The sequence below is a fragment of the Mustela putorius genome, unplaced genomic scaffold (genome assembly GCF_011764305.1).
Source record: "Mustela putorius furo isolate JIRA1106 unplaced genomic scaffold, ASM1176430v1.1 tig00001063_pilon_pilon_pilon, whole genome shotgun sequence".
Classification (NCBI taxonomy): Eukaryota; Metazoa; Chordata; class Mammalia; order Carnivora; family Mustelidae; genus Mustela; species Mustela putorius.
Window position 1 is genome coordinate 2,932,391 of NW_025421556.1, and position 574,724 is coordinate 3,507,114.

A 574,724-nucleotide genomic window follows, 5' to 3' on the forward strand; every position below is an offset into this window, starting at 1 on the left:
ATGCTTAGTTTATACAGTTAGCAGTCACTACAAAATACATATCAAACATTAACCTTGTTATCATTTCTGATTCTATTAAAATGTATTTGTAGTTCAGCAATTAGGTATCATCTAATCTGAGATCATTTTTGAGAACAAATTAAAAACTAAAATATAACAACTTTCCTTACCTTCCTAGTCTCAGTATTTTGGGCATAAGTATATGAGGAAATAAAATTAAAAATAAAATCTTCTTCCAACCCAGAAATCCTTTTCACAAAGGTAATGAAGGAATAAAACACAGCATTAAACCAGAATGTGATGTGCATTACAGGTGATTAGGAAAGAGATTGTAAAGACAGAAAAAAAATTTCACTTCTTTGTATCGCCAGATTAACAACCCACTACATACGTTTTCAAGATAAACAATAACCCCTTCTCAAATAAGAGGCCTTGACAATACCATTTGCACACATAATTCATCTTAATTTTATTGTGTAATTGCGGTGACCATACTGTGTTAACCACCTTTATCCAGAGGAGAAACAACCTTCTTTTATCTTTATGACAGAAGGTAGTTTTGCAAATTGGAGTGATTTTCCCACTGAAGTTAGACTCTTAGTTTCCCATGGAAAGTGGGAGCTATCCCCCTTTGCTTTTTATGGCAGTATAATTGACATATTATATTGGTTTCAGGTTTACAACATAATGATTTGGTATTTGTATATATTGCCAAAGGATCACCATGTTAAGTCTAGTTCACATTTGGAACCATAACATAGTTACATGAATTTTTTGTTTTTGTTTTTAACTTGTGATGAGGACTTTTAAGATTTTCTACCTCAGCAACTTTCAAATATTTAATATAGTATTATTAACTATATATATACACCATGGTGTACATAGTTACATACCCATGGCGTATTTATTTTATAACTGAAAGTTTGTGCCTTTTGATTCCCCTCATCCATTTCAATCCTACTCCCAATCATCAATCTGCTCTTTGTATCTGAGTTATTTACTTATTTATTTTTAAGATTCTGCATAAGGTAAGTGCCTTGGGTATTTGTCTTTCTCTGTCTGACTTTTTTCACTCAGCACAATGTCATCAAGGTCCATTCTCAAGGTTGCAAGTGACAAGCTTTTGTTCTTTTCTTCTGGCTGAATCATATCTCATTAGGTGTATGTGCATCTGTCTATCTATATAGATATTTATATCTGTATATCATATTTTCCTTATACATTTCTGGGAACTGGTATGTCTGTTGATTTCCTATTTCAGAGTGATATCTTGATTATCTCCCAAGTCTTTTTTTCTTTTTAAAGATTTTAAAAAATTTATTTTATTTGACAGAGATCACAAGTAGGCAGAGAGGTAGGCAGAGAGAGAGGGAAGAGGAAGCAGGCTCCCTACTGAGCTGAGAGCCCGATGCGGGGCTCCCCTCGGATCATAACCTGAGCCGAAGGCAGAGGCTTTAACCCACTGAGCCACCCAGGCACCTCTCCCAAGTCTTTAAAGACATTTCTGGAGTGTAAAGCTGACAAAACATTAGCTGAGGGAGACCCAACTAGTTTTAAAAAGGACGTTTATACATATACGATTCAAAGAAACAAGAATGTATTTAACAACTACAGGTTTTCTAAAGCAAATGTTGCCTGGGTGGCTCAGTGGGTTAAGCCGCTGCCTTCGGCTCAGGTCATGATCTCAGGGTCTTGCGATCGAGTCCCGCATCGGGCTCTCTGCTCAGCAGGGGCCTGCTTCCTTCCCTTCCCCTCTCTCTGCTTGCCTCTCTGCCTTCTGTGATCTCTCTCTGTCAAATAAATAAATAAAATCTTAAAAAAAAAAACAAAACCAAAAAACTAAAGCAAATGTTGAGAAAGGAAATCTCTTCTCACATTTTTAAGAAGAATTAACTCATTATTATTATTATTATTTGTTTTTACAGCATGTTTTGCTTTCTCTTGACTTTGAAACAGTGGACAAGAAAGTCCAATTTACGATTTATGTGTAGAGCTGTTCACTATGGTTAAACAACTAACACTGTCGGAATAAAAGTATTCATCATTCTTTTTTGGCTTCCACATAATCCAAAATTTTAGATGGGGAGGGTGGAGATGGAGGTTGACATTAATTTGCCCCAGGCAAAGAAAGTGGTTCAACCAATGTACAGGATACAATGCCTTAAAAAAGTCGGCTGCAGGAACACACCCTCCATTAGTGACTAATAACACCTATCATACTGTTACAGATCACCTAGTTATCTTTGTTTAGCTCACATTACTTATTTTCCACCAAATTCTTTTGGTGAAGGACGCTTCTGAAACAGTCTCCACTGGCAGAGCAAACCAACTCGGGTTCTTCGCGCTTTCTAGACTCTGGAAGAGGTAAGGGCTTATTATTACATGGGACCACTCGTAGGGCCTGCTTTAGGTTTAACAGCATCCATCCCAATTCCAGCATTTAGTGTCTAACCCTCTTTTTAAAAAGACAGTCTGAGGCACTGGGAATTACAGGAATGAGAAAGGCACAGTTCCTGCCTTAGCCGAAAACCATTCTAAAAGTATCAATGTACAGTAAAAGGTCAATGAGTCTGAGCGTAAAAGTGCGTATTCAGGGGTGTGGGGTCCGCGGCCCCAAAGCAGCTTCGGTTCTTTACGATTCAGCTCCCGGGCTCGCCCAGCACCCCGCGGGCACACTTAACATTTTAATCACGCCTCCGCCCCCACCCTCCGAATTCCTTTCCGGCTGCCGACCCACGGGGTAGTCCCTTCCAGGCGGCCCCAGCTTATCAGCCCCTGGCCCGGCCACTTCCCGGTCGCGGCCAGGCGAGCCTCCCAAAGTTTCCTGTGACGCCGCCGTCCGCCTCCCGCCCCATCCCGCCCTCACTCCCACCCCCGCAGCCCTGGACGCCGGGTAGAGAGGAGCGGGTCACAGGGACCAGGAGGGCAGTACGAACAGGAGGACCTCGAGACCCCACCCGAGCCGGGTAGCGGACCCAGAGGGCGGCAGCTAGACGCCCACGCCTCCCCATCGCCGCGCCCGCAGCCCCAGGTCCGCGCGCGCCCACCTGGCCTGGAGCCCGAATCCCACCCCTCCGGGTCCAGGGCCAATCGGCCGCGCCCCGCCTCCTGGGAGGTGGGGGAGGAGGGGGTTGGGGGCCGGACGGCAGCTCCCGCCTCCAGCTCGTGCCCATTGGCCGGGGCCTCGAGGGTGCCCGAAGACCGGAGTGTAGTTTGATTGGGCGCAGAGGCTCGTGACAGCGGCGCCCATTGGCTGTGGCGGCCCCCGTGACGCGGGGTGGCGACGGGCTCCCGGTTCTGAGGGGCTCCTGCTTGTCAGGTTCTAGGTAGGTGAGTTTCGCGCCGCCGGCGGCTGGCGCTGTTGCCTGGGGCAACGCCGAGGTGGGGGGGAAGTGGAGGGCAGACTAGCGGAGAACGGGGGCAACAGTCCCTGCCCGCAGGGGGGCGCCTGGGACTCAGCCCTGGCTGCGGCGGCTGCGCCGAAGGCTCTTCCTCCGCCCTCGGCCACCCCCCACTCCCGCCCCAGGCTGCAGGGTCTCCTGCCCGTTCTCCACCCGCGGCGGAGCATTCCCGGTTGGGGCTCAGGCCGGGCTGTAGACCCGGCCCGGCGAGGCCGGCCCCTCCCACCAACCCGGGACTGGAGGCTGAGGGGGCGGGTGCCGGCGCGAAAGGGCTGAGGCGAGCGCAGCAGCCCCGCCCCGTCGCCGGGTCGGTGGGCTGCGGGGTGTGGGGCGGGGTAAGCGCTGCTGTGGGCACCACCCGTCACGCCCGCACCCCCTTCTCCTCTAGCGCTCCTCTCCTGGCTTGGTCCTCCAGCTGGCGTGGCTAACCCCCAGCCCTTAGGTGTTCCCTCAATGCCATCCTACCTCTCGGGCCCTGAAGTCTTCCTTGACGCGCGCAGCCGGTCCCCAGCCCATCTCCCAAGCATCTGCTTCCCGGCCTCCCCCTTTGATCCCCCACCTTCGATTTCTGCTCCTGTCCTGGCCGCAGGTGACCCCAAGACATGGTCAAGAGAAAAACTACTTAAAGTGTGAAGCTTATGCAGCCGGGCAATTTCTGCTCCGTAATCTCATTGCCATTTAGGGTTGAGGAGGTGTTTCAGGCTTAGTTTTCTGCCTCTGTCTTCTTACTGTCAACTTTCTGAAACGCTAATTTCGGTTGGTGTTGGTAGAGCCGGGCCGGGTACGTCGTGCACAAATTAACTGTGTGGTTGTCGTATTTTTACTTTGTACGTTTTTGTGATCTTGATTTTTAGTGCTGTGCAGTCCCAAATTTAATAATTTATTAAGGCTGGTAGCCTTTCGTTTTCTTTCTTCTTAACGGTGAAAAAAAAAAGGGGCTTTATCTTTCTTTCTTTCTTTCTTTAATTCGTAAGTAGCTGCGTATATCTTTAGTGGTCTCCCTGTCAATTTGACACAAACTGTTCTAAAGGTGCAGTAGTACCATTTTCCTCTTTCCCAGGTATTTTAAGATAATAAAACAATTTCCCCAGTGAAGGCGCTGTGTATTAAGTTGTTTTACAGAAAAATTAATAAAAAGCCAAAACTATTTCAGTGATGAACACTTTAACCTATGGAATGGGAATAGGATTTGAAAAAAACCTTGCAAAATGTAATTATTTCATGAATGTAGTGTGGTAGTCTTGGTATACCTTTATAGTCCTTAGAAAGAAATATTCAAGAAGCACTCATTTGTCAGAATGCAAAGGAAGACTGAATGTAATCTTTGGTAATCCAGGAATCATTTTTGCTAGTACTCTTGAGCCAAGAGAACTATACGTCCAAAGATACTGAGAGTATATTAAGAGAATAGGTAGACATTAGTGGAAACCTTCCCCGGTTTTTTACCTGAAAGGCTTTTGGTCAAGATCTGTTTCTTTTCTGCACTGATGGTAGGCAGCATTAGATACATAGCAGGTAAATTATTTAGGGTCTAGTTAAGGCAGCTTCTGCACTACCTTAAAGGTTGATGTCAGTAGTTTGGAAGTAATAGCTCCCAGTTTTGGTGACAAATCACTTTCATTTCATCTTCAACTATTACATTGTTATAACTCTGGTCTGTGAACTTTCAAGCTGCCATTTAATTTTCTTTTTTATTTTACCATGAAAATTTTCAAACAATGAGGTAAGTTTGAATTGTGCAGTAACTACCCAACCACCTACACAGCAATAACAGTTCCCAGATAGCCGTTACATATTGTAAATATTAAGGAAAAGGGGACCTGAAATGATCAAATTTGAAAACTGCATAAATATATAACACACCATAATATTGTAAGGAGCTTAATTTCGACTTGCAGATGGAAATAGTGTTTATAAAAACTATAGTGATTTAATTTCCATGAGACTTACAAAGCAATCTTGTGAGGGAGTAGGAAGTCATGTTTGTACATCAGGGCCCAGATGAGCAAGTTGCATTTTGATAATAAGAAAAAAGAAGAAATCAAATAAACTTGTTATACAAATAAAAGCTTGTTTTAAAATTGGACTCCTATAGTAATAGATGATAGTTTTGTACTTGACTTTTGAATGGGCATCTTCTTCTGAGGACAGGTCTAAAGGACTGTCTTTTTGGATTATTCAGTGTTTTGATTATTAGTGTTTATCGATTATTCAGTGTGTCAATAATAAACTTTTTTTTAGTAGGACTAAAAAGCAAAGTAGAACTTTAGTGGGAACTTTTTTTAGTAGAACTGTTTCATGGACATTGAAGTAATTATCTAGAAACATTTAAGTCAGTATTTTGATAGGACTCAAAACTATCTTGGATGTTGTTTCATGGTGTTTCTAGAAGAATGTTTTAACCAGAACTTTATAATGAAAGAATAATAAATGAATATAAGTTCATATATATTTGTAATTTTTCCATACTTAGGAAATTTCTGCATTATTCGAATTCTGCTTTTTAGTTTTAGTATACCCTAAATGTTTTTCATCCTTAGCTCATTTATATGACTAATTTCTTAAATATTGACATTAAGAGCTATGTCTCAGAATCTATAGATCTTAGATTGTCTTTATACTATTTCTCCATATTTCATTTGACTTTGGCATATATGGTTATGTATTTACCACTCCACCTGAGAGATTAAAAAGAACAAGCAGGTCATAGTTTTGGAACTTCAAAAAGAATAAGATGTTTAAATATTTTTTAATTGAAGGTCCAGTTTTTTTTTTCCCTTTCACCCCCCCTTTTCTTCTTTCTTTACTATTTTTATCTTTTTAAATAAAAGTTAAATGCTTTAAGATTATCTAAATAGATTTTAAAGATGGGGTGCCTGGCTGGCTCAGTCAGTAGAGCATGGAATTTTTCATCTCAAGGTTATGAGTTCAAGCCCCATGTTGGGTATAGAACTTACATTAAAACAATAACAACAGGGGATACCTGTATGGCTTAGTCAGTTAAGCAGCTGCCTTCTGCTCAGGTCATGATCTCAGGGTCCTGGGATCGAGTCCCACATCAGGCTCCTTGCTCCGCAGGGAGCCTGCTTCTCCCTCTGCCTCTACCTGCCACTCTGCCTGCCTGTACACTTTCTATCTCTCTGACAAATAAATAAATAAAATCTTAAAAAAAAAATCAATAACAACAACAACAACAAAAGAGTTAGAGAAGAAAAGTCACCAATAATTCCATGATAGTTAATACTTTGAAAAATTACTGAAACTTTTGTTTCTTCTGTAACACTCCATTGCAGTACTATGGTTTTTATTACAGTATATCTGCACCTACACCTAAACTTGCAGTTCCAGAACTTGAAACGTGGGTACCCTAATATAAAAGAGGGTTCCACAATGGGTGTGGTGCGTAAAAAATGAATTTTGGAACACTGAAAAAAATAAAATTAAATAAAAAATAAAAAAAAGAAGAGGGCTCCAAGATCTGAAGGGAAAATGGAACACAATAAATAGAGGACAGATTAGAGTCAGAATAAGAGAAATTAGACAAGCAATTTCCCACTTTTTCTTAGTTTATAAATATAATCATAGTTCCCCATGTGAAACTGCTGTATGGCTGACAAAATATGGGACCTCTCAAGTTTTTTCTTTGTGTTCAAAATATCTAGGTCAGATGAAGTTTACTTAGTGCATTTCTGTAAAAATTTTCAGATTTCTCCATTTGGGGGCATGTCAAATATTTAGCTTTATAAAATTTATTTTATAAATTTATAAAACTATAAAATTTATAAAATTGTCATGGATGACTTGGAATTATTTCTTAAATACTTATATACTTGTCAAACAGTGACTAATATTTAGTCTTTATATCCTCACTTATTATAAGCTTGATATCATTTCCTCCTTTTGAAGGTTTTAATTAAAATACGAATATTTTTAATGTAGTGTTTTTTGCCAGGTTACAGGGTGTAGTGAAAGAAGATTCATTTCTTTTGGAGCTAAACTAATCTGGGTTTCAGTCACAAATCAGAATTTCCTTTTGTGGGATCTTGGGCAAGTTATGTAATCTCTTTAAATCATAGTTCCCTCATCTGTAAAATGAGGATGGTAAGATTGCCTCACCAGGTTGTCGTGAAGAATGAGACAATCTAGGTAAAATATCTGAATTTAGGAAGTTCTCAACTTTCATATTAATTTCCTTACATGGTACCTTTAATTTTATCTCTCTTAGTATTTCTGTGTTTATTCTACCATCCTAAAAGTCCCCAAACTTTAGACTTGGATGTTTAGTAATCTACATTAAGGAAATCGAATGACATTTGTATTTGTACAAAGGAAATAATTAGTATTATCTCCTATTAGCTGTTCTTTTATAGTTCTTCAATTGCCGTGTCTCAGTAGGGGTAATTGGAAATCAACTTTAAATGCTTTTTACCTCAAAATATGTCTAGTTTGTCTGAATTCCTGACTTATTTTTCTTTCACCTTAGATTATCATCTGTTGGTGGATGGATTCCCAAAATTCCTTTCATTTTAACCACAAATATTTACTTAAAAGTGGTACAGAAAAGCTAAATGTCACTCTCTTAAATCTTTAACTAATATTCCTCCTTTCCTTAAACTGCATTTACTTAACCTGTATAAAACTTAAGCTTTATTTTCAGGGTAATAGTACTTAAAACTCTTATGTGAGTCTTTTCCTGCTACTACTAATGTGTATGATTTTTCTTTAGGGGACTTAATATATATATCCCCATTTCAAAATGTGTATTCTATATAAGATTCTAACTCCTAAAAAACACTCACTTGTAATTTAAATGCATAGACCATGGTGTCATGAAATAAGCACTGAGCTGAATAAAGAGTTAGAAGTTGGACCACATAGGTTTTATATCTTGTCTGGCAATAAAACAAAATTTTATATCTAAGTCAATTTTTTTCCGACTCAAGGACAATATATTTATATGTATGACGTATTCTAATGTGCAGTTTCCTAGCATGCTATCTGTAATTCCATCTCACCCAACCCCCATGTAAGAAAGCATATCAGAATGCAAATGACTAAGAGTGATATCATTATGGGGATAAATTTGAATCTACTCTGATGTCTCAAGGAAAGCAAGTTATTTAAGAATGTGTATAACTATTATTAGTCATTGACAATCCTTGAAACACAGTTTATAGTACTCGTGTTGAGACCCAAGTTACTTCTACATTTTCCTGAAATGAATGACCTTCATTTGTGAGTTTTATAATGCTACAGAAGAAAAGACTGCTATATTAATTTTATGTAACCAATAATGAAGAGTCTTCATTTAAAAATCAAAATAACTGATAATGAGCATTTCAAAACACGTGAGCAATAACTCCATGGTCTTTATTGTAGATAAAATAGTATGGATTGTTCTAGAAATATTGAAGTTTTCCAGTATAAACTATTTTGCTTGCAGAAAAGCATTTCTGTAGTGGGACAAATGGTTTTATTTATTTATTTTTAAGAAAGATTTCATTTATTTATTTGACAGAGTAAGGAGTGGGGGAGAGGGACAGACCAAGTAGGGGAAACAGCAGAGGGAGAGGGAGAAGCAGATGTCCTGCTGAGCAGGGAGCCCAGGCACAAGGCTCAGTCCCAGGACTCTGAGATCATGACCTGAGCCAGAGGCAGATGCTTAACCTACTCAACCACCCAGATACCATAGCATAAATGGTTTTAGGAGAAAGGGAAGCCCTTAATACTAGAATATTTATACCCTAGGTGTTTAGTGTATAAAGATGCTCTTTACACTGATTCATTCAGAACAGTATCTTTAAAATTACATTGCTGTGCTTTTAAATACGTCATCCAGAATGGATGTAGTATATATAATATACAGGTAGAGGTGAAAGCTTAGAAAACCGATGTTTATTGAATCCTTGACATTAGCAAGTGGTATTTCTCCAAAGTTTTGTGGATCTAGGATATAACTATCTCTATAAAATACCATCAAATTTAATTGAAAATTTTAAGTGATCCCTTCAGACCCATAACAATTCTATTGTTAAGTAATTTTTTTGCTTCTAAAATGAAGTATAGATAATTTACATTACATCATTAGTATGTATTACAGAAAAGGTTCTCATTTTTTACTCTTGTGCCCTGGGGTTTGCAGAATAAGAATATTTCTGATTTGATCAGAAAGGCTGCTGCATTGTCACAAAGATGAAGAGTTATTTCTTGGACTGCAATACCTAACACTTGCTGCTATTTCTTGGATATGTTGTCCTTGGAGTTGAACACTTCTGTAGTTCTGTCCTTTCTGCTCTTTGAGTATCCAGTTTGGCAGGACTTCCCAAGCATCTGTTGCTAGCTGGTCTGGGCTTTATTTATTTATTTATTTATTTATTTTTTAAAGATTTTATTTATTTGACAGACGGAGATCACAAGTAGGCAGAGAGGCAGGCAGAAAGAGAGGGGGGAAGCAGGCTCACCGCTGAGCAGAGAGCCCGATGCGGGGCTCAATCCCAGGACCCTGAGATCATGACCTGAGCCGAAGGCCGAGGCTCAACCCTCTGAGCCACCCAGGCACCCCCCGGGCTTTATTGTTAATACCACGTTATACAAAGGAAAAGTCATTTGATTCTTAGTAGTAATCAGTTTGCATTATAACTGGATCTGTATCTTCTCTAGTTGCCATACCATTTCTTCATGAAAATGTTTATACAGTGTCTCTACCTTCTCTTTAACTATATTTCCTTCAGAATCACATGCTTTGTGTATATTTTCTTATGTGGTTAACGATTATTTCAGCTTTCATTAAGGTTTTTCAGGTTTTCTAGGAGCAAAGGAAACATTCTCTAGCAACACCTGTTTTTTAGTATGCAATCCGTGTTTTTTTTTTTTTTTTTAAAGATTTTATTTATTTATTTATTTGACAGACAGAGATCACAAGTAGGCAGAGAGGCAGGCAGAGAGAGAGGGCGGAGCAGGCTTCCTGCTGAGCAGGGAGCCCGATGTGGGACTCGATCCCAGGACTCTGGGATCATGACCCGAGCCGAAGGCAGAGGCCTAACCACCGAGCCACCCAGGCGCCCTGCAATCTGTGGTTTATGGTAGTCTTTCTAACGATGCAGATCCAGTCACTGTCACATTTCATATCCATTCTGAATTTACTCTAAATGTATATATTCTGGTAAGTATCATCACTTTGTGAGGCCTTTAACTTCCTATGTGTTGAATAAATTGGCACTACTAAAGTAGTTAAAGAGATCTAAACAATGCATTTGTCTCAGATAATTTTTAATGAAAACTTGCTAGTTCACTATTCCGATTGTTTATAAAGTTATATTGGACAAAGCATAGGGTCTTTTTTCATTTTTTAAAAAATATTTTACTTATTTATTTTTGAGAGAGAGCATGAGCAGGGGGAAGGAGCAGAGGGAGAGGGAGAGGGAGAAGCAGATTCCCCGCTGAATAGGGAACTGGATGCAGGGCTTAATCCTAGGACCCCAGAATCGTGACCTGAACTGAAAGCAGATGCTTAACTGACTGAGCCACCTAGGTGCCCCCTAGGATCTTTATCTAGGTTTATATATAACAGAAAATTTTTACAAAGCAAGAAACTGATTTCTTTCTCTGACTACTGATACATACAAGTATGTATATATGTGTATAAATAACATAACATATTGTGTTAAAATTATTTGTTCATATATTTACTTTTTTTCTTCCCTCTTGAACATTTTAACCATTGAGGTAGAAACAGTTTCTATCAGTAGAAGTTTTTGAGTAAATTACATGGATTCAGACACTGTTATGGGGGAGGGGCATTAATATTTGTTTGGTGCCTGCTGAAAGTGTTACACACTTTTTAAAAAAAGATTTCATTTATTTATTTGACAGAGATCACAAATAGGCAGAGGCAGGCAGAGGAGGGAGGGGAAGCAGGCTCCCTTCTGAGCAGAGAACCTGATGCGGGGCTCGATTCAAGAACCCTGAGATCATGACCTGATCGGAAGGCAGAGGCTTAACCCACTGAGCCACCCAGGCGCCCCTGTTAGACACTTTTTATGCATTTGTTTGATTTTCTTAACAACTCTCTAAATTGGATACTTGTTTTTTCTTTCTTTTTTTAAAGTTTTATATACTTATTTTTCAGAATGAGAGAGCAGGCACAAGCAGGGGGAGGGGCAAACAGAGGGAGAAGCATGCTCCCTGCTGAGCAAGGAGCCTGATGTAGGACTCGATCCCGGGACGGTGGGATTATGACCTGAACCAAAGGCAGATGCTTCACCCACTGAGCCACCCAGGCATCCCTAGCTTTTTTTTCCTTTTTCTATTTAATTTATTTATTTGTCAGAGACAGAGTGAGAGTGAGAGAGTGAGTGAGCAAAAGCAGGGGGAGTGGCAGGCAGAGGGAAAGGGAGAAGTAGGCTCCCTGCTGAGTAGGGAGCCCGATGTGGGACTTGATCATGATCATGGGATCATGACCTAAGCTGAAGGCAGATGCTTAATCGAATGAGCCACCCAGGTGTCCCCCTAGCTTGTTTTTTCTTTTTGTGATCTGAAACCATTGTCAGATCACATCCTATATCCTAGGAGACCCAGCTATAAAGTGTTAACTGGGTTTTGAACTTAGTTCTTTTATAGGCTAAACCTGAAATGAATGGAAATGGTAAATGTCTAAATACAGCAAACCTGGATTTGACAGCAGTTTAAATTATCTGGAAGTGATTCTAAAGGTCCGTGTTGAAATATTTGCAGTTTTGCTCCAGTGAATTATTATCAGAAGTGAGATGCTCTCGTATATGCATGACCCTAGCTAACTGCCCAATGTTTATATCTCATCTTGGCTTTGTTTATTGCTTGAGGTTGCTGTATATTATAACTTTTTTCAAGTGATCAAACATTGTTTCTTTGTAAAAAAGAAATTTCCTGAAAAAAAAAAATTCAGCTGTTGGAAATAAAGAAAAAGTAAATAAGTCTAAGGAAGTGGGAGATGTTAGCCAGAAAGTAGACATTTTAGAGTAGGTGTAAAAATGGGATGTTGAATCCAGTGAGTCTTTGACATGGTTGTGAATCAGTCCACCACACCTAGGAAAACAAAACTTGACTTGTGAAGCATTGTTACTGGGTATGCCAGCTCTGTCAAAAATTCTCATGGTTTTAGACAGATTTCTTGAAAATGTCAGGGATTTTATATTTATAAATCCTGTCCCACTTTCCTTCTCTGTCACCGTTAATAATATTTGAAAGAGATCTGACTTTATAAATAGCTGCTCCTTTTTGGAAGTTAATGTAGTTCTTACAAATATCTTAAAATATTAACTTGAACAATAGTATCCTCACTTATAGGCTAGTGTAGATGTCTTCTGAGTTTCACAGTTAATTATTACAGAAGAGTAGCTAGACCTTGGTGATGGGCTTTTTCTAAGGTTCTGATTTCTCTTTTGTAGTTTGGAGCCTGTGGTTGGATTTATCCTATGGCTGGAACTGGCATTCTAGAATCGAAGCGTCTTGGCTTAGAGACACTTGCTTTTATTATATATAGTAATACAGTTTTTGGAGGAGGACGAACGTGGTAAAGAAAGAGACATGTCCTCAAGTAGGTCTACATTATAAAAATAATTCAGAAATGTTCCGTGTAACATGAGAGTTGGGTTGTACAGGAGCAGGAGAGAGAGCAGGAGGACATATGACTCTTCCTTTTTTGGTCATGCAACAAATGTTATTAGAGTACTCACTCCATGTAAGGACTTACCTTATGGCTCCAGATAATTATAAAATAAGGAGAAGTTTCATACTGTTATCCTGAAAGAGAGTATGATGTAGTGGAAAGAGTATTCATATTAGAACCAGACCTGCCTAGGGTTGAATCACCACTACCAGTTATTTTTTGTACGAATTTAGGCAAATAATTTAATTCTTATAGCTTTAGTTTTTTTCATTTGAAAATCACCTATCAGTTTCTCTGATAAACTGATGTTAATATTAAAATTTTCAGTTCATTCTAGTTGCATGAGATCAAAACCCTACCCATACTAGCTTGGGCCACTGGCTCAAACAGGAGTGTGCTTCTTCAAATGCAGATGGTTTTAAGGGTTTGAACAGTGATCTCATGACATACTCAGTGGCTTTCTCTTGTGTTACAGGGACTTTCAGGTAGGTTTTCTCCATATGGCCCCCTCTGATGTCTCTAGGCTTACAATCCTTCAGTTTAGCAGGCCCACTGTAAAAAAACGTTTCTCTTACCCATAGTTTTAGTATAAATACTGGGATTACATCTCATTGAAGGAATTGGGTCATGTTTCCATCCTTGATGTCTGTGGTCAGAGGGATAGCAACTGATAATAGGCCAGATCTGTATCGAGGTACAAATTGCTGGAACTGGGAGTAGGAAGTATGGTCACTTACATGGTCTGAATCATGTGGACTGAGATCACTGACAGAAAGACTGCAGTGTGACTTGACTGTCGGAAGGGGCAGTGGATGCTGGGCAAGCATAACCAGGAGATTCACTATAATCCTCCCAGGGTGCATTCATACCCTTCCACACATACGCAACCTTGAAAAAATGCCCTCACCTGACTTAATGCAAATTTTTCACTTACAACTTCCAATACCTTTACACCAGCCCCCCACCAAAGGAAGGCAACTCAAAGACTCATTTAAGTACTGCATCTAACTTTAAGTCTAACTTGGGCAATTTCTCTCAGTTCTGTTTGCATAGATAACCTTAGGGTCTAGGAACTTATGGTTAAATGATAAATATAAGCAGTTGTAATAAAGCTTGTGTTCAGTGGTAGAAGAAAAATAGCATAAAGACCATAAAAACCCTCAATTAGGGAAGAGAAAAAAGAAAAACATCCCACAGAGATTTTCCATTCCATGACAAGTGCATATTTCATGATAGGTGTGGGAAGGACTTTTTGCCCTGGCAGTGGAAGAAGATTTTTGATTAGCCAATATGGGTGTTTTGGTTCTGCCACCTGGGAAGGTCTTTTTTTGTTTTCTTTTCTCCTAGTTTCAACCAAGATGAGCATTGAGAGATTCCTGTACTGGGGACTGCATTGCCTCAATGGCTCTCTTTTGATGAGATTTTGGGGTCACAGGAGCTATTTTAGAGGTTGAGCAGTAACAAATCTTTGTTGGGAGTTTCTTAGGCAATACAACTTTTTATAAACTTAGTGTTTTATTTATTTGTATTTGATCAACTTCTCTCAAGTACCTAAAGTCTGAATCCTAGTTCTTGAACAAATCATTGCCTGGTAGGCCTCTAAACAATTCACCTATCACTGTAACCCAGTGTTTCCACATCATGGGGCAGTTCTTACCTCAGGGGACATTTGGCAATGTCTGGAGATATCTTTGTTTCATAGTGGGAGGCTGGGACAGGGGAAGTAGGTAGATGTTGCTAGCATTGAGTAGGTAGATTCCAATAATACTGTTAAACATCCTGCAATGGATAGGACAGCCTCCTACAACAGAGAATTTTCCAGTTTAAAATGCCAGTAGTAGCGAGTTGAGAAACCATGTAGATCCTAGATTTCACAGTTTTCTTGTTGGCTTCTTTTTCTAGCCATTGAGATCATTGTCTCTGGGTAGTAACTCAGAGCTAATTTGTTCATGCTTCCAGGATGTGTCACAGTGGATAGTCCTTTTTTTTTTTCTTTTGAAGATTGATTTATGTATTTGAGAGAGAGAGAAAACATGAGTAGGGGAAGGGGCAGAGGGAGAGGGAGAAAGAGAATATCAAGCAGATTCTTTGCTGAGTGCTGAGTCAGATGCGGCGCTTGATCTCCTAACCCTGAGTTCACGACCTGAGCTGAAACCGGGAATCAGGTGCTTTACCGACTGAGCCACTCAGGCACCCTGTGGATGGTTCTTTATAATAAGTAAATATGCTAGGGTGCTTGGGGATGGGACTGGAGCATTAGGCTTCTCTCATATTTTGTTTTTGTGTGGTTAAATGCTCTAATTTTAGTTTAGGGATATTTAATTTTCATCCCTGTAAATTGCAAGATTATCAGCTGTCTTGGATTTGTAATGAAAGACTGAAAGATTTTCTTTTCTTTTTCTTTTTTTCTAAAGGTTTTATTTACTTATTTGACAGAGAGACACAGCAAGAGAGGGAACACAATCGGGGGAGTGAGAGAGGAGGAAGCGGGCTTCCTGCTGAGCAGAGAGTCCGAAGCAGGGCTCAATCCCAGGATCCCGAGACCATGACCTGAGCTGAAGGCAGATGCCCAGTGACTGAGCCATCCAGGTGCCCCAAGATTTTCTTTTATTAAGAATTTACTCTGTGTGCCTGGGTGGCTGAGTCAGTTAAGTGTCTGCCTTCAGCTGGGATCATGATCCCTGGGTCCTGGAATTGACCCTGTGTCAGGCTCCCTTCTTAGTGGGCAGCCTGCTTCTCCCTCTCTCTAGGCTGCTCCCCGCTGCTTGTGGTCTTTCTCTCTCTGTGTCAGGGGGAAAAAAAAAAAGACTTCACTCAAAGTGTGCTTCTTTTTAAAATGACCTTACTGAAGGCTGTGGCATAGTTGACAATATATCAGTATACTAACATTTTTTTATTAAGTATCCTATCCTTAGTTGGCCCATAGTCCAGTTTACAAGAGGTGGCAGTTTGCTGGCAGCTTTGCTGATTAAGGATTGTTGACTTCTCGTCCTACAATAGAGGGATACCAAGTACCCTCCACTTTCTGCTATTGACTCAGTTCCACATTTTAGGGCTGTCACTTGTATTACCTGATTTCTGGCATAAATTTTATAATTGTCCAGTTTCTTTTATATTGTAGTCTAGAAAACTAGTTAAAAAAAATTAATCCTTCCCATATCTGTAGGTGGCACTTCCATACTTGTTTTTTTTTTTTTTTTAAAGATTTTATTTATTTATCTGATAGACAGAGGTCACAAGTAGGCAGAGAGGCAGGCAGAGAGAGAGGAAGGGAAGCAGGCTCCCCACTGAGCAGAGAGCCTGATGTGGGGCTCAATTCCAGGACTCTGGGATCATGACCTGAGCTGAAGGCAGAGGCTTTAAGCCACTGAGACACCCAAGCGCCCTCCATCCTTTTTTTTGATCAGACCCTAAACCTTGAAGTTATCCTTGACTCTTTTTCTTTTATTTCCACTATACAGTAATTCAGCATACTCTGTTGCCTTTAAAATATATATGAAATCTGACCAAGTTCTCACCCACTCTATTTGGAGTTCACTCTGATTCAACACCATCTGTCCTCTCTTCTGTGTAACTCCTAACAAGGTTCCTTGCTAGTACTTGGGCTCTCAGAAAATTAGACTCAGAATATTAGTGTCATCCTTTTAACAAGTAAGAGATAATTTCTTTCCTCAGAATCTTGCAGTGGCTTCCCATGTAACTCAGAGTAGAAGTTCAAGACCCCATAATGAGCTAGTTTTTGTGGTCTTGCTCTTCCTTCTTCATGCAGGATCTTTCTCTGAACTCAGATTTTTCTATTGTCTCTATCATGCAGGCCTCCTTGCTTGGTCTTAAATAAGTGCTTCACACTTACTATTACCCTGGACTGGAATGCTCTTCTCCAGATATCCATGTGACCTCCTTTGTTATCTCCCTTAGGCCCTTGCTCAAATATCACTTTATGTTCTAAGTCTTTGATCAACTAACATCAGTTTGTAATTGCCTCCCTCTCCCATACTTCTTGTTACCTTTTTCTGCTTTGTTTTTGCTTTTCTTTCTTTAATTTTATTATTTTTTTAAAATTTAAGTTCGATTAGTTAATATATAGTACATTATTGGTTTCAGAGGTAGAGTTCAGTGATTCATCAGTCTCATAATACCCAATGCTCATTACATTACAGCCCTCCTTAATGTCCATCACCCAGTTACCCCCCTCTACACTTTCCCCTTCTGCAACCCTCAGTTTGTTTCCTATAAGCTAGAGTCTCTTATGGTTTGTCTCCCTCTCTCATTTCATCTTGTTTTATTTTTTCCTATTATATTTTAAGGAGTTGACCTATTTTTATTGATTTTGAGGGGAGTTCTCTCTGCCTCCTGGACATGAATGCCTGTTTCTTTCCCAGGATTAGGGAGGTTCTCAGCTTTTGTTTGTTCCAGTATACCTTCTGCTTCCCCCTCCTTTCTTTTCTCTTCTCCTAGGATCCTAGTTATTCTAGTATTTCGGTTTATGGTATCAGTTATCCCTCGAATTCTCTCCTCATGATCCAGTAGTTGTTTATTTCTATTTTTTTCACCTTCTTTATTTTCCATCATTTGGGCTTCTATATCACTAATTCTCTTTTCAGCCTAATTTATTCCAGCAGTCAGAACCTCCAATTTTTATTGCATCTCATTGATAGCCTTTTTAATTTCAACTTGATTAGATTTTAGATTTTAGTTATTTTATTTTTCCAGAAAGGGATTCTCTGTTGTCTTCTATGCTTTTTCAGCTAGTATTTTTTTTTCCTTAAAAGATTTTATTTATTTATTTGAGATAGGGAGAGAGTGAACAAGCAAGAGAGAGAGAGAGAGAGCGCATGTATACCCAAGTGGGGGGAGAGGGAGAAGCAGACTCCTCACTGAGCAGGGAGCTTGATGTAAGGTTCTATCCCATGGCCCTGGGATAATGATCTGAGCTGAAGGCAGACACCCGACTGAGCTACCCAGGCATCCCTGCCCAGCTAGTATCTTTATAATCATTATTTTGAATCCTAACTCCAACATGATACTTATATCCATACTGATTAAGTCCCTGGCAGTCAGTACTGCCTCTTGTTCTCTTTTTTGAAGGGAGTTTTTCTATCTTGTTGTTCTGTTCAGAGAAAAATAGATAAATGAGAGAACAAAATACTAATATAGTAATAACGACCCCAGAGAAATATACAGTAAACAAATCAGAAGACACTTGAAACTGAAAAAGAAAAAAACTGGAAAAAAAAAGAGAGAGAATATAATCAGGCGAACAGAACAGAGCAATACACTGGATCCTGTGTGTATTTTGGTCTGTTTGTTAGAAAACTGGATCCCAAAATTGAAAAGAGAAAGTTATTTACGTATAAAAATAAAATTAAATACAATGCAAGGATAGAATGTAACTGTAAAAATGAAAATTAAAAGAAAAAAAAAAGAGTATAGGTGAAGAGTATAGGTGAATAGAACAGAACAATATACTATATTCTGGGTGTATTTTGGTCTGTTAGAAAAAACTACATCCCAAAATTATAAAGAAAGAAAAAAATATATTGTGTATATATATATATATGTGTGTGTGTGTATATATATATATATATACTCAAAAATAAAATTAACTATATTGAAAGGATAGAATGTAACTATAAAGATGAAAATTAAAAAAGACTCAAATAAAAAAAGAGATAATATCATTAGACAGGTGAAGAGAATGGAGCAATACACTAGATTCTGGGTATATTTTGGGTCAGTTTGTTAGAAGAGACTACCTCCCAGAATTTAAAAAAAAAAAAAAATATATATATATATATATATATATATGTACACACACACACATATATATAATTAAGTACAATGAAAGAATAGAATATAACTGTAAAAATGTAAATTAAAAAAGACTTAAAGAGTTGACAAAATAAGAAACTGGTTGAAAAATAAAACAAAACAAAACAAAATATTGAAAGACTGAAGAATCATGAGGAAAAAAAACATGCATTCTATATACTATTTTTTCCTAGCGCTGGAGTTTTGCAGTTCTGTGTGAGCCGTAAACTTGGTCTTAGCTGGATGTTATTACTGATCTTCTGGGGGAGGGGTCCATTGCCCTGATGCTTAGGTGTCTTTGCCCCAGGTAGATTTTACCCCCATTGGCCAGGGGGGCCAAGTTAAGTTCAAGTGACTCCGGATTGCTTTATGTGCCTTTTGTTCCCTGAAGGCTTTCTGTGCTGCTTCAGAAAATGAGAATGAAAATGGTGGCCTCCAGTCTCCAGCCCTGGACCTGAGAGTTCGGAGCTTCTCTCCTCCATGTGCCCTCAGGGAAAAGCAGTCAGTTATCCTATCTCCCTGGTCTCCCTCTGTATTCCATGCTTATCCAGTCTGTGACCCAGGATTTCTATCTCAGGCTCATGACCCCACATCAATTCTCCATGCATACTCCTGTAAGCATGCTTCTGCTCTGCTCCTGCAGGAGGAGGGGAGGGGGTCTCCCTGTGGTTCTGCTGCTTGCTGGGGCCCTGCTCCAAGAGCAGTGGCTGGACTGTGCTGCAAGGGTTCATGGTTTATGGCGACCCCGAGCTGAGAGCCCACTCCTGGCCTTGCTGATTGCAGCCAGCTTCCCTGATCTGATGTCTGGGAACTCCACCTGGTCTTCCTGTGACCTGAGGATCCTGAGACCACACTGTTCCACTTAGGATTCTGCCCTATTTTGTTACCAGAGTGCCTTTTAGGCAGGGATGTTTCTCACCTGAGCAGACTTCTGAAAGTTCCGATGTTGTGCTCTGCTGCTATATCACTTTCCAGCAACTGGCTTAGGGAGGCTCCCCCCGGCTTACACAGTTTATCTTCCCATATATCGCCTCAGATTCACTTCACTTATCCGTAGCCCCTACCTTGCAGAAAGTGGCCACTTTTCTATTTGTAGAGCTATAACTATTCTCTTCTTTGATCTCTGTTTGAGTTTGCAGGCATTCAGGGTGATTTGATAGATCTAGCTGAATTGCTGGGACCAGACAAAACTCAGGTCTCCTACTCCTCTGCCAACTTGGCGATCATTTTCTTTTCTTTTTTCAGATTTATTCATTTATTTTAGAGGGAGTGGGTGCAGGTAGGGTCAGAGGGAGAGAGTCTTGGAGCAGACTGCACTGAGTATGGAACCTGACGTGGGGCTCAATCTCAGGACTCTGAGATCATGACCTGAACCAAAACCAAAGGTGGTACACTTAACCAACTGCACCACCCAGGCCTTCTTCCTGCTTTTTCTTGATAGCACTTATCAGGACTTTATACTATGTATTTTATGTATTCATTTTGTGTTGTGTTTTTTCTTTAGAATATAGTCTAAAGAAAAGGAGGAATTTTTGTCTGAGATGTTTTGTAGGAAAGTGCATGGCACATCACTAAATAAGCTCTCAGCAAATATTTGTTGAATAAATTAATAAAAAAAGGTAATTTATTGATGCATGTAACTATTAAGTCTGAAACACTTGTAGAACTGAAATTACCCTATAGAGGGAGAGAGATTATTCATTAAGCAAATCTCTCCAGGGGAGAATGGGAAACTGTTTTTAGGTTTAGTGCCCTAGAATATAAGTAAATATAAGAAAAAAAATAAAGTAATATAAGAAATATGAGAAAAAAAATATAGGTAAATATCTTCCAGGGGAGGGAAAGAGAGGGGTTTATTTCTCCAGAGCTTATTGGAGGTCTCTGTCTTTAGGGATACATACTCTCTAGCTTCCAAGACTGGATATTGTGCAATTATTCTTGTAGTACCTTTTGCTCAGAAGCCTCTGATTATGCAGGAACATGGGAAATCCAGAGAGAATTGTTTCTCAGCAGCAATTCCCAAATTCTAGAATCTACATCTATTCACACCAGAATTCACCTGAACTCAAGTGTGATTAGATCAAGGGACGAAATATTTTCAGAGCTTTCATTTCTCTTTCCATCTCTTGGCTTTTGTTTTCTCTGGGTTGGCTCTCTGACAAGTTGGCATCTACTGCATTCTTTCAGTTTAGCAACCTCAGCCAAAAGAGAACTTTCTGATTAGTTCTGGCAACAATTTTGGGACTGAGTTTTAGTTGTCCAATTGGGTCACATATCCATTCCTGAACTCCTGCTTGGGGAAGGAAATATACTGATTATCCAGGCCTGGGTTATGTACCTGTTCTAGGAACTTTGTGCTTATTTCAGGAACCTGAGAGTGGGAATGGTTAGTGTCACTCAAACTACATGGCTTCAAAATAAGGGAAGGTAGTTCAACAAGAAAATTGGGATGCTGCTACCAAAAGAAGGGGAATATAATACAATACAGCTCTGTCACCTGTATGTACGTGCAACCCAAACTAGTTAAAAAACCCCCAACAGCATAGAATCTTGTTATATGTGTGTGTGTGTGTGTGTATACATATATATGTATATATATATATAAAATAGGTATCACTGCCTCATGCTTTTTCATCATATCATCACATCATGAACAAGAAATTTTCTGTGAAAACATGATTTTAAATGGATGAAAAATTAAATTTAAATTTATCACTTCACTTAAATTTAAATTAATCACTTATTTGGCTTACCAGAATTAAATTTTGGTTGATCACAATTGGGTGTTACCTATTAGAGAAGTAAGAGGGGTAGAGGTAGGAAAGAGAAGTATGCACCATGAGTGTGAGAGGCAAGGGAGATGCCCAAGACGTAATTTAAGACTGACTTTCAGGGTCATGCAGCTACAGGAACTGGTATGACCCTGAGAGTGAATTGCACCCTAGGCACCCCTCTTGCCTCACGAAGAGAGGCACAATTAAGGAATAGGGACTATATTTTTACTATGATTGTGAGTTAAAGATGGTAGCCTATGTAGTTGGTGAAGTTGGTGGGGAATATTAAGGTGCACAAAAAAGTAGTTATTATGCATTTTCAACTTGTCTGTAGGAATCTTTGCTGAGTTCTGATGAGGATGGCAATATTTTTGAGATAACATAAGGAATATCATTTTTATTAATAGATTTGTACTAGTTTGAAGAAAGAAATGTTCCATTTAGAAATGCTACCAAGGAAGTTGTTACTTATTTTTAACCCAAACTATTTCAATATCATATGGAAAATTGTTTTTTTTTTTAATTGAAAAATAAAAATTATAGAAACAAGTTGTGTTGGAGAAAGACAAATAACAGATGGGTGCTTTGACTAGCTTCCTTGAGAAAGACACTTGACACTGCACTGCTCAATGTTTGGCATGTAATCTTATTTGAATAGTTATCTTTCTTGTTCTTAGGTCTTTGAAAATAATTGTTTCTGTATCACAGTGAGAGGCCAGAATATGAAATTCTAGGTATTTTTAGCTTTCCTTGCTGATAGAGGAGTGGTTAAAAATACTTCAAATTAAATGGAGTGTCCTGTAATTTTGGGGTCTGTCTCTGGGGTAGAATCTGTAACATATATAATATGTACATTTATGTATGCACTCATATGTTTTGTTCTTTGGATATTTTTTTTTTTTAAGATTTTATTTATTTATTTGACAGAGAGAGATCACAAGTAGGCAGAGAGGCAGGCATAGAGAAAGAGAGGAGGAAGCAAGCTCCCCGCTGAGCAGAGAGCCCGATGCGGGACTCGATCCCAGGACCCTGAGATCATGACCCAAGCCGAAGGCAGCGGTTTAACCCACTGAGCCACCCAGGCACCCTGTTCTTTGGAGATCTTTATAAGTAATATTGTTTACTAGCTCTACAGGGCTTAACTGAAGATAAGCTATTGACAGCAGCATGATTAAAATTTTCATATTTAAGTATCATTTAAAGTCATAAATTTTGCCATTTAATGTAGAAACTCTTGTCAAAGCCCTACTTTACACCGAAGTGTACAAGTCAGGGAAAGCCATAATTTACTTTGGAAATAAATTCATTCAGTATTCACTTGTTTGATGGCTACAGTGTTCCGGGGATTGTATGAGATGCTGGCTATATTAAGATGATAATCCCTGTTCTCAATCATGTCAGAGTTTAATGGAAGAAGAGGAATGTAATATTACTCTTATTACATGTAGATTAAATTTCCAACCAGTTCTAGCTTTGGGAACCTTGCCACATCTACAGGAGAACATATGCTTGTGTAGGGGACCAAGAACGGACCTTTTTGGAAATGAATAAAAAGCTTAGAAGAGTAGGAGACTTGGAAGGTATTCCTGACATACTTTGTTTGGCCAGTTTCCTGACCAGAGGAAGGAGTTATCTTATTGATAACCTCCATGAAGTGTCCTTTGATTCTTGAGAAAGCCAAGGAAGTGGGGGAAATGACAGGAAATAGAATAGGCAAACATTCTTATAACCAAGAAGTCAGGATTAGAAATACAAGGGCCTGAGGCAGAAAATGAGATTTGGTAACAGAGCTGTAAATGACATATATTGACATTAGTAATAAAGAAGAGAGCCAGTGACCAAGAAGCACCTTAGCAATTCTCCTAGTGACAAAAATTGAGAGAACAGTGACAGAGGAGTCAGGCTTTGGCATGCTAAGAAGTATTAGAGAAAATGCCTGTTTGCCGGGAGACTTTTTGGCAAATCTTCCCAGACTTTGAGAGTTTTTCTTACATATTTAATTACTTCTTTAGGCTGTGATAATATTTTAACAAATGTAGTTACTTGCCTCTTTTGATATGCTTCAAACTTGAAGTGAGTTTTATGCTCTGAAAATGGAGAAAAACACAAATTATCTATTCAAAACTGAGGGAATAGATTAGGGGAGAAGGTAAGATGCATTATACATTGAGAAAGTTGTGGAAAGAAATAGGAGAGAGTAAGCAGGGGATAGAAGAGTTAGGTAAATATAGCATTCTTCTTTTTAATGGGGTGACTCTGATATACTGTCACAATTGATTTCCAGTAGTAGCCTGCTATACTCCCTGTGTACGTTTTTACTTTTTCTCTGTAGTTAACGTTTCTGACTCCTTGAATTTCTTCTTGCAGCTCATATTTTTCTGGCCAGACCTGTGGTCATTCCCGTGAGACTTCACTGCACATTTTCTGAAGTGTCTTCCTCATCCCTAATGTGTAATCCTTCAACATGGACCTGCTACTTTAGCTAAGATACGACCAGCGATGAATAGTACTAAGGTAGGATGACTTTAGTCTTCTTAGTGAATTACTAAAAACAAACTGTGAAACAGTTTTGACTTGTCTTGATTTTGTAGTGTTTATATTAGATTATTCTACCTGCACAATCATATCATATTTGTATTATGTATTTTCTGCTTGTCATTTATCCTGCTGAATTCTGTCTCATTTGAGATGTAATTAATGTTTTTTTCAAATAGCATTTATAATCAGCAGAATGCTGATCCATAACCCCTTCCAGCCTGTGTGTCCCCTAGCCCTGTATTTTCAACCACGTGGCACCAAACTCAGTATATATTATTTTCTTCTCAGTCACTCCTCGTCTGGCTTCTGTATTTCCATTAATAGCATTATTAGTCCCATTGTTTAGTACAGTCATATATTCATTCACTGTTTCACTCATTGTTTGCTGTACATCAATAGACTTCTACTATATATTAGACAGTTTGCTGCTTCTGGGGATATGATGATGAATGAGCTGGATATACCATCCTTATAGCCATATTTTAAAGTAGGGGGAAGGTTTAAAAAGAAACCGACAAAATAGTTATGAATTGTAATAAACTTCTTTGATGGAAACCAAACAAGCAGATGGTTTGGGGATAATGAGGTAGGAGCTACTTTAGATATGATGGTCACAAAACTGATATTCAAGATGAACGTATATATGAGAAGAGGTTGTTTTAAGAGTAGGTGATGTGTGTGTGTGTGTGTGTGGTATTTTTGATGGGAAAAGCATTCTCATTAGAAGGACTAGTGGAGTCAGAGAAAGACAAATACTGTGTATACTTATGTATAAATTCCTTTCTTTTTTTTAAGATTATTTATTTATTTATTTATTTGATGGAGAGAGATCACAAGTAGACAGAGAGGCAGTCAGAGAGAGAGGGAAGCAATCTCCCTGCTGAGCACAGAGACCCATGTGGGACTCGATCCCAGGACCCTGAGATCATGACCGGAGCCGAAGGCAGAGGCTTAACCCACTGAGCCACCCAGGCGCCCACTTATGTATGAATTCTTAAAAAGACCAACTCATAGAAATAGAGTAGAATGGTGGTTGCCAGGAGCTGAGGAGTAGGGGAAATGGGAAGATGCTGGTTAAAGGGTACAAACTCTCAGCGTTAAGATAAATAAGATCTGGGGATCTGATGCACAACTTGGTGACTATAATTAACAGTACTGTATTATGTACTTAAAATTTGTTGAGAGTAATTCTTAAATGTTATCACCACATTCACACACACACACACACAGTTATAATTACCTGAAGAGATGGAGATGTTAACTAATCTTATTGGGGTAACCATTTTGTAATACATGCATAGAGCCAGTCATCACATTGTATACCTTAAAACTTACACATGTTATATGTCAATAATATCATAATAAAGCTGGAGGCAGTAGAGAGAGAGGGAATAGTGGGTCCAAAGACTTTGGGGGCAGGAAAGTTTAGTGAGTTTGAGGAATAGAAAAAAACGCCAGTGTGGCTGACTTAGTGAAAGAGGCAGAGTTGGGTAGGAAGAGGTTATAGAAATATGCAGGGCTTTGACAGGTTTGGTAGGAAGCTTGTATTTTATTCTAGATTATATCATCATTTCAGCTGCTATGCGAGGAATGGACTGGCCAGCTGAAAGTGAAAGCTGGCAGTTTTAGGAACTGAGGTGAGATAGTGATGGCCTGAGAAGGTGCTAGCAACATGAGACAGAGAGATGAATGGATTTGAAATGTATCTGAATCAGAATTTATGGGACTTTGAATAATTTGGGTGTGGAAACAGAACATTCTCAAGGATGACTTCAAGATTTTTGTGTTTTGAGCAACTGGGTGGATGCCCAAAAACCTTTTAGAAAACTTTCTCATTATGTTAAAGATTGGTTAGTTCATCAAAAGGGAAATTAATTATAATGTTAGAAATGATGTTAGTGCTGGAAATAAAACCATCTAGCAAATTTGTAATATGTTCTGGTTAATACTTTGTTTTGCTTTCCCCCTGGAATTTAATTTATGTGACTTTTTGCTTTTTGTTTTTGTTTTTATTTTATTAAATTTTCTTTTATTTGATTATAAGTGACACACAGTGTTACAGCAGTTCCTGATGTACAATAGAATGATTCAACAAGTTTATATATTATGCTATGACCAGCACAAGTGTAGCTACTACGATCTGTCAGCACTCAGTGCTATTTTAAGATCATTGACTGTATTCCTTGTGTGGTACCTTTTAATTTATATGACTTTTAATTAATTATGAATTTAATTTCATTTGACTTTAGAATCTTCTTAGAAGTGAAAATAATTGGTTATACTTTGTACTGATTTTTAAAAAAGATTTTATTTATTTTTGAGTGTGTGCACGTATGTGAGTAGAAGCAGGAGCAGAGGGGAAAGGGCAGAGGGCGAGGGACAGAGGGGGATAGAGAAAAAACCTCAAGCAGACTCCAAATTGAGTGTGCAGCCAGATGCGGGATTTGATCCCAGGACTCTGAGATTACAACCTGAGGTGAAACCAAGAGTCAGACGCTGACCCAACTGAGCTACCCAGGCAACCCTATTTTGATATTGAATTCTAAATCTTCTCTCCTGTGCTTCCTTTTTAAAAAGAGATGTCTTTAAAAATTTTAAGCCCATTGAAACATTTTGAGACAGTTACCCAAAATTCTGGTATATAATTTTATTGTTACTTTATCTTGTAAATTCTGAAGCATCCTATTTGTAGATGTATATCATACTGTGTTCACTTGAAAGCATGCAGCTTATCTAAACTCTTAGGAGATTCACTTATTATGGTTTTTCTGTTTGTAGCTTCATCATAGTATATTTATATTTTACCTCTTAGGTTAGGTATTTTATGTGCAAACTGAAATTGAATAGATATTAAAATAAATCTTTTCGATTCTGTGCTACTTATTTCTTTTAAGTTAATTTTTTAGTCCTATCTTTTTTTTTAATGAGGAATTTAAAAAATATTTTCTCAAAATAGAGGAATTACTATTTATTTTCTGTGTTCCATGTGACAGGCATTTGGCTAGCTGTTTTAAATACTTTATTTTATCCTTAGAATAGTCCCATGTGTTTCTCCACTTTGCATATAGTTATCTTTTGGGTTCTAGAACTGAGAAGAAGTAGTAGAATAATAGAACTCTGTGGATGGAAGGACCTTGAAGTCATCTATTTCTTCCTCTTTCAGCTGATACATAGAGAAGTTCTGTGACCTGCCCAGAATCACACAGCTGATTTTCACTTTTGCTGAGACTAGTGCTGCTTGCACTCATGTTTCATTCCAGCTGGCCTCCTCGCATGCCTTCTATCTTCCCATCACTTTACCGTCTCATTATGATAAAGTTCAGTGCTACATAACAATGGAAAATGTAGGACAGTAAACACCCATATTACCTTTCATCTGTAGTCATTCAGTGTTCACATTTTGGCACATTTTCTCTTCATATATGTGCATATTTTAAAGATTTATATTTATTATATGTATGTATTTTAAAGATTTGAGAGAGCATTCACATGTGCACAAGCAGGGGGGCAGGGCAAAGGGAGAGGAGCTCAAGCTGATTCTGCACTGAGGCTGATTCCGACTCTGGGCTAGATCCCAGGACCCTGCGATCATGACCTGAGTCAAAATCAAGAGCCGAACGCTTAACCTCCAGAGCCACCCAGGTGTCCCTATTTATATATTTTTCAAGTTAGTTGAAACTATATTGAGAGTATGATAATATATAGTTTTTATCATGCGTATCCTAAGAACATGGACAATTTTTTGCATGGTCATAATATCAATATCACATATAGGAAAATTAACATTAATTTAAGAATATCTTTAATTAATGGTCCTTATTCAGATCTTCCCAGTTTTCCCTAAAATTTTTTCTTGAGATTTCTGGATCCAGGATTCAATCAGGTTTCATGCATTGCATTTGATTTTTATATATCTTTGTTTTCTTTTAATTTTGAACAATCCCTCTTGTTTTTCATGATTTATGTTTTCTTTAAGAGATATAGTTTGTGTATACTTCGTGTCTCTCTTGGGAATTGCCTGGTTTCTTCGAACATTACTCATCTAAAACTTATTTGCAGTTTGCTTCTTTCTTTCCATTTCTCTGAGGTTGCTGGAGATAAAATTGTTTATTCCAAGCTTTTTTCTTTTTTTTTTTTAAACCATCATTCCAACATTAAATGGACATTGGCTGAGGTTTTTATATTTGGTTGCATTAAATTAAGGATAAGAAAACGAGGAGATCTGTGTTGCATTTGATCCACTCACACTAGTCAGTTATTGGAATTCATTTAAGATGACAGAAGTCTAGGAGCGCCTGGGTGGCTCAGTGGGTTAAGCCTCTGCCTTCCTCTCAGGTCATGGTCTCAGGGTCCTGGGATTGAGCCCCTCGTCAGGCTCTCTGCTCAGCAGGGAGCCTGTTTCCCCCCCTCTCTCTGCCTGCCTCTCCGCCTACTTGTGTTATCTCTCTCTCTTTCTGTCAAATAAATAAAATCTTAAAAAAAAAATGACAGATATCTGAAGGATTGCCTCTACTATCCACCATTACCCACCCTCACCTTCTAACCAGGTGGTTATACTTAGGAATGTATATTTAGTCTCCATGAACATTATAAAGCAGCAACAGTCCAAGATTTTGTCTTTTAAAAATGCCCAGTTTCAAGCAGGAAGCAGATTAAATGCAAATGATATATAAGCATGTTTGTAGAGACAGCCAGAAGTAGGCACAATGAGGAAAGATTTAAGTACCTGCTCTCTCTGGTACTTGTGTAGAGCTGGCATTCAGTGAGTATTCTCCTCCTTTCCTTGCTTGCTTTTGAGTTTTACAGATTTGGTTGGTTTTCTTTAAGCATCATATGGCATTTAGGAACAAGTGATGTTTTGTGGGGAAGCAGTAAGAAGTAATAATTTACCAGCATTTTTAAAGAAGGGAGAGTGATATTTTAGCTGAGAGGATAGAAGAAAGTGTCTGTGAGGAAGGGACTGCTCATGGTAGTTTAAGGAAGTCTACGAAGCTTTTCCTTCTTTTTGCTCAGCCAGGTTTAGATTATACTCTGTGCTTCTACTATACTTTGTACAGGGATTCCTGTGGCAATTACTGCTGTATGTTAGAACTGCTTTTCCTTAATAAGCTCCCTGAGGCTGTGACCAGTAATTTTTTTTTTTTTTTAATATCTTTGTATACCCAGGACCTCACTCGGTGCCTGGCATATTATAGACATTGAATAAATACTATTGGATGAATAAATGAATGAATGAATGAATGGATGGAAGACTTTTACTAAGACCTAGTGCAAAAGGACAGATTCCTTTGCTGGGCGACCACAGTATTGGCTGGGTGTGGTTTGATCAATTCAGTGTTGAGGTGCTCAGTTAGAGCTGGAATTCTTTTAGGAGCCTAGAAGAGGGATAGAGATGAAGCCAGAGCACTCTCTGAGTGAGAATATAATTGGGAGATTTTTTGGAGAAGTAGCTATCATGATGTAAGCATCTTTTTCATTTTCTAAATAAAATAAATATATTTGAAAGAGAAAATTTTTTTACTATTAAGCATTCCATCTGTGAAATTTGATTTTTACTAATATTCAGTTTTAAAATGTTTGTTGAGGGGGCGCCTGAGTGGCTCAGTCAGTTAAGAGTTTTGATGCAGATCATGATCTCATGGGTCATGGGATTGAGCTTAGCATCAGGCTCTATGCTCAGTGGGGGCTCTGCTTGAAGATTGTCTCCCTTGTCCCTTCCCTGACACATCTGCATGCTCTCTCAAATAAATAAGTCTTAAAAAAAAAGTTTGTTAGGAAGTCTTTCCTTTTTCTTACATATTTTTTTGCATTATAAAACAAATACCTGCTTATGATAAATATACAGACTAGAAATAAATGAAATAGAAAGTGATGTTCTTCTTGCCATTCCAGGTTTCAGTCTTCAGAAGTAGCTAATATTAACAGTTTGATTTATAAGAATTTGTACTAAAATATATATATATATATAAAAAACACACATGTTTATGTTTGTATAATTTTAGAAACAGGATCATTGATGTGCATATTCTGAAATTTGCTTTTCCTGCTTGTCCTTTGAATTTTACCTATGCTCCATATAATTCCAAAATTTATTGGCTATGTAGGAAGACAGAAATACCAGGAGAGAATAATAGCCTAAAACCAGAGTAAATGAATGTATAAGGATGATAAAATTTAAGGAGCTCATAATAAGAAAAAACCTGCTAGTTTTTATTAGTATAATTGCTGTTAATTTAGAAGTACTTCTTTTTGACTTGTTTAACCTAAATGAAATTATAAAAATAGTCATTTCTCATATGACGCATTGTAGAATAAACACAAAGAGAGTGAAACTTGAAGATTTATTGAGTATGTGAATATGTGGTTATGAATATAACGCACTGTCATTTCTGAGTGCTATGATAACAAAGAGTAGAGGCCAAGAAGCCTGCCTGGAGGAGGTGATCTGAACACAATCCCAAAGTACTGATTAGCTAAGCTTTTAAAAAAAAAATGGCTAGAGGAAATGAAGAAGGATTGATTCAGAGCTGAAGGTTGTTAAGAGAAATGCCATATCAAGACAAAAGGTCAAGGGAAGTCAGCTAATTTAGTAAGTGTAGGGAAAGAAGTATGGGGGTTACATGCTCCAGTTTGCTTGGGGCAGTCCAGGTTTATATCTGTTGTCCTGGACTAATAAAGAGTAGCACCCCATTTTACTCTTAAAAATATCCAACTTCTGGGGGCACCTGGGTGGCTCAGTGGGTTAAAGTCTCTGCTTTCGGCTCAGGTCATGATCCCGGGGTCCTGGGATCGAGCCCCACATTGGGCTCTCTGCTCAGCAGGGAGCCTGCTTCCCCCTCTCTTTCTGCCTGCCTCTCTGCCTACTTGTGATCTCTGTCTGTCAAATAAATAATAAATAAAATCTTAAAAAAAAAAATCCAACCTCTGGATTATCAGTGGCATACCTTAAAAGGGAGAGAATACGGGGGTCCTGAAGCATTTTAGGGAATATAGTTCAGTCAGTGGATGGCTAGACATCTTTGTGAGGTTGGAGAGTACGTATAGTAACAGCTGTACCAGAGAGATGGTAAATAGTAGGTTATGGCCTAAAACTAGAATATTAAAATTTACCATTGCAGAGATGAAACAGTTTAGGATTTAGGCTATGGGCAATAGCAGTGGATAGTTGAAATGAAGTTGCATTGACTGGATCTTTGGAGAAGAGAGAGGCTGCAGATGTTAAAATCTCCATGGATGAAGATAAGAATTGAATTAGAGAATAAGATTTGGGGGCAGGTAGAGACTCAAAGATTTGGAGACAACAGAGGTAAGTGGGATAGGACTTGTTAAAGCTGAATAGGAAGAAATTTTTGAATGAGATTGGAAGAGCAGTGATTTGGACATGGCACTAAGGAATCAGGATAATGTTACCCATCCTTCTACCCCCTCAGCCCCATGGCTATGGGTTGTACCATGTAGGGAAGGTGTGGCCTCCACCTGTGAGCATTATGTTTTATGGGGATCTAGTTTTCAGATAGAGTAAGCAGTTGAAAGGTGGAGATTTATTTTTTTAATTTTTATTATTTTTTTTAAAGATTTTGTTTATTTTATTTGACAGACAGAGATCATACAAGGAGGCAGAGAGGCAGGCAGAGAGAGAGGGTGAAGCAGGCTCCCTGCTGAGCAGAGAGCCTGATGCGGGGCTTGATCCCAGGACGTTGGGATCATGACCTGAGCCAAAGGCAGAGGCTTAACCCACTGAGCCACCCAGGCGCCCTGAAAGGTAGAGATTTAGGGAAATTTGTTTACAAACTGAATGGAATTCTAGAAGAACAATTTGGAAAGATATGACTTTAGAGAAGGGATAGAGTAGGTGTGGAGATTAGGCCTTGCCTTTTCAGAAAAGCTAAATTATAAAAAGAAGCCAAAATGGAACTGACTTTCCTCTACGTTCTCTTGAAGTTTGTCTAATCTGGGCTTTCTGAGAGGCTGTGTCATTGCAGGGTAGAAACCGGCTTTGTCTTAGTTCGTTTGGATTATAATTTATGAAACCTTCATGGTCGCCATTCTGCTACTATATGACTTTAATGAACCTATTTGAAAGTACACGTGTGGATTTAGAAATTATTTTGACTTTTTCCTGTTCTGCTGTTCTCTTTGAAGGGAAATAAAATTGTTTGACCTTTATTGAAACACTAATCTCTTTTATAATAATTGATCACTTAGGAAGAGTAAAAGGTTAAGAGGTATCTAGATTATGGTTATATTTCTAGAATTTAGACCACCCGGGGTAGTATGCATTGTATCTGTACTTAATCTTTTTAACCCATGTTCCCCTGTTTTCCTTCAGATTAACAATGTTTCACTGACATGCCCCACATTTTCCTTTCTGTGTAACCTTGCTTATGTTTAAATTTCTCCTTGGAAAGTAACCCTCCTTCATCACTTGCTCTTCCATGTCCTGTCTTGTGTGGAGCTGCTGTCCTTCTCATGCTTTATTAGTAATGATTCCTTCTTTTTTTAAACAAGAAATTTATTTAAACAACAAGATGCTTGACTTGAAGGGAAACTATCTAGGATTCATTTCTTTTAGAGTAATTTATCCCTACTTAAAGACAGATTGCCCTACATGTAGCAGCTACATATAAAATGTTATAAAATTGTCCTTGGTCTTATAATGATATATGAAAAACATTAAAATTCTCCAATTAAACAAGGTATGCAAGGATTTTTATGTTGTTCTTTTTTTGTTAAACAATGAGAGCAAAATAACTTACTGGAATATAAAGATAAGTGCTGACTGAGCATGTCATTAGTGGAGAGAGGGGTATTTTCCCCCATTGCTTCTCTATTTGGTGACAACCAAACATATGTTGACCATTTAGTTAAAAAAAAAGCACATTAAAAAAAAGCACGTGACCATTTAGTTAAAAAAAAAGAAAAGGCTTGTGCACATACACAGTTACTTTATGAACAATAAAGGAACAGGGAAGGGAAACATGAGAGAAGAGAGGAAACTGTACCGTAGTTATCAGGATGTGCTGGAACCAAACTGTGGCTTTCTAATTGAGAGTGTCTCTTGGTCTGGAAGAACAGAGTTCTGGAGTAAAGTAGGGGTTCCCTTTTTAGTAGACACCTCCTCTCTGCTGCTGGAACATATCAGTTGTGTCTTCATCCTCTATTTCCAACGGTGCAGGTCTGTTTCATTGATTGGCTGCCCATCAAATCAGAATCTGATCTGCCTCATTGACAAACCCGTTCATTAGTTTACTAAGGTGTATGCCTTTTAATCTTTTTTGTTTTGTGATGAGTACTTTATTTTTTAATTATTACTTATTTTATTTTATTTTTTCAGTGTTCCAAGATTCATTGTTTACACATCGTACCCAGTGCTGCATGCAATATGTGCCTTCCTTAATACTCACCTCCAAGCTCACCCAACTCCCCAACCCGCTCCTTTCCATAACCTTCAGTTTGTTTCTCAGAGTCCATAGTCTCTCATGCTTTGTCCCTCCCTCTGATGTACCCCAATTTACTTTTCCTTTCCTTCTCCTAAAGTCCTCCATGTTATTCCGTATGTTCCACAAGTATGTGAAACCATCTTGATAATTGACTCTCTCTGCTTGACTTATTTCACTCTAAACTGCACCACAGAACCATCCTGCCCTGCCACCTTCAAATTAATATGATCGTTGTTCTCAGTCTGGACCCCTTCTTTTTAATAAGTGTCTCCAGAGCCAGGCACATTGTATACTTTATCTGACTAATGTTCATAACAACCCTGCAAAGTAGGTTTTACTATCCCAATTTTAAGGATAAGGTAATTGGGCTTCCAGAAGGTTAGTTAAAATGTAGTTATACAGCTCTTAAATGGTGGAGTTAGCATTTTAACCCAGGACTGTCTGTTCCCAAAACCACCTCCTACATGTATGTTTGCAGATAGACCCATGTGCATGTACTCCTTTCATAACTGCCCTCCAGGATTGTTGGAAATGTTCTCTCTTCTTTTTAATTAAAAAAAAAAAAATGCTTTCCAACTTTCTTGAGGTACAATTGATGTATAATGTTGGGTGTTTTCAGGTGCACTATGTGATACATGTATATTATTGTGACCTGATGTTCTCCTCTTAATAAAGGCTTTTTGAGCTCCCTACTCAGCTGTGCTCTTTCCTTTTTCTGTGTCTTTGTAGCACTTTATACCTCATGCTTTATATTCTGTGACACCTTCCTTTGTGACTTCTAGAAAGATGCATGCTTCTTCTGTATCCCCACCGAGTTTGTAACACATTTATATTTGTGAACCAGTTGAATTATATGGCATCTGTATGTTTACATGTTTGTCATCTTTGGTAAATTGTGGGCTTTTGAGACCAAGCCTATAATCTTATGGGTCTTGATATTCCTGGCATGGAGAAATATGTCTGACATATAGATGTTCAATACATGTGGCTGAATGATTTTTGAATGCATTGTATCATTGTTACCTATGAAGTTGTCTATTTATTCTTAATGTACTATAAGTATTTAAAGGTAGTAATCCAAATTTTATTTATCTTTGTACCCCTAACAGTATCTCTGCATGGTAACTCAATAAATACTTGTTGATTTATATTAATACTTTAAAACAAAGAAGAAAATTCTGTTAATAATTCTGCTCTCTCCATTTGAAGTCAGTACTTCAAATACATTTTTGAAATTCAAAAACAGTTCATTTAAAAACAAACATATTCTTCATTTGTTTAGAGATTGTATGGTGTTCCTTCTCAGTGGAATACTATCACCCATTAATGTTGTTCCAGTAGCTGGCTGGACAATCCAGGGCTGTTTCAGTTGAATTAACTTTTATTTTAAATTAAACTAAAAGCAACACTTTCAAATGCATGAGAGGAGTTTTAAATATTGAATCTGTAAGTTGGCCAAGGTAGCATATATTAACTGGTAATGAATGATGTTGTCTTTGTAGTTAAACTTTGGTGACTGTTCATTCCTGCCTGTTTAACTGGTTACGAAAAAAACACTTCACTTTGTATTCAGATGACCTCGGTTTTTTGGTTTGTAATCTTGGTTATTACTTGCGTACTTGGTGGCTTTTTATGACTTTGTTTCTGTCTTGCTGCAGGCAGCTTAATATTTTGTTCAAATAGAGTCACTATTTCTCCCATCCAAGTACTAACCAGGCCCGACCCTGCTTAGCTTCCGAGATCAGACGAGATCAGGCGCGTTCAGGGTGGTATGGCCGTAGACTAGAGTCACTATTTCTGATTTCTTTCAGTATTGAAGCATATGAAAGGTAAGAAATGCCATTAGATAATTATATTTGTGCTTTAACTGATTAATGATTTTATAGTCTTTATTAATGAACAAACATATAGTAATAAAGTAATTTGAACCATAAACTGATTTTGATGGTTTTATTAGTCAAGGACTATAAATTCAAACTCATTGAATTTCTTGCCAGCTTGTGAAAATATCTTTTGGGGGAATAATGAAATATTTCCCATTTCTATTACAGTTATTATTCACTTATTTGCAGATTTTTAAAAAATCAGCCTACCTTCGTGGTATATTTGAATTTCTTTGTCAGCGTTAAAGGAAATAACTAAAGAGACATTTTTGACCACAAGACATTATCTGTGTTAAAATAAATCACCCTTACTTGAAAGAGAATATTCAATACCCAATAAACTTTCTTTATGCTATATAAAAACAATATTTACATCTGTATTCTCAGAGAATGTAAAAGTTGCCAGTTGTGGAGCCAAAAGTTGAAAAATAGAAGACCTCTTACAATAAATACTTGCATATATTCTTACACTTACAAGAAATACAATGAGAATTCTATTATCCTACTAAGGAAACTAGTTACCAGTTTTATATTTTGCTATTTATAAATGCCATTTTAAAAGACAATTTATTTATTTATTTTATATATATATAGAGAGAGAGAGAGAGCGAGAGCATGTGAGTGCACAGTAGGTGGGGTGGTAGGCAAAGGGAGAGGCAGAAACAGACTTCCCGTGGAGCAGGGAGCCTGATGTGAGGCTCAATCCCATGACCTGAGGTGAACGCAGATACTTAACTGACTGAGCCACCCAGGTGCCCCAATAAATTCCATTTTTGTTTAAAAGTATGTATAGATTTTGGGGTGCCTGGGTGACTCAGTGGGTTAAAGCCTCTGCCTTCAGCTCAGGTCATGATCCCAGGGTCCTGGGATCGAGCCACACATTGGACTGTCTGCTCTGCAGGGAGCCTGCTTCCTCTTCTCTCTCTCTCTGCCTGCCTCTCTGCCTACTTGTGATCTCTGTCCGTCAAATAAATAAATAAAATCCTCAAAAAAAAAAGTATGTGTAGATTTCTTTTATACAATGTGAACTTCTAACTTTTGAAAGTGTAGCAATTTTAATGGTTATTTTCAAGTTTTTAATAACTCTGGTAAATTAGAAACTCACCATAACTCACTTGATTCTTAATAACAAGCCAAATAAAACAAATTTAAATAAACCTATATAGTCAATATTAGTTTCATTATTTTCACTTTTTAGAAGATGCTATTTAAAAGTAGGCGTCTTTGCTAATAACATGCATGCATTTTTGCATAATACTGTTTTTATCTGATTTGTACTTACTGTCTATTCAATTATAGTTATTTTTATTTTAAAAGTTCATTTATAAATCTTTCAAAAAATGAGTTTGCTCTTGCAATTATTTGCAGTAAATTGAGTGCCTGCTGTATCCTGGGTAGTAACTTAAGCCCCAGTGATGTAAAGATGAAAAATATGTGCTATTTCAGAGTTTAATGGGAGAAATATATTTCAACAAATAGCTAACATATACCATGAGAAGTGTTATGTTCATCACAGATACTTAGGTGATGCCTGAGATCTGAGGAAAGGGAACACGTAAATCAGCCGTGGTGGTTATGATTGTGGGGTTAGTCGGAGAAGCCTTCACAGAGAATACTACTTTAAAGTTTAGCTGTTGATAATTCTTTAGATAGACAAGGGAGGAAGAGAGTTTGGACTGAAGGAATATCTTCAAAGACACAGACTGAATTTAAGGAGCCATAAGTAGTAAGGTGCGGTACTATTGCTGAGGGTGGGAGGTTATGTGGGGCCTGCTTTGATTATCAGGCAAAGGAGTTAGAATTTGAACCTGTACGTTAGGGTTGTAAAATTAATACCTATTATTATTATTATTTTTTAAAAGATTTTTATTTATTTATTTGACAGAGATCACAAGTAGGCAGAGAGAGAGGAGGAAGCAGGCTCTGCTGAGTAGAGAGCCTGATGCGGGGCTCAATCCCAGAACGCTGGGATCCTGACCTGAGCCAAAGGCAGAGGCTTAACCCACTGAGCCACCTAGGCGCCCCAATACCTGGTATTATTAAGACTAAAGAATGAAGGGGTGCCTGGATGGCTCATCGGGTTAAGCCTCTGCCTTTGGCTCAGGTCATATCCCAGGGTCCTGGGATCCAGCCCTGCATCAGGCTCTCCGCTCAGCAGGGAGCCTGCTTCTTCCTTTCTCTCTCTGCCTACTTGTGATCTCTGTCAAATAAAAAAAAGAAAAGAATAAAGAATAAAGACTCCGAGGTAGGGACTGTGGAGCACAAGAGAATGCATGTACAGTGCTTGTGGCTGTGTACCTAATTCATTTAATAGATATTTATTGCCGCTGTATGCAATAAAGTTTTAAGTTTTAAGCAGTGGAGATTCACTGGGGGAGCAGAACAGAGTGCTTCCCTGACTGATTGGAACTTACATTACATATCAGTCTATGATATAATAGCCCCTCTGACCTGCCATTCTGCGTTTATGTCTCTCTCTGTAATTTTTGGCTGCAGCGTAACTAACTGAATGCTTCCCTTGCCATTTTTTTCATCTTCCATAGGGTTAACATAGGCAGCTCTTTCGTATTATTTCTGGAAGAATGTAGCTGAATTTGTAATGCCTCTTCACATCTTGTTCTTCCTCAGAGCTATAGTTTGAGATCTGGACATAACGTTTTTTCAAATTGGAATTTCTCTAGAGGTAACTGTAGACAACATACAGTTGTATGAAATAACAATCCCTGGTACATTTTGTTCAGTTTCACCCAATGATAACATTTTGCAAAACCAAATATAAAATGACGACTGGTATATTAATATTGACACATTCTACCAATGTTATTTATAGAAATATGAATTTTAATTATACACAGTTTTAATTATATTCATTTGTTGTGTGTATATTAAGTCCTATAAAATTTTACTACCAGTCTAGGCTCATGTATCCACTACTATCGTCAAGGTATCAAATAGTTCCAAAACAATAGAATCCCGTGTGTTCCCCTGTTATAACCACACTTGCTTTCCTCCCCTGTTGTGTAAGCCCTAAACCCTGCTGACCCTTCCTCTGTCCTTTTTCCAAAATTTTGTCATTTTAAGAATATTACATAAATGGAATCATACAGATGTAAATTTTTGGGATTTCCTTTTTTCATTTGGCAGGATTCTTGGAAATTCATCCAAGTGGTTGCCTATATTGATAGTTTGTTCCTTTTTATTGTGGATAGAATTCCATGGTATGTGTTCACTCATTGAAGGATCTCTGGGCTGATTCCAATTTTTGGCTTTTATGAATAAATCTGCTATGAACATTTGTGTACAAGTTTTTGTATGAAGATATGTTTCATTTCTCTGGCATAAGTGTCCAAGATTGCAATTGCTGGGTCATAATGTAGTTGAATATTTAGTTTTATCAGAAACCAGAGCAGATGTATTGTTTTGTCTTCTGACCAGCAACAAATGAGTGATCTGGTTTTTCCCATATTACCACAACCATTTGGTTTTGTCATTATATTTTATTTTAGCGATTCTGATAAGTGGGTAATGATATCTCATTGTAGCTTTTAAAATAATTTTATTTATTTATTTATTTACAATATTATTTATTTATTTGTCAGAGAGAGAGAGAGAGAGCACAAGCAGGTGGATTGGCAGGCAGAGGGAGAAGCAGGCTCCCCACTGAGAAAGGTGCCTGATGCGGGGCTCAATCCCAGGACCCTGGGATCATGACCTGAGCTGAAGGCAGATGCTTACCTGACTGAGCCACCCAGGCATCCCTTATTTTTATTTATTTTTTAAGTAGGTTTCATGCCCAACGTAGGGCTTGAACTCATGACCCTGAGGTCAAGAATCACATGTTTGACCAGTGAGCCAGCAAGGCATCCTTCTTGTTGTAGTTTTAATTGCGTTTCCCTGATGGCTAATTATGTTGAATATCTTTTCATGTGCTTATTTGCCATTTTTATATCCTTTTCTGTGAAATGTCTGTTCATTTCTTTTGCTCATTTTGTAGTTCGATTTTTGGTTGTTGTTAACTGTTGAATTTGAGAGATTTTTCTATATTCTATATACTGGTCTTCTGTTAGATATGTCTTGCAAATATTTTCTCAAAGTCTGTAGATTGTCTTTTTATCCTGTTCACATGGCATTTCACAAGCAAAAGTTTTTACTTTTGATGAAACCCAATTTATTGACTTTTCTTTTTTATGAATTATGTTTTTGTGTCAAGGCTAAGAACTTTGCCTAGCTTTACTTTTTTTCCCTAGAAGTTTTATGTTTATATTTAAGTTCATGATCCTTTTTTTTTTCTTTTTTGAGAGAGAGAGAGAGCACACATGTGTGTACATGTGCACACACCCAGGAGACCTGGTGGAGTATGGAGGGGCAGAGGAAGAGGCAGAGAAAGAATCCTAAGCAGTCTCCATACCCAGTGCAAGCTCAGTCTCACAACCCTGAGATCATGACCTGAGCCAAAATCAAGAGCCAGACACTTAACTGACTGAGCCATCCAGGTGCCCCAGTTTATGATCCTTTTGACTTAATTTTTGTGTAAGGTGTTAGGTCAAGATTGTCTCTGGCTCTCTCTCTCTCTCTTTTTTTCTTGGCCTATAGCTATCCATCTGCTTCAGTACCACTGAATTGCTTTTGGACTTTGTCAAGAAGCAGTTGAGTGTTTTTGTGTGGATCTATTTCTGGGTTCCCTTTTCTGTTCCATTGATCTGTTTATACCCTCCCAAGATCACACTGTCTTGATTTCTGTGACTTTATATTAGCTTTTTCCCCAAGATGGACATACTTCTTTGAGTAATCTTTCAGCCCCATTGTCTTTCTCCTCTCTTGCCAGAACTCAGATGATATAAATGTTGGATCTTTTGTTATTGTCCCACAGGTCTCCAAGGCTTTATTCTTTTTTGTCAGTCTATTTTCTCTCTTGTTTGGATTGGTTGAAATCTTTTGCTCTGTCCTTACATTCACTGATTGTATTGTCAAAGGATCAAAGGATCTCTATTCTTCTATTAAGCTTATCTAGTGAAGTTTTTTATTCCTGTTAGTGCATATTTTAGTTCTGTAATTTTCATTTGGTCATTTTTATAACTTCTATTTCTTTGCTTAGATTTTCTATTTTTACATTTGTTTTTAAGAGAATTTATAACTGATGAAGCATTTTTAAGATAGCTGGTTTAAAATGCTTTTTAGATAATTTCAACATCTAATTCATCTCAGAGTTGACATTAGTTGATTGTCTTTTCTCATTCAAGCTGTGATTTTTCTTGGTTCTTAATATGAGGTGATTTTCAGTTGAATCTTAGATATTTTATCTATTAATGTCAGAGACCCTGGGATCTATTTCAATGTTTTATATTCACAGGAAGTCCCTCTGTTTGGGTTTTGCATGCAGACCTTTTGGCCTATTTTTATGGGCTGTGGTTTCAATGACAGTTAATTGTCAGAGTCTTTGTGCTGTTATTTTGGTTTGTTTTGCTTGTCTGATGTAACTAGGGCTCCCACTAGTTCCTGCTGGTGCTGCTTGACAGAGCAGAAGATTTTTTTCTCAGGGCGAGCTACTAAGCATCTGTTGGTAGAAAAGGGCTAAGGTCGAATTTCCCTACTGTGCCCCCTAGCTGTCCTGATGTCTCTGAGCAGAAGAGGAAAGTCTTGGAGAGCAGCAGCTTCAGCTGGGTTCCTTTTGTCAGTTTTGCCTGCCTGCTCTGGTATCTCTGGTGGGGAAAGAGGTCCTCAGACCTGTGAGGACATAGTTTCCTGACCTGATAGCCGTCTCTGTTGCTGGTTCTTCCTGCCTCATTCAGTTTCTGTTGGCGGGAAAAGGGATTCTCTAGGCCTAGCAGGTAAGGAGAGTGTTTCTCCTGGCTGGTTTTTTTTTTTTTTTTTGGTGGGACTCATAAATAATTTCTCTTTTGTTGGTGTCTGGCTCTCTGTTGTCAAAGGCACTCCTATTCGATCCTGAGGGAGTTAACCTCCATATATGGGCTGCCTTTTGTTACTAGATGGGAGGTTCGGAAAAGTCAGGTCTCGGTGACCTCCTGTTGGGTGAGGAGAGCATGAGGCACTTGGCCTATGTGGTGTTCTTCTAGTCCTAGGGCCAAAGGAGGTTGCCTTTGATCAACCCTTCACAGTTCTTCTTTGGTAGTCTCTTGTGCCATTTCTTGTGTTTATAGTTGTGTTTTATGCGATGGAGCTGGGAAGAAGGGTCTTTATCATCTTATCTGGACCAGAAGCTGGGTTTTACTTTTTATTCTTTTTTTAAAAAGATTTTATTTATTTATTTGTCAGAGAGAGAGAGTACAGGCAGCCAGAGTGGCAAGTAGAAGCAGAGGGAGAAGCAGGCTCCTTGCTCTGCAAGGAGCCTGATGGGGGACTCAATCCCAGGACGCCGGGATCATGACCTGAGCAGAAGGCAGCTGCTTAACCAACTGAGCCACCCAGGCGTCCCTGGGTTTTACTTTTAATTTTGGTTTCTTTGTTGTATGGACATGGAGGTAGTAGGGTGATATTGGCTGGGGCTGAGTTTGACCTTGTTTGGAGGCCAGAGATTTACTTTCTCTTATGACATTCCATTAAACATCTTGTACTTCTGGATTTAATTTCATCTACCAATTCTTCACAGAGCCTGGAATATTGCAAGCCAAGGCTTCCCTGTCTACATTTTGTAACATCCAATCCTGCTGCAGAGAGGCTTCTCTCTTCAGACATTTTCTTGACTTTCCCTAGGTTGGCCTACTAACTATACCTACTTCTTTTCATATTGGAGCATCCAGTGTGAATTCTCAGGATTTTGTTTAACTCTGATTCCTCAGAAAGTCTTCTGGAAGTTGGGGTATTGTTGGGCACATTTCCATAGTACCTAGAGCCCCAGAACTTTCTCTTTCTTTTCTTTGAAACCATGCTGTGAATGTTGTAGCATAAAGATGGTATTTACTGATAATATATTTAAATTTTTGCTTTTTCTTAAAAACAGTTTTTGTTCTTTTTGTTATGCCCAAGTTTTCACGTCTGAGAGACCACCAAGGAGCCAACACCAATGCAATCACATGAGGGTTTATTTGACAAGCTTAAGCTTGGGCCCAAGTATACCCGACACAGTGAAGTAGGGACTTGGACCCCGAGGTACATGGACCCCGAGTACATGAAACACAGGTGCTCAGATGAAATTTCACAAACTGAATGTACATATGTAACCAGCACCAGTAAATTAATCATTAAAAAAAATCACATTCATGATCATGTTGTTTTGCCTTAAAAACCAATCAGCTCAAGGAGTTTGATCCTTATTAGTTTCCTGTATAGTGAAATAAAGCAGATAAATTTTATGGCATCTCCCACTGCTTGCCATGTATAGGTTGATTTTGGAGACATTTTTTCTTTGCTTTACCTCATATTTCCTTTTTTTTTTTTGGTCCCATACTGCTCCTATTTCCTGGAATACATTTCCTCTTTGACTTGTTACAATCTACAAATCATGGTTATTTTCCACCCCTATCTCAACTCTTGCTATTTCTAGGAAACTTTACTGGGCTGATCTAGCTTTCATTATTTTTTTTTTTCTTCTTCAAAAATTCTTTAATTAATATATTTTTAGAATAGGTAATATCAATTTATTCACTTAGCACAAAATTCAAAAATGTACGAAAGGATATATAGTGAAAAGTCCCTCTCCTACTCCAGTGCCCCAGCCACTATGTTCTTTGGGATATATTTTTTGTATTCATAAGAAAAATTAATTTCTATTATTCTTCCTCTTTTTTATACAATGTAAGCATACCAAGTTCTGTGTCTTACTTTTTTCAGTTAGAAGTTTTAATGACAGTTACAGATCAATACACAAAATATTTTCTTATTTTTTATTAGGACTGAATGATTTTCCGCTGAATGAATATACTGAAATCAGATCTACCGTATTATGATTGTGAAGGTTGGACAGTGAACACATTCACATATACTGTAATTTGAATGGTGGTCCCTAGAATTTTTCAGTTACAATCAGATGCAGCAGCCTTCATTGTAATTTACCTAGTCATTTTCTTTTGATGTATATTTCTGCTTTTCTTTTTTGTATTGTTATCTTAAACACTACTGAAACAAATAGTCTTATTTATGTCATTTGTCTTTAGGATATCATCCCTTAATTCCTAAAGTACTTATAAGCTCTAACAATTTAACAATTAGACAAGGTCTTAATTTATTATGGAGTTGTTTTAAAAATTTTTATCATTTTCATTCCTTGAGGATTGGTAACATAAATGAAATTATTTTGTATTTCTAGACCTAGAATACTGGTGTGTATAAATACACCTTTAGGACAGACTGGAGGGTTTCTCTTATAGCTGCCAGATTCTATTTCCTTTTTTATCCTTTTGAGCTCTTCATAATCCTTTTGAAGTTCTTGGTAATGGAAGAAAAAAATATTATCAAAGTTTAGATCAGAGGTAGGTGTATTTAGAAGCAGAAGTGATATTTATCCCAAGTTTTGGAATAAAATGAACCACAATCTCATATATAGTCTTTGAAAGAAAGGAAAATGTTTCACATTTCTTTGATCTCAAAAATTATTCCTTATTTTTCCACTGAAAGCATGGGATAAGACAGAATGTATCTTGACTGAGATTTAGATGAGCTGTAGGTAAAATAACAGGAAAATGTCCATTGTAATTTTTGTGTCCTATAAAGATACAGTATATCCAAGTAAAGATTTTATTTTTTTAATTTCTTTTATTCATTTATTTTTAAAAAGATTTTATTTATTTACTTGACAGAAAGAGAGATCACAAGTAGGCAGAGAGGCAGGCAGAGAGAGAGAGAAGGAAGCAGGCTCCTCACCCAGCAGAGAGCCTGATGCGGGGCTCGATCCCAGGACCCTGAGATCATGACCTGAGCCGAAGGCAGAGTGTGACTCGCTGAGCCACCCAGGTGCCCCTTCAAGTAAAGATTTTAAAGCTGCTACATCGAAAGTCAAAAAACTGGGATTATCCTATTGATATTAAAGTGAATAAGTCAATTACTTTATATTGGCTTAATTATGTTAATTATGTTAAGGTTGCTACTTTGGGAACTTTGATGGCATAGTTTTCCAGAACCTTTTTTCTCTCTTCTGCTTACTTGATAGATCACAAAACTGGCCAGTTTTCTGTTGGGGGAAAAATTGTAATTTGTTCTCTATTTGGAAAACCCACATTTTTACCATCTCTTTAGATGTTACCACTGAGGTTAGAAACATAAATCTCTTCTCATTTTTCTCTATAGCTTGGAATATCTCCCTGAATTAACAAGAAAGTGACTTCTGGTATGGCTAAGCCAGAACTAAAAATAAGGGGTGTGTTTCATCATTTCTTCTATTGGGCCCTGAAAAATTGATTGCCTGAAATTTTAGCGGTCTGGAGAGCAAAATAAATACTATCAGGGTTTTTGGGATTTATAGCAAACAAGCAGGGTATTTGGGGGGAAATTTCTGAGAACTGACCTTTAGATGATCATAAGTTATACTGTAGTGATTTTTTAAGCAACTTTATTGAGATATAACTCACATACTGAAGAATTCACCGACTTAAACTGTATATATAGTTCAGTGGCTTTTATTTTGTTCACAGAGTTGTGCAACCATTACCACAATCAATTTTAGAACAGTTTTGTTGCCCCCAAATGAAATCCAGTATCCAATGTCAGTTACTCCTCATTTCTTCCCAAATTTGCCAGCCCCAGGCAACTACTATTCTACTTTATATCTGTACATTGTGGACATTTCATATAAAGAGATTATATAAAGAGATCATTGTGTCTAGGTTTCTTTTACTTAGCATAATGCTTACAAGGTTCATCCATGTTTTAGCTTCTATGAATACTTTGTTCCTTTTCCTTGCTAATACTATATTGTATGTATATGTCATATTTTATTTATCCATTCATCAGTGGATGGATATTTGGATTATTTCTGCTTTGTAACTATTATGAACAATTCTGCTGGAATATTGATATACAAGTGTTGTGTGGGCATATGTTTTCATTCCTCTTGGATTTGTAACCAAGAGTGGAATTTCTGGGTCATATCATTGCTCTGTGTTTAACTTTGAGGAACAGCCCTATGTTACATTTCCACCAGCAGTATATTAGGTTTCTAATTTCTTCACAGTCTCCAATACTTGGTATTATCTGTCTTTTGATTAAAGACATCCTAGTGGTGTGATGTGGTATCTCATTGTGATTTTAATTGGTATTTTCCTAATGGCTAATGATACTGAACATCTTTTTGTGTGCTTATTGGACATTTGTAACTCTTGTTTGGAGACATGTCTATTGCCCATTTAAATTGGTTTGTCTTATAATTATTAATACTATATTTTAGATTTTGTTTATTTATTCGTCAGAGAGAGAAAGTGACAGAGTGGCAGGCAGAGGGAGAAGCAGGCCCCCCACTGAGTAAGGAGCCCGATGAGGGACTCAGTCCCTGGACCCTGGGATTAGACCTGAGCCTGAAGGCAGATACTTAACTGACTGAGCCACCCGGGCATCCCATGTTTGTCTTTTTACTATTGAGTTGTAAGAATTATATATTCCAGATAAAAGTCTCTTATCAGATAAGTATTTTCAAATATTTTCTCGCATTCTGTGCTTTTTTCACTTTCTTAACAATGACCTTTGAAGTACAGAAGTTTTAAATTTTGATTAAATGCAATTTATGTACTTTAATTTTGTTGCCTTTGCTTATGGTGTCTTATCTAAGAAACCATTTCCTGAGCCATGGTCACAGAGATTTACTATTGTGTTTTCTTCTGAGAGTTTTATAGTTTCAGTTATAGTTTAGTTATAGATATAGTTAATTCTTTGAGTATAGCCTAAGGAAGGCATCCTGCTTCATTCTTTTGCATGTGGAAACCCAGTTGTCCCAGCACCATCAGTTGAAAGACTTTTACCCTTATAGAAAGTCATAAATAGGATGATTCACATCTGGACCCTCTCTTCTACTCCATTGATCTCTCTGTTTGTCTATGTGCCAGTACCACATTGTCTTGATAATTGTAGCTATTCATTAGGTTTTTGAAATCAAGAAGTCTGAGTCTTCCAGCTTTGTTCTTCTTTTTCAAGATTATTTTTAAGATTAGCTTTTCAAATTATGTAAAAAAAAATCCATATGTTAATATGGATTAAGTTCAGTCTGTAGATCAAATTAGAGAAAATTGCTTTCTTAATAATATTAAGTCTTTTGGATCCATTAACATCAATCTTTCTGTTTATTGAACTCCTCCTTAATTTCTTTCAACACTTTGTAGTTTTAAGAGTATAGGTTTTTAATTTATTTTATAAAATTTATTCCTAAATATTTTAGTCTTTTTGATGTGGTTATATCTAGAATTGTTTTATAATTTCATTTTCAGGTTGATCATTGCTAGTGTATAGAAATATAATTGATTTTTGTATATTGATCTGTAATCTAACTATAATCTGTAATCTAACTAAGCTCATTTATTAATGCTAATACTTCTTTTTTTATTGCATTCCTTAGGATTTTATATATACAGTCTCATGTCCTCTGCAAATATAGTTTCACTTCTTTCTTTTTCAATTCCCATGGAGATTTTTTCATTTGTCTCATTGTATTGACTAGAACCTCCTTTACAATGTTCAGTAGAAGTAGAGAGAGTGGACATCCTCATCTTGTTTGACATTGGGGTGAAAGCATTCAGTTGTAGTGATTTTTTTTTAACCCCAAAAAGGATAGGCCACCATTTTGCTTTGAAGACAAATTTCCTTTTGATTTAAGATCTTTTTCCCTTCTGTTTACATACACAGATATGTGCTGATTAGAAGGCTCACAGTGCAGTGTGGAGGATAAGACAGTGCCTTACAAAAATGGGGTTTGGGAGTGACCTGAAGAATTCACATGAAGCTGTGCTAAAACTGCAAGACTGGGAATTACGGTTACTGGAAACAGTGAAGAAATTTATGGCCCTGAGAATAAAAAGTGATAAAGAATATGCATCTACGTTACAGAACCTTTGTAATCAAGTTGATAAAGAAAGCACTGTTCAAATGAATTATGTCAGCAATGTATCCAAGGTAAGGAGAATAATTTCATTATTTATTGTATATAGCATCATAATTGTGCTTAGGACAAGTAGGTAATACTGTTGAAGGAGCATACCCAAATTAGCATTCTAAAGTAGTGCTTCAAAATCTTGCTGATTAGGGCGCCTGGGTGGCTCAGTGGGTTAAGCCGCTGCCTTCAGCTCAGGTCATGATCTCAGGGTCCTGGGATCGAGTCCTGCATCGGGCTCTCTGCTCGGCAGGGAGCCTGCTTCCTCCTCTCTCTCTGCCTGCCTCTCTGCCTACTTGTGATCTCTGTCTCTGTCAAATAAATAAATAAATCTTTAAAAAAAAAAAAAAAAAATCTTGCTGATTATCAGAATCTCATGGGGGAAAGTTTCAAAAATTATACATTTTTGTGCCTTACCTCCTGTCTGAGTTAGTAGGTCTGAAATTTTTGAATTTTGAAATTAAAAAAAATTAATGTCTAGATTACTGTAATGACTTTGGTTTGAGAGCCATTTTTACTAATTTTATGTATTACCCTATTTCCTTGAGTCTCTTGAGACCTGCTATTTTCTTTTGACACAAACTTTCATTATAACCCATCTTCTCTGAATTCTGTGACTCATTGTGTACTGAATCACATGGAATATTTTAACAAATAATGTTCTTTGCTATCATTCATTTTACTAAAATAATAATATACTGATGAGTTAGTCACACAAAAAATTCTTTGAATAAACAATATGTTTTTTAACTGTAAGCTTATAAAAATAAAAAATTTAAAATTAAGTACCATAAAAATAAAGGACAAATTGCACTGTTAATTGCTCTTTGATGGCATTAAAGATGAAATATTACATAACTTAATAGTTCTTGGATTTCTGCTCTATTTATTTCCATTGTCTTACTTAAATATCGCATTTCATTGTACTTATTCAAAGTTAAGGGAAATCTTCCTTGTTTTACTATGGAAAGTCAAAAAAATTAGAGTGTTTCTTTTACAAACATGTCTCATAAATGATTTGAGTAAACTGTAGAGGAAACTGTTTCCTATGGAACGTGTATGTGGTGTGTATGATCAGGTAGGGATCTGTGATTTCATTGAGAACTCCTTAATGTTAATATCTTTAACTTCCTTTCCTAGGCCACTCACATTCTCCAAAAAGAAATTCTTTAGTCTCTAGTCTGAAGATGGGGTCACTAGACATAGCAAATAAAAATATAGGACATCAGTTAAATTTTGCATGCAGTATTTGGGACACCATACACTAAGAATTATTTATTATTTATCTGAAATTCAGATTTATCTTGTCCTGTGTTTGGTTTGACTACACTGTTATGTTACAAGACCTAATAGAGAAAGTAGGTTGAGTGTACTAAGAGTTATACTTTAGTTAATCCTTCTATTTTTGGTAAGCAGCCTGATGTCTCTTAGTCCAAAGTCCCAGTTTCTTCTGAACCGGGGAAAAACAGTTGTGTTTATGTGGGCTGAGCAGTAGAAATGAGAGTGTCAGCTGGGCAACTTATTTAAAAGCAAGTCCAGGAAACCAGTCCCAGGTAACAAAAGTCCAAATACAAGGGTGGGTCAGGCCAGGTGGAGGTATTCAATCAGTGGGGGTGCATACTGTCTCCTAGCTACCAAGGAGTATGGGCCCCACCCTTTGGGCACCTTTTGGGTGCCAATTCTGAACTAGGTGATAGGGTGGTTCAAATGTCTGCTAGGGTAAATTGTAATTCAGTTGGTCGCCTAGCATCACTGTGGAGTTTCCTGTGTGTGTTATAATCTCATTGGCCACCTGTGTGTGGCCAGGCCCAACCGCATGGCCTTTGCTCTATAAAAGTTAGTCTGGAAAACAGGGAGGGGTTGCCTTCTCTGTAGGGGCGGCCCCACTGGTCTGTTTGACGGTCGGTCGGTCTGATTCCTGATGCTTGGCGTGAAATAAAGCTTTTCTTGACCTTCGCTTTGTATCAGTCTTGCTCCTTTATAATCAGGGACCCATTATTGGGGTACCCAATTTTTGGGGGACCCAACAGTTTGAGTCACACATATTATGAAATGATTACTATAATAGGTATAGTTATCATCCATCATTTCATGTAGTACAATAAAAAGAAAAGAAAAAATCCTTTTTGTGAAGAGAACTCTTAGGATTTCCCTCTTAACTTTTATGTGTATCATACAGTGATCTTAATTATAGCCATCATGTTGTACATTACACATCTGGTACTTACTGATCTTTTATGTAGAAATTTGTACTTTTTGATTACCATCTTCCCCTACATGGTCTTTTTTTCTTGACCTACCCTTTGCAGAACATTTATTGTGGAGGCCGAGAAAAACTAAGGCCATCCCATCTCAGGTTTAGCTTTAGCATAAGTACAGCCTTCTCAGACCCTGTGTCCAAGGGCTGAACTTTACCCTACTTTACTATAGTTTCAGGAAGCCCCACCCTACTTTAGTTCTAAGGACTCCCACCCTACTCTAGGAAGCCTCAACCTACTTTAGTTGCAGAGACCCCCACCCTGCTTTAGTAACAGGAACCCATAAATAACCCTGCCTTAACTAAGCTCGAGGTCCAAGTCCCTACTCCACTGCATCGAGTATACTTGGGCCCAAGCTTAAGCATGTCACCTTGGGGTCCAAGTCCCTACTCCAGTGTGTTGGGTATACTTAGGCCCAAGCTTAAGCTTGTCGAAAAAACCCTTGTGTGATTGCATTGGTGTTGGCTCCTTGGTGGTCTCTCAGATGTGAAAACTCGGGCACAACATTAGGTTTCAACAGTTCTAAGTTACCATTTACCTACTTTTAATTGTCTTAAGTTTTGTTGACATGTCTTATCTGTGGTTGTCCCCTTTTCTATTTTCTTTGTTATTGTGAATTTATACTTTAAGCAAATACATTATATTTTAGTGGTATTTTGGAAAGAAGTGGATAAATAGCCAGGTGTTCTATTTACCATGTTTAATTGGAATTACACTCTTTAGAAAAGTAAGATAATGAAAGTAACAAGAAATAGGACTAGTAGGTATAGAATATTGAAGATTTATGAGGTCGGGTCAGTGGAGGAATCATCAGTGTAGACACTGAAGTGTCAAGTATTTTGGTGAAGGATAGGTGGAGACAAATGCTAAAATAATTAAGGAAGTCAGGGAAGTTTTTGGATTGCGAAGAGGGCTAGGGAAAGTGATAAAGTTTGGGAGGGATGGTTTAAGGGGGCAGGATTGCCTTTCAAAGAGGAAGTGTTGAGAGATGAGTGAACAATGGTTGGAAACCCCCCCAAAAAAACAAGGAATGTGTCAGCCTTTCCTCTTAACGCTGAAAAGTCGTCATTTATTCTACCTAAAACAAGTTCAGTATATCAGTGTTTTTCTTTAGGGTGTTGTGTTTTTGGTGTTGCATCTAAAAAAAAAAAAAAAAAAAACCTCACAGTTGCCTAACCTAAATTTGCAGAGTTTCTCCTATGTTTGCACCTGGAAATTTTATAGTTCTGTTTTACATTTAGGCTTATGATTCATTTTTAGTTAATTTTTGTATAAGGGGCAAGGTATGATTAAAGTTTGTTTTTGCAAACAGATATCCATTTATTCTAGCAGCATTTGTTGGAAAGATTAAACTTTCTTCTTTGCCTCTTTGTCGAAAATCAGTTGACTATAATTTGTAAGCCTATCTCTACATACTTTATAATGTTCATTTGTGTTTTTGTCTACCCTGACACTGATAACTTCTTATTTTTATTGTTTTATAGTAAGCACAAAGTCAGTAGTGTAATTTTTCTGTTTTTTTTTTTTCTTTCAAAATGATTTTGGCTATTTTAGTTCCTTTGCACTTCCATATGAATTTTATATATTCATTTATTTTAAAAATATTTTATTTATTCATGAGAGAGAGAGAGCAGCAGAGGGAGAAGGCAGCGGGAGAGAGAGAGAGGAGAGGCCGAGAGAGAAGCAGATTCCCCGAGGATCAAGGAGCCCCATTTGTGACTTGATCCCAGGACCCTGGGATCATGACCTGAGCAGAAGGCAGACACTTAACCGACTGAGCCATCCAGGCACCCTCATATGAATTTTAGAATTAGCTTGTTAATTCCTATTTTAAAAAAGCTACTGGATTGTGATTGGAATGTATTGACTATATAGATAAATTTCAGGAAAATGTATAGCAACAGTATTGGGTCTTCCAGTCTGTAAACATGCTATGTATTTTCTTTAATTTTTCTGAATAGTCTTACAAGTTTTCAGTATACAGGTCTTTCAGATTTATGTACATTATGTTTTTTTTGATACTCTTCTGAATAGTATTTTTTTTTAAAGGTTTTATTTATTTATTTGACAGAGAGAGATCACAACTTAGGCGGAGAGGCAGGCAGAGAGAGAGGGGGAAGTAGGCTTCCTGCTGACCAGAAAGCCTGATGCCAGGCTCAGTCCCAGGACCCTGAGATCATGACCTGAGCCAAAGGCAGAGGCTTAACCCACTGAGTCACCCAGGTGCCCCTAAATAGTATTTTTTAAAAATTTTAGTTTCTCACTATTCATTTTTATTATGTATACTAATCTTGTAAACTAAACTTTGTGAAACTCGCTTATTTGTAGCTTTTTTGTAGATTCCCTTGGATTTTCTACATGGGTGATTTTCTCTTCTGCGAACAAAGACAATTCCCTTTTCTTTTCCATTTGGATGTCTTTTATTTGCTTTTCTTTCATTTATGTACTGGTTAGAACCTCTAGCACAAACCCTGGATGGACGTATAGAAAATAGATATCCATGTCTTGTTGCTAATCTTATGGGAAACACATTTAGTCTTTCACCATTAAGTATGCTGTTAGCTGTAAGTTTTTTGTAGATATCTTTTATAAACTTGTGGAAGCTTCTATTCTTACTTAGCTGAGAGTTTTTTTCATGCACTGATGTTGGGTTTTGTCAAGTGGTTTATCTTTTTCTGCTTAGATAATTGTATTGTTTTTTCTTTTCAGTTTCATAATATATTAAAATGTGTTCATTGATTTTTAGATGTTTCAGATGTTAAAACAATCTTGTATTCCTGGATTAAACTCCACTTAGTTTTATATATTGCCCATTTAAAAAAAAAATCTTTGGATTCAGTCTGCTAAAAATTTTTTTTTAAAAATTCTTTTCTTAGTTTTACTGAGGTATATTGGTCTGCAGGTGTCTTTTCTTGTAATGTTGTCGCAAAACCCTGTTTTGGTATCAGGGTGATGCTGGCCTCATAGGACAGTTGGAAAGTATTTTCTCTTTAGTTTTCTGGCAATATTTGTGTAGAATTCATTTTGTTTCTTACTTAGATGTTTGATAGAATTCACCAATGAAATCATCAGGGCCTAAAGTTTACTTCAGGAGAAGATTTTTAATTATACATTTAATGTATAATATAGTGGGCTCTTAAGGTAGTCTTTTTCTTCCTGAGTGAACTTTGGTATGTTGTGCTTTTCAAGGAATTTGATCACTTTTGTCTAAGATATCAAATTTTTTGTTGTTTATTATTTTGCTTTATTGTCCTTTGAATATATTTTTCATTCCTGATACTGGCAGTTTTTGTCATCTGTCTTTTTTTCCTCATTAGACACACTAGAGGTTTATCAACTTTACTGATATTATCTGAGAATTACCCTTCGATTTCATTGACTTTCTATTTTCTGTCGCATTGATTTCTCCTCTGAAATCTATTGATTTTTTCTCCCTTAATTGGGGTTTTATTTCCCCTGATTTAATAAGTAAAAACAGATTATTGATTTAAGATCTATCTTCTCTTGTAATATAAGATTATAGTTTTCTTGATTTTCTCTGAGTATGGTTTTAGCTGAATCCTAGAACTTTTTATATGCTATATATTTTCATTTTCTTTCAGCTCAGGATATGTTTTAACTTTTTTTAAAAATTTCTTTTTTGACCCATGTATTCTTTCAAAGTCTCATACTTAATTTCCAAATATTTGGGGCATTTTTTTTCCCCAGAGACATTTCTGTTGTTGATTATGAACTTAGTTCCATTGTTTTACAAGAGCCTATTTTGTACTGTTAAATTTATGAATACTTGTTTCATGGCCCAAAATATGGTTTGTAACTGTTTCATGTATACTTGATTTCTGTTGTTGTTGGGTGAAGTGTTCTATAAGTGACAGGTTAAGATGGTTGATAGTGGTGTTCAAGTCTTTTATTTCATTACTTATTTTTGTCTTCCTATTCTCTCAATTTTTGAAAGATGAGTATTGAAATCTCTGATTATAATTGTGAATTTGTCTATTTCTCTTTGCAGTTTCATCAGTTTTTACTTCATGTATTGTGAATTTCTGTTATTAGGTACATAAATGCTTAGAATTGTTATGGTTTTTTTTTGACAAATTAATTAACTTGTGTATTAGGTGACTGATTTTTGAAGATTTTAAAATTCTTATGAATTGACTCATTTTTCATTTATGACATTACTTTCTTTATCCCTTATACAATTATTTACTATGAAATCTACTCTGATATTAGTAGGACCACTTCAGTTTTCTTTTGGTTAATGTTAACATATTATGTGTTTTTCATCCTATTCGGTTGTTATATTTAAAGTGGGTTTCTTGTAGGTAGTATGTGGTTGGGTCTTGCTTTGTTTCCTAATATGACATCACTGCCATTTAATTGGTGTGTTTAGACTGTTTCCATTTAATGTGATTTTTTATATGGTCAGGTTTTAATCTATCAGTTTGCTGTTTGTTTTCTTTTTGTTCAGTCTGCTTTTTCTGTGTTTTTATTTTCCTTTTTTCTCTTATTTTGCATTGGGGTTTTTTATGATTCTGTTTTTACCTACATTGCTGGGTTATCAGCTATAATTGTTTATTGTGTTATTTTAGTGGTTGCTTTAGGATACATCTTTAACTTACTATACAATTATATTTTAGTCATATACATATATATAGTCATATGTATATCATCTGTGATAATATACTTGTATGGTATACTTTCATTTCACCTGCCTATACCTTATGCTATTATTGTTATGCTTTTTAATTCTACTTGTGTTATAAATCCCACAATATATTATCATATTGCTGTGAATTGTTGATTATCTTTTGAATAATTTAAATAATAATAACGTAAGTCTTTATATTTACCCATTGAGCTACAACTCACAGTACTCTTCATTTCTTTGTAGATCTAGGTTTCTATCTGGCATTATTTTTTTTTTTTCTGCTTGGACTTCCCTTAACATTTCTTATATTAGAAGTCTGCTGGTAATTTATTTTTTCTGGTTTTGTAAATGTGAAAATGTCTTTAGGCTGTGTTTGTTTTTGAAAAGTATTTTTGCTATATACAAATTTCTAGTTTGGTGCTTTTTTCTTTTAATATTTCAAAGATGTTTTATTGTTATCTACATTGTTTCTGATAAAATAATTGTGCCTAATGTTTTATCCTCTGGCTTGCTTAAGATTTTTTTCTTTATCACTGATTTAAAACAATCTGTTTTATGCCTCTGTGTAATTTTCTTTATCTTTCTTGTGCTGGGGGTTTGTTGACTGTCTTTTATCTGTGGACATATAGATATTCTCAACAACTTTAAAAAAATATCAGCCATTATTTTTTCAAAAAATATTTTAGTCCTTCCTCTTTTCTCTCCTTTGGGGACTCTAATTATATACATATTGACTGAAGTTAAACTACATTTTACTGATGCTCTATTTTACTGTCTTCTCTGTGTTTCATTGTGGTCACTTTCTATTGTTATGTCTTCCATTTCATTAATCTTATTTTATGTAATGTCTAATCTGTCATTAATTTTATTTAGTCTGTTCTTCTCGTGAGAAGAACATGCTTCTGGTACCCTTTCATAACCCTATCAATGAATTTAATTCTCACTCTCTCCCTGACCTCTCTTTTTCCAGCAATGTCACTTCATCCCTCCTTCCTCTTCTTCCCTTGGCAATACTACTTACTCTCTTGCCACAATTTAAATTTAAATATGTCTTTGTGGGACACCTGGGTGGTTTACTTGGTTAAGCGACTGACTCTTGGTTTCGGCTCAGGTCATGATCTCAGGGGTTGTGAGATCCACCCTGTGTTAGGTTCTCCAATCAACAGGGAGTCTGCTTGAAGATTCTCACCCTCTCCCCCTCCTCATGGGTGTGTGTGTACTCTCTCTCTTTCTCATAAAGAAATAAATCTTTTACAAATATGCCTGTTTGTTCTTATTCCTTTATCTTCTCATACCTGTCCAAACCCAGCTCTTCCTTCTGCCCCACACCTGTGCTTTAGGGTAGAGAATTGGAGAGAAGGAATGAGAAACTGAGTAGCTGAGCCATTTCTGTGTGGAAAATGAACAAGTCATAAATAAATGAATTATTTTTAATAGTTCAATTTGAATCTTTTTTTGTATCTTCCATGTGTCTACTTAATATTCTTTCCTTGAATGTCTTACAATGTAGTTAAAGTAACTGTTTTATGCTTCTTGGATTTTATAATCTTTCTTACTTCTAGGTCAATTTTGATTGAATGATTTTTTTTTCTCCTCATTTTTCCTCTGCATCTTTATGCTTGGTAATCTCTGATTTGATGCCAGGCATTGTGGATTTTACTTTTTTAGGTTCTGAATATTTTCATAGTTTAAAAAATATTCTTGAGCTTAGTTTTGGTTGGTGACAGTTAGTTACTTGGAGACAGTCTGATCTTTTTGGCTTTTACTTTTAACTGACTGAGCCACCCAGGCATCCCTGGCTCTTACTTTTACATTTGTTAAGTACTTGTAGTCTAGGGTGAGTTTATCTCCTCTACTGAGGCAGCATCATTCTCAGTACTTAAATGATGCTCCTGATATGAGGTTTTACATTGTGGTTATTGGGACCTGGCACAGTTCCATGGTCTTGTGTGAGCTGTAGACTGTGTTCCCTTATAATTACTTTGAGTGGGTTATTCCCTTTGTATAGGGTAATTTCCTCACACCCTTGGGCTGATCCGTACTTAGCTGAACAATCAAGGGGAATCTTGCAGATCTTCTGAGTTTTAGTGCTGCTCTCTCCTCTGAACTACTCTGTTCTTGTCCCTTCTCCAGAACAAGAATTTTGTCCCTGGAGAGAGGGCAGCGTTACTATCTTGGTGCTCTGTGCTTTGAACTCAGTCTCTTTAACTTGCAGGTATTACTGAATTTTGTATGGCTCTTCCTCTTCGGATTTTTTTCTCCATTCAGTGAGCTGAGATAACCTTAGCACTCAGTTTGTTGATCTGTAGTCTCTCTCAGGGTTTACTGTCCTTCATTGCCTGATGTCCAGTGGCTTGTATGCCGTTGTTTCATATATTTTGTCACTTTTTGGTAGCTTTATGCAGCTGGGTAAAGAAATGCCTGTTTCACTATCTTGAGTGGAATCAGAAGTCTTGCAGCTAGTGGCTTTTATCTCTTTATTCTTCGGCTCAGGTCATAATCCCCATGCCCTGGGATTGAGTCCCGCATTGGGCTCCTTGTTTGGTGGGGAGCCTGCTTCTCCCTCTGCCTCTGCCTGCCATTCTGTCTGCTTGTGCTCGCTCTCTCCCTCCCTCTCTCTGACAAATTAAAAAAAAAAAAATTAAAAAAAGCGTACAGCTGAGTTTCAAGAGTAAAACAAAGATATCCCTGTACCCTCTACTCTATTCCTTGTTAACATTTTGTTTTATATACTCTACAGTTTGTTTTCTCTCTCAATATAATTATATATTACTTTTTTTCCCCTGAACAATTTGTGAGTTAGTTGAAGACATCATGTCCTTTCATTCTTAAATGTTTATTTAAGTATTTTTAAAGAACATACCTGCAGTACAATCAAATTTGGGAAATTTAGCATTATTACCATGCTATTATCAAAAATATGTTCCATACTCGACTTTTGTCATTTGTCCCAATAATGAGCTTTTTTGGGGCATTTTTTCTTTTTTTCCCTGATTCAAGATCTAATCCAGAATCATTCATTTCGTTTAGTTGTTTTGTCTCTTAGGTTCCATTAATCTAGAACATGAATGTAAGAAATCATACTTTGTGCTTTGGTCAATTCTTTCTTTCTTCTTCTTCTTCTTCCTTTTTCTTTTTTAACTGAAAGTTATTTTGAAGTATGTACATTCTGTTTTTAATCCTGAGGGCATGGTTTTTGTGTGCTTTTATTTTTCCCTTTTTGTTGTTTGTATTGCTTTTGGTGAAATATTGGGAGATAGAAGCTTTGGTAGCAATCTTTGCTTTCAATTACCTAGACTGTTTCCCTATCATTTTTTGAACACTTCTTTGCTTCCTGGCATATTAAGATATCCCAGGCTCATCTTGAATGTTCCTTTCCCAGTTCTGAAATAAACCCTTTCTCCTAGGAATCCTGGTTCCTTCTATCAGAGATAATATTTAGATATTCAACCAAATTACTGTGTATGAAATTTTGTGTCTCATGGTATTTTGCAATCACAAATAATGATGGAACAAATAACTTTGTTACGGATGTATTTTTGAATATTATGACTATCTTCAGGGTAAATTCCTGGAAATGAGATTTCTAGGTCAAAGTATAAATGTGTATGTCGTTTTGTTAGGTATTGCCATTGTAATTATGAATTTATTTTATAGACCTTGTACAGTTTTGTATACCCACTATATCTAAGAGTGCCATTTCTACTTAATCTGGGCAACAGAGTATGTTGTCAGACTTTTGAAATTTTGTTAGTCTGGTATGTAAAAAATGATTTCTAGTACAGTTTTAATTTATACTTCTCTAATTATGAGTGAAAATAAACATCTTTTCATATGTTTAACAGCTATTTTATTTTGAGAAGTTGTAAGGTGAATTTTCTTTGTATTTTTTTATTCATTTAAAATTACACCTGTCAGAAATAAAAGATATTATGATGGCAAAAGAAGAAGTAAAATTGTCTCCATTTGCATATGATACAGTCTTATATATTGACATCCCTAAAGACTCCACCAAAAAACTGTTAGGACTAATAAATTCAGTAAAGTTATAGGATACAGAAAACAGTTGTTTTTATATACTAATAATGAACTATCTGAAAAAGAAATAAAAGCAACATTCCAATTTATAATAGCATCAAAAAAATTCTTAGGAATAATTTCACCAAGGAGGTGAAAGATCTATACACTGAAAAGTTATAAGACATTGGTAAAAGAAATTGAAGAAGACACAAATAAATGGAAAGATATTCTGTGGTAATGGATTGGAAGAATTAATATTGTTAAAATGTTCTTATTCTCCAAAGCCATCTATAGAATCAATGCGGTCCCTATCAAAATTCCAATGGGATTTCCCACACAAATAGAGAAAAGAATCCTAAATTTGAATGGAACCACAAAGGCCCTGAGTAGCCAAAGTTATCTTGAATAAGAATCAAGCTGAATGTATTAAATTAATGATTTCAAACTTATTATAAACATTTAACAATCAGAACAGTATGATATAGCATAAAAACAGACATGTAGACCAATAAAACAGAATTGAGAGCTTGGAAATAAGTCCATGCTGTATATAGTCAACTAATATTTGACAAGAGAGCCAAGAGTAATAGTCTCTTTAATAAATAGTGTTGGGAAACTGGATATTCATACAAGAGAATGAAATTGAACCTCTCTCCAAAAGTGCAGGCAGCAAAAGCAAAAATAAAGATTCTGCACAGCAGGAAGCATTCAGCAAAATGAATAGATAATCTTAGGAATGGGAGAAAATATTTGCCAAATATCTATCTGACAAGGAGCTAATACTCAAAATATTGGGAACTCCTACAACTCAATAGCAAACAAAAACAAAAACAGACCCCCCCCCCCACCGAAATGGTAGAGAATCTTAGTACAGTTTTTCAAGGAACACAACAAATAGCCAACAGACTCATGATAAAATAGTATCACTAATCATCAAGGGAATGCAAGTCAAAACCACAATGAGATGTTACCTCATAACTATTAGAATGGCTATTATCAAAGAGAGAAAGATAACAAGTGTTGACAAAGCTGTGGAGAAGAGAGAGTTCTTGTATACCATTGCTGAAAATGAACATTGGTAAAGCTACTTTGAAAAACAGTATGGAGATACCCCCAATAATTAAAAATAGAACTACCATATGATCCAGCAATCCCACTTCTGGATATAGATCAGAAGGAAATGAAATCATTATTGTGAAGAGATACTTTCACTGTTGTGTTCATTGCAGTATTATTTATAATAGTCAAGATATGAAAATAATCTAAACCTCCATCAGTGGTTGAATGGATAAAGAAAATGTGGTTTATATACATAGTGGAATATTATTCAGTCATGAAAAGAAGAAAATCCTTTCTTTTGCGACAACAGGGTGGACTTGAGTTCATTATGATAAATAAGTCAACTCATAGAAATAGAGATTGGAATGGTGATTGTCAGAAACTGGGAGGTGGTGGAGGCAGGAGAGAAATGAGGAGATGTTGATCAGCAGGGACAAACTTCCAGCTATAAGATGAATAATCTCTGGGGATGTAATGTACAGCATGTGACTATATTTAACAGTACAGTATTATATACTTGAAAGTTGTTAAGGGAGTAGATCTTAAATGTGTATCACCACAAGAAAAAAGGACAATCATGTGAGGGGGTGGAGGTATTAACTGACTTTACTGTAATAATCACTTTGCAATATATACATGTATCAAATCATTATGTTGTACACTTTAAACTTGCATATGTTTTGTTATTAGTATCTCAATAAAGCTGAACAAAAATGAGTAAATATACAATTACATCTGTCAGAATACAGTCAGCTCTCTTCTGAAATAGTGTAGTGGTACAGATAATTCTCAGCACAACTTATGGAAGAGAAATATTGGTTTACCTTTTGAATACAAAGTAGACTGAATATTGGCTATATTCCATATACTACATGGGAATTAAACGTAATAGAAACTTCTTTTTGATGAACCAGCTTCATTATTTAGTAGTCACATAATAAGTATATATTGTAACTAGAAATCTGTATAACTAGATTTTCAGCTGTATGTATTTTAAGACAGTAATTCTTAAGTCTGACTGTGGAGTCAATTCTGCTATAAAGCCTGCTTTAAAAACATGAATTTGTTCCAATGCAATGATATATTGGGGAACAATTTGAACATAATCTGATTTTGTATTTGTTCATGCACAAATCTGGAAGAAGTGCTAGGTGAATGCCAAAGACTACCTAGATGAATTGAGCTGCTTAGGAATGCATAAAACTTACACAGGTGCACTCTTTCATCATTTATTGGCTACCTCTGTTCATCTGTTGGGTTATGAGCCACACCCATCCTGTAGTCTTGCAACTTTCTGTCTAAATTTAGATAACTCTTTCTACTATTTTACAAAAACTCAGAAGTTGCAACCCTTCTGACGCTTACTTTTGATAAGCGAACCTCAGGTCTTTTCGAGATAAAGTGCCATGTCTTTTTTAGTACTTAGGTGTTCTTAACCACTTCATCTATGTAAAACCCTGCAAAGATTTTCTTAGTTTCTGTCTTTTTTAAAAAATGTGTCCCTGATAAATTTTTTGACTGTTGTAATCTAACACTTAAAAAAAAAAAATAAGCTCTGTGATTTTCAGTGTGATTTTGCATAACACTGATTATTAAGGACACAAATGTTTTTGTACATTAGAGCTTTAAAATACTGATGCCAGCACCCCATTCAGAAACCTATTGGGTCAGAATCACTGGTCATGGGATTCAAGATTTGGTATTTTAAAAAGGCTGCCAGGTGATTCTTATTGCAGGCAGAATTGGGAACCACTAGCCTGGGTAAATCAGGAAGCTTTGAAGGAAACTCAAGGACAGACTCTTTTGAATAGGTAGTACTTTGCACTTGAAATTCAGTCTTTGAAATCCTCAGTTTTAGGGAAGTTTAATGACTTGTCTTCTAGATTTCTGTGTCTCATAAAGACTCAGGAATTCCAAAAACATTCTTATGAATTCAAACTCTGAATAAAAACTGTTGTTTCAGAGAACGATTTATTTTGAATTATTGTGTGACACAGAAACTATACATTCTTCTTGGAATTTTGTTGTTGTATTTAAAAAATATTCAAGCAGGAAAGAAAGCAAGTAGTTGGAAGATACAGTCTGTACAGAGAAAACCTATTTCTAATAACTATTATTTAGGTATTTTTCAGGTTTGAGTAATTTTGTTGATTATTTTCAGTGCATTACTATAATTATAGCTGCAGTAGTTGTGTGTTCTTTGACTCATTGTCCAGGATAAATACTTTTTGATATATGAACTCAGAACTTTAAATTACTACCTGTTTATGGAATACTGATTTATCTCACCACACATCTGCTAGTTCAGAGGTGGAAGCATGATTTGCTTTTCTAAAAGATATAATTTTTTCCCTGTATATAGTTTTCATTTTCCAGAATTTGAGTGTAGTGTTTACTTTTTTTTAATATTGGGTATTCATCCAATAACTTGTACTATTTACTTCTGTTGGTTTCCTAAGATTGAAATAGGCATTTTAGGATTCATGTTTAATTATTTTGGAAATCTGTGATGCTCTGTAGTGTATGCAGTGCAGTGTATGGTCTCTTTTTTTTAGGGGGTGGAATGATAGGGGAGCATAAAAGTTCTATAAATGAAATCATTATTCCTTTTTCACTCTGAAATAAGAGATGCATTTATTTCTAGGAATTACTTTTGGTCATAAAACAACAACATAAACTCACATTTAGGGATGTGGAAAATCTTTTGAAAAATACATTTCAGGTAGAAACAGTATTTTATAATATAATATTATTTTTTAAATTAACATATAATGTATTATTAGCCCCAGGGGTACAGGTCTTTGAATCACCAGGTTTACACACTTCACAGCACTCACCATAGTACGTACCCTCCCCAATGTCCATAATCTCACCACCTTCTCCCTCCCCCGCTCCCCCCAGCAATCCTCAGTTTGTTTGTGAGATTAAGAGTCTCTTATGGTTTGTCTCCCTCCTGATTCCATCTTGTTTCATTTATTCTTTTCCTATCTCTCAAACCCCCCACATTGCATCTCCTTATATCAGGGAGATCATATGATAGTTGTCTTTCTCCAATTGACTTATTTCGCTCAGCATAATACCCTCTAATTCCATCCATGTCATCACAAATGGCAAGATTTCATTTCTTTTGATGGCTGCATAGTATTCCATTGTATATATATGCGACATCTTCTTTATCCATTCACCTGTTGATGGACATCTAGGTTCTTTCCATAGTTTAGCTATTGTGGACTTATAATGTAATATTAATATTCAGTTTACAACTCGGGATTCTAAAAGATGTTCTAAACTTAAAAGTCTCAAATCAGTAATTTTGTTTCCTTGGGTTAGGGAAATGTGTATTATACGTATATTTCTCTTAAACTGGTGCTCGCTCTTTCTTTCTTTCTTTCACCAGCATATAGTGGTACTATTTCTAATTATGCAGTGTGGTGCTGGTTTTGGTTAGAAAGAAGAAGATGCTGATTTATTTCTTAATTGTTCTGCTTAGGGAAGTTTGAAGTCTAGGTCATTATTCTAGTTAGAAACCAAAATATAGTGCAAGGCCACTTTTTTTTTTTTTTAAGATTTTATTTATTTATTTGACAGACAGAGATCACAAGCAGGCAGAGAGGCAGGCAGAGAGAGAGGAGAAAGCAGGCTCCCTGCTGAGCAGAGAGCCCGATGTGGGGCTCGATCCCAGGACTCTGAGATCATGACCTGAGCCGAGGGCAGTGGCTTAACCCACTGAGCCACCCAGGCGCCCCTTGGCCACTTTTATTTTTACTTTCATATCAAGAATGACTCACTAATCCTGGCCTAGAATGACTTACTCACTTTAGATATTACTCATGCTACAAAATAGGTAGCCTAAAGGAGTAGATAGATTTTCGACAAGGAAAATCTAAACTAATTTATTTATCTATTTTTAAAGATTTTATTTATTTATTTATTTATTTATTTTTTAATTTATTTTTTTGACAGAGAGATCACAAGGAGGCAGAGAAGCAGGCAGCCAAAAGAGGGGAAGCAGGCTCCTTGCTGAGCGGAGAGCCTGATACAGGGCTCTATCCCAGGTCCCTGAAACTATGACCTGAGCTGAAGGCAGAGGCTTAACTCACTGAGCCACCCAGGCACCCAGGAAAATCTAATTTAATGATAACGTACTAAATAGGGATTAATTAAAGATTACTGTATAATTTGTAACCAGTTTATAAAGTACTCTCATTAGTTTAGTTTAATAGTTATTCTTGATATACATGTATTTTGGGTGTATAGGAAAAGTTGAAAATAATCTTTTGATGCAGATGTCTTTAGGATCCCATACTTCTGTATCTTCTAGCATCATAGGTAGCACATTAAGAGATAGGCTTATATGACCTTGGCAGATTATTTAATTTTTCTCTTACCATTTATAAGATGAAGATATTGCCTCAGATTGTTGATGTGAGGGGTATGTAAGAGAAAGCCTGTGCACATAGAGGAAGCAGATATTAAAGAGAAGGAGCAGAGGATCATCTAGACAAGCAGGGTTAGACTCAATAGGGATGACGATAAGGGAGAAAGAATGGAGACCATCAACTCCTCCTCTTGGTTCTGTGTTACACAGTATGTGAGAGAAGAACACATCATTTATTGGAGAGAGCTTTAGAAAAAGAGAGGGTCCTAAGTATATAGGCTGGTTTATAACTTCTGGGAGCAAATGCTGAGTTTCAACTTTTTTCCCCAGAGGTTTATGGGAGGCGGGGTTTAAAAAATTCGATTGAGCAGTAACTGGAAGGATTGGTTGGATTTGGGCAGAAAAGGGAAGTCTGCTTTTAAAGAAATGTTAAGCTGAAAGAGGCAATCAAGGAGATTTGGGGGATATAGGAAGTAGAGAATAATACAGCAACTGCCTTAGAACTTGGATGGAGGTGAGAATGGGATGCAACATGGTGGAGAACAAACAGGCTTATCTCACTGAAGCTGGAGGGGAGTAGGTTAACATCTCCAGAAGCCTTAGGGTAATTTATTGTTTTCTTTAAAACACCCAAATCGGTTAGCCCATCATTAACAAAAATCTGCTAGAACTGGGTCAACAAAGTAATCTTCTGTGGACATGATTTATAAAACTCAAGTTGCTTATGAGGATAACAGTATAGAGGGAAGTAGCTAAGTAGTGAAAAATCGCGAGAACTGGAGGAGACTGCAGGGGTTTTTAACTCAGCAACTAACTTTTGGTAGGAGAAATTGCCAAGGTGATATGATATACTTCAGAAGGGCAAAGATAACTCTGGCCTGTCCCCTTTCTGGATATTGTTCTTCCTTAGAAGAACAAGAATTGTGGCTTTGTAAGCCCAATAGCAAAAGCAAATGAGGGACATTGAATCCAGAAAAGCTGGAAGAAAAAGTAGCAGGAAAGAAAAGGTAATGTAGTTTCCTTCTGGGTCTGATCTGTGTTTAGATATCTAGATTTACTCTTTGTAATAGCAATAGTAATATTTTGGTAGCCATGTGATTTCTGGAAATGGCTATTTTCTGAGACTGGGCGATGAGTGAGCTAATGTGGCTCAGTATATATGGTGCCAGTCTGGAATGGGCGATGAGTGAGCTAATGTGGCTCAGTATATATGGTGCCAGTCTTTGGAACCCAACTATTGACTTCAATTAATTGATTATTTTGATTTTATTTTATCTTAAAAATATTTATTTAATTTTTTTTGTTACCTAGTATTTATTGAGTATTTGTTTTGGTTATTGCATTAGTGTTTGATAACTAAGAATTTGTACTACTTGAAATAACAAGGGCTTAAAAGTTTCAACCCTTCCATTTTAGAAAGACCAATTAAATAGAGAGGCTGAAATTCCCCCTGCTATATGCCACAACATATACTATGCAGGGAAGGAGACTAGTGTATTCCTGCTTGATTTATGGGGGAAGAAATTGTAAATGTTGTAAGAAAAAAATAAGATATCCAGGAACTCATCAAATGAATTATAAAATTGACAGGGTTTGTATATTTAATCATCTTATTTTGTGAAAATTATTACACTGTCATTATGAAGTATTTGAATGTTCCTAAGCTATTTGCTTCAAATATAGTACTGATAGTGTAGTTTTCTTTTCATGCTTCTTATGCTTAGATTCACTGAGCTTCTTGAATCTGTGGGTTTTTGGTTTTCATTGAGTTTTGAAACTTTTCAGGCATTATTTCTTCAAATACTTTTCCTATCCCTCCTCTGTCTCCTTGGTGTTTTCTAATCACACATATATTAGGTGTCTAAAAGGTGTTCTACAGCTCAGTGGTGTTCCATTTATTTATTTCTACATTCTTTTTTTCTCTTAGTTTCATTTTTGATAGTTTATATATATGTTTCATTGAGTTTTGTTAGGGAGTGCAGTTAAGTTACATGGAAAGAGCCTGATCCTTTGGATCTTGATTATAAGATTTGTTAGGTAAGGTCAGAGTAGCATCAACTCTGGGGCCAATGATTCCCCACTAACAGGGCTCTACCTAGTGCCCCATGAATTACGAGTTTTTCTGGGGTGGCTGGTGGAAACAGACGCTATTCCTAATCATATACAAACAGCGGAACTGTTGTTCCCTGTTATCTTTTCAGCCATTTTTTCCCCTCCAGTTCATGTAGCTTCTTCATGGGCACTCTGCTGAATATCAGAATAAGGTCACTGCGAATCTTCAGGTTTCTCACTGTGTCTCCATCCTCCTCTAGTCTGTGCCATGAACTCTAGCTGCCTGTTCTCAGACTCTCAGCTCTGACTTCTCAGCTCAGGGATTCTGCTCACATCCCCTTTGGTTTCTCCTCCTTTTGCTGCAGCCTCTTAAGTCATTAAGTCAGGGAAATTGTAGGACTCATCTTGTTTGTTTTCTTTCTTTCAGTGATCACATCATGTCCTTCATTGCCTGATATTCAGTATCTTGGAAACTGTTATTTCTTATATTTTGTCCATCTTTTTTTTCCTTCAGGTAGAAGCATAAATTTGTTTCTTGTTACACCACCTTGACTGATTTTATTTTAAAATATTTTCCTAATGGCATTTTATTTTTTCTTCTGGTAATGTATAATTAACATTTATGAAATCAGAGTATTTATTTAGAATTCAAGATAATTCAGATCAGGTGAGGCTTTGCATTATTATTAAAAGAAAAGAAAGAAACATACAGACAGTGTGAGGCCCAGAGTTTTATCTTTGGCCTTTTAATTTACCACCTGTAATGGCTGTGTCACTCCCCTGCTTGAAATTCTCTAATTGGACATTGTAATTAGCATAAAGTCCAACTTTTCACTCTGACATTTAAGTTTATGCATGTTTTGAACTTACACTCCGATTTTCTCTTTGCACGTCCCTTCGGAAAGACTTCCAGGCAGAAAACAGGCAATTTCAGGTCTTTTTCTTCTCTTTGGGATTCCAGTTCTTTGCTGCCTGTGGTGCTGTTACCTAAAAACAGTTTCGTGTATTATGCTCAGTTTTCTTGTTGTTTTAGTGGGAAGATGAACTTGATTCCAGTTACTATGTCAAGCCTGGAAGAAGTGCCTTACTTTAATTATTCTTTTCTCTCCTCTTTCTAGCCTTCTTCCTATCACAAAGGAATCATGGACAATGATTTCTGGTTTCCTTCAGCTCATTGCTGTGTATCTGCTAAGATGAATGGTTAATTTGTAAATTATAAACTACTAATACATATAAATACATTATTGAAACATAATACTAAGACATACAAGTACTAATAACTGGTAGGATCTGTACTTCGAATTTCATACCTGTCTACTACTGTAGATTAAGATAACTTCTTATCTTAAAGTTAAGTGGATGCCTCAATGGAATAAAGTTCTTTCTGTGGAAACAGTCAAATATTTAATTTAAAAAATTAACTTAGACTTTATTTCCCCAAAGTAAGCTAAACTATCAAGTTTTTACTTTCTTTATGGAAAAGCTGCTAGTATTTTCTATTATCTTTAACTGGCTATTGTTTTATATTTTCTCACACTATCAAGTAATGATTAACAAAGTAACTCATCTTGTGCTATTATTATTTTACTTTTTTAAAAAAGTTTTAAATTTAAATAATCTGTGTACCCCACATGGGGCTTGAACGCACAACCCTGAAATCCAAGAGTCACATGCTCCGCTGAGCCATCCCGGAAGGAGCCTCTATATTATTTTACTTTAGATATTATTTTGGCTTTTAGTGTGATGAATGTTTCCTGTTATGCATGAGAGCTGTGATTTAATTTCATGGAAGCATCTGTACTAAATTTAGAGTGATACATTCAAGGCCGGTGTTTCATATTTTAGTAGGCTCTATATTTGGAAGTGTTAGGTCACAGTGTATATATTTTGAACAGCTTGTGGATGGAATTTGAAATGAAACATGAATCTTTTTGGTTTTGATTAGTATTATTTGTTCTTTGCCTATGATTAATTTTTTCCAAAGTTAAACTTCAGATATTTTCATTTTTTAATAATTCTTATCTGGATCAGTGACTGACTACTGGTGATATCCCTTTATGGGGAACATTATTAACAGAATTATTATCCTTAAGCTGGATTTCGTATAATAAAGCACTTAGAATGCCTGCTAGTGGCCTATAGGATTTTATTACGCTACAAAGAATAATCTTCCCCCAATTTTTCTGATCAACAGATAATTTAATCTATGCACTGACCATTCCTGTGCCATAACCAAAGAGCCATATCTGCAAAATGCTCTGCTAGTTTTATCGCAAATGCTGAAGTACATCTTTACTTTTGTGTTTGTCAAGCAGCTGTTAATATTTTACTCTCTTCTTTATATCAAATATTCTAGCCACCTATCTAATTCAAGTTATATATCACCCACATTTTTTTGCCCACTCACACATTCCTTTTAGGCAGGTTTCACGTTGCATTATGTCTACTCTTATCCCTTTTTTGTTTTGTCAGTTGAAGATAGGCCTGTTAATTTTCCTTCCCTGTCATAATTGGCATTACTACTACACTATCTAATTCTAGATTTAAACAATGAAAAGCCTTCTAATGGCATATGGCGTATATTCAATTCATGGTTTTATTTTACATTTATGCCTCCCTCCCTCCCTTCCTTTCTTCTTTCAAAGAATATTGAGTAGCTATTGTTTTTTTTTTTAAGATTTTATTTATTTATTTGACAGAGAGGGATCACAAGTAGGCAGAGAAGCAGGCAGAGAGAGAGGGAAGCAGGCTCCCTGCTGAGCAGAGAGCCCGACACGGGGCTCGATCCCAGGACCCTGAGATCATGACTCGAGACAAAGGCAGAGGCTTAACCCACTGAGCCACCCAGGCGCCCCTTGAGTAGCTATTGTTTAAGGCATCACAGTAAATACCTAAATTAGTGCAGAAAGAGACATGGTGCTGTCCTAATGGAGCTTCCATTCTAGTTGGGGAGACAGAAAAAAACCAACAAGTATGCATACAGTTTAATAGTTGTTTTAAGTGCTGAGCAAGAATAGCAAGGATTAGATCTGCCTGAGATTTTGCTGCTTCCTCAAGGAAGAGAGGGATCTTGCCGTGTGAAGGAGAAGATGAGCCTTCAGGAAGAGTGAATGTTCAAGATGAGCCTTCAGGAAGAGTGAATGTTCAGGAAACTGAAGGAAAAACAATGGTTCTGGAATTTATTTAGCTGGGTAGAGAATGGCAAAACTATGAACTTGAAGGATGGACAGAGGATAGATGATCTGAGACAAATAGGTCTTTGAAAGAAATTTGGATTTTTCTTTAAATGAAAAGGAAAGGCAATGTAGGATTTTATGTTAGAGAATTATATTTTCTTTTTCTACTTTAAAGGCAGTGGGTTGGAGAGGAGCATGAGTAGAAGAATGGACACCAGTTTGGAGGTGTTCTAATAGCTTAAGCCAGGGTTAGTGATAACCTCCAGAATGGTTGGCAGTGGAGATGTAAAGAAGTGAGTGGATTTGTGGTAGACTTTGAAGGGAGAATCAGAAAGACTTGCTGATGGATTGTTGGGGAAGTGTGACCTGAACTTAAGAGGAGCAGAGACCTTTTTAGGAAGAGACTTAGTGGTATTAGTATTTTGCGATTGGGATAAAGTCAGGTTTTTGTTAAAGCTAGAATATAAAAGGAAAGTCCTGATAAGAAGTATAAGTAGTTTTCTAATAATAGAGCAGGACTTTTTGAGGGTATGGGATTCTTTGAGGGAGTATCCTGGATCAGATTAGGAAATATTGAGGGCAATATAAGGTTGATAATTAGGGTCATGATACATACCTTGGAAGGCTTGGACTTCCCACAGTGACTACAGTAAACAGGGCTTTTAGGCAGGATGAGATGTGCCCTTCTGGGAGGAGGAAGCCAAGACCGTATTAGTTGTGTCATCTTTAGTGTTAACTTTCAAGAAGGCTTCTCTCCTAGGCTGCAAAGCCTCTAACGCAGAATTTCAAAAATTTGTTGCTACAAAGAACTTAGAGAATATTTATTTTTTGAAGATAGATAATGAAACACTGATTCCTCTCACTTTTTTCCCTTTTCTTTTCTTTCTTTCTTTCTTTTTTTTTTTTTGGGGGGGGTAGCTTTAACATTCTGTATATGCTATAGAATGTTTTCCCAATGTTGTGTTTTTTAGTGGGATATATAAATATATATGTATAATATAAATATAAAATGAAAAAGACAAAGGTATAAGAGTTATTAGGACATTTAGTTTGTTTTTGATCCATGTTTATATAGTTTTGTTTTTCACTGTTTTCATCTTGGTTAAATTTTATTTTTTAATTAATTAATTAATTATTTAAAGATTTTGTTTATTCATTTGAGAGAGAGCTAAAGAGAACACAAATGGAGTGGAGGGGTACAGAGGGAGGGAGAAGCAGGCTCCCAGCTGATCAGAGAGCCTGACTGTGGGCTGGATCCCAGGATCCCGTGATCATAACTGGAGCCAAAGGCAGATACTAGTGACTGAGCCATCCAGGTGCCCCTAAATTTTATATTTTAATGGTAGAGGTACATCAATTTTAAGTTGCTTTGTGCTATATGGAGTATATTATTAGTTAGATTTTTGAATTTCAAAGTAAGTATGATGATTCATAAGCCACATTTTATTCCATGTTTATAATAGCATTTCACAACTACAATGGCCCTTGTCCCTAAACAAATGTTAACTTTTAAAAAAGGTTAACTTTTAAAAAAAGGTATGTTGAAGTGTATCAAAAACAGATTATCAAGTTAGACCCTGGCGAGTTCTGACTGTGATTAAGAATTTGCTTCTTTTTGGCTATTATTTTGATTTGGGTGCTTATTCAGATTTTTAAAATTAACATATAATGTATTATTTGCCCTGGGGTACAGGTTTCTGAATCATCAGGCTTACACATTTCACAGCACTCACCATAGCACACACCCTCCCCAGTGTCCATAACCCAGCCACCCAATCCCTAACCCTCTTCCCCACAGCAACCCTCAGTTTGTTTCCTGAGATTAAGAGTCTCTTATAGTTTGTCTCCCTTTCCATCCCATTTCATTTTTTATTACTAAAAATATAAATAAATAAATAAAAATAAAAATAAAAATAAATATAAATAAATAAAAAATAAATGCTCGTTTTTTCCTTCCCTATCCCTCATGGTCCCCAGCCCTGCCTCTCAAATCCCTCTTATCAGAGAGATCATATGATAATTGTCTTTCTCTGATTGATTTATTTCGCTCTACATAATACCCTCTAGTTGCATCTGCTTATTCAATTTTAATTTAGGATCCTTTTGGAACATTAACAATGAAGAATAATTCTGTTCATTCACAGAGCAAAAGTAATAGCATAGAAAATTATTCCTATCTTCAGTAAATGTCTGACATCATATCTTATCTATTTTTTTTTTCTTATCTATTTTTTAATCTTTAACATGGATCTTACCTGACCATGGAAAATCTCGAATTGTTTCTGAATAGAATTTTGAAGGCCTATAGTGAAGGTATTCCTCAGTTACTTATTTTAGTATCTAGAAACTAGAATATCTAATAACAAATGACTTGTTCTTCTAGCAGTATCCATATGCCCGCTTGTCCCATACCCGACATTACATGTGTCTGCTTTAATGAAATATGTTGTGCTGGAAAAACCTTTGAGAGCTAATGGTATTTACTAAGAAACGAGAATAGATAGAAATACAGGGATTACCAGTATTTAAGACATAAGCAGCAAAAGAGAAGCAGGTACAAATATTGAGAAGGGATTTTTAGGAAGAGGAGAAGACAAGTTGGTATGTGGGAATATGAGAAGCCATGCAAACTGAAAAAGAAGAGTTTCAGGAAGAAGTGAGTCAGCAGAATCAGATCAAATGCTAAGAATAAAGGTGATTAAATTTCTGTTGAATTTGACTGTTAGGGAATGGTGACCTTACTGAGGCAGTAGTATGGTGTGGCAGAAGCATATATCATGTGTTGACAAATAGACAAGAGTGGTAAAATGATGATTGCAAATGTGGACTCTCAAAGAGTCCAATATCTTTCATAGAATATTACATTGTCTCTGATTACTAAATTTTGAAGTATTTGTACTTGCAGTTGAAGATGTTAAATATGAACCATTCATAGCTATTGCACAATTGCCAGAAACCTGGAATTTTATATTAATGTAATAATTTGTGTAAAACTAAATATCCTGAATACTTACAGCACAGTAAAATGGAAATCTTTAATACAGGTGCTAATTTTATTTCTTTATTTGTTTCAAAAGTCTTGGCTACTTATGATTCAGCAGACGGAACAGCTTAGTAGAATAATGAAGACACATGCAGAGGACCTAAATTCTGGACCCTTACACAGGCTCACCATGATGATCAAAGACAAACAGCAGGTGAAGAAAAGTTTTGTAGGTGTTCATCAGCAGATAGAGGCAGAGATGATCAAGGTTAGTCTTTCTACTCTGGAATTCTTTTGTTAATGTGATTTTCAAATTCACGAGATTATTTTACTTTGTTTGACTTTAAAAATTGTTTGTTCATCATTTTATGATGAGAAATAGGTTTTGGGGTCTCTAATAAGTACTATTTTATTCTTTTTGAATATAAAACACAATTGATTATAAAATATTCTGTTACTTTATGTTCTCTGAAAGAAAAAGAATGCTGCCAATTAAACTATGATGCAGTGCTTTCTTATCACTTAGAATTTATATTTTTTACTTACTGAAATAGCTCTTCTAGGTTTTATGATTTTTATTTTTACTCTGCATATAATAAAAAAGAAAATCTAGACAAAGTAAGATAGGATAATTTTAAAAATTTTCTTCCCGAGTTTGTCCCTTCTGGATAACTTCTTACAGTGTTTTTTTATTATAAAAATTTCGAATGTACAAAAGAAGAGAGAATAGTAAAACAGACTCCTATTGACTGATCCACTCACAGAGTCAAGTTTTTTTTAAATCTATATTCACATACTTTTTCTAATACACTGGATCATTTTAAAGAAAATTGCAGGTATCATTTTGTCCATAAATATTTTAGCATGTATTACTGAAATGAATACTCTTAAAAACAAAAACAAAAACTTAACCATATTATCATTAACCCACCTAAAAATAACAGTAATTCCTTTGGGTTATTAAATATCCTGACTGTGCTCAAATGATTGTTGTTTAAATGTTTTTTACAGTTGGTTCATTTGAATCATGACCCAAACATGGCTCATACATTGTTTTTGAGTAGTTTTCTTTTAATCTGTAGGTACCTCCCCTGAGGTACCTATTTTAAATGTTATTTAAAATAGCATTTTAAAAATGCTATTTATTTGTGGAAGAAACTGGGTACTTCACTAAAGGTTCCAGTGCTGCCAGCCTGATCAACCTATTGAAAAAGTTTCTCTTTAGTCATTCACCAAATAGGTTTAGAAACAATTGATGTTTGCTGCTTAGATCCATTATTTAGTAGGTGTTATAAAATGGCAGTATTTTACTTCTATCATTCCTAATGCGATTGTTAGCTTTAATTTTTTAGTAAAAACTTTTCTTATATCAACTGTTTGGCTACCATGAGGTATAGTTCATAAACAACAAGCAGGATAAATGCTTGCTTTTTGCAGTTAATTAGCCAGTTTGGAGAACAATGAATTAGTTCTTTTTTTTTTTTTTTTAAGATTTTATTTATTTATTTGACAGAGATCACAAGTAGGCAGAGAGGCAGGCAGAGAGAGAGAGAGAGAGAGAGAGAGAGAGAGAAGCAGGCTTCCTGCGGAGCAGAGAGCCCGATGCAGGGCTCGATCCCAGGACCCTGAGATCATGACCCGAGCCGAAGACAGCAGCCCAAACCACTGAGCCACCCAGGCGCCCCAGTGAATTAGTTCTTTAGCAAATTCAAAAGTTGAGACTTCCAGTCTTAACTTCCAGTTTCCACTCTGGCCTATAAGAAATTTGGAAGTTGTGACTCCATCCTAACAAAAATTTAAAATTTCAGTAAATTGAAAAATCAACATCTCTCCTTGATCCTTAAGAGAAATGAGATGACAGAGCTAACGGCTCCCCTAACATTGGAGAGACAGACAAGTGAATACAGAGAATCACAATTTATCAAAGCGAAAACCTCTTTGGGAAGCAGTGCTCTGTACAGGAAAACGTGAACTGTAACTGACGAATTCTGGATGCTCAGCGTGGACAATCTGACAGTTAAAAACTCCAGGAGGAGCCAGTTATTGAGAGGACTTCATGCTGTTGTGACTTTTACTTCCCAGACCTCTACCAGGTTCTCACAATGAATATTGGAGAAAAATCTCATTCTCCAGTGTGGGGAGGGGAAAGGGAACCATTTTGGTACATGCCAAAGCATTCTGTCCTTAATAAAGTCTGCTCTCAGGAGAAACCGTTTACCCTTAAACTGACTAATCTGGGGGAAGGGAAATTCACAACTCCTACTCACTCTGAGTGGGGCGTGAGCTAGTCAGCTGAGTAGCACATGTGAAGTACATAGTCAGAGAGGCACAGACTCAGTAGAAGACTGAGTTATACGCTAACCATAGGGTATAAAATGCTTCATCTTTTCTGACAGCTTATTCTTAGAGGCCTATTTAATCAGTTTCTTTTACTTGGTACATCCTGGTATATCCTGCCTAGCAATCAAGAAAAAGTAACAATGGATAGCAAAAGGCAAAAATACACAACTGGAAGACACAGAACAAGCATCAGACCTAGAGACAGTAGAGGTGTTAGAATGATCAGACTAGGAATTTAAAACAACTATGTATAATATGCTAAGGGCTCTAATGGATAAAGTAAAAAGCATGAAAGAACAGATGGGTAATGTAAGCACAAAGATGGAAATTCTAAGACAGAAAAAAAAGGCATTCCAGCATTCTCTAGCATATTCTCATGCTCTAGAGAGCAAAGATGGTGTAACAGAAATGAAGAATGACTGATGAGCTTAATAAGAGATTGGACACAATTAAGCAAAGAATCTCTGAAGCTGAGACTATATCATTTGAAGTCTACACAACTGAAAAGCAGAGAGTAAGGACTGAAAAAAAAAATGGAACAGAATAACAAAGAACTGTGGGCTAACTAAAAAAGCTATAGCATATGTATAATGGGAATACCTGAAAGAGAGGAAAGAGAGAAAGGAACAGAAAAGATTTTTGAAATGATAATGACTGCAAATTTCCCTAAGTTAATGTCAGACAGCAAAGAGCTGATCCAGGAAGCTCAGAGAACACCAAATAAATGGCCAAAAAACTACACAAAGGCATATCAATTTCAAACTACAGATAACCAAAGGAAAAAAAAGAAAAGAGGCCTGAATAAAAAAGCACTTTTACCTATAGAAGATCAAATATAGGAATTACATCTGACTTCTCAAAAGTAAGTAGGCAAGAAGGAAATGGAATGAAATATTTAGATGTTGAGAGAAAAAAACCCCACAATCCTAGAATTCTAAACCCTGTAAAATTATCCTTCAAAAGTGAAATAAAGCATTTCTTAAACAAAAATTGAAGAAACTTGTAGCCAGTGGATTGAGAAGGAAAATGAAAAAGTTCAGAAACTCAGATGTACATAAGGAACGAAATAGCATTAGGGAAAGAATGTGAAGATAAAATAAAAACTTATTTTTCTCATTCTTGATCTAACATGTAATAGTTTATTGAAAATAATAATAGCAATAATATTCAATTATGTATGGTCATATATCTTGGGTGTGTACATTTGTATACATATGTATATAAGTTTATGTTGCTTATATATAAGTAAAATGAAAGACATTAATGATATACAGGATAGAAAGGAGGTATTAGGATTATTTTTGTATTGTAAGGTACTCATACTACCTGTGAAGTGCTATAGGGTTCTTTGAAAAGAGTTTTCATTAGTTTTAAACACATATTGCGAACTCCAAGAAACCTACCAAAAAAAAGTTAAAAAAGAAGTATAACTGGGGGTGCCTGTGCTCAATTGGTTAAGCCTCTGCCTTTGGCCTGGGTCATGATGTCAGGGTCCTGGGATCGAGCCCCACATTGGGCTTTCTGCTCAGCAGGGAACCTGTTTCCCTCTCTCTCTCTGCCTGCTGCTGCTCTGCCTACTAGTGATCTCTCTCTCTGTGTCAAATAAATAAAATCTTTTAAAAAAAGTATAATTGACATACTAGAAATGAGAGAGAATAGAATTGTATAAAACATCAAAACCACAGAAAAAAATGGTGGAAGACAAAAATAGGAACAATAATAAGGGTACCAAATAGGAAACTAACAAATATGATTGCCATTAATCCAGGTATTTAAGTAAGTTCTTTGATGGTTAGTGGTCTAAAGGAGCCAATTAAAGGACAGAGACTGTCAAAGTGGATTTAGAAACAAGACCCAAATGTATGTTGTCTACACGAAACCCATTTTAAATATTAAGATGTAGATTGATAATAAGTGGATGGAGAAAGATATTCTATGCTAATCCTAAAAAAAGTATATTAATGTTAGAGCAGTCTTCAAAGCAAGGAAACTTTTTGGGGATAAAAAGGAAGATTACATAATGATAAAGGGGTTAGATCTCCAAGACGTAACAATCCCTAAGATGTATGTGTCCAACAACATAATGTCAAAATACTGATGGAACTGCAGGAACTGATAGAATTGCAAGGAGAATAAGATGAATACTCCGTTACAGTTGGAGACTTCAACACTCCTCATCAGAAATGAACAGATCCAGCAGGCAGAAAATCAGTAAGGTCATAGATGAACTTAATAATACCATTAATCAGCTAGATACAGTGAACATCTACAGACTGTTTCATGGAATAACAGCAGAATACACATTCTTCTGAAGCTTACATGGGAGATTGAACAGATGCACTACATTCTTGACTGTAAATCATACCTTAATAAATTTAGAAGAAGAGAAATCATTCAGTGTCTGTTCTGAGACCACAGTGGAATTAAACTAGAAATCAGTAATAGAAAGATAGCTGTATCATAGTGTACTTCTATTTTCAACTTTTTGAGAAACCTCCTTACTGTTTTTTAGAGTAGCTTCACCAATTTGCATTCCAACCAGCAGTGTAAGAAGGTTCCTCTTCTCTGCATCCTTGCCAGCACCTGTCGTTTCCTGTGTTAATTTTAGCAATTTTGATGGTGGAGGTGATATCTCATTATAGTTTTGGTTTGCATTTCCCTGATAATGAGTGATGTTGAACATCTTTTCATATATCTATTGGCCATCTAGATGTCTTCTTTGGAAAAGATGAAATGAAATACTTCTAAAAGGCACATGGATTAAGAAGAAATCTCAAGAGAAATTAAAACATATTTTGAACTAAATGATGAAAATAAAACGTACCGAAATTTGTAGGTTGCAAAAGCAGTGTTTCGATAGAAATTTATAGTATTGAATATATGCTAGGAAAGAAAAAAGATCTAAAATCAATCCTCTAAACTTCTACTTTAGGGCATTAGAAAAAAATAGAAAGAGCAAATTGAATCCAAAATAAGCAGAAGAAAAGGCATAATACAAATTAGGGTGGAAATCAGTGAAAGTGAAAACATAAAGTCAATAGAAAAGTCAACAAAACAAAAAGCTGATTTCTTGAAAAGATCAATAATATCAGTAAGTTTGTAGCCAGGTTAAGTAATAAAAACAACATGGGCACAAATTACTAATAATAGGATTGAAAGAGGGGACATCAATAGTTCATATTAAAAGGGTAATTAAGGAATACTGTAAACAACTCTATGCCCACAAGTTTGGTTACATACAAGAAATTTGGCAATTCTCTGGAAGACACAGTCTGCTAAAAGCTCACACAAGAAGAAATAGCTGATCTGGATAGGTATATATCTATTGCAGTTATTGAATCAATAATTAATAACCTTTCAAAACCAAAAGGACCATGCTCAGATAGTGAATTCTTTCAAATATTTAAGGAAATAATCATACCAATTCTCTATGAATTCTTTCAGAAAAAGAAACTGAGGGATACTCCTAACTAATCCAAGAGATCACCATTTCCAAACCAGACAAAGACATTAGAGGATAAAACTACAGACCAGTATCTCTCATGAACATAGATGCAAAAATCCTTAACAAACTATTAGAAAATTAAATCCAACAATGTATAAAAATAATTGTGTATCATGATCAGTGAGATTTATTTCAGGTGTGCAAGGCTGGTACAACATTTGAAAATCGGTTAATGAAGTCCATCACATGAACACATTAGAAAAAGAAAAATCACATGAGCATGCAAATAAATGTAGAAAAATCACTTGACAAAAATTACAAAACCAGTACACATTCATGATAAAAACTCTCAGAAAACTAGGAAAAGAGGAAACCTTCCTCAACTTGATAAAGAATATCTACAGAAAACCTACAGCTAGCATCATAAGTAATGATAAGAAACTTGAAACTTTCTCAATAAGATCAGAAGCAAGTCAAAGATGTTTTCTCTTACTGTTGCTTGTTAACATCATACTGGAAGTCTTAGCTAATGCAGTAAGTCAAGAAAAGAAATGTATATAGACTGGGAGCAATGACAGATGATATGACTGTCTGAAGAAAATCCAAGTGAATCAACAAAAAAACTTGTAATTTATAAGTGATTGTAACAAAGTTACATATGAAATGTTACTTTACAAAAGTCAGTCACTTTCTCTTGTACATCAACAATAAACAAGTGGAATATGCAATTAAAAACACAATATCATTTTCACTAGCTTCTCCAAGAATGAAATACTTATATACATATATGCAACATATATACAAGATCTATAGGAGGAGAACAACTGAATTCCAAGGAGAGAAATTATAGAAGAAATAATTGGAGACGTATTCCATGTTGGTTGATGAGAAGACTCAATATTGTCAAGATGTCAGTTTATATCAGCAAGATGTCAGCCTGCTCTTTAGATTTAACACAATCCCAATATTGACAAACTGATCCTAAAGTTTATATGAGAGGCAAAAGACCCTGACTTGTCAACAGAATATTGAATATGTAATATTATTTAGTACTCAGAGAAATTAGCTATCAAGCCATGAAAAGACCTGGAGGAAATTTACATGCATATTACTAAGTGAAAGAAGCCAATCTGAAAAGGGTACATACTACATGATTCTAACTATATGATATTCTGGAAAAGGCAAACTATAGAGACAGTAAAAAGATCAGTGGTTTCCAGGATTTAAGGGGGAGAGAGGAATGAATAGGTGCAGCCCAGAGGATTTTATGACAGTTAAACTACTTTATATGATACTATAATTATAGATATATGTTGTTATATATTTGTTAAAATCCATAGAATATACACCAGGCATGAAACCTAATTTGAATTTTGGATGATAATGATGTGTCATTGTAGGGTCATCTGTTGTAAAAAATGTACCACTCTAGTAGGGGATGACTGTACATTGGTACGTACAGAAGGTATATGGGAAATTTCTGTTATTTTCTGTTCAATTTTATTGTGAAACTAAATCTTCTCTAAAAAATAAAGTCCAGTATACAAAGTTAATTATTGAGTTTTCTTTTATTTTGAAGATTTATTTATTTGAGAGAGAAAGAGAGAGAATGAGTAGAGGGAGGGCAAAGGGAGAGAGAGCGAATCCTCAAGCTGACTCTGCAGAATGTGGAGCCTGACACAGGGCTTGCTCGCAACTAGGACCCTGGGCTCATGAGCTGAGCTGAAACCAGGAGTCGGCTGCCCAACCAACTGAGCCAGCCAGGTGCCCCTTGAGTTTTCCTTTTCTTTTTTCTTTCTTTCTTACTTTTTTTTTCTTTTCTTTTTTAAAGATTTTATTTATTTATTTGACGGAGAGACATCACAAGTAAGCAGAGAAGCAGGCAGAGAGAGAGGGGGAAGCAGGCTCCCCACTGAGCACGGAGCCCGATGCAGGGCTCAATCCCAGGACCTCGAGATCAGATCCTGAGCCGAAGGCAGAGGCTTAACCCACTGAACCACCTAGGCGCCCCGAGTTTTCCTTTTCTTAAAGGAATGGTTCAGACCCATTTATATCTGTATCATAGCTATCAATATTTTTTTGTGATTTTTTTTTTTTTTTTTGTATATTGTTGTCCTCTGTTCCATCCAGAGCAATGGTGATGCAGAGTTCGTTAAAAGTGGACTCTGGAGGGGGTGCCTGGGTAGCTCAGTGGGTTGAGCCGCTGCCTTCTGCTCGGGTCACGATCTCAGTGTCCTGGGATTGAGTCCTGTGTTGGGCTCTGTGCTCGTTGGGGAGTCTGCTTCCTCCTCTCTCTCTCTCTGCCTGCCTGTCTGCCTGCTTGTAATCTCTCTCTGTCAAATAAATAAATAAATAAATCTTAAAAAAAAAAAAAATGTGGACTCTGGAATATTCTTCCAAGTTGCTTATGCCCTTTTTGTAAGTTTTTGATGTTGCTGATATCTTAGTTTTCTCAAAGGTATATTAGAAATTTTTCAAATACCATCTAAGACCCTTATTTTTTCCTTACATGCTATGTAAGTGGGTTTTTGACTATAGAATCAAGGACTTTCATTTGCTTAGTTTTTCCAAAGAAATAAAAAATACTCATATTAGAAGTGGTAAATTAGAACAAGTCCAAGTTACTCTGTATAATAAATATAAATATTTAAATTAGCTTTTTTATTAGAGAAAATATTTCTATATACAGCATCTTAATCTATTGGTCTTTAAAGTTAATATGATGACAGCAGTATTTCTTGACTTGCTTTTCTAAGAAATGTTATTCTTTTTTCATATGCTGTTGAATTTATTATTGATTTCTAAACCAATTTTTAATATATTATCTATAATATATATTAAGGAGCAACTCTGTTCTGTAAGCAATAAAATATATATCAGTTAGTACTCTTGGATTTAAGTTTTTGACCATAAAATTTATTCTTTATTATTCTTTTTGACAGGTTACAAAGACAGAATTAGAGAAATTAAAATCCAGCTATAGACAGTTAATAAAAGAAATGAATTCTGCCAAAGAGAAATACAAAGAAGCTTTAGCTAAAGGTATGGAAAAGTTATGAAAAATTATTTATTTTAATGATTTTTTTTCTTATCATTTGAGGATTGTCTTAATGAGTAGCAGATTGATTCCACTTAGGCCATTCACGTTTTAAAAATGTGAAAATATGCCAAAATAGACTAATTGTCACACTATTTAATAAGTCTTTTTATTTTTTGTTTTTTTAAATGACATATTTTTGAGTAGTTCATGCAAAATGAAATTATATAGCACTTGTAGTAGAATGCAAAGAATGTTTAAAATTTTTTCTCCAGCATCAGATTTACTTATTTAATTACTGAATACTGAATAAGAAAAATAAGGTCATATTTGTTTAGATACCTCTTTTAGTCCTCTTTTTACCTGTAGTATTTAAAAGCCATTAAAAGACAAGATTATTTTATGGCATTATTTTGCTTTCAATTTAATTTTATGTACCTATATTGCTCTAACATTTTCATAAGAACCTTTTGAAATAAATAGAAAGAGAAACATTATTTTTATTTTAAATAAGAGTTTATGGTTATGAGTCTTTAAATGTGAGTAAACAGTCTTCATATTTAAATTTTTTTTAATTATAAAAGTTGGAGGGGTTTGTTTTTTTTTTAATTCTTCCTGTCTAAATATAAGCTTTATTAGCAGCTCTGTCTTCTTTTTCTCAACATATTTTCTCTTGGTCTTTTACTTGTGTATATATTCTTGTTTTGCTGAGGTAAATCAAATAAATAGCTCTACATTTGAATATATCTTGCACGATGAAAATACCATGTTTTTGTTGTTAATCCCAATAGACTAGATGAGATACTGATGTAGATGGGTTTCTCCCTCCTTCCGTTTCTTACTTCTTTCCTTTGTCTTCACTCTTTCTCCTCTGGCTGCTCTCTGGTTGCTTTCTCCTCTTCCTTCTCTCTGTCCTTCCCCATTCTCTTGCTTAGTCTTTGCTCCCCATTTTCCTACCAACACAACATTTACTTTGTTTCTGTCTGTTCCTGTCCCCACCCCTCACACATTTACCTCATGTTTCTGATTTTTTGCAGTGTTTCTGCTACCTTTTTAGGGAAGATGAAGCTCTGTTTAAAGTTTTCTAATTTCTGCTTACTTACTTGTCATGTACCTCAATCAGTATTTTGAGATCATGATCTCCTTATTAATATAAGCATATCTTTTAAAAAACATTTGTAATTCAATTATCTTAAAGTATTTAAAAACTTAAATTATTTAAAAAAATCATTTAAAAAATGGCATTGTATAAAGATCATATACATACTTTGGAGTCAGATAGTATTAGATATAAATTCCAATACTGTGATTACTTCATAGATTTTCAAATTTCATATATTTAATTATTATTCTTTTATTATTTTAAAAGATCTCTAGATAATTAAGAAATATTTACTGAACATTTGCTGTCTATAAGTTATTGAAATTCAAACAGTATTTCCTAGACATTCAAGGAGCTTACCTATTTCTAGTTGATATTCTAATTTATGAACAAGTCTTACCCTCTTTCAAAATTCAGTTTATGTGCAAGGGATCTCTTGCTAAATCAAGAGTAGTTTAGAAGTAGTTTTGTACGTTAAGCATTACTACTCAATCTGTCAAAATAGTTAATTTTATAAGGTCTGTTACTTAATGCATGCCTAGCATTCACAAATTAGTGCTCTATATTAAAAATATCTATATTTAAATTCACTCAGAGCAAGTGATGAATTAATCCAACTGTATTATAATTCAGCTGTGCTAAGTATTTCACACTAGGTTTGTATCTGTTGGAGAATGATTATTTAAAAAAAAGATATAATTACTCCCTAGTCTTTGATATTCAGTTTTTTTGTTTGTTTTTGTTTTTTAAAGATTTTATTTGACAGACAGAAATCACAAGTAGGCAAAAAGACAGGCAGAGAGAGAGGAGGAAGCAGGCTCCCCACTGAGTAGAGAGCCCGATGCGGGGCTCAATCCCAGGACCCTGGGGTCATGACCTGAGCTGAAGGCAGAGGCTTAACCCACTGAGCCATCCAGGCACCCCTGATATTCATTTTTTTTTTTAAAGATTTTATTTATTTATTTGACAGAGAGAGTGAACACAGGCAGATAGAGTGGCAGGCAGAGGCAGAGGGAGAAGCAGGCTCCCCGCTGAGCAAGGAGTCCGATGTGGGACTCGATCTCAGGAGGCTGGGATCTCGATCTCAGGAGGCTGGGATCATTAGCCAAAGGCAGATATTCATTTTTTTAATGATTAGTTTATTTTGGTTGAAAAAATGAAATTTAATTCTGATGTCATAATAAAATTTTTAAATAGTTCTTCTGTGTAGGGCTTATATTTTCAAATATTTTTCACAGATAATAGTTATTCTTTATTTTTTTAAATTACTTTTAATTTAGATAAAATACCATTTAGTGTATTAATAGTAGGAAGGCAACAAGATTTGAAGATTATAGTTTTAATTGGTCCCAAGAATTGTTATTATTTGGCTGAATGTCATGAAATTCAAATATGTGAATTTATTTACATTTCTCCTTCTAAAGGTAATAGTGATAATATTTTCCAATTTTCAAAAATTTGATTGTTGTCATTAAATCAATGTATAACCTATAGAATATATATATATAACCTGTAGAATATATATAACCTATAGAATACATATTTTTAGAATAATTTCTTCTATGATTGTGTTTGATACATGACTTATAAATTTATCTTTTTATAATCAGAACTATCTTTATGCTCATGTTTATGTGAAAAAGTATAGAATTTTATTTTTGAACACTTTGTTATCAAACTACTTTTTATGTTTAACATGGAAATTTTCTTCTGTGAAGTTATTTTCTCTTTACATGGATGGCAAAATTTCCAACATTTGCAGACTTTATGTCAGAACCTTAGTTCATTTGTATAGGTCAGACCAGGGTAGTTCTGGAATGGTCTCTCGGAACTGCTGGGCAGCAACAATGAATACCCTGGCTGTGGTTCTAGCCACCAAAGATATTAGGAGGTCTTAAGGCTCCAGTCTGACATATCGCTTCCAGTTAGAGAAGATGAGGCTTTGGGGAAGACAAGGCTTTGGGGGAAACAAGGCCTGAAATAATTCCTATAGTAAGGCTTAAATTCTGGATTTGAGAATGAATTCACAGTTAAATGTTTAGTTACTGCACCTGGAGGTTTAGCACTTACAGTTGATGAGAAGGAAGGCAGGGTTAATGCTTAAATTCCAAATTCCTGACCCCTGCTGTGTGGCTTACACAAAGGAACATTAGTTTATATTGTCTAATGTAAAATATAACACTCATTTGCCACATAAATGTAGCACTTTAATTAATTTCTTTGTAATATACCTTAAGTATTAAACTTTTTTTGCTCTGTGCTGTGCTGAGAAAGCAAATATTTGTCTTAAATTGACTTGGACTAATTTGAGCATTAGTCTGTTGGTTATTATTTATAACGTGTAAACTGAGAACAACCAAAATAATTTTAGTCTACTGAGCTGAAGTCAGTTATTCAGAATGTTTCTTGATGGCAGCACAGAATAATGAGTTCTTGAATACAAAATATACAGGTTTTACTTTTCTGTTGCAGATTAAGTTCTGAGTACTTTAAGTTGAGCAACCGTTTATGTTTAGCCATTCACAATTCTGTGAATCTACAAAGCTAAGGTTTTGGCATAATGCCTGTAAATGTTGGCAAAATTTTCTGTCACATTTATCCATATAAAAGGTAAATGAGGTGCACCTGGGTGGCTCAGTTAAGTGCCTGCCTTTGGCTCAGGTCATGATCCCAGGGTCCTGGGATCAAGCCCCATATTGTCTCCCTGCTCAGAGGAAAACCTGCTTCTCCCTCTCCCACTCCCACTTGTCCTGCTTGTGTTCCCTCTCTCTCTGTCGAATAAATAAACAAAATATTTTTAAAATTTTTAAAAGATTAAAAGTAAAGAGTAAATGACTTCACAAAAGAACTCCTATAGGATCATATTATCTATGAGTAAAGAAAGTTTAACTTTCTCTTTCCTATCTTGATAGCTTTTTCTTTTTCCTGCCTGATTGCCCTAACTAGAGCCTCCAGTATAATGTTGAATAGAGGTAGAGAGCAAAGCTATTGGTCTTTTTCCTTGAATGTAGGGGAAAAGTCAAAATTAAGTATTAAATTAGCTATAGTTTCAAAGTTTTTATCAGGTTGAAGTTTCTTTCTATTCCTGCTTCAGAGTAGATGCTGGATTTTGTCAATGCTTTCTTAGTATCTATAGAGATAAATATTTCTTTTTCTTTTTGTTTGGAAGGAATTGCTTTGATTGATTTTCATATTTCAAATATTACACCTGATCTCACATTCTTAGGATAAAGTCCTTGGTATGATGCACTATCATTTTTTAAATATTGATGAATATGGTTGGCTAAGTTTTTTTTTTCATAATTTTTATCTATGTTTCTTGTATTTTTGTCTCATTTTATTATAAAGCTAATGCTATTCTGTGAATGGTTACTTCTTATTCAACTTTTTAGAAAGATTTGTGTTCAGTTGGGTTCCATTGGCAGTATTTCTTAAATATTGGTAGAATTCACTTGTGAAGCCATCTGGGTCTGCTTGTTTTTGTTTTTTACTTTTTGGCAAAGATTTTTAAACTACCAATTTTTTTTGGATTAATGTAGACTCTTTAGTTTATCTGTTTCTTTTTGAGTTTTAATAGGTCGTATCGTCAAAGAAATGTCCATTTCACTTAAGTTGTTGGATTTATTGCTATCAAATTGTTCATATTTCCTTATTGACTTTTTAATTTGTAGAATCTGTGGTGACTTCTTTCCCATTCTTTTTTTTTTTTTTTTTTCTTCTTTCCCATTCTTGACACTGATATTTTATGTTTCCCATTCTTGATACTGGTATTTTATGTCTTGATACTGGTGTTTTATGATACTGGTATTCCTAAACATTCTGGCTAGAGGTTTATCAATTTTATTTTCTCAAAGATCAGCTTTCGGCTTTATTGGTTTTTTTTTTTCCCCCTGTTTTTCTGCTTTCTGTTTAATTGACTCATGCTCTAATATTTATTTATTTATTTCCTTCTGCTTGTTTTAGGCTTAGTTTGCACCATTTAAAAAATTTTTTAATGGGGCACCTGGGTGGCTCAGTGGGTTAAAGCCTCTGCCTTCGGCTCAGGTCATGATCCCAGGGTCCTGGGATGGAGCCCTGTCGGGCTCTCTGCTCAGCAGGGAGCCTGCTTCCTCCTCTCTCTCTGCCTGCTTCTCTGCCTACTTGTGATCTCCGTCTGTCAAAAAAAAACCAAAAAACAAAAACTTAAAAAAAACTTTTCTTTTAATATTCTTAATGTAGAAGTTAAGATCATTGATTTGAGAGCTGCCTTTTTTCTACAGGCATTTTGTGCTCTAATTTCCCTAAATACTGTTTAAGCAACATTCCAGAATTTTCATATACCATTTTCATTTCATTCGATTAAAAATACTTTCTAATTTCCCTTTTCTTTTTTTTCTTTGCTCGATAGGTTATTTAAAAGTGTTTTGATTAGTTTTCTAAACATTTGGCATTTTTCTAGAGATGTTTAAATATTTTATTTTTAATTTAATTCCATTTTGATCTGAGGATTTTTTTTATGACTTCATTTCTTTAAATTTGTGTATATATGTTATCTGGCCCACAGTATGGTCTGTTTTGATAAATGCTTCATAACTACTTGATAAGAATGTGTATTCTGCTGCTGTTGGTTAGAGTGGTCTATACTGTCAGCTTGTACAGTAGGCTAATTGTATTTTTTGATATTTTTATGTTCTTACTGATTTTCTGTCTATTTGTTATATTAATGATTGAGAGAGGGCAAATGAAATCTCCCACTGTAATTGTGAATTAGTCTATTTCTTGTTGTAGTTGTCAATTTTTTGCTTTATGTGTTTTGAAAATCTGTTACTAGGTAAATAAGCAGTTATGATTATTATATCCCTTGATGAATTGACCCCTTTATCATTATGAAATGATCTTTATTATCCCTGGTAGTATTCTTTGCTGTGTTATCTATTCTACCTGATATTAGTATAGCCACAATTATACATTACTTTGATTAGTGTTTACATGTTATATCTTTTTTTCATTCTTTATTCTGTTTCAGTCTTTATTTTTGAGTTACATGCTTTATAAGCACCGTATAGTAAGGTTGTGCTTTTTTGTCTTGTTAATTTCTACATTTTAATGGGGATGATGAGACTATATTTAATACGACTTTTGGTAATTTTAGGTTTAAATCTGTCATCTTGCAGTTTGTTTTCTCTTTGTTCCACTTATTCTTTATTCTCCTTTTCATTTTATCTGCCTTCTTTTGGATGAATTGAAATATTTTCTTAAGGTACCATTTTATCCCTTTTGTTGTCTTATTACCTATAACTTTTTATTTTGTTATGTTATCTTTAACAGTATACCTTCAGGTGTTAAAATGTTTTGTTTTTAACATGGGACTCTTACAATGGTATAGCCTTCTGGTCTATTTGCTGTTGTTGTAATATATATTACTTTTGCATATGTCGTAAAGTCCACCCTACCTTGTTAATATTTTTGTATTTATTTAGTCAGTCTTTTAAAAAAATTACAACAGAACAGCTCATATATTTGTCTATGTAGCTATCTTTTTTAGCATTCTGTATTCCCTCTGGTATCATTTTATTTATGTCTGAAAGACTTATTTTAATACTTCTTGTAATGTAAATCTACAGTAATAAATTCTTTCGGTTTTTGCATGCTTGATAAAGTTTCATTTCACCTTTGTTTTTGAAATATATCTTTGTTGGTTATAGAAATCTATTTTGGCATTTTATTTCCTTTTCAGATCTTTAAGCAATTTGTTCATGATGTATATTGCTGTAGTTTTTTTTTCCCTCTCTTTGTGGTTTTTGAGCCACTTGTATCTGAGAATTTATAGTTTTCATCAAATTTGGAAAACTTTTATCCACTGTTTCTTCATGTATATTTTCTGTCTCCCCATCTCTGTTCTCTAACTCTGTTAGAGACTCCTGTTACACATATACTAGGTTGCTTCTAGTTTTTTAAAGCCTATTGATACTCTTCATTATTTTTCCCTGTCTTTTTTTCCTCTTTCTTTCTTTCTTTTTCTCTCTCTCTCTAACATTTATTTATTTTAAAAGAAGAGAGAGAGAAAGAGTGCGAGTGCAGAGTTTAGGGGGAGGGGCAACGGAAAACCGGGTGGAGGGGTGGGGAGTGGAAATAGAATCTCAAACAGACTCCCTGCACAGCGCAGAGCCAGAGGCAGAGCTCCATCCCAGGACCCTGAGATCATGATGTGAGTCAAAATCAAGAGTCAGACTTTAAACCAATGGAGCCACCCACACATCCCTCTTTCTGTTTCATTTTGTTAGTTTCTATGGCTATGTTTATAAATTTACTAATCTTCCTTTCTACAATGCCTAATCTGCCTTTAATCCCATGCAACATAGTTTTCATTTCAGGCATTGTGTATTATGCCTGAATAATTATGATTTGGGTTTTTTTCTTAAAAGGTATCTACTTAACATTTTAACATAAGTTTACAATCTTAGTGGATTTCATCATTTTTCTTCATTTTTTCTAAGAGTTGTATGAGTTTATTCATTATCAGATTTTTTTATTTCACTATAATCTTCCACTTGTTCGTGTTATAAAAAATACACATAGCCTTTACTTGTATACCTACATGCAGTCCCTTAGTTCATATGGCACGTAGCGTTTTTTTTCCATAGTTAAAAATATTTTTAAGGATAAATGTAATGTATGGTAATTTTATAAAAGGTAAGCAATACCATATTGAAACTTATGGTATTGAATTCAGTGAATTTAAATACAGTTTTGCTTTGCAGTTTTATAGTTTACTTGAAGATGTACTGAACTAACAGAAAAGATGTTCAAAATAACTCTTATGGTTATGTATTCTTATATAGCCTATTTAATTGATTCTGTGTGGCTAGCATTGTGCTAGGGTTTTATATTTACCAAGCCTCAAAATACCCACAATAACATTTGTGAGGGTTTCTCATACATGAGTAGAAGTCTGAATGCTTTTGCTTTATCATACATCGTATTCAGAAAAAAGAAGATAGGATGAGCTATTCCACATTACACATGCCCATAACAGTCAGTCTAGCAAAATTTAAAAGGAGCTCTCTTCACCCACTTTTATAACAAGAGTAGGGAAACAAACTCTCCTTCAAATTTTCTTTCTTTATGGGAAACAAAACAGAGTGCTAAGAGATTTGTAAACTCCCTGATTATTTACAGCCCTCACTTATCCTATGCAGACAGAGTAAGAGGATACCTACTGCTAGAACTGTGGGGAGCTAGCTACAAGTCTCATTCAAAAGTAAATTTTTCTGTAATTGGGAAGTAGATTTTCTTAAATTGCTTCTTCATGCATTATGAATAGTTCTGTGGTATTTTATAGCCAATTAAAATTGATTAGATCCATTGAGTTGTCTCTTTAGAGTACTTTAATTATGAAAACCAGTTTGAAATGAGTCCAGATTTGAGACAGATGGTTAAATTTATGTTTAAACAAATCCAAATTTAAAAAAATGAGTAAAACTTTTTAAAGCCTCTTCAGTTGATTTTCTCATTTTTAGTCCAACAAGAATGGCAGCTGGCCTTCCTGTTCAATAATCTCTAAATTTTGGAGACTTCCAAAAATTAGAATCTTATATGCATGATATATGGAGGTCCTCTAGACAAATATTCTGAAATTCATATTTATTTCTCAGTTCAACCTAAGGAAAGAAATCCATTTTGGATACAGAACTTGCTAAAGACCAAAGCTCAGTTCAAGCTGTGTTTGTTGATCATCACTTCTATTGATGTGGCTTGAAAGTGAGAGGTTCTCTTTTTTTGTTGGACCTACTTATTAATATATGATATATCAGCAGCTAACTTATGGCATGAATGCTTTTCACTGCATGGAGCTTAATACAATAGGAAGTTTACAAGGTCATAAAGACTAATGACATTCTTCATTGTTAATCTAATTTGCATTGGGTTAAAGTTGCAGAAATTGAAGTGACAGGTATAATATTCTCATTAGATGCTGAAATATTACGTGGGATGGGATATGCTACATGATTCATTTATTTTCTGCAGATAACTTCCTAAAATTAAAATAAAAGTAAAGCACAATAATTTGATTTGTTCCTATTTTTCATAGTTTTATTGAATAAACAAAGCTAAGTTTCACATACAAAGAGATTAAGAAAAATGATATCCTTTTGGCTGATTTTCCTCTATATTTTATAGGTGAGCTCCTTAACAATATTAGTTTTGGACTTGATTACTAGAAAGATGATATAAACAGATGCAGAAGGTAAAATTGTAACCTTTCTATAACTTTTAACTTTGTAAAAATTTTTATTTAAGCTTAAATTTATTTTTTAATAGTAAGAACTATATCAATTTATATATTTTCTTTCAATGTGCCAGGCACTGTTATTTGCACTAGGAATATTGTAGATAACAAACCATACAAAAATTCCTTCCTCTCTGAGGCTTACATTTTAGAGAAGATAGCTAATTAATACACATAAGTGAAATGTATTATTTATTAGATGGTGATAAGTACCATGGAGAAAAATGAAACATGGTTGGTGGATAGGTTGTTGGGAGGATGATCAGGTCGGGCTTCATGGAGAAAGAGACATAATAAGTGAAGAGTGAAGGAAGTGAGGAAGGAAGTGAGGAAGGGAAGAGTAGTACAGGTGGAGGGAATTGTCCAAAGGAAACTCATTGAGATGGGATCATGTCTGGCTTATTTGAGCAGTGGTACAAATACTTGTGTGGCTCAACTGGGGGACTGATAAAGACAGAGATATGGGATGAAATCAGAGAGGGAGAGTGATGGTGAGAAGCAAGTGAGGCCCAGATTTTGTAGGATTTTGGTCATTCTTTGAAAACACTTTGGCTTTTACTCTGTCATAAAATGGGAAGCCATGGTGGGTTTTGAGCAGAAGAGTGATATGAACTCATTTACATTTTAATAGGATAATTCTGGCAGCCTTGTTGAGACTAGGAGGGGTGTAGGGAGGATGGAAGTAAGGAGATTACTTCCAGGCTATTGACATAATCCAGTCAAAGGCTCATGCTTGCCTGCACCTGGGGTGGTAGTAACAGAGGTGGTGAGAAGTGGTCAGTTTCTGGATATACAGTCGATTCTTGTTATTTACAATTGTGATGTTCTGTGAAATTGCTCTGAACACTGACTTAGTGTTAGCTGAGTACTGAATCATTGCTCCTACTGGGTATAACATAAAGGGTTATGTTCCTATAAGCAAAGTCACAACATTTTTTTTTTAAAGATTTTATTTATTTATTTGAGATGGAGAGCATGAGTAGGGTGAGGGGCAAAGGGAGAAGCAGACTCCCCACTGAGCAGGGAGTCCCATTTGGGGCTCCATCCAAGGACTGGGGTATCATGACCTGAGCCGAAGGCAGACGCTTAACTGACTGAGCCACCCAGGCCCCCCAGGTCACAGAATTTTTGATGACTGATCCAATTTATCATCCTGTTTTATGTGTGTATCTCTTTAAAGACATATTCTTTAATATATGTTGTTGATTCATTAACACTGAACTCAAAGCCAGCAGTGTTAAAATTCATGACTAAAGAAAGCTATATGACACATATTTTCTTTTCTTTCTTTTTTTTTTTTTTAAAGATTCCATTCATTCACTTGACACAGAGAGAGAGAGAGATCACAAGTAGGCAGAGAGGCAGATGGAGAGAGAGAGGGAAGAAGGCTCCCTGCTGAGCAGCGAGCCTGATGCAGGGCTCAATCCCAGGACCCTGTGACCATGACCTGAGCCAAAGGCAGAGGCTTAACCCTCTGAGCCACCCAGGTGCCCCACATATTTTCTCTATTAAAGCACGTTATAGCCTTCTTTTTAAAAAATTAACATATAATGTATTATTTGCTTCAGGGGTACAGGTCTGTGAATCATCAGCATTATAGCCTTCTTGATCATAATACTAGAAAATGCTTGAGCCTTATGTTTAGCCATTTTAGATAGCAAAATCATTAATTAAAAGCACAAGAAATGCAGGCAGTGTAAAACTAAATAGACTGCAAAATGGACAGCTTACAGCATAGGAACTGAAACAAAAAGGCAACCATAACCTTTTTGATGGGAACATGTGATGTGTATCAAAGGACTCCTTTACTGCTCTGCACATGTGCATATCTGCAATTGGCCTGGAAAGCAGTGTGGGATTTGGGGATTTTTGGGATTTGGGGATTTTGGGATTTGGGGATCTTGAACTTTGGGATTACAAATAATTTTAGGTGGTAGGCAAATTCAGAAATAGGAATTTATGAATGTGTATATTGAAAATTGAGCCTAAAGGACTTGCTGATAAATGTGGGTGTGTGTGTGAGAGAAAGAATTCAAGGATGATTTCAAGATTTTTGGCCTGAACAACTGGAAGGATGGTGTTATTATTATTGTTGTTATGCTTTAGGATGGTATTATTTTTAACTAAAATGGAGAAGAACGCAGGAGTATCAGATTTGGAAGTGAAAATCAGGAGTTTGGTTTTTAGATTCTTATTGGGTATCTAGGTGGAGATAACAAGTTTGTACTTGAATCTCTAGCTCTAGAGAATTCCTGGGAGAGGTCTGTAGTAAAAATATAAACTTGAATATTAGTTGGTATTTAAAGCCATGCTGTTAGATGGCATTACCAAAGGTGTTAGTTAAAATAAGAAAGAGAAGAGTCCTAAGACAAAGCCCAACATTAAGAAGTCAGGAAAATGAGGAGGAAATTGTAAAGAACACCAAGAAAAAAGGAAAACCAAAAGAATGTGTTATTCTAGAAGTCAAATAGAGGAGGAAAGAATTTCAGGGAAGAACAAGAGATCAGTTAGGTTAAAGCAGTATTAGAACATAAGATGAGGACCAAGATTTGGATTTTGTGAAGTGTAGGTAATTGGTGACTTTGAAAAGAGCAGTTTCAATATTGTAGTAAAGGGAAAAGCCAAAATGGGATGGGTTTAAGAAAGAATGAGAGAAAAGAAACTGGAGATCACTGGTACAGACAAACCATTTCAGTAGTTTTGCAATAAAGGTCCCCTCAATGGACAGAGATAAGAAATAAGCAAATGTATATACATACATGCACACAAGTATATCTGTTCCTAATTTCTGTCTGTCTATCTATACTAAAACTGAAGAGTTTATATTGATACTTCTGGTTCTAGTCCAATGCCATGTGTTCATTCTGTATTTTCCTATTCATGTATTTGCAACTTCTTTCTCTGACAGTGGGAAATCTGGCTTCTGTTAGTTACAGTCTATTTACTTACTTGCTCAATCCTAAAATAACAGAAAATAATTTCAGAATACTGACTCATACCTCTGAAAAAAGAAACTACAATTCATAATTTCTTTAGAGCTCTTTTGTCTTTAGTTTTTCATTGTAATCAAATATTGTTTCCAGTGTTACTTAGATTAATTCTTTTCTTCCCCACTCTTTTCAGTGTGATTATGTTATTCACTAGAAGTGTAGGTTGGTTCACTTGTTTTGTTGTATCCCATTTAAAATTTTTTTTTCCTCTCTTATTGATTTTATCTGTTTCATTAATGGTTAAAAATTAATGGTTCCAAAAGTCAGAATTGCATAAAACTATATACTTAGAGAACTCTATCTTCTTTAATTATTTCTTTCTTTTTTACACAAAAACTGTCATACTATGATACTCCTCTTCATTTTGCTTTTCTATTTAATATTTTATCCTAAAAATCATAATCCTTCAGTTTGTAGCTTTATTTCTCATTCTTTTTAACTTTTGCATAACACTTCATTGTAAGTTCATTCAAGTACTTTCTGTATATTGACATACAGGTTTTTCTAATTTTTCCAGTTATATACATTTACTAGCATGAATAACCTGTGTGGGTTTTTTTTTTTTTAAATCATTAGAGGAATATCTTAAATGTAAATTCCTAGAAGTATATGATTGCAGGTGTAAAAGATAAATGTTGTGTGTAGTTTATAGCATTTATAAAGATTGTACCAATCTGGGGCACCTGGGTGGTTCAGTGGGTTGGGCCTCTGCCTTAGGCTTGGGTCATGATACCAGGGTCTTGAGATCGAGCCCCGCATCGGGCTCTCTGCTCAGCGTGGAGCCTGCTTCCTCCTCTCTCTCTGCCTGCCTCTCTGCCTACTTGTCATCGCTCTCTGTCAAATAAATAAAATAAAATCTTATAAAAAAAAAAAAGATTGTACCAATCTGCATTCCTATTAGAAATGTATAAGTGTATCTGTATCTCCACACATTTGCCAAAACAGAGTGCTGATTTGCTTGGTGAAAAATAACATCTCTTAATTTTACTTGGCATTTCTTTTATTACGAGTGAGGGAGTAAGGTTGACTATTTTTATATGTTTAAAGTCCATTTTAAAGTATTTTTTTGTGTGTGTGGATTGTCTTTTGCCCATTTTTCTTTCAAGTTTTTGATCTTTTTTTTCCCCTTAAATTTTTAGTGTACTATAGTGAATATACCTGTATCTGTTATTCATGGTAAATACATTTTCTACTAGTTTGTTGTCATTTGACTTGGTTTAATGTGTTTTCCTCCACTGACGAATGATGATACTCTAGCTACTGATATCACTATGAGAAATAAACTGTCCTTTGTCTCTGTCCCAGGAGGCTTGTGTCTTCTGCCCACTTCCATGAAGTTTAGGTTAAATTGTTAGCTTGCACGTAGAGTAAAGTCTTATAACCTTCATGCTCTTGATAAAGACTGTTGTGTCCTTTTATTTTTTAAAAAATATTTTAAAAACACATTATTTATTTAACAGAGAGATATATCTCACACGGAGGCAGAGCAGCAGGCAGAGGGAGAGGGAGAAGCAGGCTTCCCACTGAACAGTGAGCCTGACTTCGGCTCATTCCCAGGATGATCTGAGCCGAAGGCACATGCTTAACCGACTGAGCCACGCAGGCGCCCCTTATTTACCTATTTTGATTTTCATGTTTTTTTTTCCTGCAGATTTGTGTCCTTTCCTGCTTCTTTTTTACTTCATAGTTTCCAAAGGGTCTTCATTTTAACCATTTCTCCCCCTGGAGTATTACCTTTCTAAGACTGTTTCCCTTGCCTTTCACATGTACTTTTAGTTCCCTTTCTTGCAGTCAGTGCTGTGATCTGCCATTATGCTTTTCCAGTATTTTTCACATGTGGAATGAACTTTCTTCTTCTGATAATGTTTTTTGATCAGTCTTTAAATATACTGCTAGCTTTTCTCTTTTTCTTTTTCTTCTTCCCTCCCCCCCCCCCACCCCCCAGAACAGCCTTTGGTGCCCATGCAGGCTTGCTTGGGAGGGTGAGAGATCTTTTGCAGAGATTTGGTGTTTGTTTTTCTACTCGTAGACAATTTAAAATTTGGACATTCTCTGCCTATTTTGCTAAGGATGTGGGCTTATTTATTTTTCTTTTTGTTTTTTAGGTGCTATGTTAGAAATTTAGAATTATGCTATTGCTTCATTACATCTATCCTGAACCCTCTCCTTCACAGCTTTGTTAGATTATGGAATATAGATTTGCACATGACATATCATTCAATTTGCAGGTTATTAAAAGGTTGTTGTCAGTTGAATCTAGCAGTCACTATATGCAAGGAAATATATAGCACAGTTAAGAGAGCCTACTCTGTAAAGGTATTTTGCTCAATTTTTAAATAAAATACCACTAGGGACTTGGCACAGGTCATAATCCCAGGGTCCTGGGATGGAGTCCAGCGTTGGGCTCCTTGCTCAGCAGGGAGCCTGCTTCTCCCTCTGCTTGCTGCTCTCCCTGCTTGTGCTCTCTTTCTCTGGCAAATAAATAAATAAAATCTTAAAAAAAATACTGTTTTAGGGGCGCCTGGGTGGCTCAGTGGGTTAAGCCGCTGCCTTCGGCTCAGGTCGTGATCTCAGGGTGCTGGGATCGAGTCCCGCATCGGGCTCTCTGCTCAAAAGGGAGCCTGCTTCCCTCTGTCTCTCTCTGCCTGCCTCTTCATCTACTTGTGATTTCTCTCTGTCAAATAAATAAATAAATAAATAAAATCTTAAAAAAAAAAAAAAACTGTTTTAGTTCCTTGAACATTTTAGAGCCCATAACACATCCAGCAAATAATTCTTGATTGATGTATCAGTTTTTTCATGTGCCATGAAATTTATTAAAAATAGCACAGTGTGGATATACCTGTTGTACTTTTTAATGCTTTATAGGAGCATATGATCAAAAGGTTTTTTTCAGCTCTCCAAATTCTGTGTCTTCCTTAGCCTTTGCTGTTGCATATTGATAGTTTTTGGCCATTTAGTGTCCATTCACAACCCAGTGAATTGATAAGGGCAGATAATTTAACTCCCAGGATTGGAAATCAGAAGCTAAAATTTAGGTTATGAGACTTGCTTGAGTTGCACAGCTAATCAAAAGAGAAGCTGAGAAAAAAATCCTGACTTCTTAAGTCTGCTTTTTGTCTGAATAGTGTCGAGTAAATGGGTAGCTCATTCATTGTTCCTTTATGTCATACTTGAATTTTAACTTTGATGTGAAAAACCATGTGTAGATATTTGGCCCAAGTAACTCATACATTAGGATGAATTCTTGTTATTTTCTTCTTGCTCAGAGTAATAAGTAGAAATTGTATAGTTGAGGAGGAATTTTTGAAAGGTAGGAAAAATGTAAGATGGTAGTCAGTTACCCAAATGAAAGTAAAGTCATCTTGCAGGCATTCTACTTTGTGAAAATAATCACTTCTCGTTTATTATCAGGGGCTTTCCACCATAATATTTAACAAATGGTAAATACTTCCGAAATTTATAATAAAAAATACTTGACTTTCTAGGCTAGCTTAATGAGTAGTCTTGCCTGTCTCTTGTAAACGTCAAACTTACATAATTGAGTTTTGCTAGCTTCATAATATTGTTTATGGCATGACATGTTGTATATACACTCTGTTCTTACAAACATTAAACAGATTTGTCAGCAAGTGGTGGCAAAAGACTTATAATTCAATCTCTTTGTGAACTTCATTATGTGGAGGAGGAAAAATGGGACGTTTTCCTCCCTGTTAATTGACACATAGACAACTTCATGCCCTGCTTCGATGCCTCTCATCATTAAAAAAAAGTCATATGGCAACAGAGGTATAATTCTGTATCTGTCAATAAAAATTTACTTGGCTCTGCATACTTCACATTAATTTTAAGCTCAAATGTAGTTATTTAAAAGTTAGGAAAGGTTAGTAGTGATGTGAAAGATTCTGCACCAAGAAGCTATGTGGTGGGGCGCCTGGGTGGCTCAGTGGGTTAAAGCCTCTGCTTTCAGCTCAGGTTATGATCTCAGGGTCCTGGGATCAAGCCCTGCATTGGGCTCTCTGCTGGGTGGGGAGACTGCTTCAACCCCCTCCCCCCCCCCCGCCTCTCTGGCTACTTGTGATCTCTGTCTGTCAAATAAATAAATAAATAAAATCTTAAAAAAAAGAGAGAAGCTATGTTGCAATAATCGTGTTAATTTTTTGCAACGTATTTAAGAAGTGAATGGAATGAAAAGAAAATTTTTTTGTAACTGGTTTTCACAGAGTACTACTATTTCTTGAATTATATAGTTTTCATGGGACCTAAATAATTATTTTAAAACAAATCAGGAAAAAAATATAATAGAATTCCTTTCCAAATGATGGCAGGTGGACATGTTTTTGAAACTTTTTGTTGATTTCTACAGGGGAAGGAAAGTGGGAGGTAGATATAGATAGGTTGATCAGTCATGTGCATGCACAAGTACATCTTATAACCAAATACATACATGTATGTGGGCTATAGAGTACAAAAGCAAAAAACCAAAAACCCACTAAGACATATATCTAAATTCAGTTTTAAACTCAAAGCTCTTTTTAAAAGCTTTATTAGTAGTAGTATTTTAATGTAATGAATTCAGACTTGGATATTTTCGAAGGCATTTAATTTTCTGTAAATTCTGTTAATGACCACTGATAAGCTGTTGATAATTCAGTTTGGTTGTTACAGCCTTTTTCAGGTTGTTTGTCATAAAGTAAAAAAAGTGAGAAATTCTTAACTTTTCTAATGTTAATTTAGATTACAAAATCTTAGCTGAGTGTTGCCTATTTAGTGCATCATCACCACCTAGAAAGACAGATGGGTAGTGCAGTTTAAAAAATCTGCAAATAGGAGGACAGATAGATGGTTAAAATGTCTACATGAAAATGTTTGTGTGGAGAGCTTGACTCGTGAAGTTACACTAAAAAATCCAAGTACTTAATTAAGAATAATAGAGTTCATGTAAAAAGGAATAGTTTTTAAAAAGTGACATAAAATATGGAATTAATTGAATTTACTACATAATTATACTTTTTGAATTTATGGTAAAATTAACAAGTTAGAACACAGTACTTAAATACTCTTGACTGAAAAATGCTTGCTTTATTTTCTTCTTATCAATATTTAGACTCTAGAAAATGTCTTTATTACTTGCGATCAATTTGTCTGTGTAATTTATATGACTTTTTGAACTCTTGTCAGATTTTGCCAAATTTTAAGTAAAGTGTCCATAAACTAGCTTAAAAATGATAATTGAAATTAAAAAAAGAACGAAAGAAAGGGCCTTGAAAGGACTGCTCTGACAGCTTCTATAGTATGTGTTTGTGGACTTTTCTGTCGCCTTCAGACATTAATGTAAGTTGGCTCCCAGCTGAAACATTGATTTCCATTTAGTTGGGTATGTGCTTTGGCTCCTGGATATTAGTTTCATTTAGGAGTCTTGTCCTGACTTGTGGAGTTAGGGAGGAAAAGGGGTTGTTATTTTAGAGGGAGATTCTGAGGCTGGTCATAGATGTGTCAGCTATATTGACTCTTGGGATATATATATATATATATATTTAAAGATTTTATTTATTTATTTGACAGACAGAGATCACAAGTAGGCAGAGAGGCAGGCAGAGAGAGAGAAAGAAGAGGAAGCAGGCTCCCTGCAGAGCAGGCAGCCCGATGTGGGGCTCTATCCCAGGACCCTGGGATCATGACCTGAGCTGAAGGCAGAGGCTTTAATCCACTGAGCCACCCAGGCACCCCTCTTGGGATATTTTTTGAAATGTATTTTTGCAAGAAGGATGCCAAGTAGCAATATTTATGGATAAATAAATATAGTAGTCAATGTAAAAAATGATTGTAATGATTGAACATGTAGGGGAATGTTTTCCTGAGAATCTTAAATATCATTCATGATTAGTATTGTTGAAGTGATTTGTAATTGTGACATTAAAAAGATTATCCCTAGTGCCATACAGAATGAGTAAAAATTTCTCTAGGGATTTGTATTAACTGAGGCAAAAAAGTTTATTGGTTTTTCAATGAAGATTTAAAAAAATTAAAAATCAAGTATAATAGAATTTTTTGAAATTACAGGGCATCCTTCATAGTAAGGATAGTAAGGATGTCTTTCATGAGTTTATTTCAATTACATATTTAAAAATGTATATGATTATTGGCTCATGACATAAAATATGTTATCCTATGAGCTGTAGTCAAAAAGTGATAAAAGCCACTTCTGTAGTAGCTCATGTTATTTTTTTCTGATCCCTTCAGATCAGAGCTGAATTAATATATATACTCCCATCCTCCCAGTCTGGCATTAGAGCCCATTTCCAGAGAAGGGTTAGAAAAGATACTCTGGTGATTAAAATATTTTCTCTTTGAGAAGTTCTTTATTTTATAACATAAAATAGGTTGTTTCAGGCAGCGATTTGTAAATAACTTGGGTAATATCCCCATGTGGAGGAACTGGCTAATGGACTATGGCTAGAGAGTTATGCTCTGTAAAATAATTACGTGCAGCTCCCTAGAAGTCCGTGGTGGCTCTAGTACTTAGAACCAGTAGAGTTTGTAGGTAGCAGAGATCTACCAGTGTGCCAGAAAGATTTCCTTTTTTACCAGCTAGATGTGGTTCCATACCTGAGAATTGGAGGGGAGATGACAAGGCAAGGGAACTGTTCTTACTCTGTTGCCCTGCCCGTGCCTATCTGAGGGTCTGCGGTCTCCTCTCTCCCCCAAAACACTGATTTTTTCTCTGCTTTCGGTCCTGGGCTAGGACATCCTCCAACAGGGAATGCTTTTCCAACTCCTACATATAGGGACTACTCAGATGGGTGCCACACCAAAACAGAGTGCCAGCAGAGGGGAGCCTGTGTCATCAAAAATTCTCAACATAGATCTTTTTTTGGGAGAAGATTCATTTGGAGGATTATGCTTGGAAAGAGGGCAAAAATTAATAAACATTTTGAAAAGTTTATTCCCTAAATCTAAATAATTGACAAGATATATTTGTTCAGTTTGCACCAAAAATTGAAGACATGCTTAAAAATTTTACTTACAGAATCATTTATACTGTCAATCTGTAAATACTTTCTGAACGATTTTACTAAAGTCACCCCAAAAGGTTTTAGTTCATAATATTATCAATATCTCCTGGACTTCTCCCATATCAAGTTTACATTTCCCTGCTTGATTTTCAAGTCTTTGACAACTAAAGTTGCCCTACCTCTATAGACATAATGCCTTCACTTCCTTGAAACTTGCCCTCTTTGAGCTTATTTCTTTGCTTGCCTATGTCATTTCACTTATTCTCAACATATTTTCCCTCAGTATTCCAATTCACCAGATCAGGGGTTCTAGGTTGAGGACTCGGTTTTGCTGGGTACTGAATTCCTAATGTTTTGCACAGTTCTTGTGGTGGTGATCAGTTCATAATATGCATTGAATGTAAGGAAGAAAAGGAGGAATTTTTGTCCATTCTTTTTTATACCTTCCTGGATACACCCCATGTTTGGTTTTTCTACAAAGCCTCCTCTGACTCCCGTTGTCTTTATTGATACCTCAAATACAGACCTAAAAATTTAACATTATATTTATAAACTTTCCTGTTTCCTTGATTATACAGTTTCATTTGCATTGTTGTTCCAATTTGGTGTGAGCTGCTTGAAAATGAGAAGGATCACTTTTCTGTATAATTTTGTAAAAAATTATACATTAATCTACATTCACCAAACATTTACTGTAATATATGCCTCCTTCATAGCAGCCTGTGTACACAGTACTGGCAAATTAGTAGTACTTTGCATAGAGCTGAAAATATAGTGAATGTTCAATAAAATTTTATTATTATTCTTAAAATGTGTGAAATATAAAATAGTGGTCACTTAGTTTGCATGTGGAGAAGATAAAGCTTTTTTATCTCCTTGTAGACTTTCTTCAATGTTTCTTTCAGGGAAAGAAACCGAAAAGGCCAAGGAACGATATGACAAAGCGACAATGAAACTTCATATGTTGCATAATCAGTATGTATTGGCATTGAAAGGGGCGCAGCTGCATCAGAATCAGTATTATAACACCACACTTCCTTTGCTTCTGGACTCTTTACAAAAGATGCAAGAGGAAATGATAAAAGCACTGTAAGTTACATTTCATACTTGGTATTTTCATTTAATTTAATTAATGTTATTTTCTCTCCTGTGTAAGCTTTTGGATAGAACTTGTCTGTGTTTTGTGAACTTAATTATTGATCCAGGCCAATGGACAGATCTGTTTTACCTTGGTCCTGCTTGATTTTCACTTCTAGTGTCCATTCAGTTTATTATCATCTCCTAAGCCCTCCAGCTAGCCCTAAAAATGGTCCTTCTTTTTGTATATTTTTATTCTACTCCCATTAGCTGGAAATTTAGGTAAAAAAAAAATTCATTATTTCACAAGTGTTAAGAAGTGAGTATCTATATTCAGAGGGTGGTGTTTTAAATATTGAGCGACTGAGTAGTCCAAAGGAAATAATTTTTTTAAGTTTTTAATTTTAATTCTAGTATAGTGAACATACACTGTGATTATTAGTTTCAGGTGTACAATGTAGAGACTCAGCCATTCTATACATTAATCTTTGCCCATTGTGATGAGTGTATTCTTGATCCCCTTTATCTATTTCACCCATCACCTCACCCCCTCACCTCTAGTAACCATGTTTGTTCTCTTAGTTAGGGTCTGTTTCTTGGTTTCTCTGCCTCTCCCTTTTGTCCCCTTTGCTTGTTTTATTTGTTAGTTGTTTCTTAAATTCCACATGAGTGAAATCATAGGGTATTTGTCTTTCTCTGATTGACTTACTTCACTTAGCATTATATTCTAGCTCCATCAAAGAAAATAATTTTTTGAAGATTTATATGCCAGCTTTTATTGTGTGAGATCAAAATCAACATGTTTATTGAAGTTCTAATGTATGCAAAACATGCTGCCTGTGATATGGCTGCAATTTTTGCCTCCAAGGAGCTAATGATATACTTTGGACAGTATGTCAACAGCACACATGTTTAGATATCAATACAATAGGAAAAGATTAACCACTCTGGTAGACTTCATCTGCTTTATTAGCTGGTTTAGGTGATCTCCCATTTTCCCAGTAAAAAGATAAAAAAGTTTTTAGTTCACTTGAGTATGTAAGCTTTTAATGGTATTATAAAATATCTCCTTAAAATATTTAATGTATAAATTTATGTATGTATGCTTTATTTTTTTATTAATTTTTAAAAGATTTATTTTAGAGCTTGCATGAGTAGGTGAGGGGGGATCGGCGGGGGGGGGGGAGAGTCTCAAGTACACTCCCTGCTGAGCCCCACTCCGGGCTCTCTCTCAGGACCCTGCAATCATGATCTGAGCTGAAATCAAGAGTCATATGTTTAACGGACTGAACCACCCAGGCACCCCATAGTTATGTCTACTTTAAATTATGTAGTTTGATTCAGAAATACTTCCTTTCCTACTTTCATTTCATGAGTCATTATTTTTTCAAACTCTTCACATGAATCTTCAGTAATGGCATCTACATCATCCCTAGATGTGTTTTTGAGACATAGTAGTTTCCTATAGCATATTATCTTTAACAATAAATTATTTTAGTTCCAGCATTTAAAATATTCAAGCATGATAATATCACTGAAATTGAATTCCATGTCACATTCACATAATAACATTAGAATTTGTTTTTTTAAATTCCATTTGTCCTAAAGGTGTATGTTAATAATCATCTCCACATCATATTATGGTATTGCTTTATGAGAATTATCTAAATAGGGTCATTTACATTAATATCATTCAGTACTTTCACTTCTGTGGTCAGAACCGCAAGAATGTTTACTAAATCTGTTTTAAATTTCCTCTGCCTTTGCCTTTTCTTTAAAATTTGTCAGGTGATTTCTGTAATCATTTCAAATTCGCATTGCCTGAAGCAGTTTGAATCTTTTTTTTCTTTAAACCCCAAAAAGTATTTGGCTATTGGGAGAACACTGAATAAGAGAGATTTTGAAAGTAATAATTTTTTATGAGTGATGATTTTAGAATAGAAAAGCAAGCTATGTCTTTTATTTATTTGGGAAAAGGCAAGATAAGCCTGTCTGTCCACACTTGTAGAGGCCACTTTTGACCAGTGGTATATATTATTACAGCATAGCATTCTTAAGTTGGGATCAGGTCTTTGCTACAGAGTAGTTTTTCTTTTGTATTCATTAGATAAAGCTAATGTGTTTTGTGACATTTTTCATACTGACTAGAGGTCAGGAGAAGAGCTCTTGATGTCATTGAAGGTATATAGAACGAGTTGAACTCTGTAATTAAGTACGCAGGAAAGAGCAGGGGCCCAGGAGCAAGAGAAAACCAAGAGGTCAAATATTTGAGGAAGAAGCAGCCACTGCAGAGAAACATTAAAGAGACAGGAGTTGATCCACAGTTCCATGTAATGGACTTGAGCATTTGTATGACACTCTTTAGAAATAGAAAATGATCAACCTGACCTTACATTTTGGGTATGTCAAATACATGTTGGAAAAGGTAATGCCTTATTCTAGATTATTTGCAGTTATTATGTTACATCAAACGTAAATTGTTAATCTCTGCCTTTGTATAATCCCTTAACTATCCAGGTATATGATATAAGGTGGTGCATAAAATCACCATCTATAAATGTTGGTATTACATTTCTTATGTTTATTGTTCTGAATCTTTTTTGGGCCTGTGTTTCCCTTGAAGACTTAAAAATGTAAAATTTTATTTTTGTTTTCAGAAAAGGCATATTTGATGAATACAGCCAGATAACCAGTCTTGTTACAGAGGAAATAGTGAATGTCCATAAAGAGATTCAAATGTCAGTTGAACAGATAGACCCTAGCACAGAATATAATAATTTCATAGATGTTCACAGGTATGTAAAATATTTTCATTCTTCTTTCAGTATTTGTGACAGTATTCTTTTCTACTACATAGTATTTAACTAAATTAAAATAAGATATTGAAGAGCTTGTTAGGACATATGATGTTACTGATTACTTTATCTGCTTTTAATTATTTTCAAAGTTCTTTCTCAGTGATAACTAATTTATATAATTATCTTTATGTTTTTTTAAAATTTAAAATTTGTCAGTTGTTACTGTATCATTGCTTAAACTTGTATTTAATTCATGAAATTATATATTTTTTCAACATTTGTATAATGATAATATTGATTTTGTATGTATGTTAAATTTATGATGCGTCAATTATTTATCCAGGTATACTCATTACCATTATGACAGTAATAAAACAGGTTAATATCCATATTCCACAAATGAAATTAAGGCTGAAATTATGCGACTCGATCTTAATGCCTGGGGCTTAATATGATTTATTCTATTTGTATTTACTCTATTTTGTGAACATAATTTTGGGTAACAAATACTCTGCCTTTGGTGTGCACAAAGATATATTATGATGGTATAGTCATATTGATCAAAATTATTTGGCATGCTTTATTAGAACAACGGCTGCTAAGGAGCAAGAAATTGAATTTGATACTTCCTTACTAGAAGAAAATGAAAATCTTCAGGCAAATGAAATTATGTGGAATAATTTAACAGCAGAAAGTTTGCAAGTAATGTAAGTATTTAGAAAATCTGAATAGTTTAAAAAATTAGTGTTATTGTTTATAGTTGTACTTTATCAGATTTAAAATTCATTTTTTGCAAGTAATGAAAAGTAAATTAAAAATGAACTGATTGTTGTTTGGTCAGAAAGAAATGTTTTGAAAAATATATTAACTTCAGTCATTGTGATCACTAATTTTGGTAATTCTGAAAATCAAATTTCTATGTGATGTTATAGTCACTTGCCAGTTACTTATATTGGAATACTGGTTCATGCTTTTCAAAACTAACTAACTAACGTCCATCCTTGCTGGCTTCCTTCCTTCCTTCCTTCCTTTCTCTTTCCTGTTCAATGGTTAAAAGTTAAAACTATTTGGCAGAACCATTTTGGAAATGAGAACATTGAGTGATAAAGAAGAGACTCAGGTGTCAGAGTGTTTAGAATAAAAAGTTGACTTTGAATTCTTTTCTCTGTGAGCAGGGATGTCTTCTGTTACAGGCTTTTAAATAAATTAGTTCTTCACCTTGTTATTGTTGCCAAATAGTTGAAAGGAGTTTTGAGAAATCTTAATGTGTTTTTCAGTCCTTTTCAAGTAGTAGAGGCCACCAATAGTATATTTTTAAATTTAGAAAAGAGAGTTAATGGGGGTACCTGGGTGGTTTAGAAGGTTAAGCATCTGCCTTCCACTCAGGTCATTATACTAGCCCCATGGGGACATGCTCATTCTCCCTTTCCCTCTGGCTGCAGCTTCCCCTGCTTGTACTCTCTCTCTGTCAAATAAATAGATGAAATCTTTAAAAAAGAAAAAAGAAAAGGAAAGGAAAGGAAAGAAAAGAAAAAACAAAACATAGTTAAGGCATTCTACTTGTAAATATTTAACTCACTGGTCTCTGGGTGGCTCAGTGGTTTAAGCATCTGGCTTCAGTTCCAGTCATGATTCCAGGGTCCTGCCCAGCAGGGAGCCTGCTTCTCCCTCTGCACTTTCCCTGGCTCATGCTCTCACTTTGTTTCTTTCAAATAAATAAATATTTAACTCATCCATTAATAATTTTTTTAGGAGCAACAGAAAAACATTTATTAATAAGCACTATATACACTTGTCTTCTGGATCAGAACCACAGCTAGGAATGATTATGTACTCATTTGTCTTCAGTATTGGATACATAATATCATCTGGATTGTTGGCACTTTACCTCAAAAGACTCAGCCAGAAGTCCCTGTCTAATATAACTTAACAATCTCCTTTCTATTGTTCAGTAATATTGTGGTTTTATAGATGAATAACTGAGTGGGTCGGATCCTGCAACTAGTTCTTGGAAAGGGGTTAAAAACTTTAAAGTTGAGCAAGTGGAATGGAAGAAACTAACAAATACTTGTTGAATCACCTGAAAGCTTAAAAGTTATGGTGGACTGACTGTTGAGTGGGAGGGAGGCATGGGAGTGTACTGAATTAGGGAGGTTTTTCTAGCAACCATATTGGGATTCTTGAAGCTGTTCCCAAATTTTGAAGTCCTTCATGGGAGTCTTACTTTCGTTTTAGATATATACTTGCAATGTTAGCCATCTTTAAACCAGTGATCCTTACCCTGAGTCATTTTTGTCCCCAGGGAACATCTGACCATATCTGGAGACATTTTTGTCTGTCAGATGGGAAGGTGTTGCTGGTAACTAGTGGGTAGAGGCCATGGATGCTGCTCAGTATCCTACGGTGCATAGGACAGTCATCTGTAATGAAGAGTTATCTGGTGAAAATGTCAACAGTGCCAAGGTCGAGAATAACGATAGGGGTAGATTTATGGCACGAAATGGATAGTAGAGTTTCTCATTCCTTGTGCAGTGACAAACTTCATTTTCCTATTCCGTGCTGCTAGGTGAAGGAATTTGGCATAAATTACTCCTGGGTTTTTTTGATCATTATGTCGTTCCCAAGTAATTTATTCATTTATTCATCAAAATATGTTTACTGTATATTTAAGGTTGCAAGGGTTAATACCTTCAAGGTATTTATGCTAAAATCGGTCAATTTATTTTAATAAACACCAAGAAAGAATGAGTATAAAAACATTGGAGTGTAATATGGCAAAATTAAAAATAGCTACCTGTTAAAAGCTTATGTAAAATAAGAGATTTTGTGACCAAAGAATAATTTGTTTTATTGCTTTCCAGAGTATAATGAGTATAAAACTAGTTATGCACATAAATCATTATTTCTTAATTATGGTGATGAAGCAGTAAAAAAATGTCATAAATTAAGGATAATAAATCTTTGATAATGTGATAGAAGATTTAATTGCTTACATCTTATTGGGGCACCTGGGTGAGACAAAACTTTAGCTACATTTCACTGAGCAGGGTCTAAATCAGGATATGAGTTTAAGAGCAGATTTTCCTCAAGAATTTTATTCCAAGAATGAATTATTCAATGTGTTTATTGGCACTGTTAAAATAATCTAAGGTAAATCCACAAAATATGTGTATATATTCACACATATGTATATATTTAATATGATGCAAAGTCTTTTTAGCATAATATTAGTGCTTTGAAGTTGAGCTAATTTCTTTCTTGAGGCATTAATTTATTAATTTTGTTGTTCAATGTGTTGAAGTATTATGTCCAATAGAAATAAATAAATCAAACAGATGAACAGATAGATAGCTTTGGAAAAATAAATATAAATGACCAATAGTCCTGTGACAATAAAGAAATATCCATTTTTAAAAAGGCAGCTGTTCCTTCTCCCAGATTGTCAAGAACTAAATAATTTGATAATACACATCGTTATGGAGGGTATGGAGAAATAAGCCTTCTTACAACGTCTTGGCAGAAAGATAAATTAGTGTAAGCTTTTTGGAGTATAATTTTGCAACATAGGTCAAATTGGACTTGCTCATATGTTTTGAGTTGGAAATTTTGCTTCTAGAACTTAACCTATAGGTAAACAAGGATATAGGTCTAAGTGTAACATGGTGCATTGCCTGATTCTGAATCTTGACATTATGCTGTTACCTCTGTGAAACTGGACGGATTACTTAGTCCCTATATGTGTTGTTTTCCTCAAATATAAAATGGTGATAATAATGGCCCCCAACTCATAGTGTTGTTGTAAAGCTTACATGCATGAATGAATGTAGAATACTTAGAATAATTCCTGGCACACAGCAAGTTTGAGGTATTGGCTTTGTTGTTTATTTTAATGACTGCTTGGGGTGGACGCCCAAGCACGATGCTTAGTTTTTCATGGGCTTTTGGAAATACTTTTTTGTTAGTTACTAAATATGAAAAGAAAACTATGATACAAGGTATAATATGTCACTTTCATTAATTATTAAATTTGGTAAACACAAAAATATTTCAAAATTCATAGATTAGATTTTCTTTTTTTTTTGGTTAACATACAGTGTTGTATTAGTTTCAGGTGTACAATATGGATTTTAATATCTGCATATGAATGTGGATTTCTGAGAAACCACATTTTAGTATATATGACATTAATTTGAATAGAGACTGAGGACTATAAAGGTCTTAAAACAGTCCTTTTGTTTTGGCAAAACACTGGAAACACCCTAAATATTCATCAATAAGGGATCAGTTGAATTATGATATTTACATAATACCATAGCTAGAATTTTTCAGATTATGCAGGTTTTAAATAGAGCAAGATATCTTTATTTATATATATATACACATATACGTAAACATACACGAGTATACATATATATGTGTATATACATATATGTGTGTGTGTGTATATATATATATATACACACATATATATATGCTTTTATGGGAAGATATCCAAAGTATATGATAAATAGAAAGTTATACAGTAATATTTATAGAATGAGTCTGTTAATAAAAAAATAGGACATATATGTATTTGTATATATGTAGATCATATGTTGGAATGGGGGTGAGTAGATGAGGGTAGTAGGAAAGCTTGTTGGGGCCAGTGTTTATAATAATGCTAAGTAAATGTAGTTTTATTTCTTTAATCTTTGCGATTTTATTGTGGCATGACTTTCCAGAATATTAGCTATTTGTTTTTCCTCCCATTGCGTTACTTGTCCTTTCACTAAACACTTGTTCCTGAATCACAGTGCTCTGTATAGTTTTAGAATAGAACACTCTCAAAGGTGTTATTTGAAAATGCCCATGTTTTATGGCCCGTGCCTCCCCATGTTTTACATTTTTCCTGAGCCCATTTAAGAGCTGTAATAAGAGATAGTAGAGGAAAACTTCAAAACTGTGTTCATTTTTCATTTCCTCTGTGTTTGTTTCAGTGATCTGGTGACCTTCCTTTGTGAAAGGTTACATTAGTTTGGAAGTGAGAATCATTAGTATTTGACTCCTGGAGAATTTTTCTAATAATGCAAGTCATAGTGGCAGACTGCCAGACTGCTGATTCGTGGTGACTGTGAAACAGAAAGAACTGGACTACATTTCTCTAGGACTCTTCAGAATTTTTGGCTAAACTCCAGAGGTTGCAGATGATTAATTAACATCTTTGTTGAATGAGCAAGTGAATGAAGAGGGTTTTATGGAGAGATTTCAGGAAGTTTTTGAATAGTGGATGTCATCATCTCTGGCTTTATGTTAGGATTATTGAAGGAGCTTTAAAAAATGCTGCCTGGGACCTCACCCAAACCAATTAAATCAGATTTTGTAGGGGAGGGTCTAGGCATTGGGATTTTTGGTAAGCTTTCCAGGTGACTTTATCGTGTAGGCAGGATTAAAACGCTGTGCCATAAACCCAGTAAAATTGTGTGTAGAAATGTGTGTGTTACTTTCTGCCGGCGGGTTCCTGCAATTTTTCAGAGGGCTTTACCACCCAAAATGGTTAAGGACTGTTGCTCTGTTTGAATATGTATCTTTCATATTTAAATAATATATTTTTGTTAAACTTTTTTGACAGATTTATATTCCTCAAGTTGTCTTGTGTCATTGGATTAAAAGTAGCAGTTTTACAGTAGTCTAACTGGATTCCTTTTTGATTCTTTGTATTTTCTTCTCCTCTGCCATACTTCTCGGTCAGTGTTAAATTGTAAGGTATTCGAAGTTCAAGTAGATCCTCTTTCCCTAAGATTATATTTTTCACTTTGCTATTCATAAAAAGACATCTTTTAATTTGGAGGGGGCTTTTTTTTTTTTTTAGATTCCCAAATGTAACATACAAATTGTCATTTTTATTAGCAGAAATTTATTCATATATTTAATAATTTCTATTCTTGTTTCCCACTTACAGTGTCATGCAGAGTTTTCTCAGCTACATGTAAGAGGTTCTGACATTATTACATAACTATTATCATACCCAAAAGGAGGCTTGTTGGAAATCTAATGTTGTAATAATAGTAAATGGCAAAGTTACTGCATTTACCTATCTAAATATGTGCCAGGAGGCATTTTATCATAGTCTCATAATTTGTATCAGCTACATTGATAAAGGTATTGTATATAGAGACTTCAACTCATGTATTTGTAAGATTGTTTATTGCCTACTTATGGGAAATTTTTTTGCAAGTAGATCATGGTGTGGTAGAGGGCTGCTTCCTCAGCCTCCAATAATTTCTAGCACTGGACACCTGAAATCGTACACTTCCCATCACACATCCATTTTAGCTGTATTACCTTCAAGCTGCAATCTGAGGTTGTTTTCTTTGTCTCTGTGAGCTACAGCCTGTTATCTTCCCCTTCATCACTCTTTCCTCATCTGCCTCTGTTTTGAATCACTCTTCTTTGCAAAATGCTAGAAAAGATACTATATTGATTTTAATCATCCATTTATTAAGATGCTATATGCAAATATTTGCTCTCATCTAATCACTATTTAATTGAATAATTTGGGACTCAGTAATTTTAGCTCATCAGAATAACTTGAAGAGGACAGGTCTATAAAATTTTGAACATTAGAAAAAAATATATGTAAGTATTTATTACATTAGTTTTGGCATTTGGGATAGATGAGGCATCCATCTGCAATCTGTGGCGAACTTGAAGCAGGTAAATGGAGGTCTGAACAAGCACATCAGTAGTTTAATTAAGGCAAATTAAAGATACCGAGTTATTTCAAAACAAGGTGAACATTAGCATGTCTGCCCAAAGAGGAGTTAAGGTTAATTTTAATAGAATTATGAGGCATTATGGTACTACTTAGGTCTTTTTTGATTCAGTTTTCTGGTTTGAAATGAGGTTTCTTTTATTATAAGTTATTCTGCCTATCAGTAGTACATATATTAGAATTCTAAAAGATTGTGTTATATAGTCTTATGTTCTTTTTTTTTTAAGATTTTATTTATTTATTTGACAGAGAGAGAGAGAAGGCAGAGAGGCAGGCAGAGAGAGAAAGGGGTAAGCAGGCTCCCTGCTGAGCAGAGAGCCCGATGCGGGGCTCCATCCCAGGACCCTGAGATCATGACTTGAGCTGAAGGCAGAGCCTTTAACCTACTGAGCCACCCAGGTGCCCCCAATAGTCTTGTGTTCTAACTAAAGCCCAACCTCAAGCCTGTGTTTCCTAGTACATTTTTTAAAAATTAAAAGTCAGGGGGCGCCTGGGTGGCTCAGTGGGTTAAGCCGCAGCCTTCGGGTCGGGTCATGATCTCAGGGTCCTGGGATCGAGTCCCGCATCGGGCTCTCTGCTCAGCAGGGAGCCTGCTTCCCTCTCTCTCTCTGCCTGCCTCTCCGACTACTTGTGATTTCTCTCTGTCAAATAAATAAATAAAATATTTAAAAAAAAATAAATAAAAATTAAAAGTCAGAATGTGGTTAGCTTTTATAATGGGGTATAATAAGATCTTTCTCTCTCTCTTTTAAAGATTCTCTTTCTTTCTTTCTTTCGTTCTTTTCCTTCTTTCTTTCTTTCTTTGAGAGAGAGAGATAGCAACAAAGAACATAAGCAGGGAGAAGAGGGAGAAGCAGGCTTTCCACTGAGTGGGGAGTCTGATGTAGGCTAAGAGGGGGAAGCTTGATCCCAGGACCCTGGGATCATGACTTGAGCCAAAAAGGCAGATGCTTAACTGATGAGCCATCCAGGCACCCCTAAATAAGATCTCTTAATTGAAGAATGGTAATTATGTGGGAAAGTCATTCTTTTGGATTTTATGGGATATGAATTAGCAAACTATGGGCTGTGGGCCATATCCAGCTTGCTACTTATTTTTATGCTGTGAGCTAAGAATACTGTTTACATTTTTAAATGTTTAAAAAAAATCAGTGGAAACATATTTTGTGACACATAATAATCATGTGAAGATTAAACAACAGAGTATATAAATAAAGGATCATTAGAACACTGCCATGCTCATTCATTTATTTATTACCGTTGCTACAATGACAGAGTTGAGTATTTTTGACAGAGACCATATATGGTGTTCTCCTCACTTCACACTGCTGCTTGGTGTACTACAGACCACATTGACACCATTCGAACTCAGTAGCATTTTGACTGCCGCACATATTGCTGTCTTACAGCATTTGAATGACTTTCTGTTATCAGCCCATTCCTATTATGTCAAAATAAAAAAAAAGAGTATAGATTTTGAATGTTGCACTTTTTAAAATTTTTTAAAAATTTTAATTCCAGTGTAATTAACATGTAAATGTTATATTCATTTCAGGTATACAATATATATTACTGTGGTGCTTATCAAGATAAGACATAGTGGAGTGTGTATTATTTTGTTATTGAATTAAGTGGCACAGTAGTGTGTTTATTATGTAGTGGCACTATGATGATATAAAATGATCATATAAAATGATATAATATATGTTGGCATTGTCAGTCTAAATACTCATTTTAGTATCACTAACTCACAGGAGAGCATCAGTTAGGAAAATTATAAAATTTAAAATGTACTACCTCATCACAGCAGACTTTCTTCAGAAAAATATGAAAAGGACGCAACCAAAATAAGTTTCTGGGTGGCTCATTTGTTATCAAAACAGGAAAAGTAATTTACTAGTGGTGAATTAATTAGTATTTCACTGTGGTAACTAAGGAAATAGGAAATATGTCTAGACAAAATAAACTTGTTTATGTCTATTAGTCTTTCAGTGAGAACATTCCGTGAAGAGTTGAGAAGGTTGGAAGCTACATCATTAGTTAATTTAAAAAAATAAATGATTTCAAGTGGCTTTCCTGTCTCTTGATAAGTCAGCAGGTGTGATCAAAACTGCTCAGTCGTTTGTTTGAGGACTGAATGGCAAGCCTGAAGTGACTGAAGAATTACTCTCTAGGAATAGTCTTTGTGGCTCAACTACAGACAAGAATATTTTCAAAGAGGTTGAGAAAACACTAATTCAGTACAAACTGAAGTGGTCTCTCTTGAGATGTGTTAAAACTGATGGTGTTAAAAATATGTGAGTCCGAAAGAGGCATAGTTGAACGAATTTGCAAAGCTTGAGAAAATGTTAGGTGTTTACCTAGTATGATTATTCATTGTGTTTTTCATAAGCAGGTACTTCTTGGAAAAATATCCAATCTAATCTTGTGTTCTCAAATTAATAATGTCAGTAATGACTTTCATTTGTTCTCATGGACTTGACCATCATCAGTCCATGAATTTTTGTCAAAAACTGGAATTGACTACCCTCACTTGCCCTATTACATAGGATTTTGATGAGTTAGAAGTAGTAAAGTTTTATTGTTTTTTTTTTTTTTGAGGTCAGAGCCAAAACTGAAATTTTTCTAAATAATCAGATTTTCCCTCAACTACTATTATTCAACACTGAATTCCAAAAGCTTCAGAAAAATTAGCTTGTGCTAAAGACTTGAATATTTTCCTAATGAATTTGACCTAAAATTGCAAGATAGGCCAATGCTTATATGCAGGATTTATATTGTAGTAAAGTCATTTAGATGGCAACTAACATTTCTTGAATCCCAGGTATTGGCAGGCTATTGTATGTACTTCCTGTGCCATCAAACATTAAAACATTCACCAATTTATAGCTGATGTATTTTCTATGCTCAAACTACGTTTCTAGCAGTGAGTTTTGGACCTCTGTGCAAGTATTTTGGCATTTCAAAAATCCATTCAACTGTGCAAGTAAGGAGTTCCCATTTAGGAGTGGGAGTCTGGAGTGATGAGTCTGCAATGTAGAGATATGCTAAAAATCATGCAATATAATTTTATAAATGCCTTTTAAGCAGTAAATATACTTATTTAAAGTCATCTGTTTATGACTGTTAATGGTATATTGCCAGTTTCCATTTATGTGAAAAAATCCTTTCAAAGATGAAAAACATGAAATCTCATGATATATCTGCCTTAACAAATGAACATTTACAGTTGGTTTTATGATGAGCACTAACTTTGAACCCCAATGAAGGGAAAAATTATTTCCTTCAGAAGATTTCTATCCTTCTCATTGATACACTAGTCTTACAATGAATTGTACCCAATTAATATTATATTTTGAAAATTTCAGTAAGATATTTATTTATATTTGTTTTCTCTTTTGTTACCTACATAATAACCTTGATTTTGCCTCTTGATGGCAGACCCTAAAATATTTATTTTATAGAAAAATGTTACTGACTCCTGTTGGAGGCAATGATGCCAATTTAACCCATTAGACTGAATCAACCTTGTCAGTCAGTAGAATGATAAATAATGCAGTATTCTCACATTTTAAGCAGGATTGTTGTTTTATCAAGTTTGTTTTTTGCTGTTCTCATTTATAGTCATAGTTTAAATTTGGTCTTTGGTTGAAAAGGTACTACAGTTATGTTAGGGGAATACTTTTTGAATGAGTGAAATATTTGGAAATATGTAAAATATTAAAAGGCAGATGACATGTTAAAAGGATATATTGATAAGGGACACAGAGAAATCACATGGAAGAAGGCAGGTGGATTTTTTGGGTGGGGTGGGTGAGTTTGTGTCTTTAGGAGATAAATGCATTTAATAGAAGCTCACAACTTTGGTTGATTAAGAGCTATTTTCTGTTTAATCTTGAGAAGAGCTAATAAAGATTTGTGTCATGGTATAGAAGGTCACCCATAAATTGCTGTGCTGCTACAGTTATATTTTAAGAAAGAGATCATAAGAAATGTTTTATTTCTTCAATTTATATTGCAGTCATAGAGAAAAAGAGATGTCTGAAAAATTACTTCAGGCAGCTGTGTAACCCCTTTTTATTTATTAATTTATTTTTAATTAACCCAAATGTCACAAGAATGTGACAGTATTGGAAGTTTATAATGTATAATTTTTTAGGAAGTTACGTTTCTGCAAGAGTGCTTTAAGATTTAGATAGTGATGGCCAATGGTTTGACAATAGAAAAGTTACTGTAGAAGTACTGAAAACTTGTTACTTTCTACAATTGTTTTTGGCTTTTGTGTCTTTAAATAACATTAAGTCTTTAAAAAGTATCCAACTAATGCTTGCAAATGATAAAATCCATAAAATCTTACAAAAGGGTGTACAGTGAAAATCAAAGCTTTCCTTTTTATAGACCGCATTTGTACCTTCTGGTGTTAATTGGTGGAAAAAGGTTCATATATCTTTCCATGTATATAAATTGTTTTCTTGACTTAAATGGGCTTATTCTATGCATACTTTTTTGCCTTATCCTCTTTTCTTAATATATATGAAATATTATTAGTGTACAGTATTTTATTGCTTACATGTAATAAAATTTATTTAATGTAGTTATTTATAGATGGCCATTTATTTCCAGTTTTTTCCTGTTGTTAGGGGTGGATACAGGTTTTGTAGAGGCTGAAGCATATAAAATCGGTTTGTGTGTGTGTGTGTGTAGGGGGCATCTTCAAAAAAAAAAAACTATAGTGTCTTACAAATATGAAAGTAAGTGCAGAGTCTGGGTCGAGATCTTGCAAGTGTGGTGCCTGAAGGTTAAGTGTCATTAGTATCGCAGTGAATTCACCTTTGGTGATTCTGATTACAAGCAGTGTTTCAATAAATATCTTTGTGTTTATATCTATGTGTACTTGTTGAAGCATATATATTAGATGAATTTTATGGTATGAAATTACTAAAACAGGATATTAGTTATTAAGTTCATGGTCTCAGGATCTATGTTTTTCCACTTACCAGCTCTGTGACCTTGGACAAAATCCTTAATCTCTGTGCCTCAGTTTCTCATGTGTAAATGGAGATAATATTGTTTTAAGAATGTTGTGGATTTAAGTCCTTATTTATAAAGTGTTTAAAACTGGTTGGCATTCAGTAAATGTAAAGTATTTATGTCAGTTTTATAGAGGTTTTTTTTTTTAAGGCAGTCTCATGAAATTTAACTGTTTTGCATAAAATTATTTAAGTGTAACATATTTAATTTAAAAATGTGAAGAATAGGGCACCTGGGTGGCTAAGTTGTTTAAGCGACTGCCTTTGGCTTGGGTCGTGATTCCAGGGTCCTGGAATCGAGTCCCACATCGGGATCCTTGCTCAACAGAGAGCCTGCTACTCCCTCTCCCTCTGCCTGCTGTTCTGCTACTTGTGCTCTCTATCTCTCTGTCAAATAAATAAATAAAATCTTTTAAAAAAATAAACATAAAAATGTGAAGAATAAGCCATTTGAACTGTTACATTATATTTGTGTACAAACAATGGTGAATAGTGCTTTGAAATTTGCACACTATCCTGACATATATTATGTCATCTATACATGAACTGTAATTATGAAAATATTTTCCCTTTCACTGGATCCATCCCACTCCAGGTTTTTTTGTTTGTTTGTTTTTCTGTTTTTTGTTTTTTTTTTGGGGGGGATGGTAATAAAGAAGAGAAAATATTTCCCCCATATAATTCCATTCTTCTAAATCATTTCTCTTTTCCACTTTGAATTTACAACCAGGGATCTTTAGAGATTTAGAATATTAAAAAGAATTTAGAATATTAAAAAGTTTTGACTTCAAAGACTTACTTATTATTATTTTTTAATTTAAGAAGACTATGTGAAGGTTAGTTATGCTTTGTTTGTGCTAAGGCATCCAAAACTTAAAGCCTCAAGAAGACATACCAATTTTTTGCCATGATCAGGAGCTGGAAAAAGTAGGGCAACTGATACTATTTTTCTGTTCCCTCTCATCTCCTTCTTTCCTTACTTTTAGTGTCCTTTCTTTCTTCATTGGGCCTTCTGGCCTTCATTGGTAAGTGTTGCAGGTGGTGAATTCTAGCTAACAGAACAGACCTGGAACAGAAGTATTGTTAGCTCTTCTAGGCCTTTACGGAATCTAGTAAGCTGGGGTAGGTTTCTCTCTTTCTGAGTTTAAGTTGTTATAGCGCAAATCGGGAATTTGAAAAAGAAATCATAATGTCACCCCATTCTCATTATTGAGCTGACATGTACTCATATAATTTAGCATTTAAAAGCATCAAATTTAATTTCTCATTGAAAGCTAAAGTGATATTTTCAGGATACTAAATGATTACTAAAGGAAGAAAAAATATTAGCAGTTTTGGATTTTAATATACTTTCATAGAAGTGGCAGTGATGAATGGGGTCTAAGGTAGTTTAAACTTGTCCATTGTAGCAGTGGGTGGGGACTCTGGCTTTCACCTCATTCTTCCTTTTCAGAGTGAAAATAGCAAATAAAGAGAGGGCAGTACTGTAATTAGTAAGATAATTCTGATGCTTACCACAATCAAATGTCTTCCCTTGAATTTGTCCAAATGATAAAATATGAAGGGGTCAATAATAGGATTTCTCATTTTTTGCTTCCTTTAAGATTTGTGATGATATTATTACTGTTAAGTCACATAAAATCAACATGTATGTACGTGTGTGTATGTGTGTGTGTGCACGTATGCGCACACACCCATAGGCATACTTACTCTTTTACTTGGACCAAGGATTACAAAGAAATACAAGTTTATGTTAATTTCTCATGGAACTAAAAATTTTCACACTTTGTTGGAAATAACATTGTTTTGAAGGGAAAACTTTTAAATATCAGTGGCTTCTCTATTTTTCATGTAGCGTGTTTGCAGCATTCCTTTATTGTACTTGCCCTCAATTGGGAATAATGTATAAATAATAAAAATATAACCTATCCTTGAGTTTTATTTAAAATATATTCAATTCTGCCTCTGCCTTGGGAGCAACATTATTCTTTTGCACCTAAAATTAATAAAATATTCTTAAAAGGTAGAAGGAAAAATTTAAAGTTACTTCTCTGAAAAAATATTTTTATGAAACTAATAAAATTGGTTGATAATATAAAGTTACATTTATAGAGAACATGTTATGCTTCAAAGTCTGTAAGAGGAACTTAAAAAATATGCATCATAGTCATAGGAACTCTTTAAGGTAGGTTTTATTTTATTTATTTATTTATTAAAAGATTTTTATTTATTTGACAGACAGATCACAAGTAGGCAGAGAGGCAGGCAGAGAGAGAGAGAGAGAGAGGAGGAGGAGGCAGACTCCCTGCTGAGCAGAGAGCCTGATGTGAGGCTCGATCCCAGGACCCTGGGATCAGGGCGTGAGCCGAAGCCAGAGGCTTTAACCACTGAGCCTCCCAGGGCCCCTTCAGTTAAGGTTTTAAATTGACTTCCATTTTATTAGCAGGGGAAATAGAAGTTTACAAAAGCTAAGTAAATATTAAACCTCAGGATGTCTGGTTCTAGATCTGTTCTCTGTTATTATATCAGAGTAAGGTGCTTTCCTAAATGTAGTAAAGATATAGTTATAATCACAAATACTTCCTTTTTCCTCAGGTGGTAAGGTAAAATGTTTAGCTTGATGATACTACTTTTACATGAAAGGACTATTAGCCCTGTACTAGTGACTCCTGTGTATAGAACTAAAGCTTCCTTCATTGAGTCATTGCATTAGTGGTTTATATATCTTTTTAGTTCCATAATTAGTCAGTGGGTGAAAGTAATAAATTATGTTGTTCCCACACTGTGGTAGCTCTTTGGTTTCATTTTCTAGATAATTCAGAATGATAGGATCAGGGCAATCTTGAGAGTTAGGGAATTGTCAAAAGAAACTTAGGAAATTGTCAAAAAAAGCTTCATATGTGGATTTCTCTAGATTAACAAGATGTGGAGAACTTAGTTAAGCACATACTATGTGTAAGACACTGTGCTAAGTGTAAGGGATGTACTGTGGAGAGTAAGCCATCATGCTGTATCTTACAGTTTATTAGGACTATGTATTTATTTCAAGATGGAGTGGACCATGTGGTACAGTGAGAAGAATTAAAAAAAACTATGGCAAGTAAATAGTAATAGTCAAAGATAATTAAGGAAAGAGGGTTGGAAGAAAAAAAGTTGATATTTCTTCTATTAGAATATAAGTTTCCCGAGGCCAGACTTGATTATTGTTATACCCCTAGTGTATAGCACAGTGCCTGATAATGTGCTTAGTAAACACTTGTTTAAATGAGTGAAGAGTTGAAAAGAGATGAATGGAAGATTAAACAGGAGAGAAGAGAATGACCGTAAGGTATAGGGGAGAGAGGTATAAACAGAGGAGTGAAAAGTAGTAAAGAGAGCTTTCTATCAAATTCAGCTTTTATGTAACATGGCCAAGACAGTATAGAGAGGCTGGTCTTTACTGTCTTACCTCCAGGCTGGGGTGACAGAAGGTGGTTGGGACAGGTTCTGAGATAGTGTCCTGTGATCTGGACTTTCATGAGATCATGTAACAGCAAAGCATTACATGTGAGTACTATTTATCTATTTATTTATAAGTGTTTAATAAATAACTTGAAACCAGAAGTTAAAATGTAGCTTTCTTGAGAATATGCTTGAATTTTAATATAGTAAGGATTTTTTTTAATCTAGTAGTGAGGATATGAACTATTCTATAAAAGTGTATTTTCCAGATAACTGAAGTTTCTATCACCATCAAATGAAAAAATGCAATTTTACTAGATTTGATGTAAATTTATTTTTATATTTTTAAAAATATATATTATATATATTATAAATATAATATTTATATTATATTTGATATAATTTTATTTTTATATTTGAGAGAGAGAGAGAGAGAGAGAATGAGTGGGGGAGGGGCAGGGAAAGAGGGAGAGAAAAGCAGAATCCCTGCTGAGTGGGGAGCCTGACTCAAGGCTTGATCTCAATCTCCTGAGATCATGACCTGAGCTGAAGTCAGACACTTAAAGCCACCCCAGGGCCCCTAGATTTGAAGTAAATTTCTTATAAATATATGTAAACCTAAAGAAAATTAATTTTACCTTTTCCTTCTGATTCTGGATCATTATTATATAGGCAACATAGGTTATCTTTTGCTGCAGTAATGTCTTCGGAAAGTATTAAGATTCATTATGTTACTTAACTCTAAACAAAAATGAAATAATCTGGATTGCTGTATTTTGAGCAAACTCTCCAGTGCCTCTTCTTATAAAACACTAATCCCATCATGAGTTCTGTACCCTCAAAAACTCATCTAACTAATAATTCCCTTCCCAAGCACCACACACTAGGACTTAGGGCTTCTGTATAGGAATTTTGAGGAGATACAGTTCAGTTCATAGCCCATACACATACATGTATTTTAATATAAATGGAACCATGCTATATTTATTCTTCATCATGCCTTTCAATTTAAAAATATTTCTTTGAAGAAAGTTACATTTGTATACCTCATCCTTTTTAGTGATTACGTGCCACTTTGTATGGATTAAAATTTATTCAACCATTCCCCTGTTGATGGAGACTTATGTTTTCTTGTTCTTTTTTTTTTTTTTTATAAACAGTGTTGCAACGAACCTTCATATGGGCAAATTTTGTATACATTGTAAAGTATTTTGGTAAGATAGATTTTTAGATGTTGAGGAATATTCTTAATTTTTTTAGATATTCAGATAATACTCTAATTTGAAGTTTGAAAAACAATCCCAAGTTGATTTCTAAGAAATTTGTGCCAGTGTTGTCACATCAACAGTGTATGTGTTTCTGTTACTATTTTTTACAATATTGAGAATACTGGGTATTATCCCTTTTTTCATACTTACCAAAATTATTATATGAAAAATAAATTTGCTATTTATTTCATCTGCAGATATTTAATTGTGGGTCAGGTTGTAAATATTTTCATATGCTTTTTGATCATTTGCATTTTTTCTTGATGAAATTTCAATTATGTTCTTTGTCCATTTTCATAATTGGTTGTCATATTCTCTAAGAGGGCTTGATTTTTTTTTTTTTAAAAGATGATTTATTTGATAGAGAAAGAGAACAGGGTGGGGAGGGGCAGAGAGAGAAAAACTTAAGCAGAATCTGTGCTGAATAGGGAGCCCAGTGCAGGGCTTGATCTCACCGACCCTGAGGTCACTACCTGCGCTGAAACCAAGAGTTAGATGCTTAACTGAGTGCACTATCAGGTACCCCATTCTAAGAAGGCTTTTGCTTGTAATTTGCACTGCAAATATTTCTTTATAGTTTGACTCTAAATTCTGACTTTCTTTATCATCTCTTTAACTTCTAATAAATTTAAACTTTTATAGAGTTGGATTATTAAATATTTTCTTTTGTATTTTTTGGGTTTCATATATTGCTTTAAAAGGCTGATGATAAACATTTTATTTTATTTTAGATTTTATTTATTTATTTGACAAACAGAGATCAAAAGTAGACAGAAAGGCAGGTGGAGAGAGAGAGGAAGGGAAGCAGGCTCCCTGCCAAGCAGAGAGCCCTATGAGGGGCTCGATCCCAGGACTCTGGGATCATGACCTGAGCCAAAAGCAGAGGCTTTAACCCCCTGAGCCACCCAGGTGCCCTCCCTAAAACTTTTAATGTGATATGATAGCTGTGTGTGTTTTTGTGGTAGGGATATTTCTATTTAGGACAAGTACATTTTGTGCAACCAAAAATTATCTGGTCTATATGTACATATTAATTTTGTCTATTTAATTGTTAATACCTGTAAAGCATTATTATATGATATGAAAAGAAATAGCTTACTATCCACATAAATTGCCCATTCAATTAAGCCTCATTTTCTTTTCTTTAAAATATGGATAATACTATCTATCTCATTGGTTGTTGTGAGAATTAAATGAGATAACATATGCCAAAAATACTAGATGCCATTTACTCAGTACCTACTAAGTGCCAGTTGTTATATATGCATTAGTTTATACGATCCCCAAAATAATGCTTTGAGGCAGGTAGTACTGTACTCAAATTACAAGTGAGAAAATAGACCTAATGAGCTTGTGCAACTTGCCCAGCATCTCATAAAAAGTAGGAAAGCCAAAATGTAAATACATGTTTGTCTGAAAACAAAAACCATGGTCTTTTCTCTATACCTTCCTCCTGGGACAGTACGGGTATTTATTTGCTTAAATCCTTTCTTCTTTTTTAATTTTCTGTTTCTCTTTTTCTATTTAATGACTAAGACTTTCAGACTTGCCCTGCAATACTACCTGTGATTATTGAAATATTCCTTTCTGCATTGTCCAGTAAGGTTGCCACTAGATACATGTGTCTGTTTAGCAGTCAAAAGGTGGTTAATGCAACCCAGGATTTTTACTTTATTTTGAATTAAATTACATGTGGCTACCATTTTGGAAATCACCATCTTAGATGTATGAATGCTCAGGGTGTGGGCATACAGTGAGTGTAACTGACTTTATTGATTGATGATGAGGAAACTGTTCATTCTAGGTTGAAAGCTATAGCAGAGGAACTTACACAGACACAGCAGATGCTCTTAAACAAGGAGGAGGCTGTCTTGGAACTAGAGAAGAGAATTGAGGAATCTTCTAAGACCTGTGAAAAGAAGTCTGAGTGAGTAAAACAAAAATAATTTGAAGGAAGAAAGTTTAATTGATTTATTTTTACGGAATACTTCAGTTATGTATTGTCATGGATGTAAAATTTCTAGAAGCTGAAATTTCATTTTAAGTGTAAAACTTGGTGTTGTTGAGTTACTTTCTAGGACTCTGGAAAACTGATCTGGGTTTTGTCAATGTAGGATACCAATCATGTCTCAATATTTTAACAGTTTAAACTACTTTCTGAAAAATCTTGTTAAAAGTTGTCTCTATTCCCCTCATCAGTGTCTACCAGATTCACTCTGCACTTCTTGTTAAGAAAGTAGCAGATCAGTGTTACCTAGCAGATCTATCTCTGTGTTAGAAGGAAGCAAACACACTTATGAGAAAATAGCAGTCTGCTTCACTTATGAAAATCCCTTTAAGATTTGCTGTGCTGTTCTGTCTTACTGTTGTTTTTCTTGCTGATTTCTGGATCTGTAAATATCCTACTGGATTTTTAAACTTTACTTGCGTGGGAATAGTGTTGTTTTTACTGATACCACTAATTATATTTTCTGCTGTTTTAACGTTTACATTTTGATCTATAATTTAAAATTTATATTCTGGTTATAGTTATTATTTGCATCTCCAACAGGTGTTGTGACTAGTATGGTTTCTCTACTCCTGATTGGAGTATATATATAAATTTCTTGCTATCATTTTCTCATCACTGGCTTGATTTATCAATGTTCTCAAGGAAATTGTGATATGTCACATTTCTCTGGTCTTACTTGCTCTTTCTACATAACTTCTCAGTTATTCTCTCAAATCTCGTATCCTCTCATCTCCCCCATGAGAGGCAACAAATGGACCTCTTCTATCTATATTACAGAAAAAAAATTAAAATCATCAGGTGGCAACTCCCTTATTTTCTGTGACTAGATATACACATCCACTGCATTTGTACCCATTTTCTGTGCTTGCTTCCAGAGTGGAACTTCTCCTTGTCCTAAGTCCACTTCTTGGGCCTGTTTTTGGTATCTTGTCATCTCATACTTTCTCAGAGAATTTAAATTATTTATTATATTATGTTCACCTTTTCTTCTCAATTGGGTCCAGTGCTCACTTTTTAAATACGATTAAGTCTTGGCTCTTAAAAACAATTTCCACCCCAGATTACCCTTCTGTATTCATATATCCTCCAAACTGCCTTTACCCTCTGTTTTCTTATTCATACTTGTTCTAAGAGTAATTATTTTCACCATTTCTTCAACTCCCACTTAGTTCTCAACCCACGTACCTAGCTTCTGCCCCGTCACCATTGAAATAGTTTATCTGTAAGATATCCAGTGACCTATTCATTGCTAAATTTAACTAGTGTCTTACTTGACCTCCTCTCAGTATCTGGTTTTGTTGACTACATATTTCTTCTTTTCCCTTGGTTTTTGGGACCGGATCTTTTGCCTTTCTTTCTGGCTACTTCTTTATAATCTCATTTTCCTCCACTAAGCCAATCTATTTTGGAGTTATTCGAGGAATGGCTCTAGGCTTTGTACTCCTCTCTTCCTCTTCGCTCCCTAGATGGTTTCCTGAAGATGACCCAAATTTATTATTCTTGCTTAGATTTTTCCTCTGACCTCAATGCCATTTAGTCAATTGCCAACTTGACATGATTGCTTAGATGTCTTAGAAGTATCCTAGGGGTGCCTGGGTGGCTCAGTGCGTTAGGGCCTCTGCCTTCGGCTCGGGTTGTGGTCTCCGGGTCCTGGGATCGAGCTACATGTCGGGCTCTCTGCTTGGTGGGGAGCCTGCTTCCCCCTCTCTCCCTCTGCCTGCCTCTGCCTGCTTGTGATCTCTGTCAGGTAAATAAATAAAATCTTTAAAAAAAAAAAGTAGTATCCTAAATTTCCCATGTTTAAGACTGAATTAAAAATCTCAGTACATCCCACACCCACACCAGTTCAACCCCGTTCACTGTTAGTATTCCTTTTTTCAGTGAGTGGTAACACCATCTATTCTATTATACAGCCCAGAATATTAGGGGCCCACCTCTCCCACCTATACTCTGACTCTTTTTATAACTTGGCATTAAATATTATATTGGAGTCCATGAGCTTTTTAAATACAAGAACAAGAAAATTTGAGTTGCTCTGGGCATTACCTTAATAAATATGGAAAATTTCAGTATTGCATCAACAGAAGATTCTATTTGGATTATAAAAATAAAATTTATCAGCCATTGCACATATGAAATTCAAAAAAGAATTATATTTTGCTGTTCTGTGTTTTGGGATAATTTCTTGACATGTTTACAGAAGACCAAGTAGTTTTACTTTTTACAGTTCTGTAAATGTATACATTATAAATTACTCCTGTTTTAAAATTTAGTGGTTATAAAGAAAGACCATTTGGTGGCTGATCCTCTCACCAGCATATCTGACTATACATTGTTGGAGGGGACAATCTTTACGTGTTACCTTAATCTAGAAATTATGAGATTCTTGGATTTTTTTTTTTTGCTCTATTTTCTTGACTCAAATCTTTAATTCTCTCTTTCTCTACATAATGAATATGACTCATTTTCCTACACCTATTTATATTTATCAGGAAATGAAAATTGGGGTATAGGAGAGGGAACTTAAAGGGTGGTAAATATGTGGGAAATAACGTTTATTGAGTTTTTACTCTGTCCCACATGTTATGCCAGATGTTTTATATATATTACCACATTGAATATTATCTTCGCTACACCTTTGGTGTATTTGCCTCTATTTTCCCTTTATGACTTAGTTAAAAAATTACAATTACATACTTAGTCAGTGGTAGAAAATCCATGAATTCCTGACTCCACAGTGTATGTCTTTTTGATCACAGCATCAGATTGATCTTACTATTTTAAAAATCTTCTTATGAGAGTAAGTTAAAAAGGGATAAGTATGTCAAGCAGTTCAGGGGAGGAGTCTTGGTTAACCCAAATTCTGTTAACCCTTTGTTATCATGATGTTTTTATTGTTAACTTCATGGCATAATCTTGAAAATGTTAAGTACATTTGTGTAACTAAGCCGTCATTGTGAAATCTCATTAATTCAGATATTAGTAGGATTGAAGTTTGTCTTTGACTTATATATTAAAATATTTTGCTAAACAAATAACCTGAAAGGGATTCTAGTGAAAATGTTTGCATTTCAGTTTCTTAATAATTAATAAATGTTTCCTTTTTTGTGTATGTATTTGTATAAATCTACATATGTATTTGTATATATCTACATATGTATTTAAGTACACTTATATAGTTGAAAGCAATTTTAATCCAGTTTTAGAAATAAATTTATAATTTTTTTACTGGGCAGTACTTTTTTAGCTTTATATACTGTTAATTGGAAGTAATAAAACAATAAAACAGAACTACAGCTCTTCACAAATGCTGTAAGTATCCTATAAGTTATGTATTTGTACTCATGAATTATTGCAATTATACTGAATTTTTACCTAACAGAAAGCATTATTTGTTCAGTTGAAATATAACATAATAAGAAAACTGAAGTTAAAACCTTTAAATTTGAGTTTAACATAAATGTCTCTAAAACATCTTATCGTAACAGGGAAAAAATAAATAATATAAGAAATCATTTGATAACTTTGATTCCTGTAATTGAATAATCTAAAGTGAAAAATAAACTTAAAGAATGGTTTTATGTGGGGCACCTGGGTGGCTCAGCGGGTTAAGCCGCTGCCTTCGGCTCAGGTCATGATCTCAGGGTCCTGGGATCGAGTCCCGCATCGGGCTCTCTGCTCAGCGGGGAGCCTGCTTCCTCCTCTCTCTCTCTGCCTGCCTCTCTGCCTACTTGTGATCTCTCTCTGTCAAATAAATAAATAAATAATAAAATCTTAAAAAAAAAAAAAAGAATGGTTTTATGTGACATTATATTCACACTAATGAGTCAAGTTTTAGTTTATATAAGTAATGCAGGTCTCAGTTGAAATGTAGCTGTTGTAGAATTATATTTATAAAAAATAGAGTAAAAGGAATAAAACCAACCACTTGAAATGGTATAATTTTAATACAACACTAAGTGTTACTGTAGTATATGTAACTTTACTCATTACTTCTAAAGCATATTTATTCAAATGGAAATAATATCAATCTTCTCCTGATTTATGATCCTTGAATACTGTGTTAGAAAACAGTTTATGGGAAAGTACGCCAAGCATATGTTATTTATGGCTCAATGGCATGAAGAGCAAGTATTATTATTATTGGTTTTAATGCTTGGGTTGACTTCCAAAAATTGAATGATTACTCAATTTTGTGTTGTTTTGTGCCATTATCATCTAATACTTAAAAATTCTTTATATATTATAAAATCAAAACTCTTAGAGCCATGCAGAATCTTAAGAGCTCATTTGATTCAGCCTCCTTGCCTTTCAAATTATGTGACATCAGAAGCCCCGAAATTTTAAGAGACTTGCAAAATGTCACAGCTAGCTTATAGTTAAGGTAAGACTTGAGCAATCTAAGTTATTATACTAGTCTACAAATTCAGGGACCTTTTATTTTTGTCTCAGGATTTAAAAATTATGTGTGTCACAAAAAAAGTCCTGCCTAAATAATTCATTCAGTAATATTTATTGCATGTCTTGTTAGGTGCTGTGAATCAATGAAAGGTAAGATATATATTGTCCCATGTCTTATGAAGCTTACACTTTCATGGAGTAGACTAATACAAATAAGAAATTAACAATTATGATAATTGCTATAAAATAAAGAATTCAGATAGAAGAATAATAGAGGAACAGCTACTTAAGATAGGTAGTCAGGGGTCTCCCAGAAAGTGGCATTTTTGCTAGATGTGAAGGACAGAAGGTGCCCTCCATATGAAGAATGCATGCAAAAAGTAGCCAGCGATAGGAAATAAGTTGCACAGGCAAAGGTCCTGATCCCATCCATGTTTTAAATTTATTTATGGTTTTCCTATATATCTTGTGTTATGTAGTCATTTATTTTCTATAATTTTCTTCTTACTGTAGTATGTATAACTTGTTTGCTATATGGTATTATAAGCATAAAAATAATTATATAGTAACTGGTATAGTGATTATAACCATACCTTTAAAAAAGTAACTACTGAACAAAAGCAAGACATTACCGTGTGTGAAATTATATCATTATACATAAAACTCAGTAAGATTAATTGTTAAAAAAGCTAATGTTGCTCATTAATTTCATGATTAGACATGTCAATTAAAAAAAGTTAGGACAAAAGCCATACAACAGGACATGTACCTCCCCAGAAAATCTCATTGTTCTTCAAAACCACTAAACTACAAGCCAGGAAATGTGTATTTTAATCTAATTCCTGGTATTAGGATAATGTCTCAGAATAACCAAATGATGCCATTATGATACAGTACAATAGAGATTTAGAACTACTGAAGGAGAATAAAAAAGACCTATCCTTAAAACAGAGTACAAATGAGATTATAAAAACCTTACTTTACCGGAGGAGGTATGATGCAGCAGCGGTGATACTATTTTTAAACAATTAAAAAAATTTTCAGATAATTATAGATTGACATATAGTTGTAAGAATCAATAGAGAGATCCCATGTACCCTGTACTCAGTTCTCCCAGTAGTAAAATCTTGCAGAGCTATGATATAATATTATAATCCAGATACTGACATTGACACAATAAAGGTACAGAATGTTTCCATCATTGCAAGGGTCCCTTGTGTTGGGTTTTTGTAGCTACTCTGCCTTCTATCTCATACCCTTTTCCTAACTCCTGACAACTGTTAGTATGTTCTCCATTTCTACAGTTTTTTTCTTTTCAAGAATTTTATGTAAATGGAATCACACAGTATGCAGTCTCTTGAGATTGGCTTTTTACATTGATTGTAATCCATCTAGGAATTCTCATTCCTCTTTATTGTTATTAGTAGTCTATGGTGTGGTGGTAGTTTCTTAAGGCAGCCGTAACAAAGTACTGCATACTTGTTGGCTTAAAAAATGAATTTATTCTCTCCTAGTTCCAGAGGCCAAAAGTCTCAAATGTGGTGTTGGCAGGCTGGTTTCTTCTGATGGCTCTGAGGGAAACTTAGATCCATACCTCCCTCCTGACTTCTCTACTGGCTGGCAAACTTGGGCTTTCCTGGTTTATAGAAGCATCACTTCAATCTCTGCCTCCACCTTCGTACAATGTTCTGGGTGTTCTTCTTAGTATCTGGTTTCTTCTTCTTACAAGGACACGAGCCATAGACATTAAAGGCCAGTCCACTCCAGTATGACCTCATCTTCATTAATTACATCTGCAACAACCCCATCCCCAAATTAAGGTCACGTTCTGAGGTTCTTGGTGATAGGATGAACATGTCTTCTTAGAGGACACGGTTTAGCCCATAACAGTATGGATAATTTGTCTAATCATTCACCCTTTGAAGAACATCTGGTTTGTTTCCAGTTTTTGGCTATTACAAATAAACATGCTTCCAACATTTAGTAAGGGTTTTTGTGTGAACATAAGTTTTAATTTCTCTGGGATAACCTTGAGTGTGATTGCTGGTTTCCTACCAGCAATTTGTGAGTGATCAGTGTCTCTTCTCCTCATCCTTGCTAGGATGTGGAATGGTCACCATATTTTATTTGAGCCATTCTCATAGATGTGTACAGATACCTATTTTTTTTTATATTAAGATTTTATATTTTAGAGCAGCTTAAGTTTCACACCAAAATTGAGGGGAGGGTTCAGAGATTTTCCATACACCCCTGCCCTGACACATGCATATTCTACCCCATTATTAGTATCCTTCACAAGAGTGTTAACATTTACAGTTGATGAACTTACAATGACACATCATTATCACTCAAAGTCCTTAGTTTAAATTACGTTTCATTCTAGGTGGCTCAGTTGGTTAAGTGACTGACTCTCAATTTGGCTCATGTCATGATCTCAGGGTCCTGGGATGAGCCTCATGTTGGGCTCCACGCTCAGCAAGGAGTCTGCTTGAATTTCTCTTTCTCTCCCTCCTGCTGCCCCCACCTCTGCTCATACATGTGCATGCTCATTCTCTCTCAAATAAATCTTTAAAACCTTACATTAAAAAAAATAAAGTATGCTTCACTCTTGTACATTCTGTGAATTTGAGCAATGTGTAATAATGTGTATCCATCATTGTGGTATCATGAAGAGTAATTTTTGCTAAAAATCCTCTGTGCTCTAGTTGTTTATCCTCCAGCCCCATCCTCAACTGTTGTCAACTGCTGATCTTTTCATTATCTCCATAGCTTTGCCTTTTCCACAATGTCATGTATTTAGAATCAGACATGATGCAGCGTTTTCACATTGGTTTCTTTCACTTAATAATATGCAGTTATGTCTCCTCCATGTCTTTTTGTAGTTTGGTAGCCCATTTGAGGACTGAATAATATTCCATTGTCTGAATGAACCACAATTTATCTATTCACCTTCTAAAGGACATCTTGGTTGCTTCCAATTTTGGCAATTATGAATAAAGCTGTTATATAAACATCTGTGTGCAGGCGTTTGTATGGACAAAAGCTTTTAATTCCTTTGACCAAATACTAAGGAGTATGATTGTTTGATCTTATGGTAAGAGTATTTTTATTATTTTTGGTAAGTAATTGCCAAACTATCTTTTAAAGTAGGTGGACCATTTTGTATTCCCACCAGCAATCAATGAGAGGTCCTGTTGCTTCACATCCTTGTCAGCTTTTGATGTTGTCAGTATTCTGGAGTTTGACCATCTCATAAGTCCGTCATGATATCTCATTGGTGTTTTAATTTGCATTTCACTGAAGACATATGATATGGGGCATCTTTTCATGTACTTATTTTACATGAGTATATCTCCTTTGGTAAAATGTCTGTTAGGGTCTTTGACTATTTTTAAATCAGGTTGTTTTTCTTATTGTTGACGTTTAAGAGATCTTTGTATATTTCAGGTAACAGTCCTTTATCAGATGTGTGTTTTTCTCCCAGTGTGTGGCTTATCTTATTGCTCTCTTGACATTGTCTTTCAGAGAGCAAAAGTTTTTAATTTTGGTACAGTCTAGTTCATTGAATATTTCTTTCACAGATTGTACCTAAAAACCTATCACCATACCCAAGGCCATCTAGGTTTTCTCCTATGTATTGTCTAGGAGTTTTGTAGTTTATGTTTTGCATTTAAGTCTGTGATCCCTTTTGAGTTAATGTTTATGAATGGTATAAGTTCTATATTTTTATTCATTTTTTTGATTTGGATGCCCAATTGTGCCAGCTCCATTTGTTGAAATACTAACTTTTTTCTTTTATGTTGATCCTTTTGGAAGACCCCATTTATTATCTGAAGGAAAATAAAGATGAAATAATAGTAATACAGAAATTGTAAATGCCATGAGAAGTCATGTTTAAAAATAGAGCTTTTTTAGGGACCGTGGTTGGCTCAGTCGGTTAAGCATCTTCCTTTGGCTGAGGTCATGATCTCAAGGTACTAGAATCAAGCCCCACATTGGGCTCAGCAGGGAGCCTGGTTCTCCCTCTCCTTCTACCCCACCCATATCACTTGCTCACTCTCTCTCTCTCTCTCAAATAAATAAATAAAATCTTTAAAAAAAAAATAGGGGCACCTGGGTGGCTCAGTGGGTAAGCCTCTGCCTTCGGCTCAGGTCATGATCTCTGGGTCCTGGGATCGATCCCCACATCAGGTTCTCTGCTCAGCAGGGAGCTTGCTTCCCCCCTTTCTCTCTGCCTGCCTCTCTGCCTATTTGTGATCTCTCTCTCTCTGTCAAATAAATATTAAAATAAAAAAATCTTAAAAAAAAGAGCCTTTTCTCTAAACTATATAATATATATGACTTAAAATATTTTAATTTATTATTATTTTTATTGAACTACAGTTGTTATACAATATTATATTAGTTTCATGTGTAAAACATAGTGATTCAACATTTGTATACATTACAAAATGATCACTATATATCTAGTTACTATCTAGTTACTGTCTGGTATATATCTAGTTACTGTCACCAACAAAGTTATCATATTATTGACTATTTCCTATGCTGTACTTTATATCTTTGTGACTTACTCATTTTATAGCCAGAAGTTTATACCTCTTAATTCCCTTTGTGTATTTTGCCCATTCACTTTTCCCTCTCCCCTCTGGCAATCACCAGTTTATGAGTTTGTTTCTGTTTTGTTTTTTAGAGTCTACATATCAGTGAAAACATATGGTATTTGTTTTTCTCTGTCTCATATTTTACTTAGCATAATACCCTCTAGGTCCATCCATATTGTCACAAGTGGCAAGATTTCATTCTTTTTTTTTTCTTTTCTAATGGCCAAGTAATATTTCATAATTTGGATTTATGTTACATATTTAAATATATTTGTGTTTTATATATATGAATAATCTTTATGTACAACACACCATACCACATCATCTTTATTTATTAATAATGGATACTTAGGGGACGCCTGGGTGGCTCAGTTGGTTAATCAGCTGCCTTCAGCTCAGGTCATGATCCCAGCGTCCTGGGATCGAGTCCCGCATCGGGCTCCTTGCTCCGCAGGGAGCCTGCTTCTTCCTCTGACTCTGCCTTCCACTCTGTCTGCCTGTGTTTGCTCTCGCTTGCTCTATCTCTGACAAATAAATAAATAAAATCTTTAAAAATAATAATAATAATAATGGATACTTAGATTGCTTCCATATCTTGAGTGTTGTAAATAATGCTGCAGTGAACATAGGGATGCAAATATCTTTACATGTTAGTGGTTTTGTTTTCTTTGGGTAAATACCCAGGAGTAGAATTGCTGGAATGTCTGGTATTTCTGTTTAAGTTATGCTTTTAATTCTTTCTATAATGGTTTAATCCTTCAGAAAATTTGTTTAGTACTTAATAAAGCTAAAACTAATATATTCACTTCCTTCTTGTAACACAGGCATTTTTTTTTCCTGACTGAATAATACTTCTAACTCTTTAATATTTTTCTCCTAAGTCTATATTCTGTTTGTTACTGGCTACTGCACAATCATAACAGTCCTTCTAGTTCAGCCATTTAAAATGGACCAAAAATAGGTAGCATTTCTCTTAGGGTTTTTATGTTAACTTAAAACAACACCAATTTATTCTCTTATATTTCTGGAATTTAATGTTCGAAATAAATCTTATGGACCTAAAAGCAAGTTGTTGATGGGGTGGATTTCTCTGAAGGCTTTTGGAGGGAGTCTACTTTTTCTGTTTTTCCAGCTTCTAGAGACTTTCCTCATTTTTTGGCTCTTGGCCCCATATCACAGTGCCTTCCCTTTTTTTTTCCTTTTCTATTTATTTATTTATTTATTAGATTTTTTATTTTTATTTATTTGACAGAGAGAGATGACAAGCAGGCAGAGAGGCAGGCAGAGAGAGAGGAGGAAGCAGGCTCCCCGCTGAGCAGAGAGCCCGATGCGGGACTCAATCCCAGGACCCTGGGATCATGACCCGAGCTGAAGGCAGCGGCTCAACCCACTGAGCCACATTGCCTTCTCTAACATCATCCCTTTTACTTCCCTCTTATCAGATCCTTATGCATATTGGGCTCACCTAAATCTTCCTAAAATAACTTCCTCATTCCAACATCCTTAACTTACAAAACTCCCTTTTGTTCTGTAAGATAACATATGCACAGGTTCTGGGGTGAAGGATGTTGTCATCTTTGGCGACCTGCTGTACAGTTGAAGAGATAATAAAATGTATATGTTTCACTCCTGTAAATGTATTTCTTTGAATTTTTTCAGCCGTTCAGTTAGTATTTGCTTTTTTGCAATTTTTGTTCCTTATCTGTCACCCCATATTTTAATTTGGTAGTTTATTTTCATTCTTTTGATTATCATTATTTTATTTTGCATTTTTCCATATTTATGAAATTTATTTACAAAAAGCTAATGGTAGCAGTAATGGTTTTAGAGGGTTAGTATTTTCAAGTATACTTCCCTGTTAATTGGTCCGCATTTGTAAAATCGTTCACCCTCTTTTTGGACTCATCCTGCAGATGTATGTGAATATGTGTTTTTACCATCTTATCCTGTACATTTTGAGTTGTCCCTTATCTTCTTGTCATGTGATTCTTTTGGTAGCTATGTGATGCAAAGAAGGAAACTTCAAGAAGCTTTAGGTTCATAATGGGTGTAATCTTTTCCAGAACCCAGTCCTCATGAATTTATGTTCACAAGAATGGTTGTTTTAAAAAATCAACTTTCTCTGAAGAGATTCACAGAGGAAAAGTATATAAACAGTTTCTTATGAAAAAAGGCTTACTATCTAATATGGAAACCATATGAATTTATCAGGAAATTTGTGTGGATTTAGAACATAGGTAACAGATTTTTGAACGATGGTGACAGAAATGATAATTGCTATTTACTGAATTCTTGCTTTATGGTAGGTACTGTGTTAACAATTTTTAAAGTATTATTTCATTGTATTCAGAACAACCCTGACAATTTGGTATATTATCATTTTTTCCAGTGCTAAAACTGAAGATGGGAAAAACAATACGATTAAGTCATTAAGTTGAATCTGTTCTCATTCAGTATAATTACACTCTTTCCTTATGCCATGATGATTTTACTTGGGAAGTGTTAATGAGCTCTGACAGTATGGTATATCCTTCTTCATTGCTTTTGCTGTGAACTCGACTGGTTAAAGGGTTTGTCTTTTGAACATTGGTAGATTTCTGGTAAAAATAATCTTACTCATTAGTTCTACTTTTCCCAGATTTCACTCAGTTCTCTACATGAGTTATTATTTTGTTAGGATACTCACCTGGAACTCACTGCAGTACAATGAGGAGATTATAGCTTTTCTTACAGCGTTCACTGAGGCTGCATCCTGCTCCATTTGATTGGAATTGAGTTTTCAAAATGTTGATCAACATCATATTTATAAACAAATCTGTCTTAGTGGGCATTCCTTCTGCCTATGATTACTTATTCAATTAATATTGATCCATTTAAGTTCCAGTTTAAGGAGGTAACATTTTCTGATCTTATTCTCTGGTTTTGAAGTTTTCCCCTACTGACGATCTATTGCTGCTTACATATTAATAACCTATTTTCAATGGTACCTAGCGCAGTTTTTTAAGATATTAATAGACCATGTATGACAGTGTTTCCAGAAGGTGTTCCTTGCCACCACTACCTTTTATGGCTTTCATGTGGATGAGTTAGTTTGAAATTCCTTTTAGGGCAGATCTCAGGGAATAGAAGTTCACAATAAGGCAACATGTGGCCTATGTAGTTTTCTAAAGAAGAAATGGGGAATTCAACCGTCAGAACAGTTTTCTCCAACTCTAAAAACAGAACAGAACAGAAAACTGTCAGAACAGTTTTCTCCAACTCTAAAAACATACCCCTTGCAACATAAGCACAGCTTTTTCCCCACGTTGTCACCTTGATTTGATTTCTTTTTCCCAAGGCATAAATCTGAGTTCAACTATATTCCATTTGAGATTCTGCTTCAGTCATATTAATTCACTTTGGGTTCCACACTTCTCAGTGTCAATGTCCGTACTCTGTGAGATAGATGACTTCACTGTAGAGTAAAATGAATGCCATAGATGATATTGTATTTGAAAGCATCCTGAATTTGGTTTTCGCTTCCAAATATGTTCTTCCACTTTGTTGTTTTTGGTTTTCTGTTTTGTTAATGCTAACATTTAGTAACTATTGTGGTGACCCGAAAGCTGTTTAGTTTTATAATTCAAATGATTCTGAAGGATGGTTATAAAGATGAAAATGAAACAGAAGTATAATATGCTGATGTAGTTTACTTTAAAATCTTATTTCTTAAAGAAGTTGAAATAATTTATTCTTAATGTGTTCTCTTTCAGTATTGTGCTTCTACTAAGCCAAAAACAGACACTTGAAGAGCTGAAACAGTCAGTCCAGCAGCTGAAATGCGCTGAGGCAAAGTTTACAGCACAGAAAGAATTACTAGAGCAAAAAGTACAAGAAAATGATGGGAAAGAGCCACCTCCAGTAGTAAATTATGAAGAAGATGCACGATCAGTTACATCTATGGTAAGCCTAAAAGTAATCAAAAGAGAAACTTAAAAGCGTACTGTCTAGGTAATAAGTGGGTACAAAAATTAATTCTTTTGCTATGACAAATTATTAGTCTTGTTAATATGCAGGTCCTATTAAACTTGTCTGTAAATGCAAAGTAGACTTGTCAGTCACCTCAGGTCACCTGGAGAACACTTTCAGGAACCACCTGTAGAGTCAGAGGAAAAAACTCTTCTCTTGCCTTCAAAACTGAATGAAAAACTGCAATATTTTTATTGCTGGGAGACAGCAGGAAGGTAGAGTGTTATTCTTAAGATAGAAGTAATAAGGAGAATATTTTTCATTATTTTCTTCTTAAGAACAGTAGAATCTTATTTATCTGAGATTGATGATATGTTTGTTTGATATTATAAACATGTGATTTTGTTTAAAAATATATTTTTCCTTGTGAATATTCTTCAACTACAATACACACATTCAAATTCACCAACTAGAAATCAGATTCATTATATATAGTTCTATATAGTTTTATTAACTGTTTAAGAATGCCTAGTACGATTATTCTCCCTCCCTCTTCCCTTCCCTTTCTCCCTTCCTCCTTCCTTCCTTCCTTCTATCTTAAGTTGGTGGATCTCACCAAGCAGCACTTTTGCTCTCCAGGGGACATCTGGCAATATCTCCAGTTACTTTTGGTTGTTATAGTTAGTGGGTACTATAATAGGATCTGATATGTAGAGGCCACTGATGATTCTGAGCATCCTGTAATGCACAGGACAGCCCCTGCCTTCACACTCCTAACAAAAAAGTATTCTACCCAAAATATCAGTAGTGCTAAGTTTGAAAAAACCCGAGCTCTGTCCTTGGCTTTTTCTGTGAGTAGCTGAATGTAGTCCATAAATAGAACTATCATAGTTAATGATGCTGTAACTGATATTTTAAGTCATTTTTACCTTATGGAAATAGTACAATTTGATTGTTAAACATATTTATATGTCTCTGTAGGGAAAAAAGGCAGTATTTGAAAATGTGATGAATGTGGAAATGAATATGAAGTGTTTAAATTATTGTGGTTATTGGGGTGCCTGGGTGGCTCAGTGGATTAAGCCTTTGCCTTCGGCTCAGGTCATGATCTCAGGGTCCTGGGATTGAGTCCCACATCGGGCTCTCTGCTTGGCAGGAAGCCTGCTTCCCCTCTCTCTCTGCCTGCCTCTCTGCCTACTTGTGATCTCTCTCTCTCTCTGTGTCAAATAAATAAGTAAAAATCTTTAAAAGTAAAAAAAAGTTATTGTGGTTATTCCCATTTTGTTATTAATTGAATCATACTAATCTGTATATTATATATATATTTTTTAATAATGAAAAAAATTAGATTTAGCCAACTGGACTCAGTTTAGATGATCCCAATTTTGTTGGCAACATCCAAAGCATCATAGTCAGGGACCAGTCAAACACTTGCCTTCTTCTCTCCATCAGGCCTGATCAAGGTGTTGAACTTGGCCACATCAATGAGGTAGAGCTTCTGCACAGCCTGTGTGATCTGGTGCTTGTTGGCCTTGACATCCACAATGAACACAAGTGTGTTGTTGTTGTCTTCTGTTTTCTTCACGGCTGACTCAGTAGTCAGGGGGAACTTAGTGATGGCATAGTGATCAAGCTTGTTTCTCCTGGGGGCGCTCTTGGGCTGCCTTCAGGGACACAGAATCTTGGGTTGTTAGAACATAGGTGATACAGGTGACCTGCAGATCATCTTTTTTTGTGTGACTGTGGATGCCTTTCAGCACCGCTTTCTTGGCCTTCAAAGCCTTTGCTTTGGCTTCGACTTTGGGAGGAGTAGAGGCTTCCTTCTTAGCTTTTGACACCATCTTTGTAAAGGGCATATTGTTATTTGTAAAGGGCATCAACAATTCATTGTTAAATATGAATTATTTCTGTTCTCTCCTTTACTATCGTATCAGATAATAAGGGATTTTCCTATCTGTATCTCGGGCCTTTTCTGGATTCTTGATAACTATCTGGTATATGTATTCTTTCAGAGGAACTTCTGAAATTTTTTCTTTTACTTAGGTTTTTTTTTTTTTTTTTTTAAAGATTTTTTCTTTATTTATCTGACAGAGATCACAAGTAGGCAGAGAGGCAGGCAGAGAGAGAGGAGGAAGCAGGCTACCTGCAGAGCAGAAAGCCTGATGTGGGGCTCGATCCCAGGACCCTGGGATCATGACCCGAGCCGAAGGCAGAGGCTTAACCCACTGAGCCACCCAGGTGCCCCTTTACTTAGGTTTTTAAAACCTTAGCTGATATGTCTTTTGTACCCTGAGTGTAGTTTATAATACTTCCTTATCTCCATGTGGGTGTGGCATTGGTTACTTCATACCTTGATTCAGTGGCAGATAGTTTTAGAACTGGCTATCTAGTTTATTTGAATTAATTCTATGTGCAGATCACCCATATTGGCTTTATTATTATGACAAAACAAGATATGTCACTAGATGATAACATATCCTCATTTGGTAACTATGACTAAAAATTAGACTTTGAAAGTTAAAATGGAACAGTTCATCAGTTCTTATTTCATTAGGAACTTGTGATCATTTGCATTGTTGTCTTTCATAGCATTGAAGAAAAACTTTTTCAATAAATGAATGAATAATGTTTCAGAGAGATTATGTAGTACAGCTTAGGGAACAGATTGCTTTCTGGCACTTTTAAACTTTCTCTTGTTCCCATTTTTACATGATGGTGAATAACACTTCATAAATTTTTAGAGTGATGTCACTTATTTCATTTTATTCAATTTATTTTAAATAGTTGAAATGTTAATTATAAATGTATCTTATGGGGTGCCTGGGTGGTTTAGTAGGTTAAGCCTCTGCCTTCGGCTCAGGTCATGATCTCAGGGTTCTGAGATCGAGTCCTACATCGGGCTCTCTGCTTAGCAGGGAGCCTGCTTCCTCCTCTTTCTCTGCCTGCCTCTCTGCCTACTTGTGATCTCTCTGTCAAAATAAAAAATAAAATAAAATAAAATAAAATAAAATAAATAAATGTATCTTATCTATTCCTTGGGACAATGCCTTTAGTAAGTCTGTAAGGAATTTACAATGGAATGCCACACTATATAGTTTAAAGTAATAAAATAGCATTTTATAAATCAATAGGGCATTCCCCAAATTGATGCCAATTAATGAGATTTTACACTTGTTTATTTTGTTTACATAGTTCAGTAAGAATGAAAGCCTATTAATTTATTGAAATCTAATGAAAATGTGGAGGCAGGTGATATAATCCTCTTCATCAGGAGAAGTCATCCTCGTAATATAGTCTTTTTTAAACCTAGGTCTAATTTTGGTTAAAATACTAAAGGAAAAATGATGAATATTAAGTATTACACAATAATTTTCTATTGTCTGGGCATAATTACTCATTCAAGAAATACTTATTGAGCACCTACTATGTGTCAGGCACATTTCTAGATGATTGAGATACGTGAGTGAATGAAACTAGTTTAAAAAACCCCTCTCTTAGAGATCACAATCTGTGGTGAGTGGCAGTTAATAAATAACTATTCCATTGGAAGATGGTAAATGCCAAGGAATAGAAGCCGAGCAGGGTAGAGGTTGGGACACAATTTAAATCTAAGTCAGGATAAGCATCATTGGGAAATTGACATTTGAACAAAGACTGGTAACAGGGAGCTACTAAATCCCTTCATTTCTGGGGTAAAAGCATTTCGGTCAGAGGATGTACCTGTTGCAAGGGGCCATGGTGAAGGAGCGTGTTGGACTAATTGAAGCATGGTTAAGGAAGTCCGAGTGGAGGGGAAGATGAAACTGTAGGAAATGAGGTTAGAGAAGTATTGGGGAACAGATCTTGGTCTTTGTGGACCATAATTAAGGATTATGGCTCTTCTCTGTGTGAAGTAGAGCCACGGCTTGGAGAGTAGTAGCAGAGGAATGATGTGCTCTGACTTTTTATTTAAATAGATTACTGTGGCAACTATATGGAGAATTACTTGAGGGGAACAAGGATGGAAGAATGAGGTTATTACAGTAACCCACATTATAGAAAATTACAATTTGAGCAACGATGGTCATAGCAGGGGAAGTAACAAGAAGGCTTTTGCTTTTGGATATATTTTGAAGGTTGACCCCAGGGGATTTCCTATGGATTAAAGTAAGGTTTGAGAGAGAATGGTCAAGGATAATTTTAGCATTTTTAGCAGGAGACCTAGGTGAATTAAACTTGTTTTGGGTACCTAGAGCAGCTTTAAAGAGAAAGAGCAAGACTTCAGTTTGTCTTTCTAAAAAAAAAACAAGTCATTGGGACACCTGGGTGGCTCAGTTGGTTAAGCAGCTGCCTTCAGCTCAGGTCATGATCCCAGTGTCCTGGGATCGAGTCCCACATCGGGCTCCTTGCTCAGCAGGGAGCCTGCTTCTCCCTCTGCCTCTGCCTGCCATTCTGTCTGCCTGTGCTCGCTCTCTCCCCCTCTCTCTCTCTGATAAAGAAATAAAATCTTAAAAAAAAAAAAAACAAAAAAAAACCCGAGTCATTGTCAAAACAAGTCATTGTCAACATTTGGTATTTGGGCCACAAGTTCAGGAGTATGATTTGGACTGGAGATAGGAATTTAAGTCATAGGTATCATTGGTATTTAAAATCATTTGACCCTAGGTGGTCACCAGTGAGAGAGAATAGAGAGAAAAAGAGAAACAAGGACTGAACTCTGGGGCACTTCAAGTTAGGTGGTCTAGAAGAAGAGGACTTAGTAGGAGACTATGGAGTGACCAGTGAGTTCGTAGAAAATCAAGAGTTTGGTGTCCTCAAAGTGTTCTGAGGAGAAATGAGTTCCAGAATTTGGGACCTGCTGAGTTAAGACAAAAGAAACCTTTGTATAATTGCTGGAATTTTCTAAACTTTTAATATCCTAAGAGGGTAAATACAGCATGGAATGCAGTGTCTCTGAAAATACTGACCTAATTCCTTTTCAAAGAGTGTGTGGAAGGGACCCCAGTGCAATAGAACATCCTTCGGGAAATACTGAATTAGAAGATAAATCTTTCTTATCTAATTAGGTTGTTTATAGATTAAATGTGCTGATAATTTTGAAGGCATTTTGAGTTGTTTAAATGTTCTATAAACCCAAGGATTATTTTATTTTATTCTTCAATTCTAACTCTGCAGGGCAGAAGAATCTGCCTTTTGGAGCTTATTAAGAAGGTGAACTCTTTTTGTTGGCTGTCCTTGATAATGATGGAAATACCAGAATTTTCTAATCCCTGAGTAACATTGATTTTCCTGCTTTTGAAATTAATTAATTAATTAATTTAAAAGCATCACTTTCCCTCATGTTTGTTTATGGTCGTCTAGTTGTCAGAAGATGAGTTTTCAATCAGTATCTGTTGAGTTGAGGAACTGGACTTCCATTTTACTCCAGAGTAATCTGGTTGTTTTACTTTATATTAGCATGTGCTGAGCACCAAGTGTAATGGTTTTTGTTCGAAGAATCTTTCTTATATGTCAGGTATATCTAGAATTGATGGCTCCTTATAATGAGTTCTTACTTTTTAAATATGGTTAGCTATTCTGTAAGATAATTGCCTTTACTTTGATGTTTCTGAAATTGCACATTTTTAAAGTCTTTTGCTAGACTAATATGCAACATAAATTTATCTTCTCTGCAAATCTTATTAAGTTCTGCTTAGTTGAACAGCACTATCGATAAAACCCTGTTTTGTAATATTTGCAACCAACAGAATAGCTGGTATGGTGACTAAGTATTGTCTGACACTATGAACTCAGTAGTAGTCTGTTTTATAGAAGTGTCTGATGGATTTTCAGTTTTATACTTAAACTCTAAAATGGGCTGATATCAATTGAGATTGACATCATCGAAGCTTTATCTGTTTTCATTATCAGGTACACTTTCTTTCTTTCAATATGTAAGATCGATGTTAATTTGAAGACTTGCTCCTCAAGTACATTGAGAAAAGTACCAGACCAAAAAATCATGAGACTGGAATTGAGCTTTGCCTCTGCTTTGTAATCATAGTCAGGTTCCTTAACCGTTCTGAGTTTTTCCTTTCTGTAAAAAGAAGGAATGATTATATATCTACCTTGCCTGACAAGATTTTTATGACACTGATGTGAGATAATGTGTGTGATATATTATTGAGACACATAAGATTTTATTTCAGTTTTTTCTAATAATATGCCTTAGTTCCCATGTAAATTAATTAGTATTCATTGAGTTAAGTATAGATTGTAGATTTTTCTTCAGGATTATCTTATGTATTTCTTATATATAAAGGTAAAACCTGAATTAATTTCTCTGGATAGGTAGTACATGTACAAATACAGGAGTCTGAAGTGTCCCTTCCTTAGTCTCCCAGTTTCCTACCTCAGAGATAGCCTTCCAGAAGCATTGTATGCAGATAAAAACATAAATGTTCATTATATGCCTTCTGCTCTTATACAAATGATAGTGCATACAACAATATTGTTCTGTACCTTAGTTTTTAACTTAATATGTTTTAGGCATAATTTCGCAATAGTGCATATACAGTTGTTTCCTTTTTTTTTTTTTTTTTAGTTCAGTCAATAAATATTTATTGTCAGGAGTCACGGTCTCACTTTAGATTCGGGGGATATAGTAGTGCACAAAATAAATACAGTTTTTTCTGTCCTCCTGGACCTTTCACTTTTTGTAGGTACAGACAGTTAAATATATGTATTAAATGGCAAATATATTAAATATTAAATATATAGTTATATATATGTCATGTGGTGGTAAGTTCTTAGGAGAGAAATAAATCAAGATGGAAGAAAAAGGGTGATGGGAGGTGTTTTTATAAATAGGGTTGTCAAGTAAGATTTCACGGATCAAGTGACATTTATGCAGAGATCTGAAAGAACTAAGGGAGCAAATGTCGAGACTGCCTGAAATGAGAGTATTCCAGAACACAGTGAGAAAGAAGAAATAAGAGATGGGGTCAGAGAAGTAATGGGCATTTAGATCATACAGTTAGGCAGATTATTGTAGACTTTGATGCTAACTGTTAGGGAAATTAGAAACCACTGAAGATTCTGAGCAAAGGAGTGGCATATTTACATGGTTTTCAACCTTTTATTATAAAGACAGCTTCAGTAAAATCTTTATACTACTACTATGTGTATGAAAGGGGTTTATATGTGAGACACATTTTAGAAGATTTTGTGCAGCTTTATAGGTTTTACTCTCAAAATAGTTTAAAAGTTTTTAAACCTGATTACAATGTAGGTTATAGATGTTAATTATTATATTCACATTGAATTAATGTATCAGTTTTATATAATTTTTTATTTTTTATAAACATATATTTTTATCAGTTTTATAGATAAATTTCTAGCTTTCCTATGGCATGAATTTTATCATGCTGAACTTTCAGTGGTTTTGTAAGTTGTTAAATTATTAAATTATCCTAGGATCTGATACCTAAGTGTATTTACAAGTATTTGTTATGCCCTATGTTTATTTAGTTTATAAATTTCTAACATATAAAACAAAGAAGTTAAGAGATGATTATGGTTAGGTTACAAAAGCTTTGTTACTTTTCCAAATGACTCAAGTCAAGAGTCCCTAACATTACTGATAATCACGGAAATGCTGATCAAAACCAGAATGAGACCCATCAAAAGAACCAGAATGAAATGCCAATCAAAACCTCATGCCTGGGGTGCCTGGGTGGCTCAGTGGGTTAAGCCGCTGCCTTCGGCTCAGGTCATGGTCCTCAGGGTCCTGGGATCGAGTCCTGTATCAGGCTCTCTGCTCAGCGGGGAGCCTTCTTCTTCCCTCTCTCTCTCTCTCTCTCTCTCTGCCTGCCTCTCTACTTGTGATCTCTCTCTGTCAAATAAATAAATAAAATCTTTAAAAAAAGAAAAAAAACCACCTCATGCCTGTTAGAATGGCTATTACTACAAAGACAAGAAACAACAGGTGTTGGTAAGGATGGGGAGGAAAGGGAACCCTTGTGCAAACTGGCGCAGCCACTATGGAAAACAATATTGAGGTTCCTCAAACAATTAAAAATGGAAGTACCATATGATCCAGCAGTTCCACGTCTGGGTATTTGTCTGAAGGAAACAAAATATTAACATGAAAAGATCTCTCTATACCCCCATGTTCATAGCAGCATTGTTTATAATAGCCAAAATATGGAAACAACCTAAGTGTCCATCAGTGGATTAAATATAAAGAGGATGTCACACACACAGACACACACACACACACAGAGGAATATTGTCCCTCGTAAGAGATAATGAAATCTTTCCATTTGTAATGATATGGATAGACCTTGTGGAATTATATGCTAAATGAAATAAGTAAGGCAGAGAAAGATGAATACTATATGCTATCTGTAGAATCTTAAAAAAAAATGAGTTCATTGTTACAGAGAACAGATTGGCAAACAACAGACTGGTAAGGAAGTGGGCACATGTGTGAAGGTGGTCAAAAGGTATAATTTTCCAGTTACAAAATACGTAAATCCTGGGTATGTAGTAGTCAGCATGTTGACTATAGATAGCAATACTCTAGTACATATTTGAAATTTGCTAAGAAAGTAGATCTTAAAAGTTCTCAGTATGGGAAAACAAATTTTGTGACTATGTTTGATGATAGATGTTAACTAGACTTACTGTGATTATTTCATAATATATGCAAATATTGAATCACACCTGAAACTAATATAATGTTTTATCTCAATTATATTTCAATTAAAAAAAAAAGGATTCCTTTTAATATTAATTTTTCTTCGGTTCGAATGAAGTCATTTCATATCATGGGCCAATTAATGGGTGGTGCTGGTGAGGTTCTTCTGCGTTAGGCTATAGTATCTTCTATCTGGAAAAGCACCCTTAAAATTTCAAAGTGTTTTCAAATTATATTTTAACTGTTGTCTGTGTTCATATGCCTATGCAGTGTATATATAGGCCAAATCAAGCATATAGTTAAATAAAAGTAACTTTTTCATTTATATATGTATATATGTGAATATGTATATATGTGTATATACATAGCACAAAGGAAATGAAAAAAGCTACCTTTCATTTTCATTTATGTATGTATGTTCGTATGAATATAAACATGTGTATATATATTTCAAACTAACCCTTTAAATTATGAATTTCTTAATATCTTAGCATAAACTAATGGCCTGGGGTTAATTAGCCCTAAAAGGATATAAAAAGAGAGAATTAGGCGAGAATTAAATATCTAGTATGATTAATAAAAATAAAAGAATTAAACACTCAGATTCATTCAGTCATTTGGAATTCATCAAGTGTTTTATGATTATTTAGTACATGGATATTATGTATGGGGTTTTTTTGGAAGCGTGTGTCAAAGATAAAATAGATTTAGACTTTGCCCATAGACTTTGGTGGGAGAGATGGAGCAGAAGTAATTGATTGATCATTAATGGAAAGTGACTGCTTTTTGACTTTTATAAAATATCCCTGCATTAAAACATTTCAAAAAAATTAGGTGCCTAGAGGTACCTAGATATACACTGAGCAAATGATTATAGAGGTAATGAATAGGTTCAGAATTTCAAAATATCTTTTGGCAGGTTATAATTGATGCCACTCAGTTTTAAAAAATGGTTTAAATGTTAAAGTTGGTTTCTAGCAAATATTTCTCACTTTATAAAGAATTATGGCAGTGATATTTAACAGAGTGACAAAGTCTCAAGTGGTTACAGAGATAATGACTACTGTGTGATTGCAATAGAACCGTCACTATAGAGAGCTCTCCAGCTGCAAGCCAGGCTGCTTGGGTTTGTGTCCCTGCTCCGCCACTTAGTAAATGTGTGATGTTAGGGACTTTTCCCTGTCCTCATTTCCCAATGTCTAAAATGGGAATTACAGTTTTATCTATTCTTGGGTTTATTGTGAGAAATGGTTAAGTTTACACATTCAAAGCACATAGAATAGTCTCTGCCACTCAGCAAATCACTGTTCTTATAATAGCTGGTATTTGATTGTTTGATTATCACAGAAATGATAATCATTTAACATGTGTGCTTATTTCTCTGATAGTTTTTATTCCTTAGTCTTGATATTATTTTTCATTAAACATAAATCTTTTCTTTTAAAAATGTAAGCTGTTAATTTTTAGATGATAAACAATGATAAACATGTTTCGGACCTACTCTCTATTTAAAGTATTGTTGTCTTTTGTCCACAATAAATTACAAATTATTTTTTAAATAAAGTCTCATGTTATTTTCTTATGACTTATGTATTACTGATATTGGTAGGGTTGACCACCTAAATTTTTGAAGAAAAATTTTAGTGTGATTACCTTCTTGAAGTTCACCTTTTTCTACTCCTATGCCACTGCAGTTTGTGTTTAAAATTGAGCACAAGCAATTTTTATAAAAATATAACTTATAATCAAATATTGTTAGGTCCCCCTATAATGGGTCCATGATTAAAGAAGGGAGACTGATACAAAGCGAAGGTCAAGCAAAGCTTTATTTTGGGTCAAGCATCAAGAATCAAACAACGTTCAGGGCGCACCTCTTACAAGACAGGAAAACCTCTCTTTGTTTCACAGACTAGCTTTTAAGGGCAAAGGCCATGTGGTTGGGCCTGGCCACACACAGGTGGCCAATGAAATTGTAACACACCGAGAAAGCTGCACAGTCATGCTAGGTCACACATAAGTGACCAATTTGATTACAATTTACCTTATAGTAGACATTTGAACCAGCTTATCACCTTGGTCAGAATTGGCACCTAAAATCCTGCCCCAAAGGTTACCTCTTTGGTAACTAGGGAGACAGTATGCAACCCCCCACTGATATGATGTCTCCACCTGGCCTGACCCACCCTTGTATTTGGCTTTGTTACCTGAGGCTGGTTTCCTGGACTTGTTTTTGAGTAAGTCCCTTGGGGCAAGGGAGGCAGGGACAGTTTAAGGGTTAAACAATAAGGTTATTATTTAACCTGGATGGAAGCCTCTGGATAAATAGGTCCTTAAAATATTAATGCCAGTTTTCTTTTATAGTTTAATGTAAATAAAAGAAAAAAATCCCTAAATGCCATTCTATTTTATGATTATTTATACATTCCTGAAATAACATTTTTCTTTTAGGTGTACAGTTATGGAAAATTCAATTAACAACTTTTAATTCTCATATTAATGTTTGAAAAAATAACTTCCTGTAAATTTATGCAGTACTACTATTGACTCTGTCCGTTGAAATCTGGTTTTCTTCACACTCATTTTGTCCTCTTCTCTCAGTATTATTTTAAGACTCTCCTTGTAGCAGCAGGGCAGGGTGGAGAAACTGGGAATTTGAGTGAAGTCATTCTAAGTTTATTTGCCTTTCTGTGTATTTTTCCCTCCCTGCTCCAACCTCAGTTTCTTCATCTGTAAAATGTGGTTAGTAATATGCACCTCATAGGATCAATGTCAGGACTAAATGAATGAATGCAAAGGCAGAGGCTTGTTATAGAGCTCCAGACAAAGTTAAGAGGGTTCATATGGTTTTTGTTCCTTTTCTTTCCTCTGTCTTCAACCTTTCGTTTTCTTTCCTGTCTCTTCCACCTTTGTCCCCAAAACTCCTCTTCCCTCTTCTGCCTATTAAACACAATTAACCAACTTCTATGACTATTATGCATCATGTTCATAGACACTGGGGATAATAGACAAAGTCTCTGTACTTATAAACTACATTTAGCAGGCAGAAAATGGCAATAAACAACTGATTAACAAGAAAACATCAGAGTTAAGTGCTGTGATGAAATCGACCATTAACATTCCTCAGGCTTTAGCCCTCAGCCCTTGGTTTTCAATCCTTTCTTTGTAATCAAGTATCTGTGGGCTTTTCTTCCATCCTTCTGTCATTCTTCAAACAACAAATGATGACTCCTAAATCTGCATTTCGAGGGAAATTGGAAATACTGGAATGCCAGTCAAGATAAAGATGAAAAATGAAAGCAGAGAAGTTAAGTGAGTTATGCAAGTTCACACACAAAAAAGCTAAATGTAATAAAATGTTTAAATTTATTAACAGCAATTTCATTATTATTCACACACTAGATATTCTTACTTTTAAAATTTCCCCCAGATTAATTGTTTACTTAACTGGTAGACACACTACCAACTGGCATTCTATATTAATTAAAGATTAAAAAAATAACAACAGACATCAGACTGTTATAATATAGGTTAATCTGCTACATTGTTTGAAAAGACAATAAATTTTAATTACCTAAACAAAAAAGATATTTAGTTACATGGCTGATTTGTCTTAATGATTGTGAATAATAAAATTGCTAAAATTTTGGGGGGTGCCTGGGTGATTCAGTTGGTTAAGCATCTGACTCTTGATTTCAGATCAAGTCATGATCTGGGTGGTGGGATAAGGAAGCCCCATCTCGGGCTCCATCTCAGCAGGTAGTGTGCTTGAAGGATTCTCTCCCTGACCCTTCCTCCCACATCTTCACAGGTGTGTACTCTCTTTCTGTCTCTCAAATCTTAAAAAATTGCAAAAAATTTCCATTTATGATGAATGCAATTCTTCCATTTCTCCTATACTTTGGCTTTTTAAATCGTAAGGCACTTGCAAAGACCTCAGTAAATGAAGGGCTGTGTCTGAGAGGCCAGTAGATTATAGCATTGAGAGTGAAGATGCCCTGGCTTCATTTATACTCTTACTGTACATACCTCATCTCTTATAATTATGTTCTCTTATCTTAATGTAGATATGCTGGTATTAAACACAGTGCCTGGCAAAGAGTAGATGCTCAATAAACTTTTCTTCAATATGTCTGATGTTGCAAAATGAAGTCATCAGTCATTGGATTCCAATACTTAGTAAAAAGCTGGGCTCTATCTCTACATATTCCAGTATATAAGCACCAAACCAAACCAAACCAAACACCTACTCAGTTAATGCAGAGGGGCAAATTATTCCAGAATATATTTTAAAAAGTAATAAAGTCTTTATAACACTGATGGGAAGGAAAGAATGCCTAGAAACAGCCTCAAGTAGCATATTTATCACTTCTTGATAGACAAAGTAAAAAAATATAGTATTTTCTGTCATTTAAGCAGGGCCAGAATGTACTTTGTTCTCAAAAACATTTTAGTGGTAAAGATTCTTAGTGTAGTGATTGCAACCACTTTCGAAAAACTATTTGGCACTACCTACTAAAGACAAACATGTGCATAACCTTTATCCCATACCTCTACTCCTGGCCTTAGATGCAATAGAAATGAATACATACACTTCCCAAAAGATATGTACAAGAATATTCCCAGGAGCACACTCTTTATATCAGACCCAAACTTAAATTACTCTTTATATCAGACCCAAACTTAAATTACACAGGCCATCTTTTAATCTCCCTGTCACCCATTCCCTGCCATATAATGATATTTTTTCTTGGACTCTATACTTCCCTCCCTTCTCTTCTCTTTTGTTAACTCTAATGTTTGCTGAGAAAGTGTGGTGACTTTCAGGTCTGTTGGGTTGAAAAAAGTTTGAGGACTATTGCACAAAGGATGTTGCCTTAAACAGCTCTTTTAAATTCTGAGTGCCTCTTGGGAAAGTAACATATTAAGCTTTGTGAGATATTAATAGTTACCTCCAATCATGGGTCTTAGGAGAGCTGAAGAAAGTGCAAGTCACCCTGCAAGGAGGCAGGGCAAGCTTTGCAGTTCTAATACAGATCGACAGCCTCGTGAGTGGGTGTGGTGTTGGAAAGCAAAGTTAGAGATTGCTGAAGATGAATTTAGTCTATTTTGCAATTTTGTCTAAACCTGGCTCTTTCCTTTTCAGAAATAATTTTGATTGAGAGAAGTGTGTGGAAAAAAAGACTAGAGGAGAAAGCTAAGGAAAAGTTCTTGAAATTTTGGGAAGGAGAACTGACTTCTGTAGTATTGGCAGGAATGGGAGAGGGCTGTAGGGGAAACAAATGGGCTTAGCACATGCAAGGGGGATGTGGGTTGGCCGGTAATATGGGAGGTAATTGGAATAAAGTAGTCCATAGATTATGAAGGGTGGCTGCTTTCAGTGGCTGAAAGAACAAGAATTTGACTGGTAGAGGGGGAAGGTCAGAGCGAGTCAAATGGGATCCAGTTGGTAAGAAAAGCTTTAGTTGTTTTTTGAGATGTTTCATTAATCTAAGAGCCACTAGAATCTTAGATGTTCCAAATAGTCAGAAACTACTGAAATGGTTAGTGTTTAAATGGTTTGTGTCCCTTTTTCTTTTTCTTTTTTACAATTAGATACAGTGTTTGTGGAACCAGAACATTGTTCTTATCCCACAAAGGTGTTTTGTGGTTTTGACTAGGGGATAAATCAGGCTCTTCTAAATAAAATTTACTTTTGGAGAGAACTCTTCTTTCTCCCCATGCTGTGTCTCTAAGGCTGTTAAGGAAGAATCAAGAAAGGAAAAAAGAGAGATCTGGTGAGAGGAGAACAGTAACAGGAGAAACAAATGACTATGTATCTTCTTTTTTTTTTAAATTAATTAATTAATTTATTTTTAAAGATTTTATTTATTTACTTGACAGAGAGAGATCACAAGTAGGCAGAGAGGCAGGCAGAGAGAGGGGGGGGGGCGGAAGCAGGCCCCCTGCTGAGCAGAGAGCCTGATGTGGGACTCGATCCCAGGACCCTGAGATCATGACCTGAGCCGAAGGCAGCAGCTTAACCCACTGAGCCACCCAGGCGCCCTGACTATGTATCTTCTTCATGGAGGTGAAGAAGATGAAAGATAAAGAACAGGAGAGACAACAGAAAATACAGAAATAAGAGGTAGGTCATAGTCGAAAGAGAAACGGACTAGGAAAAAGATGTCAGAGGAGAGCATGTGAATTTAAAATACAATAAGAATATTATTGAACCAAGCTAACTCAAAGGTGTCAACATTTTTGCTTTAAATAGTTTAGTAAAATCTATCAAGGGATAAAATTTGTGGTTCAGATACTTAGTAAAATTCATTCTCATATTTTCAACTTTTAAGTCAAGAACCAAATTATAATTTTTAGAAAGATTTTGATAGAGAGAGAGAGAGAGAATATGAGTGGGGGGGAGGCAGAGAGAGGTGGGGAGAGAGAGAAACAGACTCCCTGCGGTAACAGGGACCCTGACTTGGGGCTCAATCCCAGGACCCTGGGATCACGACCTGAATCAAAGGCAGAACACTTAACTGACTGAGCCACCCAGGTGCCCCCCAGATTTTAATATTTTAAGAATTTTTTTTCTATGTAGTTATTTAACACTAAATTATTGTTTACCAAGTGGTTTTTGGAGTTTTTAATAAGAAAATATTAAAGTGGACTATTTTGATGTTTTCTATAATAATGTAGTCCCTCCAAATGAAATCTGAAATATCATAATTTATTTTAACATTTGTGGGTAAGAGGTATGGATGAATATACACTTTCATTATACAGTTACTTCAATTTGCTATTAATTATGTCACTTAGAGCTTATGTTAGCAGTGTTTAATTATTACAGATATCTATACTTCTTGATATGGTGAGCCTTTTTCAGTTTTATTACTTATAAAATATTCATAGTCTTTTGCCATTTATTAGTCTCCAGTGCAGGTGTATTATTAGAAGAGAAAATTGCTAGATGACTCCTTCACATTCACTCAAAGTTAGATGACAAAGATGAAATTTAAGTCATCATGAAAACTCTTACGGAAATCCCTTTTTGTCTACTCTTTGTGCATAATAGAATTATATAGACATTTTCTGTAACTATAGTCAATTTCATATCATATTTGATCATGTTCTCAAGGATTTAATTTTGGAACTTAAAACTAATAAAAATTAATTGAACATGGGATTTTACATTTTGATCAGATAGTCTTTTTTAGTATGATACAATGAATATTTTATGTCATCTTTTATTTGTATAATTGTTTATTAAAAATGTGTTTAAATTGGAAAGCCTCTTTTCCAGCCTCTTTTGATAATAATGAAAATACATGAGATTTCTTTTTTTTATTTCAGAAACTATCTAATGGTATAGATATGCAATACAAACATGTTGATTCTGACTTTTCACTAGCTCTTTAACTCACCAAGAGAAGTTAATACCTATGCACTTTCTAGCATCTTTTTTTTTTTAAATTTTTTTATTTTTTATAAACATGTATTTTTATCCCCAGGGGTACGGGTCTGTGAATCAGCACTCACCAAAGCACATACCCTCCCCAATGTCCATAACCCCACCCCTCCTTCTCACAACCCCTTTCCCCCCAGCAACCCTCAGTTTGTTTTGTAAGGTTAAGAGTCACTTATGGTTTATCTCCCTCCCAATCCCATCTTGTTTCATTGATTCTTCTCCTACCCACTTAAGCCCCCATGTTGCATCACTACTTCCTCATACTTTCTAGCATCTTATGAGAACATAGAGTTTAGAGGTCTCATTTTAATTTGGTGGTTCCTTTTAATTTCAAAAGTAGTACTAGGGAATAAAATCATAACATTTTATTTTGAATGATATACCATGCTTTTAAGGTAATGTGGTAAATTGTGCAGATACTTAATACTTGGTATATGAGAAGTAAAACCAACATGGACTAGACATAGTGAGGAACACACTGTTCTTTTATTCTCCGTAGGAATTTGAAAGCCCAATTTAATTTCTGTCTGTCATTCTGATAGGCTTCTCGGGTGATTTTTAAGGATGTTGCCTCTTTGCTATCTCCCAAAGTCAAAGTCAGAGACAGCTTTAACCTCTTGCTTAGCAGCTATACAATGTGATTCGAAATTCAAATGATAAAAACTAAGAATACGAGGAAATCTTCCTGTATCTTTCCAGCTTTCCTTACAGTTCTTCATCTGATTGGCAGGAAGGGAAAAAGTACGGATGCTTTAAGGGTCAGCTGTATCATTTCTAAGAAAGACAGCCCAGTATAATGACCATGTCTAGGGGACTGAAGATGGCAGGGAACATGATGTCATCGTATATAGGTAATCACTATAGGTAATCAGGTTTTTGTCTTAAATTGTTAGGAGAAAAATCTGTTAGCTCTGGGAATGTGTAAACCGCATGTTGCAAGGCTGTTTATATAGATTTATATATTTTTTATGTGCTTATGTTCATTCACTTATTCATTCATTCTCTGTCCTAGTACCGAGTATCTGCGCTAATGTTAACAAGATTGAGCAAAACAGAAACAGAAACTAAAATCAGGACCAGGAAAAATAGGGTTGTAATAAGTTATCAAGACTGAGATGGAAACTATATAGATCATAGCATATATAATTACTACACTAGAGCTGTTATTTTGTCTCTAAGCTTCCCAAAAGCCAAAATGAAAAAGGAGATAAAGTCATATAACACTTACTATTAAATAAAAGAAAGCATGTCACATTTCAGGGGAAGCAAAGCTTTTCATTGCATTTAGCTCTAATAGAATTTCTTACTGGAGGCTTTAACCCTGACTTCTGCGGTGACAGTGCCCTTGACAATATCACTATAGCTAATGCAGGAAGGAGATTGATAAGGCCATCTCTTGCAGAATCTAGAATCCCTTAGTGGAGTGGAGACCATAACACCAAAATCAAAATGGGGGTCTGAGAATGCAGCTGTCTACAAGCTGGTTTTATCCAAGAATATAATCTAGACTTAGAATAACATATGCTTTTAACAGTTCTCTCTTTGTCCTATTTTTCTCAGCTGCAGTTTTGATATACAATGGATAAATATATTCCCTAGGAAAGATTCCCAGTTGCAGGTATTCTATACGTGTTTGAAGATGGATCCATGAAAAGAATTTATTAGTGAATTTATTTGCTGATTTTTTAAAAAAGAAATTAAAGGCTTGTTTTTTTTCTTTGAAAATTATTGGAAATATTTTATATATTAAAATAATTTGTTCATGTTTGTGAAAACATAACCTCCATAAAATTATTTAAAGCTTGTTCCTTGTTGTGATTAAAAACTAGTATTGATGATTCTCAGTCTTAAACTTCAGACTTTTTGTTGCAAAAGTTTCTTTGATATACTATACTTATTAATTTCTCACTGTTTTCTACCTCATTCTTAATTTCAGTTTGTAGATTGTTGTTGTTGTTGGGTTTGGGTGTGGTCACTCTTTGTATAGATTGTAAAAATAAATGGTTAAGGAGTACCATAAATCCAACTATTGTGTGAAATGTGTTCCATTGTGGAGGGAGTAGGGTTTTTGTTTTTTTTTTTAAACATTGATTCATTTATTTGAGAAAGATCACACATATGGGGATAAGTTGAGGGAGGGGAGGATGGAGAGGGAGAGAGAGAATCCTTAGGCAGACTTCCCTTGAGCGTGGTGCCCAACATGGGGCTTGACCCCAGGATCCTGAGATCATGACCTGACCTGAAATCAGGAGCTGGCTGCTTAACCAACTGAGCCACCCAGGGGCCCCTGGAGGGAGTATTTCTCTAAGCAAAATTTAAAATATTTTAAAAATCTATTGCAATTCAACATTTAAAATCTCCCCAAAGGTCATTCTTTGAAAGATACTTAGTTTGGGTCATTAACATTTCCTTCTAATATGTCACTTAAGGAAGATTACTAAAAGAAATGCATGCTAGACATAACATATTATTACTGGCAAATAATCCCACAGGGAAGGTATTATTCCTACCTTTCATATGAGACTATTGAAGCTTGAAGAAGTTAAGGAATTTGATCAGAATCAGAGTGGCAGATTCAAACTCAAAATTTTCTGACACTGTAGGCAAAGTCACAGTACCTCTCTGAGCTCAATTTCCATATTGGTAAAATATGGCAAGTCATAGAAACCTCACAGAATTATTTTGGAAATTAGTGAGGTGATGTTTATAAAAATTATCCCAGTGCTTGGCATATAACTAAACTCAATAAATGGTAGCTATAAAGAAAGAAAAAGGTACCATGGTATGTCCTAAGTATGGCTTTTCAACATAGTTAGGATGGAGGCTATATTTCACTTTAACATAGTTCAATTCTTTTTTCATAATATAATACGTCAAGATAAGAAATTCCCAGACCTAAAGATAAGAAGTTACCAGCAGGTGGAGCTCAGTGTCAGAGAAACCACATTCCTGAAATTGAGATATTTTTCACTTTATATTTTAAAAATAAAACTAAACACACACAGTTTTGAAATTTATTTGTGAAGTTTTTCTATTTTAATATGCCTATCAAAAGTCATCACCCTGCAACACACTTCTTAAATATGTAAAAATAATGCTTAGTTATTGGTGTCATAATGAATTCTTTGTTTTATCATGATGACAGTTCATGTGCATGACCAAGATGCTTAAAGTGAACTTCATTTATACAAACTGGCTTAGAATTTCATCATTCCATTCAGTAATTGGACTGATAATCTCAAATTTAACTTGTCAAAACCCTCACATCTGCCACTCTCTCAGTTTTCCACTTCTTAGTAAATGGTATCACCCATAATCAACTACTCAAGCCAGAATCTTGGGAAACACCTTTGTATTCACTTTTTCTCCAAATCTCCCATTCACTCCATCGGCAAGTTCTCTTGATGCCACCTCCAAAGCATAACCCACATCCCACCTCCTGTCTGCATCTCCACTGTGATCATCCTAGTAAGAAGCCGTAACTGTGGCCTGGACTACTTAAGTCATGCTATCTGCTTGCTTCCTTGCCTTCCTGCCTTTTATTTTCTGTACCGTAACTAGAGTGATCTCAATGTGATCCTATCTGTCTCCTGCTAGGAGCCCTCCGGTGGCATCTCTACGTAATTAACATAGAATTCAAATTTCTTACTATAGCCTAAACTATATGATCTTCTCCCTGCCTGTCTCCTCCCAGTGAAGCCTCCTTCCTCATCCCCCATACTCTAGCCTTTCTGACATGATTGCCCTTGGCTACCCAAGATTATTCTCATCTTGAGGCCTTTCTGTTTTCTCTCTTTTCAATATTCTTTTACCAATTTTTCTTATGAATGACTATCTTTTTTCCATCACTTTAGCTCAAATATCATTCCTTTGAGTATCTCTAACTGCTGTAGGTGTAATGGGCTCTCTTATTATCTGTGTGCCCTTGCTGTCATTATGTATCCTGTTGACCCATTTCACTTCTTACCTAGCACTTACTGCTGGTGTCTTTATTGCTTCTCCTTTTCCTCCTCCTCCTGTTATTTTGTTGTCTAACATTTACTATGTAGTAGGGTTCTTCAAAGCATTTCTATGCATTAGATACTTTAATATGTGTATTTCTATGCACTGATTTATTTAATCATCGTATTTGTTTATGTATATATGTTTTTAGTATCTGTCTTCTTTTCCTATAATCCCTGCCAGGTTCCCAAACTGTAGCTCCAAGAAGATAGTTATTTTCATTTTGTTTACTGCTATTTCCTTAGCTTTGTGCAGTACTTGGCACATAGAAGTGGGTCCATAAATATTTTTTGAGTACTGGGCCAGCTTTTGGAATCCATAATAACAAATAGAGTCATTGGATATTAAAATAATCTCCCAGGGGAAAGAGAACATTTTTAGGGAAGAAATAATGTCTGACTGATTATTCTTAGAGTTCTTTTCTATGAAGATAATAGGGTATAAACTTAGGTTTTGGAAAAAACTTTGACAATGTTCTTTATCAAAGATTACTAAGTAGTCAGTCACCATTGGATGGGAAATAGGCTTTTAGCATGACCCAAGAAAAGGTTTAAAATCAGAAACCAAAAGGTAAGAATCAATAGATATTGATTTAACTGGAAAAGTGAAAGATTAAGGTGCCTCAGCAATTAATAATCACATCCATTATGGGTTGAATTGTATCCTACAAAAAGAGATATTAAAATCTTAATACCCAGTTCCTATAAATATGACCTTATTCGGTAATAGGTCTCTAGATATAATGAAGTTAAGAAGAGGTCACTGGAGTAGGCTGTTATCCAATACGACTGGTCTCCCAATAAGAAGAGAAGAGAGATTGACATACAGGGAATACAGCCATGTGAAGGCAGAGGCAGAGATTGGAGTTATGCCACCATAAGCAAAGGATTGCCTGGGGCTACCAGAAGCTATAAAATACAAGGAATGGTCTTCCCCTAGAAGTTTTGGCCCTCCTGACACTTTGATTTCAGACACTGAGCTCCTGATCTGTGAGAAAATAAATTTCTGTTATCTTAAGCTGCCCAGTTTGTGGTACTTTGTTATAGCAGCCCTAGGAAACTAATACAACATCAATTGTGTTTATTATCTTTGTAACTGATCTGGAAGACTGCCTAGTGAGATATCTAGGTGACATCAAAATTTTATTGTTCTGAAAAGCAAAACCAGTGGTATTAGATGATCACAGGGGACATACCTGAATTAGCTTTTCTGTGGGCTAGACCAAAAAGAAAGCAAGCTAGCTACTCTAGATTCTCTATTCCTTGATTGTAAACATTAATTTTGATCTGTTTTATCTCCAAGATTATTTCCAGATTTAAATTTTGTGATTTGCATGAGCTATGAATTTACATGCTGGGTACTCAGTAAATGCTAAATGAATATTGAAAGAAAAAATGAGTAAGAGCAAACGGAAAATAAGAGATAAAGATGGGAAAATAAAAATAAATTTATAGGTATAAAAATATGAATTGTTATGTTTAAAATGATCTAGGGGGAAAAATGAGACCAAGGCAAGAATATTGAGAAACCATATGTATTGTTTCTTGAGTATATCAACCTATTGCAGAAAAACAAAATGAGTAAGTTGCTAATACATCCTTTGAGACTCTTTTTTGGCAACAGAATACTTGTGGTGAGGTGTAGCAGGGACCCAGCCCAGGTAACACAGTATAATGGTTAATTGCATGAATTCTGGAGCAGAGTTGCTTGGACTTGAATTGTAGGTTAGCCACTTATTGAGCATATAACCTTGGACAAGTTATTTAAGCTTTCTGTGCTTCAGTTTTTTATATGTAAACTAGGACTTGTAATAGAACCTATCTCACAGGGTTATTATAGGAGATTAAATAGGATAATCCACTTAAAATGTTTAGAACAGTGCCTCTCATAAGAAACTCCCTATCCCATTCTGTCTTACTATTTATTAGATATAATATTTTATGAAAATTATTCCCAGAATATAAAATAGGACTTTTCCCTGATGGGCATGATGTAAAGAAGAATTGTTATGGACAACAAAATCAAAATGTGCCTATGTTTAAAATGGGAAAATTTTAGAGGAAATTTTACAAAGAGGTAAATTTCATTTATTTATTTTTAAATTGCACTGAATTGGAAAGGGAGACTAAAGGTATAGAGGAGGAAGTGTTAGGACAGAATTGTAAACCCAGAAACGTTTTACTGAATCGACTTTTGTGTAGTAGGTTTCTCTTGCATTTCCTATTTTTCTTATCTATTTTCATAAAATAGCTTATAATTATTATTCTTATTTATTTTCATAAAGTTCCTTAAAGTTCGGTTCATTTTAAAGAATATTCTGCCCAGTATCTATCTCAGCATGGTGTCTGGCAGCTAGTGATTGCACAGTATCTTTTTAAAAAAATGAATGAATAAAACAAGGATTTACATAGCAATTAACAAATTATTATAGAATAAAGTATCAAAATAGGAGCCTTATATTCAGATTAAAAATAAACGATTTTAAGTATCCCAGACATTCTACTTTTTCTCCAGCCCTATCACCTCATTATGTTAAGCTCAAAAATTCTTGCTGCAAGGAAATTTTTAATTTTATTTTTATTGAGACCTTAAAGATCATTCATGCATAATTTAACTCCTTTCTTTTTGAAGCATAGCACTGGACAGTTAGACCTTAGTAAAATTAATTAAATAGCACAGGATTAAGAAAAGCTGTATAGCACAGCTATTTGCACGGTGTTGTTTCAAGAAATGCTTAAAAATTTGGTTTATTCTCAGAGATCTCAAGATCCAAGTTTCTGAAGCAGAAAGATTTTTACAGGTTCTATAGGAAGAAAAAAAATTATTTTATTTCAAAAAAATCAATTAGAAAATAGATTTATTTCCTAAATAATAAATCTTCCATAATGCATGAGAATTTTCTCTGTATTGCTGGCTAAACAGCAATACTTGTTGGATGTACTGATTCCTTTTATCCAGAAGTGACTGGTATACTTCCGTGCCAACAGGGGGAGATAGTATCAGATAGGAGATCCAGATCTATGCCTCTTCTAGCCTGCATTTGGCTCAGACAGGAAGGTCTGTGGACAAATTGATTTCTGTGGGCCCACAGTCACCAGCTCTTGGCTAAGATTTGAGATGGAAAAGCAAAATAGATGTGTGTTTTGTGAGTGCAGGCTGGAGCCCGAGTCTGACTCTAAGTCCTGTAAAACTTGTGCTTTAAGGCACAGCTTTGATATTGCCGCCTCTTCTACCTCAGAAGCCAGAAAAGATCAGGTAAGGGGGAAGTCTGGCTCAGGCCTACTTGAGCCACAACTCAGAAATCGCCTGAGAGTTCAGCACAGCATCTGCTCTATGCTGCGTCTTCAAATGGGAAGAATAATTTTTCTTGACTGACTTCTGAATATGAGAGTAAACAAAACTCTTTTGAGGGAATACTATCACTCAGATGCCAAATGAACCCATTACAAATGAAAGTGGTTTGTTTTCCATTTCTATTTAATTTCATTTTTTTAAAATTCACTGCTCAGATTTGTGAAAAACGTGTGCTTTCTACTATGCCAAAACATGGCATAAAAAGGGGAAAAAACGCACTTTTGATTAATATCTGAGGAGAAGCTTTGCTCACTTTAAAACCTGTGAGGGTATTAAGATTTTTGTTTTCCAAATTTCAGTTTTTTATCAGTTGGTGAACCCAATTTTACCTATTCAGTTTCTGTGAGGAAAGGAAAGTAATATTTTTCTTGTTAAGTATTAATTGGTGGCAGTACAAGATAAAGCCTTTCACTATGATGCTATAGTGATCTAACTATATAGTTCAATATGAATTTTATAATCAATTCTTATGGTTTAATTTACTAACCCAGAACACACCGATTTCTTAATATTTTAATGTATAACATATAATTTCTATGAATAATAGCAGTAGAATCCTGTCTTAAATCTGTTGTGTGAGTAAAGAATTATATTTATACATTATTTTGCAGTTTAAACTTAATTGCCTGTGGCCTCCAAGTCCCTTAATTAATGCCCCTATATTTTAGGCTCTCATTCTTCCATATTCACTATGTTAGGAAAAACAAATTCTGGCCCTTTAAATACAAATGGAAAATGTCAGGAGAGTATTCAGTGATTATATACTTTCATGTAGTTTTTCTTATATTTGTTGAGAGTTGTAATAGATATATTAATTCCTGTTTTAAAGTCACCAAATTCCACATTTTAGTTAAGGTGCTCTGAATATTAGTGTCCTGCTGTCATTTAGTTAATACTATTCATAAATAGAAGAATCATTTCTTACACTTGTAAGTTTTGTGTTATCTTGATTTATAGAGTCATAAAAATATTAGAGGATGTAGAATCCATTGGTGTCATCCTGCCCAATCTATCATTTTGTATGTAATAATGTCTCTGAAGCCCAAGATAATTAGTGACTCACACAACTTGCTAGTGACTTGTACAACTCTAATTTTCTGTAGCTTTGAAGGAATGTTTTACTTCTTTTTTACCCTTTGTTTCCGGATATATATTTTTATGACCCTTATTTGGTACTTTTGTGTATTTATATTTTTATTTTTTATATGTCTCATTATTTGTTCAGAAACAATTTTATGCTCTTTATTGTTTTTTTTTTTAAAGATTTTATTTATTTACTTGAGAGAGAGACAGTGAGAGAGAGCATGAACGAGGAGAAGGTCAGAGAGAGAAGCAGACTCCCCATGGAGCTGGGAGTCCGATGCGGGACTCGATCCCGGGACTCCAGGATCATGACCTGAGCCGAAGGCAGTCGTCCAACCAACTGAGCCACCCAGGCGTCCCTCTTTATTGTTTTTGAAATCATTTTTAATTCTCAGTGGTTTTTTTTTTTTTTTGAAGATTTTATTTACTTGACAGACAGAGATCACAAGTAGGCAGAGAGGCAGGCAGAGAGAGAGGAGGAAGCAGGCTCCCTGTTGAGCAGAGAGCCCGATGTGGGGCTTAATCCCAGGACCCTGGGATCATGACCTGAGCCGAAGGCAGAGGCTTGAACCTATTGAGCCATCCAAGCGCCCTTAATTCTCAGTTTTTATTCATTTTTCCTTTCTTTTGCATCCACCCATGCCTCTGATGATTTATCTTTGGCTATTAGCTATTGACCTAAATATAATGTGATTACTTATGATAAATCTCTAAATATACTTTTAAACATTTAAAAATTTATCATTGTCAGTCTGCTTAGTCAGATGTTACTACCATATTCAGATCCACATGTAGTAGCTTATGTGATGATTTCATACCTGAATTGTTAAAAGGAGGGTTTTTGGTTCTTAAGAAGTCACTAACCTTCTTTCAGAGGGATGTTCTGACATCTTTGATTTTTACTTTCTCTGATATTCTTTCATAATGTTTCCAGTGAATCGTTATGACCACAGGATGCATACTGACTTACAAGGGCTTATTTTAGGCAGGAGCCTTCCATTTTACCAGAAACCCGGATTCCCCTGGAAATGCGACCTTGTCCAGGGCTAGTTTATCCTCCCTTGGTAAGATTTCACCTCCCCTCACCCCAGCTGTGATGCTGTTGTTAGCCATCTGTTTTCTCCTTTAAGTAGTCTTATTAACGTTAATACTAATTCTGTATTGTCTATGGTAGATCCATTCTTTACTGTTTCTTCACTTCCCTAAAGCATCCTCATACAGGTCTCCATCTTCTCCAAGTTTTTTACTGTTCCCTCTGGAATCTTATTCTAGTAAGCAAACTCCCTTCTCAAGAGAGGATTCCTCATTCTCCCGTATTCCGTGTCACTCATCATTGAGAAGTGGTCCTTGATGTTCCTTTATTGTATTTTTGCCTTAATGTGAAAACCTCTGTGTTTTCAAGGCTTGTGAAGTTCAGTTTACTCCTCACAGATGAACTCTTTCATACTTCTGTTCCCCTTCATTTATCAAAGAATAAGTTCCCTAGCTTACTGTCTCTTTTTATTCCCTGAGGCATTTGGGATGACTCGATCATTCATGTGACACACCCATCCCAAACCTTAGTTTCTGTTTTCATCAATCTAATATAGTGTTGACAGACGTATAGTAGCTGATAGTTTAGGTCAAGAGGCCTTTTGTAAGGATGGAAGCGAGCTCTTTGGGCTTCGTCCCTCTTGAGTAGCTGGCACCATCTCTGGACTGCTTACTTTACACACTTCTTGTTCCATAAGAAAAATAAAACCTTACATGGATAGGTTAATTTTAGATGTATTTCTGCTGCACATAGCTGAGTTTAATCCCGACTGAGAGAATAAGCAAAATTTTGATGAAAATAGGAAAACATCAGTCAGCACAGTACGGCTGTTTTTATTGTTGTTGCTTGTTTGTATGTTTTAGAATGTACTTGACCACAGGAGCTTGTTGTAGTTTGTTTATTAGGGTAGAGGAATTTTACTCATCACGAGACATAATGATAGTTTATAATATTTAAAATTCTGGCCACCACATTGTCTTTAGTATATATCTATATTTTGAAGTCATAGGATTTTCCTTCCCCCCAGCTCCTAGTTTTTGGTTAAATTCTTATGAGGCATATGGTTTTAGCTAGTTTTTGGTTAAATTCTTATGAGGCATATTTGACTCTGCCAGTTGACAGTATGTCAGGTGTTTTAAAGTGATATACATTTATCAGTGTTTGGTAATGTGATTAAGAGTATTTGTGAAAATAATTTAAGTTGATGCATTCTAGATACTTAGCATAGAACTTAATTTCTTCATAAGAATAAAAAAACTTGTAAGGATTTTAAGAGCTATTTTATATGTTAAGAGAAAGCAAGGTAATTGTACATTATTTCAGGTTGTCTTTGCTAATTGTATGGTTTTAGGTTATTACTTTATATGCTCAATTTCAATTAATGTCATATAAAAATTTATTCTAGTTATTAATAATATAATTTTTTAAATTCTTTATTTTTTATAAACATATAATATATTTTTATCCCCAGGGGTACAGGTCTGTGAATCGCCAGGTTTACACACTTCACAGCACTCACCAAAGCACATACCCTCCCCAATGTCCATAACCCCACCCCACTTCTCCCAACCCCCCTCCCCCCAGCAACCCTCAGTTTGTTTTGTGAGATTAAGAGTCACTTATGGGGGCGCCTGGGTGGCTCAGTTGGTTAAGCCGCTGCCTTCGGCTCAGGTCATGATCTCAGGGTCCTCGGATCGAGTCCCACATCGGGCTCTATGTTCGGCAGGGGGCCTGCTTCCCTTCCTCTCTCTGTGATCTCTTCCCTTCCTCTCTCCTACTGTGATAACAAAAAAAAAAAAAAAAAAGAGTCACTTATGGTTTGTCTCCCTCCCAATCCCATCTTGTTTCATTTATTCTTCTCCTACTCCCTTAAGCCCCCCATTGCATCACCACTTCCTCATATCAGGGAGATCATATGATAGTTGTCTTTCTCCGCTTGACTTATTTCGCTAAGCATGATACGCTCTAGTTCCATCCACGTTGTCGCAAATGGCAAGATTTCATTTCTTCTGATGGCTGCATAGTATTCCATTGTGTATATATACCACATCTTCTTTATCCATTCATCTGTACCCAGCAATTGCACTACTGGGTATTTACCCTAAAGATACAAATGTAGTGATCCGAAGGGGCACGTGCACCCGAATGTTTATGCCAGCAACGTCCACAATAGCCAAACTATGGAAAGAAGCTAGATGTCCATCAAAAGATGAATGGATAATGAATAATATAATTTTTATAAGGCATCCCCTTCAAAGTATATATATATGAAGATTGTTTTTGCTTCTTTCTTTCTTTTAAAGATTTTATTTATTTATTTAACAGCACAAGCAGGGGGAGGGACAGGCTGAGGGAGAAGCAGGCAGAGGGAGAAGAGGCTTCCCACTGAGCAGGGAGCCTGACACTGGGCTGGATTCCAGTACTGCTGAAGGCAGATGTTAAACCAGCTCAGCTACCCAGGTGCCCTTTACTCTTTTCTTTTTTTTTTTTTAATACATTTTTTTAAAAAATTATTTATTTATTTGACAGGGAGAGAAAGAGCACGCAAGCACAAGTGGGGAGAATGGGAGGCAGAGGGAAAGAGAAACGGGCTCCCTGCTGAACAGGGAGCCTGAAGTGGGGCTCCATCCCAGGACCCTGGGATTGTGATCTGAGCCAAAGGCAGACGCTTCTGCAACTGAGCCATCCAGGCACCCTTCTTTTTGCTCTTTTCTTAAGGAGAATGAAAGGGAAGGGAAATGGTAGAAAGTATGGTCAAAATTTTAAAACAAAACAAAACGATAGATGGCAGGTGAATACTTCAGACTCTGTTTAATAATTTAGCCAAATAATTACTGAGACCTTTATAGTTTACTTTTTATTATGCTTTTCTATGGACTTAAGAATACTATTTGCACAAACTTTATTCTGATGAAGCAACATGTCTATAGACATACGAGAACACTGAACGTATGATGAAAATTCATCACAGAATATAGACTCTAGTGCTTCTGTAGGGACTGGGGAAAGAGGATGTGCGTGAAATGTTTTTTTAGCCTTCTCGCTCCATCACAGCAAGTGAAGTATTTCTGTATCCTAATATTATAAAGTATATATTCTGCAGTAATTAGTAAATACTGACTGTTTTGCTTGTGGTAGCAAGAAAGTTTTGGCTGCCTTAAAGCTTCTCTTTGCCAAGAAAAAAGAAAGTCTTACATTGAAGAAGCACACAAAAATGATTGCTCTGTTCCAGAATGTATTATTGCTAATCCACTCTAAGTGCTGACAGAAGCAAGGGCAAATACTTTATTAAATAAAGCCACTTGCAAGTCGATTCCTATCATCACCAAATGTTTCCAGCTGGAATCTAGACATCATTCAAGATACTGTTTACCAGAATTCCAGAAATCCTTGATGGCATGGTTTATTTACTGCACAATTTCACCTAATGAAAGGTTAGCTTTTCCATTGTATTTAAGTTAACAGAAATAAGACACTTGAGCATCATGGGGAATTGAGCTTATAAAGATTATAGAGTATTTGTTTGTTTGCTAAAGGAGTGGTCACCGAGAGTAGATAGCCAACAAGAAATGAAAACTCTTTAACTTGCTAATGATGGGCTGTAATGAGAGGAACAATAATAGAGTAGGATTTGATTGATTTAAAAATTGTTCCAGAATATGGCCTCATTTTGAAGTTAAGAATACTCTAAATCTAGTAGTAAACTGTTTTTTTTTAAATTTATTATTTTATTTTATTTTTTAAAAAGATTTTATTTATACATAAGAGACAAATAGGGAGAGAGAGAGAGGCAGGCTCCCCACTGAGCAGGAGGCCTATGTGGGACTTGATACCAGGACCCTGGGATCGTGACCTGAGCTGAAGGGAGGCCTTTAAGTGACTGAGCCACTTTATGTTTTCTTTTCTTTTTTTTTTTTTTTTTAAAGGGTGGTCATGAAATATGGTAGGCAAACTATTATTTTAAAATTATAATTCTCTTCTTAATCACAAATGCATGCTATCATTCATTTTGAAGTATATATAGAATACTTATTATAAACATAAAGCCCTTGAACTCCACTATTAGTTGACGGTTCTTATAAACTTAGCTTTAGGTTTTGGTTAGATGTTCATGTTTGTATTTTATAAATTATTATAGATTTTTAAATCTAAGGCAAAAAAGCAAGTATGATTTTGAGGGGTTAAGAGAGTAGGAAAGAGTGAGTAACATGGCTCTACAGAGTGAATGAGAGGGAAAGGCAAAGGTGTGAGTGGCAGAGGGCTACCAGACACCTGGGTGGCGGAGGTCCTACTGGTTCTGCTCACTAAGTAACTGAAGTGGGAGAGCAGATGGGATCTAATGATTTCAGTTTGGGATGCTAAGTTTGATGTGTCCTGAACTTTCTTCTAGACATGACTGGCAGGCACTTTTTGGTATGCCCTTCTGAAGCTGGAGATTAAGACTTAAGAGTGATCAGTATAATTAAAGCAGAGAGGAGACAAAGAAAGAGAAAAAATATGAAATATAAGGACTGGAAACCTTTCTTTGATTTTGGCAATTTTTAGGAGATTGTTAGTGACTTCAGTGGGAATAGTATCTGTGAAGTGGTGAGGGTGGCGATCAAATTGCAGTGGAAGTGGGTGTGAGCAGGGGGAAGAAGTGAGGTTTCACTTGAAGAAGCAGTTTCAGAATATTTAAGAATAACATATACTTGCAATTAAGTCCAGAATGTGGGACTTTAGACAAGTCATTTCACCTTGCTGAGTCTCAGCTTTTCCATTTGTAAAATGGAGATAATAATGATTTTTTATTTTTTTTAAACTTATTTATTTACTTGAGTGGGAGAGAGCACAGAGGGAGAGGGAGAAACAAAGCAGAGAGCAGAGCAGGGAGCCTGATGTGGGGCTTGATCCCAGGACCCTGAGATCATGACCTGAGCAGAAGGCAGTTGCTTAACAGTCTGGGCCACATCGGCATCCCATTTTTTTATTGTTTTTAAAGGATTAAATGATAAAACAGGAAAGTTGCCCTGTAGTTTGCTTTATACAACAGTAACCACACCAAATAATTGTAATTACTTTTTTTTATTTTTTTAAAAAGATTTTATTTATTCATTTGAGACCGAGAGTGAAAGAGAGAGAGAAAGAGAGAGAGAGAGCATGATCAGCAGAGAGAGGTGAAGGGAGAGGGAGAAGCAGGCTTCTTGCTCAACAGGGAGCCTGACTCGGGCTGGATCATGACCAGAGCTGAAGGTGGACACTTAACTAACTGAGAAACCCAGGCACCCCATAATTGTAATTATTAACAGAAGACAGTGTACACTACTCAGGAGAATTTTGGATAAGCAGGAAAGGGGAGTAATGACATGGTAGTTTTGAAGGATGCACAGGGTCAAGAAAAGTGTTATTTTTTAGTTTTAGGTTTTTTAGTTTTAAAAGGATGGGAGAGTTGACAGAATCAGTAGATATAGAATTACAGATGACTTCCACTTACAGAATTTCATTTGTAAAAGTATAGATGACTTTGCTTACAGGAATGAGTAGAGAGGAATAATCAGCAGAGAGGAAGACATTAAAAATTTAGATGAAAGAGAGGATAAAGGGAGTAGGTTAATAGAATGAAGTTGAAAGGAAGTAGAAGTGCATTGTGGGATAGGTAGAGAAGTTGGTCTTGAAGAGAATCCAAGCCATCTCCTGAAGAGAGGAAGGGAGGAAAGCAGTGTGTGTGGATGCAGTTGAAAGTGCAGGGTAAAATATAAAGTTCAATGAAAATAATAAGTGACAGTAAGAGACTTTGGGGGATTTCAGTGGAGAAATCTGTAAAACACCTGGCTATTTGAGTCTGGAACACAGGAGACAAGTCTGTCTTGGTTGTCATAGAGAAAGGAGTCATTTCGGAACATTCCACAGGAACAGATATTTTTTCTGTTTGTTGTTGTTGTTGTTGTTGTTTCTCACTGATAGCTCCCTATAGTCTAGATTATAGTCTGGAACAGTATAGTTGTTCATCAAATATTTGCTCAAAATAAATATGTAAATAAAACAGACCATGTAGGAAGATGTTGTAGTGTGAGGAAAAGGCTAAGGCCAGAAGCTTGGGGAACTCCAGTTGGGTAGGACAAGTAAGGCTTATAGTGGAGACTGGGGAGTAACAGAAGAAGGGAAAGAGGCCATCCAAGAGAACAGATGCCTCATAAAGAATTTCAGGAAAGGAGCAGCCAGGAAGAGGCAAATGTTGGGAGACCTTCTATTAGTTTTTCTAGGCTGTATAATCAATTACCACTAACTTTATGGCTTAAAAGAAGACCCATTCATTGGTTCACAGTTCTGTGGGTCAGAAATTCAGTCATGGCATCTGAGTTTTTTGCTCAGGGTCTTGTGAGACTAAAGTCAAGGTATTAGTTGGGTTGTGTTTTCATCTGGAGCTTGGGGTTTTTCTTCAAGCTCATGTGGTTGTGGTAGAATTCATTCATTTCAATTGTAGGATTGAGGTCCTGATTTTGTTGCTGGCTGTCAGCGGGCGACCACATATAGCTTTCAGAGGCCCCCAAAATACCTGGCTATGTGGCCTCCTCCAGCCAACTTCGTCACCTTGAATCTCTCTCATTCTGTGAATCTCTGCCTTCAAGAAGAGACCAGTCTGTTTTAGGGGGTTACCTGGTCATGTCACATAATCATGTCAGAGTGATTTTAATGAGATTTCACAAATGAATGTAACTACGTTCACATCATAAAGATCATATGCTTTACTCATCAAGAATCTTAGAACATGGGGCACCTGGGTGGATCATTGGGTTAAGCCATTGCCTTCAGCTCAGGTCATGATCTCAGGGTCCTGGGATGGAGCCCCAGGTTGGGCTTTCTGCTCAGTGGGGAGCCTGCTTCCCCCTTTCTTTCTACCTGCCTCTCTGCCTACTTGTGACCACCCCCACTCTGTTAAATAAATAAGTAAAATCTTAAAAAAAAAAAAAAGAATCTTAGAACTTTTTGCTCCTATTTAGAAACAGTTCTAATAAACTTACTTTCATGTTTTCTGAAATACCATAGATTAGAAACAGCAAAGGGCCAATACCAAGTGTAGATGTTGGACTGGTGGAGGAGTGGAGTCAGGCACTGTTGGTAGCAGAAGTAATAACCCATATTTTAGTTAGGATTTTATTTATTTGAGAGAGAAAGAGAGAGAGATAGCAAGAGAGAACAGAGCAGGAAGGAGGGGCAGAGAAAGAAGCAGGCTTCCTATTGAGCAGGGAGCCCGATGCAGGGCATGATCCTGTGACCCTAGGATCATGACCTGAGCCAAAGGCAGCTGCTTAACTGACTGAGCCATATTTTAGCACAAGGGAGGAATCTGGGGGGAGAAAAGTACAAAATATAGATGGAAGAAATTCCAAAACTGCATCTTATAGCCTTGACTCAGCAAGATAAAGTCAAATTATATTCATTTTGAACTCTATAAGAAGATAGAAATACATAATTTATTTTGTGAGGGTAACCCTTTTTTAAAGCTATGGCCAAATGAGACATCTCATTAATGCCAATTTAGTTCCAAAGTAAATCATTCTTTTAAAAATTCTGAATTTTTACTCAAGTTTTAAGATACTATAATTAGCCACTTGATTTTTTTATACCTTTAAAGCCTCAAGAGATTTTGTGGATATTTTAAAAAAAAATATATGTATAATTCTTAGAGCAGTGAAGCTGATTTTTAAAAATTCCAGTAATTAATTCTTTGGTTCTATAAATTATCTTGTTGCTGCCCAGTCTGTGTAGGGAAGGGAAGAAATCATTTGATTTAGATTACATTATAGATTTACACTTGTTATTTTTGTCATTGGGAAACCACTCCAAACTTGTCTTTCTAATCTATAAAATGAGGATAATAGGACATGCTGTATAGTGTTATAGACAATTAAATCTACAGAACAATGCATGTATGTACAGTGCATAGTTAGTGCTCTGTAAATGTTAGCTACCTTCAGTGTTAGAGCCATTTCCCAAGAAGGTCAATATTTCTGTTTCAGTAGAGAATTAGAGTAGTATATGGTGTCTGTCTTCTCTGACATAATACTTAAAACTTAGCAGTAGTGGAATTACTTTTCATCATGTATTAGACAGTATTTAACACAAAAATAATTTGGCTTTTCACTGAACTACTTTGAGATTTAGTAAATTTATAAGCCACTGAATAAGGCATTTCTGAAATATGGATCCAGATTTTCCTATGTCTGTATTTCCTGTCTCCACTATTTTAGTGTTTTATCTTTCATAAAAAATGGATCATTTTATCTGTCACTAATATTTTCATTCATATCTAACCTTTCACCATTCCATCATAATGGCTCTGTGTTTGTGCATGCATTTGTCTTCATATTACCAGAATTCCTCTGTTTTATAATTATTATTAATTAAGTACTACTGGTCTATTTCTGTTTTTATTATATGTCTTGAGATGTGGTATTGAAAAGACCACATCATTTTTTAGGTGTAAATGAACAACGGTTTTATACTTAATGTTATAAATTTGAATGTAATAACATTTTCAGCATAAAAATTCAACTTGCGTGTAATTACTACCCCCCCACCACTGCCTTAAATTTTTGAATGAGCAATCAATGCCCTGCATTTGGAAGACTTGCTGGATGAAATGTAGGCAATGTGTTATAGTGGAAAGGAGAGTAAGGGAAGAGGTAACTTTGTCATCATATGTGTGTCATGGGTCAAGTCATTTCACCTCCTCTGACCTCCATTTTCTCATTTCTTACGAAGTAAAAGGTTGAAGTAGAAAATCTCTTAACTCACGAGGTTCCTTGTGCCACTGATTCTATATAAAATAGTTTTGTTATATAACTACTTCATGGGAAAAATGTGGCAGGATAAAACTTTGGTCCAGTAATTTTTATACTTATTTTCATTGTTGATCTTTTTAATATATGCTCTGTCTGTATAAACTTTTATTGATCAACTTATTTTTTGTCCTGGGAGTGAGTTGACTTTGAAATTTCTTCTTTATTTGCTGGCACCTTATTATCAGAAACAAAATTGGGCCCCAGAATATCAAAAGAAACTTCAAACCACATGTGCTAATTAGTGTGAAAGTAGATGCTAGCAAAGCAAATGAAAAAGTTAGCCAGTGTTTCGCTACTGCACTTCAGGTGAATGAAAACCCAGAGAGAGGAAATCTTGGGACCTCAGTAATGCTGAGCTGCTAATATTGCTGTATAGTTTCTGGAATTACTTGGGCTCCTGCTGAGAATTGTCTTTGGGACTGCAGTGATCCTTCTGACAGATTTAGTGGCATGGTGCTGTTCTAATCAGAGGTGTTTCTAAGATCTGCAGTGGGAAATGAAAGAGAAAAAAGTGCATATATGCACATTTTAATCTTATATGAGAATTTATGAGAATAATGCAATTTTTGACCTCTTTTCCTGATTAAGGGTCATCTTTATTTTTGGTTTGTTTAGGGTAGCTGATGATTACAAAGTAAATACCTGTTGTTTCTTTGTCAGCTATGTATTAGTTTCCTAGCAAATTCCCACAGACTTGGTGGCGTAAAAACAATGTAAATTTATTCTCTCACAGTTCTGGAAGCCAGAGGTCCAAAATCAGGGTGTCTGCAGAATTGATTTCTTTTGGAGACTCTGAGTAAGAACCATTCCATGCCTCCCTCCCAGCTCCTTGTGGCCACTGGTCATCCTTGGTGTTGATGTGTAGACACAGCACTTTGGTCTCTGTTTCTTATTTTACATTGCTTTCTCTTCTGTGTTTTTTCCTCTTCTTAGTCTTGCAAGATGTTCGTCATGGATTTAGGACCCACCTGGGTGATCTCACTTTGAGACCTTAATTTAAGTATGTCTGCAAAGTCGCTTTTTTTCCAAATAAGGTCACATTTACATACCTTTTGGGGGGGCCCCATCCAACCTATTACAGTTTGTGTGTGCCTTCTCTTTAATCATCAAGAAAGTTTTCAGAAGTTGAAGCTTTGATTGTGGGTGAGACCTTTACCTTTAAGAGAAGCTAGTTCTATTGGCTGTTCATTCAGATATTTTTTTAATTAGCTACTCTGTGAGCCCCAGAAATATTAAGTGAATTTGTTCAAGGTATTGTGGTCCACCAGCTGAAATTTAAATTCAGTTTTGATACCATATCTTTGCTCTTAACCACCATGCTGTCTTGCCTTCTTGGAATAGCTTTTGCCAGCCCCTCATCTCATACCTCTCAAGCACTCTCCCAAATCCCCCCAAAAGAAAAGTTGTTGAAATTTTGGTCAATAAATGTCTGCTTAATTGCTGCAAAGGTACAGTAAATAGAGGACCTTCTGGGCTCATAGTGTAGATGGAAACACTTGATTCTAGTCTTGGCTTTGACTCTAACTCAGAGTTGGATCACAAAACTCTCAGAGCTTCTGATAAAACAAGATTTTTCTAGTATCTTCCAGTTCTAAAATGTTGTGACTGTTTTTTAAAATGGATTTTTCTGATTGTATTTATAATACATACTTTTAAGAAATAGAACTTTTCCTGTATTTTGATTATGGTGGCAGCAGCGGCGTATTTAGAGAAGATTTACTAGTAATTGGTGCCAGGAACTTTGTTAAGTCCTTTCTATGACATATTAAATACTTTTAGCTGATTTACTGGGTAGAACTATTACTATTCCAAGCAGACAGTACTGTTATTATTCACAATTTATAGAGAAGGAAATCAGTGTACAGAGAGCTAAGCACCTTGTCCCAAGTGATATAGATTGGAAGTGGTAGGGCTAGCATTTGAACTCTCTCTGTCTGACTCCATTATATACCGTCCTAACAATTGCTTATATAGGTTCTGTTGTATAGTTTCTATAATTTAAGTGATGTAATATAACAGCAGTTGAAAAACCATCACCCATGGGCCAGATCTGGCCAACTGCCTATTTTTTGACCTACAAACTAAGAATTGATTTTACATTTTTAAGTAATTGGAAAAAAAAGAACCAAAAGACTATATTTTGTGACATATAAAAATTATGTGCAATTGAGATTTCAACAACCATAAATAAAATTTTATTGGAACATAACCATGTTCATTTGTTGATGTATTTTCTGTGGCTGCTTTCATGCTACAGTGTCATTATGGGCAGAGTTGAGTAGTGGTGACAGAGACCATATGGCCAAAATATTTCCTATCTAGCTCTTTACAGAAAAAAAAGTACGTTATTTGTTATTTTGTTTTTGTGTTGTTTTTATAACAAAGACATTAAACAGAATTTCCTTTTATGTAATATAGTATCTTTTTTCAAAGGCATGTTTTTGTTTTTTTTTTTTTAAAGATTTTATTTATTTATTTGACAGACAGAGATCACAAGTAGGCAGAGAAGCAGGCAGAGAGAGATGAGGAAGCAGGCTCCCCGCTGAGCAGAGAGCCCGATGCGGGGCTCGATCCCATGACCCTGGGATCATGACCTGAGCCGAAGGCAGAGGCTTTAACCCACTGAGCCACCCAGGTGCCCCTCAAAGGCATGTTTTAAATAAAATTTTAGAGTATTTCAAATTTCGTTTTTTGTGTGTGGCTACACACTCCTGTCTTTTTAAAAGTTTTTTGGAGATATAATTGACATACAAAATTTTGTAAATTTCTTTTTAATATTGCATGACAAAAGAAACATTTGTCAGTAACTCGAGGAATGATAAAAATATTTAAGAAATTTATTATTGAAGATTGTATATGAAAAATATATGTGTAGTCATATTACTAATAGTTTATAAATTTTCATAGACTATTTAATCAACTTCATAACATAATATCCAAAAGTATATTAAATGTCTTCTGTGTTTAAAGTAATTTTATATATAGTACAATATCCTTTGTTTCTTTTCATGACTCATATTGAATGATTCATATTTAAGATTTACATTCTGCATTGATATTTTATCCTTAGTATGAAGAGAGTGAAATTATTGTTTAAGTCTTAAGTGAAAAAGTATTATTAATTACTTGGTAAATGTAATAACTGTATTTAAATTAATAATCCAGTTTGTTAATCACAAATAGCCATTCAACACAGATTTCTCATTTAAATCTGCCTCAAATGTCTTTTTAAGAAAACCAGATGTTGTATTTATGGTGAAATATTCTGGCATTAACATATCAAATGATTCTAATGAACTGGGAAATGTGTGTTAAAAGCAGAATTAATTATGAAATTATAATAGACCTCATGTAGACTGAACAGATGAGTATTAATCTTTATATATATATATATATATATATATATATATGTGTGTGTATATATATATATATATTTTTTTAACTGTCCTGGTTTATGTAAGCATTATTTACATGAAAACAAAACTGGCTAAGAAAGCATTTTCTTTACTATCTTAGGCATTCTGATTAGGAATCACCATTTCATAATACCCAAAGAAATGAAGTCAAAATGATTAGTATTAAATCTGCATGGCTTGTATTTTGCTTCATTTTCTCATATCTTTTTAATATGAATTTTAAAGCAATGAGCTCTTATTAATTTTTGTAGACCTAATATTATCTAAATAACATTGCTTTCTGTTAAGGTTAAGGGAATGTATAGAATCAGAATTATTTCCAACTGATTTGAATGTGGTTTCTTAAAAATAGTTTTATTTAAACTTATTTTTCAAAAGTCTTTACCAGTCCAATGATTCAGTGTGCTTGAGTACTTTGCTGGTTGAATTGCTTTGCTAAGAATTCATTGGCTGATACAGTTTTTATTATACTTTTAACTTGTTCACTCTTATGTGAAGACTTTAAAAGAATGAAAATTATGTATAATGTACCAGTCAGCATTTAATTTATGTATCTTTATTTAAAAGTAAATTTTTCCAGTATTATGGTCTTATTGTAATTCAAATAAAAGAACTTCTGAAGGATAATGTTTACAAGTAAACATAAGTAAACAGTAGAACAAGTATCTGTTTACATTTAATTGTAAAGACCCAATTAAAATACTTTGTTCTGATATGGAGATTATTACTTTATAAGTAGCTCCAGAACTTTCTATCTCAGTGTCAGACATTTAGAAAATGTTATTTCAGGGGCGCCTGGGTGGCTCAGTGGGTTAAGCTTCTGCCTTCAGCTTAGGTCATGATCCCAGGACCCTGGGAATCCAGCCCCTTGTCAGATTCTCTCCTCAGCAGGGAGCCTGCTTCTTCCCCTCTCTTGGCCTGCCTCTCTGCCTACCTGTGATCTCTCTCTGTCAAATAAATAAATAAAAAATCTTAAAAAAAAAAAAAAAAGAAAATGTTATTTCAATGAAAGGTTTTAGAGACAACTTCTCATGTTACTTTTGCTAAACAATAATATAGTTAATAGTTTATATCAGTGCATTAAGATACCATAAAATATTAGTTTTAATTGAAGCCAGAGATGGAATGACTTCAAGACAGAAAAGTAGATATGAATTTTCTTAAGTCAGAAAAAGAAAATATGGCTTTTCCTAAGTCAGTAAAAGAACTTAGGCATATTGAATTTTATATTAGGAATTTGGACAAGCTAAGGGGAAGAAAGGTAAAATATCTATTTAAGTTAAAACCTCTCATCCAAAGAGAGTGGGAAATTGAAGATGACCAAGGAAAAGAATTTAAAAGAGTTATGGATAACTAGAGCTAGGTTTAAAGTAGATTCAGAACTTGATTATCCACTTTCTAAGATATTTATGGGATCATCTCTCACTGTCACATAACTAAATATCATGGTGCTAAAAGGAGATTATCCTGTAAGATTTCATAGGCATACATCATTGAACTTGAGGATATCTGTAGGTTTGTAGACCACCTTTAAATGCTTGTAGGGTCCATTATTCATGCCTGTATCTTGCTCTGATCACTTAACTGTGCTTCAGTGTCCTCATCTATATGAAAAAGAAAATAGTAGTACCTACCTCATATATTGTTGTGTGGATAACATGAGTTAATATATGTAAAGGTCTTTTGAAAAGTTTGTTACCTAGGATTAGCTTTGATTATTTTTATCTCCTTCATCATCACCCTCATAATTTTTCCATTTCAATATTCACTATTCATTTCCCAATGAATATATTTAAGATTGGTCTTAATTTGTTTATATTCTTGTTTCAAGGACTCTGAATTTAAAAAATACATTCATGTAGGGGTGCCTGGGTGGCTCAGTTGGTTAAGTGTCTGACTGTGGCTCAGGTCCTAATTTCAGGGTCCTGGGATTCAGCCCCACATCTGGGCTCTGTGCTCAGCGGGGAGTCTGCTCTGCCTCTGCCCCTCTCCCATTCACGCATGCTTGCTCTCTCTCTCTCTCTCTCTTTCAAATAAATAAATAAAATCTTAAAAAAAAATATATTCATGTAAAACAATCAAACATTTATCTTTCCTTTTCTATGTGAACTATATTACCAGGTAATTGTTATTGGTTAATTAAATAATAGATGAAGGAAAACACCTTTTTATGGAAATATTCCAACTAATAAATAGAAAAGAAATGGTACAATTTGAAAGAATATAACCATTTGACAATACACAATGAATTAGTGGATCTAGACATTAGCATCAATAGCTGTAGGAATAACAAAAAGAGAGACAACCAGACATTACTTAATCTCCTGACATAAGCCATCATGATCTCACTAAAAGTACTGAATCTGAGTCTGACCTAGCCTCTGATCTCAGCTGCCAGTTGATAGGAAAGAGGAGAGAGGATGTGTTAGACTGCCCCATGGCAGGAAATCATCAAAATCCAGGATGTGGCAAACTATGTCAATTGTTTGGGTTTTTAAACAGCTAAATAATAAGGAAAACATAGGGCTGGAGAAGGAATTTATAGATTAAAAGATGCTTAAAGATAGATTAAGCATTTTTGAAATGATGAAAACTAAACTATAGTGTGTCGGGAATATATACTAGAGCAAATAATGCAAGTATGTGATTACTGCAAATAATGCAAGTATGTGATTACTGTAGAATTAATGATAGTGGTTTCTTTGGAGGAAGGCATATAGGTGGTTGTGATTAGACCAGGTCACATTGGGGCACCTGGGTAGCTCAGTGGGTTAACCCCTGCCTTTGGTTCAGGTCATGATCTCAGAGTCCTGAGATTGAGCCCTGCATCCAGCTCTTTCCTCAGCAGGGAGCTTGTTTCCCCTCTCTTTCTACCTGCCTCTCTGCCTACTTGTGATCTCTCTCTCTCTCTGTCAAATAAATAAATAAATAAATAATCTTTTAAAAAATGACAGGTCACATGGAGGTCTTCTGCAATATTTGGCAAAGTTCTATATCTCAAGCTTGCTGCAAATTACAGAGTATTTACCTTTATCTGAGTTTTTCTGTTTGATTTTCTAGAATTATTTTTTGTAATGAAAAAGGCTAAGATAATTTAAGTATCTGAATTAGAGTATTTGGTATCTGTTCTCTAACTCACGGAGCATGTTTGATTTGGGAAACTTACTCATTGATTAACTGAACTTTGTGTATATGTGTGTTGTATGTGTGTGTACAGTGTGTGTACATGTGTGTTTATGTACTATAGGACAAGCACTCTTCTGCTTATTTATTGCTATGTAGCAGATCACTACAAAGCTTAGAGACTTAAAATAATAATAATCATTTAATTTGCTCATGAATTTTCATTTGGGAAGAGTTCCATGTAGAAGGCTTATCCAGCTCCATGTGTCTTCAACCGGAACAGCTGGATTAGAGGCCGTAGGATCTATTTCCAATATGGTTTACCCACATGACTGGCAGTTTGGATGTTGCCGGCTAGGAGCCCAACTAAGCTCTGTTCATCTCCTTGTGCCATCTGTCTGTGAATTGCTTGAGCTTCCTTATAGCTGGAGTGTCTGGGTTTAAGAATGTGTCCCAAGACGACCAGGAGGGAGTTGTTTTTATGACCTGGCTTTGGAAGTCATGTAATGTCACTTCTACCACAGTCACATGACTGCCCAAATTCAAGTGTAGGGAACACAGACCCCACTTCTCAATGGAAGAAGTGTCAGATTCTTTATTGTAAGAACATGTGTGATGGAAATATTGTTGTGGCCGTTTTAGAAACTGCAGTATGCCATCTGCACTGTCTTGGCTTTGTATACAAAGCAGGATGATATAAAGTCCTATCCTGAAGGAGCTCACAGTTCAGTGAAAGACAAGTTAAGAGATAATTATAACAGAATATGATGAGTTCTGTAAGAGTAAATACTAGGTGCTATCACAGTACATAAGAAGGGTGCTGTAGATTTAAAGTGCTTGAGCTTAGAGTAGAATTGTATGGATGTCTACTTTCAGTCTTAAAGGTGGGTAAGAGGTATCCAGCCACACAACCTGCACCCCCACACCACCAAAAAAAAAAAAAAAAAGAGGAATAGTATTTCAGCAAGGGTTAGAAGAATCATATATTGCTCAAGGAAGTGAAAATATGTATTCTAAATCTTCAATATATATAAGTAACTAGATGATAGGCAAGAAGGTGAAATGCTAAGAGAGGGGATTGAATTAAGTATATAGGGGCTATATTATAGAAAAATCTTTGTGTGTGAATTGAGATTTTTTTGTTGGGCCCAATGGGGGAGCCATTCAAAGATGTTAAGCAACAGTGTAAAAGGATCTGGTTTATCTTTTTACAGAAAGCTCTTTGAGGGCTATGATCATATGATTTTTTTTAATGATTTATCTAGTAGCATTTTGAGGTAGCTAAATTTTGGAGGGAAGGGAAAGTTAGAATAATGATCATGGGCAGAGAGAATTAAATAAGATTTTACATTTAGTTTTTGTGTGTGTGATTTTTTTTTTTTTTTTTTTTTTTTTTTTTAATAATATGAGAGGCAAAAACCAAACCAAACCAAACCAAACCAAAACCAGTAAAAAGCAGAGGTAGCCTCCAGGAGAGTGAGGACTTCCTGGTGAACCCCAATTCTTTCCCCAAGCAGGGAAAGAGCAGAGCGGGCCAGAGGGCACTAGAGGATAGAGGTCCCCTGACCCGGGCGGGTGGGGTGGAGGTTACATTTGTCAGTGGGAGGATGAGGAAGAGCAGAAAAGTCCTAGGAATTCCCACCTGATCATTTCTATTTTCTATGAGGAGAGGTGAGGCCGTTAGTGGGGAATAAAGATGGTCATGGAATAGGTGCTTAGAAAAAAGATAAAGTTTTGGGGGAAAATTGTTGCTAATGAGGAGTTCACAGCCTGTGGAGTAAAAGGTTGTATTTGCTGTAATAACTTTTCAGTCTCAAAATGGCTCGACTGTCCTTAATTCAGGAGATTATTTCAATTGCTGAATTACTTTGATTTTAGAACTCTGTGTGGAAAATAAATCTAATTTAGTTGGAATACTATACACTTTTGAGTTTGATCATTGGAGGTGCTGGCCTTTCACCCATTGACAGGGTATGCCCTAATTTTGTGCTATTCTTATATAATTTTCCTCAGTTAACTGCTTTATTTTATCGGATGAAGCAGAATAAGTAGTCTAGGTGCTTTTTTTATAATACTTTTATGTTGAATCTGGTGTATGTTTGTTTTTGTTTTGTTCCTTAATGAGAAGGAAATAACAGATTCCTTTCTTAATTTTTTTTTTTTTTTTTTTTTGGTAAGATGACCTTTTTTCTTTATTCTTTGTTTAGGATTATTGTTTAATTAAGATTCATCCTTTATTTATTTTTTTAAAGATTTTATTTATTTATTTGACAGAGAGAGATCACAAGTAGACAGAGAGGCAGGCAGAGAGAGAGAGGGAGGGAAGCAGGCTCCCTGCTGAGCAGAGAGCCCGATACGGGACTCGATCCCAGGACCCTGAGATCATGACCTGAACCGAAGGCAGCGACTTAACCCACTGAGCCACCCAGGCGCTCCAAGATTCATCCTTTATTGAATTGTTGTTTCTCTTGGTATTATTTCAAATGAAAATATATCTCTGTCAGTGAATTATATAGCTGTTATATCATAGTTTGAGTAGTAGTAAAAAAAGATCAGGATTTTGCTTGGAATAAAGTATAGCTGTACAGAGGTATTCTGTTAGAAATAATACAAATAATGCAAGAATAATATAGTTTATAATTTCAATGACAGAGACTAATGCTAAGGAAATCATTGATATTTTTTCCTTACACTGAAAATTAGAAAAAGTATGCCTCTTCTTTCAGCATCACATCAGTTAGCAATAAAGTTTTTTACACTCGGCATTTTAAATGCTAATTGTGAGTTTATCAGGAGTTCAGCAGGTTTAAAATACTCCCCGAGGAGTGAATTTTGACTTCTGAAAAGCTCTGGTTAATTATGGCTAAATGGTATTTTGGGGCTTTGGAAGAATTTTTGCAGGGTCTAAGGCCATGAAAGTAGATATTAGAATCTAATGCCTTACACCTATAGAATGTTATTCAAATTCCCTGGATTATTTAAAAAAAAAAATCTGCTGAGCTTGCTGTGGGGTTTTGGGCATAGCAGTTGGTGCTAGCTAGGCCTAAATTGGCTCTGAGCAACTTTCTCTTTCTCTTGCCCTTCCTAGAAATTGTGAATCCGTCTGATTATGACAAGACATTACAAATATTTGTAGCAGCTTCTCTTCTCCTTTACAGGAAAGTTTCTTCTCCCTAACCTTTTCTGAATCTCAGATAAAACACTTTGCAGCTGCTCATAATGCTTGGCAAGGAGAGAAAATTTACATTATAGATCTTGAAATAGAGCTAGCCTGACAAAGGACTGAAGATAGTGAAGAACAATTATGGTTCCTTTCAAAGTTATACTCTGTAAGAGATGTAGGTCATGTGAGCGTAGGGAGATTTAATCAAGACATACATAAGAATATATACTCCCTCTGGCCATTCTTTTAATAAAATAACACCTCTCCATATTCAGTGCTGCCACTTCTAATTCAACAAATCAGTTCTTTACTTTAATTACATCTTGAGTCAGAAAATATATAATCATAGCCAAAAAGAATGTTGTGGGGTGGAAAACTCGTTAAGAATAAAACTTTAAGTACCATTCATAACTTCTCAGACACTTTATTAGAATCTTCACAAGCTTTTGCTCTAAATGAGTTAGCCACAGGAAACCTTTCTAGAGAGGCCTTGTTAGGGGTTTAGTGAGCTCTGTAGTCAGAGCTATATAGAACCTTTGCCTCAAGCTGATGGGTGAAAATGAGATTTGTTGTTTTCTATGAGCCTTTCAAGTAGATATAGATTGCAGTATTCTTTTCTGTAAGGATAGAGATGGCCAACACTACTTAAGAAATTGCTGGGGAATTCAGTAGGAGCAAAGGGATTTGGTAAATATGCAAGTGATCAGTCTTTAAATTTTTCTTCAATGCAATGATTCTTATAGAAATACCATTTTATATAATAATGGCCATTGTTGTAACTTTAATAATTTTATGAAACCTTTGATATGGTTATGTGGTGAATACCCAGTATTAATTTTCAGATGAAAAATTGTGGTTTAATGCTGACACCTAATCAAAGATATTATTGATTTCAAGTCTGATATTTGGAGTCATGACTGACTGCTCTAGGCCAGTAGTTTAGTATGCTATTCACTTTTGTTGACTCTAGACTACTTATTTCCTATTGATGAAATAGTTAATGAACTTCTGAAAATAACAGTACATCCAGTAGGCACTTTATTAACTTAAGCAGATTGGAACCTAATATAAAAGGAATAGAGCCTGGTCCTAAGATTTCTAGCGTTCATATTGATTAAAAAGTAATTCCTGGAGATAGTATTTAATTTTAACTGACAAATTTTGATTAAATAATACATTTTTATTTCTGGATACATATTATGCCACCCCTGAACCTGTTTTTAATAAGCTAAATGCTCTTTATACCAAAATTTTGAACAACATCTAAACATAATTAGGTAGTTTACAAATCAAAATAATTAATAAATAGCCAGAGGGAGTACATATTCTTATATATGTCTTTTTTTTTTAAAGATTTTATTTATTTGCCAGAGATAGAGAGAGAATATACACAAGCAGGCAGAGAGGCAGGCAGAGGCAGCGAGAGAAGCAGGCTCCCTGCCGAGCAAGAAGCCCGATGCAGGACTCAATCCCAGGACCTTGGGATCATGACCTGAGCCGAAGGCAGCGGCTTAACCAACTGAGCCACCCAGGCATCCCTCTTATGTATGTCTTGATTAAGTTTCCCTATGCTCGCATGACCTCCGTATCTTATAGAGTATTACTTTTAAGGAGCCATAATTGTTCTTCACTATCTTTAATCCTTTGTTATGCTAGCTCTCTTATCTCAAGAATCAATCTTTTTGAAAAATGCCAGAAGGAAAAGTGTTTTAACTCCCAAGATATTTTTCTGTTGTTTTTGAGGGTTTCCCCAAATTTAAATAAAGGTAACTGCAGATTTCCTAAAGTCAATATGAGTTAGAATGTTATGTGTAATTGGAATGACTGGTTAAATTTGAGTCTGTCAGTTTTGTTTGTTTCAAAGAGTCCTTTGAGATTCTTTGGTATAAAAGAGTAGTTAAATAAATGTACCCTTTTATTTATTTATTACATAATATCTGATAGCTACTGTCTTGCTTCAGTATGCCATTAATATGTAGCATTTATTTGGGGTGCCTGGGTAGTTCTGTTGGTTAAGTGTCTGACTCTTGATTTTGGCTCATGTCATAATCTCATGGTCAAGGATTGAGCCCCAAGTTGGGCTCCATACTCAGTGGGGAGTCTGCTTGAGATTCTCTCTCTCCTGTCCTTCTGGCCACCCCCTGGCCCCCATTCCATTTATGTTCTCTCTTTCTAAATTAAATAAATACATCTTTAAAAATATGTAGAATTTATTTAATGTTTACATATTTGAATAAAAAACTGATAAAGCCCTCTGACTCTTGGAATATATATTGTGAGTGTGAGTTTGGACTTTAAGATATCTGGTTTGTATAACAGGATGATTAGTACCATTCATGGAAATGAGAAACTCCTAAAAAGGGGCTATTTGGGAGTTAGGAGTTCAGTATGAAATATATTGACTTTTTCTGTCTTCTCTAGTAGAGAAATCACATGGGTGTTTTGATATGTATATGTTTATAGCTCAGTGGTAAAGTCTGATTTGGAGATTTAATGAGTGGGCTTGGCTAGGTGGTAATTGAAGTTGGAACATGTAAAATGTTACCCAGGAAGGAAAGATAGAGTGAGGAAAGAGGAGATCTGAGCTAATGGATCTTAAAAGCAAATGATCATATTATGCCTGTTGAGGGAGAGTGGGCCAGGGCAGTACAAGTTTCACGTAGGAGTATTTGATCAATAGAGGGGAATTCTCCCAAGAGGTCAAGTATAATAAGTAAGAAATGTCTCTGTTGGATTAGTAAAATGGAATTTGCTGGTTAATTAAAAGCATCTGCTTTGCTTGAGTGATAAGATGAAAGCCAAATGGGAGCAGATTGCCTAGTGAGTAGGAGGAGAGGAAAGTGAAGACAGGAAGCATAGATAAGTCTTTTAGGAATTTCGTTTATGGAGAAGGAGCAGTAGCAGAAGGAGGATGTGTGGTGAGGGAAGAGATGCATCCCTTCCTCTCTTCATTCCTCCTTCCCTATCTTTCTCTATCTTTTCTCTCTTACTACTTTTCCTTTTTTTCTCTATAAGAGCAACCTAAACCCGTATAAATGATGGGGCAGGAAAAACAAGTTTTCAAACAGAGATCTATCAAGTTTTTGTAAGGTTTAAGGTTCTTAGGAGAGCAGGAGGGGACGCAATACAAAGTACAAGTAGAGAGGTCAGCCTTAGATGGGAGATAGCCACATATTTCCAAATGGGGAAACAAATTAGAAGGGAAGAGAAATAATAGATTTTTAGGTTTGAAAAGGCAAGATGGAAATGTTTCTGGCTTGTAGTTTCTTTATCCTGAAGGGGGTAGAATGAGGCAGATTTAGACCCAAGAAAAATAGGAAATGTTTGAAATGGTTGACAGTAACTGGGAGAGTAAGAAGTGAGTTGGCCAGAGAAATGTGGAAGTACTGTTAGGTATTTGGTGCCCATTTGAAGTTAAGAATCTTGTGATTCTCCAGCAGAGATGAATTGTTTGAGTGTATGGTTGGATGGTTGGATCTATCCAACTATCCAGTGCTGGAGATTACCCCATGTGTGCAACTAAAAGGTAGGATAACAGGAGAATTTAGAATATTGGTGAGAGCATCATTAGAATGATATATTATGGCATATCAGTTAGATAAAGAGAGAAGAGAAGAAGAGAAAAGGTGATTGATTAGGCGAAACAAAGAGACTCAATGCCTTAGGGTGCAGTGAAGTTGAAAAATGCTTATGATGTTACTGGTTGAAAGCAAACTGATGGGATAAGAGATTGTGCCAGAAAGAGAGGAACTTTAATTAGTTAATTTGGAGCTTTTACATGTGATGATAATATCCAAGAAGAAGCCATGATTGATGTAGAGTAGAAGAGAATGTTTTGCCTTCTAACCCCACAGGATGGAAGCTTTGTGACATTTCTTGAAGTGAATCTTGCAAAATAGTATTTTGTCCCCCCAAAAAAGTACATGTACTAATGTGTTATTAAGGCTTTGAGACATACTGCATTTAAGAAACCTGCTTAAATTTGACTAATGGGGCAGTTCTAAAATCTATGGGACTACTGAGCCTTTTGTAGTTAGATGTTAGATAACATCTGTTAATCATTCAAAGTAGGGTTTTTCCAAACATGTTGAACAATTACTTTGCATGTCATGTGCTGCTGTTTTGTTTTGTTTTTAAAGATTTATTTATTTATTTATTTGAGAGTGCATGCATAGGGAGGAGGGCAAGGGGAGAAGGAGCAGACTCCTGCTGAGTGGGGAGCCAGACATGGGGCTCCATCCCAGGACTCTGAGATCTTGACCTGAGCGGGAAATCAAGAGTTGGCTGCCTAACCAGTTGAGTCACCCAGGCACTCCTGAAACTGATGAATTAATAGGAATAAGTAAAAGTAATTATCACAACATAATATGATGCAACGCAAGAAGTGTTCTCTTACAAAGAAGTTTTCCATTTATATTAATATATTTTAATATTAGAAGATTTGTTTTCCTATTAAAAGTAAATATATGTCTAGAAGGAAAAAAATGTTAAGTTAGTGTATTATTTTGTTAATGAAAATTGTGACTTTCATAATTGCTTATTGGAGATCTTCAATTACTAGTGGATAGTCTAGGAAACTCTGCTTTATTAGTTCCCTATAACAGTCAACCAAAGCAGTAGAGCTAAGTACATTAGAGAGTTTATTTACATTCGCAACTAGATATATCCAGAAATTTAAACCATATCATCAAGAAGTTGTCTGTCATCATTTCTTAGCTCTACCCTCTGTTGTATTGCTCTGTTCTCAGGCAGCCAGTACCAATAGTCCCATAATTTGGCAGCTTCTCTTGGAAGGGTGAGAATGAGATAAATGCTTGGAACCTCACTGACTTCTTCCTAACAGGTCTCCTAGTTGGATTTTATTTGCTGATAATAGAAGTGCAATATTATAAGCACCAAATTCCTATCTTTAACATTTTATTTTTAAAATTCAGTTCTAGGATATTGTTTTAGGTCCTACAGTTTCTGATTCCATTCTAATAAGTAAAATCTTGCCTGAGGCCTTGAAACTCCAAACATTTCCAGTTATTAGTTCTAGTAATTCTAGTAACAAAAGGAACTCTGAACAGATAGTAGGATTGTTGATGTGTGTGCACTATGAGAATACTAAAAAGTCAAACCATTCAGAGAACTTTTTAGATGAAGTTGGAAACTTAAAACATAGTTCATACAAAACTGAAGTATGTTCATACTAGACCTTACAGTAACCTTCTATGGTTCCCTGCCCCAAATACAGAAACGGTAACACTCATCTTCCGTATCCCTCAAAAGCAATCAACAAAAGAAAAGAAAATCAAACCAAAATAATAAGAATGAAGACTTTTTAGATATTTGGAGTTTAACTCTTTAAATGATCTTTTGAGGAGTATAGGCTTAAACTCTGAAGGCCTTTTGTGGTAATTGACTGCCTTAGAATATGGTAGCCAAATATAAGTCTGTAACTTTTGATAAATTAATGGCATTTTCTTTTGTCATACTGAAGATCCTTAACTTGTGTGTTTGTATTTTCTTGGTTTATGACTAACAGTCAATAAAATGATGACTGGCAGGTTACTCGTCAATAAGAATGCAAATGAATTTCTGTAGCCAGTTTGGATATGGAAAGTTACAAGAGACCATATGTAAGGGCTGAAAGTTATCATCTTAAATACAGAAAGTTGTGGGTGTGAATGGAAAGCAGAGAGAACTCTCTAGCACACCTCCCCCTCTCCCCCAAAGAGGCTGCAAAGCTTGGTGAGATCTCCTTTAGTTCCTAAAGCTGGTGGATTGACTTTGAAGCTTAGGCAAGATACTGGACTCTTGCCTGGGCTCAGATTCCATTCTTAGCTGAAGGAAAACTCCTGAAACAGCTTTCAGAATTTTGAAGCTGGTGGTGAACTGATTCAAACTAAAGCTGCATCAAAGACCAGACCCAGCTTATTACCTATAGTCCCAACCTAGCAGCCTGACAGACAAAGTAGCACGTATCCCTCTTCACAAATTCTGCTCTTCTTTTATACAAACCATTTGGAACACAATAAAAAATATATGATACACTAAAAAGAGAAATGGAGAAATAAGAAATGTGACTTACAGCTAAGAAAATAGACACAGGTGACCTAGTTATTAGAATTATCAATGTCTTTAATATAGCTGTTATAAGAATGCTAAGGGATCTAGTGGAAAAGATTACAACGGGTATGAAAGATGGGATATTTCAACAGTGATATGGATGCATAAAAAATGAAATTCTGGAAATGAAAAATATAATATCAAAACTAAGGAATTCATTAAATGGGATTTTTAATAGTAGATCAGTGACATGTGATTTTAGGTTGATAGAACGTATCCAAATGGAAACAAAAAAGGAAAAGAAAAACTGAGTATTTGTGATCATAGAGTGATATCAAATGGACGAACATACATGTAATTAGAATCTAAGGAGGGGAGGAGAGAGAGATAGGAGTAGAAAACATATCTGAAGGGACAATGATCGAGTATTTTGTAACACTTTCAACCCACAAGTCCATGAAATTTAACAAACTCCAAGCAGGATAATTAAAATAAAATTACATTTACTTGTATCCTTGCTTATTATAAAAGTAATCATGGAAAAATGTTTATTATATATAGGGAATAATGATATGAATTATAGTTGACTTTATACCAGAAACACTAGAGACCACAAGACAAAGTGCTGAAAGAGAAAAAAAAAAAGAAAAGAAAAGAAAAAGAAAAACAACATTGAATTCTATAAGCAGTAAAAAAAAAAAAAGTTATTTAAAAATGAAGGCAAGATACTTCAAGGATACTTCACACCCATTAGGATAGCTATAATCAGAAAAACGGAAAGTAACAAGTTTCAACAAGGATGTGCAGAAATTGGAAGCCTCATACATTGCTGGTAGGAATGTAAAATGGTTCAGCTACTGTGGAAAATAGTTTAGCTGTTCATCAAAAAGCTAAACACACAATTACCAAACGACCCGGCAATTCCACTCTTATATGTATCCCCGAAAGAGTTGAAAACAGGTACTCAAGTACATATGTATCTACAGTTATAGCAGTACTATTCACAATAGCCAAAAGATGTTTTTGTCAGTATTAGTAAAGCTAAAATAATAATGGCTAATATTTATAAGTATTTATTATGGTAAGGGGAGAGAAGGAGGAGAAAAGAAAATGGGAGTCAGGCAAAAAAGAGAGGAGAGCTCAGGAAGCTGCTGTTGGAAAGAAATGAGCACCTTATTCAGGAATTGGCAAAAGGATTATTTTGACCTGATCAAAGTAACTTGTTAAGTAGAGTAGTGAGCTTAGAGTCTGTGAGGGTGTGGCTGGAGCTGGCAAAGTGCCTCCATTATTAGACATAGGGGCCTCTAATGAAATAGTACTTTTGCTCTCATTATAATGCATTCTTGGTCTTACAAGTTATTAGTTTAAGCAAAGAAGATAAATTTCATGGCTTAACATTATGCCCCTTAGCTGTTTTAAAGGCGGACTCTCAAGTACGTGGGTGGCTTAGTTGGTTGAGAGTCTGACTCGTGATATTGTGATACCAGCTCAGATAAAAGATCATGTGTGTTGTGAGATCAGGGCCCATCTTCAGCTCCATGCGCAGCAGGAAATCTGCTCGAGAGTCTCTCTCCCTCTCCCTCTGCCCCTCCCAATGCTCACTCTCTCTCTCCCTCTCTCAAATAAATAAATAATTTTTTTTTAAAGATTTTATTTATTTGAGAGGGAGAAAGAGAACAGGAACACAAGCAGGGGGAGTAGGAGAGGGAGAAGTAGGTTCTCTGCTGAACAGGGAGCCTTATGCAGGACTCAATCCTAGGACCCTGGGATCATGACCTGAGCTGAAGGCAGATGCTTAACAACTGAGCCACCCAAGTTGCCCAGTAAATAAATAAATTAAAAAAAAAAATAAATAAAGGCTTTGGCGCCTGGGTGGCTCAGTCCTTATGCATCTGCTTTTGGCTCAGGTCATGATCCCAGGGTCCTAGGATCGAGGCCTTCATCAGGCACCCTGCTCAGTGGGAAGCCTGCTTCTCTCTCTCTCCCACTCCCCCTATTTGGGTTCCCTCTCTCAATGTGTTTCTGGCAGTCAAATAAATAAATAAATAATCTTGAAAAAAAAAAAAAAGGCAGAATCTTAGTTAAGAAGTGTCTTGATTATTTAACTCAGAATAGTATAATTTTTTTTTTTTTAAATAACCTGAGACACACAGTTGTTTACTGAGCAGAGCCTATCAGCATTTAAATTGTAGACTTAGTGAGGTGCTCATAAGGAAACTGGTATGGATTTTGCACTATTGGATAATTTATGAAAAGAATGTATATAGACATTTAGCTCATCCGTTTGAGCAAAGCACCATGGAACATGAATTGTACTTAGATTTTGAATAGGAAAGGAGCTGATTATAGTCTCCTGCTTTGGTCTTATTCCCCTAGACATCATCATAGTTAAGAGATATATACAGTCAAGAAAGCAAGAACAATATGACATTTTACAACCTGGGTTTGAGCGAACTCCATTGTACTATAAATTTTCTTAGCATTGTTATTTTAAGACAAAATCTGAATAATCACTCAAATGTTCCTTTTGCATATTTGGTTTCCAATTTCATTATTTCAAAATATGAAAATGGTTGACTTAGCAAGCGGTCTGTCTTTCTTTGAATAAATATTCTTAATATGCAAGCATCAAAGAAAAACAGCATGACAAACTAGGTTACTAGGCAGTGAATACTTCTGAAATGATTTGTCTTCAGTCAGAACCCAATTGCTAAAATAAATCACTTACAAACTGTTTCAATACTTAAATTCTGTATCCTGATGGGAATAAAAACTGTGTATTCTTCATTCTTCCCAGCAAATCAACATCTGCAAAAGACTAAGTTATTCGTTTATTTATAAATGCATTCCTTTTATGAAGGACATACCAATATTTGCAGTATTTCATTTACATTATGGAGTCATTTATCAACAGACAAGAATTTTTTTTTCAGGAGACAATCTTTTCTGAGGTTATAATTTCCCTGTAGTTATTTCTCACAAAATCCCTCCAAATTTCATGGCTGCTTTGCATAAGTAGTCTCAAAGATATTTGGCACTCAGCCTGGAGCTTGAGCATGAATATTGTTCTCTTTTCCTTGATCCTTAGTGCCTCCTGATCTGAATATGTATCTGAATGTTCCCACAGGGCCAAATCATCACTTTCATTGTTCAATGAAAGAATGTTATTAGGTTGGGATTATTTATTGAAATGATGTGAGAAAATAATGTGAGAAATAATACTTATTGTTTCAGTGACTTATTAGCATAAAAAATTTTCCTGTGGCACCTTTCACTGTAGTTGGCCTTTCCATTGGAGGTCAAGTTCTGAGGCCACCTCAGGCAGAAAGTGACCAGCCCTCAAAGGGAAGGGACTCTGGTGACCAGCCTCCCACATGAAACTCTTCTGTGGGAGTTTGGCCAGCGATCAGTGCAATGAAGTGACTGGGGAGCTGGACGATGGTCACAGAAATTTTGAGATGAAGATTTTGTCCGGGCTAGTGTCCTTCTGTGTACTGATACAGAAACTAAGAGCCACGCTAGTGAAGTAATTTAATTTGCCCAGATTCATACTTGTTACGCCTTCTGACATCAAGAACCTTATTCTTTCTACCTTAGTGCTTCCTTTAGAGGCCGTACTGTGAGAACCATTATGTGCTTAGTGGTTAAAGTCATTAATTTGTAACTTACTCGGCCATCTAGTCACGCTGTCATTTGGAAGAACTGCTGATTTTTGTCCCTTACTTTAACCAGCAAAACTTTGCCTCTTGCCTTTTATATCATTGCCTGGGCTTCAGTGAGCAGAGAGTGGAGATAACCTGACAGCCTGTTTTACTGCAATTTGGCAGTTTTATTAAGAGTAATTTAAAAACCGGATAGGTATGGTTTTACTTGAACTGTAAGTAGTTTACGTATTATTTCTTAGAGGTCTTTTTTATCAATTGATAATAAGGAAACTTTTAATGACTATGAAAGTTTCATATCAATTATGAAACATCTCCATATATATATGGAAAGAGAGATGGGGGGGAGACAGAAATTGTGAGACCCTTCAGTCAATTTTACTTTTTATTTTATTTTTTTAAAGAGTATGTTTTGAGTGAGAGAGTGTAGGAGGAGGGGGCAAAGGGAGAGAATCATCAAGTAGACTCCTTTCCTGAGCACGGAGCCCAACATGGGGCTGGATCCTGCCATCCTGAGATCATTACCTGAGCTGAAACCAAGAGTTGGATGCTTAACCAACTGAGCCACCGAGATGTCCCTACACTTTAGTTTATTTTAAAATAATGACAATGAAAAGCTATTCTTGAATGATATGTGAAAGTGATAGTCCATCTGGAACTTTCCTTTCAAGATAGATCTACAGCTACACTTATAACATTTTTCTGGGCATCTCATTAGACTATTATTTCATAACATCTTCCCTCCTTCCCCCCCTTACCTGGCCCCCACCTTTCTTCACTGAGGGGCCATGCTGTTGCCCAAACCAATCCCTATGTTTGTTACCTGGAGAAGGCTCTTTGCCTTGTCATTACTTGAGGGGGGTAAAATGAGTGCGTTATCACCAGCCTTAGCAGGCCAACAGGCAGGATTAGTTATTATATTAATGGTAATTAAAAGGCAATTTTTAAAATTTTAATTTCTAAAAGTAGCCATTTAATTCATTGATACAAAAGTCAACCTGTCAGTGAATTCAGCATGGTCTGAAGTATTATGAGACCATAATTTAAATCTACAGTATAATGCTACATAGACCAGCTTTAGTAAGTGAGTTTCATGTTCTCTATTTGTGGAAATCTGTGCACCAATGGAACTGACACTGGTTAAAATTTTTTTAATAAACTTGATTATTCCTGTTTGAAACTTAAGGTTTGTGATAATACAGTTTTTAGATCAGCCTATTTAAAGAATACTTTAAATGAAAGGGTGCTTTTTAACTAATTGTATCTCCTCAAACACACAGTGTATTATGCTTCATCAATTAATATAAAGGAAGCACTTTTTGAAGTCTTCTTTACCCCACACCTGGACCTGCACATTAGACTTATCTGGTGTTGGTTTCTTAAGAAGGTATATTTTTTTAAGATTTTATTTATTTGATAGAGAAAGATCACAAGTAGGCAGAGAGGCAGGCAGAGAGAGAGGGGGGGAAGCAGGCTCCCCGCTGAGCAGAGAGCCCGATGCGGGGCTCGATCCCAGGACCCCGGGATAATGACCTGAGCGGAAGGCAGAGGCTTAACCCACTGAGCCACCCAGGTGTCCCTGTTTTGTTTTGTTTTTGTTTTTGTTTTTATTTTAATTATCAGAAGTTTTGGGGGGAAATGGTTCTCTTTCCTGTCATAAGTTTTGATACCAAAATGTAGCTTGAAGAAAATTACTGTTGTCATTTCAGTGCATATTATTGTCATACACTACTAAAACACTTTCTCATATGTAAAACTCTGTCCTGATTTTTCTACTTTTCTGCATCACTTCTCAGTGCTTTTCTGTTCTCATAGTGCTCTTATGTTAGCACCACACTCTCTCCAGTATTTTAAGAGCATTAACTCAGAGGAGAAGCATAAATTCACGGTAGAGGTGCTCAGAGCTCTCTTGTGAAGCTTTTGTTGCCAAACAGGTGAAGTTAGCCCTTTCCTCTCATCGTCCTGTCAGTAGTAGCAGCCACAGGGTCAGCAATGGTATCACTGCTTCTGCTAATGTCACTGCCACCTCCACCTCCATGGTCTCTCAAAGTCAGGGGGAGAAGTTCCCCAGGGGAAGAAATGGGTAAACTGGGCTAGGAAGTAGAAAACTATAGTCCCTGCAGTGCTTTCCAGTATGTGTGCTATATATAATTTTATTATTATATAAAAACATATTTTACTATATATATTGTACTATAAATAATATAGAGATATATAAACATTATATATACTATAACTATACTGTCTATAAATATATGGCTGTATATACATGTGTTAGCACTATAATATATTTTATAGTATAATATGCAATTGCTGCGTATGCCACCCTCCCCGCTTGTGGGTTCTGTGTAATCTGGCTATATGTTTTATTAGGTTTTACCCTCCCAGACATTTTTTTTTTTTTCAGAAGACTTCTCAAGAATCAAGTTTTGATTTTTATTTTTTAAAAGATTATTTATTTGTTTGTTTGAGAGAGAGAGGAGCAGAGGGAGTGGGAGAAGCAGTCTCCCCACTGAGCAGGGAGCGCAACTTGACCACCTGACTTGGGACTTAATCCCAGGACTCTGGGATCTTGAACTGAGCTGAAGCAGACAGATGCTTAACACACTGAGCCACCCAACACCCTCCCTCCCCCTCCCCCGCCAAATTAGATTTGTAAAAATCCTAAAACACTCAAGTTGAAGATAGGCGTGCATTAAAGAAAGGTCACTGTATTTCAGTCCTTCAAGGCTGTTTTTTCCTTTAGTGCTTCTTATGACTCAGTACAGGGTTTGTTTTTTGTTTTGTTTTGTTTTATTTTTTTTTTGTAATTGACTTTTTAAAAAAATTTATTATTTTTATTTTTTTTTAAAGATTTTATTTATTTATTTGACAGAGAGATCACAAGTAGTCGGAGAGGCAGACAGAGAGAGAGAGAGGGAAGCAGGCTCTCCGCTGAGCAGAGAGCCCGATGCGGGACTCGATCCCAGGACCCTGAGATCATGACCTGAGCCGAAGGCAGCGGCTTAATCCACTGAGCCACCCAGGCGCCCCTATTATTTTTATTAATATGTAATGTAATGTATTATTTGCCCCAGGGGTACAGATCTGTGAATCATCAGGCATATACATTTCACAGCACTCACCATAGCACATACCCTCCCCAATGTCCATAACCCAACCACCCTCTCCCTCCCTCCTCCCCCCAGCAACACTCAGTTTGTTTTATGAGATTAAGAGTCTCTTATGTTTCATCTCTCTCCTGGTCCCATCTTGTTTCATTTTTTCCTTCTCTATCCCCCAAACCCCCACCCTGCCTCACAAATTAGTATAGGGATTTTTACTAGAAAGTAAAGTGAAGCAACAGCTAGGATTAAGCCTATAGAATTTAATGCTCACATTCCTAAGGTGATGAAAAAGAAGTTGAGGTCATTTGTTCTGTTAGGTTACTGTAAGATTACTTTAAATTATTAATGTGCATATGTTTGTAGAATGATAAGAATATTAATACTGCAACCATTAGAATGAAAAGTAGATAATGTGGGAGTAGGCACTTGGAGAGACAGAAGTTGAATTTTGGAAACTACAGTGTTTATCGAGTATATGGCTAAAAATGTCTGCATTTACTGAATAGAGACGTATACCCTACATATTAGAGACAAAGGAAACAAATGATGTTATTTGTGGCCTGCTTTAGTTATTTCCCACTGATAAATAAAAACTGAGCATCACTACTAATGGAAGACATAAGAAATACATCACATGGCAATAGGATCTCAAGTTCTTTTGTCTGCTGCTGCTGAACAGTTGAAATGTCATTATTGGAAAATTGACCAGTGCTTCCATTACAAACCCTCACACATCCTTCCTTATTTATTACCTTCTAGGTCTCATTTTTGTTCTACTTTCTCTTGTTTTCTACCCTCTTACCCCTCTTCATTTGCATTTATTATATGGATCTAAAGATATAAAATTTTAAGGAAAGTTTCCTTCAATTGTGATATATGATGCTTAGAAATATACATCCTAAAGCAAGTAGCTGGATTGATTTTACTTAGAGGAGTTCTACCCTCATCCCCTTATTTACCTTTTTGGTTCTCCTTTGGGGGTGTTGTCATCATCATTGTCATTGTGATCCTGTGAATCTTTGTGGAATTCACTGTTTTAAAAAATGTGTTCAGTATAGTTCTCCTGCTGATTTTTCTCTATTATATTTTGTTTGAAAATCCCTTTCAACTACAGTGCTATCTGAAATGTATGTTAGACTGGTTCCTTAGAGCTTTTATCTTTTTTTTTTTCTCCCACATGTTAATATTTGGTTTCCCATGAATTTCCTATACATTTCTTTTTTCTCTTGTCTTATGAATTTTTATTTCTTTCTTATTTTTCTGCAAAACCAAGACATTCATTAAGAAATGAAAATACTATAGAGTTCCTATGCATTTGATTATTTGCCATCTTTAATGTCAGGAAGATTGCATTTTATTTAGTTGGAATATGTGATTAGCTGTGGATAAATATCTAAATGCCCAACATAACTGTATATAAACTAGTTTACTATTGCTGAAGGCTTCTTTCTTAATCTCTCCAGGAAAGAAAGGAGAGGCTATCCAAGTTTGAGTCTATTCGTCATTCAATTGCTGGAATAATTAGGTCTCCAAAATCTGCACTGGGCTCTTCAACAGTAAGTAGAATGAACTCCATGTGCTACTGAAAATAATTATTTTCTAGCTTCTTTCTGATAAACAATGAATATCATGTGTAAATTTGTCCTTACAAATAGAAAACTAAGTACATAATATAATTGTTTTGTATGCATATGATTCTGTTCATACATGTACATAGTAAACACTGATATAAGGAGGAAGGAAATAAAGTTGTATTCAGGACTTCCTGTACCACATATAAATAATTATAGGAAACATTTTAGGTATTTTGAGGCTTTATTGGAAAAAGAGCGGAGAAGGGGCGCCTGGGAGACTCAGTGGGTTAAAGACTCTCCCTTCAGCTCAGGTCATGATCCCAGGGTCCGGGGATCGAGCCCCTCATCTGGCTCTCTACTCAGCAGGGAACCTGCTTCCCCCTCTCTCTCTGCCTGCCTCTCTGCCTACTTGTGATCTCTGTCTGTCAAATAAATAAATAAATAAATAAATCTTAAAAAAAATCTTTAATTAAAAAAAAAAAAGAAGAGCAGAGACAAATTTTTTTCCAGTGAAACACATTTTTATTTGTATATGTATTTTTAAAGTGTATCAGTTTATATATGTGTTCATATTTTCGAGAAGATTTTAATTATTAAATTGAAGTCTATTTGAAATTTAGGTTTGTCATAGCATAGTGGTGCATAAAATATTACAAATCCCTGTAGCAACAGCTATAGTCAAGCAAGATAAAGTATATTCTTTTTCCCTTTATAGAATAAGATTTTAAAGTATTTTTCTTATTTCATTACCTTTAAGACTAAATTAACAGACTTGTTTTCCTAGCTATCCCTCATGCATAATAGTGCTTTAGAATGATAATAAATGATTGTCAAAACAACAATATTCAGTACAAATTAATTATGTGCTCTGCTCCCCCATCTTTCCAAGTTTCTACATAGTAATATCTTAATGTTATTTCTTACTGTTTAAAAGTTCAGCTGTTTAAAATAATGTGATCTAGTCTTACTTAGAAAATAATGTGTTTCCTAACCATAAGTTAAATGTCCATTCACATTTTGGATTTATTTACTATAATTCTTTTTTTAATATATAACACATGTTCCTATATTTATTCCACTCAAGCAAAACTCTCTTATACACAATTGAGGCAAAGCATAAAGTATTTTAATTAACAAAAAAGAAGAAAATTGTAATTTTATATAAAAGAGGTTTTCTACTTCAGTGTTAGCCTTTGATGCTGTTATTATCACATACTTCTGAACTCCAGAAGTACTCTATGGGAATAGGGAAGAGCTATGAACGAATGTAGACCATCTACCCCAGCATTAAATAGCAAATACAAAAATAAAAATAATTTTAGGCAAATACTACATGGTAGAGCAAGTCTCTTTTAAGTCCCATATCCTAATGTTGTTTTCTTAAGTTAATGATTTATAACTTGAGATAAATAGTAGTTCTTAAGACTTGGTTTATTTTGATTTGACATTCAAAATAAAGTATAGTAGGCTTGATTAGAAATCTATGATATATTCTAGAGACTATGAAGACATGTTTTGATGACTTAGGAGAAAAGAAAAAGAGTTCTTGAAATATTTAAAAAGTTTTTTAAAAAAGAAAAAATAGTTATTGAAAGGAAAGTTCAGGTGTGTTCTTCAAAAAGAAAAAAATCAGTTTAAAAAATTATTATTATTATTTATTTATGCACACATGTGCGAGAGAGAGAGAGAGAGAGAGATTGATCTCTTTAGGATAGGCAACCATGTGTAACTTCATGGTGGGGGGGGTGGGAGCAGAGGGAGAAACAGACTCCCCACTTAGCAGGGAGCCCGACATGGGGCTTAATCCCAGAACCCTGGGATCCTAACCCTAGTGGAAGGCAGATGCTCAACTGATGGAACCACCCAGGTGCCCCAAGAAAATCAGTTCAGAAAAAGAAAAGTTCAGATACCTCAGTGAACACTTCATAAAATTATTTATCATTGAAATAAGTCAGCAAAACACATGACATCGTGATGTTGTCATTAACTCACCTTTATTTCACTTAGTCAGAGGTCTTTGTGCCAGCAATTAGTAGCAGTTTACTAGTGAGCTGATTTATGATTTATGATTCCCTGCCCAATTTTCCTTTAGTCAAGTATTTTACATACGTGAGAGAAGGCCTATTACAAACTCAAGGTTATTTTCAGCTTTAGTCTTCGGTGTAAAAATTCGGAGATTGGAATTTAGAGCTCCAGATATTAGCTTGTGACAGAAAAATAAGAATTTGGAGATAGTAGAAATGGGATAACACTCCCAATGTTTGTTTTCCCGACAACCTGGGATTCCTAAGAATTTTGTGCCTTCCAGACACTTGTCTGGGAGTGCAACACTGGCTTCTGAGACTTCATGTCACATACGCCACTTTGAAGTTTGTAGTTATGAGAGCTTCAGCTTTTGGCTCTAACGGAGCCTGTTTTGATAGATCAGGTTGATCAGAGGGTGAGCGAAGTTATTTTCTTTTATGTATATAAAAACACATTCATTTACATATAGAAACAAAAGAAATCCAGTTAGTTCAATGTGATGAAGTTATACGTGGTTGCCTATCCTAACATTATAATTTGAACAATCTTAATGAATTAATGGTACAAATCTTAACTTTTTAAGATTTGAAGTTATTTTTCGTGTTATCTTCTCCATTTAAAAATGGTCTTTACTTTATTCTTAAATAAAATTACCAAATTGACAGTGACTGATATACGTAAAACTTTGGTATCAACAAACTACTTTACTGGAGTGAATTGAAGTGACTTTCCCACAAAGCATGTACCTCATTCAAATATATATTGTGATCTATTTTTTCATAAATTATCAACATCCTGAAAGCTGTGAAATGCCCATTTCTTCTAAGAAATTATTCACTCTGTAATTGAGAATTCTAGAGACCGTTTACTTCCTCAGGGCCCATTTGGTCTATTAGGATCTTCTAGCTGAAGGAAATCATTACTTATATCAGTTAAGTGTTCTTTGGTATTTCTTTATTTATTCAGAAATCTCATGAACCAAAAACACTGAGGCAGTCTGCAGTTTAGGACACTGTTGTTCACGCTGAATAAATACGCACAGGTTTTTCTCTAAATCATTAGGTATCCTACTTATTTGGAGAAGGGGTCTCTCTCCTAAACACACAGGTAATTGAGGTCTTGGGTCTTAATATGAATATGGAGGTTTTAGGTGTTAAGTGTGATAATTTAAGAAGTATAGCAAGTTAGAGACAGCTTAATCATAATTAAATATTTTTTTCTGACACAGTATAGAATTTTTTAGAGTATTCTAATTTGGTAAATAGAAAAATAGAAATAATTTTTTATTGCTCTAAACAGTTTTTTTCTGTAAAAAGCCTTATCAAAATGGCATAGTTAAGCATACTTAAACTATTTATGGTGATATACCTCACATAACATGAAATGCTATCATTTTAAATTGTACACTTAGTGGTTTCTGGTGTACTCACTATGTTGTGCAACCATCTCTACTGCTGCTTTCAGAACATATCAATCCCCCTAGTAAGATACTTCATCCTAGCAGCAGTTGGTCTCAATTCCCTCCTTTTCCCATTTTCTGAAAATCACTAATCCACTCTTGATCCTTAAGGATTTGCTTATTCTGGACATTTCACATAAATAGAATCATATGAGACCTTTTGTGTCTAATTTTTTCCAATTAGTGTAATGTTTTCAGGTTTCATCTGTGTTGCAGCATGTGACTTACTTCATTCCTTTTTATGACTAAATAATGTTCCATTTATGAATTTATCACATATTGTTTACCCATTCATTAGCTGATGGCCATTTAAGTTGTTTCCACTTTTTGGCTCTTACGAATAATGCTGCAGTGAACATTAATGTACAAGTTTTTACATGAACATGTATTTTCAGTGCTCTTTGTTACCTTGCTGGGTCATATGGGCATCCTGTGTTTAAATTTTTGAGGAATTGCCAAACATTTTCCCCCAGTAGTTGCACTATTTTACATTTCCACTAGCAGTATATGAATGTTCTAATTTCTTTAAATGTCATCAGTGCTTGTTACTTTGTTTTTTTTTTAATTATAGTATTACTAGTGGATGTGAAGTGATATATCTTTTATTTGCATATCCCTAATAACTACTGATGTTGAACATCTTTTCATGTGCTTATTAGCCACTTGTATATGTCCTTCACAGATATGACTGTTTCTTTTCTTTGAACATTTTTTAATTGGGCTGCTTTTTAATTCTTCAGTTATGAGAGTTCTTTATATTTTTTGGATACAAGCCCCTTAACAGATTTATGCTTTGCACTTTTTTTTTCTCATTTTACGTACTGTCTTTTCATTTTCTTTTTTTTTTTTTTTTAAAGATTTTATTTATTTATTTGTCAGAGATAGAGCGCGAGTTAAAGCGAGCACAGGCAGACAGAGTGGAGGGCAGAGTCAGAGGGAGAAGCAGGCTCCCCGTGGAGCAAGGAGCCCGATGTGGGACTCGATCCCAGGACGCTGGGACCATGACCTGAGCCGAAGGCAGCTGCTTAACCAACTGAGCCACCCAGGCGTCCCTCTTTTCATTTTCTTAATAATACCATTTGACAAAAGTTTTTGACAAAGTCCAATTTATCTGTTTTTCTTTGATGGTACATGTTTTGGGGTGTCATATTTTTCAAAAATCATCTGATCCAAGATCATATAAATTTCCAAATGTCTTATAGTTTTAGCTTAATACATGTAGGTCTTTGATCCATTATTAGTTAATTTTTGTATATTGTACACAGCAGAGGTCCAGATCCATTATTTTGTATGTAGAAGCATATTTAATTATGCATAATTAATTCAATTTAAAATCTTAAAAAAGCAACAACTATTCAAACGAACATGTAAAAATTGGAATTTTAAAGCGTATTTTTTTTATTTTAATTTTTTATTTTTTATAAACATATATTTTTATCCCCAGGGGTACAGGTCTGTGAATCACCAGGTTTACACACTTCACAGCACTCACCAAAGCACATACCCTCCCCAATGTCCATAATCCCATCTCCTTCTCCCAAACCCCCTCCCCCCAGCAACCCTCAGTTTGTTTTGTGAGATTAAGAGTCACTTATGGTTTGTCTCCCTCCCAATCCCATCTTAAAGCATATTTTTAAATAAAATAAGGAAATTAATTGCATTATACATAAGGAAATGAAACTAGAATTAATAGTATTGCCATTGGACTTGTCGTAGCTATTTATTTCAACATTTTTAATAGTGTGGCTAAAATGTAGTGCTTATATGAAGACAGTCCCATGGAATTCTTCAATCAACAGTCTTGATGGAAGGAAGAATGTGAGATAATTAGATGATACATAATTTGTCTTTAATCAATATAGCATTTGATGGTTGATGTTTAATATTTTTTGTATGGTCTTAGTAGTTTTTAAACACGTTTTAACAGCTCCAAGAATGTGTTCTTTTATCAAAGTACTAAAAGCCTTAAATAACCTTTTCATTAGTAACTCTGGGCTCTAAGAACTAATCCACATCCAGCATCTTCCTGTGCTGCGGGAGGTTGTAATCTTGACTTGAGAACTATTTCTCAGAGACTGCTTCTGAAGTCAGAGCCAGAGAAGTTAGGATTAATTGCATAATCTGGAAACCTACTGGTAATTGTGCATATCCATTTTCATTGGAAATCTTTCAAGTCACATTCTATTTAATGAGATCTGTTCTAGTCACATCAAGAATACTTCCCTTTCTCAGAGCCATCTTTTACTGCACAATTTCTGTAGTAAGTGGTTGAGCATTAATTTGTTCCATCTTACAGCCCCTTGTGAGTACTACTTGTATCAGTGCTATGATCACACCTTTTGAATAGTAGTACTCTTTGAAAAGTATTCTTTAAAAACAGAGTAAAGCACATTTTGGTCTAAATGGTTGTTCTTAAGACCTCAGAAAAATTACATTATTCAACTGTTGGAGCACCTGGATAGCTGAGTGAGTTAAGCATCCAACTCTTGATGTCAGCTCAGTCTTGATCTAAGGGTCATGAGTTTGAACCCCACATTGGACTCCATGCTGGGCGTAGAGCCTACTTAAAAAATTAATCAACTCTTGCTTCTTGAAAATTCACATTTTTATACATATTGATATATATGTTATTTTAATTTTAGAATTACTTTGTACTAGAATTGGAAAATAAAAATATTGGGAGATAAAGATATGCTTCCATTATATAGAAAAATATAGTAAGTAAGATTTTGCTGGCTTGCTTTATTTTAGAAAATTAGAAAATTGTAATTCAGCTATGTTTCAGTTGTACATCATTGTAATGTTAGTATTGTAATGCTTGGCTTCCACCATTGGCATAAGGAAGTGTACTTCTTTTCATGCATAACATAATAAAATGCTTGTGGTTTTTAGTGTTCTCCTTAAAGCCTAGCAGAGCAACCTTGTACCTCTTTTAACAAGACATGTTGTTAACTTCAGGTTAAATACTATATATTTTAAATCTTAGTTTTCTTTGTTTATTCCTAAAGCCTCAATTTACCTCCCTTTTTCTAGCTATTCCCACTCCTCAGACACTAAGATGTGGAAAAATGAGAAATAAGGGAAAATAAAAATTGCAGCATCTCACTATCATACATACATTGGATTCTCCTGCCTAGTTAGTCATGTTTAAGAAGACTAAATATTATTCTCAGAATTCCTAGCTTTGAACCATTAGCATTATCACATACAATTTTTAAGAAAGGCTTTTTGGATTTATTTTCTGTAACCTGTCATTTTACTATATAGAGAGCATGTCTGTTCCTTTACATGTTTGAACAAATACTTAGTCTGATCATGTCCAACTGATACTGCATTCTTCACCAGAAATCTCAACTTACTGATAAATGTTTAAATTTATTGAAACATGACTCTTAGAATGAGTTGGTAAGTTTTAGTTGATATTTGTAACATGAAATTAGCACTGAATATATTTAGTTGATTGAAATGTGTTATTATTGATATTGTGGCACATTTTATATATAATATGAGCTTAAGGAAATATTAGCTACTGAAAAAAAAAAATAAAACCGTAGAAAACAAGCAGTGAAATGATCAGATGAGAGAGTATGAATAAGAGTCATAAGTACAACTGGAAAAAGTAAATGGATAAAAATAATAAAGTGAAGAAAGAAGGTGATTATGAATAAAGAGAAGAGTAAGGAACTAAAGTAACAAGGAGAAACAAACAAACAAACAAAAAAACAAAGCCAGAGGAAATCAGAAGGTATTGGAAGAAACAGAGGCATTAAACCAAAAGCAAAAGACTTCTAAGAAAATTACTTTGCTAGAGATGGTGTCTCTTATGAGAGATCCAAAAGGTACACAAAAAGGCGACCAAGGAAATGGGAAGTTGTGGAAGTAAGGTAGTATTTGAATTTGACTTACTTGTCTATCTTTTTAGGTAAAATTTTAGAAAGAATCATATGAGAATGCAAATTTCTGATTAGCCTGTAATTCTGACTAGTTATGCTGGACAACAGCTATATTATTGGCTGAAGAATGAACAAACTCAGGTTCTCAAAAAGTACAATAGATCTTTAATCAAGAAATTTATGAAAAATAGTTTTGTTGCTAGTTTCGTTGTGGAAAATAAACAGTAGGTGAAGTATCTTTGTTTTGGTTAAAGATGTCAGTACATGAAAAAATGATCAATTCTACTTTATTGCTAAAAACATTGGAATTTGTAGAATTAAAGATAGGCCTTAGTGCCTCATAAAGACAGAACATTGTTCTAATTAATTTATATTCTGTTTGTCTAGCCTGAGGCAGTGATCATGAAGATCAAATATCTAGAATATTTTTTATTTTTCACTGTTTTAGAGTTAACTAATTCCATAAATTCAAGACAGAATTATTTAGAAATATGGAAAAATGTAGCAGCCAGAACATTATTATTCATGTTTTCATTCTATTTTTATTTATTTATTTTTATTAAAGATTTTTATTTATTTGACAGAGAGAGATCACAAGTAGGCAGAGAGGCAGGCAGAGAGAGAGGAGGAAGCAGACTCCGTGCTGAGCAGAGAACCCAATGCGGGGCTCAATCCCAGGACCATGAGATCATGACCTGAGCAGAAGGCAGAGGCTTAACCCACTGAGCCTCCCAGGTGCCCATTGTTCTCACTTTAGGTTAAACATTTGTTCAGTTATCACACTCTAAATGGTATAAATGTGCTTTCTACATATGATTACAATTTCCTTTCACTGAAAATAGCTTTTACTACTACCAACCAGATTCCTATTCAATAGACCTAGTCCAAGCTTTTGCAAGTAAGTCATTCTCTTACTTCTGCATGACGTTTGAGTCCTAATCTAAAATTTTCCAGTGATACATAGCTTAAAATTAAAGGTCTTTATGGAATTTTTTGGAAAATTTTAAAACCCCAAATTACTTGTTCTCCCCCCGTATAATATTTCTTTTTTTTTTAATTTTTAATTTTTAATTTTTTATAAACATATAATATATTTTTATCCCCAGGGGTACAGGTCTGTGAATTGCCAGGTTTACACACTTCACAGCACTCACCAAAGCACACACCCTCCCCAATGTCCATAACCCCACTCCCCTTCTCCCAACACCCCTCCCCCCAGCAACCCTCAGTTTGTTTTGTGAGATTAAGAGTCACTTATGGTTTGTCTCCCTCCCAATCCCATCTTGTTTCATTTAATCTTCTCCTACCCCCTTAAGCCCCCATGTTGCCTCACCACTTCCTCATAACAGGGAGATCATATGATAGTTGTCTTTCTCCGCTTGACTTATTTCGCTAAGCATGATACACTCTAGTTCCATCCACGTAGTCGCAAATGGCAACATTTCATTTCCTTTGATGGCTGCATAGTATTCCATTGTGTATATATACCACCTCTTCTTTATCCATTCATCTGTTGATGGACATCTAGGTTCTTTCCATAGTTTGGCTATTGTTGACATTGCTGCTATAAACATTCGGGTACATGTGCCCCTTCAGATCACTACATTTGTATCATTAGGGTAAATACCCAGTAGTAGTGCAATTGCTGGGTCATAGGGAAGTTCTATTTTCAACATTTTGAGGAACCTCCATGCTGTTTTCCAGAGTGGTTGCACCAGCTTGCATTCACACCAACCGTGTATGAGGGTACCCCTTTCTCCGCATCCTTGCCAGCATCTGTCATTACCTGACTTGTTGATTTTAGCCATTCTGACTGGTGTGAGGTGATATCTCATTGTGGTTTTGATTTGTATTTCCCTGATGCCGAGTGATATGGAGCTCTTTTTCATGTGTCTGTTGGCCATCTGGATGTCTTCTTTGCAGAAATGTCTGTTCATGTCCTCTGCCCATTTCTTGATTGGATTATTTGTTCTTTGGGTGTTGAGTTTGCTAAGTTCCTTATAGATTCTGGACACTAGTCCTTTATCTGATATGTCGTTTGCAAATATCTTCTCCCATTCTGTCAGTTGTCTTTTGATTTTGTTAACTGTTTCCTTTGCTGTGCAAAAGCTTTTGATCTTGATAAAATCCCAATACTTCATTTTTGCCCTTGCTCCCCTTGCCTTTGGCGATGTTCCTAGGAAGATGTTGCTGCGGCTGAGGTCGAAGAGGTTGCTGCCTGTGTTCTCCTCAAGGATGTTGATGGATTCCTTTCTCATATTGAGGTCCTTCATCCATTTTGAGTCTATTTTTGTGTGTGCTGTAAGGAAGTGGTCCAATTTCATTTTTCTGCATGTGGCTGTCCAATGTTCCCAACATCATTTATTGAAGAGGCTGTCTTTTTTCCATTGAACATTCTTTCCTGCTTCGTCGAAGATTTGTTGACCATAGAGTTGAGGGTCTATTTCTGGGCTCTCTCTTCTGTTCCATTGATCTATGTGTCTGTTTTTGTGCCAGTACCATGCTGTCTTGATGATGACAGCTTTGTAATAGAGCTTGAAGTCCGGAATTGTGATGCGACCAACTTTGGCTTTTTTTTTCAATATTCCTTTGGCTATTCGAGGTCTTTTCTGGTTCCATATAAATTTTAGGATTATTTGTTTCATTTCTTTGAAAAAGATGGATGGTACTTTGATAGGAATTGCATTAAATGTATAGATTGCTTTAGGTAGCATAGACATTTTCACAATATTTATTCTTCCAATCCAGGAGCATGGAACATTTTTCCATTTCTTTGTGTATTCCTCAATTTCTTTCATGAGTACTTTATAGTTTTCTGAGTATAGATTCTGTGCCTCTTTGGTTAGGTTTATTCCTAGGTATCTTATGGTTTGGGGTGCAATTGTAAATGGGATTGATTCCTTAATTTCTCTTGCTTATGTCTTGTTGTTGGTGTAGAGAAATGCAACTGATTTCTGTGCATTGATTTTATATCCTTACACTTTACTGAATTCCTGTATACTAGCAGTTTTGGAGTGGAGTCTTTTGGGTTTTCCACATATAATATCATATCATCTGTGAAGAGTGATAGTTTGACTTCTTCTCTGCCGATTTAGATGCCTTTAATTTCCTTTTTTTGTCTGAATGCTGAGGCTAGGACTTCTAGTACTATGTTGAATATCAGTGGTGATAATGGACATCCCTGCCGTGTTCCTGACCTTAGTGGAAAAGCTTTCAGTTTTTCTCCATTGAGAATGATATTTGCGGTGGGTTTTTCATAAATGGCTTTGATAATATTGAGGTATGTGCCCTCTATCCCTACACTTTGAAGAGTTTTGATCAGGAAGAGATGTGTACTTTGTCAAATGCTTTTTCAGCATATATTGAGACTATCAAATGGTTCTTGTTCTTTCCTTTATTGATTTGTTGTATCACACTGATTGATTTGTGGATGTTGAACTAACCTTGCAACCCTGGAATAAATCCCACTTGGTCGTGGTGTATAATCCTTTTAAAGTACTGTTGAATCCTATTGGCTAGTATTTTGGTGAGAATTTTCGCATCTGTGTTCATCAAGGATATTGGTCTATAGCTCTCTTTTTTGATGGGATCCTTGTCTGGTTTTGGGATCAAGGTGATGCTGGCCTCATAAAATGAGTTTGGAAGTTTTCCTTCCATTTCTATTTTTTGGAACAGTTTCAGGAGAATAGGAATTAGTTCTTCTTTAAATGTTTGGTAGAATTCCCCCCGGGAAGCCGTCTGGCCCTGGGCTTTTGTTTGTTTGGAGATTTTTAATGACTGTTTCAATCTCCTTATTGTTTATGGGTCTGGTCAGGCTTTCTATTTCTTCCTGGTTCAGTTGTGGTAGTTTATATGTTTCTAGGAATGCATCCATTTCTTCCAGATTGTCAAATTTGTTGGCGTAGAGTTGCTCATAGTATGTTCTTATAATTGTTTGTATGTCTTTGGTGTTAGTTGTGATCTCTCCTCTTTCATTCATGATTTTATTTATTTGGGTCCTTTCTCTTTTCTTTTTGATAAGTCTGGCCAGGGGTTTATCAATTTTATTAATCTTTCAAAGAACCAGCTCTTAGTTTCGTTGATTTGTTCTATTGTTTTTTCGGTTTCTATTTCATTGATTTCTGCTCTGATCTTTATGATTTCTCTTCTCCTGCTGGGTTTAGGGTTTCTTTCTTGTTCTGTCTCCAGCTCCTTTAGGTGTAGTGTTAGGTTTTGTAGCTGAGACCTTTCTTGTTTCTTGAGAAAGGCTTGTACCACTATATATTTTCCTCTCAGGACTGCCTTTGTTGTGTCCCACAGATTTTGAACTGTTGCGTTTTCATTATCATTTGTTTCTATGATTTTTTTCAATTCTTCTTTAATTTCCCGGTTGACCCATTCATTCTTTAGAAGGATGCTGTTTAGTCTCCATGTATTTGGGTTCTTTCCAAACTTTCTCTTGTGATTGAGTTCTAGCTTCAGAGCATTGTGGTCTGTAAATATGCAGGGAATGATCCCAATCTTTTGATACCGGTTGAGTCCTGATTTAGAACTGAGGATGCGATCTATTTTGGAGAATGTTCTATGTGCATTAGAGAAGAATGTGTATATTGTTGCTTTGGATGAAATGTTCTGAATATATCTGCAATGTCCATCTGGTCCAGCGTGTCATTTAGGCCTTTATTTCCTTGTTTATGTTTTGCTTGGATGATCTGTCCATTTCAGTTGGGGAGTGTGAAAGTCCCCTACTATTATTGTATTATTGTTGATGTGTTTCTTTGATTTTGTTATTAATTGGTTTATATAGTTGGCTACTCCCACGTTGGGGCCATAGACATTTAAAATCGTTAGATCTTCTTGTTGGACAGACCCTTTTAGTATGATATAGTGTCCTTCCTCATCTCTTATTATAGTCTTTGGCTTAAAATCTAATGGATCTGATATAAGGATTGCCACTCCTGCTTTCTTCTGGTGTCCATTAGCATGGTAAATTCTTTTGCACCCCCTCACTTTAAATCTGGAGGTGTCTTTGGGTTTAAAATGAGTTTCTTCTAGGCAACATATATATGGGTTTTGTTTTTTTATCCATTCTGATATCCTGTGTGTTTTGTTGGGGCATTTAGCCCATTAACATTCAGGGTAACTATTGTGAAATATGAATTTAGTGCCATTGTGTTGCCTGTAAGGTGACTGTCAGTGTATATTGTCTCTGTTCCTTTCTGATCTACCGCTTGTGGGCTCTCTTTGCTTAGAGGACCCCTTTCAATATTTCCTGTAGAGCTGGTTTGGTGTTTGCAAATTCTTTCAGTTTTGTTTGTCCTGGAAGCTTTTAATCTCTCCTTCTATTTTCAATGATAGCCTAGCTGGATATAGTATTCTTGGCTGCATGTTTTTCTCGTTTAGTGCTCTGAATATATCATGCCAGCTCTTTCTGGCCTGCCAGGTCTCTGTGGATAAGTCTGCTGCCAATCTAATATTTTTACCATTGTATGTTACAGACTTCTTTTCCTGGGCTGCTTTCAGGATTTTCTCTTTGTCACTAAGACTTGTGAATTTTAATATTAGGTGACGGGGTGTGGGCCTATTCTTATTGATTTGGGGGGCGTTCTCTGAACCTCCTGAATTTTGATGCTTGTTCCCTTTGCCATATTGGGGAAATTCTCCCCAATAATTCTCTCCAGTATACCTTCTGCTCCCCTCTCTCTTTCTTCTTCTTCTGGAATCCCTATTATTCTAATGTTGTTTTGTCTTATGGTGTCACTTATCTCTCGAATTCTCCCCTCGTGGTCCAGTAGCTGTTTGTCCCTCTTTTGCTCAGCTTCTTTATTCTCTGTCATTTGGTCTTCTATATCACTGATTCTTTCTTCTGCCTCATTTATCCTAGCCGTGAGAGCCTCCATTTTGATTGTACCTCAGTAATGGCTTTTTTGATTTCAACTTGGTTAGATTTTAGTTCTTTTATTTCTCCAGAAAGGGCTTTTATTTCTTTCAAGAGGGTTTCTCTAATATCTTCCATGCCTTTTTCGAGCCCGGCTAGAACCTTGAGAATTGTCATTCTGAACTCTAGATCTGACATATTACCAATGTCTGTATTGATTAGGTCCCTTGCCTTTGGTACTGCCTCTTGTTCTTTTTTTTTTTCTTTTTTTTTTTTTTTTGTGGTGAATTTTTCCGCCTTGTCATTTTGTCCAGATAAGAGTATAAGAAGGAGAAAGTAAAATACTAAAAGGGTGGCAACAACTCCAGGAAAATATGCTTTACCAAATCAGAAGAGATCCCAAATCGTGAGGGGGGAGAAAGGGTTAAAAAGAGGTTCAGAAAGAGAGAAAGCAAGCAAGAAAGAAAAGAATTAAAAAAAAAAAACAACGAAAGAAATGTATAAAAAAGAAAAAAATATATATGTATTAGATAAACTAGTTAAAAATGTTAAAAAAGAAAAGGGTAAAAGTTAAAAAAGTTTTAGCAGAGGAAGAGAAAAATAATGAAAAAGAAAAAAAATTAAATTAACTGCAAGACTAAAGAATCTTAGGGAGAAAGCCATGAGTTCCGTGCTTTGCTTTCTCCTCCTCTGGAATTCTGCTGCTCTCCTTGGTATTGAAACTGCAGTCCTTGGTAGGTGAACTTGGTCTTGGCTGGATTTCTTGTTGATCTTCTGGGGGATGGGCCTGGTGTAGTGATTTTCAAGTGTCTTTACCCCAGGCGGAATTGCACCGCCCTTACCAGGGGCTGGGCTGAGTAATCCGCTTGGGTTTGCTTTCAGGAGCTTTTGTTCCCTGAGCGTTTTCCGTAGAGTTCCGGAGGATGGGAAATCAAATGTCGGCCTCCTGGTCTCCAGCCGGGAGGAGCCGAGAGCCTGGGGCCCCACTCCTCAATGCGCCCTCAGAGAACAGCGCCCAGTCACTCCCGTCTGCCTGACCTCTGGCCGTGCTGGGAGCTCACCGAGCCTGCGACCAGTTCGAGGTAACCCTGAGCTGTGAGCTTACTGTTGGCTCTGTCTTTGTAGCCGGCTTCCCCGTTCTAATACCTGTAAGCCCTGTGACTCTCAGACACCCCCGATCCTTCTGTAACCCTGCAGGACCTGAGGCCACACTGACCCCGTGTGGGCTTCACCCCAGTTTAGCCTCTGGAGTGATGTCCCTCAGCGGAACAGACTTTTAAAAGTCCTGATTTTGTGTTCCATTGCTCTGCCGCTTACTGGGAGCTGGCTCCCCCCCCCCCCCCCGTCTATCTTCCCGTCATTTTGAATTCACTTCTCCGCCAGGCCTACCTTTCAGAAAGTGGTTGTTTTTCTGTTTCTAGAATTGCTGTTGTTCTTCTCTTCGATCTGCTGATGGATTTGTAGGTGTTTGCAATCTTTAGATAAGCTATCTAGCTGATCTCCTGCTAGGTGATAGTCTCAGGCTGCTACTTCTCTGCCATCTTGACTCCTTACCCCCCAGTATAATATTAAACCAGATTTGAAATAGTTCTTTACTTAGATTATTAAATTAATTACTAAATTTATATAAGAATAGAAAAGAGAATTAAATATCATTTTATGGTTATTAAAAATCCATTAAAAATTTTGTTTGTGGTGAAGTTTTATTTAGCTTGTCCCAGTTCCTTGAGTGGTTTACTTACATGTTTTTCATGCTGTTTTATTTTCTTCTTTTTTGTTTAATTGCTTCTTATTTGGATGCCTGATTTTAATAGAATCCAGAGCTTGATCTATTTTTTGAAGATTTTATTTTATTATTTTTTTAAAAAAGGTTTTATTTATTTATTTATTTACTTATTTTAGGGAGAGTGTGTGCATTAGTGGGGGCGGGGGGAGGGAAAGAGAATTTCAAGCAGACTTCATGCCAAGCACACAGCCCAATATGGGGGTCTCAATCCCTGACCCTGAGATCATGATCTGAATCAAAATCAAGAGTTGGATGCATGACCTACTGAGCTGCCTAGGTGCCCCAAGATTTTATCTTTTTAAAGTCCCCTGGTGTGGGACTCGAATCTATAACTCTGAGATCAAGAGTCTCAGGCTATACTGATCGAGACAGCTAGTTGCCCCTGCTGTTTTTTTTTTTTTTTTTGCCTCTCAACAAAAAGGCTCTTCTTGAACTGAAATATTTGAGATAAAGGCATGCAAATTGGGCCACCTTGGCTTTGATTCTTGGTTTTGGCTCTGGTCACGATCTCAGGGTTAGAGGGAACCCCACTTTGGGTTCCCTTCTCATCAGAGAATCTGCTTGAGATTCTCTCTTTCCCTCTCCCCCTACTTGAGTGTGTGCTCCCTCTCTCTCAATCAAATAAATAAATAAATAGTATATATAAAGAAATAAGTAAAAGCATACATATTTGCATGACATACTTGGTAATTAGGCTGAATAAGAAAAAAAAAAATAGGCCCTTATTCCACCCCTGCCAAAAATATTTTCATTTTCTTAGTACTGACTCCTCCTTGCCTCTTCACTTAAACAAATCTTTTTATTTCACTAAGCCCACCATGTTTTGTTTTGTTTAAAGATTTTATTTATTTATTTGACAAAGAGAGATGCAGCGAGAGTGGGAACACAAACAGGGAGGGAGAAGCAGAGGGCAGAAGAAGCAGGCTTCTCGCTGAGCAGGGAGCCCATTGCGGGTGTCGATCCTAGGACCGTGCGATCATGACCTGAGTCGAGGGCAGATGCTTAATGACTGAGCCACCGAGGTGCCCCAAACCCAATATGTCTTTGCTGGAATGTTCTTTAAGAATAAGGCCCAGGAAAAATACCTAAACACCTAGCCCAGTCAATCAGGAAAACTTTCCTGTTTCAGTATAACTAATTAACTATGTTAGATTAACTAGTGACTTCAAAAAAAAGAACCCCTCCCCCCATATCTTGGGCAAAAATCTTAGATGACTTACTGACAAGGAAACATCTTATCCTACTCAGGATTAGAAAGATATAATAGTTCATAGACACTACCTCAAAAACTAATACTTACTGTATGGTGACTAACATAACACAATTTTAAAAAAAGAAAAAAAGAGAAAGATACAATATTTGAAGTAAAAAGCTTCATTTCCTTTTTGATGTAATTATGACACCTTTGGGATATTGGATTTTGTTGCTGATGCATTCTACATACCATTACAACAAGCTCGCAGAATTGTGTTGGAATTTAATTGAAATCATGTTAATAAAAATGTTCCTTTCTTTGCTTGCAGAGAAGTTCCTATAAAACCTGATAGACCCAGACTGGGCATATATAGGACATTTCCCTGCTTATGTGTATACAGATGCATGTACGCATGCATACACTCGCAAACTGTTCAGCTTACATATTTTTTCTTAAAGATCATTATTTATTTGACAGAAAGAGTGTGCGCACATGCTGCGGGAGGGGCTCGGCGCAGGGGTTATGGGGTGGTGGCGGGAGTGAGGAACAGAGGGAGAGAGACAAGCTGACTTGCACTGAGTGCAGAGCCCAATACAGCTCCATCTCACAACCCTGAGATCATGACCTGAGTCTAAATCGAGAATCAGAAGCTTAGCGGACTGAGCCACCCAGGTACCCCCAGCTTACACTTTGTATTGGTATTAGATCTCTATTTCAAAGAAACTAATAAATCTGAAGGACTGGTATGTAATCCCTGTGATATAGTAGTGTAATTTCCTTCCCATTCACTTATTTTTTAAAGCAAATAAACAAATGTAGATGTTCTTTCAAGATGATTTACCACCCCCAAATAGATTCTTCACATTCAAATCCTTAAATGAAATTCTCAGTGTTAGCTGAGCTTTTGTACTTCAGATGCCCTTCTTACTTAATGACTTCTCCAGGCTCTGCATTTTACTATTCTAAATAAATCAACATTTGGGAGGATAGGTTGAATAGGACAAGAAATCAAGCACATTGACATCCTTGTTTGTGATACCTTTCTAATATGTAGACATTCTTGAAAGATAATGATGAAAACAAATTCTTTGCACGGAGGTGACATTGAATTTCACCATTGGCAACACTTGGAAATATTTTGTTATAAATATGGAAATATTTTTGTTAGTAAAAATTTTGGTGTTTGTTATAGTGAGATACATTGTGATAAAATTTTGGAAAAGATTCATTTAATAATTTTGACTACATATTTTAAGAATTTTTAAGAACTATTAGTATACACAAAAATTTAATTTTGTGTGTATTATGCATTTGTTTTTACCTCATACTTGTGGCTGATTCCCTGTATAATTGTCCTTTAAATCCATTTTTGAAAACACTAATTAAAATTTTTTATAAATATTATATTTATCATAATTAGTACTAAAGGAAAAGCCTTATTTGCTTAGTAAAAGCTTCTTTGTAAGTCACACCATGTATATATTGAAGAAATTAAGTGTATAATAAGTGGAAGAAGTAGAAACAAAAGTGTGAGCTCTTCTTTGATTCCATTTGGGATTTTTCAAGGTTGTTTTTTTAAATCAGTAGGTTGGGTTTTGGGTAATGTAAAATGGAACTTTGACCTAAAAGGTTTAGACCTCTTTAGTGGTACAAAACAATAAAGGCTATTTTCACAACTAGTTTTCATTTACTGCGAAGATGTCATACTTTGTCTCTACATAGAGTTCATAACATCAGCCTGAGAAACTATATATGTGAATATTTGCCTTTCATTTATTAATAATTCTAATTTCTCCAATTTGTAAATTACTTTCCCATGAGACATTGTGCATATTGTATTCTAAGTATCTTAAGAGTTAGTGCATATTACTGTTCCTTACCCACACAGTACTATTAACCATCTGGGGCAATTTAGTTCTTTGAATGTTAAAAACAAACTTTTTACTTGTAACTAGAAAATGTGTTTCCATTTATTATCAGTTAGAAACATTTCAAGGACATATACTCGCTCCTTAGTTATCTGGTTTTTGATTTTAGCATGTGGTCTCATAAAATAAGATAATCTACTTTTCCTGCCATGGTCGTGGCTTATCGTCCTCTCTTGTTTTTGCCACGTGTTTATAATTTTGTGGTGGTGAGGGCACCTGGGTGGCTCAGTGGGTTAAAGCCTCTGTCTTCGGCTCAGGTCAGGATCCCAGGGTCCTGGGATGGAGCCCCACATCGGGCTCTCTGCTCAGCGGGGAGCCTGCTTCTTCCTCTCTCTCTGCCTGCTTCTCTGCCTACTTGTGATATCCGTCTGTCAAATAAATAAACAATTTATTAAAAAAAAAATTTGTGGTGGTGATTTCAGGTGATGCTATTTCTCCTAAGGTTTTATTGGCCATTGCTATACAGGACCAGCCATGTGGCAGTGGTAACGGCTAAGCCAGTCAGGGGAATGAGGGTAAGAATGGGAAGCCATGGCAGCAAGGCAGCTTCAAATAATGCTTTAGATATTGCTTCTGGAACATAGGACATGGGCAGTTTACAGCCTGTCTTGTTGAAAGTTTATTCCATAAAAATACCTAACTTAATTTAAATAAAAATGAAATTGTTTTGTGACAAATTTCTCTGATATTACACCCTTTTATTGTAATTCTCTGGTAAACTTTAAATATATGGATTTCTTTTATATTATGGTGAATAAGACTATAAATTCTAACACTAAAGGCTAATATTGTATGCATTTATAGATCTATAGATAGAATATCTATAGATAGAACATCTATAGACAGAATAAACAAAGTATTGAAGGATATGTATTTGAGCTGAACTTCAACACTGGTGTTCCAAGAGATATTTTCTTTAAAAATTATGAAAAATTCAGATTCATCATGAAGCTTTTAATTGGTTGATTAAAAAGAGGAATGTATGTAAGAAGTATTTACAATTGCTATGAATTTTGCCAGGAAGAATTCCTATTTTCTCTAATTCATTATTTATTTATTTTTTCTCAATGTTTACACAAGTTCTCTGATACGATCCCTATAAGTGAGAAGCCCCTGGCAGAACAGGACTGGTACCATGGAGCAATTCCCAGAATAGAAGCGCAAGATCTATTAAAACAACAAGGAGACTTCTTGGTGCGAGAGAGTCATGGGAAACCTGGTGAATATGTCCTTTCTGTATATTCTGATGGACAAAGGCGACACTTTATCATACAATTTGTTGATGTACGTTTTCAATTTAGTTTATATGTATATTCTTATGCAGTTCATTATGCTATAATTATAATAAAATGATGAATAGTTTATGATAAGTGCCCGTAACATTTTAGCTTAGTACTTAATTTTACTTTTTTCTGAATTCCTTCAATACAGTGTGCAAAAATTCACTAAAGGTTAATCTTATTAAGGACATATTTATTTTAAGTTATTATAAATTACAAATAGTTGTTATAAATTTAAATTAAACTCAAATGCACAAACATTTAAAAAATACACATTTTTAAAGATTTTATTTATTTATTTAGAGAGCACAAGTGCAGGGAGAGGCAGAGGGAGAGGGAGAGAGAGAGTCGCAAGCCGACCCCAAGAGAAGCGCAGAGTCCAATACAGGGCTCGATCTCACAACCAGGAGATCATGACTGAGCCGAAATCAAGAGTCAGAAGCTTAACCGATAGCCACCCAGGTGCTACAGACATTTAAAGTATTTTAAGCTAAACATTTAAAATATTTTAAGTTGAACATGAACATTAAAGTTATTTTAAATTAAAATTAAAAATATTATTATAATTTTTCCCTTTTTTCATGAATAAATTTAATAATAAATTTTATACTCCTGAAACTAGGCTTTGAAATTGCTTTCAAAAATATACCATGACAGGGGCGCCTGTGAGGCTCAGTCAGTTAAGCATTTGCCTTCTGCTCAGGTCATGATCCCAGGGTTCTGGGACAGAGTCCTGCATTTGGCTCCCTGCTCAGTGGAGAGCCTGCTCCTCCCTCTTCCTTCACCCCTACCCCAGTTTGTGCTCTCTCCTGCTCACTCTCTCTCTCAAATAAAATAAAATCTTCATTTATTTTTTTAAAAATATTTATTTATTTATTTATTTGACAGAGAGAGAGAGAGATCACAAGTAGGCAGAGAGGCAGGCAGAGAGAGAGGAAGGGAAGCAGACCCCCTGCTGAGCAGAGAGCCCGATGTGGGACTCAATCCCACGACCCTGAGATCATGACCTGAGCCGAAGGCAGCAGCTTAACCCACTGAGCCACCCAGGCGCCCCTAAAATAAAATCTTAAAAAAAATATATATATATATATACCATGAGAGATTTTTAAGATATTTGTAATTAAATAGGGATAATGAAATTTCCTAATAAAGGGGACAAGGATAGTTGAATTAGCTTTATTATTAATTTAGGTTTAAGGCTCCTTTTTCACCTTTATGAGTAAGCTGTTCCTTACTGGCATTAATAAACAATAAATAGAAATTGATGAAAAAATGTTTAAGTGATTTGTTCACACTGCTGCTTCTGATTATTTATTAAAGTTTATTAAGTACTGCTAAACTACTTCTTAGGTTTGTCTTACTTTTGATTAAGCATTGGACAGATGAAAAGTAATTGCGAAGTTTTGTTTAACTTTACCTACTGAGAAATTCTTGATATTTTTGGCGTATGAAGCCCTCTGTCATTTTTCACTCCAACATTTCAAAGAGCATGCATTTTCAAGCTGGCTATCTTAAGATTTCAGTTTATGTCCAGGAAATTGAATGCTACTAATTATCTTACAAACAGAGTGAACCATGATTGCTAGATAAAGGTCAAAGGGTTTTAGGTAGATATGTATCTACATATCTTTCTCTCTGTGTGTGTATATATATATCAAAGTATGTATCTGTAATTCTGAGGTGAATTTCACATACCATGAAAGTGACCATTTCAGTATACAATGGCATTTCATATATTCACATCTAGAAATTATATTTAAATGAAAATAGATGCCATTCTAATGGGTTAAAAGGAATAAATCCATCAAGGTTTATAATTTTCATTGCATTGTTAATTTTGTGTAGCATTCAGACCTCAACTTCAAAATCATATTTTCCTACATCCGTACATCCCACCTACTGTTTCTAGTAATGTGTCCTTCCTCATTTCCTTGGCAAACTCTTTTATAATTTGTATGTGCCTTTAAGTTATGGATGTAGATAAGCTTGCCTATTCCAACCTGTGACCATGCTGGCAATATTTAAAAAACAGTTTGTGAATTGTAGAAGGAAAAGTTATAGGTAAAGTATAAACTGAAATCTATGTGATTGTCTCCGTGTGTTTTCTAAGCTCTAAAAGTTACTATTTCATACATTAAACAAGACTGAAATATTTCCCTTGTTACCACTTATAGTTTAAAATGTAACTGTAAAGGTTACAACTGTAAGGTAAAAATAAATAAATAAATAAATAAATAAAATATAACTGTAGGAATTTAAATTACTATTATTAGAAACCAAAAGGAAGGGGTCTACTTGCAAATTAACACTTGTCTTTAATATTTTCACTTTGTAAGTGACTAAAATAAATAGTATGATATATTCTGAAAATAAATTGTTGCCCATTCACATTTGAAGATTTTATTTAGCTTCTTTCTGTCATTGAAATTTTGCAGAGATCTCTATTAAAGATGAGAGTTCTTATATATCTGTGAAAGCATCAGATTTTCCACTGCCTAATTTTATTTAGCTAATTCTTATTATATAATGTTGTGCTGTTCAGTCAGTTGAAAATAGGAGTTTTGAGATGATCTAGACTTTTGGGGGAGTTTTTAATTCTCTTTCATTTTGTGTGGGTAAATCTTCCATGAGTTAAAATTATCCCATTTCCTTCCTCATATATGTGTTGCCTAGAAGAGCCCAATAAATCGGGAAATTCATTATCAGATATTTAATAATTGCCTATTATAGTCCATCAAGGAGTTTATAATCTAATAGTAGATTATAAAGGCTGTACATAAATATGGGATGGCTGTTCTAAGAGAGGAAGACAAAGGTGAGATTTTAGAAAATGAGAAAAATACCAAATAACATGAAAAAAGCATTGAACTTGTTATCATAAGACTTGGGATTCCAACCCAGTTCTGCTCTCTAGAAGGTCCATAGTTTGGAAAGTAATGGGGTTAATAGCCTATATCATGATTACGGGAATCAAATCACTAAATATGTATTTTGTAAGGTATATAAGGTGCTATGCAGAGATTAGGCATTCTTACCACTGTTTAATGACTTTATTTGGGAAAAGTTACTTTAAAAATGTCTTTTTGGGGGGCGCCTGGGTGGCTCAGTGGGTTAAAGCCTCTGCCTTTGGCTCAAGTCATGATCCCAGAGTCCTGGGATCGAGTCCCACGTCAGGCTCTCTGTTCAGCAGGGAGCCTGCTTCCCCTCTCTCTCTGCCTCCCTCTCTGCCTACTTGTGATCTCTGTCAAATAAATAAGTAAAATCTTAAAAAAATTAAAAAAATAAAATAAAAATGTCTTTTTGGTTTTTATGTGATTTATTTGTAAAATTTCAATAATAATGAAAGTGTTGTTTTAGAATTTATATTTTAAAGTTTGAGGTATTCATCAATCACAGATAATGGGATTTTTAGCAACATTGTCTCTGTCACCTACAGTGTAAGATGGCAATTATTTTGAAGCTTGATTTTTTTAATGTGTTTCACAGTTACTTTTTAACATGTGGTGAAACTCTGCATGCTGTGAGCATTATATGAACATTATGAATGATCAAGATGGACACAGATATTTGCAATTTTTACATTTTACTATTCTAGCAAAGAATATCTATCTTTCATTTTAGCTCTTCAAGCAAGAAGGGTTGTACTTTTTAATCGGACACTAAATATATTAATTTCATAAAGCCAGATAATGTTAATCATATCTAGGAGCATCTGAGTCTCAGTGTAATTCTAGCATTAGTCACCGACCTGTTCCATAGTTAACAGCCTGGTTAGGGTATTTGATATAACAGTTTGTACCTAAACATATTTAGGATTTGTTCCTAAAATTGTTTATTTTGTGTCATAAATGTTGATAGATTTTCATAGAGATTCAAATAGCATTGTTCCATATAGATGCAAATCCTTATTTTTGTGTATGATAAAACAAAAATACATTTAGTAAAACAAAAGTGCTCCAGAAAGATCTTATTAATGGGAAAGTACCCATTATATTTCTCAAATTTATTTATATAACAGGCATTTGCTAAAAAAACATTTTTTGCAAAGAACCATGTTATTCAGTGTAAGGAGATAAAACTGAAAAATGTATGGCCTCCTTCTCAGTGAACTTAAAACCTGGTAGGTAAGACATTGATGGAATTCATTAACAGGGAAATATTAAAGTTGCAGAATTGGGGATGATGGAACCAAAAAATTTGAAATAATGTGATGAATTAAAAATAACAATATAATATAAATATTTTGAAATATAACAAAAATCCTCTGTATAAGGGCATATCATCATCTTTTATTTCGTTAACCATTTATAAAGGAAATACTAATTGAGTGAGTAATATGTAAGGCCCAGGGATATGAGTCAATAAAACAAAATAATTCCAAAGTGGATGTTGTAATTATTGTATAAAAATGGGTAGTAAAATGGGTATTAAATCCCTGATTCATTCACCAGGTATTTATTGGATGTCTGTTATGTGCTAAGTTCCACTTCGAGCTGGTAGATTTAGTCTCTGCACGTACCAGACCTGCTTACTTTGTTCTGTTGTTGTCACAATCTCTAGGCTCTTTGAACTACATGTATTTTTAAATTCATGCCATGAGCCTTTAAGAAGACTTCTCACTTAAGTGAAAGTGAGTAAACCCTAAATTTGTTTGAGTGACAGTTGTTTGCAAGTTTGTGCCTTACTGTTGTATATTTAGAGTTATTTTAATCTCTCTACTCCTATCCTTCAAGGATCCAAGAGAAGGCAATAAGTAATTTGAAGTCAAAATGAACTGTCATAAGATATCATTTTCTGTGTCCCTGACACATGATTAAAGACTTAGGAGACTTTCTTCTTAACAATTAAACAAAGTTTTCCCAAAACCTCATTAATATTAACTTCTAGGAAATACTGATTGAGTGAGTACTTTTCAGGCCCAGGGATATAATTGTGGAGCTTATAGTCTAGAAGAGAGGCTCACAGTCCCTTATAAATCACACATGTTATATATAATTATAAACTGTAAAGTAATAATTATAAGGCTGTAGATACACATTGCTATAAAAGCTTTTAACTGGGATACTTAAGAAAGTTAAGTTTGAGACAACATCTGAAGAATGAATAAAAGTAACTAGGAAAAGACCTACAGAAACCTTATTAATGCTATTTTCCCAAACTCTCCAGCAATCCATCCTGTGTACCGGGTTAATGAGTTACTTATAAATATTCCATGTGTCGTTTTTATTTGAGAAAGCTAGCGCTTATGTTTTGTATTTTCATTTTTAGGTATTTTACCAAAAAAGGAATGTTTTATTTAGCCTTTTGTTTTTTACTTAGCTTATTCATCTCAGCTGCCTCTTTCAGAAATCATCTTGCTTGCTTGCTTGCTTTTCCTTAAGTCTGCTTGTTTTCAGTTCTTTTTCAGGGGATCTATTCAGGCATATTATTTCAGATTATACATTCATTGAATCCCCTCCTTATTTTTATGTGTGTATTCTGTCCCGTCTGACTTCTTAGTATAACAGTACTCTGCAAGTATGTATAGCAACAAAATCAGATTCTGTTTTTTATGCTTTTCATCCATATGCATGATTAATTCTTTTTTTTTAAAGATTTTATTTTTTTATTTGACAAGATCACAAGTAGGCAGAGAGGCAGGCAGAGAGAGAGCGGAAAGCAGGCTCCCAGCAGAGCAGAGAGCCCGATGCCGGGCTCGATCCCAGGACCCTGGGATCATTACCAGAGCCAAAGGCAGAGGCTTTAACCCACTGAGCCACCCAGGAGCCCCCATGATTAATTCTTAAGTAGCACCGTGATAACTCAGAAACAAATTCTAGATGGAGCAAATGTTTTCATAATACCACCTTCTGGGTTCAGTATATATTCTTTGAGGCTTTTTTGATACATTCTAATTATATGTAACTATATAATTCATATTATAAAAAATTTGTATTATATCATTTTTATTCATACTTTTTATTTTTAATGACATATTACATGATACTTAGCCATGTAATACAAATGATAACAAAATGATCTTTGTAGAAATTTGCAAAAATTTATTCTGTATTACTATATTTGTTTCTTCTGTTGGAATTTACTTAAGGGGTCATATTAGTAGCAACCTTAGTCCAAAGAAAAGTGTCTGATTTAAAGATTAGTCTGGATTCTCTCTGTTGTATTATTGTCGAAACTGTAGAAGACTTAAGAAAGAATCCATTTGTATGTGAACCAAACCTCATGTCATCTGAGCTACAAAAATTACTACAGATTTATAACAAGTACAAATTATAATATTTGGAACTTTGAGAGTATCAAGAAACAAGTCCTCAATAGTTTCTGTGAATGTGCTGTTCTTGACCTTATCTCAAGGCTTAGCTAAACTTTGTAAGCATGTGTCATCTTAACGTTGTGTTTAGATTCATTACTTTATCTTCATCATTAAGAAAGTGAGTTAACTGGTTTTGCACAGTTAGGACTCCAGAACTTCACTGATGTTGAACTGATTACTTTAAAAGGATAATTGCTAGAAATCAGTTTCTTATTTCATCCTATGAAGTAAATACTGCTGCTTGTATCACTCACTGTCTTCGTCCATAATGATTACTACGTCAGTGGCAGAAAACTCTATTTAACTTAAATTAGATATGTTCTTAAACGAAAATTCCCATTATTCCATTTCCTGTTTCTCTAGTTATAGAGGTGTGTTAGAATTTTATGTAAGACTTTGGTGGCTGATTTGAAATTTGATTCTGTGTAAATTTTGTTATGCTACCTACTTTTTGTCAAACATTGTACTCCAGTGTGTTGAGTTTGCTTGAGTGTGTGTTTTCAGTATTCATTTCCAAATTATCTTATTTGTCTCTTTAGCTTCCCACTCATTTTATATGCATAATATTTCATTTATTCATACATGTTTATTTATCCAGGCAATACATGCCAGACAGTGTTCTAGACTATGATGATACAGTGATGAACAAAACGAATGTAAGAGTTTATCACCACATGAGCTTACCTTCTAGAGAAGGAGATAAACAATAAATAAGAAAAATAAAATATACATGATATTAGATGGTGATAAGTTCTGAGGAGAAAATTCAGTAAGGAAAAGAAGATAAGAAATTTAGTTGGGGTGAGGAAATTGGGGAATTGAATATCATATAGGGTGGCCAGAGAAGACCTCACTGAAAAGGTGACTTAATGCTGAAAGACTGGAGCAAGTAAGGGAGCCATTATCCGTATGGCCATCTGAGGAGCTATTCAAGCGGCAAATGTAAACTCCCTAAGGAGTATATATGGTGTGCTTTACAAGAAAAAAATGAGCATGGCTGGTGGGAAGTATTGGGAGGAGGGGGTATGTAGTGGTAAGAGATGATAGAAAACAGATTATGTAGAGTCTTATAGACCATGGCAAAGACTTTGGCTTTTATTTTGAGGGAGATAAGATTATACCAAAGTAATAGCAATGATCTGCTGTAAGAGGAACTCCTGATGTTAAGAGTGGACTGAAGGAATCAGAGAAAGGGAGAAACAGTATATAGATTTTTAACTTTATGGAAGAATACATTTTCAGGAAATATTGACTAATAGAATTGTATATATTTAAAGTATACAACCTGATGGTTTGATATACCTTGTAAAATGATTTCTAGGATCAAAATAATTAACACCTCACAGTTAAAGTTAAATACTTTCTTTTGTGCAGAAAAGAAAGTGGTGGTGAGTGTGTGAAAGTGAAAGTGTGGTGAGAATGCTTAAGATTTATTCTCAGTGACTTCCAAGGATATAATGCTGTATATTTGGTTGAAATATTACCATTGTTACTATTGTAGTTGTATGTTACACTTTTATAACCTTTAACCTTTCTTTACATTTCTTTATTTCTTAATCAATTTAATCTAAGAATGCCTTTCAGGATCTCTGATTATTTACAAATAATTTCCTTAAGAAAAATGTGATTTAAAATAGTCTTTGAAAATGTTTCTTTTCCTATATCTGGGTGTAGAATTATTTTTGTAACCCAGGGATTATTGTTGCTTTAGTGATTTAATTGAGTGTGTACCATGTGCCATATACTGGGCACTGGGGTTTGCTTGTTGATACTTGCTCAAGCCTCATACTTACTCTTTGACAGGATCCAAATATTTGTTTCACCAGTGAATAAACTGAGACACTGAGAGAACTTGCTCAGTGCATTGCATGCCTAATAACAGCTTAGCATCTTCAGTATGAAATGTTCTTAAGTATCATTGTTAATTTGTCACAGTAGATCTGGCTGCAATATACAAAAATTCTTTAGGCAATTTATTAACAATTTGCCCTGAATTGACTCGTACACATACTGCATTGAATTGGATTATATTCTGTGGTTAATTTTATAGTAAGCTAACTCCTGTTTGACCCTCACTTGATAAAACAAATATCCACGTAAAAGTGGTCTATAAGTTGAATTCTGGTAAATTGAATCTTATTTTATACTTGAAAAGGAGCTTTAATTTTTTTTATCTTTTAACTATGAAAATAATCTTCCAGTAATATAAATAATATCCAAATTTAGGTAATTTTAAATGTTCTTATTTATTAACATAGAGTTTTCTTAGAGCACATTCATGTTGGTATCTGCACATGTATGGGCGAACATTTTGTGAACAATCCAATAGAAGTATTTATTACATCACATTGCATTCCAGTGCTTCCTGCATTGAAAAGTACAGCCAGTAAGATATTTTTTATTTGTTAAATTTATTGCTGTCAGTTTATTCATGTGATAACTGACCTACATGCCTATTTGAAATATGAAGACAGAGAAAAGGGGTGTGGCAGAGTTTGAGAAAATGTTACTTATCTAATGTTATAAAACCACAAAGTGCAAGATTTGAGCATGCCGATAATTGCAGTTTTGTCACTGTGCATTTTATTTCTTTGTCAATAATGTATAAAGGACTAGATGCTTTTGGTGAAAGAATAAAACATGAACAACCCCATAAGAGAAATGATATTTATTATTATATTGGATATAATATAATAGCCTCAAACTTTTGACATTATTTTTTAATCTTGGAAGTTTTATCAGATGGGACATATGTGTAAACATTATGTAAATACATGTCTTGTTTATTAAGTCAAGTGTTTCTCATGCTTTATTTCCTGTGATTATCATTTAGCAAAATGTGTTCAAGGTCATTTTCTTCCTTCCGTTCTTTCTCTTTTTTGACAGTTTGAATTATGTTTAGTCATTATAAAAATTAGTTTCTTTATGGAAAGTTAAAATTTTTCAGCATATCGAAGTTTTATTTATCTATTTATTTTTATTTTTGCCATTTTATCCATTCAGTAGTATTATGTACATTCATATAATAGTTTTTCTTAGTGAAACTTAATTTATTGTTGAACATAGTCTTGTTGAAGCAATATCTTTATATTTACTCTACTTTATTCTTCCTCCAGAATCTATATCGATTTGAAGGCACTGGTTTTTCAAACATTCCTCAGCTTATAGATCATCACTATACAACAAAACAGGTCATCACTAAGAAATCAGGTGTAGTTCTGCTGAATCCTATTCCTAAGGTAAGTGCATTTATGTATACACACACAAACACACCACACACACACACACACACACACACACGTATTCTTTTTTAAATGTGAGTTAACATTTACCACAACAAATAAAGTTCTTGGATTATTTATAAAAATTTGGAAAACGGAAGGGCTTTGTGATGACCACTGGTACTAATGTTGAAACATAGTACTTCCTTGGTTTTATTAAGATGGGTTGCCTTTTTATTCAGTGTTTGCTGGGTTACAAATGGCCTATTCTTTTTTTTTTGTTTCCCATTCCCAGTTTTCCTTAAAAAACTTAAGACTTTGGAAAAAAAAAAAGACTTAAGACTTTTTTTTACTTTATAAGGTTCAGATTTTGAGTTCAGTTTATATAAGATCTTAAGATGTAGACATCAAAGACTATGTCCAGCAATTATGAGTAAATTAGAATTTTAATTTTGGATATTAAGTTTACAATATATTTTAAGACATTAGAAGTTTTAAAAACTACACTACTTTTCTCAAATACAGTAAGTCATAAGTTTCTTACATAGAGCCAACAGGTAGCTACCTAGATGAGAGATTGTTCTAGGTAATTTTTACCTCTGAAATCTAGCACAGAACACATTGCTTTCATTTAGGAGATTCATGAAGTAAAGAGTGGGCATGAACATGGCTTGTGTTTTAAGATAAAGCCTGTGGGACCGGGCCCAAAATAGAGCAATGGAGCTGGCTTGGCTTCTGAGTACTTTAAGACTGGGGTGGTTAAGAGTTCTTGTCTTTGAGGTCATCTTCTATGAAAAACAAAGTAGCCATGAACAGCCAGAAAACCTTGTAGGTAAATGTCTATCAATTCAATTTTTGTATATCTAGGGATGACTTTTTAATATGAAGCAAGTGTTATTCCTAAGAATGCTAATGTGTAATCTAGATTCTGCTAAAGAAATTAAAAAAAATCAAAACAACTGTTGGACTGTACTTTATTAGTCAGGAACACAATGTCTATATTTGTATTCACATAATATTATTTAGTCATTCCCAGGGGGCTGAGCCTTAACATTGCTTTCACAAAAGATTTTGACAGTTGCTAAACACCGATTCTGTGGCTAAGAAATTAGCCTCCTTGCCCAGTTTTCTAGAGTTAGAAGATTGGCTTATTCTTCATTTATGTTTTTCCATTTGCTATTTCCCCCATTTTAATTTCAGAAAATCCTATAAAAATTTTCCTTAGTTTGGAACAGGTTGTCACTTTTTTCTCTAGAAAAACAGAGAAGTCTGTCAGTGTTTCCTCTTCCATCAATGAATAACTGCGGTTGTTCTACGGAATTCTAGTTCTTTTCTTTGATTAAGGTGATCTATTCGTGCAGTTTCATTTACTGTTTATATATCAGAGGTTTACAAATTTATATTTCTACCTTACATTTATGTCTTTCCCAAAAGACATGAGGTTTTTTCTACTCTTTACATAAAACTGAGTTTATCACCTTTAACTCCAAAATTTGGTCTTCCTTTTTAAATAAATGACACCAGTTTTCCCCACTATTCAAAAGTAGAGGTTCCTATGAAACCTTTTATAAGCCAAAATGACTTAAAGCAAAGAAGCAATTACCATTTCACAAAAGTGGAAATCCTCTTTGAATGTCTTTTGTTAGCTAAAACAGGTACTAAGAGCAGAGGAGCATAAAGCAAACTTTTGAATAATGTGGGGAACCTTTGCCATCAAATACTTAGCTGCTCAAACCATAAATGTAGGGGTTGTCTTCAACCTCTCTACCACTGCCCAACCTCCATCATTGTGACAGGAGTTTTGTATCCTTCCCTGTACATGTAAAAGTATATACTTGAATTCCAGTATAATTCCAGCATGAAATAAAGTTCAGTGCAGTGAAGATACACTTTTTACCCATGTTAGGTAAACAAGATATGCAACTGGGTTTTCAGAGATATTGATATCCCATTTTACAGCCAACCAAATATTTGCATTTTCTACTTGCGGAGCCAGGTCTAAATTGAGAGACCAAAGTCATAAAGAGGCACATAAAAATGCATATCTGGGCTTGAATAAGAATATATAATTTCAAATAAAGCTATATCCTTCTCTGTATAAAGTTTTCCATGAAATGAGTCTAGATAAATGGAATAGATTCTGTGGACTGTTAAATGGTCAATTATTCTCTTTCTCCCAAACCCCTAAAGCTGGCTGTGGAGCTGATTATCTCATCATTTTATATAACACTAGCTGTGAAAATAACTGTAGACTGAAAGCTATAGAAGATTAAGGAGCTATGTATGATTGCTTTATGAGGTAGAAATTTGAAGTTTATCTAGCTATTAACCTGATGTAAAGTACTGGTATTTGAAATAGGCAGATCATTATCTGTTTGTTGTAAATATTGTTATGCATGTTATTTAATAAATTATATTGTGCTTTTAAAAGAAAATCACAAAGCAGAGGTTGTAGAAGTTAGACAATTTTCAATTATGAATGAAGAACAAATTGATACGTATTTTATTATGGTGGTATTATCTGTTATATATCTTCCTTTAAGAAATTATTTATACTCTTATAATAGAAATCTATTTCTTGATTTAATTTGTATAAGAAGTTATTGTCTTTGACCATATAATATGCTGTAAAACATCTCATTTCCATCTTGCCAGACTTCATTTTTAGCCTACATAAAGAATGCTATTTTGGTTTCAATATAATTTCTGTTTCTAGCAACTTACTGCTCACTTCCTATTTATTTTTTTCTTACCCATGAAAATACAAGTACATCATCATAATGCCTAACTGGAGGACACAGTAGCCAAAGGATTCTCTTCCCTGTCTTCAGAAGTACAGAAAACTAGACAGTCTAGAATTAGGATTTTATTTAACTTTCTCATGATAATAAAGCTAGTGGGTGCCCAAGCCATCCCTCCCTCACCCTCCACAGGCTGATTCTCCTGCGCTGCTTCCCAGAGCCTGTGAAAAGGTTTGGAAGATGCAAGGCATTGTTGTCAACAAGGGTTATCGACTACCCAGCACCATCTTTATGTTAGCAAGCACACTGGATATGCACAGAGCCTCTTCTTTGCTGAGTCAGTTTCTGTGCCAATGTCACTTCATCACAGAGGCCTTTTCTGACTACCTCGCGTGAAATAACCTCTTACCCCCTTATATTCCCCTTTTCCCTTACTATCTCTTTGCTACAGTTGTGTTTACTTGAAATTATCTCATATGATGTATTTTTACTTATCTGTCTTCCTCAAGTGGAATGTAAATTCCGTAAGGGCCAGAATTACATTTAACAATTAGTGGAGCTGTAGTGCCAGTGCCTAGAACAGTGCTCGCCAAAGTAGGCATTCAGGAAATGTTTGAAACATTGAATTCATTGAGTGATTGCTAGAAACCAGCTACTTGCTGAGTTTTTATATGCATTATTTCATTTAACCCTTACATATTATTATGGAGTATTATAATTACCCCATACAAGATTAGTGTTGTTTTTAACCTCATATTTCTTATGAATGAGGAGCTAAAGCTTAAAATCATAAATAATTCACACAAGATAACACAATAGGTAAGACGCAGAGCTGAGACGGGAGTCTCTGTTCTTATCTACTGTTTCTGTGCACTGTAGAGCCTAGACTTCAGAGACTAGAATAAACAAGGGTCGGTTAAAGGAAAAGGAAATATCTTTGATTCCATAAAATATTAAATTGAAAAAGACTGTAACATATAAAAAAATGTACCATGAGTCTTTATGAAAGAAAATCAATAAACAGTAATATTAGGTGCCAGAACTAGGATTTGAGATAAAATATAGGGCTTGGTAAAATTTAGTTAAGAAAGACACCTAGTTCAACTTTAACATTTAAATGGTGACTTGAAAGTTTATTTGCCTTGTTAAGTTTGATATTTCTTCAGATTTAGCTGTTTTTTAAAAAGAAATTTCTTTCAGAATGGAAATTAAAGTTCATGAATAAATTCAGGTGAGTTAGGCAATGAGCCATTAAGTTGAACTTCAGACAAATGATTTGCCTGCCAGCTTAAATCGTGTACTTATGGCTTTTCATCAGAATTTGGTGCAGGACAGCAGAACAGTAGAGGCAAATTTTTGCAGAAAATAAGTCTTTCTGCAGCAGACCGGTCTGAGGCAACTTTCACCAAATCTCTGTTATGTCCCGCACCAGATCTATATTATGTCAGAGTGCAGTAAATGCTACGAAAATGAAGCCTGTCAAAAAGATGATGATCTGAGTGTATGGGATAAAGTCAAGGGTTAGGTAGTGTGTATATGTGCATATATGTGTGTGTATATGTGTGTACATAGGAGTAGCTACTTTTTTAAAACATGTGATCCAAGAAAGGCTCCTAATGAATTTTGAAGAGAAATGCGAACCAAACCAAGGACTTTTCTGTATGGTTATATGCAGGAGTAATAGTAAAAACCTTTAACAGCACAGCATGATTACTGGCCTATGGGAACAGATGTCAACTCTAGACCGCTAGAGCCATGTTGGCATTTATTGACTGAGTAGCTTCCTTGAGTGTCTGGGGAAAGAGTGTTCCTTGGTATAACTGAGGAGCTGTAGAAGCTAGTGTGGCAGGAACAGCATGGCTGAATGGAAGAGTGATTGGTGGTGAACACAGATTTAGATTAATTTAATAACAAATATGCATTATCTTAAAAGGTCAGTTGTTTGTACTTTAAGAAATTCACTTCATTCAAGTAGAAGCTCAGTATAAAATTTTACAAGTTTTCATAGTGAGTCTCTTTAAAACAAAAGATTAATATTCAGTAGTGCTAGTCAATTTAATTTCCAGGAACATTTTTGCAGCAATATGGCCATCTGGATAAATTAGAATAAAACCCATGTTTTGATTTCTAAGAACTTTTCTCTCCAGCCCATTGCTGTTTTTTAAATTTCTGTTTTGCTTGGTTTTGGTTTTTTTTTTTTTTTTTTTCCTCCTGTGCCACCAGGCAATTCATTCAGTTCTGACACTACCTGGTGATGACTCAGATCCCATAGTTTCAGGGCTCATTTTACAAGACTGCCCCCCAAACTGCCCAACTTCACATGCCAGTCTTAAATCCAGGTTGTCACTTGTGCTTCTGACCTACTGGTGATAGATGTGAAGTCCCAACAACCCCCTCTTTAGGTTCAGTTAATTTGCTAGAGTTCCTCACAGAACTCAGGAAAACATTCTCATAGTAGATGACCAGATTAATATGAAAGGACATAACTTAGGAACAGCCAGATGTTAGAGATGCATAAGACAAGGTACGAGGAAAAGGGAATGGTACTTTCTTGATTTCTAAGGGTACAACTGAAGAAGTTTCAGAATATAAGTGAGGTTCAGTGAGGTGGAGTCCAGAGCCAATGACCAAGAAAGAATTCTTGAGACGTCTTTGGTGCAAAATGGTGGTTTATTAAAGCACCAGAACAGGACCCGTGGGCAGAAAGAGCTGCTGCCTATAATCCTGAGGAGGGGCTGATTATATACTCAGGAGTTGGGGAGGTGAGGACAATGAGGGTGTTCAGAAGGGCTGTCGTATGTTAAAGACTGTTAAGATACTGGAGGCCTGGTTATTGTTGAGCCAAGGCGGTTTTTCCCTCTGATGAGGCATGAACATGAAGACAGTTGGGAGTTTCCTGGTGGAATGTCACATTCCTACTATCACACATCCAATGAACTTTAGAGTTAGAACAAATTCAACTTATTTACATTTCCTTCCACCTCAGCCTCCCTCAGTTTTATGGAGGGGAAGGTAATCTTAGGGCTTCAGGAACTGAGTTATGGGTTTCTGGAAGTTACTCTATTGTAAATCACTAGGACATTTGTAAACTGAGGGAGACTCTTGTCTTGCATGACTGTGATCTCTATTAGTTTACCATTTGTTTTTCCTGTAGGGCAGCCAGGAGTTCCTGAGGAATGTCACACATGTCACATGGGGGGCGGGGGATGCGAGGTGTAGGGTGCTAGCTTCTGCTTTGTCCTTAGCTAGCCTTTTGCTCCTTCATCACAACTGTTCCCAAATTTCCACACTATTACCAACTTGGAAGTTCTCCCTACCCTCTTTCTGGGTTTATGTGGAGGCTTTATTACATAGGCACGATTAATTAAATCATTGAGCACTGGGACATGAACTCAATCTCTTCTCTTCTCTTCCTGGAGGTCAGTGGGGTGGGACTGAAAACCCCAACTCTCAAATCACAAGGTTAGTTTTCAGGCAACTAGCCCTACCCTTAGGTTACCTAGAAGCTAGCCAACTATCATCTTTAACATAACAAAAGACACCTTTATGGCCTTCAGCACTTAGAAACTTCCAAATGTTTCTTTGTGCCAGAAATGGAGACAAAGACAAAATACAATTTCTTACTATAAATCATAATAACACACTCAGTAATATTATTTTAGGAGGCATCTAGCTAGCTGTGCTTTTGCAGTTAATCCTCTCATGCTGTTAATTTGTATGGGATTTTTAAGATTTGAAGATAAATAGGTGATTTTTTTTTTCTCTTGAAAGTGAGATATAGCATGTCAAATTAGATTTCCAGTTATGGAAACCACAGTTTGGGGAGAAAAAGCATAACAAATAACATGGAGGACATGGGAAGATGAAGAGGAGAAGGGAGTTGAGGGAAATTGGAAGGGGAGGAGAACCATGAGAGACTATGGCCACTGAAAAACAACCTGAGGGTTTTGAAGGGGTGGGGGGGGGAGGTTGGGGGAACCAGGTGGTGGGTATTGGGGAGGGCACGTATTGCATGGAGCACTGGGTGTGGTGCAAAAACAATGAATACTGTTACACTGAAAAGAAATTTAAAAAAATTTAAAAAGTTCTGGTATAGAATGTTTGCTGTTAAGATTCCTATTTAATTGCCTCTTTTAGATCAGTTATTAGGTCTATTGAGAGTGGAAGAACACAAAAAATTACAAAATGCCCTCCTCAGGATAAATTCATCAAGAATACATAAATCTCCGGGGCGCCTGGGTGGCTCAGTGGATTAAGCCGCTGCCTTCGGCTCAGTTCATGATCTCAGGGTCCTGGGATCGAGCCCCACATCGGGCTCTCTGCTCAGCAGGGCGCCTGCTTCCCTCTCTCTCTCTCTGCCTGCCTCTCCGTCTACTTGTGATTTCTGTCTGTCAAATAAATAAATAAAATCTTTAAAAAAAAAAAAAAAAAAAAAAAAGAATACATAAATCTCCATGTGGACTTCTGAATTGAGCAGAAGGAATCCAATTTTAAATAGTAATATTTTACCACTCCCAACCATGTGATCTGGGGCAAATCAACTGCTTATAGTAACCCTACTTGGTTGTTGTAAACGTCATGCAAGAAAATCTCTGTGGCTATATGTTGGAAACCATAAAATACCATGTTCTTACTTCTTTAAAAACTTTTTCACATGACAAATAAATCACAACAGAGGGCAAATTTGGAAGACTTTAAATTATGAAGGAAGAGAAGAAGACATTTATTGAGTCCATAGTCTGTTGACAACACTCTACTTTTATTATTTTATAAAATCTTTTCAACAACTGTGAATTGAGTATTATTATCCCCATTATTAGGTGAGCAAAGTCAGAGATTACAATTTACCCTAAATCATATTTCTTGTAAATTTTTGAGGTGTGTCCTGAAACTTACTCAGTTCTATTTATCATCTTTTTACTATAGCCTCTCCAACATAAATTATAGTCTACTGTCTCAGTCATGTCAGTAGTTTAGCAAAAAAATTTTTTCTATAGTCCGATATTCTAGCACTAGGAAGTAACAGTGAACTTGACAGTAATCCTTTATGAAAATTAGTCCAGCAGGAACTATATAGCATGTTGTGCTAAGAGAAATACAGGAAAATATTGAAATATTCAGCCTTCATTTAACATAGTCTGTGAAGTCAAATTAAACTTGGATTTTAGGCTTGATCCATTTAATAAAATAAAAGAACCCTGTTGTAGCACATGCAACATGTAGACTGACTTTCAGTTTCTTATTTCAAACTTTACTAGCAGTTATTTTGAGGAAGAGCAATGTTAGACTCAAAATTAATAGGCCCTGGAGACCACTAATGTTTTTTAAATGACCTCTCAAGAGTATTTTATACATAAGCCTACCTCATACTTTCTTAAATATTATGATTTTTTTCAGTCTAAGGAGCTAGGCTTTTCAGTAATCATTCCATATATTTCTTATTTACCTTGAAAATATTTTAGGGATGATGGGAATAGGTAGATGAGTCCCAAGAGGTTAAAAGATTAACTCATTGGATTTTTTTTAAATGCAGGTAGAAGAGCAGGATTTGGTATTTATAGCACAAACATTGCCCAAAGTATGTCATGTCATCACTTTAAAGTACTCGTGAGCCCTTTCTATGTGCATGACTCAAAGAAGCATGTAGAAACATATAAGAAAATGTAGAAGAGGATTTCTGGCATGAACATGGTTGCATGACTTAGCGTTTTTTACTGTTGCCTACTGGAAACCATAGCAAAAAGAACATCAAAAGTAAAATATCCATTAACTGTATTTTTCATGAAACTAAGAACCATATATAATTCACCAACTTTAAAATACATATCATGGTAGCCAACCTTAGACTGGGCAGAAGTTTTATAGCACAAAATTAAGACATGATCAGATAGCCCAGCTGCCATAGATCTTACCAAGCTCCAGCAAAAATACATTTTGAAAGAGGAATTTACCCCAGAGTTCTCGGGCTATATTCATTGCTTGCATCAATGAATGTGGAAAATGGGTGGGGAAAATAAAATTTTACATATAACTTAAGTGATGCAGCCAAAGCTACACTTGGAAGAAATTTTAGAGCCTTAAATACTTGTATCATAAGACAAAAAGTGAAATAATTGAGTGAAGCATGTAACTCCAAAAATTAGGAAAAACAAATCCACAATAAATTAAAGAAAGCAGAAAGAAGGAATTATTAAGATAAAAGCATAAAGAGAAGAATGAGAAGAAGAGAAAACAATATTTGTATTTATATAATAATTGCTTTTAAAATGATCAATACATAATTAAGAACACTTGTCAATTTAACCAGGAAAAACCTATATACTACAGAAGTACCAGTCTCTTTAATATACAAAGAGCCTCTAAAACTTGTTTAAAAAGAGAGAGAGACAACCAAATAGAAAAATTGGCAACGGGCATGAGGTGATAGTTCAAAAAACAAATATACAAATGGCTTTTAAAGATACAGTAGTTGATTGCTTCACTTGGTGGAATAAATGGAGATTAAAACTATAATGAGATACCATTTTTTCACCTATTACATTGGCGTGAATTCACAGTTTAGTAATTCACTTTCTTGGCAAAGATGTGCAGAAAAGGCTCTTAGATACTTTGCTAATGAGAGTATAAATTAGAATCTCTGGCAAATTGGCAAAAATCCTTCAGAATTATAAAATGTATGTGCTTTTGACTTAGCATTAACAATTCTGTAATCCTTTCTTTAATTGTATTTGTGTACATCTGAACAGATATCAATACAGGATTAGTCACTGCAGCATTGTTTGTAATATTAGGAGATGAAAAATAGTTGAAATGTTCATCAGTAGGTATCTAGTTAAATCAACTATGGTATCTTATCCAATGGAGTATTATAAATGAGGAAGCTTTCTATGTACTCGCTAGAGACGGCTCCAAGGTGCACTGTTAATAAAAGAAACTAAACTATAAGGCAGAGTTTATGTTGTGTTGTCTTTTGTATAAAAAGTGCAAGGAGTATAAGATTATGTGTCTGAATTTGCTTTTTTAATGATAAGGAAGCTTTTTATATACTCAGGATGCTACAACTAATGATGATGATGTCTAACAGAGGATACATGTTTTGGTGGGTTTGAAATCAGCAGCAGTGGTTTAAGGGAAACTTTTTACCATTTACATTTATTTTATTTTCCTGTTTATATTTTATTTTTTGAAAACATTGTGAATCTTTTATCCATTTAAAACTTAAATTAAAAAAATATTTGAAACTGTGGTACCTGCTCTGAAACAGTCACAATTTTTCGGAGAGGTGCTTTATTGAAGCACCTTTATTCTTCTATCCTTATTGTTATAAGGATAAAACATGTTATATGTTGTTAAAGTAGAAACAATTTATAAAATATTGTAATGGTATTATCTCATTTTTAAATAATGAAATAGACGTACACAGAGAAAAATGTATGTGTACACATACACAAAAAAGTTGAACGACAGTACTCCAAAATATTATGATTATCTCCAGTTAGAGGAGTTATGGGTAATTTTTTTTTTTTTTTTTTTTTTTGCTTAAGTTTGGTTTTTAGATTTCTTTCATTGAACATGTTATTAATTTGGTAACATTGAAATTTTCTGAAATAATATTATATAATAATGCTTAGTAGAACACTAAAGCAGTGTTTCATGACTTTTTTCCCCACAATGCATAGAAAGAAATTGTATTTTATATTGAGACCCAGGACACACAGAATTTTAAGTGCAGAGATGTATGTGTGTCTATGCCTGAATCAAATTTTAAAACACAACTTTTTTATGTTTCTTATATGCGATGATTTCTATTATCTTTTTTAAAAGTCTACATTCAAAAAATGTTTATGAAACTCAATTTGAAAAATATTCATAAAAGGTTTTTTAAAAAAAACAATAAAATAGATTTTTAAAGTACCGGTTTGAAAAAAGAACAAATGGCCTGAAAATGGTTCACACAGGAAGGTAGACTTTGAAGTACGTCTTAAGGATAGGCAAAAGGAGTAGGGAAATTTTTTTGTGGTTTTGGTAAGGGAATAATCTAAGACAGGGGAAATAATGGCAAGGGAATAATCCAGAACATGGGACTTGTTTTAAGGAAGTCAAGATCAGTTTGATGGAAGTAGATGATTTAGAGAGGTGAGTAATCGCAAAAGTTTTGGCTAAAGTCAGATTTTTTTAAGACCGTTGAATACCAAGATTGGGATTTATCTATGGAAAACGTCATTCCACTGCAGATATGTAAGCAAGGGATAAATGTGAACTAAGCATATCTAAAGAATAGTTGATGATACCACATACTCCATTAAAATGTTGAAGGCTGTCTACCTTTTTAATTGCTTGAAGAAGTTAAGGCATTTATTGGTACATTTAAAGAACAAATCAGTTTTCATTTTAACTATGTTTCAGAAAGAATGTGTATAGCCATAAACAAATTATAGTACAGTGAAAATGTTAAAATAGAAATAGAAACAAATTATTAGTACCAGTGAAAAAATAAGTAATGGTGGACATTTAACAACAGTAAATAAAATACAAAATGCAGGCTCTTAAAGACTGTTTATAATTTCTGTGTTGAGCTTGGAATTTAGGTATAAATCATTATAGAAAAAGAGTTAACTTACTTCACGGTTAGAGAGGAGGAAGGATATTAATTTGCTTAAAGCAAAGTTTTACTACCAGTAAGTCTAAAGGAAATTTCTGTCTTGGGATTTTAGATATAACAATGTCTTTAACAATATTTCTGCAAAAGTTTAGGAAGAGATTTCATTGGTTGTTGCTTTTAGTGTCCTTTAATAGCCAAAGGCATAATATAAAATATAACTTAATATAAAACATTCTCCATCAGCATTTTTTCTCTATTTTTAGTTTTTGCTGAATAGAATAGTAAAACTCTCTAGGATCTAGATTTATGATTAAAATATTAATAAAAGTAGCATCAAATATATTCAAAAGTTTAATCAAGTTCCATAATACCAAAAGATTACACCTATGACATTTACAAATATCTCATCTTAATTGTATACCTGAACAATTTAACATTTAGCTGAGTTTGTGGAGAATCCACACAATGAGTAAAAAAAAAAAAATCTTTCCACAGAATGAGGTATTTCATTCACACTTTACCTGTACAAAAAAAAGTCCACAATATGTTGCCAATAATATTTATTTTATTTTGGAAATTATCAGTGCTAAATAATTGGATGGAGAATCACCATCTCTTTTAATGTCTTACTTTTCAAAAATCTTGAACTTAGATAGCGAGAACCTATTTGATGTTCTAAATGGACTAAGGTAGTGAAAGCAAGAAGTCTCTACCAAGGAAGAGACAAAGGCATTCTGACAGAGAGTATTTATGTTAGTACTTCTGTAATTGAAGCGGGAAAGAAGGGGTCAGTAGAATAGAAGGGGCAAGGAGTGGTAAGGTAAGGGGGAGGTAAGGTGAGTTGGTAAGAGGTAGAAAGACACCAGGAGAGGAGGATGCTGTCTGCCTCCAGGCTGGCTGGTCTCTTCAGCCACATCACCCCTCTTCTTCACAATTACTTTCCTCTTCTCTTGCCCCATAGCCTGGGGCCTGCAACAACTTCTGAAGTAGAAAACCTTTGATAATGATATGCGATTTCCATTTTCATTTTTTGTCAACTTTATAAGGCACAGATATTCATAAAGTAACCCATAAAAGTGTCCTCTTCCCCTACACTCACAGTGAACTTTGCAGTAGTTACAGTACTTACTTTATTCAGCTATTGTTAGTTTTTTCTGAGATCCCCGTTAGCTAATAAGCCCCTTAAGAGCAGTAAGGCAATCTTTATTCATTTTTATGCATCTCAGTGTCAGTTGCATAATTCAATAAATATTTGAAGTTATTTTTGAGAAAATCTGGACATTTAATAAATGTTTGATGTAATATGTGGAAAGATATTATAACCAAGACTTTATATTCTATTTTAGAACAATTTTGACTTCTACTGTTTCCAAAGCGAAGCATGGTTGAAGCTTATGAATGAGATCTCTTTGGAAATAAGATATGTTGTGTTTCATTTCCATTTGTACAATAGTTAATTTTCTACATTTTCATTTTCTTTTTCTGTGGTTTTGGTCTAGAAGTTACTTTTTCATGTGATTATCATGCTCTTAGCAAACTTTGTCACTATTTTTTAAGTACAGATGGAAGATATTTCTGGTGCACTTTTACTCGGCTTGTCTGTGTTTTATACTATTGTGAAATATCTTTGATTGGCTCCGTAAAATTCATTTGACACCTTGATGAGACTTATCTCTGATACCACTTTAAAGTGGTGAAGCAATCTTACATAATATTTAGTATTCCTTATTTGCAAATTACTGTCTTGTATTAACCTATTTCAAAAGTGAAAATGAAATACAAGAACAGGCATTGCTTGTTTTCACTTTTTAAAAGAGCCATTTATCTTTCTTTACTGTGTTAACTAAATTAGTGTTCACCTTTTGCTACATTGTCCTTGAAGGGAACAATTTAATTGTGCCACAAAAGACTTGTCCCACATCCTACTTTACTTTACATAGACTAAATATCATGCTAAGAATTTTAATGACTTCGAGATAATAGGATTTAAATTAGAAAGACCAAGGACATTAAAAAGATATCTGCAAGTGATTTTTTAAAATGGGATATCTCATTCATCTATAAGCCTTAGAGAAAATGAAACTTTAAGTTTTTCCTCCTGTTATTTATGTAACAACTGCTATATATTAAAACTAGACCAAAAAATGAGGTCTTATAACAGAAATACCTATAGAGAGAAATTATCCTGTGGGACATCCTGAAACCTTGATTGGTGACTATTTAATGAGAAATAGAAGCAAGATCAGCAAAGTTCATTTATTATTTCTTGTGTGTCTCATATTAATAAAGAACCTTCATGTTCAAATCATAGCCCTCATTGTTCTGTGGTTTACCATTACAGATATTTCCTAATGGTGGACTCAAGGGTTAAATGATTTAGCAATACTTTCTGGCAATGCTCTGTTCTCTTTGGAATAATTAATCTGTATCCTTTTTTGGTCCTGGAATCATTTCAGTTGGAGACCATAATAATCTTTTTCTTCCCCCTTTGGTGCAAAAGGGTGATTTTATTAAAGCACAGGGACAGGACCTATGGACAGAAAGAGCTGCTTGCACTGGGATTATGGGGGAATGGCTGACTAGATACTTGGGAGTTGGGGGAGGTAAGGAGAAAGGGAGGTGTCCAAAAGGACTTTCATATACTAAGGAAAACTCTTGGGATACTGATGGCCTTACTATTGTCAGGCTAAGTCTGTTTTTCCCTCTAGCAAAGCATTAATGTTAATATATAAGATATATACTCTGCCTATCTCAAGTATTTATCAAACTGCAGTTTAGAAGGAAACTTTATTTTATTTACATTACCTTCTGCCTTTTCTTTAGGGCAGCCAGGAGTGCCTGAGGACTGTAGCACATTCACACATATTCCACGGCTGGGGGGTGGAGAGTGGAGGGGGAGAGGGGTGTTGTGTGGTGTCAGCTTGTTCTTTATCCTTGCTTTCCTTCGGCTGCCTCATCATTTCCCCCTTGAACAGTTTTGACCCCAAATCTTTAAGGTTGTTGAAGGTGGAAGGTCTTACCTTCTGTAACTTCTTCCTGCAGAATAAGGATATAGAGATGTCTCTCCCTATGGGTCAATATTGTTCAGTAGGGGAATTTGTATATATAGGAGTTACCAAAGACAGAGGCAGCCAATCCAAGGTAGACAACATATATGAGCCTCCTTGAATAGAAAGGATCATCTATCAGCTGGAAGTTATAGCAGTGAAGGAGTCTTGGCAACAGGCAGGGTTAGTACCAACAAAATAAGGTAAATAAGGTAAATATTATTATGAAAAGAGAAGCCTGAATAAAAGACCCTTGATAGTTGACCATAATTTTCATTAAGTCCAACAAGAGTTTTAACCAATCACTAAAGGAAAGAGAGATTGTTTAAAGCACCACTTTGAGTAACTGTATCTTTTAAGAGTCTTACTGCATTTTGGTGATATCTGGAATATGTACATAACATTCTGTTTTTATGTTAACATTTATTCCACATTGTGTAGCCATTTAATGACATTTAATGCCATTCTATTTTATAGAACCACTTTACATATTTGTGTTACTTCAGTATTTAATAGAGATATGCTATGTGTACTTTTTTAAAAAAGATTTTATTTATTTATCTGACACACAGAGAGAGATCACAAGTAGGCAGAGCAGCAGGCAGAGAGGGGGGAAGCAAGCTCCCTGAGCAGAGAGCCCTATGTGGGGCTCGATCCCAGGATCCCGAAATCAAGACTGGAGCTGAAGTCAGAGGCTTAACCCACTGAGCCACCCAGGTGCCCCTTGACTGTGTACTTATAAAGAGCTTCCATCTACTAAACAGCATCCTCCAGTCCGAAAGAGGGAACAAAAATGGGTGTTAGGTGGCCTACCAATGAAACACAAAACATGTTTACTGTTGTTTTAAATTTGGAAGGTTGGCTGGATTAGTAATGATTTTAATAAGGTGTCCATCCATCCAGGCAAAATCCAGAGTACAGTGGCCTATCCAGCCCCAGGGATGCTGTGGACACAATCATCTAATTCTAGACCTCCTTGACCTACAGTCAGGATATCAAGGGCTATTCAGTTTTGGAGGGCCACCTTTTAAATTTGTGGGTGACTGCATGTCAAGCTTAACTTAACTTAACTGTATGCTTGACTAAAGCATTTATGCGCAATTTTACATCAGTAGAGGTGGCTTCTAGGATAAATATGACTAAGGAATAAAGTCATTAAGAAGCCCTCTTTGTTTGAGGTCTAGCCTGAACAATATTCTAATTTCAAGGAATCACTGGAAAGTGGGAGAAGACTTGTCTCAGGAGATAAGGCCATCCCCAATGCATCATCCAATCCAGTCTTAGGGAAAGTGGGGTTATCCATTATCTCCACAGAATAACAGGCACTAAGATTGTCTATACATGAGCTATTGTGGCAGTTTCTCTGAAGTTTACTGCAAGTTCTCCAGCATCAGTTTTTAGGGTTAGGAAAAAAGACAGTTTTAGTTTTTAATGACTTTAAATCAAGAGAATGGAAGAAGATTGGAAACCTTAGTTGGAAAGCCATAGTCAAATGTTTGAGGAAACTCAAAGAATTTAGGATCTGGTCTAGTTTATAATAAATAGTATTAAAATTTAGTATTTACAAAGATGTTATTGAAATATTTTCTCTATATAATAGCCCCATTTTTAATCAGAGATAGCCAACTTAAGACTAATGTATTTGAAAAGCAAGTCCAGTTTTAACAAACTTGGCCCAATTATTTACATAGGCTCAGTAAGAACAGTGATTGGCCATATAGCCCTTTTAAAATTTGCTTTGCTAGAACTTTTTAAGGTATCTCTAGATTGAACTTTTAGTAGCCTCTCTAGGCCAGAAGCCAAGCCAAATACTTGGCCATCAGACGTGCCTGCAATACCTGTAGATTTGGATGAATTCCTCAAGTACCCTAAAGCATCCTGAGGTACCTCTAGGAAGTGACATTTTTTTACTCACCTAGTAGGGCTGCTGGGAACTCTATAAGCAAGGTATCAGGCCAACATTCCCAAGGGGCTTTATGGCTCTATGCTTCATAAGGTCATTCTTAGTTCCTTTAAGTTGTATGATTATATCTGAGTCTATGCATGTCTCTCAAATATGATGTTCCAGTCCAAGCCTTGGTAAACCGTTGTTTCCAATGGTTACAGGAAGAATAGATTCTTATTGAACTTATGCAAATAGCTGCAATTGCCATGAAAGAAAGAGATTTTGAATTTTAGAGGGTTCAGGTAGAAAAGTTACATGCTTCAATTTATTCACAGCATGTTTTATCACATTTTTGTAAGTTATAAATATCTTGAGAGAAAGTTTCCTTAATCTGGAAGAGCAAACATTAGAGAACCAGCAATGTTTCAAACAAGAGTCACAAAAACTATAATCATCTTTTTTAGTTCATTTATTTGCATGTTACTAATTTTTGTTTAGTTTGAATGCAGCTTTTTACTTAGTTCTAGAAATTTTTACCTGTGTTAAAGATATGAAAAAACATGTTATAATAATCATTTTAAAATGTCCTAATACTGGACTATGAGTCAATAGAGTTTTTTGAATCTTCTCAGTAACTTTAAGAGACTCCTTCTCTGCTATTACAGCCTTGATTATTATGGGATTTCTGGAAGGTCATCAGTGTTCATCTGAAATAAACAGGTCAAAATTTTCCAGGAATCCATAGGTTTTAAGCATGTCTGACTGGCCCTTTACTTGGCATTAAACAAATACATATTGAGCACCTATTATATGGTGGAAAACTAAGCACTGAAGATACTGTGATGACTGTGAAAATCTTTGTCCCAAAAGAAATTAATCTGTACAAATTGGAATAGGGTTTCTCACCTCAATCATAATTCTTATTTACTTGTCTGTCTTCCCAATCAGACTAATTTCTTTTTTTTAATTAATTTATTTATTTGAGAGAGAAAGAAAGTGTGTAAATAGGAAGATAGGCAGAGGGAGAGAATCTCAAGCAAATTCCCCACTGAGTGCTGAGCCCTACATGGGGGCTTGATCTTAATGACCCTGAGATCATGACCTGAGCCAAAATCAAGAGTCAGATGCTTAACCAACTGAGCCATCAAGATGCCCCCCAGATTTAAAAAGCCCTTTCATTTTTCAGAATGTGATCTGCTGTTTCATACTTTTTTTCTTTTTTAAAGGATTTTATTTATTTATTTGACAGAGATCACAAGCAGGCAGAGAGGGAGGCAGTGGTGGGGTTGGGGAGGGGGGATGTGGGCTCTCTGCTGAGAGATCATCCCACTGTGGGATGATCTCAGGACCCTGAGATCATGACCTGAGCTGAAGGCAGAGGCTTAACCCACTGAGCAACCCAGGTACCCCTGTTTCATATTTAAAAACAAAAACCAAAAAACAACATTAGTAATGCTGCTTTTTTTACCCCTAGAATGTATTTTGAGCATCATTTCCTATTTAAATTCTTTCTTCACTTCACTAGTTCAAGTTAGGTACTGTCCTGTGCTTCCATAGAATTCTGCCACAAACCATGATTATATTACTTATTTTGTAATATTGAGGTTATTTTGTTTTATTTTATTTTTAAGTAGGCTCTACACCCACCATGGGGTTTGAACTCATGATCCCAAGAACAAGAATTGCATGCTTTACCAACTGAGCCAGCCAGATACCCCTATTTTTTATATACTTCTAGTTATACATCTGTGAAGTCAAGGACTATATTAATTTACTTTTGTCTTCCTTGTACTGGTTTAATGGTGGCACATAGAAGGTGCTCAATAATTAGAAGTTGAAAGAGTATTTTAAAAAACATAGTCCTCTCTCTCTCTCTGCCTGCCTCTCTGCCTACTTGTGATCTCTGTCAAATAAATAAATAAAATCTTTAAAAAAAAACATAGGAATATATAAACTCACAGATGCAGTTGTGTAAAACGTAAAAAAAAAAATCTCAGTTTTAATAGGAATGTTAAAATTAGCAAAATGGAGGTGGTAATCTGGTCCTTATTCAGGGCATAGTGTAGGACCTAATGGCTTAGATTATAATTCTAATATTCACCTTCAAGAAAGAGCAATAAAACTAGAAAAGATGGGTGAATTATAGGGATTACTAATTTGGAAATGTAATATGACTACTAATAGTTCAGGAAACAATTATTGTTCAATGGTTCAGTGACTTCTTGTGTATGTCATCATTACATGGCTTATTTGTAGATATTAGAGTAAATTTCTAAGCTGGTAAGAATGTGGAAATTATTCTCAGCTCCCATAGATCTTGTGAATCAAACTATTTCTTTAGATATTTGGAAAAGCCTAAATCATTAAATTGATGGATGGCAAGTTGCATTTCCTTTATTAACCTCTTAGAAATTCTACTTTGGAGTTAGAAGCAATTAAAGCAATGTTCTTCACTTACGGGTTTTCCCCAGTTATTTCCTGGAGGAACTGAGTAGGTGAGAAAGTGACAGCTTGGCCCTTCCTCCACCAAATGTATCCTTCCTAGATTGTTTTTCTTATAAGACTTTAGGCAATATATTTGATCATTTGAAACCCAATTTCTCTCTCTGTACTTACTTCATCTGCCTACCTTGTTGTGGTAAAGACAAGGTAATGAAAGCATTTTATAAACTCTCAAGTACTTTTAAAATGTCAATTATTATCATATGTATGCAATGAAACTATGGCTTTCTGGGTTGGAAAGTATAAGATCTATTGACTTGGGAAAATGTGTTATCCACTAAGGTTTGGAAGCTTTAAAAAAAATCAAGATATCTGGATACTAGGTCATCTTTTTCATAATAGTACAAAGTTCCTTAATATCCATTAGGTTCCTGTTACAGAAATATAAGTTTGACCTAGATATATTAAACAGATATGCTTGCAATCTGGGACAAAAGACAGGGGAGACTCTATATCATTGTGTGGGTTAGAGATTGAACTAATGAGTTATACTGAATTTGTTCTGAAAATAGAAATGAATTTAGGTATATATTGATAGTGAGCTCTCATTTAAAAAACTTTAAGCAAATAATGAAAAAGGATGTGGAAATCAAGTTATTAAAATGGAAAGTGGAATAATAACTGGAAAATGAACAATTTAGAAAGTTAGTGTTTGTAAGTTACAGCTTGAGAAACATATGTATTTTGCATTTAAATATCAAGTCAAATTCAAGAGTTCAAGAAATGTTACACAGCATTGAGTAATGAAAAAGACACAGTTTTAAAAAATCATTTATAAAAGAAATCCATATTGTAATATTCATTTCTTATCTAAGTATATCATTAAGTGTGATACACAATCTTCATAATCCCTTTAATACTGGATAATAGACAACATTAGTTCTCTCCATTTTTATAGATGAATTAAAATATAATTTTAAGTTAAATGTAAAATTATATTTAGATAGATATATTAAAATATAAAATATAATTCATACTCCAGGCCAATGTTACTATGTCAGTTAAGTGGCCATGAAAGACACAATTTCCTGTTTGGATAAACTGTTGTAATTGTTCTGATTTCTCTATCTAATGGAAACCATCCAAGCCAAAATGCCACTTAAAATAATTTCTCCAGTTCCATTTCACATGAACTGTATAAACATATGACTTTTGATCCTGGATTTCCAAGTCAAGAACTAATGTATTTGAAATTAGTTGACTATTCAGGCTTGTTGGCAAGAACATAGGGTATATTTAGAAGTCATAATGAAGAAACAATGTTTGAGGGTATGGACCGAGTTTTTAAAAATGTGAATTTCTAGAAATTCTGCAAAAGATTTAACATTTAAAAATTATTATTATTTTTTAAGATTTTACTTACTTATTTGACAGAGAGAGACAATAGCAAGACAGGGAACGCAAGCAGGGGGAGTGGGAGAGGGAGAAGCAGATTTCCTGCTGAGCAGAAAAGCCCGATACACAGCTGGATCCCAGGACCCTGGGATCATGACCTAAGATGAAGGCAGAAGCTTAACGAGTGAGCCACCCAGGTGCCCTTGAACATTTTATTATTGTCACCAGATTCCCTAGTCCTTACGGGGTCATCAAAAATCCCCAGTGGCTCTATGGTTAATACTAAGTGATGTGAAGGAGCAAAAGTAACAGATAAACTCTGACCTTAGTTACTGTGTTGCATAGATATGACATAAAACCTGATAAAGTCTACTGCTATTTGCTCACATTTTACTAAAGACTGAATATGTTTGTTAAAAGGGCAAAAGAATGACTTATTAGGTGGGATTTTTTATTACCTAGGAGGGATTTGGGCCATCTTTTGAAGTGAATGCATGAGATAGCATATTCTATATACTTCATGATTGTGTGAAAGGCAGTAGAGCTTAGCTGAAGTCATTATTATAGTATTTAAAGATAGGAAAAAGTCAGGGCTTTAATATTTATTAGCTGGTTGACTTATGCATATTTTGCTTCATTCCAACAAAAGATTTGGAGACTCTTGCAAAAATATGTTGAATAAAACAGACTAAAAATGAGGGGGTGATAAAACTGGAGTGAAGAGAAAAAGGGATAAAATATTTAATGAAGATATAATTATCATATAGAAGTTTTGGCCCAAGTGGATAAGGTTGGAAATTCAGTTCTGAGTTTATAAACAACAAAAGTAGGATAAAAAAGGAAGCTGCACCAGAGGACAGCTATGCATAGTTCTGAAATCTGAGGAAATATGCCAGAAAGTCTTTATTGAGAAGATCAGCTTTTATGTAATAAATACTACATATACTATAAGCCAGACATTGTTCTAAGTACTTTCCTTATTTACATCTCATAAGTTAACTCTGAGATGGGCATTAATTATTTTCTCGATTTTATACATAAGGAAACTGAGACACCAGGAAGTTAAGTAATTTTCTCAAGAAAACATAGCTATTAAGTAGCAGAGCTTGGATTCTAATTTAGGCAGTTTGCCTTCAGGGTGTTTGCTCTTGAACGTTCTGCTGTTCTGCCTCTCCTAGTGCAACAGAAGTGGACGGTACCTGTAATTTCACCTTTATAATACATATACTGAGTTTTATGTACTGTTTCTCAATATGACCATCAGCGATGCTAATTAAGGACCAGGGAAATTTAGTTAATTTAGGAAATATAAGTACTTTTCCACTTTCAGTTGCAGGTCTCCCTAAGGTTCACCTCTTAGATGTGTGGTTTTGAAAGTGCATTTCCTAGAGTGGTAGTATCAACATCCTTTGAGAGCTGATTTTCTGGCCTTGCTCCAGACCTACAGAATAAGAAATTCTGGAACTGGGGCCTTTAACAAGTCTTCTAGATGATTCTGGTACTTTCTAAAATGTGAGAATCACTAATCCAGATAGGAAAAAAAAAAAAAAAGAACTATCTGGAACATATAAATTTTCTTCATTACCTTATTTCTATAATATAGGTAGGGAAAATATAGGAGGAATTTGGAATAAAAGTGCATGTATTCTACCCTTGGAAATAAGAGAAGTCACTTTTATCAGGGAATATACTGGTAATTATTTGAGGTATAAGCAGTGACCTCTATAAACTTTAATCATCTCAAGGCATCCTAATGATCAAGAATCAGTGAAGCAGAAATGCCTATTTTATGGCTTTTTGGAGAAGTTGATGTTCCAAAATTGATTTTCACAGCCTCATCAGAATTCAAAAGAAGATATCTAAAATGATATTCTGCATGAACACTATTTTTTTGGTCTTCCCTTTATGAGCTGTATATTCACTGCAATCATTCTGAAGTGATTCGGAGATAGAAAATAATAAAATTCATCTATTTAAGAATTACAATTTTTAAGCCTGTGTTTGGTCAGTTGTATTTTAGATTGAACAAGAAAGCTAAACTGTAAACATTAGTTTCTCAGAGAAATGTCCCTGACTTCTAAGAAAAATTAAATATCCCACTACACACTTTAAATTTCTTTTTCAACACTTTTATTTCTTTGTAATTATATATTTAGTAGTTTAATCTTTTGAAACCTTGCTTCTTACCCATAAAATAGTGATAATCTTACCTGATTAGCTCTGTTATCTTAATAACACTTGCATGAGAAATATATAGTTGTTTCTGTTGTTATTTGTTTATACAGCTAATATTATAATATCACTACACAGTAATTAATCCTCATGAGGTCAAGGATAGTATATATCTCATGCCATTGTGTTTCCTAGTAGTTAGTAAGTAGTTTGTAGAATGAATTTATAGATTGAATGATTCTAATCTTGATGAGATGCCTTAGCAATGTGGAAGTATGTGCAGGGCCAGAAACAATTTTAGAGGTAATTGAGCATCACATTTGGCACTTCTGAGGAAGTAGTTACCAGCACAAAATTACAAGACTGATAGCATCTCTGACCAAGATTTGTTCTTAGACCGTGATATAACACATTTTCCCAGTTTTACACTCTTTCCTGTGTCCTCAAAACCCCTATCCTTGGGACGCCTGGGTGGCTCAGTTGGATGAGCCACTGCCTTCGACTCGGCTCATGATCCCAGAGTTCTGGGATTGAGTCCCACAGCAGGCTCCCTGCTCTGTGCGGAGCCTGCTTCTCTCTCTGCCTCTGCCTGCCACTCTGCCTGCTTGTGCGTGCGCTCTCTCTCTCTCTGACAAATAAATAAATAAATAAAATATTTAACAAAACAAAACCCTATCCTCCTACTTTATTGCCTGCTTCCTTAAAGTGTCTTAGTACTTTGGGTCTAAACCAAGTTGAGATCTAATGATATTTTAAAACTGAGTTGATTTTTGTCAGAAATCTGGACAGCTGACTCATAGTCTTCTTCTAGGTATGAAATGTATGCAAAGTAGTAAAATAACTTTTATCTTATGACAGTGAAGTTTTTGACATGACAGTCATTCTTAGCAGTTTTGTCAACACAGCAAGGAGATGAGTGGTATTTCTAAGCCATGTGGAGCTTCTAAGATGAGAGCAGAGGGAACATGGAAGTTATTCATCTGGAGTCTGTCAGCAAAATTTGATTTTTGGCACTTTCAAATTTTAATAGCAGAATCAGTGTCACAGAGGAGCAAGAGAATCAGCAGAATTCAAGGTCACAGAAGACCAAGAGAGAAATGGTGGCTTAAAAAATTTCAAGTCCTTCTGGGTCAACTAAAGTACATTACCCAGATTCTTCTTCCAAAATGGGTAAAAATGGGTAGGATTGTGAGACAAATTAATAAATCTCCCCAAGGCACACTAGCACAGACACACTTGCATTCGCACAGTCTTTTCTCTATCACCTTCTCTCTGTGTGTCATTTCAGTCTCTTTCATACAATCAGCAAATATTTACTGAGTACCTACTATGCCTCTGGTGCTGACAATGTAGTAAAAGACAAAACAGACATTTTGCCAGCTCTTGAAATGTATGCTGTCAGGACTGTTACACAATTTTTCCAGATGCTTCCCTTAAGTCACCTAATCCTACTAGTATTTGTCTTGTATAACCTTCTGAATACTTTTCTAGAAGTAAACAATAATTAAAAGTCTTCCTAGAACCCTATTCTTTCTTACTTCTTAAATTTCCTGTGTAGAGTTAAACTGAGTGCAAGCAAAGATCTAGAGGAATATGGAAAAAGGAGCCGCAAATATGCTCACCAGATTTACAGAAACCACATGATTACTCCAGTTAATATTAACTTAGAAGATAAAAATGTAAAAATTGAATAAAATGCCCCACCAGAACTACTTAATTATATGCACAAATGTAAGTACCTTTAGAGGCTAAATCTAAAAAAATATATAAAATTGGAATGAAGAATTAACTAAGCATATTTGAAAATATAGAAGAAGAATATCTAGGAGATGCTCTTAATTCAAGACATCATGCAGATGAATGAGTACCTATGAGTAAGTAATTATTTCTGTACATTTTGATAGTTAGATTTCATTGAGTATTATGCTCATTTCTTCTCATTACACTTAAAAAACACACAGATGTGACAAATTACTATTCATCTAGAAGTTTGATAAAGGATGTATCTAAAAATTAATTGGGAAGGGGTTTATTGCTTGATCACTGATGGTAAGGTAAACTGGTTAGCTGTTTGGTAAAGCAGCAACTTAGACACTGCTTCTCACAGTATTAAACATTTACAATTGATTGGAATTACATATAAATATCAAATCATAATAGGGAAGAAAATTAAATTTAATATTTTTAAACTTCTAAAGTTAGAGACAAGACTTTCAAAGGTTAAAAAATATACAGAAAATAAAAAAGGATAGTGTGAGTAATTTTGAATATCTAACAATATGCTAATCCTAAATGTTAAAAGAAAAGAGATCTAAGATAACAAGACAAATCACACGTTAGGACTAGTGCATATCAGAAATAACCCATAAAAAAATGAGGAGAGACATGTTAAAAGTCCAAGACACAAATGGACAAAGGACATGGGCTGACAGCTCACAGGAGAGGGTTGTGTAAATAAATAAATAAATATAGAATGTACCAGTTCAATATAAACATTTGCAGATGAAGTTATAATTAGCTTTCTTTTTAAACTTTTTTTTTTTTTTAGATTTTATTTATTTATTTGACAGACAGTTATCACAAGTCCACAGAGAGGCAGGCAAAGGGAGTGGTGTTGCTGGGGTAGGAGGTGGGGTGGGGAAGCAGGCTGAGCGGAGAGCCCAATGCAGGTCTTGATCCCAGGACCCTGGGATCATGACCTGAGCCGACGGCAGAGGCTTTAACCCACTGAGCCATCCAGGCGCCCCTCTTTTTAAACATTTTTAACAAAATTAAAAGCCAGTAGGATGACATCTTCACAGGAAGTGGTTATATATATAAGTCATGCCATTGTTTGACCACTTAACACTTAATCTTATTGCCAGGAATCAGTCTGAGGGGAATAACCTTGAAATGGAAAAAGCCTGGATACCCAAATCCACTCATCATGTTGTTACTTAAAATAGGAGAAAAATTAGAACTAGTGATTATTGAAAAGATTATGAGAGTGCATGGAGTTGATAATACTGATCTTTTGTTCTTTGTGAATTCTTTAATATAGAGCCACAAATATGACTGAACTCCATTCTGCAAGAATATTTAAGTTCAGGTACTGTATATTATAAATATTAAAAGCATAGGAAAATAATGAAGAAATACTAGGTTCTAAACAAATAATTATATCTGTAAATTCAGTGAAATATTGACATTTATGAGCATACTGAATATTCAAAAATCTTAGGTCATTTGACACATTCTTTTCATTCATACTGTGAAATATTACCCATATTTCCATTTTTTAAAAAAAAGATGAACTAATGCTACATATGTCTGTTTTTCTTTACTTGACCAGTTTAGGATTTTTTACATGTTGTATTTCTTGTGTATGACTACTTCTCTCCCTTTGTGTCTTGATGATTAATATAAGCCTTTGAAAAGTGTCCAAGAAATCAATTATGCAAATATAGTTATTTTAGTAGTATTTCCCTGATAAAAATTGCAAGCGGAGCAAGCATGAGAATACATAACTATTAATATGAAGGAATTTCATAGGATATAGCTAGGCACTTAATACATTTCTATTCATTTGAATAAGACCATTTGTACTCTATTCACCAATATTTGTTTTAGTCACATTGTCTCTGTAATCAGCCTAAGATCAAGGATTATGTATCATAATAACTTTTTATCCCTATAACACTTTGTACTTAGGGACTCAATATGTTTTTCAAGAATTCGTTAGGTGATTCAGGCCATGCCACAGATACAATCCATTTAATTTTTTATCACAATACACAAACATACAATATAAACAGCTTCTTACCATATACTTATATCAGTACAAGCCAAATTTTTTTTTAAATTAGTTTAGGTATGAAATAAAATATTGATGAATCTGAAAGTAAGTTAACACGTATATGATTACCTTGAGAAGTTGCTCGACTCAGGCAAGAAGAAAAGGCATTAGAAGAAAAATGTATGATTTTGCTAACTTGTTTTATCTTGTTGGTTCTCATTTATTTTCCACTTGTGCAGATAGATATTGTGATCAAATTGAAAAATTGTGGTTGATAATTAATGAGTTTCAAAATGCCAGAAGACCAAGATTCTGTAAAAAGTGTTGTGAATGACATCTTGACTTAAAGAGAGAAACATTTCAGCTTGGAAAATCATGCCGACGCTTATTACGGCATTGGTGTATGCATGTGTATGTGTGTGTATGTGCCATCTGAATGGCCCGCTTAATGCCATTCAAAGAAACACAAAAGGAAAAGTAGGGATTTTTTAAAAATTGCAGGTGAAATAAGTCAATCAGAGAAAGACAATTATCATATGATCTCCCTGATATGAGGAAGTTGAGAGACAACGTGGGGGGCTTGGAGGGGGTAGGAAAAGAATAAATGAAACAAGATGGGATCAGGAGGGAGACAAACCATAAGAGACTTTTAATCTCACAAAACAAACTGAGGGTTGCCCGGGTGGTGGGGGACCGGGAAAGGGTGGTTGGATTATGGACATTGGGGAGGGTATGTGCTATGGTGAGTGCTGTGAAGTGTGTAAACCTGGAGATTCACAGACCTGTACCCTGGGGCTAATACATTATATGTTAACCAAAAAAAATTGCAGGTGAAGAGAGAATGAAGGAAATGAATGAGAGGTTAACAGAAACTGTGATAATACTGCATAAATATTTTAGAGGTATCAATAGGAATGCCATCTTGGTAGTTGAAAGAGACGAAATGAGAAATAGTCTCAAAATAGACATGGGAGATACATCTCTATAAGGCCAGAAATAAGAGAGAAAATGATGAGAATAATTATTCAGTGAAATAGAGAGCTGTCATCTTCATTGGCATCTGTAAAATGAAGTTTAAATGAAATCAAGCAATACAGAGACCCTCTACCAAGTATGCTGCAGATCTGAAATATGTTTTTATACTAACATTTTCACATGGATAACTACTAAAATAGTCTCAGTATTTTACTCTAAACATTGAAATATGTAGACAACTGATGTGGCATGAAATAAGATTTTGCTAGAAATTAGGGATATGTATTTACACATTGCGCCTATGAATTTGACCTAAACATTTTATAATGATACATACATATGTTTATGTATGTGAATATATAGGTACCTATGTATGTATATATATATTTACACACATATGTGACCTCATTGTACATGCATATGTATATACATATACACAGATAAACCTTATGCAGTGGTACTCTTATTTATAATGAGAAAGAATTTTAGTAATACAATATGTTGGAGATAATATCAGTATTGAGATTAAATACCCAGGTTGCATGTACACTTCCATATGTGTACTTCTAGCTTAACATTAATGAAATTGATTAGGTTATACATAGTTTAATTGCTTTGGTTATTGGTAAGCAAAGGGGAAAATAAGTATAGGCATATTTTGTAATCCTGAGTAATTAGAGACAATGAGCTCTTATGGCCCCTCCAAAGCAAACATACTGAAAACACTCAAATTAACCAAAAATTATTTATTTGATCATTACCATGAAAGGCTTTAAAATTTAATGAAAAGATGCAGAGTCAATTGAAGTAATCTTTTTGGATGGTTGGATCAACTTTGATCTCTTATTTTTTAAGGGTTATATGTGATTTTAAGGAATGCTACTTACATTACATTTGTGTAAACTTTGTAATCTTAAACAGGTGAGCAGTATTTTGGTACTTTAAGATATTCTGTATTCATTTCTCCTTCATTCATTTATTTTTAATAAGCTTTTATTAAGTGCTATTATTTTTTGTTTTTTAGTACTTGCTAGTTTACTCAGAAAAAAATCTAAGCAATTTCAAGCCCTCCAACTATAGCTTAGCCACAGAAATATATTAAATCATCTCAAATTTTTCTCTTTCTTTGACTGAATAATTTTAGTTCTTTTCCCTTTTCATATATCTCAAATCGAAATGAGCATGTTCCTCTGGTATTAAATAGTTGAGTGAAATATATTGCCCCCAAACTCAAAGCTATCTGTCTTTATATCGAAATCTTAATGTCAAACTTGAGACAGTTTTGAAGGCGAGTAAAAGGACAGGACCTTTGAGCTTGATATTTGACATTTAAATATCATTTTGTGCCCTGTACATTGTGGGGATGCTTGATGAACACTAAGCAATAGTGATAATAAATAAAATTGGTAGTATGAATTGAGGTGAAGCTATAGCTAGAAACAATTTTGCAGAGCTGTGTCAGATTTGGTATAAATTCTTAAGGAGTAAAATCCAGTCTCTATAAAAAAGGAAAGTTAGTGAAAGGTTAAGATTAAAAAAAAAATAGGATAAGGAATCCAACTTAGATATGGGGATTAGAAGGGGAAGTCATATTAGTTTTTTTTTCTATATTTAACACCTAAAAAAAGAAAACAAACAATAGGACATCTGATCTAGAAGAAGGAACACCAAATAACAAGATTATCCTAAATTTGTGAAATTCCTGCTATTCTGTCACTACCAAAATTAGTTTATTAGTGTTTTCATGTTGGTTCTATATTACGTGATCTATGAAGCATAGCATTTCTTGGGTGAATGTTTTAGATTTTTTACTAAATGTGAACTTCCAAGCTGCTTTTTGAAGTTTAAAAATACAAATTTTAAATTTATGTTTTTATATGTATTTACTATTTTAAAATTAATTTACTTAATATAGTAAAATTCACTCTTTTTAGTATACAGTTCTCTGAATTCTGACAAATATTTTGAATCATGTAAGCACTACAGAAATCAAGATCCAGCACTTTTTTTTCCAATTCACAAAATTCTCCTGTGCTCGCCCTTTGTAGTCAACCTTTCCCTTTAGCCCTTGGCAGATACTGACCTGTTTTTTTTGTCCCTATCATTTTGCCTTTTCCAGAATCTCATATAAATGGAATTCTAGCATATGTACAACCTGAGGGTGAGCATGGGATTTGTGTTTCAAGTGGTCAAACAGTTTTGAAGAGCAGCATGCTGGGATGCTGCCAGGTTTGTTTGCCACACTTCCATGAACTTGGTTGGTAGAGAAACAGCCAGCTGGAGGGATGTAGACAGTCTCTTAGTCATGGTGTAGCAGGCAGCCTGAACTTTGTATCAGTGCTCCTTCCCCACAAATCATAAGGGGAGACCATCCCTAGTTTCTAATGCTGTCTGCTATATAACGTTCTTGAAAAGATAGTTTGAAATGTGTAGAAATGCCATGGACATACACCTCCTAATATTGTGTTGTGTCGTATACAAAATTATGGGATCATCTTCTCTTCAAGATGACTGCCATAGTCTCTTATTTCCATTTCTTCCATTTTTCCAACTGTGAAGAGGGGTTTCTCTTGGAGTTTCAGCTGTTTCTGCCGCTGTGCGGTTCCACTTAACCAGGGTCATGGTTGGGTTAAGAGCAAGAGAAAAACAAGAGAAGAAAATATCAGGATATACCCCCAGCACTTTTGGAACCACCAGATTGTCTTTTCCTGTTTCTCTTTGGGTGTTTAGGTGCTCCCCTCTTCGCCCCCACTGCAGTGTACACCTGTGACTGCAGTCACGTTCCGGGGCTGATCTGCAGGGAAAGAAGAAGAGGGGAAAAAGAAGGGAGACGCTCTCTCTACTCTTCAGCTAAGAGAGGTCTATTTTCCTGGTTCCCTGGCCAGGAAGGCAGAGTTTCTCTCAATTTTTCTTTTCTCTCTCTCTCTCTCTCTCTTTTTTTTTTTTTTTTTTTTTGTGCCCTTTACTGTTATGTATTTCCTCTCTATCAAAGTCAGGAGATAACAGAGGAAGAATAACCAGCAAACTCATCCTTGTCATGAGTTTTTGTTAAGTTTTGTGTCTCTTTCCCAGTCTGCCTTTCATTGTTAACTTTTTTGTGTCCTCAGATAATTGGTTCTCTGTTTTGTCCAGACTTTTGTTGTAGGAGCAATAGGTGATAGTGGAGTTCTCCATCTTGTTACCAGAATTTCTCCATCTTGTTTGTTACCAGAAGTCCACTTAAATTGCTTATGTGGTTTGTATACATTTTATTTGGAAAAGGCTTTTGGAGGATTCTTTGTAGGTTCGTTCTTGTTCATTTTGTAATATAAATTATTTCCAGTATGGGAAAATACAGAGAATGAAATCCTATGTACCCGTATCCAAAGTCATTTTAATTTTTTTCTAACATTTTGCCATACTTAAAATTTTTTAGAAATAAGAATTGAAACAATATGGACAAACTTGAAGACTTCCTTGATTCTATTCACTTTTCTAGCTCCAGAGTTACCTACGTCTCTGATTTATCTTTCCTTGTATTTTTATACTATAGCCTTACTATATTATTTGTACTATCTATAAGCATTGTTTGTTTTTAAGTTTTACACTTATTGCATGTTATTAAGATTTTGCTATGTTTATCATTCTGCAACTTGCTTTTTTACTTACTATTTAAACTTTTGTTTGCTCATATTAATAGGGAAGATCTGGTTCATTTATTTTAACTGGTTTCAACTTTTAAATCTGTTTTTAAATTTCAAGGATATAACAATTCATACATGTTCCTGTTAATGAATATTTTGATTTTAAAAATTTTGCTTTTAATTTTCACTAACACAAACAATGCATAGAGAGCATCCTTGTCTAGATGTGGGATACCTGGGTCTCTTTTATCCGAAGGTAGAGGAGCAAGATGAAAGGATATGCACAGCTTAAATTTAGTTAGATGTTGCTAAAGTTGTTTTCCCCTGTGTTTGTGTCAACTTATACTCCCATCAAGAAAGTGAAGGAGGGGCACCTGGGTGGCTCAGTGGGTTAAAGCCTCTGCCTTCGGCTTAGGTCATGGTCTTAGGGTCCTGGGATCAAGCCTCAGCAGGGAGCCTGCTTCCCTCTCTCTGCCTACTTGTGATCTCTGTCTGTCAAATAAATAAATAAAATCTTAAAAAAAAAAAAAAAAGAGGGTGAAGGAATTCCCATTTCTTTACATCTAGACCATGCTTACTAGTTTTGCTCTTCTGATAGGTAATAATATCAGTTGTATCCCCTGGTAATTAGAGACCCTTCTGGTTTCCACCTCTTTGAATTGTGTATTTGCTGTTTTAAGCAGGGATCCTGGATCTCTTTGTAGTTCCTTTTACTAAGTAGGAGAAAGGCCTTTATTATAATAGTCAAATTCATGACACATAACACAGAAACACATCAAGTGTGTAGCATCAACTCTACTCAATGCTTTGTGTCTTTATTTTTCAAAGTCTTTATTTTGTTTCTGAGTCCTGCACAGCCTTTTTGATTATTTCTTTTTATATTTAATCCACCATTACTATGTGTTTGAGGCAGGGGTAAGGTTTTAAAGCATAAGTCCACTATTTCTTCTTAACTTTTTGTATTCATAAAGATGATGAATAAATTATGTAAAGTCGACTTGAGACCTTATCTAAATTGGCTTGCAATACAGACACAAACAGAAGATCAGTAAGCTTGCATTAAAATAGAAAATTCTTGTATGTCAAAAGGCACAATTAGAAAATTATTTGCAGCAGATATGGCAGGCATTAATTATTTAACATATAGAGTATATATGTTTTAAGAAAAACAAATTTATTCTCTCCTAGAAAAGTGGGCAAACAAATTTATGAAGGAAAAACAATACATGGAAAAAAAGATTTAACCTGAGCATTCCCAAAAAAATATAAATAAAAAAGCAATTACACTCTGTCTTTTCCTAACAAACTGACAAATATTGGAAAACAATAAATGCCATAATAAATGTCTGAGGACAGGGGCACTCTCATTGTCTGCTGATGAAATGTAAATTGCTGCAGCTTTTCTGTATGATAAGTAGGCATGAATTAGGCAGCAAGTGCTATGCTGTGCAATACTAAATAGCCACTAGCCACATCGGCTATGTAAATTCAGTATTTATTTCCCTAGTCTCATTCACCACATTTCAAGTGCTCAATGAGCACATTGGGCTAAGGGCTACATATTGCACACAGCAGATATAGAACCTTTTCACAGTCATGGAACATTTTATTGGGTATCACTATCAGTGGTTTCAAGAGTCATATCCATTCCCCAGTGACATTACCTCCAGGAATATATTCTAAAGAAATACTAGAAGTTCAGGGATCATCACCAGAGCATTGAAAACAATAGTAAAGATTTAGAAATAATCCAAATCTCTGCAAAAAAGAACAGATAAATGATTATAAATTCACATAATTGAATGTCATGCAGCCTATTAAATATGTTTTTGTGTTAGTTAGTTATAGTAATATGCTTAAACCATGCCCTTAACTGAACAAACAAGCTACAAAATATTATTTAAAGCATTGATTATAAATTCTCTTTAAAAGATTTTAAAGTTTATATGACAAAACATGGTAGTGTTGGCAGTTTCTCTTTGTAATATGTCTGTTAGATAGACACACACAAACACACACACACAGAGTACATGGGTTTGGGATCTGTCTGCTTTGAACCCCTGAAGCAATTAGTAGTTATGACCATTTGGTTACTGTCTTTTGAAACTTGATGTTGGTTGGTATATTTATGTAATGAAGTATCATAGTGCATATGTATGGGTGATATATCTGTGTGTGATGTATGTGTGTAGGCCTGGTAGAAAACACAGTTCTAACCAGATGGCTTAAATGAAGTGACTAAGTTTAAATAAAGGAACTGCTAATAGAATCATGGGCAGGATTAAGTGAGCAAACGGGCGATGGTTAGTTGTCCAGAAACTCAACAAAGTGAGAAGTCATTACATCCACAGGAATAAAGGCATGAGGGAAACCTGGGTGGCTCAGGCTTTAAGCTTCTGCCTTCAGCTCAGGTCATGATCCCAGAGTCTTGGGATAGAGCCCTGCATCGGGTTCCCTGCTTGGCGGGTAGCCTGCTTCTCCCTCTCCCACCCCCCTGCTTGTATTCCCTCTCTTGTTGTCTCTCTCTGTCAAATAAATAAGTAAAATCTTTAAAAAAAAAAAAAAAAAGAATAAAGGGATGAAAGGCAGTAATAGCGTTGCCAGAGCGCAGTGTGTGCTGGAGCTTTACAGGTGGGGTTTTCCAGCAAAAGTTTTAATGGTGAAGAGATGCCGCAGCTGCTGAACACACAGCACTAAGCAGGAGAGTGCAAGTATATCTTGCTTTTTTTTTGTGCTTCGTAGATAGCTGCATTTTTTACAAATTAAAGTTTCTGGCAATCTTGCATCCAGGGAGTCTTTTGGTGCCATTTTTTCAATAGCATTTGCTCTCTTCATGTCTCTGTGACACATTTTAGTGATTTTTGCAATATTCCAGATTTGTCATTATTATATTTGTCATGCTGGTCCATAATCAGTGATTGTGATTCAGTGAAGGATAAGATGATGATAAGCATTTTGTAGCAGGAAAGCATTTTTTTAATTAAGGTATGTACATTTGTTTTTGGACATACTGCTATTGCTCACCTACTAGACTACTGTACAGTATAAACAAAACTTTCATATGCACCGGGAAACCAAAAATTAGTTTGACTTGCTTTATTGTGGTATCCACACTTTTATGGTGGTCTGGAACTGAACGTATATAAATACATGGTGGGAAATAAGGTAATTGTGCTGTGTGTATGGCAGAAAGCTCACCCCCCTGAGTTAAGATCATTAAAGAAATATACTGATTCTCAGCAAGTCTGTAGAGGAAAAGCTTTGGTAAAACTTGTCTGCAATCGGGACGCCTGAGTGGCTCAGTGGGTTAAGCCTCTGCCTTCAGATCAGGTCATGATCTCAGGGTCCTGGGATCAAGTCCCGCATCAGGCTCTCTGCTCGGAAGCAGGGAGCCTGCTTTCCCCTCTGTCTCTCTGCCTGCCTCTCTGCCTACTTGTCATCCCTCTCTCTCTCTGTCAAATTAAAAAAAAAAAAAAAAAAAAATCTTTAAAAAAATAGCATTAAAAAAAAAAAACTTGTCTGCAATCCTTTGTTTTAAAAGTTTAACTTTGGTATTGAATAAAATTAAACCAATATGGAATCTACGCTTTATATACTATGTTGTGCTAAGCAAATGCCATTATTATTGGAAAAGCTCTAGTTCACCTTCTTTTATAGATAGGTAATTGGAAAATTGAGAAGTAATCTCTAACTTTATTTCATTTAGGATATGAAAAACAGTTTTAATTACATATTTATTGATATTTGTTCAATGGGGTTTTGAAATAATAATAGTTTACATCCTAAAATACATGTATTAATATATTAGTATAGTGGTCCTTTATGTTTGGGCCCAAAGTAGTACAAGACAACAGTCTTTGTAGTATTTTATTTTGAAAAGGCATTTTACATTGTTTTGGTCATACGTTTGGAGGGATAATTTATATGCAGATAAATAAAAATTAATCCTTTTTAGCATACATTCTTTTTTTTTTTTAAGATTTTATTTATTTATTTGACAGACAGAGATCACCGTAGGCAGAGAGGGGGGTGGGGAAGCAGGCTCCCTGCTGAGCAGAGAACCCGATGTGAGTCTCTATCCCTGGACCCTGGGATCCTGACCTGAGCCGAAGGCAGAGGCTTTAACCTGCTGAGCCACCCAGGTGCCTCTTCAGCATACATTTCCAAAATGACTATAACATTTTGCAGACCCACCAATAATGCATGAGAATTCTATTCACTCTAAATTCTTGCCAATGCTTGCTTTTTCAATTGAAAAAAATGTAAATTAGTTACTGTTCATCATTCTCATGGTTATGTAAAGGTAATCTCATTGTATGGTTAATTTGCATTTCCCTAATGCTAATGAGGTTAAGCATCATTTTTAGGCATTTTTAGGCATCATTTCATATGTTTTCATACATTCATACATCATTTCATACGTTTGTGATGCACATACCATCTTTGGTGGGTATTAAGACAGAAACCAGGAGATTAAAAGGACAATCCTGTACTCATGGATGAAATAAAGTGTACCTGCCCCCTTTTTTTAAAGTAGCCTCTACACCCAGTGTGGAGCCCAACTCGGATCTTGAACTCACAACCCTGAGATCAAGACTTGAGCTGAGATTAAGAGTCGGATGCTTAACCAACTAAGCCACCCAACCCCAAGTGTGCCTCTCTTTTAACATTACTTTATTGTGTTTATTAATACATGAAATTTATTTTTAAAAAATGCTGTCCTTATTGTCTATTTAAATGACAAAATGGCCATTTTTCTCACTGACTACAACTTCTATGATTACAGATATTCACCATTTTGCTTGAAATAATAGTTCTCATGTCTATTTGATTTTGCTCCCCATTTTACACAGCTTTTTTCCAAAGTTTGCCATTTTTCTCTCAAGCTGTTAAACTATTTACTGTTTCCTCCCACCTCAGCAGGTGATCTTGCTTCTTTTACTAAGAACCTGGATAAGTAAGAAACCCTGGTGCACTCTCTCAACAATTATTTTTACCTCTCCTAACCTCCATCTTTCTCTCTTATGCCAACTCGAATCAACTCTCCTGGGTTCTTTGATTTTTCGTTTTTTCTCTGGTGAACTCATTGTTATGGACTGCACGTTTGTGTCTCCCCCACTGCCAAAATTCATATGTTGAAACCCTAGTCCCTGTGGGATGGTATTAAGAAGTGGGGCCTTAAGGAGGTAATTAGGTTTAAATGAGGTCATGAGGGTGCCTCCATAATGAGATTCATGTCTGTATCAAAAGACAAAGAGACACACACTCTGTTTCTCTGCCATGTGAGAGAATACAGCAAGAAGGTGATCCCAGGAGAGTGTTTCCAGCAGGCACTGTGTTGGCCGGGGCCTTGAACTTTTTGACTTTGCAGCCTCCAGAACCGTGAGACACAAATGTTTGTTGTTTAAGCCTCCTAGTCTGTGGTATATTATTGTGGCATCTCACCTCCCTTAGGCGTTTGATATATTAATTTTCTCTATTTTAAAAAATTTTTTAAAAAAATATTTTTCTTGTCCCCTTACAGTCTTTTTCCTCAGCCACTCCATCCTTATCTTATACAATAATAGCCAAAGCTTTCATTCAACTCCTCTTCTCCTTTAGTCTTTAATAACTCATCTCTTTTTTTCTCTTATAAAGTAACTTATAAGAATAATTTGTCATACCACATTGATTTTTCTCATCAGTGACTCATTTGAAACCCATGGAACAAGGCTTCTACCCGGACCACCTTACTGAAATTGAACTTACAAGTATCCAAGATGACTTCTCCTTACTAGCTTTAGTAACCTGTTTCCTGCTTTCAGCCCATGTGAAACCTCTGCTACTTTTTGAAAATTCTGATTACTTTTTATGGGAGCTATCTTCTCCTTTTTGCTTTTTCCAGGGTCCAGACCCCTCTTGGTTCTCACTTTATTTACTGCTGTATAATAGACACCACAAATAACCTAGTGTCTTAAAACAGTGTTTATGATTTCTCATGATTTTTGTGGGTTGCCTGAGCTGTCCTGCTGATTTAGCTTGGGCTCTTGCTTGTGTTTACACCCAGCTGGCAAGTTAAAGGGTGGTTTCTGCTGAGGCCGCTTAAAAGGCTAGTCTTTAATCCCAGGCTTCTTAACAGCCTCATAATCTCAGGGTACTGTTCCAAGATGGCAAAGATGAAAATGTCAAGGTCTCTTGAGGTTTGGTCTTGGTAGTTGGCACGGTACCACTTCTGCCACAATTTATTTTCACATTAAGTAACAGGGCAAGCCAATATTCAAGGTGAGGAGGAGAATCCACATTGGACGGGAGAAAAAGCAAAGTCCCATTTCACAATCCACTAGAATTTGAACTTTTGAAAATTTGCTTTCCGTTTTCTCTTTTGATTCTCCTTTTCTGTCCCTCTGTACATGTGTTATGCTGCCATTCTCTTACCAATCCTATAAGCTTTCATCCCGTAATAATTGCCTGCAGATATCAACACCTGGATTTGGGTGTCTCAAAGTAAAATCATGTAGAAGAGAACCACACCTTGATGACTTTTCCTGATTTCATTTCTTGATCCATGGCTCATGAAACTGTCATCTGAACTATCATCATTTGTGCAGACTAGATTTCCGGGCTATCTTTCCTTATCTGCCATACCCAGTTGCTCATCTGGTTGTGCTGATTTTAAATCTTCAGTGTCAGCCTGTTCTTCTGCTCAAGCCATAATTCAGAGACCCGTTATATTCTTTACTTGACTATTATTTTTACAATGTTTTTGAGTTTTGAACATTTATGTTTTGGCGCAGTAAAAATTAATCATTCTCTTCTCTGTTCTTGACATTAAATTCATAGTGCTAATATAATGCTGTTATTGTATTTATCGTGAAGATGCTAATGATTGTGAGCTTCTTAAATATAGAGATCCTACAGTAATGTAGGCTTGCTTAAAAAAGTTTAACAAATTAGGTTAGTAAAAATAATGATAACAAAGATAATGGTCCCAGAGATCAATAAAACTCAGCTGGCCTTGTGATTAAATGTAGAGAGAGTGCTTGTGGAGAAACGGGGAATTGCTTATTGGCTTTTCATAGCAGGGGTATGTTGATTGGCAAGTTCAATCTGTGGGAATTAAAATTTTATTTACTTACTTTAAGGCTAAATCTGAAGCCCTACCCATTGAGTTCATTTTAAGGAGGTACTTAAAGCCCCATCCTTTGCTTTTTGACTCATTTGTTTCAAAGTAAAAGGTTTCATTTTTAAAACAACTTTTCTTTAATTAATGTGATTTCCAGAAAGTCTTTCCCAAGGTTGCCCTCTTTGTGGCCTGTGTTGTGTTAATGTGAAGGCACTCCATCAGTAGTGTGCATACTGGAGAGGTTTGTTCAAAGAGATATTTTTGTCTTGATAGGACATTGAATGGACAGAGGTGCGGATTGAAATAAATGCCAAATACAACCTAACTTATGAAGCACTGCTTCCCCTTACCCACCTTTCTTAAGGAAAAGACTCTGCATACTTAACTCACTGATTGCTCACTTTGCTGAACATGGGAAATGGTATTACCTATTAGAGTCGTGATGGTGGAGTCTTAAATGCATTTTCTGACTTCATTGTTACCTTCGTTTTTACGGTAATTGTTGTAATGTTGATTTTTTAAAAGATCATTTTGTTTTAAATGTCTCTGTAGTTGTTAATATGAAAGTATGGTATTTGTGTCTCCAGAAATAATGTCAGTCTCAATCTAGTTACACGAAAAAGTTGGTCTTGTGTTTGACAGTTACATAGATCTTGAAACTTGTGTATATATGATTTCATAAGCTCCTTCTAACACAGCAATACAGCATTTTTATCAAAGCAACATCTGCTAGACCCTTTGCAGTCATCACAGTGGTATCATCATTTCCATTTATAAGTTTTGCTGTTCAAGGCTTTTTAAAACTGCTGTATCAGTTTCCTTTGTAGTAAAACTTGAAATATCAGTTCTTGGCATCATATAAGTTTTTCTTTTTCTTTTAAAATTGATTTTTAGATAAATTTAGAAAGGTTAAGATGCTGATGGGGAGGCAAATTCTTGACTGTCTTTAAAAATCATAGTTGGAGGAGCATATATTCATTCTTTCATTTATGCAGTATTAATTGACTAATACCCATTACATGACAGCTTCTTTTTTTTTTTCCTTTTAAAGATTTTTATTTATTTATTTGACAGACAGAGATCACAAGCAGGCAGAGAGGCAGGCAGAGAGAGAGGAGGAAGCAGGCTCCCTGCTGAGCAGAGAGCCCGATGTGGGGCTCGATCCCAGGACTCTGAGATCATGACCTGAGCCGAAGGCAGCGGCTTAACCCACTGAACCACCCAGGCGCCCCTACATGACAGCTTCTTGACAAACTCAGAAGCTACAGTGATGACAAAGACATAGTCTCTGCCCTCAAAGAGCTGCCAGTCTGCTAGGGAAGCTTGACAAGTAAACAGATAATTATGATACAGTGTGACAGGTGAATAATACAAGTATTCCAACAAGAGAACTGGGAGAAGCATTCGATATTAGTGTAATATGGTAATTTAAAATGAAATAGGATCGTGAACAAAACTATATTTTTAGCAGAAATGTGGTTTTCTTACTGTAAGTTGAGCCATCTCTTTGCTGTGTCCCGTTACCTCTTTAATTTACCTTCTGTGTCTTTGAGTGCCCCTGAACGGAGGGGAATATTTGCAATTCCTTCATTCCTCTTGGAGGACTTGGTCACTTTTAGTTGAATAATCACTATAAGTGGACAAAGAGTAGAGACACAGTGAGCTGAGAAAGCCCTGTTCCCAGGCAGCCTTTTTCTTCTGTTTAAGACCTGAGTTGTCCAATCTTTGAAAGGCCAGAGAATACAATTACATGTTTCTGCATATCCCTGTCTGTATTTGTTTTATGAGGTCTTTCTGCACACAAGTGCTGCTTGTGTAGGAGAGTGTACAATATATTGTTAATTTTGGACCACGTTATTAATTCATCTCAACTCTATAGACTGGTAATAAGCTTCTGGACGAACTATTTAGCTTCTGAGTAGCTAAATAGTCTTTGCTAACTGAAAATTCATTGCGTATCAGGCATTCTGTTTAGACAGGGGCCGAGAATGAATAACCCCAAAATGAACCAGTGCTAAAAGGCAGCATGAAGTTGTACGTAGAGCATATGGAACACTGTTTTCACTTTAACCACGGAAACCAATCCATATGCCTATAAACGTGTTTGGTGTGTCTGATTTTGTCAGACCAACATTTTGTTGGTCAACGATCAAACAGTGATCATGGGTATAAATCAAATGCCTTAATTTTAGGTCCTCCTGTCTTTTAAAACAAAAAGTTATTATTGAGAAATAATACCAAAAGTGTAAACTGTATATTTATATGTCTAGTCAGTGTTTAGAACCTAACTATCCCTTATTTGAGAACTGTATATATTTTCTTTAAGATCATTCTAGAGTTACATCCTGTGTCTGAATTGTTCCCTCATCCAGCCCCCACATTTCATATGTTGAAACGCTAACTTAGAATGTGTCCGCATTTGGAGATTAGGCTCTTAGGAGCTACCTAAGGTTAAATGAGGTGTAAGAGTAGGATCCTATTCTAATACAATGGGGTTCTTAAAAGAGTAGACAGACAGGGAGAGACAGATCAATCCCTAGGTACATGCATCTAGAAAATGCTATATGAGGACAAAGGGAGAAGACTGCCCTCTGCAAGCCAAGAAGAGAGCTGTCACCAGGAACCCCACTGGCTGAATCTTGATTTTGGACTTTTTAGTCCCCAGAAGTATGAGAAAATAAATTTGTTGTTTAAGCCATCCAGTCTGGTATTTTTTTACGGCAGCCTGAGTGGACTAATACACATTGTAATAATCATGCCATTTCCCCCTATATTTCTTATTTCTCTTGCATAGTTACTTCAGAAATTTTGCATTACATGTCTTTTAGTGAAATGAGACTGTTATTTTATGATACCATTAAATGCATGATCTTGAGAAGATAGCAGGGCCTATAAGAGTCATGAAAAGAAAATTTTCCTTTATTTGTGAATTTTCTAGACTAAGCCACCAAATTTGTTCAAAAGATATTACAGGTTTTGCAAATCAGAAATTGTTAAAGAAGACAATGTAGTTATTAAAGGATTTAAAATGTTATTGTTTTCATGGAATTCTTTATGCAAACCGTATCGACCTAAGAATTGTTTCAGATTGTTTGAAGCAAAATGTCGGGTATGTCCTTTGTTCATGATTGTTGAGTTAATACACAGGGGACATAATGTGATTTTTATGCTCTATAAGTATTGTACAGTCACACATTCTGTAATTCATTTTTGGACTCTTTAAAATTCACAAGAAAAGATAGAACTTTTTTAAAATTCACAAGAAAAGATAGAACTTTTTGTATGTGATATGTGGATGGAATATTTTTACTAAACTATAATAAGCCTATAACAAGTTGTAAGTTAAGGTAGACAATGCATTGATTTGACATATTTATATATTGCAATATAATTACCACTGCAGTGTTAGTTAACTGCTGTGAGATGAAAACTCATTGTGGTTTTGATTTGCATTTCCCTGGTGATTAGGGATGTTGAGCACCATTTCGTGTACTTCCAGCCATATGGATGTCTTTTCAGAAAATTGTCTATTTAGTTCCTCTGCCCATTTAAAAAAAATGGATTATTTGTTTTTCTTTTTATTGAGCTGCAGGAGTTCTTTATACATTTGGATATTAGCCCCTTGTCCAATATATGGCTTGCAAATATTTTTTCCTATTTCACAGGTTCTTTCATTTTTAAAATTTATTGATTAATTGATGTACAGGAGCTTTTTAGTTTGGTGTAGTCTCACGTGTTGATCCTTGCTTTCATGCTTGTGCTTTGGAGGTCATATCTAAAGAATCAGGTTATCCACAGGAATTACTTACATTGACTGGAAATAATAATCATTAAAGTTATTAGTTCTGCTTTATCTTGCCCATTGAGAAAGAGATTTGTTTTCATATCAATCACAGAAAGATTTGGGGCTGATAATCAATTTAATATGACTTCAGTGTAGAGTTAAAATAATACCTATCATCAGGGTTATATAGGTTGAAAACTTTAAATAACCGAGATTTTTATACCCCCTTTTAAGCTTTCATTTATCTTTTCACAATGTTAAGTACAGTTTGGTGTTCTGTGTACAGTCTGTGTTCTTCACCAACTTTAATACTTGATCTCCTATGTAAAGATGTAGAGAATGGGTAAACTATCAATCTAAACTTCAGTTTTTTTTATCTATAAACTGGACTTACAATCACCTAGTAGGTTTATAGAGATTAAAATGGGTTCCTACATATATAAGATCATCTGCATCATGTACATAGAAACATTGTAATGTCTGGCATAGTATAGTCTTATAAAATGTCATAGTTAAAATAATTTCACAGAGCATTTATAAGGATTCACTGTGTTCTTCAAAGAAAATAGGAACTTCTAGAAAGTACTAAATTGTAGACCTGCATTTTCCCCATGTTATTTCTGAGTTAAGTATCTTTTCCTAGCCTTTGACTGGACAAATAATTGGCAAAAATGCAAAACCAGAATATCTGAAAACTTGACTGCTGGTTTGAGTAATATAGCTATTAAACCATGTGACTTTGAGAAGCCACTTGTCTTAACTCAAAAGACGAGTTGTCAAAGCTAATTCATGCAAATTATCACAATTATACAATACCAAACTGTTATAATAATTTAAAAGATACAGGCAGAAACCTGCACAAATTAGTATTTATTAAGAGTCTTGAATTCATCCTATACAGCTTCAAAAAGTGTTCTTTTTTCACATTTGGATAAGTTTTGGTCTTGGATTAACAGCCAAGTTCCAGGCAATGTATGCCATTTGGAATTGGGGCAATGTATACCATCCCATTCTATGGCTCATTAATTTCATTGAAAAACTATTTTATGTGACTACTTACTTTTCTCCAACTAGCCCTCATACATCCTCAGATTATGTTTTATTTTTAGTAAACAATCTAGAAGACCAGGTATATCCTGCTAAAATACTATACGAAGAAGAGAAAGTTACCAGGGAGGACCTAAATAAAGAGCAAACTATTAGTAGTAGTAATGGCATAATGGGACTGTAGATTGGCAGCATTAGTATCACCTGGAAGTTTATTAGAAATGCAAATTCTTGGGCCGAATGCCGGACCTACTACATCAGTGATGGTGAGAGCCATCAATCTTATTTTTCAAATTCTCCAGGTGATTCTGAGGCAGGCTAACTTTTGAAAACCTTCTACTTGTAACTTTATAAGGAGGTCTGATGGATGTCATTCATTCCTTCTGGTATTCTTTCCAGAAACTTTCTGGATTCTTCCCCAGATCAAGGGAAGAAATAAGCCATAAGGCTATTTCTGTAGATTAATAAGACCAATCTCAATGCTAATAATGATAAAAGCTTATTAGCAAGCTTTTATCAAGATCATCTTGGAGATATGTTGCCCACTTGACACTGAGATGTATTTTGACTATATTTCAATTAATAAAAAAAAGAAGAGTTTAGAGGGAAAAATTTAACAATGCTGTATTTTCCTCGAAATTAAAAAAACTAAATTCTTTTGGAAGTGGCTTCAGGATAAATTTTCAATCATCATAAAATGCATCTTATTATTTTGCAGTCCAATTGTTTTTTGCCAAGTTTGATTACCTACCACAATTACCAGATATGACTGTTAATGATTGACCCTAGGCAAATTATTTTTTATTAACAGACAATGTGTTATTTGCTTCAGGGATAAAGGTCTGTGAATCATCACTCTTACACGATTCATAGCACTTATCATTGCACATACCCTCCCTAATGTCCTTAACCCAACCACCCTATCTAGCCTCCCGCCCCCACCCCAGCAACCCACAGTTTATTTCCTGAGATTAAGAGTCTCTTATGGTTTGTCTCCCTCCCTGGACCAATCTTGTTTATTTTTCCCCTCCCTGTCCCTCCATGAACTCCTGCCCTGCCTCTCAAATTCCTCATATCAGAGAGATCATATGATAATTGTCCTTCTCTAATTGACTTATTTCACTCAGCATAATACCCTCTAGTTCCCATCCCCATCATTGCAAATGGCATGATTTCAGGGGTTTTTTTTGGTGGCTGCATAGTATTCCATTGTGTGTGTGTGTGTGTGTATACACAGATATACCACCTCTTCTTTATCCATTCATCTGTTGATGGACATCGAGGCTCTTTCCATAGTTGGGCTATTGTGGATATTGCTGCTATAAACAGTCAGGTGCACAAGCCCCTTCAGATCACTACATTTGTGTCCTTAGGGTAAATAACCAGAAGTGTAATTACTGGGTCATAGGGTAGCTCTATTTTCAACTCTTTGAGGAACCTCCATACTGTTTTCCAGAGTGGCTACACCAGCTTGGATTTCCACCAACAGTGTAGGAGGGTTCCCCTTTCTCCACATCCTCACCAGTATCTGTCTTATCCTGACTTATTAACTTTAGCCATTCTGACTGGTATGGTGGTATCTCACTGAGGTTTTGATTTGTATTTCCCTGATGCCAAGGGATGTTGAGCATCTTTTCATTTGTCGGTTGGCCATCTGGATGTCTTCTTTGCAGAAATGTCTGTTCATGTCTTCTGCCCATTTCTTGATTGGATTATTCTTTGGGTGTTGAGTTTAATAATTTCTTTATAGATTTTGGATTCTAGCCCTTTATCTGAAGCCATTTGCAAATATCTTCTCCCGTTCTGTCAGTTGTCTTTTGGTTTTGTTGACTGCTTCCTTTGCTGTGCAAAAGCCTTTGATCTTGTTGAAGTCCCAATAGTTCTTCTTTGCCTTTGCTTCGCTTGCATTTGGCAATGTTTCTAGGAGGAAGTTGCTGTGGCTGAGGTCAGATAGGTTGCAGGCTGTGTTCTTCTCAAGGATTTTGATGGATTCCTGTCTCACATTGAGGTCTTTCATCCATTTTGAGTCTATTTTTGTGTGTGGTGTAAAGAAGTAGTCCAGTTTCATCCTTCTACATGTCGCTGTCGAATTTTCCCAGCACCATTTGTCAAAGAGACTGTTTTTCCCCCCCCCCACTGGACATTCTTTCCTGCTTTGTTGAATATTAGTTGAATATAGAGCTGAGTGTTCATTTCTGTGCTCTCTATTCTGTTCCATTGATCTATGTGTCTGTTTTTTGTGCCAGTACCATACTGTCTTGATGATTATGGCTTTGTAATAGAGCTTGAAGATTGGAATTGTGATGCCAGCTTTGGTTTTCTTTTTCAACATTCCTCTGGCTGTTCAGGGTCTTTTCTGATTCCAAATAAATTTATGGATTATTTGTTCTCTTTCTTTGAAAAAAATTGATGGTATTTTGATAGGGATTGCATTAAATGTGTAGATTGCTTAAGGTAGCAAAGACATTTTCACAATATTTGTTCTTCCTATCCATGAGCATGGAACATTTTTCCATTTATTTTTTGTCTAGTTTTATTAATACAGATTCTGTGCCTGTTTGCTTAGATTTATTCCTAGTTATCTTCTGGTTTTGAGTGCAATTGTAAATGAGATCGTCTACTGAATTTCTCTTTTTTCTGTCTTGCTCTTGGTGCATCTGATTTCTTTGCATTGATTTTATTTCCTGACACTTTACTGAATTCCTCTATAAGTTCTAGCAGTTTTGGAGTGGAGTCTTTTGGTTGTTCCACAAAGGAAACAAAAGTGAAGATGAACTTTTGGGACTTGATCAAGATCAAAAGCTTCTGCACAGCAAAGGATACACTCAGCAAATCAAAAGGGCAACCCACGGAATGGGAGAAGATATTTGCAAATAACACTATAGACAAAGGGCTGATATCAAAGATCTATAAAGAACTCCTCAAACTCAACACCCAAAAAACAGATAATCACATCAAAAAATGGGCATAAGACATGAACAGACACTTCTTCAGAGAAGACATACAAATGGCTAACAGACACACAAGAAAATGTTCATTAGCATTAGCCATCAGGGAAATTCAAAACAAAACCACATCGAGAGACGCCTGGGTGGCTCAGTCATTTAGCGTCTGCCTTCGGCTAAGGTCAGGATCCCAGTGTCCTGGGAATGAGCCCTGCATCAGGCTCCCTGCTGGTCGGGTAGCCTGCTTCTCCCTATCCCACTCCCCCACTTATGTTTCCTTTCTTACTGTCTCTCACTCTCTCTGTCACATAAATAAATAAAATCTTAACAACAACAATACCAACACCACACCGCACATTGAGATACCACCTTATACCAGTTAGAAGACCAAAATTAACAAGATGAAACAAGAAGTGTTGGAGAAGATGTGTAGAAAGGGGAACCCTCTTACACTGTTGATGGGAATGTAAATTGGTGCACCCACTTTTGAATACAGTGTGGCAATTCCTCAAAAATTTAAAAATAGAGCTACTCTATGACCCAGGAATTGCACCACTGAGTATTTACCCCAGAGATACAGATGTACTGAAGAAAAGGGCCATCTGTACCCCAATATTCATAGCAGCAGTGGCCACAATCGCCAAACTGTGTGAAGAGCCAAGATGCACTTCAGCAGATGAATGGATAAAGAAGATATGGTCTATGTATACAATAAAATGTTATGCCTCCTTCAGAAAGGATAAATACCAACTTCTCTATCAGCATGGAAGGGACTGGAGGAGATTATGCTGAGTGAAATGAGTCAAGCAGAGAATATTATTATTATATGGTTTTACTTACTTGTGGAGCATAAGGAATTACACAGAGGACATTAGTAGAGGAAAGGAAAAGTGAATTGGGGGAAAACAGAGAGGGAGATGAAGCATGAGAGACTGTGGACTCTTAAAAACAAACTGAAGGTTTTGGAGTGGGGTGTGTGGTGTAATGGGTGAGCCTGGTGGTGGGTATTAAGGAGAGCATGTATTGCATGGAGCACTGGGTATCGTGCAGAAACAATGAATCTTGGAACAGTGAAAAAAAGTAAAATTTAAAAAATATCATCATCTACAAAGTGTGAGAGTTTGACTTCTTTGCCAATCAGATGCCTTTTATTTCTTTTTGTTTTCTGATTGCTGAGGCTAGGACTTCTAGTACTACATTGAATAGCAATGGTGATAGTGGATAGCTCTGCTGTGTTCCTGAAAACTCTGTTTTACCCCCATTGAGAATGATATTCATTATAAATTTTTCATAGATGGATTTGATGGTATTGAGGTATGTACCCTCTATCCCTACACTGTGAAGAGTTTTGATCAAGAAAGTATACTGTACTTTGTCAAATGCTTATTCAGCTTCTATTGAGAGTACCATATGGTTTTTGTTCTTTCTTTTATTAATGTATTGTATCACTTTGGTTGATTTACAGATGTTGAACCAACCTTGCAGACCCGGAATAAATCCCACTTGGTTGTGATTAATGATCCTTTTAATGTACTGTTGGATCCTATTGGCTAGTATTTTGGTGAGAATTTTTGCATCCATGTTGATCAGGGATATTGGTCTGTAATTTTCCTTTTTGATGGGGTCCTTTTCTGGTTTTGAGATCAGTGTAATGCTGGCTTCATCAAATGAGTTTGGAAGTTTCCCTTCCATTTCTATTTTTTGGAACAGTTTCAGGAGAATAGGGATAGGAATTAATTCTGCTTCAAATGTTTGGTAGAAGTCCCCTGGGAAGCCGTCAAGCCCTGGGCTCTTGTTGGGAGATTTTTGATGACTGCTTCAATCTCCTTACTGGTTATGGGTCTGTTTAGGTTTTCTCTTTCTTCCTGGTTCAGTTTTGGTAGTTTATTTGTCTCCTGAAATGCATCCATTTCTTCCAGATTGTCAAATTTGCTGGTGTATAATTGCTCATAATGTGTTCTTATAATTATTTGTATTTCTTTGGTGTTGGTTGTGATCTCTCCTCTTTCATTCATGTTTTTATTAATTTGAGTCCTTTCTCTTTTAGTTTTGGTAAGGTTGGCCAGGGGTTTATCATTCTTACTAATTCTTTCATAGAACCAGCTACTAGTTTCTTTGATTTGTTTTACCATTCTTTTGGTTTCTGTTTCATTGATTTCTGCTCTGATTTTTATTATTTCTCTCCTCCTTCTGGGTTTAGCCTTTCTTTGATGTTCTTTCTCCAGATCCTTTTGGTGTAGGGTTAGGTTGTGTACTTGAGACCTTTTTTGTTTCTTGAGAAATGCTTGTATCACTATGTACTTTCCTCTCAGGACTGCCTTTGCTGTGTCCCACAGATTTTGAACAGTTGTGTTTTCATTTTCATTTGTTTCCATGAATTTTTTCAATTCCTCTTAATTTCCTGGTTAATCCTTCATTCTTTGGTAGGATGCTCTTTAACGTCCATGTATTTGAGTTCTTTCCATCTGTCCTCTTGTGATTGAGTTCTAGCTTCAGAGCATGAGTTCTAGCTTCAGAGCATTGTGCTCTGAAAATATGTAGGGGATGGTCCCAATCTTTTGGTACTGGTTGAGACATGATTTGTGACCCAGGATGTGATCTATTCTGGAGAATGTTCCTGTGCCCTAGAGAAGAATGTGTATTCTCTTGCTTTGGGATGGAATGTTCTGAATATACCTGTGATGTCCATCTGCTCCAGTGTGTCATTTAAAGCCTTTATTTCCTTGTTGATCTTTTGTTTGGATGATCTGTCCATTTCAGTAAGTTGAGTGTTTACATCCCCTACTATTATTGTATCCATGTCATTGTTTGATTTTGTTATTAATTTGTTTATATAGTTGACTGCTCTCATTTTAGGGGCATAGATACTTGTTAGATATTCTTGTTGGACAGACCTTTGAAGGATGATAAGGTGGCCTTCCTTATCTCTTATTATAGTCTTTGGCTTAAAATCTAATTTATCTGGTGTAAGGATTGCCACCTCACCTTTCTTTTGATGTCCATTAGCATGGTAAATCGTTTTCCACCCCTTCATTTTTTTTTTTTAAAGATTTTATTTATTTATTTATTTGACAGACAGAGATCATAAGTAGGCAGAGAGGCAGGCAGAGAGAGAGAGGAGGAAGCAGGCTCCCCGCTGAGCAGAGAGCCCGATACGGGGCTCGATCCCAGGACCCTGAGATCATGACCTGAGCCGAAGGCAGAGGCTTTAACTACTGAGCCACCCAGGCGCCCCTCCACCCCTTCATTTTAAACCTGGAGATGTCTTTGAGTCTAAAATGAGTTTCTTGCAGACAGTGTATTGATGGGTCTTATTTTTTAATCCATTTTGATGTGTGTCTTTTGATTGGGGACATTTAGCCCATTTACATTCAGGGTAACTATTGAAAGATATGAATTTAATGCTGTTGTATTGCCTGTAAGGTGACTGTTACTGTATATTGTCTCTGTTCCTTTCTGGTCTACTACTCTTAGGCTCTCTTTTTGCTTGGAGGACCCCTTTCAATATTTCCCGTAGGGCTGGTTTGGTGTTTGCAAATTCTTTTAATTTTTGTTTGTCCTGGAAGCTTTTTATCTCTTCTTCTATTTTCAGTGACAGCCTAGTTGGATGTAGTATTCTTGGCTGCCAAATTGTCTCGTTTAGTGCTCTGAATATGTCATGCCAGTTCTTTCTGGCCTGCCAGGTCTCTGTGGATAAGTTTGCTGCCAATCTAGTATTTCTATCATTTTATGTTACAGATGTCTTGTCCCGAGCTGCTTTCAGAATTTTCTCTTTGTTACTAAGACTTTTAAGTTTTACTGTTAGATGACAGGTTGTTGACATATTTTTATTGATTTTGAGTGGGATTCTCTGTGCCTTGTGGATTTTGATGCCTGTTCCTCCACCAAATTAGGGAAATTCTCTAGTATAATTCACTCCAATATACCTTCTGCCCCTCTCTCTCTTTCTTCTTCTTCTGGGATCCCAATTATTCTAATATTATTTTGCCTTCTGATATCACTTATCTCTCGAATTATCCCCTCATGGTCCAGTAGTTGTTTCTCTTTTGCTCAGTTTCTTTATTCTCCATTATTTGGTCTTCTATAGCACTCATTCTCTCTTCTGGCTTATTTATCCTAGCAGTAAGAGCCTCCATTTTTTATTGTACCTCATTAATAGACTTTTTGATTTCAGCTTGGTTAGATTTTAGTTCTTTTATTTCTCCAGAAAGGGATTTTACTTCTCCAGAAAGAGATTCTCTAATATCTTCCATGCTTCTGTTGAGCCATGCTAGCACCTTGATAATCATCATTGTCATTCTGAATTTTAGTTCTAACATATTAGGTCCTTTAGCCATCAGTACTGCCTCTTGTTCTTTTTTTTTTTGTGGTGAGTTTTTGGCCTTGCCATTTTATCCAGAGAAGAATATATGAATGAGAGAGTAAAGTACTAAAAGGGTGGCAAAGACCCCAGAAAAATATACGCTAACAAAATCAGAAGAGACCCAAAATTAGGGGGAGGAATTGGGGGGGAATAAAAAAATCATATATTTAGACTGGTGAATAGAACAGAGCCACCAACCTGATTTTGGGGTGTATTCTGATCTCTTAGAAGAAACTACCTCCCAAAATTCAAAGAAAGAAAAACTTCTATATATATATACAAAAATAAGGGTAAACATGATGAAGGGTTGGAATATGACTGTTAAGAAGAAAATTGAAAAAGATTCTAAAAAAGGAACTGTTTAGAGAAGTTGGTTGAAAAAAAAAATAGAGGAGAGGATGTGATCAGGCTGGAGCTAGATTTAGGATATATTTTGATCTATCTGAAGAAATTGTATCCCAGAATTTTAAAGACAAAAAACCTGTATGTATACAAAAAATAAGGTAAATACAATGAAGGGATAAAGTATAACAATGAAAATTTAAAAAGATCTTTTTATGAAGTTATTGATAAGATAAAATAGTTAAACAACGTAAAAGAGAAAAGAGGAACAGTTAAAAATAGAATAAGAAAAAAATGAAATTAAAGAAATTTAACTTTGCAAGACTAAAGGATCATGGGGAAAAAAAACATGAATTCTTTGTGTTGCTTTCTGCAGCTCTGGAGTTCTGTAGTTCTCACTGATCAGTGAACTTGGTCTTGGCTAGATGTTTTTGCTGATCTTCTTGGGGAGGGGCCTTTTGCCATAATTCTCCAATGTCTTTGCCCCAGGTGGAATTGCGCCGCCCTTGTCAGGGACCAGGCTAAGTAATCTGCTCTGGCTCTGGGGAGGTTTTGTTCCCTCATTGCTTTCCATAGAGATTTTTTTCTGTAGAGATTTGGAGGATGGGAATGAAAATGGCCGCCTCCCAATCTCCAGGTGGGAGGAGCCAAGAGCTTGGAGCCCCACTCCTCAGTGTGCCCTCAGAGAAGAGCAGTTAGTCCCTCCCGTCTCCCTGGTCTCCAGTTGCACTCTGTGTTCACTCGGCCCCTGAACAAGCATTTCTATCTCTGGTGTACAGCCCATTTGGAGTCTTCAAACCCAGCAGATTCCTGCATTATGCTCCCGAGACACTCCTCCTGGAGGAGGTTGGAGGGGGTCTCTCCAGATCTGCCACTTGTGTGCCACTGCTTGAAGAGCAGTGTCCTGACTGTGCCTTGGATCATGGTTTAAAGTAACCCTGATCTGAAAGCTCACTCCTCAGATCTGTCTCTGTAGCTGGCTTGCCTGCTCCAATACCTGGGAGTTCTGCCACACCCAGACACCCCTGGTCTTTCTGTTACCCTGTGAGTCCTGAGACCACACTGTCACTGTGAGGGCTCTACCCCTGCTTAGCCTCTGGAGTGACATCCCTCAGTGGAGCAGACTTCTAAAAGTTCTGATTTTGTGTTCTGCTGCTCCATCACTTGCTGGGATTCAGCCCCTCCCCTTGCGGTCTTTCTTCCCCGAAGCTTCAGTTTCACTTCCCTGTATGTCCTACCTTTCAGAAAGTGTTTAATTTTCTGTTCCTAGAATTGTTGCTCTTCTTCTCTTCTGTCTCCTGTTGAGTTTGTAGGTGTTAAGAATGGTTTGGTAACTATCTAGCTTAACTCCTGGGACCTAATGCTATTTCAGTCTCCTACCTCTCTGCCATCTTGCTTCCTCCCTCCAGTAATGGTATTTTATAGTCCTATATAATATAGCATAAATTTTATAGTGTCTGTGCTTTCAGTTGTAGAAATAAATTCAAAATACCTATATATAGATCTTCAAAGACTAGCTTAAAATAGAAATGAACCAACATTCTTTTAGTCTTTGTTATATAATAGAGAAATATTACATCAAGTTAGTAATTTTGGGAATAAGGGGAGAGAAAAAAATCAGTTTTATAAATACATTCAGATTACAGTTTTTTTTCTTTATGTCTTGGTGGAGCTTTTGGGGTACTGAAGTGGGCTTGCTGGAAATCATTCCTGGATAGAGACCTTCACCTATGAGAAAGATTGTTTTATTCAGCTATATACCCTTGTGTATTTTTGACTCAGAATTTGTTTCCTTATTCTGTTTTATGGCTTTGTGTTTGTGCCACCAGAAGTTTAAAAGTAGGCATTAGATTCTGGCTTTCATAAAGAATATAAAGTTATCTCAGAGTTGGCTTTTAGCCTTTTTGCCAAACAAAATCCTTTTACTGGAACTAATTCCTTTTGTTTATCTTAATAGTTGAGTAATTGTGGTGAAGTATAATTGGCTTGAGAGTTTTGGTATTTCCTTCCTTTCTTGGAAACCCGTGGTTTGGTTTCAGAGTATGTTAGGAAGATTTTCTTTGATTTGATACTGTAATGAAATGAAGGTTTTATTACTTTCAAATTATAACAACCAACATGTTATTGGGATACCTGTAACTGGCAGCTAAGGAACTATTTGACCTTTATTTTTCTTTAAATACAAGTTATTCTAAGTGTTTTTGTTTCACATAATAAGAATAATTTCAGTGTAGCTTCTTAACACATCTGTTGTTACACATGCCAAAATATTTTACCACATGATCAGATTCAAAGAGATCAAGGACTTAAATTTTTAGCATATACTATATGTGCTAGATCCTCAGTCTTTATCTTACTGTTTTATGAAATCATTAAGGCTTTTGGATAAACAACATAAATCCCATGTTATAATGTAGGCTGGTTGTTGTATTTTCATGCTATATCACTGTAAGAAGTAGGATGCAGTAGGTAGTTATTAAATACCCACCATGTGTTTATCAGACATTGCAGGACAGACAAATCCCCTATGAGTGTGCAACTTATCTTCTAGAGGGAGGAGATACAGAAAAGGTGGAAAAAATGTTAAGATATAATTATAGAAAATAAAAAAAGAAAAGAAGTGATGTCATCCTTAGACCCAGAAGAGTTCACACAGCTCTCACTGTGACCCCACTTTAGCACTCCACTAGTTGAAGAGTTCATAGTCCCTGGGTTTCAGCTTCCTTGTCTCAGCAACCCTCAGCCCACTTCTATGGCCTGCCCAGACCTCTGACTCAGGTCCATTTTCTCAGGGTAGACTACCTGAAGTGTGGCCAACAGGTGATTATTCACTGGACATACAGATGCAGCTTGGGTTTTAAAGATGGGGAGTGTATAGGCATACACATGCTGACTCCTTGAGTGTGATGGGATTATGAGTAGGAAGAGAAAAGGGCAAGCTTTTCTCCAGGCCTGGAATAGACTTCCACTGTGCTGCCATGTTCTAGGGCAGACCTCTGTAGAAGTAAATATTTGACTTTCTAGCTTCTTAGGGACGTATCTTTGTCCATGTATAAATACAACCTTATTTAACAGTTGACTTGATAAATACTTTTACATGTTTAGACATGTGATACTAGGCCCCACAAATGTTCATGATCTAATATATATAGCACTATCTTTGGAGATCCATTTTACATAGGATGGTCAGGTAAATTTTCTCTGAGGAGATAAAAATTGAGTCAAAGACCTGGAGGATGAAAATTGGTCCATCTATAAAAGAATTTATAGAAATAAGTTCCAGATAAAATTACTTTGTACTAAAAATGTACAGAGGTTCAAAATGAATGATAACCAAAGGCTTAGTCTGTAATAAAGAACAAAAAGAAACCCTCGAAGGAGAGAGTCAGAATAGAGATCTGTAGGAACAAGATCATGCCCTAGTATCCTGTTGAAAAGAGTTTGTATTTAAGACCAATGGGACACTTTGGAGGATTTTAATAAGAGGAATGACAGGTTCTTAATCACACTAAAAAATTCCTGAAAACTCTCCTCATGCATTCAGAATATATATGAGAGAATGCTAGAAAAAAGAAATCAAGACATTTATAGGGGTCTCGGGAAGAAATAATGTTGCTTAGTGTTGAGTGGTGGGAGTAGAGATGGACAGAAAGTACATGTGTTATCCATTGGAAGTAAAGCCAACATTTTCTGTTGGATTGTATATGGGGAGTGAGGCAGAGAAAAGACTTAGGAATGACTCTTAAGATTTTTTGTTTGAGAAACTGGATGGATAATAGTTCCTGAAATGGAGAATTCTATGAGAGAAATACATTTAACTGGTGGAGATGGGAATAGAGTGTTCTGTTATGAAAATAATTAGTTTGAGATACTGTTAGACATTCAAATAGAGACACCAAGTAGATAATAATATATTCAAGTCTGGAACTCAAGGGATGAATATGAGCTCTGCTTCTTGAACTTAACACCCTTTTTCCACATCTTGGAGTCTTTGTCCCAGCTCTTACTTCTATCTGGTATATTCTTCCCTGTGTCTTCACCTGTTTCAGTCTCTGCTTAAATGCTATTCTATCTAAATGGTTACCTCCACTTCTATTTTCTGTCTTAGTATTTGTGTTGTGTGTCCTTTTTTTTGTTGTTGTTAATTTGAAAACTTGTTTTTATTTTTTTCCTGTCCTCAAGAAGAGGGGCTTTGCTTCTTTCACCTTCTTCAGCCAATGCCTCACACAACAACTATTACTGAATAGATACTCAAAAAAATACTTGTGGGAAGCAGGAAGGAAGGAATGATTTGAGCAGTATAATAGTTCCCTGAAAAGGAAAGACATGGTGCTTGGGGTAGATGGGTGCAAGAGATAATGGGCTCTTCTCCTGCCAAAGGTTTGAGGGTTCATGAGTAAAAAGGATGCTTAATGTTCAGTAAGCACTTACTGTGTGTTAGGTACTTTGCTGAGCACTTTATAGAAATTTCATTTAATAATTAGAATCACCAGTATAGGGGCACCTGTTTGGCTCAGTCAGTTAAGTGTCTGCCCTCGGCTCAGGTCATGATCCCAGTGTCCTGGGATCAAGCCAGCATCAGACTCAAAGCTCCGTAAGGACCCTGCTTCTCCCCTACAGCTCTGCCTACTTGTGCTCTTTGTCTCTCTGTTAAAGAATGAATAAAACAGGGCGCCTGGGTGGCTCAGTGGGTTAAGCCTCTGCCTTCAGCTCAGGTCATGATCTCAGGGTCCTGGGATTGAGCCCCGCATCGGGCTCTCTGCTCAGCAGGGAGCCTCCTTCCTGCTACCCCCCGCCTGTCTCTCTGCCTCCTTGTGATCTCTCTCTCCTGTCAAATAAATTTAAAAATTCTTAAAAGAGAAAAAAAGGACCCAATTAAAAAAAAAGAATGAATAAAACAAACAAACAAAAAACCCACCAATATTATGGCAACAACTGTTTTAATCATAATTTTGTAGATAAGGAAACTGAGGCTCAAAGAGGCAAAGTTGATGAAAATCGCACAGCTGTATTTAAAGACCAAGCAGTTTGCCTCCACAGCCTTCTCTTAGCCATTGCATAGCACAGAAGGCTCATGCTGCGTTGCCAAAATCTGTTTCCTTAGCCATCAGAGATACCAAAGAAGGTTCTGATAAATCCCATGGAATTGTCCTCAGTGCCACTCAGTAGCTTTTTGCCAGTTTCAGGTTCCAGGGGTAAATGCACTGACCCTACAGAAGGACCACACCATGTACACCTTGGGGAAAGGCAAGTGTTGCTTCTTGCATACCTCTTTCTTATGAGGTTGCCACACGTACAGGGTGGAGAGTGGTCCCTATGAGTAAGACCCTGACCTACTTGAACTCAAGGACATGTCTCCTCCTTTCTAGTTAGCTACTGGGAAGAAATCCAGACCCACCTGATAGATACCTCATCTTCTTATAGAAAGAATTGGGAAGTTTTCCCTGCTCTTCTACTTTTTTGAAATAGAATCAGTATTAACCCCTTTTTAAAATGCTTGGTAGAATTCATTTGTGACACCAGGTGGTCCTAGACTTTTGTTGGTTAGTTTTTTTATTATCGATTCAGTGTCCTTGCTAGTAACAGGTTTATTCGAATTTCTGTTTCTTCCTGATACAGTTTTGATGGATGGTTTGTTTCTAGGAATTTATCCATTTCTTCTAGATTGTCTGACTTGCTGGCATATAGTTGTGTGTACTATTATAATTCTTTGTATTTATGTGATGTTGCTTGTCCTTTGTCCTCTTTCGTTTCTATTTGAGTCCTCTTTTTTTTTTTTTTTTTTGGTGAGTCTGACAGTGACCATATCTAACTAATGGCCAAAGTGTGTCAGGGTAGGTAGGAATGAGCATAGATGCTAAAACTTAAAAGCCTAGAAGTCTCATCTTTTTTATTTTCTAGACATAAAGTTACTCCCTAATTTCCCATCTCCTATTCTTACTGGATAATAAACTCCTGAGAGCAGAATCTGTACTTTGCTCTAATAGTAAGGAATTTTTATTCCTCTCACATTGTTTGTTAAACTGAATTCCATTGGTAAAAAGGATAAATGTATATAGTACAGATGAATAGTAAGTTATTTCTTATAGGAATTTGATAGGCTAAGTTGAACCTGCATATTTTTCTAGTTGATTCTTTTCATTTACTCAGTTTCCAGAACCTGAAAAGGGTCTGTATCAGCATTTTTTCACTTAGACCAGCTATACTTCTTCCTCTGGAGGGTGTAACTGTTGGCTCGGAGAGTTTTAGTCAAGAAAAATGAAATCTTCTAAAGTCAAGATGAATGAAAATGGAATTAGGAAATTAATATATGTATTGAGAGTTGTACAGCCTCCCCCCCCCCATAATGGTATGCTGGTAGATAAAAGTTTATTATATAAGTAAAGAGATTGAATAGACATGAATTTTAAAAGGAAATAAAAGTCTCTCTAGAAAGACAAGATAAAAGTATATGATAGACATAAAAAAACTATTTCATGTAATTTGCACAAGTAATGAAATATTTTCTAAGGTGATAATGTAAGTCTTTCCTAAATAAAAATAATTTGGGGGGAAACAACTTCTGGATTATTTATTAATTTATGGAGCATTAAACAAATATTCAATTGCTTCTTAAATGGACTTCATACATTCAGACTACTTTGCATACATATCAATAAGGATTTTTACTCCAACATAACCCTGATAACTTCAGTGACAAAGCTGAACACATTTTGAGTAATCCTTGGACTCTAAAAATAAGCTATGGCTGAGAGTTAAAGTGGAACAAATGTGCTTAGCAGGCTAAGCAGGTAATGAAGCAGACTGAAAACTTGTGTATGGAAGAAAAGTAGAGATATCAATTATTTCTCAGTATGAATAGTAGAAAAATTATACACTCTGACAATCATTTTATGTTCTGTATTGTGGCATTTTGTTAATTATTCTAAGATGATAGGTTTGTGGCTTCAGAATAAAAAGCTCTAAAATATCATGTTAATGTATTCAGAAATCTATCTACTTAAAAATTTTTTCACTCTGAAGATTTAAAACCTAAAGTCTGTTGTTTAAATGTTTGCCTTAAAAACAAAAACAAACCAGCAAAAAAACTATTACATTGGATGATTACTCCCATCCTTTTGACCATGGTATGGATAAAAAAAAAAAAAAAACTTTACATCTCCACTATTTCTGGTAGCTAAATTCAAAACTTGGACCTACATTATATTGGCTAAAGCTACGATATAGGTTGTAATATTAGCAAGTTGTTTTGTATTTGCTTAAGTCAGAATTATCAATCAAATTGAAAAGTGAAAATGTTGCACTAAAATAAATGCAACGTCACTATAGGGATAGAGAAGATCCTTCTGCAGTATTATAAGGGGCTTCTGTAGGTGGGTTTTCTTCATAGAGAACTAAACAAAAGTCAAAAGAAATATTAATTTACATCACACTAATTACTCTGACTTACCTGTTTGAGATATAATTTTAAATATGTTCCTGTATGTCTATAAAACCCTTTAAAAGGATACCTTTAGAAAGAAATGCACAGCCATTCCAGAGAGATTTGGCAGGGATTGGTGTGCATAATAAATAATGACCATCTGCACCCTGTGGCAGTGCACCAGGAAGTGCAATTAGTCCCCTGCAGCCCAGGCAGACTGTGCTTCGTTGTCTTCTGCAGGTGAACAAAGGAGAAATGGCGTATTTGGTACTTTGTTCACTTCATTTTAAATAGCTACTTTTGTGAGGCCAAAGTAATTCTACAATTTAGGTTTTAACATTTTAAAGCTGTAATTAGGATTTATTTCCAGTTATTTTTATAGTTCATGCCTACTATTACACCTATTCATGTGCAAAGATGGAGGATTTATAAGAATAGTGTTTTCATGAAAGTGGGAAATTCTATAATAATGGCTTAATTTCATTGATTGCTATTTAAAAGATTTCCTTAAATCTTACAGAACAACTGGTACAGAGTCATTACAGGAGAATGGATGGAATATTTGTCATATATTATCTACTCCTAATTAGTGGTCCGGAGACTGAAGTATGAGTTCCATTTTTAGGTTGTAAATTATATAAAGATTATACAAAATTGATTCATAATTCTGCCAGCTATTTATATAAAGCCATTTTACTTGATTACAACTTCAAAGTTTTATTGTAATGTTTTTGATGACAAAATTGTGAATGTGCAAAATATAAAGCTTTAAATTAGATTATAATCCAGTAAAACCAGTGAATGAAGAGCAATCCAGAACTGATTTATATAGGACTTATTTGCTGAACACAAAGTACATCAACGACCATTCAAATCTTTTTAGGACCAGAACTTGAAAATTGAAATAGAAGGTATGGCTCATTGTGTTTCAGTTAATTAAAACTATTAATTGCATGATAGTTGATCTCTGAATTTGAGTCACGGGCATTGTTTTAAATTATTCTAATTTGGTAGGTGGTGGGAGGCTGTGTAATCTGTTAGAAATAACACAGCCTTTAGAATCAGAAAGATGTAGGTTCTAGCATGGCTTCTGTCATATGCTATCTTGGTAATCCCTCTCTTAACTGCACAGTGTCTTTTTTTTTTTTTTTAATTTCTTTTTAGTGTTCCAGAATTCATTGTTTATGCACCACACCCAGTGCTCCATGCAATTTGTGCCCTCCATAATACCCACCACCAGGCTCACCCAACCTCCTACCCCATGCCCCTCCAAAACCCTGATTGTTTTTCAGAGTCCATAGTCTCTCATTGTTCATCTCCCCCTACAGTTTCCCCGAACTCCCGTCTCATCTCCATCTCCCCATGTCCTCCATGTTATTTCGTTCCACAATTGTATTTTCCTTCCACAAATAAGCGAAACCATATGATAATTGACTCTCTCTGCTTGACTTATTTCACTCAGCATAATCTCTTCTAGTCCCGTCCATCAAAAGTTGGGTATTCATCCTTTCTGATGGAGGCATAATACTCCATTGTGTATACGGACCACATCTGCCTTAACCATTCACCCACTGAAGGGCATCTTGGTTCTTGTCTTCATAGTCGCACTACCACCTATTAGTTCACTGATTCACTGGAAAGATTCCTATAACTTAATCGAAAGTTATACTCAAGGCTAAGATTTATCCCAGTGAAGGACATATGCAAGAACAACAGGAACAGCAAAGGGGAGCTCTGACACAGGCTTACTTCCCTTACTTATGCTGCAATTAGATGTTCATGTCTTCCTTTATGCCTACAAACTACAGAGTCATTTGTGATATGCCATTTCTCAGGAAATCCTCTTTGAGTCTTGGAGTCCAGAGTTTTTAGAGGTAGCTAATCACACACCTGCCACATGAGCGGCCATGTGAGGACCGAAAACCACATGCCACACCTGCCACATGAGGACTGCCACGTGAGGACCGAAAACCAGGCACCGAGTGCACAGCAGGACTCTTTATGTTTGCCTTAAACATGCTGACAACGTGTTCATTGTGGCTGCCACTTCAGGCATATGGGCTAACATTACTCAGTAACTTTTAAACATTCGAGTAGTTGAGCTAAGGCTCATCATCATGACTGTGGAGATAATCAGGAATGTAGTGATACTGACCTGCTCTGTGAACTCTTGCCTCATAAAGAGTTGAGAAAGGTAAACAAGGTAGAGTCGTCCTACAAACCACTTTTATTATGTCTCTCCTATCCTGATTAACCTTCTGTACTGTCTGCAGTGTCTGCCCCATTGGAGTTTCTGGGATATACAGAACAATTAATTCATGGAGGTATAGGAAGAAAATATTACAACTCTTCTTAGGTTTATGGTTGACTGTGTCCTTTGAGTATTGCTTCATCTGAGATATGTTTATGTTCCTTTCATCCTTAAAAGATAGTTTTGCCACACTCAGTGACAGTTGACGGTTCTTTTTTTTTTTTTCAACACTTGAAAAACACTGTGCCACTTGCTTTTGAACTTCATAGTTTCAGAAGAGAAATGTCTCCTATTCAAATGGGTATTCCCTGTAAGTAATGTCTTCTCCTTCTAGCTGCTTTCAAGTTTTTTAATTTTCAGAAAGTTAATTATGATATATCTTAGCTTGAATTTCTTTGGGTTTATTGTAGGTAAGTTTCTTTCAGCTTCTTAAATTTGTAGATTTGCATCTTTGACCAAATTTGGGAAATTTCCAGACATTATTTCTTTGAATAGTCTTCAATCCCACTCTTTCTCCTCTCCTTTTGGAACTCTGATGGCACAAATATTTGATCTTTTCTAATTGTCCCACAGGTCCCTGAGGTTCTGTTAATTTTTTTCTAACATATTGTCTCTTTATTTAAATTGAATAAATTCTGTTGATCTACCCTCAAATTCAGGGATTATATTCTGGGTTTTTTTTTCCATTTTACTATTGAGTCTATTCAGTGAGTTTATTTTTGTTACTTTTTAATGTTATAATTTCCATTCATTTCTCTTTTATAACTTTGTTTTCTATTGCTGAGATAATCTGCGTTTCCATTTGTTTCAGAAGAATTTATGATTGGTTATGATTGGTTATGGCTGCTTTAAAATCCTTAACAAAATTATAACATCTGATGTATTGATACGTTAGTGTTAGTTGACTGCCTTTTCTCATTCAGGTTGTAATTTTCGTATATATCTGTGTGATAGATGATTTTTTATTGTACCCTGGACATTTAATCTATTTTGCTAGGAGACTCTGGGTCCTACTTAAATCATTTATTCTTTTCAGGCAGTCACATAGTTTAAGTTTAACATGCAGATCCTGGCCCATTTTTGTGAACTGTGGTTTCAATGATGGCTTAATTTTCAGTCTTTTTAAGTGTTTTTTGGTTTGCTGGTTTATCTGGTTCCCACTTGCTCCTTTAGTGCTGTGTTTGGGTGGAAAGAGTTTCTGTAGGCTGGGCTGCCAGATGTTTCCCTGTGGGAGAAGGGAGTGTCAGGCACATGAGCTTTGCTTGTCAGTATTTCCCTGCCTGTAGAGAATACAGTGCACTGTCTGAGCTGGGTGCTTGTGGGATTCTCTTCTGTCAGTGTCCTCAGCTGCCTGTGTCTGGGCAAGAGCTAGAAGTCTTAGGTCTGTGGGGACAAAGAGGCTTTGCAGGCAAGGCTACTTTTTGTGGTGGCGTTTTCCTTGAAAGTACAGCACAGTTATCTTGGTATCTTGGTTGGGGGAGAACATAGGAACAAAGAGACTTTACAGGTTTGGCTGCTTGTTGTGCTCAGGTCTGTATTGGTAGTGCTTTGGGGCCACCTCAGTATTCTTTCACAAGGCAGGGGAGTCTCAGGACCAGACAGAAAGAGAGCATTTCTTCTGGCAATTTACTGTGAGCAGACCTTCCAATCCATCTGCCTGCTATTGGTACTAAGTTTACCTGGTATGGGGGAGGACTACCTTTTCATCCTGGAGAAGAAGAATAGGTTTACCTGGACTGCCTTCTGTTGCTAGGTTGAAAGTTAAGCCTCCTTCTGTTGTGTAGATGAGACAAGACACCCTGCTGTGTTATCCCCTCCACCCCCGCCCCCACTCCTGGGATCCCAAAGCAATTCACTTCTCTCACCACCTTTCAAAGTTCTTTCACTGTTCCTCACATTATCTCCATGGTTTACAGTTGTACTTAGTGGAAAGGAGCAGGAAGCATTGTATTTACACCAATTTGTCCAGTACCTATATCATTTTAATTTCTCTTTTTGAGGATGCTGTATAGTAAATATTATATATTGGTATAGTAGAGCAAATGCTCACATTTAAAAAAATAATTAATGGGGTACACAATAGAAAAAAGAAAAAGTTTAGGGACTCCTGGTTATGAGATTAAGTGAATACTGGATGGCTTGGCATTTAAAACACTTTCTGGTTTGGTCAGAAAGTATATTTTTAGTTTTTAGTTTTTCATCCAATACTGTTCCCTTTTAAGATTTCTTGACTTTTATCATAATGGTGTATTTAATCTCTAGGAGATTCCCACTTCTTTCTATGCTTTTGCTGCATATGTTTTCTAATTTTAGTATATCAGAATTATATTTATGGTCAAGGTTATCTCAAATTCTACTTCTTTTGTGAAGCTTTCTGTGACTTCTCTAGCAAAATATGGCTTCTTTTTTTCGGAGTCTTTATCATCTTCTATATTTCTCATATGACATTTTAAATAACATTTTGAACAGTGTACTCTAAAAGTTTATTTCTATTTCATTTTTTGAAATGCGCTTTCCTAGAGAAGCAGTGCTAGCAGTGATTATCAGTACTGTATCAAATGTATGGAACTTAACCACCATTTAAAAGGGTTTAATGGAATATACACATATGCTTTGGGTGTTGTATCTTAAAATTCCAGGACTATATTCCTCCCCAGTCTTGCATTTTTCCCCTGCAGTGTAGTTGTAACATTGAGTTCCATTGAAGTGGTGGCTTGGGAGGGGCGGTGTAATTTCTTAAGCATCAGACTCTTGATTTTGGCTCAGGTCATGATCTCAGGGTTGTGAGACCAAGCCTCACAGTGGGCTCTGCACTGGGTGTGAAGCCTGTTCAAGATTCTCTCTTTCCCTCCCCACCACCTTTTCTTTCTGTTTCCCTCTCTAAAAAAGGGGTGGGGAATGGCTTAGTACCTGTTGCAGAGACCACTGCATGGTAGAAAATTTGGAAGTGAACTAGTAAAAACAAACACTTCAGTTTGAGGAGAGTCTGGAGAGAAGAAGGCTGGTATTGGTAGATAGGACAATCAACAACCATAGGTAGTAGAAACATGGGTATTTCTGGCCAACCTCTACGCTTCACTCATGTACAGATACACAGACACCACTTCGTCTCATTTTTCTACCCCAAACGGCTTTAATTTAGTCTTTTTTTTCTCTTTAAAGCCTGCTGTGAGGTAGCATACAGTTTTCTTCCCCCACGAACACTACTTTTGACTTCTGACCATCTAAAGCAAGAGCTTTATGGTTTTCCTTATTTAGTAGCTTATAGAAAGCTAAGGCAAAGTTATTTTGGGAAATCTGGGAGACCTTTCTACCTGTTCTGTGAAGCCTTTTTTAACCATCTTCTTTATATTGACCACATATACCTCAGTGTTCAAGCTCCATACTATTCATAATTCTCTCTTAGATTCTACTTTCCATATGCTTAAATATTAATCCCTGAGAATAAGTCCTATATTTAGTTTATCTCTGAATTCACTTAGCTTTGAATTTTTAGCATAACTCCCTGTACATATGTATACAATAGGATGTATTTGGGATTGGGCTCTGTGCAGTCTCTCAGCTTCCATTCTTTATCCAGAATACTATTTCACTGTTTTGGCTTTCTTTTAGTAAGCTAGCATAGGATGGTATATTCCAGATTGTTTCGTATCTTCTTGTTGTGTTACACAGTGCCACAAGTGAGTCCTGGAAAAATCTTTCCTAATAGTCTCTTTGACTAGAGGGAGCTGATTGATATACAGTGTGAGCTAGACCAGACCTCTTGACTCTTCTGCTCTCTTCAGGAGATATGCTTTCTTCCAAAAGAATGTGTTTACATTTTATTGTCTTACTGTTATGGTAGGGGCAGACTAGCTTTGAATAGCATCTCAGATGTGTATTTGTTTTTTGTTTGTTTGGTTGGTTTTTTTAAATTTTTTTTCAGTGTTCCAAGATTCATTGTCCATGCACCCCATCCAGTGCTCCATGCAATATGTGCCCTCCTTAATACCCACCACCAGGCTCCCCCATCCCTCCACCCTCCTCCCCACCCAAACCCTCAGTTTGTTTCTTAGAGTCCACAGTCTCTCGTGGTTTGTCTCCCCCTCTGATTTACCCCAACTCACTTTTCCTTTTCTTCTCCTAATGCCCTCCATGTTATTCCTTATGCTCCACAAGTAAGTGAAACCATATGATAATTGACTGTCTCTGCTTGACTTATTTCACTCAGCATAATCTCCTCCAGTTCCATCCATGTTGATACAGAAGTTGGGTATTCATCCTTTCTGATGGAGGTATAATACTCCATAGTGTATATGGACCACATCTTCCTTATCCATTTGTCTGTTGAAGAGCATCTTGGCTCTTTCCACAGTTTGGTGACTGTGGCCATTGCTGCTATGAACATTGGGGTACAGATGGCCCTTCTTTTCACTACATATGTATCTTTGGGGTAAATAACCAGTAGTGTATATTTCTATTTTTTACTCTCCAGTTCACCATTTGTTTGTGGTCCCTTTCAGGAAAGGAAAAGAAAACATGATGAATCTAAAGTCAGTTAATTTTTGCTGTTCTGGGGCTAGAATGGATGAAGGTTGAAGCTGTAAGCTATAATAAGTCTATTGAATAAACTTTCAAGTTTATATTATGCCAATATAAACTGGGTTAAATATACTTTGCCTATCATAATATTAATTATAATATGTTTCATTGCATGAAAGATTGATATGTAAAGATTCACTCTAATATAAGGAATGGATTTGGAAATTACCTGATGACTCGGTTATGAATTCTAACCTCATTGTGCTTCAGAAAATTCTTTCCCTGTAATTCACTTTGTGAAACTTTTTAATCAATAGTGCTTCCTTCCTTACATTTCAACATCTCCTTCTACCTTTTGTCCATATTTACTAGTTAAGTTTTGAAAGCCAGAAGTTTTTCTGAGAAATAAGAAACAAGGTTTTACTTAGCAAATAGAATTTTAGTGGTATTCTGTTGAAGGATATGGTGCAAAGATTGGCTTAACTGTTAAGGGACTTTCTACTATTTTTTGTTTTATTTAAACTTTTATTCTTCTTACCACTCTGTACCACTCTGAAATTTTTATGTAAAACATGAAATTAACCCTGGCTAGTTCACTTCATTTCTTATAACTAATTTTGAGTAAAAACAAAAACAAAAACAAAAAAACAAAACTCATATTTCTTTAAGTTATTAGCACTTTTCTTAAAGTGTGATTTATAAATATTTTTCACATTCACAGAAAATTTGGCTTTTCATTTGCTTGAATATGTTATGAAATCACACCATACCTAAGAAAATAGAATTAATGAGAATTTTAGGCAACTTTCAAGTGTCTTGAGTATTTAAACAATTCAATGTTTAAAAAGTATTACCCTTGAAAGATTTTTTTTTAAAGATTTTATTTATTTATTTGATAGAGATTACAAGCAGGCAGAGAGGCAGCCAGAGAGGGAGGGGGGAAGCAGGCTTCCCATTGAGTAGAGAGCCTCATGCAGGGCTCCATGCCAGGACCTGGGATCATGACCTGAGCTGAAGGCAGAGGCTTTAACCCACTGAGCCACCCAGGTGCCCCCCTTCAAAGATTTTTAATGAGACATTGAAATACTTTCCTAACAATCATTGTCATTGTAATTTTTACTTTTTATATGGTAAGTCTTAAATCAGCTGTTTAGAAATAGATAAAAGTGCATTCTGTTGGATTTTGTGGAAAAAAAATTGAAAGCTATTTTATTTTAATAATATTAAACTTAAAGAATATGGATACTATGGATATTACTGCTAGAGTGCATTGGTTCTTCCCAGAGATAAAACATCTCCTTTCTTAATAATGAGGATGAATTCCAGAGGCATATTGTGTCATAAATCTTAAACTAGAGATAGTTGATGCACAGCTATATATTCCAGAATAGAACATAAGAGGTTCAGGGTGAGGTCAATACAAACAATACTCACACCAAATATTAACCAACATAAGATAAGGAACCCAAATGTAAACTGAACATTCTGTAAACTAAATTTGTTAAGCTTACCCAAGTCATCTAATTAGTTTAGCTTACCTAGCTGTAAATTAGAATCGCTTAAGACTTTTTCTTTCACCCATGAATCATTTTAAAATGTGTCCTATTTAATTTCCAAGTACTTGGAAACAACTTTGTTACGGATTTCTGTTAAATTTTGTTGTCAAAGAACATAACTTGTATGACCTCATTTCTTTTACATTTCTTAAGGTTTGGTCTGTGATCCAGGTTTATGATATGACTTAGCTTGGTGTATTTTCCTTACGCATTTGCAGAGTTTATTCTTCTGCTTTATTATAAATCAAAGTTTCACTATAAATAACAATTTGATCCCCTTGGTTGGTAGTATTATTCAGTTATTTTATACCCATGCTGCTTTTCTCTCTACTGTCTATTACTGAGAGAGGAGTTTTAATATCCCCAACTATAATTGTGAAATTATTCTTGCAATTCTGTCCATGTCCTTCATTTTGAAGTATTGGTGGTTGAAGCATAGACTTTTAGGACAATGACATTTTCTCAGTGAATTGACATTTTATCATTACATGATTTTCCTCTATCCATTTTATCATTACATGATTTTCCTCTGACACTACTAGGTGTTCTAGCTTTCTTATGATTTATGTTTGCATTTTATATCTATTCCTATCCTTTTGAGATACCTGTATCATTAAAGTTATGGTGAGTTTCTTAAGAAAGCATATAGTTGTCTCCTTTTTAAGATTCTTTTAAAAAATTTGTCTTTTAAATGGTATATTTAGATAATTTATATCTAACATAATTATTGGTGTGTTTGGATTTTATGACTACCATTTTATATTTTGTTCCGATTTTTGATTTTACAGCTCTGGAATAAATCCCAGTTAGTCAGGGTGAATAATCCTTTCAATGTACTGTTGGATCCTATTGGCTAGTATTTTGGTGAGAATTTTTGCATCCATGTTCATCAAGAATTTTGTTCATCAAGGATATCCCCCTTTATTGATGGAGTCTTTTTCAGATTTTAGGATCAAGATAATGCTGGCCTCATCAAATGAGTTTCGAAGTTTTCCTTCCATTTCTATTTTTTGGAACAGTTTCAGGAGAATAGGTATTAATTCTTTTTTAAATGTTTGGTAGAATTTCCCTGGGAAGCCGTCTGGCCCTGACCTCTTGTTTGCAGGGAGATTTTTGATGACTGCTTCAGCCTCCTTACTGGTTATGGGTCTATTCAGGTTTTTATTTCTTCCTAGTTCAGTTTTGGTAGTTTATATGTCTCTAGAAATGCATCCATTTCTTCCAGATTGTCAAGTTTTCTGTTGTATAATTGCTCATAATATGTTCTTATAATTGTATTTCTTTATTGTTGGTTGTGATCTCTCCTCTTTCCTTCATGATTTTATTAATTTGGGTCCTTTCTCTTTTCTTCTTGATAAGTCTGGGAAAGGGTTTATCAATCTTTTTAATTCTTTTAAAGAATCAGCCCTAGTTCCACTGATCTGTTTTATTTATCTTCTCTTGCTGGGTTTAGCCTTTCTTTGCTTTTCTTTCTTCAGCTCCTTTAGGTGTAGGGTTAAGTTGTATACTTGAGACCTTTCTTGTTTCTTGAGAAAGGCTTGTATCACTATATACTTTCAGGACTGCCCTTGCTGTGTCCCAATGATTTTGAACAGTTGTGTTTTCATTTTCATTTGTTTCCATGAATTTTTTCAGTTCTTCTTTAATTTCCTGGTTGACCCATTCATTCTTTAGTAGGATGCTCTTTAGCCTTCATGTATTTCGGTTCTTTCCAACTTTCCTCTTGTGATTGAGTTCTAGTTTCAGAGCATTTTGCTCTGAAAATATGCAGGGAATGGTCCCAGTCTTTTGGTACTGGTTGAGACCTGATTTGTGACTCAGGATGTGATCTGTTCTGGAGAATGTTCCATGTGCACTAGAGAAGAATGTGTATTCTGTTGCTTTAGGATGGAATGTTCTGAATATACCTGTGATGTCGATCTGCTCCAGTGTGTTGTTTACAGCCTTTATTTCCTTGTTGATCTTTTGCTCGGATGATTTTTCCATTTCAGTAAGTGGCATGGTTAAGTCCCCTACTGTTATTGTATTATTGTTGATGTGTTTCTTTGATTTTGTTGTTAATTGCTTTATATAATTGGCTGCTCCCATGTTAGGCTCATAGATATTTAAAATTGTTAGATCTTATTGGACAGACCCCTTAAGTATGATATAGTGTCCTTCCTCATCTCTTATTATAGTCTTTGGCTTAAAATCTAATCTATCTGATATAAGGATTGCCACCTCAGCTTTCTTTTGATGTCCATTAGCATGGTAAGTTGTTTTCCACACCCTCACTTTAAATCTGGAGATGCCTTTGATTCTAAAATGAGTTTCTTATAGACAGCATATTGATGGATCTTGTTTTTTATCCATTCTTGATACCCTGTGTCTTTTGATTGGACATTTAACCCATTTACATTCAGGGTAACTATTGAAAGATATGAATTTAGTGCCAGTGTATAGTCTATAAGGTGACCGTTACTGTATATTGTCTCTGTTCCTTTCTGGTCTGTTACTTTTAGGCTCTCTCTTTGCTTAGAGGACCCCTTTCAATATTTCCTGTAGGGCTGGTTTGGTGTTTGCAAATTCTTTTTTTTTTTTTTTAAAGATTTTATTTATTTATTTGACAGACAGAGATCACAAGTAGGCAGAAAAGCAGGCAAGAGAGAGAGGGAAGGGGTAAGCAAGCTCCCCGCTGAGCAGAGAGCCCTATGCAGGGCTCGATCCCAGGACCCTGGGATCATGACCTGAGCTGAAGGCAGAGGCTTTAACCCACTGAGCCACCCAGGCGCCCCTGCAAATTCTTTTAATTTTTGTTTGTTCTGAAAGCTTTTTATCTCTTCTTCTATTTTCAATGACAGCCTAGCAGATATAGTATTCTTGGCTACCAATTCTCATTTAGTATTCTGATTATATCATGATAGTTCTTTCTGGCCTGCCAGGTCTCCTTGGATAAATTTGCTGCCAATCTAGTATTTCTACCATTGTATGTTTTAGACTTCTTGACCCAAGCTGCTTTCAAGATTTTCTCTTAGTCCCTAAGACTTGTAAGTTTTACTATTAGAGACAGGGTGTGGATATGGCTTTGATAACTATCTAGCTGAACTCCTGGGACCTGATGATATTTTGGCATCTTACTCCTCTGCCGTCTTGCCCACATTTTTTTTTTTTTTTTTTTTTTACTTTTGGTCTTTTCTTAACCTAAATTTAGGTTCTCAGTTCTTACTATTTCCCTAGCTTTTCAGTCCTCTTGAATAACAGTTTGGGGCTTTTTTTGCTTTTGTTTTTAAATTTTATCCAGGTTTTTCAGTGTTTTGCAGGGGGATTGTTGGTGGGATCTTCCTTACCACTCTTTGAAATGAAAAGTTTTCAACAAATCAGTTTTGCAATTTAAAATAATAACTCTTCTGCCTGACAGACTGCATTCTTTTGGTAGTGTACTTTTGGTAAAATATGTGGTGTGGAAATTAAACCAAGAAATGCTACTCAAATGAAGGGTAGCATTTTTGCAATATGTCCTTTTTTACATTTCTCATTTTTAAAAATCAGCCTAATGGAAATACTTTACATATAGCAAAACGTATAGGTTTTAAATGTTTAGTTCATTGAAATACCAATAAACTGAATATTTCCCTAAACCCCTCAGAATTACTTCTTGGCTGTCCATCTTCTCCAATCTTTGCCTCAGGCAACCACTGCTCTGTTTATAGCATTACAGATATGTAGTCCACTTCTAACAATTTATATAAAGCAACTCATTATGTCTGCCTGTGTATAATGTTTCTTTGGCTGTAGTAGCTTGGCCAAATATTGTGCAAATGCTCTGTTTTATGTATTTGGAATAAATTCCTATTTATTGGTGAATAATAACTAATTGCCTGACTACACCAAAATTTGTTTCTCGATTCTCATCTTGATGTGTATGTTGAGCTTCGTAAGCCGCTGCCAAATTGTCTTCCAAAATGCTGTACCATTTTATGTCCTTACCAACGGTGTATGAGTACTCCAGTTGCTCCCTACCCTCACAATCTCCTGATGCTGTTCATCTTCTTAATTTTCGTATTCTTTCATATTCTGTTATCTTTTTAATTATTCGTATTTCATATTGGCACCTTATTGTGGTTTATAGTTGTATGTCACTGACTAATATTATCAAACATATTTTGATATACTTACTATTTGTCCATCCTCTTTCAAATTTTTTATCCAACTTATTTTTTGAAGATTTTATTTAAATTCCAGGTCACATACAGTGTAATATTAATTGCAGGTATACAGTTTAGTGATTCAGGACTTACATATAACACACAGCGCTCATCACACGTGCACTCCTTAATCCCCATCACCTATTTCACCCATCCTTCTACCCATCTCCACACTGGTAGCCATCAGTTTGTTCTCTATAGTTAAGAGACTGTTACTTGATTTGTCTCTTACTTTTCCCTTTGCTTGTTTCTTTTGTTTCTTAAATCCCACAGATGAGTGCAGTCATATGGTATTTGTCTTTCTCTGACTTATGATGCTTAGCATGATACTCTCAAGCTCCATCCATGTTGTTACAAATAGCAAGAGATTATTCTTTCTTATGGTGAATAATATTCCAGAGTGTGTGTGTGTGTGTTTGTGTGTTTGTCTGTGTCTGAGATATATCACATAAACATTTATTAATAGAGCACTTATTTATTTATTTGTTCATTTGTTTATCTTCTTTATCCATTTATCAGCCTGTGGACACTGGGGCTATTTACTTAATTTGGCTATTGTAGATTATTTGTAACCAATTTCTTAAAATTCAGTTGTTTCTCAACTTTTTCCTGAGGTATGAATCCTCTACACACAGTTATTTGTTAGATAGATGTAATGCAAAAATGTTTTCCCAGAGGTAGTTTGCTGTTTCATTTATCAAATGATGGCCTTTGGAAGAAAACATGTCTATAATTTTGATGAATTACAGTTGTTTCTTCTCTATAGTTAGTGCTTTTTGTGTCCTAAAAATCTTTGCTTACTCTCTTGGTCAAGAAGCCATTCTCAGGAGTGCCTGGGTGGCTTAGTGGGGTAAAGCCTCTTCCTTCAGTTCAGGTCATGATCCCAGGGTCCTGGGATTGAGCCCTGCATTGGGCTCTCTGCTCAGCGGGGAGCCTGCTTCCCTCTCTTTCTCTGCCTGCCTCTCTGCCTACTTCTGATCTCTGACAAATAAATAAATAAAATCTTAAAAAAAAAAAAGAAAAGAAAAGAAACTATTCTCCTGGTCTCCAGGTCATTTTTAACTCTAGCTCTGTATTTAGATTGAAAGACTGTACATGTAAAATATTATTAAAAAAAGTCAATGTGGTTCTCTTTGTTGACCTAGTAGAGGGTGGCAGTCATATATGTTTTACAGTGTTCCAGAAGGTAAAGTGCTTCAAATGGCTGTCCAGAATATTTTTAAACTAAAGTTAGGGTATATTTTTACTTGAAGATACGTGATTAATTGTTGTAAGTCATTCCATAGATCATATTAGATTTCAGTCTGTATAATGGGGGAATGCTACACTTTAACATTTAATAAAAAAATAAACTTATTTATAGAAAATAAGTTTATATATAGAAATATATATAGAGAAATATTTATATATAGAAATATATTATCCCAGAACTTTTTTTCTTCTCTCTTCCCCCCGCCCATGTTTTTCCTTTCCTTCTTTCTTTCATTTCTTCCTCTCTCCTTTCTTCCTTCATTACTTTTCTGTTTTCTTTTAAAAAAAAAAAATCATGTCCTCTTTTAACCTTATGTTATTGTGTAGTTTCCTAGTTGAGATTTTTTAGATGATAAAGTAGTCCTATGTAGTAGTTAGTTCTTGAGATAATAGGATATTCTTTTATAATGGCATGTTTGTATTACTAATCTTGTGTATCCTAGTGATATTGTAGTTGATACTTGTTGCTTTATTATACTACAAGAATGTAGTTGGGAAAGGTGAGGAAACTGCATGTAGTGAGTGTCATAGACACCTATAACTTGTGACCAGTTTACATGTGGAAGATTAGCTCTTAGTAATGTTATCTTAGATGCTCAAGTGGGAGTTGGACATTTTGCACTGTACAGTGATATTCTCTCATGAACTTAGGACGCAACTGTTATGAAATGATGAAGTAAAGGATAGCCAAATTTTATGGTGGGAGGAAAATGCGTGCTATGTTCTAGTTACAAGGATACTACCATTTTGAAGGCTGAGATTTCTGATAGAAGTTAGCAGTAATGTCGATTTTAAAATCCTCTTGTTTAGTAACATTTCTTTTTTTTTTTAAGATTTTATTTATTTATCTGACAGAGAGAGATCACAAGTAGGCAGAGAGGCAGGCATAGAGAGAGAGAGAGAGGAGGAAGCAGGCTTCCTGCTGAGCAGAGAGCCTGATGCGGGACTCGATCCTAGGACCTTGAGATCATGACCTGAGCCGAAGGCAGCGGCCTAACCCACTGAGCCCCCCAGGCACCCCCCCCCTTTTTTTTTTTAGTAACATTTCTTAAACCCGTTTCATAACCTCTTGAAGTCACGACTTGTGAGAATGCTGTTGATTTAATGGTCTGAATGAAATACCCCTTAATTCTCTTGCCCACTGCCTCAAATGGATCTTACACTCAAGAGAAATGCACTCTTTCTTGGGCTAAAACTATTGTTCTCTTTCTTTGCCCTAGGATAAGAAATGGGTTCTCAATCATGAAGATGTCACATTGGGAGAATTACTGGGCAAGGTACGTACGTGGTCAAATGAACTAAATAACCAAAAGTCTTTATAGTGACTGTGAATGCTACGGATTTCTTAGTTTTCTCCAGAGCCTTTCTTGCATTCTAGCACACAGCAAGGCACATTCCCACATGAAGCCAGGAGGACACAATACCACATCTGCTACAAATACTGCAGTGTTCGATGAAACATATGGGTAAAAATCTGTGAAAAGTTTAAGGATGATTCTTGGCTTTTTAAAATAGTATATGTCTGTTTTCCTCTGGAAGGACTTAAACCATATGAGTTTATTATAGTGTGATAAAACCAAAACTAGTAATTGGAGATGAGAAAGAGACTATAAGGTAATAGAAGTTTAAACACCTAATAGTCCTACTCCATTTGTTTCTGGTTATACAGGATAGCTCAGAAAAAGTGGCATATGCTACTCTCTGATATTTCAGGATTGTGTATAGTTCACAGTATCTAACAGCACTAGATGCATTATTTCATCTAACAACTATGTGAGAAGACAGGTTTCAATATAAAGATTCATGTTATAGGTAGGTCTGGTAGTGGTCAGAGAAGGCAACTTGTATGTGACGAAAGTCCCTTTTTCTTCCAGTCTAGTTTGAAGTTTATTCCAACAAATAGGCCATATGAATGTATATTATGTTGAATAATAATAGTAGACATTTGATCATTAATCAAATGGACTATTTGCAAATTATTAATTGCTGATTCATGATTGAGTCCCAGTAGGTAAATATTAACATCTTTGTCAATGACTTCATTGATGTTTCTGTTTGAAAGTTTGAATTGAGTATAGTTTCATAGGTGCAGTGTGAAAAATAGTATAAGATACAGATATTGAGAGAAAACTATTACTCATGCTTTTTGAGTGATGAATACTAAAGGCTTAGCATTTTACGTAAAGAGATGATTATTAATTTTTTATTCAAATGTCAACTTGATGAATTGACAAATTTTTTCTTACACCCCCTTTTTTAAATCTCTGATATATATTGATAAAGTAAATCCCTGTTAAAATAATCCATTTTGTAGGATTTTCATATTATTTTAAAATATCCTTTCCATATGGGAGCATTAAATTGCTATTGGAAAGCAGTTTTAATTGACTGCTAATACTTAGTAAGTAAATTATAAAGAATCTCAAGCTAAAAGCAGTAGCTTATGTGTTTATTTCATTTGCATTGCAGTCATCATTCTTAAGGAAGTGTTCCTTCTTTCCATTACTTTAGGTCAGTAACTCAGGAGAAGTAATTGGACCCAAAATTATTACAAATAAATTAAATTTCCATGAAAATACAACTAAAAATTATAAAATGAATCACTTACTGAAATAGAATATGTTGAGGAACACTGCTTTTTTAAATGCCAAGAAAAACTATTTTCAGTTAAAGAGAAATATTTCAATTATTTTTATGTTTAGTTTAATATGTGAGATATGGTACATTAGGAAGGATTTTAATCTCTAGATTCTTACTAAAGTTATTTTGAAGAATAATATTTTCTCAGTGACAAGGCAGTAGCATGAGGTCATTTTAAATAAATTTAATCATTTTAATAAGACTGCAACTTTAAAGACACTGTATTAGCTTAGTTTCAGCTAATATTTTTGAGTATAAACTGATTTATGATTTAATCTTTTCACTACCTATTCTTAATAAATATTTACAGCATACTCCTTGAGAGTGCATAAGGAAAAAAGAATTAGTCATGGTTTCTATACTGTCAGACTTTGGAATTGTGTAGTTATAGAAGATTGAGGTAGGAACTTTTAACTTTTTTATCCAGCAATATGTAATTAGACTGTACTTGATATATGGTTGGTATTCAAGAAATATTTTATTCACTCCTGAAATATTTATGGAATGTCTCCTTTGTGCTAGGCTCTCTTCTAGACACTCAGGATACATCAGCCTATAAAGGAGACAAATATCTTTGCCCTGTTGGAGCTTATATTTTATCTAGCAGGGGAAGACGGAGAAATTATAAACAATAAATAGCTAAATTTTATATTAGAGGATGCTAAGCCCTGTAAAAAATACAGGGAGATTGGGAGAGCTGTTGGCCAGGGTTGCAATTTTTAATAGAGAGATCTGGGTGTGCTTTATTATAATTGTTTACTTTTGTATAAAAAGTTGGAAGGGTTTTAGCCATGAGGACATCTGAGAAAGAGGGTTCTAGGAAAATGGAGTAAGCAATGCGAATTTTCTTTGAAAAGCGAGGCAGACAGTTTGGCTGTAAGTGAGTTCAGTAAGCAGGCAGGAAGGTGACAGGACAGGAAGTGGGTGAAGCAGTGAGGGTGTAAATCATGTAGAACCCTGCAGGCCATTATAATTGCTTTGGCTTTGATTATGTATGACTTTGAGTGGAGGGGTAGCATGATCTTACTTAGTAAAAAGATCACTGTGGCTGTTATGTTGAGTACAGGCTGACAAGCTGGAAGTTTAGGAGGCACTTGCCCTTACCAAACTAATAGATGGTAGTTGCTAGATCAGGGTGGTAGCAGGGATGGTGGTAGAAACTTGTGAGTTCTGGTTGTTTTTGATGTTGAACCAACTAAATATCCTAATGAAGTCCATGCGGGGCATGAGAGAAGGGGAGGTCAGTGTAGGTGCAGTAAGTTTGGGGGGAATAAATTTAGGAGTTAGGTTTTGGATGTATTAAGTTTTGTCTGTTTGTCAAATGGAGAGTCTGGGAAGATAGCTGGCTCTCAAGTCTGGAGTTTAAAAAAGTGGTCTGGATCAAAAGTACAAATTTGCAGTTGTAGCATATATGTTTGGTAGTTATATATAGATGTTAAGCTTTTTAATTGGAATGTATTTGATATATAATGTGTACATTTAAGGTGCACAGTATACTAAATTGAGAGGCCATTGTAGTGGTATTTAGCGTCTCTAGCACATTATGTTTTTTTTTTTTTTTTGGCGGCTGAAAAGTTGTAGCCTCTTAGCAAGTTTGCTTATAATATAATAGTATTTGTATTCACTATCTTGTGCATTAGATTTCTAGTGCTTACTTCTCAAAAGTTCAGTTAGTACCCTTAGACAGTATCAGTCCTATCTGCCCCCCTTCCCCGTTCTTTGTAACCTCCATTTTACTCTCTGTTTTTATGAGTGTGGCTTTTTTGGATTTCATAAATGTGATAGTATATATAGTATTTGTCTTTCTTTATGCGATTTATCATAATGTGCTCAACTTTTATCTGTGGTATTGCAAATGGCAGGATGTCCTGCTTTTTCATGGTTGAATGACATTACTTTGGATATATACCATATATCGATGGCATTTAAAGCCATATAACCAGTTGAGCTCAGTAATGGAGTAGGTCTCTATCAGAAGAGAGGATGGAGACTGAACCCTGGTCACTATTATAATAGGCTTCAGACAAGAGATGCAGTCACCAAAAGAGGCTAAGAAAGAGAAATCAATTACAAAGGTTAAAAAAAAAAAAAACCCAGAAGATAAGATATCTTGGAAGCCAAAAGAAGAGAGTATATCAAGGAAAACAGAGTAATCAATGCTGTTAGATTCTGCTAATAGGTCAAATGAGATGATGACTGGGAATTCACTATAGACTTTAGTAAGGAGATGGCCACTGGTGACTCAGCTGAGCAGTTTCCTGGGAATGATTTAGAAAAAATCATTCCAGAAAGCCAGATTAATAGATGAAGAGAGAATGGATGGGGAGGAATTAGAGATAGCAAGAACGAAACTCGTTCAGGCTTTGTTGCAAAAGGAAGCATAGATATGTGGTGGTAGTTTCAAGAGAATGAATTGTGTTGCTTTTTACCCTGAGAGACACAACAGCATGATGGTTTGCAGTTGGGAATAAGCTAGTGAAAAACAGACTGTTTTAGTAGGAGAGATGAGAATTGCTGGAGCAACATTAAGAGTCCTCTAGAGGGTTGTCCTCATGAATTTAAAGTGAAACCAGTCAGTGGGGTGTGGATTTTCTTCAGCCACATTTAGCTGCATAGGTGCAGAGTAGGCAGAGTGTTGAGTTTAATCAGGATTGTAGATTTGACAAGGGAATTTAATAGATGAAGATCAACAGTGAAGTTGAGAAATGTACAGTAAGCAGAATGTATATCAGCAATTGCTGACTATAGAATTTAAGGACGTTAAGGGGGTGTTGAATAATGAAAGCAGTAAGAGCTAAAGATTTGGAAGTTCCTGAGTAGTTAAAGGATTTTTGGAGTCTGGATACTAAAGGAAGTAAGCTACAAAAGTAGAAGCCAGCTAGAAGATGGGATGAATAAAATGGGTACTACAGGGGAGTTACATTATTGGCGGTGGCAAAGTTGTTCTCTTTTGTTTTTATTTAGAGCGGGGGAAGGGGCAGAGGGAGAGAGAGAATCTTAAGCAGGCTCCATGTCCAGCACAGAGGCATGGAGACCAATTGAGGGCTTTATCTCAAAAGATCAATATCATGACCTGAGCTGAAATCAAGAGTCAGACACTTCACTGAGCCACCCAGGTGCCCTGGCAGTGGCAAAGTTTAAGGCATCATCCTAGAAAAAATAGGTTGGAGTATAAGATTACTGGAGAAATGATGTTCAGAGGACCCTGAGGGTTTGAAGTATTGGAAGGTACTTTAAGTGTCTATTGAAATGGACAGGAATTAAGACAAGAGTAACCCTGAATACTGTGGCCTAGGGGTTAAATTGTTAATAAACAAAAGAAGATACTTTCAAATCAGTAGTATTAGCTACGGTAAGGGGCAGTGGATATATAATGAAATTATAAGGTTTCAGAGCTTGGTTTTTGGAATGCAGGACGGAAAATGGTTTGACAAGGAGCTAGTTGAATACTCTATTATCATCTCCAGGCCAGTGGGAGAAGGGAAAGTGAAAGGGGAATCACAACTTAAGTTCAGAAGGCAAAAGGAAGCTCAGCCACCATTTCACTGCTCAGGTGAGAGCCAAGTTTGTGAGAACAAAAATGTGAAGAGAATCGCCAAAGAATACAATGACAATAAAATATTGATGATGGTGGACCATGAATTCAGAATGAATGAATTCCGAAATAGAACTAACTTCCAATCCAGCAATCGCATTACTTGGTATTACCCAAAGAATACAAAAATAATAATTGAAAGTGATACACGCACCCCAATGTTGTAGCAGCATTATTTACAATAGCCAAGATATGGAGGCCACCCAAGTGTCTATTGATTAATGAATGGATAAAGAAGATGTGATAAATATATACAATGGAATATTATTCAGCCATAAAAAAAAGAAATCTTGCCATTTGCAACAACATGGATGGATCCTGAGGGTATAATGCTAAGCAAGTCAGAGAAAGATAAATACCATATGATTTCACTCACGTATGGGATTTAATAAACCAAATGAACAAAGGAAAAAGAAAAGGCAAACCCAAAAAAACCCAGATTTTTAACTGTAAAAACACAAACAGATGGTTACCAGAGGCAGGTGAGAAGGGGATAGGTGATATAGGCGAAGGGGAGTAAGATACACTTACCAGGGGATGCCTGGGTAGCTCAGGCGTCCCCTGGTAAGTTAACTAAGTTGGTTAAGTGGCTGCCTTTGACTCAGGCCATCATCGCAGTGTCCTGGGATCGAGTCCCACATTGGTCTTCTTGCTTGGCAGGAAGCCTGCTTCTCCCTCTGCCTCTGCTGCCACTCTGCCTGCCTGTGCTCTCTCTCTCTCTCTCTCTGACAAATAAAGAAATAAAATCTTTAAAAAAAAAAAGTACACTTATTGCTATGGGTACTAAGTAATGTGTGGAATTTCTGAAGCACTACATTGTATATCTAAAACTAACATAACACTGTTAACTACACTAGAATTTAAAAAATTTTTAAAAAGTTTCTGCTGACAGAAATTAGATGTAAATAAATGTACAGTTATAAAAATATACATTGAAATAAATATTTTAGTAATTTTAAATTTAATAATGACATAAAACTTGGACACCTTGAACTGTTGATTGAGAGTTAAATTGCTCAGGGCTCCTGGGTGGCTCAATTGGTTCAGTATCTGACTCTTGATTTCGGCCCATGGAATGTTCTGGGGACTTCACAAGGAATCCGCTTGAGATTCTCTTCCTTTTGTCCTCCCCCTGGTCATATGCATTCTCTGTCTTTCTCTCTCTCTAAAAAAATGAAATAATAATAAGAATAATAAATCTTTTTTTAAAAAAGTTACATTACTCCTAAACTCAAACCCAGTAACTAGCAGAGTCCTAGTTCAGTTACTTCTTGCTCAACAATAGTGTTGAAGCTTATTAGAAGGCTTGCATATTAGGATTATAGTTATGTAAAAGATATATAAACATACATAAAAACTTGAACACTAAAAACTAGTTATTGTATTAGGTTAATAGATCTTCTTTGTCGTATTTGGTTTTATATTAATAGTAAAAAACAAATGACCCCAAAGTTGAAATAAGGCATGTTAAGTCAAAGTGGGTTAGAGCCATAGCATGAGGTTAGGGATTTATACGTTTGATAGAAACTCAACATGGGTGACCATGGCATTTGGGTAAGCACTTCCTCTTCCTCGGTGCCTTTCTAAGATGGACAGTCCTTGATCTGCCTGGTTCTGTTGCCTCTCCCTTATTCCCTGACACTCTTCAACTGACATTCAGCTTTAGGGATCCATACCAAGTCTCCTCATGGAGTCTTTGCTTTATCTTGAAACATTAATTAACTTCTTAATCTAATAAAAATTTAGAGCTTGGGGTTAATGAGTACTACAAGACATGAAACTTAAATACTTCGGATGGCTTCACTTTGAGTTTCTCCTTTTATCCAAGTCTCTCAGAATTTTTTTCCCTTTTTTCTTTTTTGGTTTTCCTCAAGCTTCAGTCTCTCAAATGGTGGGTGGGTTGAGTACTATTTTTAAAGTTGGAGGGTTGGAAAGAGCAACATTTCCAGTCTTTGTCTCCACTTAGGATTCTGAATAAAGCTAACAGAATACTTGGAATACAAAACTCATTATTATGTGCTTTCCTTGTATTTTGCAAAGATTGATGTGTCTGTCTTATATCCTAAACAGTAAATGTGTTTGTATTTTCAGGGAAATTTTGGTGAAGTATATAAGGGCATATTAAAGGATAAAACTGCTGTTGCTGTTAAAACATGTAAAGAAGATCTTCCTCAGGAACTGAAAATTAAATTTTTACAAGAAGCCAAGTGAGTTTGTAAAAGTTATATTTAACATGTATTTATAAGTTAATACTATAACTTAAATGTAAAGTTTGGAATTAAATTATGATTTACTGAATAGAAGTAAGCACTTTTAGAATGTTGATAAGGAAGCACTTAATCAGTGTAGAAACAAAAAGTTTGTTTTTGAACTAGACTATATATTAGTTACACAATCACAGCCAAAAGAACCAAATGCTAAAAAACAGTGTATTCTTCAATATTGGTATACTGCAATATTTTTTGCTTTTATCACATAAAAATATACATAGGCATGTATATATGCAATGTTATGGTTGTCTTTATAATAAAAATATTACTGTATTCTATATACAAATACATAATTTATGTATATATATTTAGATACACATAATTATATCTATCTAACCTTCCTTAGACGTTTTCAGTTGATAGTCTTTACTGAGCTGTTACCTTTCTTTTCTGAGAACTTCAGATTTCGTCTTCAACTCATTGTTGGGCATTTGTTCCAAAATCTGCACATTGTTTTTTTCCTAATCTTCTAGGATGATGGGCTAAAATTTAATGTTCCAACTTGCTATCACTGTATTGCGTGTGGTTAACACTGTTCTGTTAGTGGCAAAAGCCAGTATATACAACACAGCACAAAACAAAAGCCAATATATACAACACAGCACAAAACAAATCCAAGATGTTTTGGACAGAGTAAGGATGAACACTCATTCTGAGATGCATGGATACATGGATGGGAATGAAAGAGACTACACAGAGATTTGTGTTGTAAAGGGAGAAAGGGAAAGGTGCGTGTATGTGCGCGCACGTGTGGATATATGTTTCTATCATGGCATAGTGTGAAAATTGAAGTTCCTACATAGGGGAGAGAGGAGAGAAATGCAGACGACCAAGATGATGGTAACCAGAGAACTAAGTGCATAGGTTGGAGCATTTTGATGTACATTTCTCCATTCATTATCTAAAAATGAATATTGGTAACAATGTATTAACCTAGTTGGATGCATTTATTAAATATTGTCATAGAATCAAGTTGTAAACTTTCTAAAGGTACATTTTTGGAAGGTCAAAAATATGCTATGATAAAGGTATGCTATCACAAAAGAAATTCACAAAAGAACTATGAACATTTTGTAGGTATTCATAGGCTTTCTTAAGGTACAAGATTATATCTTATGTTATTTTGAAAAAGTTAATTTTCATGCTCTCTAATTTGTGATTGTTTTACTACAAAATAAAGTATTAAACTTCCTAAAGTGGAAAAGCCCATTTTCTAAAGTGGAATTATGAATTTCTAGGTAAAAAATGAGAGTTGTATCCTTGAAGTCCCAAGTTTCCTTAATAGACCATAGAGAGCTATATATTTAGATACTTAATATTGAGTTCAGGCTGGCTATTTTGTGGACTTTCTTTACTAAGCAGTTTCCAACCTAAGAAATGACATTTTGGATTAAAGTCAAACATTCTAAGACTTCCTTTTTTAATTCCTCATAAAAGTTGTAAGCTCGAAGTCGGTGACAATAATTTCCTTATCTCTAGAATTTTTCCCACTCTATCTTTTCCCTTATAAATCAATATATATTTTCAATCTAAAGCATTTTTCTTAGTTATCTCCCCTTTGGTTGGAGTTGTACAAAACATTTATAAACTGTTTGTCTTTCTCCCAAAGGTTATTTTTTTCATTCTCTTAGGAAAGAAAACTGCATTTTCAAAGATGAGTGAATTTATAACTATCTCAATAGGATAATCTCGAATAAAATTTGGTAACAAATATTCAGGATAAATAGGCCTATAAGGGAATATAATTTATTTTTAACTTATGCTTGGAGTGCCATGGATGAGCTGTGCTACTTTTATAGCCCTCTGATGAAATTTTGCCTTTCTCCAAGCAAAGTCCCCTCTGCTTCAGCTGAAGTCTACATTGAAACTGTTACTTACCTAGTTTTCATCTTTAGCCACTTTCCTCAAAACTTTTGAGTTTTTACCATTTTGAAATTGATTGTGTTCATCAAGATAATATTTTATAAAATTTAATGAGATGATTAGTCTATAGCATTTACCAATACAAATTGAGTTCTTATTTAGGTATTTTCAATCAAGTGTGTCCTAAAACAGAACAAAACAAAAAGATGCAACTCTAGCAGCTTACAGTTTCTGGTCCATTAATACTTGTCAATTATGCTTTTGTGGTAGCGGCTAAAACGAGATACTTTGAAGGGAGTTGTACATGTTTGAGACTAAGTAAGTTGTTCATACTTAGCATGGTTGTTAGTATTCAGAGTGAATAGTACTTTTTATATGAAAATTTAATTGGATTAAGGAGAATTGACTCATGTACCTGTAGTTTGTCAATATTTATCCAAACTTGTATACATCCCACCATTTATCGTACTTTGGCTTCATACTGAAGTTTTAAAAGAGAATTGTGTTGAGTAAAGTATATTCTACTTGGGCACACTATTCATGACGATTTAATGCTTTAGTGTTTAAATGATAACTATTTTTTACACTTCTCTCATCCAGAATTCTCAAGCAATACGATCATCCCAATATTGTCAAACTTATAGGCGTTTGCACACAAAGACAGCCTATCTACATCATTATGGAATTGGTTCCAGGTAATGATTTTAGAAGTTTCTTCGATGACATTTTAATGTCATGTTTTATTATTTTTATATGTTCGGTCTTTTTTATTTCTCCTTGTAAAGTTCTCAGCAATTTTGTTTAACATTTTCCTGATGACAGAGAGCTGTACACATGCTTGATATTTTTATACTCTATATTACTTTGCTGTTGTCTAGAAATGTCATCCAAGAGGAGGATATATATATATATTTTAAGAGGAGATATATTATTACAGTGGGATTACACATGGAATTTAGTTATGTATGTTTTTGTTAGAAAAGCTGTTTATAAAAATAGTCTACTTGGTTTGACTTTATAACAATGGTAGTACTATCTTACATTTTGTTCATTGTATATTATTTTCCAGGTACAATACCACACATCCTCTTGTTTGGCTGTATATAAAATTCCATCGTGTTTTAAATCCTTTATGAACTATCTTTCATAAGCAAACCAAAGAAAAAGTAATCTTTTGAGGAATTTGTCTTGTATTTCTTTTTGGTCACTTTGACCACCTCTAGGTCTTATGGTTAACCATTTTTGCCAACAAACAAGGATAGCTTTTGACTGATAGAGTATATTTTTAAGTTTCTTTCACTGTATATCCTCTTTTGGTAGAAAATATAATTAGCGGTAAAATTTGATTTTGGTAAAAATATATACAGTGTTTAGTAATTGACAAAGATTTGTTTCAACCAGTATTTGGTCATTTAAAAAGAAATTTAAAGGAACATGAAAAATATTTCTAACTAGAAATATACAGTAAATAAACCTGATATTATAGATTGCTCATTAAATATTGCTCACATAAGTATTCTATTAAGGATAGTTGCTCTCATTTTTATCCCATTGGTTTGCTTGCTATTGCAATATAGTTCTTAATAATACTATGTACCTGCAGGATTTAGGATCATCAACGTCATCTTCATCCTCATCAAGGTAGCACTGTTAGGTACATTGTATGTTTGCATGGCTTATGCTATTTATGATCCGTCCCTTAAAGTAGCTTTCAATGTATTTATGAAATATGATAGATTACAGTCTAAAATTAAAAAAAAATAATTGAATAGCTACAGTTTTAACCAAATGATACTATATACATATAAATAGTCAGATTAGTGCAAATGAAGTCCCCAGTTAATAAGGGATGTAACTGAGAAACTTAGATTTGAAAGGTGGGGCAGAGTTGGTAAGGAGAGGTGATTTTGGTCTTAGGAAGGGTGGATGACAAATACCAGAGAGTAGGTACAAATTGAACAAAAGAAGATAGCTTTGCAGGAGAGGCAGGGAAATGTTTACCTGACACTAATAACCTGTATTGATAATTTTTAAAGGAATGAGAATAATGAACTACATTAGAAAACTGAAAATGTAATGAAAGAAAATTAAAAGTAAAAATTTCCCACTCAGTAATCTAAGCCTTTCCAAAGTTAATTATTATCTAATTGTGTGTGTGTGTTTATGTGTGTATGTGTGTTTCAAAGAAAATATTTAATACAAATACCTGATTTTTATGCACGTTCTTTAAATTTAATTATAGAGACATACTCTAATACTTTTCAGGTCTTTTTTCTTATTAATATAACTTAGAGTTTCATTGTTTCATATTCATCCATATAGTTCTATCTTTTCTTTGTAATAGTTTCAGAGCATTCCATTTTATAGATTTGTGTAATTTTAATCAATCTTCTAGTTACGGATACTTTGGTTGTTTCTGTTTATATATATAGTTTTGTTTTGTTTTTTTACAAATGATGCTGAATTAATATATTTGGATATTAAGAAGCATTTTGAACTATATAGGGTAAATTTTTAGCAATGAGATTGTTGGGTGCAAGTTAATGTGCATTTTGACTTATAGTAAATGTATTAGCTTTCTTTTGCTGTGTAGCAGATGATCACAACCCGACAGCTTTAATCCATATCCATTTATTACCTCATAGTTCTGCAGAATACAAACATAGGCAATCTTGATTGTGTTATCTGCTCAGGATATCATAAAGCCAAAAATCAGGATTTCCGGCTAAGTTCTTCTCTGGAGTCACTGGAGGAATTCACTACCAACCTCCTATTGGTTAGTGGCAGAATTCTGTTCCGTGCAGCTGAGAAATGGTCTAAGGTTCTCTCTTTTTGCTTGCTGTCAGCTGAAGGCATTTCCCACCTCACCTTTTTTCCTTTTCCCATGGTGTCTCCATCTTCAGACCCAGCATGTCACATCTTTCAAGTATTCTTATTTTAACTTCCTCTTCTATTACCAGCTAGAGAATATCCTTTTTTGAAAGATCTCATGTGATTTGATTAAGCTCCCATGGTCAGTCTCCCATCTTTAGGTCACCTGTGCCGTATGACAAATAATTAGGGAGGTGATATCTAATCATGTTCACATGTTCCAGGGAGGCCATATTCAAAATCTGCCTTAGCACAATAGATTTTGCTAAATTTTTTCAGGCATTAGTTGCAGCATGGAATCTGAAACCACTTTGATGAACTTTTCATACTCTAATATGCTAACTCCATTAGTTGAACTTGCACTTTTTAAAAGATTATTTTTCTTGAAAGAGAGAGAGTGTTTGTTTGTGTGTGGATAAGCAGGGGGAGAGGGAGCAGGGATCTCGATGTGGGGCTCTATCCCTGGACCCTGGAATCATGACCTGAGTTGAGGACAGTTGCTTAACTGACTGAGTCACCCAGGCACCCCATGAACTTGGAATTGAATATATCTTTTATCTGTGTATGATTTTGTAGCATCATGCTTCATCATTTGGGATATATCAGGTGACCAGGTTATGCAGGTCCTCAAAGAGTGACCTAAATCATTATACAACATCAAAAGATGACATTTCTTAATGTCATCATAGTCTTATTAGACAAGTAATGAGAAGCTATCAAGTTCATGATGACAAATACATGTTTTCCAAAACTTTAATTTTCACTTGAAAGCTTAGATTTTTATCACTGACAACAAAAACTTCCAGGGTTTGTTTTTTCCCCCTTGAATTTTTTCAGCAATAAAAAGGAATGAACTATTGATATACTTTACAAAATGGATGAATCTCAAAATTATGCTAAATGAAAGAAACCAGATGAGAAAAAAAGAAGAGTGAACAGATGGCACATCAGTGGTTGCTTGCTTCATTATTTGAGAAAATGGCTAACAAATATCTCATTTTAATTTTTTTTTTTTTTTTGAGAGCGAGAGAATGTGTGCATGCATGAGTTGGGGGAGGAGGGGAGAGGAGGAGGGAGAGAGAGAATCTTAAATCTTAAGCAGGCTCCAGGATCAGTGTGGAGCCCAACGCTCAATCTCACAACACTGAGATCATGACCTGAGCAGAAATCAAGAGTCGGATATTTAACTGACTGAGCCACCCAGTAGCCCCTTAAATATCTAATTTTTAATCAGTGTAATTTTTCATTTATTCTTTTTGGAAAACACTTTGATATAATAACATTTTATATATGATACTTTATTATCTCTGTATTAACTTATGCATACCTTCTTTACTCCTGTCCCAGTCAACCACTGATTTGCCTTCTGTTCACTCTATGTGAGTTTGTATTTCTAGAGTTCAATATAAATGGAATCATATAGTCTATATATTTTTTCTGCTGGTTTCTTTTATTTAGCATAATTTTGAGATTCATCCATTTTGTAATGTGTATCAATAGATCATTCCTTTTTATTGCTGAGTAGAGTTACCTCAAGGGAATATACCAATTTATCTATTCAGTTAATAGACTTTTGAGTTGTTGGGCAACTACAAGTGAAGCTGCTGAGAATATCCATGTACATTCTGTATGATTCCAAACAGATGGCATTCTAGAAAAGGGAAAATCTTAGAGGGAGTTAAAAGTTCATGGGTTGCCAGGGGTTATGGAGGAGATAGGGCTGAACAGGCAGAACACAGGAGAGTTTAAGATACTGAAATTACCACATATAACAGTGAATACATGCCATTTATTTTTGTCCCAATTCATAGAATGTACAAACCAAGAGTGAATCATAATGTAAACTGTGGACCTTAGAGGGCACTGATGTGTCAGTATAGGTTCATCAGTTGGAATAGATGTGGTTGTCTTTGAAAGTGTAAGGATCTTTGTCTTCCTTACTTCTGTATTCACTTAGCTCCTTCCTCTTTCCTGTCCAACATTCTGTGACACATGCATGGTCACTAAGAGGCCAAAGAGGGTAGTGGTGGAGCTCTTGAATTCTGGCAAGTATTAGTGAGAGTGTGAAGAAAACCAAATTCCTCGTACATTACTGCTGGAATGTAAAATAACAGCCACTTTGGCTATTTCTCAGAAAGTTTCTCAAAAAGTTACACATAAATTTTCCATGTAAACTGTTTTGATCCTAGGTATTTACCCAAGAGAATTGAAAATATTTGTCAGTAGAACTGTATGCAGATGTTCATAGCAGCATTATTTATAATAGCTGAAAAGTAGAAATAACCTAAATGTCCATTAACTGATAAACCAATTTACAACGTAGTCTATCCCAACAAAAGATACTATTAGGCAATACAGAGAAATGAGGTAATACACAGTGCTGTATACAGGAGCCTCTAAAACCATATGCTAATTGAAACAAGTCCGATGTGGGAGACTGCATGTTGTTATGATTCCATTTCTATGAAATGCCCAGAAAGACATCTATAAGTAAAGGGGATTTATGGTTTTTTAGGGCTGGGGGTTCTCATGGGATTGACTATACACTTAGTTCTTGAACAACCTGGGTTTGTACTTTGTGCATCCATTTATTATGCAGATTTTTTATAGTATGTAAACATATTTTTCTTATGATCTTAAGTTTTTTCTCTAGCTTTATTGTAAAACTACAGCATATGATACATATAACACGTAAAATATTTTAATCAACCAATTATTATTAAGGCTTCTGCTCAATAGTAGGTTGTTAGCAGTTTTTGGGAAATCCATAGTGGATTTTCCAGTGGGATGCTTCTAAACCCTGTTATTTAAAGGCCAGCTGTTTACTGGTATGAGAGAGTTTTTTTTGACATGATGAAAATGTCTCCGCTGGATTGTGGTGACAGTGCACACTTGTAAAATTGTCAAAACTCATTGAGTTGTACATTAAGTTGGACAAATTTTATTTACAAAAACTGAACTTTAGTACGGCTTTTTAAAAAATAAAAAAGCCCAAGAGCCAGGCAGTGTTGTGTGACCTTGCTCAACCGACATAATTCTTCTATGCCTTGGTTTTCTTGCCGGTTAAGTAAAATTAATAGGGTTGTTGTAAGGTGTAATGTACTATGACTTTATGTAAAAACATATATACACATTCTGTATCTCTCTATATTGTGTAGCACTTCACACATGACCACTTTGTGTTCTCGTCATCATAAATTTTATTATTTTCCAGTTGGATAAAAGAAAAAGGTGATTGATTAAAATCTCTGCTATAATCTAGCCAAAACTGACCCAAACTCTAAACCTGCCCTTGCTCCTGCCCCTAACTCTACTACTAACCCTAGATGTTCTAGCCAGCAATGATTGAGAACAAATTGAGAAATATAACGTAAGTTTTCAATTCTTCTCTTTCCACCATCATGTGTGACTGTTCTGTTGATATGTTTTATATTTAGCTTTCAAGAATCTTTCCTTATTATGTAAAACTCAAGTGATTAGATTAGATAACCTCTGAATTTTAGTACTAACCTGTATTATTTTAGTTGTTAGGAAAATGTTTCTTAAGTTTGAAATCTCAGTTCTCAGACTACTTCAAGATAGTATCTTTCCATTTTTTCCTCTCTTTATGAAAGGTGTGATGAGGAAATAACCAGCTAGTTTTCATTTTCGTTTATATAAAAGTAGTATAATATACATTCTTACACAATATTTTATAGTTGTCAAAGCACTTTAATATTAGTTCATTTGTTCTATCAGGCTGTATTGTTATCTTCATTTACAAATAAGCTAAATTAAGTTCAGGAAGCTGAAAGTGGCTTGTCAGCATGAGTTAAATAGCAAGTAAGAAAATAGTACTCTATTTTGTTATGTCATTCAATTTATAAGTGGGTCAAAATATGTAATCCTTACATGAATTGAAAATACAAATGAAAATTTAAGCTAACCGTCTATGCAAGGTCTCCTATGGGAAAATACATTAATCCCTCTTCCATAATTTCTCAACCTTGTGCACAGATAAGTAAATAGCTTATTGCAGTAAACAGGAAAATTTTTGTTTGAGTTACTTTTTTCTCTGCTGGGAATCAAGCTGTGAAGGGAAGATTTAGAAAACTGGTAGGTTAAAGCAAGATTTAATAAATGCTTAGTGTCTAATGTGCATGCCATTTCAAAACTGTATTATGCAGAGACGTAATATGCTCCTGTTCTCGTCAGATAACTGAGCCCTTTGAAATCATAAATCCGAAATCTACTTGAACCAGAGTAATGTTTAAAGAGATTAGAAGCATTTGAGGATTCAAGTTTAAAGTGAATACTCCAAGATGATCCTGTCTTCATTTGAATCGTCTCTTGAATTACAAATACTTTATTTACTCACTTGCTCATAGGTTGCTGGATAAGTAAAATCAAACAAAAGGCAATTCTAAATGGCACTAGGAAAAACTAAAAACAAAAACAAAAAGCTCTAATATGCTAAAAAAAATCCTCTCCATTTTATTTTACAAACATGTTTATTACTTAGAAATTGAAATGAGGAGCTCCTAGGTTCCTCAGTCAGTTAAGTGCCTGACTCTTGATTTTGGCTCAGGTCATGATCTCAGGGTCATGAGTTCCAGCCCTATATAGGGCTCCGTGCTCAGCAAGGAGTCTGCTTGGGATTCTCTTCCTCACCCTCTGCCACTCCCACTCCCACTCTCTTTCTCTCTAAAAATAAATAAATCTTTTTTAAAAATAGAAGGAAATTATGAGAGAAAGTTTTAAAGTGACAAGCATAACTTAATATTTATGGTCCAGGCAGCTATCATTTATTTTCATATATGTGGTTAAATTAGGGCTGCCACCAATTCCTGGCTAAAGAGAAGATGAAGCACCTTAACCTCTAAATGTAACAATGTTTCTGCAGATACTGAGTATAGGAGATTAATTTTAGTAAGCCCTAGAAAATGTCCGTCTCCACCTCCTTTTACTAAAGACTTGTAATTGCCCCCTTCTTTCTGATCTGGTATTCTCTCTGAATTCAGAACTTTCTGGAATCAAATAATAAATTATCTGGCGCATGCCTTAGCTCACACAGATCCTGCCCTTTAGGGGTCTTCAAATTTATCTTCATTTTAAAATGACTTATGGATTTGAAACTTTCAGAATTATTAAAGTTTTTTTTTTTTTAACCAGGTTTTAGATAACATCAAAATATATCTCCCCTCTATAACATGTTTAAAAAATGAGTTCATAGGGGTGCCTGGGGGGCTCAGTCAGTTAAGGCTCAGGTCATGATCTCAGGGTCCTGGGACAAGATTCTGCTTCTCTCTCTGCACAACCCCCTCCCTGCCCCTGCCCATGCTCATGCACTTTCTGTCTCTCTCTGAAATAAATAAATAAAATCTTTTTAAAAAAATTGAGCTCCTATAGTTTATATGGTCTAGAGATTTTTGATGTAGAAATCACAACATGATTTTTTTTTTTTTTTGGTCTTCTAAATATGTTTAACCTCTCAGTTGAAATATTTTCATCATCAAAATTTCTTTTAATTTAGTTGTGGGGTTGAAACTCTTGGTTTCAGATCGGGGCGTGGTCTCAGGGTCTGCACTCAGCACAGTGTGTGCTCCAGATTCTTTCTCCCTCTTCCTCTCCCACCCCCTGTTCACATGTGTGCGCTCTTTCTCTCTCCCCTTCTTTCTCCAAAATAAATAAATGGAGGGCTCTGGGTGTCTGAGTTGGGTAAATGTCTGCTCTGGTCATGATCTCAGGGTCCTGGGATGGAACACAGAGCACTGAGCATCTGGCTCCCTGTTCAGTGGGAGTCTGCTTCTCCCCCACCCCTACTTATGTTCTCTCTCTCTCAAATAAATAAAATCTTTAAAAATAAGTAAAATAAATATGATCTCCCTGATATGAGGAAGTGGTGATGCAACATGGGGGCTTAAGTGGGTAGGAGAAGAATAAATGAAACAAGATGGGATTGGGAGGGAGACAAACCATAAGTGACTCTTAATCTCACAAAACAAACTGAGGGTTGCTGGGGGGAGGGGGTTTGGGGGAAGGGGCTGAGATTATGGACATTGGGGAGGGTATGTGCTTTGGTGAGTGCTGTGAAGTGTGTAAACCTGGTGATTCACAGACCTGTACCCCTGGGGATAAAAATATATGTTTATAAAAAATAAAAAATTAAAAAAAAATAAGTAAAATAAATAGATAAAATCTTTAAAAATAAATCACTTCAGATGATAATTTCTATGGGTAATTTCACTAATTTTTGCTGGGATGTTAAATCTTTTAGGAAATAAACCTTTTACCTGTCTGACTCATAATGACATTTTATATATGTGATTTTGGTGGGGTTTTTTAAAATTTTTATTTATTTGAGAGAGAGAATGTGTGCATGTGAGTGGGGGTAAGCAGAGGGAGAGAGAATCCTCAAGCAGACTCCCCACTGAGCCTGGAACCCCATACACGGACTTTATCTCACCACCCTGGAGATGACCCCAGCTGAAACTGAGACCATTGTTTAACCAACTGAGTCACCTAGGTGCCCCTATCTGTATGTGATTTTAACAGAACCAATTTCAGGTACATGACATCACAGCTTTGGAAGGTTTTTATGGTAGTCACTGGAAAATGAGAGTTCCTGCTTTCTTGGGAAGGAACAAAGGTTCTGGATACTTGACTAGCAGTTGTTTCTTTCACTCATCATAAATGTAGCAAGGGTAAATTGTCCCCAGAAATGATTAAGGGATATGGTTCCTGACATCCACTAAAGGGGAGCCCTCAAAGTCTGAGTTGGTATTTTGCCTTACATACATCTGGCACATGGCCAGTATGACTTCACAGCAGTTTTGAACTGAAGGGAAAAGAAAACATAGTAACTCTCAAATTAATATTTTTTTTACTAAAAATTATAAGATGCCAACTCAGTGCCTGAAATTTTTTGTTAATAAAAACCCAATTTTTATTTAATATAAAAATTTACTTCTAATTTAATATAAATTAGAAAAACCTAATTTTGTGGATTTATATTTGCAGTTGTTAACAAAGTACTCTTTTAAAATAACTTTAGTATGTATCTGAGTGTAAAAATTAGTGCTTTGTAAATTTCAGTTTTTGGAGAATGAGTAACTTTTCTTTTAAATGTTAACTGATGTTTCTAAACTTAGGCATTTATTTCTAATTCAAGCCTATTACATTAATGAAGAACAAAATAAATACTCTCTGTTGCCATTTTATATTATAGATAATAGTTTGGTATAATTTAAAGCACTGCCAAAACAGTTTGAAAAGATAGCATCTTCAAATTGGTATTTCTTTCCCAGCCAAATGATAGGTTGGTTTGCCCCTGTGTTTCATTTGCTGCCTAATATCCCAAAGCAAATACAGATGGAATAATTTAAACTGGCCATTTCTTCAGATGCCAAAAGCAGTAGCATCCTTTGAAATTAGTTACTTTAGTTACACATGACATGAATTGATAACTACACAGACGGTATTGGCATTTTCCTATTGTTTTTCAAGTTTATCACTTTCTTCTAATAGTGGGTATTCTTTCCCTCAGGAGATGCCAAGACAAAGAATATAAGAAAATAAACCTGAAATAAAATAACTCTTTACTACTATATCACCTTCTGGCTTGAGTAACTCTAAAAAAGTGTACAGAGATTTTCCTTTTCATCAGTGAAATGAGCAAAAGGATTCCATGTTATAACAATAAGTTTTCATGGTTCATTTGAGCCATAGATGCATTGTGTATCTCTGAGCAATATTACTCAGATGTTTTTTTATCTTGTAAGCATCTGATGGCACCAATACCTATAAGTACCTTTTGCAAAGAGGCATATTGCCTGGTGAGCAAGACAAAGCATGTTCTGAAATATATTTTTGTCTTAGATTTGGTTTTTAAAGTGACTGTATGGTAATAGAAGTTTCTTAGTGATGGAAAGGGAGGTGTAGGAGTAATGAGTACATATGCATCCTTCCACATGAATAAACTATTCTTTAAGGGACTGATACCATTAACTTTTTTGTTGTTATTTATCGATTTTAAGTTTTTGTTACTATTCATGGCAAAGTATTAAGATTCTCAGGTAAATTTCAAAGTAATATGCTAAGTCAGAAAATTTGGGGCCCCTGGGTAAGTCATTCAGTTCAGAGTCTGCCTTCCACTCAGATCAGGATCCCAACATCTTAGTATTGAGGTGTGTTGGGCTCGCTGCCCCATGGTAAGTCTGCTCCTCCCTCTCCCTCTTGCTAATGCTCTTTCTCTCTCTTAAATAAATCAATAAAATAAAATAAAAATTGCTTTAATGTCAAAGCCTACTTATATTTGATGCAAATGTTAGAAGTATGATCAGGACTAATAATACTGGAGAATTCAACTGAAATAAAAATGAAAATTTACATCTAATGTCTCATCTTTACAAATAAATAGGTTTTCCCCTATAACTTATCTGAGGAATATGAATCTGAAAGCTATTAGTACATTTTTTCCAATTATTAGGGTTGTAAGGAAAACAGTTATTAAAACAATAAAGAGCACAAACTATTTTTCCAAGGTTAAAAGACAGCTGAAAACTGGTTGAGTCAAAGTTCCTAAAAAATACTTATTTTATTTATAATGAAAGTTGAAAAGTGAAAATTTGCTTTTTTCTACTTCCAGTAGAAATATTGTAATATTTAGACTATTGTAATATGCTGTAAATATTTAGACTATTGTATGGAGAACGTAAACAAATGCATCTTGTGAGCATTAGCCAAAAATACTGCAATGCTATCTCCTTACTGTAGTGTGTAAATTTTATCCCTTTCTAGTTGTAAGTTACTCTTTGTGTTCAGAAACAATAGCCAGACACACACTGGGCTTTTCTTAAATTGGTGGAAGAAATGAAAACATTATGCATTAACATTTGAGAAGGTGTATCATTCTGTTCATAGCCACTCGTTTAAATCTAGGCTTTTTTAGGTTATTCATTCACACTCAACCAGTGGTTACTGCATGCCTAGTACGTATGCTAGGTACTGACTGTTCATCCGCGAAGAAAACAGACCAGTAGACTCCACAAAAAGCCCAATCCCCTTCTCATGAAGCTTACATTTTAGTGAGGGAAGCAATGTGTTGGATAAATAAGTAAAATGTGTATTGTGTTGAGTTGCATGAAACAAATAAAGCTTAAAGGGGAGGGGTGGTTGAAGGAGAAGCTGAAGTCCTAGAGAAAGTGTCCAGGGAAGGTTCGGTAAGGGCGGAGCACATGAGTCAAAGCTGATGAAAGGGGGAGGGCAGGCTCCATAGACATCTGGAGATTGGGCATTCCAGACTTGAGAGCTGGAGGAAGAGCAGTGGGGATGAAATCGGGGTAGGGGACTATAGTAGCAGATGAGGTTCAAGAAGCAATGGGGTTCAAATCCTGCGAAGCCTTATAGATCGCAGGAATGACTATTTCAAATTCAGCAGTCCTCTTGTCCTCATTACTTTGAACTGCGCTTGCTGGATTCTTGCTATCTTACCAGCTTTCAAGGGTAACTGATCTAAAGAGAGCTTCATGTTTATGACAAATTTCTTGGAAAATACTGAGTATCTTTGAGGTTCTCTGGGCCACATGTCTTTGGTTGTGTCAAGCGAATGGGAATGCATGTAGTTTTGCCTTCTCTTTTTGTCCCTTCATAAATTTGAATAAACTTTGAATGAAATCAATCTTCTTGTTAAATGCTCATTTTATGTCCAGCCAAATTAATTACTTTTGAAAATCCATTATGCATTTTTCTTTTCTCATTTCTTCACTGGTTTTCTGGTCATATTTAATATCTCTCTTCTCATTTAGGTATCCTTTTTTCCTTTACTAGGTTTTCAGATGCTGTGTAACATAAAACATCTTCACAAATTCATCTTGAGAGATTGCACTTTATATTAAACATTGTATAGCCTCTTGTCATTGAAAATATGAACATAATATTTGAAACTGTCATAACAAGGTTTTATGTATGTGGAACTTTCCTGTTCTGTATTTGCCTTCATTTGTCCTTCTCTTTAAAACTGAAGTAGATTGTCACTGGTACCTATTTATGGGCATGAATTTCAATACCAAGAAGAATATGATTCAGTATCTGACACAGCTGGGCCTGAGATGGAGTGTCTGATAAATATACTTAGAAAATGTAACTTTTGCTAGAAAGAAGTTTGCCTAAATTCTTCTGTGTTAAACTTGAGAAAACAGTATTATATTTGACAATATCTGCATTCAGGATGACAGGTTTTCTGTAGCAAACAAGGATTAAGAAATGACTTCATGTAGCATCTTTAATAATTTTGTATCTCAAGGGATTACATATATTAAATATTTTCAGGTTAGCACCTGGGTTTTAAGATTTTTGGTTTATTTTGCTTTGATTTTCCTTTTTTCCTTCTCTTATGCATCAGTATTGGGAACATTTTCAAGTCTTTGATAAAGACTTCCAAAAAAAGCTATCTCCTTTTTTTTTTTTTAAGATTTTATTTATTTTTTTGACAGACAGAGATCACAAGTAGGCAGAGAACCAGGCAGAGAGAGGGAGGAAGCAGGCTTCCTGCTGAGCAGAGAGCCCGATGTGGAGCTCGAACCCTGGGATCATGGATCATGACCTGAGGCGAAGGCAGAGGCTTAAGCCACTGAGCCACCCAGGTGCCCCAAAAGCTATCTTCTAAAAATGATATTTACTACCAGCAAGTGGTTGGAGCTCCATATATTTTTTAACTTTGCTATTAAAATTAAGAAACCCTTCTTATAGTTACCGTCTCTCATGTGTTGAATAGAATGAAAAGCTTTGATACCTGGCTGTAGTTTTTTACATCTTTCAATGTGTTTTTTAAATATAAAGAATAGGTAATCATATATGCAATTTATAAATATTAGGTCATAGAGATTACTTATTTTTAAGAGTCAGTTATTTTAAAATTGGAATTTCTAAGCTAGTGAGGCAGTAATTTGAGTAGATTAATTCTTCAAAAAAAAAAAAATACCCCCCCAAATGACTATCTTTACCAGAAACATGTATCATCCTGGATTAAGTGACTTTGAAACTTAGAAATATATCTCTCATTCTTTGGGGTTTGTCATTCTTCATAAACCATTTGTTATGAGCTTTGGATTAATTACGCTATTTGATAAACACTTACTGAGCACCAACTATGTTCCAATGCCATAAACATCGGTGAAAAATACATCAGTGATATCTTCCTTCACTGAATTCAGTGGTGGGAGAATATACATTTAAAAAATAATTGCAAATAAACCTATCATTGCAGACTTTGCTATAGGAAAAGATTTCGCTCTGAATTGGTAATAGGTGGCACCTAAATTATTTTAGAGACCTGAGGAAGAGTGACATCTGTGTTAAAACCTGAAAGGTAAAAATAATCTTCCTCTGCAAATGGCTGGGGAAAGGCACAGAACAGCAAGTGCAAAAGATGTCTGTGGGAATGGCTTTTGTGTTTGAGAAACAGGAGGGAGGGTAGTGTGACTGAGGCATGGTGAGACTGGAGATAAGGTTGGAAAGCTAAGAAGGAGAGGATGATGAAGTCAGGATAAGCAGCTTTCAGTTTCATTCCCGATACAGTTCTGTTGGTGGTGGTGGAATAACTTCTTTACTTTCAAAGAGTACATAGGAAACACCATGAAAAGCCTTTTTTCTGGCCCTGCGTATGTTTATGCCCTGCTTTATGATTGTTTTTCTAGTCATCTGCTACCACAGAGAGTGCTTTAGGAAAAATTTTTGTACATTATGTTTACTCACGTGGAGAAAAACTTTAGGTAAATTCTGCTGTTAGACTATCTAAATAGATATGTTATAAAACTCATGAATATTTCCCAACTTCATGTCCCTGCCCCCAGGCAGCATCCAGTCTGAACTTAAGAGATTTCTCTAGAAAGGCTATTCAGTCCTTGGGAAGCCCGTGCTTCCCAGAAGGCTTCAACAGTATTTTATATAAAAGCAGGCCTATATAAGAGGTGATTCTATAAATGACCAACTAAACCCCATACCTTACTCTTAATAATAGAGATTTAAGTCTTTATGAATAAGACTATCAGAAAATAGCCTTATCTCTATATAGTGTCACTTTTTACCAAATTTTAATATCATCCGAGTATGCTTGATTATAGTCAGGCTTTCTTGAGAGGTCTGTTTAAGAAAGCTCAGTGGGAAAAATACCCCCAAAGTATTGGAGACTTCTCAGTGATCAGTTATCACAGCCGATATGTAACAGCTGTCCTCTTGTTAGTCACTATAACATTACAGTAAAAGAAATGCTCAGTGGGATTCAAAGGACACTCTCACTCTGATTTGGAAGCTGGGTACTTCAGAGTGACTTTGTCAGTGTAAATATGATTGCTGTGGTTTTGGAGCCATCTATAAATTTATATTTCTACTCATTACTTTTAGCTGTGTGACTTTAGGAAAGTTACTGAATTTCTGTAGGCCTCAACATCTTTACTTATAAAATGAAGGTGAGAATAATAATGTTTCCAAAATTAAATGAAATAATATAAGTAACAAATGGGAGCACAGTTCCCAGCACTTTCTAAATTCTTAGTAAATACTACCTGCTACTAAATTCATCTGAGCTGGGACTAACATTAAGTGTAGTTTGCATTTTCAGTTCAGTGAGCTATCAGATTCTTATAGTGCCTAGATACTTAAAAGTAAACAATATCCAACCTTTGAAAACTGTTAGTATTTTCAAAGCATTGGTGGTTACTTGTTTAGGCTGAGATTGTTCAGTACAAATGTTAATGAACTAATTAAAAATTAATCTGAGGCATTCATTTCTTTTTCTTCCTACTAGAGCATTACCAAACAATTACATTTTAACACAAGAGTGCTATTAATGTGTCGGTCAGTAAATTTTTCCTTCATATCTTTAAATATTAAAATTTTACATTTGTAGAAAATAAATATGCAAACACAGTAGAATGTCAGATAGCAGCTTTCAGTGGACCAAACATTTTGTCTGAAGTTAACCATAAATATGCAAAGAAATATGATTGAGATGCAATTTAAAAAAAAACGTATTTGTAATAGGAAAGAGTTTAGAAAGTAGTTCAAGCCAAATCACAGTTGAAACTCTGAAATTTATCACAGGATATAGACAAGTCAAAGTTAGAAGACAAGTGGATACTGAGTAGGTGGTTTGGAGTAGAAGTGCTCTTCAGAGAGCTTAAAACCTGTCAGAGATGGAGAGGAATGAATAAAATAACAGTTTCTGAGATGTGTTGGGATGTATGGAAAACCAGAGTATATAAGACAAGGTTAGAGGAGGAAATAATTTGGCTGAACTGTTTACACCCCCTGAGTGTACTGAAGATAGATTTATGAAGAGTTTAATTTTAACAGTTGAGGTGGGAAATGATTAAGCTCTGAAGAGTAGTTTTCTAGTCCAAGTTAGGATGGTTTTTGGCAATATTCCAGGGAAGATGACAGGGTTTTTGCCAAAAGGAAAGATGTTGATGTCAAGCACCTTTCAAAATGTCCTTGTATTTCCAAGATAATGTTGAGGTACATGTGTCATCCATTTCAACAAGATGAGCCATATGGGTTTTTGTATTTGAATAATACCTAAGTTGCTAAGGATATAAACACTGTTAAGTGTGGTAGATGAAAGATTTGATCTGTTTCACTTCATTTTTTTAGACAGCTGCAATTTACATTGTAGAATGGACATTGAAGTTATTTTATATAATCCAAAGGCAAGTATAAACTTAGATTGTTGAACAGTTCCCAGAATGTGCTGCTCCAGCTTTTAACAGTAGTTCAACGTAAATAAACCTTGGGATTTATGTGTTCTGTTGAGTATAAACTGAACTCACTGACCTAAAACTCTACTGCAGATACAGTATGTTATAGATTAAGAGATGTAAAATGGGGGCAAATTTTAATTTAATGTGCTAAATATTCACTGATATTAACATCTCTCACCTCTCTCTTAATGTCATAGGACTTCATTAACACAGAACTTAATGTCATAGAACTTCATTAACATAGAACTTCAAAACACACGACGATGCTCTGGAAGTATAAACAGAGACAAGATTAATGAGTTGATGACTTGTCCTTAGTATTCTTTCCCTCTGTCTTTCTTTGTCTGTCTGTCTCTCTTTCCATATGTATGTGTGTGTGTGTGTGTGTGTGTGTGTGTATATGTATATATATATATAAAATTGAATTTTTATCTGAACCATATATTTTTAATTTAACTAAAATCAGTTTTTAGGCATCACAATGCTATGTGTATGATTAGTGTTCTAACTTTTTCTGTGTCTCCTCTGTGTAGTCCCCTTGACAAATCATTCAGTCTGCCTCTCATTTCTCATCATCTCTCACCTCTCTTACCTTGGTCTTTCTTAAAGCAAAGGCAATTTCAAAAATCCTGATTAGTTAAGACTTAGGAAAAATTTAATGTTGGAAAATCTAGCTGTTCCATTAACACTGTTGCTTGCCATTTTTCTGTTTTTATGGAAGCCTAGTATATTATACCTGGCTGTAAAACTGATCTATAAATTATAGCCAAAAATATAATAAAAGTACCTAACTTTTTAATACTACCTTCTAGACAATTCCTTGACTAAAAATAGCTTGAAACTGGTGTTTGCTTAGCATTTTTAACATGTGGCTGGCTATTCACCACCTAGAAACATCTAAACTAATCATGATTGGAAACTAATCATGGTTGGAACTTACTATAAATATAATTTGTAATAAGGAAGAATTTTATCTTTTCCAGTTTAAAATATTGCTTCCCTTGTTACAAAATAGTTACCTGAGATTCTTCATATCTTATTGGCATATTATCTATGAGCATAATACTGTTTGTAAGCATTTTTATTTTATAATGTATTTTAAGAAAAGAATCATAGAAAAATAATTTGGGAGCTATTTCAGCAATATATACCCTCTTTGACATTACCTTTCAGTTTTTAATCAGTATGTAACTTTCCAAAGATGAGGTCTTTTTAATTGGAACCTTTATAGCACCTAGGTAAGTTCCTACATGGATTATGTGTAGCGTTATTTTCCTTTGTGGCTGTTTTGGGTTTTGGGGGTTAAGGACTTAAATCCCCACATAAGCCACATTGCATATCAGGAAGAAGATAGACAAGGAAAGGGGCAGATAGCAGAGCTGACGACAGAGATCAATAAAATTTCAGAAACTAGACACCCTTCTATCAAGTAACAGAATAGTGACAATCTATTATATGTTAAGTACAGCATTAGTTATATATCACATTAGACTGAACAATTTTGTTAGTGCGCTCTAATAAAGTAACTTGTGTTATCTTATTATATTTTTTTACTCTCATAGCATTAGATTTTTTGTGGTAATTTTAGTGGTCATCTGAATGGCTGCCTTGTGTCTACCTGCAAGTCACTGGTACACACCCTTTTCATAACCTTCTGCTGCAACATTGTTCTCAAACTGCAAGTCAGGGGGGAAGTTCAGTTTAATAGCAGTAACAATATTAGTAAGCACCAGAAAAATACATTTTGAGTTTGGCGTTCTGTGTGTCCAGCACTGTACTAAATTCCGAATTCTTTTTTTTTTTTTTAAAGATTTTATTTATTTATTTGACGGAGAGAGATTACAAGTAGGCAAAGAGGCAGGCAGAGAGAGAGAGGAGGAAGCAGGCTCCCTGCTGAGCAGAGAGCCCGATGCGGGACTCGATCCCAGGACCTTGAGACCATGACCTGAGCCGAAGGCAGCGGCTTAACCCACTGAGCCACCCAGGCGCCCCCTAAATTCCGAATTCTTACCAGAATCCTCTTTGGTGGTTATTGCTTGGCCATAGTTATGCTTACTGAGCCTGGGGCTGAGAGAAGTTAGTGCTTTGCCAGGGCAGTGAGCTAGAGCCACTACAGTCTACCCACTCCACAAGCTGTTTATTACTAGTGCACCTCTGAGTGGGACAAGCCAGCTGTCTTTGCCTTCTTTCTTCTCCTTTCAATTTTATCAAGATATAATTGAAACACAGCACTTTGTAAGTTTAAGGTGTTTAGCATAATATTTTGACTTACATATATTGTGAAATGATTGCCACTGTAAATTGTTTAGCATCCATTATCTGAATGTAGATATAATAAAAAGAGAAAGCAAAACAAGTAAAGCTTTTGCCCTTTTATGAGAACTCCTAGAGTTTACTCTTACAACAACTTTAATATTTATCACACAGCAGTGTTACCCATAGGCGCCATGCTGTACTCACTTATTTACCTTGTAACTGGAAGTTTGTACCTTCTGACCACCTCTCTCCTGTTTCCCTTTCCCCATTCCCTTTCTCCACTAACCTCAAATCTGGTCCCTTTTTCTCTTTTTTTTCTTTTCTTTTTTAATTAGAAGGTTTTTTCCTGTTTTTAAAAGACTTTGTCTGTTTGTTTGTTTATTTATTTATTTATTTGACAGAGAAAGAGAGAGAGTGAATGCACAAGCAGGGGGAGTAGCAGACAGAGGGGAAAGAGAAGCAGGCTAAGCAGGGAGCCAGATGTGTGGGGCTCCATTCCAGCACCTCCAGACTATGATCTGAGCCCTTGACAATGCTACCACCCAAGCACCCACCCTTTCTTTCTTTTTATTAGAGATTTTATTTATTCATTTAGAGAGAGTGAGAGCGTGCAGAAGCTGTGGGTGGGATGGGGGGTCGGTGCAGAGGGAGAGAGGGAGAAGAGAAAGAGAGAAACGGGCTTTCCACTGAGCACAGAGCCTGACCTGCTGCTTGATCCCATGATCCTGAGATCATGGCCTGAGCCAAAATCAAGTCTGATGCTCAACCCACTGAGCCACTCAGGCTCCCCTGTTCCCTTTTTCTTTGAGTTTGGTTTATTGCTTGGCTTTGCTATGTTTTGTTTTTAGTCTCCACATATAAGTGAAGTTCATACAGTATTTCTCTTTCTTTGTCTGACATATTTAACTTAGTATAATGCCCTCAAGGTCCATGCATGTTGTCACAAATGGCAGGATTTCCTTTTTTATGGCTGAATAATATTCCATTTTATGTATATATGTCAAAAATTCTTTATCTGTTCACCCACAAATGGGCACTTAGATTGTTTCCATATCTTAGCTATTGTAAGTAATGCTGCAACAAAATTGAGAGTGCATGTATCTTTTCAAGTTTATGTTTTTATTTTCTTCAGATAAATACCCAGACAGAATTGCTGAACAAATGGTAGTTCTATTTTTAAATTTATGAAGAACCCCCATACTGTTTTATAGTGGTTGCAACAATTCACATTCTCATCCACAGTCACAGGATTCTCTTTTCTCTACCTCCTCATCAAGCCTTGTTATTTCTTCTTTTTAATAATGCCTATCCTAACAGTCCTGAGGTAGTACCTCATTGTGGGTTTGATTTTCATTTCCCTGCTAACTGGTGATGTTGATCATCTTCTCATGTACCTATTGGCCATTCATACATCTTCTTTAGAGAAAAGGTTATTGAGATCTTTTACTCATTTTTAAATTGGATTATTTGAGATTTTGTTATTGACCTTTTTTGAGTTCTTTATATATTCTGGATATTAACCCTTATCAGACGCACAGTTCGCAGTTTTTTTTTTTTCTATTCTGTAGGTCATATTTTCACTTGGTGATGGTTTTGCTTGGCAGAAGGTTTATAATTTGATGTAATCTCACTAGTTATTTTTGCTTTCGTTGCTTTTATTTTGGTGTCAGATTAAAAAATCATCACCCAGGCTTATTTTGAAGAATTTACTACTTGTTTTCTTCTAGATTTTATGATTTCAGGTTTTATGTTTATGTTTTCAGTCCATTCCAAGTTTATTTTTGTGTGTGGTATAAGATAATGATCTATTTTCATTCTTTTATGTGTGAATATCCAGTTTTCCCAGCACTGTTTACTGAAGAAACTATGCTTTCCCTATTGTATATTCTTGGCTCCTTTGTCATAAGTTAATTGACAGTATATGTGTGGGTTTATTTCTGGGCTCTTCATTCTTTCCATTGATCAACGTGTCTTTTTATGCCAGTAACATACTGTTTTGATAGTATAGCTTTGTAATGGAGTTTGAAACTAGGGACTGAGATCTCTTCAGCTTTGTTGTTCTTTTTCAAGCCTGCCTTAGCTATACATGGTCTTTTGTGGCTCCATACAAATTTTAATATGGTTTGTTCTACTTCTGAGAAAAATGCCCTTGGGATTTTGATAGGGATTGCATTAAATCTATGTATTACTTTAGGTAGTATAGACATTTTAGTAATATTAGTTCTTTCAATCCATGAGCATGGAATATTTTTCCATTTATTTATATCTTTTTCAATTTTTTGCCTTAATGCCTTGTAGTTTTCAGGATATAGATCTTTTACTTCCTTGGTTAGATTTATTTTCAGGCATTTTATTACTTTTGATATAATTGTGAATGATATTTTCTTCTCTTTCTGATACTTCATTATTAATGCATAGAAACAGCAGATTTTTGTGCATTGATTTTGTATTCTGCAATATTGCTGAATTCATTAGTTTTAACAATTTTTTGATGACTTCTTTTGGATTTTCTGTATGTGATATGTCATCTGCAAATAGTAACAGTTTCACCGCTCTCTATTTGGGGTACCTTTTATTTCTTTGTCTTTCATAATTGCTCTGACTAGGACTTCCAATACTAAGTTGAATAAAAATGGCAAAAGTGGACATCCTTATCTTACTCCTGATCTTACAGGAAAAACTTTTCAGTTTTTCACCACTGAGTATGATATTAGCTATGGGCTTGTCATATATGGCCTTTAATATGTTGAGATACATTTTCTCTATAGCCACTTTGTTGAAAGTTTTTAAGCATAAGTGGATATTGAATTTTTAATGCTTTTTCCACATTTATTGAGATAATCATATTTTTTCATTCTATTATGTGATGTTTCATGTTGATCGATTTGTGTATGTCGAACCATTCCTTGCATCCCAGCTATAAATCCCACTTGGTCATGGTGAATGAGTCTTCACATCACTTAAAGGTACTATCTCATATATATTTGATATGAGGTACCTCGTTTGCCTTTTATACATTGTCTTTAATACCAACTACATTCTTAAAAGCAAGAATGAAACTACATGGTGCAAGATTTTGACAGTAGTGGTAAAGTAAAAGAAGTTGAGACCTTGTAGGGGGGAAAAATTTTGTGAGGTACCCTATCAGAGAGTCGGTTGTCACAGAGGATTATTCCAAGATAAGTTATATTTAGGGCACAGGATCACCTGTAATGAAATTTTGTTAGATTTTCATGCTGTTTTTATTTCCCCTTACTATATAAATTAACTCCTAGATCCATTCTAGTTTGACCATTTAACCAGAAGGTCTCAAAAAAAATAGTATCTTAACTTAAGGTAAAAGAAAATATTTTGTAGCTTCAATAATTACTGCATTCAGAATAATTTTTAAAAATTATATGCTTGTCTTATTGGGAATTACTTACAAAAAAGCAGACTGCAGAATTTAACTTTTCAACAATGTTCTTTCCATTTGCAGCTCATTTAAAAAGAGTATCAATTTGTTATGGACCATTTACATTTTAAGAACTTTTGGAAACTCGCTGTCCTTTAACCTAATGGAAGCAGACCACTTACTCTGGGCCATCCACAGGGTGATACTCCTGGTTTCCTGGCCTTTTCTGGATAGCCCAAGGGTTCATTTTCATTACTTGTATTCCTTCCTCTTTTGTCTAGTTGCACTGCCTTATCATTAACTACTTATTTGATTTGACTTTCCTTCCTCCGGGGCCAGTAATTATTATACATGTCATTTGGGTCACTAACAGCAAACAACCAAACAGAAATAAAAGAATAATGGCGAAGAATGGATCTCATACCACTAACATTATTATTGTGAACTTTTAAAAAAAAAAAAAAACTTTTACAAATTTGACAAGTAAAAAGTCTATATTTTACATAAGATTGCCTAACTTATCTGCTTAGTTTTTCATAATCATAAATAAGCTGTTTTACCCTATATAGTATTTAAGTATTACTATAATTTCTATTTTATAGAGGAGGAAATTATGGCTCATAAAGGTTATTTAATATAAACTTATAATTCAGAAGAGTTTCTGAAATAAACTGACCAGGACTAGTATTAGCTATCACCAGTACCCCAAGGATTTGTCAAAGTCCAAGGCTGGGCCCAGGAAGTATTTGAGAGTGTTTCAGAGTGATCCAACAGCTATGTGAGGAATATCTAGAGTATAAGAATACAAAAGGAGCAAATTTAGACGTATACTACTCCTGACATCCCTCTTTGCCTCATATTACATAGCAGTTATGGGTTCAAGGATAAGTCTGTGGGATCTATAAACAATCACAGCAAAAGTAATCTTAAAAACAGTGCTTGCAGAAATACTGGTAATATTTCATTGTTAACCAGAACTTTTTCCCCCCACTCCTCATTGTTAATCAGGTGATCGAAATCTTCATGACTAACTTAATGTTGCATTATGATAGACTCCCACCTCTGAGTAATTTCTCTGCATCTCTCTTAAAATGACTAGTCATTGTCTGACTTCCAGTTTCTTCTTTTTTTCTCATGCATTTTGGAATATTTGGAAAATTGAGCTAGCTCTTACTAATGACCTTTATTTTTCGGCTTCCCTTAAGAATGAGGAGTATACCTCTGATTGGGTCTTACTAGTTCCCCTTCTTTCACATCATCTAGGCATGAGAATAAGATGGTGATAAATCGCTTCAGAGTAGACAACTGTTTTAGAAATTCGTACATTCAGCAGTACTTACCAAGTCACTCTCACATGATGGACATAGTTAAACTGTAGGTATATCAAAGATCATAAACTCTTTACCTTCTAGGAGTTGGCCTCTAGGAGTTCACATTTGGAAAATGTTTCCACCAACAAATACACATAGAAGATCCACATTATTTTCTCATATTTGAATACTATCAAATTTGACTCCAACATAACTTATTTAATCCACAAGAGAACTATAAATTGGGTTTTGAAATACTGTTACCTCATAAATTTTCTGCCAAAATTCTTACCCATTCTCTATGATAAAGGAAGACAATAAAGTGAAATTACATTCACTTTTTCCTTGTTCCCGTATATCTACAGACTATATTTGAGATCCAAAATCTTACAGCTACACTTACCAAGTTCAGTATCAGATTGAGTGAGTGATGGTGGGGGTGGATCAAAGAGGGGCTGGTTTAAAGAAGTATTTCTATACATTTCTATTTTGTTCTAGTAGTAGAAGAAGATTAAGAAGAGCAGATATTTATCAGAACACATTCTATCGTAGTTGAATAATACAGACCTATTGAAAACCAACTTAATATTCAAAACCATGCTAACCACTGCTACACCTGGGAGGAAAGCAGGAGAGAAGAAATAATCCATGACAGTGAAAAAAAAACTTCTACAAGGGGTGATAAATATTTTTAAAAAACACCTTCTTTCTGGAAAAGTGGAGAGATAGTGGGAAGTTGTTGAAGGCTTTTTTGACATATGTATCTCTAGATCAGTGCTCTGGAGTGTGGATTGAAACATACATTCCTTCACCCTAAGTCCTGACTACAGTTCTTATAGTGAGTGCAGCATTGGACCATATTTCCTAAGTGAATGAATTGCAAAAAGTGGTGATTTTTAAAATTTTTCCCTAGCATTAATAAAATATTTTTCTCTATATGTACAGTTGGAAGTCAGATAAACAGTGTCCTGGTTGTAGGAGGAAGACTGATCAGTATAGATACTAGAACCCCTGTGAAAGATTCTGGCTTGAGGGCACTGTGGCCAGATAAGAAAATGATACCCAGAAAAGGTTATAATTACCTCAAAGAGGTGTATTCAAGCCGGTGTCATGTCAGATTAGATCCTGCAAAATTTTAGGGTCTCTTTCCCCCATGTAAGCTGCCCTGCAGTGTGCTATCAGATACTGAAGCTGAGCCAGGTCAGCTCAAGGGCTTACACTCCTCCTGACCTTGGTTCTAGACTAAACACTAACATGTGCTCTTGAAATCATTGCTGGCACGCTAGGAGTCACTTAAAAGGATTCATTTCCTTTCACCAGTCTGCTCACATTATTTGAATAAATTATGATTGCACTGTGGTCTACATTTAAGATAGTAAGTTTTTTAGTTTAATAAAAATACTTAAAAAAAATAAATCCAGGGTTTTTTTTTGTTTGTTTTAGTAAAATGAAAAGGTGTACTAAGGTGAAAGGAAAGTACTAGTTATTCTAGGCATTTTTTCCTCTCTGCTTATTCATTCAGCTTATATTCGTGTCATAAAATGAAAATAATATCCGATAAATAACTGACAATAACTTGAAAAGAATGCCTGTGTAATCTAAATTCTTCTTATGGTCCCTCTGTGTCATTTAATCCTTCATTTTAATAAAAACAGTTTTAGTTGTGTATTTGCACGTGGTTTTGTACAAAACGACTTACTTACTAGGCTGTAACTTCTTGGGATTGATGATAGAAGACCCAGAATACTGCATGTGCGTGGTTGTGAAAAGGTCATATAAATAATAACTTAATAAAAAAAAACTATATAAACAGTTAATGAAATGTTTACTGTTTGTAAAATAAAGTTTCTTGGGTGTGAAGGGGGAGACGTATTATTCATTTTGGGTTGTTGATATTGGTAAAAACCATCTTTTGTTGAATGAGGAAGGAAGATACTCAAGGATTTGAAGTCTGAATAATAGGAGTGACTTAGCTGGAAAACTGTAAGGCAGGGGTATTCCATTTTCTTGGTAGAGTTTGAGATCTAAGGAGAAAGTTCTTACTAATCCAGAAGTGAGTAAGTAAAGAGCTGGGGCTGAAGCAGCCATTCTGAAGCCTAAGTGGCAGATGCGTAGAAGAGGATTATAAACTGGACATGTAGAATGGAGCACCTTAGTAAACACATCACTGTTCTCAGGTGGTTTGCATCAGGTATGCAAGAAATGAGAGCCCTTATTTTTGGGGAGGGGAGAGTTGAGAACAGGGAGAACCGCAGAAGAGATCCAGCTTTACGGATAGGTCATACGTGCAGGTAACAGTGCTAGAGGACTCCTACAGTTAATAAAACATGGCTGTATGCAAAGTGTCCAAAGTAGAGCATATTAAAATTGGAAACCCAGAAATGGGGCCAAATAATCCCCACATTTCCACTTTCCACTGGACTGACCTTCTGGGTCTACATTTGACTTTAGAGATCATTCTAGACCAACCTCTCTATGTAATGGACAGAATCCAGAGAAATTGAGCTCCTTACCTAACTTCCTACATTTGATTACTGACCAAGAGGGGATGAGAAGGCCTTCTGCAAGTTTAAATAGTGAAACCCCATTGAAATTAATCTTAAAACATATAGAAACTCTTATTTTTCCTAGATAACTAGAATTTTATAGCACGCAGGTTTTTTAATCTCTTCCCTGAAAATACTTGTCCTACAAAAAACATTTAAGACTAAATTACTTAAATGTATCTTTTCCCCACTTAGATTTAAGAACATTCAGCATAGTTAGGAGCCTCTTCCTTGTGATCTGAATTAAGAAAAATATCTGTTGATGGTCAGACTTTCTTATGCTTGCAGAGGATCATCGTTGTTTCTAGCACAGACTTAAATTCACTAGAAATATTCCAAATAAGGCACTAATGTTTATTTCATATCCTAAATGAATTTTAAAGAAAAAGATATTTTCAATAACACAGTGAACCTGATTTAGCTTTTCCTTCTAAGCAGTTTCTTAGGAGAAAACTTCAGTATTCATCAGTGATAGTGCCAATTTCGCCCAAAAATTTCAGCACAATAAAAATAGAAACAAATACAAACAGAAATTTGAATCGTGGTTCTATGGATGTTTATACTTCTCAAGAGCTTTTTCTTTTAATTTATTCTATTCCTTTAAAAATAAGTACAGGTGCTCTTTCTTTATTTGCCCTGTTGAAATCATGTTTCATCCTTCAAAGCCATTAACCCACCTTCTGAATCCTTGTCCGATCCTATAAGTCAGATTTCACTGCATATTAATGAATCATTGCAAGATATTATTGATGCATCTATTTAGCTATTATTTCACTATTATTTTACTTATAGTTAATTTCTGATATTTCTGATATTTCTATCTTATTGGATTGAGAACAACTAGAAGATAGAAAATATATTTTCATTTTAGTGGAATCCTGTGGAATTGAATTAACCATGCTTATATATATATATATATTTATATATTTATATTTACATATAAAATATATTTTTATTATATATTATATTTTAACATATATTTACATATTTATATATAAAATAAGGTACATCTATAGATAGCATGATAGATATAAATGTCTTATTTTTTCTACTGTGTATATATATCTTACTTTTTTCTACTTTTTTCTACTCTCAAATTCTTTGAACATTATTCTTATATCCTTTCTAGATAGAACTCTCTGCTTCTGCCTAATGTATCATAAGAGGCTGTCTGTGAGATGGCTGGCAGAAAAAGTTAACTGTCACTTGAGAGGCTACCCACTGTGCAGTCTGCCAGGAACCCCCCATGGCTCCCTTTTCTGTGGAAGATTTTGGTGTTCTTCACTGTCATATGTGCCCCACTTGACATATGACAAATGCTCACTCTTTCAGGATACAATCACTGCTCTATACTTGGAAAGCTACTGTAGCCCAGAAAATTCTCATCTCTAGACAAAAATACATGGATTTGAGACCCAGCACTGCCCTTTGTAGTGTATTCTTAGGAGAGTCTGAAGGTTCAATGAGGCAATGCCTATGACAATATATAGTCATAAACTATTAAATACATGAACCATGATTTTATATTATTTTTTAAAAAATTATTTAAGAGAGAATGTGTGAGTAGTGGGGAGGGGCAGAGAGAGAAGGATAGAGAGAATCTCAAGCAGACTCTTCGCTGAGCACAGAGCCCTACACAGGGCTCGACCCACAATCCTGAAGTCATGACCTTAGCCAAAACCAAGAGTCAGCTGTTCGACTGACTAAACCACCCAGGCGCCCCTGAAAGATGATTTTAATATTAAACTCCTCTACCAAGGGTTTTACTTCTTAGGAAAGGGGAATATTGAAATCCAGTGTTTGTGGGCTAAGTACTACTTGTAATAAGATATTACCAAATAATTATATTTGCTGATTTTCTTAGAATGTCAGCAGTCTTATTATAATATATTTGTCTAAGATAGATCAAGTTAAGGATTTAATTGGCTAGAAAAGTCAATCCATACTAGGAAATTTTAATGCCTCTAATTCTTTTAATCTAATATGGGAAATCATTTTTTTCATCATTGACTATTCCTCTTTGTGGAAATATATTGGACTCATCACTTTGTACTTTTTAATTTTATAAAAGAGTTTATTTATTTATTTGAGAGAGTGAGCAAGAGAGAGGGAATACTAATAGACTAGGACCAGAGGGATGGGGAGAAGCAGACGCCTTGCTGAGCAGGGAGCCCCATGTGAGGCTCGATCCCAGGACTCTGCTTAACCAACTGAGCCACCCTAGCACCCCTGTACTTTTTTATTCTAAATGCTAAATACTGTAGCTTTTTTGTTCTAAGCAAAGGCAGGAGTTAAATTACCTTGAAGTTAAAAAAAAGTAGTGTAAACCCATACATTAGGATTTCTCTTAGTGTGTGTGCGTGTGCGCGCATGTGCATGTTTTAAGATTTATTTATTTGCTTGAGAGAGAGAGTGCACATGGGGGTGGAGTGTGAGTGGAAGGGGCAGAGGGAGAGAGAAACAAGCAGACTCTGGGCTGAGCAGGGAGCCCAGTACAGGGCTTGATCTCAGGACCCTGAGATCACAGCCTGAACCAAAGCCCAAGTCAGATGGTAACTAACTTTACCACCCAGGTTCCCCTCCCTTAGTGTTTTTGAAGAAATAACTGAGACATGGTATCCTAGCACACTTAAAAACAAAACCTTACTTGAAACCTGAAATTATACAGAAAATTATCAACTTCTTACTACATAAAAAAGGCTCTTCAAATATTTGAAAGCAGTTTGGTACTGTCATTCTCATATATATATATATATATATATATATATATATAATTGCTGATATCCTAAATATATATATATATATGTATATATATATATACACAGTTAATTTTTTTGTATTATATGCAGCATATCTCTTATGTCTTAACCAAATTCTTGATAAATATTTGAAAAAAAAAAAAAACCCGCGATTCCAAGTCATTCATACCCCTGATAACTTCCTCACAGATCTCTATCAAGCCTTAAGTCAATATTCCATGGATATCATTCTTAAGCCCACAAATCCACTTGACTATGACTCTGTCCAGCCTGCTTCATCTCCATTTTAACCACAGGATTGTAATGATGGGTTAAATGGCTTGCTGAAATCTTGTTGCATTATATTTATGGGCTTCCTCTGATCTATTGTTTTTATAGTACAAAAAAAGAATCTAGTAAGCTTTCTATTAAAATATGTTGAGAGATACTCTTCATTGATCTCTTGCATTCCTGTTTGTCTTAGAGGGTATGCTAAGAATGAAAGGCCCTGACTGATCTTTACCTGGGCCATTCCCCAGGGATGTATTTGTTAGTAATCAACTTTGAGGAATGAGGTAATGTCTCTCTCTGAGACAAAGAGCAGGCTTTCTCCCTGCCTGCTATAAAACAGAAGCTTTCCCAAACTCAAAGTTCCTCTTCTGTACTGTATCCTACTCTGTGTGCAGGCATCACATCTGGTCTTATCCACAACAGCTCCATTTTGGGGTCTGCATAATAAAGCCCTTCATCTCTAACCCATGAAGAAACAACAGGCTAACTTATTAGCTAGTAAGTAGGGTAAAATCTTAGATCAAACAAAACAATATGTATGAAGGAGTAGACTAACCTTAAGTATACAGCTCAATCTTATAAAATAGATTAATTTTGCATGGTTTTGAACTTGGCATAAGTGGAATCAAACCTTATTATTCTTTTGGTCTAGTTTTTTTCTCCAGCATCATGTTGAGAAGACTCATCCATATTTTGTTTGCAGAAATTCATTAATTTTCATTGCTATATGTTATTCTATTGTGTAAATACAACACTTTTTTCTATTCTATCATTTATGGACATTTGTGTTGATTCCAGTTTGGAGCTACTGTTATTTTGAATATCCTTTTTTTTTTTTTTAAAGATTTTATTTATTTGATAGAGCAGAAGTACGTAGAGAGGCAGGCAGAGAGAGAGAGGAGGAAGCAGGCTCCCCGCTGAGCAGAGAGCCCAATGTGGGGCTCAATCCCAGGACCCCGGGATCATGACCCGAGCTGAAGGCAAAAGCTTTAACCCACTGAGCCAGACAGGCACCCCGAATATTCTTTGTTTTTAAATATTGATAACTAATTGCCATTATTTATTTATTTTTATTATGATCAGTTAGCCACTGTATAATACATCATTAGTTTTTTATATAGTGTTCAGTGAGTCATTAGTTATGTATAACACCCAGTGCTTTGAATATCCTTAAATATATTTTTTTGGTGTACATATCTGTTGGACATATCTACTTGGAGATAAACAACTGGGCTATAGCATATACATATGTTTAGTATTAGTAAAAAGTGCCAAAAAGTTTTCTGTGATGGTTGTACAAACTTACACTCCTGTTAACAAATAGTATCTCAGTTACTCTACATCCTTGCCAAAATAAGGTGTGATCAGTTTTGTAACTGTAGCTATTATGGTAGGTATAGAGCACCAAGATGGAGCTTTTGGGGTTTTGTGGGTTTGTTTGTTTTTTTTTTAAGGTTTTGTTTATTTGAGAGAGAGAGGGAGAAAGAAGATGTGAGCCAGTGTCAGCATGAGCCAGGAACGGGGTGCTCAGAAGGAGAGGGAGAAGCAAATTCCCCACCAAGCAGGGAGTCGACGGGGCTCCATCCCAGGACCCCAAGATCATGACTTGAGCCCAGGGCAGACGCCTAACTGACTGAGCCACACAGGAGCCACAAAATATTCTGGTTTTATTTATTTTTTATTTTTATTTTTATTTTTTTAAGATTTCATTTATTTGACAGAGAGAGACCACAAGCAGGCAGAGAGGCAGGCAGAGAAAGAGGAGGAAGCAGGCTCCCTGCTGAGCAGAGAGCCCGATGCGTGCCTCCATCCCAGGACCCTGAGATCATGACCTGAGCCGAAGGCAGCGGCTTAACCCACTGAGCCACCCAGGCGCCCGATATTCTGGTTTTAATTAGCTTTTTAAACTCACTGATTATGTTGAACATATTTGCATATACTTCTTGGTTCTTTGAATAGGCTTTTTTTGTGAAGTGCCTTGTTCAAGACATTTGCTCCTGTTACTCTTAGCTTGTCTTTTTCAAATAAGTTTGGAGGCGTTCTTTATATATCTGCATACAATTACTTTTTCATTACATGCATTATAAATATCTTCTTTTATAATATGGTTTACTTTCTCACTATCTTAATGATTGATGTCTTTAGATGAACAGAAGTTCCAAGTTTTAATGTAATGGAGTTTATCCATCTTTTCCTTTAGGAGTACAGCTTTATGTGTTCCTATCCCTATGGGCTTATTTATGTGTGTTATTTTCTAGAGGTTTTATTGTTTTATCTGACATTTGCACATGTGATTTACCTGGAATCTTTTTTTTCATCCGTAGTAGTGCATGCATCAGCATATATTTCTTTTTTTTCTGAGTAGCATTCCATTGTATACATGTGCAGCTATCTATCCACTTGAGTTTTCTCCAGTTTGGGGCTGTTATGAATGACACTGCCATAAATACATTTGTACAAATCTTTTTATAGTCATGTTTTCATTTCTTTTAGGTAAATACATAATAGTAGAATTGGTAGTTCCTACTGTAGGTGTGAGTTTAATTTTTATTAGAAACTGTCAGTTTTCCAAAGTGGTTATAGCATTTAACAAGCTACCAACAATGTATGAGAGTTTCAGTTATTCCACAATTTTGTTAGTATTTGATGTTGTCAGTCTTTTTAATTTTAGCCATTGCAGTACTTGTGAAGTGATACCTCCTTGTGGTTTTATTTGCATATCCTAATCATAAACAACATTGAACTCTCTGCATGTTCTTAATTCTATATCTTTCTTTGGATATTTTTCTTGCCCATTTTTATTGTGTTGTTTATCTTTTTGTTACTAAATTGCAGGAGTTCTTTCTATAACCTGGAATAAAGCCAATTTTGAAAGTTTGGAAGATCTATTGTACAAAAGTGTGGATAAATTTAACACTCCTAAACTAAACTATAGACCTAAGTATAGTAAAGTTGCTACATTTGGTTGTGTTGCTTTTACCACATTTTGTTTTTAAATTTAAAGAGAAAGTCAGTTCTATGGCTTACCTATTATTCACTTTCATGATGTCTTTTGATAAGCACAGTTTTCTTTTGTTTGGTTTTAATTTGGGTGCTGTCCATTTTTTAAATTTATTTTTTTATTATTTTTAGGGCTTGCTGTCCATTTTAATTTGCTTTCTTTTCCTTTGTGTTCCTTTATGGTTACTGCTTTTTTTTTTTTTTTAAGATTTTATTTATTTATTTGACAAAGAGAGAGATCACAAGTAGGCAGAGAGGCAGGCAGAGAGAGAGAAGCAGGCTCCCCACTGAACAGAGTGCCCAATGCGGGGCTTGATCCCAGGACTCTGGGATCATGACCTGAGCTGAAGGCAGAGGCTTTAACCCATTGAGCCAGCCAGGCACCTCTATGGTTACTGTTTTTTGAGTCCTAAGAAATCTTCTCCTGTATCAAGATCATAAAGATGCTTTCTTACATTTCCTTCTAGGAACTCTATACTTTAGTTCTAGAAGTCATTTGAATTAATTTTGTTTATGATGAGAGGCAGGGATTGAACTTCTGTTTTCCCATGCAATTATCTAGCTCTTTCACTACGAGTTCTTCACAAGAATTTCCTTTCCCCATTGAATCGCTTGATGTCTATGTGGTAAATGAGTCAGACACATATAGGTGTGTTTATTTGGGGGCTCTGTTATGTCTCATTGATCTGCTTGGTTGTCTTGAAGCCAAAACACATCCCTGACTACAACTTTATAGTAGTGCTTCTCTTCCCAATTTGCTCTTTTTCAACATTTTCCTTTATTTTAGATCTTTTGCATTTCCATGAAAAATTTAGAAGCAGCTTGTAAAATTCAACCAAAAAAGCCTGCTTAGAATATGGTTGAGATTTCATTCATTCTGTTGATCAATTTGAGGAGAATTAACTCTGAGCAGTCAATATTAATCTTCCATTTTATGGGCTTAATATATTGTTGGATTTAATTTGCACTTCTTTAATTTCTCTTAGCAATATTTTGTAGTATAAAAGGTGTAACTTATTCCTCTTTAAAATTGTTTCTAAGTGCTTTGTTGTTGGGTGGATTTCTTTGATGCTGTTGTTACAAAAGATACTTCTCTAATTTTGGACTCTTCATTCACCCAATACAATTCAAGGTGAATTACAGTTAAGATAACCCTGGGAGGATGAAATTATCAAGAGCTACTTCAGAAAAGAACAATCTGTCATAGAGAGAACCACTTGTACAGAGACATGTGGGTCACATAAATAATCAAGTTTTATGGTTAGTGAGTCACAAAGTCAGAAGAGATTCTGCTGTAGGCTATCTCAGATTCTGATGAGTGATTTAAAAATTTCTATACTTTTCTCCTTGATGGCTGAGGATGGCAGTTAGGATTTGGCATGAAAGTAGGGAGAGAAACAGTTAGATTTTGCTTTAATAACAGAGAGTGGATTACAGTTGGGAAGGGTGGCAGAAAATTTATGTTCTCAATATAAATGTGTTTCATGTGTGAATGTGATACAAGGATAATTTAACATACAAAAATATGTAAATGTGACATACCACATTTGCAGAACAAAAGACCAAAATCCAGGATCATCTTAATTGATATAAAAACGGCATTTGGCAAAATTCGGTGAATGAAAGGAAATTACCTCAAGGTAGTAAAGTTCATATAAAAAAGTTCTCAGCTAACATTGTAATCAATGATGAAAAAGTGAAAGCTTTTCCCTAAGATTAGGACCAAGACAACCCAATTTCACCCTTTTGTTCAACATAATACTAGGGGCTTTAGCCAGAGCAATTAGCCAGGAAAAAGAAAATACATCCAAATTGGAAAGGAATAAGTAAAATCATCTCTGTTCTCAGCATAATCTTATTTGTAGAAAACGTTAAAGATTGCATACAACAAAACCTGTTAGAACTAATAAAGAAGTTTAACAAAGTTCCCAGACACAAAATCAGCACTCAGAAATCAGTTGTGTTTTTATACAGTAATGAACAATCCTAAAAGGAAATTTTTCTTTGAATCCACTTATCCTAACATCAAAAAAAGAATAAATTATTTAGGAATAAACCTAACCAAAGAGCTAAAAGATCTGTACACTGAAAACTATAAAACATTGCTGAAAGAAGTTAAAGAAGACACAAATAAATGGAAAGTCATCCTGCTTTCATGGATTGGAAGTCTTAATATTGTTAAAATGCCCATATTACCCAAAGCCATCAATAGATTTGATGTACTCCCTACCCTACAAAACCCCAATGGCATTTTTCTTTCAGAAATAGAAAAAATTCTAAAATTTGCATAGAATTTCAAAGGATCCACAACAAGCAGTCTTGATAAGGAAGTATAAAATTGAAAATCTCACACTTCATGATATCAAAATATATTACAAAGTTCCAGTAATCAATAGTATTATATGGTATAAGGACAGATAGAACAATGAAACAAAATACAGATCCTAGAAATAAACCCCGGCATATACAGTCAAATGATTTTTGACAGGGATGCCAAGAACAGAGAAAGGATAATCTCTTTAATAAATGGTGTTGGGAATACTGGATATCCCCAGGCAATAGAATGAAGATGGATCCCTATCTTAACCATATAAAAATATTAACTTGACATGTATTAAAGATCTAAGTGTAAGACATGAAACTACAAAAATCCTATAAAAATCATAGGAGAAAATCTTCATGACCTCAGAATGGGCAATGATTTCTTGGATATGATACCACAAGCACAGGCAAAAATAGATAAATGGGACCACATCAGACTTAAAAACTTCTGCACAGCAAAAGAAGCAGTCAGTAGAGTGTAAAGGTAATATATAGATTGGAAGAAAAATTTGCAAACCATTTATCAGATAAAGGATTAGTACCCAAAATATATAAAGAATTCTCGCAACTCAATAACAAAACCAAACAACAAATATCTCGATTAAAAAACAGGCAAAGGACTGGAATAGACATGGCTCCAAAGAAAATACACAAATGGCCAACAAGCATAGGAAAAGATGTTTGATATCAATAGCCGTCAGGTAAATGCAAACAGGTGATACTACCTTACACCCATGAAGATGGCCACCATCAACCTGGAAAATAACAAGTCTTTGCAAGCATGTGGAGAATTTGGAATCCTGTGCAATGTTGGTGTGATTATAAACTGGTGCAGTCACTATGGAGAATGGTATGGAGAGTCTTCAAAAATTAAAAATGAAACTCAGTGTGATCCCTCAATTCATCTTCTGTGCATTTATCCAAAAGATTGAAAACAGGATCTTAAAGAGATACTGCACACCCATGTTCATTGCAGCATTATTCACAGTAGCCTAGAGGTCGAAACAGCCTACCTGTCCATCAGTGGGTGAGTGGATTAAGAAAATGAGCTATATACATACAGTGGAATGTTTTTCAGTCTTAAAAAGGAAAGAAACCTATCCTATTCTGCAACATGGTTAAAACTACAAGACATTAAATTAAGTAAAGTAAGTCAGCCACAAAAGGACAAATACTATATAATTCCGCTTACATGCAGTTTTAAAGTAATCAAACTCACAGAAACAGAAAGTAGAATGGTGGTTGCCGGGGCTGCTGGCAGGGGGACACAGGGAGTTGGTCAACGAATATAGAATTTCAGTCATGCAAGAAGAAAAAGTTCTAGAAATCTATTGTATCACACCGTGCATAGAGTTAACAACATACTATACACATAAAATTGTTAAAAGATAAGTTCATGGTATATGTTTTTTACCACAACTTTTTAAAAAGTGAAAAAGGAGACTTTGTTATTTTGGTTTAGTCTGACTTTTTTCTTAACACTTAAGACATTTCCAGCTCTTTGCTTCAATGTGTTCTTTAAATGTACATTTTAAAGTAATATTTTTGTAATCTCATAGGAAGTTTCATAACTGGTGAATATATCTGTGCTCAAAACCATTACATATATTCTAACTATAACCAACAAAATCTGTGTAAGATGAACATGTAAATATACATTTCTAATCATTTTAAGATTTTATTTATTTATTTGACAGACAGAGATCACAAGCAGGCAGAGAGAGACAGAGGGAAGCAGACTCCCTGCTGAGCAGAGAGCCCAATGCTGGGCTGGATCCCAGGATCCTGAGATCATGACCTGAACCAAAGGCAGAGGCTTAACCCACTGAGCCACCCAGGCACCCCTCTAATCATTTTAAATACTACTATGAAATAGATCTTATAAAGTCATCATTGGTATCACTGATTTGGATACCTTAATGTCCCTAAAAATTGAGCCTATGATAAGTTCAATTTCTAAAAATACTTTTAGCTTTTATAAACATATTTCTCTTATTAAATTTAAATGTATTTTTGCATGTGTCCTTTTATCCCATATCTCTTTATCATATGATCTCTCTGATATGAAGAATTTGAGAGGCCGGGCGGAGCATTATGGGGGTAGGGAGGGAAAAAATGAAACAAGATGACGAACCATAAGAGACTCTTAATCTCACAAAACAAAATGAGGGTTGCCAGGGGACGTGAGGTATGAAGAGGGTGGCTGGGTTATGGACATGGGGGCGGATATGTACTATGGTGAGTGCTGTGAAATGTGAAGCCTGATGATTCATATACCTGTACCCCTGGGGCACATAATACATTATATGTTAATAAAAATAATTTAAAGAAATCTGACTAAGTAAACTTGAATTGATGCCTTTTTTTTTCCTCTGTAAGTTGTCCTATAGCAGATAGAGGCATCAAAACAAGCATTCCACTGATTTCTTTTTAAATGCATTATAGCATCTAAGTATTTGTACTGTGTTCCAGGAGGCTTTAGAGCTAACATCTTCTATACCTGATTTTCCTGTCTTTTCTTGTCTTTACACTTTATACCAAAGATAGTTTTGAGGAACATAAGCCACAAAATGGAAAAGTGAGTAGTTTGGCACAAAGGAGAGAGATAGGCAGTGGAACTTCTTTGCTTCGGTGGCAGACAGTATGTTGTGGACAGGAGGGGTCGGGGATTTACAATCCCAGTACATGTATTTTTGTGTATATAAGTATATTTATAGGTCTTAGGAATAAAATTAGTTGATGAATCTATCTTTCTAGCTTCCTCTTTGAGCATTAAAACATATCACTATCAAACTGTTGCAATTAAACACATAGTAAAAAGTAAAATCTTGGTTGAAAGTAGACAAGGGAACCATGGGAATCGTTTAAATGAAAGGGACTACACCTGTATGGAATACTGAGCAATAAATATCTTAAAACAAGAGTAAAGAACAAGATAACAACTTTTTTAGGCTTTGAGGGCCCTACAATCTCTATTGCAATTCTCTGTCACAAAATGAAACCATCTATAGACAATATGTAAAGGAAGTAAAGCTTTATTTAACAACAACAAAAAGAAAAAAAGCAAGAAGCTGGTTTTGGCCTCCAGACATAGTTTGCAAACTCTTGCCCGACAATTTCAGTAGTATCACCAAAAGCACCACCATAAAAATAAAAGGTAAATTCAGTTCCTTCCTCCTTAATGTGAAAGAGCTGATTATGTCCCAAGGGCCTTCTAGCACTGACATTCTGAGACTTTGTGAAAGTTGACTCTCTCATCTGTTGTGGCAATTCATATAATGTCTGGCAAGATTATAGCTGGTGCCCCTTGAACCAGCAAGTTAAACATACTGTGAAATGTACTCCTTTATTTCATAGAACTGTTATCATGATTGCTATTGAGTAATATTCTCACAGAGCATCAGCAAAGGAGAAATGCAAAAGGTTCCCACTATTGTGCAGTGTTAGCAGAACATGGCTATTAAGGAACTTTGTCAGAAAAGACTGATGTCATGTATTAACCCAAATTGGGAAAACCATACACTCAGCTCCACATTTGGCCTAGCTGAATGATGTTACTTAGGTACCAAGCTGTTCCGTAAGTGCTGCTTTAAAAAGAAAATGGAATCAGGGGAGCTAGTGTATTCTTGTAGTCATTTTCAGTTATTCATTGTTTCATCTTACTCATCTTCACAAACTGACCCATTTCTAGCTTATTGCTGAGTCATTTCCGATCTAATGCTTTAGTCTTCACTTGGAAAATTCTTAATATAAGCCCTCAGCACGACAGCCGACAACAAGAGCATCCTCCTGGCTAATCTCCTTCTGTGCTGTCCATCTCTCCTGCTTGTACCTTAAATGCAGCATTTTCTTCTTCAAGAACTTGTTTTGGCTTATCTCCTATTATTTAGAATCATTCTGTGTTGGGGCATCTGACTGGCTCAGTCAGTTAAAGCATCTGCCTTTGGCTCAGGTCATGATCCCAGGGTCCTGGGATTGAGCCCCTGTGTTGGGCTCTCTGCTCAGCTTTTCCTTTTCCCTCTGCCCGCTCTCTCTCAAATAAAGTCTTTTAAAAATAATAAAAAATAAAATATTTTGTGTTTCATGGAGAACAGTTTCCATCACCACTCGTTGTTTATGATTATCATACGTCTTTTTCCCCTTATTTCTGATGGTTCAGTTAACACCTGTAACTCTCATCACTATGGATTAAAGAGAAAAAGTTGTTTTTTTAAATAAAAACTCTGAACAGTGACATAAATGGGGTCTCCAAAATACCTCCCTACAACTTAATAGTTGCTTATCCTATTTACATTTCTAAGTAAACACAATTAAACCAAACTTGTCAGGAATAAATTTATATCCTAAAAAACAAGGGTAATGAACTATATATTTTATATATTACTGGGGACTGATATCTCTTAATTTAATAAACTCTGAAGCTATTTGAAGATAAATTAAAATCTCTACATGATTCAGTGACAAGAAGTTATTAGTGGTATAGCCCCGACGATCCCTTTTCTCTAATAACAAATTGATAAATTAGTATTCTTATTTATATAATAGTCTCTCTGAGTTTATTGAATGTGATCAGTTCCCCCACAGTCCATGAATACTGAAAGAACAGATAAAATCAAATTTCCATATCATAGAGTAAAAAATCTTTTGAGAAAGTACTGTTGAGAATAACAGCCTTCTATTCTTTTTTTTTTTTTTTTTTTTTTTTTTTTTTTTTTTTTTTTTTTCAGGTTGAATCACCGTGTTTTACTAAGTGCACAGGCCCACTGGGCTTCCGACAGCCTTCTATTCTACTAGAAGTTGGCTGCAACCAATAATAAACACTTTTATTTATTGTTCCCTACTTATCCCAGACATTTAATATGTATTACCTTTTAAAATTCTCAAATAAACTTCTGATACAACTAGGTATCCATTAGGAACCTTGGTGTAGCTGGTACAGAAGATGTATTAAAAATTACTGAGATTTGGGGCAGCTGGGTGGTTCAGTCAGTTAAGCATCTGACTCTTGGTTTCAGCTCAGGTCATGATCTCAGGGTCCTGAGATCAAGCCCTGCTTGGGGCTCCACACTCAGCGGGGCCTCTGCTTGAGGCTCCCTCTGCCCTCAGTCATGGATGCCCTCTCTCTCTCAAAATAAATCTTAAAAAAAAAAAAAAAAAAAAAAAAGAATGCTGGAACACTGAAAAGAACTAAAATAAAATAAAGTCAAATTCATTTATTTTAAAAAAATAGGTTTATTAGTTCACTTAATTGAAAAATCTAGAAGGAAGTCCCTGTTTAGTCCGTGTTTGATCCAGTGGCTCACATGTGTCGCCAGAAACCATTCTCTTTTCTTCACTACTTTCTGCTTCCCTTGATGATAGCTTTACCCCTAGTCTGCCAGTCCTTGTGGTGCTGTATGCTGTCTTGTACACTTCCAGTGGCAGAGAATGCTTCTTTCCTGGTGCTTCTCTCAAAAACCAAAGTTTCATTCCCCTCTTAAGCATCTCCTTTTGTCTCAGTGACCCAAATTAAGCCATATGCCTATCCCTGAACCAGTCACTTGGACAGGGGAATGGGCTTCATTCATTGCGTGAAGCCAATCTAGGGCCACCTTTCTTGTTGAGGGTGAGGTGAATACTTCCCAAAATGGGAGAAGGGCAGGAAATTGAGGCAAGTAAGGGAACATAGATATGTGACTAACAACCTGTCTCTACTACAACTCTTTGTTTCTTTAGATTCAAAATAACTCAAGCAAAAATAAGAAATAGGAGTAGTATTGTGTGTATGATGTGTTCTAGGCAGGGGCTTAGTGTTTTAGATACATTTTTAGTCTTCAAAACCATCTTGAGAAATAAATGGAATTAATTCTTATTTAAAAGGAGTTTAGAAAGGTAAGGGGCACCTGTATGGTTCATTCGGTTAAGCCTTTGGCTCAGGTCATGATTTTAGACTCCTGGGATTGAGCCCCACATCAGGCTCCCTGCTCAGTGCGGAGTCTGCTTCTCCCACTCCTTCTGCCCCTTCCCCCCATTTGTGCACTCACTCTCTCTCTTTTTCTCTCAAATAAATAAATACTAGAAAAAAAATATTAAACAGATTTTTTAAAAAGATTAAAATTGCCCGAGGCCACATAGGTAATCAGACCTAGGTCAGTCTGACTTCAATATCCATGGTCTTTTCACGATGTCATGCTATCTCCCTAATAAACCAAAAATTGACTATACAAAGATATGAAGTATCATCTTAGAAATATATCACTGATGAAGAATTCTAGAAGATAATCCATCCTGTTTTGGTTTAATGTACAGTATACCTATATAGAAATAATCCTTGTTAAGACAGATTTACGAAAGGGAAATTAATATCTTGTTTTGCCCACTTTGAACACCCAGATCCTTCCCTCAGTGGTCAGGTATGTTACTCTATGCTATATGCACACATACATATATACATACATGCATACACATAGAAACATATGTATTATATATATGATTATTGTGTCTATCACAAATTCTAAGAGAGGCTCTTTAACTTGGCACTTAATGAAAATGGCAGGGGAATGAGTTAAAAGGAACAGATCCTATCCTCTACAATAACTGACAGTGAATACTAAAAACTCTATCATCTGATGTCACTCTCTGGTTGTTGTTCACTTAATGGTAATAATCAAGTACTGTGCCTCGGGGAACCTTTCTGAATTATTTCCTAGACCAGAAATGTCTCATACTCTGTCCCCCAGGGAGTTTACTTCTTGCTTCAGGGTTCTTATTGCTTGCATCTGCCCAAAGCTCAGGCTTTCAGTACTGAATCACAATTATTTAACTTTTATTTAAGGCTTTGCTTCTCTGCAGTATTCTGCAAGAAGCTGACTAGGACTGTGGAATGGCGCAGCTTTCCTCCTTTACTTAAGATCATTCTGTCTGTGTCTTGAATAACTATAAGTTGGAAATAAATTTAAAATTTACTTTAATAATTTAATGATTTTAAGCAAGAAATTTCTCTAAGTCAGAAATATTTGGGGATTAACTAAGAGGCAATCAGATAAGCCTTTGTCTGTATCTTTGGCTGTGTCTCAGTATTTCGAAATAGCTGTATGTCATTTGCTGTCTAGTACTTTACCTTTTATTGTCTTGGCATCACTTTTCAGGCAATTTGTAATGCTGTTTAAGTGCTGTCTTTTCTTTATTATATTATGCATTTGTTAGTTTACAATTTTATCTACCAGGGATTGCCTCTTTGCAAATCATTTTTAAAAAGATGCAGTTTTCAAGGCATTAGTGTTAGGGAAGCATCTATCAAAATGAGCTCAGTCTTAAATGGGCAAACTTTTATTGATGGAATTTAAAGAATTTTATGGCATCCATAGGGTGCCATTGATAAGAAATGTAATATCCTTTTTTCAACACTATTTTAACATTTAACAAGTACTTGAAAAGCATAGTTCTCACCATTGGAGAGGGACTAGGGAAGAAATGTTAAGATTAATGATAAAATGATTCTGGTCTTCATGGGAAGCTAAGAAGCTGCAAGAGGAGATACGTATACGTTGTTTACTCACTCATTCACGCGATGTTTACTGAGGTGTTGCTACATGCTAGAACATGGTATGGTAGCCTCTGAAATTATAATATTGAGCAGCAGAGGCACAAATCTCTTCCTAGGGTTTACCGTTTGGGGCAGGGTTTAAGGGGTAAGTTTCACCAAAGGAGTAAGTTTAAAGAAGAGGAGGAAGATGGAAAAACTCTGAATATGATCCAACTTGGGAAAGAAATGTTAGGATTTCACAGAACACTGAGGTTATGTCATAGGATGCTTTTAATCAAATTGCAGAAAAGCTCTTTCCATTTGAAAGCTCTTCCAAAGCTTAAACAAAATGCTGTGTGGTTTTAAGACCAGAAGTCTGAATTGTTTCTAAAATAGGCCAACATATATCTAACAAAAGAATATTGGTTATATAGATTATAATTATATATGAATATTGGTCCAAGGAATAACTTGAACTAAATATTGATTTCGAGTCCACTTAATTGGTATACCTATTAAAGTAGAGAAATTAATGGTTAATTTTGCTGTTTACTGTTGCTTTTATATGTTCAGAAAATTGACAGAGACCGTGTCAATAATCTTCCTAGTAATTGAATACATTTGATATTTCTTTAAAAGAACAGAATAAAGAAATTATCTGACACCATTAAGATTATTTTTAAGCATATAGCTGTTGAATTTGTAAATAGTCCACCTAAATTTTCCTAACATTGGATTTGTGAATAAGAGAAGTTGTTAGAGAAAGACCTGGCGAGTGTTTACTTTCCAGGTATTCTCGTTAAAGAAAAAGCCATTAAGTCTTCACCTCTAGAGTTGTTCTATTTAAGGAAGCCTGGATCCCTGGTGAAGAGGATTACAAAATTCAGGAAATGGCAATTAAAATGCTAATCCCTCTTGAAAAATTCTGGTTTAGAATCTGAGGCACTAATAGAGAAAGTGGGAATGATTGTTTTGAGAGAACATTCATTTAGCTTTTTTTAAAAAATGCAATTACACTCTACACTAACAAGGAAGAATAATCAAGCCTTCATACAGCCTTTAATGTGATGTGAAGAATGAATGAACAGTTTAACAGTTTAACACTATTCTAATATGGTTGTGACTGGTGGTCGATGACTCCTCAACTTTGGAAATATGGCTAGTGCTTCTAAAAATCTGAATTTTGGATCTCATTTAATTTTATTCAATTTAAAATGGGTATGATTGAGTTACTAGAAAATTTTAAATGTTTGAAACAACATAGGCATGTGAATCTTCTGTTTCGACTATAAATTTTATAAAATTTTAACACAGATCAAATATTTGAGATGTCCCACAAAATGTAAAATAACCAACATATTTTAAAGAATGAGAATGATAAAACTGTAAACTATTTTTACTATAATTTTGCAGTGATACATATTGGTATATTTTGGATATATTGGGCTAAGGAAAAAATACATTATTGAAATGACATTCACCTTTTTGTTGTTGTTATTTTTCTAAATGTGGCTACCAGAAAATTGAAAGTTACTGTATCTCTTTTGGACCATGCTGATTTAAAGAGTTGCTCTAAGACATCACTGAAATCCATTTGATGTGCAAAATGCAATCTGGTTCAGCAATTAAATCATATCAAAGACCATAGTTCCCCCCTCTCTCGCTCTACCATCAGTGACTTGTTATAAGCAGTCACTGCATCTGATAACTAATTTGATACCATTTACATTTTAAATTCATAATAGCTATAATCTTTTATTTGCTATTAGAAAAAATAAAATTTTGTATAAAATTTTACCCAGGGAAATCAATGAGAAATTACAACAGAGGCATTATATGATTTTGTTTGAATATTATTTTGTGTTGGATGATACACAGTGTGAAGCACTTAAAGTACTTAAACTGTATCTGGGAAAGCTTATGGTATCTATTTTCTAATAGGTGTGTTCTTTTCATCTTTTGTTTTATCCTCACCTCAAACAAAATGGGAAGAAAGCAATGGCTGAATGTGTAGTTCTTACGGTTTTGTCCAGTATCTCCAGTAGGCAGTACATCATGATTATATCTCATTGTTCATCTGTCAATCCTTCTAGGAGGTGATTTCCTGTCCTTTCTGAGAAAGAAGAAAGATGAGATAAAACTCAAACAATTAGTGAAATTTTCATTAGATGCTGCTTCTGGTATGTCCTATCTCGAGAGTAAAAACTGTATACACAGGTAAGAAGAACATTCTTTAAACATTTTCTGGTTTTACCAATAGATTGCTAGAAAAATGACATATTTACTGCACTGATGTTCTTTCACAAAACTTACATATTTTCTTGTTGGATTTCATGTTTTGTGGGAAGCCTTCTTGGATAGTTGTTTTTATATAGTTTATAGGAACACTTGTCTTTTGTCTTACTTGAGGTAAGTACACCTCATTAGACAATAAGCTACATCCTGATTAAAATCTTTTGTATTATAATCATGAATGACATACTGATAAGATGTACCACAAGTTTGTCATGTAATCAGCTACAATCTTAGAGCCAAATAAGACTGTTCATCTGCCCCCAATCTCATTTTGCAAAGAAATTACTTATAAAGTCATGGCAGAGCATAATAGTAAAACAATTCGTGACAGTGAATTGGCCAAGGGTAGAAGATACTAGCATAATAGCTGTTTCAAAGGAGATTTTAGAAAACTTTGTCTAATTACATCAAGAGCAGTGACTTGGTTGTAATGTTTTTATAGATTGTGGTTTTAGGTGCTTATAGCTGCAAATGTTCTTTACTGCTAAATGTTAGAACAACATAAGATGTTCTTGCTGATTTCTTGTGAGATCCTAAATATGGCTAAGTATATGTAAGCAAAAGGAAGTGGGGGCATTGATGCAGTTTTTATTCACTGGAAATAGCATGTAATACTATTTAACATGGAGCAAAGTTCATTGTCAGGTTGAACTATTATGGACATGATCTAAATTGGTTCAGTTATTGATGTATGTTTTCTCTGATGTGTTTCATTAAGCATGCTTTGATTTAACATTCTGGTAAAATTGTATAATGTGTGATTATATAGCAGAAAAAAAGTACTTTCACCTGAAATGTATACTGATTTGATCTCAGTGTGTCAGTGGCATGTCCCATCTGCCCCCCCCCCCCGCCAGCCCCTATCCCCTGCCTCTGTTTTTTAGTTGGGCCAAGAAAAAATTTAGAGCCCAGCTCTCGAGTAAATAAGAATTTAATAGCAGTGAAAGTAAAAGTACACTCTTAAGGTGGACAAGTGGACAGACCTAGAGACCGCAGCTGCACTGGGGGTTGGTGTGGTCTCTCTCTTTTATGCTTGCAAGGGTTATAGCTAGGGTGGTTTCTGACTAGGGTAGTCTGTGAAGGAGATTTGGGCCCCATATGGCCCTTATCAGAGCTTCATAGACCCATCCTACTGCAAGGGGAATAGAGGATCAAGACCACAGTATAAATGTGTTCTCCTGAAGCTATAGGTCATTATACAACAGCAGTTATAAGGAAGAGTACATGTGTGTGCCCCCAGAGTTTTTCCTGGCTGTTTGAAACTTGGTTTCCATCCTTTGTTAACAGTCAGAAAACACCTGTTACCTGCTTGTGTCTGCCTACTTTATCAAATAGATTACTTAATCTTTCCAAAAACTTTTGCTGCATTTTCAATTTTATTCTAAAACTGAAATGATGGCTTCGGTTTCCAATATCACTCAATGGTCACATATATTTTAAAATACATTTCAGTAGAGTTATTGTATTTCTAGAAATGAAGACAACTAAAACTTAGCCACTGTCCTTGTATTTTTGTTTTACTTTCCATGACTAGAGATGAAATCACATTATAATAGATATTTTTATTTCTTTATTTTTTAATTGAGGTTTTTTTTTTTTTCAATTTAAATTCAGTTAGCCAGCACATAGTACATCATTAGTTTCAGATGTGGTGTTCAACAGTTCATCATTTGGGTGTAACACCCAATGCTCATCAAATCACATGCCCTCCTTAATGCCCATCACCTAATTATCCCATTCCTTCACCCACCTCCCCTTCAGTAAACCTTAGTTTGTTTCCCATAGTTAAGAGTCTCTCATGGTTTGTTTCCTTCTCTGATTTCTTCCCATTCAGTTTTCCCTCCTTTTCCTTATGGTCCTCTGCACTGTTTCTTATATTCCACATATGAGTGAAACCATATGATAATTGTCTTTCTCCAATTTTTAAAAGATTTTTAAAAAGTATTTGATTTTGGACAAGAACTGAATTACCATTAATTACATTAGAAGAAAGCAGTTTTTGTTAAAAGTAACAATGAAGGGTTTTATTCTTTATTTAGAGAAAATCTATAATTTTGGCTACTCGGGTGTTAAAGGTACTTTAGGCATCAAATTTTCTACTGTAGTTATTCACTTTGTCTCATTTTTTAAGATATTTACATTTTATTAACATATAATGTATCATTTGCCCCAGGGGTACAGGTCTGTGAATCGTCAGGCTTACACACTTCACTCACCATAGCACATACCCTCCTCAATGTCTATAATCCAACCACCTTCTTCACAGCCCCCTTCCCCTGGCAACCTCAGTTTGTTTTGTGAGAATAAGAGTCTCTTATGGTTTTTCTCCCTCCCGATCCCATCTTGTTTTATTTTTTCTTTCCCTACCCTCCAAAACCCCAACTTTGCCTCTCAAATTCCTCATATCAGGGAGATCATATGATAGTTGTCTTTCTCCAGTTGACTAATTTCGCAAAGCATAATACCCTCTAGTTCCACCCACGTCGTCGCAAATGGCAAGATTTCATTTCTTTTGATGGCTGCATAGTATTCCATTGTATATATATACCACATCTTCTTTATCCATTCATATGTTGATGGACATCTAAGTTCTTTCCATAATTTGTATATACCACATCTTCTTTATCCATTCATCTGTTGATGGACATCTAAGTTCTTTCCATAGTTTGGCTATTGTGGACATTGCTGCTGTAAACATTCGGGTGCACGTGCCCCTTTGGATCACTACGTTTGTATCTTTAGGGTAAATACCCAGTAGTGTGATTGCTGGGTCATGGGGTAGCTCTACTTTCAACTTTTTGAGGAACCTGTGTACTTTTTTCCAGAGTGACTGTACCAGCTTGCATTCCCACAGTGTAGGAGGGTTTTAGATTAAGCAAATGAAACAATCCCAACAGTGTTTGAAAAAAATTAGTTTGACAGCAGAGTTTAGGATGGAATGAGACAGTATGAGATTAAGGGCAGGGGGATCGATTAGGAGGCCAATTTAACAGTCCAGAGTCCAGAAAAGGGTTAAGCTCCCAAACTCTGGCAGTAGCATATGGGCATGAGTATATGGGCTGGATGAGAGTAAAAAGAAATTTAAAAGAAACTTTTTTAAAAATTAAAATAAATATAAATATATATATATATATATATATTAATTAGACTGGTGAATAGAACAGAGCCACCCCCTTGATTTTGGGTATGTTTTGGTCTCTTAGAAGAAACTACTTCCCAAAATTTTAAAGAAAGAAAAACTTATATATATACAAAAGTAAGGGTAAACACGATGAAGGGATGGAATATGACTATAAAGATGAAAATTTTTTAAAAAATCTAAAAAAAGAATTGATAAGATAAGTTGGTTGGAAAAAGTAAGAAAAAGAAAGTGGAGAGAATTTGCTCAGGCTGGAGACTAGAACAAAGCCCTGTGCTAGATTTAGGGTATATCTTGATCTATTAGAAGAAATTGTATCCCAAAAATTTTTAGAAGAAAAAACCATATATGTATATATATATATATATATATATACATGTGTATTATTTTTGTGTGTGTGTGTATATATATATATATATATATGGTATATATGGTATGTATATGTGTGTGTGTATATATATATACATATGTGTGTATATATATGGTATATATATACCATATATATATAGTATATAGTATATAGTATATAGTATATATATATACCATATATATATACCATATATACCATATATATATAGTATATAGTATATATATACTATAGTATATATATACCATATATACCATATATATACACACACACACACACAAAATAATAAAGTTAGATACAATGAAGGATAAAATATAACTATAATAATGAAGGTTTAAAAAGATTTTTTTAAAAAAGGTATTATTAAGATAAACTGCTTAAAGAACGTTAAAAGAGGGGCGCCTGGGTGGCTCAGTGGGTTAAGCCTCTGCCTTTGGCTCAGGTCATGATCTCAGGGTCCTGAGATCGAGTCCCGAATTGGGCTCTCTGCTCAGCGGGGAGCCTGCTTCTCTCTCTCTCTCTCTCTCTCTCTGCCTGCCTCTCTGCCTACTTGTGATCTCTCTCTATCAAATAAATAAATAAAATCTTTAAAAAGTTTTTAAATAAAAAAAAGTTAAAAGAGGAAAGAGGAAAAATATTTAAAAATTAGAATGAGAAAAAAGTAAGATTAAAAAATTTAATTAACTTTGCATGACTAAAGAAACATGGGGAGAAAGCCTTGAATTCTATGCTTTGCTTTCACCTCCTCTGGAATTCCACTGTTCTCCTTGGTGAGTGAATTGGACTTGGCTGAATTTCTTGTTGATCTTCTGAAGAGGGGCCTCTTGTAGTGATTCTCAAATGTCTTTGCCTGAGGCAGATTACACCACCCTTGCCAGGGACCAGACTAAGTAATCTGCTCAGGTTCGCTCTCCTGGAGCTTTGTTCCCTGGAAGCTTTCCATAGAGCTCTGGAAGACGGGAATGAAAATGGTGGGCTCCTAATACCTGACCCAGAGGAGCCCAGAGCTCCGGTCCACACTCCTCAGTGTACCCTCAGAGAAAAGTGCTCAATCACCTCGTCTCCCTGTTCTCTGGCTGTACTCCGAGCTCACACAGCCTGTGACCGAGCATTTTTGTCTCTGGCACACAGCCCCGCCTGGAGTCTCCAAACCCCACAGATCCCTGCTGCTCTTTCAGGGGTGTCTCCCCTGATCTGCCACTTGGGGGGTCCCTGCTCAAAGAACACTGGTCTGACTGTGCTGCAGATCACTGTTTAAGGCAACCCCATGCTGACAGGTCACTCTTCGGCTTGGTCTCTGTAGCCAGCTTCCCTGCTCTGATACCTGCGAGCTCTGCTATACTCAGACACCCCCAATCCTTCTGTGACCCTGAGACCATGCTGTCCCCATGAGGGCTCCACCTCCGCTTAGCCTCTGGAGCAATGTCCTGCAATGGAGCAAACTTCTAAAAGTTCTGATTTTGTTCCACCGCTTGCCAGGAGCCAGCCCCTCCCACCGCGATCTATCTTCCCATGGCTTCCGATTCACTTCTCCACAGGTACTACCTTTTAGAAAGTGGTCGATTTTCTGTTTCTAGAATTGCTGCTCTCCTTCTCTTCGATTTCCTGTTGGGTTTGTACATGTTTGCAATGGTTTGATAACTATGTAGGTGATCTCCTGCTACCTGATGTCATCTCAGCCTGCTACTTCTCCACCATCTTGGCTCCACTGTCTCCTTTTTCTCCAAACCATTAGACTATCTATACCTTTAAGTTACAATGAATAAACAGCATTCAAACTACTTAATTTTTTGTCAGTTACCAGTACCAGTCTTTAATTTCTGTTGCAGTGTGGTTGAGGGAATTGTTTCAATTCTTGCTACTTTTGTAGTGATTGCTTTTCTTGCAAATGGATGCCTGTATTTTTTTTAAATGCTGTGTCATCAGAATTAAAACAATTCTAAGTTGTATGACAGGTTTTAAAAACTTACCCTACTCACTGGATCATAACATCTGGTGTAATGTTAGTTTCCCATTTTCCTTGTTAAGAATTATTACGCATTCACACATTTTTGAATGTTAACCCCTGCTTGAGCACATATCCTAGAAGGCTGTACTTACTCCTGTACTATTTGCCTGTGAGGAAGGTTCCTGATTGAATGTCTTAAACAGTATCACTGAAAGCAGGTTTGACAAATAGATTTCAGTGCCAGTTTTCAATGATTGGCAGTGGCTTTCTTTGTTGTGTATTGAGAAGGATTCCAGGATCAGCAACAAAGAGCCCATTGATTGATCAGTCACATCGGTTAGTACCCTGATAAGCATTAACACACAAGGCCCAAATTTGTCATCCATGGCCTAGAATATTTTCTCTTTGTGTTTATTTTAATAAATGCTTTTCTTTTTTATATGATTGTCCTTATTAGCTATATGTACCAACAATTTAATGTTTTCTGACCAACACTTCTGATTTCTTCGAAACTACCTGGTATTCTAATTTTCCCTGTTGATGCTGAGTAGTGGATGAATAATATGATACCTCTAGCCAGTGGTCTTTTGTTACTCTTGAAATTTATGTAAATACTATTTTGGATGAATTCCTTTTCTTTTTCTTTGCATTTCAGTACCTCACCAATCTGTGAAAATAAAATATTCTTTGTATTGAATTTTTTATAGAAATGAATTGTGCCATAGAACCCTATTCCTATGTGTCATCCTATGAAATGGTTTCTGTAGTAGTAATTGTAATGGATTTCAACTGATTTATAGTTGAAAGATGCACTCAAGACATGTTACGTATTTTTTCTCCTAGGAAATACCTAATATATAAATATAAATATATAGTATTCACTACAGTGAAAAGCATTTTTTCTCATTGGAAATGAGGAAATTTAAATGCAGTGTTTTTTTTTCTTAATATTTTTTATTTTTTATAAACATATATTTTTATCCCCAGGGGTACAGGTCTGTGAATCACCAAAATGCAGTGTTTTAAAAATTGATTAATCTGAACACGATCAAATCTTTCAGTTTCCAAGTAGTGAATAAAGGCACCCAGCTGTATTCTTGACATCCCCAAATGTTACTAAAAATAAATATATATCTATGAATTATGAAGTCTTTGTCCCACAGATCAAAGCAAGAATTTTTAATGTGCTTTAAATTTTAAATTTTATCCCGTTCAGTGATTAGAAGTCACTGGAATACAGTACTTGAAAATATTTCTAATTGTGTCTCCTCAAAATAGTATCTTAAGCTGGGGAGACACATTTTCTTTCTTTAACTTTGTTTTATTGTTTTGATTACTATGGGAAGAGCAGAGCAATGTTTCATGATAGATAAACAAGTATGACAGCTATAAAATGGAAACAAGTAATTGCATAAAGAAATGGCCTGCTTTTGGAAAATGTTCTTGTTGAAATTTCCATTTAACTTCCAGAAGGGTTCTCTTGATACTCTAAGTTTCTAATTGGAACTATTTCTGTTTATAGCTAGTGAATTGCTGGATATTTTGTGTTTAGTTGTAATCAACTGCATTTTCTTTATAATTATTCTATAGACGAGTGTAAGATTTTCTTTCCTACTTGTACTTTATATGAAGATTTGAGGTACACTGATAAACTTGGGCTCTGTGTGTATTTGCTTAAAATGATATGTTACTAGATTGTTAGATGTCACTCTAGAAAAAGCATTAAACCGGATTAATTTTGATGTTAAGTGGATTGAAGCTTGACATTACACTAGATATAAGTGGAAATGGCATTTATGGTTTTATTGCTGATGAATCGTACTGCAAGATTTCTTTTTATTTGGGTTTATTTCTGAAAGTTGGCTTTCTGCCGTGTTCCTTGGTGTCTGTGGAAAGTAAAGAAAGGATAAGCTTTTGATTGGTATGTATTTGTGTTAAAGACCAATCTGTGAGGAATTTTGGAAGCATTTCTTAATTTCATGATATTCTGTGTTAAAAACAGAAAAGGTGTTTTTGGAGAAATGCTTGTAGAAAATGATTTTGTTTTCTAATTTTAAATATTGGACTGCTTTCTCTTTGTTTTTGGTCACTTTACTGCAGTGATGTTTTGTTGCTATGGAGTAAGGATAAACACTTTGCAAATTAAAGTCCGTAAGATCAGATTGATTGTTTAATAAGGGTTTTGCTTATCCATTGAGAATGAAGATATTTCCAGCACTTCACAAATGTGAACAGTTGTCTTCTCTGTGCCAGGCTGATGTCAACAAGAATCATCGTCCCTGCCATCAGGTAGATGTAATACAGATAATAATTGTGCAAAAAGATAATCAATTTAGTGATAATTTGTGCAAAATGCCATGAGAGTAATATTAGGAGTGTCTAATATGACTTTCTAGTATGGGGGTTATGCTGGGAGTAATCAGGGCTATGGGGAGAGCCGTCTGTAATTCAGGAGATATACTGTTTGGGTGAGATTTGGTAGATGGGTGTGTTACTGAATATTGCAGCTGAAGGAGGGTTGAAAGCAAAGTTAACAGGGTTTTTCATAAGAGAGCAGGACTTAATCATGAAACTATAAAGAGTTCAGTATTATCAGATTGGGAAGTCCAAAGGACGGAACCAGGTAAACAGGGTCATTCTCACCAGGGGCCATTTAATTTGGCTAAACGGCAGGAGTATCTAGCTATACACTGGAATGATTTTAAGAAAGTCAAAATGCTATGTTTTTAACTAGAAAAGAAAAGCAACTCGAAAATAATTTATAAAATCCTGAGAAATGAATCATCTTATGAAAAGGAGCAGGAATGGGACTGATTTTATTTTTAAATTTCATTAGAAAAACTGATTTAGGAAAGCTAAGACTATCCAGAAAAAAACAATAGTACATTTCACTGAAATATGTTCTAGAAAGAGGTTATTTGATCCAGTGATTTCTTTTTTTTTTTTTTTTAAGATCTTATTTATTTGACAGAGAGACATCAGAAGTAGGCAGAGCAGCAGGCAGAGAGAGAAGGGGAAGCAGGCTCCCTGCTGAGCAGAGAGCCCAATGTGGGGCTTGATCCCAGGACCCTTGGATCATGACCTGAGCCGAAGGCAGAGGCTTAGCCCACTGAGCCACCCAGGTGCCCCAACCCAGTGATTTCTGAATAGTCTAAGGAATGTGTACTTTCTAAGATAAATTTAAGTTGCTGCTTCTGTCTCCTTTTAATTTTTTTGTGATTTCATATTTTATGAAGCTAAAGGTTTGGGTATGATATTGATCATCTACATTCTCCAGTGATTCTTGAAGGTTTTTCTCTCTCTCTTTTTTTTTTCAAACTACAGCTGATAACCTAGCATTTCAGCTCTCCCTATGCTTTCAATATACAGAAAGTGCCAAATTCATGTGCCAAATACATCCTCATGTCATTTAAATGGTCAGGTAAAGCTAAAATAGGCAAGTGAAATATTGCTTTTAATGTTTTTAGAATTTCACCTTTTATATCTCTCACGAATTGCCCATTTATTCAGTAAAAGCAACCTTCAGATCAATTTGCGGATTAAATAATTGCGGCCCAGAGATTAAATGAAGGTGATCTAAACAGTGGCAGAGCCACTGCTAACTAGATCTTAGATGTGCTGACTTCATTCCAGCACATTACCAGTCGTTTGAATGCAGGTGTTTTGCTCCATCTCATTCAAGTGTTTGTAATCCCAACAGCTGCCCTTCATCACTTACCGAGGACTAGGCATTGTGCTAATTACATGCTGTAGATGCAATATGTGAAAATGGAAGCTTCCTGAGGGCAATGATTTTTACCCATAGTGTTCACTGTTGGATTCCAAAAGCCAGGAACAGTGCCAGGTACTTAATGGTAAATGAAGAAATCCTCAAAACAACAATGTGCAATGATTGTTAGGCCCATTTTATACATGAGGAAACTTATGGTTAGGGAGGTGGATTATCTTGCCCAAGATGGTATGACAAGAAAGTGACAGCTCCAAGATAGGGATCTTGGCACTCTGGTTTTAGAGCTCATACTCTGAATCACTGTCCTGAACTCAACTGCCTTCTGTAAGAAATGCATCTTCTGACCAATTAGGAGATTCAGGGAAGAAGGCCAGATGGGATGCTGAGCATGATGGCTCAGCTTATATTTAACATCTGGACTCTTTATGTTCATGAGTAAAAACAGAAGAGGATGCGGAAGCCTGTGATATATAATTTTAGAAAGATAAACCAAGGTGTTTTTGTTATTTTTGATAAAGAGTTGCTGGAATGAACCAGCATTTTGTTATTGCCTCTCATTTAGTTAGAACTTGAGAAATTATTTTGGTATTTTTTCATGCACTATTGTTTAGATGCCCCCTTCTGCTTTATCCGTTAATTAAAAACACAGGATTAGCATAGAAATGTGATAATCTCAGTTAGTTGACTAAGCATTTATGACTGATTTTCTTGTTCCAACATTTGATTACAATTTTGAATATATTAAGCTGTAGTTTTATTTTTAGCCTCTAAACCAATTTTCCTACAGTACGGAAAAGGAGTGCTCAATAATTTCCAATATTTCAAAAATATGCAATCCTTCTCTAACCTTTTTTTCCCCTACTGCAGTTTGGTATTTGCATATGCAATATGATTATCATACAAAAGATAGCACAAAAGCACCTTTCTAAAAATTATCCTGGTACTTTATCCAGTGTCAGAATTTCCCATCACTAGTTTCATTGATTTTTAATTAAGGATTTTTTCCCTTAAAGTCACATGCCTGTTGCCAGGAATGAAAAAGGAGGTGTTCTCTTATATTTCAATCAATTACCATGTTGGCTTGGGTTAATGTACCAGAGTATCTAGCTGCCTTCTTAGAAAACAAAAATGAGGGATTTGGGGGACAGGGTCAAAAGACAGATAAATTTTGATTTATGGTTACTGGTAGGAAAGACAGAGCATATATAAGACACTGTGCAGGAATTTAGGGCCCTCCAGTAAGCATGAGAAATATGAGAGTGAGAAGGGAGGGAGAGAAGGGAATAGCAGCACATCAAAGCGATTTCATAGTTTGGTTAGAGCTAGCTTTGTCCTATGTTACATAGAAATGATGGGGAAAACTGGCCTATATACTCTTCTCTATTATTTCTCACTTTCATTCAGTTAATTACAGTAAATACATTTCTGGTTCAGAATGTTAAACATGAGCTTTTCCATTAAACTAATACAAATGTTTAGGTTACCGCTTTTTCTAAGGACCTCTTTGATGACAAAGAACAGAAACATCTTAAGCTAACGTAAGCAATAGGACATTTATTATAAGAAAATGGAATTTTCTCACAGAACTCAGAACACAGGAAACTTAGCCATTGGAGCTTGAGAGCCATTGGAATTAGGAACTGGGAAGTGTTCAGGGACCGAGGCAGTATCTCTTTCTTTTTCTCCATGTTCACTTGGTCTTTCATTATTTCCTCTTTTTCTCTCACTGCTTCATTTCCCTCTTATTCTGAAGACTGCATTCCTCTGCCCCATTTGCAAAGGGCTCTCAAGTGACATTTGAATCAATATAACTTTCCAGGCCTAGCATCCGCAGATAACTAATTAGTCTTTGAGGTCTAACTTCAAATTCTTAGCAGAAAGAATTGATTGGCTTAGCTTATATTAGGTGTCTACCCCTGTTTTAATCAATAAGATGACTAGACAGAGGAGAGTATGCTGGACCATTGTTACATAGATTTACAGGAGTCAATCCTGGTGTGGGAGGGCATGATTCTGAGAGGATGGGATATATATGAAGCAGGATCCCCAAAAAGGATATCATGCGTTCATCTAGTGCTTACTCTTTGGCAAGTACATCCACTATCTTATTTAGTCCTCATATTTCAATGAGAAATAGTAGTACTTATCTCCATTTATAATAGAAATTGAGTCACACAAAAAAAGTACATAACTTGTCCAGTGTCATACAGCTGGTAAGAGGAAGAAGGTTTACTTCTAGATTGAGTTGATGACAAAGCCTGAGAATCTAAACAAAACATTTAAACTATTTGTTGGCTATATTTCTAGTTTCTTCCCATGTGGAAATTTCTCTTACAAAGCAAAATGTAAAACCATTTAATCAATATTGATTTAGAGAAAGTCTGTCATGGGTATAAAAGATTCCTTTACAGGCCTTATCTCTTTATTTTCCTGGAATGATTCATTCCCCTGTGGTCCATGGTGTCGGCTGCCAACTCAACTCTTTCCTGAAGTTGGTCCATGTAGTCTTTTTGATACTTAGTTCCTACCGAGTCTAAGTAACAGACAGGAGATCACACTCAGAACTGTGGAATTGGGTTAGATTAGCCCAGAGATTTGGGTGACCACTGGTTGTATTCACATTCTCAGGTCAGACCTGATTCATGCGAGAGTAGCTAGCTTTTTCTAATTAGTCTTGATCAAATGGAAATTCTGGCCTCTAAGAAATCTGTTAGAATATGGATGACATAAAAACAAGCCTAACCTTCTCACTTGCAAATTGTTCCCAAGGCAGGGTCTGAGCAGTCAACATACGGACCTAGAGAACCCAAGCCTATGACATTTACCAGGCTTTGACTCACCTTGTTAATTTTGAGAATTACAGAACTTTGGGAGATTTGCCCAATTTTTGTTGTCAAATACTGTTCATATATTAGATAGAGGGCACCGTGAGGAACACTTTTCATTCTCAGGTTTCCTTTTTAAAGTGTTTCTATCCAATCAGACTCTCTCTGCATTGCCAGCTGTAATAGACTGGAAGGTTAGCATTTGTAGAGCCACTTAGCAGCTTCAGCATAGGGGTTAGGACCACAGATTTGACATTGGAATGTGTTTGAATCCTGGCTTGACACCATGTTAGTTGTGTGACTTTAGAACCCTCCCAACCTCCATCATGGCGGAATTAAAGCCTAGATGTCTCTGGGCAGCTGATCTCTATCTCCAGCCCATAGCTCCACAGTTCCCCACCTTACTTCTGTTGCTCTTTCATCTGTGTGTTCCCAATCCTAGCTATGTTTGGACCAGGCACTCCTCTAGATACTGTGGCTGTGGTGGTATAGGGGAGGAAAACTAATTTGCCCTCTGATCTTCTAGGGTTTGCCTGAGACGCCCCTGTAATGAAAGGTTAACAGGGGAAAAACAGAAGTTAAGTAACATGTATGACTCCTGTGTACATGGGAGAGATCCCGAAAAACTAAGTAACTTCCCATGATGGCCCAAGCCACCAACTTAAATACCAACTCCAGCTAAAGTCTAAAGAAGGTATGTAGAGGGAGGGAGGCCAGTTGTGGAAAGTGATCAGGCAAAGCAGTAAACCAGGGTAGGATTGTTATACAGATTTAAGGTAGTGTCTTCTCTACTGGTAAGAGTTTCTAGAGATTTAGAGTTCACCTTCTCTTCTTGGTAGAGGGAGGGAGACAGTCTTATAAATGAGAGCTCCCTTGTCAATATCTCTTACAAAAGTGTAACTTATACTTAGTTGTAAAAATTCCTCTGTATCCACAGTCTCTAAAAAATAATCAGCTGAAAATAATCCTTATGCCAAAGAAGGGTATTTTGGGGTGACAAATTCTGCCTCCTTTCAACAGTGAATGAAACAAAGCCCTGCCCTTCTGAAGTTCACAAAAATGAGGGAAAGCAGACAATGCTTTTAAAAAGTAATAAGCAAGTAAATATAAAATATTTCGTGTGATGATGAATGATATACTGAGTAACAAAATAGAATAAAAGGGAAAGGGAGGCTGGAGTGGACAGTATTTTATAGAGAAGACCTAGAAGAGATAAAGGAGTGAGCCATGTGAATTTCATTGAGAACTTTACTACCTTTTTAGGACAAAAAGGCCCTGAGATGGGAGCATGTAGGTGTGTCTAGAGAAGACCAACAAGGGAAATAGAAAATGAGCTTAGTTATTAGGTGGCCAGATCATGAAGACCTTGTAAGTTATAGAAAGGGCTTTGTCTTTATTCTGCATGACATGGAGGTATTGAAAACTAACTTGGTCTGTCCCAGGTTTTTGAAAGATCTCTTGGAATTCTTTTTTTTTTTTTTTAATAGATTGTAAGAGGGCAAGTACAGAAGTAAGACCAGTTAGAGAGTTTTTGAAGTAATCTATGTGAGAAACAAAGGGATTTGGACCAGGATGGCAGTGGTGGCGATCTTGAGAAGTGGCCAGGTTCTGGGTGTATGTTGAACGTAAAGCCATTACTAAGACATTAGATATAGACTCTTTACAGAGAAAGAGAGTAAAAGATGACTTTACATTCTCACAGAGACTTCAAAAAAATGGTCTTTCAGTATTTTCCTCATAAATTCAGGTAGCTCTAAGACTCTCCAAGGTTTTATTTTCTCTAATTCTAATAATTCTAACATCATTGCTTCAAACTGTAATGAGCCAAATAAAAGCACACCGTCTAATTCTGGTTTTACTGGGAGCCTGCTATATGCAGAGAACTTTGCTAGGGCTAATGATACAGCCGAGACTGGGCAGACTCCCACCACTTCTGGCATTTTCATTGTACCACACTCTTGAGTTATAATTCTTGTAGTGGAATAAAGAAAGTGACCTTGAAATGAATGGTGCTCAAAATCTCATCTGCAGGGTTCTTTTTGCATTTAAATTGAACATATGTTTTCTAAATAAGTTATAGATCATTAAGAATTGCACTTTGCAAATAGTATCCTAGTTTGCAGACCAATTGATTTAAAGGGATAACTAAAATTAAATGTATGCATAGTTCATCATAATTTGTAGTGGGTTGTATTTTCCCTCAAAGGATCTGGTCTTCTGACTTGTCAATGAAAATGATTATCTACTGAACTGAACAACTTGGTGTTGCAACTAGTGTTGTTAGTTAATAATGTCAGTGGAGCGTGCCTGATTGTTGGAGAAATAATGTCATCTATGGAACTGAAGTGACGTGAAAGAGAAGATGTCATTCAATTGCTATTTTGTTTAGTAGACAAAAGGTCATTTCCTTCTAATGTAAAGTTATATATTATAGAATAAAATGACCTCTATTATATTAAATATTAAATATTTATAAGATGGCCTGGAGAGAATAGTTACAGATTGTGGTCTGGTACACTTACTTGTATTTCTTATGGATAAATATTTTTGCTGTGGAAAAGAAATACTGGACTATTTTGTATTCTTAGATCGATCTTTTAAGGCTGAACTTTTTTTCATTACACAGTCTGATTTGCTTTGTATGGGAAAGAAATACTGCAGATTTTCTGTGAACATTTTTTATTGGGTACTTTTCATATCATAGGAGTTTGATAAACATCTGACATGTGAATGAATAGGTAAATAGATAAATTAATGAAAAAATAAAATAGGTCTTTTATCTGCTGTCCAGAGTACTGATTGAATGCCAATAGATGACTAAAGACTTTCTGGAAAAATAATCATAAGTTTTTACCAGCATTTCAATGAAAATGTTCATTTTGCATTTTTATTTTTATCTGGGTAATTTCTTTATAATGCATAAATGAAGAAAAAATGATATCTTATGCAAACCTGGAAGTATTACAGTAGCAGACCAAAATTCTTTGCCTGTTGTGCATTAGTATGAAAGTTTTAGGATGTTTAGGGCATTTTTTGGAATTGTTTGAATGTGATTATTTCAGAGTTTTAGTGAGACAATATCACTGCTCTTGTCAGGATAGTGTCCTTCTCTAAGAGTCATGGAAGGTGACCACTGCCCTAATTTAATCTGGTTCTCATCTAACAGCTGTTATTTGTTATATTGACCCTGTCCTATCTCAGACAATAACCGTGGCTTAAGCAAGCAGTAGTTTCTAACATGCCAGAAAGTATTAATTTTTAACATATACTTGGAAATAATTGGCAGTAAACAACAGATGTGTTATTATGTATTAGAGTGCTCAGTAGGCAAATATTTCATTTAGCCTCTTTCTCCCTTCCCTGCCCTCTGTCCATTCATTATGTAAATATCGTGAGTATGAATGTTATGGCTAAAACACTGCCAAGGTACTTAGTTCCTTACCATTTAAGCTTAAGTGAGTAACTTTAATTCTCAGTGAGTAATATTTTTCCCTTCATTCTTCGAATTCCCATAATGCCTCTTTAACATTAGGCTTCTATTTACTTACATAAATTAGTGAAGGAATAAAATAAAAATAATTGTATCTGCTATTTGAGATTTTTTAGAACCCAAGGCAGGACATAACCATATGGCATGATAAACAAATAATCTATAAACCTCTTTATAACCAAATGAAAATATAATTGGTATGTAATTTGAATTTTAGCCTTTTTTTAATCACATCATGCCATGTTATAAATTTTTAAGTATTATTTTTCCTTAATATATATCATGTGAAGGAAAATTATAATTACAGTAATTATTATTTTCATGTGAAATTTATACTATGTACATGTCCTGCTAGAAACAGATTATTGGCGTTACTGTATTTTTGCTTTTATGATATCATATAAAATTGCCTGGTGAAATTTCTCATTTTATTCATAATTTCTAAAGCCCTTCTGTATACTACAGATTAAATCAATCATAAACCATGTATTGAATAGCCTTCTTTGTAAAAGGCCCTGTTTAGACATTTTCCCTACTCTCAAGAAAAATGAGAGATTACTAAGTTAAAGATAAAAAAAAATCTTGAGAGAGGGGGGTGAACAAAAAAGAAGAATAGGGTTCCTAAAGGCCTTTCATAATAGCAAGAAAAAAATAGCAGTCAAAGTTGTAAGAGCCACCCAACAAATATTGGGGCAATTTATTGATTTCTTTTATGTGATTAGCTATGCTAAAAATAAGATTAATCCCCAAGGGATTTCCTAACTGACATTTTACCATATTAAGCAGAACTTTAAAAGGTTTTACTTTTTCCTATAACTTTCTTAAAGAATACTGTATCTGCTTTGTAAGCATCTGGGTGTTGAAAATCAGTCACATGGCACATGTTCCATAATGTTTAACTGAAGTCATTAAATATTTACTTAAGCACTTTCTATTTGTCAAAGCACGTGTTGGCATTTGAGATAAAATGCTGAGCAAAGCAGAAGGGGGTCTCTGTCCTCATGGAGCTTAAAGTCTAATGAAAGAGACATACATTAACAGATAATCACTCCAGAAATCACGCAAAGGCAGAAAATGACCCCATCATAAGGCCATGGAAGACATCTCTGAAGAAGTGACATTTGAACTGAAAGTTAAGAAGTAACTAAGAGAAGGTGGAAAAGAGAGCAGTCAATCAGTTGGAGTGAGAATGGCCTTCCTAGGCAATGAAAGGCAAAGCATGGGTAGGTTAAATGTTGACTTGAGATGTGATTGGAGCAATAGCAGGGATCAGACCCTGTGGGGGCAGGCCAGATCCAGGAGGTTGGTCTTACCCCTTAGAATAATGAGAAACTACTATAGAGTTTTGAGTAGGCACCATTCAATTTCTCTTTCATGCAGATTGCTCTAGCTGCAGTATGGAGACTGGACTGGAGGGAAGAGGGGATAAAGAGGAGGGAAGCTTGTAAGGGGGTTCAATGTCAAGTCTCTCGGGTTTCTGGCCTGTGACACTGGGTGACAGTCTCTATTCATTGAGGAAACACAGGAAGAGGGATGGTCGTGTTTTTTTTCATTGGGGGAAGTTGGGGATAAGTTGTGGATGGAAATTATGAGTTTATTTTGGTGTATGTTGAATTAGAAGTGCCTATAAAATACTTGTGAAGCAGTTGAGTAGGCAGATGGATATTTGGAGCTAGCACTCAAGGGAAAGGTCTGACCTGGAGATAACAGTGTATAAATTATGAAAGGAAAATGAATACATGAGTGAGTGACTCTCGGAAACTTTGAATTAATTATGAATCACTGAAAGAACTATTTGAGGATAAGAAACGAACATGGAAGACTATATCTGTGATTTTCTGAACTCTAATGTATCTTAAAAGTAACAGTTCATTTTGCCTCTGGATTTTTTAAATTAGGAGGCAATTTCAAAAATTACTTTTGACTTTGATGGCAATACCCAGTTTTGTCATTTCTGGTACCTTTAATCTATCTAGTTTGATAGTACATTAACTCTAGAACAATATTTATTTAACTTACTTGCTTTACTTAAGAAATCACTCTGATGTTAAATGCTTCCTTTAAAATCTTACATTACATCAGCCTTGACAACTTTATATTCCCACAAATAGTAATGACAACTGGAGAATGAAAGAGAAAAATATATATTCATTGTACTCAGAAATATCCTGAATTTTGTATAAAGAAATTACCAGTAGGAATAAGAAATTTGTAAAAGCACCATTCATAGAAGGAAACCTGTTTCCTTTGGAAAGTTTTCCTTTCTGGGAAGAAAATGAGGAGAATAACTGATTTTTCCTTCTTAAGAGTCTTCCTTCCTGGACAGTAGAACTCACTATAACATGTAGAGTAACAAAGAGGTATGTGAACATGGAATTCAGCTTTGTACTAATCTCCAATGACTTCAGTTTAACAGTAGCAACACTCAAAGTGTCTCTTGCTGTTTTTTTCCACATCTCAAGGCTTACCAAAAATAAAGACATTTCCCTAGTTTTTCTATGTTAAAAAACGAAGGCAAAAATAATATCATGTGAAAAAAGAGTTTTTCTTAATATCCAGATTTCCCCCTTCCTCTGTTAAGAGAGGATTAGCAAAATCTGTCTCACAGCCCGTGGCTGTCTAGTTAAATTAAAATAAGAGATATGAGAGGCTTTGGGAAAACTGAATGTCAATTCATATTATATGTAGTGCTAAATTACTGTTGTTAGGAGGAGGGGGATTTGTTCCCGAAGACATACGAGAAGATGAAAAGAAAGATGAAGGAATAAGTAGGCTGAAGATATCAATTTAAAAAAAAATAAAAAGGGTTTGGATGAGGTATAAGCAGATGGTAATCATTATTCTGAATTTAGAATGTGGCTGCTCTGTGTGTCTGCAGCCAAGGACCTGCATGTCACCTGGTGGTCTGAGGTAGAGCTTGCTGTGGGCAGCAGTGCCAGCCATCTTGGTGAGTCTTCCTAGGGCTGTGGCTCCAAAGCAGCTACTGAAATCGGTCACTCTGCCCAGGGCTATGTGAGTGAATATAACTTCTCTCTGATTTTCATATTTCCATTTCCTTTTTTAAAAGATTTTATTTATTTATTTGAGAGAGAAAAAGAGAAAGAGAGCACGAGTGAGAGTGTGTCAGTGAGAGTGGGGGTAGGATCAGAGGAAGAGGGAGAAGCAGACTCCCCACTGATTGTGCAGCCTGATGTGGGGCTCAATCCCAAGACCTCGAGATCATGACCTGAGCCCAAATCAGTTGCTCAGCAGACTGAACCACCCAGGTGCCCCTCATATTTCCATTTTTAAGGCTTTAATTCTTTAGAAGAGAAACACTACAACATAGCAAAAGGTTCACCCGATATGTTTATGCCTGTTGGTTTTCCTTATGAGAAGGGAGAGAAATGAACTTCTCCATCATCTTTGTCTGTACCCTGCTGAAAAGAGCGGACAGCCAGCTTTCTGATCTGACATACCAGATACACTGCCTCTTTGATTCATCTGTCTTTCCTGATCCATCTGCCTGTTCTTCTTTACCAATGCAAGGGAACATGGTGATGGTCTAGAATCCTCTACATTTTGAGGAGAGGTGGGAGTAGACATCCATCCCTCCTGAATCTAAACCAGCCTGGTGCTGCCACAATCCGATGCCCATCTTCCACCATCACTCAGTCGACTGTGGCAGAGTTCATCACTGAGCGGGGCTTGTTACATCACTGTTGGAATGAAAAGGGCTTCTCTCCTGCCTAATCTCAAACTACCCTAGGATCTTCTGCCTCTGTATCTATGACTTGAATGACTTGGACATATCAGTAGTCCTCAATGAAGTAGGAGGAAAAGATACAGAAAAAGTGTAAATTATATATATATTTTTTTCTTAGTTCTTTTAACATTAAGAATCAAGGGAAATAGGGGTGCCTGGGTGGCTCAGTGGGTTAAGCCTCTGCCTTCAGATCAGGTCATGATCCCAGGGTCCTGGGAATGAGCCCAGCAGCAGGCTCTCTGCTCAGCAGGGAGCCTGCTTCCCCTCTCCCCACGCCTGCCTCTCTGCATACTTGTGATCTCTGTCAAATAAATAAGATCTTTAAAAAAAAAGAATCAAGGGAAACAGTATTTCAGGGCTCTTTTTACATCACATGATGAAAAGCTCTAAGAACCACTACTTTGAAACAGTATCTATTGAAGGATATCTTTTTTTACCTCTTGGGGCGACACAAATTTACTTTAATTTTCCATTTGAAACTTCCCTTTGAGTTACTCAGTTCTGAAGTTGTTTAAATATCATTGCTTTATATGTACATGCATGCACAGCAAAGGCTAAGAACCCCTTGAGGAGTGAAACTTTACTTATTTATGTTAAGGCCCTATTCCTACTGCCTGGAACGGTGTTGGGCACATAATACAACTGAGTAACCCATGCATCACAAAATGAAATATAAAGTTATTGTTGAGGAATCTTAATTTTTTATAGCACAGACTATATCTGACCTTTATAAATATTCTTTGATAATGATACCTATTAGAAAAAAGCAAATTTCCCTAATTTGTACCAAAGAGCACAATATACTCAAAATGTTACCTAATGTTAAATTATTTAATATGTAAGAGGCATGGTAAAGAGTTAACAAATGAAACAAAACACCAAAGAGAAACATATGAATCAAAGAACTAAGAATGGCCTTTCTAAGACAGTGTTGCCTTTACCATTTCTAAGTGCATGTGGTAATGATGCTTAGTGCCAAAGGACAGTTTTGGAAGTGAAAGTCTGTTGTTTCTGCATAATGTGCCATTTCTAGGCAGCAGTGTGTGTTCACTTCCCTACCTGCTGTGTTAATGTCCCTCACTCTAAGGCATAAAGACTTGTCATAGAATTGATTCCTTAAACCATGTTTTTTGTAACTTACCATGAAGGCAAATTGTGAGCATGGTGTACCTGAACTAAGTTTAATATCAGTAATTTATTTCTTTTAAGGTTACTAACAGCTATCAGTTAATAATTTTTCATTTGTCACTTTTGAATTGGGCAACACAGCAATCGCTTGAATAGACAGAAGTAAACTTGAGTAAAGCAATACTCTGTAAATGACAATACTTTCTTTATTTTCCACATGCTAATACCAGGATCTCATTGCATATAAAGATTCCTCTAATTAATGTGTGCAAGGTTTATATTTGGAACTTTTAAGCATAATAAAAAGATTAGACAAAAATGATCTGTGTTCTAGAACTTTCTCTTATGGCCAGATATTAAATATTTCACTTCCCAGATTATATGGTGTCCATCACAACTACTCACCTCTGCTGCCGTAGCACTAAAGAGCTATTAAAAAAAAAAGTGTGTAGGGCGCCTGGGTGGCTCAGTGGGTTAAGCCGCTGCCTTCAGCTCAGGTCATGATCTCAGGGTCCTGGGATCGAGTCCCGCATCGGGCTCTCTGCTCAGCAAGGAGCCTGCTTCCCTTCCTCTCTCTCTACCTGCCTCTCCGTCTACTTGTGATTTCTCTCTGTCAAATAAATAAATAAAATCTTAAAAAAAAAAAAAGTGTGAACAAAAGGATGTGACTATGTTCCAATAAAATTTCATTTGCAAAAGCAGGCAGCAGACCAGATTTGTCCTGCTGGCCATGTTTTACTGACCCATCCTCTAGAAGAACTATAAACATTAAAAAAAAGTTTTACAGCCCTCTTCTCAGCCTTTCTGTGTCTGATTTTCCTTTGAGAACTCAAATCCTACCTCCCACGAGCTATCCCTCCCTCTCTGTGTCCCTGTTATCTGTTCTATATCTTCCTGTCTTCCAAAATGAATGTTGTGTCTTCATCTACATCGTTAGCTGTCGATTTCCTTCCTTCCTTCCCTTCTTCACTCCTCCCTCCTTGCTATTCTTCCTTCTTACCAAATGAGCCAGTAGATACTTGCTGCTAATAATGATGGTCCTAACTATCCTTATAGGAGATATTATGAATATAATTAATTATTTTACTTTTATTTCTCAGACCCTAGCCAAGTAGCCATTAAATATTTGTTTTTGATAATGAAGACCTTAATTTTTTTCCTAACAGTTTTTGTTTTGCTTTTTAATTTTGAACATGTGAGACCAGAGAGACCAGGTAGGCAAAATATTTCACAGGCCTAAACTATAGTAGAGATGGAAAACAGATGTAAAATTAAACATTGTTATAAAATTCACATTGATAGATAATATTCACATTGATTATAAAATTCACATTGATTTATTTTATAATTTTTTTCATTCACATTGATTTATTGATAGGAGTCTTTTATCTCAGATCCAAATTAATACCAAATGTTTTCCAAGTAATACTGTCATACATACTAACCAGCCTATGCAGTTGTAAGTACAAAGAGCTCACCTGGGCATAGCAAAGTAAGTAGCATATTAACAAGTTATCTCTACCTTTAGGGGTTTTTTAAGATTCATTTATAACAATTGTCTCATCCTTAGGGTTTTCAACCTGGAGTTATGAAAACAGTCCAGATTATTTTTAAAGATCTCTATAAGTAAGCTTCTGTTAATACTTTATCAGACAGATTTTGTGGGGTGTGATTTGCCAGGAAAGACTCTGTTCTTTTGGAAGGATTAGAATTTTCAGCTTCCAGTGGCTTTTTGTGGTTGGTGATATTTTTATTCTTACATTTTGTAGTTAGATACTTTCTCTTTATAATTCAAAATTATAAAAATACATCTCACAAAAATATTACTTTAAATTCTTTCATTTTCTTCCTACTCACTCTTCCTCTCTTTTGCAAGCTATGTTGGTCTACTCTGTTCAAGGCATACTCTTCTGTTAGAGAACTCTAAAATGAATATGAAACTCCCTTCCAAGATTTTGTTCATATAAAGACATTTAAGACATGCACATGCAACCCGGATAGAACCCGGAAAATTAATGAACTTTAAAAGAAATCATAAGTAGCTTGAATTGGGGAAACATTCATCAGGTCAGATGAGTGCACAGGAGAGACAGGACCCTGTGTAAGTTTCAGTATATCTGCTCCCTTGGCTACCTCCGACCAATGGTACTGGTGTCCTGAAGAGGTCGCCACACTTCCAAAAATGCTTTTCACCTACACTCGAGAGATGGAAACCTGTGAAATATGACTGTTGCCAGTTTTCCTAGCTGATAGATGTTGACAAACCATGTAACACTCCTGATTCCAGATATCAGTTATAATGGAGTTATTTTAGCAGCAGCCTTGATAAAAGCTTTGACTGCTCCTGTTGCTTCATAGATTTTCTCTTTGTCCTTTTTAAGGAGGACACTCCATCAGATCATCAAAAACAAAATAACAATGTCAATGGATTGCTTTATTTCTGTTTGCAAACATAATTTCATGATGTGTTATGTAAAATGTGAAGAAAGGAATCACTCTTCCCGTTCTAAAGCCTACCTGGTGAACTAAACCAAATCTGTATCCTTACTTGTTTAAAATGTTCCTATTCTGTTTTATTCTGAAAAACAAATGGATATTTACATTCTGCTTGTGCTGATGTCCTTGATTGTAGGCTGTTGCAGTATTTCAAGATAATTGTTACTGATGCTGCCTGTCTTCATACACATAAAACATTTGCATTGCATTTTGCCATTTGGGATGCCACTCTTTGTAAGTAAAGACAAACACATAGTTTGAGTGAAGACAGATGGCATCTTAAGCATGTTATTTTTTACTTCTTCCTGATCTGTAAATTAAAATTACTCAGCAGTTCAGAGTAAGGGCCAAAGTGAAGTGAATAATAAAAAATATTGTGTTTTTTATAAAACAATAAAAAATTTATGTTTTTTAAAAAATGTCAGAGAACAGAAAAAGAACAATTTCTAGGTTTATGAGAAAAGATTTAGCTATATTTAGCTACATGTATATTCTATCAATATACATGTCAAAGCTCTTGTCTTGGATAGGAACCTATTGTAAGACAATTTGTCCCAATTGTTAGGTTTCCTTTTCATCTGCTTCATGGGATTTTACCTTTATTTTAGGTACTTTGTTGATAATTCTGACTCTAAGTTGTGGTATGCTAACTCCATTATGCTCATAATGATACAAATTCAGAAAACTTCTCTTTCCTCTGGGATAATGCTCTAAATGTTCTAGAATACTAAAGATGACATGAAATGTTGCACCCATTTCTGTAACATTGGGTGTGATCATTGTATGCAATTCTATGGGTCAGAAGTGTCATTGTACAGTATAATGATTCATATGTATTTTCAGTCCTCTACACCCTATAGTTCTTCAGTTGCATTTCAAACAAGGAAAAGTCAAGCTCTAATGAATCATAGGGGCATTGTGGTACACTGTACTAAGGTGGGAGTAAGTGTACATCTGCTGTTGTGAATTTTTAATACAAATGGCAGTAAACCATAGGAAAGGTGAGGTTCCTAGGAAACAGATTTTTATATGTCTGAATTTTGGTTGCAGGTAGCTATTTGTCTGATGTCCTTTATAGATAGTGAAATATGATAATAGCTCTGCCTTTTAGTCACTTAGCATGGGACTTTGCATGAAGGTAGTGATCTACTAAATATCAGTTCACTAAGTGATAATGTGATAATGTAAATAAAGGTAATCTTAAAATGCGGAACTATACAAATAGGTAATATTATTATCTTCATTGTATAGGATCACACCTAGAAGCTATTTTGTTGAAGTAAAAATAGAAAATCAAACTATTATGTATTTCTATTAGAGTATATTTTTTTAACATACTCAAGTGTATCTGACATAGTTCTCATACCCATGAGGAACGGTTTAAATATTTTCTCTTTATTTTCTTAGTAACACTGCATTCACATTTACCTTTTGGATTAGAAGCTGAGTAATCAGTTTGTAGTGCATTTAAAAATTAAAATTTAATTCCAAGATCAATAACTTCTAGACAAAAGAAGGTGAATTTACATTTTCATCACTTTTCCTTACAGCTAAAGAACATTTTAACTTGTTTGCTGAACATCTCAGTCGGTGTCTGACTACACTTGTGGGCTTATGTTAGCAGTGACAATGGCCAGAAACATTTCACAGGAACAGAAAACTAGGTGCTCGGCAGCTTCCTTTACCCCTTGTTGCAATAATCAGTTAGAATTGAGAAACAAAATGCAGTGGGAAATTATCAGCAGTATTCCCCTTCAGTGGCTTGTGCTAAGACCAGTAATTCATAGGGAGTATGAACACTTTGTGTGCTAGTGAGATGGAAGAAGTTTTTCTTTAGATGCCTATTAAATTCCTGAAAATCAGTTTGTGGATCCTTTTCCCTTCCTTTGAATCCAGAAGAGCATCAGTTGTTCTTAGAAATATAGCACCTGTCAGCTGCAAGATTTTGTTTTATCCTTTCTTAGAAGAAAGACACTTTTGTTAGTGTTTTTCTTTGCTACCTTCCCTGATGGACGGCAGCCTTAAATTGAAATCTCAAAACTATGACCCTGAGCCAATTACTTAACCTCTTGTGGAAGAAAAGCACTTATTAGGAAGAAAGAATAAGATTAGAAATCTAAGTTCTCCTTTCAAGACAGAAGTTGACTGCTAATCAGTAGGTAAAATCTCAAAGCAAATAATTTTTTTTTTCAGTAAACTTACTGTTCTTAAGTCCAAACACCCCAGGAGTTAAAGATTTTGAATTATGGGCTGTACTTTTCTCTTGCATACATCAGAATTCTTTACATAATGTAATGAATCCAAGTGATTTGTGAACCATTGTTTGGATAATTATATAGTCAAAAGTAATAGTCGCTGTGAAAATTGTAATTTGAACATCTTAAAGTTTTACGTGAATTCTTTTACATAAATAAGTTTACTGGTTTTTCTTAGAGAAAAACACTTATATTTAAACACTGTGAAAACATCTACAATTAAATTCACTGTCTCTTCCTACTGCAATAAGATTTTTAAAAATAACATAACTTCGGTATATCTCCTCCCCACCCCGCCACCTCCCTGTGCCCAAATTTCATACCTAACGCAGTCTTTCAAATTAGGATGATGATAGTACTTGATAGAAGGTATGTTTAGCATAGTGCCTAGAATATTTTAATCCTCCATAAATACAAGCTAGTAGTAGTAGTATTGTTTCTGAAATGTTAAAGTAACAGACAAGAATTGGGTTTTTTTTTTAATCTCTTCATATATGTCTTCTGAAAACCCGATATTCCTGTGTTTTATATTATAAATCATCTCACGGAAGACTAGGAGGTTTAAGGTAATAGCATCCACATATTGTCCTTTAACATCCTTGTTCCTGAATTGGAAACACTTTTCAGGCATCCCCTGACTCCTCCCAGAGTCATTGTCAGGATGAAACAGTGAGGAATGAGAGGGCTGCCTCCAGGGCTGACTCGTTCTTTACTTAGCACTGGGAACCTCATATCTATCATTATTTTTGCTTTCCTGATACAGCCAGTAATTGGCTCAGTTCCAGAAACCATACTTTGGGTCTGAGAGACTCCCTAACCTTTATTAAATTCTCTATGGATAACTGTAGTTACGTGCTTGGAAATCATTGTACTTGTTACCTTTGAAACACAGAAGAATGCCTCTAAATATTCCTGGTGTGGACTGGGAGAGCTGCTGAAGTCCAAAGGGCACTTCCTTTCCGCCCTCCCTTGCACCCCATCATCAAGTCACCTGAGCTCCAGCTTCTGTGCACCGAGAGGTTGGGAGCCTGTGCTTTGCTATGCTTGCTTTATCTTCAAGCAGCCCAACCCCCACTTCTCTTGGAAGGGCTAGAGCATACCCTTGATTTGCCTTCTGTTGACTCATTTACCTTTTCCATAATATGTGGAACCATCACACAGAATGTGCTTGGAAAAAAGACTGTGAAATCTTGATGTCAGAGTGTGCCTATTACAACCCACGCATGGATACCAGGAAATTTTTAAAAGTCAAACTAATTAGATAATTTTCAGTTTTAATAAGGGGATTGATTGATTAATGCATAAGAACTCGTTGCCTGGAACATTTCCCACAGCCCTGAACCTACTACAGTCAACAGAGAAAAACCTCCTGAGACCTAGTTTCTACTTTCTTTCATTTGCTTTATGGCAATTTTCCAGTTGTTAATTGTGCCAAGCATTGCGCTAGGTACTGGCTGTTTCACTCCTTGTTATTATGTGGCTTATGCTCAGGTAGGGGAGGCAGATAAAAAGGTAAAAAAACACATAATAAGGTATTCACTAGTTGTGATAAATGCTTTAAAGGCAGTAACAGGATGCAGAAATGAGAATAAATAGTATGGAAGCGGGAAGAGAAATTGACTCACATAGGGAGTCAACAAAGGGTTGGAGAATTCTCCATTTTCGTGAGAACTGAAAGAGTTAGCTGTACAAAGACTGGGGGGAACAGCTTTCCAGGCTCTCTTTGAAGGGTCATGAGGTATCCACCAGCCAGCAGAAAACATGATAGGCTTTATCTTTGCTTTTCCAGAAATCATATAATTTCAAAACACAGGAATTTAACTAACTAACTGCTGCATTCTTACTTTGGGGAAGTTTCAAGATTATTTTTTACAATGCTATAAGTAGTTATTGGCATGTATTATACACATTTTTGTCTAATCATGGATCACGTATTTCAGTATAGACATTTCTGGGAAACGAGAAGGCATTGTCACCCATTTGTATTGAATGCCAATACAAAAACCCAAATATAAATTATTTTAAGATTATCTTTCTAAGGGGATATTCTGTGCTACTGTTACATTAGAACACATAGTGATAAGTTGTATTTGTGTTGTATGTTGGTCATACCTAAAAAAAAAAAAGATTAATTTTAATCCATACAAAGCACACTTCAACTCTGCATTTTTATTTTTAAAGATTATTGTTTTAAGAAATATATTCCTAATTAACTACATTAGGAGTTATGAAAGTGAAAATTTTCTTCATGGTTTTATGTTCAAACTTAATTTTTAAATTTCACAAGGGACCTCCTGCTATGAGGAGTAAGTCCGTGAAATCAATATATATGTTCTCCGCGTAACAATTGTTGTCTTTCAGAATAGTATTGAGATTCTGACGTATGTTCTTGATATTTTTTCCTCCTTCTCTCATTTTCAACGTTTGATTTTTACCTCTGGTATACAGAAACTAATAAGTACTATGTTAGAGTAATTCATCATTCACTGAAAAAATAAGTTCCCGCTGTGTACAAGGATCTACGCTGTATGTCAAAGGTACAGATACTGAAATAATTCATGCATCATACGAACGTATTATTTTTTCTTGAGTACACTGAATATATACTAGTATTAGGTGACTCTACTATAAGCAGATTGTTCCTCCATTCATTGTTGCTGTAAATTTTTAATCACTTTATAACTCATCTTTCACTATGTTATGAAGGGTCATTGCCAGTAAGAAGAAATAACCATGTTTATACAGATCAGGCATTTTATCTTTTTTTTTAACCCCAGCATTGCTTCATCTGTGTTTGGTTTTAACTTTTTCCCAGTTTTATTGAAAGTTATAAATCAGACATTTTATAAGCCTCTGATTTAGCATTTAAATTGCTCAATCCAGCAATTTAAAATGGCCCAGCCAGCAGCAGGCAGCAGTGTTGAAGGTTAAGTGTATCCTAGCATGGACAAAGAACATATATTTCCTCAGACTTTCCTTCCCCGCCCAATTGTTCTTCACACAAATCGTTGTCATACCTTTTAGATACACAGATATTTTCATGAGAGAAATACAGATAACTATTACTTAATTATGAAGTGATATTTTTTCAGTGCCCAGGTCTTCCAAGTACATTCTGTAAGTGTAATCAAGAATTTTAGCCCATTATTAATGTCTGTAACCACTTTCAATTGTCATTCTTGTGGGCATAAGGCAAGTCCTCATCTAAATGAAGATTCCACCTTAAATCTGTTCAGTATCAATATGGGAGGTTGGACTGTTTTTTTTTTTAATTTTTTATTTTTTATAAACATATATTTTTATCCCCAGGGGTACAGGTCTGTGAATCACCAGGTTTACACACTTCACAGCACTCACCAAAGCACATACCCTCCCCAGTGTCCATAATCCTACCCCCTTCTCCCAAACCCCCTCCCCCCAGCAACCCTCAGTTTGTTTTGTGAGATTAAGAGTCACTTATGGTTTGTCTCCCTCCCAATCCCATCTTGTTTCATTTCATCCTCATTAATAATGTGGTATTTCTAATTCATTTGTAGAAGTTACTTAATCAAAATCAAGAAAATTGCAATTAGGATAGTTTGTCCCTATTTGGGTGTTTGCTGCTTAACAGCATACACTTCGTCATGTTCTTAGTCTCAAATGCAGGATGTTGAGTATGGATTGCAAGTAGTATGAAGTGCCCTACCGTTCAGCAGTACCATGGGTTTATCAAGCCTAAATTTCTGTGGGTTCATGGGTGGTAATGTACTTAATGAATTCACATAATATGCAAATAAAAATGAGTCACGTTTTTATTTTAATAAGTGGGATGTGCATTGGATATACTTTCTACCAATCCAAATGTAGTTTTGGCTTGGAAACTTTATAAAATGATTCTAAAGTATATATGGGAAAAATAAATATGCCACAGTAATGAAGAAAACATTGTAAGAGACAGACATAGAATTTTTTCTATTTATATGTTAAAACATTATATAAAGCTATAGTAATTTAAAAAATGTGTGAGCAGAGATATATGCAAAAATATTTGTGAAAATAGAATAGAATGTCAAGAGATAGACTAAAGTGTAGGTAGAAATTTAGAATACAGTAAAAGCGATGTTTTTAAATCCTAGGAAACACTTATTTTAGTAAGTGGTATTGGTATTGGTCGTAGGGCTGAAGTGAGGGCAGAGCAATACAGTTAAATTCTCACACCTCATCTCAGAACAAAATAAACTCCAGATGGAGAATCTTCATTAAGAGTTTGTTAAGGTTAAATAATAATTATTGGTGTAAAAATAAAATCCCACTAATAGGTACCTTAATACTCTCATTAACTATTCTAAAATCTTCCATACCCCATACATTTATTTATTTTTTGTTCCTTCTGCTTAATCCTAAACATGTTATGTTAAAGTTCTCTATTATTTAGTAATTTTATCAGGACCTCCTCAAATTTCCAAGCCTCTTGGCATTCTGTTTCATTGCTGTGTATTTCCATATACCAGTCAACCAATCACTGTTAAATAATGACCTGGAAAACTGGAGGAAAAGTTTTGAAATATATGTGATAAACTAAGCCTTAATATTCCATAACATATCAAGAGTTCTATAAAACAATAGAAAAGCAAATAGAAAATGAGTGGAGGATATGAACAAGCTTCTAATTTAGAACATGAATAGGTTAACTTCTAATTAACATTTGAAAATGAAATACAAATTAAAAACAGCGAAATGCCATTTTATATCATACTGATAAGGATTTAAAAATTTTTAATTCCTACTCTTAATAAGTAGAGAAAAACACATACTCTTATAAACTCCTGGAATAGGTATAAATTGATAGGCCTTTTGGACTAAAATTGTTAAAGTGTACTAAACTCCTGTAAGAATGGATGCCCTTTGACACAGCAATTCAACTTTTAATAATTTAACTCAAGGCAATAATCAAAGGATATGTCAAATATATATGTACACAGTTAACTCTTGAACAACATGTGTTTGAACTGAGCAGGTCTACTTACACTTACATGAGGGTTTTTTTGATAATACAGTCCTTTATACAGTATGTAGTATAATACAGATAATATATACTGTATGTATTATACAGTATATAGTATTATACAGATAATACAATACTTTAAATGTGTTTTCTCTTTCTTGTGCTTTTCATAGTAACATTTTCTTTCCTCTCATCCATTTTAAGAATACGGTATGTAATACACTTAAAGCACAAAATACTTGTTAGTCAACTGTTTACATTATTGGTAAGGTTTCCAGTCAACAATATGCTTTTAATAACTCAGTTTTAGGGGAATCAAATATATATGTGGATTTTTGACTGAGCGGGGTGTCAGAGCCAGTAACCCCTGAGTTGTTCGGGGATCAACTCTAGTGTGTTTTTAGCTGTCTGTCATCATGGGTGTAACAGCAAATTTTGGGAAACATCCAAAATACCAACATAGATGGAATCCTATTTTTAATATTGATAGGCATAATCACAATACTAAATAATACATATGGTATGTCATTTTTTTAAAAATAAATATTTCCAGCTCTGCATAAATATTTTAGAACACATATTAACAATTGTATTTTTATAATTATAAATATTTTATATGTGTAATAAATATGTATAATTCAATATATTTGTAGTAAGTATAAATGTGATTTATTATAAATATAAGAATTGCATTTTAAGGGTTTTTTTTACATTTATACTTACATCTGATTTCAAAATGATTCAGAGAATAACTTTATCTGTATCTTCTATTAGATATGTCCAATACCTATTTAATATGAACCCCTATGCTATTTAAGTTGTTCTAGCCACCACAGGAAAAATGTAAAAAGAAAAAGGTAAAATCGATTTTAACAATACAGTTCATTCATTCAGTATATGAAAAATTTCTTATTTCAACATGTAGTTAATGTGAAATTTGTTATTGGGGTATTTTACATTTTTGTCATGCACATTTTCAAACTCCAGTATACGTCTCATAGTTAGAGCACAGCCCCATTGTACCAGCCATGTTCCAGATGATCACATGGGGCTAGTAGTTGCTGTGCTGCCCAGTGCACCATTAGACTGTTAAGCTCTCTGAGGACCAGGGGATCACTTTTATATCCCCAAAGCCTAATATAGTGCATGCAATTCAGTAAGCACTTTTAATACTTGAATCTGCTTCCCCAGAGTTGTTTTTTGTTGTTGTTTTTTGGGGGTTTTTTGGCTTTTTTTGTTTTTTGCTACTCCTAACTCAGTAGTTTCCCTTGCTGGGTTGTACTTTTCATTTACATGCCTGGCTCCTGCATTAAACAGTATGCTCTCAAGATAGCAGCCATGTTTTATTCAGCTTTTTATCCCTGACATGGTAGACATACAATATGTTGATTAAAAGGAAGTTGAGGAAGAAGAGAAAACCATTTTTTTGCCAAAGAACTTTTTTCTAGTAAATCAGTCTCTCAAAATATTACATGTTAAATCTTACAAGGTCAAATTGCACTTAGCAATAGAAATTGAAAAACCTCAACTCCTGATTTATCTGGGCTTTAAATTATGCCATCCAAAATGGTTGATTGCTGATTTTCTTTTTGAAGATCAGTAGGGGTTAGAGATTCAGCAACCTTACTTAATATAACCTTGTGCCATGTTGAATAAATTTTACAGCTACAAAATTCTTCCCTGTCAATCTTAATAATCCCTTACTGTAACATAAGACTTTTCCCCTGTGATCCTCAGTGGAGACAGACAGCAGTTGGTCAGCATTAATTATGTAGTGAGCTTTCACTATAATGTTACTTACTATATTCTCCTTATTATACTTTATAATAAGTAATGTTATTCCTTATATTTTCCTTCAGCTTTCTTTTTCCAAATTATAAAACATTACTTTTTAAAAATTTACACCATGGAATTTTAAAAATACATTTTTCAAATAGACAAGATAATCACTAATGTGTTTATTGAGTTTGTGAGCTATCTTCCTCACATAAATGATGTTATAAATAGCGCTAGTGAGTACTTTGAGTCTGTCAGTAATAATAACTGAACAGCCATCATATGCCAATATAGTATTAGTTGCTAAGAGCAAGAAAGTGTTTATATCCTGATGTGCTCTTAGATAATAGTTTTATTTTAGTTAGGGGTCTAGGAATCATTGTTGAACCATGTAAACATCATGCATACTGCTTATTAGTCAGATGTGTAAATTAAAATAGCTTTGCTCTTAGACCCAGTTCAGCTCCTGGCCTTGCTACTAGTCCAGCACCTCTAAGTCTTTTCTTTCTTTTTTTTTTTCTTTTCAGTGTTCCAAGATTCATTTTTCATGCACCACACCCAAGATTCATTTTTCATGCACCACACCCAGTGCTCCATGCAATATGTGCCCTCCTTAATACCCACCACCAGGCTTACCCATCACCCCATCCCCCTCCCTGCAAAACCCCTCAGTTTGTTTCTCAGAGTCCGCAGTATCTCATGCTTCATATCCTCCTCCAATTTTCCTGAATTCACTTTTCTTTTCCTTCTCCTAATGTCCTTCATGTTATTCTTTATGCTCCACAAGTAAGTGAAACCATATGATAATTGACTTTCTCTGCTTGACTTATTTCACTCAGCTTAATCTCCAGTCCCATCCACGTTGATACAAAAGTTGGGTATTCCTCCATTCTGATGGAAGCATAATATTCTATTGTATATATGGACCATATCTTCTTTACCCATTCGTCTGTTGAATGGCATCTTGGCTCTTTCCACAGTTTGGCAGTTGTGGCCATTGCTGCTATGAACATTGGGGTACAGATGGCTCTTTCCACAGTCTAACAGTTGTGGCCATTGCTGCTATGAACATTGGGGTACCCTTCTTTTCACTACATCTGTATCTTTGGGGTAAATACCCAGTGGTGCAATTGCTGGGTCATAGGGTAGCTCTATTTTTTGAGGAATCCCACACTGTTTTCCAAAGTGGCTATACTAACTTGCATTCCCATCAACAGTGTAGGATGGTTCCCCTTTTTCCACATCCTCTCCAACACTTCTTGCATCCTGTCTTGTTAATTTTGGCCGTTCTGACTGGTGTAAGGTGGTATCTCAATGTGGTTTTTGATTTGAATCTCCCTGATGGCTAATGATGATGAACATTTTTTCATGTATCTGTTAGCCATTTATATGTCTTCTTTGGAGACGTGTCTGTTCATGTCTTCTGCCCATTTTTTGACGTGATTATCTGTTTTTTGGGTGTTGAGTTTGAGAAGTTCTTTGTAGATCTTGGATATCAGCCCTTTGTCTGTAGTGTCATTTGTGAATATATTCTCCCATTCCTTGGGTTGCCTCTTTGTGTTGTTGACTGTTTCCTTTACTGTGCAAAAGCTTTTGATCTTGATGAAATCCCAAAAGATCATTTTCGCTTTTGTTTCCTTTGCCTTTGGAGACATAGCTTGAAAGAATTTGCTGTGGCTGATGTCGAAGAAGTTACTGCCCATGTTCTCCTCTAGGATTTTGATAGATTCCTGGCTCACATAGAAGTCTTTCATCCATTTCAAATTTGTCTTTGTGTATGGTGTGAGAGAATGGTCGAGTTTCACCCTTCTATACAGATGTCCAATTTTCCCAACACCATTTATTGAAGAGACTGTCCTTTCTCCACTGTATATTTTCTCCTGCTTTGTCAAAGTCAAACTCTGTCTTTGCAGATGAGATGATACTTTATATGGAAAACCCAAAAGACTCCACCCCAAACTACTAGAACTCACACAGCAATTCAGTAATATGGCAGGATACAAAATCAATGTACTGAAATCAGTTGCTTTCTTATACACTAACAATGAAAATATAGAAAGGGAAATTAGAGAATTGATTCCATTTACTATAGCACCAAGAGCCATAAGATACCTGGGAATAAACCTGATCAAAGAGGTAAAGGATCTGTACTCGAGGAACTACAGAACACTTATGAAAGAAACTGAAGGAGACACAAAAAGATGGAAGACCATTCCATGCTCTTGGATCAGAAGAATAAACATTGTTAAAATGTCTATACTGCCTAGAGCAATCTATATTTTCAATGCCATCTCGATCAAAATTCCACCAGCTTTCGAAGAGCTGGAACAAACAATCCTAAAGTTTGTATGGAACCAGAAAAGACCCTGCATTGCTAATGGAATGTTGAAAAAGAAAAAAAAAACTGGGGGCATCATGTTGCCTGATTTCAAGCTTTACTACAAAACCATGATCACCAAGATAGCATGGTACTGGCACAAGAACAGACACATAGACTAGTGGAACAGAGTAGAGAGCCCAGAAATGGACCCTCAACTCTATGGTCAAATAATCTTTGATGATGCTTCTATCAATAGCACTTCACCTAGTAATTCTGATGAATACAAAAACCCCTGAGAAAAGGGATATACAGGCTCTGTTCTGGCAGAGTTCACAATCTTTTCTAGAAAAAGGAACAGCGTATGCATATGTCAGTGAGACAACTGTACTTGTAAGGGTATGTTCCTAGAAACAATACACAAGAGGAATGATTCACACTGTCTGTGGGCATCGAGGACAACTTTGTGTAGGGTACATGACTCAGGGATAGAACCTTAATTTCCAAATGAGAGGTCACCAACAGTCTTTAACCAGTCAAGTTTTTCTTGTTAAATCATGAACTCCATACAGGCACAGACCTTGCATAGTTTATTCACCACTGTGAATAAAGCTGCTTCAGAGCAGCAGAGCCACTGCTTCAGAGCCTAATGTACTCATAGTGCTCCAGGAGGTATTGCTGAAGAAACCCATTGAGGACAGAAAAGAGCATACCAAGTAGAGAGGTAATAATCTACATTGGTTGTATGGGAAACCATAACTTGTGGGTGCTCTTGGAGCAAATCAGGAGAAGTAGAAGAATGGTTAGAGATAAAACTGAAGGGACAATAATAATGATAGGTAATGTTTAATTAGTGCTAAAGCAACACACATTATTTAGGCACTTTCTATAAATATTAATTCATTTAATCCTCACAGACATTCTTGAAGTATGTGTTATTATTCCCCCCCCCTTTTTTTTCTTTAACAGATGAGAGCAGTGAGGTCCAGAGAAATAGTTTAACCTGCTGTCATGCAGAGGAGTTTTGGAACAGGGGATTGATTTTGAACAGGGGAAACAAGATGACATTTATTTTGGGCAATGAACAGGGACTCCCTGACTCACCAACATCTTACAGAAAAGGACACAATAGAGTCATTCTCCAAAATTATCCAGGACTCTCTCATTCCAAACCTGATTTACTCCCATTGCTTTATAAATTGTCCCTATTCCTCACCTTTTGGTCTCATTCCTTTGGCATTTTTTGTCCCATGGACTTTGGCTGACTTCTTGCTGTGGCTGGTGACTTCTGAAACAGGAAGGTGGAGTTCTTTCTTTTTCTCTTTAATTTTATTTAAATTCAATTAATTCATATAGAGTGTATTATTAGTTTCAGAGGTAGAGTTAAGTGATTCATCAGTTGCAGAAACACCTAGTGTTCATTATATCACCTGTCCTCCTTAATGCCCATCACCCAATTACCCCATCCCCCACCCACCTTCCCTCCAGCAACCCCCAGTTTGTTTCTTATAGTTAAGAGTCTCTTACAGTTTGTCTCCCATGTCTGATTTCGTCTTCCTCTGTTTTGTTTCTTAAATTCCATATGTGAGTGAAATCACATGATAATTGTCTTTCTCTGATTGACTTATTTTGCTTAGTATAATACCTTCTAGTTCCACCCACATTGTTGCAAAAGGTAAGATTTCATTTCTTTCATTTCTTTGATATATATATATATATATATATATATATATATATATAATCTTCTTTATTCATTCATCTGTCAATGGGCATATGGGCTCTTTCCATAATTTTTGTGTTGTAGACATTGCTGCTATAGACTTTGGGGTGTAGGTACCCCTTTGGTTCAGTGTTTGTATCCATTGATAAATACCCAGTATTGCAACTGCTGGGTCATAGGGCAGCTCTATTTTTAACTTTTTAAGGAAACTCCATACTGTTTTCCAGAGTGGCTGCACCCATTTGCATTCCCACCAGCAATTAAGAGGGTTCCCCTTTCTCTGCTCCTCACCAACACCTATTGTTTCCTGACTTGTTAATTTTAGCCATTCTGACTGGTGTGAGGTGGTGTCTCATTGTGGTTTTGATTTGTATTTCCCTGATGATGAGTGATATTGAGCATTTTTTTTATGTGTCTCTTGGCCATTTGTTTGTCCTCTTTGAGAAATGTCTGTTCATGTTTTCTGCCCATTTCTTGACTGGATTATTTGTTTTTTGAGTGTTGAGTTTGCAAAGTTCTTTGTAGATCTTGGATACCAGCTGCAGGGTGAGTGTCTAATAAACAAGTCCTCTAAAGTTGAAAAGACAGTAAAGAAACTCTTTGTAAAGTCCTCCTATACTAACTTGCTTCCTTCTGCTTGGTCTGGGCTATCCCAGGTCTGTTCATGAGTCATATTGATACAAAATTGGATAGGAGATAACTTCAACTGTAGGAGATAAAATAAAAAAAATTAGTACACAGATATTTTTAAAAAGTGTTTTCATTGTTTTTTTTTTCTGTTTTGGAAATGTTTCTAAGTATGGGTGCATATCACATACAAAATAATTTTGGAATATTTCTCACAATTATTCTCTAGGCTATACTCTTTTGAAAGACAGTCTTGAGACTAATGATAGCAATTACATTTATTTAGCTAGTTACAACTTACAAATTATCTTCATGAACAGCTTCTCATTTGATCCTTACAGTAACCAAGGGAGATAATTATCACTATTTGATAGGTAAAACAGAGATTTATTGAGGATACATGGGTTTTCAGAGGTTTATTTGTACTTCCTCATTTCAGATATGTCCTTTTTCCCTACAATACAAAATATATCCATGTTTTGTAAGTTTACTAAATCAAAACAGCATTTTATTAATGGTGGAAACACATGGGTTTCTAATCCAAACTTCAAGTTAGTTATCTCTGTTGTATTTGTGTAAACAAAGTCACCTCTCAACTCTGTGGTAAGTAATAAAGTTTCCTATAGCAGTCTTATGGTCATAAAAGAAATTTTGATATTGTCAATATAAAGTAAAGAAGCCTCATCCTAATTTAACACTGAAATAACAGGCTATACAGTTTGTCTGTATAATCTAATGCTGTAACTTAAATATTCTTAAGTTGCTTAATATCTTTGAGAGGAAATTTTTAACTGCATCTTAATTCTAACAGTGGCTTTTATAAATTGTGTACTTGGTTTGTTCAGTTGGGCCCTTACTAAACTCTCTGAGGGATGAAGGAGGAAACCTGTAACCTAGAGCAAGTCATAAAGGGCCTCAGGATTTACTCATGGCTTTCAGAAGAAGAAAGGGGATATGCCAGAGGCTGCTTTGTGTCTTCCTCACCACCACACCAATCAGTGTGCCCACACACCATGCACTCATTGACTCTCCCTTAACTTTCACTGAAGTTGTATACTTGTGCCATGATAGTTCCTGGCCAGCTTTCATGCCAGGCAGTTCCTTCTCTCTTGAAATGTCTCTAGAGCCTCTGCTATGGTACCAGTCTTGGTCTGGCTTTTAGTAATTTGGGAAAGTACAAGAGGAGGGCAAGACTTGTTTCCAGTTATAGGGACGAGGGCTGTGAGGGGATTCCAAGATGGTGTTCAAGGTGAAATCCAGCTAATTAATCACAAACTGATGTGATGAACTTTTTATCCAGAGATGGCCAAAAAGAAAACTAATGTCTGATGGAAAGATCTACAAATAGGGGTAGAAAGATCAGTGGTTAGGGTATGGTGAAAGACCCATAAAAGATAAGCACTTTTTGTAGTGCTTCAGTGGCATCAGACCTGTGAGGAAGGAATCAATTATGGACCCTAAAACCTATTTTTCAACCCTGCTCTAGTCTTTGGGGCTTGATCTGCTAGCCTTGATTCTATTCCTTTCTTAATGGACTTGGCCTCAAGCCACTGAACTTGGGAAGGGTAGCCTTTCCTGATTCCCCCTGAATACATTAACAGGCTACCCTCCAGTCTTAGCCCCTGACTAATGCACTGATTGGGTTTTCCCAGTTTCCTACACCCCAGCTCAAGCCAGGAGACTTTCTGTCACATTGGAACTGGAGGGACTTCTGCCATGGGAAGTGTATAAGAGGAGTTCAGATGTAGAGCTACAACAAAGGATGTGCAGGAAAAGGAGAGTGGGGAAAAGAGGAACAGCTATACTCTACCTCTGAGCTTAAAAAATAGGAAAATAATTTATCTCCTTAAAATACTCATGGGATACTTGGAGGTCTTTGGGATGTTTTATAATTCATATTTCATTACCTTACATATTTCTTGTCATGGGCATTATCAAAGACAGTAATGTATTCGAAGACAAATTCAGTGAGACCAATGTCAGCTAAAAGCCTTAGACTTTGTTACTTACCCCCAGAACTTCTGTTTTTCTTGTTTGAAACACTATTAGGGCCTCTGAAATTCTTCACTTCTCTAGTTCTCCTACTCACTTTTATTAGGCAGTCAGCTGTCCCTGAGTTTCCATCTGACGTTTCATAGGCTGGGGACTGTGAAGTCACTTACCCTGTCTTTGTGCTTAGGAGGCATTAGAGTAGTCCCAGAAAGAAGGGAGGACCTATTCTATGACATGTGCAGCGTGAATGCCAAGGAAGGGTTTAACTCAAGAACTTCTTCAGAGGAAGAATAGTTATAAATTGTTGACATGATAGAATAAAGGAGAGAGGAGAATCAAAGATTTTGAGACTGGATTATGTCATAGTTAGGGGCCCATGACAATTCATGGACCAAGATAGGGACAGATTTTGTGGGGAGGAATGATTTGACATTTGCTTTGGACTTGCTGAATTTGACATACTAGTGGGAGAGGAATGTAGATGAGTCCGCCATGGGAGTACAAGATATAATACTGGGACCTGCTGACCCCTGTGATCTTGAAAGCCATGGGAGAGAATAAGACTGCCTAAGGAGAGGGAGGAGAAGGGGCAGCAGGCAAGAACAACATTTAAGGAATGGGAAGAAGAGCCATTGGAACAGAGGGTCCAAGTCTTTAATATTGTCTATCAAAATCTTCCTTGTCACTCACAGACTCCATCCACACAGCATCACATCTCTAAAGGACAGGGCCCACGTTTTTACATCTCATTCTTTATAACTTAGAGACCTTGCTGAGGGATGGTTCCTATTGAATATTACCACGAGAGCATTTTTAAGGAAATATAGTTTGTCACTTCATTTTCAGATGTCAGAAGTGGTTTTTACTTCATTTTATCCTCCACTAAGATTTAGAGGTGTTTTGGTTAAAGTAGCATAAATATTATAGTAACTATATGCCCTGTTCTGAAAGCAACCCCCCCCCCCCAGTTTTCTCTTGGATATGATATGTTGACATGGGAACACACATTTTGCTGACATATTCTGAAGCTTAGTATTTTGATGAACTGACCTGGGAATAAGAATTGATCAAAAATTTCTCGTTTTTACAATGGCTGAAGTAAGTATCAGTTAGGAAGATGGGCAGCCAATTAGCTGACAGCATCAGCACAGTGCTAGATAGATTGAAATAAAAAAAAAAAAATTGAATTGAGGAGAGAACACTGCTATCAATTACCAGCTGACTGGCAAGTATGTTATTGAATCACATTGAAATAAAAGCCAAAACTTTTTTCTCTGACTCCCCCAAAAGCCTAAATTGCAGATAGCAATAGTACCTGGTAAGTAAAACAGTACTCTCTTATGTAATATGTAATATTATTAGTTTTTTGTTACCAGCAGGGTAAGCCTATTTTTATTCTGTGCACACAAAAGCCATTTTCATATTACATAAAAAAGCAATGCATTATTTTAGTGACATTTGATAGTGATTCAAATAAAGCTTTAAATAGGAAAGAATGGGTTAGAGTAGAACAGAATTTCACCTTTAGTAAAATAAAATCTCATTTCCCTTTTCATTATATTGGATAATTATACCAATACTACAAATAAAGAAATAGTACAGAATATATCCTTTCTGAAACATTATTAAAGTTGTCTTGAAATGGGCAACTTACCACATCATTAATCATAAGGTCCATCCATTTCTTGCTCATATTGACCAAATTTTTCATTTAAATCCCCAGGGAAGGAATTTAGCTGTCATTTTAAGAGTATATATGACCAGTGGTATTTTTACTAGGAGCCCAAAAAACAGAAAAACAGTATCGTGAAAGACCTGTGTATTTTTTATTTTATTTATTTTTTTTAAGATTTTATTTATTTATTTGACAGAAAGAGACACAGTGAGAGAGGAACACAAGCAGGGGGAGTGGGAGAGGGAGAAGCAGGCTTCCCACCGAGCAGGGAGCCTGATGCAGGGCTCGAACCCAGGACCCTGGAATCATGACCTGAGCCAAAGGCAGACGCTTAACCGACTGAGCCACCCAGGCGCCCATAGTAGGTCTTTTTAGAATCATCATTGCAAAGCTATTGATGTTTGAGAGAACAAAAAAGAAAAAAATACTACATACTAGAGCCTGTTGAGTTGATTTAGGTATTTGATTTTGCTTCTTACGAAAGTCTTAGGCTTCAAATGTGTTTTCCTTTAACACTGCTGCTAATGATAGGGTAATGTTAAAGTCTCCATCTTATATCTGAAGACATTAGGAATACACAGAATGGGCCTTTCTCAGTCTGAGTCATCGGATAATAGGGTCGAGTGTATTTTAAATTGTAATGAATTGGGAGGCAAGAGGTTGTTGTGTAGTGGACATAGACATCCTCTTTTATGTAAGTGGAGAATTTGAGAGTAGAGCAGGAACCTCATAACTTATTACCCTTCAACTCAGAAGCAGTGCTTTTGAGACGCCAGCATTCATTGAGAAGCAGGAAATCTCAAAAGCAAAAGTCTTTTGAGACAATGAGAAATCTTCTGAAGTGGAACTCTGGATCCATGCTCTGTGATAGTTCCTCCTCTTCCATATTTCTTGAGCATTTCGTGTTCAGAGAATGGAAAATTGTAGGAACTAGAAGCTACATGTGAGCAACTCTTAGGGTCTACTATCAAGTGTAGGATTGAGTGGAAGCTAAACTATATCAGCATCTCTAGAGGGCAAGGAGTTTGGTCTGTCTTGTGTCCCTAAAACAATGAGTTCCACATGGCACTAAAGAAGATCTTTTTCCTCTGTAAACAAAAATTTCATATGTTGAAAATATAAATTCAACTTCCTTTCTCTATTCTCTCACAAGCCATGTTAATATTCTATTTCATCAGGAGTGTCCCAAATATTTTATAAAGAAAACTCTTATAAGAGTTTCATGTTATGATAAAGAACTTATACATAAAGGCAGCAGTTTGGGGTTTTTTTTTCCCCCCCTGCATTGGACTGACTGAAGGTTCACTAAACTGAGATATCATAGGAGGAACTGTAGGCCAACTGCAAATATCACCCATGCTCTAGGCATCACAGAGGACAGGGAAGCTTTTTGCCTTTTGTACCAGCTGGGATAAGCCAAATTATGCTTCAATAACGAACAACATGTGGATCTTAGAAACTTAAAATGCCTAAATTTATTTCTCACTACAGTCTATCATAGGTCAGAAAAATTGATCTGCTCATAATATGGGAAGGGACACAGGAAGATGGAAAGTCTATTGCTTCTACAATCCCAGAGACAGAGAACTTGCCAAACCATGCACTGACTCTTAAAGCTACTTCCTAGAAGTGACAACACTTCTGCCCTGATTTCAGTGACTAAATCAAGTTACATAGCCATGCCTGAGTTCAGCATGGGGAGGATTGGACAATCTCCCTGCAGAGAGAGGCACCATGCACTCGTGCCAGATAATAATACCACACCTGCAATTTTATCTGCTCTGCCAATGGGGTGTAGTTTTCAGAACAGTTTTGTTTGTTTACTGTGTTTTTAAAAACCACCAGCTTAAGAATATCTAGGTACATCAAGGGGGAGAAGGCTTGGATTTCAGGACTTACTCTTTCCATTACGACTACCAGAGTATAGATCCCAAGACCCTCTCTTCCCAGCTTATCAGCACCAGTGAATTTTCCATGCAGATTATCACCACCTCCCCCCAACACCATGGATATTTCATAGTAGCTTTGGGCTCAGGGGAAAATAGCATTCATAATCATCTCTGTTAGGAGACTGGAGATGAGAGAAAGGCGCGATGAACTGCTGGAAATGCCTGTTTCCCTTCTATTAGGTACTTAATGGGATTTGTCATTGGGAACTGCTTTTTACATGAGTTATAGAAAAAAATTAAAAATAAGTTGTCATTTAATATTTGAAATCTCATTCCACTTCTTCCTTTGCTTAATTCTAATAATCTGACCCCAGCTCCATTCGCCAGTGTTTTTATTATATAAGTTATATAAATGATGGGAGGGTATACTGTTTGATGGCTAGCCACTAAGCAGGTGTGGCAATTACAGAAACAAGGAGGCTTCAGTCTGGGAAGTTTTCACAGACAAAGTGGAATCTGACAGACTATGAAGCTTATTCTAAAAATTAAAATGGTAAAGTTACTTGAGGGAAATAAAAAGAATGGCATGCCTCCGTGGAACATTTCTTAAACAACTGTTGTATAACAGGCTCTGTTCAGGGTGTCAGAGAGCCAAAGAAGAATTACAAACAGCACACCTAGCGTGTGGTATGGTTTGGGGAAGCTTGGAGGGGGACTTACCCAAAGGCAAATTCAGCAAACAAAAGAGGCGAGGATGGCCTGGAGAACAGGAAGAAAGGAAGCAGCAGGCCTCCCATGACTAATCAATATTGTATATACCTTAGCTCTGAGCTCCTTTTACATTTCATTTCGACCTCTTCTGGGAAGTGCTGTGTTTTGTTTATCCTATACAAGATAGGATAGTAAATAAATGTGAGAAATATACAGAGGATTGTAGGTTGTATTCTAGTGGCAGATACTAAAGGAACCTGGAAATTTCATCTCTTTAGTGTTAGGGAAATGGATGGCCAGACAGTGACAAAACTGTCTTGTTTTTGTTTTTATTCTGTCACTAAAGGAGGGATGTGGTTACTCTATGACAAAGGCAACATCTTTGCAACCCTTCTGGCCACTCTAATTTAGGCAAGAACCCATCTATGTTGAGTGATCTCTTCCTGTTTCATTAAAAAGGAGTTTGGGGTCAATGAAAAATGCTAATAGCTCTCTGTCATGCTATTAAGTAACTTGGGACAGTGCCAGTCAGCCCCTGCAGCAATCTCGGGAGCATCAGGAAGAGTTATATGAGGGAATAAGACATTGTGCTGCTTGAGCCAAATCCACTGTGGGGCACAAAGTAAAGAGCTTGCTGTGTGCAATAAAAGTCTTGATTATAGGCACATATACTGAGGAGTCCTCTTGCCAGCCTAAAAGATGGATGGTCTAATTAGTCTTGTGAGAACTGAGTTAAAGGACAAGCAAAAACATTTGAGGAAAACAGAGCCCTAACTAGGGTCCAGTATGAATAAGTGTTTCTTTAACCTGACCTATATTTCATCTCAGACCTTTCCGCCAGCCAGACCTGAGCCCACACTTCCAAATTCAAAGGTGGTCTCTGCTCAGAATCACCTTCTCAGAGGCTTTGCTGTCAACCCCACTAAGGGTCTCCACCCACCTCACCCCTCTTACACTCCATCCCCGTAGCTGCTGTTTTTCCTAATAACATATGTAACTATCCGTGCTTGCATTACTTACCTTCTGGTTTATTATTTGTGTACCCAACTAACTTATAAGCCGCACGGGGAAAGGAATTACTCTGCTTATTGCCATATCTCAGGTATGTGTTCATTGTCAAAACCCGTATTCACCACAGAAGCATGTTTGGAGCCAACACATTTTCTCTGATGTTTTATATAGCTGAAAGTAGAGAATTCTCTGGACTCCAAATCCCTTCTTCCCTGCCTTTGTTTTTCCTCATATTCTTCATCCTACCATTTTTTTCCTGATCATTGTTTTTATAGAAGTGGCATGAACATATTGATCATTTTATGAGGCAAATATGAATGTAGGTCCTTTGTCTCAGAGGCTGTGTCAGGATCCTTTATGAAGTACCCACTGGAAGATAGTAAACATGCATTCTGGCTGTTGTGTTGGTACCTGTCACCAGCCATGGGGCCCTGGCTTCCTCAGGATCCCAGTGTTCCCTCATTCAGGAGGAGCTTTCAGTGAATCTGTCAGGGCCTTTCACTCTAAAGCCTGCAAACTGTGATGATGTACATCTGGCTGGTCTTTTCTCCCCCTCATTCATATCCTAAAATCGAGAATATCTGAGATACGGATTTTGTATGTTTATTTGTTGTAGGGTTTGGTCTGGTTTGATTTAGTTTTCCTGCTGCTGGGCTAACCAGAACATGAGTGTCTTTTAAGGATCTAGGCGATTTCCCTTCATTCTTGGGAGTTGCTAAGGGCCAGAGAACTAGGTTTGGACATACCAAGCACACAGTGTTCCTTTCAAGAACTTGCTGCCTCCATAGGGCCGGAAAGGAGGTGTAAGAAGTATGAAAATGAATGTGAATGCCTTTTGTATTTATTCTAATTCTAAACTCAGAAAATGGGAGACTATGAGAAGACATAGGGTATTTAATTTATAAGAGTTTCTCTTTAATTCTCCCCTCTGAGTCATTTTCAATTTGTAAAGAGACAAATGTTGCTTCCTCTCTCTCTCCAACCTTCTTTCTTGTTCTTTCAGTGGCTCAAAAAATCTGATTGGGATTATGTCCTTTGTTTCATTTTCTTGATTGAAAGCATAACCAAGTTTTTGTTGTTATGTTTCTTTAAGACAAGAGTATATGTTTGTGCTAATAATGTGTGAGGTGCTCAGCTATAGAAAACTTTAACTAACAAAATTCTTTTTCTTAGTTGTAAACTTTGTAACAGTTCCAGTGTTGCAAAGCAACTCTCTCCTTGAAGAAAATGCTCTCTTTGAAATCTCCAAGCCTAAAAATAGAAAAAAAAAAAAAAATCCATTGCAGAGTTTTACTACAATGACATGAAGGAGGAAACAGGATGTTTAAAAGAAATTTTTTCATGTCATTTTATGAAACTAAATTTACTTTCAAATTTTGTGCTTCAGTGCTTTATGTTTGCATTACAAATGTTTCCTTGCATGAGTTGTAAAAAATTCTCCCCACCCTGCTTAAATCACTCATCTATGTTTTGCATTTACTTGGCATCAACTAATATCTTTCCATGGAGGCAGACTGGGAGGCAGCCTGATTGCTAGCAACATCAAACATTCAAAAGCAAAACAGTATTTTTCAGGAGATCTTTTATTCAAGTGTGGTAGAATACTCTGAGGTTATTCAGGGTTGAGATTTGTGGGAGAGAGGCTGTATATAGAGAATGTTGTTATGTGGGCTTTGTTATTGTCACAGTGATGTTGCAATTCTCAGGAAATGTATGCTAATATGTTTCCACTAGATTTTTTTTAAGGCCTTAAGTACATAAGCCAATGTTGCAACTATTTGGCTACCTAGAAAATAGACCTTACCATTTATAAACTCCTTGTTATTATGTTTAAAAAATAATAATCTCCTAGAACTTTGTATAAATAACAGAGAAATAAACTTAGGCGGTTTACATCTTGGTATTTAGTTTTTAAGATATGTACAAATGGCATACAGGCAGCAGTAAAGAAATATGTGAAATAAACATCCTTGACAAAATTAAGAGAATTTTTAAATACCTATTTCCCATTTTAATTATCTGATTTTAAACAACAAATGTGGAGGTCTGATAGAATTAGATACTTGTAGCAAAAATACCTTTAGGGGTGCCTCGGTGGCTCAGTTGGTTAAGCAACTGCCTTCGCCTCAGGTCATGATCCTGGAGTGCCAGGATCAAGCTCCACATCAGGCTCCCTGACCTCTCCACTCTCACACACACTCTGTCTCTCAAATAAATAAAATTAAAAACAAAACAAAACAAAAACCTTTAGTTTTTAGCACTTCCTTAATGGTTTTCAAATAGCTTTTAGCCATGAAGTAGACACCGAGATCCAGCCCTTCCCTTTTCAGAAACACAAGCAGAGACCTCCTGATCTAATCCAGCTGGCAGTAGAGAGATTAAGTATGTGTATTCCACAGTTAACTGACGTGAGTAATATTATTGATTACTAATCTTTTCATGGTTATAGCTATATTTATTCAACTATGATATCTCTTTCATTATCATAATTGTTTTCTTTGGCTTGTTCTTTAATTTTTGCATGCAATAACACTTCCTTGTATGTTGGAGTTCCTCAATTATGATTTTCTAACACTTATCCATGTATTCAACATGTATAAAGTGCCTGTGCTTTATAAGACATCCCATGCACCATATAATCATGCAGGCTTCACAGAAGACACAGAGTCCTTCCCAATCCACATGTCATAGATGAAGTACTAGCAGAATGAACCACAGAGTTTAAAATGTTGCTCCATATGGCAAGTATGGCATTGGCACAACTTTACCTACCATGTTGTATGCATCATTATCTCAGAACTGATCGGTTGGAAGTCAAAGGAAGTTAAACAAGAACAACAACAACAACAAAACAAAAAAGCAAAGGAGAGCCTTGGAAATGTATCAAGGGATTCAGCAATGTGATAAAGCAAAGATTAAAGGACAATGGGTTTTTTAAACACACCAAGAATTAAATTAAGAGATGAAAATGTTGGGGAAATAAATATATTATAAACCACAGCTTTTAATCATAAAGATTGTTTATAAATCAATAAGTAAATAACACAATGGAAAAAATTAGTAAAGGCAACTGAAAATGAGGAAGAAGCAATTTATCAAAAAATGATTATACAAATACCCCATCCCTAAAAAAATGGAAAAAATTTGAATTTGACATGTTTATGTATATGACAAAAATTTGATGTCTGAAAAATGTTAAAATCCATTGGTCATAAAGAAATATAAATTCAGAATAAATGAGCTATCATTTTTCTCCTGCAGAATGTTAGGAATTAGAAAGAATGCTATGAATCAGTGTGGTTGAGGAAGTGGGAAAGCTGACATGCATGTGCAGCTGGTGGGGGTATAAATAGCAAAGCCTCTTTGGGCAGTGATTTGAGAATGTCTTTGAAACGCAGCACATTTGCGTATACTTTATCCCAGATATTTCACTTCTAGGAATATATTGTGTGAGACTAACTACAGATGTGCAAAGACATGTGTGTGACCAGGTGTTCATTGCAACATTATTCATGATAACCAAAAAAGAAGGGGAAATCTGGAAAAATAAACTAAAATATCCAATGATCAAATATTAGGTATACCAATTAAATTATGCCCATTGATGGAACACAAATGCTGACATCATAAATCCTGTGATATAAGAATATTTGTAGCAGAAAATGTTCTCTGTGTATATTCCTAGCTATAAAAGGCAGGAAAAATTTCAGACTCGACATGATACTGATCTTTGAAATATGTGTGTACACACATACAGATACACTATAAAAAGAAAAAAGTTATATATAGAAAGAGAAAGTACTAAGAAAACACACCAAAATATTAAGAGTGATTCTTTAGTTAGATTCTTAAGTAATTTTTTCTTCTGATTTGCATATTTGTTCCACTGAGCAATAATGTTTGTAATTAGAAAAAAAATCATTTCTCCAAATACATACAATATCAGTCTTCTTCAATTATGTATTTGTTTGATTTTTTTTTCTTATGTCGTATATATATATGGTTAGCCATAGTAAGGACATCTGTTGTAGCTAGGTACATTTAGGCATTATGGAGTCTATATATAATAGCTCATTTACCTGGGATGCAATGATTTAGCAATTCCATTTACCCAAAGAATGGTTAAGAATGAGAAATAATCTATGAAAGCTCTCTATACCCTACATAAATACCACCAAGTTACCTGCCTTATAATCCTGACACTCCAATATGGGAGTTTTCCTTTGGGGCATCTTTATTTTTACTTTAAGCATAAGTCTCATAGGTTTGGTTTTCAGGTTCTCATAGATTTGAATCAGCAAATTAGGAAGGCCATGGGGAAAGGTAGAGACAAAGGAGAGAAGAAAGACACTTTGGGGAACGCACATGACATATAAGAAAAAGGCAAAGTTCTTTTTATTTTTTTCTAGTTTTTTAAATTACAGCTAGTTAACATACAGTGTAGTAATAGTTTAATGTCTACAATTTAGTGGTTCTACACTTACATACAACACCAGGTTCTCATCACAACAAGTGCCCTTCACCTATTTCGCCCATCCCATCACTCATCTCCTGTCTGATAACCATCAGTTTGTCCCTAATAGTTAAGAGGGAAAGTTCTTAAAACAGCAGAGAGCGTGTGAGAGGAAACCCACTTGCAAGTCTCAGGAATCACGCTCTTACATCAGAGTTTAGCCACTGTTAGTCATAATGATTACCCTGAGTCCTGGGGGGCAGTAAGAGGTCATTTTTAGTCTGCTTAGGAATATAAAAAAGTGTGTGCTGCATTTTAGAAAAGTTTTTATTACATTTAGATGGTTTTCTCAAAGGGTAATTTAGCCCTTAGTTACTTGGGTGTTGTTTTGATATAAACAATCTATTTCCTAGGCCAAACCAGTTAAAATGACTGGCTGTATGTATATATTCTCTGTTGCTGCGTGTATATATTCTCACCGAGCAAAAGAATCACCTGAAGCATGCTTTACGTTTGGGATCGTAAAATACCAACGTGTCAGTGAGTGTGAGAGTTGATCTTAGAGATGCTGGAGATTAGAAATATGACAAAATAAGGATCTTCTAGATCTTAAAGATCCTTTTAGATCCATTTTAATCTAAGTTAATTATAATATTTAGGAAAGCAAACAGTTACCAAACTATATCTGCTTTCCCCATTGCTACCAATTATCACCTAACCAAGTTCAATCAGTCTTAGGTCAAAATAGTTAGGTACTTTCATTTATTTCTGCCATATTAAAAACACTAAATGCAAAACAAGGTTATAAAAATTGTAACAGCTTCTTAATATCTAATCAGAATGTCTCTGTGACTGTAGGTGTAACTTCACTTAGAGATGATGAGAAAAGTCAAATTTGAGGCTTCCCTAAATATAAGGGCTCTGCAAATGGCTCTTCTGCTTCTCCCTTCACCACTGTCCCAAAGAGCAAAGAAGACTAAAGTAGTTCACATATAAAGGGGATGAGAAAAAGAAAAGATAAAATCCTGGGCACGAGATACCTCAAACCTTTGAATGCCTACAATGTTATCCCTTAGACGGAGGATCTGAGAGTTTAATGTCCCTTAGGCTGATAGACCTGATCAACTGGTCCTTCATTTCCTGTCACTCACCCCTGCCTTCCTCTGAACTCACTAATCCCATGGAATCTCTCTTTTGCCCTGTGGCCTTTAAACATACTTTCACTTCCCTGGGAGCTTTCTACATCCATCTCACCTTTTTACTTCCTTCAGGTGCTAGTTAGTCCTCATTTCCCTTAGCAATCAAGCCTTGTTTAGCTGCCTTTCTTACTATCCTATCACAGCACTTTCTCCACTGAATTGTGGATTGTCTACTTCTTATCTGTCTCCCCTGTAGACTTCTGAAACATTGCTCTGGAACATAAAATACTAAGTTCAGTTAATGAGGAAATAATAATCAGCAAAAAAAAATCCATAGAATAGCATGGAAAACTGATAGATGGTTCTTGAGAGAGGACATAGAACAGGAAGTTCACCCTTTTCAGGTCACAGAAGCCAATATATCTTTGAAGTGATTGTTGTTAGGTTAGTCCCTGTCATTAGTCTCCTCCTAGCATATAAATTTATTGAGAGGTCATTGAAAATGAAGTTTCATAGGTGTTTTCTGTACTATTATCAAAACAATCTATAAATTATTTGTGACATTTTAAATGTTGGACCTTGAAGTAGAACCCATTGCAAATTTCTCATCCTTAACTCTGAATCATCCAAACAGAATAGATTACAATTTAATTATAACTAAAAGATTTTAAGGTAATCAAAATGACATTTTATAAGCAGCTATTACACTGGAAATAAGTGATGGGTTCTATGAAATAGCAGTAGGCAAATATTTGTAAGAGTTTGTATCTTTAGCTAGTTATTTTTACCTTTGAAAGTAGAAAAATGGTCTAAAATGGCCCACAGCACAGAAAATTGTTATAATTCCCTACATGACACTCTCCTGCTGTGCTATAGTTTTTCTGGTGGAGGTTTCAAATTTTTTTGTTTAAAAAATTTTTTTCTACATTTGTCTTCTTTATTTTTGAGGGTTAAGGGTTATATTTTTTCCACAAACCACTTGAAACACAAGAATTAGAATCATAAGGTTAAATCCAGTCAAGTCGTGTTGGTGGGAAACTGCTAAATTCAAATTAAAATTTGGGTTTTTTATTGTATATGTGATATACTGAATTATCAGCCCAAAGACCATAATCAAGAAGAGAAAATGCAGAGGTGACTGAATTTACAAAATACAAGAGCAACAGACATACATTTACCCAGGATCCAAGATGAGTAAAATTTGCCAAGTTATAAAACATGTCCAGGCTATGTAATTTCTATTTTGCTTTTCCTAGGGGGATCTGTTTCTCTTCGTTGATAAATTAGAGAATTTTTTGTATCAGAAATTTAAGAGAGTCACAATGACTGTGGTCAAAGCAAATCTGATATCATCTCAAAACGTGTTTCATATTTCTGATGTTTTAGACAGTCCAGTGGACATATGTACAGCATTTGAAAAGATTTTCCAAGTCTTGTCCCATAATTAACTTGCAAAAGCAAATAATTACATTAATGTTAGCTCCTCAAAAATACATCTTCAAGACTTATGTTTTAGTCTGGTACCTCCTGCTCTTAGGGAGAGTCAGTGCAAGAATTGTCCATTTGTCCAACATTTCTGAAACTTTTGGGCAACCATAAAGATCTTTTATTTTAGGAGATAAATGCTATTTCCACATGAGTTTAGTTCTAGGAAAAAATTTGCATGTACAGATGATTTTGTACATCACATAAGGAAAAGAGGCAGTGTAATCCCCATATTTTTTTTTCTGCCTTAGCTCCCAAAAATGAAGAATCAGAATCAATGCCAGAATATGATAAATCTGCTTTAGCATCGGCTTCTTCTTCTGTTTACCCTAGTCCACATTTTTTAGTCCCGAATCTGTGTTGTAACCTACCAGAAAAAGTCATCACTATAGCTACATTGTGCTCTATACTAGGAGGGTATGGGAGCTAAATGTAGCCTGTGATCAACCCAAAGTTCCCACCCAAATTTTCATAAAGTCACCAGTAAGACTGGAGGTAGTGCCAGTACCATAACGCCTTGAAAAATAGGAAGAACATAAGTCATTAATAAATATAATTGTTAGTTTTAATATAAATGCAGCTCTCTGGAAAAAGGATTGAGTTATTTATTGTTAGAAGAAAGTCAATATTTGTCTCTGATTTCTGTGTGTATAAAATACATAAAACAAATATAACTCAGACACATCCTGAATTCCAAACATTTGTGGAATAATTTCACTGTAAAACTATTAGCATATGTATGCCTATCTTATACCATGGCTCTGTTTTCTGTTTAATTATCATGTTCAGGAAAGAACAGCCCTTTCAGTGGACTTGTAGAGCTGTGTCAAGGAGCGAAGTAAGAAACATGCAGTTTCATTTACTACTCTATTTTTTGTCATTTTAATGAAACGGAATTGTAAATTAAACCACTAGAATGTGCAGTTTTGCAGATTTTATTTTATAGTATTGAACTATCAGACATTTATGTTGTCTCTAAAAACAAATTAATAATGGATTAACAAAGTATACATTAAAAAGAGAAACAAAAATGTAGGAAGGTCACATAGCTTTATATGTGTATACAGCCAAACGTAAATGATATATTCTTTAGAATTAGGAAGATTTGTTAACTACTCAGTTAAAATGGAATTGAGCATGATGCCTTTTTAAAGACCTAATGAAGCAAATATAATTCCATTATATTTTGTGGGTGCTGTTTCCCTAGTGAACTGTTAACTTGGAACTTCAGGGTAAAAAAAAATAATAATAATAAGTCACTTACAATATCCATTTGAGTTTTCATTAAAAAGTAGCATTATAGTATGATTAATAAAATTACCTACAAAATGATACAGTAAAGTTTTCTGGGTGCATATATACATAGGGAGATATTCTAAGTGAGGGGATTTGAGGTGATACATTTTATTTTTGGTTTTCTGTCATTGCTTGAATTCTTTATCAAAAACCTGTATTATTTCCCCCCAAACAATAAGAACATGCTGGAAATTGTTTATTTGGCTTATGGTTGTATTTTCAGTCATAAAGCTTCCTACCATGTCAAGAATATCATATTTGGCTTCAAGGAACCAGAATAGGGTAGTGGAAAGAGCATCAGATTCACTTCTAACCCAACCTCTATCATGATCTTACTACATAACAAAATTACCTCCAACATTTAGGTAGTGCTAACTATGTGCCAGGATCAGTTTTAAGTCTTCCTTAAGGTGAGGTGGTTTTTATTTTCCCAATTTCACAGATAAGGAAAATGAGGCCCATTTAGGGCCTCATACAGGTAGGAGTTAAGTGACAGAATTTGAATTTGAACCTAGATTCCAGAGTCCTTGTTTTTAATCATTAGTAGTATTCTGCCTCTCACCTTAGGAAAGCCACTTTGGAGCCTGTTTTCTCATTTCAAAAATTAAGGTATTGGCTCCAAAATGTTCTGGACACTTCGCTTGGAAGCAGCAGAAAAAATCGAGTAGCAGGGGAGCCGTGAGCGATCCTTCCCTGTTGAAGTTCCTTACAGACTTCAGCAGATGTTTTCTCTAGTCATTGTCTTACATTTAAGTGTATCCGAGATTTGCAGAAACCAACAAGAGTGCAATTAAATATGACACATGTTTGAGAAAAGTGCAAACATCACATACTGCCGGAAGGGTGGACGCACCCAGTGCAAGAGTTTAATTCTGAGAAGTCTCCCAGGTGGAACAAAAAACAGATGTAACAGGTATTTTGCCATTATACATCTTTCATCAGGTGTCAGGAATAGCTATAACATTTATGAGCTTTGACCAGAAGTATGAAAACTGAAGGAATGAGAACAATCCTTAAGAGATTGTAGCATGTGTATCTTCCTGCTGGAGGATATCCCAGCTCTGGGAATATTAAATGCAAGGTGTAGAAGGTGAAATGCTTGATGAATTGATCTCTGGGTTCCAGTTTTTTGGGGAATATAGAATAAATAATTCAGAAATGGGAGTAGGAAAGAAATCTTTTTATTGTAAAGAAAGAAGAAGCAAACCCATACCTGTAAGGTAAAAATGGTAAAATCTGTGAGTTCAAGAATACAGGTAGAAGAAACAAGCTCTCATCCAATAGCCCTTAACCATTAGCATTTAGATAAGGAAAAGAAAGAGGAGCATAGTTTAAGACAGTTTTTATGTACATTTACCTTAGACTTTAGAAAGTCATTTTCAAGATGTTTAGAGAAAGTGTATTATTTCATACAAACGTAATGTTTTAACACAGCACAAATTTATTCTCTTAATAGTTCTAAAGGTCAGAAGTTTGGAGTAGGTTTTACAAAACTAAAATCAAGGTGTTACCAGGGCTGCTTTCCTTCTGGAATACTCCAGGGTAGAATCTGTTTCCTCACCTTTGCCAGCATCTAGAGACTGCCCGTACTCCTTGGCCTTTGGCCCCCTTCTCTGTACTCAAAGTGCACCACTCCAACCTCTCATTGTCATGTTACCTTCTTCTGACTGACTCTACTGCTTCCTCCTTTTTTTTTTTTTTTTAAAGATTTTATTTGAGAGAGAGGGAGCACCCCCATGTTCCTGTGAGCAGAGGGGGTGGGGAAGAGGGAGAAAGAGAAGCAGACTTCCTGCCGAGCAGGGAGCCTGATGCAGGACCTGGTCCCAGGACCCTGAGATCATGATCAGAGCTGAAGGCAGAAGCTTAACCCACTGAGCCACCCAGCTGCCCCTCTACTGCCACCTTCTTATAAGAATGTTTGTGATTACATTGGTTCTGCCCAGATAATTCAGGATATTCTCCCATCTCAAAATCCCAAGATCCCTTTGCCATGAAAGGTAACCTAGTCCTACATTGGGAGGATTAGGACATAGACATCTTTGGGAGTGGGGAGTAGCTAATTATTCAATCTACTGAGGCATCTTAAAATCCTAAAGGGGTATAAAACTCAATAGAATGGGAGCCCGTTAAAACTGAAATTTTAAAATAATGGTGAAAGATCCTGAATTAGCTAGGAAACCCTGACCTGTGTGCTGCAACTACAAATAAATACTACATCTCAATGGCTTATTGTATAAATAGCATTGCTTGCTAGTGAAGAATCTGTGAGTGGTCCTGTGACTCAGCGACTCATAGAGCCAGGGTGGTCTCCTCTTAGGAATCTTCCATCTCAGTATGTGCAACCACTTTTGCAAGGAGAGAGATGGATGGCTGTGTGGGAGCTTTTCACTGCCTTGGCCCCAAAGTGACGTATGTCATGCATCCCTATGTCATATGGTCTACCTACCTGTAGGGAGGCTAAGAAGTGCAGTCTTCACATGTTGAGAACCAGATACTGATGTGACTTGTGACTCTCGTGTTACTGCCTAGGATACCCCACTCTAGTGAGAAATTGTGAAAATAGCATCAGCAAGTTAAAAATTAAAATGAGCTGAGGCTATTGACAAATGTGAAGAGTAGTCCAATAAAGAGATGGGTTTTTGGTTTGGGGGTTTGTTTTTTGGGGTTTTTTGTTTGTTTGTTTGTTGTTGTTGTTGTTGTTGTTTTTTCTGGATGGAGAGTGATGTTCAATTTAGGAAGAAAAGAGCCAGTCCTTGGGAAAGATGTGATCATTTTAGCAAGTGGCAGGGCAGCTAAGGAGAGCACAGGAAGAAGGAGGACAGACATTGTTTAGAGGTCCTTGCAGTTCAGGAGTGACGAGAAAAGCATAGCTCCTGGGATGGGTTTCCTGGCTATGCTGATCATAGCCCAGGAGGCAAACAAGCCTGCTAGTGAGATCTCCAAACTGTGGAGGGTGATCTAAAGATCTCTGGTGAGTCGAAAAGGAACTAACGTGCCGGGTCTGCAGATACCATCTTAATTTTTCACAAGGATGAAAGGTAGATTCGGAAACCTTCATACCAGTGAGCTTGATGATACTCTTACCAAATTCTCAAATGGATTATTAAATAGATGGTGAATCCCAAGAAGGCAAAGTGATGTCAATAGGGCCAGTATAAGGTAATAAAACACTTCTTTCTTTTCTTTTCTTTTCTTTTTTGAGAGTGCAGATGCTGGTAGATGAGGGATAGTGTGGTTACATCTAGATTTCACTAGAGCCAAATCATGAAAATCCTTATGAGCTATTCTAAGAGATTTAGATGTTCTCTTGAGAGCAATTTGGACTTATTAAATAAGGATGTGAAATGATTAGATTTACCTTGTAGAAATACCACTATCTCCGCAGTGCAGAAAATAAGCTGAAGGAGCCTAACACCAGGCAAGCTACCAGGTGACAGGTGATGGTGGGCTGAAAAAAGGAACTGCACTGTGAACAGACAGCAGCTAATGAATTTAAACAATCTTAAGTTGGTAAAATGGACAAGGTTTGTCATTAATAGAATGTAAGGGGAAAGATGGGGTACAATATCACACACAACACTCCTGACTATGACTTGAGCAACCCAGTGGATGGTGGTACCATTCCTTGTTAAGAGACCACAGGGGGACCTGGGAGGATCATGATAAACTTAGGTTGCTGTAGGGTGATACAGTGGAGATGTCCAGAGTCCTATAGGTAAGCTCTGGAACAAAGAAGGGATCTACAGAAGAGATAAGGACTTAGGAGTCATGAGCTTGTAGATAACAGAGCCATAAGGGTGTATGAGATCATCCAGAGAGAGACTGTAGGTAGAAAAAAGGGTGCTTGGGACCAAACTTTGGGGAACATTGACATTTCAGGATTTCATGGGCAGAAGAGATCAAGAGGGTATAGTTGAAGGCAGTCTGGTATCCTAGAAGCTAAAGGAAAATTTTCAGAGAGACAGCAATCAGTAACGGCAAGTGCCAAGAAAAGAGCCAGGTGTTAAGAGGCCAAGAAAGTGGCTCATGAGCTGGAATGTGCATAGCAGATAGCCGCCGAAGACAAGAGCACTCCAATAAAGTGAGGGGTAAAGTCATGTTATAGTGCTGAGAAAGGAGACCAAAGGGGTAGAGATACGGAAGACAGAAATGAAAGGACGCCCTGAGGTCAAGGGCAGTGTTTTTATGTTCAGATGGTAATGGAAAGAGTCAGTGGAGAGGAGGGGGTAGAACAAACTTGGTAAGTAAGTAAACTGAGCAGAGACCCAGCCAGTTATATCCCTGGGCCATTTAAGCAAAAAATGTCAGTATTTTGTGAAAAAAAACTGCTAAGCTATGTGGATTTCCTACTGATTATGTTGTGATGAAGCTCAGGGTAGCCTTCTACTATCTCCACAAGCCAGTCAAGCCTGTGGAGTTACTATTTTTCAATGAACGAAAAATATATACACAATTATATTGAATTAAGTCTTTAGTAGCTTCTCAGAAACACTTGTGTTTTAAAATCTTCTGGCAGTTCAGCACTACACGAATTTTCTTAGTGACTATTTCTCTGAAAACACTTTAAAATGCAATTTGCTGCTGTGATCAGCAATAGGGGAAGGCTGTGAAATTTGCACTGTTCTAAATTCCATTCCCCTTGATCTGCTGTGCCTGGACTGTAATTTTTTTCAACCATTTATCTTCTGGTAGGACTTTTTGGCTGCCGTGTACATTGCTAGTGGTTTTATTTGATCACTGGCAACAAGCTCTGATATTCTTTTTCTGATATTGAGCATTTCAAGCAATTCCCTAATGAGTCTGCCTCTGGAGCTCCAGTGCTGTTAACTTTGATACATTTCCTATTGTGAGAATAAGCTTCCAAAAATAATTGACTCATTTTCCTTAGGGAGTCTCCATTTTTATGGAATTTTATTATTTCTAAGTTGTAAATTTTAGTTTGCCTACCCAGATCTTCTCTGCTATAAATTGAGCTTCCCGGTTTAAGTGACATTTGAATACCAGAGACTTGGGGACTTGGATGCATTTATTTAGCGAACATGTATTGAGAAGTACTATGTCACATGGACCTGGGTGTTGAGGTGCCAGACTCGTAAGAGGCTCTGCACAGAGCAGGCATTTAAGACCAAGTCAGACAAGTAAGTCTGTGGTTACCATTCACTGAGATACACCCTGAATTGTGCTGTGGTCCACACCAGGAAGGACATGCCAAAGGGAACGATCCTCGAGTTCGGTTTTGAAGAATGAGTAGGATTTTAGTCAAATGAAGAAGGGAGGGAAGATCTCTGTCTGGAGAACAAAATGCTTATCTAAAAAATAGCCTGTATTTTACATAAAGAAGCTGGGGAGTCTGTGAAACGAGGCAGTTAGAAAAATGATGGCAGAGAGAATGCCTCACTTAAGAACACCAACCTCGTCCTAGAATTATGGTCTCTATTCCTTTTCTTCAATCAGCCACCTACCTTTCTCTTGATAATCTTCTAAATCCCAGCTGTGTCTATAATGCCTCCCGTAAGAACTCTTCGGTGGCACAGCATTGACGTGTGATGACATTCAGACCCTAAATCCAGTCTTCATGGGCTTAAGGCCTACTGCTGATACTCAAAACCCTACCCTTTCTTTCTTCAAGGGGTCCAACTCATTGTGCTTTCTTCTTACCTTGTCCTGCCATCCACCAGGCAGAAATAATCTTTCTTTCTGTCTGCCACCATCACATATTTTTGATCTGCTCTTGTAACACCAAACCACACTCTACCACATGACATGGTGCTATGCTTCCAGCCCCAAAGTGACCGGCCACTGCTGGGTACAGAGATCACCCTGTTTGTGGCATGAATCAATGAATCAAAGAATGCTTATGAGAATTAAAAGCAGAATCATTCTTTTCCTTAAAGAGATTAAAGTCTTACTGGGGAGCTAATAGAGGTAGACAAGAGAACTAAAAATGTTCATTTATAAGACAATAGAACAATAACTGTCAAAAAGCATATAAATGTGGTGTGTGTCACAGCGAAAGAGGAATCCTGTAAACGGTGTCAAAAGAATCCTGTTTCCCAAAATGAGATCCCAGGATTGTAGCTTAGATAGACAGGTGCCAAAAGAAAGCACTTTGGCTGTGAAATGTACTTCAGTGACATCTGAAGGTCAGATTATGAATGCAGAGTCACGGACTGGAGTCTGTGAATAGTCCCAGCCCACCTCCGCAAGCCTCTCCCACTGGCTCTGCACAAAAACAGAATGGGACTGCAGGACTCTGCAGAGCAGATCATCTGCGCCGATAACAGGCCTTCGACTAGTTTTAATTTACCTTCCTATTGAAAGTCTGTTTTCCTAGTGGTGGTTATTAACGTGGCGAAGAAAAGGACTGCATTTCTTTTTTTGTCCCAACTTGAATATTGTAAGAGCGTCTGCTGAGAGGAAAGAAAATGAACCCAAGCCATCTTTCTGTCTCAAATCAAAGAAATATTTTGTGATAAATTGGACTGCCATTCACACTTACTATTTTCAGATGTCATACAATAGAAATAAGGTGTGCCATGTAGGTTTCTCCCCCTAAAATTCAAAGTTAGCCTGTGAAGCTATACAGCTAGCTCTTCAGTCATATAGATTTAGTGATACTGATTTTGTCTTCAGACCGCATGGGAAGAAACAGGGATGAATCAAATAACAAGCATGAGGAGAGATTCATGAGGCATCCTGTCCACCAGCAAGCCTGGCCAGCTGCCACATCCAGAACTGGTTCAGTTGTCTCTCATTTCCATTCTGTATCGGAAGCTTAATAACTTTCCTTGAAGGAATATTATATACATCATTGCAAATATTATTCATAAATTTTTCATAAGAAGAAAAACCCTATCCTGGAGGCTTTCAGTCCTAACTTGGCTGTGCAGTATACCAGCCCATCACATAAAATTTCTTCCCTGCTTCAGGTGTTCATACTCAGAGCTGTTAAATTTCAGTTCTCTGTATTATGTAAGTTAATTCATCGAAATCCTGGTCCTCCTTTAAAACTTCATGTTTTGTTTTCATTTCTATTACCTTTAATTTCATATTATCTGAGTTTAAAATGGAAAGGAGACGTAACTTGGCAGACCTTGAGCAACACCACAGGAGCTGTTCCGGGTCTCATTTTGTACGCACAAAGTCACCTGTCTGGGTCCTAGATGAAGACAGGCCTTTGGGACCAGACCAATTTTGTGACTTGGTAAAACCCACTTGAGAATTATTCTGTCTGGATTCTGAATTTAAGCTAAACATAGACCTCACGTACTCGAACTTTGTCTTGGGAATCTGGTAGACTGATGGATGCAGCATGTGGGAGCATGGGGGAAAACCATAGTGCCATGTATTTTCTTTCTTGTCGCTGTGAGTATGATGACCTTTTTCAAATTCTGTCTCTTCAAGGTGCACTTAAAGGCTTTGGGGGATTTGACACACATAAACACCAAATGCAAAGATCACAAGCAAAATAAATGAATAAGACTAAAAATAGGAAAAACAGGGCCAGTTGCATAATGCAAAGTATTACCCTGACACTGTGACCATGTTCTGCTCCCCAACCATTGTTTATAAAAGGTTCACTATTTAATTGTTCTTTTCAAGTAGTTTCAATAGGTAGAATTTTTTTTCACATATTAGGTACTTAATAATTTTTAATTATTTAATTTTAATTCCAGTATCGTCAACATACAGTGTTATAATAGTTTCAGGTGTACGATATAATGATTCAACAATTCTATACATTACTTGGAGCTCATCATAGTAAGTGTACTCTTAATCCCCATCACCTGTTTCCCCCCGCCCCACCTCCCCTCTGGCAACCACCCTTGATCTACATGTAAGAGTTTGGTTCTTGCTTGTCTCTTTTCCTTTGTTCATTTGTTTTGTTTCTTAAATTCCACATATGAATGAAATCATATGGTATTTATCTTTTTCTGACTGACTTATTACTTAGCATTATACCCTCTAGATCCATCCATATTGTTGCAAGTGGTGAGATTTCACTCCTTTATATGACTGAGTAGTATCCCATTCTTTTTTTTTTTTTTTTAAGGAAGGAGTTTTATTTTATTTTTTTTTAAGATTTTTATTTATTTATTTGACAGACAGAGATCACAAGTAGGCAGAGAGGCAGGCAGAGAGAGAGAGGGGGAAGCAGGCTCCCTGCCGAGTAGAGAGCCTGGGATCATGACCTGAGTCGAATGCAGAGGCTTTAACCCACTGAGCCACCCAGGCACCCTGTATCCCATTCTTCTTAATCCATTCATCTGTGGATGGACACTTGGGCTGCTTCCATATCTTGGTGATTGCTGCAATAAGCATAGGGGTGCTTTTGTAGTGAATATTTTAGAACTATTTTTAAATTTGAAGCCAGGAGAATCCTGAAGTAACTCATTAAATATTTCTAGTGATCTAAAAAAGTATGTACTTTTTCAGGAATGCCTTGCTTTCAAGTTGTTTTTGTACCATTAGTATCTTTTTAAAATATGAAATAAAAAACAGGTAAATGATGAGTTATATAACATTTAATAATATAACTCAATCTCTAAGTTATAAGAGTTCTAGTTCTTAGTTTCTTTTGTAAGAGTTTGGCATTTTAAGTGCTTAAAGGAAAATAAAAGGATTTTATTTGGGTATTAATGTAAACACCATCTTTTGTTATGAGATAATATCATTAAAGTAATACAAAGACAGTTTATTGAATTTTAGTTTGTTTTACAAAAAAGGCTATAACAGAAAATATAAGTGCCATATAGACCAGTTAGCTTTTCAGTATTGGAAAAAGCCACATGCTTTAAATGTACACACTCTTATCCAAGCTTTCCTTCTTCTAACAAGTGTTCATCTCTTGGGGTGCTGGTCCTGTGAAAATGACTGGACAAAAATCTCACCAAGATAACACAGCAGAATATTAATCCTCAGAAGCGTTTTCATCTATTAAAGAGAGGCAATATTTTAATATATTTATTTGCTTGGCTTAGGTTAAATTTAACAATAAATCATCTGACTATGTGATCCTTAAGTTATTTTAAAATCCCATGTTAAGATATCCCATATTATCATCTTGCATGATTTTTACCAAATGTGGATCATCATGTGATGAGCAATACACTTCCATTACCCCAGAAGGTTCCTTGTGCTGCCGAGTATGCAATCCGCTTCTCCTACCCTTGGCCCTGGGGATACTAATCTGTTTTCTCTCACTATAGGTTAGCCTTTTCTAAAATTTTATTTACATGGAATCATTCAGTATATAATCTTCTGTTCTAGATTTTTTTTTTTCACTGAAAACAGGGCTTTATAGATCCATCCATGTTATTACATATAGTTCTTGACTTTTGAATTCTGAGGGGTATTCCATTTTATACCATAGTTCATTTTTCTAGTCACCAATTGATGAACATATGGATTATTTCCAGGTTGGGACTATTATAAACAAAGTTGCTATAAATTTTCATATGTAAGTCTTTGTGTGAATATATATGTTTTTATTTTTCTCAGGTAAATCTCTAAAATATGAATGGGTGATTGCATGGAAAAGATTATCTTTAACATTATAAGAAACTGCCAAGTTGTTTTCTAAGTGGCTGTTCCATTTTGCATGGCCACCAACAGTATATGGGAGTTGCAGCTTCTCCATACAATTAAGCCACATCTCTTACTGTTAGTCTTTTTTCAGTCATTCTGGGGAATGTAGTGGTATCTGGTTGTGGTTTTAATTTTATTTTCCTAACAACTAATGAGGCTGAGCTTCTTTTCATGTGCTTATTTGCTATTCACATGTCATCTTTTCATGAAGTGTCTGTTCAAATCCCTTGCCCATTTTTTTTTATTAATCAGACTGTTGTCTTGTTTAGTTGTATGCATTTGTTCCATTTTTTTAATTAACATATAATGTACTATTAGCCCCAGGGGTACAGGTCTGTGGCATTTGTTCCATTTTTTAATACAAGTCCTGGTTCAGATATTTTGCAAATATTTTCTCTGAAGCTGTAGTTGTCCTTTTTTTTTTTTTCCCTCAAGAGAAGTTTCCAATAATAACAATGTCTAAAATTAGCAATTTTTTTCTTTTATGGGTCATGCTTTTGGTAGCATATCTAAGAATTCTTTCATACCCTGAAGATTTTCTCCTGTGCTTTTATTTCTAAAATGTTATAGTTTAGTTCTGGCTTCCAGATCTAAGACCTACACAGTGCCAATCTCTTGTCCTTGCTTATTTGAAACCCTTTCTGACGCTTCCCATTTGGTTCTTTGCTTACTGATCTACCTTATTTCTGATTTTGCACCTTCTGTTCAGAATATATTCAGTTGCCTTTCCTGGGAACCCCCAGTTCGAGTCCTATCCCATGTCTTCCTGGAACTCAAAAGACATTAGAAATCCCCTGTTAATTGTCTTTTTCTTTTCCTTTTGTTTTTCTGTAGCATTTCTAAGAATATTCCCTTGGGTGTCATGTACATACCTTTTTCATACCACCCTGCAGGAAAAAAAAGGCAAATATTTTATTTTTTTGCCTGGTGAAATATGTGAAAATTCAGGTTTTCATTAGATTTAAATTTGACTAGAACTTAGTGTAAATGTTTAGCAAATTGCATTATTTTTAATTTAGTAACACTGGAAGATTTATTTAGCCAATCCTTTACATAACGATAAGATAGAAAGATTTTTTTCCCCCTAGGTCATGTCAAACATAGTCTTCCTGTCTGGTTAATTGCCCCAGCAAATATGTAATTATTTAGCAAGGTTATCTTCAAGAATGAAGTATTTCTGATCATCTTTCCCCATATGCTTGCTCTGGTGCCCATAATGTCCTCTGCAGACCTTTGTTCTCTCTCCTGTAAGATCACTTTTTACCACTGCAGTATAAACTCCTTAAGGACAGGATCCTGATCTTCTCTAACACCATTATTGTTTGGTACAAATCCAGAAAATGTTTGCTGAATCAGTGATTTTACCCTTTCTTTAACATTCCCAGGGGTAGAGGTTCTGTCATCTCCCTATATGCTAATATCCTAAAAATCCCTATAGACAGGAATTCTGCTGTCTCATTTGCTATATAATTTAAACATACTTTCGTCAACATTGTCTTTTTTCTTACTCATAATCACACCAACTAAAATGTTTATCCATTGATTTTCACTCTCTTGCATACTATTGACATTTTACTAAACGCAGTAGATGCTTTTGAGTTTTTAGTAAATGATGATCGTTTTTTGTTTGTCTGTTTGTTTGGGCCTTATCTTTCTGCCATTTATCTTTTAAAACAAGAAGAATTTTCTTTTTCATAAATCATCTTCCTCAACCATTATTAGTTCAGCATGTGTGGAATTCATTGTTATTGTTGGAAAGAACTTTGGTTAGACCATTTTTAGAGAAAAAAAATAGATATTGGTATAAAAACGAGCAGCTGCTCTTCTACTATGATCAAACAAGAATAAAATTACTTTTAGTATGAACAATTAAACTTTATTTTTTTAAGCTTTTTTTTTTTTTTTTTTTTTTTAAGAAGAGAGGGAAGGGACAGAGGGAAGGGGAGAGAGAGAATCTTGAGGAGGCTCCATGCCAAGTATGCGGCCCAGTGCGGGGCTCTGTCTCACCATCTTGAGTTGATGACCTGAACTGAAATCAAGAGTCAGACACTTAACGAACAGACACCTCGATACCCCCAGAATTCAACTTTATTTTAAAGAAAATACTGAACACTCATTTTAAAACATTACTGCTTAGTATATTGTTTGGTAATATGACAAAAGTAGGATCTGGAATATGAGAAAAACTGTCCAGAATCGTCAGGTTACCTGATTAGGTTTTAAACAATAACTTCATTATTTAGTATATGGCGTTTTAATGAGATGCACATATCTATTCTATAGTTAATATAATGGTCTACAGAAATATTCAGAAAATAAAACCAATTCCTTATCTGCATAGTGGTTGTTTTGTCTATTGTTGTATTAATAGAATCAGTCACCAGAATAACTAATTTGCAGAAAACCTGAACTAGTTAGCTTTAAAGAAGTAATTGGTTCTGAGGTTACAGCTGGAGAGGTCCTAGTAGAAGACTTGCCCCTTCTTTCTCAAAGACGCATTTTCTCCCACTAAGGTTTTCCCAGAGGCAGTGGTCACCCTTGGTTTAAACAAGCCAAGTGGTGAGGACGGCACAACTTCTCCACAAAATGACATCACTGCCTATTTAATAATCAGACCACACACTGCTATCATGTGGGATTCCATAATTACTCTGATTTTTTCCACATGGATCAAATCTTAATGACCTTCTCTTCCATTAGTAATAAGTATTATTAAAATACTCAAAGGTGGCCTCCACTTTCCTTTTTTTAGTATTTGTTGAGTTGCTGCTTGTGTAGAAAACAGATCCTCTTGTCCCTTTGTGTTATTTGCTGCTGCTCCTGTCTCCCTCAGGGACATGAATTCTTGTCTGTTTTGTTGTTGCTTTGGCTAGAACAGTGCCTGGCAAATATTGAAGCGCTAAATAGATAGCACTTTTTTTAAGGGATCAAATCAGTTTATCTGTTGGCCGTCTCCCCTCCAATTTTAAATCTTTTTAATGGAAATAATGATAAACTATCTACCACATATTTCTGCTTGGTGATACCAAGTATACCCCACAACAGTTAACCTTTATTGAAAACTTAGAGTCAGTAATATCCATATCACTTATTGTGATTTGTTCTAATCTGAGATCAGAATTAGTTTCAAAGCATCTTGGGGAAGTTTACCACTAAATTAACTAGCTTCCATATGCCAGTTGTTTCATATCAGGTTAGAAGGGGCCCTGTGGGAATGGCATTGGCTAGACACAGAGATATTCCAAGAAGTAGCACTTAGAAAAGATAGCAGTCATTAGCCAGGACATCATTGGTTCAAAAAAGCTTAAAAAAGGGAAAACTCAACTAATAAAAAGCTAGATGCTAGAGAGAAAGCAAATTGAAAGCTGAAGATCAGAAGCTAAACTAGGAGAAATCATTGTAAGAAGGTGCCTGCCACAGTCTTCTATTAAGGATGGATGAGAAAGAAGGTGGCCTTTCATAAACAGTGACAGTTTTCTTTGGTCTCTTACCTCCAACTCTGCCCTACCCATCCTTGCTGTTGAGCTGTCATTCTCAGTGTTACTAAATCTGTTGTACCAATTATCTATTGCTTTATAAAACACCGCTGCAAATACAGTGACTTAAAACAAAAATCATTTATTTGTTTTTGTTCCATCAGTTTGGCTCATCAGTTTGGGCAGGGCTCGGCCGAATGGCTTTCTGCTATTCTCCCTTGGGGTCATTTATGTGGCTTCAGATACCCAGTAGACTGACTAGGGCTAGAGGGTTTAGTTCAGTCTCACTCACATAGCTGGAGCCTTCCAACGGACTGTAGGCTGCTCCCTCTCCCCACTCCCCACCATGGTGTCTCACTCAGGTTTTTTTACATGGTATCAGGAGTGTTCAGGAAGATAAAAGTAGAATCAGAAAGTCTCTGGAAGCCTACACTCCAGAACTTCATAAGATTACTTCTGCCAAATTCTGCTTGTCGAAATAGCAGGTTAGCCTAGACACAGGGTGGTGAAGTACAAAATATTATGGCCATATTTTTCATACCACACCTGTCTCAGAGAGCTTACTCCTAACCCTCACACTTGTAATTTCCAGTACTGTAGTTTATGTGCTTACATAGCTATCTCTTCTTACAAAATTGAACTGCTTGAGGACAGGAATTAGGTTATCTTTATCTGTAGCACATAGTAAAGGCCCTGGTATCTAATAAGGTCTTAATAAAGGAAAGTTGAACCAATGATAGACTGACTGATTAATACGTACATACATATGTCTATACGGATATACGTATGTATATCCTCATTTCTCTTTAATAGCTAGATTCTGTAATTATAATATTAATGGAAAATTACTTTTAAAAAGTACAAAGTAAGTTAGAAGTGTGTCTTTTGGTATAAAATACTGAGAGTTTGGGGGCATCTGGGTGGCTCAGTCGGTTAAGCATCTGACTCTTGATCTCAGTTCAGGTTGACCTCAGGGTTGTGAGTTCAAACTCCAAGTTGGGCTCCACACTGGGCATGGAGCCTACAATAAGTAGACAGATACATACATACATACATACATACATACATAAAGATTGTTTTTGTGTATGTCAAGCAGCAACCCTAGAATACTGTGCTCTGGGAACATATGAACTCATCTGTGTAGTGGAGACTTAGTAGTGTTTCCTTAATCAGTTCCCAGATCAAATAACCAGAAATGATTTCATTTCTAATTTCCACCATAACTGTTATCAAATATGTTGGGCCTCATAGTCCCAATTATATATTCTCTTATAGCATGTATTCAGAAGAATGACTACTTGTGCCAAAATAACAAGGTCTTAATAAGGAAAGTGTCAAGGGTAGCCCTAATTACTTGGCTCTAAAAATACTTCAAATAATCTAAAAGGTCCATCTATTAATATCAGCCCAAGTTCAGTTGATGGTACTAAAATGACAATTTAGTATTTCATGGAATTTAAAAATCTTGTGCCCTAATTAAGTTCCCACACAGGTAATTATTCCACGTGTAATTTAACCAAGAGACTGTGATACTCACTTTGAAGCGCTGCTACTGCTACACATTCTCACTAAACGCTATTCAGCAGCTGTCACATTTTTCCTCCAGTAGCTTGGAGATCACTATAAATTTGCCAAAATTTTTTGGAATTTTTCATGAATAGATTTTACATTTATATATGTTACTTTGTCCACTTTGAGTCTTTCAGACACTTTTGTTTTATGTAACTATGGTCTGCAAATTGGTAAAAGAAAATTTTGTTAAGAGATCAAAAGGACACATGTGTATGCAAGGTTAATATTTGCTCAGACAAGTAATCCTTCACGAATGCAAAATGCAGATTTTTTGTGAATACATCAAAGAATCAGGGGATGAATAACAACTAATTATGGAAGGACATTGGTGAATATTTTAAAAAACTTTTATCTTGTAGAATTACAAGAAGAGAAAAACAGCTACATATATGAAATCAAGTCTTAAGACTTTATTTTTGTGGTATTATATTATCAAACAGAATGCAGAATTAGAATTGAACAAAGCTAAAGCAAGCTCTCCTGACTATGGAAAGAAAATAGAGAGAGACAGAAAAGAAATTGAATTTCAGATATTTGTTTCAAGATAAAAATGAATTATTATAAAATAGACCTGTATTCGTAACTCAGATTCTCCTATTTGGATTTCATACACTGAAAGCAATCATAGGACTGAAGGGAGATTTATTATAAAGTCACCTGGGATAGCACTTCATAAACACAGAAAACAACATTAGAAATTGAAATGGGAATAATGAAAGTTTCATGTTAAAAGAATGTAAATGAGAGGCAAGGAAAGAATGGTTGAGGCACATGAGAGAAAAGCATTCATCCTCTTGAACTCCTATAAATTCTGACAAGTGTTGTCCATGAACAGGATATTGGTGCCACAGAAAATAGGACTGGATGTCTCCCCTCTGTACCTAAGGGCTCAGCCTATTCTGAGGACTCTTGCTGTGTTTGTACACTGGATGAGTCTATCTTCCCACCTCAGGCATACAGCCCAAGAGTCTATTAGGGATCTCCAAACCAGAGACAAAAGTGCAGGCTGGCCAATAGCTCTGTCTGGTTGGGGGACAGAAGGGGTTGGTCAATGGGGCATTTGGTCAATGGGGTATCCATTACTGACCCTCTCAGCAGAGTGCAGAGTTGGTGCCATCCACTGCGCAGACACAATGATCCTGTGAAGAGTTAACCACAGCAGATCATTCAGTATCTAAACCTAGGTGCCTTCCACCATAATTAGAGTGTGTTTGTTCGTCAGTAGCTGAACATTTTGCAGACTGTAAAAATGTAAATGGTCCCGAGGCTCGTTATTGCACCTTGTGCATCACAGATTACACAGTCGTTCTGCTCCTTTATGTGTCTTTTATATCTTAATTTGGGCCCTAGTGTGAGTATGTATATCACATCACGAATGTATAAACTACAACAAAAAGATGCTGGAGGAATTGGTATGTGCCTTGATTCAGAATAGAAAAATAATGTAGATTTTAGCCCTCTCAATACATTCTATATTCCAGAGCCCAAGTACTGAGTCAGGGATTCTGTTCCACAGAACTTAAGTGAGAAAGAAATCACATCTCAGGAACAAAATGGCAGACATCTATCTCATCAGGTACTGCAAGGGGTTGCTTTTGTCCAGATAAAATTAATAATATCAAAGAAACCAAAGGAACACTCAGCCCTGTAAAATACGAAAAGAACATGGTCTTTGGAGTAAGAGAGATACTATACTCACTTAATGTCTCTGTATTCTTGGGCAAGTTACTTAATCTCATAAAAAAAATAAGTAGATAGATGAATAAATATTCTTTTTTTTTTAAGATTTTATTTATTTATTTGCCAGAGAGAGAGAGAGAGAGAGCGAGAGCGAGCACAGGCGGGCCAAGTGGCAGCAGAGGCAGAGGGAGAAGCAGGCTCCCCGCCGAGCAAGGTGCCCGATGTGGGACTCAATCCCAGGACGCTGGGATCATGACCTGAGCCAAAGGCAGCTGCTTAACCAACTGAGCCACCCAGGCATCCCTAAATACATATTCGTTATCTGTGTAATAGATATCTACACTCAAACAGAGTTTAGGAATAATAGGTAAAGTTCCTATTACCTACTAAGTGCTTAATAAATAGTCAATATTATTCTTACAGCATTGAAACGTGCATTTTCTTGGTTGGACCCAAGTTCTTCAGCAGAGGCAAGCAAGAGGATGCCTGTATTGTGAATCTTTGACCCTGGGGTGGGTGGGACTATTGGCCACATGGTGATATACTCTTGTAACTTACCCTCCAGGCTTTACTTTCATTCTTCAGCTGTAACACTCATTGTTGCACTGGAAACATGGAAAACTCTTCACAGAGGATCACCCAGCACCACTGTGCAGCTAAATTTATCCAGCCAGTTATAGGAAGACAATGCTTTTAACCTAGAGTATAATAGAGTGTTAGAGTTGCTACATATGGTGGCTAGCAACTGGTGGACCATGGGCCCCTGGTCCTCTGAGTTACTGCATGTGTTCCAAGTGCACAATGAGCATTTGAGACAGAATAATGTTGTGTGTGTGTATGCAATACTATTTTACTGTAGTGATTAATAAGATATAAATTCATCTCAGAACATTGTTGAATTCTTAATAGCCTTTTATCATGTTGTATTTCCTCCGTGAGCCATTATAAAACATACAACTCTTACATCAGGATGGATATGGTACAAAGGAATCATAAAATCGTTTAATATTATATAGGAGCCCTCATGCTGAGAGGAATCAAGAACTGGTGCTCCCATTTCCAAGGTCCAGGAGAATGTTGTGTGATGTACTCACTTAAATAACTTGTTAAGAAAAACACTGGTGAGAATTCTGGTCTTCTGATTCCCAGTCCAGAACTCCCAACAGTGGAAATGTTTGCATTGTTGCTTCTGGAAAAATCTGAGATGTACTTAATGTTTAGATTAGTATGCATGAAGTTGAGTATTGACAGAAAATGGGTTAGGTGGAAAACATTTAAAACAGTACCTGACATATAAAGCCCTCAGTAAATTATAGATATTATCATGATGGCTATTCGGTAAGGAGTGGTTTTGTCACTTTTTTCTCTCTGTGGCTCAGAGTAACTTATCACAATCCAAATGTAATATTTTAGGTTATATCATTTGTCATTCAAGCAAGTGGCTTCCATTTTACTTCCCATATTCTCACAGTGGGAGTGGTGGGTATTTTAAAACTCTCCCTTCGAGAAGTCTTGTAGGAGTATAGGCTCTTGGCATTAGTACGGAGGCGAACTTCAGAGGCAAGCCCTTGAAATGCATCTTACTGCAGCCTCAGACAGCTAGTGGCCTTTAATGTGCATGCTTGAGACAGAAGTCAGTTTTGTGGTTGAATTACCCATTGGGATTTGGTGTATTTCTTTGAACTAAAGAGATTTAAATATTTACTTACCATTAATATTTTTTAATGTGTCCTCCACTGTTCCCCTATGCCCTTAGAGCAGATTTTTTATTTCTTAAGAGATTTAACATTAGATCAAGCTTTATTCAAATTGTGTACCCAAAGCTAATCTCTAGAGATTTGGTATCGCATTGCACAATGTTGCCCAGAGGTGATAGCAGAAAACAATGGCTGAGAATTTTATACCTGACTATACAAATAGAGTACCCATTTCATCAAACAATAAACCATCCAGGCTAATCATAGTAGTTAAATACAAAGTCTGTCTTGGGTTCTGCAGGTAAATTTAGGACTGAAGCAAGTGTTACCACTATATGTGTTCAGTTCTGAATTTGTTGTCAATGTCCATATTTAGTAGGAGTTCTTTTGCTTTAGCCAACTACCTAAGAATTTGATTTCTAAGCTCAATACAAGAATATGTGGAGTTAGTATTTGTGCCTTGCCAAACAGAACTCTCTTACAGGGAACTCACCCCAGGAAAGGAAATGAAAGAGCCAAAAGGAGTAAGCACTTCTGTATGTGCTGAGCATGTCCATTTTAAGTAAAGGCAGATGACTTACAGTAGCTTCCATAAATGGTTCTCACTCAGTCAGCTGCATCAGGCAAGGACTTGGTCGCGTTGTGTCCCAGCTATTGGGCAGCAGCTTCTTTAGACAAAATCAGCAAAGGCCTCAGTTTCTTCACAGAATGCAGCCCCAGGGAGCCTTACTCCCCTATCAGTCAGTCGATTTCACTGGCCGAGGCCTTCAAGCCCCAGTGATGATCCTACCCTGCTGTTGAGAAGAAAGTAACCTGGCTTAGAATAAATGCACAAGACACAGTTCCAGACAGACTTTTTAGGAGTTACATTTGCATTATTCCCTTACCCAAGGCCATAGCACATTTTTAAATGTTCACCCCATGACTCTTCCCACAAGAGCCCACTCTGTGCCTTGCCCAGGCCTGTTTGTAGCCAGTTCCCTAGATCAAGCTTTCCCTTCCCCCTCTTCTCACAAAACCGCCCTATCATCCCATTCCCTTAAGACTTTTTATATCTTTATATTTATTTATTTGTTCAAAACATTGATGACAAAACACAGCTCAGTGATAACAGGTGCCCCTGTCCCCAAAGGTAACATATTTGCATTTTAGCAGCGGCTGTAAGCAAATGAGGATTTTAAGCAATACTTGGGATTCTGTGTCCTGACGGGCTGCAGGAGGGCCGTTTCAGGAACAGGGAGTCCTTTGGCTCTCACCATGTGTACCCAAAGGACCTCAGATGAGCCCTGAGCAAAAAAGCATAAATTATACTCTAACCCGCCCTCCACCTGGTCTGTTACTGCATTCACAGAAGTAATACTTTTGTTTCTGACCTCCCAGAACACTGTGACACTGAACAATTTTTCCAAGGAAGAGAAAAAGCACAGTTTAATAATGGGATTAATTTTCAGTTTTGTAGCTGAGACTTCCTTTGGGAGCTATACTTTCAAAAATAAGTGCCTCAATAATAATGGGCAGAGAACTTGCCAGGTGAGGGGTATGGAACATGATGGAAGAGACTGTGATGGCAAGAAAGACCAATGGAAAACCAGGGGTGAAATCAAATCAAGGGTGTGCTTGAAAATGAGAAATGTAGGACGATGTTCATATTTACATAAATTTTTTTTTGAAAATTTTTTTTAAGATTTTATTTGGAGAGCGAGAGACACAAGCAGGCAGAGCAGCAGAGGCAGAGGAGCACTGAGCAGGGAGCACTATGCGGAGCTCGATCCCAGGACTCTGGGATCATGACCTGAGCCAAAGGCAGTGGCTTAACCACCTGAGCCACCTAAGCACCCCTTACATATACTTTCATGTAAGGATTCATTATTTTTAAAATTTTATTTTAGAGAGAGAGCACAGGGTAGGGGGAGGGGCAGAGGGAAAGGGAGAGAAAAACTTAAGCAGACCCTGCGCTGAGCTTGGAGCCAGACACAGGGTTTGATCTTACCACCCTGAGATCATGACCTGAGCTGAAACCAAGCATCAGAGGCTTAAATGACTGCACCACCTGGGGGCCCAACATATACTTTATTCAGAGGAAAATTAAGGTAGATTCTGAAATGGAAATGAGCAACATCTGACTTGTGGAAAAATAGGCTGGTCACCTCTTTTTTTGGCTAATCTCTGATCCCATCACTGTCTGCTCAATAGTGGCTTTGGTATTGGCCAGTATAAATGGTCCCCTGAGGGTCAGCTCTGTTGCCAAAGACACTCCTCCTTGCCCAACCTCCGTTTCCTGGTATGCTCTAAGGAACAGTTTACTGTTCTGTTCTTGTTATTGTAGGCAAAATTTTGCAAAAGAAACTGGCATTCCTACTCTCCTTCCATCAAAACACTCATAGATACTGTTTTAAAGCCATTGAGGCCACTTGGCTTTTTCAGAAAACAGGTTTTTCATATGCTTCTGACACAGATAATTTTTATTTTCTCTTTTGATAGGGGAGTGAGTTTTGAAGTGTCACTTTTTTTCTTACAGGTAACGAATTTTAGCTCTCGTTTAAAATTTGAAGGTCGTAGCCATCCATTAGGCATGGATTAAGTAATACATGGTTTGATTACATCAAATATCTGCTTCACTGACCACCCACCCCACCGCACTATTACTGCTTTTATGCCATGTTTTAATCCAAATAAGGAAACCTTGGGGTCTTAAAGAGGTTTTCTCCTCCTAAATGTTGCTAGATATTTGTGACCCACTATTATCCAGTCCCAGTGGGAATAGTTTTTATATTAACACACACACACCGTCTAACTTATTTCCTGTGTGAAGGATATCCTGACTTTGTGTAATTATAGCTACAAACAATAAAAAATGATGTCTAGGGTAAGGCATCAAGACAAGGAGAACACTGGCTTGGCCTCCTGGCTATTGCTGGTTTACCACAGCATTAGCTCTGAGAGGCAACATCTCCACAGGGCACCATGCCCACTGTTGTGCTTTCTAGAGAGCCCAGAAAATTGACTCATCTCCACTGCCTGCTGGAGTTGGATTTCCTATCACTGCTCTCTGTTCTCATATAATCCATAATTAGCCTGTCTCATGTTATGTATGACTTTGTAAGATACTCTGGTACACACTCAGAAGTTTGACTTTGTATCTTCAAGGAAGATTACTCAGCAGACCCAAGTGGAATATTTCCATACCCTTCTGGCAGTCAGCAGTATTTGCTGGTACATTCCTCCGCATGTGGTGAGATACAGCTATCTCTGATACCTCCTGTGAATGACAACACCAGCCTATTATGAGATATCTCATCACGGAGTTCCTATAGGATTTGCAGTCTGTAGCATGCTGGCTCATAGTGGTCTGTAGCATGCTGGCTCATTTGTTTCTAGCACTTTCATGCATGAAGAGCGGGGATCACCAGAGTGTTTCCTAGACTGTCGGACTCAGGGCTGGACAGCAGCAGGCTTAATAAAGGATGGAATGGAGAAGGAAGAGGAAAGGTGTGGGTCTGCCTTATCTTCCAAATTAGATCATTAGCAACTCAGCCCAGAGATCATATCTGCTTTTTCTGTCTTAAGACTTAGTAGAACATTAGGCAAGCAGTGCAGATACAGTATGTGCTGACCGCCTGAAGGCCTGAGGTTTTAATTCATTCATGACGCCAAAAAGATAGTATTTCTATTCACTGAACTTCTTGCAGACCCAAAACCAGTTTTCTGTAACTGTTACTGAGTGTTATTTACATTGACTTGAAGGTAACTCTAAATTGGTTTTAGGTGGCTCCCTCACGGAACTGTAGTCCTCACTGCAGAGAATAAGCCTCCTGGCCAGTGGTGCAATAAACATAGTTAGGACACCGGAAGTGTATGTGGTTGTCAAGTGTAGGTGTTCACCTGAAGAAAGCATGGCCACCCAAATTCCATAAACCACTGAGATGCTGCAGTGAAAATAATCTCATTCTGACCAAGAGTAATGCCATGTGGCCCTAAGAAGCGTCAGTGGCCCACTAGGCTTCAGAAATGTGCACTGTGATACCACTGTACTTCTGTCAAAAATGACACCTTGGGTGGCTCAATCGGTTGTGTCCAGCTCTTGTTTTCGGCTCAGGTCATGACCTCAGGTCATGGTAGAACCCTGTATCAGGCTCTGTGCTCAGCAGGGAGTCTGCTTGGGATTCTCTCTCTCTCTCTCTCTCTTCCCCCACTCCCAATGTGAGTGTTCTCGCGCACTCTCTCTCGGTTGAAAAAATAAATCTGCTCAGGTCATGATGTCAGAGTAGTAAGATTGAGCCCCTCATCAGGATCCCTGCTCAATGAAGAGTCCACTTGAAGATTTTCTTCCTCTGCCTCTCCCCTCCACTCCCTTGCTCGTATGCTATCTCTAAAATATTGAAATAATTTTTAGTTAAAATAATCTATAAACAAAAAATAATGAGTTGACCATACATTTGTGGGTGTATTTCTGGACCTTCTATTCTGTTCCATTGGGCTATCATATCTTTTTGCATTTGATGAACTGTGCTAATAACAATAGCTTTAAATTATTATTTTAAATCACTTTAGTAAGTTCTTCAACTCTCAACTTATTAAAAAATTATTTTGATTACTTTAGAATCTTTGGATTTCCATATTCATTTTAAAAGCAGCTTGTCTAATTTTACTAGATCTTGTCTAATTTCACTAATCTGCTAGAACAATGGCTGGGAGTGTATTAAATTTACAAATTTGGGGAAAATGGCCTTTTTAACAGTATTGGGTCTTTTCAATGAGCATGGAATGAATATCTTTCCATTTGTTAATTCACTCTTTTTTCTCAATCAAGTTTTGTAGTTTTAAGTATAAGGGATGTGGTTGTCTTTTGCTAGACTTATTTGTAGGTATTTGTTTTATTAGCTGGTCCATAGGGTAATTCTATTTTTAACTTTTTGTGGGAACTTTCGTTTTCCAGAGTGGCTGCACAAATTTGCATTCCCACCAACAGCGCAAGACATTTCCCCTTTGTCCATATCCTCACCAGCACCTATTGTTTTCTTACATTATTGATTTTACCCATTCTGGCAGGCATGAAGTGATATCTCATTCTAGTTTTATTTGTATTTCCCTGATGATGAGTGATGTTGAACATCTTTCCATGTGTCTACTGGCCATCTGTATGTCTTCTTAGAAAAATGTCTATTCATGTCTTCTGCCCATTTTTTAACCTACCCATTTTTTAATTGGATTATTCATTTTGGAGGTGTTGAATTATAAAAGTTCATTACATATTTAGGATACTAATCCTTTATCAGATATGTCATTTCAATTATCTTCTCCCATTCTGTAGGTTGTCTTGTACTTTTGTTGATTGTTTCCTTCACTGTGCAGAAGGTTTTTATCTTGATGGAGTCCCAGTAGTTTATTTTTGCTTTTGTTCCCCTTGCCTCAGGAGACATATCTAGAAAGAAGTTGATACAGCTGATGTTGAAGGGGTTACTACCTGAGTTCTGCTCTAGCCTGGGATTTTCTATGTCTGTAAATAGTGCCAGTAGAAGCTAGTTTTACTTTTGTCTGATATTTGTGTTTCGGGGTTTGTTTTGGGGGTTTGGTTTTTGGTTTTTTTTTTTTTTTTTTTTTTTTTTTGCTTTTATGTGTTATTTCAAAGCCTAAGACCTCAAGAAAAAAAAGTGGTTTGATCTCAGGGAATAGCATGTTAGTCTTTTAATATTAAGTATGATATTGTTGGTTGAATTATTTGTAGATGTCCTTTGTCAGGTTGAGGAAGCTCCTTAGTATTTCCAGTTTGCTGAGCATTTTATCATTAACAGAGATCGAATACTGTCACATGCTTTTCTTGCATCAGTTGGAATGATCAAATGGTTTTCTTCCCTGTATTCTATCAATCTAGTGAATTACACTGATTTAATTTTCAAATGTGATACCAACCTTGCATTATTGGATAAGCCCTACTTGGCCATGATGTGTTATCCTTTTTATATATTACTGGATTTGGTTTGCTAATATTTTGTGTTTTTTAATTTTTTATATTTTAATATAATTTAATTTTTTCAGTGTTCCAAAATTCATTGTTTAAGCACCACAACCAGTGCTCCATGCAATATGTTCCCTCCTTAATACCCACTCACCCAACCCCACTCCCCTCCCCTCCAAAACCCTCAGTTTGTTTCTGAGTCCACAGTATCTCATGCTTTGTCTCCCCCTCCGATTTCCCCAACTCACTTCTCTCCCATCTTTCAATGTCCTCTGTGTTATTCCTCATGTTCCACAAGTAAGTATCACCATATGATAATTGACTTTCTCTGACGGACTTATTTCACTCAGCATAATCCCTTCTAGTCCCATCCATGTTGATAAAAAAGTTGGGTATTCATCCTTTCTGATGGAGGCATAATATTCCATTGTACATATGGACCATATCCTTATCCATTCGTCTGTAGAAGGGCATTTTGGTTCTTTCCACAGTTTGGTGACTGTGGCTATCACTGCTATGAACATTGGGGTACAGATGACCCTTCTTCTCACTACATCTGTATCTTTGGGGTAAATATGTAGTAGTACAATTGCAGGGTTATAAGATAGCTCTATTTTTAATTTCTTATGGAATCTCCACACTTTTTCCCAAAGTGGCTGCACCAACTTGCATTCCCACCAACAGTGTAACAGGGTTCCCTTTTTTCCACATCCTCTCTAACACTTGTTGTTTCCTGTCTTGTTAATTTTGGCCATTCTGACTGGTGTAAGGTAATATCTCAGTGTGGTTTTTGATTTGAATCAAAATCTAGTGATGATGAACATTTTTTCATGTGTCTGTTAGCCATTTGTATGTCATCTTTGGAGAAGTGTTTGTTCGTGTCTTCTGCCCACTTTTTTTTTTTTTAAGATTTTATTTATTTATTTGACAGAGAGAGATCACAAGTAAGCAGAGAGAGAGGAAGGGAAGCAGGCCCCCTGCTGAGCAGGAAGCCCGATGCTGGACTCAATCCCAGGACCCTGGGATCATGACCTGAGCCGAAGGCAGTGGCTTAACCCACTAAGCCACCCAGGCGCCCCAGCCCACTTTTTTTTTTTTTTAAAGGTTTTTTTTATATATTTGACCGATCACAAGTAGGCAGAGAGGCAGGCAGAGAGAGAGGGAAGTAGGCTTCCCACTGAGCAGAGAGCCCAATGCAGGGCTCAATCCCAGGATGCTGAGCTCATGATCTGAGCTGAAGGCAGAGGCTTAACCCACTGAGCCACCCAGTTACCCTTCTGCACAGTTTTTGATGTGATTATCTGGTTTTTGGGTGTTGAGTTTGAGAAGTTCTTTATAGATCTTGGATATCAGCCCTTTGTCTGTAGTGTCATTTGCAAGTATCTTCTCCCATTCCCTGGGTTGCCTCTTTATGCTGTTGACTGTTTCCTTTGCTGTGCAGAAGCTTTTGCTCTTGATGAAGTCCCAAAAGTTCATTTTCACTTTTGTATCCTTTGCCTTTGGAGACTTGTCCTGAAAGAAGTTGCTATGGCCTATGTCAAAGAGGTTACTGCCTATGTTATCCTCTAGGATTTTGATAGATTCCTGCCTCCTGCTGAGGTCTTTTATCCATTTCGAGTTTATCTTTGTATATGGTGTAAGAGAATGGTCGAGTTTCCTTCTTCTATACATAGCTGTCCAATTTTCCCAGCACCATTTATTGAAGAGACTTTTTTCCACTGGATATTTTTTCCTGCTTTGTTGAAGATTATTTGACCATAGCATTGGGGGTCCATATCTGGGCTCTCTACTCTGTTCCATTGGTCTGTGTGTTTGTTTTTGTGTCAGTACCATGTCATCTTGGTGATCACAGCTTTGTTATATAGTTTGATATTAGGCAACATGATGCCCCCAGTTTTGTTTTTCTTTTTCAGCATTTCCTTGGCAATTTGGAATATCTTCTGGTTCCATACAACTTTTAGGATTCTTTGTTCTAGCTCTTTGAAAAATTCTGGTGGAATTTTGATCAGGATGGCATTGAAATTATTGTTCTAGGCAGTATAGACATTTTAAACAATATTTATTCTTCTGATCCATGAGCATGGAATGTTTTTGCATCTTTTTGTGTCTTCTTCAATTTCTTTCATGAGTGTTCTGTAGTTGCTTGAGTACAGATCCTTTACTTCTTTGGTCAGGTTTATTCCCAGGTATCTTATGGTTCTTGGTGCTATAGTAAATTGAATTGATTCTCTTATTTCCCTTTCTATGTTTTCATTGTTAGTGTATAAGAAAGCAACTGATTTCTGTACATTGATTTTGTATCCTGCCACATTACTGAATTGCTGTATGAGTTCTAGTAGTTTGGGGCTGGAGACTTTTGGGTTTTCCATATAAAGTATCATGTCATCTGTAAAGAGACAGTTTGTCTTCTTCTTTGCCAATTTGAATATTTTTATTTCCTTTGTTTTCTGATTGCTGTTGCTAGGAATTCTAGTACCTTTTGAACAACAATGGCAAGAGTGGACATCCTTGTTGTGCTCCTGATCTCAAAGGGAACGCTGTCAGCTTTTCCCCATTGAGGAGGATATTCACTGTGGGTATTTCATAGATAGATTTTATAAACTTAAGGATTTATATGTGGGTATTTCAAGATAGATTTTATAAACTTCCTTCTATCCATCTCTATACTTTGAAGCATTTTAATCAGGAACGGATAGTGTATCTTATCAGATGCTTTTTATGCATCAACTGAGAGGACTATGTGGTTCTTCTCTCTTCTCTTATTGATTCATTCTATCACATTGATTGATTTGCGAATGTTCAACCACCCTTGTATCCCATGGATAAATCCCACCTGGTCACGGTGGATAATCTTTGTAATGTACTGTTGGATCCTATTAGCTATGATCTTGTTGAGAATCTTGGCATCCATACTCATCAGGGATATTGATCTGAAATTCTCCTTTTTGGTGGGGTCTTTGCCTGGTTTGGGCATCAGGGTAATGCTGGCTTCATAGAGAGTCTGGAAGTTTTCCTTCTGTTCCTATTTTTTTGAAACAGCTTCATGAGAATAGTTATTATTTCTTCTTCAAATGTTTGGTAGAGTACTGCAGGGAATCCGTTAGGTCCTGGGCTTTTGTTTTTTGGGATGTTTGTGATCACTCCTTCAATATTGTTACTAGATATTGGTCTATTCGGTTGTTCATTTCTTCCTGATTCAGTTTTGGAAGTTTATAGCTTTCCAGGAATGCATCCATTTCATCTAGGTTGCTTAACTTACTGGCATATAGCTGTTGATAGTAATTTCTGATGATTGTTTCTTTTTCCTTGGTGTTAGTCATGATCTCTCTTTTCATTCATAATTTTGTTAATTTGGGTCCTCTTTTCTTTTGGATTAGTTTGGCCAGTAGTTTATCAATCTTAATGATTTTTTTCAAAAAACCATCTTCTAGTGTCATTGATGTGTTCTACTGTATCCCCAGTTTCTATTTCATTGATCTCTGCTCTAATCTTGATTATTTCCTTTCTTGTGCATGGGGTTGGCTTAATTTGTTGTTGATTTTCCAGTTTTTTAAGGTGTAAAGAGAGCTGGTATATTCTGGATTTTTCAGTTTTTTGAGTGGGGCTTGGATAGCTATGTATTTCCCCCTTAGGACTGCCTTTGCCGTATCCCATAGGTTTTGGACCGATGTGCCTTCATTCTCATTTGTTTCTATTAATTGTTTAAGGTCTTCTTTGATTCCCTGGTTGATCCAAACATTCTTAAGCAGGGTGGTCTTTAGCTTCCAAGTGTTTGAATTCCTTCCAAACTTTTTCTTGTGGTTGAGTTCCAGTTTCAAAGCATTGTGGTCTGAGAATATGCAGGGAATAGTTTCAGTCTTTTGGTATTGGTTGAGCCCTGATTTGTGACCCAGTATGTGATCTATTCTGGAGAAAGTTCCATATGTGCTTAAGAAGAATGAGTATTCTGTTGTTTAAGGATGGAATGTTCTGTATATATCTATAAGGTCCACCTGGTCCAATGTGTCATTCAATGCTCTTGTTTTTTTATTGATTTTCCACTTGGATGATCTGCCTGTTACTGAGAGTGGTGTGTTAAGATCCCCTACTATTAATATATTCATATCAATATGACTCTTTATCTTGATTAACAGTTGGCTTATGTAGTTGGCTCCTTCCATATTGGGGGCATAAATATTTACAATTGTTAGATCTTCTTGGTAGATCCTTTACAAATGATGTAGTGCCCTTTTTTATCTCTGACTACAGTCTTTAGTTTAAAATCTAATTTATGTGATTTGAGAATCACTACCCCTGCTTTCTTTTGAGGCCCATTGGCATGAAAGATGTTTCTTCATACCTTCACTTTCAGTCTGGATGTATCTTTAGGTTCCAGATGGGACTCTTGTAAACAACATATGGATGGGTCCTGTCATTTTATCCAGTCTGCAACCCTGTGCCATTTTGGGAGAGCATTTAGGCCATTCACATTGAGATTATTGAAAGATACGTTTTTATTGACATCATGTTGCCTGTGAAGTCCTTTTTTCTGTAGATTGTCTCTGTAAATTTCTGTTCTATGTCACTCTTGGGTTATTTCTTCTTTTATAGAACCCCCCTTAATATTTCTTGTAGTGCTGGCTTGGTGATCACATAGTCTTTTAAACCTTGCCGGTCTTGGAAGCTCTTTATCTCTTCAGTCATTTTGAATATCAACCTTGCTGGATAAGTATTCTTGGCTCCAGGTTCTTCTCACTTAGTGCCCTGAATATGTCTTGCCAGCCTCCTCTGGGTTGTCAGGTTTCTGTGGACAGGTCTGACATTATTCTGATGGATCTTCCTCTGTACATAAGGAATCTCTTCCCCCTAGTTGCCCTCAGAAGCTCTCATCTAAAATTATGATTCATAAAGTGCCTAAGGTCTTTCTCGATTCATTGCCTCTAGGACACGAATGCTGGCTCCATTCCCTAGTTTGGGAATATTTTCATCCAGAATTTGTTCAACTCTATCTTCTAGTCTTCTTTCTTTCTCCACCCCCTCAGGGAACCCAATAATTCTGATGTTGGAATGTTCATGGTATCATTTACTTCCCTAATTATGTTTTCATGGTTCTAAGTTGTTTCTTCCATGCCTCCTCCTAATCCTTTTTTCTCTATCAGTTTGTCCTCTAGATCACTAATTCTATCTTTTGCCTCAGTTACCCTAGCTGTTAAGAGTATTTAGATTAGATTGGGTCTCATTGATAGCATTTTTAGCTTCTTCCCGGGCAGCTTTCACCTCTGCCCTTAGAGATTCTATGTTGTCACTGATGGTTTTCTCCAATCTACCCATTGCCTGGATTATTGTTACCCTGAATTCCCTTTCTGACATACTGTTTATGTCCATATCCAATAGTTCTGATCGAGAGGGCACAGTCTGAATTTTTCCTCTGTTGGGTATTCCTCCTCCTAGTTATTTTGGTGAGAGATGGTTGAGGGGATGTGTAGCTGAATATATCAACCACAATCCAGGCAAGGTGTACCCTGGAATGCTTCAGAGCAATCAGAAGTCACCACCAAAAAGAAAAAAGAAAAAGAAAGAGAGAGACAGAGAAAAAAAAAAAAATAAGACCCAGCCAGAATGAGCCCCAAAAGTAAGACTTATATGGTATACAAACAAAAACAGACAAACAAAAGACCGACAAAAGTAATGACAAGAAAAAAGAAGAACCCAGCCAAAATGAACCTCAAGGATAAGATTTTTATAATACCAGAACAAAAACAAATACACAGAAACACTGACAGAGGAAAAAGATGGGAGGGTGGGTATAAATCCTCGGATGTGGGCGAGGAAGGTTATTTTGATTCTTCGTGGGTGTATCTTGATACCTTTTTAAAGGACTCAACTTTCCAGAGATAAAGGGAGATTAAAACTGGTTTATATATAGGGGTAGTACTGATTAGGGAATGAAGATTATCTTGAAGCTCATATCTATAGGAATATTTTAAAAAATAGAAAAGAAGAAGAAAACACCAGTATGTGTATGAAAAAAGTTCTAGTTAAAAGGTTATTATGGAATTTGTAATATTAAACCTCTAGTTGTAATGGTAAGTAGGTTAAAAAATTTTAAAAGTACAAGAATAGTGAGAACGAATTAAAAATAAAAGTTGTATCTATGAAATATACAGGTTTTAGGGCAACACCAGGAGCTTAATATATTGGTTTCCCCTGATGTTGGGGTTTTACAGTTTTATGGGGACCCTGTGGTGGTTGTCATCTTGTTCTTTTGGCTTGCTTTCTGGGGGAGGGGCCTGCTGTGTTGTGTTCCATGGAAACTGGTTTTTCAGGCTTTTGTTCTCTGGAGGTTTTTGTTCTTTGGCAGCTTTTTGCAGCTTTTCAGAGGTTTAATGGAAAGCAAACTGCATCCAGACCTCCGTCAGAGAGAAGCCTCAGTCTGCTCCCCTTTGGGTGGTCCAGAACACACAGACTCCCCCTCTGCAAACTCTGCTGAACCATGCAACCTCCCATAGACAATGCACATCCCCAGCCACCGTCTCAGGGGTCCCCCAAAGCACCCGCTTGTCTCTGCACCCCCGTGCCACTAAAACCGTGAATGATATTGGTCCAGGGAGCCCGCTTCTGGTGGCTGCCTTTGCCAGGACTGCTGTCTGGGGTCCAGACCTCATGGTTGCACAGGTTGCCGTGGAGGGATCCCAACCAGAGATTGTGATGAGTTCCTTCAGGCCCAGGCTGGGAGCATCCAGAGCATCTCTGGTCCAATCCTAGAGACCATTGGCTAGCACCCACCCGGAGCTTTCCCAGGCATGAGCAGGGAGTGGGTCAGACCCTGGTCACACAGTGCTTGCAGACTGCAAAAGGCTGTAGGTCTAGAGAGCACAGGCTGGCACCCACACCATCCTCCCTCATATGGGGATGGGAGTGCACGCAGCCAAGCGGTGGTGCAAGCTGCACAACCCCGGAGGCTCAGGGACAAGGAACTGGAGGATCTTCCACACTCTCTCTGGTCCAGATGATCACCGGTGGTGGCTGTGACCACCGGATTCCACCAGTTTCCTCTTAAGATCTTGGAGTGACTAGACTCCAAGTTAATGCTGGTCCCCAGTCACAGGGCACTTTCATATTGGGGTATTACTTTCCAACGGGTCACTCCTGGTGACTTCCTCCCCATTCTGTTTATCCTCCGATTTCAGTTGGAGTATTCCCTATTTCACTTTACCTCTCCACTGGTGTCCTCTGCCCCTGCAGAGATCCATACGAGTATAATCCTACATCTCAAGCTGACTTCATGGGTGTTCAGAGTGTTCTGGTAGATAATTAGGTCACTTTAGGGGACCAGTTGAAACAGGGTCTCGTACTTCTCCACCATCTTTCCCCTACTTCTGATTTGCTAATATTTTGTTTAAAATATTTGGATGCCTGGATGGCTCAGTTGGTTAAGCAGTTGCCTTCGGCTCAGGTCATGATCCCAGAGTCCTGGGATCAAGTCCCACATCGAGCTCCTTGCTCAGCGGGGAGCCTGCTTCTCCCTCTGCCTCTGCCTGCCTGTGCTCGCTTTCTCACTCTCCCTCTCTCTGACAAATAAATTGATAAAATCTTTAAAAATAAAAAATATTTGGCTCTATCTTCATGAGGGTATTTTTCTGTATTTCTCTCATAGTGTCTTTGCCAGGTTTTGTATTAGAGTTCTGCATGAAGTGAGTTAGGCAGTTACTCTCTGCTTTTTTTAAAAAGTTCCCATAACATGGTTATTTCTTCCCTGAATGTATAAAACCTACGAATGAAACCATCAGAATTGGAGTTTGCTTTTTGGGAATATTTTTTGAAACCAAATTTGTATTTGTCTATAAATACTGAACCATCTCTATCTTATCCTGTCCGTAGAATCAGTAGTAACAACCACTTTATAGTCTAGATACTGATATTTTGAATATTTGACATTTTGAATATATAATGTTTGATATTTTTTAGCATCCTATATAATTTAGTCTTTTGACCTTTTAGCTATATCTCTCTACATCTTTTTTTAGGAGTTGCTTTATAGAATACAATACATATACCTAAACTTCCACAAACTATTTAGAGTTAATATTGAATCATTTCATGGGAAATGTAGAAAATTTGCAACCATATGGGTCCCTTTGTTCACACTCAATTTTTATCTAATCTGGTAGTTGTCATATGTATAACATTTACATACACTGAAAACCTGATTAGATAATGCTATAATACTCATTTTCAATATTCAGTCACATGTTAAAGAACTTAAGAGGGAAAAACATTTATATTTGCCCACATATTTATCATTTCTCTTGTGCTTCCTTTTGTCCTGATGTTTCAGATTTCTTTCTGGTATCATCTTTTAGGCTGAAATACTACTGGTATTTCTGGTAGAGTAGATCTGCTGTTGGTCGGTTAATCCTGCTTTCTTTCATATGACAATGTTTTTATTCTGCCTTCATTTCTGTAGGATATTTTTGCTAACTATGGAATTCTGAGTTGATAGAGATATCTGCTAGAATTCAGATTGGGTATACATTGAGTCTGTAGATCAATTGGGAAGAATAGCCATCTTAACAAATGAAAGATGTTATTCCACTGTCATCTGCCCCCATTTTTTTTTTTGAGAAATCTGTGATTATTTGAATCATTTTCTGTACTAAATGTGTCATTTTCTTTATCTACTTTTAATACATTTTCTTTTCCGTGGATTTTAGCAGCTTAATTGGGATTTATGTAAGTGGATTTTTTTTTCTCTCTCTCTCTTTGATTTTTATCTTGTTTGGAGTTCACAGAGATTCTTGAATGTGCAAACTTACTTCTCACAACTAAATTGGGGACTTCTGTAGTTATTATTTTTTCAAACAGATTTTCTGCCTCATTTATTCCTCTACTTCTGGGACCCCAGTAATGTGTTTTCAATCTTTTGATATTATATAGGTCCCTAATGCTCATTTCACATTTTTCTATTTTCCTTTGTGCTCTTCAGCTGGGGTATGTTATTTCTATAATTTTTCTAGTTTTTATTTCTCAACTTTTCTATTAATTTTTTCTATTTCAAAAGTATTTTCCTTTATTTTATGGAGTATAGTTGTAATAACCACTTTATATGTGGTTACTATGATGTTGGTATTTGTTGATTGTTTTTCCCATTAGAGTTGATCACATTTTTCTTGTTTTCTGTATGTTTAGCAATTTTGAGTTGTACCCTAGATGTTGTGAATGTGACATCGTACAAGCTCTGAGTCCCTGTTATATGGTGCTGGAGGTGGCTGATTGATTTTGTGTTTGTTTTAGCACACAGTCAACCCAGTTAGGTTCAGAATATAGGTTCACTGCCTCACAGTGATTCATCTCACAGTTAACTTCTCAAAGCCTTTGTCTTGGTGTGCCCTATGTGAGACAGTCATGAGTTACTTTGAGACATGGGAAGTGGTTTAAGAGTTTAGTTCTCTAAATGGGCTTAGGTCTGCCCATCAAATGTGTAGCTCTGTGTTTAGGCTGAAACTTGTGTGGGTTCAAACATGGAACCAGTAAGGGTTCAAGGGTTCAAACATGGAACCCTTCTCTGCCTATTTCCCCTCCATGATTTTCCCTCCACTTGCAAGGACCTCTTTTCCTGATTCCTCAGCTCACAAAAATGTGATTCCTATTGGGTTTCAGACACTGATGTTGCCTCCCTTGTATTACTGTATAATTCGGGTCCACATAGGGGAAAGCAACAAGAGAAATGAGAGGGGAAACTACAGAACAGGAAACTAAATGATGGTGTGCTCTAAGGCTTAGTACCTGAACACCTCTCTTTCTTTTCTACACTCACTCTCTAGGTGAAAACATTCTGTAATTCTGTAGCTACAAATCTGAAAGCTGACAACTTTTAGCTCTAACCTCCAGACTAATATATCCAGTTGCCTACTCAACATCTATACTTGGATATCTAATAAGCTCTACTTGTCTAAAACCAAGGCCCTCCTCTACCCATACTGGATTACTTTTGACTGCCTATAACAAAATACACACATGAGAAAACATACATTAAAAAGAACAAAAAGTCCACGGATAAGGAGGTAGACCGTCCAGAACAGGTATGGCATACTCATTAGGCACCCAAGCCCCTTATGTCTTGATGCTTTTCCAACTTTAATATGCTTTCTCTTTATGTTAGCAGGAGGAGGAAATGCAATGGGAAAAAAAATTTTTAATTATAATATTGGTTTCAGGAATAGAATTTAATGATGATTCATTATTTACATATAATACCCAGTACTCATCACCAGTGCCCTCCTTAATGCCCATCACCCAGCTACCCCATTCCCCCATCCACCACTCCTCCAACCACCCTCAGTTTGTTCCCTATAGTCAATAGTCTTTTTTCGTTTGCCTGTTGTTGTCTTACTTTATTTTTATTTATTTTACTATTATTATATGTAAATAATCAATCATTAAATTCTGTTCCTTCCCTTCCCCAGTGTTCATCAGTTTCATCTCTTAAATTCTACACAGGAATGAAATCATATGGTATTTGTCCTCTGACTTATTTTGCTTAGCATAATGGCCTCTAGTTCCATCTACATTGTTGCAAATGGCAACATTTCACTTTTTGATGGCAGAGAAATATTCCATTTTGTGTGTGTGTGTGTGTATGTGTGTGTGTGTGTCTACACACACATCACCTCTTTATCCATTCATCTGTTGATGGACATATGGGCTTCTTCCATAGTTTGGCTATTGTGGGCATTGCTGCTATAAACATGGAGTGAATGTGCCCCTCAAATCACTATGTTTGTATCCTTTGGACAAATTCCTAGTAGTGAAATTGCTGAGTCATAGTGTAGTTCTATTTTTAACTTTCTAAGGAACCTCCATATTGTTTTCCAGAGTGGCTATATCAGCTTGCATTCCCACCAACAGTGTAAGAGGGTTCCCCTTTCTCTGCATCCTTGCCACCACCTGTTGTTTCCTGAGTTGTTAATTTTAGCCATTCTGACCCATATGAGATGGTATCTTATTGTGGTTTTGATTTGTATTTATCTAATAATGAGTGATATTGACCATCTTTTCATGTGTCTGTTTGCCATTTGTTTGTCTTCTTTGGAGAAATGTCTGACCATGTCTTCTGTCCATTTCTTGACTGGATTGTTTTTTGGGTATTGAGTTTGATAAGTTCTTTATAATCCTTTATCATTTGCAAAGATATTCTCCCATTCCATTGGTTATCATTTGATTTTTTCAAGTGTTTCCTTTGCTGTGCCAAAGTTTTTTATCTTGGTGAAGTCCCAAAAGCTCATTTTTGCCTTTAGAGACCTGTCTAGCAAGAAATTGCTATGGCCAAGGTCAAAGAGGTTACTGCCTGTGTTCTCCTCAAGGATTTAGATGGATTCTTGTCTCATATTTAGGCACTTTACCCAGTTTATTTTTGTTTGTGGTATAAGGAAATGGTCCGGTTTCATTTTTCTGCATGTGGCTGTCCAATTTTCCAAACACCGTTTGTTGAAGAAACAGTCTTTTTTCCATTGCATGTTCTTCCCTGCTTTGCCAAATTAGTTGACCATAGAATTGGGGGTTCTCCATTCTGTTCCCTTATCCATGTGTCTGTTTTGTGTCAGTGCCATACTGTCTTGATGATTACAGCTTTATAATACAGCTTGAAGTCTAGAATTGTGATGCCTACAGCTTTGGTTTTCTTTTTCAACATTACTTTGGCTACTCAGGGGGTCTATTCTGGTTCCATACAAATTTTAGGAGTGTTCCAGCTCTGTGAAAAATGTTGATGATATTTTGATAGGGATTGCATTGAATGTGTAGATTGCTTCAGGTACCTTGGACATTTTAACAGCATTTGTTCTTCCAATCCATGAGCATGGACTCTTTTTCCATTTCTTTGTGTCTTCCTCAATTTCTTTCATAGTTCTATAGTTTTCAGTTTCCTTTACCTCTTTAGTTAGGTTTACTCCTACGTATCTTATAGGTTTTGGTGTAATTGTAAATTGATTCTCTATTTTTCTGTCTCATTGTTAATATATAGAAATGCAACCAACTTCTGTGCATTGATTTTATATCCTGTGACGTGGTCTGAATTTCTGTATCATTTCCAGCAATTTTGGGGTAACCTTTCCTATTTCAATAAATGTCAGGTCCATCCTTCCAGGTGCTTAGGCCAAAATATCTTGGAGTCATCCATGATTCTTTTTCTGTCCTACTCTACATCCAATCTTACCAGCAAATGTTATTGATTATACTTTCCAAATATATACCAATATATTTGACTGACTCCATCTTCGTGCAGGCTGTTATTGCCTTTCACGGACTTCTGGAATAGTCTCAAGTGGTCTTTCTGGATCTGCCATTCCTGTATGCACAACTCTCTGGTTACCTTCCAGCTTACTCTGAGTAAAATTCGAGGAATGTACTAATAAAAAGCTATAATGTTATTTGGTCCTAGCTAACCCTTTGATTAAATTGACAATTCTCTTGCCCTCACTCATTCCCTAAATATACCAAGCATGTACCAATTTCAGGGTCTTTGTTATCTATTGCTTTTTCTATCTTGAATCTATCTTCTCCACGATATCCCCATGGCTCGCTTCCTAATTTCCTTCATATCTTTGATCAAATACTAGACTATCAAAGAGACTTTCCGTACCAATCTATCTAAAATAGGATTCCTTGCAGTAATCCCCCCGCTTTATACAACTTTCTTCTTAATACCCAACACTCATTGGACATACCTGATTTTCTGTGTGTATGTATAGATTCGTAAACACATACATAGTCTCTCCCTCCTCTATACATATATAAATATATAAAAATGTATAAGCATTTAGGTATATATAGGAATTTGATTATTGAAGGGCTTCTCACTAGAATTAGAGTAGGGACTTCACCCTTATCTAATAAGGAAGATAGCAGTGAGCAAAAGAGATGATCAAGACAGATTTCTCTAAGAGGGTATTTGAGCTAAAAATGAATGAAGATGAGCCAGCTATATACTATAGCCGAGAAGGAAAGCCCTCCAGGCACAGGGAACAGCTGACAGCAAGGCCCTACAGTGAAATAAGCTTGTCATGCCAGGGGATTTTTTATTAAATTTGAGGACAAAAAGAAGCCCAGTATGGGTAGAATTTAGAAATTGTGTAGAGTGCAATAAGGTAAGGTGGGAGAGACCAGCAGAGCCAGATCATACAGTTTTGCCTTTCCCAGATGCAGTAGAAAGAGTCTTAAGCTTCTCTGGCACCTCAGCCATTCTCCCCACTGTGGGAAGTCTGAGGCCAAAACAGCCAAAGGCTGTCTAGTGACATGCAGCTATTTACATTTAATTAACGAAAAGTAAATTTTAAAATTCAGTTTCTCAATCACCTGAGTTCCATTCCAAGTGTGTAATAGTCACACGTGGCTAATGACGACCTGTTGGGCAGCAGAGCACAGATAGAAAATATTCCATCATCACAGAAGTTATGTAAAACAGTGCTGCTCTAGGAAATTCAGTCCAATGAGGAATAATGCCAAGTTTGCTTAGCCTCTCCTCTGTGATCTTTCTCTTACCCCTAGAATCTGTTTTTCTATTTAAATGGGAATATAGGGGATTCCTAGAAAATTAGCATAGGTCCTGTTTCCTATGCACATATTCTCACTGGTGATTTTTACCTATGACAGAAAAGATGATGACTGGTAAATCACAAGCATTCTTAACCTCATTATAAATACACTGCAAATGTAAAAATGCAAAGTGTGGAAGTCATAAATGTGAAAGCAGCTTTCAATTTGTTTTAATAGGTATTTTCTATGTCTTATTGCAACCTAGGGATCTTGCTGCAAGAAACTGCCTGGTAGGTGAAAATAACATTCTGAAAATCAGTGACTTTGGGATGTCTCGTCAAGAGGATGGGGGAGTGTATTCATCTTCTGGCTTAAAGCAGATTCCCATTAAATGGACAGCACCAGAAGCTCTTAATTATGGTAAGACTAGACTGTTTTGCTTTTTCGTGGTAAGAATGTACTCCATCAGCACAAAACATACACAAGCAAAATTACAGAAGTAAACCAGAGCCCAAGTTAAAATGATTTGAAAATCAACACAATAATGTGTAAGCATTTATATTTTGTACTTACATATGAGCAGAAACTTAATTCATTAACCTTATTCAGCTGATTTCCATATGTTAAGATTGCTAGGTTTAAAAGATGGATATACTTACAAGCACTTTGGAGAGGGTTTTTTCTAATCCAAAAAAAAAAAAAAAAGATTATTTTTAAAGTGTTGCTGTGTCTCTGGACCATTGCTTTTGAATATCTTACAAATAGTACAATAAACTCATGTAATAGGTTTTGAAAATATTGTCAAGTGTATAGTTTCTCACTCTAAAAGTTAACATGGTTTCTTAGCATTTCGGTCTCTGGAACTTAAATAAGTCTTGTGGAGAGAAATGGAAGTTACATTTTTAAAACGGCAGGAATTTTTGAATGTATGTCATTGTAATTGGAAATAAATACAGGTTGTGTTATCTTTATATCTAGAATAAATAAAAACAGATACTCTGTTTTTATTGGTCTATAACAAGATGGGTAATAACTCAGAATTGAGAGAGATTGTGCTTTAAATGAAGTTATAAATTACATTTTCATTAAGAGAAGCAGCATATGAGCCATAAGTTGGTGAATGGGTATAGTATGTTTTAAATGCAAATATAAAATGATTCTTTACTGATTTAAAATGAAAAATTACTTCATCATGAAAAATGGGGCACTTATAAATGCTTTAACTTAATGCCTAAATTAAAGACAAAGCTTTTAAGTGAGGTACAATTCATATAACTTGAAATTAGCCATTTTGAAGTGAGTAATTCAGTGGTATTTAGTAAAGTTCACAGTATTGTATAACCACTTCGTTCTAGTTTGAACATTTTCATCACACCAAAATAATAACCTTTACCCATTTACTCCCTATTTCTTCTTTCCCCCAGCAACTGGCAACCACATGTCTATATTCTGTTGCTATGGATTTACCTATACTGCATATTTGTTCATATAAATGGAATATACTATACATACTATACATTTCTTAAATGTTTTTGAGGTTCATCCATATTGTAGCATGTATAATTAACTTAATTCCTTTTTACAGCTGAATAATATCCCATTGTACATATTTTCAATTTGTTTATCTGTTTATTCAGTGATGCATTTTTGGGCAGTTTTCACTTTTCAGCTACTGTGAATAGTGCTGTGAACATTTCTGTACAAGGATTTGTTTGAGTACCTGTTTTTATTTATTCTAGGTATACATTAGGAGTCATATGGTAATTCCGTGTTTACCTTTTTGGGGAACAGCCAGGTGTTTTCCAGATAAAGCTTCGGAATGTGATTGGTTTGGCAATTAGTTGGGGCTGATTCAGACACCAGGATCTGTTCTATATTTTGAATACTAACGATACTATGGAGTACATGTTGTATGTAGTTGTCATTATGAGAAATTGACTAATTTGTTCTAGTACCCAATGATGAAGTTTTTGAGCTTAACACTCCATAGATACTAATCCACACCCTAATTTGTCTTCCCATGTGCTAAGAGAAGTTTTTATAAGCTTTCTAATGATAGCAGACTAATTCCACTATTCCTCAGCATCTAGAGAAAATGGCAGCCCTGCTATTTTTGATAGTGATAGGACTTTAAGATTATATTCAGTGACGAATAATCACAGGACAAAAGACTGTAACCTGTTATTTATGCAGAGGTTTTCTTTATTTTTTTTTTAAGTTTTTATTTATTTATTTGTAAGAGAGAGAGAGAGTGAGAGCGAGCACAGGCAGACAGAGTGGAAGGCAGAGTCAGAGGGAGAAGCAGGCTCCCTGCGGAGCAAGGAGCCCGATGTGGGACTTGATCCCAGGACGCTGGGATCATGACCTGAGCCGAAGGCAGCTGCTTAACCAACTGAGCCACCCAGGCAGAGGTTTTCTTTAAATGACAAAACGTTGTTAACCCCTTCTTGTACCTTCCTATAGTATTCCGATAAGGGGGATGGAACTGGACTTGGGAAACCTGAAATCTAGCTAGGATTTGTTTTAACCCTATTAACCAGATCCTCTTTGTTGCCTTTGAAAGTCCTCTTACTATTCTGCCAAGTGAAATTCTGCCTTTCAATCAAAATGTATTTTAGGTGCATTTCAAGCTGCTGTATTTACAAATCAAAATTCTATTTCCAGATATCTCTTAGAGCCAGACCTACAGCATTTTAAGTAATAAAGAGAGATATGAAGGTCTTTGGTTGGCAATGAGGGACATTTTTTCTTTTAGCAGTCTTTACTATTAATACAGTGCAGAGCAATTTACATGACAAAGGGGGAGAGATTTTAACAGTAGATAAGGAAGAAGTCTGGAATACTTATTACCCAACCCAATGAGGGAATTCCTCAGAGGTTAACAAGAGTGGTAAATATATCTATTGAAAGACCTATTTCTTGTTACACTTATTTCATATTTTATGCAAATATTATTTTATGATTGGTGGCAAGATTCTGCCTTTTTTTCAAAGGGTCTTTTCTTCCCCACTGATGCTTCCCTTCACTCTTGCCTGAGAGTAGCCAAAATACTGCCCAACTCTCCCATGATATGTGAGAGCAAAGTTGACAGAAAGATCCTTCCATCTAAGGAAGCTCTCAGAAATTTTGCTTTAGGGCCATAGAGTTAAACTTATTTTCATCATTATTTTGTCATTAGTGTTGCTGTCATTTAATTTTCTTAAAAATGACACTTTTTTTTTCAATCAAGCAATAGTAAAGAGCCTACAATGGCATGTAAGCCTTTCTCCTACCTATCTCTAGCCACATGACACATCATTGCATATAAATTTCCTCCCCTACTTTTTGAACACAAAATGGTAGCATACTTAATAATCTTTTCAGAATATATTGCTACCATGCTCAATATGGCTGTTGCCAAAGGAATGTTCTTGTAAAGAGCAAATAGGATATTCATCTTCAACTAAGAAATAATCTTAAAAAGACATTTTTTCATTTGTTACCTAAGAATTTGGGGCTGAACCTTCCTCTAATTAGCCTGATATGACTAAGTATTCTGAAATGAGGAGGAGGCAGGATTTATAGCAAAAAGAGTCCTGGATCAATCATCAGGGCCACATTTCCCACCAGTTATTTCATTAGTTGCAGACCTTGGCAAGTCTTCTGCTTCTCTACACCTGTGTTTTCTAATTTGCAAGATGAAAAGATAGTGCCTTTTCCATATAAGGGTATTATGAGGACCAAATGAGATGGAGAAGTAGCAAAATTCTGTACAATTGTAAATTGCTCTTAGCCCATTAAAATTATCCAAGAAGTTTCTTGTTCAACATGATGATGTAGGAAGATCCCAAACTCACATCTCCTCTCACAGACACAAGTCTATGGAACAATTTTCTCAATAAAAACCAAAAAAAAAAAAAAAAAACCAAAAAAATCCCCTAAAAACTAGCTAAGTAAGTGCTACATAATAGGCGAACAAAAGAAAAAACCTGTATCTTAGCAGATAAGAGAGGCTAAGACACAGTCTGACCATAAACTCCACCCCCAGCACCAGGAACTATCATCAGGAGGGAACTAAAAACCCACAGCTTCTCCCTGAAGAGCAAAGGGTTTAAGCCCCCCACTTCAGGGATCCCAGCATTTAAGACCTGCATCTGAAAGGTGAGCTCTCAAAAATCAACCTTTGAAAACCAACAAGGCTCACATCAGTACTCACAAGGCTACAGGGAATGTAAAAACAACTCTTAAAAGGCCCCATGCTTGGAATCACCTGCCCTAGGACCCAGAGCAGAAGCAGCCAATGGACAGGCTAGGTGAAAGAAGCTCATCTGATAGTCTTAAAGCATCAGCTTGAGAGGCATCTTATTAGTACACATCTATGGGTCTGCTGGAGATACCTTCAGGGATGAAAGCTGGCAGATGCCATTTTCACATTCTCCTTCTGCACCCCAGAACACCATTATCTCTCAGAGGGGAGTTTTTACACATATCTAGTAGCCTAGTTTTTGCAGTTGCCACACAGGGAAGACCCCTTGATCGTCAGACTCTGGAAACCAGGGGGTTTGCATTCCTGCGTACCATATGAGTGTAACAGAGAGTTCTTGGCAGGCTACCACCCCAGTGCCCTGACAGAAAGCAACATATCCACAGTCTTTACTCACTTTTCCAGGAGCTGTGGCCCATGGACAGACTTCTGAAATGGCATCCACCTACAGGTCTGTGGAAGTTCTGTCCAGGAACAAAGGCCAGTGGACACCATCTCTGTACTCTCCCTCTACTTCCCTTGCCAGAATCTCCCAGAAAGGAGCTTATACCCTTGTCTGGTACTCAGATTTTAGCAGATGCTACCTCTCTGTATCACCTGACTCTGGTGGTCAGCAGGGCTTATTTTCATAGATCCCACAGGATTGTAATCAACAGTGACAGAATTCTTAAACAGCTACCACCCTTAAGACACAGTAAGACGCAATAGGCCCAAGAGCTCTGTCTTTCTGTGAAAGAGGCCTATTGGCTTACCATCATAGCTATAGCCAGAGGTGCAGGCTTCTAACTGAACACACATCTAAGACCCAACTGTAATCCTTTCCAGAGACATTAGAGGGCAGGCGTAATCCTCATACTCTGACGTATTCCATAGCACCAGTATATTCCAGAACACCAGTATCTCTCAGAAGAGAGCTCTTACACCCAACTGGTGTCCCAGTTTTAGGGGCTGCCATCCAGAGAATACCCCTTGATCTGGCTCTAGTGACCAAGAGACACTTGTATTCCTGAGTCCCAGATGACTGTAACAATCAGAGTTCTTGGCAAGCCAGCATTCCCCAAGGCACTGCACCAACAGCCATCTATGAAGCCTATTTGCCTGTTGGGAGCTTCAGACTGTGGGGAAGCTCCCCCTGTGTGTGCCACAGGTTTGGCACACATCTAGAGGCTGAAGTAATGGAGACTGGTAGACACCATCTTTGCACTCTCCCTTTGCCCCACTACAGCCCCCTGGTATCTCCCAAAAAGGAGCTTATGCACTCAGCTAAAACCCCAGTTTTTACAACTGCTGCCCAGTGGATAACTCCAGGTCAGCTGGCTCTAGTGTCACTGGGGCTTACACATGTAGTCCCACAGGACTTTGGGACCACAGCCAGTAGTTTAGGGTCTGGCTGCAAATCAGACTCAATTTCAGTGCTGATATTCTTTAGGACATGATAGGTCTAGGAGCACCCTCAACTACTGTGAGCTATTAAAAATAAAATAGTCTGCATGGACAATCACACAGGTTTGAAAGACAAAGAGCTAGAGTAAGGCTGAATGATGACATTCATGTAGTACATGAGGGTGTTTCTTCAAGACTGGGAGAGGTGGCTGTTCCTCAAATGCATAAAAACCAAGAGTCAAGAAAAATGAGAAAACACTGAAATATGCCAAGTGAAAGAACAAAAGAAACCCTCAGGAAAATAAAATTTTAGTGAAGGAGAGATAAATGATTTATCTGATAAAGATTTCAAAGTAATCAAAGATGCTTACCAAACTCAGAAGAAGAATGAACATGATGACACCTTCAATGAAGAGATAGAGAATATAACAAAAAACCAAATTGAAGTCACAGAGCTGGAAAAAAAAAAAAACCCAAAAAACAAAAAAACGAAATAATTGAGCTAATAAAAATACACTAGAGGGGTTTACCAGAAAACTAGATGAAAAATCAAGGATCAGTTAACTCAAACATGAGGCAGTGAACTCACCCCATCAGAGCAGCAAAAAGAATTTTAAGAAGTGAAGGTAGCTCAAGGGACTTACAGAACACCATGAAGCAGACTGACATTTGCATTATAGAAGTCCCAGCAGAAGAAGAGGGGAGAGTAAGGGACAGAAAACTTATGTAAAGAAATAATGGTTTAAAACTTCCCTAATTTAGGGAAAGAAACACATCCAGATCTAGGAGGCCCACTGAGTTCCAAATAAAATGAACTCGAAGAGACTCACACCAAGACACGTTACAATTAAAATGTTAAAATTTAAAGATAAGAATCTTAAAAGCAGCAAGAGAAAAGCAAATTGTCACATACAAAGGAGCCCCCATAAGACTCACCAATTTTTTTAGCAGAAACATTGCAGGCCAGAAGAGTAGCACAATATATTCAAAGGTTGAAAGCAGAACACTTGCAAACAAGAATACTCTACTTGATAGCTAACATTTAGGGCTGAAGGAGATACAAAGAGTTCTCCAGATAAGCAAAAGCTAAGGGAGTTCATCAAGACTAAACCGGCTATAGAAAAAAAAAAAAAAAAAATGAGAAATGGACTTCTCTAAGTTGAAAAGAAAGGGTAAGGGGGGAAGAGCAAGATGGCAGAGGAGTAGAGGACCTAAATTTTGTCGAGTCCCAGGCATTCAGCTAGATAGTTATCAAACCATTCTGAACACCTACAAGCTCAACAGGAGATCAAAGAGAATAGCACCAATTCTAGGCACAGAGAAGTAACCACTTTCTGGAAGTGTATATTTTCCTGGAGTCTTTGTTAGCCTTTTAGCATTTTGTCCTCTCACTCATCTGTTCTTCTCTGGACAGAACGACAAAACTGAAAAACTCACCTCAAAAAAGGAACAAGAGGCAGTACCAACTACCAGGGACCTAATCAATATGGACACTATAAGATATCAAAACTAGAGTTCAGAATGACAGCTATAAAGATTTAGCTGGGCTTGAGAAAAGCATTGAACATACTAGAGAATCCCTTTCTGGAGAAATCACTAAAATCTAACCAAGCTGAAATTTAAAAAAGCTATTAATGTAGTGCAATAAAAAATGGAGGCTCTTACCACTTGGATAAATGAGGCAGAAGAGAGAATTAGTGATATGGAAGACCAAATGATGGAGAATAAAGAAGCTGATTACGAGGGGAGAATTCGAGAGATGAGTGATATCAGAATACCAAACAATATTAAAAATAATTTGGATTCCAGATGAGGAAGAAAGAGAGGGGCAGAAGGTATGTTGGACCAAATTAGAGCAGAGAACTTCCCTAATTGGGGAAAGAAAACAAGCATCAAAATCCAGGAGGAACAGAGGACCACCCCCCAAAATCAATAAAAATAGGTCAAACACCCCGTCATCTAATAGTAAAACTTACAAGCTTGGAAACAAACAGAAAATCCTGAAAGCAACTCGGGACAAGATATCTATATCCAACAATGGTAAACATATTAGATTGGCAGCAGACCTATCCACCTGACCTGGCAGGCCAGAAAGGACTGGCATGATATATTCAGAGCACTAAATGAGAAAAATATGAAGCTAAGAATACTATATCCAACTAGGCTGTCATTGAAAATAGAAGGAGGAATAAAAAGCTTCCAGGACAAACAAAAATTAAAAGAATTTGCAAACACCAAACCAGCCCTATAGGAACTATTGAAATGGGTCCTCTAAGCAAAGAGAGAGCCTAACGGTAACAGACCAGAAACTAACAGAGACAATATACTGTAACAGTCACCTTACAGACAATACAATGGCATTAAATTCATATCTTTCAATAGTTACCCTGAATGTAAATAGGCTAAATACCCCAATCAAAAGACATAGGGTATCAGAATGGATAAAAAAACAAGACCCATTGATATCCCGTCTGCAGGAAACTCATTTTGATTCAAAGACACCTCCAGATTTAAAGTGAGGGTATGAAAAACAATTTACCATGCTAATGGACATCAAAAGAAAGCTGGGGTGGCAATCCTTCTATCAGATAAATTCAATTTTAAACCAAAGATTATTTAAAATGATGAGAAAGGACACCTTATCATACTACCTTATACTTAAAGGGTCTGTCCAATAAGAAGATCTAACAATTTTAAATATCTAGGCCCCTAGCATGGGAACAGCCAATTATATAAATCAAAGAAACACATCAACAATATTACAATAATAGTAGGGGACTTGAATATTCCACTTCCTGAAATGGACAGATCATCTAAGCAAAAGATTAACAAGGAAATAAAGGCTTTAAATGACACACTGGATCAGATGGACATCACAGATATATTCAGAAAATTCCATCCTAAAACAACAGAATACACATTGTTCTCTAGTTTACCTGGAACATCTACAGAATAGATCACATCCTGAATCAAAAATCAGGTCTCAAACGGTACCAAAAGATTGGGATCATTCCCTGTATATTTTCAGACCACAATGCTCTGAAACTAGAATTCAGTCACAGAGGAAGGTTGGAAAGAACTCAAATTCATGGAGGCTAAAGAGCATCCTACTAAACAATGAATGAGTCAACCAGGAAATTAAAGAAGAATTGAAAAAAATCCATGGAAGCAAATGAAAATGAACACACAACTGTTCAATATCTTTGTGACACAGCAAAGGCAGTCCTGACGGGAAAATACATAGCAATAGAAGACTTTCTCAAGAAATAAGAAAGGTCTCAAGTATACAACTTAACCCTACACCTAAAGGAGCTGAAGAAATAACAGCAAAGAAAGGCTAGACCCAGCAAGAGAAGAGAAATAAAACAGATTAACAGAACTAGGAGCTGATTCTCTAAAAGAATTAAAAAGACTGATAAACCCTTGCCCAAATTTATCAAGAAGAAAAGAGAAGTGACTCAAATTAATAAAATCATGAATGAAAGAGGAGAGATCACAACCAACACCAAAGAAATACAAACAATTATAAGAACATATTATGAGCAATTATACACCAGCTATTTTAACAGTCTGGAAGAAATGGATGCATTTCTAGAGATATTAAACTACCAAAACTGAACCAGGAAGAAATAAAAAACTGAACAGACCCATAACCAGTAAGGAGATTGAAGCAGTCATAAAAAATGTCCCAAGAAACAAGACCCTGGGTCCAGGTGGCTTCTCAAAGGAATTCTACCAAACCTTTAAAGAATTAATACCTATTCTCCTAAAACTGTTCCAAAAAATAGAAATGGAAGGAAAACTTCCAAACTCATTTTATGAGGACAGCAATACCTTGACCCCAAAACCAGACAAAGACCCCATCAAAAAAGGAGAATTAGAGACTAATATCCTTGATGAACACAGATGCAAAAATTCTCACCAAAATACTAGCCAATAGGATCCAACAGTACATTAAAGGGATTATTTACCACAACCAAGTGGGATTTTTTCCTGGCCTGCAAGTTTGGTTCAACATCCGCAAATCAATCAATGTAATACAATACATTAATAAAAGAAAGAACCACCACATGATACTCTCAATAGATGCATAAAAAAGCATTTGGCAAAGTATAGCATCCTTTCTTGATCAAAACTCTTCACAGTGTAGAGATAGAGGTACATGCCTCAATATCATCAAAGCCATGTACGAAAAACCTACAGCAAATATCATTCTCCATGGGTAAAAACTGAGAGCTTTTCCCCTACGATCAAGAACATGGCAGGGATATCCACTATCACCACTGCTATTTAGCATAGTACTAGAAGTTCTAGCTTGGCAATCAGACAACAAAAAGAAATGAAAGGCATCCAAATCGGCAAAGAAGTCAAACTCTTATTCTTCACAAACGACATGATACTTTATATGGAAAACCCAAAAGACTCCACCCCAAAAATGCTAGAACCCATACAGGAATGCAGTATAAAGTGTCAGGATATAAAACCAATACACAGAAGTCAGCTGCATTTCTATACACCAACAACAAGACAGAAGGAAGAAAAATTAAGGAGTTCATCCCATTTTCAATTGTGCCCAAAACCATAAGATACCTAGGAATAAATCTAACTAAAAAGGAAAAGAACCTGTACTCAGAAAACTATACTCACGAAAGAAATTGAGGAAGAAATAGAAAAACGTTCTGTGCTCATGGATTGGAAGAAAAATATTGTGAACATGTCTATGCTACCTAGAGAAATCTACAAATTTAATACAAAATACCATCAACTTTTTTCAAAGAAATGGAACAAATAATCCTAAAATTTATATAGAATCAGTAAAGACTCTGAATAGCCAGAGAAATGTTGATAAAGAAAAGCAAAGCTGGTCACATCACAATTCCAGACTTCAAGCTCTATTACAAAGCTGTCATCATCAAGACAGTATGGTACTGGCACAAAAACAGACATACATAGATCAATGGAACAGAATAGAGAGCCCAGAAATGGACCCTCAACTCTATGATCAACTAATCTTAACAAAGCAGGAAAGCATGTCCAATGGATAAAAGACAGTCTCTTTAACAAATGGTGTTGGGAAAATTGGACAGCCACATGCAGAAGAATGAAACTCGACCATTTCCTTATACCACACACAAAAATAGATTAAAAACAGATAAAAAACCTCAATGTGAGATAGGAATCCATCAAAATCTTTGAAGAAAACCGAGGCAGCAACCTCTTTGAACTCAGCTGCAACAACTTCTTCCTAGAAACGTTGCCAAAGACAAGGGAAACCAGGGCAAAAATGAACTATTGGGACTTAAATAAGATCAAAAGCTTCTGTGCAGCAAAGAAAGCAGTCAACAAAACCAAAAGACACCTGACAGAATGGGAGAAGATATTTGCAAATGACTTATCAGATAAAGGACTAGAATCCAAAATCTATAAAGTACTTATCAAACTCAACACCCAAAGAACAAATAATCCAATCAAGAAATGGGCAGAAGACATGAACAGACATTTCTGCAAAGAAGACATCCTAATGACCAAGAGACACATGAAAAAGTACTCAACATCACTTGGCATCAGGGAAATACAAATCAAAATCACAATGAGATATCACCTCACACCAGTCAGAATGGCTAAAATTAGCCAGTCAGGAAATGATAGATGTTGGCAAGGATGCAGAGAAAGGGAAACCCTCCTACACTCTTGGTGGGAATGCAAGCAGGTGCGGCCACTCTGGATTACAGTATGGAGGTTTCTCAAGAAGTTGAAAGTAGAGCTACCCTATGACCCAGCAATCACACTACTGGGTATTTACCCTGAAGATATAAATGTAGTGATCTGAAGGGGCATGTGCACCCAAATGTTTATAGCAACAGTGTCCACAATAGGCAAACTATGGAAAGAGCCTCAATGTCCATCAAGAGATGAATGGATAAAGAAGAGGTGGTATATATACAAAGTGGAATACTATGCAGCCATCCAAAAAAAAAAAAAAAACCAAAAAACCGAAATCTTTCCATGTGCAATGATGTGGATGGAACTAGAGGTCATTATGCTAATCGAAATAAGTCAGGCAGAGAAAGACAATTATCATATGATTTCACTGATATGAGGAATTTGAGAAACAAGACAAAGGATCATAGGGGAAGGGAGGGAAAAATGAAACAAGATGAAACCAGAGAGGGAGACAAACCATAAGAGACTCAATCTCAGGAAACAAACTAAGTGTTGCTGGGGGAGAGGAGGATGGGAGGATGGGGTGGCTGCGTGATGGATATTGGGGAGGTATGTGTTATGGTGAGCACTGTGAATTGTCTTAAGACTGATGAATCACAGACCTGTACCCCTGTAATTAATAATACATTTTATGTTAATAAAAAAATTTTAAAGCAAATACTAACATACCTAAAGGGATAAATAAATAGCAACAATGTAGAAGAGTTTAATATACCACTTATCTAAGGATAGATCATCCAGACAGAAAAATCAATAAGGAAATAAGGGCCTTAAATGACACATTGGACTAGGTGGACTGCATAGATATATACAGAACATCTCATCCAAAAGCACCAAAATACACATCCTTCTCAAGTGTACATGGAACATTCTCCAGGACAGATCATATCTTAGGCCACAAAACATGTCTTAATAAATTTAATAAGATTGAAATCATATCAAGCATCTTTTCTGACCACAATGGTATGAAATTTCACAATTACTGGGATATTAAACAACATTCTACTGAAAAACCAATGCATTAAAGAAGAAATCAAGGGCGCCCGGGTGGCTCAGTGGGTTAAGCCTCTGCCTTCAGCTCAGGTCGTGATCTCAGGGTCCTGGGATCGAGGCCCGTGTCAGGCTCTCTGCTCAGCAGGGAGCTTGCTTCCTCCTCTCTCTCTCTGCCTGCCTCTCTGCCTACTTGTGATCTCTCTCTCTGTCTGTCAAATAAATAAAATCTTAAAAAAAAAAAAAGAATAATAAGAAGAAATCAAAAGAGCAATCAAAAAATACCTTGAGAGGCACCAGAAGGGCCTCTCAAAAAGTTAAGTGTCGCACTCTACATTTCAGCTCAGGTCATGATCTCAGGGTCATAAGATCAGGCCTCTCACAGGTCTCCTCACTTAGTGTTGAGTCTGCTTAGGACTCCCTCTGCTCATGTGTGTTCTCTCTCTCTAGAATAAGTAAATAAAACCTTAAAAAAAAAAAAAAAAAAACCTTGAGACAAATCAAAATGGAAATACAATATACCAAAATTCATGAGATGAAGCAAAAGGAAGGAGGGAAGTTCATAGCACCAAATAAAGAGAAAAATGCAAACATTATTCATCAAGTAACTAGAAAATGAAGAAGACATGAAGTCCAAAGTTAGAGAAGGAAGGAAATAACAAAGCACAGAACATAAATACATTAAAGAGAGACTAAAAAGACAATTAAAAAGGATGATGAACAAAGAGATGGTTCTCTGAAAAAAATAAAATTGGCAAACCTTTAGCTAGTCTTATCAAGAAAAAAGAGAGAACTCAAAATGAGAAATGAAAGAGGAGATATTACACCAGTACCACAGAAATACAAAGGGTCATAAAAGACTACTATGAACAACAGTATGCCACAACACATGGACATAGAAGAATAGATAAAGTCCTAAAAATATATAATTCACCAAGACTGAATTATGAAGAAATAGAAAACCTGAACAAACCTATTACTTTTTCAGTTTCCTTACTAGTAGACAAAAACCAACAACAAAAGTCCAGGACCACATGATTTCACTGGTGAATTCTACCAAACATGGAGAAAGATGGGCATTAATTCTTCTTTATTTAAAACTCTTCCAAAAAAATAGAAGAGGAGGAAATACTTCCAAAGTTCTTTCACAAGGCCAGCATCACCCTGATATCAAAACCAGATAAGGAAACCACCAGAAATGAAAATTACAGGCCAATATCTGTTTTAAACATAGCTGCAAAATTCATTAACAAAATTTTACCAAACTAAATTTAACAATACATTAAGAGGTTTTACACCATATTCAAGTGGGATTTATTCCAGGGGTTCAAGAATGTTTTAACCTCCACAAGTCAATCCATGAGATATGCCACATTAACAAAAGGAAAAATCAAAATTATCATCTCCATAGATGCAGAAAAAGCATTTGACAAAATTCAACATCCATTTATGATAAAATCTCAACAAACTGAGTATAGACAAAATATAACTGAGCATCATACAGGCCATATATAACACAAGCCCACAGCTATCATCATACTCAACAGTTAAATAAGATAAAGACAAGGATTTCCACTTTCACCACTTTTATTCAACATAGTATTGGAAGTTATAGCTAGAGCAATTAGATAAAGATAAAATAAAAAGCATGCCAACTGGAAACGAAGAAGTAAAATTATCACTCTTTGCCGATGACATTATTATATATAGGCACACTAAAGACTACCAATAAACTGTTAGAACAATTAATGAATTCAGTAAATTTGCAGTATACAAAAATCTTGCATTTCTGTACATTGAAATAGACTATCAAAAAGAGAAATTAAGAAAACAGTCCCATTTACAACTGTATCAAAAGAATAAAATACCTATGAATTATGAATAAATTTAACTTAGACGTGAAAGACTTGTACTCCAGACACTGAAAGAAATTAGTGAAAGGAAATGACGACAATACAGATACATGGAAAAATATTCCCTGATCCTGGATTAGGAGAATATTGGTATTTAACAATTTGGTAATACCCAAAGCACTCTACAGATTGAATGTGTTTTTGGAAGAAATACAGCAAACAATTCTAAAATTTGTAGGGAACCACAAAAGACTGAATAACCAAGGCAATCCTGAGAAAGAACAAAGTTGGAGGCATTGTGCTGCCTAATGTCTAACTCTACTAAAAAGCTTTAGTAATTGAAACAGTAGGGTATTAACATAAAAACAGGTACACAGATCAATGAAACAGGAGAGCCCAGAAACAAACCAATGTGTATATGATCAATCGATTTACAACAGAGGAGCCAAGAATATACAGTAGGGTAGGGACTGTCTCTTCAATAAATGCTGCTAAGAAAACTACAGTCACAGGCAAAGGAATTAAACTGGACCACCATCTTATACCATACACAAGAATAAACTCAAAATGGATTCAAGACTTTAATAGAAGACTCAAAACCACAAGTTCCTAGAAGTAAACACAGGCATTAATTTCTTTGACTTGGTTTTTTGGAGATAATTTTTTGGGTCTGACACCAAAAGTAAAAGTTTTCTACTTTAACAAACTAGTCAGACTACATCAAGCTACAACTTTCTACACAACAAAGAAAGTTATCAACGAAATGAAAAGGGAACCTACTAAATGGGAGAAAGTATTTGTGAATCATGTATCTGATCAAGGGTTAATAATATCCAAAATAATTCATACAGCTCAATATCAAAAAAATTCAATTAAGAAATAGACAAATTTGACTAGACAGTTTTCCAAAGAAGACATACAGATGGCCAATAAGTCCATGAGAAGATGCTCAACATCATTAATCATCAGGAAAATGCAAATCAAAACAACAATGACATACATGCCCCAGATGCCCTGTAGTACTGGATGGGCGGTGGGGGGAAGCTATCGTTTAAGAAAGCAACTAGAAGGGGCGCCTGCGTGGCTCAGTGGGTTAAGCCGCTGCTTTCGGCTCAGGTCATGATCTCAGGGTCCTGGGATCGAGTCCCGCATCGGGCTCTCTGCTCGGCAGGGAGCCTGCTTCCCTCTCTCTCTCTCTCTCTCTCTCTCTCTGCCTGCCTCTCCATCTACTTGTGATTTCTCTCTGTCAAATAAATAAATAAAATCTTTAAAAAAAAAAAAAAAGAAAGCAACTAGAATATAAAAGATCCAGCTCTAGAACTCTACCAAACAGCAGGGGAGCTGCTGGAACTCTCTCCAAATCAGAGGGGCTGGTAAGTGTCATGGTTTATATTCTCTTGTACCTTGAAAGCCAACCTACCTCTTCAGTAAACCCAGAACCCCTAGCCCACACCAACCCAAGGCAACCCCACCCAGCACAGCACACACCACGACATGACCGATCAGTGCTCATTAAATGTCTAGCTGTCTTCGCCAAGGTGACACAGGTGCAACTCACCCTGAAAGACACCAGGTCCATACCACTTTGGCTCCAGAAAACTTGCTAGAGCACTCCTGTTGCAGAGTGCTCTGGGACTCCACTCCCCAGCCCACACCTTGCCATGGCTCTAGCCACCCTGCCAGGATGCATCCTGAATATAGCATCCCAGAACAGCCACGTCCATGCATCCCTCCATGTCAGCCACCCCACCAGGTGCTCTTTGCCTGCACTGAACCCCTAAGAACCCCTGGCTTGTACCCACTTTTGCCACAGCTTTCCTGCCAAGGTGACCTCTGCATGGAGAGCCCCAGGAACAACCCTAGTCCATGTTGACTTCAGCTTTAGCTCTCCTGCCAGGGCATCCTCTACACACACTGTCTAGGATTGCTCTGGCCCATACCTACTTCTGTTCCAACCATCCCACCAGAGAGGCCCAGTATGGGAACCCCAGCCCATATCAGTCACAGCTCCATCCAGCCAGCCAAAATTACCAGGCACAGATAATCTACACAGAGGATGACCATACACAAGACCTTTTTCTCAAGTTTAGGAGACATAGCAGTTTTGCTTCATTCATAGAAACAAACACAGAAATATAAGCAAAATGAGACAGAGGAAGATGCTGTAAATGAAAGAACAAAACAAAACCTCAGAAAAAGAACTAAATAAAATGGAGATAATCTGTCTACTTGACAAAGAGTTCAAAGTAATGCCATAAAGATGCCCCCCACACTGGAGAAGAATGGATGAACTTTGTGAGAAGTTCACTAAAAGATATAAAATATAAAAAAAGAACTAATCAGAGTTGAAGAATACAATAACCAAAATGAAAAGTACACTAGAGGCAATCAATATTAGATTTGAGGACGAAGAAGAACAGATCAGCAACCTGGAAAACAGAGTAATAGAAAGCACTCAAGCAAGAAAGCAAAAAAGTAAAAAGAATTTTTAAAATGAAGTTATGTTATGGGATCATAACCTTGATCTTAACATCAAGTGAATATATACTCATATTATAGTGGTTCCAGAAGGAGAAGAGAAAGGAACAGAAAACCTATTTCAAGAAATAATGGCTGAAAACTTAGCTAACCTGGGAAGGAAACAAACATCCAGGTTCAGGAAGCAAAGAGAGTTCCAAACAAGATAAACCCAAGGAGACCCACACCATGACACATATAACTGAATTTTCAAAGATCAAAGATAAAAATGTTAAATCAGTAAAAGAAAAGCAGCTTGTAATATACAAGGGAAATCCTATAAAGCTACTGCCTTACTTTTCAGCAGAAATTTTGCAGGCCAAAAGAAAATGCATCATGATATTCAAAGTGCTGAAAGGAAAAAACCTACAACTGAGAATACTCTACCTGGCAAGGTTATTATTCAGAATTAAAGAAGAAATAAAGAGTTTTCCATACAAACAAAAGTTAAAGGACTTCATCACCACTAAACTGGTCTTACAAGAAACATTTCTTACAAGAAATGTTAAAGGGACTTATTTAAGTGGAAAAGAAGACAACATAATTAGAAGAAAATTATGAAAGCAAAGGGCAATGTTCATATAAGACCAAACAGACTTTAAAATAAAGACTGTAGCAAGAGACAAAGAGCAATACATAATGATAAAGGGATTAAGAGGATATAACAGTTGTAAATATCTATACACCCAATATTGGAGTGCTTAAATACATAAAGCAAATATTAATAGACATAAAGGGAGATAATAATAAACTAATAAAATAATAGACTTTAACACCCAAATCACATCAATGGAGAGATCATCCAGGCAGAAAATCAATAAGGAAACAATGTCTTTGAATGGCACAACAGATCAGATGGACTTAACATATATGTACAGAAGACTCCATCCAAAAACAACAGAATACACATTCTTTTCAAATGCACATGAAACATTCCCCAGATTAGATCACATTAGGCCACAAAATAGCTCTCAATAAATTTAAGACAACTGTTATCATATCATACATTGTTTCTGAACAACTTACCACCAACCAAGCAATGATTCAGTGAAGAAATCAAAGAGGAAATAAAGGGATGCCTGGGTGGCTCAGTTAGATGTCTGCCTTCAGCTCAGGTCATGATTCCAGGGTCCTGGGACAGAGTCCTGCATCAGGCTTCTTGCTCAGTGGGGAACCCACTTCTCCCTCTGCCTGCTGCTCCCCTTGCTTGTGTTTGCTCTAATAATAAAATCTCAAAAAAATAAAAGGAAATAAAAACAAATGAAAACACAATGATTCAAAAATCTTTTGAGATGCAGCAGAAGTAATTCTAAAAGGGAAATTCAATTCATAGCAATACAGGTTTTCCTCAAGAAACAAAACAACAAAACTGTAACAATCTAACCTTACACCTAAAGGAACTAGAAAAAGAAGAACATACAAAGCCCAGCATTAGTAGAAGGAAGGAAATAATAAAGACCAAAGTAGAAATAAATGCAACAGAGACTTAAAGAAAGCAATAGAAAAAAATCAATGAAACCAAGATCTGGTTCTTTGAAAAGATCAACAAAATTGCGAAATCTTTAACCAAACTCTTCAAGGGGAAAAAAAAAAAAAAAAAAGAGGACCCAAATACAGAAAACCAGAAGTGAAAGAAAAGTAACAACCAAGGTGACAGAAATATAAAGGATTATAGGAGGACTGTTATGAAAAATTATATGCCAATGAATTGGACAACCTAGAAGAAATGGATAAATTCCTAGAAACATATATTCTTCTAAAAATCAGGAACAGATTGAAAATCTGAACAAACCAATTGCTAATGACACAATTGAATTGGTCATCAAAAAACTCCCAAAAAACAAAAGTCCAGAACCAGATGGATTCATGGGTGAATTTACTAAACATTTAAAGAAGACTTAATACTTATCCTCCACAAACTACATGAAATAGAAGAGGAGAGAAAGCTTCCAAATACATCCTCTAAGGCCAGCCTTACCTTCATACCAAAACCATACCAAGGCAGTACAAAAAAAGAGAACTACAGGCCAATATCCCTGATGAACTACAGGCCATCATCCCTGATGAGGGGTTTTGAGGCAAAAACCCTCAACAAAATATTAGCAAACCACATTCAGCATTACATTAAAAGGATCATCCACCACCATCAAGCAGGATTTATTAAGTGCAAGGATGGTTCAGTATTCACAAATCAATCAAAGTGATACACCACAATAACAAAACAAAGGGTAAGAATCATATGATCATTTCAGTTAGATGCACAGAATGCATCTGACCAAATTCAACATCCATTTGTGATAAAAATTCTTAGTAAGGTGGGTTTAGAGGGAACATATCTCAACATAGTAAATGCCCTATATGAAAAACCACAGCTCATATCATATTCAATGGTGAAAAACAAGATCTTTTCCTCTAAGATAAAAAATAAGACAAGGATGTCCATTTTCACCACTTTTAATCCAACATAGTACTAGAAGTCGTAGCCATAGCAATGAGACAAAAGGGTGTCCAAGTTGGTAAGGAAGAAGTAAAACTATCATTATTTACAGATGACAGGTTACTATAAAAAAGAAAACCCAACAGCCTGTACCAAAAACCATTAGAATAAATAAATTTAGTAAAGTTGCAGGATATAAATTAACATATAGAAAAATGTTGCATTTCTATACACTAACAACTAGCAGAAAGCGAAATTAAGAAAACAATTCCAATTATAGCTGCACTAAAAGAATAAAATACCTAGAAATAAACTTAACCAAGAAGGTGAAAGACCTGTATTCTGGAAACTGTAAAATGTTGATGGAAGAAATTGAAGAGGACAAAAGCAAATGGAAAGACATACCATGCTCATGGATTAGAATTAGCAATATTGTTAAAATGTCTATACTACCAAAAGCAACCTACAGATTCAATGCAATCCCTATCAAAATACCAATAGTATTTCTCAAAGAACTAGAACAAATAATCTTAAATTTGTATGGAACCAATATTGAGAAAGAAGCACAAATCTAGAGGTATCACAATCCCAAGCTACCAGATGTACTACAAAGCTGTAGTAATTATAACAGTATGATATTGGCATTAAAATAGACACATAGATCAATGGAATAGAAGAGAATCCAGAAATAAACTCGTGCATATGTGGTTACTTAATCTATGACAAAAGAGACAAGAATATACATTGAGGAGAAAATCTTTTTAATAAATGGTGCTGGGATGGACCTCCTGGCTGGCTCAGTCATAAAACTGTGTGACTCTTGATCTAGGGATCATGAGTTTGATACCCACTTTGTATATAGAGATTACTTAAATAAATATCTTTTTAAGTAATAATAAATGGTGCTGGAAAAACTAGACAGCTGCATCCAAAAGAATGAAACTGGACTACTTTCTTACACCATACACAAAAATAAACTCAAAATGAAGACCTAAATGTGAGACCTGAAACCATAAAACTCTTGCAAGAAAACATAGGCAGTAGTATTTTTGATATAGCCTTAGCAGTATTTCTCTAGGTATATCTCCTCAGGCAAAGGAAACAAAAGCAAAAATGAACTATTAGGACTACACCAAAATAAAAAGCTTCTGCACAGCAAAGGAAACCATCAACAAAAAAATAAAAAGGTAGCCTACTGAATGGGAGAAGATATTTGCAAATAAGATATCTGATGAGGCGTTAATATCAAAGTATATAAAGAAATTACACAACTCAACACCAAAAAAACACACAAATAGTAATATTAAATAATGGGCAGAGGACCTGAACAGACATTTTTTTTTCCAAAGAAAACATACAGGTGGCCAACAGACATGAAAAGTTGCTTAATATCACTAGTCATCAAGGAAATGCAAATCAAAACCACAATGAAATATCACCTTATACCTCTAATAATGGCTTGAATCAAAAATAAATAACAAGTATTGGCAAGAATGTGGAGAAAAAGGAGCGCTTCACACTGTTGGTAGGAATGTAAATTAGTATAGCCATTGTAGTAAACAATTTAGAGGTTCCTCAAGAAAAAAATAAAAATATGATCCTATAATCTTACTACTCTTTTACCAAAAGAAAATGAAGACGTTTATTCAGAAAGATATATGCACTCCTGTTTATTGCACCCTTATTTAAAATAGCCAACATATAGAAGCAACCTACATGTCCATCGAGAGATGGATGAATGAAAAAGATATGGTGTGTGTTATACAATAGACCATTACTCAACTATAAAAAAGGATGAAAATTTGCCATTTATGACAAAACAGATGGGTCTAGAATGAAATAAGTCAAAGACAAATTTCACTTACATACTTAATCTAAAAAACAAAACAAAAGCAGGAAAATATCCATAAACACAGAACAAATTGATGGTTAACAGAGGGGAGATGTTTGGGGGGAATAGGCAAAATGGATGAAAGGTAGTAGGAGGTACAGGCTTCCAGTTACAGAATAAGTCAAAGAGATGAAAGGTATAGCATAGGGAATATAGTCAATGGTACTGTAATACCAGTGTATAAAAAAAACTAAAATAAGATCACCTTGCACCTGTTACAATGACTATAATCAAAAAGATCAAAAATAACATGTTTGTTAGGATGTGAAAAAAGAGAATCTTTGTGCGCTGCTGGTGGAAGTATTTATAGTGCAGCCACTATGGAAAACTGTATGATGATTCCCCCCAAAAATAAAAATAGAACTACCATATGATATAGTATTTCCACTTCTGGGTATTTATTTTAAGAAAAGGAAAACACTAACTTGAAGAGATATGTGCACCCCCATGTTCATTGCAGCATTATTTATGGTAGCTAGGACATGGAAACAAGTGCCCACTGACAGATAAAAGGATAAAGTAGGTGTGGTATACATATACAATGGAATATTATTCAGCCATAAAAATAGTATCTTGCCATTTGTGACAATATGGATGAACCTCAGGCTCATTATGCTACAGGAAATAAGTCAGAGAAAGATAAATACAATATGATTATACTTCCATGTAAAATCTTCAAATAAAAGAAAGAAAGAAACAAACAAACAAACCAAGGTCATGGATACAGGGAGCAGATTGGTGGTTGCCAGAGGTAGGAGATGTTAATATGCGTGAAGTGGGGCAAAAGGCACAAACTTCCTGTTGTGAAATTAATAAATCATGGGAATATAAAACAGCATTGTGACTATAATTAATACTACTGTATTGCATATGTTGAAGTGGCTAAGACAGTGAGTCTTAGTTTTCCTCACAAGAAAAAAATTTTTGCAACTAAGTACGGTGATGGATGTCAGTCCTACTGTATTGATCATTTTGCAATACATACAAATACTGAATCGTTATGCTGTACACCTGAAACTGATATAATATGTATCAATTATACCTCATTAAAATAAGCAGAGAAATTAACATTTTTTTAATTAAATTATCCAGCAAAACCAGGTTTAAGGTCAAGGTTATAGAATTCGGTTATTAACTTTCACTTTTGGGAGTGTGATCTTGGTTTATATGCAACATGCCTTTTTCTTGATCTCTACCCTGATATATCATCTTACAAAAATAAAGTATTTGGCTCTGTACACCTTTCTTCAAGAATTAATCGTAACTTATAGTCATTGAATGACTTCCATGCAAAGTATTAAATTATTGGATGGCAAACATGAAAAGGGTTGATATGCAGACAAGAAAACTAATTTCACCACCAAACAGCATAGTGAATTTCCGTAATTACTGTCTAGTAAGAAGCAAGCTAATTCACACAGCTGGAGGGAATAATCAGCAACTACACTCTAGACTCTGACGTCACAGAAGTTATCAAAGCGCAGGCACACTATCATTCTCATTTTACTTTGTTCAAGAGAGAAAAAGCCATCTTACTTTAAAGTAACAAGATGTTTTTACCCGAGGGGTGTTTATAATCCTACAGTGGCAGAGTTGAGGTGGGTAGTTTACAATGGGGATAGAAATGAAATCATTTAAGAACCGTTTTACACCACTACAAATGGGGTTTAGTTATGATAGTGTATGCTCTATATAAAAAATTAAAATATGTTATGAACGTCTTTAAATTCTTTGGGTCTTAGAGGATAGAAAGGATTTTTCCATTTCCCCCCTTGATTTCATATCCACCTCCAGAAGGTATCTTGTGTTTTTATGTCTGTGCTTCTCTCAAAAACTACCAAAAAAAAAAAATCCAAAGAACTTAGCTCATGTAGATGTAGCTCAGTAAAACAGGTGCACCAAGATAGCTGGACAAAACAAGGCACCATGTAATTTAAAGAAGTTGTTCTTATCAGTCAGCTATGTTAATTCTACCGTATTCAAAATATATGCAGAAAAAAGTATATTTTCTATAAATGAAAGAGTGGAGAAAAATGAGACCTTTAAGGATGTAAGAATATCTGTAAACAGTGACAAGTAAAAAATTGAAGTCAAGAAACTTTCATTATTGCTTTAAGTTTGTTTGTAATTTTAACAGAAATAAAATGATGGAGGCAGAACACAAAATTGCAGAAATCTAACTTATTTAATCTCCTAGGCATTGATGTGTACAAATTTGTATCTTTTTTTTAATAGAAACCATCCATCTCATTTAGATACTACAGGGAAAGTAAACTTGCATGCTGGCTGAATATTTGTCTTTTTGGTGGGGGAAAAGTCATTTGAAAATTGCTTTTGTTAAACCAGCAGCCTGATGACTATTCATTTAATTGGTAATATTACTAGTCCTGGAAAGTAAAACTAGTGAAGAAATAAGATCACTAGTTATTGCATTCCACTGGTAAATTTAAATATGCTGACATGTAACTGACAAAGGCATGTTTAACCAGAAATGGTCCCCTACTTACACACTTACCTGTTATGGTTTTGTTTCCCTCCAGGGAGATACAGTTCTGAGAGTGACGTGTGGAGCTTCGGCATCCTCCTCTGGGAGACATTCAGCTTGGGGGTCTGTCCATACCCTGGAATGACAAATCAACAAGCACGGGAGCAAGTAGAAAGAGGTGAGCCAAAAACGGGGGTAGCAGTGTTCGCATCCAGCTCCCAGGGACAGTGCTAGTGCCATGTCTGTGGAGGTCCTAGCGGGAGGAGGGGACATACCACTTTTGTGCTTTTGCCACCCTTGGACGGTGTGGCTCTTCTGTGACAAAACCAACGACAGCAAAAGAAACTTTTAAAGACTCCAAGAGTTTAAAAACAGAGCTATAGGCTTTCCTTGCATTCCCCCTGCCTGGCATGACATCTGCAAGGTTGTGCCATGCACTATCTTCAAGCCAAAGAGAGTAGCGTTCCTCCAACTCCTAATTTTTTATTCTATGCCAGATGAACACCACTAATAGTATTGTTAATCGAAATGTAGTTGGACTTCAGAGAGATGTTTTTGAAAATTGTCTAACATTTCTGAAGAAACCATAAGCTGTTCCCAGATCAGAAACAGGAACAGGTCGGTGCTGGGGGCCAGCTGGCGTGCTCTAGTGTGGTCTAGAGCTCTCACCAGAGAGAATGCTTCTGACCCAGTAATGCCCTCGTGGGAGGCCCCTCTCCAGGAGGCTGGCTGTTGAACCGGGTGCAGGAGGAAGACTCGCAGCCGCACAGGCACGTCTGTGCCACCCAGCACACCACCAGACAGCTCTGAATTCACAATTCTTCTTGGACTGTCAGGGAATAGAGCTCCTACTCATTTTTATTTCACTTTTAGCATTTGTAAAATCCTTATCTTCTCTTCATCTTCAAAAACCTGGGTTGTATTGATGATGAAAAAAAAAAATCTCTGCCCACAGCATCTATAAAGCAAATTCTAAAAGCAAAAGTAAATACTTAGAACAACTGAAATATGCATGTGTATGTGATTTATCTTACCTCAGACTCTGTGACAAATAAACAAATGGAAAATAAGCTATTGAAGCTAGAAGGTAATTTGATGCCTCTGTAATACTGAATTCTACATCACTTGCAGAAACCAGAAGTCAGTTTGTCCTGAAATGGGTTTTGGGGGGTTTCTATTATACCTGCAACATAAGGTACTAAGATTACACACTGCGTACTGCCCTGTGTGACTGTTCCTATCTTCTCTCCATTCTAAACTCTGTTCTGTTCCTCTTGGGTCTTCAGGATACCGAATGTCAGCCCCTCAGCACTGCCCAGAGGACATTTTCAAAATTATGACGAAGTGCTGGGATTATAAACCTGAAAACCGCCCCAAGTTCAGTGAACTTCAGAAAGAACTCACTGTCATCAAGAGGAAAATCACACAGTGACGGAACAGTGCAAACAGCTTCTGGGACCTGGTCCTCCAACAGAGTGACACTGTTCTCATTAACAATGAGTTTATACTGCATTACCTACAACAGTCTTCTAAGGTGATTCTTGTTATTAACTGTTTTTTTAAGTATGTGCCACTGACAGAAAAAAAAGGCAAAGGCCAATGTATTCCAGAAACAGACACTCTTACCAAGGGCTTTATTAGCTCACCACAGCAATCCTGCCATTTTAGGCCATTGTAAATAGAAAAGCACAGCCCCTCAGTGGGAGGGATGATCAGATCTTTTACATACCAGGACCACTGATGTTTCTCAAAGGTTTTCTACTTCAGGCACAGTTCCCAGGCTGCTCTCCTGTGCCTCAGACTGACTCCATGGGTGCTAGAGCAGCACTGGTAATGCCATTGTCTGCAAGACACATTCCAACCAAAAGTGACTTTTTGCTCTGCCAAGGCAAGATTCTGTTTGTCAACATCATTTTCTATTGGGAGCTAGTTGGACCACTTAGGGTCTTTCTCTTCTTTCTTGCCAGAAAGAAGTGCAGTGTGAGAAGCATCACACTCCTCTATTATTAGGAAGCTAATTGTTTCCCTGCTCCTTGGTCTGGGTGTCGGACAGTGACGCATGGAATGTCCTCAAGAGCATGCTCTTAGGGTTGCAACAGCAAACATCTTAAAAAGATGTTTTTGAGAGCTGTGTGTGTGGGAGACAGGTCTGGAGAAAGGAACAGCTAGAGAAAGAGAAGGAGAATATAAAATCTGCCTTCTTTTCAGAGTTTTTACATACTCACACACCTTTTATTTTATGGTCTGAAATCACAGGAAAAGTTCTAAGAAATGTTTTCAGAAGTTCATACTTAAAGCCTAATGGCAGCAAAAAAAAAAAAAAAAAAAAATTTAGTGAAACTATAAAGCACACGTCCACAGAAATAACAGCCTACTTTTGGTTAAGTTACTTTCACCTCAGAGGAGGCATCCTGGTATTTAATTCCCTTTATTTGTGTCCGTTTCCAGAGCCAAAGGAATTTCATGATTCTAGTTCGTAAACACACGGATGTACGTACACACATGCACATGTGCCTGCATACACACACACACACATACACACACACCATTAAGCAGTAGTAAATGGTAAAGAAGTTAAGTGAACGTTATTGAAGAAGATAGAGGGGCATCCCTCCTGTTTCCACTTTCCCCCTTCATTTACCCTTACACTGCTGCCAGGAACGTATCCTTGTCTTAGGATAACTTTATCTTATCCGACCCGTATGCGAGCACCGTTCTGGAGACACGTCATGTGAATAAGATGGAACACAGAGTTAAGAGGAGGAGTCTGTTGAGCTGCATGTTAGTTGCATCCAGGGAACTTACCCCGTGTTCTGTATATAGTTGCCTCTCAGGATAAATATGTGTGTAGGAGATGGTCACACTCAGGGGTAAATGTGGCTTGGGAGCTTTTACTAAGTGCTCGGGCCTCTGTTCAGATAAATAGCACCTTAGTGATCATTTGGTTATATCCATTGGAAGAGCTTATGGGATAGAAAATTCCTCCTTTCCTCTCCAGCTGTTGTTCGCTGCTTAGGAATACCATCGCACAGAACTCACACCCAGTACTTTGAAGAGTATAAAGGATAATACTGAAGAGAACAAAATAGCTTGAGTCTATCATTTCAACTTCCTTGCAAATTTTGTACACATTTGATAATTACTACATCCAGATCAAAATAAAAGCCAAGTAAACTTGCCCTCAAAATATATTACAATATACAAAGCAACTTTTTAAAAAAATCAGCAATGTATTCCTTTCTGTCAAATACGGTAAAAAATTGAAACTTCTTTTGATGGCCTATATTGCGGTAAATCGAAGCCCGGATGCATTAAGTGCTTGCTGTGGTCTTCAGGCACTTGCCAGTCTTCAAAAGAAGAGTCAGGTGGGACATTTTTACCCTTTGTCCGTATTTCCAAATGAATCTCTTCATGATATTCTTTATTTAAAGAAAACAGACCCTCATCACTTACTAGCCTCAACGCTAAGCTCTCAGCAAGGAGAGGGAATGATGGTTTTGGCTTTAATTTTGTGAACAAGACCTGAAGCTTAATCTTTGCATTCTGGTGTAAAGAGTGAACATGGCATTGATATTTCCCTCATCCAGGCTGTTAGAATTTGCAATTCACATCATAACTCTGTGCTTAAATTAAAGAAGCTTTTCAAAACATCGTGACATCTGCAGCATTTAAATTCTATTTTATTCTTTGGCCCAAAGCAGGCAGTGGTATAGTTCAGGATTAATCACTCATTGGGAGTCTTTCAGGATAAGTTGTATGGAATATTAAATTTAATATAGGCGCATGCATTAAGAAAAACTTATGCAAACCATTTTTTTACTGTTAATTTTGTTGTGCTTAGAGCATAATTTATTCATCCCTTCTGTCACTGATAATTATTGGAATTATGTACTTTAAGAGGCTAATCCATACCCAGAAAGCACACATACAAATACCGTTCTGAATCTGCAAGTTGATGTAGGGAAAGAAGGCTTCAGAAATGCACAAAGCCTCATAACTTGTTTAGTAAGAAAACAGAAACCAAAATTGCCACTAGACTGAATGTAATTAAGCCAGGTCACAAATCTGTGTTGTTAATGGATTTTCCAAGAGTTCCATCTATCACTCCTATGCAGTTCCTGTCATAATTCCTTAAATTTATGAGTACAGAGTAGGGGTGGGGGTGGTAATAAGCCCAGGCAGCCTGACTTACCTGCATTTTTTTATCGTGAATCACCAGCAAACCTTTATGACAAATATTTAGGTAGTTCATCATTTTTCAAGAAATCTTTTAATGTTAAATTAACATTTATTGCCAATATTTGAAACCTAAAATTAATTTCATATTCCATGCAATCTAAGGCTACTTCTCAAAGCCAATATATTCTTTCTCTTCTAGAAAAATAATAATAAAGGATTAATAAGTTTTATTTAAACTTTTAAAAACAGAGGCCTTATTTCAGCCCATCTCACCACTGAGTCCCCAGTGAAAGGTCTCATGTAATCCTTTCCCTCTCATCTCCCAAATTTAATATAGGCAATAAAGTTCTTCATCCATAATTCACCATTTTATCACAAATACAATATTATTGAAACATCTTACTAGCAGATCAGTATAGACCATGAGCCTAATTGTATTAGCCATTGTTCAGTACACATTCCACAACTGTTTTTCATTTGAAGGTTATTTTTAAAAGAAAAGCTTATGTTTACTCATTGAAATAGGTTTAATTTCCTTTAAGCCATAGTATGGCTTTCTTGTCTATGTTGTATTTTGGTTTTGCCATATAGTTTTTTATAGTTTGGCTAATACCACTAAAATAACTCTACAAGATTGTGTCAAGAAGAAAGTGTTTTAGTTATCACATATGCCCCACACTGAGAACCTCGTTAGTGGGATAAACCTAACACTTACAATGCAAAAATCAGCGACAGCACATTGCTGTCGTTCAGTTGTCTCAGGCATTTATTCCGCTTTCAGGGGCTTGCTTGTGATTAGGAGATGTTCTCAGACTGTACCTGACAACCAAAGGGAGGAAACCCTGTGGACACTGTTTTGTGGCCAGGGGTATTCCGAAGTGAGACTGATAGACTCTGCAAGGAGGCTCTCTGTCTCAGCACTCTGCTTTTTACACGTACTCCCTTGATCACACCACTGACACTTTAGAAGTTTCTTAGCAACAGAACTGATTGTCCATAAGCACTCTTCTGAGTCATGTAAAGACCGACTTTTGTATTCAGGTCAGAGCCTTCACACAAAACAGAGAATAACACAAAATAGGGCAACCATGGGGCGGGCACTGAAAAAGACACATCTTCTTTATGTATTAATATGTTAATTAAATGGAAACAAAGATTTTATATGAAAATGAGTTTATATTACATTCCCATTATACCATTAAGTTAGCATGAAGTTTACCATTAAAATAAAGTTACCCCTTTTATTACTAACTCTGATTTGCTTATGCATACCAGAAGTTTTTTATTAAATATTTTAATTTTATTTATTTTTCTCTGTTTTGGTTAGTTTCACATCAAGTCTGAATCCAGTATTACTTGGGAGAATCCAGAATTGCATATTCATTTCTACAAAAGAAAATACTCATGTACAAGATTACCTACTTGAAGGAGATACTGATAGTCTTAGAGTCCCATAAAATTCTCCTTTAAAGAATAATGCTATAATGCAGAAGTTGTATAAACTACATATCTTGGTCATAATTCAATTTAAGGAAATATTTCTTACCCCTTGAAAACCAGCCTACCGCCTCATACTGATTCAAAGATTAAGTTCTGAATTGTTGAGTATAGACATCAAGACTCACTTAGCTCACTAATAAGGACGGAGAGTCTTAGGCGGTGGAAGGATCCCGCTGAACTAAATTCCAGTCACTTTAAACTGCACGGAAGTAATGAGCACAGACTTTAGTTTGTCTGTTAATAAGGAGCTGAGGTGGGCATCTGCAAAGGCAAGAGAGCAAAGAACCCGTTCTTCTAAGACACAATGGTGCAGCCGCTGCAGAGAGTGTGGAATGATTCAAGTGGAACAGACACTTGGATAATGTCCCTAGAAAGCCGGAGGAGACCAGTGCCTCCAGGCCAGATCCTTCCCTACAGATAATTAAAAAGATACAGAGCCAAAGAAGCAAAAGAGGTCACCCACCAGTATGTGGGCCTTAGTGGGAGCAAACCAAATCCCTCTCCCTTGCATTGGGAGCAGTTTTCTATGCCTGGCTCTGGGCACCCCATGCTGCTGGACCATTGTCTTGCTGACTAGGATCTGGATCTATCAACTAAGGTCCCTCATTATTCATTCTTTGTTACAAATTTCTAGTTGCGATAGGGCGTAGTCGCCTCAATGAGAGCACTCGGATCAGCCCTGTTTCCCCTCCTGACTAACGTCCACTAACTGGCTCCTGGGGTCATGCGCAGAGGGACCTTCCTGGGGTGAGCTCTACTCTGGGGAAACGGAATTCAGCAGGGAAGGAGGAAAATGAACAATGAACCAACTGAACAATGTTTCTTGTCTTTGTCCAGTCATGTTTGAGGGGAAAGAATTGTAGAAATGTCCCCAAAGCCAGTGGTGGTGCAGCACAGCTGAGCTGAGATGCAGAAGGCAGACCCAGAGGCTCGGAAAAACCAAGACTGAAGGGGTGGGGGGCCAGGGCAGTGACAGAGTCCCCACGCAAAGCTGCCCCAGGGCTAACCTTCAAAGAAATGCAGCAGCAGTGAGAGAATGCCTGTCCTCAAAAGGGGGTTTTGAGGAGCTTCCTGCTGTATGTTATTAAACATTACATTCCTCTCAAGCCTCTACAACATTTCTTAAAGGACACTGAATTGGATATTGATTTGATTTTCTTTTATGCCCCTGATAATCTCAGGAGGTAGCCACTGCGCAATGAAAAATCACCCTGGCTGGGTTTTTCCATAAGGCCTGGCCTGCTCCCCACGCAGCCCACGAATGTGTAGGGTAGGTGCCCATGGAGGACGTTTGCAGGGAAAGCTCCTGCTTTTTATTTTATTAAAGGAATCTTGTAGTAGGTATATCTGCCTGCAGCATGAAGACAGATTTAGCCTCCCTCCTTGCCAGCAAACTTGTAAGAACCTTGAAACATGAATATTTATTTTATTCTAAGGAGATTCAAATTCTGAATTTCTAAACTCTCTTCCCACACATTCCCAGTGAGACTAGCAGATTCAAATATTCTACAAAGAAGTGTTCTAAGTGATAGTAAGGACCCTGGTAGCAGAATTTCATCATGTGTTTTCTCTCATCTTTATTCACTCAGGAAGCTTTTCCTGAACATCTGCCACGTCAGGTACAGGGAACTGTGCTGGGTGCTACTTTTTTTGTTTTTGTTTCTTGTTTTTGGTTTTTTTTAACTTCTGGTTGGTATTTCCTTTTCTCATATGCAGCTACTAACAGGAAGGCCTTTATCATCAGCCTTAATTGGATAACATCGCAATGGCCTTAGACCAGAGAGTTTCTCCTCAGGTGCTCAGGATGCCCTGCCTTGTAGGGAACTCCCAGGCATCCATTTACTGAAGCCAACTGCACGGCCACTCTGGGAGCAGCCCCATGGTACATGCAGCTTAGAATATAACTTCCTTGTCGTCCTTGTGCTGGAGACAGGACAAGTGGGTAGAAGCCTTAGTGGAGTGACACTATCAATAGAGGCTCTTGGGAGATTTTTCCTAGGACACAAAGACCACTCTGAGCAGGCATGTCCCAGGGAAGCACCCTACCTACATAGAAATGTCAGAACACTAGCAATGACTACTCTATCTTAAACCCCTGGACATATTCAATTTTACCATTCCTCTCTTCCATGCCAATATTTTGTGTTGTTCCCTGCACATTCCCTATGCATAAACGTCTAAAATTATTTTAACTGTGCAATGCTAAAGACTTTCTCCGTAGATTCAGAAAAGAGGTTCACGGACATGAAGACAAGTTCAGAATAAGCCACCTACCTAGATATACAAACCCAAGAGCACCACTGTGTTAAAACCTCAGCTGTACTCTATACTTCCCCCAAAGCAGTACCCTTCCTAAAAAGCCAAATATCACATCTTTCTCCCATTTGCTAAGAACATCTGTAATATCAGAATAAGCACATGGCAGATACTATCCAAAGCAGATTCTAAAGTGATACTAAGAAACCAGACTTTGGTCATTGGACAATAGAAACACCACCTCACCCTTATGTGCTCAGTTAAAACATCCTTGCAAAAACTACAACCATCTAGGCAATCCATCTGGTCACAGGAGGGAATACCTTATTTTGAAAGTATAGGACAGATATTAGTGGAAAAGGTCAAAGCTCTGAGCAACACAGGGTAAATGTAAGATGGCCATAAAAAAAAAAAAAATCCCAATTCCCATACCAAAGCAGCAAAAATTTGAGTAACGAAAATGAAGTATAGGAGTCCAAATTCTTATTAATATTTTCTTCATCTAGCTCTTGTCAAATTATACAACCTGGGGGTCTTTTGAGTTGCCTGAACAATCTTTATGAAGTTTAAACCTACCCACCTACCTCCAAACAGAGGCTCAAATTTCTAAGTTGCCCTGCCTGGATTCAAAACTTCGGTGTCTGAGAGAGTGAGATCTGGAATCTGTTTTTCCTGAGATCAGGCAAATGACCATCCTTGTAGTCTTGGCCAGCTCGCCAATCCATGCCTTTGTTCTTCTTTAAACACAGAAGGGGGAAAAATTAAAAAGCAAAACACCCTATTCTGTAGGAATTTTCCTTTCACAGATAACTTGACTAGGTAGAAATAAACTTGCCTGCCTGCTCTTAAGAAATGCCAGACTGCTGGAAGGAAATGCACAGGGCAGGGTGCCCAGAACTGTTCTTAATAGGACTGAATGTTTTCTCCTAACCCAAAGTACAGCACACTTCTTCTAGTTTGACTGTAGAGTGCTTTGAAGGCCCATCTCCTGGCAGTCTGAATTGTTTTTGCTTCAAGCAAAAGACCATGTCCCATAGAAGTGAATTTATTCACTATAATTCTTCCTCAGGTGCTAGGCCTTTCTTGCAAATGTACAGAAAATATGCACGTTTTAATAAGATTTATTATTTTGGCTTTAGAGTCAGAGAGATACGTTCCACAAAGTTCACCTGGTTCCCCACAGCAAGTGTATTTCATAACCCTACAATTCTAAGTCCAACCCCAGGTATAGACTCTGAGCATCAAATCATAATCATAGATAAAGGGGAGTTGGTAGGGAAGGGTCTTGGTTGGGAAGGGTCTTAGTTATTCCCAATTTGTGACCAAAGTGGCCAAAGATAGGAAACTCTTTCACTTGATGAACACTTCACTGCACCATATGAAATGTCAGTTCCCCAGGATCATTCTGTGACCCAGTCTGACTCTCAGAGCATGCCAGGAGTGCACACTTCATGACCAGTTTGAGCATTTTCCTTCAGAGAGTACAGAGCTTTCTCACTGCAACAGCTTTGTTAGTCAGACATCTTCAGATTTCATATTTATGTTTAAATATATTAGAAGCAACACAAGTATAATGGGGGTGTGGGGGGGGTGAGCTCTGCCAACTTTTATGTTATGGCCTTCTCTGCTGTTCTTGGTGGGTTCTGGGGAGTACCCTGGAAGGATGGAATTCTCTGAAGTCATACCCAAACAAATCACATAGGGTTAGGAAAAGCCAGATAAATGCAGGAGAATAAAACCAAATTGTCCAGGTCCCAAGAACAGCCCTGACTTCTTCAGGAACCCAAGCAAACTAAAAGCAAAGATGAACTATACAAATAGTGTCCAGGCCATTTGACTGTGGGTAGCCCGCTGGATTAAGACACTGCCATTTTCCTAGCACGGGTCCACAGTGAGTGGTTGCAGAAATTCAATTTTCTGGGTTGCTTCCTCTTCCCTTTGATAGAAGATGATTTTGAGAAGATGGGGTACAAGTGGTGCCTGCTCCCAGCCTGCCAAGGTGTAGACCTTCCATCGATAAGCATCACTTTGAGCAAAACACTCCTGTGGTTTACCGTTTCCCTCTAGTGCCAACACTATCAGGTTAAAGCACCTTTAATCTTTTTTGTTGCTGTTTTAAAATAATTTATTTGTGAAATGAATAAAAGAAACACTGGAAATAGGGTGCTTCTTATTAAAAAAAAAAAAAAATTCAAGTGTAGAGCATACCCACAAGGCCTTTGGTGAGTTTCTCTGGCTTTGTAAACAAGTCTGACAATGAATGACAGCTAACTATAGAAAACGGTTAGTTGTCTGTCTCTGACCATTTTTTAACTCTGGTCTGTATTTAACACTTATTTATTTGTTAGCTTTTACATCCAGAAGAAAATATACTTTCAACTCTAACATTGTACGATGTTTTTCAATTGTTTTCTGATTTTTTTAAACATGATTTCACCATTTTTGTAAACTTAGATCATTTTCGAATAGCCTTTTTCTTTTCCGATAGACCAATTACCATGCATAGGTCTGCAGAACCTTTCTTTTTACTGTATTCTTATAATAAATGTAAAGTATTTGTAGCAAACTGTGCCATGTCTTGTTTAATGTTTCCATCATGTTTATATTTCACTTCCTTTCCCATATAAATACGTTCTAAGTAGAAGAAAAGGAAGGAGAGATTTCCATGGTAACTGGCCTCCTAGGGATGTAACTGTGCATAAAAAATTATTAGCTTTCAGTTTCTCTGTAATTAAGCTTATGAGTTCTGATGATAATGGGTGTGTGTTGCTTAGAGTCCAATCACTGCTCCCTCTATTTGGAAATCAAAACCGAAATGTAATTTAAGTCCCATTTCTCTGTGTGGACTGGCTTTTCGCCAGGTTTTTTTGTGTTGTTGTTTCATAACAGGATTTGTTTAGACATAACAAAAGGATTTCGGGGAGAAAGGTGGCTGAGAGGGATGTTTAGAAAGAGAAGCTGGCAGTGGCGGAAACACAGTAGTTGCAGGCGTGTGCCGTTGGCAGGCTGGTGCACAGGGCTGAGCTGGTCACCGAGCCAAGACGCTGGACTGCTGGTTTACCCTTTGGTCAACAAATCAATCGTCTTTCTAAAGCAGCATGCTGTTATTGATACAGGTTTGCCTGCATTAAACCAAGTCTCCTCCTCCTCCCTGATCTTGGATTAAAAGAGTCAACCACCCCTTCTCCAAATCACAGGGGTTTACGGTTGTGGGAGAGCACCAAGCTTCTGAGGACAGGCGAATCCAATCTATCCAGATCTTTTCCGCCTCCCTGCGTCTCTGCGTCTCTGCACTCTGACCAGAGCTTCGCGTCTGTGGGCCCTCGGTGAATTCCTGTTCAAGACAGTTCTTAATTGTCAGTCTGGGGCTGCTTCCTCGTCTCCAGCGAGTTTGATTTCTGACACAGCCCCCTTGACAACCTGTGCTTTTCCCGACTTCAATTAATTAAGACCAGCTGCATCCATCACCAAGGAAGGCTGGCCATCTGACTGAAATCCCATTCCCCAGCGGGGAATGAACGGCATCTCTTATATTCCCTGGGGTTCTCCTGTTATTTCAAGTTCCACATTTCACTGTCCATCCTCCGCCAGCTTACGATTTCTTCGGGCAGACAGTGATGATGGGGCTTATAAAAAAACATAAATGGAAGAGCTAGTTTCTATTAGAAGTGTCAATTAAAAGCTGAGTCCAAATGAGGTGCTCTTTTAAATTCTTTAAATCTGATACAGCTGGACTGACCAGCACACTGAGGCCAAACTCCTGTGAGTATGGCTGAAGAAGGCTATTTGTGCTGCTTCCAGCTGCTGTTGAAAGGCACCAAGCTAGGAGCTAGAAAACCCAGGTTCTGATCCCTGGTTGGACTCTCACTTGTGTGTAAACTTGAACAAGCCATTTCACTCTTCAAGCCGCAGCTCCCTCCCCTGTAAAATGAGGTTGGACTAAAGAATTACCTAGTATTCAACTTTTTCTTTTCTTCCCCCAATGCCCAGCTTTTTCTTCTTTTCTTCCCATCAGCCACTCCTTCTTCCTAAAAGCATTCTGATTTCCAACAGAGGAATTTCCTCTTCGGGGTTTGGTGTGATCTTGATGGGGTCCGCCCACTACAGAAGCCAAAGGATCCATATTTAGTCAATCAGATCCTTTCTCCCAGGACTGAGTCTTGAAGGATGGAAGGAGCAACTGGAGGGATTTCTCCCAGGAAAGTATGGTTAACTCCAGCTTCCTGGCCCTGCAGAGTACTCTTGGTTTCTCTGCATTCCTAAGTCTTATTCTCCAGCCTCCCATTGACCTTGGAGCTTTCCAATGTTCTTCTAGCTAATTCCCTTCTGCCCACATTACCCACATTATATCATTATATTATATATCATTATTATATTATTATTGTATCATTATTATCCGCATTATTATATCCCAGGTCTGTTGTATGGCCAAGGGTCCTAACTGACACAACCATCTCTAAGGTTAGGTCCCTTCCAACTTTGAGATTCTGTGATCTTCCCAGTCTTCTTAGAGTCATTTTGGAATCCCTGAACAACAGCACAATTTAGGATGGGTTCTGTTCCTTTGCTTCTTATGGTGTAGCTGTGAGAATTCAAGACTGATGAGAAAAGGGAAAACTCCCTCACAGTTGAGTCATGGAGTGGGCTACTGATTATCCAGACTAAGCCTTTTAATGTTTCCCCAGCTCTGGACCTAGGTAATTCAAAATTATAAATGTTTCTTTTGCAGGCTCCCTATGGTGACAGTAGCACCATAAGATAGCTCAATGATAAGGCCAATGGACTAGAACATTGTGAGAGGCTAATTGGTCACAGTAATATAAATGCCAAGAATTAATAGAAAAATAAATGTCACAGGGAGTCAGGGAACTGACAACCTTAGAAGCTACTCTCTTCTGACCTCCACCTCCCAACTTTGAGTAGAGTTTGCCTTTATTCCATATACAGAAAGGTCTTTCCCTTTCCTGCAAAACACACATGAACACAGCCCAAATGTTTCCTTCTAGACCTGGATAAAAGCCAGTGAATAAGTTAAGCCTATTGGGTTTTCATCCCAAGCTAATTTTCCAAGAGCCCCCGAAGACATTCCTCTGCTTGCAAGTCTTTGTCTCCCTGCCAAATTCCAAGGAATTATTATGACATAGTATCATAGCACAGAGGGACTCTAAGGAACACACTTATGATGCCTTGCCTTATGAAAGGGAATGAGTAGAAAGTGGGAAAATTTGTTCACTGGTTGGTGTCCCATCAGGCTCACAGTCTTATGCACTAAGAGCAGGGAAGCCCCTGTCAAAGCCAGGCCCGAAACCCAGACACTGCACACTTCATCAGTCTTCCGTGCAATACCAGTCAGAGGTGGGAACACCTCATCTGTTATGGTTGAACTATTACTTTTCATCTCCATCAGATAAGGAGACCAGCAGCCATCTGCCACACCAGGTTAACTCCTATTTTTTTTTTTTTTTTTTTGGATCAAGCTAAATCCAGCCTCCTTCTACATAGCTCTGATGCATACAGAAACTTACAAATGGGAGACAGCAGACTTACAATATCATTCCTCCTCCTTTTATTTCCTCCCATTTATTGTTTCCTCCCATTCTTTCTCCTCCTCTTCCTCCTTCATCTCCATGTTTGAAATGAGTCCTATATCCTATTGCCTCATTTTTTTTTACCCCAAAACAGATGACCCATGAATATAATCATTGATGTATTGTAAATGTGGATTTCTCAATACTATTTTGGGAAGGCCAGAAGTCATCTACAAGATTGAACATAAGGTAAAATAAATAAATAAACAAACAATTGAATTATAAATAATAAAACCAAATATCTGATCTTAATTAGAGCAATTAGACAATAAATTTCACTGAATATCCTGACAACCAAAACAAACAAACAAAAATAAAAGGGAGTACTTTGTATTAGAAAATGAAAAGGGTTGAAAATTCATGAGTGAAGCATTCAAGTTAAATGTTTTTAAAAATGTTTTTAAAAATTCAAGAACTTTGTTTTCTAAGATTGAACATAAAAGTCATGGCAACTGTTCTCAACTAGAAGCAATTCTGTCTTCCAGGAAATATTTAATAATGTTTGCAGACATTTGTGGTTGTTACAACTGGTAGGTGCTATGGGCCTCCAGCAGGTAGAGACTAGGTGGCTGCTATCTATCCTACAGTGCACGGGACACGCCCCAAATGTGAGAACCACCTTCCCCAAAATGTCAATAGTGCCATGTCCATAAACCTTGAGTTATATGGCTTATCTGAATTTCTATCCAGGAGCAGTGGAAGACTTCAACTGGACAAATTTTCAAAAAACAAAAAACAATGGAAGACCAAAAAAAAAAAAGGCCTTTTAATTTATTTTATTTCCCTAGGTTGAGATGCCTGACCTATTGCTTACATAGAAAAACAAAAACAAAAACAAAAAAAACCTAGAGGATCAACAAAGCCAAAATTTTGTTCTTTAAAACCATCCTCTGATTTACCACAAAAAAAAAGAATAAATATCTAGGGGTTAAAAAGTAGATGTAAATAACCATTAAAACAGAAGAGACTATAAAGAAAGTAAGTTAATACTATGAATTTTTTGCTAATAAATTTGAAGACAAAATTGACAAATACCCAGAAAAAAATATAACCTGCCAAAAAATCTAGTTCAAGAAGAAATATTCAGAATAGTTCAATAATAGTTAAAGAAATTAGTAGTTTAAAATCTTCCCACAACATTTAACCCTGTGAATGAGGAGTTATTTCATGCAGAAACTTGTACACAAACATTCATAGAAGCTTATTTTTCAATACTGAAATGAAGCTAGAGGAATTTACTACCAATACCCTTTAACATGGTTCAAACCACTATAAGGCTATTCAGGGATAAAATTCCTAGGCTTAGGAGAAAGATGTTAGAAGTATATTAGCAAGATACACCATTATCTTTAAAACAATTTTCTTTAAACCTTCAAGATCCATAGAAGCATTCAAAATAAATTTTAACCGTGTGCAGTTAATTTGATAGCCTTGTTTCTAAATAGCCAAATACTGGGAACTACCCAAATGTTCTTCAATTAGTCAACTCTTAAGGAAACTATGGTGTATCCATACCATGAAGCACTTCTCATCATTAAAAAGTGAACTATTGATAAACACAACTTGAATGAACCTCAAGAAAATCATACCAAGTAAAAAGCCAATCTCAAAAGGGCACATACTACATGATTTCATTTGTGCAACATTCAGTAAGTAACATAATAGAGATGGAGAACAGATTCGTGATGCCAGAGGTAGGGGAAGAGAGAAAGGATCGGTGTGGCTATTAAGGAGTTGCAGAAGGGATTCTTGTGGGGATGGGATTTTTCACTATCGTAATTTGCAGTGGCAGTTACACAACCCTCACTCATGATAAAACTGCAAAGAACTACACAAACACAAACACAGGAATGAGTGCTTAGATAACTTGGTGGAATCTGAATAAACCCTATATAGCTTGTACCAACGTCAGTATCTTGTGGGAAGCTAGGGGAAACATGCACAGGATTTCCCTACACATTTCTGTGAAACCTCTTCTAAATCTATCATTATTCCAAGGTAAAAAGTTTAAAAAATGAATATATAAGAAAACAACTTCATAAAGACAATACCAGGCCTAGAGGTACAAATTTTAGATGTGATCCGACAAGCTTTCAAGAAATGGATAATTTCCTCTTACAAATTCTTCCAGACAGAAGGAAAAAAAAGAAGACTCACCAATCTACTTAATGAACTAATATAAATTTGAAAACAAAGAGCAAGACAAGTACAAGAAAATTACATGCCAGTCTTCCCCATGAATATGAATGAGCCTCCCCCAGAGTAAAGGCAAACTTACCCTAGCAATGAATAAATATGTGAGATACCAAGTTTGAATTAGATTTATTCTAAAAATGAAAGTGGTTTAATTTTATAAGATCTATTAAAGTAAATTATCAGATTAACAGAGAAAATAGGAGAAAAACACATAAAATTCTGCCAGGCTGTCAAAAGCTTTTAGTAAAACTGAGAGAAAAGTGCAACTTCTTCAAAATAAAGGAATCTAACCCCCCCCCAAACAAACAAACAAACCCACAGTAAACATTGTTGAAACATTAAAAGTATTTCCTTGAAAATTAGAGACAAAACAAGGCAAACAAAGCAATATCTATCATCATTTCTATTTAGCCTTGGACTGGAGACCTTAGCTAGTACAGAAAGCAAAGAAAAAGAAACATATGGTGTCATAATTGGAAAGAAGATAATTGTTTTTGTTCATAGATGACATGATTGTTTACATTTCAAACCCCCAAATTCTAACAAATTATTGTAAGAATTTAGCAAAATTTCTAGAGATAAGATCAAATCGGAAAAAAAAATCACTTATAATTCTTCATCAGTCTTTCTCTTATCAAAAGAGTAAGAATATTTCTTAAATATTATCTCAATAACAACAAAACCTATAAAATACCCAGGAGTTAACTAATGAGAAATGTGCTAGCCCTCTATGGACATTAGCCCCCTAATATTTCAAAACATTAAAGAAGACAAATAAATGGAGAGCTGTATCTTTTAATGGCAAGGAATACTCAGTATTGTAAAACTATCCATTCTCTCTAACTTATTTTAAAAAAAAAATTCTAATTATTTTTTCATGTTCAGTAGAGATCCTTTTATAAATTAACAAGATTTTCTAAATTTTTAAGAGCAAAGGTCAAGAATAGCCAAGACATTCCTAAAGAAAAATCAAGAGGTAAAAAAAGACAGAGACTTGGCCTTTTGACAAGACTTTGTATAAAGCTCTAGTATGGTATTATCACAGAGAAACAAATACAAAAATAAACCAGAATAGAAAGACTGGAAATAAACTCAGATGCAAATAGATGATACATTGCAAAGGTGGTGCTACAGATCAGTGGGGGGAAAAACAGGCTACTCATTATAAAGCACAGGGATACCAGGTTTTCCATGAGGGGGGAAATCTTATTAAACCCTTAATTTACATTCTATGTACTCAAAAAACAAAATTCAAAACTTCAATAATATGGGGTACCTGGGTGGCTAAGTCTGATAAGGGTCTGACTTTGGCTCAGTTGGTGATCTCAGGGTCCTGAGGTCGAGCCCCACACTCAGTGTGGGGTCTGCTTGTCCCTCTCCCTTTGCTTGTGCTCAGTCTCTCTCTAAATAAATAAATAAAATGTTTAAAAAACAAACAAAAAATTCAATGTAAATAAAAGCCAAACATGTACCAGATGACTTGGCAATTCCTTTTCTAAAGTTTATATCTGAGAGAAATACCTGCACAGGTATGCCAGGAGACATTTAAGTATCAAGTTTGTAATAGCATTACTTGTAACATTAAAAAAAAACAAAAACAACAAAAAAAAACCCTGAAATTTTCATCAAAAGGAAACTGCATCTTCTAGCATCAATAAGAATCAATCTCAAAAATACAATTTTGGAGGTTTCTACTTCTGCTTAAGATGTAGAAATCCGCAAGAAAATGTCACTCCCACTCTAAACAATGAGAAAATAAAACAACTATACACAAAATCATTAATTTTTTTAGACCATCAGAGAGCTGATGTCACAAGATAACCAAGTGAAGTAAACCGCAAAGAGTAACAGGTCCTTTGAGCAGACAAGGGACACACAAACAGTTTCACCTTTGGCAGAGCACAGAAAGAAAGGAGAGACATTACAAAAGCTGTTCAACAGACCACTAAGATGATAACAAATCACTAAAGCCAAAGTGTGAAATACTCTGACAGTCTTGGGAGTCCTAGTCCCAAACTGCATCTGCCCCCACCGACCATCTCTTCTGTGCAGGAGAGAAGACGGGAAACCTGAGTCCTTTTGGGTGACAGACACGAAAAAACTGCCAAGATCTGAGAGTGGAGCAATTGTACTAGAGAAGCCTATTTTCAGTCTTCACTCCTCAGGACAAGGTCACGACTGGCAGCTGCTAAAGAACAAATAAGGAACCTGCCCATGCCCTAGTTATTAAACCCTTCTATAAAAAGAAACAAAAACGATCTGTCTCTGAGGCAGGGAACTTTTATGCCCTAGAACCTACACTGAGTAGGAGGTGTACAAGTAGTCTGTCGTCGGGGTGGGGACAGGAATGATGAGAAAACCCCATCCCTAAACTCAACGAAACTAGAAAAACAAAACATTAACTTGCTGGTATACACCTAAAGCAATGTTTAGAGGGAAATTTAGAGCATTCGAATCTTTTAGTGAAAAAGAAAGGTTCCAGAGTAATGATCTAAAGTTGGAAAAAGAAACACAAATTAAACCCAAAATAAGCCGATGGGAAGAAATAATAAAGTGCGGAACTCAATAAGATAGATTAACAGGTAAACAGAAGAGAAAAACTAAGGAAACTAAATATTAATTTCTTATACAGATCAATAAAATCAACAAAGGTCTACCTTTGATTGATTGATGAAAGGAAAAAAAAAAATTTCAGGTGACTACTATAAGGGATGAGAAAAGGGTAAAAGCCCACTGACTCTGTACGCATTACGAGAATGAGGAAATATTATTAATTCATAATTACCAACTTATTTAAATTCAACATATTCCTTGAAAGACAAAAAATATCAAAGCTCAGTTAAGAAGAAATAAGAACATAGATATAAAAACGCAACAAAATATTAACAAATCGAATCCACCAATATGTAAAAAAGGATAATAAATCATTAATAAATGGGTTTTATCCCAGGACTATAGAGTTGGTTCATCAGTCAAAAAAGAAAAAAAAAAAGGCAATGAAACACATCAACAAAGCAAAAATGAAAATCCATATGTTCATCTCATTGGATGCAGAAATAAATTTAACAAATTCACTATCTCCTAATGCTAAAAATCCTCAACACACTACACTAAGGGGATATCCTTAGCTGATAAAGGGCATCTATGAAAAATCTACAACTATCATATTTAATTATTTAAGAAATGAATGTTTCTGTCCCTAAAATTGGGAGTGAGTCAAGGATATACACTCTCACCATTTTTACTCATTATTATACTGTAAGTCATAGCCAGTACAAGAAGGCAAGAAAAAGAATTAAAAGTAATAATATCTGAGAACAAAAAAGTAAAATCATCTTCATCTGCATTCACATGACCCTGCATGTATAATACCCTGAGAAACTCCAGAAGTTACTTGAACTCAAGAAGCGAGTTAACAAGGTCACAGGATAAAAGGCCAACATATAAAATCAATCTCGCTCTATATTCTAGCAACAAACAATTAAGAACTGAAATCTCAGGGCACCTGATGGCCCAGTCAGTTGACTGCCCAACTCTTGATTTTGGCTCCGATCCTGATCTTGGGGTCATGAGATCAAGCCCCATGTCAGGCTCCACGCTCCGCACAGACTCCCTCTCCCTCTCCCCCGCCCCTCCCACTTGTTGTACCTGTGCTCACTCGCTCATGCTCTCTAAAATAAATACATGTTTAAAATAAATGTTTAAAAACATATTTAAAAATAAATTTTAAAATAAATGTTTAATAAAAAAAACAAACCCTGAAATCTCACAAAACCATCTATAATGGTATCAACATGAAACATGAGGGATAAGTTTAACAAAATCACGTAAGAACTCCACACTAAAAAATACAAGTTATTAGTGAAGAGACATCATGCTCATGGACTAAATGACTCAATATTAAAATATCAATTCTCCGCAGATGGTTTCCCTTGATTTGATATAATTCCAATCAAAATTAAAGCAGGACACTTTTAAATAGTACCGAGTTGATTCTACAATTTATGAGTAAAAGCAATGGACCTAGAATAGCCAAGAATTTTGGAGGGAGGGGCAAGGGAGGGAGGAAGGAGAATTATACTACCTAATTTACTATATAGAGCTACTGTAATCAAAACAGTAAGGTATTTGCATAAAGACAGACCTATAAATCAATGGAATCAAACTGTGATTTCAAAATAGACCCACACACAGTGTATATGATCAACTGACGTTTGACAAATGTTGACAGAATATCAAATATGAAAAAAATTAAACTTTGCCATTACCACATTAAAACTAACTCTAAATGGATCACAGACCTATAAATAAAGAGTAAAATTATAAAAATCCTAAAAGAGAACACAGGAGAAAATTAATGTGACTTTAAGTTAAATAATTTTTCAATAGAATATAAAAAGCACAAAAGAAAAAAAAACAGGCTATCTCAAAATTAGAAAATTTTGGTCTTTGAAAGACAATAAAAAGACAAGTGATAGACTGGGAGAAGGTTATAAGTTTGAACATGTTACCAAGAGAAATCATAAATAACCAATAAACTCATAAGAAGATGCTCAATGTTGTCATCAAGGAAAAAAAGAAAAATAAAGGGATGCTACCGCAGAGCCAGCAGAATGGCTACACTGAAACATTACCACCCCGGCAAGGATGCTGAACATCTGGAAATGTCATATATTTCCAGCAGGGAGACAAAATGGCATGGAAAACATTTTGGCCTTTTCCTCTAAATTTAAACATATAACAATCACATGACCCAGAAAATTCACTTCTAGATATTTTTCCAATAGAAATGAAGCAAAAGATGACAAAAGAACCTGTTCGCGAATCTGATATGCTAAGTGAAAAGAAGCCCAGTACAATACAGACTTTAGTTGGAAGGACTGATGTCACCTTTAGGGTGACATAGATCATTTCTGACTTCGCTCACCCTCACAAGACACCACTAAGAGAATCCTAGAATAGGAGAACACGGCTGAAGCTCTCTCTTGCATTACAAGGACAGACTGCATCGATAGTATGAGGAAAAGCACCAATACTTGACTGTAGCTCATCCCCCAGGCCAGGACAGCACCATGCAGAGAGCTCTCCCCTGGGCCTATGGTTCCTCCAGCAGGAAAAGAGAGACTAGGGTGGACATCGAGCTCCCCCAGCAGAGTGGGTCATTTTTTTGGCACCCTCCTCCCAACTCCAGTCTCATCCACAGGGACTGCAAGGGAACCCACAGATCTTGACCACTGGGAATCAGAGAAGACAGGTGAGGCTTACGACAATGAGCCCTCTGATCTTAGCAAACTGAGCTCCTCCCCGCAATGCCCAGGTAGTAATACCAAACCAGCATCTTTGTTCATCCACAGAGCCAAGATGGTGGCCGTCTGACCAGGGAATTTAGGAGGGTGCAGGTCTGCCTGATTCACGTTCTCAGATGAAGAGCCCTGCTGCCCTGGTGTCTAATTTTCCCCTGCCAAGGCAGGGGAGAGCTGAGTGACAGCCTCGATTTTGCTGAGTGTAGCTGTCAGCCCTGCCTGACCAGAATGCCTGGCCAGAACACCCAGAAAGTTGCTGAAGTCTCCCAGGCAGGAGAGCTAGTTCATATCCCGGCACACCACTGAATGCCACTCCCTGACTCCTCCCAACCAGAAAGCCCTATTGGGAATACCTGGAAGCTGCTTAGTCCAACAATGCTAGAGCAGGGCATTACCCCAGGCAGAGCTGATCATCTGCAAAGCGGAACCTGTGGTATGTGTGGCCAGAGAACTTGGGGAATAGGTCAGCTTGAATAAAGACCGCAAAGAAGGAGTCTTACCAGGCTTGGAGGTTTCTCCAGTTTCTCCCAGGCAGGGGAACTAATTCATATCCCCGCTCACATTTCAGTGAAGCTCCCTGCTCTTCCCAACCAGAAAGCCTTATTAGAAGTACCTGGAAAGCTTCTTAGAGATGGTCTTCCTGACCCTTCAGGCACATGACATAATTCATAGCCCAGCCCACTTCTGAGTGTAGCTTCTGGCCTCACCTGACTAAAAAGCCTGGCTAGAATGACTGAAAGCTACTTAACCCAGCAACCCTTGAACAGGAAGTAGAGAAGGCAGAGCTGGCCATCTAGAAAGCAAAGCACCATGCATGCCATGGGTTGGCTTGAGTTAAGACTATAAACAAAGAGCCTTTCAAGCCTTGGGATTGGTTCTCTTATTTGCCCTGCCAGGGAAACTAATTCATAACCTTGTCCATTGCTAAATACAGCCTTCAGCCGCACCTGTCCACCCCACCCCTCACCACCAGAGAAACTAGCCACAACACACAGGAAACTATACAGCCCATCCCACAGCCCTGCTTATAGTGGCACTTGAACAAAGGGCATAGCCCATGACTTTCCTCATCATCGGAGCAACACCAGTGGCCCTGCCTGGGCAGGAAATTCAGTGCACAGTCTTACCTGATTTGGCAAGGCCCTGGGGTCCATCCTGTTGCCCAGCTAGGACAGGGAATTTAAGTCATAGATTGACTCACTGCCCAGGACCAGATGACTTCACTGAATTTTAGCAAACATTTGAAGAATAATTAATGCCAATCCTTCTCAAACTCTTCCCAAAAAAATCAAAGAGGAAGAAACTCCCGAACTCATTTTAGGAGGCCAAAATTACCCTGATACCAAAACCTAAAAAGGATACTACCAGAAAAGAAAATCAGAGAAAAATATCCCTGATGAATACAGATGCAAAAATTCTCAAAATAGTAGCAAACTGACTTCAACAGCACATTAAGAGGGTCATTCACCATGACCAAATGGGATTTTCCCTGGGATGCAAGGATGTCTCAACACTGACAAAGCAATCAATGTGATACGTGATTGAAAGAATGAGAGAAAAGGTCATATGAGCATTTCAACAGATGCACCAAAAACATTTGACAAAATTCAACATCAATTTATGATGAAAACTCTTATAGATTAGGTATACAAAGAAATTACCTCAACATAATAAAGGTCATATATGACAGACTCAGCTAACCTCATACTCAATGGTAAAAGGCTAAAAGCTTTTTCTGTAAGATCAGAAATAAGACAAGAATCCCCACTCTCACCACTTCTACTCAATATAATATTGGAAGTCTACGCTGGAACAATAAGGCAAGAAAGTCATCAGTATTAGACAGGAAGGAGCAAAACTGTCTCCATTTGCAGAGACATGATTTTATACATAGAAAATCCTGAAAACTCCACCAAAAAAAACTCTTAGAACTAATCAATAAACTTCATAAAGTTCCCAGGACATAAAATTAACATACTAAAATGAAGTAAGTGGAAAGGCATCCTGTATTCATGGATTAGAAAAATTAATGTAGTTAAAACGTAAAAACTGCAAAAAGCCAACTATGGATTCAATGCTATCTCCATCAAGATTCCAATGACATTTTTTACAGAAGTAGGAAAATCAAACCTAAAATTTTCACTGAGAGAGAGAGAGAGAGCGAGCGAGAGAGAGTGAGAGTGAGCATAGTGGGGAGAGGCACAGGAAGGAGAGAGGAACGCAAGCAGACACCCTCCTCAGCACAGATCCCTACACAGGACTTGCTTTCAAGACCTTGAGATCAGATCTGAGTGAAAACCAAGAACTGGATGCTCTCAGGGAGATTCAAATTTTAAAACCACATTGAGATACCACCTTACACCAGTTAGAATGGCCAAAATTAGCAAGACAGGAAACAACGTGTGTTGGAAAGGATGTGGAAAAAGGGGAACCCTCTTACACTGTTGGTGGGAATTTAAGTTGGTGCAGCCACTTTGGAAAAGAGTGTGGAGATTCCTCAAGAAATTAAAAATAGAGCTTCCCTATGACCCTACCATTGCACTAATGGGTATTTACCCCAAAGATACAGATGTCGTGAAAAGAAGGGCCATCTGTACCCCAATGTTTCTAGCAGCAATGGCCACGGTTGCCAAACTGTGGAAAGAACCAAGATGCCCTTCAACGGATGAATGGATAAGGAAGATGTGGTCCATATATACTATGGAGTATTATGCCTCCATCAGAAAGGATGAATACCCAACTTTTGTAGCAATATGGACGGGACTGGAAGAGGTTATGCTGAGTGAAATAAGTCAAGCAGAGAAAGTCAATTATCATATGGTTTCACTTATTTGTGGAGCATAACAAATAGCATGGAGGACATGGGGAGTTAGAGAGGAGAAGGGAGTTCAGGGAAATCGGAAGGGGAGGTGAACCCTGAGAGACTATGGACTCTGAAAAACAATCTGAGGGGTTTGAAGGGGCGGAGGGTGGGAGGTTGGGGGAACCAGGTGGTGGGATTGCATGGGGCACTGGGCATGGTGCAAAAACAATGAATACTGTTACGCTGAAAAGAAATAAAAAATTAAAAAAAAAAAAAGAGTTGGATGCTCAACTGATCATGCCTCCCAAGTGCCCCAATTCTAAAATTTATATGGAACCACAGAAGACCCTTAATAGACAAAACAATCCTGAGAAAGAACAACAAAATGGGAAGTATCACACTTCCTGATTTCAAGCTATATTATAAAGCTATCGTAATCAAAACTGTATGGTATTGGCAAAAAATCAGACAGACAAACAGAACAGAATCAGGAGTCCAGAAATAAACCCATGCATATGCAGTCAGCTAATGTTTGATTAGGGAGCCAAGAATACTCAGTGGAAAAGAGGTATCTCTTCGCTAAATGGTGCTGGGAAAACGAAATGGAAACTAGACCCAAAGAATGGAACTAGACCCTTATCTTACACCACCCACAAAAATTAACTTGAAACAGAATAAAGATTTAAATGTTAAACTGGAAACCATAAAACTCCTGGAAGAAAACACAGGGAAAATATAGGTGACATGGGTCCTGGCAGTGAATTTTTGGATATTACACTTAAATCACAATCAACAAAATAAGAAACAAGTAGGACTACATCAAATTTTAAAACTTTACGGCAAAAAAAATTTAGCAAAATGAAAAAAATGGCCTACGAGATGGAGGAAAATGGCTGCAAACCATATATCTAATAAGGAGTTAATATTAAAAATATATATTTTTTATTAACATATATTTGTTTCAGAGGTATAGGTCTGTGATTCATCAGTGTTACACAATTCACAGTGCTCACCATAGCACATACCCTCCCTAATGTCCATCACCCAGCCACCTTATCCTTCCTACACAACCCCATTTGGGGTCTCTGAACCCAGCAGATACCTGCAGCATGCTCCTGCACTGCTCCTCCCAGGGGAAGAAGGGCAGTCCCCCCAGATCTGCCGCTTGTTGGGTCCCTGCTCCAGGAGTACTGGTGGTTTATGGCAACCCTGAGCTGAGAGCTCACTCCTTGGCTCCATCTTTGTAGCTGGCTTCCCCTGATACTTGGGAGCTCTGCCACACAAAGGCACCCCTATTCTTTCTGTGACCCTGACAGTTCTGAGACCACACTATCCCAGCAAGAATTCCACCCTCCATCCCTACCCCCCCCCCCCCCACTTAGCCACTGGAGCAATGTCCCTCAGCAGAGCAAACTTCTAAAAGTTCTGATTTCAAGTTCCCCTGCTCTGTCACTTCCCTGTAGCCAACTGATGGAGGCTCCCTCCTCATGTGGTCTATCTTCCCAAATATGGCCTCAGATTCACTTCTCCACATGTCCTACCTTCCATAAAGTGGTCACTTATCTGTTCAGAGAATTACTGCTATTCTTTTCTTCTATCTCCTCTTAAGTTCATAGGTGTTCAGAATGGTTTGATAACTATCTAGCTGAATTCCTGGAACCAGAAAAAATTTAGGTCTCCTACTCCTTCAACATCATGCCCTCCTAATACTAAAAATATTTCAAGAACCCATAAACCCAATAGCAAAAAAATCCACAACAATCAAATTTAAAAATGGTGAAAAGACCTGAACATTTTTCCAAAGAAGATATGCAAATGGTCAACAGGTACATGAAAAGATACTGAGATACTGAACATCATTAATCATCAAGGAAATGGAAACCAAAACCACAATGAGATATAACTTCATTATTCATTAGAATGGATATCATCAAAATGACAAGATATTACAAATGCTGGTGAGGATATAGAGAAAAGAGCCCTTGGGTATTGTGGAAAAGTAAATTGATATGGCCACTATGGAAAACATTATGAAATTCCTAAAAAAATTAAACTATAATATGATCCAACAATTCTACTTCTGGGAATATAGTCAAAGGAAATGAAAACACTATGTACCTGTACCCCTATGTTGGCTGCAGCGTTATTTATAACAGCCAAGACGTGGAAACAACATAAGTGTCCAATGATGGATGAATGGACAAACGAGTTGTGAGATACATTTATATACATGTATATGTATATATATACATACACACACACACACACACACACACACACATATATATATATATGAGACAGGATATTATTCAGTCATAGAAAAGAAGGAACTCCTGCCATTTGCAGAAACATGGATAGACATGGAGGACATTATGTTAATCAAAATATTCAGATAGAAAGACAGATACTATATGATCTCATTGATATGTTCAATCTAATTTAAAAAAGAAAAAAAGAAAAAGTCACAGAAAAAGAGATCAGACTTGTGGTTACAAGAGGCAGGGGTTGGAGGGGACTGGCTAGCGAAGGTAAAAAATTACAAACTCCCAGTTATAGGATAAGAAGGTACTAGGGATATAACAGACAACATGATGACCATAGATGACCCTGCTGTATGGTATACATAAAAATTAAGAGTAAATCGTAAGTGTATCTTATCACATAGTAAAAAAAATTTTCCTTTTTTTCTGTATCCATATGGGATGATGGATGTTAAAAAATTTATAGTACTTATTTCAGAATATATATAAGTCAAATCATTAAACTACACACGTTAACCTTATACAGTTCTGTATGTCAGTTACAACTCAATAAAACTGAAAAAAGAAAACTTCATACCATGAAATTCTATTTATATGATATCCTGGAAAGGCCAAAAAAAAAAAAAAAGTGGCAGAAAACATCAATCCTTGCCAGGAATTTAGGGTTTAGGGGAGGGACTGATACTAAGAATACAAGGAAACTATGAGGAGATGAAAATGTTACTCATCTTGATTGTGGGGTTCTCATGCAGGTATATACCCCTTACCAAAACCCATCTGAACTACACACTTTAAAAGTTAAATTATATTGTATGTAAATTGTACCTCAATCTCCTAATTTCAAAAATTGTGAATGTAAAAGCAAATCAGAGAAGAATACATACAGCAAGAGTCCATTTACATAAAGAGTGAAACTTCACATAAGATCCACAATATTGTTTTAGGATACACAGGTATGTAGTTAAACACAAAATTCTAAATAGTGGTTTTCCATGGGAGAACAGGAGAGAATTAGGACCAGGAGAGGTATATAGGGTCTTTAAAAGTCTTCTATCCTCTACTTTTTAAGGGAGGTGGCTTCTCCATTGGCTTCCTCAAAATAAAGCCTTATTTTCTCTCAGCAAACAGCTAGGTTCAAAGTGCTGAGCATGTTGTTGACCCTTATTCCAGCACTCAGCCTATAATGTGTTTGGCTGTCTCGGTCCAGGCAAATCCAAGTGAACAAAAGAGCCCATGAGAAAATGCACAGAGTACGGGGGAATTCTAAACAGAGGTCTTCGTTTGGATAGCTCCCAGGCAAATTTCCAAATTTAGCTTTCCTTCCCACTTCCAAATCCCCTGCCACAAAGTCTGGGTTTGTGCCACCTGCTCCATCCCAAGTTTGTCCATATTTCCATATTTATTCTTAGGCTGCCCATTGGCTGAGCTGCCATACAGTATCCTTCTTTCCCTGGAAGAGATCAGAAGCTTCCAAACGTAGACTAGGACAACACAGGCAGGGATGAAATCATGAAAATTGTACAACAGCCACTGGGCTGGCCAGCCAAGGGAGTGAGAAGTTGAACAGTTGCTGATCTTCCTATAAACTCAGGACTTCTGTCATAAGTTTGCCTGGCCCAGCTCACTGTCCTCTTCTAAAGCGTTAAGGTACTGCTGTTAGAACGTTTGCTCAATGAACACCAAATGTGAGAAATGCAAAAAAAAAAAAAAAACAAAAAAACAAAAAAAACTACATTGAAATACCATTTCTTACCTATCAGATTGGCAAAATTATACACTTAAAACATTTTTTAAGTGTAATTGCTTGCAAGAACAAGCAATTCTAAAGTACATAGGAAATTTTACAGGGTGTAGAATACCCAAAGCCACCCTATAAAAGAAGAAAAAAGTAGGACTTACACCAAGGTGGTGGTACTGGCATAAGGGTTGACAAATAAATAAACAGAACATAATGGACCCCGGAATCTGACCCATAGTTATATTGCCAATTGGTCTTTGACAAAGACCCCAAAGTGATACAGTGCGGTAAAATCTTTTTAACAAATGGCCTTGAAATAAAAGGATATAGGAGGGAAATAAAAACCAACAAAGAACTTTGACCCAACCTCAAATGATACTCAAAAATTAAGTCAAAATTATTTATAAGTTGCAATGATTCATTCATTAAAGAAAAACAAGAGAGTTTATGACTTGGGTTGGGAGAGGGATGGTCAAAAATTTACAGAAAAGGCAATAACCTTAAAATTTTGATAGTTTGATTTCATGAAAATTGAAAACTTAGACTCATCAAAAAAGACAATGAATAAGTGATGCGCCTGGGTGGCTCAGTGGGTTAAGCCTCTGCCTTTGGCTCAGGTCATGACCTCAGGATCCTGGGATCAAGCCCCGCATTGGGCTCTCTGCTCGGCAGGGAGCCTGCTTCCTCCTCTCTCTCTGCCTGCCTCTCTGCCTACTTGTGATCTCTGTTAAATAAATAAATAAAATATTAAATAAAAAAAAAAAAGACAATGAATAGTCAAACCACAAACTGAGAGAAAATAACAACAAACTACTTAACAAAGAACTTCTACAATTCAGTAAAAGACAATCCAATTTTTAATGGGCAAAAGAACTTTTAAATAAAAAATCCAATAATTTTACTTATTTTTAAAGATTTTATTTATTTATTTGACAGAGAGAGACACAGCAAGAGAGGAAACATAAGCAGGAGGGGTGGGAGAGGCAGGCTTCCCGCTGTTCAAGGACCCCAATGCAGGGCTCAATCCCAGGACCCTGGGATCATGATCTGAGCCAAAGGCAGATGCTTAACTGACTGAACCACACAGTGCCCCCCAAATCCAATAATTTTAATTTAATTTAAATTTTATTTTATTTTTAAAGATTATGTTTATTTGACAGAGATCACAAGTAGGCAGAGAGGCAGGCAGAGAGAGAGAGAGGAGGAAACAGGCTCCCCGCCAAGCAGAGAGCCCAATGCGGGGCTCGATCCCAGGACCCTGGGACCATGACCCAAGCCAAAGGTAGAGGCCTTAACCCACTGTGTCACCCAGGCACCCCCAAATCCAGTAATTTTAAATAGGCAAAGAAAACAAATTCACAAAAGATATGTGATTTCAATGAATATGCACCAAAAAAGACACTCAACATCATTGATTATCAGAAAAATGCAAATTAAAGCCATAACTAAGTACTTCCACACATGCACCAGAAGAGCTAAAATTATAGATGGATGATACTAAGTGCTGACAAGGATTGGAAGCAATTAGAATTCTCATTTATTGCTGATGGGAGTGTAAAATAGTGCAACCACTTTAGAACATGTCTAGCAGTTTGGTATAAAAGGAAACATGCACAAACCCTACAACTTGCTAGGTTTTGCTCATGAGAAATGTAAGCCTGCATAATATGTTAACAAAAAACAGAGTATTCATAGCATGTTAATGACCCTCAATTAGAAAAAGACCAGGCATCAGTAGAGAAATGAATAAACTGTGGTATACGGGGTTAGACATCCCTATAAAACGGGATCCTATTCAGCAGCAAAAAGGAGAGAATTACTGGATCAACATTACAATATGAATAAATCACAAAAGTATTAGCTAAGTGAAAAAACCCTTATATAAAGGAATATACACTATATGATTCCATTCATACGAACTTAGGAAAAAGTGCTATGTGGTGGTGGAAAAAATCAGAACAGTGGATGCCCCTTACAGTGGGAGTAAGGAAAGACTAAAAGTCATGTGAGAACATCACTGAGAAATCATAGTGTTCTAGATTTTGGTAGGGTTTTGGGTTTCACTGATGCATCCGTTTGCTACAATTAGCAAATGTGCATTTAAGATTCAGATACTTCATTATTTATAAATTTTACATCGAAAGAAAAACGTACATATTGAACTCTAATGATATTCATGCCAAACTACATGGGAATAAGTGGGATGGTGTCTGTAATTTGTTTTGAAATACATTTAAAATAAGGATGAGCTGATAGAAGAGTAGAGGAATAGAAGAATTAATAGGTAAGGGATAAAGCAGTTGTAGGATTTAGGTGATGGGTATACAGCTGATCTTCCAACTGTTAAAAAAAATTACCTGACTTTGCAGTTTGAAATTTATCATAATGGATGCTTTTAAGAAGGATGCAGAATTGTGTATATAGTATGTTCTCTTTTATTTAATAGGAAGAAATAAGGATATACATTCATCATTTGCTTTTATTTGTCTAGAGAAACACTGGAAAGATATATGGTAGGGGGTAGACGGGGGCTTGTCGGTGCATATTGTTTTGCTCTTTAAATCATGTAGATATAGAACCTGTTCAAAACAATTGAATTTTTAAAAAAGAAGACAGGTTGCCCATGGAATGAAAAGGGCTTAGAGAATCTAGCTCACCAGATCCTCATTTCTCCTGCCCTCCCATGGTGAAATCCATTCATTCTAAGGTCTTTGGGAGAAAAGAGAAAAGGCAGATGGTTGAGTTTCTTGGAAGTTGCCTTGACACTCGGCAATAGGGACATTGGTCTTAGCTACACCTTCCTCCTCCCTCCTGTTCTACACGTGCACCCACATACACTTCCCCGCATAAGATTGTGCTTGAGTAACCCCGAGGAGCCATCTCCAGTGTGGCCTCCTCCACGTTCGCACCCACACACCTCAGTTCCTCTCCCTGCTCTAAGCTCCCCTGCTCAGGGTAAGGTTTTTCCAATCAGGTACACAGGATGGCCCAAACCACCTCATCCAGGTTCTCAGGTAAGGATCCTCCCTGAGAGGTGCCACTCTGAAATGCTGCCAAACTGGAAAGGATAACAGGACCCTGGTGAAGGAAATCACCAGCTCGCACAGAGTTTTCCTAACACGCAGCAACCTGGGACTGACACACAGTCCATTGATCCACAATCCTGCAACACAGTTTCCCTCACCCTCCCACCACACTCAGAAGCAAGCACCTCGTCTAGCAGCTGGTCTCAAACTGCTAGAAAACACTGCCTTTGGGGCACCTACATTCCAGGCACCGCCCTCTGGTAGACCAGATGTCTGCGGCCAATCAGTGAGCCAGAAGGGTAAGGAATTTGAGGATGACAGACTATTTGGACAGATGAAATGGATAGGATTTTTCTCAGGTAGAGGAGTGCTTGTTAAGACTGATTACTTTGGGGAAAAAGCTGGGGAAGGGCAAAGACATTGACCTCAGAGCTAAAAATGAGAGCTAAGAACAGCAGCCAAGAAACCCTCACGATTGCACGGCCTGTAAAGGAGAAACATCAGAGGAGAGGAGAAATTAGAGCAGCAAGTTTTAAGTCATGGATGGGCTGTCTATCTTCATCAGCTCACATCACTAATGAAATCCAAATCTCCATGGAAAGCAGGAGGATAATACAGAAATAGAAAGAGCGTCAAGGGGAAGCTGGCTGGAGAAACGACCGTCCTGAGAGAGGTGAGATGTTTAAAATGAATCAGCTGAGCCTTGCAGGACCTGTCTCTGATCTTCCGCTTTTCCATCCTGGAGCTCAGCCCTGACTCTGGGAGAGACTGAGCTCCTGACATGCAGATCGAGGGAAGAGCATCACCAGAAGGAAGAAAAGGGATGAAAGAATGCAAGCAAAAATTACTAGGACTGCTCAGGAGAGACTTTTATGCCCAGCACCAGGGGTGGCCTTGGGTACAGTAGGACAGGTTGCTCCCTGCGATGCCCAGACTGCCAGGGGTGGGGAGCTCCTGGCATGGCCCCCGTATTTTTTTTCCTTTTTGGCTGTCAGACTGGAGGTTGCCTGTGTAGGGAATACTACCCTCTCCCTAGGTGGGGCTAGGGAGGTCCTGGCTCTCTAGAAAGCCTGGCCAAGTCTGAGGGTGGCCTCCTCTTCACCCCTTGCTCCTACTAGGGAACCAGGAATGTTCTGATTTGTACTAGAATAGAAAACACATGTCTTCTTGCTTCTGCCAGTGAAGACACTGTTCAGGGAGGCCCTGCAGGGATGTAGACCCGGAGAGGAGATATTTCTCCAGTTCCTGGTAGGTATGAGCACAGCCACAGGCTGTCCTTGGAGGGGGGTACAGGGGCCTTCCTGACAGAGTCTGAAAGAACCCCATTAACCTTTCCAAGTAGACTCGGTCTGAGCAAATTGTTATTGAGAGAGGGTTTCAATAGCTCTTCCTAGCCTTTGATTTTCTTGAACCCTGAATTCTAGAAGCCTGACATCTAGAATTTCCCTCCATTTTGGCAATGTCTTCTACCAGGGAAAGTCTGCTTTCCATTTTTTTTTTTTTTTTTTTTTTGCCTCAACAAAAATGAGACAGTGAGATATAGCAAAAAGTATGTGAGCTTCAGGGGGTGCCTGGGTGGCTCAGTCAGTTAAGAGTCTGACTCTTGATTTCAGCTCAGGTCATGATCTCAGAGTCATGAGATAGAGCCCCGCATCAGGCTCTGTGCTCACCTGGAGACTGCTGGAGACTGTCCCTCCCTTCCCCTGCCTGTGCACATGCTCTGTTTCTCTAAGTAAAGAAATAAAATCTTAAAAAAAAAAAAAAAAAGTATGTGAGCTTTGGCATCACACTGATCTGAGTTCAAATCCTAAATCTACCACACACCATAAAGCACTGAGCAAACAACAGCAGCCTCTGAAAACCCTGAGTCCCCCCATCTGCAAAATAAAGATATTAATTCCCAATCTGCTGACATGTACTTTAATTAGCAGCAATTTTTACACATGTGCCTAATGTAGCACTCAGCACCCAAAAGTGCTGTCTGAATGTTCCCTTTCAACCCTTTGACAAATTTATCCAGCGATCTCCACTTCAAATTCTTTTAAAATAATGGTAACTTTCAGGAAAAATCCTACCTATCCCCAGTTACATTATTCTCCATTTTTTTTTTTTTTTTTTCAGTTTAAGTGAATTTAGGTAGACTTTATACTGGGTGTCTAGCACTCATTTTCTTAAGCAGCTTTACTTAACTACTCTAACCTGAGGGCATCTAATAAAGGCACCTTGGGCTATTCCCTGCCTTTTAATTGCTATATCAAATTTTGCTCTGTGGCCACTACAGCCTGGTTATCTGGGAGGCACTGGCCTTAGAGAGGCTGAGAATTACCCTTCAATATCTGTTATGGGCTGAATTGTGTCTCTCTAAAATTCCTAAAGTCTCCACCCCAGAACCTGAGATGTGACTATATTTAGAAATAATGTCTTTAAAGAAACAATGACATTAGAATGAGATTATTAGGGTGAACCCTAATGCAATATGACTGCTGCCTTAATAGGAAGAGGAAATGTGGACACAGACATACATATGGGAGAATGCCCTGTGAACATGAAGAGGCCATCTGCAAGCCAGGGAGGACTTAACGATGCTGACACTTCGATCTCAGACTTCTAACTTCCAGAACTGCAAGAAAATAAATTTCTCTTGTCTAAGCCACTAGTCGGTGGTATTTTGTCAGAGCAGTCCTGATAGACTCCTATAATATCCATTCTCTACTTCTTTATTTTGGAAATAAAGTTTTGTCTTCGCTAAACATTTGGCTGTTGAGCTACAGATGACTTTTTGCAGGCTTCTTGCAGTGAGGTTCAGCCACGTGATGAGGTCTGAGTCAGTGAGATGGAAGTGGAAGAGATGTGGTAACTGCCAGGTCATACCTTTCAAGTGAAAACTGCTTGCATTCCATTTCCTTTTGTGCCTTCCTGCTCACCAGCAGATGGCCACAAGCAGAGCAGCTTCCTTAGGCAAAGAGATGGAAAACACAGCTGAGTTACCCTCCAACAACAGACCATGCACCTCTGTACTCAAGCAGTTAAGTGAGAAGTACATTGCCACCTTATCCATGCCCCTCTGGGGTACTCTGGGCCTCTTCATTAAAGCAGTTTGCCTTTCTCTGGGCTAATATGGCTGTTCTCCTCCAACACTCAGATCCTCTACGGTCCAGCTTTCTTAGAAACATCTGGCTGTGAGAAGAACAGAAACACTAGTGCTGTGCTCCAAGTAGAGACCCTCAGAAACTGGCTGGATGAAGGCGCAGGATTCCAGGATCTTAGAGAGACTGAGGTTACCCTCTGGTTTCCTTTCCCACCTAAGGGAGTTTCAGAAATCTCCTCATCCATGTGGCTCACATGTCCAGCCCCTGTTGGAAAGTCTCCCTGAACATGGAGGCCACCTTTCATACAAGTGTGTTCATGACTGGGTGCAGGACCACACCAATAGAGTCCATCCTGTGTGATCTGCAGTCAGCCTCCTGTAACTTTGCCCTCCAGTTCTAGTCCCAGCCTCAAGACTGAGAAAGGATTTAGCCCTTCAAGCACTACGAGACTGGGCTGCTGAATACAGGGTACCCAAAAGTCTCAGTGTCACAATAACTACACACAGTGCCTCCAGGCCAAAAGAAATGCCAGGCAATTCCATTTTATAAGGAGTTACTCCCAACCACGTATTTATAGTCTAACAACTTAGTAGCTTGAAATAAAAATACACATAAAACATTTTGATTTTGTTTTTAAATAACCACAATTTTTTACTAAGGGATGTATGCCTGTTGGATATTGCACAGCTTCTCAAACCTTCAAGTCACAATGGACTTACACAACCTTATTACCTGTTCCATGCTGATTTTAATTTAGTACTTGCTTTTTACTGTGGCAACCACTGAAAATCCACCTTCACAAAGATAGGATGTCAAGTCAAATATAAGGTAGCATGTTCTAATGTTGACACTAGACTACATGGAGCAAGTAATACACACGATATCCAAAAGATATTTCCCTCACAATTTAATAGTATCCTGCGGGGGTGACAGTGAATTTCTATGATACCTTGGGGTGTCTCCATATACAATTTGGGAACCACAGGCCTAGTCAGAAATATTCAGTTATTAAAAATCTACCTGAGTTCACATGTAATCAGTTCCCACAGCTATAAAACTGGTAAAATTAAGTTATATACTTCATATGGGTCTTGTGAAAATTAAATAAAATTACACATTTTTAGATGTCAAGCCCAGGTTCTGACAAACAGAAGGCCTTTGTATTAGTTTTCTATTGCTGTATAACACATTATCATAAAATGAGAGACTTAAAAAAATTACATCATTATCATCTTACAATTTCCATCAGGAAATATAACTTAGCTGGATCCCTTTCTTTAGGGGCCTAAGAGACTGCAGTCCAGGTGTGGACCAAAGCTGTGGTCTCATCAGGGACTCTAATGGGGAAAAAATTCACCAGTAAGCCCACTCCCCAGGTTGATGGCAGAATTCACCTTCTTACAAGGATAGGACTGTTTTATTCCTGGCTGTGAGCCAGGGGTTGTTTCCAGCTCCCTCAGGCCACCCATAGTACCCAATCATGGGATCTCCTCCACTGGCAGGTCACATAAAAGCAGCTTGTCTCTCCAAGGCCAGTGGATGAATTTGTCTTTCCAGGTTTGAAGGCAAGAGTCTCATGTAATGAAACATCATCACGGAAGCACATTTGCCATGTGAGGTAATCTAATCAAGGGAGTGACTTCCCATCACTTTCGCCATTGTCTGTTGAATAGAAGAAAGTCACAGGTTCCAACCACACCCAAGAGAAAGTTAATAAAATTTGAGCATTGTAAAAAACAAGGAGCATGACTCATTGAGGGTCAACATTGGTTCCACCTGCCACAACCTTGGAAGGAGTATCATGTCCCCCTTCTACTTTCCAGGCTAACCATATGCCCACATGTATCTTCTGTATGTAGGTTCTGTGGCAAGATTAAAGTTTCTGGTTCTACCCTCTATTAAGATGTCAGGAGACATCTGCCTTGGGAGGAAATGGGTGGGGGACAATGCTGACTTTGTTGTATAAGGGAACAGAGTCCCAGAAGGAGTTCTAGATGACATAGTGGAGGCACTTTCCATTTATAGTTAATTCACTCACCCTTGCACTCATTTATTCAGCAAAATTTTATTGCTCTATGATCTGGGCCTTGGTCTGGCCTTGAATTGGGACAAGAAGTAAGGAAAAAAATCACCATGGTCCCTGCACACAGGATCCCAACCACCCACACTGGACCCAGATTCCACTGTTTAAATCCACCTGAAAGATATCTTTAGTACATTCCTCAGCCTTGTGGCATTTTTGAAGTCTGGGAATTGCCATTCTGGGAAGAGCTGTGGTCATCTATGTAATACAGACATGGTCAAGAGCCATGGGCTCTAGGGAGTAAGAGGGGAAAGTCACAAACATAGGTGACGCAGAAGAAAGAGAACAGTATTAGGTCAGGGTACTAGAGTTTCAGTTCTCGGTCCCATAATAGGCTCCTGGAAATCTCCAGAGCTCAGTTTCTTCATTTTTATGGGGAAGGGGTAGTCTGAACCAATGGATATCTAACTTTCCACCACTAAAAATCCATTTTTATTTTTCCCCCAACACATATACATTTTGAAAAATTAGGTCTATCTAAGTCAGCATCACATATTAAAAAATAGTTAGTTGGTTTTCCTGTGCAATCAGTAGTGTTACACCAGAGTCAATATCATTTCAGTCAGACACTGAGAAGCCAAAGTTTTTTGGCAGACCTAGACATCCAGGGCGTATACAACTGAGTGCAAGAAATTTAGAAATTGGGAAATGCTCAGGGCATCCAATACTACTGCTAAGGCCTTTCACACATGTAGGAGACTGGCCTATCTAGTATTTCCTCCAAGTGGTATATGAGCCCCTAGGTAAACCAGGAGATGACTTAGGTGTTATATCACTTTTATAGATATGCATTTATTTTAATATTCAGTAATAAAAAGTTATAACTAGCCCATCAAACCAATGTGATATTAAAATAAACTGCATGAAAAAAAACCTTAAAGAATAAATAAGTACCAATCCAAATGCTATACAGCTATGGTAAATAGAATGAGGGCCATATGCAAATGACCAGCGCTTGATAAACTTCTGTTTCCCACACCGTGCATTCTGTGAGGCTGTTTGAATGTATTTCCTTTCAGGCCAGCCCCCACACACCACTCCAGTTCCTCTTGGCTCTACAAAGAATAGGACTCTCAGACACAATGAGAAAATGGTGCTCAGATCAGCCAAACTGGCTAACCAGCTATTTGATTTCTCTGTTTTGAATTGCTGATCAGCTATTTTAACAAGAGCCCTAGCTTTCTCATCCCTATAATTTGCTGTCAAGAATCAGACTGCAAATCAAAACATGACAATGGTCAGGGATATTTTGCCTTGAGATTTTAAAAATAATATTTTTCTCACTAAGGATCAAACATAGGCTGTTTCACTCAGAAACACATCAAGCACTGCACCTGGTGTTGCCTTAACGCTACTCCTGACCTTCCTCTGGGTGACACATTAGGATGCCTGCTTTAAAAAATCTTTCTTTTTACTCCTTAGCATTTTTTCTGGCAAGAAGTTGACAGTGAAAAAGTGCATAATAAACCTAGAGCCTTGACACTGGTGATTACTAGGAGACTAAAAGGGATCTCTGTCTGTCTGTCATTGTTTGTCCTCACGCCCCCTTCCCAGCTCAAGCACTGTGGACACAGAACCATGCCACACTTTCTTGATTTATTTGTACTCACTGTGTTCCCCAGAAGTACATTTCTCAAAGAGAGGAAATTGGCATTTTTTTATATCTCTTATGGATGGCATACTCTCTTCCTATCTTTAATAATTTGGAATGCTTTTGAGAAACCCAGATGAGGAGGAAAAGAATAAATCTTTCTTTCACCTTGGAGTTCCCTGAAAGAGGAACTATGAATGAAAGCCTCACACCAAGGCCAGGAGGGCAACAATACTATTTCACGCGTCCAGAAGAATTGTGCTACATCACTGTCCTATCCACCCCCTCATGAGGCAGGAGGTAGGGGAGAAGGGAGTCATCCCAAACCTAGCTTCAGTACCGGGATTAAGGGATGAGGGAGATTGGTCTTGTACAAAGGCAAATGCACTAACAATGGCTTGTCAGATGGCGGCAATTAACATCTTCTTATATAGCATGAGTAGTAGGCATGTCATCTGTTCTTTCCTCTGAAAGATTTTGAATACTTTTACCTCTTCCATTGGTAAATGTCATTGCTGAAAACTTCCCCTACCTTCTTTTCTCCCCTCACCTCTGCCCTTCTAGAATTTACTGCCAGCCTGTCCGAATTCTAAGTTCCCTCTAGTATCCCTGGCTTCCATTATATCTATCTTCTAATGTGATTCAGCTCTTGGGCTTACTGCTCCTTCTTGGCCTATGTTTTCCATATCCCTCAGGATACTCAGAAGCCCAGCAAAGGAAGACAGCACAACTCACAGTGGAAATACTCTGTAAGTTCTGGGAGGAGGAGGAATAGAGGAATTAGAGAAGAAAGTGATGGACACACCTTTTCTTGGGAGGCTGTCTTTTAATTTTTATCCCTGTTGGAATTTTTATGAACTTTATGAACATATTTTAAGCTCGGTTATGCCAGTCAAGACAATAACAGTAACTATAATATCTCACATCAGTACAGCCTGTGTTACACTGCAAGGACCTATCCTACCTATTTTCTCATACACCCCCAATGCAATTCTAGCACAGCGTACTCTGAAGGACTTGCCTTGATTGAACATCTTCAAAGAGGTGGTGTTAACTAACAGAATTCACAAGAATCTCCCTATGTTCACGCCAACAAAGTGGAGCAACGCCTTCAGATCACTAGCTAACAGATGACAAAGGGCATTTAGGAGGATGAAAGGGAGGAGCCCATAAAAATTTATGGGATAATCTTGACAGTGAACGGGGAAGCCCTTAATGATTCAGCTGGGACCACAGGACCATCCTAGGCAAACTAGAAGGTACAGTTACAATTCTGAGATGCAGGCGCCCTGCTAGATTTTCACCCCCACCTGTCCCATTCAGAGCTCCTTCCCTGCAACAAATTAACTTTGTGATGTTGAACTTATACAAACTGAGATTTATCTAGTGTGCATGTAAAACCCTAGAGATGGAGAAGGGTAGACTTCCAGAAAACATATCTAAAGGGCATATAGGAGAAGAAAAGAAAGTATTGCTCATCAGATTGAACCATATGGGAAGGTACTGGCAATGTAATTCAGAGTAAAGTATGTGACTGTTGAAATAGGGGAATATTCCACAACAAACCACTCCCTTACAATATCTTGTCAGCCCAACAGCAGCCATATTGGGCTATTCTGCCTAGTTGATTATAAAGGTAGTAGGCTGCTCATAGGACTCAAAGCTGGCTGCTGGGGATTAGAGGGAGAAAACTAGGTGAAGATATTAGCCTAGCAGATGAAAAAGAAAGCTTCCCCAGCAGTGGAGTCATAAGCAAGTGATGACTTTCCTCCAAATCTGGGTTACCTAATCTGTGCATGGTAGGGGTCACAGTTCAAACAAAAATCACACCCCTGCAGAATCTGACAGCAGCTCCAGTTTAAACTGTATCCTGGAGGATTCAGGCCTACCTGGGGATAATTAGAAGACTGTTGGGGCAATCTTCTGGAAGCTCTAGTTAGATAAATAATTGGGGAGTCAAATCAGTAAGGATGGAGGGAGTGATTTCAGGGACACAGTCTGTCACTCAAATGGTCCCCAACTAATACAGTCCCTCTAGAGGGGCTAATTTAGATGGCTATATCTCTTTTTAAAATACCAACCCCAAAGCCAGAATTACCCTAATACCAAAGCCCAGAGAAGGATGCCTCAATAAAGAAAATTACAACCAATAACCCTGATGAACAAAGATGTAAAAATCCTCAACAAAATATCAGGAAATCAAATTCAACGATTAAAAGGATTATACACCATGACCAAGAGGGATTTATTCCAGGAATGCAAGGATTGTTCAACATCTGCAAATCAATCAATGTGATACACCACATTAACAGAGGTTAAAAATTATATGATCTCCTTAATAGATACAGAAGTATTTGACAAAATTCAACATCCATTGATTTTTTTAAAAAGGTAGATAAGGAACATACCTCAACATAATAAAGGCCATACAGGATAGGTCTACAGCTAACATCATAATTAATGATGAGAAGCTGAAAGCTTTTCCTCTAAAGGTCAGTAAGAAGACAAGGATGCCCACTCTTGCCACTTTTATTCAACACGGTATTGGAAGTCTTAGCAAAAACAATTAAGCAAGACAAAGAAATATAACACACCCAAATCAAAAAGGAAAAAATAAAACTATCACTCTTGCAGATGACAGGATATTCTATATAGAAAACCCTAAAGACTCCACCAAAAAAACTGGTAAAATTAATCAGAGAATTCATTAAGGTTCAGAGTACAAATTAATACACAGAAATCTGCTGCATTTCTAACTACCAGAAGAGAAACTAAGAAAACAACCCCATTTACAATTGCATCAAACCTAAAACAACAGAGGGATAAAATACATATACACTGAAACTATAAGACACTGATGAAAGAAAGTGAAGTTGATACAAATCAATGGGAAGGTATGCCATACTCATGGGTTGGAAGAAGTAATATTGTTAAAATGTCCATACTTCTCAAAACAATCTACAGGTTCAATGCAATCCCTATCAAAATCCCTTTTTCACAGAAAAAGAACTAACACTCCTCAGGTTTGTGTGAAACCACAGAAGACCTATAATAGCCAAACAATCTTGAGGAAGGAGAACAAAGCTGGAGGCATCATGCTCCCTGATTTCAAACTCTATTACAAAGCTATAGTTTAATAAACAAAACTATAATATTGGCACAAAAAAAGACACGTAAATCAGTGAAACTGAATAGAGAACTCTGAAATAATTCCAAACAAATGTGGTCAATTAGTTTATGACAAAGGAGCCAAGAATATACAATGCGGAATGGACAGTCTCTTCAACAAATGGTGTTGGAAAAATTAGACAGTCACATGTAAAAGAATGAAACTGGATCCCTATCTTATACTATACACCAAAATTAACTCAAAGTGGATTAAAGACTTGCACATAAGACCAGAAACCATAAAACTCCTAGAAGAAAACATAGGCAGTAAGCCACTTTACATCCATCCTAGTGACAATTATTTTGGATTTGACACTAAAAGCAAAGGTAACAAAAGAAAAAAATAAACAAGTGGAACTACATCAAACTAAAAAAAGCTTCTGTACAACAAAGGAAATCATCAACAAAATGAAAAGGCAATCTAACAAATGGGAGAAAATATTTGCAAATCATTTCTGGTAAGGGCTTAATAGCCAAAATATATAAAGAATTTGTACAATTCAATACTGAAGAAAACAGTCCAATTTTTTAAATGGGCAGAGGATCTGAACACTTTTCTGAAGATGATATACAAATGGCCAACAGGCACATGAAAAGATGATCAACATCACTAATCATCAGGGAATTGCAAATCAAAATAATGAGATACTGCCTCACACTGTTAGAACAGATACAACCGAGAAGATAAGTAACAAGTGTTGGCAAAGATTTGGAGAAAAGGGAATGCTTACTGTTGGCTAGAATGTGAACTGGTACAGCCACTATGGAAAACAGTATGGAGGTCCCTCAAAAATTTCAAAACAGAACTAGCATATTATCCAGCAATTCTACTTCTGGGTAATTATTAAAAGAAAGTGAAAATACTAATTCTAAAAGTTATCTGCACCCCCATGTTCACCACAGCATTATTCACAATATCCAAGGTATGGAAACACCCTGTTTCTACTGATGAATGAATAAAGAAACTGTAAAACATATATATATATATATATGAGATATATATATCTCATATGTATATACACACACATATATATATCAGCCATAAAAATAAATGAAATCTTGATGTCTGCATCAACATGGGTGAGATTTGAGGGTATTATGCCAGGTGAAATAAGTGATACAGAAAGACAAATACTGTACAATCTCACTTACATGTGGAATTTAAAACAAACAAAAAAACACAACACACACACACACACACAAAGCAAAGAGCCAAACTCATGGATACAGAAAACAGACTGGTGGTTGCCAGGATGGGGGAGGGGAATGAAATGGATAAAAAAGGAGTCCAAGGTACAAATTTCCAGTTATAAAATAAATAAATCCTGGGAATGTAATGTACAGTACAGTGACTATAGTTAACAAAACTATATTGTATATTTGAAACTTGCTGAGTGTAGATCTTAAGAGTCCTTAAAAAAATGTGTAACTATGTATGGTGTCAGATGTTAACAAGACTTATTGTGGTGATCATTTTGCAAAATATAAAAACATCATATTATTATGTGATACACCTGAAACTAATATGTTATGTCAATTACACTTCAAAAAAAAAAAAACAAGCAACAAAGTTAATCGCTCACAGCAATAGTACTAGGCAGAGTAACATCTTGCACCTGTTCTCCAAATCCCAATTCCCACAGAGGAACATGATTAGGATCAAGTGTTGCCTGCACATGCAGTGGGGTGGGTTATAGGAAGGGGGCCTTAAGATTAGGAAATCCTCATCCCATATAAAACTGTGTGGAAAATCTGCCCATTCTCCTTTCCAGAGAGAAGCATTATCTTTATTATCCTAGAATGTAAATCTCTTCCAGGGAGGGTACAAAGATGCCTCTAACTTTTAAAATCTGTGATAAAAGAGACAGTCCTATCTTTCCGAGCCTGTCTGCTTATACAAACACTCTCCACAACATAGTCTGAGTGGAATTGGCTATTAATGCCAAGGCATCTAGAAACCTGGAGATTGATGGAGAATTGTTTCCCAATATGTATGCTAACGCTGATAAACTTATCTGGCAGAAGGAGGAGCTAAGAAAGTTAACATCTGATGGCCTTAATTTTTTTTTTTTCAGCAAAATACCAATTAAAATTATTCACAAAGAAAGGGTTGCTACTGGGGAGAGTTTTTTGTTTCTTTTTTTTTTTTTTTTAAGATTTTATTTATTTATTTGACAGAGATTACAAGTAGGCAGAGAGGCAGGCAGAGAAAGAGAGAAGGAAGCAGGCTCCCTGCTGAGCAGAGAGCCCGATGCGGGGCTTGATTCCAGGACCCTGAGATTCCAGGACCCTGAGATCACGACCTGAGCCAAAGGCAGAGGCTTTAGCCCACTGAGCCACCCAGGTACCCCTTTGTTTGTTTGTTTGTTTTTAAGGCAATGGAGAATGGAAAAGTACTGGAGGACAGTGGGAGAGGTAGCTGGCTAAGACCCTGAGAGCGCTTCTCCAGCATCAGGGGCCCAGCTAAGTTTTGTGCCCGTGAATGTGGTGCCCCAGCAAAGATCTCACGCTGGAAGATAACGAAAGGCACAGGGCATTGCAGAGCAAGCACAATGGGCTCCAAGAGAGGCGAGGGCAGAAGCTGGAGGACTAAGCTGGTGGCTCGATGGAGGCAACTTGCAGTTGGGAAGTCACAACCTGGGATGGCCACATACCTGTTGCTCCATTGGGACACGTTGGAAGGAAGCTAAGAGCTACAGACGGAAATCAAGTTCTAGGAAAGTTAATAAACTGGGAAGATATCCAAGGTCAACATACTGCTGAAGAGTCTGTGTATTAGGAATGAGAGATGGACACAGCAGGAAGGGCCTAAGGCTGATCGGCAGAGTAGCCATACCTCAACAGTCCTGAGTCTTCTGAAGCACACACACAGACCCTCGGGTCATGTAGGATTCCACACGGGAATATGGCACCATGTCCCCCGCGTTCAGTCTCAAAGACACCCGCAGACCTAGTAAGGCTGCCAGCTCATGGCCTCACCGCGGCTCCTCTCCTCTGCTAATGCCCTCAGATGCCTCTAGTTCCTGCCTCTTTCTATCCCCGCATCTGGGGGAGAGGTGGGGCAGCGGCGGTGCTCCCGCCCACCTTCCCCAGCACCTACCCGCCCAACCCTTTCCCGGGGCTCCCATTTTCTCCACAGTGGGCTCAGATTTGGGAAGTAGAGTCCTTGCTTTTCACACATTTTTAAAATTTCTTGATTGCCTTAGGGCTTAGGCTGTGGAAACTTAGAAATTCCTTTTTTGTATTTCTGCAGTAAGAACCCGTCCGGGTGGAAAAGGCTCCCAAGTGGTCAGTGGAGGGAGGGGCAGGTTTAACAGGAACTACCAGAGGGGGAGAATCATCCAGCAATAGTTTATTTTTTCTTTTTCTTTAATCGCACTACGGTGTTCATCCCACATGGCACAAAGCCCGGCATCCAGCGGCCATGCTAACTCTAGAGCACGTCTCCCCCAGTCCCCCTTCATCTCAGTTTCTTTCCAGATTCAGCATCTTCTGTTTCTCCACAACTGTGTGCTTCCCACACACAGGTGCCTCCTATAGCTCAGACGGAGTTCTTTCTCCCTCCTCTTTTCCCTTACTGCCCCGCCTGGGAAACTTCCAGAAGAATACAGAGCAGCTGGGAAATGCTTCTCTCCATGAGGTCCTGTGCTGCCACCAGCTATTCTGACTTGACCATCCATCTTGTATAATAACCACTAAATTCGGGGCTTAAGTGCTTACGTGGGTCCCCTGAATAAATCTAAATAAAGCCTTGAGGAAAAATAGGGAACCCAGAATGAATCAAACCGGGTTTGCCTTTGCTGCGGGCATGAGCTTGTTAATGTCGTTTGGCTTCTTTTGATATGAAGGGTCCCAGTCACAGTCCGATAGTTAGCCAAAGAACAAAACTCTGTTCAGGCCCTGAAGTCTCGCCCAGTGGGAGGCCCAGGGCGGCTCTGGCTAGAACACCCCTTCTCGAAGACCTCATTTGTGAATCCAATATGTTCTCTGTAGAATTCTCCATCACTTCTGAAATGCTGAGCCCTGAGTTTTGTCCATGGCACAGGTTTGAAGTTTGAGACTAAATTAATTTCTTTGGAGAAGATTATTCCAAGGATTGTGTTCTAGTCAGCAAATCTTAACAACTTGGCCTTTAAACCTAGTATGGTTTCCCTAGCTGATAAACTAATCAAGAAGCAGCATTTAGCCAAAAAAAAAAGGGCGGGGGGAGCTGGAAGGTAGCAGAAGTCTGAACATGTACTCTGTAGGAGAGAGCACAGGACGCCATCCTCGAGACACAAGATACTGAGGAGCTAAGTTAGAAAGAAGGAAGCCCCAGTGCTCCCGGGTGGCTCAGCCAGATAAGGGGCTATCTTCAGCCCAGGTCATGAACCCAGGGTCCTGGGCTCAGGGAGCCCATCAGGCTCCTTGCTGAGCAGGACCCAGCTTCTCCCTCTCCCTCGGCTTGCCACTCCCCTTGCTTGCTTTCTCTGTCAAATAAGTAAATATAACCTTAAAAAAAAAAAATTAAAGGAAAGAAGGGAGCCTCATGTTTATAGAGAGCTTTACAGTTTATAAAGGGCTCTCCCATATGTCACAGCATTTGTTTTAAGGGTTTACTCTGGCAGTAGCCCAGAGTTTCCATGTTCTAGAAAGAGGGCTGAGCTGGGGCCAGAGCCTGGGGTCTGCTCTTAGCTGCATCGCTGATCAGTTACTAACAAGAGCAGAGAGCTCCCTCCTGAGAGGTCGCATGATGATAAACTGTCCCTCTCCCAAGATGTTTGTTGCATGTGGAGAAGCTGGGTCATGTCCCCCTCAATAGCCTCAGCATCTTTTGAGAAGATTGAAGATTTCTTTGAGGACCTCTTGTATTCCTCAGAAGAGACCAGCCAGCCAACAGGTTGGCCCTTTCCCAAAGACAAAGTGCATGAGTCAGCTCCCCTACCTGCCTGCCTGCAGGAAACCATGTGATGGTGTCATGGTTCACCTTGGCCACACTGTTCACCTTGGCCACACACTGTGAGTAAACAGTGGAAGAGCAATGGAAGGAAGCCGGGATTTTTTCCAACAGCTGCAGGCAGGATTGACCCAACGTCAGTGCCTTCCATTCTGACCATCATGCTTCTGCTTTGGAAAATGCCCATCCTGTTGGCCAACTGACACGTTCCAGGAATACAGGGTGCCTGACATCAGTGTGTTCACAAACTCCTGAGGCTCTAGAGGGACACATGGCCTGTCAGGCTCGGCATCTCTCATGACGATCTCTTACTGTGTTGGCAAAACAAGGCATGCCATGTCCAGTAGCTGTCACAAGAATCTGTTCTGGGACTACCTTTTCCAGGGCAGTTTTTAAGAATGGTGGCTAGAGGGGCGCCTGGGTGGCTCAGTGGGTTAAAGCCTTGGCTCAGGTCATGATCCCAGGTCATGATCCCTGCTCAGCGGGGAGCCTGCTTGCCCCCTCTCTCTCTCTGCCTGCCTCTCTGCCTACTTGTGATCCTTCTCTCTGTCAAATAAATAAAATAGTAAAAAAAAAAAAAAGAATGGTGGCTGGAGCCCTGGGCCCCAAACCAAAGGGGAACGTTGATCCTGACCCTGCCAGATTTGGTGGGGGTGGTGGCTAACTAACCCTACAATACCAATCAACAAATGCAAATTTGGGAAGACCATATGGGTATCCTAGCAGCTCTGAGGTGCATTTGTACCCATGACCAACAGCCCCATGCCTTCAGGCCTTGCGCAGCACCCCAGAATTTCAGTGCTTAGCAGGTCCTCAGGGTTATTCAGTGTCAGCCAGAAACTAAAGAGGAATCATCTATTCAACGCAGAAGACATCAGAAAAAAGAAGCAGCTCAGCTCAACCTGGCCATTTTCTTTCTCATTTTTCAAAAACCCTTTACCTTCCTCTCAGAAGCTTCCAGGGACAGAGAAAGCCAAGGGCTGACTCCAGCTTTTCTTCCTTGCTTTTAGTTTATTGGCTTTGAGTTTGGTGTTTCTGTCTCCCAATTAGATACTAAACTTTTCTAAGGCTATTTGATTTCTCTTCACTGTTTACTTTGTTTTTAAGTTACTTTGCCTTCAAAGAATGTATTCATATCTAGCTTTCTGGATAAGATTTCTCCTCCAACAGCACAGGGCCAGGATCAAGGGTGCCTCATACTTATTTTGCCTTCAAAACCAGTCCTGCCCATATCTATCCTTTGGGGGTAGGAGAATTGCTTTGGGAATTGCTTTGGGAATTGTGGACCTACCTTAGCCTGGTTTTCTGACCCAGGATGATCTCAGCATCTTTCATGGAAGACTGTTCTCATCCTGGTTTTGGGGGGAAATGGTAATATTATCTCAGGAAAGGCATCAGGAGACTTGCGTGGTTGAGAAACGCCACCTCACCCAAGCAACTGGCTATGGTATCCTTTCTTCTCCAAAGTCAATTTACTTTTCCTGACTCACTTGCATTTCTTCACAGGGGTGTGAAAGTCATGAGACCAGCAGAAAGGAGAGACAGACCTGTGGGCAGAGCTAGAAATAAGTGTTAGATCCAAGGGGGAACAACGGAGACTAAAATTGCTCTGAGAGCCTGGCAGGCTCCATCCATCACAAGAGAGGGACTCTGAATATTTATTCCCCATCCCCCAAGGCTGCCTGCTCTGAGACAGTGAACTCACTACCAGCAGGAAGAAAGAAGCAGCCGACAAGGAGGTTTTAATTCCCAAGAGCCAAACGTGGTGCAATACATGCACCAAAAAAATCCAAACTTCTTGTTTGAACCAATGATTTCTGGCTCTCCTCCTACACTGGGTTGCACAAACCCACTGCAGAATAAGGAAGGACAGAGACCATGAAAAGCAAGAGCACTGAGAATACTAGGTCTTATAATTAATTTGGAGATACCAGGACTGGGGGAATTGGTTTTCAAAATGCTTGAAGATGGCTCTAGCCAGTTAAGCAACGAGATTGTGTGTGAACTCTTCAGAGAGTATAAAACGGTATAAAACTTCAGGCCTGCAGAACAGCCTGCTTTCTTTGAACACCTGCCAGCAAGGAACCTGGGGATATGCCAATGATTTGGTTCAGGCCCCAAAGTCTCTACCAGTGGCCTCATGAAATGATATTATTCTCCAGGCATGCTATGAAGATTGTTTGAGTAAGCATTACTCAGAGAACAAGGCAGCCTGCCAGGGCCTCTTTTGTTTTGCTGGGGTTAATGTTCCCACTTGTGGTTTAGTTTCTCCTTTCTTTCTCCTTTTTCTCCCCTCTCCACCTCTCTTTCTCTCAAAGTGCTGCCCTTGATCATGTAATACTCAGATGGTATGGTTGATTTGCAAACTCAGCCCTCAGGAGATTCATTTCAACACACAACCTCTGGCCTCTCTCCCCTCAGGGCCTGTAGACTCACAGCCACCAAGCAAGAGTCAGGAAGAAGCAAGGGTAATTTTGAGGTAGAATGAAGGTTTTCGCCACCACGCATAAAAATTAGAGTTACTGAAATAATTGAACATAACATTACTAGGTATTGCTAATCACTTAATAAGAGTTATCATCTTGTTCCAGATTTCCTGGGTTCCTTTAACACACCTACAGTCACCTCCAAATGTGCAGAAGGTTCCAGAACATTCTTTGTAGCCTCTTCTTTTCTAGATACCTTTTTTCTCTCATCAGCTTTGAACACTCAGACACTTTAGTCCACACTGACTTTCTAGGGAAAATAAGGTCACTCAGCCTGCTAAATTTTATTCAACTCAAAGTATTTGCATTTGTAATAGATTGGGTTAGCCTTTTCTAGACACCCCTGGAATTTTATTTTTTCAATTGTTTACCGTCCCTTCCTCCAGGCCAGAGTCAAGCTAATGCTTTAGAGGATTCCCGATACCAAGAAACAAATCAATGCGCACCTTGATGCTTTTTGCCTGATGATTGAAGGTTAGAATCATTACTAATTCTAGCACTACTTTTTTCCTTAGGACTGAACAAGGTCTGATTACCTTGATTTGAAAGGCGACTTTATGGAGGCTTTCTAATCAGAAGCATTCCTTGTAAAAGTGGCATTTTCTAAGGAAAGCTGTTTGTGTGCTTGACTCACTCTGAGCAAATGAGAGATCTGAGGTTCAGGGGAAGAAGAAAAGCAGTCTTAGGGATGGCCTAAACCCAGACCTGGGACTGACAGACCTGTCACACACACACACACACACACACACACACACACACGTGCACCTCATGGTGACAATGATAACATGCTGACATAAACATCAACCTTTTTTTTTTTTTTAAAGATTTTATTTATTTATTTGACAGAGACAGAGAGATCACAAGTAGGCAGAGAGGCAGGCAGAGAGAGAGGAGGAAGCAGGCTCCCCGCCGAGCAAAGGGCCCGATGTGGGGCTCGATCCCAGGACCCTGAGATTATGACCTGAGCCAAAGGCAGAGCCTTTAACCCACTGAGCCACCCAGGTGCTCCCATAAACATTAACCTTTTTACAGAAAAGGTGAGAACCTCTCTGTGAGGCTCACCCTGGGCTTTTCTCCTTCCACTCTCCAAGCACTGCTCGTTGACTTGCATGTGTGCCCTGCTGCTTTGATCCCAACCCAATTGCCTTAGAATGATGTGTTTTTGTGTCATGTCCCCACAGATACAAACACACACTGACTCAAAATGGAGTGGAGTCCCTTTAGTGCTACATTCAAGGGAGGCTTTGCATTCCCCCACTCTTTGGAGCCCTGCCAGGGACTGACCCTGGTTCTGAAACCCCATAGTCTCAGGGTTTTCTCCTCTCTGTGGTCATGAGTGTCTGTGCTGCTAAGTAGTTTTTGTGATTGTGGGGGTTTGGTTTTATTTTTAAAACAACCTCCGGTCACAGCACGTAGGTGAGGTACCAGACATCAGGCAGATCACAGTCGCCCTGAAGCTCTTACACCGCTTCTGCCTTGCATGATTAAGAGGTGGTTTCAAACCCCTCAAGTGCAGTGGCTTACACAAGCCAGAAGTCCGTTTTCCTCTCACACCCAAGTCTGAAATCGGGCGGACCAGCGCTGGTTTCTTTGAGGCCTCAGCCAGCTAGGGCCCAGCTCCCTCTATCTCCCTGGCTGGAGCACTCACATCCCCAGGCCGCCTGGAGGTGGAAGCTGGCTGTCCCGGCTTGAGCTGTCTGGTTCACACTCCCTTCAGAAGGAAGGAAGACAGCGAGGATAAAGGCATGCTCTCTTCTTGTAAAGATGCTTCTCAGGGATGGCACACACCATTTCCGCTTACATCGCACCGACTAGAACTTTGTCACATTGCCACGCCAGCTTTGAGAGGGTGGAAAATAGAGTCTTTTTTTTTTTTTTTTTTTTTTTTTTTGAAAACCCTATGCCTTGCTACAAAATGGGGTTTCTATTATTATAGAAGCAGGGGGAGTGGATGCTTCGGAGAACTGCCTTCCACACAGCCTTCATTCCATTCCCCTCAGCACACATATTTTTATATTGCCATAGTAAATTATCTTTAATCTTATTCTGTGCTCAAATCCATCCCAGACATTGCCAACAGACTCCAAAACTTCAAACTAATTTGGATCAAAATCTCCTGAAACTTCCCTCGGCGGCTAGCTTTGCATTTCTTACTGAAAACCCACTGGCCTTTCTTTTTATTTATTTATTTATTCATTCATTTATTCATTTATTTGACAGACAGAAATCACAAGTAGACGGAGAGGCAGGCAGAGAGAGAGAGAGGGAAGCAGGCTCCCTGCTGAGCAGAGAGCCCGATGCGGGGCTCGATCCCAGGACCCTGAGATCATGACCCGAGCTGAAGGCAGCGGCTTAACCCACTGAGCCACCCAGGCGCCCCCCCACTGGCCTTTCTTAATCGTGCAATAGTGCTAGCACCTTGCTTTTTAACTCCTTGAGTCACAGATCAGAACACACAGGCGTGCAAGCACACACACACACAGAGGTTCCTGAATTCTTATTTTTCTGTTAATCTCCAAAGAAATTATAACCACAGATGTTGATTGTTGATGGAACCCTGTGGCTTTCTTTTGTGACTAGAAGGTAGTAATTTTCCCATCTCCCGTTGAGGAGGCGACAAAGGTTCCTCCTCCAAATAAGAATCACCAGAGCTGTGTGCCTTGACATCTTGGGCTATCTAAAAACAATGCCTTCTTACTCTTTTTAGGAAAGACTGATTTTTAATCATAACAGTAACATTCTAGATAGAACACAAGGAAATGGGTAAAAGAAAAAAATATGTATTATGTATTATCCAGAAGCTCATTAGTCTCACACAGGCACGCTGTCATTGGGACAATTTTCTTTCAGCCTTTTTTCAAATGGGCTTAATTTTATAAAATGCATATATACATCTTTATTTGACATTATTTCCTAACATTTTTCATATTCCTACATTAGTTTTCAATAAGCCCATTATTTTAATAACTACATAATGGAGTAGATATATCATAATTTCTGTAATAGTTCCCTGTGGATGGCATGTAGGTTGCACCCAATTCTTTTCCTTTCCCTGAGATAATAAACAACAGGGACTCATAAAGATTCATTGTATATTCAGAATCCCAGGGATTCTGAATTTTATGTATTAAATAGATATTTTAAAAACTAGTTTGTTTTTATTACATGACTAATACTTCATGTGTTTAAAAGAACCATAAAGGTACCTAGAGAGGAGTGCACCCAGTGACCCCCGCCCCTTGTCCCGGGCCCTAGCCCCACTCCCCAGGGCTATGTTTCTGTTTTCATTTCCTGGTGATGACCTTCCATCATAACTTTCAACAATACTTATGTGACTTTCAATATTTACATCTATGAGCTGGTGACTCCTGAATATATATTGTCCTCTTGGGCGAGGACTCTATGTGCATCAAAATCTAATGGATTCATTTTTATTTACTGTCTCAGCTTTTTTCACATTCCCTGGCTCATACTCAACTCTCTCCGTCTCTTGTTTCTGATGCTATTTATCTTCTGGACTCCTTCCTTGTGTTTTTCTGGAATATGACTTCCAATAATTTTTTCAAAAGGATGTATTGGGGGTAAACTTTATGAGTGTTTTCAGGTCAAAAAGCACACCCGGACCCCACCCCTGGGTGGATAATTCGGCTGGGCGCAGAACTCTAAGACTAATCCCTTTTTCCTCAGGACTCTGAAGACAGTCCTGTAAAGGCAAGTCTCACAATGGTGCAGACAACTCTGACGTGACATCGGTCTGATTCTTTCTCCTTGGGATCCAGCGGACTCGTTCTACACCACAGTTTCTCAGCTTCCGCACTACTGACGTTTGGGGCCCAGTGATTCCTAGTTGTGGGCGCTGTCCTGGACACTGTGGAACCTTCAGAGCATCCCTGCGCTCAACCCACTAGGTGCAATTACGGTTTAGTAACTGTGCTAACAGTTAACAGTCATGGTAGTGTTAGGACACGGAGGGGGATTTTATCCTTGGTGGTGTCAGGGAGGCATGGAAGGTATAGGGTGACACTGGAGCTGGGTCTGAATGGAGACGGAGGGTCAGTCGGGCAGAGACTGGGGAGACTATGTTCCTGGCAGGGCAAAGAGCAGGACGGAAATCAAACATCACACCCAGGAGACTTCAAACAGAGCATGTGACAGGGACCTTATGGAGAGGAGGGGATGGGGTACAAGAGGAAGGGAGAGCCAAGTCCTAGAGAGCGGGCTGTGTTCCAGGAGAAGGAGATGTTCATCAGGACTGTTAGGGTGGCAGGTGACCCCAAAACCATCATTTTTCCTTCTCCTTCTCCCTTCCATGCCACCCTTTTTCCCTCGATCTCTCCTTCTCTTGGCTCAGACCTTCTGGATCTTCTTGGTCATTGTCAGATAGTCAGTCCTCAAGTGATGGATCATCAAAGATTAATGATTCCAGAGAGCGGGGGATGCTGATTTCCTCAAGGCTCCAGAAAAAGTTCCTCAGAAAATGTCAGTTAGCCCTGCATGGATTGTCAGGGCATCTCTGTCCAGGTCAGTGGGGATGGGGCAACCTGGGGTAGGTCTCGGTATGCATCCACCCCTTAAGCAGGGGAAGGGGTGGGAGATGTTGACGGGCAAAAAGGGCGTTCCCTCTATAGGGTGCCACTGAATGGATTTTAGAGTGATAGTTACCGTACCAGTGTAGAATATGGATGGGAGGGAGGGAACAGCAGCCAGAAAGATGAGTTGGCAAGTCTTATAAAGACCAGGACTGGACGGAAGAGGACTGTGGGGCTAGAGGAGAAACGTCACACTGAAAAGATGTTCAGCAAGAAGAGTAAACTTGAGGTGAGGGCTGCTTGAGTCTGGGAATGAAGCAGGGGGTGTCTAGGTTGACGGGCTGATTTCTGATTTATGAGAGGGTATCCTCCTGCCAAGCCTCTGCAGACAGACCCTTCCTTGCTCCCTGCAGCATTTGGGAACTGAAAAGCACCATGAGCCGAGAGAAAGCACATCTGATAAAACAAAGGGAAGTGAAGAGGGTCTCAGGAGTACTGGGGGATTTTTATTCCCTTTCTCACATTTCCTGCTTTTCTAATATAAATGTAAATTTTTTAGCAAGAAAAAGGGGCAGGGGCCTCTGACTAATTGAATCAGTGTGAATTAATTATGCAGCAGTGATGATGATTCCACAATTCACTGCAGTCCTCACAATCAGTCTTCAAGCGAAAGGCAAGTGTAGAATATAATTTTCCGCGATAATAATGATATCTATTGGAGAAAAGGAGTCCTCTGCACCACTCTAGCTGGAAATCTAATCAGGAGTAAAGTACTTGACACTCTGTCTGTCGGGGGTTGACAAGCAGCCAGTCTCTGTGGCCAAACACCGCGCTTGGGCAGAGGCGAGCTCCAGGCTGGGCTGAGGGAGGTCTCTGAATGGGCTAACCAGACACAGACGCCACAGACTGGGTGGTTTCAACAACAGAAATTTATGTACTCACAGTTCTGGAGGCTAGGGGGTCCAAAATCAAGGTTCTGGCCTATTTGGTTTCTGGTGAGAGCTCTCTTTCTGGCTTGCAGAGGGCTATGCTGTCACCATGTCCCGGCATGGCTTTTCACTGGTATGCCTACGGAGACAGAGAGCTTATAAGGACCCCCGTTCTACTGCATCAGAGCCCTACCCTAGGACCTCCCTTAATCTTTATTATCTCCTTAGAAGCCCTATCTCAGGTACAGCTACAGCGTTAGAGTTCTAACATATGAAATGGGGGTTGGAGAGAGACACAATTGTCACAATGCAAACAGTTTTCACAGGGGGTGGGAGAAAGAGTGCTACCTCATTTCTAGAAATTGCGAGGTTACTTGAGCTGGAATGGGGGGTGACAGCTGGAATGGCTAGATCTAATATGACATCGAATGCTTTTTCTCCCTTTTGCAAGGCTCCCCTGGCATTCCTTGTCCAGCCTCTGGGTTAGAAAGCGCAGCCTTTTCTCTGAAGTCCCCACCCTTCCCAAAAACCCAGATCTGGAGCCTTGAACATTTATAATAGGGAGAAGCAACAACAGAGCCACAGTTGGCCACGCTACATGTGCCGGCTGTCAAAGGCCTGGAATTGAGAACCAGAGGTTTCTCTGGGAATGTGTTCTTCGGGTTTCTCGTGTACAAAACAAGGCTAACGACAGCAGTCTCACAGGGTGGTCATGCGCATTAGATAAGACAAGGCATGTACATGGTTAGCCTTCCACAATTCGCTGCTTTTGGTTTTCTATTCTGGCACAAGGAGGACAATTCCAAGAACTTCTATTTTCATTGCCTAGGACAGACAGCCAATATAGAGATTCTGCCAGCTGCTAATTTCATCTTTTCTGACTAGACAGAAAAGAACCTGGGAAGTAGGACAGGCCCACCAGACACGCTGTGAGATGGACATAGACCAAAATGTGAAGTTGAGCTAAGACCAATGACTCACTAAGTGGCTGGATTTTTTTCCTCCTCCAATGCATCGTTACCCTGGGAAACATCTCCAGGTCCCTGAAAGAAAGGCTAAAGGGGAGATTTGGAGGACGTTTTCTTGACTTTATCATCAGATCCTTCCTCAAATTTATATCACACCCTTTCGCTCAGGAAGCTCCAGGTCTGTGAGCCACCTCCAGCTTGGGAATCAAGTAAAGGGCCTTGACCTTCTATGATCATGATCATTCAAGTCAGCCTTCTATTTGTGAGGTGGAGTTTCTTCAGCTACACAGTTGGAAGAGTACTTCAGTGCCCATTCATCTGCTGTGAGTCATCAGCCACCAACAGAGTTTCCTGAGGTCAAACCATCCTGATATGCCATCTAGTCATTTGTCTGTGACAGAAGCTCTACCAACCTCACCCCCGGGAGGGATATGCTACTCCTTAGCCTCCCCAGGCCAGGAATCTAAATATCTACCTCAAGACCAAGGAGGCCATTTCCTTGACACCATTGTCTCACTTTCATCCTGGCCCTCAGAGCACAGATACCTCTGTACTTTTCAAAGATATGAGCCATCATGGCTCAAGGAACCTAGAAGCAGAGACTGGCCAGGATTTATTTGTGTAAATAATTTACTGAGGAGTGCTCTCAGAAGGCGGCACACAACAGAAGCAGGAGAAGAAAGCTAAGCAAGGAGGTCTTGGCCTGGTCCCCAGGGAGTGCTGAAGTATTAATTGTACCACAGAGCTGGCCACCTGCTTGAGGCAAGAGGACCTACCTCACAGTCTTTGTGTCAGTCAGTCTTTGGCCTCTGGCTGCCTGGGAGGGCATGGAAGTGATATAATCTCCCAGGCAAGTGGCTTCTGCTAGCTGGAAGGGAATTCTATGGAGAAGGCAGTAACTAGCAATCAAAGCAGCTGAACGGTAGATGTTCCAGCCTCATGAAGGAGATCTGGGCACAAAACCAACAATATCTACCATTCTAACGTTCTCTTATTCATGTATTGCTCAGTGCCATGGTGAAGGACGTGTCCTCTGGGCTCTTTTAGTGGCCACAGAGGCAAGTGTGCCAGTAGCACATGCTGAAGTTGCTCCAACATTCCTTCCTAAATCCCTAAATCTTTGGAATCCTACATTACACCAAGGAATTTCTGATATCTCATCTTTGCTTGCTGTATACCTGAATGGAGAGAGGGCTCCAGACAGAGGAAGCAACGACTGTACAAAGACTCACACCCAACATAAAAAGGGCAAGTTCAAGGACCTGGAAGAAGCTCAGTACACCAACTTGAAGAGAGTGAGGGACGACTGGCCAAAGACAAGCTAGCAAAGTTAAGTCCATGGTATACAGGGGCTAAAGGCATAGCACTTCCAGCAGTGGGGTCATTCCAGGGCCCTGACCATGGAAACAGCATGATCACACTTCATGTTCAGAAACTGCACTCTGGCTGTGGGTCAAGATTGGGAGTGGATTGAAGGAGAACAAGAATGTTCAGGGAGCAGTCTGGATGGAGGCTGCTGTGGCCATCCACGCAACAGACAATGGGGTCCTGGGCTTAGGAGACAGCAGTGGAGAGGGACAGAAGGGACCGGGTCCAAGAGGTCGCTAGACTGGTCGGAGATCGTTGGGATGCACAGTGCTCCCCCAATACACCTCTTAGCAGTTGTGAGGTGGCCCCTCTGCAGCACTTCCTGCCCTCCAGAAAAGGCACCAGCAGCTCCTAGGCTTTGAACAAGGTTCCAGATGCCCTGACCCTGGACCCCTCCCAGGGGCTTCACCCACTCGAGTACCAAGTGGCCCATATGCCCATCATTAATTCTCCAAGGGAGGCTTGCAGAATGATGGTGGAGTCAGTGCCGGGGATTTCAGCCTCATAACGCACAGCCTGCTCCTGGGATGATGGATGTCTCTGCACAGCTTGCCATTGATCTGGGTCCTTGCCCAAGACTAGAACAACGGTGGCCACAACATTTACATCAGGCGCTGACTCGTGTCTGCAAAGCAGCGCCAGGGCCCACGGGACTGTGCTGGGCAACATCTGTGTGTGGCAGCGCACGGCTCAATTCCTGCTTCTCACACCCCTTTGTAAATTGCCTTTGTCAGCTTCTCCTAGCCGAAGCTACTCTCTTCATCAATCAGAACCAATGGCCTGTTGGAATGAAAAATTCCTCTTCCCAGCCAGCTGAAGAAAAGGGTTTCAGGTCTGAGTGCTCCCTCTTTGCGCCTGGGGAGCCACCAACGGGCTCCCACACCCCGTGCTGGGGATTTGACCTCCAGCCACCCCCCTCCCCACACACACACACACACCCCGGTGTTGCCAGCCAGCTGGGGCCAAACACTCATCTCCCACCCGGTGGTTTTGGTATTTCAGCAGAATTCAGATTTGTATCGGTCAGAACTGCCCAATTTCTGGTCCTAATAAAGACAGTATCTGCTTATGTGTGTTTGACACTTAGTGAATCCATTCAATCTCTCACTTGTTCCTTACGCAGCACAGGCTGAATGTTTCCTTTCTGGAGGCAGGAGACTCACATAGATGATCTTGGACAGGATGCCACGTAAGGTCAAGAGAAATGCCCCTGGGACCAGGCTGCAGGATTCGGTTTTGCCCTGCTACTGCTGGCTAGCTGTACACCTTTGGCCGGTGGGTCACCGAACCTGTCCTTCTATAAAATGAGGATTAAAGACTAAATGAATTAATGTCATGTGCTTAGACCAGTGCATGGATCATCGAACCATGCCTGGAACATGACAAGTGCTGTGTAAGTGTTGCCTATTATTTATTATCATCATTATTGTCAACAATAACAAGGTCATTATGTTCATCAATATTTGATTAACCCTGAGAGAGAGGATTATTACTATGCCCATTGTATAGATGGAGGAACTGAGTCTCCGAGGCTTAAAGATGTGAGGTAACTAACTGATACCTGACGCCAGCAAGGGTGTCCCGACTCGAAGCCCAATGCTCTTTGCAGGTCAGTCACATAGTTCTATAGAGTTAAGAAGGCTCTTTTACCTGCAGTAGATAAAGAATCCAGAGCTCATCACCCCTATATGATTTCATCAGTCTCCTCTATGGACAATCTCCTCCTTGTAGGCAGGATAAAGCAACCTCCCCCCCACACACACAAAACAATCTCCCTAGGAGATAGCCTTATCAAGGACAGCTGACACACTGGTCAGGGGACTGGCAGGGACAGAGGAAGTGTCGCTGCCCTGAGGGCCACCACCCAGCCATCCTTGTAAGCTCTCCTAGGCCACCTGTGCGGGACAGGTGTGCCCTGGAAAGGTAGGCTTATCAAGTAAGCTGTGAATAGCTTCCCAGGTTGTTGAGAATACACAAAGCTACTGGTGTTACCATCAGTCCCTGTCTTCCTGCATCGCAAGCTGCTGGCTGGCCATTAGCAGAGCTGGAGAGGACAGCCACGAAGCAGGATACACTGCCCCCAGGCAGGGATGAATGTGTATTGGCTTCTGCCTCCTGTTCTGCTGGGGATGGGAGTGCAGTGAGGGACCAGGGCAATCTTTTGATGCAGACACATCATCTGAGCCAGGGTCAGTCTGCCGTGAGGCCCCTAGGCCCCTTCTCTCCTGAGGCTGGTTCAGTCCCGGCTCCTGTTCTCCTGAACTTGGCCTTGTCTCACCAGACTCCTCCTGCAGCACCCTCCTCTAGGCCCCTCACTGCTGTCTCCCTTCCTCTCTAGACGCTGACCTAATTCCCCATACCTAGTGGCCAGACCTCGCTTCCTGAGGGCTCTATCAGATCGGTTCCGAGCCCTCAGTGGATGGTCGGCCAAGCACACATTCCCTACCCCAGCCCAGGGCCAGGGAATTCGGTCACACTTCCAGGAAGTACTGGCCTTTCTTCATCTGCCTAACTGCCCTGAACATGACTGCCAACTGAGCCCGGTGCTGCCTGTGGCTTCCTTCCACGGCCCTTAGCCATCGGTTTGCCCTCATGCCGTATCTCCTGAGTGACAGGGCTAATCAATCTCAACCGACCCGCCTCGGAGGCATTAATGCAGCTGATCGCCTCCTGACAACAGCTCGTGGAAATACATGAATCTCTTCTTACGAGGTGGGGTAATGCTTGTGTAAACCGAGAAGTCCCGAATATTAACCTAGGGAAGGACTAGACACGAGTATTGGAAGTTACAGTGAAAGGGTTTATGTGTCCTTACGATTTGTATCTTCCTGCCTTCTACCCAGCTTCTTTCCAAGAAATTTTATGCATCCTCGCCACTAGAATCCTGAATATGCCAAAACCCAAAACAGCAACGATCCAAACAAGGAAGGGATATTTGCTGACACGAACACTCATTCTGGGCCACATGAAGTATCCTTGGGCGGCTAGACCTGAGGGCAGCAGAGGTTCCTTCATGAGACACTCGGGACACGTAGACAGGCTCAGGAGCTGATGTCCACGATCCTCCTGGTTAACAAGGTGCTGCGAGAGCCTCTGCTCACACTGAGGGAGAGGAAGTTGAAGTGTTGAGAAGAAGACACTATTTGCAATGTGACTGCTTAACACTGCTTCCTCTGCAGTCCTCTCTGAAACTTTGGGGGGTGACCCTGGTGGTGGCTGTGGTAAGCAGAGGCAGGGACATGGCTGCCGTCCCTAGGCACACAGAGAAACGTGTCCATGAGCACCAAGGTGCAACTGCACATTCTGTGCCAGGTCCTTGAGGATGTGTTCCCAAGTGCTGGCACAATCACCACGTGTCCATGAAGACTTTGGACCCACGCTAGTGTGGGGAGAGAAAACAAAGACTGGGGACTCGGTACTCATGAACACAGGGTGCATATGGGGCCAGGAATTGTATAGGTTCTCCGTGCCCCCCGCCCCCTCCATCGGCCGCCGCCATCTCTCCCGTTGCATTCAAACAAGGAGGTGCTTTGTGGAGCCAAGGGGTACAAGTGTAGTAGGTTTTGTTCTGGTTGGCATTAAGCCTACAAAGAAACAACCTAGGTAAGTCCCCCCAGATTTACCTGTTCATTGATTTATTATTTGCCATTTTCATCCCCAATTTCCCATGAGAACAAAATGTTTTTGTTTTAGGCTTTATCAAGCTAGCGCTGCCTCTGTTCTCTGGACCAAGCAAAGCTGATTCTGATTTTATTGCGATGAGCTAGAAGTCACAAGACACAACAGACAGACACATGAAGAGCTTTCTACACTCCTCATTCCATTCGAATGCCACGTGATGTCCAGATAGAGTATCCATACTGCGTCCAGCTTCCTGTGCACATTGGGATTCTTTCCCCCCCTGGTTAGGTCTGGTACTCAGGACCGGTGCTGCTTCTTCAGCAGTGGTTGTGTGGTAGGTGGCACAACATAGCCCCAGAGGGGCGGCCCACATCTCCGGCTGGCTCACAGCATGTCCCACGGGCTCTGTGCTAAGGCACAAGGTACAGGGACCCAGACACTTCAGGTTCCCTCCAGTTACAAATTGTGGACCCAGGTCGATACACAATGTCAACTCTCTACCTTCTGCAAGATAACTAAGGGCGGTTTCCCCTGTTCTTTAACAGTAACATAAAACATAAGTACTCATGACTTCTACGCCAGAAGAATAAGGAAGGGATTTGCAGATGTTACCTGCTCTCTACCCATTCTGTGGCAAGATGCCCTCTCTTTGGGAAAGAGGGCACCTGGACCTGGGTGTATTTTGCTTCAAGAAAATGGACAGAATTCCTGTATGTTGGCGTCTCAGGGTCTCAGATCCCTGTGGAGGGACTGTTCTGAAAGCCCCCTGGATAAGACGTTTGTTGAGCAAGAGGTTTCTTGATACAAGAAAGATTTCTGGTTTGGGTCCCGCTCGTCTCCTGCAGAACCCATTTCAGAGCAGATGAGAGCGGCAAGTGTTTGGTAGCCGCGGTGTAAAACCGCGTTGAATTCTACTGAGCGATGTTCGAGGGCTAGAGATACATTTTTTGTCGGAGAACCAAAGTCGACTGCCTTCCTGTCCCCGGGTTCCCCGTGCAGCCCAAACGCCTTGTTTATAAGCACTTTCCGTTTCTCCACCATCCTACCTGGGCTATTTTTGGTCCCTTACTGAAGAATGGAAGTAAAATTACATTTCAAAACCAACCATTACTTTATTGATGCTGAGAAGGTTTGTTAATCAAGTCAGACTTTTTCCTTTCTTAATCAATACCTATCTGGCTTGTCCTGCTAATAGACAGTTACCCAATTACCTGCCTCTAGTCGCAGGCTCCGCATCTTTTAAAACTTGGGCTTGTTTCATTGATCAGGTAACAGCGAAATTGGCACCCAGGCTCTTGCAGAACAGATCGAATCTGGCCTGCAGTTGATTAAAACGCCTCACCCAAGCTGGTGCCGGATGAAATTTTATCACTTTTACAGTGTATTCAGTACTGGTCACAGCAGAACATGTGACAAGGCCTTACAGGGGAAAAGTGAACTTAACTGTCCACTGACCAGTCCTCAGAGGCTCCCAAATGTACAGAGGGATAAATGTGTCCCAGAAACACTGAATTCCGGGCTCTCATCTCCTTGAGATTAATTTCTAGAGTGGAATTCTTGAATCAAAGGGGCAGCTTCTTAACATATCTGATGATTTGTTGGTAGCAGAACAAGGAAGACCAGAATGTAAATATCACTAAACTTTAATGATGGGAAAATACACTGTTCCCATTATAAACTGATTCAATACAAGGGAAACTTCCTGGGAATCACAGTGTGATAAGTCATAATCTTACAGAAACCTTTAAAACAATTCCTATGTCCTCAAGCATTTACATTGTTAAAATTTACTTAACAAATCTCATATTCTGAAAAAAAATTTTAATTAAAATGGAACTATAGACTGCAGCTCACTCATACAGACTATAATCACTTACCCTGTCCTTGGGGATTAAAGAATGAAGCTGAAGGCTTTCTAATTAACAAGGGAAAAAAATCTAACTATTATCTATCACATTCGTTTTCACCTCAACCTTACAAGAGGAGAAAATGCAATGAATTCATTTGCAATAATAATTTGAAACTCTAAGTCGAAAATCCAAATATATCCAATATTTTATAATGTGTAAGTGATATGTGATGTAACTATAAATTATTTATAAATGGATTACATTATATTTGTAAGGGGGGAACAAGGAATTCCTTGTCCAGTGTCATACAAATAAGGAACAAGTTACCTTAGTGTAAGGTGCCTTGGAAACTAGGGCAAAAGTCTGCCTTGACTTCTGCCAAGAATTTCTGCCATGACTCCACATACACCATCTACGGCAGCTGTACAAAGGAAGCTCAAAATCAAAATCAGTACTGGGGCGCCTGGGTGGCTTAGTGGGTTAAAGCCCCTGCCTTTGGCTCAGGTTCTGATCTTACGGTCCTGGGATCGAGCCCCATGTTGGGCTCTCTGCTCGGTGGGGAGCCTGCTTCCCTTCCTCTCTCTCTGCCTGCCTCTCTGCCTACCTGTGATCTCTGTCTGTCAAATAAATAAATAAAATCTTAAAAAAAAAATCAAAATCTACTCACAAATACCTGAAAGGAGAGAAAAAGACCTGTTGTTTTTGGAATAATGCTTTGCAGTCTCAACCCAATTGAATATTACAATTGGGTTCCAATGATATGCCTTAGCTTCCCTATTCACAACTAGAAAGTAACAAGAAGAAGATGAGGAAGAAGGCAGGGAAGATGAAGAAGAGTATAAACATATCCTTATTAAATGGTTACTTACCACCCACCCCCACCCCAAAGAGGTGTCAATTTCCCTTCTGTAAAAGTCGGACTATATAATAACATGGAGACAAATACGAAGGTAACAGATAAAAGAAATACATGCAAACAACAAATCAGAGAATTTCCAGATTGCACCTTCCTAAATCAGTCATCCTGCTCTGAGACAAACTCTTCCAACACAAGTGACATTGGTATTCGGAGCTCCACAGAACAGGAACAGAAATAGGAAATCTTGATTGCTGGGGACCACACTTTTCTGGCTACTTCCTGAGCCCCAGAAACCCACCCTGTTTGCTGGGTTAAGCAAGACCCTGTCTGCCATTTCACAGGACAGTGTCAAGTACCCGCACAGATGAGCGGCCTTTGGTTAACTTCTCCAGGAATCCCCACAAGGTCTTTCTTTCCCTCCTTCTCCCAGCCACCCACCGTGGCCTTTCCCTGCTTTCTTTCTTTTTCTTTTTTTTAGATTTTATTTATTTATTTGACAGAGACCACAAGTAGGCAGAGAGGCAGGCAGAGAGAGAAGAAGAAGCAGGCCCCCTGCCAAGCAGAGAGCCCGATGCGGGACTCGATCCCACGACCCTGAGATCATGACCTGAACCGAAGGCAGCGGCTTAACCCACTGAGCCACCCAGGTGCTTCCCTTTCCCTGCTTTGATGTCTCATGGTGACAGGGGCTTGGGGAGGCGTGACTTCATTACAGCAGGCCTTTCAGCTTTGCTCAGGCAAACTGGCAGGTTCTCCCCTGTTGTGACTAGTTTTAGTTACTACTTTCTGAGGAGGCAAAACAGCTTCCATCCTTCCTCCTGAGCAAATGTCAGAAACCATCTCTGTGCTGAAATACCCGGTGGAACTATCATTCAAAGTTGATATCATCTTCAAGCTGGGAGTGGGACATTGAGTGTTCACCCAAATTGTCCCCAGACCCCCAGATTGGGGTAAAGCCCCTGAATGGAAAGAATGCTTTTTTAAAGAGGGACACTGAGAAAGAAGTGTGAAAGTGTTTTCTACTAGTGAGAAATTGGAGCCAACTTGGCACACAGTAGGTTCCTAGGCCTGGGTGCATAGTAGGTGCTTGCAGATTTGCCTGGATACATATACCAGGCAGAGGAGTTGGGTTTTTATTGCCACTTCTGGCATGAATCCCTCCATGACAGACCAGGGCACCTAGGAGTCAGGGCTGGCTATGGACCCAGGCTGATCCACTCGGTAACATCTGGAATAGTCTAGTCACTACAAGGTTTCCAGTGGAGTTTAGGAACTTTCTGTCTTTTATATTCTTCCTCCAATGCCACAACCTCTATCCTAACTTCACTCTAGTTTGTTTACCTTTCTTTTCTTTCTTTCTTTTTTCTTTTTTTTTTTTTTTTAAGTTCTTAATTTAGGCACGACTAGGTGGCTCCGTTGGTTAAGTGTCTGCCTTTGGCTCAGGTCATGATCTCAGGGTTCTGGGATCAAGTCCTGCATTGGGCTCCCTGCTCAGCCAGGAGCCTGCCTCTCCTTCTGCTTGTGCCTGCACACAGACTCTCTCTCTGTCTGACAAATAAATAAGTAAAATCTTTAAAAAAAATTCTTATTCTAACTTCCAGTTAGTTAACATACAGTGTAATATTAGTTTCAGATGTACAATATAGTGGTTCAACACTTTCAAACATCAGCCACTGCTACTTACAAAATGTGTCCTTCTTACTCCCCAAGGTCACCCCTTCCCCTACTCACCTCTCCTCTGGTGACCACCAGTTTGCTCTCTATGGTTAAGAGACTGTTTCTTGATCTGCATCTCTCTCTCTCTCTCTTTTTTCCCTTTGCTCATTTGTATTATTTCTTAAATTCTACATATGAGTGCATCGTATGGTTTTTGTCTTTCTCCGACTGAGTTATTTCACTCAGTGTGATACTCTTGCTCCATACTTGTCATTGCAAATGGCAAGATTTCATTCTTTTTTATGGCTGAGTAATACTCCATGGTATGTATGTACGTATGTATGTGTGTGTGTGTGTATATATATGTATGTATATATAAATATACATACATATACTATATCTTCAAATGTCAGCTTGCTTAGTCCCCTTTCCCTTAATGTAGCCCCAAATCATAGACTTCAGGAGATAAAAGAAGCATTAATGATTTTCTACTCCAGTGCTTTCATTTACATATGAAAAAAATCAAGGACCAAATAATTACGTGATTTGCTCAAAATCATACAGCTGGTAAGTAATATTTATGATCCTTAACACCTGAATATTTACTATGTGTCAGGCACTGTTCAAGTGATTTACCATGGACCCAGGCTGATCCGCTCAGTAACATCTGGAATAGTCTAGTCACTATAAGGTTTCCAGTGGAGTTTAGGAACTTTCTGATGTTTATATTCTTCCTCCAATGCCACAACCTCTATCCTAACTTCACTCTAGTTTGTTTACCTTTTTTTCTTTTTTTCTTTTCTTTTTTTTTTTTTTGAAGTTCTTAATTTAGGGATGACTAGGTGGCTGCGTTGGTTAAGTGTCTGCCTTTGGCTCAGGTTACACTTTATCCTAAAGACACTTGTGATTTAGGTCCTTGTGATATATCAACCTGATACCAGTTATACAACCATAGGCTAATCAAGGTGTTGCTAGGAAGATATTTTGTAGATTTAATTAAATTGTGTGATCAGTTGACTTTAAATAAAGGAAATTGTCCTGGATCATCTGGACAGGTTTTTGGAATGGTTTAGCCAGTACCCATAAATATGTGAGCCAATTCCATATAACAAATATATATCCTACTGATTGTGTTTCTCTGGTTGAACCCTGACTATAGTACTACTGCTATTATGTTCAATTTACAGATACAGAAACTGAGGAAGTATAGAGATGAATTAACTCATCCAAGGTCACATAGGCAAATAGTAGAGTGAGGGTTCAAAGCTCAACATCCTGATTCCAAATCCTGGGCCTCATCCACTGCTTCCTGTCCAGGCCACAAAATAACAGAAATAAATTCTCTTGCTCCTAACCCTGTGATTTGTTTCTACATAAAGGAGTCTATTAGTTATACATTAGCAACAATAAATTGCCAATTATTTTGAGCTGTTTTGTTAACTTTTTTCTGATATAAACATGAGCCATTTTGTCTTCACTCACTGATGAGTGATTTCTAACAGACTAAAAACAATTCACTGTCTCACAGAAATATCAATGGGTTGTCTCTCATTCAATTTGCTTAAAAACAAGAACAGTATAGCTAGCCATAAGACTTGTAATTATTACAGATTTGGTAGTTTGATGAAGTATGGCTATCAAAGTTAAAAATCAAACACGGAACTATTATCTGTACATGGAAAGAAACTTCACATCATCATGAATTAAAGTTTCCTTAATATTTCACTTGCCAATGTCAATCATTTGTTAAACTGAGGTAATATATAAACATTAAAAAAATCATTAGCTTGGGGGCACCTGGGTGGCTCAGTGGGTTAAAGCCTCTGTCTTTGGCTCAGGTCGTGATCCCAGCGTCCTGGGATGGAGCCCCACATCAAGCTCTCTGCTCAGCGGGGAGCCTGCTTCCCTTCCTCTCTCTCTGCCTGCCTCTCTCTACCTGTAATCTCTGTCTGTCAAATAAATAAATAAAATCTTAAAAGAATAATTAAGAAAAATCATTAGCTTTCTGAATAGATATGAAAATTTTATAATTTTAGTTGATAATAAAGACCTAAGACCAGCCAACACTTTCAAGAAATAAGGTCTAAAATTTAAAAAGAAGTCAGGCTGCATTAAAGAAGCAGAAATGATGTAAATTTAGCCAGCTGTCATTCCCTTAGATATGCTCGTTGTCTTTTCCTTATGGATTTATATAAAAAAAAATTCAAAGCATAAGGATGGTAAGAGTTCAGATGATCCTTAAAGCCCCTGCACCTTCTGACAGTACAAAAAGTTGAGAATTTGAAGCATTTTGTCAGAGGTGGGATTTGAAGAAATCTTTCTATGAGGGTGGCACTCAGCGGTAAGACACAGGTGTCCTCACCTTGTGCTGGGAGATGGAGACAAGAACTGTTTGAAGGAAGAGGAAAGCCAACCATGACCTCCTACTGCTTCCTACTTGGAACAGGCCCCAGATTGGTGTGTAGAGATACCTCAATTTTAAACCAAGTTCAGATTTTGATAATTATAGGGGACCGGGCTTGTAAGTGCTGAATAAAGACCGTACTGAAATATAAAATAACTGGAGGATTATTATGACTTAAGGGTGACAAGGAAACCCATGCGCTGTCCTGTTTTGTTTGTTTGTTTGTTTGTTTTTTCCCTTCAGGGAAGGTGTTGGCCTCTCAACTAAGTTTAAATGGAAACAAAAATAAAGTGATTTTTTTAAAAACCCAAAGAAATGGTTACATGAGACAAGTCTATTCTAGGTATCTTTTACATGAGTTACAAAATTTCCGTAAAGTTTAGCACCCTCAGTGCCCTCCACATCAGATGACTTCCTTTCCAGAGCACACAGCACTGTTCTGTTTTCTTGGAGCATTTTTTTGCAGTCTCAGGTGCTTGGAGCTGCAAATTCAAATACCTGCTTCCTTCTTTGAAGTTACTCGTGATCCTGTGAGTCACTCTATTGACTGTCACTATGAAAAGAGAAAAATGGAAGCCAACAACATATTCTTCTTGTTTGGCTACTTGTGACGAATTATTAACTATCACAACTTCTTCAGCGGCCATCCTTCTCAACTGTGGCTACCTTTTAAGCCTTTTAACTTCAAATATTATTTTGGGCCCCAACGATGCAGTCAGTACCTCTGCAGGAATGAGCTCCATGGTATGGCTTAGTGTATATGGTTTTCCATCTGTTGCATGAGGAGGTCAGAGAATGGGAGATTGCTTTTTTTTTTTTTTTTTTTTAATCAACACACACACGCATATGCACACACATTTAGAGGGAGATGCTTAAGGATTTGTACTCAAACAGAAGACTATAAAAGAAGATTGCTACTCCCCAAAGCAGTAATCTTACAAAAAATTTGCTTGTGGAAGTACGTCCTATGTTTGGCCTTATCGCTCTCAAATTTTTTTCTTTTGGGTCCTTCCTTTCTTCTCTCCCTCCTTCTGTTCCTCCTATCTTTCTAAAGTAAGCCTCTGTTATAATGTGAGAAGTTATGTCTTTTCCTTCCTCTGTGGCAAGAACACCTTTGCTCATCTCCTATGACAATGCAAATCTTTTGCTAATAGAAATTTCACAGAATCCCTTGCGGAGAAGGATGCACTTTCCCCTTCTAATCTATAAAGGGGGATAATTGTCAAATATGTAAACAATGAACTGGGCAGGGCTACTGCTAGATGGGTGATCTTGGATCTTCTCTGTGCATCGTTTTAAATGTCTTGGCTCTGTCACCTTCATGAAAGACAGAAAGAAAAAGAGATCAAGCAAAACAAACTCCAAATCCCACAGAAAGCAAAATAGGTTTCCATTAGTTCAAGTAGCAAAAGAAAGCAATTGTATAGGCTTATATATTGGAAAAGCCTCTTTGCATCTCAATAGCTTACCACCTGCAAATATAGCCAGCAAAATTGAATTTACGTTAAATGGATAATATGCAGCATCTAACATGAAAAACAGGTATTCATTAGCAGATTAAAGTTACATTCCATGTTTGTTACAGGGTGATAGGACTCAGGTGCTGATAAGAAATGCAATGCCCAGGGCCATATAGTGTTTACACCCAGTCACCCTTTTCGAGTTCTACTACATTCTCCCAAATTGCCTTCTTTTTCTGATAAAATTGTATTGCTGTTTACATGGGCTCCTTTCTCCTCTTGACATTCCTCTGTTGGCAGTCACTGTCACAGAATATTATATTTTCCTCCCTTGATTCAAGTCCAGGTCAGAGGCAGGATGGAAGTAATTGACACATTCATTCAGGCAGAAATTTCTGACTGTTTTCTGGCCTGATCGTGACCTGAGAATACCTGTGACCCTAAGAATGACCTTCTCTACTCTTGACCAGAAGAGTCAATGACCATTTACATTCATTTTTAGTTTCCCCGGGGTTTTTTTTTTTTTTTTTTTTTTTTTGGTCTATGACATGACCAGCCTTGAGTAGGTGGAAATCACTGCAAAGAAACTAAACAAGCTGATCCTTAGTTTGCCTATAGCCAACCTGGAATCACCTTGAGAGAACCTCCTCTAATGTCACCTGGTCAGAGACGAGCACACTGCTGTGAGGACATGGAGGATCATGGGTAAAAGGACCAGCACTATTGTGGGCAGTGCTGGGGCTAGAACCCAGGTTGGCAGAGCTTCACCTGCCCCTTCCCTGGGCTCCCTCAGTTTGTCCATCAGAGTTGTCATGGACCCTCATAGCCTCAAGGGTCTCCCGAGCAGTTGAAGCACTTGTTGCATCTCTGGTGAAGTGGGAGATTATTTGGAAATGTAAGAAAGAATTAGCTCAGGTCACTTGGATGGCTCAGTGAGTCAAACCTCTGCCTTCAGCTCAGGTCATGATCTTGGGGTCCTGGGATCGAGCCCCGCATCAGGATCTTTGCTCTGTGGGGGGCCTGCTTCCTCCTCTCTCTCTCTGCCTGCCTCTCTGCCTACTTGTGATCTGTCTCTGTCAAATAAATAAATAAAATCTTTTTAAAAAAAGAAAGAAAGAAAGATTGAAAGAAAGAAAGAAAGGATTAGCTCAGCAACTTTGTTCACACCGGCCCAGACTTGCCACTGTCTGGCTATCTACCCCACAACTTCCATCCTCATTTTTATTTTAATGAAAGTTTATTGCAGTATAATTTATGCATAGTAAAATTCACCCCTTTTTGATGCAAAGAATGATAAATTTTGAGAAATCTATGCTGGTGAGTAACTGTCACAATCATCAAGAGATAGACTATTTCCCTCATTCCGTAAAGGGCCCTTCTGTCTGTCCCTCTGTAGTCAACTCGCTGCCTAGTCCCAGTGCCTGGCATGCTCTGATCTGTTTTCTGTTTTTATAATTTTGCCCTTTTTTGGAGTGTCATATCAATAGAATCACGCAACGTGCAACGTTTTGTACCTGACTTCTTTTTACCGAACACAGGGCTTTACGATTCGTTCATGCTGTTACACTCGGCAGCCTTTCATTCCTCCCCGCGGCCCAGTGCTATTCCATTGTATGGTTGTTCCATACTTGCTCATCCATTCACAACTGATGAACATGCTGGTTCTTTCCAGTCTGGGAAGATTATGACTACAGATGCTACACAGATCTTTTTGTGGACATAGACCTTTCGTTATTTTTTGGGTAAGACTTAGGAGTGGAGTTGCTGGGTCAGATAGGAAGTAAATGCTAATTTTATAATGACTTGTTAATTGGCTTCTGAAGTGGCTGCGCCATTTTGCATTCCTAGTGGCAATGTAAGAGAGTTCTGTTTCCTTTACATCCTTGTCAGCACATGGCACTGTCCATTTAAAATAATTTTAGCCATATGAGTGAATGTATAGTGGTATCTCATCATTGGTTTAATTGTACATTTCTTTCTTGTTAATGATGGTGGACATATTTCATGTGCTTATGCGTCATCCACATTTCTTTTTTTGTGAAGTAAGTCTTCAAACCTTTTGTGCCTTGTTTAGTAAGTGATCAGTTTTGTTGTTGAACTGTCATAGTTTTATTTTGATTCACTTGGCTCAGCCCTCAAACAGGGGCTGCAGGAAGCAAGAGGCAGATGTGAAGTTGTGGGTTTGTGGTTCAAGCTGCTTCTGACACTTTCAGGCCTCTGGAGCTGTAGTGCTGGGGGCTGGGCTTCCTCCTTGAGCCTTGGTCCTCAGAGCAGGGTCTCTGGTACCTGCTGCCAGGCCTCCCTAATGACCATCCTCTGCCCAACCTGTGCAGTGGTTAGGAGGTCCTTACCCTTCTACCAGATGTGAGCTAGTGAGTTTCTTTAGACTTTGTCCTTTTATTTTTGAGTGTGTATTTTGACTGTCCATCCTTATGTCTCATCCTGTCCCAGCCAGCCAGCACTTGTGGTCCAAATCCAACCCCACATGTCAACAAGACCAAAGCATGTCGATACAATACCGAAAGCTTTCTAGAGGCTGAGACTCTGCTGTTGCATTGATTTCGTTGTATGTCTCTGTCCGCATTGAATCCTCTGAGAAAGTTAACAGTTTCTTGTGTCTATCTGTGGTGCTCATCCGCTGGGGATGCCCTCGCCCTCATCTAAATCTCACTGTGATTTCAGAGCAAATTAAAATCTCATTTTCTCTGTAAAGTTCCCGCTGACCTCCCCCCATCTCCCAATCTATCCCAAAAGACAGCTGTTTGCTCTCTCATGCTCTCATTTTCCTCTGCAATCTTTAGAAAGCACTGATGATTTCTTCACATTCAACACTACTTCCCACAGTTAGAGGATTTGTGGTGTCTCTTACCTCTTGGGTACCTTGAGGAGTTTTTATGTTTAGTGTTTGTCTCACCTGTTAATGGCAAACTCCTTATGAGAAGAAAAATATTGTCTTACTCATTTTCATACCCTTCACGCAGTGTTTTGCATGTACTCAGTACTCAATAGTTGCTTATTTACCTCTCTTCTGTCTAATCAAATTCTCTGTGTTTAAAGATTCTTTTTTCCTTCTTTTTGTTGTGCAAGGAGAGTCACCAACAGCTGTGGGAGGGGGCGAGGGGCGGTGAAGGAGGAGCCGGAGAAGGAGCACCATCTCCTTAGACTGTTCCAGTTGAGGCAGTATCCCCGGGGCCAACTAGGGTCTGAGTGTTCTGTTCCCCCAAATTCACGTTGAAATCCTAAGACCCAGTGTGATGGTATGAGGAGCTGTGACCAAGAGGGCTCCTCCCCCGTGAAGAGTATTGGTGCCTTAATAAAAGAGAACCCATAGAGCTCCCTAGCCTCTTCCACTCTGTGAGGACACAGTGAGAGTTGGCAGTATGGAACTGGGAGGAGCCCCTTCACCAGAACCCCTCCATGTCAGCTCCATGATCTTGGACCTCCAGCCTTCAGGACTGTGAGAAACAAATGTTTGTTGTTTCTAAGCCACCCAGTTTATGGTAACTTTAGTACAGCTGTTTGAATGGACTAAGACATGGTGACCCATCGTGCAGATCTAGTCTTTGTCTATACCCAGCCCCCCTGCCCCTCACCAGCTGTGTACAGCAAAGGCTGCTGGACTGCTGATTTCTGCCACTCTCTGCCTGAGCACTTTCTCTGCCTGAGCACTTTCTTTTCCTTGCTCTAGAGCCTGTGCACCAGGAAACCAGAAGAGCTGATGAATTCATGTTCGAGGAAGCAGCCTTCAAGCAATGACAGATGGGGAGTTGATGGGTCCGCATCTCAGCTGCCTTGCCACCTCCTCCCAAGGTGGAAGGACAGGTGTGCTCTACACTGTCCCCTAAGATCCTGGCAGGGCTGAGCTGCGGTTCCCCCTGCCCTCTACTGGCTTCCTTCTTCTCCATCGCACCTCCCCACTTTCCTGCCAGGGTTTCCTAGGGGCAGCCTCCAAATAACCTACTTGCACTTGAAACCTTGTCTCAGGGTCAGCTTCTGGAAAAACCCTAATGAGGACAATTTGTTTTCCATTCTTTTGGACATCTTCCCCCATATGTTGAAAACAGAAGCCAAATCTTTTCAGAGCAAGCCCTGGTTGATGCCAAGAGAGGCAGAAAGACTGCCTCTAGCAGGCTGGTAACAGGCTTTTCTGAGTGGCCCATGCAGCCTGCTCTGGGATGCCTCCCACTGCTTCTAGCAGATTCCAGGTCTGGTTATTTCTAAGAGAATTCACTGTGTCTGGCTTGACATGCTTCATACAAAACCATGCTAGCTTCAGATTCTCTGACAGAAGTGACTGTAGATAGACTACATTTCCATAGAATTATCAACAACCTTCACCTACGGACAAACCAAAGCAACCGTTTATACTCACAAGATTTGCGTAAGTACTTTCCTAAGCCCAATAGTTGGGAACATTTTATGTAACAGACCGGCAGAATGCTTTAAGAAAATTAGAAAATATTCTTTCATTAAGTAAGGATCAGTCTAGGATTAGAGTAAACCTATTCTGAGATACCCACTAAGGAGCAGTCCACTTTTAATACAGTACAATTTCCTTCTTTACTAGTCTATGCCATGTTTGAATCCATAAAGCAATATGACCCAAATTTGAGATTATTTGTTGGTATAAAAGCATGGTGTTCTGCAAAGAATTCTAAATGCTTCACTGAATGCTAGTAGCCAGTCTTCTCTTGAAAAATGGAAATCAAAGTCTATTGTAATATGCAGCACTCTTAGAAATGAGTCTATGGGGGCACCTGGGTGGCTCAGTGGGTTAGGCCTCTGCCTTCAGCTCAGGTCATGGTCCCAGGGTCCTGGGATCAAGCCCTGCATCAGGCTCTCTGCTCAGCAGGGAGCCTGTTTCCTTCTCTCTCTCTGTCTGCCTCTCTGCCTACTTGTGATCTCTGTCTGTCAAATAAATAAATAAATCTTTAAAAAAAAGAAGAAGAAAGAAAGAAAAGAAAGGAAGAAATAAGAGTCTATGTGATGCTGGGGTGACTTGATCAATTAATCAACTGGGAGAGGCAAGCTTCAGCTCCAGTCATGATCCCAGGGTCCTGGGATTGAGTTCCAATTTAGGTTCCCTGCTCAGCAGGAAGTCTGCTTCACCCTCTCCCTTTGCCCCTCTCCTCACTTGTGCTCTCTCTCACACAAATAAATAATCTTTAAAATGAAAAAAGAGAGAGAGAGAGAGAGAGAGAGAGAAATAAGTCAGATTCAATATAAGTGACAGAATCTTGCCTGAAACAAGCTGGAGTATGGTCAATCCAACCATTGTTGTTATTACTAACAATGGATGAAGCAAGTTCTTAACAGAAGGGATTGGGAATGCTGGATCTACAGGGCAATGAGAACCATATAGGACATACTGTAGTGTTAGCATCAACCACTACACTCACTGTCTAGCGGGGTCGCATATACAGGTCTAATGTGGTGTCCATAATTATTGAGAACACTTGGCCCGCTGTCACTAGGGACCTGCGCCTCTTTTGGTCTTCCTGATTGGGTCTGGGAATCTCTTTTAATGTTGTCAAGTCCTGCTGTTGTTTATCTATATAGGTGTTGTGAATGCTCCTACTCTCTTCTTCATAATCAAATTCTTGACTCACTTACAGAAAATTCTCAGCTTCTGCCTAGTCAGTTGTTCAGGTTTACATGAGACAGAATCTTTACTCGGTGGCTGAGAGTATTCTACTTCCCTTCATTGTGTGCAGCAACGTACTGGCCACTGGTTACTCACAACCCAGAATGGCATCTCTCTACTGTACTGTGGGCAGACTGGCTCTGTGTCTGTGCGTCCCCATGCAGCCACAATGCTGCCACATAGGTTTATATCACATGGAGTTGGAAGATTAGGTCAAACTCATTTATGCCTCTGCAAATGTCTTGCTTGGAGATGATGCTTGTTGTTAAAACAATTAAAGGCAGAGCAGATGCAATAGATCTTTAGAAAGGAAAAAAAAAGCTCCCTGGATAATGAAAATCAATTGGATAATGTTAATGTGGAAATGGCTTTCAGAAATGGTTAGAAGGGTTTATCATAATATTAGTCGCAGACCTCAGAGGACATTAAGAAAATGTTATGCATGTATGAGAGTACAGGGAGTCTTTTCTGGATCATGTAACTTTAGATGTAGATGACCTGTCATTTCTTAGATTTGTTTAATGGCTCCAGTGCTCAGAATCCTATTGAATGATGAAATTGAAGCTTCTTCAATGTGCAGGGCCAGCCAGAAACATTTCCCTGCACTCTTTTGCTGGATCTCAGATCAAAGCAACAGGTCAAAGGCCAGGCCAGAATCAAGTACCGTCTCACATTACACAGAGAGAGAGATTACAAGTATGCAGAGAGGCAGAGGCAGGCACAGAGGAGAAAGCAGGCTCCCTGCTGAGCAGAGAGCCTGATGCGGGCCTCAATCCCAGGACCCTGAGATCATGACCTGAGCCGAAGGCAGCGGCTTAACCCACTGAGCCACCCAGGCGCCCTCCACAGTCTGATGTCTTGAACAGACTGGCTTCAGTCCCTTCTCTCTCATTCGTTCATCAGCCCCGCAAGAACACTTCTCTTGCCCAGGTCACAAATGACCTCCTTGTCCTTGAATACAATGGCCACCTTTCAGTCTAAATTTCCCTTGACCTCTTAGCCCCTTTTGGTGGTGTTGACCTCCCTGGGTTCTCCCTGGGATGGGGTAGAAAGAAGCAGGCGCGCATTGAGGAGGAAGCTCGCTGGGACACCAAGTGAAATGATAAGAGGTCGAGGGTGTGCAGAGGAAGTGGGAAGAAGAGGGATAGAAGGATTCTGAATCACGGACACACATCACCCCTTCGCAGTTTTGCCCACAGTGCTATGAGAGACACAGCCCAGCGCCCTGTGTTGTTTGTTGCAGGGAGGAAAGATCGTGAGTGGCTTTGGAGCACCTTTTTTTTTTTTTTTCTTTTAAAAATCCACCCAATCGAGTATGGATAAGATGACAGTTTCCAGGCAACATGGAAAAAGAAGTGCCTCACCCTTCTCTTCGAAGTTCTGGTAAGTTTATCAAGCATAATATGCTGCATTACAAGGAAGTGTTTTTAGCTGCTAAAACCAGTCATGTTAGCTTTCGTGTGTTTTCCCGTCCTTTGCTCTCCAGTCACATGACCTTCCTCCACATCAGCCCCAGGCCGGCTTCATGAAATTCTATAAACAGCCATAACTTCCTGATTTACAGACTACGCCTTCCCCCTTGCCAATATCTTTGTCTCCACCACGATACGGTATAGCCATGACTTCTCTCCAAGTACCTTTCTGAGGTGCCTAGAGGGGCAGTCATGAATTGGTTTTCTTTCCAGTTTTGTTTTTTTTTTTTTTTTAATTTCCTAGACAGAGCTTTCGGCATATAGATATAGGAAGCCATAAACGGTCTTCTTCACAGTGGTGCTCTTTGCAATCTCCTCCTGGTTTCCTCCTAAGCACTTAAGTAGCCGTTTTGTGGTTGTGCCTTGTTCTGGGTAATGCCTCCTGTTGAGCAGCTCTCTCTGATAGGAAACCCTTCTTACCCACAGTAGTGCTTAATGTCTCTGTTGAATCTCAAACCTCTCCTCACCTCCACTGATGTTTGTTCTTCCTTCTGGGGTCTGCCTGGAGCCGCTGCTCCAGAATACTAGTGTGTTTGGCTCGAGTGCTGTGTTCCTGGGACTGACTGTTCTACATGACTGTGTGTCAAGTGGGTGAAGACCGCTGTCATGTCTGCAGTCAGGGCAGGGCACCTCAAAACATTCCCTCTCTTCTCTTACAGTAAAGCAGTAAAGGAAAATGTTTTCTCCTTTGACTGAAAAAAAGAAAGAAAAAGAAAGAAAGAAAGAAAGAAAGAAAGAAAAGAAAAGAAATCTGAAGACTTGACAACAGCCTAGAAGGCCATTTAGCCATTCTCCGGCACAAACCTCCTGCTCCTTTCCTCTCACTGTGCTCCAGCCCCCTGGACTTCTGCTGCCGTCCCCAAGCACTCCTGCCTGAGGATTCTCCATTCCCTCTGCCTGACTCTGAGCACTCCTCCCTACTTCCCACTGGGCTTACTCTTCCCCTCCACCAAGTCTGATCAAATGAGATCTGAGCCTCCAGCGCCTGCACACTCTCTCGCAGAACTCCAAGGCCTTGAATTCTTGCTCTGTTCTTTTGTCCATAGCAAATGTTATAATAAACTCATTTACTAAGTTTATTGCTTATCGTCCGTCTCCCCAGTGCCTTGCCAAGCGTACAGGGATAGTTGTCTCTTCATGCTCTCCAGTGCATATCCCAAGTGCTGAGAAGATATCAGGTGTGGGGTAGTTCCTTGCTTTTTAAATTATGATAGGACTATTATATGAATTATATGAATTCACATCATAGTCATATAATTATATGACTATTAATGAGGGAGGTGAATATAAAAAAAGTAAAAAATGCATTATTTCCTTTGTAAGTAAATTTCAATTGGTTGTCTTTTTCCTTTTCTGACAAGTGTATCTTCATGTTTTTTTCACAGCTCAGAGGAAAATTGCTGCTTAGAAAACGATTGAAGAGTTTCAATTGCCAGAGACTATAATTTTGACAAAGGGTTGTGTAGTGGGGTGGGTCTGACAAGGAGGAACAGTGGCACCCCAGATCAAAACATGAGCTGGAGGGATATAGATTCAGGAGATCGTCCTGAAGGATGAAACAGCAGAACTGTGTGCTGACCCACTGATTGGCCAAAAATGAACTCTGTTTCTTGTTTGGAAGGGTCCCAGTCAGGGAAGTTGGCTGCTGCTGCTGTTGCTGCTGCGTTTGCTTTAAGCTGTGCTGGCCCTCCACCATACTAGCAGAGCCGGAGCAGGAGGGCCAGGAGACCATGCCCGTCGCCCAGGTGCAGAGAACAGCTGACTTCAGGGAAGATAGGCCTCTTGTAAGAATGTAACAGGAACGTGTTTGTGATGATATTAAGGTTTTGTGGCTGCTGACACTGTGGTTCCTCCCAGAGGTGAGTGTGTTATGGTATGGACAGTGAACTCACCCAAGAGCTGTCCTTGCCTCTTAGCACCCTCGGGGCTAGAACTCACCACTCTCAACTTCCCCAAACTAGGAACAAGAGCCTTACTGAACCATGAATTGGGCCAACTAGTCTGGAGCACTTTCTCTGTGCCAGACTTGTGCTCAGTCATGGGAGACATGAGAGAGCCATCAAGATGGTAACTGCCCTCAAGACGCTTCTCCTTGAGGGAGAAGACCATTGTGTATACAGATAACCGATGCAGTGGCCATTGAAGATGGTAATAAGAAGCCTTTCATCTGATTGTTGAGAGGTGTTTTCTGTTTGAAAGAATCGGGGTGGGGGGGCGGTTTGTAGAGAAGGTGGTGGCTAAGCTGGAATGGGAGACCAGCTGGGATCTTGGCTGTGATGGGTGGTTCATTCCTGGCAGAGGGGACCACGTGGGAGAAGACATGATGTTAGGAAGAGAAAATGTGACAGATTTTCATTCAGTAAAATGCATAGCACTCTTCAGGAGCCATAGGTGATACGGACAGAGAGGAAAATAGCATGGGAACTGGAGAGGACCCTTGGCAGCAATGACACATCAATGGATGTTTTTGAGCAAGTGTTTAAATGGATCCGAGAGAAGTTTCCCCTTACATGTTGAGAAGTGGATACAAAACTAAACAGCCCCCCCCGGGGGAGGAGCCTGCCAAGTGCTGAATCATTCTCAGGTCCAGCTATCATGATAGACATGGGACATCAGAAGGCACCAGGGAATATTACCAAAGCCCAGGAGGCCACTCCCCCTGCTCCAAGCTTTAGATCCCTATAGCCAGGCCTCTCTCGGGACATCACTAAGATGGAGGCCACAGGCCCTAGAGCCGAAGAAAGCATATCCAGGCCTGGGAGAAACAGCAGTCATATATCTAAAATTCATGTTCCCTGAATAGATTTTTTACCTCAAATTGTTTCTGCCAGGTTGCCAATTTCTTTTTCTGCTTTTACATTAAGTCAAATGTTTTCTTTTTTTTAATACAACCTTTAAAAGGAAACATAATAGACATACTCAGTGAAAAATAAGCAGAAGGGAGCTATAAATCATATTTCTAAAAGTAGTAAGATAGAATAATCACATCCATTTGAGAACTGTGGTCACAAAGGCATCATCTAATCTCTGATTAGATAGCTCTCGTCAAGAAATAAATATAGATGTTGACAATTTTGTTGCTTTCTGTGCATGTCATCATAGGCCTGAGTCCTTTAGAGGTTACAGGGCCTGAGTAGAAAAATTGCTCTAAAAATAATGCTCTGTCATTTTTCAATTTTTAAATAAAATTGGTTACTTGGCTCAGAAAGTACTGCACAAGAGATAAATCATTTTTAAGAAACATTGAACTATTAAATTTTTTTCTTTATGTGGTAGACATTCTCACTTTAAAAATAAATATATACTTTACGAATTAAAGCATAGCAGGAGCATTTGTTCTACCAAAGTTGACAAGAAAACATGTTTAAAGGAGCATACCATCTGTTTCTCTGCCTTATGTTGACACGTCCCTGTTCCTTCGTATGTACCTACACGCCTCGATGTACATCATGTATTAATAACAGACAGTGTGACAGATGCTCCCATTTTTTGCTGCTTTTGGAAAAATGTAACAGATTGTATTTAGCTATTCCATGATCATATTGTCTCATGTTGAACCACCACTGTAGACTTACATTGTTCTATAAGTAGCCAACGCTAACCATCCACCCATGGATTTTTACCTTACCTGAGGGTTCTAGCTAAGGAGCTGTATTTGAAAACCAAGAAGGTTATTTTAGTCCATTTTGGATGCTATAATAGGATTCCTTAGAGTGGGTGGCTTGTAAACAACAGAAATTTATTTTTTACTCTTCTGGAGGCTAGGAAGTCCAAGATCAGGGTGCTGGCAGGTTCTGTGTCTGCTGAGAGCCCATTTCCTGGTTCATAGACTGCCATTTTCCTGGTGTGTCCTCACCAGGTAGAAGCGGAGAGTTCGTTCTGAGGGTCTTTCTCATAAGGATACTAATCCCATTCATCAGGGCCCCAACCTCATGACCTCAGCACTTCCGAAAGGCTCCACCTACAAATATCATCCCACCAGAAATTAGATTTCAACATAAATTTTGTGGGGACACGCCATTCAATCTATGGCAAATGTATAGCAGCCCTGTCTTGCCTCCTCAGACATCTTTCTTCTCTTTTCTGCAAAAGGCCTTAACAGGAATTGGGGGTTTTAAATTTTTTACATATTTTGATTAACAGCCATGTGCCCAGAAATACTTCATTCTTAATCTAAAATTATTGTGTATCTGCACACATGTGCATGCTCTCACACATGTATACACACCAGGGGGAGGTTTCACTTTTCCTTTAAAGATATCTGGCTAAAGTCCACAGGACCATCCTGCTGTTTGATGTAAAATCCAGTCTAAGTTCGCTTTCAATCAATCTATGCGTTTGTTTCCATAATGCCACTCTTCTACTCACTCACATCTTTGTCTTCTCACAGTATATCTTTGGAGTGTTGTTACTTAGTTAAAAAGCAATGCTTAATAAGCTTTACTGTTTTAATACAGTTACCAGGTAAAAGCTCAGTATGTGTCTGTCGGTGAGAATTTATAGACCTGGTTTGATAACTCTGCCCCTCCACAATGTGTAGATATTTTATAATGTGTTATTGGATTCTGGCTTTACAGTGTAAATACATTGATTAGGTTACACTAAGGTTCTGTATTCACATGCAACCATAGTTTTATTTTCCTTCAAGTATAAATACCTCTGATGAACATAATGTATCCTTCATTTAAGTGTGACATTTTCGTGCTTCCCTTCCACTTGCCTGACCTTTTACACATCCACTGAATACTGTTCTGCTGCAGGACATGTACAGCCCTTCCCATGGCATGGTGAATCTAATCAGAAGTGTGTCTTCAGAGAACATGTAAATATTGATGCTGCTCTTCAAGGAGGATCAGGGTGGTTCAGGAAGCTGGAGGGAAGAAAGAATTAGAGAGGATAGACCATTCCGAGGTGCGTATGTCACTAGGAATATGACCCGAGTAACTTATCTTATAGTCGCAATCCAACAAACATAGCTTCTAGGGAATCATATTTAAAACACTCTTTATCCTTCTGGGTGAAGCACAGAAGAGTCCAGAAACTGCCATATGAAGAACAAGGAAACTGCTGAGGAGCTCCCTCTCTTCCTTCTCTCTAGTTACACACACACACACACACACACACGCACACGCACAAATGGCTAACAGAAAAGGAGGGAGAAAACTGGTCTTGGGTTGTTTCTGGGCACAAGTTAGTATCAAAGTGGGGAAGTACAAAAGGACCAAGTTTGGCATTATAATGATTGCATGTAATTTGTATGTGGACTTGCCCACTAACAAAATGAATGGGCTTGGGAACTCTGGGGCACCAGTGCTTCCACAGGAACCACGGATGTACTTCTCTATTGGAGGATAAAATCAGCCAAGATCAGTGGTTCTTGGCACTAGCTTTACTTTAGAATCACCTGGAGAATCTCTTTGAATTCAAGATTCCCGGACCTTACTTCAGACTTACTAATCTGAAGATCCCAGGGAATCGCTTCTCGGCCTTTTGGCTAAGATCAAGTGTGAAGATCCCAGGGAAAGCCCTTAATATATGTTCTGTCCTAAACTCTACAGGTGGCTCAGATGTGCACCAGCAGTGGGCAGCACTTGGAACACAGAACTCTCAGATGCCATTTCAAATTGAACTTCTACCCATGTATCCACAGTGACAGCAACAGCAGTAACAATCATAAAAATAATACCTTTGTGATCAGATATCTGTTCCTCTTTCCACATTCACACTTTGTTTTCCTCCATCTTAGATTCACTTTCAGCCAGGATCTCTCCAAGGGATGATAAGCTGACAACTAACACATGGTTTCTCCAAGTAATATTCATTTTCCAAAATCTTATATTTCCCATAATAGGAATAGAAACATGAAACTAAGCAGGGAGGAATTTTTAAAGAATTGTGCGCTGCTAACCTGAGAATAGTACAAGGTAAATTAAGTTTGGTTTAGACCCAATGACAAGCATGGTGTCACTAACAGGCATCACACCTGGAATATGCTACTATGGGTATAAGCAAACACTGCTTTCCAGGAATCTCTGGAAACCAGGTGGGATTCTACACATCCAAGAGGACTGAGTCTTATCTAAAGGTCAGAGACTCTTACCAGCCTTAATTTTGTATTAACTTTCAAGCCCCAAATGCATCTGCAACTCCAACATCTTTCGCAGGTCTAACTTCAGTGTCTCTCTGGGATAGGGTGTGTATGTATCTAGTGGCTAGGGATTGTAATAGTGGTGTGGCCCAAGGCGTGGCTTCAATTTTCATAAAGAACCTTCATTTCCATGGTTTTCTTTGAAACCAGGATACAGGAAGCGGATTGGACTTCTGTAGTTGTTTCATTCATTTTTTAGTTTATTACTTAACTGCCTTCTCTAGAATGAGAGAGTTACATTTGTTTGATTGGTTCAAGGATGTATATCCAATACCCATAACTTTTGTTGAATCCATAAATCAGAAAAATAATTGGTTTGAAAACTGGAAACAGTAGGGAGATTCATGGCCAAATTATAGATGTTGCTTACTTTCTAGGCAGACACTCTGCACGCACTTGATCCACCTGACCAAGCACAAGGTCTCTCTCTTCCCTTCTGGGGAGAGAAACTCTGGGCAGGTGATTCTCAGAATGATGAATACCAAAGAGAGTTTGTGGTCTGCAAGCTGTGCTTGCCTTGGGAAAAGGTCATTTTGTTGAGGTCTTTAACTTCAACAAAGTCACAGACCAGTGAATACCATCCTGCCAGGGGCTGGGAAGGTGTGAGTGGTATGCAAAGTGTGAAGGGCTGTTCACTACACAGAATATCTAGATGTTCCATGGGAGTGTCCAAGAAACTCCATGTTGTGAAATCAGGGAACTGAAGACAGATGTTTAGTGGTATCAGTGGAACAAGATCAACCAATTAGAAGCCTTTCAATCTCTTCCTTTTGCTACATTCTTCTCCTTTTTATTTTTCCTCCTCCTCCTCCCCCCCCCCCCCCCCCTTCTCTTCTTTTTCAGGAATAAAAAAAAAACATTCTTATTGTCTGGAAATATATATTTAAAAATTCCTCACAAAAGATGTCCATCTTCTTCCTCTTCTTCAACATCCCTGATACAAAGGACATTATTACATCTTATTAAAACTTCACCCAAATGTCCAGACAATGCTTCATCTGTGTACTCTTCTGTGTTTGCCACCTGCATGTTCTTATAGCTACAGATACCAGGTAGCTTTGTACTCCATTCCTCACTTGAATTTCACCATTTCATGGCTTTCCCATGAATCCCTGAGGAAAGGTTTGGGATCGAGGAGCAAACTCATCTCAACTACGAGCAAATGTTGTGGGCCACTCACCACCAGCCCAGCTGTCGTCTGTCTCTCGAGACAGGAGTAGCTATAGCTGGGCACAAATCCTCATTTTACTATCTCATTTATCTGTATTAGTAAAGTTTTCTTCTTTGGACATGTCAGTGTGGCAAATGAAAAATATTGTACTGCTTTTTCCTATAAAAATTCCAATTTATTGAAACTACCTCTTCATTTCTAAGCTTGTATTTGACAGAGAATGCTCGGTGTTCATGAGAATCAGTTGCAGGAGTGATCTAGGTGGCGGTCTGAGAGCCAGGAAGGGGTATTTTGGAGACACCATTCCACTGGTAACCTGTCCTCCTTGGGAGCTGCCAAGTGGCCTTCACTGCACCAGCACAAATTATTTTTGGATTCAACATTCTATTATTCACACTTAAACAAGAGACAATGGAATGAACATCTTGAAATTTTTTAAAAGAATTTCTTTTGCCACCTACCATCTAAACATGACAGACCAAATCTTCCAAAGAGTTTTCAACACCCACAGCCTGGCAACTAAGAGTAGGAAAAAAAACTCATGCACAATATACACTTTCAAAAAGTATTTTTAGTTTCTTCCATGAAGTGACATTTTCTTTTACTCTTCTTAAAAACATTTAACTGTCAGCAATGGTTCATGTCTGGTAAGTGCTATAATTCCTATGAACAGTTTGCTTAGTTCTTCAAGACAATGGACAGTTTCATTAATTTGTTTGCCCAAGTTACAGCAGGCTCAGAGCAATTTGGTGTGGTTGTGAAACAATGGAAGTTTACCAATGGGAATGGTAGAATCTTCTCTTCTAGAACAAATAGAGGCCAAGTCTTAATCTGGAATAGGATAGACTTAGATCTAGCCAAGTTCATATATTTGAGATCTATTAGTGTCCTTGGTGAGGAAATGGCAGATCCAACGTGGGTACTTTGAGGGTCGTTTTTAAAATGGATTACTTACAATGATGAGGGTAGCGTTTGGAGAACTAGTATGGAAATTCCCAGGGCGAGCAACAGCAGGGAGTCACCATATCTGGGCCTTAGATGGAACAGTTCTAGAAACGCAGAAAAAGTAGCTATATAAAGAGAACCTCCTAGTCCAGACCTCACTCTCTTGCCCATCTTCCAGTCTCCTGCCACTGCATCTCATTGGCCAAACCTTTCAGAAGTCAGATATCAAAGGGACACATTGATTTGGCTTCCTGGGGCAGAATGTAGAAGGTGGACAATGGATTCCAGGACAAAGAGAAGATATCAGTAGAAGGAAATTGAGGGAGGGTAGGGTAATCACATGAATGCTCTTATTCGTCTCTTTGTTCATTCTTTCATTCATCAAACATACATTATTTAAGCACCTTCTGTACGTGAAAGCACTTTGGAAAAGACAGGTGAATGATGAGAAGTTGTCACTTCTTTCAAGGAGCTTCTATTTTTTATCGAATGTTCAAACAAGACATACCTATGTGGAATTTCGTAAGACAAAAGCTCACTGAGAGTAATAGTACGGCAGAGAGTATCAGAGGTGGGGCAGTCAGTGTGGGCGCTGAGAGAAGATAGGCTCCAGGGAAACACAAGAGGATTTTAACAGGGCTTTGTGGGACTCAAGGAAGAGTCTCAAAGCCTTTAGTCTTCACCTCAGTACCTCTATGGAGCAATGGACTGGACTGGCCTAGTGATTTCTCAATGAATTCTAGGACTACATAAAAACTAAATATATGCACCATTTTTTTAATTGAGTACTTACAATCAGTTATTTCACATGTAATATCTCATGGAAGCCCTACAATAAGATTGCTGAAATGAATGTTATTTTTCATATTTTACATATGAAAATGAATGAAATTCCAAGAGGTGGAGTGACTTATCTAATGTCAGACACCTGGTGTTAGAGAAACTGGGATTCAAAGCCAGGCATTTCTGACATAAAATTCTAAGCTACTAACCTCTTTAAATAATGACAATAAGGGACTCAGCAGTGGTGCCTGCCTTGGGTATAAACATTGTCCTGGTAACACCTTTGTTTTTTCTCAGATAACTGGTAGTTAGAACTTTCTCCCTCTTTTAAGAAGCTGCTTGACTTATAATAGGTTGTGTTTTCACAAGTGCTGCCTGCACTTACTTACAGTATTGGCCTCTGAGGAAGTCTGAATGGAAGCACTTCGGTTGTATCTTTCCTATGGAAAACCATCTAATGACTTCTCATCATGCTTGGAATTAATTCTTTGAACTATACAGGCAATTGATCTGGCTTCTCCTACCTCTGATTTGATTTCTTACTATCCATCACTTACTCACTCTGCTCCAGCCACACTGGCTTTCTTTCTCATCTTTGAATAAGCTTTGATCTTCTTACCATAGGTTATTTGCCCTAGGTGTTCTCTCTGTTTAGAATCTTCTTCCCACAAATCTTCATGAACTGGCTCCTTCTGTTAGTCAGTCTCAACAGAAATGTCAGATTCCTTTTCTGACCATGTCTCATAATGCTCTCCTACTCAATCTACAGAACATCATCTTGTTTTATGATCATTGTAACACTCATCTTGTTGGTCTATTCACCCTCTGTCCACAGAAGGCTTGGAAACTTTCACTGCCTTACGCAATGCTAGATAACCCCATGTCTTGGATAGTTCCTGGATCCTTAAATCTTTGCAAATGAATGAATAAATGCATGGACATGAGCCCTTGTTCAGAAAGAAACGTAGTAACGATATGGTATATGTATTCATTATTTAATATCGCCTATCTCTCAGGTATTATTTTTATTTATATTTCAAGATGAGAAAAATGACATTTAGAGATGCTCAAGGGCACCCAAGAAATAGAGCAGGACTACACTCACCTTTTGACTCAAGCTCTATTGAGCTTTCAAAGCCACTACGCATGAGTTATGGCCCCCAAGTACAGTCTTAAGTGAGGTCAACACTGATTTTTCTTTCATGTGTTAGTATAGAAGTGAATGTCTTCACCAGATTGAAGGTGTCACCTCTGGGTCTAGGTTACTCACTCTGGCTATTGCCCTTTCCTCACCAGAATAAAGGGAGGAAGAGGGAAGGAAGGGCCACAGCTTCCTTGTGAAGATGTGATCTTCCTTGTGAAGATGCATCCCCTTCACCAGAGCTACAAGAAAAGCTGGTGGATGTAAAAGCTGGTTTGGAGAGTATGTGCCCAATCAAAATTTGACAAATTCTATTACTAAAAGGAAGAAAGGGAGACTAGATGTGAAGGATAGTAGACAAACCACTCTAAGTAAAGATTAGTATCATTTTCATTTTATATATGGAGAAATTGGGGCTCAAGGAGATTAAAGATCACATCATTAGTCAGGAAGAGGACAGAACTCATGACAATATTACATTTCAGTCCCCCATTTCTTCATTATCATCTCTCTCTCTCTGTCTCTCACACACAAACAGACACACACACACACACACACAGAGCACGGCTCAGTGTTCGGTGCTTAGATGGAATTTACTCCATTTTCATCCTTGGAATCTCATTTCAGCCTTAATCTATTAAGGAAAATTCAACCATCAAGACAAGGAAGTAAGTAGAGGTGAGGATCCTGAGGGCTAGACCTGGTCTGACCATCTATCTACAGCAGAGCTTGCCTTCTCCTGGGTACAGTGGGCGCCTGGGGAAGCTGCCTCCGGGATAAGTGTGTTCTGATAAGTCAGAACCTGGATCTTGGTTGGAGAGGTTTGTAAATAATGAGTCACGAGTCCCTGGTTTCCGAGCAACAAGAACAAACAGGCCCTTAGTAGGTATGGTGGGCACATGTCTTGTGTACTGGGATAATCTTTGTTTACAGCTGTTGTCCCAGTGCACTTATTAAAAGTGTCCCCCTCAAAATTGCCCTAGTTCAAATGATGAATTATATGGTCACCCTATCATTAGCCCTATGTTCCCATTGTTATTCAGCTTTAAAAATATTGGGGCAAAGACTACATAGATGTTGGACAGCTAAGCAGAAAAGGTGCCTAAATAAGAGTCCTTGAATTTGACTGCCATTGTAAAGTCCTAGTAAGAAACTGATCAGCTGTCTAAATTAACAGTAATTCCATTCCTCTGAATAAGCCAAAATAATCTAATTATAAAGGTTAATTTTATAATTCATTCTTAGATTACCAAAAAGAGTAAAAATGTCTTGGGGGGTGTTTTACACTGCAACATCATTAATGATTAAAACGTCTGGGCACAGAAGCATGTATAGTTACAAATTATTCAAACCACATAAGACTTTATAAAATTCCATCTATGAGAGGCATTCAATAAATAACCCAGAATTCATCTATTTCATGTCTATGCCCTTTGGTTTCAATGACATTCTCATTTTTCAAAACAATATTGAGTTACACTGCACATGGAGTTTCAGAAAAGTTCTTCCCAGTTAATCAAAATTTACTCAATTTGTAGCACAACAATTTTATTGCCCAGAGGTCGTTATTGACACTCTGTATCTATGAACCTTGTTGAAAAAATCCTAGAGGGAGACTTGCAAAATGACAGTCCTCAAGTAACTTTGTTTTTCGAGAGGGATCAGAAGAATGAAATTAAAGATCAACACATAAAAGAAGTTTCTGCTTCTTGAAGTTAGAATGAAGTAAAGGACACACTCATTATCTAAGAATAATGGGCAAAAGAAAAAAACAGCAATCTAAAAGGAGCTCACTTAAAACAGAGAAAAAAATTGTACAGTAAGTGAAAAGAAGTTTTCATAGGATTCAAGAAATTAAAACCTGCAGATTTGGGTGTAACTTTCCATCAGAACTGTACTTCAGCATGTACCATATTTCATTTGATCTTTAAATGACCATAAAGAGGATTTCTTAATAAAATGTGTCAGGGCTTCATTGGTTTCCTCAGGGGAGTCTCCTCCACATGTTCATATCCAAATTTTCTTAGCTACACAGTCTCCATGTCCTTCTCTCCTCTCAGCTGTCAATAAGTCTAACTCCAGCAGGGCCTCACTTATCAAAGTCTTAGCTTGTGTGATTGTAAGTGGTTTTCTGACATCACCTCCATCGACTTCATAAAATCCCTATCTTTGGTAAGATTTGCCTTTTCTCTTTGCAATCAATGTGTACTGTATTAACAATGAATTGCTGGTTATTCTAAACAACAAATGATCCTGGAATCCAATCAACAAAGACATTGATGTGCTGGGAATCAACGCTACATGGAGCAGGATATTTGAAAGGGAATAACTTTGTGATTCTTTGGTCCATAGACAGTATCTTCCTTTGAAGGCCCCCATGGCAGGGGGGCATGTATAGGAGCAGGGTCTTAGGTAATAATCCCAGGTAGCCAGGACTTCCTGACTTTAGGTTTGAGCCCCAACTCCATCAACTTGATCTGTGGTCTTGAGGTAGCCACTTCATCTCAATAATCTTACAGGCCTAAAACACCCAGATTCTTTTTCTGGGATCTAAGAAGTTCTGCATATATTTTTTAATGTGCGTGCTCTCGGGGAGTGTGCTCATGTTCCTTTCAATTCTCATTAAGAATCTAAACCAGTAATCATGAAGTATCTCACATGATCTCTAAAGCTGCTTCCAGCTTTCACATTCTCTGATTTCTGATTTTCCCTGGGTAAAACTATCTATAGGTAATGAAGGTAGAAGCTTGGGTAAGGCCACAGGGGGGCGGGGAGGGGGGGAATCTGTAAATGATTACCAGTAATTAGTGCTGAAATATACATAGGTAATCCATCAATTCTACCCAATGGTCCACCTCCCAACAAACCATGGAAACTTGTTTGGAGAAACTAAATTAAAGATTTTCAAGTTTGCTGTTTCAGAGAAGGCAAAATGTTATAGAGAAGATTTAATGATGTATGTGCAAATTATTAAAGAAATATTGGACAATCAGTTCAATCTAAGGATTTGAAACATCACTAAATAATTACCAACCTATTTTAGTAATTAATTATGACTAAGATCATTGCAAATATCAGAGCTGGAAAGATAGAAAATGACACATACTATCTGATGTGGGCAGAGCAAATAGGGTTTCTGAAAGCTGTAGAAACTGGTCCTTTAATACAGCTATTCTAAATCTTGACATCATCATAGCTATAACTTTATTAAATATCAAATTTACCTTCTGAACTTTAAAGAGACCTCAATATGATATTTTTGTAACAACAAATAGAAAAGAAAAATAGGGAAATTGCTTTGATGACATCAGTTCCACTTTTAAGACATAATCTCACCGTAATGGAATCTTCTTCATTGAATTAAAAAAATCTGAGTCTCATTTATTTACTCATCAGGAATTCAGGATGGGGAAATCTGGTATGACATTATTGCATTAGTGTGTATAAAATCTTGACAATATTTGGCAGTGGAGAGGCTAAGGCCCAGGACTGCAGGGAAATCGTTTATATTTTGTATTTAGCATTCATAGGCAAATAAAACCTACCCCTCTATCAATGTGGGTCTTAAGAAGTGTATGGAAAGACTTGAAACAGTTTTAGAGAGTATATTAACTCAAATATAATCAGAAATTAAGACACAGATACTTGTTAAAGTGATTTACTGATGTACTTTCTCAGCCAGAGAAGTTTTTTTTTGTTGTTGTTTTTTAAAGTGGTTGGAAAGACCATTTGTTAGATTCCTGATCAGACCTGATTCCTTACAGGTATGAAAAAATCATATGCACAAAACAACCGAACCTGTCCGGAAAGACAAAGAGCATAGTTTGCTAATTCTAGAATATGCTAGGATTAAGATTCAAATTGGACCGAGATAGTAAGTAACTGACAATAAGAAGAAATTTCTCATTGTCAAACTACCAGGAGCCTATGAAAATCACAGATTTTCCAAATGGCACCATGTGAAAGTAAATTAATAGTTTTGAAAGAGATTGATAGGTTTCCGTGTCCATGTAGTAGTGCTCACTTTGAACATTAGTCGACATTGGCCCACCCAGCATTCATTTTCTCTTCTTTCTCCTACTTCTCCACTGGGATCCTCCCCTCCCCACTGTTGGTCCATAGGTCTATGGAAGTCCATTCAGAGCTCCGCGGGTGTCCTTGTGCTCCAATATGTGACTCGGGCCTGACAAATTACAGCAGCTCTTCCTTTTAGTCACAGTGATTGGAAGAGTAATGAGTATGACCACAGTATGGTAATAATTTATTGAATGTCTGGGCTACTGGGGATGCAACTGAAAACAGTCCTCTTTCTCTAGACTCAAACCTAGAAGGGTATGATCATGTAACTGCTGTAGCCGCTGCAGCAAGCGCCATCTTGTGAAACTCGAGTATGATACATTGCTACCATCTGAGCCTCAGACCTCACGCCAGTTTCATCGAAAAGGTCCAGTTCTGAATCATGTGCTGCATTTGTCATGCCTGAGAAGTTCCCATTAGTGTAGAACAGTTTTCCAGTTTTTCCTTTGGCTTTCCTGACCTCAAATCTTTGGAAGATTATAGGCCAGTCACCTTTGGAATTTTCCTTGACTTGGGTTTTTCTGATATTTCCTCCCAGTTGGATTGAGATCGTACATCTTTTGCAGGAATATCACAGAAGTTCTTCTAAAGGCCTTGCATCAGGTGGCACAGGATTTCAATGTGTCTCACTGTTGATATTTGCTCTCTTTGGCAACTTAAAAAGATGACATCTGCCAGGTGTTTTCACTATAAGCTTACCTTTTTCCCCTTTGCAATTAGTGTTCTGAGGAGAAGTACTTTGAAGTACTATTTTTTGTAAATCAAACTTCCATTTACTTATTTATATCTGAATGGATTCATAATTTCCTCTTTTATTTCATAGGTTATAGTTTTTCATGTTCATTATTTCTTCTGAAGCACAAATTGTCCCGATTTAGCCCATCTCACTTGTTTCTGAGTTTTTTGTGACCTATCTTCATCATTTGTTAATCACTTATTTTTCTGGCTCTGTGATGTAGAAAGATCCTGAACTCAACCCCACTGTGGACATACCGAATCTACAGCTGCGTTTGGAACAATTTCCTCTGAAAACTAGCTGAACAGCTCCTACGCGAGGACAAACAAGAAAAAGGCCACAATGAAGGGGCTGAGACACAATCTCACCATAAACCACACGCCCAGCACAGCCACCCACAATCAGAAGGAAACTCACAAACCCGGAGCTTCAACCCGAGGAGTGAACTTTTCACATCCCACATCAGGCACTCCAGATTTTTAAGACCTGCCCCTGACAGATGAGCCTCCAAAACATGAAAACCAATGTAGGACTCACTTTGTCAAGATCCAAGAGGCTGTGGTGACCTGAGTGATGTCTCTTGAAGGGCTCATGTGTGGACTCACTCACTCCTAGGCCCAGTGCAGAAGCAGCTATTTGAAAAGTGCCTGGACCTTATGCAAAAGGGATTAATTTGCTAATCTTATTAAAGCATTAACCAGAGACGCAGGGTCTGTTGGGATACTCTCCAGGGATAAAGGAGATGGCAGGCACCTTTTTCAAGCTTTTGCTCCACTTTGCTAAAACTGGCAGAATTTTTTTTTTTTTTTTTTTTTTTTTTTTTTTAAACACTAACTCCCTTTCTCCTCAGTGGGTGGTATCTTTACCCTCTAACCAGCGGGTTCCATCTTTGCACTCTCCCTCTGCATCTTCTACAGTGGAGCTTTTATAGATGTCTGAAGCCCTGGTTCTTATGTCTGGTGCCCTGATTTTTGCAGCAGCAGGCCAGGGACGCACCTTGATGATACAGTCCTGGAGGTCAGGGGAGCTTGCCTTCTTGGGTTTCCTGGGACTGTAATAATTGGAAAGATAGTTTTTGGCAGACTACCACCCTCCAGGACATTGCACAGACAGCAGACTGAAATACAACCCCAGGTGTTCAAAGAAAGAGACTTTATTCTGGAGCCTGGGGGACAGGGTTCAGGTTTGGAGCATATCTAGAGGCCTAAGGAGGGGTTCTCAGGGAACACAGGACAAGTGACACACCATTTCTGTGCTCCCCCTCTGTCACATTAGGGATACATTAGACCTTACCAGTTTCTAAGAAAGGAGATTATATGCTTGTCATATAATAAAAATAAAAATAAAAATAAAAAAATCAGGAGCCTTGATTTTTGTAACTGTTGCCCAGGGGATACCTCCAGATTACCTGGTCTACTAGCTTCCAGGGCTTACACTTGAAGTCCCACAGGAATGTATATATTTGCATACTCTACAAGCTGCTACTTAAGAATCTGACTTCTAATCAGCTTGAATCTAGGTGCTTCCTCAGATCTCCTTCTTTGGGACACTGACAACAAATCTTAGCCCACCTTCAGCTACTGGGTGTTACTAAAAACCAAATAGGCTGCTTGGACAATCATGAAAGCTTGAGAGACAATGAAAAGCTAGAACAAGGTAAATGATAAGGTTTATCTCCTACATGAGGCCACTCCTTGAAGACGAGGACAGATGGCTGTTCCATCTAATACATAAAACAAACACAGAGAGTCAAGCAAAAAGAGGAAACAAAGAACAAGATAAAATGTCCAGAAGAAATTTTAATAAAATGGAGAGAATTATCTACCTGATAAAGAGTTTAAAGTAATGGTTTAAAGACAGTGACTAAACTTGGGAGAAGCATGGATAAACACAGCAAGAATCTCTTTTTTTTTTTCTTTCTTTTTTCTTTTTTTCTTTCTTTCTTTATTTCTTTCTTTCTTTTTTTTTCAAGACACTGAATGCATTTTTATTGAGCCTTTTGGTTAACAACATGAGGTAAAAGGAAAGTCATTCAACTTTTCCTCTAATATCAGAAATAAGACAGTAAGACAGTTGCCGCTTTTGTTCAACATAATACTGAAATCCCTCACCAGGTAAATTAGGCAAGACAAAGAAACAGGCATCACAATTGGAACTATTTGCAGATGATATAATATTATATATAGAAAAACCCTAAAGACTCCACCAAAAAAGTGTTAGAACTAATCAAAGGATTCAGGAAAAAATCACAGGATACAAAATCAATACATAAAAATCTGTTGCATTTTTAATAATAAACTATCAGAAAGAGAAATTTAAAAAACAAACTCATTTACAATTGCATCAAAAAGAATAAAATACCTAGGAATAAATTTAATCAAGAAGGTAAAAGACATGTGTAAGACATGTATGCCAAAAACTATAAGACACTGATGAAAGTAATTGAAGAAGACACAAACAAATGGACAGATATTCTGTGCTCATGGATTGGAAGAATTAGTATGTGTTAAAATACCCATATCACTGAAAGCAATCTATAGATTCAATGCAATCTCTATCAAAATTCCAATGGCATTTTTGACAGAAATAGAACAAAAAATTCTAAAATTTATATAGAACTGCAAAAGACCATGAATACCCAAGGCAATCTTGAGAAAGAACAAAATGGAGAGAGGGGTGCTTTGGTTGTTCAGTAGGTTAAGGGTGCAACTCATGATTTGGACTCAGGTCATGATCTCATGGTCATGGGATCAAGCCTCACAAAGGACTTCATGCTCAGCAGGAAGTCTGCTTGCGATTCTCTCTCTCCTCTCTACCTAGGGCCCTCGCCCTGCTCCCATTCTCTCTCTCAACTAAATAAATAAGTATTAAAAGAGAACAAAGCTGGAAGAATTGTGCTCCCTGATGTCAAATTGTACTAAAAAGCTATAATAATTGAAATGGTATTATATTGTCATAAAAATAGATACATAGATCAATGAAACAGGAGAGCCCAGAAATAAACCCATGCATATATGGTCAATCAATTTACCACAGAGGAGCCAAGAATATACAATATGTAAGAGACAGTCTCTTTAATAAGTGGTGTTGGGAAAACTACACAATCACATGAAAATAATAACGTGACCCCTATCTTAAGACATACACAAAAATTAACTCAAAATTGATCAAAAGATAACCTTGAACATAAGACCTGAAACCACAAAACTCCTAGAAGAAGACGTAGGTGGTAAGCTCCTTGACTTGTCATGGTGATGAATTTTTGAATCTGACTCTAAAAACAAAGACAACAAAAGCAAAAATAAACAAGCAGGATTGTATCAAATCAATCTTTTACACAGCAAAGGAAATGATCAACAAATAGAAAAGGAAAACTACTGAAAGGGAGAAAAATTTTCAAATCGTATTTCCGATAAGGAGGTAATGTGGAAAATATATAAAGAACTAATACAACTCAGAAAGAAAATAAATAATCTGGTTTTAAAAAGCAGAATGGAGGGGCACCTGGGTGGCTCAGTGGGTTAAAGCCTCTGCCTTTGGCTCAGGTCATGATCTCAGGGTCCTGGGATCGAGCCCCACATCGGGCTCTCCGCTCAGTGGGGAGCCTGCTTCCTTCTCTCTCTCTGCCTGCCTCTCTGCCTGCTTGTGATCTCTCTGTCAAATAAATAAATAAAATTAAAAAAAAAAAAAAAAGGCAGAATGGACCTGAACAGACATTTCTTCCTAAAGAAGATCTACAGATAGCCAAAAAGTATATGAAAAGATGCTTAACATCACCAATCATCAATCACCAGGGAAATGCAAATCAAAATCATGACATATCACCTCATGCCTCCTGTTAGAAATGCAATAACACCAGCATTTTTCATAGAACTGGAACAAACAATTCTGAAATTCATATGGAACAAGAAAAGACCCCAAATAGCCACAGTAATTTTGAAAAAGGAAACCGAAGCTGAAGGCATCACGATTCTGGACTTCAAGCTGTATTATAAAGTTGTAATTATCAAGACTATATGGGTACTGGCACGGAAAGAGACACACAGATCAATGGAGTGGAATAGAGAGACCCTCAACTCTATGGCCAACCAATCTTCAACAAAGCAGGAAATAATATCCAATGGGAAAAAGACAGTATCTTCCACAAATGCTATAGAGAACACTGGACAGTAACATGCTGGGCCACTTTCTTACACCATAAACAAAAACAAATTCAAAATGAATGAAAGTGGGGGAAGGGGGCAAGATAGCAGGGGAGTACATGACTCTATTTCAACTGGTCTCCTGAATTGAGCTGGATATCTACCAGAGCACTCTGAACATCCATGAAACCAGTCTGAGATGTAAGATTATACACTTCTGGATCTCTATGGAGGCAGAGAATCATCAGTTGAGAGGTACAAAAAACGGAGTTAGGGGGCACCTGGGTGGCTCAGTGAGTTAAAGCCTCTGCCTTCGGCTCAGGTCATGATCTCAGGGTCCTGGGATCGAGCCCTGCATCGGGCTCTCTGCTCAGCAGGGAGCCTGCTTCCTCCTCTCTCTCTCTGCCTGCCTCTCTGCCTACTTGTGATCTCTCTGTCTCTGTCAAGTAAAACAAAACAAAACAAAACAAAAAAAAAAACGAAGTTAGGATTGAGCAGGAAGATATGGGATGATAAAAAGAAGGGGAGGGAGCCACCAGAAGCAAGCCATTGGAAAGTAATATCCCAAAGGAAAAGGCTGTACATCTGTGCTTGGGGATAGCTTGGAAACCAGCAGATGCGAGGTGGGAAGGGACTGATAACAGCACTCAAACAGAACAAAGAGACTTAAGGGACAATTGCTGGGACCAGGTGGTCACAGGAATGGACCTAAGCCCATGGCCCCAGGAATGGCTGCAGCTGCAGCCCGTTAGCATCTGAGAGGACCCAGCATGAGTCAGTGGTCCTGGGAATAGCAGACCCTGAGGCCAGGCTTGCCTGGATGGGTACTGCTCGTGGTTTTGGTGGCACAGGGGGTGCAGAGACAAGCAGGGGTCTAGTTCAACCACTGAGAGAGTCACTAGGGGCATACACCGCCTGTGGGAGGCTGTGGTATTCAATGGAGCTTGCATCAGGGAGACTGTGCTCTGGAGGAATCAGAGAAAAGCAGTCTTTGGCTTCTCTCTGAGGCAGAGGTCAGGGTGCAGACAGTTTATTTTGCTCTGACCCTCCAAAAAGCCACCAGAGAACAAAAGCCTCCAGAGAACTAAAGCCAGAAAAACCGGTTTCCACAGAGCCCAGCCCTTTGATACAGGGCATGGCAACTTCGTCCAAGCAGGACAGACTGAAAAACAATGAGCCAGGCCCCTCTTCTAGAAGACAAACTGAAAGAACAAGTGGACAACAACCACAGGGTCCCTATAATACTGCAAAACCCCAACACCAGGGGGAAAACAGAAAGCTCCTGGTATTTCCTCACAGCCTATATATTTCTTAGATAAAACTCTTCTCTCTCTCTTTTAAATTCCTTCTCATGATTCTTTTTTTTCTCACTTATCATCTCAATTAGATGTTTAAAACAACATATTCCATAGTAACTTTTTAACTTGAACTTTTTCATACATACGTTTTTTGTCTTTCCCTTGTTTTTATATATATAGAAATAAGCTTTAATGTAGTCCTTTTTTCCCTATTCAATATTTTATATATATATATGTGAGTGTGTATATATATATATATATATATATATATATACCAGTTTTAATTTCTCTTTATCTCTGGAAAGCTGAGTTCTCTAACAAAGATAACAAGATACATGAGGAAGAACTGAAATAACCCTTTCTCGCCCATATTGAGGGATTATAACAACCTTCCCATCACCTAACCTTTTAATTTATTTTTTCTTTTTCTTTTGTCAGTCTTTTTGTTTGTTTGTTTGTGTTTGTTTTTGTACTTTATAAATATTACTCTTAGAGCTCATTTTGGCTAGGGTTTTTGGTTTTTCCTTTTTTCTTTTTTTTTTTTCTTTTCTTTTTGGCAGTGAATCCTGATTGCTTCAAAACTCCCCAGGGTGCACCCTGCCTAGATAGTCTTTGATATTTTTGGCTGTACATCTGCTCAATCACAGCTCTACAGAATGACAAGGAGAAGGAATTCCCAGAAAGAAAAGATAGAGACAATGGCCGCTCCAACAGTTCTAATGGATATGGAGCTAGGCAAGATGTCAGAAATAAGACTTCAGGGTGGCAGTTATGAAGACAATAGTCAGACTGGAGAAAACTATTAATAGCAACATAAATTTGTTAAGGGCAGAAGTCAGAGCAGATCTGGCAGAACTTAAAAATGCTATTAATGAGGGGCACCTGGTGGCTCAGTAGGTTAAACCTCTGCCTTCAGCTCAGGTCATGATCCCAGGGTCCTGGGATCAAGCCCCACATCAGGCTCTCTGCTCAGAAGGGAGCCTGCTTCTCCCTCTCTATCTGCCTGCCTCTCTGCCTACTTCTGCCTACTTGTGATTTCTCTGTCAAATAAATAAATCTTTTAAAAAATGCTATTAATGAGATACAATCTAATCTAGATATACTTAAGAGTTAGGTTAAATGAGGCAGAAAAATAAATTAATGATGTTGAAGACAAACTGATAGAAAAGAAGGAGCTGTAGGAGGCATGGAACAAACAGCTTAAAATTCATGAAAACAGAATTAGAGAAGTAAATGAGGCTATGAAAAGTTCCAATGTCAGAATTGCTGGGATCCCTGAGGAGGTAAAGAGAGAGAGAAATAGTGAGGGAAGACTAGAAGATATATTTGACCAAATTGTAGCCAAGAACTTCCCTAATCTGGGTAATGAAACAAGTAATCATGTCCTAGAGGCAGAGAGGACACCCATCAAGATCAATGAGCGCAGATCATGTAATAGTAAAACTGCAAATTTTAGAGCCAAGGAAACAATTTTAAGGGCAGTTAGGGGGAAGAGATTCCTTATGTACAGATGGAGGAACATCAGCAAAATCGCATACCTGCCCACAGAGACCTGGAAAGCCAGAAAAGACTGGCAAGACATATTCAGGGTACTAAATGAGAAGAATATGCAGCCAAGAATTCTTTATCCAGCAAGGCTGTCATTCATAATAGATGAAAACACAAGAAGCCTCCAGGACTAGCAGAGACTGAAAGAATATGTGACCACTAAGCTGGCCCTGTAAGAAATATTATGGAAGGGCTCTATAAAAGGAGAAAGATGCCGAAGTGATACAGAACAGAAATATATAGAGGCAATCCATAGTAACAAGGACTTCACATGCAACATGATGACAATAAAATCTTATCAATAATTACTCTCAAGTGAATGGCCTAAATGCTCCCATAAAATGGCACAGGTTGCAGAATGGATAAAAAGACAGGGCCCACCCATATGCTGTCTATAAAAGACCTAAAGATACATCCAGACTGAAAATGAAGGGATGGAGAACTATATTTCATGCCAATGGACATCAAAAGAAAGCTGGGGTAGCAATTCTCATATCAAACAAGTTAGATTTTAAGCTAAAGACTGTAGTTAGAGATACAGAAGGATGCTATATCATTTTTTAAAATTTATTTCTTTTCAGTGTTCCAGCATTCATTGTTTATGCACCAAACCCAATGCTCCATGCAATATGTGCCCTCCATAATACCCACCACCAGGCTCACCCAACCCCCCCATTCCCCTCCCCTCCAAAACCCTCAGTTTGTTTCTCAGAGTCCACAGTCTCTCATGGTTTGTCTTCCACTCCAATTTCCCCCAACTCCTTTCCCCTTTCCATCTCCCAATGTCCTCTGTGTTATTCCTTATGCTCCATAAGTAAGTGAAACCATATGACAACTGACTCTCTCTGCTTGACTTATTTCACTCAGCATAATCTCTTCCAGCTCTATCCATGTTGATACAAAAGTTGGGTATTCATCCTTTCTGATGGAGGCATAATACTCCATTGTATATATGGACCATATCTTCTTTATCCATTCGTCCACTGAAGGGCATCTTGGTTCTTTCCATCATTTGGCTATTGTGGACATTGCTGCTGTGAACACTGGGGTACAGACGGCCCTTCTTTTCACTACATCAGTATCTTTGGGGTAAATACCCAGTGGTGCAATTGCTGGATCATAAGGTAGCACTATTTTTTTTTTAATTTTTAATTAATTTTTTATTTTTTATAAACATATATTTTTATCCCCCGGGGTACAGGTCTGTGAATCACCAGGTTTACACACTTCACAGCACTCACCTATTTTTAATTTAAGGAATCCTCACACTGTTTTCCAAAGTGGCTGCACCAACTTGCATTCCCACCAACAGTGTAAGAGGGTTCCCCTTTCTCCACATCCTCTCGAACACTTACTGTTTCCTGTTCTGTTTATTTTGGCCATTCTCACTGGTGTAAGGTGGTAATCGATGTGGTTTTGATTTGAATTTCCCTGGTGGCTAATGATGAACATTTTTTCATGTGTCTGTTAGCCATTTGTATGTCTTCATTGGAGAAGTGTCCGTTCAGGTCTTCTGCCCATTTTTTGATCTATTTTGTGTGTGTTGAGTTTGAGGAGTTCTTTATAGACCTTGGATATCAGCCCTTTGTCTGTGACACTTTATCATTTTTAAAGGGTTTATCCAACAAGAAGATCTAACAGTTGTAAATATCTATGCCCCCAACATGGGAGCAGCCAACTATATAAGCCAACTGTTAACCAAAATAGAGACATATTGATTATAATATATTAATTGTAGGATACCTTAACACTCCACTCTCAGCAATAGATGGATCAACTAAGCAGAAAATCAACAAAGACACAAGAGCTTTGACTGACACAATGTACCAGATGGACCTCAGATATACACAGAACATTCCACCCTAAAACAACAAAATAGTCATTCTTCTCAAGTGTACATGGAACTTTCTCTAGAATAGACCACATACTGGGTCACAAATCAGGTCTCAACCAATACCAAAAGACTGAGATTATTTCCTGCATATTCTCAGAACACAATGCTGTGAAACTGGAACTCTATCACAGGAAAGTTTGGAAGAAATTTGAACACATGGAAGCTAAAGACCATCCTGCTCAAAAATGTTTGGGCCAATCAGGAAATCAAAGAAGAACTTAATCAATTCATGGAAACCAATGAGAATGAAGACACATTGATCCAAAGCCTATAGGACATGGTGAAGGTGGTCCTAAGGGGGAAATATATAGCCATCTAAGCCTCACTCAAAAACACAGAAAAATCTCAAATACACAAACTATCTTTACACCTTAAATATCTGGAGAATCAGCAACAAATTAAACTTAACCCACACATGAGAAGGGAAATAATTAAGGATAGAGCAGAGATCAATGAATTAGAAACGAGAAATATAGAATACATTAAGGAAACTAGAAGCTGGCTCTTTGAAAGAATTAAGATGAACAAACCACTGCCATACTTACCCAAAGATAAGAGAAAGGACCCAAATCAATAAAATTATGAATGAAAAGAGAGAGAGATCATGACTAACACCAAGGATAGAAATACAATTATCAGAAATTATTATAAACAGCTATATTACAATAAATTAAGCAAGCTGGAAGAAGCGGATGCATTCCTGGAAATGTATAAACTACCAAGACTGAAACAGGAAGGAATTGACAACCTGAATAGACCAATAGCCAGTTATGAGATTGAAGCATAACCTCCCAAAACACAAGAGTCCAGAGCCTGATGGATTCCATGGGGGGAATTCTACCAAACATTCCAAGAAGAAATAATACCTATACTCCTGAAGCTGTTTCAAAAAATTGAAACAGAAAGAAAACTTCCAGACTCTATAAGGTCTGCATTACCTTGATCCTTGATACCTTGAAAGGTATCAAGACCCCACCAAAAAGGAGAATTTCAGACCAATATACCTGGTGAATCCAGATGCCAAATTCTTAACAAGATCCTAGCTGATAGGATCCAACAGTAGATTAAAAGCTTTATCTATCATAACCAGGTGCGATTCATCCCTGGGATGCAAGGGTGGTTCAACATTCACAAATCAAACAATGTGATAGAACACACAAATAAGAGAAAAGAACCATAGGATCCTATTAATACAGAAAAAGCGTTTGACAAAAAATACAGCATACTTTCCTGACTAAAACATTTTAGAGTATAGAGATAGAGGGAACATTCCTCAACTTCATAAAATCCATCTATGAAAAACCCACAGTGAATATCATTCTCAATGGGGAAAAGCTGAGAGCCTTCCCATTGAGATGAGGAACATGACAAGGATGTCCACTTTCACCTCTATTGTTCGATACCGTACTAGAAATCCTAACAACAGCAAATAGACAACAAAAAGAAATAAAAGATACTCAAATTGGCAAAGAAGAAGCCAAACTTTCTTTCTTCACAGATGACATGATACTCTATGACACGATACTCTCCATCCCCAAATTACTAGAACTCATACAGCAATTCAGTAATGTGGCAGGATACAAAATCAATGCACAGAAATCAGTTGCTTTCTTATACACTAACAATGGAGCTGTAGATAGAGAAATTAGAGAATCGATTCCATTTACAGTAGCACCAAAACCCGTAAGATACCTTGGAATAAACCTAGCCAAAGAGGTAAAGGATTTATACTCTAGGGGTTACGAAACATTCATGAAAGAAACTGAAGAAGACACAAAAAGATAGAAAAACATTCCATGCCCATGGATTGGATGAAAAAGATCATTAAAATGTCTATGTTCTCCTATAGGAGAGCAAAGACAGTAACCTCTTCAACATCAGTCACAGCAACTTCTTTCAAGACACACCTCCAAAGGCAAGGGAAACAAAAGAGAAAATGAACTTTTGGGACTTCATCAAGATAAAAAACCTTTTGCACAGCAAAGGAAACATTCAACAAAACAAAGAGGAAAACCACCAAATGGGAGAAGATATTTGTAATGATACTGTCGACAAAGGGCTGATATCCAAGATCTATAAGGAACTTCTAAAACTCAACATCTAAAAACCAAATAATCCAGTCAAGAAATGGGCACAAGACACAAACGGACACTTCTCCAAAGAAGACATACAAATGGCTAACAGATAACATGAAAAAGAGTTCATCATCATTAGCAATCAGGGAAATTCAAATCAAAACCACTCTGAGGTACCACCTTACACCAGTTAGAATGGCAAAAATCAATAAGGCAAGAAACAGAAAATGTTGAAGAGGATATGGAGAAAAGGGAACCCTCTTACACTGTTGGTGGGAATGCGAACTGGTGCAGCCACTTTGGAAAACAGTGTGGAGATTCCTCAAAAAATTAAAAAATAGAGCTACCTTATGACCCAGCAATCACACTACTGGTTATCTACCCAAAAGATACAGATGTAATGAAAAGAAGGGCCACATGCACCCCAGTGTTTATAGAAGCAATGTCCACAATAGTCAAACAGTGGAAAGAACCAAGATGCCCTTCAACAGATGAATGGATAAAGAAAATGTGGTCCATATATACGATGGAATATTACTCAGCCATCAGAAAGGATGAATACCCAACTTTTGCATCAACATGGATGGGACTGGAGGACATTATGCTAAGCGAATTAAGTCAAGCAGAGAAAGCCAATTATCATGTGGTTTCACGTATTAGTGGAACATAAGGAATAGCATGGAGGACATTAGGAGAAGGCAGGGGAATGAAGGGGGAGAAATCAGAGTGGGAGACAAACCATGAAAGAAGAGACTATGGCCTCCAGAAAACAAATTGAGGGTTTTAGAAGGGAGGAGGGTAGGGGGATGGGTTAGCCTGGTGATGGGTTTTAAGGAGGGCGGAGATTGCATGACACACTGTGTATTATACACAAACAATGAATCATGGAACACTACAACAAAAACTAATGATGTACTGTATGGTGACTAACATAACACAATAATAAAACAAAACAAACAAAAACAAAATGGATGAAAGACCTAGATGTAATACAGGAATCCCTCAAAATCCTAGGGTAATGTAGGCAGCAACCACTTGGACCACAGCAACTTCTTGCTAGACATGTCTCCAAAAGCATAGGAAACAAAAGCAAAAATGAACTACTGACTTCGTCAAGATAAAAAGTTCCTGCACAGTGAAGGAAACAATCAATAAAACTAAAACTCAACCCACGGAATGGGAGAAGATATTTGCAAATAATATTACAGATAAAGGGTTGGTATCCAAGATCTATAAAGAATTTCTCAAACTTAACAACCAAGAAACAAATAATCTAGTCAAGAAACAAGCAGAAGATATGAACAGTCATTTCTCTGAAGACATACAAATGGCTAACAGACACATGAAAAAGTGCTCAACACTACTGAGCATCAGGGAAATACACATCAAAACCATAATGAGATACCATCTCACTCTGGTCAGAATAGCTGAAAGTTTTTTTAAAATTTTATTTATTTATTTGACAGAGAGAGAGCAAGCAAGCAAGAAAGCAAGCACAAGCTGAAGGAGCAGCAAAGGGAGATGGACACAGAGTTCAATCCCATGACTCCGAATCATGACCTGAGCCTGAGGCAGATGCTTAACCAACTGAGCCACCCAGGTGTCCCCAGAATGGCTAAAATTAACAACTCAGGAAACAGCAGATGTTAATGAGGATGCAAAGAAAGGCAGACTCTCTTACACTGTTGGGAGTGCAAACTGGTGCAGCCACTCTGGAAAACAGTATGGAGGTTCCTCAGGAAGTTAAAAATAGAGCTACCCTATGACCCAGCAATTGAGCTACTAGATATTTTATCCAAAGGACACAAAATAGTGATTCAAAGGAGCATATGCATCCCAATGTTTATAGCAGCAATGTCCACAATTGCCAAAATATGGAAAGAGCCCAGATGTCCGTGGACAGATGAATGATTAAAGAAGATGTGGTATATACAATGGAATATTACTCAGCCATCAAAAAGAATGAACGCTTGCCATTTGCAATGGTGTGGATGGAACTAGAGGTATTATACTAAGTGAAATAAATCAGAGTAACACCATGTGATTTAACTCATGTATGGAATTTAAGAAACAAAACTGATGAACATAGGGGAAGGGAAGGAAAAATAAAATAGGATAAAAACAGAGAGAGAGGCAAACCATAAGAGACTGTTGCCTATAGGAACAAACAGGGTTGCTGTAAGGGAGGGAGTTGGCAGGATGGGGTAAGGGGGTGGTGGGCATTAAGGAGGGCACTTGATGTAATGAGCACTGGGTGTTCTATGCAACTGAGGATTCACTAAATTCTACCCCTGAAGCTAATAGTACACTACATGTTAACTAATTTGAATTTAAATTTTAAAAATATATACAAAAAAATCACATACAAAGAAAAAATAAGAAACGCTATGGTCAAAAAGATAAGAAATAATAAGTGTGGGGGAGTCTGGGTGGCTCAGTGGGTTAAAGCCTCTGCCTTCGGCTCAGGTCATGATCCCAGCATCCTGGGATCGAACCCCATATCGGGCTCTCTGCTCAGCAGGGAGCCTGCTAACCCCCCTCACTCTGCCTGCCTCTCTGCCTACTTGTGATCTCTGTCTGTCAAATAAATAAATAAAATCTTAAAAAAAAAATAATAAGTGCTGACAAGGATTCAGAGAAAAGGAAACCTTTACTCTTGGTGGGAATATAAACCGGTGCAGCCACTATGGAAAACAGTATGGAGTTTCCTCAAAAGTTGAAAAACAGAACTTTCATATGATCCAGCTATTCCATTTCTGGGTATTTATCTGGAGAATATAAAAACTAATTCTAAAAGATATATGCACCCCCATGTTTACTGCAGGATTATTTACAATAGCCAAGACATGGAAGCAACCTAAGTGTCCATCGACTGATGGATGAATAAATATAATGTATAAACACACACACACACACACACACACACAACTGGGATACTATTCAGCCATAAAGAAGAAGGAAATCTTGTTATTTGCAACAACATAGATGAATCCTAGAGGGCATTATGCCAAGTGAAATAAATCAGACAGGGAAGGACATAAACCATACGATCTCACCTCTGTGTGAAATCTAAAACAGCTCAAAAACCAAAATACAAGAAAGCCCCACGCTCAGAGATATAGAAAAATGACTGGTGGTTGGCAGGGGTGGGAGGGCCTTGGGGTAAGGGCAAAACAGGTACACAAAGTTAAAGAGTACAAGCTCACAGTTATAAAATAAGTCCTGGCAATAGAATGCACAGCATTGTGCCTAGTGAATAATACTATACTGCATATTTGAAAGTTCCTAAAACATTTTTAGAGGCCTCATCCCAAGGAAAAATAAATTTGTAACTGTGTATGACACAAACACTAACCAGGCGCATTGTGGCCATCATTTCATAATAGATGCAAATATATGTTGTTTGAATCACGATGCCATATACCTGAAAGTAATGTTATAGGTCACTTATACCTTATTTTAAAAATGCAACCCAAATGTGTAAAAAACAGTAACAGGCAAATTTTATTGGAGTGTTTACAATTGGGAACTTAGAGAGGATATGAATAAATAGCACTCCTTTTCCCTGATCAAATTCTAAACAAATTAAGACAAAAGAGTGGCTGATAGCGGCCAAAGTAGCACCCTGTTACAGATAGAGGTGAGGGGGCGGGAAATGGCTTGTTTCTATGAGCAAACACTTCTCTCCAGGGCCACCCCTAGGATGGGAAAGACCCTGGAAAATATTTTTGTTGGGCTCTTGTCTATATAGACAATTCGAATTAAAAAAACATTATAAAATTCATGGGTCCAAGTGCGGTATTGTGATTTATCAATCAAGATTTAGAACAAATAATGAATAGAGAAGATGTACTTACCTACTTGTTTGTGGTCCTGTCCGTGCACGGGAGGATTTTTCATACAATTCAGGCATCACTTCTTCCTGTCCAGGTCCTTATTCTTTATTGTCCTATGCGATGTTCCTAGCTAATTTCATATCTCTTACACTGAGGAAATGATAATAGCAATATTACTCATGATGCCATGGCCTTTCAGAACCTGTTTGTATTGAAACAATGCAGGTTGTCTTGCATCTGCAGTTCCCTAATTCCATTTACTTAATGCTGGTTCCATCATTACTTCTGATGCTGCATCAGCCAAAGTGTCACCTGAGAATAGCAGCATCCATGGTAGACTATATCAAAGGTCATTACTGTGCTTTGTTGATGATGACCACATATGTGACCCTCATTGATAATATGCAGGAAAATAGGAATAATTTCGTTTTCCAAATTCCTTTCATGTAGGGTTGTGAATCTTACAGCATAAACAGAACATTATGTCTTCCAACTACATCCTCTCTTGAATTCCTTAGGCTATAGTCTCTGCATTTCTAGAATGTGCTCTCTTTCCATGGGGACAGCACCCCTGCCTTCCACACACCATGAGCAGGGAGGAGGGGTGACAAGCAGTTTCCTCCTCCAGCACGGTTTAAAACCAACTGGTGAGAGCATTGCATCGCCCGGGTTGGAGACAGGAGAGGGCATGAATGGAAAGGGCCTGTTGGTGTTGTGGAAGAATGGTCTCAAGTGTCCTCGGACTGGATGGGCATACCTGCTGGGAGTTGGCACCCTGGGTGCTAGTGGTGGGGGTGGAACAGGGGACACCTGCGGTCCCCACCTTGAGCCAGGTAGACCAGGTGGCACTTTGGTGATGTAGGTCCACACATGGAGCTCAAGCCACGACCTCAACTTGGATTGCCTCGGATCCAAATCAGCTTGATTCTGGGGGCCTGATCTTGCCTACTCTTAGAAAAGAAACATCCTGCCGATCAGCGGGAGACTTGCTGCCGAGGACGCCATTCTGGAACCAGAGCCTGGCTGTGGGGGCCCGGAATGCACCCATGGGGGGGGGGGGAGTTCGGGGCAGCCCTGGGAACGTCACGAGCAGGGGAGAGGAGCAGAGGGCACCCCGGAGACAGACACAGGGGTGGGGCCCACACTCACCCCTGCTCAGATGGCACTACCTGCCAGACCAGTGCCAGGCCCTGGAGGGGGACTTGCAGAAAGGGACGTCCCGTTTTGAGAAAGAGACTTGGAGGTGCGGGACCCCCTGCGTTGGGGGGAGGGGTGAAGTGTGAGGGCAGGGCCTCAGTGGTGAACCCCGGAGTTAGTGTGACCAAGCGGTCCTTCCAGCATTAGCAATCTCCAAGCAGCGCTGCCCTGGGGAGAGCAGAGGCAAGGGCTCACTTCCCACCGAGGAAAGGAGCTTGAGCTCGACTCACCTTAATTCTAACCAGAAGTGAGGGGTGGAGAGAGCCCAGACGTGTCTCAGCAGTAGGGTTAACTCTCCATGCACGGGAACCCGGGAGGTGCAGACTAAGTGTTCCCACCTCACCCAGCCTGTGTGCCTGACAGGATTCTAAGGACTGCGCATGTCTGAACTCGCTCAGCCCCACAAGAGACGTGCCACCTGCCCCTGTTTTATAGATGGAGGCAGCAGACACCTGGAGGTCAAGTAAGCTACCGGTGAGCTCACAGCTAGTATGTGGTCAGACTTGGGATTTAAACTCCGGCAACCTGACTGAGGGAGGAAAGAAAGAGCAAACAAAGAAGAGGGAGGGAACAGAGGACAGAGGACAGAGGAGAGTAAGCAAAGGATAGGACCTGTTGCCTCCGGAGGAACGGGCAGGATCGAGCGTGTCAATATGGCTGCAGCTTCCCTCTTTTCAGGCTCTTTCAAGAAAGTTTGCCCAGAACAACCTTAAATTTGAAAAGAAAAAATATTCTTCCCGGGTGCAAAGAACCTTATCCTCACTTTTGTAGACATCATCTTTGACATTAACAGGTCACTAAGGAACGTTGTTACCCAATTTACAAGACAAAATGTTCTCTTCATTGTGATTTTTTCCCCCCTACCCAGCAGGTTTCCTACTTCAGGACCATGAAGCAATCACGGGGCTCCTAGGGATTATTAATCAGTATTGTTATACTTAAAAAGCCCCAAATTTCACCCTGTACTTTCATTTTAATGGAAGGCCTGCTGCAGAGCAAGCTGTCAGGAATGCCAAGGCAGGCTAGACTCTGGTCTAGAAGAGATGAGATGTGCTTAACCTTCAAGCCCAGAGCTGTTTCTACAGGGTTTCCCATGAGGCCTTCTGCTGACTTTGCAGGGGTGAACTGTGGTGGCAGAAACCAGACCAGAGGTTAGATGGTGGAATTTTCTGCAGAGAGAGTCCAATGAGAGAAGGACAAGCTCATTTATTCAGACATGAATTATGGATGTCTTCCTGAATGCAGTGTGACAACTTTCTCAGTGATTTGAGACAACAATGCAGTCTCTTAAAGCATGGAGGGAAGGAAGGTTCTCTTGCTTCCTGGGTGAAGGATTGTGGCACGTCCCCTCACAAGTAAATGTCTTGATCTGCTCATTTGTCACTCTTTTCCCCCTTGGTGGGCTTGCAGCTGAGGACCTATGCACAAAGCCGGCAAATGCAACCCATTTCTCATTTCACCTTAGCAGCTGCTCTGATTCACCAAAGGATTACACTGGGCAAGAAAGTAGGAACACAGCTTTTGGCCAAGTAGGACAACTGTCTGTGGTCAGAACACCTGAATTTAAGTCCTAGCTCTAGCACTTTCTGGCTGTGTGCACATAGGCCAGCCACTGCCTCCTCCTTAAGGGAGGTCATGTATCAGTGATTTAATCGTTAACTATTCAATGATCCTAAGTACAAAGCAGTCTATAAATAGATAAGCTCCTTCTGCCAAGTTGCTTTGGCAATGCTCTCCCAGCCTCCATGGTATCTGTTACTGGAGATGATGAGGCCATGGGTTTTCATTAACCAAAAGGATTAGCTGTCTGGGGCAAATTAGGGTAGAGCAAGACCATGTAGAGTGGATTTAGCACAAATAGCAGTAGGGACTCAGTATTTACACCAATTCAGTTATTTGCTTTCTGCTTATCAGTCTGTAGAAATACAACAGGTTTCCTTTGACCACATCACTGATCTTACTTGGAGATGTGGATAGTGGTCACTGACGCTGTGGGGGCCACAGACACTAATAAGAGAAAAATGGTAGAGGCAGAATTCTCTCCATAGTGGATCTGAGAGTTACATAAACACCTGCATCCGCTGAGATCATGTTTTGCAGGTAGGAGAATAAATTGATGTAATATGTTTAAGCTCCTCTCTGGGCATATTCGCTGTGTAATACAGGTAATTCCCAACTTCCAAATCATTTTTGATCCAGATATAGTGTTTTCATCTCCACTGAAACACTGAAACAGTGTTACAAAGGGTTACTGACCTTGCAGGTGTGTCTGCAAGGACTATCAGTACCGCAGCTGGAAGTTACCTTATTGATACTTACCTTGAGTGTTAACTCACTCACCTGGGCAGGAGGCAATATACCAGAGCATTGGAGTCAAATCCTGACTCCCCTACTTCCTAGCTGTGTATGTGGCCCTTGGCAGCTACTGAACCTTTTGATGCCTTTTATAGATTAGAACAGTCTACCTGTAACAATTTTTTAAAATATTTTATTTATTTATTTGACAGAGAGAGATCACAAGTAGGCAGAGAGGCAGGCAGAGAGAAAGGAGGGGAAAGCAGGCTCCCCGCTGAGCAGAGGGCCCAATGCGGGGCTCCATCCCAGGACCCTGAGGTCATGACCTGAGCCAAAGACAGAGGCTTTAACCCACTGAGCCACCCAGGTGCCCCTACCTCTAACACTTTTTATTAGGATTAACTAAGATGATGCATATAAGTCTACCTATAAAAGTTCCTGGCATATAGTATGCACTCAACAAATATTAGCTGATTTACTCACTATCCTACATCTTTCTTTTCCTCCTCTGTTCTTTATAACCCAAACAGCATTCAGCTCTTGTGAGTTACAATGTAGCCAAGTTGACAGTTTGACAGTGGTGCTTACTCCTTGTCAAGCCCCGCATAAGGCAGTTTCCAGGGTCTGTTATTTCTGGCCCACTAGCATAGTAACCAAAACGTGTAAGAGATTTTGACCCAGATGCCACACAGCCAGCAGGAAAGCCGGCTTCAGAACTGCCTACTTCTTGTTCCAATATCAGGTAAAAACACACTGAAGGCTTCTTTGTATGTGCCATAGAACACCAGGGCTAGAAGGGAAAGGGAGTAAAAATATAGCACAGGAAAGAAGGTAAAACACTTTTAAGTGTTGCTGTTTCCCTCCATTCTGCTCAGCCCCATCTTTGGAAAATCAGTTTTTCAACTTCTCTGATTGTGAGATCCCATGACCTGCTGTTGGGAGCCACAGGGCCAATCCCTCCAAAGAGATCTTCAACCTGTACACATAGCACCATCGCTGTAGTTTCTTTCAGCTTGAGGGGATTTGGAAGAGCTAGTCAGCTTGGGACTTAGTATCTGTTGCTCTTTCTTGGTTTGGTTTGTTTCTAGCTTTGATAACCATAGAAGAGCTTTTTTTTTTTTAAAGATTTTATTTATTTATTTGACAGAGAGAGATCACAAGTAGGCAGAGAGACAGGCAGAGAGAGAGGAGGAAGCAGGCTCCCTGCAGAGCAAAGAGCCTGATGCGGGGCTTGATCCCAGGACCCTGGGATCATAACCCGAGCCGAAGGCAGCGGTTTTAATTCACTGAGCCAGCCAGGTCCCCCCATAGAAGAGTTCTTAAAGCTCTGTGAGCCAGACATTCCCCCGGCCGAGACGAACCCCTTCCCATCTAGTGATTCTTGGGACGGGTGATGGCTTGGGACGGGTGGATGGGCATGGAATAGAGCCTCCTCATAGCAATGGAGACTTCAGGAGGTCAGAGAATTTGAATATCTTGTTTATAGTTGTGCCAGAGCAGCACTTGGTAAACGTTTGTTAAGCAGATAGTAGCTTGGGATATTGCAAACAGGTCATCTTTTGGGTTTGCTGAGGCCATTTTATCAGCAGATTCTGGAAGGATGCCAGGCGGATATGTCCTAATATACTATTTCCAAAAGCAGACTAATTTCTATTGGAAAAAAAAAAAAAAACCACAAAACTTTAAACATCTTCTTTCAGGTGCTACTTATTTAGATGTGGGTCGTAACTAAGGGATTCAACTATGATTTCCCATTATACTAGACTAAAACTTACTATTCACAAGAGGTTGATTTTGTAAGCTCCCGAACCCTATTCTCATCTGCCTTAAATGTGAATTTAAAGTAATTTAGAAGCTGACATTCTGTAATGGCATCAAACTTAGGGTACTGCAATTATCTCAGTTGAAGGACCGTAGTCCAGGTCAAGAAGGATTACTTGTTGAGGCCAAGCCTTGTCAGTAGGATGGTATGTAGTAGTTCTCTTAAAAACAACAACAAAACAAAACAAAACAAAAACAACCTCCCACACACCAAAAACCAGGAAGCAAATGCAAGGAGGGCATAGCTTAAATCCCTGGGAAGAATTTAAAATAACATTTAAGGATGGAAATTTAAAGGAAACCCTCTGTCAAGTATCTATTCTTACTGATGAAACAATTTGGGATAAGGTTCTCTACACTTTGGCGTGATCACAATTGTTGTTGGAAAATGCCCATGGCTTTTTTAAGGAAGACTTCCACAGACTTTTGAAAAAGATGGGGTTGAGTCACTTACAGACAGGTGTCTACATTAGTGAGGACTTACTGGCTGAAGACACTATTAACTATTATACTATATAGTAATATATAATAAATAATAATATAGTATATTATATATAATTGTACGATATTATAATAATTAATAATTAATATAATAACTAATATACTAGCATGACACCATCTCGGGCCACTCAGAATAATTTCAGGATCCCGAATTATCAGGCAGTTAGGAGGTTCTTATCAGATCTTTTGTTGTTGTTGTTTTAAAAAAGATTTTATTTTATTTATTTGACACAGAGAGAACACAAGCAGCAGAGGGAGAGGGAGAAGCAGGCTTCCTGCTGACCAGGAAGCCTGATGTAGGGCTCTATCCCAGGACCCTCAAATCATATATGAGTTGAAGGCAGACAATTATCAGACTGAGCCACCCAGGTGCCCTTCATCAGATCTTAATAGTGACTAAGAAACTTTATGAACCAGGACATTAGAACTTTGGTCAGCCTTAACTTAAGGCAAAAATATGTCTCTGTAACAATTTAGCAAAGTAATATCGTAAAGAAAACATTTTTTTCAGAATTTTGAACGGCCTCCCACTCCCTACCATTTCTTTTCCTCATTTTTAAAATTCAGACTTCATCCCCAAAAAGTAATTTGAATATTAACAATAATCAGATAGGCTGCTCCTATCCAGGAAGGTGGCATGAACAACAAAGAACCCTTGAATTCTTGAGAACCAGGACTCAATTTTTTAATTTGTAAAGTCAGAACAAAACAACCTACTTTGCAAATTCATTATTAAGATTAAAACAGAGAGCCTAACACAATGTCTAATACTTAGCACTTCATTAATGAAACTTAAAAAAAAAAGATTTTATTTTTTTATCTGAAAGAGAGAGAATGAGAGCGAGAGCGTGAGAGCAGGGGGTAGGGTGAGAGGGAGAAGCAGACGCCCCGCCGAGCAGGGAGCCCATTGTGGGACTCAATTTCAGGACTCCAGGACCAGAGCTGAAGGCAGCTGCTCAACCAACTGAGCCACCCAGGCGCCCCAAATGAAACTATTCCTTTAATGTAAAAATGCATTTTTTTTTTTTTTTTCCTGGGCACCTTGGTGGCTCAGCAGTTAGGCATTTGCCTTTGGCTCAGGTCATGTTCCTGGGGTCCTGGTGGGATCTAGCCCCACCTGGGGGCTCTCTGCTCAGCGGGGTGTCTGCTTTTCCCTCTCCCTCTGCCCCTTCCCTTAGCCCCGGACCCGGCTTGTGCTCCTTCTCAAATAAATAACTAAAAAGTATAAATAAAAATGCATTTTCCTCGATGAATCTTAGTAAGAAGAGATGCTGTGTTATAATCAAAAGAAATCAGTGCTTACAGAATTTCTTACTGCACTGAATGGCTAACAGGTGCTATCTTTCTAAAAAGATAAAGATCTCCTTCTAATTTTCACTATAAAAACTGTATATGGATTATGAACTAAAAATTCAAGATGGGAATAAATTGTCATAGCCAGGCATGCAGCCTTTTAGTAAAATTATTATTGGTTAAATTTTACTTATTTTAATAAAGTTCCCCTGTCAAAATCTTTCAACTTCTGAGAGATTAAGATGCTTTTATGATTTTTCATCTGAAATGTTCATCAGTCCTCAAAGGTAGTGCCAAAATCAAACAATGATGGAAAGCAACCATATTTCTCCATGACTTTGCATATCAACAAAGAACTTTTTTTTTCAAACCTTTTCCCATGCACAAACAGTAGTACTGAACCTGTAATTTAGATTCAGTACTTTATAGAGAAAACAAGCAGAACAACTAAGCATCTTGCCAAGGTCATGATACATCAAATATCACAATTTTTGAGAGGAAAAATAGATTATAAAAATTATAAAA

The 574,724-nt window shown here is 37.0% G+C and overlaps 1 protein-coding gene and 2 pseudogenes across 8 annotated transcripts; 1 reads left to right on the forward strand and 2 right to left on the reverse strand.

Annotated features, from left to right (window-relative positions):
- The first annotated feature begins 2,290 nt into the window (after positions 1 to 2,290).
- FER (FER tyrosine kinase) lies at positions 2,291 to 472,836 on the forward strand. Of its 8 annotated transcripts, none has more exons than XM_045087150.1 (20): positions 2,291 to 2,364; positions 24,000 to 24,146; positions 47,275 to 47,541; positions 72,187 to 72,360; positions 80,820 to 80,919; positions 101,197 to 101,380; positions 104,026 to 104,163; positions 104,754 to 104,873; positions 122,461 to 122,583; positions 135,425 to 135,614; positions 194,009 to 194,101; positions 213,343 to 213,546; positions 222,972 to 223,094; positions 295,723 to 295,779; positions 302,829 to 302,944; positions 305,471 to 305,565; positions 348,932 to 349,055; positions 439,078 to 439,232; positions 462,391 to 462,513; positions 463,622 to 472,836. In XM_045087150.1, exons 3-20 carry the CDS (start codon positions 47,335 to 47,337, stop codon positions 463,765 to 463,767), a joined length of 2,472 nt encoding a protein of 823 aa, XP_044943085.1. In that variant the 5' UTR covers positions 2,291 to 2,364; positions 24,000 to 24,146; positions 47,275 to 47,334; the 3' UTR covers positions 463,768 to 472,836. The 8 variants fall into 8 exon arrangements, 7 of the variants coding, with proteins under 7 accessions (XP_044943085.1, XP_012916287.1, XP_004761356.1 ...); XM_004761299.3 differs by lacking the exon at positions 2,291 to 2,364 and adding an exon at positions 3,128 to 3,326; XM_004761301.3 differs by lacking the exons at positions 2,291 to 2,364; positions 213,343 to 213,546 and adding an exon at positions 3,128 to 3,326.
- Positions 33,275 to 37,951, reverse strand: LOC123393889 (annotated as a pseudogene).
- A 71,504-nt stretch (positions 472,837 to 544,340) lies between the features above and the next one.
- Positions 544,341 to 544,593, reverse strand: LOC123393890 (annotated as a pseudogene).
- Between the last annotated feature and the right edge of the window lie 30,131 nt (positions 544,594 to 574,724).

Bases quoted from the DNA above. Each gene is read 5' to 3' on its own strand.
- FER (XM_045087150.1), top strand. From the start codon at position 47,335: ATGGGGTTTGGGAGTGACCTGAAGAATTCACATGAAGCTGTGCTAAAA. The intron at 101,381-104,025 runs GTAAGTTACATT...TTTTGTTTTCAG, and splicing joins GAGGAAATGATAAAAGCACT to AAAAGGCATATTTGATGAAT. The intron at 223,095-295,722 runs GTAAGTGCATTT...TCTTTGCCCTAG, and splicing joins TGCTGAATCCTATTCCTAAG to GATAAGAAATGGGTTCTCAA.